The sequence below is a fragment of the Sciurus vulgaris genome, assembly GCF_902686455.1.
Source record: "Sciurus vulgaris genome assembly, chromosome: 11".
NCBI lineage: Eukaryota > Metazoa > Chordata > Mammalia > Rodentia > Sciuridae > Sciurus > Sciurus vulgaris.
In genome coordinates this window covers 123,278,170-123,854,885 of record NC_136472.1, presented here as the reverse complement: position 1 = coordinate 123,854,885, position 576,716 = coordinate 123,278,170, and the positions used below count along the sequence as shown (strand labels likewise).

The 576,716-nt window shown below is 36.7% G+C and overlaps 1 protein-coding gene across 1 annotated transcript; it reads right to left on the bottom strand.

Annotated features, from left to right (window-relative positions):
* Nucleotides 1–384,324: 384,324 nt before the first annotated feature.
* On the bottom strand, nt 384,325–385,851 carry LOC306639919 (sperm motility kinase 2B-like; the record flags this gene model as incomplete). Its single annotated transcript, XM_079103599.1, has 1 exon — nt 384,325–385,851. The coding sequence occupies one exon, from the start codon at nt 385,849–385,851 to the stop codon at nt 384,325–384,327; it is 1,527 nt and encodes a 508-aa protein (XP_078959725.1).
* Between the last annotated feature and the right edge of the window lie 190,865 nt (nt 385,852–576,716).

Sequence of the window (576,716 nt, the reverse complement as noted above, 5' to 3'; positions counted from 1 at the left end):
TAATATCTTTCATGTTTATAAATGTTTTCTTTTTGGTGCTCTTATTATTTGTTTCTTTTTATGTTTTCTATTTCTGCTTCTCTAGTTTTGAGTTTTTATATGATTCAGCTTTCTCTCCTCTTTTAGTGTACATAAGCTATACAATTTTATAATTAGAGGAGTTGCCCTAGAGTTTCCAGTATACATTTATAACTAACATATTTTCACTTTCAACTCACACAATACTACTTCACGTGTAGTGTGGGTACTGTGACGAAGTGTTTCCAGTTCCTTCTGCTCATTCCTTGCTCATTCATTCTGCTTGTCCATGTAGTATCATCACCCACATTCTTCCTACTATAAATTTGAAGTTATCTATTGCATATCTTAAGACAAGGAATAACAGATTTTTTCTATTTAGTGCTCATTTATTCTTTTTTGCTCTTTCTTCGTGCAGATCCTAGTTTCTGACCTGTATCAGTTTTGTTTGCTTTGAAGAACTTCTTTAAAACCTGGCAAGTTAAGTCTTTGGGTTAACAAAATCAGAATTTGATTATGTGAGAAGATCTTTATTTCACTTTCACTTTTGAAAGATATTTATATTGTTACCAAATAGGTAAATTTCTTCTTTCAATACTTTAAAATATTTTGTACTACTTTCTCTTTTTAATTTTATTTTTACAGACTGCATTTTGATTAATTGTACACAAATGGGGTGTAACTTTTCATTTCTGTGGTTGTGCATGATGTAGATTCATACCATTTGTGAAAAATACATGTACCTAGGGTAACGATGTCTGTCTTATTCCACTATCTTTCCTTCTTCCTGCCCCTCCCCCTTCATTTCCTTCTACACAATCCAAGTTCCTCTATTATGTATCATCATACACTTATCAGAGAAAACATTCGACCTTTGTTTTTTTGAGATTGGCTTATTTCACTTAGCATATTATCCAACTCCATCCCTTCACCTGCAAATGTCATAACTTTGTTCTTCTTTATGGCTGAATAATATTCCATTGTGTAAATTACCAGTTTCTTTATCCATTCATCTATTGAAGGGCATCAAGGTTGGTACCACAATCTAGCTATTGTGAATTGAGCTGCTATAAACATTGATGTGGCTGTGACTCTATTATGCTGATTTTAAGTCTTTGGGGTATAAACTGAGGAGTGGAATAACTTCTCCCAAATGGTGGTTCCATTCCATGTTTTCTGAGGAATCTCCATACTGCTTTCCAGAGTGGCTGCACTAATTTGCAACTCCACCAGCAATGTATGAGTGTGCCTTTTTTCTGCTTTCTTTAATACTTGCATGTTTCCTCACAAGAAATTTAGTGTATTTTTTTTATCCCAGTTCCTCTGTTCATAAGATTGCTCCTCTCCCCAGATTCTTCCAAGAATTTACCTTTATCTTTGCTTTTCTGAAATTTGAATATGATATATCTGGTTATACATATATTTTAACCTGCATGATATTCACTGAAATTTAAATGCCGTGATTTGGTGATTTCATTAATTTTGGAAAATTTTCAGCCATTATAACTTCAGATATTTTTGTCTCATTATCCCTTTCTCTTTCTGCTATTTACATTAGACAACAGTTACATCTTTGTAGCTGTTTGCTCTGTTGATATCTCCTTCCATTTTTAGAATTACTTTTACTCATTATATTTTAATTTGTGAAGTTTCTGTGTTCATGCTGGTGAGCTCATCAAAGCCATTATTTCTTTTATTGCAGTGTTTTTTGTTTTCTAGTATTTTCTCTTGATTTTTCTTTGAGTGTCCTCTCCATATTCACATTATTCATTTGTTCTTGCTTGTTGTCGACTTTTTCAATAGGGTTTTTTGCATGTTAGCGCATTAATCATAGTTATTTTAAATTCCTTCTCTAATAATTCCAAAATCTATGCCATATATAGTTGTTTGCTAATTTACTAAAATTTTTTTTCTTTTTGGGCTGTTTTGTAATTTTTATTGAAGGTCGAACATGATCTATTGGGTAATAGCAGCTGAGGCAATTAGGTCTCTATCGTGAGGTTTTGTTTTTGTAGCTAACAATTGGTCTGTGTTTACTGCCTTACTATGGATTTAGAAGTCAGAGGCTACAGTTTCTCCTAATGTTCTTCTTTTCATGTTTTTAATTATCTTTGGATTTTCCTAGTGACCTCTTAAATACATTTTGAGACTTGAAATTCTTTCATTTATTATCCCTATTATTATAAACAAATAATATCAAGGTGGTGATCAATGTGTAGGAACGGAAGTTTGTATATTCCTATGATTAGTTCTAAATCTTTTTGTTGAGCCTCTTCCACTGGGTTGTGACTGTCACCTGTGTTTCTCTGTCCCCAGCTCAGTTAAAGAAGAAGACTAGACAGGAATGGAGCTGGATATTTCCATTGTTCTACAAGGAAGACTGAAGCAGGGTAGAATTAGTTATTTTTTTTTCCTCTAAGTTGATTATCACCCTAAAAGCCTGGTAGTGCTTTGGAAATAAAAAATATGAAAGTGTGGGGGTCACATTATGAATGTCCCTTCTGGGGCTTTTCCTTCTTAAGCTTGTTCACACTGAGTCTCCAGAAGTTTTCACTTACATTTTAAGTTCTTCCCCCATGGGAAAGTGGCTTTAGAGTGGGTTTTTGTTTCTGAACCACTACTCTAGAAAGCTGTGCTTATCTGTATTGACCTGTCAGTCCAATTTGGAGGGCAGAAATTTGCTCAAAATGCACCTAGAATGGCCTTGGTCAATTCTGATTCTTTATTAAAGGTATAGGTTGGATGAGTTTTAAGTTAAGATTCTAAACATTTTAACTCTATCTTCATTAAATAGAGAGGAGGGAACAATCCATCCCTGAAAACCAGTAAATGAACAGGAGGAGGGAGGAGGAAAGGGAAGTACTGGGATCGAATTGGAACAAATTATATTCCATGCTTGTATCATTATGTCAAAATGAACCCAATATGATGTAGACGTATAAGGTGCTAATAAAAAATTTTTAAAAAAAATTTAGGCTCCTGGGATTATTGCTAATTTTGTACTTGTGGCTTGTATAAAATAAAAAAAGACCTTATCAATGTTTTCCTGGCCACTCTCTGGCAGCCAGTGTTCTGCTAATACAGAGAAGTCATGGAGATATGGTTGAATCTGACTGAATTTCTCACTCTAATACATGTGTAAGCATCGGAGAAAACATGAGTGCATAATGGGGATTGAGGGTAGGGGATTACACTTGAGCCTATCAGACTTCTGGACGTCCTACTATTAAGGTTATGTGCCTGAACATTCTGTACTTTATCCAGAAACTCCTAGAGGTATATTACACTTCAATGTCAAAATGAATTATATTTTTGAAAGTCACTTGAAGCCAAATGACATAGCTATGTTTTGAAGAGATGATTAGGCATATTCTACACCAAATTGGATATAGGTAGAAAGTAGATCTTGCCTTTAGTTGAGGTAAATCTCCTGTTCAGTATAATGCTGCTTTAGTTATGGGACCTAATTTCACAGGTCAAGAGCTATCATTTACGTGAAGTTTTAGAACACCAGATGCTATGAGTAAGTGTGCAAAAGTTAAAACATCTGCAGATTTTTCTATACGGAATGAAAAGCAAATGACATTTAGAAAAACCATGAAACTCATAAAGTTTATGGATGGGTTTTTAAAAGGGAGAAGCAAGAAAAATGCCGACACTAGAGAAGTCAATATAAGTACTTCAAAGACATCAGCAATTTCTTTCTGAACCTTCCTTTCCTCTCTAAGAACATTTTTTCCTATTTTAAAAGTGATTATAGAAAATTCTGAGAACATGAGAAGGAATAAAGAAGACAATTTATATCTCATTTAGTCCACAAATCCAATGTTATATCTATTCGCATATTTCACTATATATTATAACATTCTTTCAACCTTTCCCCCCTAATAACATATATCAGACAGAACTATCAAGGCAAGACCCCTCTGTAGGTTTAAATATTTAGCCAGTATGTGAATGACATTTTAGTTCTAGTGATAGAGAGCATTAGTAAAGAAATTTTGTGAATACAGAAGCTCTAATTGAGGAGTTATAGTGAGGTTCTAAGTTTGGGTTTGATAGCCTCTGAGATCATCTTCACTTTAGTGAATGTACTTGAAATTTGAGAATAAGGAGGGCTCTTAGGTAAAACAAAGAATTCCCCCATCTGAAATTTTGGAAAGTGTGTTCCATGAACAAGAAGTGCTAGAAGATGTTCATTTGTGTTCACATAGTGTAATAATCTTGTAAGTTTAGTAGTAACTGAGTTGAACAAAACCAAATTTCTCATCATTTATTGTTAATATGTAATAATATTCTCTGAGAGAAGATGTAGAATACTTCCTGTGTACCCATGAAAAACATATTTCTCAAATAAAGATGGCAAAATGTAACCAGGGGATCCAGCATTCCAAAGTACAGTCACATGTCACTTAACAAGGGAGATGGATTTTGAGAAATACATCATTAGGTGAGTTCATTAAGTGAACATCATAGCATGTACTTATAGAAACTAAGAAGGCTATGACATTACTATATGATAAATCTTATGTGACCACCATTCTAAATGTGGTCCATCACTGATCAAAATGCACACAACTATAAAATTCTTGGGAAATTCTGCCCTGAAGCTATTTGGAATGGTACTTGCTCATGTTTCTAGAGAGGTAGGAGGGAGAGCCTAAACATCTTACAAATGCAAATCTTGAGACATTAGGTGTGGCAGAGACACAAAGAGGACTGTGCAGGCATGGAACAGGGCGCCTTCTGGGCTTTCCATTAGGCATTTAAATTATTAAAAGGACCAGCTGACAGAAAAAGGATACTGGAATCTTGTGCCCTAGAGGGAGTTAGAGAAAAAATATGGTGAACCAGGCATGCATCAAAGAGAACCAGAGGACTAAGAAGAAGTTTGCACTGACCCACTCTAGCTGTTTTTGCCCATTGTGAGGAATTAGAGAACTCATTTGATCAGGACTTCTGGGAAACTAGTTACTTCCAAGTTATCTCCTTGAATTAGAAGCTGAATTTTGTGGTGAAAATATTTAAAACGGAAGCTTCTTCCTTAGTTTTAAGTGGAAGCATGTCCTAGGAAATCTACTTTCTAAACTAGGCTGTGATGATCCAATTCTCTGTACTACAAAACACTCTTGTTTTTAACTATTATGGATATTAGCATAACAATGTAATAATGTTCAGGTGGGGACTAGGAAAAATTGGGCAAGTTTATAGAGAAGTTGAATGAAGTCAATATGGTAGCAGTAATAAAGCACTGTGTCCTCAAGAGGGTTGAGACCACTCTTTTATAAATGTGTATCTGTAGAGATCTCTAAAGGGATGCAAATGGGTTCTCCTGTTCCTATTCAAAGAAGGAGAAACTTTAGGTCTTCCAGTAATCATTATGATGGAGACTTTAACAGGAGGAGAGAGATGTTGACTTCAAAGTAGGACACTTGGATTTTAATTATTACTCCATGGATTTTCTTTTGCCTTGCACCCAGGATGACTTGGATTCAAGCCATAAATTGCTCTAAATATCTACAAGATCACAAATCACTACATTATCTACCTTGACTCTTTAGCATCATCTTGGGACATGTGTTGTTCTTGCAAAGATTCATTTCCTCATCTGAAAATTTGGATTAGTGACACTTAATACTCAGAGTCCAAATTAGGTACATTTTAATTTAATTGTTCGTTTACCACACTCTTATTAGTGCTTATAATTATTCAAACAGTGGAGTTCATGGTGACATGTTCATACGTGCACATAACATGATTTACAACAATTCATTTCCTAGTACTTCCCTTTCCCTCTCATTTCCCTCTCCTGTCCCCCTCCTCTACTTTTCTCATCTTCCTTTTACTTATTTATATGTCCTCTTTTCATTGCAAATTATAATTATACATAAAAGTGGAATTCATTCTGTTATATTCATACCTGTATAGAATGTAATTTGGTCAGTTTTATTTCCTAGTTCTTCCTTTTTCCCTTCCTCCCTCCCCCTCAACCCCCTCAATATGCTATTTCTCCTATAGTGATGTCTCTTTTATTTTTTGTGAAATGCCCATTGCATTTAATTTTTTTTCTCTATAGTATCTGCATTTGGGAGAAAGCATTTGATCCTGTACCAAGTGTGGCTTATTTCACTTAGCATGATGTTCTCCAGTTCCATCCACTTACCAACAAGTGACATAATTTCATTGTTCCTTATTGCTGAAGAGAATTCCATTGTGCATATATACCACATTTCCTCTGTTCATTCATCTGTTTACAGACACCTAGGCTGGTTCCACAACTTGGTTATTGTGAATTGTGCTGTTATAAATATTGAAATGCATGCATCACTTAGTATGCTGATTTCAGCTCTTTGGGATAAATATTGAGGAGAAAGTAGTGGGCTTATATGGTGGTTCCATTCCTCGCTTTTTGAGAAATCTCCATAATGCTTTCCAAAGTAGTTGTACTGATTTGCAATCCCTCCAACAAAATATAAGTGTTCCGTTTTTTCCCCCACATCCTTGCCAGCATTCATTATTGCATATATTCTTGATGGTTTTCATTCTAATTATGGTGAAATGAAATCTCAGTGTAATTTTGATTTTCATTTCCCTGAATACTAATGATATTGAACATTTTTTTCATATATTTGTGGTCATTTTTATTTTTATTTATTTAGAGACAGGATTTTGATAAGTTTCCCTGCCTGTGTCTAGAACTCACAATTCTTCTACTTCAGCTTCCTAAGGAGATGGGATTATAGGTGTGGACCCACCAGGCCCGACTGATAAATGAGGTAAAATTTAAATGTACATAGAGGGTCTAGTAAGGTTTTCAAGAATATAATAAGTACATAAGTTTTGAAAACCATTCTTTAAGCAAGCTGGTGGCAGACCAGCCATATTTTACCTCCTTTGGTATTTAAATTACAGATCATTAATGTTGACATTTTCTTTAAATGGCAGCAAAAGTTCTTGATTCTCAATCATTCATGTTACAGGGATGTTATTTAATCTGAGATGAGTGTATAAAATATTTATCATTACCATCTTTGCTCATGTGTCTTTTAAAATAATTCCGTCCCATCCTAGTACAAAGCAGATTTGGAGTTAAGAGCCCTTGGTTGAAGTCTCCAATCTTTGTGACTTTAGGCAAAATCCCTTACCATTTTATGGGTCTCAGTTTCCTTATGTATAAATTGCCCACAGTACTGGTCCAATCTATTTCACAGTAATATCATTAGGGGCAATTGAGATAGAGTGTTTGGAATTACCATGCAAGCTCTGTAAAGCAGAATACATCTCTCAACTGATAATCAGCAATGGAGGAAGAGGGTTCATGGGTCTTTGCTTCTAGGGCTCCATTAGGATGCAGGGACATGGGTGAGTAAGAAGTCATGATTCTCATTCTAGCTGCATCTGCCTGTGTCATCTTAGATGTGACTGTTCCTCTTTGTTCTCTACATCATTAAAAGATAATCGTTCTCTATCTGATGAAAAAAAATTGGAAAGTGGAATCAAAGGTGATTTAAATAGATTCTAAGATTTCTCACTGCTCTGCATTTTAGGGCTTGGTTGTATAGTGCTGTTACAGTCCTTTTCTGCTGCCATTCTAAGGGAGGGAGTCAACATTCAGTAAACCTAATTGGATTAGGTCGTTCATAGTGAGATACCTGCCAAAAACACATAGTGTATTCTGATAAACCTGCTTTGTGTCCGTAAAATTACATCTTTTCTTCTTTCTTAAGAGGAAACAAAAACACAGCTTGGCCTCTTTTTGCAAAAAACTTTTTGTCCCACATTTTTTGCTGCATGGATACCAGGTGCCAAGAAGCAAGTGATCCCACAGGAATTTCACTTTGGCACTGCTGAGGACAAAGGGGTCATTTAAAAATGTCACAATCCTGGGCAGGCTCAGCACCTAGTTTGAAGAGTGGAGCCTGATTAATTGGGCTGTCCCTCCCAACAGTTCTGAGCTTTGGCCTTTTCATTTGCCAAAAGAAAAAAGAAAGCAACATTCTTACTCTTAATTTTCACAACCTCAAGCCAACAGAACGTGACAGAGACTGGGTATTTCTCAACCATGAATTTCTTCTTCCTGTAATACTTAACCTCACTGGTTCTTTTCAGTTGTCAAATTGAGGTAACATGTCAAACTAAAATTTGAGTGGAATAAATCATTCTTTGTATTTTATTTTTTTAATTAATTGATTTTTTTCAGTGCTGTAGGTGGAACCAAGTACTAACATGTCTAACATAATAGCAAATGTGCCTACCACTAAACTAAATCCTCAGATCTTATTATTTCCTAATTAATCATTGATGCTACTTTTTATGATAATGGTAATAAGAGCTGGCATCTATCAAGTGCTGATTGCATGCAAGGCTTTGGGTCAAGTTTTTTATATACAATGTCCCTCCCAAAAATCTATGAGATCAATATTGTTATTATCCTCTAGATTGATAAAGAAACTGAAGATTAAATGGGGAGATTAAATTACTTGTCTGAGGATGCAGAGGTCTTTTTTTTTTTTTTTTGGCCAGGGGTTGGTATCAGGGATTGAACTCAGGGGCACTCAACCACTGAACCACATCCCCAGCCCTATTTTGTAGTTTATTTAGGGACAGGGTCTCACTGAGTTGCTTAGTACCTCGTTTTTGGTGAGGTTAACTTTGAACTCGAGATCCTCCTGCCTCAGCCTCCTAAAGTACCGAGATTATAGGTGTGCACTACTGTGCCTGGTACAGAGGTCTTGAATGGGTTCTCAAACTAAAACATTTTGGATCCCAAATCTTCAGCTTTGGGACATTCCCTGCTACTCGTTCCTACACTTAGGTCTAAATTTAAAATCTCAATCCAAAATATTTTCAAGTCAAAAGACTTTGAAGGTCTAATCAGAAACTATCAATTACTTACTGTAAATCTTGAATCAGGCTTCTTTCTAGTTATGAAAAAGAGAACAGGTAAAATTCATTCCTAACCTGAGAGCAGGGAATAAGTGGTCTATTACAGGTTGAACTATATGCAATTGCTGATTATTGACCATTATTGACAAAAGGAATGGCAATCTAATGTGGCTGTACAGTATCAAAGTGCTCTATGTTAAGCACTAACCACAATATTTCAGACAGGAGACAGGTAAGAAATGTATGTGTGTGAAGCATTAAATTTAAGGTAATGAGAGAGCCGGGGGGTGGGGGTGGTACAGTGTGGTGGCAGAGCTTGTGTTTAGCACATGCAGGCTCTTGGGTTTGATCCTCTGCACCACAAAAGAACAACAACAACAAAAAATAATAAAGGCTACAAGAGAGGTCTCGATGTGTGAAGAAATGGAGGGACAAGCTTTCACAAAAGACATTGATATATCATCAAAATAAAAACAAAAACCACTTTGTTGGCCCCCCAAATGCATATTACATGTTTTCAACACTAGTTTATAAAACAGTCAGGTTATCCCAGCGGCTTGAGAGGCTGAGACAAAGAGGATCAAGAATACAAAGTCAAAATTAACAGAATGAATCAAACACCATTACCCTATGTAAATGTATGATTACACAAATGGTATGCCTCTACTTCATGTACAAACAGAGAAACAAGATGTATCCCATTTGTTAACAATGAAAATAAATTAAAAAAAAAAAAAAAAAAGAATACAAAGCCAGACTCAGCAACTTAGCAAAGCCCTAGGCAACTCAGTGAGACCCTATCTCTAAATAAAATACAAAAAAAATGGCTGTGATGTGACTCAGTGGTTAAGCACCCCTGAATTTGAGCCCTGGTCTCAAAAAAAGTAATTAATTAATTAAAAAGTGCACTGGATGGAATGGTACACAAGTAATCCAGCAATTCAGCAGGTAGAGGCAAGTTCAAGGTCACTCTTAGCAACTTAGTGAGACCCTCAGCAAATTAGCAAGTCCCTGTCTAAAAATAAGAAGGAAGGAAGGAAGGAAGGAAGGTAGGAAGGAAGGAAGGAAGGAAGGAAGAAAGAAAGAAAGAATAAAAAGGATCAGGGATGTAGCTCAATGGTAAAGCATCCCTGGGTTAAATCTATAAAAACAAAACAAAACAAACAAACAAAAAAAAAAACACAGTAGTAATTAGAAAAGAAAGAATTAATTGAAGACTGGAGTTTTCAGAAAGCGGGACAGAAATATAGATGGTTTACATAAGACATTTAAGAACTGTAGAATTAAAACAGAATTATAGTTAAATGACTACAGATGATCTATTTTTTAAAGTATCTGGTTCTGTAATATTTTATCACAACATAAAAAGTATTAATAATCCTAAAGTTTACATAATACTATTTGGGAACAATATAACACAATTCAAACTCAGGTCTCATTAGAATGGATTCTAAAACATGTGATAATAAATGAACAAATATTTATCAAACACCCCTATGTCCCAGTGCTGTGGCAGGCATCATAAGAGAGAGGAGGAAAAAGAACCCAAAGTTTCTTGCTTTTACAACATCAAGAAGTTGTTTAATTACCCCCAAGATTGCTTTATATCCTAGCTGGTATCAATACCAAGGAAAAGAGCCCAAATCAATTCTGATGGAGAAGTAGCTACTTCAGGCTTTCCCATTGCTACACATTCCTGTTCTGTCAAATGGTGTCAGCCTTTCTGCATGCCAGGGTCTGCTTACCTAACAGGGATAGAGAGGGCCAGATGGCCACGTCCTCCCACCTCCTCCCAGGGGAGGTTGATTCCAGTTTCACAACCATTCCTGGGAGGGGGAGGTGCAGCTCAACCCAAATTAGACCAAGGCTGGGAGTGACAGGTAAATGAGTGCAGGGCCGCTTGGCTCTGTCTGCCCTTTCAGAAAGTAATCAAGTCAAATTATCTACAAGAAGAAACTAGGATCATGGCTGGGGCGGGGGTGTGTGGGGGTGTGGGTGCAAATGAAAAACAGATTCAGAGGGAGGCTGACTTGAGAAAGTCCAGGAGCTTTATTAAAAGAGAGAGAAAGAGAGAGAGAGAGAGAGATGTAGAAATACATTTTCTCTTCATCCCCAAACTCCTCTTGCTTTTAGAAATTTGGCTTCATCCCTTGCTTATTTCTCCCCCTCACTGTGCATTTTTGTTTGCATCTTTCTCTGGATCTTCTTAACCCAAGTTGAGGACTTTAGCCTCAGGTAGAGAAGAATGAACATATGTGGATTTGGGAAAGAATAAGGTAGAACAGAATAGAACTCTGGCATGAATGTGCCTGAGCCATGGGTGAGTGACTGTCATGCAAGAATGATGGGAGGTGTCCAAAACTGGCTTTGGGCTAAATCTGCACACTTCAGCCTTTGATCCAAAATGTGGTTCATTCATAGGCCTTATAAGATGAATTTGAATTCTTTGGATCACTGACTTTCCACCAGAAATTTTACTCCTTAGGGAAAATTTCTGCAATATTTTGAGACATTTTTGGTTGGCACAGCATTGAGAGGTAAGATTTGCTGTTGGTCAAGCAAATCTCAGGGTACTCCTGAACCTCATCTTACAATGCACAGAATAGCTTCCTACAACATAGAACTGATTCAAAATACCTACTGTGCCCAGCTGGAAAGTCCTACTGGATTAAGGATGAATAATAAATTGGAAATAAGGAAGTACAACTTTCCAGTTGCTCCTAACCATGTTCTTAGCTGAGAATGTAGCATCCCCTGTGTCCTCATTTGAATTTAGAGGCTGAAGCTGCATTACAGCTGACTTCTAGAATCTTGATCTTTCACATTTGGAAAGAGCAGTAGCAGTGCAATCTTGTGGTAGCCCTCCTACTAGACTATGTCCTTATTCTTCCATCTGTCCCTGAGAATCATAGTGTTACCTTTCTTATCAGAACCATCTCCAGAAAACCATCAGCAGGATCTTAGACACCTATCACATTGCCTCTCCATACTTTAATTTATGTCCAGGTGAAATAAGGGGGATCTCAAAGGGGAAAGGAACATACAGTATGATACTCTTTATGGTATATGTGCATAGAAAGGGAGAAATCCAATCATTTTGCCTAAGACTCCATACCACCTGACAAATAGGTCTCTCATTTTTAAGGCATTGCTGGATAGCTTGGTAATAGACAACAAATGTTCATTTGGAGCAGTACTGGAGGTAGTTCCATAGTGGGAAAGTGGGAGCTAGTTTGGTAACAGTGTCTGCCCCTCTAGCATGGTTCCATTTATCTCCTGACATTCTTGATCCCTTTCATATGCCCCCAACCTTTGGGTGGTGATTGGCTCCTTTAAATAAATAGTGTTCACTATGTTTAATACAATTCTCAGGATCAATTTCTGCTTTGGTATTCTTGTGAGGGCTGCCTCCCATTTCTATTTCTAACAGAACAAAGAGGTTCCATCAGGATGATTGTTTCTAAGTTCCAAATGACAGATAGAGGGAATTGTTCAACTCTGGCCTCAGGGTTTGTTTTGAGGGGAAACAAACAAACAAACAAACAGAGATGGCATGAGCCCAGGTTCTAAAAGGAAAAATTCCACAGGTATTTTTGGCAACATCAATAGATTCCCATAATTGAATGGTCACAGAAGAAGAAGCAAACAACAGTTCTAGAAAAGGGAGTCCTAATTCTTAGAGCTCCCCTGTCCTTACACCAGGCTGGATGGGGCACAGTGCCTCATGTCAGACTTTATTAGGGGACAATAGGTGCAAAGAAACATAGCTTCAATTGATAAAAAGATAATATTTAGGTACTAATTTTCTATCATCTCCCTTCTGTGCCCTTCCTCAGGTCCTTTTTCTCTCTTTCTCTCATTTCCTTTCTCTCTTCCCCTTTACTACAAAAGCCCCTGTTCAAAGGGATTTTACTTTGCCTTGGTAAAAATACCACTTCACATTTCTAAAAGGTTTAAATGCCTGTAAAGAGACTCAGAGGGTGACTTGAACACCGACATCCTCAAATAGAATGGTTTCTGAATGCAGTTAATGTGACACAATCAGAAGCATGCGGATTATATTTCATTTAAAATTCACACCATTTTAAATTAAAGGAGGAAGCGCTAGATCAAAGAAATGCTAAATTTTGTTCATTTTCAAGAAACCTTAGGCAAATTGTGCATCTCACTTGGTTTCAGCTTTTAATCTGTAGAGTTAGAAGTCTATAGGAGATAATCCTCTATGCCTCTTCAGATTCTGACATTCTATAGATTTTTTTCAGCCAGAATTCTGTCCAGATATGCTCTTCATAAGTCAGTGAGGTAGAGATCTGAGACTAGCATTGTCCTGTGAATGGATAACTTGCTCTGGTTCTCACTCACCACAAAAATGGGGGGAAAATGAAAAAACAAATCAAATCCTCAAACATACAAGCCATCTGGAACTGAAGCACTTGTTTTGTTTTCCTCTTTTAATCAAGGGTCTGGGCTGAGGGAGCAGCAATGATGCGGTGGTGATTCAAAACAGCCTCTGCAAATTCTGATGGAGCATCAGGAAATTGCATTGTTTTAAAAGACTGGATTATGCTTAGTTGAATGCAAAGCACAAGGAGTTGAGGAATTTACACCACATACCACCCTGCAGCCTTTTGTTCAGTTAACCTCTGCTTGCTCAAGGAATGGTGGCCTGAGTGATTGCAAACAGATGTGGGAAGGAAAACAGTGTGGTCTGAGTGGAGGGCAGCGAATATGCTAAATCACACTTTTGGGGGCCATTCCTATAACCTCAGTAATGATGAAGTTCCACCTTGCAATGATCATTCTAGCCTCGGGGAGCAGATGGAGTCCATTTGGCCTCTACTGACACATAAGACCTCAAAACAGTAGCTAGAATAAAGGAAACGTTGGTTGTGACTCTTAATGAGCTATACTACCAAGGTTTGCTTCATTCATTAAATTATTACTTACTGAGAACATGCATGTTCCAAGTGATATGGTCCCTGCCTTCAGGAAATTTATAAAGAAGGAATGAAAAAAACAATCCTCAAGGGCAGAAGCTGACCTGTCTTATATAATCCTCCCACCAAACTGCTGTTCTCTACAGTTAAATAAACAGAGATATGAAATAATTGGTTCAATTCCATTCAGCTTGTCAATGGATTTCATAATCTTTTGAATTCTTACTTTAGAATTTTTGCAGGGTGTCACGCCCTCACTTACAATAAGAACTCTTCTGGGACTTAGTTTCCTCATCTCTCCAGCAAAGAGGCTGGAAAAAATTAATTAGGTGTCTTCCAAATAGAATACTCTATTTAGTACTAGTGTATTCCAGAGGCTTTTCTACCAACCTTGAACTACTTGAAATAATTTTTTTCTCTTGATTATTGGGCCATTTTCTTTCCTGGCTCTCTGTCTTATTTCTTTAAATGCCCTTCTTCAACCTTTTTCATTAGTTCATTCTTTTTTTTCTGGCCTTTTGAAATGTTGGGGCTGCCTCATTCTTGAGCTGCCACTACCCCAACTCCCACTTTGCTGTTAGTGAGCTAATCTATTCTGATATTTCTTACTCTTTGATGTGCTGATGGACCCAGAAGTAGAGACCTTACCTCTGGCTCAGGACTGAGGCTTGTTCCTACCCCAAGAATATGTCCATGCATTGTTTCATAAGCACTCTTTTTTTTTTTTTTTTTTTAAAGGAGATGATGTGTTGGCACTCAGCATCTATTACAACCATCTTCTGGTACACTTTTCAATACTTCGGGGGCTGGAGTCCATGTGTAGCATTTTCCTAGGCATAAATTTTGTTCTACGTTTTGGAAGAATTTGCACCATATTTGAAAGGTAAGGGAGAGGTAGGAACAGCTTTCTATTGTTTTGAATGTTGCAACTGGTAAGCAAGGTTATGAAGTTGTTCTGTTTCTGTTTTTGTTTTATTCAGTGCTATGACATTGGAGCTTCATGGTTGTTAAAAACATTTCAGGGAGTGATGGCATCCTAAAACTTCATTGCAGATAGACCTAGGTGTTCTTTTCAAATTTTCAATTTCATTGAAATATGCCTACAGAATAGCAAACACTACCATGCATCTACAAGTTGGTAAATTTCAAAATCAGATCACAGAACCACATCCTGTAATGGTGTCCACATTAAAAACAGTCAAAGATTTGAAGAAAAAGCATAAAAAAAATGGGAGAAAACTCTTTGTTAGCTACTCTTCTGACAGAGGATTATCTAGACTATAAAAAGAACTCAGAGAGCTTTACACCAAAAATCAAAAATCCCAATTAATAAATGGGCAAGTGAACTAAACATACACTTCTCAAAAGAAGAAATACAAATGGCCAACAAATATATGAAAAAACATTCAATATCATTTGCAATTAGTGAAATGCAAAACAAAACTACACTGAGATTTCATCTCACACTCGTAAGAATAACTGTCATCAACAATTCAAATAATGGTGAGTGCTGGAGAGGATGTGGAGGAAAAGAACACTTTTATAGTGTTGGTGGGATTGGAAATTTAGTACAACCACTATGGAAATTACTATGGAACTTCCTCAAAAGACTAGGCAGGCATCCACCATATGACCCAGCTACCTCACTCCTCAATATTTATCCTAAAGAATTAAAGTCCTCATACTATGGCAATACAGGCATACCCATGTTTACAGCCACACAATTCACAATAGCCAAACTATGGAACCAACATAGATGTCCAACAGTTGATTAATGGATAAAGAAAATGTGGTATATATACATGCTAGAGTTTTATTCAGACGTAGAGAAAAATGAAATGATGGCATTTGCCAGGAAAATGAATGGAACAAGAGACCATGATATTAAGTGAAATAAATCAGACTCAGAAGGTCAAGGGATATGTATTTGCTCTCATATGCAGAAGCTGGAGAAGAAAAAGGAAAAGAAAGGTGGGAGCAGGTCTCAAGAAAATTAAAGGGAGATCAGTGAAAACAAGAATCCAAGAGGTGGAAGATCAGGGGAGTGGAGAAGTACTGGGGAGTGATGTTGGTAAAATTATATATACAAATATGTAACAGCAAATTTCATCATTATATGCAACTATAATGTATCAATAAAAATGTGAGAAAAAAATCTGAATGTACAGAACAGTATCCAGAACTCCCCGTCCTATCTTCTACTTCTCACAAAAGATCACCACTGCCCTGTCCTCAAATAGCATAAATGAGTTGTTTATTGTACAACTTTATATAGGTGGAAGCTTGTAGTATATATTCTTTTTGTCTGATTGCTATAGCTAGGGGTGGAATTTCTGGACCACAAAGATGTATATGTTTAGTATAAATAGATACATTCCAATAGGTTTCCCAAATGTGATTTCCCAATTACACCCTAGTGGTAATGTATATGAGTTAAAATTTTTCTTAAACATTTGTCACTATTCATCTTTTTACATTTTAACTATTCTGATGGATTTGTAGTGAAATCTCATTATGATTTTAATTTCCATTTCCTGGTTACTTAGTTGAATAGTTTTTCATGTATATTTGGATTGTCCCACTAAATACATGCCTCTTCAAATCTATCATTTTCTTACTGATTCGTAAGAGTTCATATATTCTTTTTATTACTGTTTTATTATTTATTTTTTAATTGACACATAAAATCTATACATATTGATGGGGCACATGTGATGCTTAGATGTGTGTATAAACTGTGTAGTACTACAGTCATGGTAAACATAGCTATCTCCCAAACACCATTCCTTTATGATCCAAACATTCAATGTCTTTTTTTTAATACATAAAACAAAATTTGTACATAATTATGTAATACCACGTGGCCTTTTGATGCATGCATGTATGCATTGCACACATCCTAATCAAAGTAAACACGTCTGTCTCTTCGGTTTCAATGTGGTGAAAACATTTGAAATCTTTCAGTGTTTAGAAATACACAGCACATTGTCCTTATATTTTGATCATCCTGCCATGCAATATCACCCCAGAACCTATTCCCCCTATGTCCCCAGACTCAGGTAATCATTCTACTCTCATCTTTTTTATGACATTGACTTTCTTGGATTCTGCAGATGAGTAAGATCTGGTAGTATTTGTCTTTCTGTGCTTGGTTTTATTCACTTAAAGACCTCCAGTTCTATTCATGTTGTCAAAATGGACAGGATTCTTGACTTAAGTCCTTTATTGGATGAATACCTATTATGGTACTCTGCTTTCTCATTTTTCCAACTCTTAATAGTGGTGTTTAATGAACAGAAGTTAATTTATTATAGTATAATTTATCACTTCTTTAAAATTACAGTTGGCATGTTTGTGCCCTATTTAAGCAATATATGCTCTGTGCATGGTGTGAAGATATTCTTTTAAGTTTATTTTAAAAAAATATATTGTTATGCTTCTTATGTTTAGATCTTCTATTTATCTGGATTGATATTTTGGACATGATAATTGACTGAAATGTGTTATATGTGTTCATATAGCTGTCCAGTTATCCACTCATTATATATTGGAAAAATCATTATTTACCACTGTATTGAAGTGTGATCATACTTGTGATAAATTAGGTATTAAATATATGTGAATTTCTATACTTCTAGCCTGTTCCATTTGTCAACATATGCACTAATTTTGCACTGCTATTATGTTTTCATAGTGGGCCTTGATATCCTGTAGTAAGTCTCCTCACTTTATTTTCTGTTATTCATCATCCTTTGCATCTCTAAAGTTTTGCAGATAAACAACTTGTCAGTTTTCATACACATAATACACACACACACACACAAAATGAACACACCTTTGTGAATCTTAACTTGGATGGCTCTGAATAGATAATTAAAAGAATTGGTATTCATTCAGTACTGAGCTTTCTGACCCATAAGCATAATACAGTTTTCCATTTATAACCCAGCAATACAATATACATATTGTTCTATGTAGTTGATTTTTGAATGACTCAAAAGGAGAAGAACAATCTGAAAAGGGAATTAAGAAAATAATTGCACTTACAATAGCATCAAAAAGAATAAAATACATAATGATAAACAACGAACTTAATGAAGGTAGATGATATGTACACTGAAAAGTACAAAACATTGCTTAAAGACATTAACAAGATATAAATAAGTGGAAAGACATAATGCTCATGAATTGTGGGACATTGAGTACTTTGAAATGGTCAAGCAGATCCAAGAATGCTGTCTATAAATAGGGTAAATTTCCAACAATGAATTTGATAAGATTGTTTTGATAATGACATCAAAAACAAAGATAACAACAACAAAATGATAAATTAGACTTCATCAAAGTTAAAAACATTTGTGCATTCAAGTGCATTGCCAAAATATGTGAAAGGAAGTCACTGAGTGAGAGAAAATATATTCAAGTCAAGTATCTGATATGGGGTTAACATCTGGACTACATAAAGGACAACTGATACTCAGAATCAACAAAAACAAATAATCCAATTAGAAAATGGGTGGAGGACTTGGGCAAAAATTTTTCTAGATGATATAAATAAATGGCTAAAAGTATATGAAAAAATATTAGACATCTCTAATAATTGCATTAGGAAAATGCTGATAAAACCCACAATGAGATACAACCTCATATTCATTAGGATGATTGGGTTAAGAAAAAAAAAAGCAGAAAAATTACATGTGTTGGCAAGGAAGTGAAGTTGGAACCCTTTTGTATTGAGCTGGTAAAAATGCAAAATGGTACAGCCACTGTGGAATACAGTATAGCAGTTCTTCAAAACAAACAAACAAACAAAATTAACCTTATGAACCAGTAATGTTACACTTAGGTATACATCTTAAAGAGTTGAAAGTAGGGGTTCCAGCAGTTGAAAGTAGGGATTACAGCAGGTCTTTGTACATGGAATACTCACAGTAGTATTATTAATAATATTCAAAAGATGGAAACAATCTAAATGTCCATCAATGGATGAATCAATGAATGAATTCTCAAATTCATAAATATAAGTACATATGTGTATATATGTATGTCCATATTCTCATTTTTAAAAAGGAGAACAAATCTGACACACATTAAAATACGAATGAAACTTGAACATATGCTAAGTGAATTAAGCCAAACACAAAAGGATAAATATCATGACGCTGCTTATGTGAGGCAGCTATGATAATCAAATTGATAGAGAAATACAATAGTGGTTACCTGAGTGTAGCAGGTAAAGGGGTGATTAGTTAATGTTTAAGGGATATCGAGTTTCAGTTGGAATGATGAAAATTTTCTGGAGATGGATAGCAGCAACTCAATATGGTTAAGATGATCAACTTTATGTAGCATCTACCTTACCACTATTTTTTTAAAGAGGAGAAAAGAAGAAGAAATATGAAATTGTTCTCTGTCTTTTATAATTGCTTACATAATTACCTTTACTGGTATCTTTTGTTTTTTAATGTGAATTTGAATTTACTGCCTGGTTTCTGCCTGAGAAAAACATTCTTTCCAAATTTCTTTCTGCAAGTATGAACTTTCCCAGGTTTAATTTTTCAGAGAATAACTTTTTATTTCACCTTCATTTCTGACAGTCCACTGCTTTCTGACTTCAATTGCTTCCAATAAGAGGTCAGATGTTAATCTAACCACGTTTTCCCTACTTTGTTGCTTTTTCTTTGTTGCTTCAAAGTCTTCATCTTTGTTTCTGTTTTACTCTATTTTTACTGTAATTTGTGAAAAAATTGCTTCACAGTTATCTTACTTGTAATTGTAGAAATCGAATGTGTAAATCAATCTTCTTTCAAAATCTAATTTGGGATGTTGTGTCATTTTTTTTCAATATTTTCCCTGAATTTTGTTTGTTTATTTTCATGCTTTTTCTTTCATTATTTTTCAGATTGCATAATACTAATTGACATCTTAAACTTTTCTTTCTCCTGCCAGCTTAAGACTTTATGAGTTTTTCTAATGGAGTTTTCATTTTGGTTGCTGTACTTTTCAATACTACTGATGTCTGTATTTTAAAGATATATTTGTTGCTATTCCCTATTTGTTGGGGCATTACCAACATACTTTTCTTTGCTTTTTTTTAATCACAGTTATTTTCTTTTTAGTTTGAAGATATTTGTAATATTCTTTGCTAACCAAGTCCACCCACTCAGTCACATCTAAAGCAGTTTCTATATCTTGATTTTCTCTGTGTATGGGTCATGATTTCCTCTTTCATTTCCTGCATCCTATTTTTGGTTGAAACTGGCTATATTAGATGTCATATCCTACTGACTCTGAATACTGAATCACCCTCCCCTTCATGCATGGCTGTTGTTGTCCTATTGTCATTTGCTTGGTATTGTTAATTATTTAGTGTCTTCACTGAGATGGTTTGGCTGAAATTTTTTCACCCATAGTGTGCAGTCTCTGCTATCCTGGATCAGCTGGTTTTTCTTAGTTTTATTTTCTGAGTTGTGTTTTGTCTTCTTATCTAAAGATATCCCTGAGATGACACAAGTCATTTATTTATCAAAGATTCTGCTTAAGTTTCCTTAGGAAGTATGGCCTTTATCTCTTCTTGGATATATGTTTATCATTGAAGTTACTATTGTGGTTCAGAGAGCTTACATTTTCTTGCTCTACATTTTCACAGGGTATAATGACTTTGAAGTTTCCCCTCTGATTTATTTCAGCACACACTGAAAGCACACACGCTGTCTTATAGATCTTCAGAGATTAATGTGATTTTGTTTTTAAGTTTTGCTTCCTGTCAGTCAGTATTTGGTCAGAGGTTGTATTAAACCTTGAACTAATGCAGATTCCACCCTGTCAGTGAGTCTGTGTGCAGATTCCTGGGGGAATGCTTTCAAATGTGCTGTGCTCTGGATGTAGCCTAGAACATGCACTCCATCTCCATGACCCTAGTGTTGATTCTGATTCCAGGACAGATAATCCTGACTGTCTAGATTACATTTATGGCTGCTATGCTGTAATAATGTGTCAAGGATCTGCTAGCCTCCTCTTCATTTTTGACAATGCACTTAGGCATGGAATTCTTCACCTTATATTACAAATAAAGTCTATCCCTTCAGACACAGCTGCAGGGTTTTTTATTCTTTTGGCCTGTCTTTGCTTCCTGGGGAGAGCCCCTTTGCACTACAGTAGCTATGCTTAAGGAATTGATTTTACTGGAGTGAATTTCCCTCTTTGTGTGGGCATTGAGAGTAGGTGGCAGCCTCTGATATTTTCAACCTTTTCTTCTTAGCATGGAACTTTCATCCTACATGTAAGCCACAGTAGAAGCAATCAGGGCCTCAGTATTCTCAGACTGCATTTCTAGAGCAGAGCTTACACTGTGAATGGGAGCTGAGTGGGGGAAAGGATGTGTCCTCTCAGTCATAACTGCCTGGAGCAGGATTTCTGTAACTTGAGCCTAGAGGAATATCCCTCCTAGGGGAAATCTGTAGCCCCAGAAGATAATCCAAGTAGAAAGGGATCACTTATCATTTTGCCCTCACCTGCCCAGTGTAGATTGTCCATGGTAAAGCTTTCTACTATACAGAAATTGGAAGGGAGAAGGGAAGGAACATAGATCCAACACCCCAGACTGTCACTGTTTATACCAATACATAGATTTTCTTTCTTTTTTCTATTTTTTGTGGGGATACCTTTGATTGATCTCAGGGGTACTTGACCACTGAGTCACAACCAAGGTCCTATTTTGTATTTTATTTAGAGCAGGGTCTCACTGACTTCCGTAGTGCTTGACATTTGCTGAGGATGGCTTTGAACTCGTGATTCTCCTGCCCCAGCATCCCGAGTTGCTGGGATTACAGGCATGCACCACCATACCATAGATTTTCTTTAATGCATGTATCACCATTTGGTGTATGTCCTTTGGAAAATTTCCAGATATTTTAAATGATATTTTTAAAAATAATATTTACCAGTTAAATTGTTTTGCTCTGAAGTTTTGTTTGGCTCTTTATTCAACCATTACTGACATCATGCCCATACCCCCTTCATTCATTTTTAGTTTTATTTACCCTCCTGATTTATATGCTATTGTAAGATATTTTAACTATATTTTTAAAAACTCACAAGACATTATATTTATAATTCATTTGTCTTATGTAGTATGTATCCCTACATCTATCATTTTCTTTGCTATTATTCCTTTTTATATCTCAGTCTGTCCATCTGGGATCATTTTCTCTCCTGCCTAAGGAACCACTTCTAGAATTTTATTTAGAATCTCTTGACGGATGTCAAACTCTCTCAGATCTTATTCACTGTGTTTTTTTTGAAAGATATTTCTACCAGATATAGATTATAGGATGGCAGTTATTTTCTAGTGTCATATTTAAAGTATTCTTTCCATTTGCTGGCTTTCATTGTTTGTAGTAAGGACTTCACTTTCAACTGTCTTCTCTTTGGCTACTTCTACATTTCTTATTATCTCTGGGGTTTGTAGATTTACTGTATCTAGTTTCCTTTCTTTCTTTGTTTTTTTTTTTGGTTTTCCTTTATTTTGGAAAATTCTCAGCTGATAGCTCTTACACAACTGCCTCTAACCTGTGTGTGCATGTGTGTGTACGTGTGCGTGTGTGTGTGTGTGTTTTCTCTTCTTGTTCTTGGTCTTTGATTATAATCTCTTATAATCCAGGTCTCTTTCAATATGTTACCTTTAGTCCTGTTTCTGTGTTCATCTTTGTAGGATTTGGATAATTCATCTCTCTTTTGTAGTTTACTTCATTAGTTGTATTTAAATCTTTAACTTATTTACTGTGTTTTCCATTGCCATAATGGTATTTTTATTTCTAAAATTTAAGTAGATTCATTTCAATTTTTCTTAGTTATTTATGTATTTATTTTTACCTGACTACAGTTTCAAATTTTGATTTTTATTTCTTTGAACATACTACACATAGCTGATCTCTCTCCCTTTCTCCCTCTCTCTCTCTCTCCCTCTGTTCCTTTCCTATGTGTACTTTCAAAAATTTCCATTTGCATTTGTCATTGATGTTTTGCCATTTCACTAAAATATGAAGAATGGATCTATCTCCTTTTAAAAGTTGGTGGAATATGTAATTATTGTATTTTTATATCAATATCTGAAACAATCCCCAGCTATCATCTCTTCAAATGACTTCCTTTCATTCTCAGTGTGTCTCATTCTGGGACATAAATATATAAAACCTTCATATGTTATCCTTCTTGGTATTTGCCTTCCTCTTATATTTTCTATCTCATTGCTTTTTTGTCTTCATTGTTGTCATTAATTGAGATCTAAGTTGGAGTTTACTAACTCTTTTTAACTGTTTGTTTTCTTTTAACTTCTATTTCGTTTTAAAAACAATACAAGAAATAATTATTATATGAAAAGTATAGTAATATAAATTAATGTGCACAAAAAATATAAATTCAAAACTTATTGGTTTTTTTTCAAATCTAAGGGTTTTTTTACATATTTTAATTTCATATTTAATTATTAAAATAATTTTACTTTTTGTATTCTCTATCTGATCCTTCAATATCTTAAGTTCTTGAACATCTAAACTGATGTCATTTTTTTTTCTTTTGACTATTTATTTTGCTTCTTTTCCTTGTATACAAGTTAATTGGTGCATATTATCTGAAATTTTGGTGTTCCAGAGTTAAAATGTTAAGGGTTTGCGACAGATACAGTCACCATTTGTTTTACTCAGGAGCTGAGGGATTTTATTTATCCAGGACTACTTCACTTTATTTTGTAGATAAGGTAGGAGGCTCATGATCCTCCTCCCTATTATTGGCAAAAGAAAAGGACAATTTTATCCATTTTTTGCATGAGTATTGGCATTTGTCTAAAAGTCAGTTTCTGGTTTTACATTCGCTTACTGGTTTCAGTTTTTGCTGTTGGTGGTGATTCTGTTTTGCTTAATTCCCCTTGAGTATTTTCCCTTCATGTTTGTAAGTACAAAAATTTATTTTAAAGGTTTATGTGTTATAATTTATCTAAGATCTAATGTTATTGTGAAGATTCCTAAGAATGTCCACTCTGTGCATATTAATAGAAAAGTCATTATTGCCCTACACATGTTCAAAAGGGAAGACTTTCTTATTCTTATAATTTTATAATTTATTTAAATATTATTAGATAAATTATATTTTTTATAATTTCTATCCATAATTCAAAACTTACCTATGTTCAAACAACTGGAAAAATACATTCTTAAGCATTAACTCAGCAATTTCTTTTCTTTGTAACTTATACAAGTACCCTGAGTTCTAGATTGAATAAAAAGATCTATTTATTTTAGAAACTAACATGCTCACTGTGTGCAGAGTCTACCATTTGTATAATATCTGTTACTTAATTAGTTAATGAATAGCTGTTACTTATATTGTAATTAGTGAGAATACTGTACACTGTATATGCCAGTAAGTCAGAACAGGGTCGAAATTCTTTTGGGCATTAAGTATTCAACTTTTCTTATTTGTCAGATAAGATAATAAGATCAATATTGCATGATTAATATCTTGATCGAATGATAAAATGCATTTCAAGATAGGGAATCTCTATTAAAATAAGAGGTGATTGATTAGTGGTGGCCTTTCTAAATTTGGAAAGAGCAAAGTTTTCAGTGAATACTAGTATTAAGGAATGAAAAACAAAGTCAATGTAGTAAGCCAGTTTTGGAAATGGTATTTATTTATTTATTATTTTTTTAATTTATTTTTTTTGTAAAAAAATGAGATACATGTTGTTTCTGTTTGTACATGAAGTAAAGGCATACCATTTGTGTAATCATTTGTCTACACAGGGTAATGGTGTTTGATTCATTCTGTTATTTTTTTCCTTCCCCCCCACCCCTCCCACCTCTCTTTTCCCTCTATACAGTCCCTCCTTCTTCCATTCTTTCCCCCCTCCCATCCCCCATTATGTGTCATCATCCACTTATCAGTGAGATCATTCATCCTTTGGTTTTTTTGAGATTGGCTTATCTCACTTAGCATGATGTTCTCCAATTTCATCCATTTGCCTGCAAATGCCATAATTTTATTATTCTTTATAGCTGAGTAATATTCCATTGTGCATATATATATATATATATATATCAATCACAGTTTCGTTATCCATTTGTCAATTGACATCTAGGTTAGTTCCACAGTCTGGCTATTGTGAATTGAGCAGCTATGAACATTGATGTGGCTGTATCTCTGTAGTATGCTGATTTTAAGTCCTTTGGGTATAGGCCAAGGAGTGGGATAGCTGGGTCAAATGGTGGTTCCATTCCAAGCTTTCTGAGGAATCTCCACACTGCTTTCCAGAGTGGCTGCACTAATTTGCAACCCCACCAACAATGTATGAGTGTACCTTTTTCCCCACATCCTCGCCAACACCTGTAGTTGCTTGTATTCTTGATAATTACCATTCTACCTGGGGTGAGATGGAATCTTAGGGTGGTTTTGATTTGCATTTCTCTTATTACTAGAGATGTTGAACATTTTTGGAAATGGTATTTAGAACATTAAGTTAATAACTCTCAAGGAGCGATCACCTGCTATAGAGTCAGGCAACACTTACGAGAGAACCAACTGCCACATGAAGGGACCAGGATATGAATGGCATAGAGAGACTGATTTTTACCAAATCCATCATTTTTCCACAAATACTCTAGGAAAACTCACTCTTCAAGGTCTAAGAATCCTTGGAAAGGATATTGGTACAGGACCTTCTTCAAGTGTGAAGTAGAATGACATGATCACAGTTAGGTTCATGTCAGAACAAGTTTATGACCTGGCTGGTTTTGCACATCCTCATTTATGCCCTTCCAGTAATCTGAAACCTAACCCTAAGGAGAAGTCACCGAAAATTCTCATTTCCATACCAAAAAGGTAAATGCTCATGTTCCACAAGGGGAGATAATACAGAAAAGAAAAAAAGCTGAAGGACATAGAAGTACCCTGGAGTGAATACAGATGTAGATATGTGTGTGTGTATCAAAGTCACATTGCTTGACCAAGCTCTAATCAGGTCTTAAACCTTCCTCCAGATCTAGCTGTGCTCTTTCTTACAAAATCCAATTTTAGCTGAAGAACCCCATAAGGTCAATTTATCGAGCCTTCCCTCCTTCATACCTAATCAACTTTTATGTCTGATCAGTTTCCTCAACTTCCACCGTCCCCAGGTGATGTCTGATCACCTTGACTGTCTTTATAAGAATCTCATTAGGTCAGTTTAGTCAGTCTTCTTTACCCTTGACATTTCTTCTTCGTAATCTTTCCATCCACAGACACTCCTCGTGTTCCTTGCTATAAACTCCCATTTTCCTATACTGTATTTGTACTTGAATCCAGTCTCTCTCCCTCACTGCAAAATCCCATTGCCATTGTTCTCATACCTACTGTGATAATCCTGAATACAGTCTGCCTTACCACTTAACAAGTATCATTGGATAATTTTATCTTTAGCTGTGTGTGAGGAAAGGAATTAGAGATGCCTCAATGTATAATCAAACTACAAAAAAAAAAAAAGTGTGTTAATGATACTTGCAAAAGCATTATTTCCAAATCCATGACTGATACCAATGACTTAGACCAAAACCTTGCATTCTCTAAAGCTAATCCATCAACAAGTGCTGTCAGTTCTCTCTTCATTGTACATTCTGGATCCTTCACTTTTCCAGCACATATAGGCTGTATCCCTAGTTTATCTTCTGCTCTCTCTCACCAGGATGCGCCTTTCTCACCTGTTCCTGTCTCTTCTACCTAACTCTACTCTTGACTCCTCACAGACCTTTCCCCACAAAGCTGATATAATTGTCTGTTAAAAATGAATACCATATCAAGTTTTCTTCCAGTATAAAAATTTCCAATGATTTTTCTTTAGACTTTATACCAGAATTCCTGACAGTGACCTAGAAGAAACCATGTAACTTGTCCTTTACCCACAACTTCTACCACCCTCCTTTCCTCATCATGGCCCAGTCACACTAGCTTGCTTTCTTTCTCTTGAATATGCAGAATTGATCCTTGTTTAATAGCCTTTACATTTGCTGTTCCCTTTGCATGGTATATTAGACGTCAATTGTTACATGGGGAGATGCTTCCCATCTTTCAGAATCTCTTCATATGCCTTTGCTAAACTTATTGACATATAGCATTGCCTCCATTGCTACTTGTTTCTTGCATTATACACAACATGCATCACTATCTCAAGTTACATATTTTTATTTGTATTTTTAATAGATTATAGTCTTGTGTAGAAGATAAGCTTCAACAGTATTATGTAATATGCAAACATTTTTCTCAAAGGGATATTATAAACTCCAGGAAACCCCAAAGGGATTATTCAGGTCTTTAAAAGCCCTTCTTCTCTGGAAAAATCATTTTCATTCCCCTTAGTGCTTTTCAGACAGCAGTTAGCCATGCTCTTGACTTCTCTGTTGACTTTATCCTTAAACAACAAAAAAACAAAAAAATGAAGTGAAATCATCTGGGTCTTAAACTCTTCCCAGGACAAATATTTTCCAACCTGGTGCAATATTTATTTATTTTGTGTATTCGTATGTGCAGTAAAACATCTCTCTTCTTCCTCACTTCTTGGAAAAGACTGAAACAAAGTTGCTTTGAAAAAGTTGACTATTCTCATTAGTCATTTTCAGGTTAGGGTTTGAAGGTAAATATATTAAGAATAAAGGTCAAAACATGTTCCCTGAAGCTTCCAGAAACCACCCTTCCATTCTAACCACTGATAAACAAATAGCTTATACAAAAGAGCATAGAAGTGAAATTATGGCCTGAAAAATATGCCTTGAGATCTTAAAAAATGTGAATCACTTTTCCAGTTCCTAAACCAAATGCTTGGTTCTTTGAGGTTTTTTTTGTTTTGTTTTGTTTTTTAATAATTGAGAAAAGTTCAAACTAAATTGAAAACCTGACTCCCTTTGAAGGCAATCATTATATTAAAAAGCATAATTATCATAAAGAAAACTCTACACATTCAGACGATACAATGTTGGTAAATAAATACCTATTTCATGAAGCAAAAATCTTCACCACATTTGCTATTCAAACCACGCTCTACTGAAGTCATAGTTTTCAAATAGAGTATATGAACATTTTGTTCTGTTCAGGTTGCAAAGAGTTGGCTCTGACTTAAATGCAAAGGAATAGGGAAGAAGGTAGCATGGGAAGACTCTAGAAACCAAAGATACTCCATTCTCACAATGCTTTTGGAGATGGCCTTACATTCAGTTTTACCTTGGGGTTTAAGGAAAGTCCCTCTTATTACTGATCCACATTTACTTCATTTTAAATAAGAATTTTAAATGAATTCTTTGGTAGAATTACTTTTTAAAAGTAATCTTTTTGTAATATTCTATCTCTGAAGGGAATATTCAAAAGGAACAAAACAAGTTTCTTTTCCTCCCCAAACTTTGAAAATAGAGTTTACTGTTTTTTTTTTTTTTTTTTTTTTTTGTCTTATAGTAGAATTCAACAACTAAAATACATTTCTGAAAGCCAAAAAATTATCTTGGAAATACTGAACTCAATTTAAAGGTAGGTCATATAGTCCACAAATATCCCTAGACATTATTATGTTCTTCGTACACAAACTACTAAATAATGTTTTTATGAATAAATAAATAAATACTGTGATGCATGTGGTTATCATGAAATAAAGAATGTAATTATTTTAAAAAGACAGGAATAAATCATTATTTCTACTTCTACCATGAATTTATGTCAAAGTTTTGGTCAGCATGTATTTTCTATAAAACGTAAATACACCCTTTAAAAACTGCATATATTCACATAATTTTTATTGATGTAGCAATTTTTCTAGGATGCATGACATGACATATGAGCGGATACAAAGATGGAAGTTTTAGTTTTTGCCTTCAAGAAGCTCATATGTACAGAAAGAAAGAAAGGAAAAGGAAATGTAGAATTACACTAGAGTGTAATGGGTACTAAGAGAGGCAGGAGAAGATTTTGGTCACAGCTCATTAGTATCTAATCCGATCTAAGAAATATGATCAGCTTCCAAGATAAAGTGAGGTCTGAGTAAAATGTGAAGGACAAATGGGAGCAGCCAGGCAAACCATGTATGAGAAAGGGAATATGTGCCTAGCAAAGGCACCAAAACAAAATTAGAGAAACTACAGCAGAGGGGGATGTGACTATAGCTCACAACATGCCTTACTTTCAAGTTGAGTCCTCTATTTTCCAAATAATTATTTGGCTTACAGAAATGTAATTTAGTTATTGAATATGTGCAATGGTGGGGGTCGGGGAGAACATTGATTTATTTCAAAGTTTTGGAAGGAAAAATATTTTATACATCTTGAGGATTTCCTCCAGAAGTAGAAATATTTTAAAAGCATCACTTTAGAAAAGTTACCGAGAGTTCTCTTAAAATATTTATTTAAAATGAAATAAATGGGGATCAACATCAGGATTTTACTCAGAAACCTCAAAGTTACACTAAATGTGATGTCAACTCCTTAAACATAGTAGAGAATGTGATATCTTTGGCTTTTGAGTTCCTTTGGAAAAGCTAAGAAGTTTCATGGACCCATCTATCCAGGTTGCATACATAGTACTTATAAAACACTTAAACATATATGATCATTAGAGATAAAGAATAGCTACTGGAAGTGGAAAATCTACTTATCTGGTCCCACTGTTTCTACTTGAGGTATCTGTTTACCCTGCATATCCACTTGTGACTTTCATCTTCAAATTATTAAAAATCATCTAAGCATAAATCATATGAGAATGGTATATTCTAACAAAAAGACTCAATTCTACTTCAACTCCAAATGCCATATAAGTATAATAAACAATTTGTAAAGGTTGGTAAAAGAAAAATAAATCACTGTTCTTTTGAAAACAACACAATTCAAATGATTGGGATCTGTCGATGGCACAAGAATGATATCTCATATGGAATAATACCTCAATAAATAGGAAACACTTAAGCTCATTTTCTCATTCATGTTAGAAAAACAAAACCAATTCTCATTCATGTTAGAAAAACAAAACCAATGTGTCTGGTAAAGCAGTAACTATTAAAGGTAGTCATAAAACAGAATGATCTTAAAAAAAAAAAAAACCAGAAAAATCAAATGTCAAGACACGAAGAAAGATAATTTTCATGTCTTGACTGATAGGTGTTTAATTTCATTTTGACACATATGGATTTTCAGTTTTCCCAGTACCATTTGTTAAAGAGGCTTTCTTTTTTCCAATGTGTATTTATAATGAATTTGTCTAATGAGATAACTGTATTTATGTGGGTTTGTCTCTGTATCTTATATTTTGTACCTTTGGTCTTCATATCTGTTTTGGTGGCAATACCATGCTATTTTTTGTTACTGTAGATCTGTAGTACAATTTATGGTCTAGCATTGTGATGCTTCCTGCATTACCTTTTTCAATAAAGATTGCTTTGTCTATTCTGAGCCTCTTATTTTTCCAAATGAATTTCATGACTGCTTTTTCTAGTTGTGTGAAGATCATTATTGGAATTTTAATAGAAATTGCATGGAATCTGTATTAGCAATTTTGGTAATATGACCATTTTGACAATACTAATTCTGCCTACCTAAGAACATGGGAGCTCTTTCAAACATCTAAGGTCTTCTTCAATTTCTTTCTTTAGTGTTCTGTAGTTTTAATTGTAGAGGTCTTTCACCTCTTTTGTTAGATTGAGTCCCCAATATTTTTTTTTAGGCTGTTGTGAGTGAGATAGTTTTCCTAATTTCTTTTTCAATCAATTCATCACTGATATATAGGAACTCAATTGATTTATGGGTGTTAACAATATCATGCTACTTTGCTGAATTCTTTTATGAGTTGTAGGAGGTTTTTGGTGAAGTTTTTTGGGTGTTCTAAATATAGATTCATGTCATCAGCAAATAGGGATAGTTTGAGTACTTCTTTTCCTTTTTGTATCCCTGTAATTTCTTTCTTCTGATTTCTCTGGCTAGAGTTTCCAGGACAATGCTGAACAAAAGTGGTGAAAGAGAGCATCCCTGTCTTGTTCCAGTTTTTATAGGGAATGGTTTCAATTTTTCTCCATTTAGAATGATGTTGGCCTTGGGTTTAGCATGGATACCTTTTACAAAACTATTATCCATATTTTTTCTAGTGTTTTGAACATGAAGAGATACTGTATTTTGTCAAATGCTTTTTCTGCATCAATTGAGATAATCATGTGGTTCTTGTCTTTAAGTCTATGGATGTGATGATTTACATCTATTGATTTCTGTATTTTGAACCAACTTTGCTTCCCTGCAATGAACCACACTTGATCATGGTGCACTATCTTTTTAATATGTTTTTTGTATGCAATTTGTCAATATTTTATTAAGAATTTTTGCAACTATATTCATCAGGGATATTGGTTTGAAGTTTTCTTCTCTTGATGTGTCTGATTTTTCTATTAGAGTGATACTAGCTTTATACAATGAGTTTGAGAGAGTTCCCTTCTTTTTTATTTTATGGAATAATTTGAGAAGGATTGGTGTTAGTTCTCTGGAGGACTGTTAGAAATCAGCTGAGAATAGGTCTGGTCCTGAGCTTTACTTTTTAGAAATCAGCTGAGAATAGGTCTGGTCCTGAGCTTTACTTTGTTGGTATGCTCTAGATGGTGTCTTCAATTTCATTGCTTGCAACTGATCTGTTTAAATTTTCTGTCTTCCTGATTGAATTTGGTCATATGTCTCTAGGAATTTTTCAATGTCTATAAGATTTTCTATTTTATTGGATTATAAAATTTCAAAATAAGTTGTGATTATTATATGTATTTCAGTATTGTCCATTACCATATTTCCTTTTTCATCATGAATTTTAATAATTTGAGTTTTCTCTCTCTCTTTTCATTATGTTCATTATGTTTATTTTTTCAAAGAAACAGCTTTTTGTTTCATTGATTTTTTAAAAATTTTTTGTTTTAATTTCATTAATTTCAGTTATTTCCTGTCTTCTACTGTTTTTGGTGTTGATTTGCTTTTTTTTCTAGGGCTTTGGGATGTAATGTTAGGTTATTTATTTGGTGATTTTCTATTCTTTAATTAAAGGGTTCAGTGCAGTAAACTTTCCTCTGGGAGAGTTTCCTTCATAGTGTTTCAGAGATTTTGATATGTTGTATCACTATTCCCTTTTCTCTCTAAGTATTTTTTAAATTTTATCTCATTTCTTCTGCTAGTCTTTGGTAATTCAATAGCATATTATTTAGTCTCCAGATGTTAAAATAACTTCTATTTTTTAATTTCATCATTGGTCTCTAATTTCATTCCATTATGATATAATAGGATGCAACATATTATCTGTATTTTTTTATTTACTAAGAGTTGCTTTATGACAGAAGATATGGTCTATATTAGAGAAGGATCCATGTGCTGCTGAGAAGAAAGTGTATTCAATCATTGATGGAAGAAATACCCTATATATGTCATTAAGTCTAAATTATTAATTGTATTTTTCAGTTCTAAAGTTTCTTTATTTAGTTTTTGTTTGAAGGATCTATTCAGTGGTGAAAGAGATGTGTTAAATTCACCTAGTATTGTTCTGGTCTATTCGATTCTTGAAGTTGAGAAGGGTTCGTTTGATGTACATAACTGCTCCATTGTTTGGGGCATAAATATTTATGATTGTTATGTCATTGTTATACATCATTGATGTATAATTCCCTTAAGCATTAGTAAATTACCTCTTTGTCCCGTCTCATTAACTTTGGCTTGACATCCACTTTATCTGATATGAGGATAGAAACCCCTGCTTGTTTACATGATCCAAGTGAGTGATATGCTTTTCCCCATCCTTTTACCTTCTGTCTATGAATGTCTTTGCCTCTGAGATGAGTCTCTTAGAGACAGCATATTGTTGGCTCCTGGTTTCTGATCTAATCTGCCAGTCTATGCCTTTTGATTGATGAGTTTAAGCCATTTACATTTTATGTTATTATTGAAAAATGGTTTTTATTTATTCCCTGTTATTTTGATTTATTTCTGGTGTTTAATTTGAATTAGTTTATCCTTTGATTGACTATCCTCGTAGTGCAGTTCCTCCCTTTTCTGATCTTCACTTTTATTTTTCATTTCTTCTTCATGAAATATTTTATTGAGTATGTTTTATAGTGCAGGCTGTATAGTTGTGAATTCTTTTAACTTTTGTTTTTTATGGAAGGTTTTTATTTCATCTTCAATTCTGAAGCATAAATTTGCCATATATAGTATTCTTGGCTGGCATCCATTTTCTTTCAGAGCCTGATATATATTCTTCCAAGACTTCCTAGCTTTGATGTTCTGGTTTGAAAAGTCAGTTGAGATATGGATTGGTTTCCCTCTAAGCATGATTTTCTTTTTCTCTGTCAGCTTTTAAAATTCTATCCTTATTCTGTATGTTGGACATTTCATAATAATCGGCCGTGGTGTGGATCTGTTGTAATTTAGTTTGTTTGGGATCCTGTAATTCTCCTGCATCTGACTTTCCATTACATTCTTTAGGTTTGGGAAACTCTCTGATATTATTTTTATTGAAAAAATTATCCATTCCTTTGGTTTGTATCTCCACACCTTCGTCTATCCCCCAAAATCTTAAATTTGGTCTTTTCAGGGTATCCTATATTTCTTGAAATTTCTATTCATGGTCTCAACATCTTTTCTCTAAGGCCAACATTAGTTTCAATACTATATATTTCATCTTCATGGCCTCAATCTCTCGTCCAAGTGATTCTTTCCATTGAGTAAAATCACAATTTCAGAAGAGAGCAATGCAGTAGGTAAAGGATAAGAAATGATTTTTAAAAGATTTTAAAAACCTTTGCTAATAGAAATAAAGACTCAAGTTTTCAAAATTAAATAGATAACTAAAACCTAGAGCCAAAGAAGTGGAAAAGTGTTGGTGATTTTATTCAGTATTTTTAATAGTAGCAACATCTTTTAAGAATCCAAGTAGTAAATTTTTGTTCATAAAGTTAAGCAATTCAGCTATTTTGGTAAACAATGAGATGAATTAAAATAATAAACTCCCAGAATAAGGAGATGGTGCTATATAACAATACTCTCAGTAAACAATGCTGTCTACAAATAATAAATAATTACTGTAAATAGGATTACAAACAAAAGTTAAGTGTCAAAAAATATTTTTGAATTAACAATTCATTACACAAAAGTAATAAAAAATATAAAATGAGAAATTATTGTAACCAAAGCTGAAAAAGGTGTGCAGGGGAAATTTTGCATACTGATTTTTAATCCCACTATAAGAGTCACTGTAAGCAAATTAATTAAATAGTTCTCTTTTATCCACATTGAAAGCCAAATAAGTTTCAAAGATATTTTTTAAAAATCTTAACATTGATTTTTTTTTTTAACATTTTTTAAAATTGTAAACAAATGGGGTACATGTTGTTTCTCTGTACATGGAGTCAAGGCATACCATTTGTGTAATCATAAATTTACATAGGGTGATGTTGTTTGATTCATTCCGTTATTTTTTCCCTTCCCCTCACCCCTCCCACCCCTCTTTTCCCTCTATACAGTCCCTCCTTCCTCCATTCTTGCCCAGCTCCCACACCCCATTATGTGTCATCATCCACTTATCAGTGAGATCATTCATCCTTTAGTTTTTTGAGATTGGCTTATGTCACTTAGCATGATATTCTCTAATTTCATCCATTTGCCTGGAAATCCCATAATTTTATTATTCATTATGGCTGAGTAATATAACATTGATTATTGATGGGAGTTTTAAAACAACATACTAAATACCTTTCAGAATGTGAAAAGAAAGTAGAAATCAAAGAAACACTGTTTAAATGATAAATAGCCTGAAGTTTCTTTCTTCTTTTTTCTATGAAAGAGACATGAATGAAATATAAAATTCAAGGCACTACCCAAGTAACAGAAACACAGGCATAATGTAACAACATCTCAATTAAAAACCGTGTGATATTTTAAGGTTTAAAAAATACATTTGTGTGTATTTCAATTATAAATGGCCCAAAATAAATGAAAACAAAATCTAAGCTCATCCAAAAAAAAAACAGTAAGGTAGGTACTATTAGTAGCACTGATATGGAGTGCAAAGAAAAGAGCATACATTGTGTATTAGAGTTCTCCAGAGAAACAGAATGGAGAGAAGACACAGATAGATACATACATACATACATACGTACGTATAAAGAGTTATTATAAGTGGTATGGAGAGTCAAGATTATGGATGCTGAAAAGTTCCATATTCTACCCTCTGCAAAGTGGAGGTTATGATAAGCTGATGGTTAATTTCACTTAAAATCTAAGACCTGAGATCCAGGGAAGAGAATGGTGTATTTCTTATCTGAATCCACAGGCCTGAGAACCATGAGCACAAAATTTAAAGTATAGAAGAAAATTAATGTCATAACTTAGACAGAGACACCCACCACCACCACAAATACACAGACACAAACACTGTGACGCATGCTTGTTGTCATATTTCAGTCCTCAGCAAGTTGAATGATACCTATCACACTGATGAGGGCAAGTCTGCTGATTCAAGTGCTAATCTCTCCCAGAAACTCCTTCACAGAGATGTTCAGAAATAATAAAGTTGACCATGGAGAAAAGATGTTGAGACCATGAATAAGAATTTTATTTACCAGCTACCTGAGTATTCCTTAATTGATCATAAAATTAACCATTATAGGTCCATCCCTTGCCAACCTGGTACACTTGTGCATCTCCTTAATCCATGTCCTCCTCCTCTTCCAACAACAAGGTCATAATTTCATCTAACATGATACAAGTATTTCATACAACTTAAAATACAATAATCTCTTCCCCAGAGATGAGGCTAAGTACTTGAGTACTTAACTCTTCTCCTGATATCCAATAAGTTAAATGATGTGATGTAAAATTAGCAACACTTCAATACTGGTATAAAGTAAATTCATTTTAGGATACATGATAAGAGAAAAAGAAAAAATAGAAAAAACATTTAATATTTGTATGTGTACATACAAACATTTATAATAACATAAGAAGAATCATAGTCATGATAATCAGTCTATTTCAGTAACTGGTCTTGTGCTTGCATCTAGCATTTATACTACCTTCTTTTACCTCCTATTCTTATAATATTTGCTTTCAACAAACACCTTAGGTTGTCCTGGTTTTTTACCTGTTGGGATAATGCTTTATTTTTTCCCTGAAGTTTCTGGGTCATTAGTTGTACTGCCTAGATTGAATTGTAGTTTTCCATTGTTCTTAGTAACTAGTTACTATAATAAGAGGTGCTCTAAAAGATCTCCTGTATACAAAAATGCTCTTCTTTACCCTCTCTATATAGTAACTTTAACATGGTAGTCAGATCAATTACTTCATCCAACACCATAACTTCCTATTTGACAGTTCATTTAGTAGCATGAATAGTACAGAGTGATCACGTGAGTGTCTGAAATGCCAGTTTAATGATATCAATATTTTTTTTTTCTCTTAATGGAAGCATTCTTCCTTCCAGAACTAACACCTCTAGGATAGCAGGGCATAAAGTCATGGGAACAGGAAGCAAAAATTTTGTTAGTGACCATTACAGGTAGTAATGAACATTTCACTCCCACTTCCAATCCTTGATTCCCAGATCCATGAACTTCAGTATCAGAGAAATCACACTCTATATTGGATACTGAGTCAGAGAACATACAGTCTTCTAGAAAACTTTGCTCCACTTGTGCTAGCTCTTACCACCAAGATGGCACTGTAATAGCGTCTTTAAAAGGTCAATGCACTGTTCTATCAAGTCATATGTTTCTGGATGGTGAGGTTCATAGCAAGATCAGAAATTCCAGGAGCATCAGCTAATTGCCACAACTTCCTCTGGTGTAAAATGAATTCCAAGATGAGTAGCAGTGCCATGTGGAATACCATGAAAATGGATAAAGCATTTCATAGGTCCACTGATAGCAGTTTGGGCTATATTATGTACAGGAAAGGTAAATCCATATTCAGAATGAATGTCTATTTCAGAAGGGACAAAATATTACCTCTTTCATGATAAGAGGTCCAATCTAATCAGTTTGCCACCAGATAGCTGAATGATCACAGGAAACATTTCTATAGTTGAGTTTTGGTCTCTGATGCTAGAAAATTGGGCCCTCAGTGGTGGCTATAGCATGGTTAGCCTGGTGAGTAAAACCCATGTTTTTAATTCCATGAATAATTTACATACTTGTCACCATGTCCGCTTTGTTCATGAATCCATTGAGCATTGACAGGGATGCCAAATCAAAGAGTCCAACTGGTGTTCATTCATGCAGTGGGTCATTCTATCTGTTTATTAAAATCTTCCTCCACTGAGTTTAGCATTTGGTGAGCTTTAAAATGAAGCACAAATATCAAGTTTTTACTCAGAGTATCCTATCAACATTCCTATTTCTATCAACAGTCCTATTTCTAAAAAAATTTTTCACCAATTTTCCAGTTGTGGTCTTTTCAAGTCTTACACCATCCAGTCACAACACTGGCTACAGAAGATGAATTGGTATGTAATTGCAAGTCTAGCCACTTCCTCCAAACAAAGTGTACAAATAGGTTCACTGTTTAAGTTCTGCCCATTGGAGCGATGTTCCTTTACCACTGTCCTTTAAGGATGTCCCAGAGAGGGGCTGCAAGGCTGTACTTGTACATTTCAGGTTGTGCCTGCCTATCTTTCAGAATTTTTCCTAACCCAGACTGAATCCTCTCTTTGTCAACTGATTGTAAGGAACGCCCCATGAGTCCATAGGGGCAAACTGAGAGAGAAGGCAGTATAGGGAAGGGACCATGGACATGTGTGCCACTTCTTTGTGAAATTGATTTGTGCCTTCAGGGCCTGTTCAGGTCTGATCATATATGTACCGGTTTAATTTAATCCTGAAGTGCTGCTACGTATGACCAATTTTGTGGTTCAGTGTTTAAGTTAATACCAAGTTCATGATGGGCAACTTAGGTCACATAGTTAACTTGGTGATCCATGATTAAGCACTAAGTCTCTATTAAGGCTTAGTAGCAGACCAAAACTGTTTCTCAAAAGAAAAGTGGTTATCTGTGGCTAATAGTAGGATCATGCTGCAAAATCCTAAGGGCCTATGTGATTCTCTTGTAGGGTCCTAACAAAGGTTCCAAACCACATCCTTATCTGCGTCTAACCCTTAAATCATCTTTAGACCTACTTGATCATATGACCCAAGTGGCAGAGCAGCTTTCACAGCAGATAGGATTTGTTGCAGAAACTTCTCTTATTCCTGGCTTCACTTAAAAATGGAATCTTTTGGGAATCACTTAGTAAATGGGTCAGGAAAACATGCCAAAATAAGGATAGTGTAGCTTTTAAATCCAGAGATATGCTATGATTTGCACATCTTTTTTCCTTAGAAGATGGGCCAGATATAACAAATTATTTTTGCTTTCAAAAGGAATAGCTCAGAATGTCCTCCAATATCATAGGACTACTAGAACTTTTACTGAGGTTGAGGGCATCTTAATGTTAGTGAATTTTGCCCCACCCTTTGACAAATAAATATCTGAATAATAAGTCTAAAATATCTGCTATTTCTCTCTAGGACCGACCATTATAATATTATCGATATTATGGACCAGTGTAGTATCTTGTTGAAGGGGAAGTCAATTAAGATCCATACAAACTAAGGATGATATAGAGTTGGTAAGTCATCATATTCATGAGGTAGGGCAGTGAATGTGTATTACTTGGCCTTACCAGCTGAAAGCATATTGCTTCTTCTGTGTCTTATGGACAAAGATGGAAAAAATAAAAAGGCATTTTCTAGTTGAATAGAAGTATAGTAATTATCAGGGTGTTTTAGTCAGCTTTTCCAAAACTGTGATGAAAAGACCTGACAAGAACAAGGTCTCAATTAACAGATAGCCAACTCCATTGCTCTGTGCCGAAGGTAAATCATACCATCAGGGTAAAACGGTGTGATGAAGGGAAGCAGCTCACCACATGACAATCAGGAAGCAGAGAGAGCCTAAACTTGGAACACCAGAGACAAAATTTATATCCTAAAGGCACACCCACAATGACCCACCTCCTCCAGCAATGCCTACAGTTACCACTCAGTTAATTCCTGTCAGTGGATTAATACTATTTAAGTTGAGGCTCTCCCCCCCAGTCATTTCACTTCCAAATGTTCTCGCATTGTCTCACACATGAATTTTGGGGGACAACTTATCTGTCTATACTATAACACAGTGGATGTGTTACTTTGTTTAAAAAAATAAAACCACATCTCATAAGCAGTTATCATGGGAGTCACCATCTGATTAAACTTACGATAATCCACTGTCACTCTCCAAGACCCATCTCTCTTCTCTGCAAGTCAAATAAATTTTGAAGTACCTCCATGAATGCAGTATTGCTTGCTATTTACTACTCTTCTGGAGAGACTTTTCTGATTATCATATCCTTTACCCCACGGGTGAGGAAACAAATGTGGACATTCAGTCAGTTGCTAAGTATGTCTGCTCCGATACGCATTTCTGGAACTGGGACAATGGCCACAGGATGAGTTTGGAAATATAATAAACTCATAATGAGATGGACCTGAACTAAAAGTCCAGATATTACCATAGATAAGCCTATTTTACTCTGACAAAAGGATCACAGTAATGTTTTAAGTCTCCTGGAATTAGGGTCAGTGTCCCTGAAAGTTCTAATTATTTCCTTTATTTTTCACAATGTACAGTTACTTTGAAGGAAAAGAATGAATTTTTATGTCCTACCCCCTAATTCATATGTTAAAACCTAGTCTTCCATATGATTATATTTGGAGGCAGCACCTTTGGGAGGGGAATAGGTCATGAGTGTGGCTCCCTCACATTGGAGTTGTCCTTGTAAATGTGACCATAGAAACCTCCCTCCAACCCTTTGACCATGTGAAGTTAATGGAAGAAAGCAGTCATCTATGAATGAGAAATAAAACCCTCAGCATGTGTAAAATCCACCAACACTTTTTTTTTTTTCTTGGACTCCTCAGACTCCAGAACTAGAAGACATAACTTTTTTTGTTGTTTATAGGACATCCAGAAAATGGTATTCTGCAGTGGCAGCCTGGATGGATGAAGGTACTTGGTAAAAGGATGTGAGTCCCTTTGAAGAAGGATGGTGAACATGATTAGTAGCATAAATTTTGGGTAGGTTTACTGAGACCCATCTCCGGGGGGACTTGATTTCTACTCCATTCAAGGGGGTCTGGGTGTATAAATTAACTCAAGTTTGGAAATTGATTGAGAAGATGAGTTTTTTTATGATTCAAATTTGACTTTTGTTCACTTGACTTAGAACATTTCTGTTTATACAAAAGAAGCAAGACTTCATTGGGATTCCTCTTTCACTTCTAGAAACACCATGATTAACTAGTCATTGACCTTGGTATCTTCTAGTTAGATATTCTGATTGCTGCTTTGACCCTGCCACCCTGGATCCAATTACTAATTCATTGAGGTTTTCCAGTTCAATGACTATGATTTTCATGTGAGTCTGGTCTACAAAGGAAAACAATGATGGAGTTACCCTCACAAATTTATTTCTCAGACCAGTAGTGAAAGATACATCTTCTGGACACTCCCAGGATGAGTTAGTAGATCTTAAAAGATAAGTCCCTTCTATTGATGTTAAATAACAACTATGTTGTAAAGGAAATTTTAAAATAGTTCATTCTGAGTCAAATATGAATGACTATTGCCTGGGAACATGAATTCAAGTTACCCCGAATAACATGTTTCACCATGAGCTTTCAGAGTTGCAGAACAAAAGTCAAAACTAATATATTTATCAATTACATTACATTTTATGCCTCACCTTTGTACCTGCTGCATATTGAGTCTAGCTATAGGTATAGAAGCTGAAAGGGTGCTAGGGTGGGTCCTAAGGAAAATTGGTACTGATTTTCATGGCAGTCACCTAAGGGAAGGACTTTAACATTTCCTTAAAAAATTCAGGGTGTATTCTCTCAGTTGGAGATGGAAAGGCTGACCCCACTGTGGGTACAGAGGCCTATTTCAAAAGGCATAAAGAAACTAATCCTACAGTGGGTGAAAATGCTATTGCTACTGTGGTGAAGAAGGTTTACTTTTGCTGTAATTTCACAGGTCTATTCCTCCGGAGGTAGGGAAAGTTCTTCCTCCAGAAATGAAGACTTATCAAAATGGGAGCCTAGTATCTACAACTTTATCAGGATCTTGCCACATGTCATCATTTAAATTGATAAGGTCCCATTCAAGTCTCTCTCTTTTACAATAGATAACCTGCAAAATTGGATGTTCAATTTGCTTTGTAATTTATCCAATGGGATTGTGCATCTCAATTCCAGCAATTTTAGTCATCTATCTAGTAGACATATGTATCTTGGGGCACATATGAAAGTTCTTGCATCATTTTTATGGTGCTTGAGCAAGAAATTTCAATCCTTGAGCCTATTCTTTGTATTCATTACCATTAAGGGTAAACTATTGACAATTGTATTTGTTAGTTTTCCAAAAATATTTGGATATATAAAAAAAGACATCTAGGTCCTTGCTTCATATTAGTGGTGGATTAGAAATAGTCAGGGCACATATTTTGTGGTTCTCTATTATCAGTTTATGTCATGAATCATAAGTGTCACCCTTACTACTGGAAATAAAGTTGTTAGCATCTTTTAATCTAAACAGAATAGAGAACAAATTGTAGAGACCCCAAAACCAACTTAAAAATTCATCCTTAAAATTTTATTTCTTTAGAAACGTTTTTAGGAGTCACTTTAATTAAATATTATAAGATGATTTAAAGCTATGTTAAGATATAGTGGTCATAAACCTATATGTTCTAAATGACAGCTAAATATACAAAATGCAACCATAGACATTAAAAATTGACTAATCATAATTATAACAGAGGATGCACATTAATCTCATTTCTTGTCACATCAATTAAAGTAACATCATGATTTGGTTTAGGATATATGCTTAGATATATGTGCCTTTGGATTGTGAGCATTTCATTTTTGAGGGCCTTTATTTAATATTCTTACTTCTACTTTGTATGGTCTATAGAGGCATTCAAAACTGTGGGTGGAAAACCCTCAAAAACACTGCAGTCATATTTGTAGTTTTATACTATGATGTGTTAACGTTAATTACAAAAGAAAAATTCTGAGATATCCTAAATTTAATTACAAAGGAGTGGAGGATGATAGGGAAGACAGATGGGAAGATGTTAATCAGTAACAAAGACAGGTCCAAAAGCGCAAAAGACCATTTTAAATTCTATAACTAATATGTTGACTCAAATCCTGTCAGGTCCAACCAACAAGGCCACCTAGTCTTGTTTACGTAGAAACTTTCTGGACTGTTTAACCTCAACCTACCCAGACAGAAGCAACAATTACCTCTTGTCAACTGCTGTCATATCCCAAAGCTTTCTCTGCTTTGCATAATCCTTCCCCTCTTATCTACAGCTGATTTAAGTTCAACATAAACTATTTATGCTTTTCTTTCCCAAAGTTATATAAATACTCTTAGCTCCAGGTTCAGCAGATGTTTTCCAACTGTTACATAGCCACGCTGTTGGTAGTTACCAGAAATTATCCTAGGACTTGTCCTTTCTTCTTCTGGCTAGCATCTGTAATGGTTCAATAAAACCTTTATTTCAGAGATCTCTCTAGTTTCAAGAGTTTTGATTTAATATTAGAGTCGCTCTCAGAGTTCTTATGATTTGTTAGTAGCACTGATAATTTCATTTACCACGACCCTAAAATATAGTATTTTCATTTACTTATTTTTTTCTTATTTTCTAAAATTCATCTGTTATTTTAATAAAGGCTGAATTACTATTGGCCTAATATATTAGCCTACTATAGAGTTTTCATAAATTTAATATGCTTGAAAGGCAAAGAAGAATATATGTACATTTATAACAAGAATAAACATTGATAGAACATTTACAAAATGCTGATCTCAATGAAAAAATCAATAGAGATTCTCCTCAATTTACTAGACGGAGGTTATATTGAAATAGAGTCATTATAACTTGAAAATATTGTAAGTCATTTAATACAACTGAGAATGGTAAACTAAAATGGGCCAATGGGGAGAGATCAGTAGTAAATGGAGACCTCTAAAACCATGACAATTTTGGCCAAACTTGCTTCTTTGGTTAAAGATAAATAGAATATTCAATATATTCTTATAATAAAACTATTATTAATTAAAATATCACCCATCTGATAAAATTACACAATGTGCTCATGAGTGATTAATGGCTAGTAGTTTGACTGAACAGGAACACTCTGACTCCCAAGTATATGTTGGGCACCGTAAGACTTGCTTGGTTGTCATGTGACTTGATCATGAAGGAATTTTTAAAATGTCTTCCAAATCAGCAAAGTGTAACAATGGCTCGCCTGCTTAGGATTCCACCTTCTCCCATAAATCATATGTAAATATGTATACCTGTGTATACTAGAATATCTAGAGAGTTGAAACCTGGGCATGACCCTTGTCTTATCTGACTCATTCTGAGTATAAATTCATTTGTTGTCCTTAAATAAACATTTACCTGTGCATTGTTTACTAATGTGTCCTGTGTTTTTCTTTGATAAATATCAAGAACCTGAGTGATCCCAAACTGAGGTACCCTGGCTTCCATCGACCCCCTCTGGTGAGATAACTAGACTCCTGAACATTGTAACTGAGTCTAACCTACATACCACAAATATCACCAGAACATTTACATCAACCTGCATTTGGATAATATCACCAAACACAAAGCCTATTTGATAATACAGTATTAAAAACCTTATGTAATTTATTGAAAATAGTGCAAAAAATGAGAAAACAGAATGGTTATATGGGTACAAGATGGACATTTTGTAGACACAATGAGATGTGAAAACACAGCATCAAACACAATATCCAATTAACACAATACAGTGCAATACAGTGCAATACAGTGCACTGTAGAGTGCACTATGGAATATCTGCTGTTTACCTTCATAATCTCATGACTTCCTGAGATTGGGTGTGACTGCTTAATAACACAAAAAATTTGTGATACCACATATCATGAACTTAGAAAAGATCAAAATTCAAAGCATTGTTTTTAATGTGTGCCCATTATTTTGCAACATTATAATGATAAAAAAATCATAAGTCTGGGACCATCTGTATATTTCCTGAAGTATGTAACACTGTCTTCTCTGGCCATAATAGATAAAAACTAGAAAGGAACATTAACAACTACAACTAAAACCAAAATTAATCTTAGAAAATACTCTCCTATGGGAGTCTTGCTAAGAAAGTCTGGTCCTAAACTAACATGATGGAGATTCAGGCCTATTTTTTCTTCTATTTGGTGAAGGGCCTCAGGTCTAATTCCTAGATCCTTGATCCATTTTGAGTTGAGTTTTGTACAGGGAGAGAGATAGGGGTTTAATTTCATTTTACTGCATATGGATTTCCAGTTTTGCCAGCACCATTTATTGAAGTGTCTATCTTTTATCCATTGTATGTTTCTGGCACCTTTGTCTAGTATGAGATAACTGTACCTATGCAGGTATGTCTCTGTGTCTTCTATCCTGTACCATTGGTCTACCTGTCTATTTTGGTGCCAATACCACTGCCCTATAGTAGAGTTTAAGGTCTGGTATTTATTGTGATACTTTCTGTATCACTCTTCCTGCCCAGGACTGCTTTGGCTATTCTGGGTCTTTTGTTCTTCTAGCTGTATTTCATGATTGCTTTCTCTACTTCTATGAGGAATGTCATTGAGATTTTAATTAGAATTGTGTTAAATCAGTATAATGCCTTTGGAATTATGACCATTTTGATAATATCAATTCTACCTATCCAAGAACACAGGAGTTCGTTCCATCTTTTAAGGTTGTCTTCAATTTCTTTCTTTAATGTTCCATAGTTTTCATTGTACAGATCTTTCACCTCTTTGGTTAGATTGATTCCCAAGTATTTTATTTATTTTTTTTGAAGTTATTGTGAACAGAGTCATTTTCCTCATTTTCCTTTCAAATGATTCATCACTTATGAATAAAAATATTTTAGATTTATGTTTGTTGATTTTATATCCTGCTATTTTGCTGTATTCATTCACTAGGTCTAGAAATTTTCTGGTGGAGCTTTTCAGATCCTGTAAATATAGAATCATGTAATTGGCAAATAGTGACAGCTTAAATTCTTCTTTTCCTATTTGTATCCCTTTAATTTCTTTGGTCTGTCTAATTGCTCTGGCTAGTATTTCAAGGACAATGTTGAATATAAGTGGTGAAAGAGAGCATCCCTGTCTTGTTCCAGTTTTTGAAAGGAATGCTTTCAGTTTTTCTCCATTAAGAATGATGTTGGGAGGGGGTTTCAAGATGGCAGACTAGAGAGTGGCTGCATTTCATGTTGCTCCAGGACTCAGGATTCAAAAGAGGAGATATTGAGAGACTTGGGACCAACTCAAAGCAGCCGGGTGAGTCTCTCCCATAGGGGAGGCGTCCTGGATGGGGCAGTAGTCCTGGAACGCAGGGAACTTTGTGAAGTAGAGCTGCCGACAAGACACCCCTCCCCCCGCTGGAGCAGTGAACTTGGACAACTGGGAGCATCATAGAGGAGGCCTCTCAGCACAGCGCTGGGACTCGGAGCAACCACTGGGGCTCCGGGTGGCGGCCCAGAGGAGGGGCTGTGAGGAGAGCTGTTTGGACTCAGAGCAACCACTCCTGAACATCAGGGCCTGCCCGGAGGAGGAGGAGGAGGAGGAGGAGGAGGAGGAGGAGGAGCGTGGCTGCTTGGATTCGGAGTGACTATACCAGAGCTACGGGCGGTTGCCAGAGGAGGAGCTGCGTGGCGAGCTGTTTGGACTCAAAGCAACCGTTCCTGAACATCGGGGGGCTGCCTGGAGGAGGAGGAGGAGGAGGAGTGCGGCGGGTCACTTGGACTCGCAGTGACTGCATTGGAGCTCCAGGCGGCTGCTCAGAGGAGGAGACGAGTGGTGAGTTATTTGGACTCAAGGCAACCACTTGTGAATACCGGGGGGCTGCCTGGAGGAGGAGCGCGGTGGGTCACTTGGTCTTGAGTGGCCGCACCAGAGTTCTGGGTGGGTGCCCGGAGGAGGCGTGCAGTGGGTCACGTGGACTCAGAGCGACTCAGAGCGACTCAGAGTGACTGCTCCTGAACACCCGGGGGGCTACCTGGAGGATGAGGAGGAATGGGGCGCGTCACTTGGACTCGGAGTGACTGCCCAGGGCTATGGGCGAATGGCGGGAGGAGGAGGCGCACAGTGAGTTGCTTGGACTCCTGGTGACCGCACCGGAACACCAGGCGGCTGTCTGGAGGAAGAGGCGTGTGGCGGGTCTCTGGGACTCGGAGCGATTGTACGGGGCTCCAGGTGGCTGCTCAGAGGAGAAGGCCGCATAGCCAGGCGATTAGGTGCAGAGCAGGGTCCCAGGATCTAAGAGGCTTCTTGGTGGAAGAGCCGCACAGAGACACACTTAGGGGTGGAGCGAAGGTTCCAGGACTGCAGGCAGATTCTCTGAGGAGAGGCAGCCTAAGGAGACTCGTCTGCAAAGGGTGAGGCTCCCAGGCCCAGGAGGTAGATTTGGGCCCCGGGGAACGTTAAAGAGGAAGGCAGCCCAGCCCAGGTGGTAGCTGTAGATTGAGAGGAACCTGTAGGAGGGGAACTGACCAGCGAGACCATCCCACCGGGTGAGGCTTCCCTGCCGGGTGAGGTTTTCCCACAAGGACGGTAAAATCAGAGACACAGGCCCAAACAGGCCTTGCCTCAGCCCACAGCCTAGTTCCCCTTTGGATGACCATTGGTCAACAAGTGGAGGCACCTCTGCCCACTAGTAGGAATTATACCCCACCTGAAGGCCACCACCCCTAGAGAGGCAGCTTCCTTGTGGAGCACCGCGCTATCAACTTCCTCCAAGACTTCAGCCTACTGAAGGCTAAGGGGGGATATATTAGAAATCTTCAGGGACATTATAAATCAATAGAGGAAATCTGCAATATCTCAGCGGTCCACTGATACCTGAACAATATGAGAAAACAAGGAAAGAAAATGCTGCAAACAAATCTAGATGTTACATCAATAAAACCCAATGACAGCATGGCAGAAGAAATGACAGAAAAGGAGTTCAGAATGTACATAATTAAAATGATCAGGGAAGCAAACGATGAGATGAAAGAGCAAATGCAGGCACTGAATGATGAGAAGAAAGAGCAAATGCAGGCATTGAATGATCGCACCAATCGACAGTTAAAAGAGCAAATATAGGAAGCAAAAGATCATTTCAATAAAGAGTTAGAGATATTGTAAAAAAAACAGAAATCCTTGAAATGAAGGATAAATAAACCAAATTAAGAACTCCATAGAAAGCATATCCAACAGGATAGAACACCTGGAAGACAGAACCTCAAACACTGAAGACCAAATATTTAACCTTGAAAACAAAGTTGACCAAACAGAGAAGATGGTAAGAAATCATAAACAGAACCTCCAAGAACTATGGGATACCATGAAAAGGCCAAATTTAAGAATTATTGGGATTGAGGAAGGCTTAGAGAAACAAACCAAAGGAGTGAACAATCTATTCAATGAAATAATATCAGAAAATTTCCCAAATCTGAAGAATGAAATGGAAAATCAAGTTCAAGAGGCTTATAGGACTCCAAATACACAAAATGACAAGAGACCCACACCAAGGCACATTATAATGAAAATGCCTAACATACAAAATAAAGACAGAATTTTGAAGACTGTGAGAGAAAAGAACCAAATTACATTCAGGGGGAAACCAATACGGATATCAGCAGATTTTTCAATCCAGACCCTAAAAGCTAGAAGGGCCTGGAACAACATTTTTCAAGCTCTGAAAGAAAACGGATGCCAACCAAGAATCTTATACCCAGCAAAACTTACCTTCAAATTTGACAATGAAATAAAATCCTTCCATGATAAACAAAAGCTAAAAGAATTTACAAAAAGAAAGCCAGCATTACAGAACATTCTCAGCAAAATATTCCATGAGGAAGAGATGAAAAACAAAGAAGCAAATCAGCAAAGGGAGGAATTATCCTAAAGGAATTGTTAAATAAAGGAGGAACCAAGTCGTGTCAAATAAATAAATAAATAAATAAAATTTAAAAAATGACCCAAATGACTGGGAAACCAAATCATATCTCAATAATAACCCTGAATGTTGCTTCAATTTTTTTTTTTTTTTTTTTTTTTTTTTTTTGTGGTGCTGGGGATCGAACTCAGGGAACCCTGAATGTTAATGGCCTGAATTCATCAATCAAAAGACACAGACTGGCAGATTGGATTAAAAAGAAAGATCCAACAATATGTTGCCTGCAAGAGACTCATCTCATAGAAAGAGATACCCATAGACTAAAGGTGAAAGGATGGGGAAAAACATACCATGCACATTGACTCAGCAAAAAAGTTGGAGTATCCATCCTCATTTCAGATAATGTGGACTTCAAGCCAAAGTTAGTCAGAAGGGATAAAGAAGGTCATCTAATACTGCTTAAGGGAAGCATAAATCAGCAAGATATAACAATCATAAACATCTATGCCCCAAACAGTGGCTCATCCATGTATGTCAAACAAATCCTTCTCAATTTCAGAAACCAAATAGATCATAACACAAAAATATTAGGTGATTTTAACACACCTCTCTCACCACTGGACAGATCTTCCAAACAAAAATTGAACAAAGAAACCATAGATCTCAATAACATAATCAATAATTTAGACTTAACAGACATTTATAGAATATACCATCCAACCAAGAGCGAATACACTTACTTCTCAGCAGCACATGGATCCTTCTCTAAAATAGACCATATATTATGCCACAAAGCTAATGTTAGCAAATTCAAGAAGATAGAGACACGACCTTGTATTCTTTCAGATCATAATGGATTGAAGTTAGAAATAAATGAAAGAGTAAAAAACAGAAACTATTCCAACACCTGGAGATTAAACAATATGCTATTATATGATGAATGGATAACAGAAGATATTAGGAAAGAAATTAAAAAATTCTTAGAGGTGAATGAGAACAAAGAAACATCATATCAAAATCTCTGGGACACTATGAAAGCAGTACTTAGAGGGAAATTTATTTCATGGAGCGCATTTAATAAAAGAAGTAAAACTCAACAAATAAACGACCTAGCACTACAGCTCAAAGCCCTAGAAACAGAAGAACAAACCAGCACCAAAAGTAGTAGAAGACAGGAAATAGATAAACTCAGAGCTGAAATCAATGAAATTGAAACAAAAGAAACAATACAAAAAATTGACAAAATAAATAGTTGGTTCTTTGAAAAAATAAACAAAATTGATAAACCTTTAGACACACTAACAAAGAGAAGACGAGAGAAAACCCAAATCACTAAAATTTGGAATGAACAAGAAATATCACAACAGACACGATTGAAATACAAACATAATTAGAAGCTATTTTGAAAATCTATACTCCAACAAAATAGAGAATTTTGAAGACATCAACAGGTTTCTAGAGACATATGAATTGCCTAAACTGAACGAGGAGGACATAAACAATTTAAGTAGATCAATTTCAAGTAATGAAATAGAAGAGGTCATCAAAAGTCTACCAACAAAGAAAAGTCCGGGACCAGATGGGTTCTCAGCTGCGTTCTACAAAACCTTTAAAGAAGAGCTCATTCCAATACTTCTCAAATTATTCCATAAAATAGAAGAGGAGGGAACCCTCCCAAACTCATTCTATGAAGCCAATATCACCCTGATACCTAAACCAGACAGAGACACATGGAGGAAAGAAAATTTCAGACCAATATCCTTAATGAACATCGATGCAAAAATTCTCAACAAAATTTTAGCAAATCGCATACAAAAACATATTAAAAAGATAGTGCACCATGATCAAGTGGGTTTCATCCCAGGGATGCAAGGTTGGTTCAACATCAGGAAATCAATAAATGTAATTCACCATATCAATAGACTTAAAGTCAAGAATCACATGATTATTTCAATAGTTGCAAAAAAAGCATTTGATAAAACACAGCACCCTTTCATGTTCAAAACACTAGAAAAAATAGGGATAGTGGGAACATTCCTTAACATTGTAAAGGCCATTTATGCTAAGCCCATGGCTAATATCATTCTAAATGGTGAAAAACTGAAAGCATTCCCCCTAAAAACTGGAACAAGGCAGGGATGCCCTCTTTCACCACTTCTATTCAACATCGTTCTTGAGACTCTGGCCAGAGCAATTAGACAAACCAAAGAAATTAAAGGGATACGAATTGGGAAAGAAGAACTCAAACTATCCCTGTTCGCTGATGACATGATTATATATTTAGAGGAACCTGGAAATTCCACCAGAAAACTTTTAGAACTCATAGGTGAATTCAGTAAAGTAGCGGGATATAAGATCAATGTACATAAATCTAATGCATTTTTATACATAAGTGATGAATCTTTGGAAAGAATAATCAGGAAAACTACCCCATTCACAATAGCCTCGAAAAAAATAAAATACTTGGGAATCAATCTCACAAAAGAGGTGAAAGACCTCTACAATGAGAACTATACAACACTAAAGAAAGAAATTAAAGAAAACCTTAGAAGATGGAAAGATTTCCCATGGTCTTGGATAGGAAGAATTAATATTGTCAAAATGGCCATACTACCAAAAGTGCTATACAGATTCAATGCAATTCCAATTAAAATCCCAATGATGTACCTTACAGAAATAGAGCAAGCAATTATGAAATTCATCTGGAAGAATAAGAAACCCAGAATAGCTAAAGCAATCCTTAGCAGGAAGAGTGAAACAGGGGGTATTGCAATACCAGATCTTCAACTCTACTACAAAGCGATAGTAACAAAAACGGCATGGTATTGGTACCAAAATAGAAAGGTAGATCAATGGTACAGAATAGAGGACATGGACACAAACCCAAATAAATACAATTTTCTCATACTAGACAAAGGGGTCAAAAATATGCAATGGAGAAAAGATAGCCTCTTCAACAAATGGTGCTGGGAGACTTGGAAATCCATATGCAACAGAATGAAACTAAACCCATATCTCTCACCAGGCAGGAAACTAAACTCAAAATGGATTAAGGACCTCGAAATCAGACCAGAGACCCTGCAAATTATAGAAGAAAAGTTAGGTCCAGATCTTCAACATGTTGGCTTAGGACCAGACTTCCTCAACAGGACTCCCATAGCACAAGAAATAAAAGCAAGAATCAATAACTTGGATAGATTCAAACTAAAAAGCTTTCTCTCAGCAAAGGAAACTATCAGCAATGCGAAGAAAGAGCCTACAGAGTGGGAGAAAATCTTTGCCAATCATACTTCAGATATAGCACTAATCTCCAGAATCTATAAAGAACTCAAAAAACTCTACACCAAGAATGCAAATAATCCAGTCGACAAATGGGCTAAGGAAAGGAATAGACACTTCACTGAAGAAGATCTACAAGCAATCAACAATCATATGGAAAAATGTTGAACATCTCTAGTAATAAGAGAAATGCAAATCAAAACCACCCTAAGATTCCATCTCACCCCAATTAGAATGGCGATTATCAAGAATACGAGCAACAACAGGTGTTGGTGAGGATGTGGGGAGAAAGGTACACTCATACATTGCTGGTGGGGCTGCAAATTAGTGCAGCCACTCTGGAAAGCAGCGTGGAGATTCCTTAGAAAACTTGGAATGGAACCACCATTTGACCCAGCTATCCCACTCCTTGGCCTATACCCAAAGGACTTAAAATCAGCATACTACAGAGATACAGCCACATCAATGTTCATAGCTGCTCAATTCTCAATAGCCAGATTGTGGAACCAACTTAGATGTCCTTCAATTGATGAATGGATAAAGAAACTGTGGTATATATATATATATATATATATATATATATATATATATACACACAATGGAATATTACTCAGCCATAAAGAATGATAAAATTATGGCATTTGCAGGCAAATGGATGAAATTGGAGGATATCATGCCAAGTGAGATAAGCCAATCTCAAAAAACCAAAGGTCTAAGGATATCGCTAATAAGTGGATGAGGGCACATAATGGGGGGAGGGAGGTGTTAGAGTTACGGTTAGGGAGGGCGGCAAGAATGGAGAAAGGAAGGACTGTATAGGGGAAAAAGAGGGGTGGAAGGGGTGGGGGGAAGGGAAAAAATAACAGAATGAATCAAACAACATTGTTCTATGTAAATTTATGATTACACAAATGGTATGCCTTTACGCCATGTACAAACAGAGAAACAGCATGTATCCCATTTGTTTTCAATAAAAAAAAAAAGAATGATGTTGGCCGAGGACCAGACTTCCTTAACGAGACCCCCAAAGCACAAGAAATAAAAGCAAGAATCAATAAATGGAATAGATTTAAACTAAAAAATTATATCTCAGCAAAGGAAACAATGAATAATGTGAAAAGGGAGACTACAGAGTGAGATAAAATCTTTTCCACACACACTTCAGACAGAGCACTGATCTCCAAAATTTATAAAGAACTTAAAAAACTTTACACCAAAAATTCAAAGAACCCAACCAAAAAATGGGTTAAGGAACTGGGCAGATACTTTACAGAAGAAGACATACAGGTGATCAACAAATATATGAAAAAGTGCTCACCTGTATAATTAGAGCAATGCAAATTAAAACCACCCTATGATTTCACCTAACTCCAATTAGAATGACTATTATCAAGAACACAAGCACTAATAAGTGTCACTGTGGATGTGGGGAAAAAGTAACACTCAACATTGCTGGTGGAGTGTCAAATTTGTGTAGCCACTCTGGAAAGCAGTATAGAGGTTAAAAAAAAAAAATTGGAATGGAACCACCATTTGACCCAGCTGTCCCACTCCTTGGTTTATACCCAAAGGAATTAAAGTCAGCATACTACAGTGACACAGTCACATCAATATTCATAGCTGCTCAATTCACAATAGGTAGATTGTGGAACCAACCAAGATGCCCTTCAACTGATGAAAGGATGAAGAAACTGTGGTATATATATACAATGGAATATTATGCAGCCATGAAGAAGAATAAAATTATGACATTTGCTGGTAAATGGATGGAGTTGGAGAATATCATGCTAAGTGAAATAAGCAAAGCCCAAAAAACCAAAGGCTGAATGTTTTCTGTGATAAGTGGATGATAATACATAACGAGGGGGGTGGGGGGCAGGAAGGGAAGAATGAAGGAATTTTGGAAGGTGTAGAGGAAAATGGGGTGGGAGAGAGAAGGGGAAGGAAATATAGTAGAATGAGACAGACAGTATTACCATATATTTATATGTATGATTGCATGAACAGTGTAAATCTACATTGTGTACAACCATAAGAATGAAAAATTGTATTCCATTTGTGTACAATGAATCAAAATGCAGCCTATAAAAATAAAAATTTAAATAAAATAAAATTTAAAACATAATAAAAAAGAAAATATTCTTCCAGTAACTTTCAGATCATAAGAAACCTAAAATACAATAAAAATGAACGGGTGCATGTCAAAACATATAGAATACAAGTATAGAAATATGAAGATTAAATTTTGTATTTCTTAATATTGTTATTCTTACTGAAAATAAATTAGAATAATCTAATCATGTAGATAAAGGCATAGAAAAGAATCTTAAATGGTCCAGGAGAGAAACAGTAGAAGAAAAATACGTGTATGTATAGAAAAAAGTAACAAAGAATAGCAAATGGTAAATATTTGGAAAAATATAGAAGGCATTTATTTCTATTTTTATATACTTTTAAACTTTTAAAAAAGGACTTTTAGTGGTTTAAATGCAACAAAACTCCAATATATTTATAAAGTTTTTTAAATATGTAAAAGCAAAATACATGACAATGAGTTTTGATTCGTGAGAGATAACTACAATTATACTGTGCAAGATTTTTATTTTGTTTTTGAAGTGATAAATATATAAAGATAGATTTATATATGTGAAGATGCAGGGAAGAAAAGATAATGGAGTAGAGAAATTGTGTTTCCAAGCTGCTCTGTGGCACAGTATGCATGCAGCAGGAGCATAGCTTCTCAGTGAAGTGTTGATGGAGGAAAAGTCACTGAAATTCAACATTGAAAAGAAAAAGAATAAAAAAGACACAGAAATTTGAGTACTTTGAAGATAGGAGAAGGAAGAGTACCAGCACCACCAGTTTACCCCAGAGGGGCCAAGTGTCATAAGCAGGAAGAGAGAGGAGCACAGTGAACAAAATTGGCATGGGGGAACCTGTAGAACAGAGAGACATTCTGATCTTAATCTGCTTGGTGAGCTGGTATTTGAAAAGTGCCCTGAATCTCTGGACTGGTAAGCACAGAACTGAGGAAGGAACCATCTTGAATCGACTGTGTTGTGGTTTTCTGCTGTTGGAATCTGGGAGATCATAGCAAACACTGTCAGGCTATCCCAACAAGCTTCTGTTCTTGGGCCTACAATGCCCTTGTTGGAATGCAACTCAAGTGGGTCACAAAGATGGTTGTGCCTAGGTGAATTCAAAATGGGGTATGGAGGGGAGAGTAGCTCACTTTTCCTTTGGCAGCTCACAGAACCAACTGCAGGTTCATAAGCTGATCAGTGGTCAGTTGGTTGGGATTGCACCTGGATCTGACCCAGGGAAGACCACCTCCATGGGTAATGGAATGTTGGAGACCAGTGAAGAGTTAGTTACCCCAGTCTATGAATGGAGTTCCTGGGAGATCATGATATTCAGACACCCAGTAGAGATTAAAAAATGCCTGGTCCTAGGGTGTTGTGGTATAATCTCTCTGGAGCAGATACTACCTGAAAAAGTTCCGATGTCCTGATCAGAGATAAGTAGTAGACACCGGTTGTTGAAACTTCCCATTTAGAGCTTTGCATCAGTGCCACCCTGGGAGGGCATTGATCTAGCCACGTCAGAAAAACCTCCCATTATCAGTACTTCCATTCTGTCCTACCTCATACTAGTGAGAGGGGAAGGAGAGAGCTCTTTCACTCAGCTTCCACTCCAGCTGGCAGATTCTTTGGTGAGAAACACAAAGAATACTGGTTTAACAATTTTCTATCCTTGTTCGGTTAGTACATGGTCCAAGAAGAAACAGAAAGGACCTCACCAACAGTTCTGGTCACCTTGGAGGAGAAAATCCCTTTATTTTTTATTAAGAACTTTTTCACATTTTTTGTGTTCATGTATATGTATATATGTGTGTGTAATATATATGTATATGTGTGTATACTTTTTATTTCACAATTTGTGATTTTGCCTTTATTCTTTGAGGGGTTAAGGTACTTTTTTTTAATTTTTGCTTTTATTTTATTTCTTGTTACTCTTCCTTTCCTTTCTCCCCACTCTAATAGTCAAATTCTCTTGTTCTCTCCTTCTCTCTCTAGTTTCATTTAGTTATTTTTTTTTTTACTTTTCTTTCCTTATCACCATACTTGCTACCTCTATTCTGCTTTCCCTCTGTCTACTTTCTAAATACTATAGACTGTGTCTTCTTATTCTATCTTGCTTTCCTCTAACTATTTAGTTTATATAATTCTTGCCCCCACAATTCATATTTTAGGTCTTAGGTTCTGTGGATGGCATAGTTGACACCTACTATTTACTTTAATGCTACATCTCATTCATGGCGACATGTTTTTGCTGCTGTTGTTAATTTCTTACTCCTCCATTCTTCTTTGTGTGGCAATTAGCATCATAGAGGTCATAGCAGACACTGGCAATTTATTTTAATGCTGTCTATTGTTTGATATTGTTGTTTCTATTTTTATTGTTCCCAATTTTTGAGAAGGACTAGGATTAACTGGGATATTATATGTCCACAGGGTAAAGACACTGTCTCTGAACTACACTCACAACTCAGTCAAGTGGCAGCACACCTTGATTCAAACACAAACTAACTCCACTCAATCTTCAAGAATGCTTTAATACATAGAGTAGACCCCAAACCAATGACTAGACCCCATGTAAAAATGGCTAGAGGGAACTTCAGGTACCACACTTAGACATCTACTTCTATAGGATAAACAGAGAGAGATTCCAAGAAGATCATTCAGAGGAAAAAGAACATTGCTTCAGCAGTGCTTCAAGAGTTAATTAAATCATCAGTTCTGCAGCAGTAAGCTGAGTGGGGTTGGCAGCTGAAATTAATACTTGAATTACACTGAGTCTAGGTATAGAAACTAATATATATTAATACCTCAGACCTTATTGCCAAAGAGATAACTACACACCAAATGACACTGTCATAAAGGAGAAAGAGAACTTATCTCAACAGAAGAACAAATCCAAGACCTCTGAAAATGTGAGGAAACAGCAAACAAGTCTCCCCTAAAATTTATAACTATCCCACAAAGAAACCAACAGATATGGAAAGGGATAATTTTAGGGAAAGACTACAAAATTACTATTAAAATTGTGAATGAGCTAAAGGAAGATTAGGGAATGAATACAATAGCAAATAGAGAAGATAGATCATTTCAATAAAGAGACAGAGACTCTGGAAAGAAAACAAACAGAACTCCTGGAAATGAAAGCTACAATAAGTCAAATAAAAATATACTTGTGAGTACATTAGATGATGTAGAAAACAAAATTCATACTCCAAGGTTATGTGAACTTGAATACTCAGTAGGCAGTAAACAAAAATAATTAAAAGAGTACAATCAGAATATATAAAAACTGTGGAACAACATTAAGAGACCAGACCAAACTGAGGAGTCTTTGAGGTAGAAGAGGGAATGGAGATACAGCTAATGTCTTTAAGAATCTTTTCAGGGAAATAATGACATAAAATTTCTCAAATCTTGGGAATGAGATCGACATACTCATATAGGAATCATAAGGAACTGCAAGTAGGCAAGATCAAAAAAGAAACACTCCAAGATATATCATAATCAAAATGCCTAGCACAGAGAGTAAAGATAGAATATCAAAACAAGAAATGTCAGATCACATTTAGAGGTAAACCAATAAGGTTCACTTATGACTTCTCAACTCAAACAATAAAAGACAGGAGGGTTTGAAACAAGGTAATTCAAGCTCTGAAAGAAGACAATTGCCAAACAAAATTGTTACAGGTAGGAAAGTTATCATTCAGTATTGAAGAAGAAATAAAAACTTTCCATGATGCGGATAAACAAAATAGTCCATGACCATTAAGCCATCCCTACAGAAAATACTTAAATAAATATATGCAGAATTAAAAAACAAATCCCAGAGTTATCCAGTGGATGAAGATCACTAGAAGTACAGTTAAGTAAATAAAATAAAGATCAAATTAAATATAATAAATAAACCAAAATGACATAAAATAATAAATACCTCTTCTTATTTACTCTGAATGAAAATGGTCCCAACTCTCTAATTAATAGAGACTAGCAGAGCAAATTAATAAGACCAAACTATATGCTGTTTGCAAAAGACTCGTAGGGTGAGAAAAGATAATCTATGCAAATGGAGTGTGAAACAAAGAGGGTAGCTATTCTCAAATCATAAAAAAATTGATTTCAAGCGAAACTTAATCAGAGTAAAGGAAGGTCACTACCAAATGGTAAAGGAAAGAATCCAATGTAAAGATACAATGATAGTAAATATTTATGTCTCCAATGTTGGTGCAGCTAATTACATAAAATAAATACTACTTGGCATTAAGCCACAGAAGGACTTCAATATAATAATACTGGATGATTTTAACACATTCTTATCAATAGGTCATCTGGACATAAGATCAATAAAGACATTTCTGACCTAAATAATGCTATGAATCAAATGAATATAACAAGTATTGACTGAATATATCATCCAACAAAAACTGAATCCACTTTCTTCTGAGCAGCTCATGGAATCTTTTTCAAAACAGAACATATTTGAAGTCATAAAGTTAAGTCTTCATAATTACAAAAAAAAAATGCAATGCATTGCGTCAAATAAAATAATGAAATGTAATTAAAAATCGAGAGCAAGAAAACTTATAGAAAGGAAGCACTGTGGAATGAATGTGATCTTACTTTCCTGTGTATATATGTGAATATACCACAGTGAATATGACCTTTATGTGCAGGGTACTAGGTTAAAAAAACACGTTATAATTAAATAGTAGAAAGATCCGTAGAGTAGAGGGAAGGGAAAAATAGGAGGGAGAAGGGAAGGGAAAAAAGGTGCACTGGGGACTGAATTAGATCAAATTATATTCCATACTTTTATTATTATATTATGTCAAGATGAATCCTAACATTATGTAAAACTGAAAAGTATAATAAAAGCAAAAAAGTGAAACAAATAAAAAGGAAAGAAAATTTATAGACAGCACATAAACACATGGAGATTGAACAACACTTTTTAAAATAAGAAATGGATCATCAAAGAAATAAGAGGAGAAATTTAAAAAATTTCAAAATCAAACAAGAGCATAGATACAACATACCCAAGTCCTTGGGATACTTGGAAGGCAATTCATTTTCTTTTTTAATTTAGTTTTTCATTCTTAGTAAGTACACATCAATTTCATTTGGGAACAGGAAAAATGTGAAGATTTCGGAAGGTAGTTCTAAGAGGAAAGTTTAGAGTACTAATTGCCTACATGAAGAAGAAGAAGAAGAGGAGGAGGAGGAGGAGGAGGAGGAGGAGGAAGAAGAAGAATCCCAAATAAACAATGTAATGTTACATATTCAGGCCCTAGAAAATCAGGAACAAACTAACTCCCAAATCAGTAGAAGACAGAAAATAATTAAGATCATTAGCTAAATTAATAAAATCAAGAATAAAAAAAAATACAAAGGACCAAAGCAAGCAATGGTTGTTTCTTTGAAAAGACAAACAAGATTGATAAACCCTTAGCCAAACTAACCAAAAGAAAGAGAAAACATCAAGATCAATAAAATTAGAGGTGAAAAAGGATACATCACCAAAGAAATTTCTGAAATCCAGAGGAGCAATAGGGATCATTAAAAAATTTTATATTCCAACAACTTTAAAAAATGTAGACGATATTGAATTTCTAGACACATGTGACCTACCCAAATTGAAAGAAGAGTTAAAGAAAATCGAAACAGACTAGTATAAAGCAACAAGTGAAGCAGTATCAGAAAGACTTCCAACAAAGAAAAGCCTGGAACCAGAAGGATTCTCAGCTCAATTCTACCAGGTCTTTAAAGAAAACTTAATGTCAAGCCTCTTCAAGTCATTCCATAAATTAGAGAGAGAGGGAACACTCCTAAATTCATTGTATGAAGTCAGTATCACTCTGATAAAACCTATGAAGACCTAAAGGAAATCAACTACAGACAAATATCCCCGATGGGCATAAACACAAAAATCTTTAATAAAATATCTGTAACTCTCCATCAAAAACCCAATCAAAGCCAGGCAAGTGGCACATGCCTATAATTCCAGCAGCTTGGGAGGCTGAGTCAGGAGAATTGTGAGTTGAAAGTCAGCCTCAGCAATGGCAAGGATCTAAGCAACTCACTGAGACCCTGTCTCTATATAAAATACAAAATGAAGCTGGGGATGTGGCTCCATGGTTGAGGGCCCTGAATTCAATCCCCAGTATCCGCGGGGAAAAAAAAAAAAATAAAATAAAATAAAAATATTGTACACCGTGATCAATTTGGATTCATCCCAGATATGCAAGTTTGGTTCATGATACATAAATTGATAAATGTAATTCACTACCTAGATAGATTTAAGGACAAAAAACCATCTCAATAGATGCAGAAAATGCCTTCAATATAGCAGCCATTCATTTTGAAAACACTGAAGAAACTATATAAAGAAGGAACTTATCTCAACATTATTAAGGCTATATATAACAAACCAAGTCTACATCATGCTGAACAGAGAAAAACTGAAATAATTCTTTTAAAATCAGTAACAAAAGAAGGATGTCCACTTTCATCAGTCCTATTTGATATAGTTATTGAACTCTAGTCAGAACTATCAGGCAAGGGAAGGTAATTAAAGGGATACAAATTGGAAATGAAGAAATTAAATTACCTCTCTTTGCTTATGGCATGACCTTACAGTTATAAAATGCAAAATCCTCCACCAGACTACCATATTTGATAAACAAATTCATCAAAATGCAGGATACATACAAAAGATCAACATACAAAAATCAATAGGTTTCTTTTACTCCAAAAATAAATCTGCTCAAGCTGAAATAAATAAAATTATTCCATTCACAATAGTCTAAAATTAAGAAATAAAATAGTTGGGAATGAATCTAACTAAGGAGGTGAACACTGAAGAAAACAACTGAAGACTGTAGAAGATGGAAAGACCTCCCATGTTCACAGATAGGCAGAATTAATATTGTCAAAATGGTCATGTTACAAAAAGCAATCTACAGATTCAATGCAGTCCTCATCAAAATATCAGTGACAGGCTTCACAGAACTAGAAAAAAATCCTAAAATTCATATGAAATAAAAACAGCATTGGAGGTATCACAATATGCTATCTCAAATTACTCTATAGAGCCATGGTAATAAAAACAGCATAGTATTCGGATGACAACAGATATGAGGACCATTGGAATACAAAATAAGACCTAGAGACAAATCTACATAGCTAAAGTTGTCTGATCCTTGACAAAGTTGCCAAAAATATACATTGGAGGAAAGATAGACTTTTTAACAAATGGTGCTGAGTAAAGAGGATGTCCATGTGTGGAAGAATGAAAATAGGTGCCTATCTCTCATTCTGCACAAAGTTAACTTGAAGGGGATCAAATTCCCTATTAATTAGACCAGAAACACTGCAACTGGTAAAAACACAGGAGCAACATTCCAAGGTACTGGGGCAGGCACTGACTTCCTTAATTAGACTTAAAGCTCAAGAAATAAAATCAAGAAACAATAAGTGGAATACATCAAAGAGTTTCTGCATAACAAAGAAAACAATTAAGAACATGAAGAGAGACCCTACAGAAAGAGAGAAAATCTTCACCAGTTGCTACTCCAACGGGGCATCAATATCCAGAATATATAAGGAACTCAAAAAATTTCACACCAAGAAAATCTCATAAAACAATAAATGATTAGACAACAGATTTAAATAGAAATTCCTCAAGTGAAGATACACGATGAACAAATATATGAAAATATGTTCAACGTCCTTAGCAATTAGGGAAATGCAAATCCAAACTACACTGAGATTTCATCTCACTCCAGTTGGAAGGGAAATCATCAAGAATACAAAGACCATTAATTACAAGGATGTGGGGGGAAGTGTACACGTACACCTTGTTAATCAGATTGCAAATTAGTACACTTTGAGAAACAGTATCAAGATTCTTCAAAAGACTAGGAATGGAACCATCATATGACCCAAGTGTCCCAATACTTTGAATTTATCTGAAAGATCTAAACTCAGAATATGTGTTATGGTTCAGAGGTTAAATGATGTAATCTAATCGGTGAATTAATCTACTGATGCAGATTAACTGGGTATTAGCTGTAGGGACGTAGGTCGTGACTGTAGGAAGTAGGTCACTGAGGGCAAATCTCTAGGGTTTATACTTTAGCTCCAGTAACAGAATCTCTCTCTCAATCTCTCCCAGCCCACTCTGATTTCTGGCTGTCATAAACTGTGTAACTTCCCTCTGCTAACAACCTTCAGCCATGATGTGCAGCCTCATCTCAGGCCCAGAGCTATAGAGTCAGTCAAAAGTGGACTGAATCTCTGAAATCATGAGCAAACAAACTTTTCCCCAGTTTAGTTGCTCTTGTTGAGTATATTTGTCATAGTGACACAAAGCCAAGTAAAAACCATTCTATAGTGATATATGCATACAAATGTTTATAGCAGTGGAATTCACAGTAGCCCAGTTATGGAACCAGCCTACGTGTACATCAACTGATGAATGAATAAAGAAAAGATATGTCACACATACACAACGGAGGTTTACTCAGCCACAAATAAGAATGAAATTATGTCAGTTGTGGGTAAATGGATGAATTAGAGAACATTATGCTAAATGAAATGTTAGACTCAGAAAGTCAAGCTTCAAATGTTTTCTCTCATATGCAGAAGTTAGAGAGAGAGAAAAAAAAAGAAAAGAAAAAACTTATTTTTGAAAAGTGTGGGATCTCACAAAAACATAAGAAAGACCAATAGGTTAGAGGAAGGGTAGTGAGAGGAAGGGAGGAGGGGAGGATATGGGGAGGAACTGGGGAATGAAATACACCAAATTATGCTATGTCAGCGTGTAATTGTGCTACAACGAATCATACATATACTGGTACCTTGTTCTTGGACTACTTGGTTTCCAGAAATTTGAGAAAATTATTTTCTGTTTTTATAAATATCCAGTCTTGAGTATTCTTTTATAGCAAACAAGATGAACTAAGATGCTACTGAAAGGTAAATTTTTAAGAAGTAATCTTATTTATATGAGCATAAAAATCAAACACTTAAAAATGTACCAATTGATAAAAATAAAGTATTGGTATTGAGAGAAAATAAAAGAACACATACATAAGTGGACACATATGGAATGTCCATGGGTTAGATGACCCAATTTTGTTAAGATGCACACTCTGAGTGCTATGTTGATTGATTCCAATAAAAACATTTAATTTTAAATACTAACATTTTGAAAAGGAACTCTAAAATTCATGTGGACTCTTTCAGTATACGTAAGAACAACAACAAAAAAATCTTGAAAACAGATAACACAATTCTGGGAAACAATCCATTTTAAGAGCTAAATCATTATGAAGTTTCCTGGAAACAAAAGCTAAAAGTAGAACTACCAGATGATATTGAATGAATTAAAAGTCAGCTTGCTATAGAAATACCTGCATACCCATGTTTATTGAAGCACGATTCATAATAGCCAAGTTATGGAATCAGACTTGGTGCCTGTCAATGGATAAACGGATATAGAAAATGTGGTGTACATACCCAATGTACTATTACTCAGTCATAGAGAAGAATGAAGTCATGTCTTTTGCAGGAAAATGGATGAAACTGAAGATTATCCTGATAAGTGAAATAAATTAAACTCAGAAAGACAAGTATCATGTGGAACCTAAAGAAAAAGAGATAGTGTGATAACATAATACTGGAGAGAAAATTATTAGGGAAGAGGAAAGGAAGCAGAGAGATAGTGGAAGGAAGAGTAAAGCATATATGGGGTGATAGAATTGAATAGAATATGTTGCATACATGCAAAAATATGCCACAATGAAATCCATTATTCTATATAATTAATATGCAATAATAAAAAGAATATGCAAATAATGAAAATGGCCCGTGGGCCTCTGAGCCATAATTTGCCACCCTTGTATTGTATTCTTGCTTAAGTTAAGTAATTAATCAATTATTAGGATAGGTGTATTGAAATATTTCTGCTATTGGGTTTATCTATTCTACTCATTCTGGAATTTTTATTTCATGTATTTTGGGGCCCTTTTATTATAAATAAACAATTTAGGTACTTGTAAATTCTCTTTTAAAAGTTTTGGTAATGGTGTTTTGATTATTTTTATCTTAGAATATTAAATTATTGGGCTTAAAATCTGAAACTAGTATTAAATATCAATTAATAAATAATAAAGTAATGCATTCCAAGTAAAATATACCTGAGATGTATTTTTTCAGCTCATTTATATGACCCTTCCCATACCCTTTATGTTAGAATAATTTCTTAAAGGCTGTCATTGGATTTGTTTAAACAAATGTAAGTCTTTGTCATTTAACTAGAAAATTTAATTGAATTATATTTCCTATAATTAATTGTGTATGTTATTTGTGTTAGTGTGTGTGATATTTCTAGAATTTTTTGCATCCTCTAGATCCTGTTTTATGTTTATTATTCTTTTCTATCTTCATATGCATTTATTAATTTTTAAACTTTCACTTGAAATTATTTTATTCTGAATTTTTTGTATGTCATAAGTTTTTGTTTTTTTTCATTTTGTCGTGTCATATCTTTTACTTCAGTGCCAGTTCCTTCTCTGGTTTGGGAATAATTAGTCCTATTCCATAAAGATCCTCTCTGACAAGGGGGGCTGTCACATCTAACTATGAGCTCTCTAAGTAGTATTCTTTGGGTGCTTTGTTCACTAGGGCACGTTCAATGACCAGTGAATCCATATCTATATCTTTACGTTCAGCATTGCTCTCTGCTTTTCTAAGCATGCACAGAAATAGAATCAATATCCCATTTGGGTCACTGACCCTATGTCCAGTCTTACTGTTTGGCCTGGCCACCCATACCAACCCCACTACGGTAATGGTAGAATGGTACATATACATTGATTCTGTACAACTGCATTGCTTCTTTCAGATACTTGATGCTTTACAGAGGTGCTGACTCTTAACTCGAGGTCTTAGTGTGAATACAGGATCCCAACTTCTTGATTTGCATATTTTATGGGGGTTTCTGGGTCACATGAATATTGAACCATTTTCAATGATCACCTCAGGCTGCTACAGGAAGAGGAAGCACAACTTATTGAATTTTTATATTCCATCTTGCCCCTGTACTGGTTTCATAAGCTACATATTAGTTTCATTCTTTAGTTTCAAACATATATGTATTTTACCAGAAGTCTCAAGTCAATGTCTGAATAATAAATTAATATCATACAGTGAATTCAATTATATAACTCCATCTTAGTATTTAATCCTTTCCAAAATTCTAGTGCTAAGATGTTTTATCTCTCAAATAGATGTTTTGCTATTATTGCTTGCTAAGTCAATTTATTCGTTTTCTCAAATCTCAAAAATTTATAATTATTTTCTTTTACATGAAGCTCTCTTTCAGGCATTTTGAATATGAGAATCTTTTGAGTAAACCCTGTCACCTTTTTTGCCTTAATAAATATATCTTTGCTCTGTTTCATCAATGATAATTTAGGTGGATTTCTCCCCAAACATTAAATATAATATTTCACTGTCTTCCCTTCCACACTTACTATTGAAAAATCAGCTCTCAGTTTGTCACTTCTTCATAGTTGTGCTATTCTTTTATGCTGGGAGTCTTTCATATCATCATATCATATTGTGTTTCACAGTTTTATCAGATTCTTCTTCATAATCGATATTATTATTGTTAATACTATTATCATTATTGATTCATCATATTTACAATTCCTTGGGTGTTTCAAAACTCAGGGTTTTTTCATTTCATCTTCTCTATATATGTTCAATCCCTGTCCTATCAAATATGGCTTTTCTTCAATTCTTACTTTCTTTTTTTTTTTTTTTTTTTTGGTGATGGGGATCAAACCCAGGGCCTTGTGCTTACAAGGCAAGCACTCTACCAACTGAGCTATCTCCCCAGCCCCAATTCTTTCTTGATCTTTCATCAGCTTTTGTTATTGCTTCTTATTTCTTCTTCTAACTCCTCATCCTTCTTATTTAACATCTCTTGTTCTCTATATAATTATTGCGATATTTTTCTCTAGATATGTATTTTTCTGTTCACTAACTTTCTCTGAAGTATTGTCGAACTGGTTATTTAAATTAGCTATTGATTCTACAAATTCCAGTGGAAAAGTTTTCCTGTAAATATCTTCAAGGTTATTTTCAAATCTTTCCATCATTCCTTATTCATTTTTCACTTGTCCAATTATTCAAACTATTTAATAATTGCATTTTGTATATGAATATTCCAATACATGAGACTCGTGGGAGTAAATTATGCTGCTAATTATGTTTGCTGCCACTTTTCTTGGTTTGTTACGTTCTGCTTTGAGATTTGAGATTGGGAGGTCTTCCTTTGACCTTTTGTCCTACGTGAGTTATGATTCAAGTTTAGTCTCAGCTCCAGCAAGAGCTCAGCCTGATTGGTGCCCTTTATTAATCACTTGTAAAACAGGTATTTGAAAAGTTAAGCTTTCTTATTTGTTTCTTCCAGAGACAGTAGAGTTTGCTTCTTTGTTTTCTTAAGCAACACACAAGTTCCGCTCTTTAAGTAGTTTCTAAATTTATGCAAATTGTGCTAAAAATCTAAACATTTGTGAACAATAATGTATCTTACCTTCAATGCTTTTATTCTGTGTCAGCATTTTATTCCTTCTCAATGTATTAATGCTATTATTTTATCTCCCAAATTAGATGTTACTGTTATCATTACTTAAGAAGCCAGTTTATTTTTCTTTTATCTCAAAACTTTAACAGCATTTCCTTCTACCTAAAACATCTGCAGAAATTATTTCAGAATCCTTAGTCTTGTAGTAATGAACGTGCATTTCTCCTTTGAGCTAGTTTTTGAAACTGTAACCTCATTTTGCCTTCCATGTGCTGCATTTGCCTTCTTCCTGCACTTCAGAGGCAGCTGCATGTAAACATCAGTATCTTTATTCTTTGGCTACTGAGAAGGAATGGCACTAGCTCTCATTAGATTGCTCTAGGTTTAGAAGCAGAGGACCCTAAATTGCCACGTGTGTTTTCCTAAGGTAGAGCTTCCTCACTGTCACATCTAACCATATCTGTGTTATTTGGTCCCCACTTCCTTAAGCTGCCATGGTCTCTTGCTTGGATTATAGCAATAGTCTCTTCGCTATCTCTTAATTTCCCTCAGGCCTTCTTCAAAAAATGTTCTTATTACTAAAATAACAAAACACACTTTAAGAAATTCTATTTATATATTTTTTAATTTTTAATTTCATTTCTTTTAATTAGTTGTACACAACAGTAGAATGCATTTATACATTTTGATAAATCATACAAAAATGGAATATAATCCCTCATTTTTCTGATTCTACATATTGCAGGATCACATTGGTCATGCAGTCATACATGTACATAAGGTAATAATGTCTGTTTTACTCTACTATCCTTCCTTTCCCCATACCCCTCCCCCTCCCTTCACTTCCCCATACCTAATATAAAGTAACTCTATTCTTCCCTATCTTCCCCTTCCTTTTGTGAATTAGCTTCTGCATATAAGAGAAAACATTTGGCCTTTGGTTTTTAGGGTTTGATTTATTTCACTTAGCATGATATTCTCTAACTTCATCTATTTACCAGCAAATGCCAGAATTTCATTCTTCTTTAAAACTGAGTAATATTCCATCATACACACACACACACATGCACACACACACACACACACACACACACACAATATTTTCTTTATCCATTCATCTGTCGAAGGGCATCTAGGTTGGTTCAATGGTTTAGCTATTGTGAATTGAGCTGCTATAAACATTGATGTGGCTGTGTCACTGTAGTATGCTGATTTTAAGTCCTTTGGGCATAAACTGAGGAGTGGGATAACTGGGTCAATTAGTGGTTCCATTCCTCAGTTTCCTGAGGAATCTCCATACTGCTTTCCATAATGGTTACACCACTTTGCACTCCCACAAGCAGTGTATGAATGTATCTTTTCCCCCACACCCTTGCCAACATTTATTGTTTCTTGTATTCTTGAGAATTGCTATTCTGATTGAAGTGAGATGAAATCTCAGAGTAATTTTAATTAGCATTTCTCTAATTGCTGGCGATGTTGAACATTTTTTTATACATTTGTTGATCGATTGTATAAGAAATAATTATTAATTATTAAATAATTATTAAAACAAAAGAAAACCTGAAGGATTTATAAGATACTTATTCAGTCACATAGTATTCTCAGTCTAGAAAAAGGGACAGGGCTAGAAAGAAATAATAGAAGGTAGATGAGGTAGAGGAGAAGGGTCTGGGTTACCAGATGGAGAAACATGACAAGATAAGAGGGGAATAGAGGGCTCTTTGAAAAGAACACTATTCGTTCCCATCAACATTTCTTTTGGCCACATGAAATGAACTTGGTAATGGGGTAGAAGTTGGAGGCTAAGAGAGAGGGGAAAGAATTGCTTCAGTTGACCTTAAAAGGCTTAGGTATAATAAATTACATGCAACATGACAATGTATCCCATTAGACCTTCTTGGGCACAGGCTAATGGGGTTTGGACAGGGTCCAGTGGAATTCACAAACCTCCCAGGCTGTACTGTTTGCTTGAGTGCAAGCTGTTTGAGAGACAGTGGGAGGAGGTTTGAAATGGTTGAGTTGTTGTCTGGGGGCCAATCTGGCTTCTACACAGGAAACTGTGGAAGGAAAAAGGTGAGACAAAGCATGAGGAAGAAATACACATATACTTCCTGAAAGAAGAAATAGGATAGAGGGCCTGACTGAATCTTTATTCCTTCTATGTCAAACTCCAGTTCAAGTCGTACATGGTTATCACAACCTAAGACTGAACAGGTGTAAAATATTCACTCTTATCTACCTATGATTCTGTGCTCTCTAAACTCATAGAATGTCCAGAAGGGGTGCACAAGAACAAGAAAAGACATAATGGAAAAGAAGAATAAATAGAAGACTCATTCATTCCTTTGTATCTTCAAATTGTTTACTTATAACCATGAGTGATGCTACAATGACTTTTACTGCATCTCAATCAAACACAGTATGTATTTATCAAACTAAAATTATTCCTTAGTAATCAAGAGAATCATAGACATATTCCCTGGGGAGGAAGAAGGAAGGGAGGTATGTGTTTGGGGGAACATGTTTCATCCAACATTAATATATACACATTTTCTTTTTCTTAGGCTTTTAGTGGATATAAACTGTGGTTACTTGACTGAGAGGCACAGACTCTGTAACTACACCGCTGGGGTTCCAAACACTCTGCACTTGTGAACTGTGCAATCCAGGGAAGGTTTCTTAACCTCTCTCTGTGCTTCTGTTTCCTCTAATGTAAACTGTGACAATTTTATCCATAAATGTAAATGCTGGGAACAGTTCCTAACACATCATGAAATGTTTGCTATCATGATCATGATCCCATTAAGTCAAGTAAAATCTGGTCCAAGGCATGATCCATCAAAGTCCTTAAAATATTTCATTCAAATCATTTTGGCAGCTCCTTCTTCCTCTCTGGTGGCACAAAGACCCCGAGATGATGAAGTTCACTTAGGGATGAACAGGGAGACCATGGCTATCAATTCACACTGCCCTCTGTCATCTGCCACACGATGCTATAATCAAGCAGGAGAGAGCTTGTCAATATCATGGGATACACAGAGATGGTGGTCATCAGGCAAATTCTCTGTGTGAAGCCTTGCTGCAGTGCTCACGGACTTGATGCTTAGTGCCCAGCCCACAAGCTCCAGAGAACCAGTTGCACTCTAAGATCCAGATTTCTCCAAGCATAATGTATATGGGAAGTACAGGTCTTAGTCACCTTACATCCCACAGCCTGTCCCTTCTCAATGCTTCTCAGTGCTCTCAATGCTCACCTTTAACAAGTCCTTCCCCATTCTCACAGCTGGAATCTCCATTTCTTTCCTCTCTGAAAGCATCCATTCTCACCCGGTTGATAGGTCTAGGATTAAACCAATAGGGTTCTGTGAACTCCACCATGGGTTTATGGGAAACATAAACCCAAAGTTAATCTTTTGAGATACTTTTTTCTATTATATCATGAGTTTATAGCAGAAAGAAAGGGATATGACTTCACTCTTAATATCCCTGAAAGGGGGAAACTAAATATGTTATTTCTGAGGACATAATAAAGAGGGAACAGAAGCATTTTAATGTATCATTGCCAAAAATGTCTCAGTGTTTGAGGGTGAATGTGATACAAAGATGCTAAAAGCATAACCTCTTTCCTAGCAGAATGTAGAGCCTGCCGGGGAAGTCATAGCTTCAAACAGAGTAGGCATTCCTCAGTACAATGGTGTGAAAACTTAGAGTGATTCAGGGAGGCCCACCATCAGCAATGTTACTTTGTAAATCATTCATCTACTCAGTCCCTTATTCTGTTTTACTCCCAGACTCTCACCTTTCATCAGGTCTGCTGCACCTTTAATCAGGTCTGTGGACAGCAAACGAGCCTCATATTTGAGTTGTTTCTACCCTTTTGTATTAGACTCCAGTCTCTATTAGTAATAACCGAGGCCACAGAGAATAAAGCCCTGGAAAGGGATAAACTAGTGTCTGCCTTTAAATAGGAGAATCACTTAGCTGTCATCAAGGGACTTACTTGAAAATGTAGGTGAGGATGCTGGAAGCAAAAATACATCCTGAGAAAATTGTTATTTTCATCTGAACACAATTTCCATTGGTAAGAGAGATGCCTGACTTGCTTCCAGTTCATAGTGAATATTTTGATGGAAAAGCATTATGGTTTGGATCTGGGATATTCCCCAAAGCTGGTGAGATCAGGTAGCAATGTTCAGAGATGAAATGATTGGATTATGAGAACTGTGACCTAATTGGTCGATTAATCCATGGAATGGGTCTATAATGTGAAAGGACTACTGTACTGAATAATAACTGTAGGCAGGTGGGGTATGACTGGAGGAGGCGGATCACTGGGGCAGGCCCTGAAAGGGTTTACTCTCTCTGCAGTCCTTCCTGCATCTTTACTTCCTGGCCGCCATAAGGTGAGTAGCGTTCTTCTGCTGCATCCTTCAGCCATGATGCTTTTCTCGACTTTGATCCAGAGAGATGAAACAAGCTGACCATAAACTGAACCTATGAAACCATGTACTCCAAAATAATTTTTTCCTCTTCTAAGTTGTTTTTGTCAAGTATTTTGATCACAGTTTTGGCAACAACAACAACAACAAACTGATTAGCATGGAAATTGGCAACAAGAAGTGGGGTCATTGCTGTGACTAACTTGATCATGTGGTTTAGAAGCCTTTGGAATTGATTCGTGGAAGGAGTTTGGAAAAATTTGGAGAAGAAGGCTGGAGAAGCCTTAGAAGATTGTAAGAAGTGCTTAATGGGCAATTCTGGTGGGAGCTCAGAAGACCAGAAGCCTGACTCCAGGAATGCAGACAGAAAAGACTATACTCATGAGGTTTCAGAGGGAATAAGGACTCAATTGAGAACTGGACTAGAGATTACACATATTACATTCTGGCAAAGAATCTATCTATATTTTGCCCATATTCTGAGCCTTTCAGTGAGACTGAATTTAAATGTGATAGAGTAATTAATATGCTGAAGGAAATATCAAAGGAGCACAGCATTTAGATAGTAGCATGGATATTGCTGGGAGCTTTTAGTTAGGTTTGCTGTAAGAACTGGGAGTAGAAAGCAGAGGAGGAGGATTTTTTTAAAACTTGCAACTTATCAAGAAAAATGCATCTAAAATTGGGGCTAAGAAAGATGTGGTTGTTGAAGACATTATACCAATACTAAAGAGAAGTTAAGTACTTTGCACAGAGACAGTTAACAAAGATTTCTTGAGGGTATCTCAAGAATCAGCAAGACGACACCTATTACAGACTCAAGAGTGTAGAAGTGAAAACTCCATTAAGAGTACATCAGGGCACCCTGCATGCACAATGGTGCCAAAAAAAGTTGTTTCACTAGGATTTGTTTCACTGTGCTTGACAGTCCAGGCACTCAGAGATTACTGCAGCCATGATACAGGAGAAGTCAGCTACTTCTTGAGAGGTGGTGGATCTTAGAATCATTCAAATAGTGCTGACTCTGCAGGAATGCAGGATGCCATAGTTGAGAGTCCATGAAAGTGTCCACTGAAATTTCAAAGGTGCCATGCAAAATATGCCAGGGTCAGAATCACCATGGGCAGGCCTTGAGAGTGATATATGAAACCACAGGAGGACAAAGGCTTAGTTGAGAAAGGAGATGCCGATATTGTGAAACATCTGCCAAAGAAAGTTGCTGACTGTGGACAGACCCAGCCTCAGAGACAGGCCATGTGCATTGCTACAGGCAAAGACTGTCCAAGACCAGAGATCACATCTGGCTACCATATGACCCAGGTGTCGGATATGAAGTTATAGAACCTAATGTTTGCCTGGTTGGATTTAGAACTTGCTTTGGTTCCATTCCTTCTTTTTATGCCCTTATTCCTTTAGGATGGGAATGTTCACTCTGTGTCATTATACATTGAATTATGTAATTTGCTTTTGATTTTTTTTGTGGGGTGTACCAGGGATTGATCCCAGGGGCACTTAACCACTGAGCCACATCCCCAGCCTTTTTTATTTTGAGACAAGGTCTTACTAAACTTAGGGCCTCGCTATAAGTTGCTGAGGCTGGCTTTGAACTTGTAATCCTCATGCTCAATCTCCCAAGTTGCTGGGATTACAGGCATGCACCACCATATCTAGCTGGCTTACTTTTGATTTTTTTTTTTTTTTTTTTTTGATGGAGTCTCAAAGAAAACTTGAACTTTTGGGTAATGCTGGAACTACCAAGACTGTGAGACGGGAGATGAACTAAACGCATTTTGCATTGTGAGGTGGACATAAACTTTAGGGAGCCAGGGATGAAATGCTATGATTTGTATTTGAGATGTTCCCTGAAAGCTCTTCAGAAGTGAAATGATCAGATTATGAGAGCTGTAACCTAGTCTGTGGGTTAATCTCATTGATATATTAATAAATTGAAAGGACTAGTGTTTTGGGTGGTGACTGGAGGAAGGTGGGGTTTAACTGGAGGAGGTATGTCACTGGGGACAAACCTTGGTGGGGTTTACCTTCTCTGCAGCCCCTTCCCTGTTGCCTGGCCTGCACGAGCAGAGTAGCATTCCTCTGTTGTACTCTTCAGCCATAGTGTTCTCTCTCACCTTGGGTGAGGTAGAGAGATGAAACCACCTGACGGTAGACTGAACCTCTGAAACCATGAGCCCCCAAACAAACTTTCCTTCTCTAAGTTGTTTTCATTAGGTATTTTAGTCACAATAATGAAAAAGTTGACCAACATAGAAATTCTGCTTTGTATTAGAGGTGGAAACATGCGTGGCTTCTTGAATTTCTCTTCCCCAGACACCTGCCTAGGATTCAATGAGACAGAATTCTTGAAAGAGAGCCACAACCAAAGACCATTTCAGGGCCTTGTTGCTATGGTAAAGTGGTCTTTCTGCTCCAGATGTGCAAGTGGAAGAAAATACAAAGAAGTTTAAGGAGATTTAGTCTAAAAAGAACTGGATTGTTTCCAAATGTCTCAATGTTTGCATAAGAGACTCCCAAATCAGATCTAAAACATAATCACTGCCTAAGTTGCAAGCCTTCCTTTTAGCTATTAAATTCTGCTAATTATACTCCAAAGTGTGAGGGGTGTTTGCTTTGCTTCTTGTATCTAAGCACCAGTTTTTCCTAAAATGCATCACCAACTTATAACCATTTTCAAACTACTCAAGTGCACCCATGGAGTCTCTCTCTAGAGGCAGTATTGCAAAGTGGTTATGAGCATAACTTTTAGGTTGGAAAAAGCTGAATTTGAATCAAAATTTGTTACTGTTCTTGAGTAAATGACTTAATTCCCATTGCCTCACAAGTGAAGCTCATATGTGAGTTCTAAGACCTATAAGCTATAATGCAAAAAAAAAAAAAAAGGAAAAAAGAAAAAAAGGGCCTAGTATAGATTATTTACATGGTGAAGGATGAATAAGATGATAATCATTAACTCTTTAATATTGATTAATTCTACTAAGTATATGGTCTAGTAAGTATATGATAATTATTTAATACAGTAATTATATGGTCCATTCTGAATTGCTGGACTTATCCATCTGCCAGGAAATAAAGTCATGAAGTCTTTAATTATATGTACCATAATCAGTCACATGACTAGAATTTGGATCACAAACCACTTTGAAAATATAATGAAATCCATAGATACCCTCCCCCAAGAGAAAAAAAGCCTATATTTAAAAAATAGCACCAAAGTACACCAAGGTTAATAGCAGCATTATTTGCAAGTACTGAAAGAGGGAAACAACTCAAATGTTCAATGGATAAACAAAATATTGCATATACATACAAATGGAATGAAAATTCACCACTTAAAAAGGAAGGAAATCTGACATTCTATAACATAAATGAAGCTCAAAGACAATATGCTAAGTGAAATAAGACACCAAAAGACAAATATTGTATGATTCCATTTACATGAATTACCTAGAGTAGTCATATTGTAGACACAGAGGTAGAATGATGGGGAGACTTGGCAATCATTGTTCAACGTGTATGATTCCAGTTTGTGTTCTGGAGATGGGTGAATCATTGTTAACGCCTGTACTGTAAACTTAAAAATGATTAAAACAGTGAATACTATATTTCGTATATTTCTTCACAGTTAAAATATAATATCGGGGTACTTTGGATTAGTAGTTCTAAATGATGGCTTATATATTTGTAAGTAGTTTTATTAAAATACTATTTACATACTATAAAATCCACCTACTTTAAAAGAACAATTAGTCCAGTATTCAAAAATTTATGTAATTGTACAATCATCACTGTAGTCTAGGTTTGCAATATTTTTATCATCCAAAAATTACCTTTTGTTCATTTTCAGTGAACTAATACTTTCAACTCAGGCTCAGAAGAATGCTTAAGTGATTTCTGTCTCTCTAGTTTTGCCTTTTCTAAACATTTCCCGTGATATGTAGTTTGTCTCTAGTTTCTTTCATTCAGGATGTTACTTTTGAGATTCTTCTATGTTGCTACATATATCAGGATTTTATTTTCTTTCTGTTTACCAGTACTAATTCATTATAGGATAAACCATAAAGTGTTTATTCACCAGTTGATTGATATTTGGGTTATTTCCTATTTGGGGATATTACAAATAATATTTCTGATAACATTCATGAACAGGTCTTTGTAGAGATTTAATTTCTTTTACATGGAATGTAACTGCTTGGTTATATGAAAAGTGTATATTTAATGATTCAAGATGCTGCCACCTGATTTCTCAATTATCTGTATCATTTTATGTCCCTATCAGCAGGTAGGCAAGATCTTGCTTTTGAGTTTAATCCATTTCGTTTTGAAACCCCATAGGCATCTGATGAACAGCTGTTATGTTCAGCAGATGGAACAGACTGAAGCCAGTTGATTAAGGGATTTAGCTGTTATCTCAATTTCTGTGGGATAAGTGTAACTATTGATGGAGTGATTCATATTGTTTACTGTCCTTTTTTCAAAATATAATTGAGAAATTTTGTAATCAATTCTTCCAGTCTTATTATCCTGCCATTTGTTCTGGCCTGTTTTCATTTGCCAATAGCAAAATATTATAGATTGGGTGAGTTATAAAGAGAAGAGTTTTACTTTGTCTCACACCTCTGCTCCTAGTTCAAGGAGATGCATCTGGTGATAGTGTTCTTTCTGGCAAATTCTTTAGACAGCACACAGCATCTCTTGGTGAGAGATAGAGAACACTGAGAGACCTAGCCAAACTGGCTTTTAGAGCAGATCTACTCTGGAGTTAAACATTAATGCATTAATCCATCAGTGGAAGAAACAGATTAATCCTTTCATAAGGGAAGAGCTCTCATGATCTAATCACCTTCTAAAGGGTCTGTTCGGTCCCACTTCTTAATAAGGCAGACTTATTTTGTTTCTCTGATTCTTCTTTTCTCTTATTCTGTGAGTATTCATAACACCAGTTTTTTTCTTCTCTTTTTCTCCTGAGAGAATATTGAAAGGATACAGGCGGGATGAATTTAGTATGTATGAGAGGAGAAATGTTTCAGTGATGCACACTAAAATATTAAAATGATAATGCTAAATAGAGGATAATTTTGATCTTAATTTCACAGAAGGAATAAAGATTTACAGCATATGAAGGGTTATGTAATATTGTGGGCTAAAGCTGAGTATGACCATTATTCTCTCCTAGTCCATCCTTGGAGAAAGCCACCAGTGTGTTATAGAAAGCATCTTTCTCCAAAGAGAAGTCATAAAAATTCAGAATTTTTTTTTTAAGAAATCAGGTTGTCAAACCTTTCTCTATACAAATAAAATCCAAGATCTAGGCAAGTGAAATAATAATATCACCATGACTTATACTTGCAGAAATATGACTAGCATCCTGAAAATTTCTGAAAATTTTACTTTCTACTAAATCATATTGGGTCCACTTATCCTAGCCTCCTTAAACCGGAAGAAATGGCCATGTGAAAGGAAACAAGAAACTGCTATTTTCTTAAATGCCATAGGGACCTTCATATATCAACCTGACACTTGTATTACATCAGCTTGCTAACTCTTTCTTTGTAAGCATTAAAGCCTTACTTTCATTTGGGGGAAAACTTCCATTCCTCATTGAAACCCAATGCTGATATTGCACCCTGATAGAATTGTGTAGCCTGCTGCAAGAACATACTGCAGAGTTAAACCAGTATTAACTTCTGACCTGTCCTCCATCTACACTCACTTGAGGATAGCCTGACCCCTTGCTCTTCCTCTTTCCCCCAGTCTCCAGTGCCTGACTCCAGACATGAACAAGTTTAAGAATAGGACAACAGCAGTAAATACCTCAGCTTCTCTTAGGCCCAGCCCATTCAAGTTCTTCTGGGATCTGTACCTGACTGTTTCTTGGTTAATGGCTTCTTTGAGAAGCCAACTGTGACTTATAGACAGGAAGAGAAAAAGAACTCAAAGCTTAATTTGAATTTTTTTCCAAATCAGGTATTACATGGAGAAAATTAAAATGTTATGTTACACGACCTGAAAACACTAATGTATTTGCCCAAACACTGAAGCAGAATATTTGACAATATGAATGCCAAGGAATGTTTAGATTTTTGGAAACTCTTCAGAATATTGTAGATGTATCTTTCTCCCACATTATTGTCAATTTTGGGCACATTCATTCTAGTTCAGATCTGAGTCCTTAACGTTCTATAGACCTATGTCAATAACAGTTAATTAAAAAGAAGAGATTATATATGATGACCTTTTATGAAGTGCTTAGAAGGTGCCAGATACTCTTATATCCCTTATATGGGGCATCGTGTATTTACAATAGTCCAAGATAGAGGCAATATTGTTACCTCCATTTCACAGATGAGGAACCTGAAGATGGGCAGTGAGTTATAGAGTACGGTGTGAACCCAGGACACAGAGTTCCAGAACTTGTGCATCTACTAACAAGGGTGCATCATTGATGTAAATGATAAATCTTAGATGATATTGGTGGTACTTGATTTTCTACAACCAAGCATAATTCTTATTTTCTTCTTTTCCTCTTTTTCCTTTATGTGTTGGTTAATTTTTCACCACTATAACAAATACTTGAAATTATCAACTTGGAAAGATGTTAGGTTTATTTTGGGTCACCTTTGGATGTTACAGTCAATGATCAGTTAGCCCTACTGCTTTGGGGTTTGCAGTACATCATTGTGGGGAGTGCATGACAGCTGGACTGGCTACTTCATGGCCAGGTAGTAGAGAGAGAGAGGAAAAGACTGGGATCCCACAGTCCCCTTTGAAGGAATGCTACCTATGACAGAAAGCCTCCCAGTAGGCCCACCATTAGAGTTTCCACTATATCCTAAAAGCATCATAGGCTGAGGACCAAGCCTTCATCACATGGGCCTTTTGGAGAAAATACAGATTCAAGCTATAGCACTTCTTGCCAAACAATCTCTGACATATTTACCCTTATATTTTCTTTTTTCCTTCCTGCTTGGATCCTATTACTGCCAGTAATATCAAGAAGCACAGTTTAACCCTAGGTTTGGAGGCAACTCATCCCTGAGTGCAATTTTTGCTCTTTTTAAATAATCATATTGTTAGACACTTCTTTATCCTATCCTTTATTTATCCTTTATCCTCATGTCTTCTCTCCCCTCCCTTCCTTCCTTTCTTTCTCCTATCAAATTAGGTCATATGCCAAACCATGAATTAAATCAGTGGTTCTCTTATGGGATAAATTTGGAATTCCTTAACCTTTCAGGACAATTTAGAAATATCTGAAGCTATTGCTGGTTGTCACTAGTGGGGGTGTCAGGGAGAGTGTTCTGCTGGCATTTAGTGGATGGAGACCAAGGAGGCCACTAAACTTCCTACAATGAACAACACAGCTCACCGAAAACTAAACAAATTACTGGTCTAAAATGATGGTACCATAATTGCTAAACCATTAACTTAATGTCGAATAATCAGAGATTCCACAAGCTATTCATTATCTAGTGGAGGGAGCAGCTAAATGAAAAATGGTAATGATATCCACAGTTAAATCTTGATTAATATGTATAAGCTATGGTGGAGGGACATTTGTATGGAAGTATAAAGAAGATTACCAAAGAAGGCTTTGAAGGGGATGGGCATGGAAAACAGTACTAGAAGTTTAATACAACTTTCCTGTGTAGGCAGAAGAAAGCTCTTGTCAATGAAAAAAATACTTTGGAGGAGAAGCACGTCCTGCTTTGGGAAATATTCACTAATTTTCATTACTGAAGAAAAGATTACAAAGATTTTAGGTTCTGTCATTGAACTTTGTCCTTTATTTTATAGACAATGTACTGGCATCAGATCTGCTATTTTGCGCTGTCATTATTCTGCCTCCCCCACACCACTTTACAACCCAGATTGTCAGTCAGTCATTGGTCCATTGTGATTAGCCCGCGAAATTCCACTACTTAAGAACAGCTCCCCCCACCACTTTCTCTTTCTCTCCTCCACACTCTTGCTCTCTCTCTCTCACTCCCCCTTTCATTTTCTCGCTCTCTCACCCTGCAGGCAGACACTCTGCCTATCCGCTTAATAAAATCTCTTGTGATTTCCTGCATCCAGAGTGGTTTCTGGGTGTTTTCACAATGGAGAATCATTTGAGGAATTAGTAAAACGGCAGAATAAGATATAATCTGTCCACCATGTAATCTGTTCATGGTTCATGGAAGAAGAGACAGAAGGTATCACTAGAAAGGAAGCTATGGCTAGAGTCCAGGAAAACAATAGTGAGTATGTGAACCATGGCAGGGAACTTTGGAATGGAGAAAGGGTGTGGAAATGAGAGAGATTTGATAGACAGAGCCAATGACATCTAGTGACTAGATTTGTATGTAGTGAAAGAAAATAATTGAGAAATTTTCTAGGTTTGGGCTGATGTAATTGTGCAGAAACCATGACATATGATACAACAAAAGAAGCTGGGCCTGCTGAGGTAGTGGGTACCTTTCTGTAAGTGCCCACCAGAGTATCTATGTCCATGTCACAAAATCTGTTACATTCTGTCTCTTCTTCCATTGACCAGATTACAAAGTTAGATCTCCACTGTGGGCAGATTACATCTGATTCTGCCATTTCACTATCCTAATCCCTGTAATGCTCCTTCACTATCTACAAAATAAAGGGCAAAGTCTAAATGCAGGAAGTAAAGTCTTTGTAATCTGTTCTCTAGCAATTAAAATTATCCTAAAGAGGATAATTGAGTTTTTACTAAAATGGCATGTTGAATTTTTAGGCACTTGTGACCTTTAGAAGTTGAAACATTTGAAAAGCTGTCTGGAGATCAAGGGAGAGGTCTAACTTACTTTAAGCAACTGGAGAATAAGGAAAGATGGAAGAGGGATTTGCAGGGAAAGTCATCAATTCACTACACAATGTTCAGGGAAGGAGGCACAGCAAGACCACACCTATTTATTATATATAGCAATAGGTGTCCCTTATGCTGAACAAGTCCCAGTAACAGGACCTTTCAGAAAGCTAAAAATACTTCAGACAAACTAGGGAATAGAATTAAGGCTTTTATTATGGATAAAGAATCAAGTGGCAGGAGATAGAACTGTAATTCAGGCTGAGACTAACAAGTTGGTTTGATGTAGGACTCTGGACTCAGCATGAACTTGAATAGGTGGACTATGAGCCAAAATGTAAGTGCCAGTTAAGCCAAAATATTACTATATACACACATAGTGGGTCACTTGAATTACCAGTTGGTAGGTTAAAGGGTATTCCTTGCTCTGCTAATAACTGGTTTAGATACTGTGTAAAGCTATGTGCCCAAGAAGACAGTTTTCAGGCAAGCAGCCAAATGGGTCTAACAAGAAGTTAGCACACGTCATTCAACAAAACCAAATGGAAGCTGACCTTAGGCCTGTACCAGAAGTTCCCTTTTCAGAAAGTAACCAAATGAAATAACATTTTCTTATTCAAACCTTGGAATACAGTAATACTGGTATGGTCATGTCTTTTTATCTAACTTACAAAACTACCAAACTCCTAAATGTAACTGAAGATTCAAGATGAAATTGAACTTATCATTGACAACTCTGGAAGCTCTCAATCACTTTCTTTCTTTCTTTCTTTCTTTCTTTCTTTCTTTCTTTCTTTCTTTCTTTCTTTCTTTCTTTCTTTCTTTCTTTCTTTCTTCTCTTCCTCCTCTTCTTCTTCTCCTCCCCTCCCCCTCCCTCCTCGTCTTCTCTTCCCCCTTCCCCTCCCCCACCTCCTCCTCCTTCTCCTCTTCTTCTTCCTCTTCCTCCTCCTCCTCCTCCTCCTCCTCCTCCTTCTTCCTTCTTCTTCTTCACTACAAATGCAATTTCCATTGCCTGATTATAAAATAATCCTTAATTCCAATTATTATTTACATGACATGTATTTATCTTGATACTGTGTCTTAAATATAATTAGAAATCAATAAGTTTTAGTTCAAAAAGAAAAATAATGATAACCCCTTGTTTTAGTCAGCTTTTTCACTGTCAAGACTGAAAGATTTGACCAGAACAATTTTAGAGGAGGAAAAATGAAGGCTTATGGTTGCAGAGGTTTCTGTTCAGAGACAACAGGCTCCATTCCTCAGGATTCAAAGTGAGGCAGAACATCATGGTGGAAAAGTGTGGTAGAGGGAAGTAACTCACATGATGATCAGGAAGCAGAGAGAGAGAGATCACTTGCCAAATACAAATATTCACTCCAAAGTCATCCCCCCCCTTGCTGTGCCCACCTCCTCCAGCCACACCACACTTACTTTCATTATCGCTCAATTAATCCCACCAGGTTACTAATTCACTGATTGGGTTAAGGCTGTCATAACCCAATCATTTCTCCTCTAAACCTTCTTGCATTTTCTCACACATGAGCTTTTGGGGGATACCTCATATTCAAACCATAACACCCCTTAATCCATGTTTTGATTTATAAATCTTTGTCATTGGGCTTCTCTTTTAATCACTGATCTATTGCTTTTTCATTTAACTTTCTAAATTTCAAATTGTTATTAACATGTACACATATGAACAAACACACGTTTTTGTTTATTTAACAGTAAAGCACATTCCTTCTCTATGAGGTTGGTGAGTCCTAGTTTTAATAAGCTCTCTCACAACCATCATCTTAATCTTGTTTGATTAGTTACATTTTGGGGGTAGAAAAAATATTTAAGCTGTGATTCTCGAATTAAATTTGGCAGAATATAACATGTTTCAGTACAAAACTGGAAAAAAATTCTGATCAGATTTCCAAAATAATGTAAGGGTTTAAAACAATAATACAGAAGTGGTCCCAGCTTCAGCCTAAGCTACTCTCACCACTGGGACTCAGATGTGTTTCAGTTTCACTGTTAAGCCAGTGGGACCCGCAGCCCTCTGGCATCTAGTTGAATGAGTTCAAATGTATGTGGGAAAAGAACCTATATGAAGGAGGATGAGTAAGAAAAGTCCAGAGGACTTTCTAAGATCTTTTAAGTTCCCTGAAGCAGCATTATTAGTTCATATTTGAGCCCTGTTCAAAAGGAGTGTGGCTATAAAATAATGAAGGTGTTTACACAATGCTGTGGTCTTCTGGGTGGTTCTAGAGTATAACCGGGTCTTCAGTGATGCTATGGTGGCAACGTGTACAAGAGGAGCTGTCTATCCACATTTTCACCAAATTCAGCAAAGCATTGGTGGATTGAGATCTCCACTCTAACAATGACAGACAGCCTGTAGATTTTGTGATATGGACATCGATACTCCATGGTGGGCACTTCTACATGGGCAAGAGTGTGACTTTCCAAACTGTTTTTTCAGGTAGCAGACACTGAAGATGGTATCAGAGCAGAACCTTGCTAAGGCCACGTGGCAAGGGATTGCTTTCCAGGATCAAGTTATTCCAAGGCACAACTCAACTTGATTTTGAAGAGTTTCAGAGGTCTTGTGGAACAAAGTGGCAGTTAGCATTTATGCAACTTTTACTATTGTTTCCGTACAGCCTGTAATCACAAGTTTGCAAAGCCCATGGAAACACACAGCATTATTTGAGATAGAGGCATAAATTTTAAGTTATCAATCAGAGGAATAAGGAATGGAACTTTCTGCCTCATCTACAAGTCTTTCTGTTCACTTGTTTTCTTTTTCTAACTCACTGTTTTTCTTTACCTGGATGTTTTAAAATTGGTATTTGCAAATATTTATCCATTTATTACATAATTTTTCAGAATACATGAAATATGATGGGTGCGCTGTAGCATTAGGTAAATATGAACTTGAATCCCCTTCTTACTACTTACTAACTAGATAACCATCACCAAGTTTTTAAATCTGAACAACATAAAATAATTATTTCAATGTTTAAACATGGAAAGTGCTCATTAATGTTAACTTTAATAATCATGATGAATATTATCACTGGTTATGTGTACATCTGCACAACTAAAGAGGACAAAGAATCTCACAGTCATTATCATAGAGTTCTACTTTTTTTTTTTTTTGGCAGAGGTAAGAAAGTTAAATCTTTTTTTTTTTTTTCCAGAGTAGTCATGTTGTCAGGGACAGATGGGTTCTCTGTATTCTATTCCTGCCCTCCTGTCAGTCCCCACTTCCATGTGAAGAAATGCTAGTTTCCTTTGATAGCCTCTTTTGTTGAGGGAAATATAACATATTGTTCTGTTTATTTCCCATAGTTTTATTTCTTTTCATTAGTGCTTTTCCTTGATTCAATGGGGGGCAAATGGCTGATGGAGATGAGAAAAGAAAAGCCTGGAAAGAGTGACTGGTCTGTATTTTCTACAGTGAAAATCACCATCCCTTTCTTGTGGAGGACATTTCCCTCTCATTACAATTTCTGGAGTTCAGTTGTTCCCACCTGGAACACAGTAGGGACCAGGCATCCTTTTGGACTTAGAGAATGGAAAGCTTGAATTACTAATTTTGACGATGGAAGAACTGGTCAAAGAAGTAATCAAAAGGGAATAGGAGAGAAGTAGAGACCTTCACACCCAGTAGGATGGCTATAAGAGCAGAGACAAACAACAAAATGTTGGTGAAGATAGGAAAACATTAGAAACCTCTTCATATACTGCTGTTGAGGATGTAAAATGGTATGGCCCCTTTGCAAAAGGATTAGAAATTTCCTTAAAAGGTTAAGTATGCAGTGACCATATGACTCAATGATTACACTGCTAGATACATAACCAAGATAATGAAAATTCATGTGCACACAAGAATGTATATATAAATACATCCATGTTCACAGCAGCATTATTCATAATGGACAAAATCTTGTAATAGCTCAAATGTCCATTAACATATGATTGGATAAATAAAATGTGGTTTATACACATAATGGAATGCTATTCAACAATAGAAAAAAATGACATACTGATACATGCTACAATACAAATGTACATTGAAAACAGTGTGCTAGGTGAAAGGTGCCTGTCACTAAGGACTATAGAATGTATGAGTCCATTTAAATGAAATGTCCTGAATAGACAAATCAATAGATACAAAAGTACATCAATGGTTGTATAGGGCTGGGGTAGCAGTGGGTTTGGGTAAAATGGGGAGTAACTGCCAATGGATATGGGAGTTCATTTTGGTGCAATGAAATGCTCTAAAATTCATCGTAGTGATGGTTGCACAACTCTGAATATACTAACAGCGATTGAATTATATGCTTTAAATGGGTGAATAGTGCCGGATGTGAGTCATATGTCAACACAGTTGAGATGTAATAAATATATAGGAAATAACCTCTAGCTTGTACCTCATTGCAACACACAATGAACTTTAAAAAATAACCAGGAGATGCAAAAACGTCACCCCTGGAAGAATGGGGACATTTATGTTATAATGCAAACATGGAAGATTTCTTCAAGAGTGAAAAAAGAAATTAAAATAAAAAGAAACTGAAATTTTGAGCTACGCATTAAAGAAATGTTTTTTCTTTGGCTTGTTCAAGGTAGTGCTTCATCAAATAGGCTGTGGTCATAGTCTTTGCTAAAATATTTTCATTTCTTCCACAACACTGTATTAGGAGAAGACAGTGCCTGTGAAATTGTCAAGTCCAAGAAAAGCAACCCTGGAATGAACTGAAGGAAAAACACTGGGTCTTTTTCTCATATTAGTCAAAGGCCTTTAAATTCCAGAGAGGTGAGAGTCACTCAGGAAAGTGAAGGATAACACTTGTATTAGGGTTCTCTGAAGGAACAGAATCAACAGGAAGTATGATTCCTGTTGGATTTATTAGATTGGCTTACGTGACCAGAAGCTGGATAGTCCAAAATGGCCATCTGCAGCTGGAGAACTAGAAGAACCAGCAGATGCACAGACCAAGATTCAAAAGCCCCAGAACAAGAAAGATCAACAGTGCTACCCGAGTCCAAGACTAAGGCTTCTGGAAACTACCTGGAGAATCCCTGGCAAAGTCCGCTTTGGAAGAGTGAAGAAGTGAGAGTCCAATATCCTCAGACAACTGAAGCACAATCAAGAACCTATTCAAGAAGAGCTGAATTTGCATCTACTGCTGCTTCCTTGTTCTTCCAGCTTTTATTCCATCCGGCAGTGCTGCTCACACTTAGGGAGGAGCTCCACTTCAGTTCCTATCCCACATTCCAATCATTCCTAGACACAGCCTCATTAACACACCCAGAAGCTTCTAAATCCAATCAAGCTGACAATTCAAATTAACCATTACAAATCCACCCCTTGTCAACTAGATATTCAAACAAGGTGTTTTACATCATATTTCATCTCCAAATCAACCTATTAACACTTCACAATTCTACCTAACATAACTACTCTTCATACAACTGAAAACATACTAGTTCTCTCCCCAGAATAGAAGAAAACGCAGAAACATTACTGATGTTAAGTCAATCAATACTACATTACATGAGGAATAACAGGAGAGTAACAAACATTTCTTCTTAATGCATGTATAAGTATGCATAAACATATTCTTAATGGAATAGGGAAGAAGTATCCATGTCAATTACAGTCCTCGTTTCTGTAACTGGTCATGTGGCTGTAGTTGGTAGTTGTGACTACCTTCTTCTACTACCCATTCTGTATTCCCTCTACCTTCAGCAAGCACCTCAGCAGGTCTAGGCTCTTTATCTGGAGGTGTGACCCACACCTTCATTCCTGAAGGGTCTGAGACATTTGTCATCTTGCCTGGTTTGGGTAACTGAAGTTTCCCATTGACCTTAATAACAGGACAGGGTAATACCAAGAGATGCCCCAAGGGATCTCCTGCACTACAGGAGCATGTTTCCTTACCTCCATTGTGGAGTCATAGTCCAATGTTCCCTTGGTAATCTGGGTCAATCGCCCCTGCCAGCACCATAACTCCTTTCATTGCCTGTTGACTCAGAGGCATGAGAAGCCCAAAGTGGCCAGGGGGAAGTCCTTACTTCCATCTTAATAAAACCATTGTTGTATCTCCCAGCTGAAGCATTTCTCCTTCTGGAACTAAAACTTCTAGGCCTCCAGAGCTTAAGGTTGCAGACAGAAAGCAAAAACTTTCCTAGTGGGTTACTAGGGGTAATGGTGAGTGGTACCATTCCTATTTCCACCCCTTGATTCATAGAACCATGAATAGGAAGGACAGTACCATATAGTGCATGCTGATTCAGAGTATAGACAGCCTTCTGAAGAACCTTTCCCCAGTCCTGCAAAGTTTTGCCACCTAGCTGGCACTATAACTACATCTTCAAGAGTTCATTCCATTGTTCTGTCAAACCAACTGCTTCAGGATGGTGGGGAACATGATAAAACCATTGAATCCCATGGTCATGAGCCCATTGCCTCACTTCTTTGGCTGTGAAGTGAGTTCCTTGGTCCTAAGCAATGCTGTGTAGAATACCATGATAATGGATAAGGCATTCTGTAAGTCCATGGATGGTCTTTTGGGCTGAAGCACTATGTTCATGGAAGGCAAATCCATACCCAGGATAAGTGTCTTTTCCACTAAGGACAAACCACTGCCCTTTCCATGGTGGAAATGGTTCAATATAATCAACCTACCACCAGGTTGCTGGTTGATCTCCCTGGGGAATGATGTCATATCAGGGCCTTAGTGTTGGTCTCTGCAGCTGGCAAATTGGGCACTCAGCAGTAGCTATAGCCAAATCAGCCTTGCTGAGTGGAAGCCCATCTCTGTTTAATGGGCCAATATCAATAAATTCAGCCTGACCTAAGTTTATGTTCCTTCCACTATTTTATCCCATACCCTTAAAATCCATTTCCACACATGTTCCCCAGACCTTTGCTTGTATGAATTATAAAACTCAAGAAGTTCCTTCAGAGTGTAGCAGACCTCCTTGTCGGTCACATTCTGTACCTCACCTCTAGGGACTTGCTTAGATTTGGATCTAGTTATGGGCCTGGAGGCAAACATGGGTGGTGAGTGTGGGTCCTGAGTACTACCAACATCTTCATGCTGAGTAACTGAATCACAGAAGGTGTTTACTATTTCCATAAGCAAAGCAGGATTAGTTCCTTCTAGGAAGGGTGAAGAAGCCAATGCCACAAAGGATGGGCGTAGGAATGCCTTAATCATGGCTAAGAGTGGGGAGTCAACAACTTGTGGCAAAAATCAACTAATCAGAATATGGGAGTTCAATGTTCCCAGCCCCTTCAGGCTCCTCCCATACATTGCCATCCCAACTTGCAGGATCTCATTCTTTTCCAATCAGTGCTTCTTACATTAACTGCAAACACTTTCTGAGGCTGAGAGTTAAACTTCTGTCTTAATTCAGCTAATTGTAGGATGAGGGTTTGTGTTTTGTTTTCAGCAACCTCAGTCCTATGACTACAAGAGAGAAGAGTCTTCTTCAGAACACACTTAGCAGCTTTCAGATCAGTTATGTGTCTGCAGCTGAGAAACTGAATTTCTGAGCTCATCACTCTCCTTTGTTACTTTGTCCAGAAAAGCCAGAAGTAACCAACCAACATCATAATATTTCTTAGTTTTCCAGAACTGTTCAAAGGTATCATGGTATAGAGTCACTAAATACCTTGCTTTTTATAAGCAGAGAGGAGCATCAAATGCATTTACTTTACAAATCTCTTTAACAGTTCATCATGGATTATCAGTGCTTTCCACAGTACCAGTAGGAGATACTTTAGTAACTTTAGGTCTAACCAGTATAGACAGCCTACTCCAAAACCCACAAAACAAATTAAGGTAATTCATCTTTATACATCTGGTTCTCCAGAGCCACTCCTGGTACCAATTTCTGTATTACTCAGGGTTCTCGGGAGAAACAAAATCAATGAGAAGTATGATAACAAAAGGAGATTTATTAGATTGGCCTACACATCCAGAAGCTGGAAAGTCCAAAGTGGCAGTCTGCAGTTGAGGAACTAGAAGAACCAGTAGCTGCACAGTCCAAGACACAAAAGTCCCAGCAAAAGAAAGATCAACAGTGCTACCCTAATTCTGGAAACTACCTGGAAAATCATTGGCAAAGTCTGCTTTGGAAGAGTGAAGAAGTGAGAATCCAATATACTCAGATGATTGAAGCAGTGATCAAAAACCCACTCAAGAGCCGAGCTTGCATCTGCTGCAGCTTCCTTGTTCTTCCAGCTTTTATTCCATCCTATTGGGCAGTGATGCCCACACATAGGGAGGGGCTCCACTTCAGTTCCTATCCCACATTCCAATCATTCCTAGAGACACCCTCATTGGCACACCCAGAAGCCTCTTAATCATTGGCATCTCTTAATCCAATCAAGTTGACAATTCAAATTAATCATTACAACACTTGTACAAATGTCCCATATACAACTGAAGTAAGACTTTTCCTCTTAAAGAATATAACCTTCTGTTTTAGTTAACTCACCTTCCTGATTTCCCTGAGGTGGGATTTGGCATTGTCATCACTTTCTAGAATGTGGAGGGAAGTAAACCAGTTACCCACTGAAGCTCCTGCAGAGTCAAGAGCAGAAGACCTTCCAGAAGCAAATTCTGGCTCCATCCATGTCGATGACCAGAGTGCAGCTCTAGCCTGGATCCACTCAGGAGAATGAAGCAGGAGAAACAGGACATGTTGGCAGTCTGATGATCACTTTCCAATCAGATGCTTCTGATTACTTGTACAAAAGTAGTACAGGAACTGAAGAAGTAAAATGAGAAGAGAGAAGTAGAGAAACTGAGCACTGACATCATATTCTTCTCATATTTCTGTCTTGAAATACAGCCTGGTAGAAACATATACTATCCTACTCTGTATGCACAAATCCCATGTACTATATATTATATTAATTTTACAAACATAGAAACTCACAGGAAGACAGGTAAAAGATTCCCCAGGATCAGGCATATATGAGTTTGTCGGGATGAACCCAACTACTAGGCATTACAATTAAGCTCTAATAATTTTGTTATTAAATTAACTCTTTTCTATCCTGTAGGTTCTGTTTCTAATAATTCCATGGACTATCAAAAAATGCTTTTTGATTTCTCCAAATATTTCTAATATTTTCCTGAGATTCATTATTCCAATGTGTAATAATAATGCCCTCTCCTGAATTTTTAAGCTTTAATCATATTTATTTAAGAGCTTATTTATTTTTGCCTTTCTAATGAGAATATACATACCTGAGGCAGAAGCTGTGGTCTCAAAATGCCTCTCTCTGTCAAAATACCATGTGCATATGCTGATTCAAACTAGTGTTCAACAAACATTTGTTGAATTGAAGGATTCTTTCAGGTATTTCTCTATTTTATTTCCTATTGTCTCTCTCATTTTGATGTCTTCATGTGTCCAGCACTACACTTAGCACAATTCATGTTATCTCATTTAGATGTAACTATCGTCTGCCTTTTCCTCCTCAGGAAACAGAAACAAAGACATTGGGATATGTTCCCAGGTCACAGAGTGTGCTCCTTGATCAGCCTGATCTCAGATCATTACAGTATTTTGCCTCAAGACCACCCATCAAAGTGGTAAAGGGACCTGAAGTTGAACCCAAGAGCTCTGGCTCCTTGGCTGCCTGCCTCATCATTAGCCTCGCACCAAGGGAAATCAACTAGTCAATAAGCTGTGCATTCTCTTCCAGCCATTTCCCCCCACCTGGGGTAACGTGGCATTCCCTAGAGTCACTTCCTACGCTGGCACACAAACTCCAAGTTAAAGAACTTGAGCATCAAACTCCAACATTTGCGTGGTAAATACTCATCTAATCACTCTTCTAAATCATCAGATCAAGTCTTGGGAATGCTAATTCTCTTTCTCTCCATTCCTCTCTGCATCCCTTGAGGCTTTTATTTGAGCCTTTCCCTTCTAGCTAAAATCAAATATGTAAGGATGGCATTATATTTCTTCACAGCTAATAGCCAGACTATGAAATCATCCAGCAAGCAACTCCCCAGCCATGTGAATCAGTCGTAACAAATTTCCTTCATTTTTATAACTCTGGAGATGGAAGGAGGGCCAGGAGGTGGATGAAGGAGAGGGTCATTGCCAGGTATTGTTAACTTTTTCCCTGGGTAATTGAAGTGAGAGCAGCCCAGGTCAGATGAGAAGCAAGATCTACTTGGAAAAGCTGGGACATAGCAGGGCCTGGTCGACCCATATTGGATTGATTATGACGCAGGAAGTGAAATCTGACATGGCTGACACTTAACACCCTCACCACATCCTGCCTTCTAGACGATGAGAATAAAGATATTGTATTTTCAGTGGCATTGACATTTTTATACCTCTTAACGAAAGGGGGAACAACTTTTGGGAACTGGCTGAAAGGATAAGGAAGTGGGGAACACTCTCACCTTTGAGAAGATAGGGGATTTGAGTAGGAAGTTGTATAAGGAAGGAAACATCGAATCCTGTATTTTGGGCAAATAAACTAATTTGCCTCAGCCTGGGCAAAGGATAGTTCCGGTGAGGGAAAAAAATGATTCAAAACTGAAAAAAAACCCAATATCGATTTCTTTATTACCTGAAATAATTGAGATATTTTAGTGTTTCATTCCCAATGTCTTCAGTAATTTCCACAATCATAAGGTATTTTAAAAATTGCATTGACTGTTTAAGGCTACTTGAGGATACATGGACTTGAAGCATACTCGTGATCGTCTATATTAATAGCACATCTTGATCAATAGATAAGTTTATAATCCAGCCTGAAGATTTGAACTGATCCCTAGAAATTTCCCCTTGGTGGCCCCAGTCCAACCTCAATATTCTTGTAAACAAATGAAAACAAGCAGGAGACTATTCGTAGCCATATCCAGAGAAGAGATAGCCCTATTTCCCTCAATAGTATGTTTTTCTGCATAAATAGCAAGAAATTATTCTTTTTGTCATTCTGAAGCTAAATCTCTCTTACCATAATTTATGTCCATTTTTTCATATTGGACAAAAGTGGAGAATAATCAGCCTACTTTTCTCGTGATAAAATGTATAGTTGACTTCTGTTGATGATATCCTTTCAACTAACTCCAGAGGGGTAGATGGACAGGCTGTTCTACACAAAATGGAACCAAATTTACCCAGTGATGGAGCTGGGTAAATCAGTGGAGTGGCAAAACAGGGAAATCATCAACCATAACAACAAACAGTATCTATAATAATATCTAGCCCATCACGATATCATTTGATAATTTTTAGAGTATTTTACATATCTTGTCCCATTTTTAATTTTATTCTAAATTTTCTAAAGTACATTCAGCCTATTTGCAGTTCTTTCTACACAATCATTTAAGCTTCTTAAAATTTCTTTTAGTGTCCTCGAAATCTTTTACTTCTATCATTAAAAAAATAAATAAACCATGGATTTAATTCTTCTCTGAAGTATTCCTAATTATTTTGGTTGTTTTCAGTGCTCTTTTACATATCTAGGTGATTTCCAAGAACGTGATTCTCTTCTTTTGTCCTTCCACCCAAGGAAATCAGGTAAGTGTCTTGAAGAGATAGCCACACTCTCTGATCCCTTCATTATTATTCACAATCACTAAGAAATGGAAATGACCTAAATGCCTATCCTAGATGAGTGGATAAATAAATACAATAATTATGGCTGGGGTGTGACTCAGTGGTAGAGCACTTGCTTAGCAGGCCTGAAACCTGGGGTTCAGTCACCAGTATACCAGTAATATAAACAACAAAACAATAACAAAAAAACACAATAAGAAAAAAAGAAATAGGACAATTCATTTTTTCTTCTTTCCACTTAAAATGAGTAGATCCCATAACTGTCTTTGTAGTTACTGTATTCCTTCTTCACATTTTTTACCATCACTGTCTACACAGCTCACTCACACAAAAAAGACAAAAGAAAAACAAATGAACAAAGAAAAAGCAAAATTAAAAAAAAAACAGCAAAAAACTGTAGTTAACTGGATCAAAGTCTTTCATTATGGTGTATTCAGAGATTCAGAATACATATGATGGGATCTGCTATATTTTTCTTAGGGGAATATGATATTTTTCTTTCCTTTTGGCCTTGGTTACTCCTACAATTCACACACACACACACATACCTGTGCTGTATATGCATGAACCTGTGGGAACTATCTTCCAAGTTCATCTTACTATTCTGTAGAAACATAGCATTAGTTCATTTATTGGTGGAAAATATTTGCATTAAGAAAACTAACATCTAGCAATCAGTTGATCCATCTTACCTTGATTTCTCTTGAGTCAATTCTTCTGTTGTTGAAAGTGTGGAGTCAAACAACAATCTAGGTCAAAAAGAACTTCCACTAATGGTAGATTTCAGGCAAGACACCTAGTCCTTCCTGGGCCCTGGTCAGCTCATCTGAGGAAGCAGTACAGTACTTTCTGTACCATCTTTCTCACGGTGATATAAAGAATCATGGGACTGTAGATGTAAATATTTCATAAACTTTGAGGTATTACATGTTAAGTTAAATAAGGCTGTCTCCATACTTCAAGTTCCTGCATGACAAACTGCAACGTAACATAGCACATAAACCTAAATAGGTGCATAATAAACAGCTGAGTTTCAGCCAATCACAAGCAGGCTACTCATTACACCTTGACCAAATAAGGCAGATACTGTAGGTGCTGTATAAGCTGTAACCAATCATAAGATTTCCCTCTTGTTTCAGTGTCCGCAGGGTAAAAGCTTGCTGCTCCTGCTGCTTGGAAGATCACTCCAAACTTCTGGTTCTCAATGTGACCTGATTTATGAATCATTCTTTGCTCAGATAAACTCGGCAAAATAAAAGTTGTCTGAAGTTTTTCTTTCAACAAGAGATATTAATAATGATTTTTTTTTCAACTCCAAATTTTTACCACGGCAGTATAATGGTAAGATACACAGAATCTGTAGGTAAAATACCTGAGTTGGTATCCAGGTTTTTCTTCTTAATAGTTTTGTTTTCTTGCACAAGCTATGTCTCAGTTTCCTCATAACAGTAATGTGATGGGCTGACAGATCTGACTCCATGAGAATGTTCTAGGCCAGACTCTAAGGGAAATGACTAAACAGACTCCATTTTGCTCTGAGACTCCATGTTATGCAGGAAATAAGCTTCTCCCATGGGAGCACTCCACCTCTGTGCCCACCATCAGTTACTTAGTGTGACATGTTTAACAATACAGAATGATAATTCCTAGGTAAAGAAAAATTGCTCTCTTTTGATCCCTATTGCACCTAAACAATGTACCATGTGAACAGTGATTGTGTGGATGTTAGTAACCATTCTTCAGTTTGTACTTAGGTAAGGGTCATTTTGACCCACGTCCCCCTCTGTTGATGATCTCATGATGTTAATGTGTAATTTCGAATCATAGCAACAGACACTTATGATTGATGTGATTTTTGGTATAAGAACCCCTACAACCCCGTGGTTGGTGCTGTTCTCCCAATAGCCATTTTCTCAGGCATTGTGTGAGACAGTCAGCCGGCCGGCTTAATAAAGACTCTCAAATTTGGACTTCTCAGTGGTGATTGGTCTGTTCTTAAGTTGCGCCCCATAACAAATAACACTTACCTTCTGGGGTTACTGTGATTCTATTACAGTTATATATGCAAAATACTTAGAAAAGTAATAGATACCTTATAAAGTCACCTGATATTTTAGTGTTCTTAATTTTTATTATTTTTATTTTCACAATTACCTTTATAACTTTTCTGTCCAAAGCATGAACTAAGGATTTTTGTTGATCTGTTTTCAGTATTTACATCTTCAGAACAGTTGGAATTTCTTTCGACTCTCACTTTTGTGGTACACGTTTTATTTTGTTGATTCATGCTTTATCTCCTGGAATATTTTTCCTTATTTGTGTTCCTAGCTTCTTTGTTCCATTATTGCAAATGTGGTACTATCTTTGGAAGACCTGACCATGGTCAGCTTGCACCACACTTATCTCTTTGGTGTCCTCTTCTTCAGAATCTGACAGATACATTCTAATAGGAACTTGTCAGTGATAACATAAAAATGACTCTCTGCAGTTCTACTTATCCGTTCAGTTCACCTGTCATTCAGACATACATACATATATATGTATTTGCTTAATTTTTGGTCAAAGAAATCTACTGGTTTTGCATTTTTATTTCAGCAGGATCTGTCTGTACCATAGTTTTGCACTGTCGTAGACAGAAAATAATTGTTCAATGAACCAGATCTTCATGAATAAGTAAGTGTTGACTTCTTATTGTTGGTTGTTGAGATAGTATTTATTTTCTCTGAATTTCAGGGAAAAAAAACAAATCACCTTCTCTCTTTGCTCTCTGTTCCCTGTTCTCTGTTTATGTTTTTAATCATTCCTGTCATGTTTTTTTTTTTTTTTTTGCCAGGTTTCATGGCAGTTTTCTACCCCAGCTTGTGTGTGTGTGTGTATGTGTGTGTGTGTGTGTGTGTGTGTTACTCGGAATGAAAGAGAAACTGCTTAATCTGAACAGCTCCAACTCCAGGAATTCTACCTGTGACTAACTTTAAAAGAGTCACAATTTTTTTCTGTGTTTTTATTCTTCCTTCTTTGACTAATAATTACATTCTGTTGAGTCATTCCTTACCTTGATGTCCCCCTTTTACTTAAAGGAATTCAGAAAAGACGCCTTGTGTCACTTCTTTTCCATGCTGTCTTGCCAAGGCTGTGTGCCTCACAAGCCCATCACCTCTCAAGTCCATCCCTACCTCCCTCTCCCTCCTTGCTCGCTCTTGGAGGCCTGGTGTTGGAGCTTTGATTCTTGCTTAAGCTCCTCATCACTCATCACTTTGATCCTGCCTTTGAAACTTTCTCCCTTTTGGTCTTTGATTTTTGCTATTTCTGCTCAGATTCCTTCACCTTTCCCCCTGTCTTTAAGAAATCGAATAAATGATTCCACAGCTGGAAATGTCCATTTACTTTTCTAATGGCTTTATACTTGAAATCCTTCTCTCTCTCTCTCTCTCTCTCTCTCTCTCTCTCTCTCTGTTTCATTTTTCTGTAAGCTTTTTGGAAGTGTAACAGGGCAGTCCTTATTTTTTTTTTTAAATCATAGTTTTAATCTGTTCTTGTTTTAAAAGGAACATGTTCACCCTCCATGTGTACCTTTGTCAAATTTGATCCAAAGAAATTTAACTTAGCCTTTCCCAAAGCATGACTAAAATAGGTACTATTATTCATTTAACACTATTCAGATTCCACCACCCTGGCTATAAATCAGCATAGATTATTTCTCCACTTCCTTGGTCAGGGAATGTCAATGTGAGGTCACTTTCACTTGTCACTTGTTTTCACAAGGTGTGTTAGAATTCTACTGTCAACACAATTCTTCCTGTACTGTGAAGGACTTACAACATACAGAGCAATAATATTATCAAAATTATTTTGGTACAAATAATGTTTAATGAGAATTTGTTATGTGTTGTATACTGTGGTAGGTATTGTCTAACATTAAATGTTTTTATAGCCATTAAAGACCGTATAAAGCAGAGAAAGAAAAAGAAGAACCATTTTATGCTTTTTGAATATCAATTTTTATAGAGAGAAACTGAGGATTGACAAGAATAATGACCTATCAACAGAATTCAATTGTCTCCCAGGTTCCATTGTATCACACAAAACATTGTTTACATTAACCATTTTTGTCATTAAGAAAACCATGAAATATTTCAAGCACACTGAGAATTAGAAAAAAATAAGATAATCAGCATAATTGATCAATTTTTTTGTTTATGTTTATATTAATGCATTAGTTTTACATAATTGTGTGGTGCATTTTGATATATTCAGGAACCCATATAACAATTTGCTCTGTTTCAACCTCCAGTACTATCATCTTCTAGCTCCTCCTGCTTCCCCTAACCCCCACATGTACTCCATTGGTCTTTCTTCTATTAATCTATTTTTAATTAGTGCATTATAAGTATACATAAAAGTGGAATTCATTGGGGTGTATTCATACAAGCACGTAGCATAATTTGGGCATTCCTCATTTTCTCCCCTTTCCTATTTCTTCTCCCCACCTCAATCCTCTTCTTCTATTCCACTATTCTCTTTTTTATTTTCATAAGTTCCCATTTAAAAAAAAAAAATCTTATTTCTCTCTAGCTTCCTATATGAGAGAAAACACTTGACCCTGGGTTTTCTGAGTCTGGCTTATTTCACTCAACACAATGTTCTCCAATTCCATCCATTTACTAATAGTTGAACATTCTACCATATTTATTTCAGAGTTGTTATTATTGCTGTTAATAGTAGTAGTATTTTGCACAAGTAAAATATTATTATAGGTGCAGTTGAAGACCACTATGGATTCCAATTCAATTGTGTTATGCTGAATTAGGTGAATTATTATTCTCAATTAATAAATAGTATTGTTATGGAGAGAGTGTTTCATTAATTGATTGATTTTTGTTTGTGTTTGTGTTTTGTATTATTACTGAGAATGTGTTCATTTAAATAGCACATTATTTAATTTCTTCCTGCTATATTGATTGACAATTGGGATCAGGGGTTCTACCAGATAAAGTACATACAGAACCAGACAGAAAAACTGCTTCTGAAGTTCCTGAAGGAGCAGAGTCATTTGCATTTCACAATTACTGTTCAAGTCATTCTTTATTTAACTTGGATGTTTGAATATTTTTGAATAATAGAAAAACCCTGGTCATTTGTTTGTGTTTGGTCTGAGGAGCTCTTGCTTATTTATGGAACCTACTTTCATGAATCAAATGTCTTTGTAAAATTGGCTTTTGTTTTTCTGACTCATGAGGAAACTATCAAGTAGAATTAATGGAGAAGCTGTTATTTCATTTGCAGCTATGGAATTGGGTTTGGGGGTAAATAGAGCACATCATGTATTATTAGATACCTATAGTAAGTGATAATTGGGACTATACCTAAATGTAGTAGCAATTAAATATCAGATGGATATGTTTCTAAAAGTCACAGACCTGAATTATTCTTGTATTTAAGAAGACTGTTGCAAGGTTCTACCCAGTTGGGTAGATTGCATAACTTATGAGGAATACTGAGAATTTCAATTAAAAAAAAAAAAGTAAAGTTCACAGAACCAGCAATAATGCAAAAACAGAGCCAAAATTAGTATCTTTTAAAATGATAAAGCTAATAATTAAGTGCTTACTTGGATCAGGCACAACAGAAACTACTTTAAATATATATCCTTGTTTAATAATCATAATTATCTGAGTATTTTAGTCTTATTTTTTAAATAAGAAAATGGAACTTAGAGAGTTTAAACAATGTATATAAAGTTACTCAGTTATTAATTAAATGATAAAATCAGTCTAAATCTGAAAATGTTCTTTTAACCACAATACTAGAGGTTAAACTTTCTCCCTACAGAGCCTGTCAAATCCTAGTATTTAATGTGTTGCATTCATCATGCACAATAGGAAAATACCAAATGAGAAATGAAAACTTTGGGAAGTCCTCTATGTGTTTCTACAGGAAATACTGCGTATTAGTCAACATGTCCATATATATTGGGTTATGTTGAATTTTTAATGGCTTTACCTTCTGTCTGTCTTATTATTGCATCACTGTTGAATCTGGTAAGCACTCTGCTGGTCAGTTTTTTGTGGCTGTGACCAAATTACTTGAGGAAAAATTTTATCCTGGCTCACTGCTTCAGAAGTCTCATTCTATGGTTGGTCAACTCATTGCTCTGGATCCAAGATGAGGCAGACTATCATGGCAGAAATACGTGGCAGGAAAAAGCTGTTCAGCAAATCACAGTCAGAAAGCAGAAACAGGGTGGAGGCAGGGAAAAGATAAGCCTTAGAAGGCATGCCCCCACCACCTACTTTCTGCCTACAGCTGGTCAAACCTCACCCACTTACAGTTACCACTCAGTAGTTTGTTCAAATTATTAATCCATCAAGTGGATTGATCCACTGATGAGGCTACAGTTTTACAAGTTCACCATTTTCTAAATTCCCCACCCCTGAACTTTGCTGCATATAAGATCATGCTTTAAACACATGAGCTCTCCAGCATCAAGCAGGGCGGGGATGCAGGAGGAGTGGGGTGAGAGGAAATTAGCATCAAGTGCTAATGAATGGAAATGTGGAAAAAAAACATATTCCCCCTCTAGTTTAACAGTTCCTAAGATTCATGGAACTACAATAGTTTAATTTTTTAAAAATGCACAACATCTTTCCAAAGGAGTTCTATTGAAATTTTTTTCCAAATAAAAGATAATAGTGATTACAAAATTAATACTGTTTCCAGAACGTCATTAAACTCTTATACTGAATATGACATGTGGAGTTTGATTCCCTGTTGGCAGAGTGTCTGTTACATAGCAAGTCATCAATAATTATAATTTAATTTTATTCTTATCTCTAGGAAAAGAAATCATAACACACGGTTACGACAATGCGAGAATGAGATATATGGAATTAAAGGTACACAATGACAATCTTCAGTAGGCTTTTACTTTAACCATTATGACACAAAAAGTACACAGGAAAAATGTGAGCTAGCCTTTGATTATATGGCATTTTTTCTAAGATGAAAAGACTAGTTTAATGTTTGCAACATGCAATTTCGAATAGAAATTTTATCAACCAGACTCTTATTTATTTCTTCTCTAAGAAATAACCATGCATTGAATAAAAGAAGAGTATCTGCTTCCATAGAAACGTATATCACTTGAAAATATAGCCTCAGGCTCAGAGGCTGCTAACAGTAATTTTTATAGTACTTACCTAGAATTTTTACACAAATTATTTTAGCTATGAATAGCTGCAGGAGAAGAGGTTAAATAAGTCACCCAAGGATGTGGAACAAACAGTCCACATTTCCCATCTCCTAATCAGGGTGTTTCCAGAACTCACCTCTGTGGGTGTGAAGCACATTCCTATCACTGATTACCATAATACACTGAGAGAGATCCACTTCCAACCATAAATCGTTGTGTTTGGATAACAGCAAACAATGGATTTCTACCAAATTAATACATCTGTACATTTGTATCTTATAATTGAGGAGGTGCACATGTGGCTAGTCCTGGTACCATGAAGCTCAGCCCCACTACTCTGTGGAACATAATTGACAGATGATCTGAACCTCCCCTTGTGCTGTCACTACTGCCATCACCCAATAACTGAGTCACCTGGGTGCTGGGGCAGGCCCATTTCTGTGGGAGGTGGGACTCTCCACAGGGCCTGATGGGTCTCCTGACCCTTTCCTGCTCTTGCCATCAATAAAAGTGGCCCCTGTCTAATCCTAAATGAGAATCTGCCTCTTGATTAACCTGAACAGATGAAACTTGTGTCACTGCTCATCCCCCTCACATTTTCCTCTTGATTTAATCTGTAGGTTCATTGCACACAAGATTAAATGAAGCTTCCCCTTTGTGTGCAGGATCTCTAAAATGTAAATGCGGATCCACACAGCCAGATCTGAGGGTAAAATGGTCAGGAATAAAATATAAATGTAGGTTTTCCCAAGCTTGTTTACTTATTTTGGAGGCTATTCATGTAAATCAAAAAGTCAGAGAAATCTGTGGTCAATTCAATATTAAAAACTGCATAGTGATTCTCTCCCATGGGTTTACACTTTAAAGTCTTGGAGATCTATCCTTGAACAAAACATAAACAAAAATTGTTTAATTTTAAAATATCTACATACAACATGCTTATTATTGGTTTCAGGAAAGGCATATTCTTTCTTCAGCTGTATCTGCAAAAATTCTGTATTCCTCTCTATCACTTTCATTCTTAGGAGTTTAACCCATCCTCAAATACAATATGTCCCACCCGTAAGTACTTCTAAATTTGTGTGACTAAAGAAATTAAGGTTGGAAAGAGTCTTAGCAGAGAGGACAACTCGTGGTGGGAGTTGTGGGTTGGGTGTGGTTTGTCCTCTGACAATTCATCTACTGGAGGCTCGGTCCCAGGCATGGTGACGGCGGCATGGTAGAACGTTTAAGAGTTAGAGCTAAGTGGGAAGTCCATAGGTCTTTGCGGGCACTGCCCTCAGAAGGAATTAGGCAGTTCTCATGGGACCCTGAATTAGTTCTCAAGAGAAGGTTGTTATGAAAGAAGAAGCCTGGCCTATTGGTAGCCTGTCTTCTTGTGATGTGATTTCTTGCTACTGTATACACTTCCACTATTTTGATGCCATCCACCATGAGTTCCTTACCAGAGCTGAGCTGATGCTGTTCAGTCCTTACAAGAACTGCCTGCCTTTCAGTCCACTCCAGCCTAATGACTGCTAATGAGCTGGACTGTGGGCATGACTACACCCATTAATCACACATGTGACAGGCATTCTTATCTCTTCCACCTCTTCTGGGCCAGATTAGGAAGGGCATCCTTGAACCTCTTGAACCTCTAGAACTGTGAGCTAAATAAACCTCTTTTCTTTATAGTATTATTCAGTCTCAGAAATTTTATCATAGCAACAGAAAACAGATTAATATGGTGGACTATTTTTAAAATATTCAGAACGAACGTATAATATAAAGACTACAAAGTATTATCCTACATCTAGAAATTGATGTAGTGTTTAGTAAGTGTTAGTATTTCTACATCTGAGATGTTAATAATATTACATATTGTGATTTACTGAAATTTTGTATTACAGATCCTCAACTGGATATTGTATCTAGCCATCAAATAACTCAATGACAAAAAAAAATGAATTTTATCCAAAATACCATCTCTCTCATCTAAATTTAAATCACCAAATGATAATGATATCAAGACATGCTTTTATTTTAAATAGAACTCCATCACACCCTATTTTACAGACAGGAAAAGAGATACACAGAGAGTTTACATAAGTGGGCAAATGTCACTTAGTCACATTGGTGGAATAACAAATAGGGATTTTAACCCAAGAGATTTAAACTCCAGAAATCTAGGTAATAAATTAAACAAAAAGGTTCTAAACATTAAGGTTGTAAGTTAGAAAACAAGAAAGCTTTGATTTCAAAATTATGACAGAAAAACTTTCGGCATCAAATTCTATACCCAAACTATCAGACATGGTGACAGCATATTTTAGATACATCAATACTGTAAAACTAACTCAATATCACTCTTTTTCAGGGTGTTGTTAGAATATATCATTTTGAGCAAAATATTTTTAAAAAAATGGATCGAGAGGAAGATACTACAACCAGCAAAGAGATTATCCAGCATCAAAAAAAATACTCAGGTTTACAACTGGGTAGAACAAAAAATAATTAAGATTTGAGCAGAATTACACAGGGATGAATGTTTCTGTGAATTCTCCAGGAAAGTAAAGAAAGATGTACTTGACTATACAGAAAATAATATTGATAGTTCTGTAGCAGAGAGATTGGGGTTCTTGGAGAAAATATCAATTAGACTTTTCATAGACAATAAGACAAAAAATTGAAGGGACAATTAATTTAGAAAACAACAACAATAGAGGGTTTACAAGAAAGGTGGAGATATAACAATGAATAATATTTAGATCGTCACAAGAATATAAATCTATTGTCTTAAGAATATTTGGATAATCATAAAAATGTAATAAATTATGATATGTTACAAGTCTGATAGTAGTGGTATAGAAAAGAATCCTTTTTTCCAAAGGCAGGTTGTCCATACATAATCTACAAGATTTTTAAAATGCTTAAGTCTGGCAGAAGCAACATACTCTTTAGAAATATGGAAGCAGAGATTACATGAAATAACTAGAAAACTTAAGAGTAGTTGACTTAGGGATAAAAAGATCTGAGGAATGAGTGGGCAGGGTTCTTCTCCATCTTAAGACTTTAAGAATGAATTGATTATAAATTACATACAGTTGGTTCTGATATAATACAAAAATTATTTAATAGAAAAAATTTAAAAAAATGTTTTTGCTCAGCTATTTTCTTATTTACCAAGGAAGACTTTGTAGCAGACACAGAGCTGGGAAGAGGAAAGAGCTGCTGTCTCCCTAGTGTGCCAAAGTGTCCTTCAATGTCTTTGCCTGTGTTGTTAGGGCTGGGAGGACAGATTCCAGAGGCAGGAATGTGACACATGGATTTGAAGCATTGGTTGTCAGTCCGCAGATCATGAGCCGTGAAGAAAAGGTCGCCAGAGGTTGTGGCTTCTTTTTTTTTTTTTTCCCTATGCCCATCAGTGCAAAAGCACACTTACATTCATTTAGCCTCACCTCTGCTGTGGACTAGTGGAGAACTGCCTGCCTTTCAGTCCACTCCAGCCTGGCTCCCCTCACCGGAAGAGCAGGCTGCTAATGAGCTGGACCTTGGGCATGACTGCGCCCATTAATCACACATGTGACAGGCATCCTATCTCTTCCATCTCTTCTGGGCCTGATTAGTGAGGGCAAACTTAGTGTTCTCTGTTCCTCCACGCACACATACATATGCCACAGATTTTTGTGCCACATCCTTTGCTTTCCTTCTTGATCAGATTACAGAAGTGAGAGCGAAGGCTTACATGTTGGATGGGTGGGCAAACCCCAGACTTAAGACTTCATCCATCTTGGACATTGGCTTGAGTCAGGTACATCAAACCAGCTTTGTAGCAGGGCTATGTGTTAAAGTTTGAATCTTTACTCAGCCTATAATAAAGTAATACTCTTTCTTATTTGTTTTTTGATGCTTTTATATAGATCTCTTAGGAACTGAATTGATGGGGAAAGAGAACTAGTTAATTACAGGGCAGCATTCAGGCATTCCTGGGTCTCCGATTATAATAATCATTAAAAAAATATTTAAACCTGCTTATCTTCACTTCTAATAGGACCATGAAAAACAATTGTACTTACCTCTCACAAGATTACTTTTTTATGTACGAATATATGATCCCCAAGCACATTGTTTCTGGTCATGCTCTCTCACATACCTTTGCACAACAGATCCTTGACTATCTTTATTCTTTAGAGACATGTTCTTAAAGACCTCTCCAAACTGTTCAAAATGTCCCCATATTTTCATATTTTACATAATCATATTTGTTATTATTATTTTATTCCTACTGGTAAATAAGAAATAAAATCATTCCATATTTATATCTATATCAAGACCTCATGTGGCAATCCATAAATCTACATGATTATGATTTATCAACCCCAAATAATAATAATTTAAAAATTTAAACAAGTTTTTAAAAGTAAAATAGAAATATGTGAACCAAAGCCTAAAAATAAATAAAAAGGTAAAATTAGAGGTAAGTAAAGAATGAATAAATTTGGGGTAAAGACCTATTATTCCAGTTATAACCATTAATTAAATAGGTATATCTTTTTTCTTTTGATCAATTTCCTCTTCATGATGAGAATCATATTCTCTCTACTCAGATGAGAGTAGCTTTGATTTTACATAAGTGAAACACCAACTAACTCAGTGTATAAGACACTAGCACGGGACTTATTTCATATAGACAGTCACCATGGATTTACGGGGTTGGGAATGAAAGTATTTATCTTAATTTGCCTAGTTCTCAGAAATCAAATTCTGTTAAACATCAATTTCCTCAGTAATTCCTTCATGAGAAACAGGGCATCTGAGGTGGTTCCAACTCAGAGCGACACTCATGGGAAATAGTCCACTTGGGGTGGCCTTGCTGGGAATGTACACAACGATGGAGCCTCGGATTTCTCAGCCATAGAGTTTATCTAAGTTGAGTGATTTTTTCTCTTGGAAGCTCCTGTTACTTACCTAACTTCATTTTTAAATCTAAACTTTAGCAGCAAGGAAGTGTTCAGCTGTGTTGAAATATTAGTCTCCCAGTGAAAACTCCTAAAACAATGTTATATCAACACTCCTACTTAAACGACCAGTTGTTTCAAAGTTCCCTGAGACTCAACGCATTGCACAGTTAAACTTCTCTTTTGCACACTGTCTGTTGATTTGCATTTCTGTCCATTTGAAAGGGAAAGACTGATTTAGGAATGGACATGAAGGAGCCCGGGTTGATGCTGCCATTCACCTATCAGTTCTCTCAATTGGATGAGAGCCAGCTGTCTTCATACTTGTGGTTTTAATACCATTGTGTCTTTCTTTCCTTATGCTGTTACTATTTCAGAAAAAAAAGAAGTCATGTATTAAAGCTAAAATTCATGTGGAAGTTCTAATTAGAAAGATTGACATAAAAATCTCAACTGTCATCCAAAACATGTTCATCATCTGAAACATAGATGATCACCATGAGTCAGAATATATTCTTTAACATCCCTAAATCTTGTTAGTTTTGCTTATTGACTCCTCATAATCAGTGTCACCATTTTTTTGCATTACTTTCATTGTAATAATGAGTTTAAGTAAGCTACACACATTAATAATGCAAGGACAATGTATCTATCAGTTGCTATTCCAGCCACTGGAGAAAATATATACAGCAGGGCATGGTGGTGCCCACCTGCAATTTCAGCAGCTCAGGAGGTTGAGGCAAGAGGATAGTGAGTTCAAAGTCAGCCTCAACAACTTAGTAAAACCCTGTCTCTAAGTAAAATATTAAAAAAAAAAAGGCTGGGGAGGTTGCTTGGTGGTTAGGTGCCCCTGTGTTCAATCTGAGAGAGAGAGAGAGAGAGAGAGAGAGAGAGAGAGAGAGAGAGAGAGAGAGAGAGAGAGAGAGAGAGGAAAAGAAAGAAAGAAAGAAAGAAAGAAAGAAAGAAAGAAAGAAAGAAAGAAAGAAAGAAAGAAAGAAAGAAAGAAAGAAAGAAAGGAAGGAAGGAAGGAAGGAAGGAAGGAAGGAAGAAAGGGAGGGAGGGAAAAAAGAAATATAGAAAGATGAATGACCATACCTGCATCAGCAGGTCTACCTGGGAAAATTGGTATATAATTGCTAATATAGGACATATTCTAGCATAGAAATATGTAAATTTCTATGGGACTATGAACAGAGAAGCAATGAATGCAATTTCTAATGCACATGCAAGAGAGAGCTCAATAAGGCATTATATTAAAATAGCCCTCACAAAATCCTCTTGCGTATTCCCTCTTGTCCTTACAGAGACAATCCTTGTCTGACCCTTTTTAAGCCCTTCACCACCTCTCTGTTACAACCCACACGCGAAGTTCTCCAAATTACAGTCTGCACTTTGAAGCTGTTTTCCTACGCCCTGCGTCCTAGCTCCCCTCCAGATGGCCCCCTTGCAACACACTGAGGGAGGGCGTTGCCTGTGTGGTTAGCAGAGTGTAGGTTAGGCCAGGAAGCCTTGTGTGAAAGAGTGGTTGTTGGTGGTTTGGCTCAAAGAGCACAAGTCTTGCCAAGGACGTCTTTGCTGCTAGCTTTAGAAGTGATGGATGGTGGCCACAAGGCTGTTTTTGACTCAGAACTTAGAAAAAGTTTATGAAAAATGACATTATTGCACACGGAGAGTATCTTGGCGAGCTGGTGCAAGCTCACACATAGAGCATACACCCTTCCATGGTCGGGAATATTTTATACCTTCTCTAATGAAGAGAAAGATCGTGAAGCTTATGTGCACTTGCAGTGGGCTTTTAAAGAGGGCTCATGAGCAGAATAGTCTGAGATATTAGAAGAGTCTCCAAACACGACACACCTTCTTCTGTAAGCCATAGATTTGGCCACATGGTTTGTTTACTCAATTTGTTTTTACAAAGTCCTTGTTCACCCCGGGGTCCAACATTAGGAAAGACAAGAGGTTATTTCTAAAGCCCCAGAATACATTTGAAACTTCTTTTGCTTATTTCTTCACCCTTTTCTCTCTATAAAACAGGAACAATATCTTACCACATTTTCACAGAATTTGTGTGTAATGAAATTAAAGTAAGGCAAGAGAGGCACAGAGACAAGATACAGAACCAAATCTCCACTCCATGCTCCTCTGCTCACATAACCAAGAAGGAGACATGTATCTGACCTTGCATTCAGAATTAGAAAAAAGCATGAAATTTAGGAGTAGACATCAACTGATCTTTGGGACCAAATTTTGTCCAATTCATTTGTGGAATGCCATTTGAGCAGCAGGCATTTGACTAGAAACTTGTGACTCAAAAGATGTGTAAGATATGCTTCCCAAATCCAAGGAGTTGACTGAACACAGACAAGTCAACAATCACTTGCAATGATGTATAGGAGATATTGAAAGATCAGAGATGCCCAATTTTGCTGGAAATACAGGCACTACTAGAGGTACACTGGGCTCTGCTGTGAAAGGAAGATGAGTAGATGGCAGGGGGCATGTTTGAGGTGAGTATTAAACATGAGTCCATAAATCTCCCTAGTCTACCCGTAGGAAAAAAAAAATGAAGCCCAGAAAGATGTAGTGACTGACCTTGGGAGTCCACAGATCATCAGACAAGAGCGAAGAGGAAGGAGGGTACATTGCTGAGCACCTGATGGAGTGCTGGAAGACATGGCAGCAGGTGAGGGAAGAGTTAATGTTTTCCAAGGAGAGTACATTCATGAAGACGCCACAAGGGGGCTGAAGGGTGTGTGAGGTCAGGCTTAGTGGTGCACACCTGTAATCTGAGTTGCTCCCAGGCTGAAGCAGGAGGATTGAGAGTTCAAAGCCAGCCTCACCAATTTAGCAAGGCCCTAAGCACTTCAGTGAGATCCTGTCTCTAAATAAAATATTTAAAAGGGCTGGGGATGTGGCTGGGTGGTTAAGCGTGCCTGGGTTCAATCTCCAGTACCAAAAGGAAAAAAAAAAAAAAGGTGTATGAGGATTCCTCCAGATGATCTTGGCAGAAGATTACACATGTAATGTACTTCTTACTATTATATTTGTAACACATTTTTTGAATTCTTATTCATATTTCTCCCTGGCTCCAGTCCCGTTCAGTGAAATAAACATCTTAGAGATTCACAGAGTGACCCATGGCATTATTCAATGCGGTTGAATTAATCTGTCGATTAATCATTATATGATCCATGCTTTGCTAAGGCTGGCAGTACACAAGAGACCCCCTAAATTGTAGCCTAGGGTGGGAGTTAAGACATCTACATGAATAAATAAAATCAAAAGCATGATGAAATGGGTTATTTCAAATATTTTCAAGGTGTCTGTCAGCTTCCTTCTTCCCTGTCTGGATTTTCTCCTGATGACTCTTTGTCAGGCTCTACTGGCTTCTCTTCTTTCAGATTTTTCCTAGATGTTCTTTCAGAGTTTTCCACTTGACTCTTCCTCTTCCTACAAGTCCCCACAGCCTCACTGGCAAGGCTGGTAGACTCTTCTGGAGCTCTCATTTTCATGCTGCTGCTGCTCAGCTGTAGGAGAGTCATCTGCATCCTAGAGGCCGCTCACACTCATCAGACCTGAATGCTAGAATTCAGAGGACCTAGGTGAGGATCTGTGACCCATGGTGGGAACTCAGGGGTGGAGGTGCTCTGGCACTCAAGAGCCTGAGAAATCTCTTTACTATTTTTTACTTCTGTCTCCCCTGTCTTTCAAAGTGATATCTTCTCTCCTTCACACATGTGACTATGCTTGGTTCAGATTATTCTTGATCACTGTCTCAGTGGGTATCACATTGTAACTACTACTACTACTTCTTCTTCTTCTTCTTCATCATCATCTCCTCCTCCTCCTCCTCCTCCTCCTTCTCCTCCTTCTTCTTCTTCCTCTTCCTCTTCCTCTTATTATTATTTGATACTACAGATTGAACCTGGGGGTGTAGTATGTCTGAGCTACACCCTCAGCCCTTTTAAATTTCTATTTTGGGACAGGGCCTCATTAAGCTGCCCAGGCTGGCCTTGAATTTGTGATCCTGCCACCTGTGACTACGGGCGTGTAGCACTATGTTGGGCTCACATTGTATTCTCAACAGCTGTGAGTATCTGGCCCACTCACCATGTTTCCCAAAGACCTTGAGGGCTGTGATTATGTTCATCTTTGCATTTCTCAGGATTCATCATAATCTATGTCACACATAGATTATGTGTGATTATGCCTCATGTTTGTGGCAATCTCAGTACAAAGAACATCACCTCTGAATTGCTGCAGTAGTGTCAGGCCATCTCTGCCTTCGACCAGGTCCCACCATTGAACTCTCCAGTTTCCCTTGTGTCCATGCCCAGTACATTCTCCACAGAGTAGCAGGAAGAATTATTTTGAAGCCAGACAGAGATCATGTAATGTCTCTTCTCTAATTCTCCCCATTTTGCAGAGTAAAATGTCCTGTGGGACCTGACCCTGCATTGCCTCCTCCCACCCTGTCTTTACTCACAGGACTCCAGGCACGGTGTCCCCTTGCTGCTCCTCCACCAGAGGGTTTGCCTGGAATCCTTGACTCAGATGATGTCCTGGCTTGCTCCTCCACTAATGTCAGGTCTTGGCTGAAGTATTAGCTTATCAGAAAGTCTGTGCATCTAAGCCCTCCAGACAATGGCAAAATCTACCTCCGATTGAAGCAACCTGCACCTCTTTTCCTCAACATCTGTTACTTATTTTGCTTTAATTTTGCACTGTATGTCTGTTTGACTGTTTCTTAAAATTAGAGACTTGTGATTTGTTCTCTACTGTATCCCAAACTTAAAACAGTGCCTGACACTAAGTACTAAGAATGTTTTTTGAATGTGTACATAAATAATCATGAGACCATTTATGGTGATTTTCTCATTTGTTTTCTCCAGTTCAAACCAGTTTTTGAGGCTTTTTCTTGCTTCTTCTGTAACTCTATTGAGTTCACTGTGAAATGGGCCACACATCCTGAAGCTTTAATGGAGGGAGTTAATTTTTGCTTAAATATTGAAATCACATGTAGTACACCTCCATCTTAGGAAGGAGAAAATAATTCTATGAATTTTTTCTATGGGAACTAGAGGTGTCAGTGAGAATTCATGACATCTAAAATATATACATGTGTGTATATATGTGTATGTGGTCATACATGATCATGTAAATGTGTGTGCAGATATAAAAATACATGTATAAATACATACAGTTCTGAATAGGTGTGTGTACATGTGTCTGTACAAACCTTTCCTAGCTCTGTCCATTTAAAGGAACAAGAAGTAAAGGCATCCTAGGAGCAATGAGTGTGCTTGGTGTCCAAACCCTGGTATCTAATACTAAAAGGAAGCAAGGATCCTCAGAGGAATAGCTAATAGTGCAGGTACAAGATGAGCCAAGACCTTCTTATGTCAGCCCAAAGGGATCAATGAGAGCACTGATCAAGCTTGGCATACTTGGAACACCCGTTATTAAGTACAGTAACAGACTCTAAACTCTTGAAAACGTAGGAATTTATAAGTCCATAAGATAATAAATAAATAAATGGAGAAGAAGGACTCTAGAGTAGAGCCCAATGCCGGAATCTGGTGAGCACATGTGGAGGCAAGGCTGGAGATAGAAAACCATCCTTGGAAACCATCACAGTAAAAGATTCTGTAAGACAAGAATAGCTAATGGATGCTAGATCTTGGGGGAGATTTTGATGATGAGCAGGGCAGTCTTGTGGTTTCAAGTGACTTCCTCCAGATTGCTTATTGTTACAAGAGGAACAAAATAGTGATTCCATGGTGTAAAATTTAAGCTCTTTGAATAGGTAATCAAAATTGACACGACCAAGGAAGGAGAGTTGGTACCATATGTCCCTAGGTGGGATGCCCTTAGGACTCAGTGTCACCTGTGTGGTATTCTGGGTGAAAATGCATAATCTAAATGTGTTTAAGAGGAAATGTCAAATAAACCCTGAAAGAGAGATATTGTATATTTTAGGGGAATAAGTGGTATTTCTCAAATATGTCAATGTCATTGAAATAACAAAAAATGGCTGTAGAGTTGCTCAAGATTAAATAGCATATAATAACCAACCTGAGAGTGTGTCCCGTACTGGAGGAAAATAAGTGGTATTCAGAACATCACTAAGCCACAGATAGAACTGCAAAAATGTGTATGTCAGACTTACGTGTCACATCAATGCTGGATTTGCTGAAGTTGGCTGCTGTACGTGATTACATGAAGGATATTCCTATCGGTAGAAAATGGACACTTAAGTACTTAGGGGCAAGTGTCATGAAATATTCAATTTACTCAAACATTTCAATCAGAAAAGCTATGTGAAAGCATATGAATGGATATATAGACTAAATCATAAAAATAAATAAGGTCAAGTGCAAGCAAGAGAGGAATCTGGGAAAGAGTATATGGGTGCTTTAGTACTATTTTTATTTTTAAATTTTCTGTAAGTTTGAAACAATGTTCAACTACAAACTTCAATTTATTTTAAATGCACAGCTACATTTTAGGGTACATTCTCTTCCAGCCTTCATGCAGGCCCTAGGAGAGTCCACACGGTCCCTGCCCACATCTGCTGTAAGCTCTCTGGTTAGGATCTGTGGCTGCTGTCCTGTCCTGCTCAGGCATCCCAAGTACTATTGGGGCAGGTAAATGTGCAGGGGATCTTTACTGAAAGTTTAGAGATAAGAAGGGTAGTATTACCTTCATAATTTAGAGCTGGGTATAGCTCAATGACAGAATGTATGCTTACCATGCATGAGGCTCTGGGTCGACCCTGTAGCACTGGGGTAGAAAGCTCAAAATTAGTTATGATGCTGCTGTTCTTCACTTTTCCTGGTCTTCTGAGGTAATGGGAGTAGTTCTCTCCTGAGCTTGGTCCTTAGGTCCTGGTCTCCCATCATGGGGCACCAGAACCCATCTCACCCCTCCTCTGCCCTCCCCACACACCTGCTTATATCCCACAATTCAGCCTCCCCCCCCGCCCCGTCTCAGCCTTGTTTCTCAGTTGATTCCTCTCCTTAAAGCAGAAACTCATCAAAATGATATCTTAACAAAAGTACTATCTACACCAGAGATGCAGCCATCCACTCCTTAAGCAAACAGAAATGACTACCATGCAACTTTTGGTCTAAAATAGTATTTTTCTTTTTCCCTTCTACTTCTGTTACAGCTCCTGATGTTTAGAGAAAATTGAGGTGCCATAACCAACATATGGAATTCTTAATTTACATTCCCCAAACTATCCAAAGTTCTTTACAGTCATAATTTTATTCAGTACTCACAGCACCCCCAAGACATGAGTGTTAGTCTGATTCCCATTTTCCAGGTGATGAAATTGCTTTGTGTCTATCAGTAGTTAAGATTTTCTGCCAGGCTCCTAAACCTCTCTGATTAACCTCCACTACGTGTTTCTACTGAGATGGCTGACTTCCAACTCCAGAGAAGGTAGACAAAAGAGCTTGTAAAATGTCTGCAAAACAAAACAAAGGTAGTGTATTCGCTGCATGCATTTTAAAAAAATTAGTTCTTTGTATTTTAATTAACATCTCTGGGAAATCTGAAGTAACATGGGAAGAGCTCTTCTGCCATCTTGTGACCATGGTGTGCTATGACCCTCATTAAGACATCTGCAATTTAGTTCAGCCAGTGTACAATCAATACCTGAAAATGCCTCGGGAGGGTAGAGTATCCATTTCATTTTTATGTCAGATTCTGGGGCAGAAGCCTTTCAAGCTCAAGACACACTTGCTTTTGGAAACCACACTTTAGGCTGCCAAATGGCTGTCAGTAATCATGCTCTCATATACTTTTTCTTTTCTTTTTTAATGATCAGCAGCACTACAGGGCAGTTTATAATATTCTTTTACATGTCCTAAATATTTAACTTGCATAACATATCTGTAGTGTAACTATAAGTGTCTCCACTAACACATAAAATACCAAGGTCAAAGAATGTCACTTTAAGTCTCCCGTGATAGTCAATAGGGCTAAAACTCCTTTCATTTTCTATTAATTTGAATCCAGGTACCTTTTCTTTCTTCCTCCTTCCTTCTCCTACTTTCTTTTCTTCCCTCTGCTTCTTGCTTTCTCCCTTCCTTTCTGTCTTTCCCTCCACTCTTCTTCCTCCTTCTCTCCTTTTTTCCCCCCTATTTCTCTTTCTCTACAAGTATTTATTGTGTTCTGGGGACACTCTCAACGTACTGGTACCACACAGGTCCTCGGCCCTCTTCAGACACATTGTGACACAGGCAGATTCCTGCTCTATGGTTCTAGGAAAGAGGGATTTTCTTTCCTCTCCTGTCCTCCTCCTGGAATATTGACGTGAGGCTCTAGCTGTAAAATGAGGGGAAAACATAGAATGGGGTTCCATCTACCCCAGGAGTGCTTATCATAGAAGAAAATTGATTTTTCCACTTGGTTTAGTAACTGTTGTCAGTATTGTTGAAACTTGCATCCAAAGCATTCCCAACTGACACAGTGGGAAGGAGGCAATGGCATGAAGCGAGGACCAGGTCTCTCCCTGGCAAAGCCCACAGTCTACCCCTTGCTGCCCTGCAGAGGGATCCAGCTATTAAGAGCTGTCCCACATTAGGACATTCTTCTCCCAACCTTCCTCTTACATATCTCTGCTTTATTTTATATAGTTTTCTATCAAAATGTCCACTAGAATTAAAAGAAAAAACAAATTCAAGAGACAGGAATTGAGAGGGGACCAGAAAGCAGAGTCCAAGTGGGTTCATTTGGTAAATCATGTTCTGAAAGCACTAGGCCACAGACACTCTGCCCAGGCTAGAAAATAGCAATCTTGGTCCTGCACCCTTTCTTCCTGACTGCTCCTTGTATTGATTCTTTCTTCTTCATGAACTCCCTGACTCAGAATGGACACAAACAGCTCCATGAGGTGAACCTATTACATGTTTTCATCCTGGCTTCTCTGGAAGATTCCACACTGGAAAAAGAAAAACAACAACAACAACAACAACAAAAAGAAAAATACTGGAAAGAAGGCTCCAAGCCAATCTCCCCTCTGGTCAGGCCCAGCTCTCTTCTTGTTAGGCCTTTATCCACTAACTCAGTGACCTTGATCTGCTGTTCCCCTCCCTAGACAAGCCCCTGACCTCTCTGTCAATATCTTTTGAAGATCCCCTGAGCACCTCAGGAGCTCCTTAGGAGACTCACCTGCCACCCTCTGTTCAGAGCCCTGTTTGCAGTTTCCAGTTCCCATCTCGTGCCTTGTCCTTTTGACACCTTTTTCTACTTCTCTTTCCAGCATGTATGGAAAATCCTGCTGATGGGGCTGCTCAGTTTGTTCCATCTCCTTTCCTCTTCTTCCAGTTTCATGCCATGTGACTTTGAGTACCTCTTTGTACCTGTGTGGACTTCTGTAACCTCAGACCAAGACCCAGGGCAGAAGATCATATATTTACTATGAGGGCGAATGCCTTTTTACAGGCTAAATTCATCTGCATTAAAGTGGTGTGTCAGCGCTTGTAAGTTAACTTCTTGTAATTCTTTCAAACACTAGGAAGTTGCCTGTACAAAACTAGGAAGTTGCCAAGTGCAGACACCTGCAGCCACCTCGAGAGAACTCTCCCTTTCCCTCTTTCAACATGGCAGGGTCATAGATCCATTGGGCTGCAGAGCTACATTTGACCCAGAGGTAAAAGCTAAAAAAGTAATGGGTCAGTGGTTCCAGATGGCAAAGGTTTTGGTTCAGCAGCTGCCAGATGGGCAAAGCTTAGCAGTAATTCCTATGGTGGCTCTTGAGTACAGGGTTAAGTCTCTCCTGGAAAACCAAGGTCAAGGAACTTGCAACTGATAGTAAGAAACAAATGCAAATGAAATTTGTAAAGCAACAGATGGCAAGGACTTCTGCCCATCTACTGGTAGGTTCTATGCTTTTCCAAGTGCCGATTTTTACAAGTATTGATTAGCTTAATTGTTTTCTTCTTTCCTGCTTTTATCCCCGTAGCTGGGTCTCTGTTAGCCACATTCTTCTTTTCCAGAGTTTGCTGGGGAAGATCCAGTAAAGACAAGGGGATGAAATGTTTGCTGTGTTCCTCTGCCTTCTGTGGTGGAGGAGTCTGTCTTCTCTGTGTGGAATGAGAGGTGGGGATGTTGGCTACTACTTCTATTTGTTCCAAGGATGTGGATTAAACCTGTCTGGCTTATGGAAGTGACTTTTGCTGCACAGGGAGCAAACCAGGGAGGCCTTCTTTCAAATAGCTGCCTCTTGATGAAATGTGGGCTGATTTGCCCAATCGTACTGGTGAGTGTCTGATTTGGGAAGTGGTCATAACATTGAACTGGGCCTTTGAACCGTGCTCCATAGAACATTCTTGGCCCATGGAGTCCATCCTGGAGTAGCAGGGTTTGGGAAGCTGATGAGGGGAGACAGGCCTCTGAGCAACCTCTCACTACTTTCCCCTTTGACCACAGAAATATGATTTTATTTATTTTATATTATCTAGTGGAGCAAAATTGGTCAAAGTCCAGAGTCTTAAGAGAGATGACTGGGACTAATCTTCAGTATTGTTCAGTATCTATGTGCTTCAGGCTATAAAATGGGGTAACATTAACTATTACTGAATTTCTTATGGCAATTACTATGTACTTGGCATCATTCTGTGTGCTTTATATTTATTCGATATTAATAATAAATTACTTATGTTTATTGAGGCACACATTGTTTCAGAGCAGAAATACTACTTACAAGAGCATTCAATTAGCCAGGCATGGTGGCATATGCCTAAAATTCCAGCTACTCTGGAGGCTGAGGCAGGAGAATAGAAATTGTAAGGCCAGCCTCCACAAATTATTGAGACCCTATGTCAAAATCAAAACTAAAAAGGACTGGGGATGTAGCTTTGTGGAGTGCCCCTGGGTCCCATCCCTGGTACCACACACATATACATAGTATTAAATTAAAGGAAATACCTCAACTCAGAATGGCCCTTGAAAATTTTTCAAGGTTTTCATAAAGAAAAATACATTTTACAGGGTTTGTGAATCTAGGCCTGGATGAGTTCCCTCGACTCTGCACTTCTCATCAAACCTCAATTTATGTTTCATTTTCTTCCTCAAATGTGTTGCTGAAAAAAAATTTAACTCTTTTTCCTGGGCATCTGAATATTGATGGCACCTTTGTAACTGTGGTCATAAATCCTTAAAATCCATTCTTCATTTTTAATGATAAAGATAAAATCTCTACTTTTTCCGACATGCCATGATTTTTTTTTTTTTTTAGTAGCTAACACTTTTGAGCTTTACTAAGTGCTGTGGATTCCATTCTGAGTCCTTCACATATAACATGTGCTATAGTAGTCACTATTATTATCTTTGTCTTACATGTGGGGAAACTGAGGTTTAATGTAGCAGTGGACTTGAACTCAAGGAGCCAGGCTCTAACATCCCTCTCTTATTGCTCTACCAAGCTGGTTGTTCAAAGTGGGATTGTTTCCACTGACTATAAGCGATGCTATAAAAATTTTACTAGAGCTGTAGAGTTAAATTCACATAAATCTAAATGCGAATGGGAGGCTACTCCTTGAAAATATGTTATCTTATTTCATATTTGCCATCAACATTAAGGTTCAGTTCTATTAGTAAGACCCATTTTACTGATGAGGAAACAGGGTTAGAAAGGGTAAAGTATTGTTCAAGTTTCTCTACTACACTGCAAATGGTAGACTTGACCCAGGGTAACTGATGCCAATGCTCATAATATTATTCTGTACCCTATGCTGCTTTCCTTTGCAAGATGATGGCTAGGGATGGATGAAATGATCACTGTAGGAAGCCTAGCACAGATCCTAAAGCATCATGAGGTTGTAATAAATGTCAGTTAATATCACAACTGAGTTTTCAGGAAGTGTGCTCTGAGATTGGGCAGAGATTGGAAAGCAGGAAATTTATTGCGGAGTGCTCTTGGAGCAATACAGAGGAAAGGAGAGGAAGGATGTTGGGCTGGATAGGAAGACCAGCTGAGCTGCAAGGAACCCCACCTAAGCTATCAGCCAGTCCCATGGGGAGCACGTGGGTGGGGTGGCCCTTTGGAACTGTCATGAGTTGGAACAATGATGTCGCACCTTTGTATCCTTGCATGGATCAATCATTGGATGAGAGCTGCCCGTGGAAGGAGGTATGACCTGGAGTTTCACAGTTTTCTTCAGCTGAGGTGTCACAAAAAGACTGACAGCTGAGACTGCGTTGCTGGCAGCAGGGGGGAAAAATCCTTCATTCATAAAGATGGAACCTGAATGTCCCAGTGCCATGTCCACTGCTTTCAGTAATGCTTATAATATTGATGATGATGATGATTGTTTTCACCTTAAGAATTCATTAAAAATGTTCATGTTTAAACATGTTTTTGAAAATTTATTATTTAAGCCAATTTAGTCCTTATTAGAGAGGGGGAAATTGAGTCCTGGGAACTGGAGGACTCCCAGAACCATAAAGTTAAGCATCAAAGGGTAAGATCATGGCCCAGGTCTCTAACATCCCAGTTCTCTGTTAGTCTTTGGTCCCCAGTTCTTTCCTCCCTTAATTAATGGGTGGACCCAACATGCTTCATAGCCTTGAGCATTTGTCACTAAGAGAAGCAACCCCACCCCTGTAGCTCACTGAAATATCAGTATCTTTCAAAATTCAACCTTCACCTAGCTAGACATTTAGGTGCTGGAGATGCCTTTAGAAGAAATAGGATCTACCTTGTGACTCTGGGATTTATAGAAATAGGATTCATGAGATTTATAACTATGAGGGCCTTTGGGGAGAATGTTCCTGGTCGTAAATTAGTTATGGAATATAATAGATATTTCCCTAAAATGAAGCATGGAAGTTGGGCTGTGGTGGATGCTATCAGTGCCACAGGGTGAGTCTCCCTTACCTGAAATGCTTGGGACCAGAGTGTTTTAGATTTTTTGAGATTTCGATATATTTTAATTTACATAATGAAAAATTGGGGGATGAGACTCAAGTCTAAATATGAAATTCATTCACACTTCATATACACCTTATACATATAATCTGAAGGTAATTTTATACGATTTTTTTTTTAATGCACCTGAGTTTTGGTTGTGACCAGTCATGAGGTCAGGTGTAAAATTTTCTCCTTGTGATGTTATGTCAGCACTCAAAAAGGTTCATATTTTGGAGCATTTTAGATTTTTGATTGGGGGTGCTCCTGTATTTCTCTTTTGAAAGATGTCAGGCAGTGTTTGTGTATTTATATATGTTGCTATGTTTTGTATCTGGAATATCCTCCAATGACTTGTGTTCAGAGGTGAGGCTTTTGGGAAGTGCTTGGATCATCAGGTATTTCCTTGTTAGTGGATTGATCGTTTGAGGCCTGCATAGACTACAGGGAGGATTTATCTTTTGTTCAACCCTCTTTTCTTTCTCTACTCCCCAACTGCTAGAGCTGAGAAGCTCTTCTCTGCCATAGCTTTCCATCATGATATTCTGTCACACTGCAGGCCCAAAGAATTGGTGTTGGCCAATCATTGACTGAGATTTCAAAAATTTTGAACCAAAATAAAATTTTCCTTCTCTAAGTTGTGCTTGTTAGGTATTTGGGTCACAGCAACAAAAAGCTGAGTAGCACACACACACACACACACACACACACACACACACACACAGAGTACGTATATGGGATATTGGGAAATTATCAGCACAAAAATAAAAGCTAAGGAAAAGGTAGTGAGAGTGGCAATTTGTCTAAATCCTAACTTCAGGATAGTTGCTGCAATTGGGCACAAAATTACCTCTGACCTCACTGGTAGCTAAACAGGACTCAGAGCTTTTCAACCCTCTTACAACTTCTTTAAGGAAGAGAACAAGGGCTCAGAGAAAGCTGAGTCCTGAGTTTAAGAGAGTCCCGCCTGAGATAGATTCATCTTGCTCTACTCTTACAGATGGCAGACAAGGGAGCCCTCAATTTCATTTGATACTTGAAGAATGTGGTATATATTTGTGTCTATAGGTGTACATGAGTGTGTGTGTGTGTGTGTGTGTGTGTGTGTGTGTGTGTGTTTGAATCTTCTTATTTATTCCTGCACAAATTTGTGGTGGTTTAAAATCTCCCAGCTGAACAGATGATCTGTGCAGTGCTTATCTACCAGTGCCCTGAGAATATTCAACAAGCATTAACCCTGTGGGAGAAAATTCTTTGCTGATACCCACTTCTAGGCAGATGCCAAGTGCAATTGTCCAGTTGTCATTCTTGCCCCTGGGGCTCGAGCAGGATATATTAATGAGGGCCAGGTTGCCGCAGGCACTCTGTCGCTCTGTGAGGCTACTTCTCAATCGTTTAATCACTCCACCTCCCACCCACAGTCCACAACAGAGATTTAAAGCTCTTAGGAAAAGTTTAGATAGTTTCAGATCACGAAGATTTTATGAAATGCATCTTGCTTGAAACACAAGATTAGAACAACACATCTTGACCACCCTTAAACAAGTTTAATTTGCTAGGGATCCTTATAGCTCTTGTTTAGAGACACCAGGAGCCGTAAGGGTCTGACTATATGGTAATCATCAGTGTACATAAGTGCTATGTTCTCTGAACTTCTCTGCACCAGGATTATTGGCTGACACCATTAGAATTGGTGTATTTCTTCCTCCCTCCATTTACTAATGCAAGAAAATGAATGCAGCCATAATAGATCATCTTTGAAGACAGAAGTCTATGTTCCTGATCAATATACCAGCATGACTACTTGATAAAAAGTGTTAGTATGGTATTAGAAGTGAACATTTTAAAAAAAATTGGAAAAGCTTACATCAAGCTGTGTTAAGGTCTTAGTATTTGTGACCCAATAATAAATAATGCTTAGTGAGCTATTATAAGGTGCCCAGAGCTGGGAAAGCACTCTGCATGCATGATCTCATTTAATCCTTTCAACAGCCCTGTGGGGCCGGTACTATCCTTACTTAGCCTCTGTTGGTAAATGAGGAAATTGGGGTTTAAAGTAATTCGCTCAAGATGACTTAGCCAGCTGTGGGGATGTTGACCGGTGGTGTGTGGGGCGGGGCAGAGTGCAACTTCTCAGCCATCATGTTCCACATTCTTTCACCACATATCAGAGTATGGCAGAGAGAAGAATGATTTCTGCTTCTCCAAGGTTCTCTGTGGCCCACTGCTGAGTCTTCACACCTACAGATAATTGCAATTAGAATTTGAGCTAAAAATTGTAGCATGGCTCCACACGGTTTCCCAGTCTATTCCGGGAAGGCTGGGGAACTGCTCACACTTCCCACCTCATACCTTCAGTGCGCACTAGGTGATCATACCCACGGCATCGGGTATCTCAGGGCCTCTGAGAAAAGCCAAACCCTGGTAATCTAGCCACTCCAGGATCTGGCTCTCAGGGACATGTTTCATCTTGCCTCAGCAGCTGTCATGTACCATGCAGTACACTGAGGACCAGAGTTATGAAGGACCAACCAGCTTGCTCTGAGTCTCAGATGAGGTCATTTCTGTGTTTCCTTTTCCTCATCTGGAGAACCTTAATTTATCCTGGAAAGAGTATCCTAAGTGTTACCTCTGAGGTAATCCACACTGATCCCCCAACACAGAATAAATCTCCCCTTTATGAGGCAGAATGTTTTCAACAGCTCTTTATTCTAAACCTGCATTCGTCAGGGTTTTCCGGAGAATCAAACCAATAGGGTGTGCACATCTATATAGATCTATATCTCTTATAAATATATTCCTTATCATCCTCTGTCACCTACTGGTCTATCAATCATATCCCTATCATTTATTTATCTCTCTTTTATCTATCTTTTTATCATCTCTAAATCTATCTAATGTCTACCTACCTATTTATCATTTATGTATCATCTGGCTATCATATATCTATCTTTATCAGCAATCTTTTTAACCTTCATTTATCTGTATACATGGTTAACATCTTCTTCTCTATATCCATCTGTCTATTGAGAAATTTATTTAAGAGTACACACTCATGTAATTAGGGCTGGCAAGACAGAACTCTGCAGGCCAGGCCAGCAGGTTGGAGACCCAGGGAAGAGTCAATGTTGCAGCTCAAACCTAAAGGTCACCTCAAGGCAGAATTCCTTCTTCTCCAGGGACCTTAGTTTTTCTCTGAAAGCCTTCAACTGATTGGATGAGCCCCACCCCCCCGTAACAGAATATGATCTGCTTAACTAAAGTTCTTCTGACTAAATTGTCAGTCCCATCTTGACAGTAACATCGAGACTGGAGTTTGATCAAAAGCCGTATACTCCTGCCTAGCCTAGTGGACACATAAAATTAACAATTACAGGCTTTTATACTATTCTGTAACTACTTATTTGTCTTCCAGTTTCTCAAGAATGTGATCTACTTGTGAGCAGCAGCAAATTGTGACCATATGCAAATGCACATTAGTTCTTTGGGCATACAAAACTGCATCCACTACATCAACTATCAAAAAAATACGTTCTTGGAGTGACTTGGTGGGTAAGGCAGGGGGCAGTGAAGGAAACAAGTGATCAAACTACAACCTGATTATAGAGAACTGATTTTGTAGAAAATGAGTGACCTCCCTGGCTTCCCATATGACAGCAGGTTTCCTCTGATCAGCTGACCACCTCAAAGCAGGTGGGATGCAGCTCACTATTCCAGGCACAAGCACCAAGCTCTGAGGGAGGCAGAAGCCCCCATACTTGTGTTCAGAAGCCCAGTGAGATGGTGGGAAATGCACCCCTCAGGTGGGTGATAGGACTGATTGCCCAGGGAGCGCATCTAATCCTTCATGGAGCTTCCCATTAACCTCTTTCCTGTTTGCTTTCTTGTTTCCCTGCGGTCTTTGGAGGGACGCGGGGCAAGGAGGCAGACCTTGGCTTTCCACTAGGTGGCAGTGGAATCCCACCTCTGCCTGGCTCAGCGCTTTCTGTTCTCTGACCACCTGATCTGGTGAGAAAACTTGTGATCCACAAGCAGAACACTGCTGGGAATTTCAGGTTAACTGATTAAGTCACTTTAATTTTCTTGGGAAAATAGTTACAGTCACACATCAGATAAGAGACTCCTGAGGCACTGAGACCTGCTGTGTGCGTGAGGCTGTTCCGTTTTTGCCAGCCCCTAGACTTAGAGAAACTTCTGTCTCCCAACTTCTCCGCTCCCTCCCCCTGCAGCCAGAACTGCAGCCAGCTCGCCCCTGAACTTGTCCAACTCAAAACCTGTTTGCTTCCACTTCTCCAAACCAGGTCATAGTTCATACTCTGTAACAGCTGTTGGTGTCTGTCAGTGGCCTCTTGGCCTCTCTCTGCTTCTAGTCTGCTGCTCTACCTGGAGAAAGCTGTCAGTCAATTGTGGACCACGGGTAGTAGTCATCTGCACAGAATTTGCAGCCTCAAACTTCTTAGTGGGCAAACTGTGCAGATGACTACTATATGGAATCCACTTCTGACTGACACACTGCCCTGTTTATTCCTGGGGAGCAGTCACAAGAAATCTAAGTGGGAAAAATGAAATTCTTAAGTCAGCCAAACACAGAGATTTGGTATTTAAAAAAAAAAAAAAAAAAAAAAAAAAAACTTCCATGATTATCCTCCTTCATATTCTTTCTTTCCTCTATGAATATATTTATATCGCTTTTACGGCTAACAATTTTTGAAGGGCAAACTTTCCAGGGACAAGAACAATTTGTGGTTTTAGTTAATTCTGTGTGCATGCTATGAAATAGAGCACTGGGCAGAGCAAATACTCATAAATGTTAGTTGATGCGACATTTCTCTCTGGAAATTTTATGTAAGAGCCCTTCTCTTCATGACTTCAAAGTCCTTCACCTACAGGATCTCATTTTCCAGTTAGAGAGATAACAAAGGATCATGGATTATCATCCTCCATTTACAGGTAGGATAATAAGTCAGGGAAAAATGATCTGCCCAGCAATGTAGAGAAAGTCCGTGATGTGGTTGACCGATTCTCTGTTCTTGCCAGCAACTCTCTCTGCTTCTTTCAGTGAGGTGCTATCCTGTTATCCCCAAACCCTGAACCCAAACAAAGTAGAATCAGGATTCCTACAGGTGGTCCTGAGGCCTGGACCTTCCATTACCTATTCTCTGGGTGCCCACCACTGTCTCTTCTTCTTGTCTCTTTTTACTACTCCCTAGTCACCAACAGGACAGCTCATCAATGCAGACTTCTGGTAGATCAATAGTCAACAATATCTCATTACTGCAGAAATCAGATTGTTCCAGCAGTCTAGTTCTGATTTCCCTCAAGTCAGAACATTTAAGGGATGAGGCACTGTTTGTATCCAAACTCATTGTGTCATTGATCTGAAATTCTCTGAAATTCCAAGTCACTGTCGTTTTTGGGGGCTGGGAGTTGTAAAACTCATCTATAGAGTAATAGTGGCAAAAGCTCCAAGATTCTGCAATTTTAATGACTTCCATCAGCTGATGTTGTATTGTCCTTCAAGATCCATTCAGGTCACCTTTGTGAGAACTAACACTCCACTTCAAAGTTGGTGCAAGTGAAATTCTCCTTCAAACATAAAATTTAATAATTTCTTATAATGCCTTATATTGGAGCTATTTATTAAAAAAAAAACTTCCTCACTGCTTCGATTATTGTAATCACAGTGTCCTAAGGAACATGCATCATACCATATTTACTTTGTAGTATCTTAAGCTAACACACTGCTTGTCTATATGACCATGTCGTAGGACAATGGCTCATATCCATAGAAAACTTTAATAAATGGTTATAGGATGAAATTTAATTCTCTGCACTAGATGCATAACCTTTAGCCATCTCTAATTCGTTCTGGACTTGGCCAGATTAATCTTCTTAAAAGAGCTCTGCCTTCATGTCATTTCCCAGCTTAAAAAAAAAAAAAATTCTTAGTATTCATCTACTGCCTGTTTAGGTTTAAACAGGGAAGCCTAATATACAAAAGTCAACTTAACTCATTCTTGTCTTACTTTTCCAGTTCTGTCTATTGCTATCTCCAACATTCATCCTTTACTGCTGATTCTTTGCACTGCTCCTTGTTCAACCCTTTCTTAGTTTTGCCTACATCTCTTTTTTCAAAAGTCATGGTTCCACCTAAAGTTTCCTCTCTACTGCTTTCCTTTCCTTTCTTTTTTAGGAAAGATGAAGAATGATAAAATATCCCTGGATTTTGTAGAGGAGAGATCATTAGTAACACTGGAAAATGGAATGTGGATTTTCTGTAGAGTTGGGGATGGAGGCAAAGAAAGGAGAGGTGGGAACAGATGTGTGACTCATTTACTTAGTCGTTTGGTAGCAGACACAAGTGTGGCCAGTCATACCACTCTGGATGAGCTCAGTGGTTGCAGAGGACACTTTGTTTTGGCTGGTCATTGGTGGAGATGGTAGTACAGGAATCTCTGGAGAGAATACTACTAAAGCTGGGAGAAGGACAGCCTCAGCATACTGGCTTTCCCTCCAAAAGCTTAAATCTGGGCTTCTATCATAACCTAAACCTGCTCCCCTCTAGTTTTCTGTTCATCTTTATTGTGTTGTTGTCATTTCTGGACCCCTTTCATGCTTAGACAGGTCCTTCATGGATTCCCTCCATCATCAATCATTTCTATGACACCTCAGTCCTCTTTCCTTCTACAAAACATTACTTCTATTTGTTCAAATACCAACCCTGATGAATCCAAGCATCTACTATCTTTGTGATATCTTTACAATAGTATAAACCAAGATGTGATGAAAAATGTTCAAACTAAGGCAAATTAGTTCTTCTTTAGATTTATTGTCACCAAGCTCAAACGGTCCCATAGAAGTGCCAAGGGTCACACTGCATTTCAGAGTTGGCTCATCCTCCCAACCTCAAAGGATTCTTCAAACATTCCACTTATTCATAATTATATTCTCATTTCCCCCCCCACACACCCTATATGGTCTTGTGTTTATTCTCTTTCTCAAGAGAGAATCTCACTCATATTTTTAAAGAGAACGTAGAAGGCATCAGATGGGAATTCCCCCTATATTCCATGAGCAAATCAGTGTCTGTGGCCTTCCTCTGTTTCTTCTGTCCTTCCACGATAGAGGAGCCATCCCTCACACCTACGATAGTTGATATGGCCTGGGCTAGGGAACCCAGTCATGTCTGTTCTCTGAAAAGACAATCTCTTATCCACCTTCTCTTGTTGACCCTATTTCTTAGTTTGCTCTTCTCCATCTGCATGTTAGCCTTGTTTATGCTCAAACATTTCACAAAATTTCCAAGGTTATCAATATCCCCTATGGCAATACCAGAGTAGACATTTTTCAGTTTTCATATTACTTGACCTCTTGGCAAAATTCAACATTGTTGGCCACCCTGTCTCCCTTGAAGCTCCTTGTCCTCCATAATATTACACTCTCCTGACCATCTATCTGGGTATCCCTTCCCTGTCTTCTTTGTAGAAAGTCAGTTCCCACCTTTTCATACCTGAAATTGATAGCAATGATAATAATGAAAGCAGAAATAATTAATGAGAAGCAGTTGAAGAAACAACTAACATTTGGTAAGTGCCTATTATGTGCCAGACACTGTTCTTAAAACTATATATGTGTTATTTCACTTAATACTCCCAAAGCCCTAAGGGATAAGTATTATTAGCTCCATTTTTATCTATGAGGGAATAGTGGTTCTAAGAGGTTAAGTAAATTGCTTCAGGCTGCACAGCTACTATATGAAGGAACAAGAACTTAAACAAAGGCAGTCTGGTTTCAGAACACCAAACCTTTATCACAGAATTTTAGTTTCCTATTTTTGGAGTTCCCAGTGTTGGACTTACAGCATACTCTGGTATATAACCACAATTCCACTTACCCATGTGTACCCATGACTCACCACTTTATATACCTGGCCTTGACTTCTTCTAACTCCAGACTTGACCAGCTAATTGCCCATTTGATCTTTCTACTTGGAAGAATTAAAAGTTCCCAAGGTAAGTCTGATGCAAAGCTGGTGCTCTCCTAGACTGTTCTTATTTCAGTATTTCCTTTGTCAGGCTATGGGGTCTTCTCTCACTCAGGGGCCAATATCCAAACTTAGGTCAATATGTGCTACCCACAGCCCTCTTATCTCCATATGTCATATCAGATACAAATCTGATTGGGTTATATCCTGGCTTAAACTAATTTAATAGTTTTATGTTGACTAATTAATAAATAATAATAAGAGAGGTAGGAAAAGAAACAACTAATATTTAAAGAAGCTTATCTCACACTACTCTCCTACCCACCCTGCTTTAAAAGTCAGACCTTATTTCAATAGGTACAATGTGCCATGTTCTCCTGACCCAGGACCTATCCTTTGCTGTCTGGAATTCTTTGCATCTCTTCTAGGTTAATGCTACTCAATTTTTAGTTCTTAGTTCAAATACTACTTTAAATAAGCCTTTCCCATTTCCCCAAACTAAGTTGGATCACTGTGTTACATGCTCTTATCATATATTTCTCATAAGGATAAAATGTATTTCTTTATTGCAACATTAATTTTATTTTAGTTAATTATTTGATGGATATCTATTTCTAAATTAGACTGTAAGCTCTGCAAAAGCAATGGTTTTATGATCACAAGAATAAGGACAATTATTAGAACCAGTGTTATAAAAACTCAGATGAGGAAAAATAGGCGATGTACCTAATAAAATATTTTTTCATTTCTATTTCCTATATAGTTCATTTATAAGAAAATCAACTAGTGGGAAGATAACAAGTATTTTGACAATGAAAAGATGATTTCATGTTTCTAGTTTCAAATGACAGGAAGTAATAGAAGGTAATTGTGTATGTGTGTGTGTAGGCAGATAAAAGAAAAAAGAATTTGCAGGGCTGGGGTTGTGGCTCAGTGGGAGAGTGCTTGCCTAGCACTACATAAAAAAATAAAGATGTCATGTGCATCTACAACTAAAAATACATTTAAAAAAGAAAAGGGATTTGCAATCAATAATTTCAAGGTGGATTTATAAAGCTAGACTCTTTGAGTCTGTCCACGTGAAGAGCTAATAAACTGGCAGGCAATTGAACTTGCCTCTGCCATCACATCTTGTCTGCTATCACAACCGTCTCAACAACTTCTGAGACCATATGGACAAGGCTGAGACAATCCCAAGGTTTGCTGGGCTGTATGATTCACAGAAAAATTTTGGTACTTGTAGGCTAGGAAAAGCCCCTTGGGATTAATCATAAATGATTACAAAGCAGACACATCAGAAGAACCAACACCTGAAGATGTTCTGGCAATGAAGACATGAAGACAAAGAGCAAGGTGATAGGTTAGATGGGCCAGAGGAAGAGCACGGCCTCGTGGACACTGATCATATTTAATGGTGATTCTCTGTGGAATTCAAATGAAAGGCATGGATGGTGCCTCATCTTGCTTCTCCTTTCTAACACCTAAACCCTAGTAACCTCTGTCATTCTCTGGTCTGCTAGTGTCCACCTGTATTTCTCCTTCATTTTCTCTTATTTGGTTTTTGTTGTTCAGGGACCAGTATTGCCAGTTTCATGATGGCAAGTATTCAAACACGTGGAAGCCGTTGGAAGGATGGAATGTTGCCATAAACAGGAAAAATTACAGAGCATGAAGTCCAGGGACCTGCATCTGTATTGTTCATGGGGCCCTGAGTTGCCAGAAAAGATTATCCCTAGGGAAGGGCAGTGCATTCTGTCAGCCTTTCACAGAATTCCTAAAAGAGAATTTTACACAGATCTTTACCTCTTCTACTTTGGAAGCAGCTCAGCTGGTCAAATACCAGACTATTAATTATTATGTTGACTCCCTACCCAAAAGGATATTGCCTACCTCAGGACAGTCCCTGAACAAAAATTAGAGTCATTCTTTTGAACCAAGTCCAAAACTTGGTCCATAAAAACTAAATTAGATTTTCCTACTTTCAGATAGCTCTTTGCTATTGGACCTCTGCTGTGCCTTTTATATCTTCCCAATACCTTATTTTGCTTATCTCACTGAGTTTTTTACTACCTGCAACCGGACCCATCTTTTTTCCAAGACACATCCCACTCCTAAAGTAGACAGGTGAGTTCTACCCCCCGTCTTTTTCTCTTTGCTTTATCCCATTCAACTGCAGCTATGAGGCTGAAATTCACAGATGGTAAATTTCAAGACCAGACCAGACCTCTCAGATAAGTTTCTTCACCTATGGTAATGCTAGTTCCAGAGCCTGGAATGAGTTGCTGGGAACCTGCTGGTCTGATTCTTAAAATAAGCACAGAAAGAGTTGTAGGTGAAAGGTACATGGTAGGTACTCAGAAAACATTTGTTAAAAGGATGCATGAATAAATGTAGGGGTTAAAACTGATAAATTTCCATGGAAAGTTTTATTCAATCCTCAATTTTTTTTCTCCCACTGAAACAAATTTATATTTATTCTGCAACAAGACTGCACAAAACCTTGTCAAAGCCTGTTGGAATTTAATATTTAGAGTAGATAGCAATACTTCTTCTATTCAGATAACCTCCCTCAAGGTAGAGCAAATATGTATGATGCCTGTAGGTTAGTAGGTATCTTGTGGACTGGAGACTATTGCTTCTTGATAGCTTTCTCCCCATTGCAGTTTGAAGGTGCAAGTCATGAATACATCCTTCTTAGGACCTTTGGGATGATTGTTTTAGTGATTTAGGAAAAAACTGTAGATTCACTAATTCTCTGTCTTCCTTCTCTTTTCCTCTCTAGGTTTTACTATTTCTTAAATTACAATGGTTTACTTGCTTCAAGGAAGATTTATCCTGAGAAGGTGAAGATGCCTAAAGTCACACTATTGGCCTTTTCTGTGGAAATGAGGTTTCAATAACAACTGGTGCTGGAGGTCAGTTCCCACCCTTGAGGAGTGTGTTAGTCAGCTAGTGCTGTTACAAAATACCTGAGAAAAACAATTTGAAAAGAGAAAAAAGACTCATGTTTTCAGAGGTTTCAATCCATAGTCAGCTGGTTTCTTTCTTTTTGGCCATGTGGTGAGGCAGAAACATCATGACAGCAAGAGTATGTGGCAGAGGAGGCTGTCAGCTCATAGCAGCCAGAAAGTAAAGAGAGAGAGAGAGAGAGGAAGAGGCCAGATGCAAGATAAAGCCTTCCAGGGCATGTGCCCAGTGACCCATTTCCTCCAATGAGGTCCCACCTCCTACAATTTCCACCACCTCAAAATAGTCTTATTATGAACCTATCCATGATGTGGTCAGAGCCTTCATGGTCCAATCACATCCCCAAAGTCCCACCTCCTAACATTGCTGCACAGGGATGAACCCTTCAACACATGAACCTTTGGGGGACATTCCATATCTGAGTTACAACATAGTGAGCTCCTGGGTGTAGCTCTTGCCTATCTCAACATGCTAGTCCAGCATCCTTATTAAATCCTCATCTCTAACTGTGTTTTTTCTTCATCTGCTCCATCCAGTGAAAAGTACTTCTAAAGCCAAATTTATGTAATTTCTAAGTGAAAGTCACAGAGAAAAACTGATTCTTGATAAGAGCAAAACTACATTTCAAGATCTTTGTATCATACTTTCATGTGGGAGAATGTTTCCTAGAAACATGTCCTTTCTAAGGACAAAATCCATTCCAGGAGGCTCATTGTAATTCAAAAATGTATCCTGGAAGCATCTTATATGCCCAAGAAAAAGAGCTCAGCCTTGATGCAGTCAGTGCCTTGTAGGGCTTAGGGGACAGGATCTGAAACAATATAAATGGGCACGAATCACAGTCAGGTCATTTAATACTCAGGTGGCTATGAAGTGCTTTTGGAGTTCTTAATCCATCACTTTCTTCATCTGTACAAAGGGAATCCTATCACTACCTTATGGGATGAGTGACAACTGATGCAATTACAATAAAGTGTCCATTTCAGTGAATACCCCAAAGTGGTTAGTTTTGTTTGTTGTTGTTAGTTTGTAACTCTTACACTTATTAACTATCCTACATCTATTCAGTTCGAGCTGGCAATTTTGCATCGGTGAATGAATATGAATAATCAAACCATATGTTAGAAGTTCTCTTTGCAATGTGCATATTTGTTTAATAAGGACAGTAATATGGACAAAGCTCCAGTCTGATAATCAGATGAGCTAGATTTTAATTTCTATAGCAGTTCTGATTCTTAATTTGATTTCAAATTTCTCAATTTCCAAAAATAGAAATTATTCTCCATTTCAGTTAATCTCACAGAATAGGATAGGTTCCATTGAGATGAATGAATTCTGAGATTGTAATAGACATTTTTAGTAGCTCAAACTACTTTTTTTGTTTAGCCTCAGTTATTTTTAGAAGTATTATTTTAGACTCATCATATTTGGGGCATTATTTTGTCTCCAAAATATGCTGTACTTCGTTTCCTCTGAAGTGCTCTGTTTAAAAAAATTCACCAAATAAAATTCATGTTACTATCATCAATCATCATTTTACTTATGAATTGGCATTTATTTTGCCACAAACACTCTAGGTTTTCCAACATAACCAAATGCCATTAGTTTTTCAAATTAATACTTGTTTTATTACAGTGTGTAGAAGAAGTGTTGGCTCAGCAGGAGGGTTTCTCAATCCCAACAATGAAAAAGCAGGTTGAGACCAGAATCTTTCAATCTCTTTTTTTTTTAATAAGTGTCAGTAGATAATATGAAGGATGAAAAACAACTGGGAAAGGTACTCATGACCTTTCCCTTGCTTTATAAAAATACAATTTATCTCTGTTACCCATGTTTTCTTCTTTGTTCTTCCCTGGATTTCATTATTTCATGTAACTCACCATATGCAACTATTTGTCCATTGATTTTATTGTAGAGAGTTCTGACGTTTTATTCTCTGGGATAAAAATCAAATAGCAAATTACATTTTGTATTCCAACAAGGGTTCATCTTTTCCATTTTTTTTTTCTTTCTTTAATTTTTCTTTCTGCACTTCTGAGTCTGGTGCTATTAATTATTAAGGAAATTTAGAAACATGCCATTCTGGGGTTCTAGTGCAATGGGGGAACCTATAATGAGAAGACAGCAGAGTATATTAATAGAATCCAGAAGGTCAGACCAAGGTTTTTTTTCTTAACGTTTAGGTACTCTTGTGTCATGCTCCATCCAGCTTCCACTGTGGAGACTCACTATGCATAATGACTGGGATTCTGGAGGAAAGAGAGTTGGTATATTATGATAAACCAACGCACCTTGCAGCTATTCATTTCCTGTGCTTAGAACTTAATTTATTTCTCAGTCATCTGATGAGCATAATGCAGAGAGAGTCTCTGGTTTTTATCTACTCTGGACAGGATAGCATATTGCTCTAGTAAGCATAATGGGTGGAAATTAGGCTCAGAATTCTGGCTGAAGAGTTCTTCCCATGTGAGGATAATAGATACAGATAAATCACCCTTTCTGTGCAATGCTTTTATAGTGAACCAAGGAAGAATGGCGTGGGGAGGAGATGGTAGCCACAGTTCAGTAGTCTCCATGAATGGCTTCGGTAAATAGGAATAGTTTGGTGTAAGAGCTGATGTTGCTTTTATTGATTGTAGATCTAAAGGGTCTTTGCTTTTCAATACAGGAGGGGGACTATGTGAGTGAAGTTTATTGTCACTTCTCGACTCACTTAGTCCCTTTTTTTAACTTACCTTTCTATCTGCACCACAAACAGGCAGTATAGTTTGCCTACCTAAAATGCTTGACACTAGCAAGAAATTTTCTACCTTTGTAAAATTAAAAGTAAGAGTTCTAACAGAATAGATCTCAAAACATCCAGGAAATTGGAGCTTTTTCCCATGAGGAAAGCTAATGTAAGAAAGCTTAGAAGATGGTACTATGAAAAGAAGAAATTAAATCAGTAAAACTAATGAAAAATAATAATCCCTGCCAAGCTTCTGAAATATAGTTCAAATATCTCCTTTTATATATAAACATGGTGTATGTAAATGTTATATAAATAAAACTCTATGTTATTATGTACTTTTCAAAGTGCATCCGGAGTCGCTATCTCACTTGAACCTTACAGTAAGGAATATGGGCAAATAAAATTCTCATTATTCGTCTGTTATAAAGATTGAAACTCAAAAAAGTAAAATGATTTGTTCAATGTCAGGATAAATTAGTAACAACACCTCACAGAATATCTGACAAGTAGAAATCACTGGGTAAATACTTGAGTTAATGGATACATGACAAGGGGGTCGATCCCTAGTTCACTTTTTTCTCTAATACAACTCTTCAGAAACCCCTGTTGCCTTCTGGTATATTATAGGTCAGAGCATTAATTTGATTCACCCTACATAAAGAAAGTTACTCTGTCTGTTGTTCACTCTGGGTGCAGTTTTAACTCTGTACCCTCCTTTCCTCACTCCTTATGAGAGAAGCAGTTTTTATAAAGTTTTAAGAATGAGAATATGGGTAATCACAGTTAAATCTTCTTCTTCTTGTAATTCAATATTGAGAAAAGAAGACAAGGATTTAATTCTCAGTACCAGGTGGTCTGTTCAGTTGAGTTGCTTCTAATTTATGTAGAAGCACTAGCTCACCTTTCTTTATAGGAGTTCCTAAAAAGTGATGGGAATAGACTGAAAATTAAATCATAGTTTTAAATTGAAATGAATCTTTCAGTGAATCCCTTGTACAGACTCTCTGAGGAGGTATGCACAGGAAGTGAAAAGTCATGAGGAGAAATAAAATCCAGGACCCTTGAAGACATTGAAGCCTCTGGCACACATGACTGTACCAGATGCTAAACACAGTCCAACTCCTAGCATCTTAGCATAAATGCTTACACTGAAAGTCAATTCATATCAATTCCCACTAGCCTATACAACATGTCCAGCTTAAAATAACCACAAAAATTGCAAGGTATCTCAGAAGGAAGTGAAAGCACAGTGTGAGAGACAAAGAAAGCAACAGTAACAGACTCAGACATGACAAAGAGGTATTAGATAAAGAACTCAGAAGTACTATGATCAATGTACTAAGAACAGGAATGAAAAACAGGTAACATTCAAGGAGAGGTAGGTAATGGAAGCAGAGAGATAGAAACAGAAGAAAGAATCAAAAGGAAATAGTAAAAAAATTAGAAATGCTGTAACACAAAAGAGAACTCTTGTTTGATGGGCTCATCATAAATTGTAGAGACCTGAGGATAATAAGGGAGACTGAAGATTCGGCCAACTGAATTTCAGTACTGAAGTGCAAGGATAAAAAAATAATGAAAACCATAAAGCAATATTCAAGAAATGTGAGCACATTTTGAAAGGTGTTAACATATACATAATTACAATGCTAGAAAGAGAAAAAAGAGAGGACAATGGAAGAGAAGAAACTTTTAAAGTAAAACTATCTTAAACTTTTCCAAACTTTATTTCAGTCATTAAATCTGAGACCAAGGAAGCTCAAGAGAATAAACAGCAAAAAACAAAAACAAAAACAAAAAACAAAACAAAAAACAAAAAATCCCAGAATGAACAAACAAAAACACCCCTAAAAGTTAGGAATGTTATATTTAAACAATAGCAAATTAAAGGCAAGAATTTTTTTGAAGAAAGCCTGATAGGAAAAAGGGCTGGGGAGACTCCTCACCTATGGAGGAGTAGGGGTAAACATTGACAGCAAACCACACCAATAGTATCATAAAATCTTTCCAAGGTTGAGAGAAAAAGTGATGCCACCCTAGAATTCTGAATCTAGATGAGATGATTTTTTTTTAAAAGTGATTAAAAAACAAAGACTTTCAAAGACATACAAAACCAAGGAAATTCATTGACAGCAGCATTACCTTGCAATAACTATTTCAAAAACTGAAGAAGAAATTCTTTAGGGAGAATGACAATAAACTAAGAATAAAAACTCAGATCTCAATGGAAAGATTATAAGAGAAAGAATAAAGGTTAAAGCAATTCTCCCATGATTCTTATTATTTATTTAGCTGAAGATAATTGCTTGTCCACAGTAATAATAGTGACAATGTATTGGGCGACTATACTATATGGAATAGTGAAATGAGTAATAGCAATGTCACAAGGAGCATAAAGGAAAAATTAGGAAGAGTTGGCTCCCTGCAATTCATGTGAAGTGGTATAGCACTCTGAAGACTGACCTATTTTATTTAAACGTATATGCCAGAAACAATCAACCATTAAAAATTCTAAAAAAGTGTGTTTGAGAGGAGATACAATAGGATCTTATAAAATGCTGAATTGGGAGCAGAGCAACAGAACAACATTAAGGGAAATAAAGAAAGATCAAAAGACATGAATGGAAGACCATTGCAAATATGATAGATATTAAATCAGCAATACTGACAATTACTTTATATGAGAATGATCAAAGTATACAAAGAAAAAACAGATACTGTTAAAATGAATCTCAAGAAAATTCTGAATTCCATATTGTTTAAAAGAAACAGCATAAATATAATGCACATGATAAAAGTAAAGATGATGAAAGATATATCATGGAAGTCATAATTAAAAGAAATCTAGAATAGTTATGTTAATTTCAGACAAAGAAGATAGAAAGCCAGTAAAATTACCAGGATTTGAGATGAATTACATAATGACAAAGAGCTAATTCTCCAAGAAGAGTAACCCTAATCTTTGAAGTGGTTACACCTAAAAATACAGCACTGAACTACATGAGACAAAAGCAAATCAAAATAAAACAAAAAACCCTGATAAAATGATAGGAGAAATAGATTTTTCTTATTTAGAGAATTTGACATTCTTATTATTAGATCAAGCCAGCAGATAATCAGGAAGAAAAAACATCAACAATCAACTTGATCTAATTGACATTTATAGCATTTTCTATACAAAGAATGATAACTACACTTTCTTCTCAAGCACACATTGGAACATTAACCTAGAGAGACCATATAGAATTAGAATCAGTATAAAATACATCTTCACAAATTTAAAAGAATAGAAATCATACAAAGTAATTTATTAAATTGAAATGAAATTAAACTAGAAATTCACAACAAAAAAATAGCTAGAAAAACTACAAATATGTGGAAAGTAAACAATATACTTCTAAATTATACCTGGGTCAAAAAAAATCTCAAAAGAAATTTTAAAACCTTTTAATTAAATGAAAATGAATATTCAATATATCAAAATCTGTGAAATACAGACAAAGCAATGGTTAAATAAAAATATAAGGTCTTAAACACATGCATTAGAAAAAAAGAAATCCAAATCTTATGAAACTAGAGAAATAAAAGCAGGAAAAATGTTATATTAGCGTAAACTGAACAGATGCTTCACAGAAGAAGAAATACAATCGATCAAAAAATATATGAAAAAATGTTCATTATCTCTAGCAATTAGGGAAATGCAAATAAAAACTTCTCTAAGATTTCATCACACTCCAGTCAGAATGGCAACTACCAAAAATGCAAGCAATAATAAGTAAGTGAGTTATAACAGGTCAGTTCACAATAGCTAAACTGTGGAACCAACCTAGATGCCCTTCAACAGATGAATGAATAAAGAAATGTGGTACATAGACACAATGAATATTACTCAGCCTTAAAGAAGAATGAAATTATGACATTTATAGGTAAATGGATGGAACTAGAGAATTATAATAACAAGTAAAATAAGTCAATCCCCAAAACCAAAGACCGAATGTTTTCTGATAAGCGGGTACTGATCCATAGTTGGGTGGTGGGTAGGGAAGAATGAAAAACCTTTGGATTGTGCAGAGGGAACTGAGTGGGGTGGTAGGGCTGTGGGGATGGGTAGGACAATAGAATGAGACAGCCATTATTATCCTATATACATGTATGATTACAGTACTTGTGAGACTTGGTACCATGTACAGCCAGAGGTAATGAGAAGTTGTGCTCCATTTGTACACAATGTATCAAAATGCATTCTACTGTCATGTATAACTAAGTAGAACAAATTTTAAAGACTTTTAAAAAAGAAGAAACAAATTTCATAACTCAAAGTAGGGCGATTCCTTGAAAGACACAATTTACTACAACTCACATAAGAGAAAATAATCTGAATAGGTTCAAGGGAATGGTGAATTTGCAAAGCAATGAAGAAACTGAATTAATAACCAATAACTTTCCAAAATAAAGTCCCCTAAAAAGGAAAACACTGGCAATTATTCCAACTATTTAAATAAAAAAAAAAAAATGACACCAATTTTCAACAGTTTGGGCTAGCAAATAGAGGCAAAGGGAAAACTTGTTAACTTATTCTATGAAGCTAGCATTACTATAATATTAAAATGGATAAAAGTATTACAAAAAGAAAACCACACACTAATTCCACTCGTGAATATAGATGCAAAAGAAATTCAATGAAATGTTAGTAAAGAAAACACAACCATGTATAAAAAGAATTACACACTGTGATAAGTTGAATTTATCACAAGTATACAAAGTTGACTCAGTATTTCAAAACCTATGTATTCCATCACATCAACTGACTAAAGAACAACGACATTGCCACATCAGTTGGAAACTCTCACTCTATAACCAGAAGGAGGACAAGAATGTCTACTCTCACCACTTACATGCATCACCACACTGGAAGTTCTAGTTACTACAATAAGACTATAAAAGAAAATAGAAGACATACAAATCAGAAAGGGAAAAAAGTGAAACTGTCCTTATTCACAAATGATATAATTTCCTATCTAGAAAATACCACAGTACTGAAAAAAAAAAAAAAAAAAAAAAAAAAAAAAAAGACAAACACACAAAAATCTGTTAAGAAATGTCCATCGTGTTATAGTTGGATCTGGAATGTTCTCCAAAAGTGTTAAAGATACTACAGCAATGTTCAAAGATGAACTATTTGGATTATGAGGGCTGTCACTTGATCACTGGATTAATTACTTTGATGGGTTAGTAATTTGAATTGACTATTGGGAGGTGGTAAGTGTAAGCAGGTGGGCATAGTTGGAGGGATGAAGTCACTGGGTGCATGGCCTGGGGCACTATGTTGCCCCTTCCCCTCCCCTCACTTTCTCTCTCTCTCTTCTTCGTGGCTACAGGAGCTGAGCAGTTGTCCAATGCCGAGCCTTTGTGTCATGATATTCTGGTTTGGAACCAGCCAACAATAGGAATCAAGCCTTGGATACTATGAGTCAGAATAAATATTCCTTCCTATAAGTTGTTCTTGTTAAACATTTGGTCACAGTGTTGAAAAATTGGCTAACACATATTTGGTAAGGTTGAAGAACACAAGGTTAACATATAAAGGTCAATTACCACTGTAATTCCAGCTACTCAGGAATTAAGGCAGGAGTATTACAAGTTCAAGGCCAGCTTGGGTAATTAATTGAGGCCTTGTCTCAAAATAAAAATAAAAAAAAAAAATAAAATAAAAAATAAAATAAAATAAATAAAATAAAAAATAAAAGAGCTGGGGATGTAGCTCATTTTAAGAGCATTCATGGGTTTAATCCCCATTACTTCCTCCCCTAAATTGGTTAGTTTCCAAAATAAATGCAATTAACAACTATATTTTAAAATAAAACAATACCATTTACAAGAGAAACAAAACCATGAAATAGAGGGTATAAGGCTATTAAAATAAAATTTATATGCAGGAAAATTTAAAACTCAGGTGAAATCGATGAAGGTCTCAATAAGTGTGTAGATATTCCATGTTTATGGATTGGTAAATTCTATATTGTTATGTTAGTTTTTTAAAACTTTGTTTAAAAAATGGGATTCACAAAATCCCAATAAAAATATTGGAACTATTTACTTTTTTAGCTCTCAACAGATTGGTTCCACAATTTATGTAGAAAATCACTAGAGCAAGAATCCCATCTTTCACAAAATCACCTCACGTTTTCACAAAAGTAAAGTCAAACTGGATCTTAGACTACACGTAAAATGAACACTATAAAATTTCTAGAAGGAAAAACAAAATTTAGCTAACTTCAGGTTTTTTAATGAGTTTTTGGATACAACATCAAAACCATGATCCATGAAAAAATGATAACTGATAAATTGATAAGGTGAATTTTACCACAATTAAAAACTTCAACCAGATAATCCAGCTGTACCGCTTCTAAGCACGTAGCTAAAAGAATCAGTGTTGGCATACGATAGCTATACCCCCATGCCCGCTATGCCCCCATGCCCGCGTTTCTCATGGCACTACTCACAGTAGCCAAGTTGTGGAATCAGCTTACTGTCTATCAATGGATAAAGGTACAAAGAAAGTGTGGTCCATACAGCAATGGGGTGTTATTCAGTCATAAAAATGAAATCAGGTCATTTGAGGGAAAGTAGATGGAACTAGAGACCATCATGTTAAGTCAACTGTCAGACTCAGAGTTTTCTCTCATGTAGAATCTAGGAAAAAGAAGGAAAGGATGTGAAAGGAGAAAGAGGCTATGAGAAAGGGGGTGGGAGAAGAGAGGGTAGTAGAGAAGATCAATATGATAAGGATGCATGAAAAACCTTGATTTTATACAAATAACACGTACTAATATTATAACAAAAATTAGTTTAAAAACCTACTCTGCAAAAAATGCTATTAACACAATAAGAAAATCACAAACTGGAGGGTGATATTTGTAAAACAAAACAATTGATATAAAACTTGGATTCAGAGTATTCAGAAATAACTGAAAGAGTAATTAATAGAAAAACAAATCACCCAATTAAAAATTTGGAGAAGTTCTGCTAGACACCTCACCAAAGATAATATACTGATTGCAAATAATTATACGAGAAGATATTCAACATTATTCATCATTAAAGAATTGTAAATTAATACTGAAATACCAGTACATCTATTAAAATGGTTAAAGTCCAAGAAAAAATGCCAATACCAATTGACACTAAGAATATAGAGAAATAGCAACTCTCATTCATTGGTGATGAGAATGTAAATGGTGTAGCTACTTTCAAGTCTGGTACAGCAGTTCGTTACAAAGATAAACATAGTCTTTCCACTGGATCCAGTAACCACCCCCTAGGTATTTACACAATTGATTTGAAAACTTATATGCACACAAAACCCTGAACATTAATGTTTATAGAGGTTCTATTCATAATCTTCAAAAATCAAAGCAAGCAAAATGCCTTTCAATAGGTGAGTGAATAAACAAACTGTGGTATATCTACACAATGGGATACTATTATTCAGTGATAAAAAGAAATGAACTAACAAGCTGAGGAAAGACGTGGATGAATCTCAAATGAATTTTTATGCGCAAGAAGCCAGGCTGAAAAAAAGCTACCTATTGTGTGATTCTAATTATGTGACGTTCTAGAAAAGACAGAACTAAAGGAACAGTAAAAAAAAAAAAAAAAAAAAAAAGTAATAAAAACAATCAGTGGATACTAGGAGAGTGGAGGTACAGAGCTGAATAGATGAAGCACAGGGCATTATCTTCAGAAGCTATTTTCTAAGGTATTGAAATGGTAGACATAGAACTGTATGCATTTGTTGATGACCATAAAACTTTACAGCACAAATTTTCCTCCTTAATGTACAGGCAATTTTGAAAAATTCATTTACAGGGTCAGAGGATCTCAGGATGGAATGCCAAATTTGAAAAAACAATTTAATTGTGTTACAAAGAAGCCAGAACAGCTCACTGAAGAAGGTGAGAGGAAAAGGTGCTGGCCTATGTGACCACAAATAAACAGTGCCTATAAAACCAAAGGCAACAGAGACTACATTTAATACTATCCTAGTTAATAAAGATGTGCCCGCAGGAGCTCAGGTTGGCAGTTCTGATATCTCTGTGTATGTATATTTGAATTGCACTAATAAACGTAGGGTAGACGGTGGGAATCAGAGTACTTACTGTTGGAGTGTGAGGTTAAGTGTAACCAAAGACAGGGGCAAGAGTCAGCTATGTGATAATGGATCATACTTAAAGACATCACTATTAACCCGTGTCTACTTCATATAGCTATAGACGGTGCCGTAGTGTGAGTCTGCAATGTCCCCCTGGGCCCATCTGCTGAAGGCTTGGATCTCAGGGTGCCACTGTTGGGAGGCAGTGGAAGCTTTGGGAGGTAGGACTCAGTGGAGGAAGTTGGATCATTGGGGGCATGTCCACCTCTCTCTTTGCTTCCTGTTCACCATGAGGGGAACCTCCCCTCTGCTACTCACTCCCCACCATGATGTTACATCTTACCACAGGCCCCAAAACAACAGAGCCAACTAGTCATGGACTGAAACTTCTGAAACTGAGAGAATAAGTTTTTCTTCCTTATAAGTTGTTTTTCTCAGGTATTTTTCATGGCGACTGAAATCTGACTAGCACCTGGTTACAGATATGTCTAAATATATAAGAGTTGTAGTCACACAGATATTCACTTTCTGTGTCAGTGGAAGGGTCTAGAAGCAACTCCCCCAGGAACAACATTCCAAGATCAAAGAAGAAAAAACAAAACCAGGTTCAGATTCCCATAGCCTGCCTGTGGTTATGGCCTAATCATTTAATAAATAAAGGAAACCTCCATTATGTCATGGATTGGAGCTGGGCTTATCCGCTGGTATTGTGCAGCTTCAGTTTTCTTCACAGTTGTGATGATATTCTAAGATTGTAATGGGGGTTATGCTAGAGCTTGCTGAGAAATGAGAATGGGATTATTACCCTCTTTAGATGTCAAATACCAGGCCCAGGAATCTTTTATGCCATGAACAGGGCACAAATAAATAGACTCATGTATAAATAATATTATAACAGATAATAAAATGAGCAGTAAAACTATGTACTCAAAGCTTTATATGTATCATCTCATTATCTTATTGAAAACACAGAACAATAAGTTTAGGTAAACAGTACTACTGTTTCCATTTCACTGCTAGGGAATCTGAGAATAAGAGATTTAATAACTTACCCAAGGTTACACAGCAAGTAAATGAAGGAGCTGGAATTCTAACCTACGTACTTGAACTTCTGAGCACACATTCTTTACTCATGTGGAAATTGCTTTGCAAAGGTAAGGCACTATTAAGCCATCCTTGCTCATTGTAAGAAGGACACTATATCACTGACAGCACCATCTGCTGTGGAGCACCCACATTTAGAAAGAATGGAGGCTTTTTTAATGATCCACCTATTCTCTGAAGCGTGAGATTTGATTGCCCATCATTTAGAACATAAGTGCTTTAATGGCACAAAATAATTTGGATCATGTGGTATTTTTTTTTCTCCACCATTTAGAATATAAAGAGCACGTCTGTGAAGGCAGTGTTGCTAGAAGGCCAGAAGAAATGTTATTGCTGGATAATGGGAAGGAATCCACTGACTCTTACATGTCTCTCTAAATGAATGCAATGTGAATAATACAAGCATCAGTTTAGTGAGCACCTAGTATGTGCTAGGCACTGTTCTAAGCTCTTAATACATGTGCTCTCACTTAATCCTCATGACAGCTCTCTCAGGCAAGTGTTATTTACAGGTCTTATAGAGCAAGATATTGGTAGACATAGGGAGTGATTTAGCAGACTTAGATCATAAGGCTAGAAAATGGCAGTCAGGATGTCTGCTTGCATAACTTGTGCTATTAAAGTCAAGACTAAACCATCTTCCTATGGGAAGTTCACATCAAATGACAATTAGAATGTGACAGATTTCAGGAACATAGATTTGGGTATCAGGGAGACACTAGAGTTCTGTGATTGCTTGTAGATAACTGAGTTTTTCCCTTCACTCTTACAACGATCTTTGCAATAGGTATTCTGCTCATGCAGTTAAGAAAAGCTAATTATATATTCAGATGGAGTGTACTCTTCGCATATGTCATAGAAATGAAGCATGTGTTGCAGAATGTCTGTCTCATTCAGTTAGTTTTAAGATTGTGGTAGTGAGTCCACAGCTCAGAATTTGATCCCTCAATGGGCCGTTTAGTTGTGCATATCCCTGTGTGTGTTTTGTGTTTTCCACTGACACAGAAATCATCCTTCCCCCTGTCACCACCCAGCAAATGGCCTATTGTCGTCCGGATGAGCAGATCAATGTTGTGATAAAACAGAACAGAATTCCTGTAGTAAGGACGATGAGTTGATGATGATCTGTTTATTTACAAAGCTGCTTAAAATTCTAGCAAGACACTGCATCTCTTTACACAGTAAAGCAGCAGATTCTTCAAGGCAAAACAATGACTCAAAAAATGTGTCCACTTGGTCTCCAGGCCACATGAGGAGAGCTACTTATGGCACCTCACAGTAATAAGGGACTCTCAGATCTCTCTGGGTCCTTATGCCATTGGGAAAGGCTATCTTACAGGGTAATGAGACTCTTAGCACTGGGTGACTTGACAATTTTATCTGTCTGATACCTGTACAAACTAGCTCTTGAATTGGTCCGAAATCTTGTACTTACTCAAGGATAACTTTTTACTTTAGTTTGCCAATGTTATAAAATAAAGTTATTCCTACATGTCTTTGTGGGATCAGGAAAGGCCTGGACAGGATTCACACAGAACTACCCCTGACAGATGTGGATTTCCCTGGTGTAGGACAGATAAAATTTGGGGAAAATTCTTCGGTGATCCAAACCAGTAAACTTTTTCTAGCCATGACATTTTATTTTGATTTTGTCTCTGAAAAATATTTTGAAAATATTATTTACACACATGAATAGCCAGATGTGAAGATTAGAAAGTAAAAACTATAAAGTAAAATTATAAAGTGAAAAGTATTCATATTTGTCAAAAGATATAATCACTGTAACTACCAGTGCTAGTTTCTCATCCCTGTGACCAAAATACCTGATAAGAACAATTTAGAGGAGGGAAAGTTTATTTTTGCTCATGGTCTCAGAGGTCTCAGACCATGGTTAACAAGCTCCATTGCTCAGGGTCAAGCTGAGGCAGAACCTTGTGGTGGGAGAGCACAGGAGGGGTAAAGCTTCTCAGCTCATGGCAGCCAGGAAACAGCAAGAGAGGAAGAGTAAGGTAGTAGGGACAAGATATATTCCCTAAGGGCAATAGTCCTGTGACCTATTTCCACCAGCCATGCCCACCTGTCTACAGTTACCACCCAGTAGTCCATTTTAGTTATTATTCCATCTACTGGATTAATTCAGTAATGAGGTCACAGCTCATCTAATAATCTAATCATTTCATCTCTGAACATTCCTTAACACATGAGCTTTTGGGGAGACACCCTAAAGCTCAACTGTAGTATTACTTATATGTCTTCTTATGCAAGGTATAACACAAGTTCACTTTTGCAAGCTGCCTGAGACATGGACAGAGAGTGACATTATCTAAATATATTAAGCATTTCTTTATTTGTCTGTTTGTTCTTTAGAGATATACATGGGAGTAGAGAAGCGTTTTTTAAAGTTTGTGGTTGGAATAATACCCAGGAAAAAATCTATCTATAATATTAGAAAAATATTAGGAAGTTATATGTATTAAGACAGAGGAACCCACAGCAAATTGGATAGGGCAGCCCCAAATAAAGATTATGGGCAAAATTAGCCTTCCATCTCAATTAAGGGTTCCACAGTTGAGGCTGACCTTGTATGTTCACAGCTATTATTTCAAATGCTTGTCTAATTCAGTTGAAAAGAGGAAAAAGACTAAGTCCCCCCTGAGTAAAGGACTGTTCAGGCTGATCCCACTTTGAAGTTCTACAGGCACACAGCAACTTGGCCCCTTGGTGCAGGACCCTCAGATTGCTGCTCTGACTTGTTATATCCCCCATGGGAGGAGCTACCCACCCAGCCTAGTTTCAAGAGGAAATATATAATGCCTTTTTTCAGTGCCTCCTCATCTGCCATTTTTGATGTGTCTCCAGGTAAACAAAGGTAAGACTGCACAATTGTTCTTGTTAAACAGCCTGATTCTCAGCATAGTGAGGACCAGGAAGGGAAAGAAATGGAACGGGAGGATGAGGGGGTCTGTGAGTGTGGGCAGTGTTTTGTTTCTTGGTTTGTATGTTCAGCTTGTAAAAAAATCCTTTGGCCTGTGAATATGTGGAAGGAACATTCTCTGAATATATGTTTCATTAAAATTAAAGAAATAAAAAAGCCTGGATATATTTTGTCAGTCATGGTAGATGGGCAGTAGTCTTACGGTAAAAATATCTAATACAAAACTCTTGTATTAGGACTTTTGAATTTCAAACCCAACACACTCAGGTATTTCAAATGCCTGAAGCAGTATGCTTCGGTTCACATCCTTAGCAGTCAGAGTCTTGTAAACAATGTAGGCTGGCTTTGCTCTTCCCTTAAGATTGCTTTATTTCAGAGAAGGGTGGGAAAGTCTACTAAACAGAACTAAAGCCATGTCAGCTGTCTTATAACTGTGGATAATCAGCCCTCCTTGGCCTTCCCTGTAGACCCAAATGACTTATGACTGCAGAGTACAGCTACCTTTTTTAACATTCACCATAACTTCAAGAGTCACAGAATAACTTTTCCTTTTTCTTAACAATGCCTCATTTTCCTATAAAATGGGAAGGATAATATGTTCAGGTATAGGAGAAAAGTGTGCCAACTTGTTTATTTTTCCTATAGGAATGTTAGTACTGGCTTTCAGGTTAGATCATTATAATAGAAAGGCTGCATGATCTGATCTAAAAAATAATAAAATAACTTTGGTCTCTGTCAACCAAACTATACATTTTAAGTGAACACACACACACACACACACACACACACACACACACACACAAATGCTGCCATTTGTGCACATTTTCCTAAAGCTTTTTGAAAACTGCTGAAAGTTTAATCACTAAGTCAGTTGCAGAAAGCAGAAGTTAACTAACAAATCTTATTCCCTACACCACACTTACGCAATCAATGATCCTTTTACAGTGAAGCACAGTCAAATGGAGTCTGACTGCCTGGTATTCTGTAGGAGGATAAGGCGGGTAGGATGAGGGGGATAAGAGATATAAAGGCTGAAGGAAGGGGGGATATCGACTCAGACAAAAGCCATCTTCTCCAAGGTTACCCATTGGGTATTTACCAGAGCAAGAATATGGTCTAAATTTTAGAGTGTATTGTAGTGAAGGTAATAAAATGGAGAAGGGCTCAAAATGTTTTCCTCTAGATCAGTGTTCACTTGTACTCAGCTGCCCAGCTCTGAACCCCACAGAGGAGCAATGGGAGCATGCTCACCAGCAGTACTCAGGTTTCTGATCTCCCATGATGCACTATGTCTTCGAGTTGAACAGTGGAGATTGATTGCAATCTGGTGGTTCATCCTACCACCCAGCTTCATCCACATGAGACCTGGAAGAGGAGAGAGAGCAGGTCTTTGCTAAAGGGCAATAACATGGCCAAAGACCAAAACTATGATCTCCGTTAAATGATCAGGGCTCAACCTCTGGTTCTATTACTAAAAAGTGCTGAAAAGATAGGTGGTCCACCTGAGCCTTATTCCTTCATCTATTTCCTCATCTATGCTCCTTTCCAATTAGATGTAATAATGCAAGGTTGTGCTTAGCATAACATCTTATAGACAGCAAGAGCCCAGTGCATGGCAGCTATTATTCTCAGAAAGCACAGACTCAGAAACTTCCTGGGGTTATAGCCAACAGCCCCTCCAGATGGTGACCCAGTTACGTGGACACTACACACTCCAAGTGTGAATTTGACTGCCAGGTCCATTTAGCCTCTCAAAAGCAAGCACTAAAGACTCTACCTACTCTTTCACCTCCTCAGCATCTCTCACCTGAACAAGCTGTGTCCACCAGCTGTCCTCTCTGTACGTGCATGGATCTTCCTTTCCTTCTCTGATGACATTCCCTTTCTGATTCTCTTTCCTGTAGCAGAATTTAATTTACCTGGGCTAATAATGCAATTAGGATGTTGCTTGTGAGGTGCAAAGAAGTAAACTTACATATATAGCTAATTAATGTTAAAGTCACCAGGAATTTTTTTTTCAAGAGAGAGGAAGCAGTTAATTAATATTTCCAATCCAAGAACAAATGATAGTGTGCAGCTTGCATACTAGGGTTAGCCCTTCATAAGTTCAGTGAATTGTGATCACCAAAGAAAACACACTTGCATACCTTAGAACATGACCTTATTTGGAGATAGGACCTTTATAAAATGTAAGCATGTTCAAATGAGATCATAGAATGGATTCTATTCTGACATGGCTGGTATCCTTATAAAAAGTGGAGTTTTGGACCCAGCTGAGGACAAGCTTAGAAGGAGAATGCAGGGGAAGGCAGAGGTCAGGGTGAGGCATCTTAAGCTAAGGAACTGGAGACTTTATCAGTAAACCAACAGGGGAGGCATAGAAGAGATTCTCCCTCAGGACCTGGAAAGGAACCAATGCTGCTGATGGCAGACTCAGACCTCTAATTTACAGAACTGGAAGATAATAAATTTCTACAGTCTAAGTTTGTGTACCTCTCTAGGAGACTAATGCAGAGACACCCACTGCCTTCCTCATTTCTTACCATGGCTATTTGTCTAGGAGACAATTAATGTATTTTGGCTGAGCTTTTAAATCTGACCCTTACTGAATCATAATGCAATGCATATCTCTGGTAAAGTGAAGATATTGATTAAAAACAACATATAAGGATGATTTTTCTTTTCTTTGGAAATTAATGTTTAGATCCTACATTTGCAGACTAAGCAGAAATCACCTTTTCTCTTAGAGTAAGACCATCACGTCTTACACTCAACTCCTGGTGCTTTTTCTCAGGTGGACTGAGTATAAACCATCATAACAACTGATGTTTGGAAAGGTCCCCAGTTAAAACTGCAGTACTGTGGATGTACCTTATGTCCAAGCTCCCGGTCTCCAATATCTTCCTCCTCTACTTCAAGTAATGATTACTGGAGCAAGCACTTCTGTATTCAATATTTTTTGCTAAGAGTAGATACTTAGGAATTGTTTTATGTAAAATATAATTTCTAGCCTGTCAAGACTTAAAATTAGTTGATGGATTTGGTAAAACACAATACAAAATATGTGCAGCTAGAGAGTAGATTATATGATTTGATCTCTAATGCTAAATGTTTTTAAAATTGAGACTCATGAAGCTACTATAGATAAGGATAGTGTTTAGAAAAAAATAAAGAAATTTTAATCATATGCAAAATACATTCATTTTTCTTAAAAGATGTCAGTTGTATAGTGCATGCAGTTCTTCTATATAGTCTTGTGTCAATAATTTGGTGTTTTAGTCCTTTATTTCCCATGACCTGTGGATCTCTGTACTAAGGAATAATCAATATAATATACAGGCTAGACATCACTAATCCTCAAATCCAAAATCCCAAATGCTCCAAACTTCAAAACTTGCAAGTAATTCCCAATAGTTACCAATAGTCCATGTAAATATTCCAAAATCTAGAAAACTTCAATGTCTGAAACACTTCTAGTCATAAGTGTTTCAGATAAGAGATATTCAACTCATACTGGAGATGGGCCTTTAAAACAGATTTACTGAGCATTCAGTAAAGACAACAACAGTAGTTCTATTCTGGACCTTAAGCGGCCACCTAGGAAGCTATTCTTTCAGGAAGCAGACCTAGGCCAATGGAAGCATGACCAATCAGGAGAGAGTGGCACACCAGTGGGCTTTAAGCTACATTGCGTGACTTTGTCTCATAATTGCTAGGTGTTGAACACATTTCTTGATATGCTACATCTAATTAAGATATGTTTAATCCCAGCAACTCAGGAGGCTGAGGCAGGAGGAAGGCAAGTTTGTAGCCAGTCTCAGCAATTTAATGAGATCCTGCTTCAAAAATGGTGGGGTGGTGGATGTAGTTCAGTGGTAAAGCGTCCCCTGGTTCAAGCTCTAGTAAACCCCCGCCCCCAAAATAAAAGTAAGAAGAAAAGGAAAATCAATTATTTTCTCAGAGGATAACATCTTAAAAACTCAGCTATGGTTTTACCAAGGATCATGGGAGGCATTGCCTGTTAACATTTAGTTTGTGTATCCCTATATGCCTTAGGGCATATCTGAGATCCTGAGGAGTTAGGTAGGGAGAGGAGGGAGACAGATAAGGAGAGAATTCCTTCCACTCAGATTTCCAGAGAACACTACTAACAGATAATTGGGTTTGGAACAGACAATCACACCCTATATTCTTTAATGTTCCACATTCAAAATTCCTCCTCTACACTTAATTACACAATAATTTCTATGAAGAAAATTATCTTTCCAATTGAAAACTATTCTGGGAAGAAAGTTAGGGTTTTATCTTTTGCATTTTTATGCATACCTTAAGTTATCATAATTGGTTAAACACCTCCTTGAATGTGAATTTTTATTGAGAAGACCCTGGTAAAGGGAAGCATGATCTTAGAACTTGGGTCTCTCCACCACTCAGGTAATCCAAGGAAAGCTTCGCATAGCCAGAGACCAAAAAGAAGGCTGAGGAGGAGAGAAGGTTGGCTACAGATGGTAGTGGCAGGATCAATTTGTCATACTATGTGATTTTTCTAAGGGATCTCAGGGTGTTAAAGTTCAGTTGTCACAGTTAAAACATTAACTGTGTTACTGTTTTCCTCCCCTTTCCTCACACTGGATCATCTCTCTCCAGCATGCCCCTCTTCTCTAGGATGCATTTCTTCTCAATTATTCAAAGACAATTAATTATCCCTGTTTTAAAGATTTGTACGAAGCCTTTGGTATAGGATCTGCAGGCTGCCAATTGAGTGATCTACTCCAGGTCACTATTCTTACTAACAAGGTGGTCTCTCACAGTAGAGGTCAACAATGCCAGATAGCTGGTTTTTTTCAGTCTCTGTTTTAGCAAAAATATCATCAACTCTGGCCAACGGGTCCTCAGAGAAGTGAACAGACTTTGAAAAAGACTTTCTTTCCTAGGAAAGAAATGGTGAAAGATAGAAACCTTGACCTGTTTGTGGATGTGGTTACCTTAGGACACTGCCCTGGGCTACAGCACTTGTCTTGCATCTACAAAGCAACAAGTCAGAGTGTAGAAAGCTGTGAAGGTGAGGATGAAAAGTGAAAGCTGAAATAAGGGGAACGGGGCCAAATCTTGATGGATCCGCCATGCCCTTTTTAATTAAGCCATGGAGGAGCACATTTTCAGGACAGAAAATGACAACTGGTTACAAGAGCAGTCCAAGTTTTGTAGGGTTCAGTTAGACTTGAATCATAGCAGAATGTGTCAGTTGGGCAGTCAGGGGGAGCAGATGTCAAAGTTCAAAGCCCATCGAACTTTTTCTGGGAAATGGTGAAAGTCCAGAATCCATTGTTTTCCTTCTCTCCCTGGGGTCCATTGTCCTCCTTTTCTTCCTGGGGATCATTGTTTCCCTTTTTTTCTGGAGGTTGTTGTTTTCCTGATCCTTCTAAAAGGAGGCTGAATCTGTAGGGCTTCTAAGCACCAACTTCAGCATAATTTAACCCCCTAACATTATATGGGATGACTACCAAAATCCTGATGTTCAATATTCTGTTACTTGGTGCTGAAAATATTCTCTCCGGCATTCAATGTGCTAATATTAATTATAAATTAAAAGTATGCAATTTTGAATTGATATAAACCCATATACAGTTATGTAAAAAACAGCATGCATCTTCAAGTTACCTCTAATATGCACAACATGAAAAACAGCATTTATTGATTTAATTTATTAGAGACTACGTGGAAAAAATAAAGATTGGAATAAACATAATTGCGTGCTCCAACAGTTCATGCCTTCATTTTGTTATTTTAATTCTTCGAACGTATAAGGCCTCCTCCTAGGTGATAAAGATATAAATGGAAAATAAACAGAGAAGGTCAGTGCCCTTGTTAAGCTTTCATTATACTCTAGATTGGGTTGGGGAGAGGAGTTGCAGTCTTTACTGTAGAGTCGGGAGTTGAAGTTGACCCAGGATGTATATAATCTTTATGTTTTACACCTCTTCTATAGGGAAATATTCAAACACAGAATGTTGGTGAATGTTTGGTCTCTAAACTCAACAGTTTGAACAGAACCTGCATATCTAGATCTCTGGTTCTCCACTGTGAATGTTTCACGTTTTCCCCAAGACCCTGAAGGCACCAATGCCAACTCCCTTTCCTCAGTCTTTGCAAATGCCTACCTTCCTACTTCTCAACAATACAGAAACCAACAGTCAGGTCACTGATCCCTGAGAGCAGCCACACCCACACCTGTGTTTCCTCCCCTTTCCTCACACTGGATCATCTCTCTCCAGCATGCCCTTCTTCTCTAGGATGCATTTCTTCTCAATTATTCAAAGACAATTAATTATCCCTGTTTTAAAGTCATCTTTTAAACATGTTGTAGGATCTTTCGTCTTCCAAACAAAAAATTTGTACTCTGTTTTCCTCTTACAATGTAGGTATCTCCTCTTCCTGAATTTCCATTTTAGCTTCTCTTTTTCCGTAATTTTGAAACAATGTTGTAAAAGACACTGATTCCATTTTATACCTTTGAAAAAGTGAAAAATTTCAGCCTTTAATATACTTGAGGTCAACTAGGCCCAGTAGTTCCCACCCATAATCAGCAACTCGGGAGGTTGAGGCAGGAGGAATCTAAATTTGAAGTCAGCCTGGGTAATTTAGTGAAAATGGTGCTGGGAAAACTGGAAATCCATATGGAACAGAATGAAACTAAACCCCTATCTCTCACCCTGCACAAAACTCAACTCAAAATGGATCAAGGACCTCGGAATCAGACCAGAGACCCTGCATCTTATAGAAGAAAAAGTAGGTCCTAACCTTCAACTTGTTGGCTTAGGAGCAGACTTCCTTAACAGGACTCCCATAGCACAAGAAATAAAAGCTAGAATCAACCACTGGGATAGATTCAAACTAAAAAGCTTTCTCTCAGCAAAGGAAACTATCAGCAATGCGAAGAAAGAGCCTACAGAGTGGGAGAATATCTTTGCCACTCGTACTTCAGATAGAGCACTAATTTACAGAATCTATAAAGAACTCAAAAAACTCTACACCAAGAATTCAAATAACCCAATCAACATATGGGCTAAGGAAATGAACAGACACTTCACAGAAGAAGATGTACAAGCAATCAACAGATGTATGAAAAAATGCTCAACATCTCTAGTAATAAGAGAAACGCAAATCAAAACTACCCTAAGATTTCATCTCACCCCAATTAGAATGGCGATTATCAAGAACACAAGCAACAACAGGTGTTGATGAGGATGTGGGGGAAAAGGTACACTCATACATTGCTGGTGGGGTTACAAATTAGTGCAGCCACTCTGGAAAGCAGTATGGAGATTCCTCAGAAAGCTTGGAATGGAACCACCATTTGACCCAGCTATCCCACTCCTTGGCCTATACCCAAAGGACTTAAAATCAGTATACTACAGAGATACAGCCACATCAATGTTCATAGCTGCTCAGTTCACTATAGCCAGATTGTGGAACCAACCTAGATGCCCTTCAGTTGATGAATGGATAAAGAAACTGTGGCATATATATACAATGGAATATTACTCCGCCGTGAAGAATGATAAAATTATGGCATTTGCAGGCAAATGGATGAAATTGGAGGATATCATGCTAAGTGAGATAAGCCAATCTCAAAAAACTAAAGGACGAATGATCTTGCTGATAAGCGGATGAGGACATAAGGAGGGGTATGAAGGGTTAGCATTAGGGTTAGGGTTAGGTTTAGGGTTAGGGATGAGGAAGGTGGTAAGAATGGAGGAAGGAAGGACTGTATAGAGGGAAAAGAGGGGTGGGGGGGAAGGGAAAAAATAACAGAATGAATCAAACAATATTGCCCTATGTAAATTTATGATTTTTAATTAAAATAAATAAATTTAAAGAAAGGAATTTAGGGAGACATTGTCTCAAAATAAAAAATACAAAGCGTTGGGATATAGCTCAGTGATAAAGCACTCCCGAGTTCAATTTCTAGTACAAATTGAAAACAAAACAAAACAAAATGATACCTGAGGTCTATGAAACAGTTGACCAACTGACCTCTTTCCTTGAAATTCTCTAATTTCTTGACTATTCTGACATTATATTTCCCTGGTTTTTCTTCTGTACTCTGGAGATTCCTTCCCTGGATTCCTCTCCCATGGGCATGGCTACATGTACACATTCTTCCTGGCTGACAGCATTCAGAAGCCTGGCTTCTGCTATTAACTTCATATATTATCTTCTGACCAATGACTCCAGATTCCAACTGCATCACACCTGTATTTCCCATCACCATCCAGTTGTCAGGCATGCAATTCAAGCTCAACATTTCCAAGCTCCAAATTCTCATCTTGCCCCTTTTCCCAGGCCTATTGTTTGTCCCATATTCCCTATATTAGAAAATAACTTAATTGTTGAAACTTCATTGCTACCCATGAAGTTTCCTGAGATAACACGGGGAGTCCTCTCCTTCATCTCTTTTACCAATCAGTTCCTTCCAGCTATATCACCTGTAGGCTCTCAAATCTGTAGTGTCTGTTGCTTCCAATCTCCTTTGCCCTTTATAATTTCTTTTCTACACTCATTGCAATAGCATAACTTTCCCCAACAACATCTTAACTTGTATCCCTGTCTAATATGACTTCAGTCTATTCTTTCTATGCAGATGGTGAACATTCTTCTTAGGAGGACCACCACCAACAAAACCCCAAATTTCCTATCCCCTTCTTTTAGGCATTTCAGTGACTTCTTAGCTTTTAGGTAAAGTTTAACCTTTTTATTATCTCCTTGAAGACTTATTATGGTTGACTTCTGCTGTATTCTCTGATTCACTTTTTGCCTCTCCTTTCAGTTTTGACTCTAACTACACCAAACATACCCAAGTATGTGGACTTAGACTAGTCCATATCTGGGGACTTCCATCTATTGCTCAAAGTCTGGAACTATCTTTACCTATCAGATAGTAGGAAGCATTGAACAGTCAAGTCATAAGAATCAGAAATCTTCCTAATAATTTCAAGTAACTGCAAGGCCACCGAGTTCCCTCCAAGCATTTATTTGCCCTTAATTTCTTGTTTTCATTTTTAAGCCTGGCTTCTAGGACTCATACCTAGGTTTATCAAATTTAGTGACCAAACAATGATTGTTTATAAGATTTCCTTAGAGACACGTCTATAAGTCTTCTTTCTTTTTTCAAGTGGATCTGTGTGAAATCACACAACTTTCAGTTGAAGTTAGATATTTGCTTTCAATTTTGCTTGCACCTGTTCTGAAGGTAAGCTACAGGTGACTCTTTTCTCCTCTCCCATGCATACAGAGTCTCAGACTGACTCGTACATCTCCCGGAATGTGTCAAAGCTACTACAAGGTCCCCATGTTTGTGTAGGTCTCCAGGATTTCTGTTTGAAATTCCCAGGCAGGGAATGAAACCCTTAGGGAGTTGAAATGTTGCCTGGCACATTGTGAGGCCCTGAGGATAAATTCCCGCATCCTCCCTACACACACCTGAGCTGTGCTCTGAGTAGGATCAAGTAACTGCTGCGCTGATTTCCCAGGGAGCTTCGAGTTTGACAACATATGGACTGTGCTCTGGGGATTGTGCTTTTAAATCAGTTCCAGAAGGAATCAGATCCCTGCTTCGGCTTTTGGTTACTATCTTGCAGAGCTGAGAAGGGAGGAGAAACAGGTGTAATTCTCCAAGTTCAAGCTTCATAGTCTCATCAAGCTTTAGATTTTTTTCTCTTGGATAAAGTACTTTCAGTTCTTTCTGTAACCTTTGGTTTTGGTAGACTTCTGAAATTATTTATTTTAGTTGTTTTGTTTGTATTTTTATTGCTTTAGAAGAAGAGTAATTTTTCCAAGGTTCTTCTCCTTCCAGAAATTGACATCTGCATGTTTCTTTTACCTCTTCATATAGGGATTACAATGTCCCACCCCCCACCTGAAATGCTCTCTTAATCTTCAGACTGGTCAATATATTAACTTATATAACAAAAGGGAATTTTCAAATCTGATTCAATTAATGATTTGGGGATGATGGAATTATGCTCTGAGTGGGCCTTAAGTGCCAAATAATTACAAAGGCCCTTAGAAGTGGGAGTCAGGGGTGTAAAAGTAAGGGAAGGAGATAGGATGCCAGAAGCAAGCATAAGAATTAGAAAGAGATTTGAAGATATTATGCTGCTGATTTTAAAGATGAAGGAAGAATCCATGAACCAAAAATTTTAGGTAAAACAGTAAGAAAAAAGTAAGAAAAGGGATTCTCCCTGTTGTGGGAGGGACCTTGAATATCCCCCAAAGGTCCATATGCTGAAGCCTTGGTCCTCAGCTTGCTGCACCACCTATTGAAAGGTGGTGGAAACTTTAGGAGGAGAGTCCTAGTGAAAGAAAGTTAGGCCCTTAACCTGAGCCCCTCCTGTTTCTCTGTTTGCTTCTTCGCTGCCATGAGGTTAGTGGCTTCCTGCATGATATGCTGCTTTGTCATAGACCAAAAAGCAATATGGTCAATTGACCATTGAATGAAATCTTCACTCCTTAAAAGTTGATTACCTTAGGCATTTTGCCACAGTAACAGAAAGCTGATTTACATAAGCACCTGTCTCAAGAATGAATGCAGCACTTATGACACCTCAACTTTAGTACAGTGAAATATAACTTAGGTTTTAATTTTTCAGAGCTGTTAGATAATAAATTTGTTTTAAGTCATTCAGTTTGTAGCAATTTGTTATAATAGCAATATGACACTAATACATTTATCTTTATCTAATTTATTATTGAATTTATCTAATATTTTATATATAATGACTTAAAATAACACAAATTTACAATCCTTCTATCTGTGTATCTTATTATAAATATTATTTGTGCAGGGGGTTTTAAGTGTCTGTTCAATGACCATGTGAGCTTCTTGCATTCAAAGACCCTTTTACTGTGAATACTTAATAGTATGCCTGACATCTATTAGAAACTCAGTGAATGTTCCTGAATGTTTTCACTTGCAGAAAAAATTTTCCTTTTCCCCTGTCAGATTAAAGAGTTAGGATAAGGCTGGGACTGTGATATCCTCTTATTCAGTAGGGAAGCACAATTGAAATAAATAATTAGATAACTGTGGGTGGATGTTAAGCCCACCTTGAAAAAAATTTTGAAAAAAGAAAGACAATGAAAGACAAAGAAAATAATAGTTTTCGTGACTGATGAATATATACATAATGTTGGCTGATGCAGTGGTTCCCCATTGTTAATATCATGGTTGTCATTTGCTTAGAAATCAAGGTGTATCTGTGGAAACTTTAGAATTAAATTGTTGTACTAGATGTCTAAAATGTGAAATATTCTGTGAGGTTTGGAAATATTTCAATGAGGTATGCTCCCATCAACTTGCATGCCCACATACAAAACATATTCATAAAGAAAGTGTCATAAAAACAACACTTTCAGCTGCTATGCAAAATTTCGTATTTAATGTACTTTTACTAACAAGTTATGTTATATATAAAAGGATACAATCTTTTTAAGAAAATAATATCTGAAAGCCTTTACATCCAAGAAAATTTATAAATATTGAAAACTGCAAAGATATTTTATAAGATGTTATTCAGACAAGTGTTGCATTTAAGTTATAATTTACCTCTCAGAACATCAATTTTCTCATCTGTAAGTTGAATTTAACAGCACTGATAAATTTTAAAGGACTGGTAATTTGATTAAATGTTACAATGTACATTGAATACTTCTCAGATATTTGCTTTTACTCTTGTTTTCCTACATCTGTCCCGTTACCCACTGGGTAAGTGCATATGTATCTCTAACTATCTTTCTCAGAGTCAATGTGGCCGAGAGCCAGGATTTTGCAGCCAGATACAACTAGGTTTGAATCCCAGATATGACACACTCTATCTATATAAAACCTTGTTCATGCTGAGCTTCGTTTTACTCAGATGTTAAAATGAGAGTAATGCCATTTACTGCATAGGGTTATTGAGCAGATGATGTGGATTGAAAACACAGTGAAGTGGTATCTTGCTTCTAAAATAAGTAGCTAAGAACCACACCACTTGAAAGTACTCAGGAACTTCTGAGGAATCCAGGACATCAGGATAACATTCCAGAGAGAATCCACAGAGGTGGCTCTGACATTTGCACTCTGCTTCTTCCCCGGAAGAAATTGCCAATTCTAAAGCAATACAAAGGGAATGGCTGTAGCATTGGATACAGGGGAACTGGTAAGAGGTAGAGAAGTCAGCAGAGATTTTGACAGTCTCCTGAGGTTGACAAAACAATGAAAAATTGGGGCTGTCAAGGTAGACAGGATGTGAGAGCACAGACTCCAAGGGAGAAGGTAGGTATAGATACTCCTCACCTAAGGATGGGGTTAGGTCTACAGAAATTCATCCCAAATTGGAAATATCATTAAGTAAAACTGCATTTAGCACATTAACCTATGGGACATCTTAGCTAAGCAACACAGCACACTGTAGAGTATCAGTGGTCTATCTTCTTGATGGAGGCTACCTGGGAGTGCAGCTTGGACTTCTACCCAGCTTGGGCTGCCACCCAGTTTTGCAAGAGAGAATCCCTAGCCCTGGAAAAGATCAAAATTCTAAATTCCAAATACGGATTTTTCTGAATGTGTGTCACATTCACACCATTGTAAAGTCAAAAACTGTAAGTTGAACTATCTTAAGTCAGGATGCACATGGAGAGAGGGATGGGGTGATTATACAGAGAGAGAAAGAGGGGTGGGGGGGAGAGAGAGAGAGAGAGAGAGAGAGCAATTTTAGAGAACTGACTTACATGATTGTGGAGGTGCAAGCATAAAATATGCAAGGTAGATTGGCAGCCTGAAGGATGTCTTGTGGCAAAATTCCTTCTTGCTCAGGGAATTAGTCTGTGTCCATTAAGGAATTCAAATGACTGATGAAGTTCACCTGCATTACAGAGGGCAGTATTCTCCATTCAAAGTCCACAGATTTAAATGTTAAACTCTTCCAAAGAATGCCTTCACAGAAACATCCAGAATAATATTTGACCAAATATCTGGGCACCAAGACACAGCCAAATAGACACAAAAAATTAATCATCACAGACATAATGAAAATAAATGCAGATATCAATGAAATAGAAACAAATATACAATAAATAGAAAATACCAGAAAGTCCAGAATTGGTGAGTCTATGAAAACATTAATGAAATTTGTGAAGTCTTCATGATATTAGTCAAAGAAAGAAAACAAAATATAATACAAATTTCCAAAATCAGGAATGAAAAGGCAATGTTACTTTAGACTTTATATACATTAAAAATTATCATAATAATGTTGTTAAAAAGGGAATAAATTTGAAAATTTTGTTGAATTAAGAAAATTTCTTGAAAAGTATTATTTACAAAAATGAATAGAGGAAGTAAAAACCAAAATATTCTTTATCTTTCACAGAAATTGAATTTACTTTCCTCTTAGAAACTTCCATTCCCAAATTAGTTCTTCTAAACAAATATGTAAGAAATAAGCACAACTTTGTTAAATCTTCTGGGAAATAGAAAAAGTAATTCTCATAATTCAAGATTTATTTAATATTTTTAAAAAATCAATCAATAATTCCCTCCATTAAGAGAATAATGATTATCTTAATAGATTCAGAAAAGGCAATAAAATAAATCAATTCCTGGAAAAATAATGTTCTGAAATGAAATACTTTAAGAACTTTCAGTTTTAGCACCAACAAGTAGAGCCTGAAAGTGATGTAGAGCCGTCCTCACAAGAAAAACCTTGAGCAAACTGAAAATCACTTTTCTTAGATACAAAAGAATTGAGGTCCCAGGGCCAAGTGCTGCCCCAAAATACACAGAACCAAATACAGGAAACACTGCCAATATCAGCTTACCTGAAGTAGAAGACCCTGGAGCAAGGAAATCATGAAAATGCTTATGTGGTAAACTAGTTTGAGAGTTAAAAACTCCCAGGGGCACACTTTTTGTTGGAACCCAACTGTAGGACCCCCAGTAAGCACTTGAGATGAAGACCAAAGGAAAATTCCCGAGAGTTTCAGGCAGGTGAGAGAAAAAAAAATGCAACCATTTGGAAATATGCTCAGAATACTCCTTATAACAGAAGAGTGTTTTTCTCTTTTAGAATCTTATTTGAGTAGGGGAAGGACAATTAAACAACTCCAGTCTCCTCTATAATTTAGGTCTCACATTATGGAACAAAAAATTCCAACAAATGCTCCTAAGAGTCACTGGTTAGAGACACAGACCCACTAAAAATTTGAGATTTAGTCATAATTATATAGAATGTTTTCCCTTTCTAACTCCTAATCAATATAAAACAAATCTCCAGTATAATACAACAATTGAAAGGTATGCATTCTATTTAAGAAGGAATTCTTAGGGAAACTCAAAGAAAAATATTAGAAAAGAACATGAATGGAGAAAACTCAAACTTCTTCTGTTGCAGTGCTAGGGATTGAAGCCAGGGCCTTGTGCGTACAACACAAGCACTCTACCAACTGCGCTATGTCCCCACTCTTCAAACTTCTTATACTTAAATTTACAAGAAATAATAAACAGTCTAATTCTTAGCAAAAGTAAAAGAAATCTAGGCAACACATAAGAAATTATGGACAATATAAGAAAGAACATGGAAATTCTAAGTGAATATCAAAAGAAATAGATGCCTGGAATTATAAACACTGTAACACAAATGAACAATATCTTGAACAAGCACATCAGCAGACTGGACATGGAGAAGAAAGAATCATTGATCTTGAAGACATGGAGAAACTTTCTAAATTGGAAAGAAAAGAGAAAAAAGTAATAAAAAATGAGGCAATATCCAAGAGCTGTGAAATAATTAAAAAGATGTAACATATGCATAATGCAATTACCAAAAGTAGAAGAAAGAGAAAATGGAGCAGAAGAAATACTTGATGATATAATACCTAAGAGTTTACAAAATGAATGGCAGGTATCTACTCATAGATGCAGTAATCTTAGAGAGAACCAAGTGGAATAGATAATAAAAAAAATCTACACTCAAGCATATCACATTAAAAACCTCAGGACAGTGAAGAAAAACCAAAATCTTGAAAGGATATTTGGAGAGTAGAGGGGAAATAACTTGCCGCTATAGGGAAAAACATAAAATTTGCATTGAACTTCTTGTCAGAAGCAATGTTAGATGTGAAATAAAGAGTTGAAAGAACAAAAAAATAAAAAACAATAAAAACAAAATGAACCAAAAACATCATCTAAAAACCAGTAATATGAAAATTTCCTTTAAAAGTTAATGAGAGAGGGAGGAAATGCTGGGGAGTGATATTGATCAAATTGTATTGTTATATTGTGTGCATGTACAAATATGTAACAAGAGCTGCCATTATGTGCAACTACAATGCACCAACAAAAATATGAAAAAAAGAAGTGAATGAGAAATAAGGCTTTCCTGGAAAGAAAAAGGAAAGAACAAACAAGAAGAATTTGTTATCAGTAGACCTGACTTATATGAAAAATAAAAAGAAGTTATTTAGGAGGAAGGAAAACAATGTGTAGGTCAGAAAATTGGGTCTGTATTAAGAAAAGAAGGACATTACAGTAAGAAAAATGACTATCAGTTAATATCTTTTTTTTGTTCTTATTGAACTAATAAATATTTGATGGAATTAATAATGCCAACAATGTACTGGGTGATTATAATTTGGATACATGAAATTAGTGATAGTGGTGGTGTATGGGATACGCTGAAAGAACAGGAACACTGTGTTATAAAGTACCTACACTATATTAGAAATGGCATAGTTTTATTAGAAAATGGGTTTAGATTAGGTATGAATGAAGTTTGCATATTCTAGGATAACATTAATTTTTTAAAGAAGTGTGATTACATGCTAAGAGAGGGAAGAAAATGGAATCATCTAAAATGCTCAAATAAAAACAGAATCAGCAAACAAGGAAATCTTAAAAGGAAACATAAAAATGTTTAACACATAGAAAATTTAAGTTACCTAATTTTATAACTTAGATGAAAAAGGTAAGTTTTTAGACATAAATTATTATAAGTTAAACAAGGAGAAAGAGACAAACTGAGTCCTGTGCCTATTAAATATTTTGAGTCAATAATTAATAACTCCTCAGAAAGGAAATAATAGGCCAAATTGTTTTACCATTGAAATCCAGTGAACAATAAAGGAAGAAATAACCAATCTCTACTCTCTCTCTTAGAACGATAAAAACAGAGGAAATGCTTTCTAAGTCATTCTGAAGTCAGCAGTATTCTAATATCCAAATGAGATAAGGACATTACAGGAAAGGACACTACAGGATCAATATCTTTTGTGAACATAGATGCAAAAATACTCAATGAAAAATTAGCAAGTCAAATGCATAAAGTACAAAGAGAATTATTCATCATGACTAAGAAGGATTTATTCCACTCACATAAAGCTAGCTCTAATTTTAAAAAATTTAAGTAATGTAAGCCATACAGATAATCAATTAAAGAAAAGGATATATGGGACTGGGGCTGGTATTGGGGCTGTAGCTCAAAGGCAGAGGGCTTGCCTAGCATGTGTGAGGCACTGGGTTAGATCCTTAGCACTACATAAAAAAGAAACAAATGAAATGAAAGCATGCTGTCCATCTACAACTCCAAAAATTTTTAAAAATAAAAAGATATAATCAGAAAAATCATTTGACAAAATTGAATATCAGTTCTTAAAAAAGTTCTAATGAAATATAAATAGAGAGGATTTCCTCAATTTGAAAAAAAGACACATAGGAAAATTTACAGCTAGTATCATAATGAATGAAGACAAAAAGGAAGTTTTCTTCCTAAGATCAGGAATACCCCCAAGGCAAGAATACCCCCTCACTATCCTTCTATTCAACAATATATTGGACACCCTAACCAATGCAACAAGACAAGAAAATAAAATAAATGCTATATAAATTGGGAAGAATAAATGTCAACTGTCTTTGTTTACAGACAATATGATTGTTTATTTAGAAATTATCAAAAAAATTGATGGAAAAAAAACCAAAACAAATATACAAAAACACTCCTGGAATTAATAAGCAATTGTTTCAAGGTTTCAGGAAAAAAAAATTAACATAAAAGAAAAATCAATTTCTTTTACATATGCCAGCAATGAAAAAGTAGAATTTTAAATAGAAATACACAACATTTACATTATTCTCCAAATTAAATACTTGGGTATAAGTCTAATAAAATGTATACAAAATCTATATGAGGAATCTATCAAACTCTGATGAAAAATTTTTTTTTTATTGTAAACAAATGGGATACATGTTGTTTCTCTGTTTGTACATGGCATAAAGGCATACCATTTGTGTTCTGATGAAGAAATTTAAGGGCTAAGTAAACAGAGAAGCAATCCTTGTTCATGAATAGGAAGTCCTAGTATAGCTAGGTTTCAATTCTTCCCCGCTTGATCTTCAGATTCAATGGAACAGTAATCAAAATCCCAGCAAGTTTACTGAGAAGATCAAAAACCTAATTTAAGATTATGTGGCAAGGCAAAGACCAGAATAGCCAACATAATACTAAAGAAGAAGAGCAACATTGGAGAACTGATATGACTCTAATTCAAGCTATAGTAAACAAGAATGGTATTGGTGAAAGAATAGAAAAATAGATTATTAGAACAGAATGGAGAAAATGCACACAAACAACTAAACTCAACTGGTATGGCAAGTGAACAAGTGCAAGTCCGTTGATGAAAGAGGCTTTACAACATATGGTGCTGGGACAATTGGGTGTCCATATGCAAAAGAAAAATTAAATATAGACACAAAACTTATTATGTTATTTGCTATGATTAAGTCAAAATGGATTATAGACTAATATGTAAAGTGCAAATCTATAAAACTTATAGAGACAACATAAGATAAAATCTGGGTGATTTGGGGTTGATAAGGAGTGTTTAGAAAGAAAATAAGCATAATGCATGGAAAAATAATATTATAAACATCATTAAAATTAAACACTGTTCTATGAAAAACACTTTAAAAATAAAAAGATAAGTCATAGGCTGGGAGAATATATTTGCAAACAAATATCTAATAAAAACTCATGTCCAAAATATACAAAATTCCCTTAACATTTCAACAATATGAAAAAAAGGAATTCAATTAAAAACATTCATCTCACCAAAATTTTTAGTTTTATGTTTTATCGTTAAGTCCAAGATCCATTGTGATTTAATTTTTGTTTAACAGATGGGTATTAGAGGAAAATTAACTTTTTCAATAATCAAAGTTTTATCTTTTTCTGATTTCTTGGCAAAACAGAAAGACAATAGAGGATCAATGAAAAAAGAGTCCTTCAAAAAGTTTAATAAAATTGAGAAAACCAGTAAGTCTGGCAAAGTAAAGAAGAGATAAGGTACACACTTCCAATCCGACTAGTGAAAGGGGATATACCACAAAACCTGCTGCATGGACAGGTGAATAAGAGAATATAGTGACTAACTACCTACATGGCTCTGATAACTCAGATGATGGAGTGACTCCCTGAGAAACAAATTGCTTAAATCATTTGTTGATAGTCTTTCAACAAATGGAGCCAATTTCTCCAGTTCCATTTGAGGAAGTACTATCTTTTCTCCATTGAATGACTTATTCTTTATAAAAAAAAATCAATCGTGGATAGTTTGGTCAATTTCTGGGTTGTATGTTATGTTCTGTTGATCTGTGTTCCTCTCTCTCTACCAATATATCACACTCTTTATTACTGTAACTATCTTGAAATCAGACAATTTCTTGCAGTTTATTCTTCATTTTCAAAATTGCTTTAGCTATCACAGCTCATTTGTCTTATACATATTTCAGAATAATTTTTTGAGTACCTATAAAATCCCATGATGGGTTTTGATAGGATTAATTTTAAACCTATTCATCAACTTTGAGAGAATTGACATGTTTACTATATTCATTATTCCAATTGATGGTCATGTTATATCTCTCATTAATTTAGCTCTTCTTATGTTTCTTTTCATTAGTATTGTATAACTTTCAGAATGCAAGTCCTGTGCATGTTCATTGGAATTATACCGAAGAATTTCAATCTTTTTTAAAAAAATTGATTGTACTGTGCAGGATGGCTCAAGCCTGTAGTGCCATCAACTCAGGAGGCTGAGGTAGGAGGACAAAAGTTTGAGGCTTCAGCAATTTATCAAGACCCTAAGCAAGTTATGAAGACTATTTCTCAAAATAAAAATAAATAAGAATGACTGAGGATGTGGTTCAGTAGTAATGTGCTCCTGGGTTCAACACCCAGTACAAAAAAAGAAAAAAAGATTGTAAGTGGCATTGTATTTTTAACTTTCATATTCACATGTTCATTTCTGGCATATAGAAATACAGCAGATGAGATTATATCCTATGTTCTTCATCACTTGGTTTCCACTGATCCCTGAAAAAGGGATTCCTTTTTCTGCTGGATGGAGATACTATTTCCCCTTGTGGTCTCCACTCTTCCACACTGCAGTGAAGACAGCCCTAATTCTGACTCTTCACTAGGATTCCACTGAGACCACGCCCCTGGGAGACAGAGTGTTCTCATTTCTGTTGGATGCGGCCAGAAATCCAAATTCCCTGTGTTCTCCACTAACACTGTGAGGGTGGGGTTCCCTCCTTACCAGCCAGTGGGATGAAGGTACCAGCTCCCACTTACCTCTGCTATCATGGGTGAGACTATAGCTTTGGGTTTTTGGTTTTTTTTTTAATGATGCTTATAATGGAAGTATGTGACTAGTCTAAGTTTTTCCTCTTACCAGGCGTCCCCTCCTCTGGTCCTTTGACTGGAAAGAGTTAGCTTTTGGTTTGTTGGCATTTCTGGTTTGCCAGCTTCTTTAGCTCTGTGTCTGGGACAAATAGAGTCAAAAGAAAACTTCAAGGCACCACTTTGTCGTTTCTCAGGTTCCAAGATCCCTAGAAAGTCTCCCTTCTCTTTATGTTTTGGAGTCTTATGTTTATTTTATATGTGGTTCCCAGAGGTTCTACTGCACTTAACAGGGGGAATAGTGAGGAAGTGCACCTCCTCATTCCTGGAACTGAGGTGTCCATAAGATATTTTGAAATAAACACCTCCATGCCTGTAGATCCGTACTAGTATGGAATAAACTTATTTATTTTCATATTGACCGCCCCTCTATTTGCTTTATTGGCATCTTTCCCCAGATAGCACTGCATTTCTCCCTATCTCTCTCACAGTAGCTTTAATTCCTCTCAATTTCTAAGAACCAATGGGAGATAGAGGAAGATCAATATGATCATTTATTCTTTTTCTTTTTTTTTCACCTAGAAAATAAATCAACATTACTACTTCTCAACATTTGGATCCTATGCCATCTAAAAAAAACATTTAAATAAAATCTAATGTAAAATATTTTAATCACCATCAAGGACTTCACAAACCATCTATTGGAGTCATGACTTTAGCATTGCTCCAGGTTTAAAATCTTATTACAAAGTCACTAGAAAGAGAGCTAGGAGTCAATTAGACAATATACAAAATTTTAATTCTACTATCTTATAAAAATAAGAATGTATTTTTTACACTTTGTTTAGTGTATCCAGCATTAAGAATCATGCAATATATATTGATTATTTATTTTTTGACAGCTCTCTTTGCAATGTCAAAAATGCCACAATAAAACAATAAAATGTTTTTAAAAGTCTAAAAGAGCAATATTGGAAACACTGTTTTAGACTTGAATGAATAACCATGTATAATGAATGTTGTGATTCTTTTATGGGGAGAATGTTAATTAATAGATTATGTAACTAGAAGAATACAGTTAGGTAAAAAATACTTAATATCTTATAACCTTATGAACTATTTAATATCATAGAGAAAAAAACTTTAGATATTTTGGTTATTTATGTCAAATATTCACCCAAAATATCAAAACATTCCAGTTATTTCAATTATTTTTGGAATAAAAACAAAAACTTCCTGAAAAATGTTCTACACGTGTAAGCACAAAAATAACAAGATATCAACTTTATAAAAGGTTCACAAAAGGAAAATAAACAACATTTAAAGTGAAAACAAAATTTTAGGATATTAAAATATCATAAAGTAACACATTGTATCTTAAACACATGAATCTAGCAGAGGAGAGATTGTCAGGCCTTTAAAGCAGTGTTGCACTGGACTTTCTTGTACAATTTTTTACCTTACTAGACATTTGTAGGGTTAATTAAAAAGATCAGTGTGAGCCACATCTTTCTTATTCAATGACACATTTATAAAAGTTCAATTATTTGAACTAAGATAGAAGATGAAGTTTTATGCCAAGGTCTGTTCCAAGCCAAGCTGATCTGGCAGGACAAGTTAATGAACTGATATCTAACAGGGTGTTAAAAATTGGAATATAATATATTCAAATATGTTAGTTTTATTATAGTTTTAAAAATACTTTCAATGGATGGGTAAAATAAAAATTGAATCAAATTCTTGAGAAAACAATAATGAATCTCAGTGTGAACTAAATAAATGGTTAGCTTCCTAAAGAAAAGGACCATTCTACATTTCAAATACCTCTGATAATCAGCAGTGTTTTTTTTGTACAACATAGGCACATGATAAATGGTAATTATTTATCAATGAAGGTTTAAGTGGTAGAGGAATCTAGAAATTACATGCAATTGATGAGGAAAGATGCTGAACATATCTTCCTCACCTCTCTTTCCGTTTGGGTGTTAGAAATAAGCAAAACCCAACCCTTCTAGGTATTTGAATTCATTGCCATAAAAGGGATTCCACCTGTCTTTGGAGAGGAAAGAGACTGGAACATTGGAATGCCACTCTTGCCCTTTTCCTCTATAAAAATATCTGATATATTAAAATGAGTCTGAACAGTTCAACTTAGGTGTGATGGAAGGAATGAGATAAAATATTACTTGTAACTTCCTTATCAATATCTCCTCTCAGTTAAGACAAGAATCTGGACTGCCCCTTGACTAGTTAACTCATTAGAGAGAGAATGTTATTCCAGATACAGGGCCTTATGACGCTGATCTGGGAGCCTCACTGGTTTTGGGCCTTGAGTAAAGTCTACATGTTATCATAAAGCTATAAAACTGGAGTCCTAGATAGTTGTTTATTTTTCCCAGAAAAACTTGAATTGACTAGGGCTTTTTACTCTGAGGAACAAATGGAAACTAAGGTAGGACCAGTGGAGTGGTAACTTTGAGGCCTTGAGTGGTCAGTTGGGCCCCAGGCTTTCACATCTGTAGGACTGTTCTGTGTCAGTCAGTACAAGGGGTACCCTCTCCTTCTGTGTTCTCCTCTCACCTTCCCTCCCTGGAGGAATGTACTAGTGAATGATGAGGAGCAGACGTTTAATGATATCCACTGCATTTTTTAAGATTCTGTGATATATTTGGAGAAGAGATCCATATAAAAGACTGAGGTCACTGCTAGTAAGTGAATAGAGACTCAAAAATATTTAAACTTAATTGTGAATAGACATACAATCTTATTTTATACTCAATGATTTTTAGGCCTAAATTTATTTGTATATTGGTGACAGATACATAAGTAACTAAAAGCATTTAAATTCAGCTCTTTTAATAAAAGTGATCTTCCCATTCATTTAGAATATTCAAAGTTAGACTTGTAATCTTAAGTGAGGCATAAGACTATGCACATCCTTTAAACACATACAGATATGTACCCACAGAAACTCAGCAATACTGTCCTCCTCGCATTGGCAATAAGATAAGTATTGGCTTTATTTCCCTGTCAGATTATATATATATATATATATATATATATATATATATATATATATATATATATATATAAAATATATACACATTATATATATTTTTTATTTTACATTTTTTAAAGTGTATCAACAATAGGAAAAACAGTAAATATTCTTCACAAATTGCAAAAAGTAAAAGTCCATATTTAATCTGCAGCTTCCAAAAGTTTCTTCTTGGAAAGCTCAATAAAGGAGCAATTCATCTGTGCACTCTGTTTGGTCTTCTAAAGCCTGATAATGCTGTAGTCTTAATTAAAGGGGAAAAAAACGTAATGCAGCTTTCAGTTTTCATTTTGTTAGATCAAGGGGAAAAAGGCACTCAGTACCTCTGTCAACATCACTCAGAGTGGTTCAATGACAAGTTGATTTTATTCAGTTAAATATCAGTCTGGCTTGAAAAGTACCCTATAAGAGTCCATGCTCTTCCTTCAAAGTTATAACTGTTGATGCATGATCTAAGATTATAAGCAACCAAATTCTCAACTTGGAACTGCTCACTTACAGAGTTGGCCGTCAGACTCAATAGTAGGCTGAAGCCATCCCACCTCAATGGACTTGAGATCTGAGACACTCTTATGTAGCCCATTCCCCATTATTGTCTTTTTCAAAGTTCAAGTCTAGGCCAATATTTGCAAAATTGAGTTGTCATAAATGTCTATAAGGGTTGATATGTCTTGGTAAGATTGAATTGTGGATCTATCAATAAAGGACTACAGCCTTTTGACCATATCCTCATTATGAGAGCTCCCATGATTTTCTCAGACTAAGAAATACCATTGACACATAGATCTAAGGGGCTCCAGGACTATAAGGGGTCTCAAGTGATCAGCCCTTACAGTTCTTAAGCATTTAAAATTCTAAAAAGAGCCTCTAGGCCATAATTTCAAAAGGGTCTGTCTCACTTATAAGAGTTCAAATTGAAGATCAATCTGTTCTAGCAAAGATTTATATTGTTTGAAAAAGAGCAGATCTATAAATGCAATAAAAACTAAATGTGCAATGAGTACTTTCAATATAATCACATGTGCACACCATGCTCAATACTTTTTTTTTTTTTTTTTTTTTTCATTTATGTCTGCATGGAAAGGAAAACAGACAACCCAATCATGTCACCTTTTGCTCCAATCTGGTAGAGATTCTTGGGTGGTGGTTGGGTTTAGGAATTATTCAATGGAGAAGAACAGAAGCATGAGATTTGGGAGAAGCACAGAGTGAACAGAGAAGAGCACCAGAGATTAAAAGAGAAATCCATCTGGACAAATTAGAGTAAGTATATCATCAATGATGTAGTCACCTAGTTTTGAGGTTTTGTATGGGTTTTATTTTTGTTTTTGTTTGCAGAATATAAAACTGACTCTTTCCTTGGGAATCCATGACTCAATCCTTATCTGAATTAAACTTTGAATGTCAGTGCAAAGAAAAGAGGAGAAGTTAAGTAGTACTAATTATAAGTCTAAGAAGCACTTGGCATTTAGATTATATAATTAAAATTTCATAATAACCAGGTGAGGTAAAACTTGTTGCCTCATTTTATCAATGAAAAGGTAAGAGTTAAGAAAAACAACAACAACAACATAGCATGACAATAGTTAAGTGCGATCTGACCAGTGAGTCCTTAAAATGTGTTCCATTGGCAGTTTCTGCTTGTCTCATTGTCATTAGAGGACAACCCACTGTCATTTCCTGCAAAATCCACTCTTGCACCCAACTCCATCTCAAGGAACTATCATCACCAGGAGGCAGCCTCATTTTCCTCTTTCTCTTTGAGGGCATGAAATTAGTGGGAAATTTTGCTTGATTTTACATTTAAAAAAACATCTCTCTTTCCAGGAACAAGCAGTGATTTAAAGGCCTGTTTAATTCTAATTAATTTAATGACAAAATAAATTAATGTCCATGAGAAAAAAGTTGTTAATTATGCCCTAATAATAGGGATGTCTTTCCCAACCCCAGATGCTATCAGCAAGCAGCCCTGCTCTGTTCTTTTCAATCCCATTAGCTCACATTACTGCTTACCCAAGACCTCTTTTATTTGGATTGGATAGGCCAGACTTGAGGAGTTAGGACTTGGGGAATCCAATTTTTATTTTCTCTATCTCAGGAATTTCCTGGATAAAATAATCTGAACTCTTTCTGGAGTAAGATATATTCATTCATTTCTGAAGGTATTTAATTTCTCAAGAGTTTATGCCATTTGCTTCAGCCTGTGCTGGGTACCAAGAATTTGAAGATGATTTAAACTCTGCCCTCCTTCATTCAGTTTCAAGTTTAGGATGACGGATCAAACCAACACTCAAAAGTGGAGAACGTACAGGCAGAAGTTCAGGTCCTCTAGGAGCCCAGGGAACAGCAACTTCCACAAAGCAGGTGGAGAGTGAGGACTGGAAGAGGTACAGTAGAAAACTTTTACCCTGATCCAGAAGCACTAACTGGGTAAGAGTCAGGGGCAATGGGTGAGAGGCAATAATTTTAGGCAAAGGAGAAAGTATGAAGAAGAACAAGTAGCAGCATGATGTGTTCTGGAGACAAAGGCTGTTTTGTGAATAAATGTGACTCAAAGAACAGTAAGAAGGCTGTTTGGGTTCACAGTCATTGACTGCTGGAACCTACAGTGCTAATTCCCTTCCCAGCCATGTGCTCGTCTTTAGGCACATGTCCACTCTCCAAGTGTCCAGGGGAGGAAGGCCCAGTTCTACACTGAGGTAAAGAGAAAATACTATCAGTCCAAGCCAGTCACAGTTCCTGTTTCCCTTGGTACTGAGTGATGTCTTGGTAATGAGCAGGAGACAGCTCTGGCCTCTGAGATGTGAGTGGAGCATCCTGTTTTGCCCAGGGTACTCCTCTTTTCCTGCGATATTCATTAATATTGCTACCTTTCATGTTCAGAAAACGTCTCCATTTGGAAGACCAATTATTTATTCATCCTAACTATTGTTCTTCTGGAAAATTCTTTCCTGTTTTTTTTTTTTTTTTTTTTTTTTCTTTTTTGACATTTAGGGATAGTCTTTCTTTTTCTCTAGACACTCAGGTACAAGCATGTTGCCTAGAGTTGCTACAACCATCTTGTGGTCACCTGCTGAGGAGGGTAGAGGGCAGAGATGAGAACAATCTGAACTGATGAAATGCTATGGAGCTTCTGAGTAAATCAACTCTAACATTACCCTGTGTTTGGTTTTCCTGTTACATGAGGTAATAAAATTCCATTCCTTATTGTATACATTGATTAAATTGAATTTTACTATTTCTGAAGGTAAAAATACATTCACTGTTTGTAGGGATTTGAAATTTATTGATAGTATGAATTACATACTATATATATGTATGTATTTTTCTTTATGTATATATATATATATATATATATATATATAAAGAAAAAAGAAATCATTTCATTCCAGCACTCATTTTTTCCCCAAAAGAATAGACTGAAAAACCAAAGGAGTGAGGAAAATTATCTAAGATCACATATCTTGTTAGCTGAGGGTCTGACACTAGCACTTGACCTTCTTATAGCATCTAAAGGTTATTTTCTGCTGTACTGTGTGGTATAGCAGAAGATCTGGCCCATATGTATCATAAAGGAGACCTCTGCATTCAGGAGTCAGTGTCTAGATGAGCTAGGATGATTTAAGGATCTGTAGTGTGTCAGACTATGACCTAGGGAAATTTGCAACATTATTTCAGGGAATATTTTATTTTTAAAACAATTATTTGAAACTGACACTCTTATTATCTTTACACTGATGAAAATACTGAGAATCATAGTTGTTTAGGTGATTTGCTCAAGGTCACAAAGCCAGTGGTAGGATGGACAATGGTCACTGATTCTCAAAGAAGGGATGGCTGGAGAGAATAGTGAGGAGTCAGAGAAAGGGGGGGGCCTCTGAGAGTCTGGAATAACTCCCAACTGCGGTCTGAGTTCTCAGTCTCAGGTCTCTTCTAACACACATAGTTTTGCAATGTATGTAACACTTTTTGTGGTTTGGGCTTGTTATCAATGGGAAAAAAATTATTTTGAGGAGGAAGGCACTTATATCTCCTAGTGATGCCAGAAAACTCTTCATAGTTTTGTCAACCTAGTTAAAGCTCATGGTAAAATTTTTCACGAAGCCTCACTGGTATATATTTTTGTCATCATTCATAGGAAAGTGTCTGAAAATGAGGTCAATTTAATGAGAAAATAAAACCATGATGTGGAAGGGGCAGATTCGCAGTGGCATTACTTTCATTCTTGAGCATCTGCATTCAATAGTTTCTGAATTCCACTTATTCTTTTACTTTTCAGTGGCATGAAAAATAAGTTTTTTTTTTCCTTACTAAAGTCAATTTGCACAGGTTTCATTCACTTGTATTGCAAATGACCTAACATATTTACCATTATGATGACTCAGCTATTACTTTCATTTATTTTGTTTCTAGTGATCAATTCTTCTTACCTCATTATAAGCTTCACATTCAAATGGTAAAGCAGTTATGATCAGAGGGGTTAGCGATTTGGCTTCCAAGGTCGATGTGAATTCTTAGATAAAGTCTTCTTTCAGGTCCCTCAAATAGAACCTATAGCATGAATCAAATATTGATCTCTATCCAAATAGCTGTGGCCATTGAGCAAGGTTATATGATATTAATATTGAAAGTTCATACATTTAAAAAGTATGTATTCTTGCTTTGTTTTAGAGGTGACCTATGGACAATACAGATACTCTGAATCAGAAATCCAACATTGGATTACTTTTGTTCTCCATTTTATTCGTGGCATGGCAATTAAAGAGTGGACTTAACTGACCTTGTTTTGTACAACAGGAGAGCTTCCAAAGAGTTGCATGTAAATTGAATTCTATTTTAAATATGCTGGAGAGTTTTCTATTGACTCATGTCCTACTGTGAATCCTTTAAAAAGTGAATAATTAGTTTCTAAATTTAGCCTTTATGTAAACCCAGATTTTTAAACATTGGGCTTGCCTAGAGTAAGATACTTTGCAGAAGAGAACACAGTCCTCTTTCATTTGTGTTCCTCATAACTTTTAAAGTTGCTGAATGTCCTTTTCCAAATGTATTGTCAGCTCACTCCATTTCTTATTTAATAAACAATCTGGTTATTTTTGCCCATACCATTAAAATGACCTCATTTTTAAAAGCAAGAAAAAGGTTTACACTAGCCCCTCATGGTAAGTGTCCATTGATTAAGAACAGAGTTACTTTAGATTAGTTGGAGGGGAGCGAAGAGATATGGCCATAGGAAGGACAGTGAAACCAGAATTAAAGACAGGCAATTGGGGTAGATAGATGATCGGGTCAAATTGAGAAAATGGAGGCCAGTTTGGAACCAAGAACTTGGAGACCTCCCCTGGGAGATTGGCAGGTCATCGTCTCCAGAGTCCTTTGATTGCAAAGATTAGCTGCCTATACTACCTTTCCCAAAAAGCTGCAGACAGGGAGGGAGTTGTCCATTAATGCCCCCTGGGTTGCTACCTGCTTGGATCACTCCATTTGGCCCTTTCCCCTTCCCACTGGCATCTCCTGGGCCTAGTCACTTAGGCAGGAAAGAGAAAGATAAGGGGGAAAATAGCAAGGAGAACAAAAGAAGCTTTAGTCTATAAAAAGGACAGGGTGGTTTTCTTCTTAGGATACCAGAATACCAGCTATGGCCCTCTTCTCCCTCCTGGGAGAAGTCTGTGTTACTATGTTTAAATAAAACCTGTGTCATATGATTGCTTCAACATGCTTCTCTAATGTTCAAACTTCAACATTTGAGGAAGCAGAACTGGTCACTGATAACCAGCAGTATCAATAGTAGAGTGAGACGGACATTATTACCTCATGTAAACATACGACTGCATGACTGATGTGATCCTACAATATGTACAATCAGAAAGATGAGAAATTATGTTCCACTTATGTATGACTTATCAAAATGCATAAAAGCGTTCTACTGTCATGTATACTAGTTAGAACAACTAAAAAATTTTTAAAAGAAGAACATATATGATAGAATCCTCAACCCTGGCCCCTTACCATACATACACACACTCATCATACTTGCTAGAACAGTTACAAATGGCTTGTACCACCACTGCATTTTAATGCATCTTATAAAACAGAAGTGCTTTAATGTGGGAAACAATGTTACTGTTGTCTAAAGGTATTGGTGTTGATTGTCCTATGTCTTAGAAATACTCTTTACCTCCCAAGCATTTTCAAACCCCAGGTTGAGAGCTCCAAAGTTAGATCAAAGTTACTCCTATTAGAAAAAAAAAAAAAAAAAAAAAAAACTATTATATTACACCTATTTTAAAACAAATTGGGCAAATAATACCCAGTGGGAATTCTGCCTAGAAGTAGTCCCTTTGCAACCTGGTCTTGGCCTCACCTTTTGTCATTAGTTTCACATTTGCTCATCGATGGTTTAGACATATTGGTTTCTTTGCCATCATTCAGAAATTGATTTTCTTTTCCTCAGGTGGCCCTACTTCCCCCTCCCAGGCAGTTAATAGCTCATTTCTCTGATAAATGATAGACAGTACATACTTCATGGCACTACATATGTGCACTGCAATTAGTTTTGTCTGTGATGCTCACGCACGAGTGCAGTGGGTATTGGACTGGGATTCCTTCACTGTGGGATATACAAAGATTATCTCAAGTTTTTATTATAACTATTAACTCATATTAACTGCTCTGATTAATGGGCTTCTCTGTGACATTTCCATACATATGCAAAAATTTTCTAAAGAGTGCATGGAATGAATAGTGTTTAGGGAATTGTTACATATTCTCAACTTTCCTGTGTACTTTTTACTAAAATTGATTTTCCTCTAAACCCATTTATGATTATGCTGGTTTATTTATTTATTTATTCATTGTTAAAATCACAGTCCTTTCATCATGACTTTTTTCACTCAGATTTAACAAAAGAAAGACAGCTTTCTCCCCCTCTTAACATTACCCATCACACTGCGTAAGCAAGGTATAATTTGAAATATTAGTATTGGCTAAATCAACCTTTATTCAAAACCTCATATGCACTCATCTTCTTTATTATGAGATAAATTGGCCCTTTCCAAAAACAGAACATCATATTCTTGATAATTTGTCAAATTTTATGATATATTAATTCTACCTGATTAATTGCAATGTAACTTGATCCATGATAAAGTTTTAAAAATTAGACATGCATGTATCAACATTTTTAAAGAAAGAATTTTTGATACAATGACAAGTAAAAGATTAAAAAGAATAAAGCAATTAAATTAGGAAAAAATTCTTAGAAAAAGGTAATTGAAAATATGATTTCAGAAATGAAAAGAATGTAAATTTTAACTATTACAGAAGTATTTTGAAAGATGACTAATTTTTATAAATGACTAATCACTATTGTATTAAATTTCATCAGATATAGAAGTTTAATTTAAAAAAATAGCAATGCTTGAAGTAAAGAAATTACATTCTTTGCAAATATTTACAACTTATGATGAAAAATATTATATAGCAATTTTAAAATGTGGTTGGTCTAAAGTTTCTCTTAAAATTCTCCTCAAGATAAATCCTCGGGCTGGAGATATAGCTCAGTTGGTAGAATACTTACCTTGTAAGCACGAGGCCCTGGGTTCAATCCCCAAGCACCACAAAAAAAAAAAAAAAAAGAAAGAAAGAAAAAAAAAAGATAAATCCTCTACACTGAGAAAGAATCCTAGAATATTGATCCTCAACTTTAATATTTATGAATTATTTGGGGGATCTTGTTTAAAGGCAGATTCTAATTCCATATACCTGGAGGAGGCTGAGGGTCTGTGATTCTAATGAGCACCTGGAAGAGGTCATAATAATTGTTATCCTTTGACTATCTTTGAAGTAGTGTGTTTCTAGAGCAATATATTTTCAGAGTACTAGTCACTCTACATTATTGGGTAGCAAAATCTACTTAGTGGATCCAGATAGGTATTTTTTTTTTAATAGGGAAAGAGAATAGAGACAGAAAAGAGAACAAAAAAGAAAACCATAAAGAGAACATAAAATAAAAAAGAGTGCTTTGAACATAGTAAGGGTATTATTTCACTGACTTCTGTTCTTATTTTATGAGTGTTTGTATATAGGTCTCAGTGTAAAATGTTTTTTTTACAGTGGGTTATGGGCAAAAAGTTTAAAAGTCCCTGTTACAGAGGAGTTTGCCTTACGAATTTTTTCCCAAGTGTCTACCATAGTACTTAGTAGGTGATAAATTGGTTGAGCAAACAAACATATAAACAGACAAATGATAGTATTCATACAGCTAAAACCACTTGTGACTGTAGAATTGGTAATCCTAGATTTTTTTAATTATTTATTTTATCAAATCAAAGTACCGGAGAAGGAGCAAGCTCACTATTGTGTCCCACGTTGATGAGGGTATTGATAGCAAATGAGGAACATCATAAAGACAGAAGAGACACATTTCTTGTCCCTATAGAGTGTTCAGTTATCAGTAGGACATAAAGCTACAAAGTAAACACACATGCAATGCTGATCAAAATAAATCATACACTCTTGATTCTTCCATGAACTTTAGCAACTGCCCTGGTTTTGACCATTGAATGAGATAATCATCTAAACCGTGGATGTTTGCAGGAGGCAAATCCATGCAGATAAAAGATAATTTTTAAACAAAATTTTAGGCAAAATTTATTCCCTTTATGTTTTGTTTTCTGCTAAAGTAATCTGCTTGTCCTATTTATGGGATTATGTCTTGTTAGACATTGTGTACTGAACAGACAAAAACAACTCGTCTAAGAAGGGGCTGGGGGTCACTCTGCCTGCAGGTGGGAAGCAGAATTATGTGACATCCAGAGCTGTCTTCTCCAAATCTGTTTCCATTTAATTCATTTTTTTTTTTCAGAATTTTAAAATTACACTCTGCAAAAGTGTCTCAAGGTGTGAACACAATAGAGACACAATGAATTCGAATATTTTTAAAGAGTTTGAGGCAGCATTAAATACAGAGAAATAAAAGCAACTAAAGAACATAGGATTTCAGTATTATCTATGCTCACCCTGAGTGTCCCAGCATCACAAAAGCAAGATTGTTCCATTTTACATTGGGAATTTTAGGAGATACATCCTAAAACATGAATGACCAGGTTTCTTAGGAACCTGATGCCAAAATGAAATTTGTGACAGAAAATTAAGAGAGAAACAAGGATGTTGGAATAGCATTGTTAAATAAAGATCATCAAGAAGTAAAGACAAAAGACGTAGTATTTACCCTTGACTCACTGAATGATTTTATGCATGTCATGAAACCTCTCTGAGCTGCTTCACTGTTTCCAACTGCAAGGATAGTGATGATGTTAACTCAATACTCTTCTCATGGGAATGTGCAAATCAAAATCTGGAAAATACTTTAGACATGAAATGTATGGTTCTATAAAAATGCATCCACGGATGTTGTGGTGGGCAGAGCAACATTCTCCCAAAGATATCCATATACTAATCCTGGTACCTGAGCATATGTGAGCTTACATACCAAAAGTGACTTTGTAGATATGTTTTAAGTAAAGAATCTTGAAATGGGAAGATTAGTTCTCTTGCTGGGTTTGATGTAGTTTTATAAGTAAATGGAGCAGGCGGGACACTCATTGATTCAGTGTGAGGAGGACTCTACCCTCCACTGTTGGCTTTGGAGATTGAGAAGTAGGTCATGAATCAAGGAACTGGGCAGCTTCTAGAAACTGGAGAAGACATGGGGTGGATTCTTCCCTACAGCCTCCAGAAGGAACATAGCCCTGATGACATCTTGATTTTAATTCAATGAGACTTCAGATCTCCAGAATAATAATAAAGGAAGATAATAAATTTGTATTAATCCATTAAGTTTGTTTTAATTTACTACCACAGTCTTAGAAAAATTAGGTAGTTGACACAGAAATAGACAGACTCGTTTGGAATGTAAATACAAATATATAGTATCTTCTAGCTGATGGATTGTTTAAGTGCTAAAGAGAGCAAAGTCTGGCTTTGTTTTCTTTGCGGGCAATTTTTACCAATGGGAAAAATTATCAAATATCATATGTATGAAAAACTCTTAAGTCATAGCTCTATCCCTAATCCTGGCCAGCTGTGTCAAAATGCATGCTAAGGCTTATCTGTAATAAAGGAAAAAGGATTGAATATTTTAACTTAGTGTTAAGTACTTAACATTATATTTGTAAATAAGTGTAATTTACATTTTAAGAGTTTATAAATGTAAATACAAAAATAGAACTTAAAGATTTTGAAAGTACTTTCATATAATTAATATCATTTGATTAATTCACATACTTTGATAGGAATAATTATATGCATTTTACAGAGTTATATGCATTTAAATTGAGGCTTAGAGAAGTGAAGGAACCTGATAGAAGTCACAAAGCTAGTTAATGGAAAATCCAGAATTCTATAGCCCTGGTATTTGATCTATAAATTCACCTTTCAGCTCTATGCTTCTCTCAGTTATGGATTACATTTGAAATAAACCAATATGTGGGTAGATATGCCAATATACAAATGGGTCTGTTAGTTCATTTAGGAAGATAAATTTATTTATTAGAATTATTTCATCTGATTTTAAATGAAATATAATTGTTCCTAGTTGTGCAAACCATCTTTTTCTTGCAAACCAGAAAGAAAATGTTCTAAAATCATAAAGGCATTTGTCTGCAATGAGTGCTATTGTTGTGCTAACTATGCTTTTAACAGAAGCGGATTCTAGGTTTATATTTTCAAATGTCATTCTGCAGCGTATTTCACTCTGTTTTGAAAAAAGTGTGTGTGTGTGGACACCTGTGTGTTTGTTTACGCCAGCAAAAATGCATGTGTGTTTATAGAATATGGATGAGACGGACCAGATAAGTGACATGTCTGAGAACTGGCTGATTTTATATCTGGTAAATAATGTATTTCCTGGGAAATCGGATCAGTTACTTTTTAGTGATTCAGTAGTATATTATGGCACTACTCCTATTATAAAAAGGTTGCCTTCAGTTGTGGTTTGAATGTGCTGGAAACTCAATTTCCAGTGCAACTGTGTCCAGAGGTAGGGTCTAATGGGAGGTGTCTATGTCTTGAGGGCTCCACCTCATGAATGCATTAATGTTGATTGTAAAGGGTTTGATGCTGTGCATTTGACCTTTTGTTTTCTTTTGCCCTCTCGTTGCTCTTCCACCATGGAATGATACAGCAAGAAAGCACTCAGTAGATGTCCTGGCCTTGTTCTTGGACTTCCCAGCTGGAAGGACTATGAGGGCAATGATCCAGTCTCAAGTATTTTGTTATAGCAGCACAAAGTAGACTAAGACACCTCTACTGTGCTTTTGTTTTTGTTTCTATTTTGAAATGACTCATTACTATTAAATATTTGCAAAATGAATTTGAAAAATTCCTGTGTATATTTCACTCAGATTCTCTACATGTTAACATTTTACCCCTTTGTCTCATGATTTATTCTGTCATTATACCCATGTATATATACATATTGATATAGACACATTTATATGCATATACCAATGTATATACATATGCATACATGCACCTATATACACATATGTATTATATGTGTGCATACATATCTATATAAATATACTTACATATACAAATATATATGTTTTTGAAATATTGCTAAGAAAGTTACAGATACAGCAACTCTCGATTTCTGGATACTTCAGTTTCATCTTTCCAAACCAGAAATCTTTCCTTACAAATCTGTTATAATTATCAAAGTCATGAAGTTCTTTTTTTTTTTTTTCTTTTTAAAAATTTGTTCTACTTATACATACAGTAGAATGCATTTTGACACAAATGTAGAATAACTTCTCACAAATGTAGCATAACTTCTCATTCCTCTGGCTCTACGTGTTGCTGAGTCACACCAGTTTTGTGATCATACATGTATACAGGGTAATAATGTCTGTTTCCTTCTACTGTCCTTCCCGTCCCCATGGCCAAACCCTCCCTCACTTACCTGTGCACAATCCAAAGTTCCTTCATTCTTACCTACCCACCTTCAACTATGGCTCAGCATCTGCTTATCAGAGAGAACCTTTTGGTTTTGAGGGATTGGCTTATTTCACTTATCATGTTATTTTCTAGTTCCTTCCATTTACCTGTAAATGAAAGTCATGAAATTCTTACTGATAAAATATTATTATCTAATCCAAAGATTTTATTCAAATTTCATCAATTATCCCCTAATACAATGTACTTTTTCTAATACAAGGTCTGAGCCTGGATCACACATTACACTCAAACCCCACAAAGACAAGTTTTTCAGACTTCTATTTTCTTTCATGATCATGGGACTTTTGAAGAGTGATGGTGAGATGATTTTTAGAATGACCCTCAATTTGAGTTGCCTGAGATGCTTTCCCATGATTAGCTGCAACAATACCACAGAAGCCATGTCCCTCTCAAAGCCTGCTATCTGAGGTTGTACATGTTCACATGCCCCATGGCTGGATGTTAACCATGGTCACTTGGTTCAACCTTGATATCAACAATATTTTTTACTATAATTTTGACTTTTAATTTTGTAGTTAGTAAGAATCCTGCAGATTATTATTTTGGAACTATACAACTATATTTCTTATCATACTTTTGTCTATAATTTATTATATGTTGATTCTTCTCTGAAACTATTTCTATGGGGATGTTTTATTTTATTTTTGTCTTACATTTTAAAAATCTCATGCCAGTTTAATTAATTATATGACCTTAGAAGTTATTTGATATTTTTTTTCTTGAAGATATGATAGATTTTTTTTCTTAGTCTTTGAAATCTACTTTTCCTAACTAGGAAATGTCTCAGAGTAGAGTTTTTCAATTTTCTCCAGGTACTCCACTTATGTTTTTGATATGTAGATTTAAGGCTTTTATTTCTGCAGTATTTTCTCAGATATGAATTTTAAATATCTATTTTCCATTTTTTACTTAACTCCTTCAGGGCTCCAAATATACTAATGTTATTCCTTCCTGACTGTCTTCCATTTCTACCACTTATCTCTGTTCCTTTGTACTTGTTTCTATGTATCTTTTCAATTTTCTTGGTTGTCTTCCCATTTCTCTTCAAAGCCTTTTATTAAATTTTCACCTTGAAATTTATTCTTCTTATCTAAGACAATTTTCTTTTCTTTTACTATTTTCCTTAATTCAATAAATTCATTTTAATTTCTTCTTAGAGTTTGTTTGTTTGTTTGTTTTTGGTTGGTTTTTTGGGGGGTCCATTTCTGCCTTTAAATTTCTGTCTTTAATTTTTAATTCTTAATTCTTATTTTTTTTGGTGATGCTGGGGATTGAACCCAGGGTCTTGTGCATGCTAGGCAAGCACTCTACCAACTGAGCTATATCCCCAGCCCCCTAATTTTTGAATTTCTAATTAAAATATCTTTTTATTTCTCCAAATGCTTGTTTGAATCTGTTCAACTTAGTTTGCAGTGTCATGTTGTACTTTTCTTTCTTCTTGGTTTATGGCAGTTTTCATGGTGGTGGGGTGTGGAAAAGAAAAAAGATGATTCAAGAGCTTAGAAGACTAGATGCTCATTTTTAAAATTTTATTTCTTTTAATTTTTAGTTGATGGCTAGTTTCTGCTAACAGTGTAGCAAATTCTATTCTGTTTACTGAGTTTTTATTTTTCTTGGCAGTGGATAAGAGTTTGTGGGTCCTTCAATGTATTCTTTGATTTGCAAGAACCTAAGATTTCTTCCACCAAATTTCTAAGAGGTCTTTTCCTTCCCTTTTGCTTTTTTCTTCTTTAGAAACTCTGTCCTATAAAATCTGCTACCTAAACTTACACATACCTAAAATCCTCAGTTAGGAATTAAGTGCTTTTAGCTATTGGAACCTTCATTTAGTATTTCTATACTCTGTGTGATCATTCTCCTTTAGAGAAACTTTAGACCTTGTACTAGTTCCCATCTTATCCTTCCACACATAGTGGGTTTTTTTGTTTGTTTGTTTGTTTTTTTGCCTTTCCTCTGTCTTCCTGATAGCAAGACAGAAATTCACTCTCCTCTCCTCTCCCTGCTCCTTTTCTGCTGAGATGCAGTATGAATCCTCCTTTATGGAGACACCATTATCAACAGAAACTGGGACACCACAAGAGAGAAGCAATTGTGTTCACTGGTTTATTTCCAATGAGTTTTCTCCTCATGTTTTCCCCAAAAGGTGGGAAAAACTTGTCTTGTTTGTCTTCTGACTTCCCTAGGATTTATGACTCTCTGTTAAAATACTATTTAAGACAAAAGTCCCAAACCACTGCTTTGAAAGACTTACTTTCTTATGTGAGTTATTTTTCTCCCATAAAAAACTAGTCTGTTTTTCTCTTGTTAATCTGTTTTTTTGTTATGGAAATCTGACCTCCCCCCCAGTACAACCTTATGAAGGCTGAGAAAAATTACATTTTCCAGCATGTCTTAAAGTTTATATAATTTTGCTTTTCTTGTAGTATTGTATAGGGGGATTATATAGCCAGGTGCACACTGAGGTAGCTACCATTGTTTTTGGTTACTCGAAAGTTTTCTCCCTCTTGTCTTTATCAACCAACATATATCTTTCACTTTTTTCTTTTTGCTTTACATTTCTTTGAATTATTAGTACCTATTATACATATTAACATCTATATCTTCATTTATATAAATCTTTAAATTATTTTTAAATTTAGGTTCACATATGAGATCTACATAGCCTTATCACCGAATGGTATTTTTCTGAGACTTGGGGGGCATTTAGTTACTTCTGTTCCTTCCCATTTTCTGACATTAGTCATTAAGGGAACTCTTTGCATCAGAGGATTGCTGACATTTTTTCTCCTTATTCTCCTTTGAATATCCAGAAAAATCACAGAGGAGACATATTACAGTATCACAAATATCAAGAGGACATTTCTTTGCCCCTGTATGGTCCTGGTTTCTATGCTATTAATAGCCTTGCTTTGCCACCTTGGCCCACAAGAGCAAGTGTCAGTTTTTCTTTCTCTTGTTGGTCTGAAACCAGACCTTTTAACCCATCAGGAAATGGAAGTCAGACCAAACACACCCTCTTGGGCTTTGAAAAGAGAAGGAACATTACAGTCAAATTTATTTTCTCAATCTCAGTGATGATGACTTGATATGGACAAAACAAAAAAACAAAAAAACTAGAAGTAAAGAAAATAGAGTATAGCTGTCAGAGAAGCTACTAGTGAAACTCATAAAATGAAATATCTGTGCAGAGTTTAATATCTTCCTGATGTAAGTGTACTTTTCTAGATTTCATTCATTGGATAAGAAAACTCATATTATACAATGTTTGTGCCAAAAGAAATCTTCAAGACCATGTGCATTCCAATTCCAATTTCATGTAAGGAAGTGTGATGACAAACATAAAAATATCCAGTACAATTTACTGAGCACTGATTTAATAGGTACTATGCTAAGGGTTTTTGCATACATTATGTTTATTAGTCTTTACAATAGCCTATTGAAATACATTGTGGTAGATAATATTTTTTCCTTATTTAGTGTCCATTTTATGTTACTTCCTTCTTAATAGAATTGCCCATGTATTTTGAATGACTCTGTAGTAGGTACTATTAGCATCCAAAAATATCTATGTAATATCCTCTAATAGTAATGACCTCTAGTTTCTGTCTCTATTATAGTTAGATTGGCAATCTGGATGGTCCTGGCTAGTGAAATATAAGCATGAAATATACTCTTTCTGGGATCCAGGAAGTGTACAACTGTGTCCAGTGTGCCTTCTCCATATCCATTATCTTTTTTCCCCTCTCTGTTGATTGAACAATGTCAGGGTGACATGGAATTATAAGAGTAATTACAAGAATAGTTCCATAATATTAAAGCATCCTCAGACCTATATTACTGTTTAGAAGACAGTTGCTAAACCTAAATTGAGCTGAGTAAGAAATGAAATCATTATATGGAGCCTCTAAGACTTGAGGGTTTATTAGTTATATGGCATTACATATTCATTATCTAATCATGGAAAAATCTATACTAAGGGTGGTATACTGTCACAACAATAACAAAACCCTAAACCATATGGCATTGGGTTATGAGTCAGAAAGCAGTGGATAAGAAAACTGAACTAAGCCTGGAAACTTGATGATTCTATTAAGTGTAATAAGCCAGATGCAGAGAGATAAATACCACATGTTCTCACTCAGGTGTGAAGACTCAACAGTATATCTCAGAAGAGTGGAGTGCACACTAGTGGTCACCAGAGACTGGGAAGGGCAGTGGGAAGGAAGGCAGCAAGAAATCAGACAGGAGGGAAGAGAGCAAGTTCCTATCTCCAGCAGCACAAAAAAGAGGCTGTACAGGAAAGCAGAAAGAGGTGGGTGATAAAAATCAATGCTCAAGACTCAATATCACAAAGTCAGACCTGGGGAGACTTGAAGATTGGTTACCAGAGTAGAAAATAAGCTCAGAGTCCCGTAACCTGAACCCAAACCTGGGAATGAGAAGGGGGAGGGGAGAAAGAAGGAGAGAGGGAGAGGAGTGGAAAACCTCTTAAGCTCACCCACTTAAAACATTTGCAAAGACAGACAAAATTTAAGGAACAATGGTGACAGCAGGGTCCTTGAAAAAGAGGTCACAGTTTAAAATTTACAACAACAACAACAACAACAACAAAAAAAAAAAAAAAAAAAAAAAAAAAAACTGAGCCCAAGGTTTGCAGCTATCTTGTGGACCCTCAGCCAACCAGTCACCTACTTAAATCAACACAGCATCTTCCCACTTCCATACAGCTGCAAATTAAGCCATAGTGAAGTCCCCTGCAGTGGGACCACTTAAGAATTAGGCCAAAGAACTTCTAGAAGGACCATTACTAGCTGAAAACCGCCTCTCCCTTTCCCTCACCACAAACAAAGGGAACCTGCTGGTGGGGACCCTTGCCAGGAAGTTCACCTAACCCTGCTGGGCCCCTGCAACTCAGGCGAGGATGGAAAGCTTTGCACAGCATCTGTTCAATTCAGACAGAGAGGACAATGAAGCAGCTTTGGCCCTGAACAGGGGAAAGGGGATTCACCAGGCCACAACCATTGACACTGGGGGGAGGCACTGTGGGAAGCCCAGGGATGGTCTCCAGGATCATGTGGCCGTACCTGAAAGAAGCTGCCTGAATATCCAGTGAAATAAAGCCCGGGTTCCTGGATGGTGGCAGCCATGGACAGAAGGTTGCTAGGATCAGTTCCAGAATGCACCAGGAAATTTAAGCTGAAAGCAACTGCAAAGATAGCCAGAGGTAGGTCAGTTAAGGCAGAAAATTATCAGAACCAAGACAATAGGAAGTAGTTGCTCCCAGCTTTAATTGTTGATCGCAACTGGCTAGTGAAAGGGCATGATTTGAATACTAGTGGGACTTCGCATCAGACAGTAAGCAGAGGGAATCAACACCCACTATTCACAACCTGGGCCAGTGGAAACTAGAGCCCAGGTGAACTACCTGTGTAGCAATCCTTAACTAGAAAAGTGAAGTAGGGTGCATCACAATACCAGACCTCAATTATACTATAGAGCAATAGTGACAAAAACAGCATGGTAATTTCACTTAAACAGACATGAAAACCAATGGAAAAGAACAGAAGACACAGAGACAAAACCACATAAACACAGTTATCTCATCCTTAACAAAAGTGCCAAAAACATAGGTTGGAGAAAAGACAGCCTTCATAAGAAATGGTGCCAGGAAAAACTGGAAATCCATATGCAGTAGAATGAAATTTAACCCCTAGCCCTTATCCTGCACTAAAGTCAACTCAAAGTGGATCAAAGACCTAGGAATAGAGTAGAAACCCTGGAACTGCTAGAAGAAAATGTAGTCCCAATAATCCAACATGTCAGATCAGGAACTGACTTTCTTAACAAGACTCCTAAAATGTAAGAAGTAGAATCAAAAAAAAAAAAAAAAAAAAAAAAAAGATGGCATCAAATTAAAAAAATCTTCTTCACAGCAAAGGAAACAATTAAAAGCACAAAGAGAGAGCATACAGAGTGGAAGATCTTTGCCATTCGCTTCTCAGATAGGGCATTAATATCCAAGATACACAAAGAACTCAAAAACTTAACCAAAAAAAACCCCAAATAACCCAAACTATAACCAATCAACAAATGGGCAAAAAAATTAAACAGACACTTCTTGAAAGAAGAAATATGAATAGTCAATAGCTATATGAAAAAGTGGTCAAAATGTCTTGCAAGTAAGGAAATGCAAATGAAAACTACATTGAGATTTCATCTCACGCCAGTCATAACGGCAATCATCAAGAAAACAGATAACAATAACTGTTGGCTAGGATGTGGGGAGAAAAGTGCACTCATGCATTGTTGGGACTGCAAATTCGTGCAACCACTCTGGAAAGCAGTATGGAGATTCTACAAAAAAATAGGAATGGAACCACTCCTCAGTATACATCCAAAAGATTTGAAACCAGCATGCTACAGTGCCACAGCCACATCAATGTTTATAGCAGCTCAATTCACAATACTCAAACTATGGAGTTCATCTTAGTGCCCTTCAACAGATGAATGGATGAAGTAAATGTGGTATATATGCACAATGGAATATTTCTGAGCCATAAAGAGGAATGAGTGGTCAGGTGTAGCAGAACATGCCTGCAATCCCAGAGACACTTGAGGGTGAGGCAGGAGGATCACATGTTCAAAACCAGCCTCAGCAACTTAACAGGGCCCTAAACAACTTAGTGACACCTGTCTCAAAATAAAATAAATAAATAAAAATGGCTGAGGATGTGGCTCAGTGGTTAAATGACTCTGGTTCCATCCCTAGTACAACAACAACAACAACAAAATTACTTTGTGACATTTGCCAGTAAATGAATGGAACTGGAGACTATCATTCTGAGTGAAATATGCCAGTCCAAAAAAGTCAAAGATTGAATGCTTTCTTTCATATGTGAAAGTTAATCCAAAATAAGGGGAGCTAAAAACAAACAAACAACAAACAAAAAACAAAGAAAAGATCAGTGAAGGATACGAAGGGGAATAAAGGCAAGGGAGGAGGAATGGGAAAGAGATAGGAAAAGAGAGTGGAATAAATCTCACCTAACTTTCCTATGTACTGTATGAATATGCCCAGTGAAGCTCACCATCAGGTAGACACTAATTTAAAAAAAGATAGATTAGCAAATAGCAGAAATATCAGTAAGAGTAGCGGGAAAGGGGAGGGAAAGAGGAAGTATTGGGGACTGAATTAGGACAAATTATATTCCATGTTTTATAATTGTGTCAAAATGAATCTTAAGGTTATATATTACTAAAAACAACCAATACAAACAGAAAAGAAATTAGACAAGTTTCACTCATAGGGTACTCCAGAAATCAGTATAAATATTGAATTTCAATAACAAAAGAAATAGAGAAGGAACTTCTGCTATAACTAGAAAGATAGACCAAAAGTTGCTAACTCTAGAAGACATTGGAAAGCAGACTGTTAATCTTGTCTGCTAACTACCACTGTTACATTTAGCAAGGTACCACAGAAAAAGATAATATTAAGAAATAGATGATTTGCAGGCAGAAATAAAAGGAATAAACAAAGTCGAGACATTCAGACCCTTTCATCATTGAAATTGTCCTATTTCTAGTCTCAGAACATTAAGAATTGGTTTAAAAAAAGACCCTGAAGAAATCAAGGCCCGATAAAACTTTTCAGTTTGATTAAAGCAACTCAGGGCACAACTTCTCTGTGGGAAAACAAGAAAAAATTACTCAGGTCAAACATCAGATTAATCGTGTGGTCTTCTCATCTCCTGTTCCATATAGCCTCAGGGAAGTCGCTTGTAAACTGCAAAGGGAACTTAAGGAAACTAAATCAGTCAGGTTCTAGAATTATATCTGAAAAATAACTTTGCCATGGAACTGAACAGAAGCAAATGACTCAAAGGTCTAATAATTGTTTAAGAAAATTGTATGAGGAAAACAAATAAACAAACCAAGCGGTATAGATAACGTAGGCTTTAATTTTGACTCTTAAGAGAGCCCTGGCGATCACCAAAAGGTTCACAATCAAGAGACTGGGCATGGGGCTGAGAATATAGCACAGTGGGTAGAGTGCTTGCCTTGCAAGCATAAGGCCAGAGAGCAATGTAGAAAACTTCCTCCACTACCTGGGTATGGAAATTCCATGTTTCTAGAACCTCAAATTTTCAGAATATAAATAAATGCCCACTGTCCTTTGTATTTCTCATTCTTTGCTATTCTAAACAGGTGTAGATGCTTATTCATCTAGATGCATTGTAGAGTGAGTGTGCATTTGGAGAAAAGAGATCACTCTTTTAGTTTATAGATTGACAGTCTAGGATGAGACTCATAAAACTCTAACAAAGAAGCCCATGTACCATACAGATTTAGTGCTGGATTTAAGAAATCAATGACATTTTGGGTTATGTCTATTGAGTAGTGGGCAAGTGTGTTTTATGTAAGGGTAGAAGAAAGAAAAAATGAATTCAAAAACCATAGTGCTCACCAACACCAATGTCTTCATCTTCATTTCTCATACTCCCCTGTTTTGAATTTGCCATTTCACCTTTTTGACAAATGGAATATGAATGGAAATGATGATAGTTTATGTGTCTGGTGTCTTCTCCAACTTTGTTCTTTCTCCCCACTTGCTGAGCAGATGAATGAGGGGACCGCTGGGAGCTGCAAGACGGAGGAGACACAAGACTGAAGTCTTGTGACTTGAAGACCTGAGACTTCAAGTCACAGCTTACAGAACAGTTGTTTAACCAACATGAAACTAGAATTAGCTTCCATTATGTGAAAACCTCTACCTATACCCAAAGGACTTAAAATCAGCATACTACAGTGCTGTAGCCACATCAATGTTCATAGCTGCTCAATTCACAATAGCCAGATTGTGGAACCAACCTAGATGCCCTTCAATTGATGAATGGATAAAGAAACTGTGCCATATATATATAAAAAAAAATACACACACACACACACACACACACACACACACACACACAATGGAATATTCGTCAGCCATAAAGAAGAATAAAATTATGGCATTTGCAGGCAAATGAATGAAGTTGGAGAATACCATGCTAAGTGAGATAAGCCAATCCCAAAAAACCAAAGGACGAATGATCTCGCTGATAAATGGATGATGATACATAATGGGAGGGTGGGAGGGGGGCAAGAATGGAGGAAGGAAAGACCATACAGAGGAAAAAGAGGGGTGGGAGGGGTGGGGGGAAGGAAAAATAACAGAATGAATCAAACATCATTACCCTATGTAAATGTATGATTACACAAATGGTACGCCTCTCTTTTGTGTACAACCAGAGAAACAAGTCGTACCCCATTTGTTTACAATTAAAAAAAAAAACCTCTAAGGTTTCACCACACACTATCACTACAGCAAAGCTCTGACTATCTTGACCATTACAAATTGTAAATTCAGTTCCAGGTCAACGCCTGGGTCCCTGTTGACCTAAGACTGTCATCACATTGTATTCCCATGGCCTTAGTTATTTCTTCGAGAATGACAGGCCAACTTGGGTGGAAAATTTGACAGAGGTTCTGTTTCTCTTCTGGTTGACAAATTGTGGATTCATGAACCCTGAATCTGCAGTAGCTGTGTTGTCACCATGAAGGAACCCACATTTGGAATAAAGTGATCATGGGAAAGAAATGAAATGGGTTCTTAATGACATCACCAAGTCACTGAATCAAACAAACCATGGCAACTATCCTAAATGTTCTTCAAGATGTATATAAGCTGACGCCTGCTTAAGTCAGTTAGATACAACTTTCTATGACTTGCAACTGAATAATAATTTAAAAAGTATTATAAATCACGTTTATTTTAATGATGAAGAAATTAATGAATGGAGTTGATCTAAATTGTTCAGCATCATATAACCATTAAATGAATAAATTAGGAGTCAAATCCCAAACAGTCCAACTCTTTTTGAAATATGCTATTCAGTGTTAGATGCAAAACCAGTCAAAATAAAAAATAAATAAATAAACAACTCAGAACAGAAACAGCATTCCTGCATCCTGAGATATTATTCCTTCTGGAAGGCTTGCATCTATTTTCAGCCAGCCAAATTAGAAAATTGATTCCTCTTTTCAAGTCCTGATCATCATAGAGGGGCCTCTATTATCCTTGAAGGAGTGCAGCCATAATAACAGGCCCAGTGATGATTCGATTGAGTTCACCACCCTTGCTCAAGAGAACTATAGAAATGGGAACATGCTGTGAAATCTGCAAATGCAATATCTAAAAACAGCCATCAGCTGTGTCTGATGAACATCTGGGCAATGTTTCTGCCGGGTGGGAGGAGGTACATGGCTACATCAGTCACTGCATTTCATAAAAATTAATAACCCAAAACTTCAGGTCAGCATGTTTAACAAAAACAAATCTTTTATTTCCAGAATGTGAAGCGGATGTGCATGCATTTGAAAGAATATGTGTATCTGTAGGTGTTTGATAAGAGAACGGTAAAGATATGTGTTTTTCCATGGGTGAGTGATTTAAAGATTACAGGTTCTTGCTGATCATTGGGAATCACAGGAAGAGGTATGTGTGGAGTTAGTTAGCTTGAAGGTGACAAAAAGTTATAATAATTAAGCAGATGCCTTGTTCAAGCACTACATTTTAGAGGCCCAAGATTCCCAAGATGCATATACCAAAAGTATTCTCAGGTTAACAAATAATTTTGCTGTTGATTGACATATTTTTAAAAAAATTTCTCTAAGTATAAATAGAAATCCATTGTACAGAATCAAAGAATCATCTCTCTCTTTCTACAATTACAATTCTAGTAATATCCCCTCTAACTCTCGTTATTCATTATCTTTTAAAAACACTTAATAATGCCATAGAAAGAAAAGAACAAGTGGAAGCAATTTACAGATGCTGCACCTTTCTGAAATGACATAGAATTCCAGATTCATCAGATGTCAGGGCTGGAGAGATCTCCAAGTTAAGATAGCACAATGAAGTACTTGAAGTCACTTATTGTTTCTACTTCAGATGGGACACAACTGAGTCAGCCTCCTGCCCATAAAAAAAAGCATTGCATATATGGCAAAAGCCACTGCAGATCTTGCTGTTCCACAGCGAATCTTGCTACTCAAATCATCTGGGTGTATGAGCACACACAAGCCATTAACATTCTTACCTTTTGTTCCTTAGACAGGAGAAGATTTTTTTTAGCATTAACTATGTTAGCTTCCACGTCTAATGGATTAATGGATTCTAGTCACTCTATCATAACATGCCTCCAAGGACTGCTCAAGGAATCAGGATTGTCATTCTCAGCTCTCAGACTGGAGGGGGCGAATGCTGTGTCCCATTGACCTACAGTAATGGAGAACTGAATTGAATGTGTCTTATTCTGTCCCTAAGAATTCTCGTGAGAATCAGAGTCTATCCACTGCCTGAATAGGTCTACGTGAAGTCAAGATTGATGGGAAAGAAGACAAAGGGTAGAGAGGAAGAGGAGAAAGATGGAATCTATGGACACAAGACCATGAATGACTCTGCTTTGCCAAGTTCCCACCAGTACAAGGAGAAGAAGGCGATTCAATGGAGCAAGGCCAGGCTTTTCCTTCCCATGAATGACGGCATAATGTACAGATGTTTGCCTGGATGTCTCTTAGCGTAGTCAGTGTCAGAGAGCCTGGGCACTAATCTGAAAGGGAACTTCCTTCTGTATCCTGTCCTCAGAACAGGTTAAAGCTGGCAAATTCCTGCCTTAAGCCAAATCCAATCTGACACCTGTTTTTGTACTCACAATGGGTGTTACTTTTTTTAAGTTTGGAGAAAGAATGCAATCAGAAGAATAATATTTCATGACAGGAGAGGATTCTATATAATCCACATTTCAATGTTCATTTCTTAGAATCTAGCCATGCCCAATTCCTGTCCCTGCAGTAACATCTATGCTGGTGACAGATGACCTATGACCCACAAAGCCTAAAATATTTATTCTCTGCTACTTTGCAGAAAAAGTCTGTGGACCCACTGACACCAGCCGTAATCTCCTAGGAAGAAGTGAAATAGTGAGGTGATCATACATATATGAAGGTGTGAGCACATGAAAGTCAAGCTTTGTCTAGAGCACATTCTAAGAGGGCTTTTCTCTTGAAAGACGATGCCCATCTTTTGGTACTGAAAGATACTAAGTTGGGAGATTATTCTGATTTGCTCATTTGGTTATTTATTTCTCTAGCATGCTTTATGAGGAAACCACTGCATTCAAATTATGCTATCCCAGATTGGGGGGTGGGGTTGAAGGCAGCATATTTGTGCTTTGTTAATGGTTTGACCACCTTGATTTTCTCAAGCATAGGGCTTTCAAAGCAGTCATTTCCCCTTCAAATTATATAAAGTACCTCTCTGAGAAAGGCCTATGAGTTCTTCCTCTTTCAGTTTTAAAATAAAGGGTAAATATTCACCACATAGTTTATTTCTTGTAAATGTGAAACAACAACAATATTAACAATTCCCTTAGCAGTTTTCCACAAAATGGGTCCTTGATTTTTGCCCTAGCTCAATTTAAAGATTTTAATTGGCCTCTAAAGAGCCCTCTTTTGGACAGGAAGAACTTTTATATGTACCAAACCACTTATCATTTGAGGTAGGTACTGTTAATACTTCAAGTTTACAGATGAGCAAACCAAGGTTTGAGGGCTTTGATAGTACAGTGTCTCAAAAAGTTCCCAGTTCTAATGCCCATACCTCTTTCTCCTGGAAACTAAAAGATTACTTATTTTGTATTTGAGTTTCACTTTTCATTCTAGTTAAGAAAAGAAGAAATAAAGGGACAAAGTCAGAAAAACCTTGTATACTTGAGAACTGTTAACTGTTGCTGAGGACTACAAAAATTATAACTTCTCTGAGCCACTGACTCCAATCTGGACAAACCACTAATTCCCTTTTAGGTTTTGAATACTATACATTTTTATTTTTAAATTCTGCTTTGCAAAACCAAAGGAAGACAGATGATGTGCTATAATAAAAAGTGAACTCAATTTGGCTGCAGAACACCTGGTCAGATCTAGTTCTGCTCTCTCACTAATGAGCTGAGTGTCTCTCCATCCTTGGGCAAGTCAGTTAAAATATTTGAATCTCTGAACCCTGTTATTTTGGGAGGAGGGCCTTAAATTAGTTACATTCTAAATTACTTCCAGGGCTAATGCTCCAAAATTGTAGAAATTTCTTTTTGGTGCTAACTTTTATAAAAGGTGTATTTTTTTACCCAAGGATTATATTTAGTTCAAGAAATTTCTTTCTAAACCGATATTAAATATAAAGTGTGCATTCTTTGCATAAATACTACTTTGTGATAAGAGAAGAACATGTTTGCTAGACATGATGGACTTCATTCTGTAATGAAATGGGGGGAAATGGAATAGGCCTCTGTTGCCCCTTGTTCTACTTTCTCATGGAATGGTCTTACTCTCCCCTGACCCACAGAGCTAGAGTCCAGGTGACTGCTTTGGGTTTAAGAACATTCTACCTTGTGGCTTCTTTTCTTGTGGTATCTTCTTATCTATTGCTTATCTTTTAGTCAATTGGATGCACACTTGCCTCTTGTCTTCCTAATTAGATTAGGCTCCTGTGTAGGAGGCATCCCATGTCTTGTCCCCTGAATCCTCAGAATACCTTGAATCCTCAGAGTACCCTGGATCCTCAGATCATAATGCTTAGTGTGTACACAGCTCCTGCTCTGGAGCCAGAGTTCCAACTAATCAACTGCCACTTATTAATATGTATTTAACAAATTGAGTGAACAGGCATAAATCAATGCTGGCATAAAAAATCTAGAAATAAAACTACTTAAAATGCTTCCTCAACATCCAAATATTGTTAATGTTTATGTAATAAACATGCTATGATTTCTCTTAAAATGTAGCTTATTGTTGAGACATTTGATAATAACAATAAATGATAAATGTTGACAAATTAATATCCTTCCCTTCTTGGGATAATACATCTTTGCAAAAATTACTATTCCTTATTTTTCCTCAAATGATATGACTGAAGCATCAATTTTAAAGAAAGGGTCCACTGCATTGTTTTCTAAATTTGTTACTTTATTTTTAGCTCTCATTAAAATCTGTGTATTGATTCATTTGTGCTATTTTAACTCTAGGATTTAGGGCAACACCTTGACATAAAGACACCTGGAGGCTGTTTTTGTAAGCAAAGAAAAATTTGGTTTGGAAATTGCTGACTTTTAAATTATTAACACAAAAGCACACCAGGAAAAGAAGGGTTTCCTTAGCAAAATGCTAGGATCACAGCCTTTTCTCTTGAAATTGTCACCATTCCATGTGAAAGATTGTCTGATGTTGCTGAGGTTGAAAAACACCACTCATTTCTTTTTTTATTTTTTTTTTCCTGAAGAAAAGCCTTTGTTTCTCAGTTTGATATTTTTCATGAATAATTGGAGACTGGGGAAATTGAAAAGGATTTTTGTCTCTGGCTGAACTGAAGTGATAAACATTCTTGGAAATCAAACCCTGCAAAGCAGTAAGCACTTTTTTTTTTTTTTCCCCCAACTGTTTAAACATAACCTGGATATTGGGAGGCAAAAAAAAAAAAAAAAAAAAAAAAAAGAAGAGAGAGAGAGAGAAAGAACAAGAGAAGCAAAAACCCACAATAGCAATGGGGTTTCTGCTCCATACTGTATAAAGCTACCAGGAAAGTGTTTATGCAGGTGACTGTGGTCTATTTACAAGGCAATAGTTATTATCCCAGAGAGTGTTTCCTGCTTGGTCTGAGGATAATCTCTATGGCTCACCTAAATAGATATTCAGTCTTATCAAAGCTTATAAATATGGGCAATGTATCTTGTCATTCACAACAGTGTGCTTTTTGCTATAGGAACCAATTTATGCTACTTTTCCACTCTCCTCAGGTCAACTTAATAACTGATAATAAATAATACATACATACATACATCTATACATCCATAACAACAGCTGGTAGTTAAATACACCAATTTGTCAGGTATACAAAGTGTTACATGGCTAATGGCTTGAGTTAATCTTCACAATACCCCTCCAAAATAATTGTCATCTGGTAACTTTAGTTTTAGTATGCAAATGAGGGACTTGAATTTGACCATTTTCCTCCAGGACAGATGTTAATCTTTAGTGGAGCCAGAATTCAGCTTTTCTCCAAAGAAGTTGGCACTTCTCATTCTCGGGATGCTTTAAAATCTAGATGAGGCAATTGGACATACTTAGAAGTAAGAACATGTCCAACATTGAGTGACCTAGGCAATGTTCAGGGAAGGGGTTGTTCGTTTAGAGTAGGAGCAAGGCTGGTGGCTCAGTGGAAGAACTTGTAGAAATGAAAGGAGGACTGGTAAATTCCCTTGTGGATTTGCAAAGAATGTAGTATTTAGAAGTGGGAGAGGATTGAGAGAGGAGTGCAGTTAAAGAGGCTTGTATTCTTTCCTCTCAGTGATAGGATACAAAGACCATCTCATTTGTACCTGCCATTCCAACCCCACATCAGAAAAGAACCTCAAGGTAAACTCTCTCTTAACAAAATCTTCATTCTAGTCCTGCCCACATGCCTTGACCTGAAGAAGTCAGCTGAAGTGAGAAGCAGGTGAAATTAAATGATTTGTTATTACAGCTCTTCTTCCTTTTGGGGCCAAAGAAGGAGGGAGTTGGGTGGGAAAGTACATTGGAAGGTATGAAAGGGAAGCATGTTGTGTTAGAATATACCATGGGCAGGGCAGACCTGGGGCTCCCTTGGGGGGAAAAAAAAACCTTCATAATCTGAAGCACTTTTGGTTCCAAATATTTAAAGTATGATATTCAGTGTGTGAGAGGGAGTCGGGCACAGGCTATCCTGGTTACCCGAGGTACACTTCTGGTGTTAATTCAGTCATAAGACAAAGGCCTGTGAGAAGGAGGAATAAAAATGTCTGGGTGGCCTAGATATACAACCTGACAAGGGACAGTCTCAACAGCCTGAGATTACCACAGAAGGAAGTAAAAAGCAACACCAGAGCAGTGTCCATACTGGTAGCCTAGAGAATGGTCACCAGGTTTCACACATGTATGATCTGGGGTTAGGCTGAGGTTGGTTCTGGTGTGGGGAAGCTTTAACATCTCATAAAAAGATCATGGACTCCTGGAAGTCAGGCTTCATACCTTTGGTAGTTTTATTTATTTATTTTTTTAGTTAGTTTTGGATTTTTTTGTTTTTGGTTTTGTTTTTGGTTTGGTACCAAGGATTGAACCCAAGGCTGCTTAACCATTAAGCCATGTCCCCAGCCCTTTTTATTTTTGTTTTGAGACAGGGTCTGGCTAAGTTACCTAGGGTCTTGCAAAGTTTGCTGAGACTGACTTTGAATTTGTGATCCTCCTGCTTCAGCCTCCAGAGCTGCTGGGATTATAAAAAACATGCACCACAGTTTCTAGCATTACTTGATTTTTAATATCCTGAGAACTAATATAAAGACTTGTTCAGAGTCAATGATTTTTAATTTGTTGGTTAACAAAAAAGAATTGAAGAGAAAATATAGGCAGGCACAAAAATGGTAACTAAAAATAATGTGTCCTTTATGGAAGAGAAATAAAAAAGCCTTCTTCTAAGGAAGAAGTTCTCTAAGTTTTCTACCTGCAAGATGACTCTGAATAGTTGAAATGCAAATGGAGTGATATTGATGGAGAAATCTATGTATTTAGTGAGAAACTTTCCATCTATATGCATGACTTCAGGGACAAAATAGCCCATAGCATTGACAGCACTGATCCATCAGGCAAATGGGTACAGCTGACAGGACATCTGGATCGCTCATCACTATAGATGTCAAAGTCCTGGAAATCTGTGCACCATTGGTGAGAGCAGAGAACCTAGTTGTGAGCATACACAAAGCCAAATTTGCAGTTGCCTGTTGTCATTCGTAGGGAAGGGGGAAAAGAACCAGAGAAAAATAACCCCCGAATACGAAGCAAAGAAATACATCCAAAGTCTAACTAAATCAGAGAAAGTTCCAAAAAGAAACAAAGTTTGTCTCAAAGAGACTAATATGCCAACCATAAAGTCTTTTTTGTGACAGTGTATTAGGGCAAAATCCTTCTGAATATGAGTGCCTGAACCCCAGCTGAGTCTGTCCTTTCCTGTCTGTCAAAGTGGTCTCCCAGACCAGCAGCATGAGCAACACCTGTGAACTTGTAGGAAATGCAAACTTTTGGCTTCACCCTGGAAGCTACTGAATCAGAAACTCTGGGGGTGGGGCTCAAAAATCTGATCATGATGCACTCTAAAGTTTGATACACAGTAATCCAATCTGTGATCCAAGGAGATTGGTTTCTCTTGAACTCCTCTCAGTCTGAATCATTTGAGGTCCTTCAATGCAAGAGGAACACACAGAGTAGATCAAGTGTCAGGGCTACTTCATCATTCTTGAATAAAAGCTTTTGTGACACTTTGAGGAAAATATTGGGGATGATCCCTGACTGTAAAGAATTATTCAGTTCAAACTACTGTGAAAATATATCATTTCTAAAAAGTTAGAAATACAATTCACATGGATATAATATTAGTACATGTCAAAGATTCTATCCAGTCCATTAATTGATGAGGAAACTAGTAAGATGGTAAAGCTGAGGAACAGGATATTTCTAGACCTTTAAAAACAAGAGAGAGGCTGGGGGTGTAGCTCAGTGGTATAGCATGTGCCTTGAGTCCACAGGCTCTTAATACAGTCCCAAGTACAAAGAAGGGAGGGAAATGAAGAATGTTAGGGTAAAAATAAGTTTAGAAATAAAACTGTTTAATGCCCTATGGGCAATAAAACCATTTTTGGGGGGATTATCTTTTTGAATGGAACCTAAATCATTTGTATCTGTACAAGACACAAATCTACATGTTATCACTTTACTTCTCAGAATCTGAGAATTTAATTAATAGTAAAGTCAAAAAATGCTATAATCTCCTTGAAAATACTTGGTGGTCCTGTTAAGTAATGCTTTAAAATGATATTGAAAGAGCAGACTCATGTTTATGGCTTTTTTTTTATAAGTTTAGAAGTTTTTTTTTTCTTAACACTGCTGATTTAGTCTTCAGGTCCTTATTCTTGGTAGGGTTGGGAAGGGCTATTGGCCTATTATTAGTCTGCAATCTGTGTGCAGGTTATAATGCCAATTCCCATTCAGTGTTGAGCATGTGTGGCAGCTGCTGTTTTCCCATGTTTCCATGATCCAAAGGCGGGGCGAATCTCTCTGTTTTGTTTATTACCCTCCTGCACTACCATTGTGTGTAATCATTTTGTTCTCCCAGAGGCAATCTGCAATCTCCAAGTGCTCATTCAAATTCAGAAAGGAGCGGTTCAAGAACAACTTCCATATTTTTTAAAAGCTCCTAAACAGGACCTTGATAGTTGCTGGGAATTTATTTCAGGTACTGATCATGTCTCAGGTAAGCCAGAGGGATCTCTCTCTCGATATCTCTCTTTCTCTCTATTTTTTCATTCCTTTTATCATATATATGTGTTTGTATATATAGATAGATAGATATTTATCTATCTATATATACACACATGTATACACATATATCGTATATCTATATGATAAAAGGAGTGAATTGTAAACATCAGAACTAAAGAGACATAGAAAATGATAATGTGATCAGAATCCTGATGGAGGAGCAACTGATGGCCGCGGTCAAAGAAAAATAGTACCTCAGAGAGAGAAGTGGGACACCTACTAAAGACATACCTGCATCTAATTTCTCCTAGCAGAAAGTTGAGAAATATTCATTCTTATATATCATCTTCAATCTGCAATCTACCATGGTCATTCTATTGCTGGGTTCTTAGAAACTACTAACTCCAAAAAAGATATAAGGACATAATACAAGAGATCCATGAACTTAGATGGGAAAATGTTGAATCATTCTTTTCACTAAACGGAACTGGAATGTAACGTTTCTTTCTAACCCTAATGAGGGCAACCAACTCCGAAAACATTAGCATTATGACTTTGTCATGACTATTTTCACAACTCTACATTGTCACTGTTTGATTTTGTTATTTAATGAATTTTTAAAGAAGCACATGTAAACTACAGGACTCACTTAAACTTGATAACCATATTCTAATATAAAAAGCTTTCTTTATACTCATGTATTTTGTTGTGTGCATTTAGAAAACATTTATTTTGAGGAGAGATTCTTAGGCTATATCAGATTTCTAAAGTGCTTTATGGCACAAACAGGCTTAATAACCCTTGTGTATTGTAACTTTAAACAAAAGGTAGGTTTTTTTTTAGTTTGCCAGCCCACTTGTACCTTGCAGATTTTGTGGTAGTATTTTCTTTTGCTTCTACTAAACTAAGAAAATAATCTGCCTCTGGTTATTTCATACTCTATTCTTCTATACTTTCTCCTCTTGAACTGACGTATATGTGTGTGTGTGTGTGTGTGTGTGTGTGTGTGTAGGTACATGAGCACATATACTCACATCTTTCTTTTTTTGCAAAGAATTCTTGGTGTTGAAGATATAAAGCAGCTTTTTCAGTGAGAACACAAGTGAAGAGCTGTTCCAAATATTTGAGGACTTCAGGACATTCAAACAAGAACTCAAGCAACTAATATCTATTAATGCAGAATCACAACAACTTGCTCTTTCTGACCTCACTACATCTTTTCCAGAAACAGCAGCTTTTATTCTTCTTAAAGCCTCAGGTGGCAGATCAGGGGCAAAACAGTTCTTCCCAATTATGTGCTTCTCCAGTCATTGTCTAAAAGGGGGGTAGAGATAATGAAAGGGATGCGATTTCAGCTCATGATCAAACTGGATTTTCCCCCTTTACGCTTTTGATTACACTCAGCATCAGGCAGTCTATATAAATTCCCTATTGGGGTAGGGGGAGGACAAGTGTTTATCTTCCCCTTCTTTTCAAATTTGACTGAAAGATGAAAAGCCAGGCAACAAAGGCTTTTTGCTTAAGCAACCACTTTAAGACTTGGAGTCAGAAGCTAAGAAAGAACATGTTCAGAGGTAACAGAGATTGACTCAAATGCCTGCACTGGTATTAATAATTGTGTGATCAAGGACACGTTATTTAATCACTCAAGTTCTCAGGCAGTTTGAATGTACTTACAGTGTCTACCTTTAAGGGTTACCCTGATTTAATTGCACGCTCCAACAGACTCTAGTGATCGGTTTGCTCACTTTATAGTTTTCAAAGTGAGAAAGAACATTACATAGAAAGCTGTGTCTAGGCCCCTAAGTAAGGGTAGGTATCATTGGAGGGGATGGGGTGTGGAGAAGATAGACTGGATCTTATCTCTCTATCCTCCCCCACCATGAAAATGAATCCCTAAATTGTCACAGAAAGGGGTACCGCAGGCAGCACTGATGAGGTCATTTTTAGAAAGTTCTGTAAAATGCAGGGCACCGGTGGCAAAAGTTTTCTTAGTGGTGAATAAATGAAAGAGTAGAGAGATGACCCACATCCCTACTTTTGTAGGGAAAAGAACATGATTCCAGAGTAATCATGATGGAGAACGAAAGGGGAATTCAGAAGCAAGTTTTAAGTGGATTTGGGAGGTACCATCAGGGCATAGCTTCCAAAGAACCTACATCTCAGGAGGTGAGGGAGCCAAGGTCAGTGGGAGAAAGAATTGCCACTTTCCACTGACTTCATGGACATTGGACATCAGTGAAAGTGAAGAAATTCAATAAGCCTATTTTTTTTCTCACCATTACATATGGGACATCTGGGTATTCCCAGAAATGATTGCTATAAAGAGAGAAAGGAGAACTTGATGTACTTGACTGTATAGGCAGGGGCAATGAGCCAGTACGATTCAAGTTATTTCTGTTAACGCATCCTCTTTCAGGCGGAGGGGACTCGGGGAAGTTTGGATTGTATAAAGATAAATTAGAAGTAGTGGACTGTGAGACATCTTTGTAAACTATATAGCCTTATAAAAATGTAGGTTTGGGGGCTGTTTCTCTTTTCCAACAAATCCCTCAACCTCTTTGGACAGTAAACAAATGTCTGTTGGTTGAATAAAGGAATAAACACAAAAGGGCTAATTTTAGGGTTGACCAAACTAATTTACACATGATATCCATTTCAGCTAACCAAAATAATTTTGCAGACCAACAAAACATTTATTCATGTGTAAACCTAGATAAAAAACAAGTGAAAGAGAGCAGGAAATAGTGAGAAACCAGAGAAGACTTTTTCTATCAGCCAACTAATTTTCTCCTTCTGCCTAAAAATAATACCCACTTGTCCTGTCTTTCACTGCTTTTCTTGTTTTGCTTTCAGTCATTTAAGATTAATATTGAAAAACTTTCATTGAATTCATACCAACATATTTTCCAGCACTCTTCATATTTAGAATCCAAAATGATAAAATTAAATGTAGTTTTATGACACATTAGATGTCTTTTTATTTTCCAAAATAGAAAACATTATTGGAGATTCATTTTCAAAAAAATGATGTGCATATATTCAATAATTATTTTATAGTTTACTACTTAAGTATAAAACATACCTAACAACAAAGCATTGAGTAGATTTTAGACACTTCTCTAGGTCCATCTGATTATGTGCAACTCTGTTTCTTCTTGGCAATGCTAAGAGTTTGAGATTGAGGTTGATCTACTCATCTATAATCTCACTACCCATATGTAATAAAATAAAACCTCAAATTATATCCCATCACAGATATTTGTTAAGTAAGCAAACATATTTTGTGAAGGATGCAAAAAATAGTTCATACAGTTCATGCAGCTCATTGAGTTTCTGAAGCCCTAAAATTTTTGAATGATCCAACTGGTATAAAAGATTTATTCAAGTTACCCACAATCACTTTCCAAAGGAGAATTCTATTATGCTAAAAGTCATTATGAGCCAAATTGCTCACCTCAATAGATGGACTTAGGATCCTTTTTGTCATTCAGCTTTGTTGTTATGACAAGATACGTAAGACAAACAACTTTAAAGGAGGAATTGTCTCTCCTGGCTCATGGTTTCCATCTATGGCCACTTGGATTCACAGTTTGTGGGCCTGTAGAAAGGCAGAACATCATGGTGGGGAGTTCAGAGTAGAACAGAGCTGCTCATATCTGAGGAAAGGACCAGGGTAAAAATAAACCCTAATGGGCACTTTACCTTGCAAAATTTTCACTACTTCCCAAGAGCCCATTAAGGTTTTGTTATGATTTGGATATAAGTGGTTCCCCAAGAGCACCTGTGTTAATGTAGGGGAATAGTCAGAGGGAAAATGATTAGATTATGGGAGTTGTGATCTAATCAGTTCATACTATTTTTAAAGGACTAACTGGGTGGTAACTCTAAGCAGAGGTGGAATGAGTGGAGGAGATAGGTCATGGGGGGTATGCCCTGGAACGGTTCAACTTCCTGCAGTCCCTTCCCTTTCCTTTCTCTCTGTTACCTGGCTACCATGTCCTGAGATTCTTTTCTCCCTACACGCCCTTCTGCAATGATGTTCTTCCTCACACTGGGCCCAGAGCTATGGAGCTGGCTGTCTGTGGACTGAACTTCTGAAACAGTGAGCCAAAATAAATGTTTCCTCTTCTAAGTGGTTCTTATCAGGTATTCTGGTCACAGAGACAAAAATCTAAAACACCTATAATCCATCAGTGGATAATCCATTCTTGAGGATTAATGATACAATCATCTCCAAAGACCTCATCTCTGAACACTGCCATATTGGGAACCAACCCCTCAACACATAGGTTTTTCAGGGAAATTTAAAATCCAAACCATAGCACCTTTTAAGAAATAATCCCTAGGAACCCACTAATGGTACAGGAAATAGGCTAGTCTATAGTCTAACACTTCTTTTACTCCCTTTATGCAAAGATGTAGTGTATCTTTAAAATATTGTAGCCAATACAGATACCTTATATTACCATTAAATATGGAAACACATACACACCTTCAAGGGTATACACATGTATGTTTGCTCACAACAATTATAACTTTGTCAAGTTCATGAATCAAACATTTTTTATAATGATTCAGGCAATAATTACTTTAAGGTTTTCAGGATATGCAGTCCCTGAGCAAAGTATATATGGCAATATCTGTGTCGTCACAACTCAGCAGTACCATTATAGTGTAAAATAGCCTAGACAATCTGTAAGAGAACAAATATGATTGTGTTCTGGTACCTTACATATGAACAATTAAATTTGAATTTGTGTTCTGGTACCTTACATATGAACAATTAAATTTGAATTTGTGTTCTGGTACCTTACATATGAACAATTAAATTTGAATTTGTGTTCTGGTACCTTACATATGAACAATTAAATTTGAATTTTCTTATGTCATTAAATATTATTTTCTTTTGAATTTTTCAAACATATAAAAATGAAGGGTGTGAACTGATTAAGTAATATTTTGGACCATTTCCACTGCTCTCAATAGTGTTAAAATTTAACTGTGGGTTATGTACTTGAAGTTTATCCAGTTGTTAAGGATGTTTTTATATGGAAAGATATCATTTATGGGACTGTCTGATTCCTCAGTTATTTTTTACCTTGTAGCCATGTCTTCTCTGCAGTCGCTCATTCAATATTATTTCACAGACTCTGAAGCTGTGGTTTAAATCAGGTGCTTTCTCATAGTCCTATTTGGATCTGATTTTTTAGAGGTTTTCCTAGTGAGGTCTAGAAGGGACTGAATTAAACATGTTGGTGAGTGGAAAATGGGACTTTCTACTCCTGAATTTTCCTGATGCCCAGAGTGCCACTTCCTTCCATGTGACACCTTTCTATGCATATAGGCACATGCTACACCTGTACAATTTAAATGAGAAAGAAATTTTTGGCAAGAATTTTGATTGCTTTCAAGAAGACAATTTCTTGTAGTCATTGGGTATTCATAAAGTTCAAAATCATACATATGTATATATAATGAATTAACATTTAATAAAGAAAAAATGCAGAAATGATTCTCAACTTGTAGTCTTGGGCTATCCCCAAACAGGTAGTGGGTAGTATGTGGCATACAGACTGTAATCTAGGGAACTGTCATCTGAGTTGTGCTACTTTAAATTCAGCTTCTGATACTATACTATATGTCTGGTGACCAGAAATGATGGAAAGCGAAAAGGCAATAATTAGAAAACATGTGTTTGCAAGTGTTAACCGATTTAGTCATTATGAAAACCCTTGTTTTATTCTATATTATTTTCATTGCTTTATAAAATTAGAGAGTTCAACGGAATTGTAAATACAGACTAAAGAGTTAAGTATAACCCTAAATGATTTCAAAGTTCATATGCTCTTTTCTTCAAAGTCATTCTTGTGGGTCCCCTGAGCAAAGATTGATGATCTCTTTAAAGTAGAGGTGGTCTGAGAGCCTTTTTAAAAAATTTTTTATTGGTTCCTTTAGTTATACATTACAAAAGAATATAATATGACATAATATAAAAGCATGGAATATACTTTGTTCTAATTCAGTCCCCAGTATTTCCCCTCTCCCTCCTTTCTTCTCACCCCGTTTTCCTTTCTCTCTACTTTACTGATCATTCTGCTATTTACGTAACAGTTTTTGTCAGTTACTCTGCTGCCCAGTGACACCGATCCTGTTGTTTTATGTTTGACCAACTCCTTTGAGCATGTATTCCTTTGGAATACAAAGTAGATGAAGCTTCTTGACATCCTGCAAAGAGCCTGACTGGTTTTGTCGTTGTTGTTTTCACTGTTGTTTTAGGCCTAGTAAGTTTGGGGAAGCTCTGAGAAACTATTAAGGGCTGTAAGCCCTAGGTAGATAAAATCAAATTTTAAAATGTAGTGCTGAGATTTAAGACTGCATTTCAGAATAAAAAGATAGCACCAAATGTATCATTGATATGACCAGCTTACACAGTAAAAGCAAAGATACAACTATAAAAGTCTATATGTATTTGAAATGGTAAAAATATATTCCAAGTTTTAAAAATAGACATACGTATTTTATGCATGAGGACCTGATGAAATATATATAAAACATATACAAAGTAAAATTGTGCTTTTTCTTACATTTAACCTGAATGATTCATTAAATAAATATTAATTAAATAATTGACATACTTTTTTATACTTCTTGAAGATTTTGAAACAATAATTCCACATGTTCCTTTGAAGGATAATCCTATAATACTTATTAAATATTCTCAAAATCTTGACTCAGAAATACCACCTGTAGTTACTTTTCCTTGCATATGTAGAATCACATGATTTTATATAAAAGTAAGTCATTAGAAACAATCCCCATGAATATACATGTAGTCAATTAATAATACAAATTTCTATATTCATATCATAGAGAAGTGTGTATAAACACAAGATTGATCTGTGTAAATCACTGCTGAAAGATTTCCAAGATATGTTGTTTAATTTTAAAAATATTTACATGTCAGTACAAGTCACTTATATGAAACATACTGCTTTTTATCAATATCACCCTGTGTTTCTGTTCATAAGTATGTTTTGTCTCAGTGTTAAATGATATGTAATTACTAGAAGGAGTAACAAGAGGGAAAAACAAAACAGAAAAAAATAAAAACTTTAAATAAAGCTATCTAGGGAAGTGTGAAATGACTTATTTATTTCATTTTAGCAAACACTCATTGGGTAGCAAGTCTGCACAGTCAAAATTCTTCCAGCAGACTTGTTGCATTTCTACAGTAACAAGTGTCCAATGGATGCTGTTTTGCTATAGATGATGATACCTCTAGTACTGCTTCTTCCTCATTTTTAAAGGGCAGAGTTGATCTTTCCCCACATTTGCTAAAATTTACAGTTTACACAAACACAACCTCATAGTCTGCAATGCAAGTGGTCCTGTACTAGTAGCCCTAGATCACATTTACTGAATACTTTTTACATACCATAACTGATTCTAAGAGCTGTGCATACAAAGTTCATTCCACCCCCTAATCAATTGTCTGGTACAAAGTACTATTTTACAAATAAGGAACTTGAGTTACAAAATATTTGGATAACTTCCCCAAGGTCACATAGCTAGTAGGCACAAAGCTTGATTTTGATCCAAGGAGTCTGGATCCACCATGCTCAGCTACATATACTTTACATCACTAGAATCAAAAAGTTGATCACCACCAAGAACCCAAAGCCTCTGCTTGGTCATGATCTTTTCCAGTATTCTTTTTTCCTTGGTTTCACCATGTGAGAGGTCTGAACTACTTAGGTTAGCACATAAGTTTCCTTGCAATCTTACGTCCTCACCTGTCTATTTTTGCAAGCTCATGTCTCACCACTCCTCCTGGCCACAGTGTCCAGTCACAGTGATCTGTATAGAGTTTTCTACAGAGTCCATGTTCACTGATGTCTCCTTGAATTCATTTGACTTCCTTTGCACGCAAAGTCCTTCCACTCCATGCCTGACTGATGCTCACTCACTTTAAAAATCTAGATCAGACTTTATATCCCCCACACTCTCTCCTCTCTTTGTGACACACACACACACACACACACACACACACATACACACACACACACACACCAGCCTAGATTGCTAGTTCTTGTGTTTTTCTATCAAGGCATTTGGCCTGCAGTGCAGCAACAGCTGTCTGCTAGCACCTCTCATTTCCTCAAGATTAGGTGCTCACTGTCAGCAGTGACGTTATGTCTCCCGCTCCTCTTGCAGGGGTTTGTTATTAGTAGAGATTTGATAAAAGTATTACAAATTAATCAACAAATAAAAGCTTCTAAGGAAGAATTGAATCTGCTTGACAATGCTCTGCAGCAGGACTAATTTTCCAAGAATGCTCTGTGATGAAACAGCCATGATTGATATTCCATCTAAATTGATGTAAATGATGGAAACAAGAGATATGAAGGGTTTTAATTAATTAAAAATCACTTTCTAAAATTTTGATTGAGCACTCTACAACTCAATAATTTTAACTTCCTACTATTTTCTACTGTTTCTGTTAAATATTTTTGGAAATACTTTAGACAATGATAGCAACTCTTGTTGTCCTCCTAGTCTACTTTCTTGGTTAATATTCAGTTATTTCAGAATTCATTAGATATCTTTATTTTGAACTATTACTTAAGTGTCAGTATTGATTATTAAATGATTGTCATATTTAAATGAATATGCATGCTTTGTGTTTGTAGACATATTCTTCCAAGTTACTTGGATTCTTTTTTCTCAGTTTTTCATCCATCCAGTTAAAATTTGTTTGACTCTCTAATTGCTTCTAGGAGCATTTCCAGTACAAAATGACTTAATCTTCCTGTAAACATATTTACTTATTCAAATTCTTCATTTTATTGATTTACTGATAACTTATATTTTATTCTCACTAGACCCCTACAATGGGAATCTGACCAAGGGAAACCGGGGCACAGAGAGTTAGCTGGTATGTGCGGGGTCAAACAGTAAGAGGCAGAGCCAAGACTCAAACAACACAGACACCAGAAACCATGCTTATTAGAGACTGAGAGTAACTTGCAAATAGTCCTACTTTAAAGGGTTAAAATACGTGCAACGAGAGGAGTTGTCCAGTAAGAAACTTAAGAACTGTGTTTTCACTCACAGCATTCTCTCTCACACGCTGGGTGATCTTGACAGTGCACTGCATTTCTCTTGACATCTTTCAGGTGTTTTTGAGCCCCTTATTTTGCTACTCCATGGCTAATACTATTTCTTCTGGATGTAAATACTTGGGAATTAATGAGCAGGGAGTATGCTCTGTTTTTATGACTTGAGCCAACCAGCTGTTAAAGAACACCTACAGTCATGTCTGCTAATCCCATTTATCTCACAAGTCCCAACTGACATCTGTCATTCTCCCTTACCTTTTGCTGTAACTTCCTGGGTGTCTCATCATCCTCGCTGCTGCCAGTGTTAAGACTCACACCAAGGAGGCTCCTGCCACACGTCCCAGAGTCGCCCATTCCCCCCCCCCACCATCATCCTCACATCTAGGATCTAGTAGAGGTTTTAGATGCCTCAAAGTTGAAGCTGCTTGACAAATGGAAATGTGCTTCTGTGCTTCATTCAACTAAATAGGTAGGGAAGCTACATCCTGCCTCCTCAATTCTCACACACAGTTGAATTAATTAGCTCTTATGTATCTTACCTGTAGTTGTTTGTTATAAGTTCGTGGAAGGTGAACCAGTGAACAAATCTGACTAACGGTATTTTACTAAGAATCTCTAGCTCCCTTATGTTACCTGGAGCACTGTCATCTGACCAATCTTATGTATTGCCAGTGATTCCTTGTGGATGGATTTTTCTCGGTCAGTTCAGGATCTAATATCAGGATCCTGTTTGGAAACACACCTTGAATTTCAGTAAGATCCTTGCTCACCTAGAAATTGCATATGGAAAACACCCAATAGTGGATAACAGTACTCTCTGCCTTGATGGCAAGTAGCAGGGTTTGTGTGTGTGTATGTGTGTGAAGTGTGTGTGTTTAGAAGGGTGGAAAGGAAGAACAACATAGTCTAGGTTGTGATCACAAAGGTGAGCACACACCAGAAAGCATGAAACTTCACTAAAATTAAAAGAATTTCTTTATTTTGACATTCCTAAATTCACTGAAATTGAAACCAAGAAAGCATCCTCCCTTGAAGAAGACAATAACAAATGAAGACAACTTCAGACTTGAACCATCTGGTTCATGTATGGGGATCCTGACCACTTAGCAGAAATACCTTGCAGACATGAAGGTGACTACAGATAACCAATCACTGAAGACAATTTAGTAGTATAAGACTTATCAGGAAGTGAGCATTTGGCCCCCATGCAGGAAGCTTGCAGGTGAGATGTGCACCGGCAGTCATGTAGCTTGCTACACACCTGGATGGAGCAGATGAGAGCTGCTCTGTGCTCTGGACAACAGGCCAGGTGTGTTTCCCCCAGGCCCAGGAGGAATCTGGCTGCAGCAGGAACTCCCAGCATCTCCTTTCACTTCAGAGTAAAAGCTGCAATGCAATTTATTCAGGATGGGCCCAGATTCTTAATTGGACAGGTGTGTGAGAAAACTCTGGCTGTGAGCACAGCGTGTTCTACCATCGAACTTTTCTGTCGACATCCCTTTCAGCACTTCCTGTCAGGCTAACCTTAACTCTGTGGGGTCAGACACCGGCAGGTGGCGGGGCTAGCAAAGAATGAGAGGAACATGAAGTTGTGAAAAATCAAACACGAACCCATAGGAGTGATGTTTTCCCCCTTTTCTCAAGTTCCCAAAGGCCAAACGGAAAAAAAAAAAAAGGAGGCTCTCATCTCTACTTTCTCTAGTATCTGCCATACTGATTCACCATCTGTTGACTTTGATGAGTTAACTCTTTCCCACATTCCATATCTGCCAGCCAGCACCTTGAATGAGGATTGGGATGTATTAGGAGAGGAGGGGAAGTGGAGGGAGGGAGAGCAAAAGATTTTGTTTAATTATTGGAGAGAGAATCATTTGGGATTGAGATGAGATTAAAATTTCAGGAATGAAGAGTCAGAGAAGAAAGGTAAGGAAGAGGAGGGAAAGGAAGGGGAAGGAAATTAAATTTTGTTCATTTAACATTAGGTACAAGGGTCTATAATAGGTTTTGTAAATCAACATTCTTCTCTCTTCACTCTCATTTCAGGGAGGGAAAAATATTCTTCAGGCATAATATCCTACAGCATTTGTTCTCATATAATCTAGTTTACTAAGGGACTGGTCACCTGGTTTTCATTTTGCCTACAGTGGTGATAACCATTGCATGACTTTTAGCATTTCCCATTGTTTTCAAATATCTAATTTTCCCTAATGAGAGAAATAGATTAGGGATTCTACACTCACCCTCCCCTGAGGATAACATAAGAACTAATGCCTATAAGAAATATCAATGGAGCAAGGTCTAGCTATCTACAGAATGTTATTACTGATGCTGTTTTGAGATGTGCTCATGGTTATTCAGGCTGGGAACTAAGCCAAATTGAAACTACATCACCTTTTCTCCAAACAATTAAGTAGTTGCCATTTATCACTCCCTAGAAATAATGTCTCCAACACCGTATGTTAGGTGTGAAGATTAGTCAGATGTTTCCCAGGTAATTACTACAATCAAATACTCTTGAGCTTAATACACCCCCAAGAACCACATGAACTCCCGCCCACCAGTCAGGGCAACTGGGTGGCCTAGAAACCAGATGCTACTCCACACATCTGCCATGCTGACTCGCCCCATGTCCCTCATGTGTGGCACCTGCTCCAGGGATAATGAGGTACTCCAGGTTTACAAAAAAGGCTTCAACCCTCCAGCTTCCTGCTGGGTCTTCCAGCTGCTGAAAGGTATGTCTTTTCTCCCCTTGAGGATCATTAGCTACTGCAGAAGTTAGACTCAACTTGCTGACCCTATGCAAAGCTCAGGTTCCCCAGGTGAACTATGACTTTGGACTTGACCTATGAGAAGGCGATCAGGCCTCATCTGGTCTCTATACACACCATAGCGTTCAAGAGCTCATAATGTATCATGGGAGAAAGGTCTTCCCTCAAATGGACCTGTTTTATAAGTTTAATTTTATTTTACAAGCAGAATTAAAAGAGTTTTAAAATCTCTGCACCTCTATATTTTCCTTTGAGTTAGTCAAAAGTAATATGTACACACACACACACACACGCACACACACACACACACATATATATATATGCTGTACAAATAATTCCCAAGAAAGACATTAAAAATTGCATTAGTTCTTAAATTTACATTGAAGTGAGAAAGTAGCAGAGAGAGTCTAAAGGAGGAGAAGCAGAAAAAAAAAAAAAAGGACTTGGAGAAATAAGGAATCAATCTTTTTACATATAACTTTGCAAGGTAATGATGGAAAATAACAGTTGCACAATAATGGAGATCTAATAAAGGTTATCATAATAGCTAACATTTGAGTTCTGATTCTGCTCACCACCTTATGTGTGCTATTTCATGTAATCCTCAAATGGTCCCATTCAATAGCTCATTATCTCCATTTGAGAACAGGTGCTAAAGGCTGGAGAGTTAGAATTACAGAAAACATATTTTCTCACCATGCTCAGAACTTTTTTTTAACTTCCTGTTTTATCATTTTCTAATAATATGTTCTCTAGAATTGTAGCTTTTAAAACAGGGCCCTGGGCTAGAACATGAGCTAAAGATAGCAGGGAAAAATAACAAAACAGAACAAAAACAAATCATTGCACGGAAGACAGAGTGGTGAAGCAAGTCTGTCTGTATTCAAATGCTGAAAGGGATAGAATTGTTGCTATCTGGTCTCCTGCCTTTAGGAAGATTCTTGTCTCAGTCATCTCAGAAGTTGACAAGTGCTTCCCTAAAAAACAAAAACAGAAACAAAAACAAAAGCAAAAATCTGGACTGTGGTAACATGACCAATACAGCTCCTTATTCAATGTTTACCCATCAGGATGATTCATCTGTTCTTCCACCATGATTTTATTTGTTTGGTTTTTGGATGTCAGCCACTAAAAGTCAGGATCCTCATGGTTCCGAACTAATATTGGCAACATGTCATATGAAATGATTTTTTGTGCATGTGTTTTCCACCTGATTCCAAATTCTGAGGAAAACATGATCATCTTTTTACTTATTGAAAGGATATTTATAGAAAAGCCTGTACACATTTAAATTGTCAATATAAAAATCAATGGCTTTTTGTCCTGACATTTTTTTCTTTCTCCCACTTCTTACATTCCTCAGCAAAGCTTTCCTAACCATCACGGTTAATTTGACCACCTTATCAATCTGCTACGAACATTTTTTATTTCTATTTCATTATTATTATTAACCAATTTTATGTCATTGTTTAATATATGTTTTTTTCCAATAGACTGTGAGCCCCAACATAGGAATTGAAGCAGTCTTGTTTAGTCCTTTACCTCAAAGATCTGACATTTGGCAAGGCACAAGATAGACACTTAATAAATGTCTCTGCACTGAATGAATATCCATATTTTATTTCATTTAATGGCTTTCTTTTAAATAGTCATATTTAATATTTACAACTTCTTCCTCGATATATAATCAATCACAAGACTAAGGTCTAAAATCTATACTCTCTCTCTCATTTCACTATTTCAGTCCTTAGTTATGTAATAAGTGTTGCACTTGGAGCATTCAGACATCCTTTATTTAATCCCCCTGACTTGGATTCGTCTTGATCCTGAACAAGTTAAAACATATGACACTCATCTGCTTAAACTCCTTAATGCTACCCATACTGAGTTCCCTCAAGACCATGTTTGGTTTTGAGCACAGAAAGAAAATCAAGGAATACCTGAAGGTGAATGAGAAAAAGTCCAACAAATTAATAAATACCATGTCTTTATAAATTGTGTCTGCCTAAAATTTTGTGCAGCTTCCTTTTCTTTGCCTGTTTATTATTTCCTCATGCAGTTTTTGAGGATTTTAGATATCTTATTTCTGTTTCATTCATTTTGTTATTGTTTTTTTGTCCATGAATTATCTTATTTATTGCATCTTGTAGATTATCAATGCTTTTTATACTAAACTTTTAATTTTATACTAGCTTAGATTCAGAGAAAAATTGAGAAGATTGTACCAAGAGTTCCCATTAGTCTTATACCAGATTCACCCAATGTTAGCATTTTATGTCAGTATGGTACACTTGTCCAAATTAATAAACAAAATGGTGATACATTACTATTGACTAAAGTCCATTTTTTGTGCAGACTTCCTATGTTTATACCTAATGTCAATTTTTTTGTTTTTGGTCCCAGGACTCCATCCAGGATAACACATTACAGTTAGCCAACACCTCCCCTTTGGTTCCTCTTGGTTATGACAATTTTAGAGTTTTTCTTTATTTTTGATGACTCTGATAGTTTGGAGACACACTGGTCATGTATTTTGTAGAATGCACCTTGGTTAACATTTATCTGATATTTCTCCCATGATTAGACTGGGGTTGTTGTTTTGGGTGAAGAAACTCCCAGAGGCAGCATGACACTCTCATGACATCACAAGTACATGAACTATCATTGAGACTTTCAACCTTGATCACCTGGCTGAGGAAGTGTTGATCAAGTCAATCCACAGTGAAGTTACTCTCCTGTCCCCTTTCATATTGTACTCTTAGGAAGGATGTCACTATGCACAGAACATGACTGAGGAGAGAGAAGTTATACTCCATCTCCATGACGGAGGAATATCTATATAAATTATTTGGAATTCTTGTACATGGGAGAATTGTTGCTTTCCCTCATTTTTATTTCATACTTTGATTTATAATCCAGTTCCACTTTAATTATTTTTCTGCTCAAATTGTCTCCTTTTTGGTCTTTGAGAGTACCATAGTTAGTTCCTGTATCCCTTTGGAGTAACTCCATTATTGTGATTTTTATAAATTTAGTTTGATGGTTTTAGCCTCTTTTAATTCACATTATTTTATTGTAATATTTGAAAGGGTGTAATAATATTAAGGTTATAATCGTAATAAGTTTTATTGTCTATAGTTACCCTACTGGGCAATTGATCCCAAAATCTATTTCTCCTATCTATTTGAAATTTTGTACTCTTTGATTAACTCCTCATTCTTCTCTTTTCCACCCCATCCCCAGCTTCTAAAACCATCTTTCTACTCTCTACTTCTATGAGTTCAACTCTCTTAGATTGCTCATATATGTGAGATCAGGTGGTACTTTTCTTTCTGTGCCTCACTTATTTCACTTAGTTTAATGTCCTTCCAGATTCATCCATACTACATCATTTTCTGGTAAAGTTGCTCCAGGTCCATCTTTTAAAATTCCTACTTCAGTCCTCAAATCACTCATTTCTCTGAGGAGGTCTATTGTATTTCTTGTAGAATAACATTAGAATTAAAAGTTTGGTACAAAATATGCTTGTTTCTAGATTTTCTCAGATGAAACATCATTGTGTTTAGACCCCCTTAACTTCAGATTTGTTTACCCATGCTTCTGAGAGAAAAAAACAAATAAAATAAAATAAAACTTCCACAGTTAGAGTTCTGTTCTTACATATCTTACATATAGTTTCTTTGGCTTTCATATTGAAAGAAACTTCTCAATTTCAAAGTTACTTAGTTCAGGACCAATTCCCCTCACCCATTTCAATGAAGTTGTAATACACTGAAAACACCTCTCACATTCAGCAGTTCTTCCTGAGATTTCCTAAACTCTTAAATTGTATCTTAACATTTGCATATATTTAGTTTCACTGTTTGTGCTATAAGTTCTATGAGTTATTGTTTTTGTTTTTGTTTATGTTTTGTTTTGTTTTTGGTACCAGGGATTGAACCCAGGAATGCTTAATCACTGAGTCATATCCCTAGCCCTGTCTATTTTTTATTTTGAGACAGGGTCTTGCTCTTGTTCCTTACAGCCTTGCTAAATTGCTCAGATTGGCTTTGAACTTGTGATCCTCCTGCCTCAAGTTCCCAAGTCAATGGGATTATAGTCATGTGCCACCAAGCTGGGCAAGTTCTATGAGTCTTGATAAGTGCATATTGTTGTGTATCTGCCATTACAATAGAATGCAAAATATTTTCATCAGCCTAAAATAAAAATGGCATGATTTTTCAAACTGATTGTTCTTTCAACATGTAAGTAATTTAGAAATTGCCACTACACAAAAACAAGTCAAAAGTCCACAGCCTGAAAAATCAACAACTCTTATTGGATCCATAAGAAAGATGAGGACATAAGGCAAACCACTGTCCCCAGGATTGGAGAGAAAGACTAGTGAAGACAGGGAATCATGGTTTATCATATCAGAGACTGTGGGAACCAGCACCTTGGTAGGAAAACCTATATTGTAAACAAAGAATTGCTTGAGGCTTAGTTTGGATACGTCTGAGAGTTGAAAGCTACAGGGGGATCCAACTTTAAGGCACCACACTTCGGTGTGTTTAATTCTATAAGTTCTACCAGGTGCCCACAGGAGATAACAGAAAAATTTCCCTCATGTTTCTTGCAGAAAAAGGGAAAAAGGAACAATTTTGAAATCTGCCAGAGCATTCAAGGCCCACCTTCAGGAGAAAATATTTAGCCAGAGCCTAACTTACCTGGGGAAGAGAAATATAAAAGAAGGGAAAGGAATTATATAAAATGTTCAATTAGAACTACAAAAGTCAGAAAAAGTGGATGATAAAATAAGAACAGAGGCAACAAATAAAAAAACAGTAATGAATATGATAGGTATTAATCTATCAATAATGACATTGTTTGTCAATGGTCTAAATTTACCTATTGAAAGATAGAAATCATCAGGATAGATTAAAAAAATAAAAATGACTCAACTACATTTTACCAACAGTCTACAAAAATTCCATTCAAATAGAAAGACACATACAAATTAAAAGGAGGAAGACAAATGTACCATGCTAACACTAATCAAATCAAAACAAAAAACAAAACAGAAGTAATTATGCTTGTTTCAGATAGAAAAGACTTTATAGGAAGAAAAGTTATGGATAAAAGATGGCATTATATAATTATAAAGTGGTTAATTCTCTGAGATGAAAAAAATCTTAATGCGTATGTGTCTGACAACATGACAAAATACATAAGATAAAATCTCAGACAACTACAAGAATAAATATGAATCAACCATTATATTTGGAGACCTAACATTCCTCTGTCAGAAATGGACAGATAAAGCAGGCATAAAATTGGTAAGGTCATAATTTAACTCAATAACACTATCAAACAACTAGAAATAATTGACATCTATTGTCTATTTAATCCAACAACAGTGAAATATGCATTCTTCTGAAGTTTATATGGAATATACTCACCAAGATAGATAATACCCTGAAGCATAAAATGTAATTCAGCAAATTTAATAGAACATAAATTATGCAATGTCTGTTTTCAGACCACAGTGAAATTATGCTAGAAATCAATAACAGAAAGATTACTGGGAAGTTCCCAAAAACATCAATTAAATAATATTCTCAGGTTAAAAAATAAATCTCAACAGAAATTTTAAAAATAGTTTGAAGTAAATGATAATGAAAATCCTCAGAGTTTGTGGAACTCAATGAAAATAGTGCTTAAAGGGCAATTCTTAACATTGAATACATATTGTCAATAAAGAAGAAATATCTAAACTAGTTTCTACTTTAGGAAACTGGAAAAAGAAGAGCAAATAAATCCTCAGGGAGCATAAGAAAAGAAAGAAAAAAATACAACAGTTAACAAGGAATTTGAGAACAGTAAATCAATAGAGAAAAAAGATGGTTCTTTGAACTGATTAAAAAAAAAAACAGAAAAAGCACTAGCAAGGCTAACTTGGAAAAAAGAGCACAGTTACTAATATCAGAAATAAAAAGAGGAAACAACAGTACAGATCCTATGGACTTTAAAAAGGTAACATGGAACTAGGCATGGTGGTACATGCCTGTAATCCCAGTAATTTAGGCAGCAGATGCAGGAAAATCTCAAATTTGAGGCTATTCTTAGCAACTTAGTGAGATCCTGTCTCAAAATTTAAAACAAGAAGAAACAAGTGAAATGTTAGAAACAACTCTAGGCCTAAAATCTTGATAATGTAGATGAAATGGATTATTTTCTTGATATACACAATATTCCAAAACTCACACAAAAAGACATAGATGATCTGAACAAGTGTACATCTACTAAGAGAATTCAATCAATTAATTAACTTTCCCCCAGAAAGGGCCAGGCATAGATGGATTCCCCAAGGGATTCTACTAAATATTCAAGGAAGTAATTATATGAATTTTATTTACATATTGATTTATTTTTAGATTACATGGTAATTCTGTTTATTTTTTTCCTTTTTTCCATAGCAGTTTACCATTTTATATTTCTACTAGTCATGTCAAGGATTCCAATTTCTTTTTTTAAATTATTTTTTAATTTTTAATTTTTTACAGACTACATTTTGATTCATTGTACACAAAAGGGTACCTCACTTTGTTTCTGTGGTTGTAAATGATGTAGATTCATACCATTTGTGTAATCATAATGTACATAGGGTAATGATGTCTGTCTCATTCCACCATTTATCATATCCCCCCTCATTTTCTTCTATATAATCCAAAGTTCCTCCATTCTTCTCTCACTCCCCCCCGATTATGTATAATTCTCCACTTATCAGGGAAAACAATTGTCCTTTGGTTTTTTGGGATTGGCTCATTTCACTCAGCATGATATTCTCCAATTCCATCCATTTATTTGCAAATGCCATAATATTATTATTCTTTATGGCTGAATAATATTCCATTGTGTATATATGCCACAGTTTCTTTATCCATTCATCTATAATCTCTTTCAGAATATAGAAGCATAAGAAATATTCCCTCATTCTGAGACCAGCATTAGTTTAACATCAAAACCAGAAAAGGCATTGCAAGAATATTACATATCAGTATGTCTCATGAACATAGGTGTAGAGTGTCAACAAAATATAAGCAAATTCAATTCAACGATATATTAAAAGAATGATACACCATAGCCTATTGGAATTTACCCCAGGTATAACAGGGTGGTTGAACATTTGAAACTCAATTAATGTAATCCATCATATGAATAAGGTAAAGAAGAAAAATAACATGACCATATTAATATATGACAAAATATAACATCCATTCACAATAAAAACTGTTAGTAAAGTAGAAACAAAGTGAATTTCCTTACTTGATAAAGAATATTTACAAAAACATACAGGTAACTTTGTATTTAATGGTTAGAAACTGAAGCTTTCCCACTAAGATCAGGAACAGGGTAAGAAAGTCCCTCTTAGGATTCCTTTTCAGCATGGTACTGTAGATCTTGGCAAATGCAATAAGACATAAAAATGAAATAATACACGAACAAATTTAGAAGGAGGAAATAGCACAGATAATTTATGTAGACATGATAATTTATGTAGAACCTTTAAGAGAACTGATAAAAATAAATAAATCTTGCCTGAAACTAATAAAGATTTATATGAATGCTGCAGGATACAAAGTTAATATATAAAAGTCGATCAATTTCCTACATCCCAGCAATAAACAATGGAAATTGAAGATAAAAGTCCAATGCTATTTGTATTACTACCTTCAAAATGAAATATTTAGGAGCAAGTATTTAGAAACACATTGAAGGTCTATATGAGAGAGACCTCCAAACTGATGAAAGAAATCAGAGAACTAATACATACAGAGATATTCCATGTTCATGGATAAGAGACTCAACTTTGTTACATGCCAATTCACCCCAACTCGAACTGAAGATGAATCCCAATCCCAATGAAAATCATGGCAAGAACTTTAATAGATATCAACAAAATGATTCTGGAGTTTATATGGAGAAAAAGAGAATTAGAGTAGCCAACATATTACTGTAGAAGTACAATCCAGTTTTTGTTCTTCTTGGCATCCACACTATGAAGTTAAATTTTTATGGCTACCAAAACCCTGTACTTGCCTACTATAGCAACTTTATTCAAAATTGCCAAAAGCTGGAAGAAATCAAAAGTCCTTTACTAGGTGAATGGATAAATAATCTGTGTCAAATCCAGGAATGAAACGGAATTTAGTGCTATAGACATTGAGGAGATTTAAATGCATACCGGCAAGTGAGAAAGACCAGTATGAAAGGACTGCAGACTGTGATTTCAACTACTTAACGTCATGGAGAAATAAGAGTCATAGTTGATAAAAACATTAGTTGCCAAAGGTTCGGTGTTGGTAGAGGTAAATGAGTAGGTAGGCCACAGAAGGTTTTTAAGGCAGTAAAATTACTCTGCTTGTGTGAGCCCTTAATGGTAGCTATCTGTCATTATACATTTTCAAAACTGGTGGAATATAGAACCTCTAGTTTGAAATCTTATATAAACTCTGTATTTGTCATGATTAAAATATGGCACTTTAGTTTGCGACAATTTGATACTTTTGTTTTTGCTTTCTGTATTTTTTTGTTATGTTTTCCTTTATTTTTTAAACTACTTGATTTTTATATTTTTATTAGTGTATTACAGTTCTGACATATTTACACATGCATATGATATAATTTGCTCCATTTCAATCTCCACTTTCCCCTTTACCTCACCATCTCCCCTGTTAACTCCTTTCATCTACTCTGTTGATCTTCCTTTTCTTTATTTTATGTTTTTAATTGCTACATTGCAGATATACATAAAAGTGGTATTCATTGTGATATATTCAAACATGCACATAGCATGGTTTGGTCAATTCCATTCCTTAGTTCCTACCCTTGACCATCCCTTCACCATCCCCTACTTCTAGGTTCCCTTCCTCTATTGTAATGTTCTCCATTCTACTTTCATGGGCTTCCCCCACCTTTTATTTTAAAATTCCTTATTCCTAGCCTCTGTATTTGAGAGAAAACATTCAACCTTTATATCAAAACTACACCTAAAATTTCATCTTCCTCCAGTTAGCATGGCAATCATCAAAAACAGAAATGATGATAAATGCTAGTGAAGATACGGGGGGAAAGATACACTCACACATTGTTTTGGGGACTGCAAATTGGTACAACCACTTTGGAAAGCAGTACAGATATTCCTCAAAAGATAGGAGTGGAGCCATCATATGAAACAGCTGTCCCACTCCTCAGTATTTATCCAAGAGTACTCAAATGGGCTTACTATAGTGAACATACATGTCAATGATTAAGGCAGTGCAACTCACAATAGCCAAGTAACAGCCCAGGAGTCCATTAACAGAATAATGGGTAAAGACACTCCTCTATAGATACATAGGAGTTTTACTCAGCAATAAAGAACAATGAAAATATGTAGATCTATATCTCAACAGAAGTTTCAAAAAGTTACATCTAATCCATAAATAGATGAGTAGTGTATTGTAAGTAAATAATTGATGCAAATATCTAACACAGCACTAGGACATTGTAAGTATTAATGAGATGTGAGATTTGGTTTATTATTATTATTATCATTTTCATTTCTGAAGTAAAATCAACTACAATCCTAAAACTACAAAAATCTTTGAATATTTTGAAAATGTATTGACCCACTCTTCTGGCCTTGATTCATATTCATGACTTTTTCTTGCCTTGTCTGTTTCTTTATTTAATAAGTATTTATTGAAGACTAAATGCTAGTATCAGAATGAGGTTTCTGTGACCAAGATGTGAGACCCTAGACACTTTTCTTCACCATTTTCTTTTGTAAGTGCCCTCATTAGTAGACATATCTTCTGTCATCTTCACGGTGTTGTTTAAAGCACAACTGAATACACTAAAACTACTAGAAACATTCATATTTAAGGAGTTGCCATAATTTTTTACTAAGTGCTATAAAATATACTAAATGAAGACTTTATAGTCATTTTCCTCAGAACATTTGCAACCTACTTGGGGGAAATGAGACATACTACCTGGAAAATTTAAATTACATTATGAGAGGAGTCTGATGGTTAGTAGGAAATGAGGGGAAGTTTCTTAGCACTATCTTCAAAATGCCTGATTACACATATAACTCATGTTTTCTCCCGGGTCTCCCTATTTTATATGTTCTAAGAACAAGATCCTTGGCCTTGAGCATTGGAAAGGTAGAATAGGCTTTGGGGCCACATGGAGTTAGGTGGGAATCAACTTTTGACAATGAATGTAAGTGAATCTTTGTATCAATCTGAAAGTCAGTTCTCTTAGCAGCACATTAAGACATATGTTCAAAGAATACATGTAAGCAAAGCCTATGCCTGGCACGTGAGACAGAAACCTACCACTCCTAGCTCATAGAAAGAGTTTTGCTATATGCCAAGAATTTTTCTAAGAATTTCATGTGTTTATTTGATAGATGGAAAACCTAAGGAAGAAAGGTCCTAACTTGCCAGAGAGCACACAGACGAAAAAGAGTGAAGACAGGATACAAAGAAGAATAAAGTGCCAAAATGGTCATAAAACTATTAATTTCAACTCTAAAAATTGGGAACTCTGAATAAATAGGAAATATATTTATAGGGAGTGTAAATAAAGAGAGTTTGTATTCACTAAGTAATTTGAAGAACATTATGCCTTCCTTGAGACAATAAGTGAATATAAAACTTCAGTGATAATCCAAAGCAGAATAATAGGTACTGGATTATTTTTTAAATCGATATATGATTGGTGTGTTTATTACTCTAGTATTCCTGATACTAAAAACATTAATAATTATATTTAGTTCTTAATCTTTCAATTTAAACTGTGAATTTTGAAGGAAATTTCTTTCCTAAAATTCTTCGTTTCTTGTAAGAAATCAAAATTTCAACTTCCCTTCCAAAATGCTTCACAAGAAAGAATGTTCCACAATTATATTTCATGACAGCCATGAAAAATTATATTGATCTATATAAATAAAGAATGTAAAAATGTGAACAAATTTGTTTTTTCTACTCAAACTACAAAACACCACAGATTACACATCTTGTTTAATAAAATATTTCCTTGGGGCTGGGGTTGTAGCTCAGTGGTAGAGCACTTGCCTAGCACATATGAGGCACTAGGTTCAGTCCTCAGCACCACATACATATCAATATATAGATAAAAAAATAAAGGTATTGTGTCCATTTACAACTAAAAAAAGACATTTCCTTCTACTCATGAGTCTGCAAAATCTAATAAATCATATATAAAGTTTATTAATATGATTTCTAAATTACTTCTAACCATTTTTAGTAGTTGAAGGATTTTGAGATTTACCCAAATTTACAATCTTACCTATGAAGTTGTTTTAGAAAGACACATACCTTAAGTCTTCCTTCCTCCCTCTTCAAATTCTATTGTGTACAAAAATCATATCATTAAATATGCTAATTGAGTATGTCTATTCAGTGTTGCCAATGTGCAATATAGTGAATGGAGAATTAATCTAGCAGCTATAGTATTATTGTGTACCATATTGCCAATATGTTAAAATGAGACTATTAAAACTTTTAATTATAAATAATATTAGTAACTTTTAATTAAAACTTCAGGTTTATCTTAAAAATTCTTTTCACAGAGTAGTCCCATTTTGAAAAGATGTGCTTTAGACTCCCCTGAACAGGAAGTGGTAGAAAGAGAAAATGTGGACATTTAACAGAAACTGGTCATCATTTGTATGGAATTGAGTGAAAGAAAAGGAGAGTGAAGACCAAAGGATGATCTCATCCCAGCACAATGGTAATATCATTAATAGGATTAGGAAAGGTTGAGCAGAAGAAATAAAGTAAGAATGAAGTTGTTGAAGAAGGCCAGTTTAGTGTCGGATGTAGTTGATTTGACGATAAAAATGTCCAAAGGCTTAAAGAATATGTGGCACTGAAGCTTAGAGGAAAGCCTACTCACTTTCTAGGATCATTTATTGTTTGGTGGATTGTCAAAATTAGAGACGGTCTCTAAGAGAAAGCATGAGGATAGAAAAGATGAGGGCTCAAAATAAAATCCTTGTGATTAGTCAAGACAGAGCAGCAAGATCTGGAGAACAGGAACCAGGATGACGGCAGCTATGGACATCTTTGCTTACATGCACCCATGTGTAAGAAGATATAATAAGAACCACAGTGCTTCTAGGCTTGGGAGATTCTTAGTGATGGAAACATATTTTTGGCATAGACAAGACTGCTCTGATTTTTATTCTTTCCATTAGATTCTCACCTTCTTCTGAAACTTGGATTCAAGAGAATATGAGAATTAACTAGTAGGCAGTTAGTGATGGATATCAGATCTTATTTCTAGAGATCATTTTAAGAAGCACTGTCAAACTAGAATCCTCATTCACTTCAGGGAAAGTTCGAAATATTTGCTGTCTCCCTAAAAGAGGATTTATACATTAATGATCCACAGATGTCAACTTTAGTCAAGTGATTGTCTTTAGTCAATGAAATTCGAGAAGAAATGACGTGCCCCATTTCAAGCAGAAGTTTAAGAACCATCTTTATGACTTTACTATGTCCTCTTCAGATGCATGCAGGCAGTGTCCTAGAGAGGGGTTATCCTTTTGCCTGGGTCCTAAATATGATTACATGGGAGAAAGTCCTCAAATACTTGTGTTATTCAGCTTCCCATCACTGTGACAAAATACCTTAGATAATCAACTTAATGGAGAAAAGCATTATTTATTTGAGTTCATGGTTTCAGAGGGTTGGGTCCATGGTTAGTTGGCCCTGGGGCTTTGGGCCTGTGGTGAGGCAGTGCATCATGATCAGAGTGCATAGTACAGGAAGCTGCTCATCTCATGGCAGCTAGGAAGCAAAGAGAGAAAATTGAGAGAGAGAGAGAGAGAGAGAGAGAGAGTGGGGCCAGGTCACAATATGCCTTTCAAGGGCATGCCCCCAATGGCTTAAAGACTTCTCATCCCATCTCTTGAAGGTACCACCACCTCCTGGTAGCACCACAGGATAGGGAACAAATCTTCAACACATGGACCTTTGGGAGCTATTCCAGATTCAAACTATACAGATCCAAAAAGGTGGCATAAGTGAAAAACAAACCTTAGTGTTGAAAAACATTGAGCCAGTTGGGTTGTTTGTTACTGTAGAATTGCTTAATCTAAACTGACTGGTATAGCTCTCCATGCAGTTCTGCTTTGTTGCCCTAAAGAAGGGCAAAAGGCACATTTCCTGGGGCTAGTGAGGAATAATCTATCTAGACCCTTTCGGCTGTAATGGGAGGGTGGCTTTTGCATTTTGGATTCACCAATTTTTCCTTCTGAGGAGCATTGCAAGATGGTTAGTATCTTTGATCCCTGAGCATTATAGCATTAAATATCAAATGTCACCGAGCTTCACCAAATTATAATACCTTTTCAATTCACTTAAAGTAAACAAATAAAACAAAGAAGATAAAAAAAGAGAGTAAAACAAATCCTCAGATGGGTGGTCTTGGTTGAGAACTGCTAGATCAACTGATGCCAATGAACTGCAAATGGAGAACGAATGACTGGTAAGTGTCCCACTTACACATAGCCCCAGAGAGAAGGAAAAGAATCCTGTATTTCTCTGCAGCTCTTCCAGCCCTAAACAATTACTCTTGAAGGAGTTATACTTCAACAAATACAAAATATTGAATGATCTAAGATCATTTTGAATGCTGATGTATTCTAAAAAGAGGACCACAATCTCCTCATCTTCAACCCAAAGGCTATTTATACACAGGAAGTAGAATTTCCTAGGTCTTAGGATGGAAAATGTGAGGAATAATACACACTTGTACCTCTTTATTTAATATATAAGTATACTTTCCTCTGGGAGCTTTATCTTCAAGTAATTTTTTTCTCCCTGTTGCCCAGTCCAAATAAACAAATAAATAAGCAAACAGTGGTTGTTAGAAAGGTCTGCGTTGTGGAAGGTATCTTGTAAACCTGCACCAATAGGAACATCTTACATGGCTCCTTCTATCCATTCCAGATATGAATGGTGACCTTGGGCAGCTAACAAAGTTCCCTAAGCCTTTGCTCTGAGATCACAGAGAGAGTAGACAGGCAGCTATGCATAACGGGTGTCTACAGTGTTGCTTTCTCTCTGTGGGGCTCATACCAGAATCTGTGTGTTGTTGTAAGTCAAGCTGCTCCCTTCTCTGCTAATTGGATCATGGATGGTAAAAAGTGCCAGGTTTATCCTTAGGCGATATAAAGCACTGAGACTCAAAGAAGGAAAGGAATAATCTGTAGTAAGAGAAAGCTGGCAGGAAGACCGGCACAGACGACACTTTTCTCAAATGCTGAGCAGTGGGAGGTGTTACACCTAAGGGAGTTAGGTCCAGGATATCAGCACTCCTTATTATGGTTGTTCAAGGTCCTTTATCAGAGGATTAGAATGGACAAGCAAATTCACAGATCATTTGTTTGAAGCAAGATCAAAGAGCCGGGGGTTAACAGAACGGTAGCCTACTTTCCTACATGAAACATTCACTTACCCCAGAAATGCTGTGCCAAAACACTTCAGGATGTCTGAACATGACTCAAAACTCATTATGTTAGTCACGCCAGGATACTAGTTCCATAAGTCCACTTGGGTGCATTTCCAATTGTTTCACACAGTATATTATTTGTCCAATTTAGGTTGTGATTTCCTGAGAAAGAGAATTTTCACTCTGCATCAGCAGCAGCATACGTGATAACTTCACTGATGCCAGTCTTGTCTGTCCAATCGGTTTGTTAAATCCACTTAGGGCAAAGTCTCTATCCTCGTTTCCCCCTCGTACCTCCCAGTGCTTTGCACAGTGGTTGATCAGCTGTTGAGTCAAAGAACAGAGTGTATACTGAGTCATATTCTGAGCACTTATTCCACTTTCTCCATAATCAGTGGTACCAAAAAAGTAGGCTTTCCACTGAAGGAGCAAATGCAAATGCATGAAGAAGCACTGATTTGTGGTTGTAATGTTCCCTTCTTTCTTGTACTACGCCTAAGCCTTTATTAAAAGTATGCACATAAGAAAAGCTGATACAAGCTAACTTTCTGAAAGCATAAATCATGTTAGAAAACTTAGATGGTTCCTAAGGCATAATTTGAGAGTGACTGGTTCTATGTTAACTACAGAGAATCTAGACCTTTAGCTCCTGACACAGAGACTGTGAAATTCATGTCCTCGAAAGGAGGAGAAATAAGGCAGCCAGTTAGGGTTCACCCTTTACTGGCGCCCCGACCAGTAAATATATAAAAGACCAATGTCTTTTATATTTTTCCTGTGCTAACCACAATCTGATTAACTGCACTTCAGCATGGTCTCTTTAAAAGTGATGGCTTGGAATGATGGGATTGATGGTACAGTGGGTTAAGAGTGCTTGAAAATTCTCTGCAAATATTCCGTGACTTAGCAGAGAACTCTTCTGATTGGATTCATGGGAACAATTGAAGCTCAGGGTCTCCTGACTCCTGGGGACCCTTCCGGGTGTTGAGTGTACCACTAGGAAAAGCAGAAACATTTTCCAGATTCGACAGGATTTATCAGGCTTTCTCAGTTATTGCACTTTCTTTTGATTTCACATTTCCTTGACGGTGAGCCAAGGATATTTATAGATAAATTCAATATTCTTTGCTGCTCAGGCTCTGGGTCATTCTTGATAGTTACTCCAGAGACTCATTGTGCAAAGATAATGTGTGAGGAGAGTAATAACGTGGGTTTTGAGGTTACAAAAAACCCAGCTTCGTATTTTTATGTTTTCTTAAAATGTAAAATGGGGAATGGTTGTGAAAATTAAATGAGCTAATACAGAGACATCATATGACATTCAAGAAGTGGTAACTTCATTACTAAGCAAGATGAATCTTATCTCTATAAAATAAGATTCTGTATTCAAAATCCTCTCTTGGTGTTCACTGGCACCCTCCCGGGAAGGGTCCCAGGGCTTCTGTGTGGGGTGGGGGCAGCACTGTGAGATCCTCTCTTCCTCCAGGATTTGTGGCTTTGTTCTTTTCTTAAGCTCCCAGTTTGGCTTAATACTTTATCTTATGTGGTCTGTTATTCCTGAATCTTTTTTTAATTTTATTTTATTTATTTATTTATTTTTATTGGCTGAACTCCTTAGGCTTAATCTGTTGGCCTCAAAAATATTGGGCAAGAGCATTACCTGTCTACCTCCTCATTACTATAGGAATCGGTCATGTACTCTTATTTGGAATTAACATGATGAGTACTTCTCCACTCAGCTGGATTCATATGATCACAGATAACTATGCTAAAAATCAACAACAGAAGAAATACCAAGAAGAGGCCATCCCAGCATTAAGAGATATTCCTATTAGTAAAGTAAACCAAATGTTCTTTCTTCACACCAAAAACTGAGTTCCATGTAAACATGCTAACATCAAGCATGATAAGTTATTGACAGAATAATTTTGACCGCAATTATACTATTTTCTCTTTTTATTGCTCAATATAGAAATGTAAAAAAAAGAAAGTTGTTCTTAAGTCAATTGTGATTAATATTGTAAATATTTTTAAATATTCATTAATAGAATAAATAAAATACTGCATTAAAAATGCTCTCTTCTATTAAGAGATATTAAAGATTAAGATAATAGATATATTAATCTCCCTGAATTGATCAATACCCAACTTATACATGAATCAAAGCACCACATTGTACCTCATAAATACACATTAATATTGTCAATTGAAAAATTTTTTTAAAATTTATTTTTATTGTAAACAAATTGGGTACATCTTATTTCTCTGTACATGAAGTAGAGGTATACTATTTGTGTAATCATACATTTACATAGGGTAAATGGTGTTTGAATCATTCTGTTATTTTTTTTCCTTCTCTCCTTCTCCTCCCACCCCTCTTTTCCCTCTATACAGTCACTCCTTCCTCCATTCTTGCCTCCTTCCCACCCACCATTACGTGTCATCATCTGCTTATCAGTGAGATCATTCGTCCTTTGGTTTTTTGAGATTGGCTTATCTCACTTAGCATGATATTCTCCAATTTCATCCATTTGCCTGCAAATGCCATAATTTTATTCTTCTTTATGGCTGAGTAATATTCCATTGATATATATACCACGGTTTCTTTATCCATTCATCAATTGAAGGGCATCTAGGTTGGTTCCACAGTCTGGCTGCTGTGAATTGAGCAGCTATGAACATTGATGTGGCTGTATCTCTGTAGTATGCTGATTTTAAGTCCTTTGGGTATAGGCCAAGGAGTGGGATAGCTGAGTCAAATGATGGATCCATTCCAAGTTTTCTAAGGAATCTCCACACTGCTTTCCAGAGTTGCTGCACTAATCTTCATCCCCACCAGCAGTGTATGAGTGTACCTTTCTCCCCACATCCTCGCCAACACCTATTGTTGCTTGTATTCTTGATAATCGCCATTCTAATTGGGGTGAGATGGAATCTTAGGGTAGTTTTGATTTGTATTTCTCTTATTACTAACGATGTTGAACATTTTTTCATATATCTGTTGATTGCTTATAGATCTTCTTCTGTGAAGTGTCTATTCATTTCCTTAGCCCATTTGTTGATTGGATTATTTGTATTCTTGGTGTAGAGTTCTTTATATATTCTGGAAATTAGTGCTCTATCTGAAGTATGAGTGGCAAAGATTTTCTCCCACTCTGTAGGCTTTCTCTTCACATTGCCTATAGTTTCCTTTGCTGAGAGAAAGCTTTTTAGTTGAATCTATCCTTGCTTTTATTTCTTGTGCTATGGGAGTCCTGTTAAGGAAGTCTGATACTAAGCCAACATGTTGAAGATTTAAAAAATGTCTAAAAGTAAAATAAAATGCTAATTCAAGGTAAATAAAGAAGAATTTCAAACAATAATAAAAGAATGATAATAAATTTTTAGAAAAATTTAAATAAATATAATAGTCTTTAAGAGATGGATGAGGATGTAACTTCTCAACTGTTACATATCTGTGAAGACTATATCTAATTTAAGTGTCCTTTCTAGCATTCCCAATCCAATTTTCTTTATTTTTCAGTTGGAGATTCTAATACCTGATCATTGCAAGATAAATTGGTTGTGAGATCAGATTAAATTTCATAAATATGAAGTTTTTGAACAGTGAAAAATCATGTGTGGAGAGAAGTTATTTCTCAAATAATATTTCCTTTACTGATATCACTAGGGAATGAGTATTTTACATAAAATAATTTCCATAAAAAGGAAATCTCCCGTTTTTTGTGAGTTTTTGATAGAAATGGTCCTAAAATGTTTTAGCAACTTCCCTTTGTTTAGATGGTTTACAGTGACATTTTTTATGACTCATGAGCAATATCATCACCATGAATCTTTCTAACCTCTGTAGGAGGGTAACACTATCAGAAATGATTGACGTGTTGAACACTGTTTCCTGTTATGCTTAATGATTTCAGACTGCTGAATTGTAATCTTTTTGCCTATTCTTGCAAATTTTCTCTCAATTTCTTAATTTTTTTTTATAAGGGAGCAAAGAAAATGACAATATTTTTATTTTTAATTTGATTTGTGATTTCTAATCATCTATGGTGTATCAAGATAACAAAAGGGTTCTATCTAATACAGTTGTAGATATCATAAGACATTCCTAGGATCTATAACTTTCTAATTTTTTCATGGTTTAGTTCTTAATAATATTATGTTTATCAAAGATGCACTATTTTTAGTATTACACAAATATACTTTATCTAATTTAATCCTCACAACACAGAGAGGGAGGCACCATTAATATCCCTATATGACTGTTTTTTAAAGATTTGTAAATCTTGTCCATGGTTGAATAAAATGTTTAAGAATTCAAACCCAGTCTATCTGACTCTATAGCCCATGCTCATCACCATGTAGTTTTTTGAGAAAGTCAACTATCATAAAGAAGTACAGGAAAGCAGCAAAGCCAGTGATCACATACAGAATATGCCAAGTGTTGCAAATTAGAGAATAAGGTAAGAAGGCGAGAAGAGGCAAGAAGACACTGCACACCAAAAGTGCACCAAAATGCATATTTATAGAATGAAGTCTGCAGAAAATAAAGGAACAGTCCCAGGAAGAAGGAGAAAGTAGAAAAACGTTGTCCTCTGAGGACAAAAGTGGGCATTTCTGAGGCAACTGAACAAACAGCAGCTATCTTCTCTGTTCTATTCCAAGTATGGCAAAAGAGTGAAACAGGAAAAAAAAAAAAAAATCTCAAAATACAAACTTTATTGCTAATGATTTTGTTGCCCAAATGGTTTCTTTACCCTCCAGGCACATATAGAAAATGATAATATTTCCATGGAAACTGGGATAAATAGATGAGGCTTCTAGTGGCCAGTGATGAATCGAGCATATGGAGTTTTGGCAATCACAAAATCACTTTCAGCCCTCCTGTGTCCTGAGACAGAACAGAACACCAACAGGGAAAATCCACTGTAAAAGTGTAAGTAGGCAAACGTGACTTATTCAGAACCAAAAGGATTTCCTAATGAAACCCTGGAAATGATCTGTAAAACTGACCCATTCCCAGAGAGCATGAGGCTAGCAAAGGCATTTCGAGCTCCAACACAGAGCATGACTGTCAAAAGGGGTGAATTTATGCTCCTTTAGGCATCTGGTCTCTAAAAAGAAAAGGGGAGGAACTGAACCTAGTATGCTGAAATGATTTCCCCCAATTCACCAACAGCCTCAGGACAAACTACACATGTAATTAGAAAGACTCTCCATATTGGTTAGAATTTTCCAGGTTGAAAGGAAACTAGGGATTTGTTTCCTAGTCAGTTCACATATGGAATAATTGGTATTGAACTGGAAGAGATTCCATGAGAAAGTTCTGATTGTGTGTGTGTGTGTGTGTGTGTGTGTGTGTACTTATGAATACAGGTGTGCATTTTTGTGTGAGGGGGGAGAGAGAAAAAAGGTGAAAGGAGCAATCAGGGCTACATAATCCATTTTTTGCTTTGGTAATGTTTTAATTTTGTTAGTTAAGTGCAGTAAACTCTTATATTGACATTATAACATGAATACATAAAAATCATCACTTGGAGAGAATAAAGGTTCTCATTAACAACATGTATCCCATTTGTTTACAATAAAAAAAAAAAAAAAAAAAGAACTCTTGTTCTTAGGTTTTATCAACTTCCCTTTGTTTAGATGGTTTATATAGTGACTTCTTTATGACTCATGAGCAAGATTACCAACATGAATCTTTCTAGCCAGGCTAGTGATATACCTCAGTGATAATGTGTGTGCTCAGCATGCAGGATGGCTTGGGTTCAATCCCCAGCAATGCAGAAAAAGGAAGTTAATTTTGATAATTATAATTTAAACAAAGTTCACTTTAAAGTGAAAATCTTTACCACAGTTTATTTCTGTGCAATGACTATGTAGGCAAAACATCTGTGCATTCCATCCCATTCTTCCTCAGGAATAAGGAAAGACAAAACGGATTCCTGTTAGGGCTTAACCTGAATGTCTCTCACCGGAAAGTCAGGAAGTTGATGGAAACAACTGGCAGTTGATGTTCTAAAGGCGAACCATATAGACAGGAAAAGATGAGTCACTCTTTGAGTCAGGGACCATTCATCCCTTGTGTGAAAATATGCACAGGTTTCAAACTTATATGTTCATATTCAGGATTTTATTTTGCCAATTGGTATAAACAAGAAATGAATCTAATCTTTTCCACCAGACCTGCGAAGGCGCAAACTTTCACTTCAAGATACACTGACATTTCTAAGACAAGCAAGTATTTTACTATCTTTTGAATTCATAAGGTCCTTTCTATTACTGATAAACACAATTTGTCATTCCCATAATTATCAATCAATGACTCTCCCACTTCATTCAATCACAGGCCCAGCAAGTGGAACTTGTCAATTTAAAATTTAAGGAATCCTTAAATCCTCTTGCACATGATGTAGGTAGCATCTTGTTATTTTTCAAATTGAGTATCCAATTCCATAGGATGTGTCCAGATTTTCTCTAAAAAGTGATTTCCATAGATAAGAACTCATAGTAAATTCAGAAAAACCTAAAATCATGCTGGACTTATGACTGGACCTTGAAAAGTTACTGTCAGAAATATAGTGTCAGGGTCTTAAGCTCCCTTGCTCTTCTCGACCAGGGGCAAGGCAAGGGGACACTCCCCAACAACGTCAGACCAGGATAGGTAGGGCCAACTGACCACCTGCACACAGCCCTCGGGTCGGAGGATAATCAGCCGTGTCAGGGAGACCAGTCACAGCAGGAACTCATTTATTGAGGAAATCACACAGCTTTAATGTAGGGTGGCGGCTAGGCGGGAACCAATCAGCTTAAAGGTCAGCAAGGCATGGGGGGTTCCACTCAGGTGAGAGTCCCATAGGACTACATGGCAAGCAGGAGCTGATCATGTTCGTGGAACTGTTGTTAACCAATCCCTGACGGATTGGTCCGATTTATTGCCATTAACTTTTGAAACTGCCTTTGAGGCCTTGATCATGCTCACTCGCCATGGAGTGAGGAGTCAGCCTGAGTTAGTTAACGTGTCATTAGTCCCAACAATATAGTAGTGCAAGAACTGTGTCAAATGATTAGGTAAGTACCTCTGTTTTGCTTTGGAAAATTTACCCTTTGATGTTGCTTCTCAAGGATGGGCAGGTGAGTATCAAAGGAGAAACAAATACAAAATCAGATGACATAAACCTCAAGATATCCTTTACTACATCTTCATTTAGAAAATGGCCAGGAATGGCTTTTGCTGATGATGTTAGCATGAGGTGGGTACCTACATATAATGCACTACAGGAACCCAAATAAAAATCTAGTTCACTGTGATGCTTTCCCAGGGAAAATCTTTTGGGAAGTTCAGAAACTCAGGTCATTATCTGATCATTGTGGAGCCGATTCCACCATAGATCAAGGAACATTCTTCCAGTTCTTTTCCAGTCAAGTAGATACAAAGGGATTTAAAAATCAGGAGTTGCTAATTAACAGGAACAGAGTTTTAGTAGTGCAAGATGAATGACTTCTGGAGATATGATGTACAACGTTCTTCCAATAGTTTAAAAACATGGGATTGTACACTTAAAAATCCATTAAAACAGTAGATCCCATGTTAGGGGTTTTACCAAAATAAGATAAAAGTGAAAAGATGGAGGGATGCTTACATTTGTCTTTCAAGCTTAAATATATGTTATTTTTACTCCCTATTATGCCTCAAAACTTATTGCTCTTTTTTAATCACAATACCAAGAAACTTCTGAGGAAAGTGGGAACAATGGAAACAATGGAGATAGAAATGTATTGAGCAAAAGATTACTGAGAAATAAAATGCTCACTGGGACAAATGAGTGTCTTGGTAATAGAAGGGCGACTCACCAGCTGCTTCTGTTCTTCCTCTTACAGTCAATATCTTTTGGAGAAAGTCATCTTAAACTTCTGTTCACTAATAGCTAAAGTTTCCACGAGAGACTCATCACCTCCGTAGGAAAAAAATCTGCTTTAGGGCCAGTTGGTCTTTATTTGTGTCTGTTGAAAATTAGTTGAGCAATATCTAACAAATCATTTGTAAAAAATACTGGCCAAACATTTTCCCTGATAAGTAGAGAATGATATATAATGGGGGTGGGGGTGGGGGAAAGAAGAATGGCAGAACTTTGGATTTTGTAGAATGAAATGAGAGGGAGAGGGTAATGAAAGATGGTGGAATGAGACAGACATCATTGCCCTATTTACATGTACGATTACACAAATGGTATGAGTCTACATCATGTACAACCATGGAGATGAAATGATGTACGCCATTTGTGTACCGTGAATCAAGGTGCAGTCTGTAAAAAATAAATAAATAAATAAATAAATAAATAATTAAAAAAAGAAAATGCTGGAACGTATAAATATTTATTTTAAAAATAAATGAATATTGGCTATGTTGAGACTATGTTGATATTGTTATTTTTTCCTGGAATAAAAGGTTGAAGTTTGCGTTTTTGTTTGTGCCCTGGAAATTTTGTATATTCCAATACATTTTTCTTACATGGAACCCCTTCTCCACTTTTACAGTTGCATTTCTATTTAGTTATGCTGATAATAAGCAATTGTAAAATTGCTTCCTTTGGAAGTTTGGGGGGGGTCACCAATATCTGGGTAATCAAATCATTCCTGTGAATGCAGCATCTATGTGTGTATTTATTATGGCTTGTATCTGGAATGTTCCCAAAGTCTAATACATTGAAGTCTTAGTCCCCAGTACAGAAGTTTTCAGAAGTGGGACTCTTGGGACGTGGATTGTATCATGAGGGATCTGACCTCATCAGTGGATTAATGGGAGGTGGTGGAAACTATAGGCAGATGGGGCATGTCCTTAGGGACTATGTTTTATTCCTGGCACCTTTCTTGCACTCAATTGCATTCTCTCTCTCTCTCTCTTTCTCTCTCTCTTTCTGCTTCCTGTCTGCCATGAGCTGAGCAACTTTCTTCTACCATACCCTTATGCCATGATATTCTGCCTCACCTCAGGCCCAAAGTAATAAAGTCAACTGACCACAGACTGAAACTTCTGAAACAATGAACCAAAATAAATCTTTTCTCCTTTAAGTTGTTTTCCTTAGATATTTGTCATAGCAGCACAAAGCTGATTAACAATATATTTCTAATGAATTTTATGGAGAAAAAAAGATTATGACTCATTATTGGAGTAGAGGTTCCCTTGGGCTTTAAGGTATTGAATGAATATCATACAGGCACCCTTGGAGGCCAGTATGGAGTGAAAAGTCTCTAAGAATCGGGTAAATAGAGAAATCCCCAGGTGACAGCATTTACGGGGCATGTTCCATAAACCATTGGTTCCACCTAATGGTCATATAAATTACTCAGTAATAGAAAGGTCTTCTCCATATGTCAGTTTTGCTAAGTTAAACAAAGTTAACTGAACTTTTAAAAATTTTATAATTATCAAAATCTTTAGCACACTGAAATGTATTATGAATCTCCAAATAAACTATAATATGTGGCATTTCTCAAACTTACTTGGATGTAAGCCCCTCTTTTTTAAAAAAAATCATTTATTAAAACCAGTGTTCTGCAGAATGTGACTTAAGAAATGGTATAAAAAATATAGGGAAATAGAAAATCTAAGAGATTAACAATAATAACAACTAATATTTGCACAGTGCATCATAGTTTATAAAGTGTTTTTTTACTTATTAGCTCTTTTGATCCTCAGGCCAAACAATTTTATGGGGAAAAAATAGTTCAAAGACCTTAAGTGACTTACTGAAATATGCATGGTAATAAAAAGAGTTTCTATCCAGCTGTAAGTCTTCCGACTTACGCTAAAATACCCTCTTCCCTATACAATGCTTCAGTAAATACATCACATCTTTTGCTTCAATTTGTGCCAAGAGATAGTACTAAGTCATATTTCTCAGTAGTGGTATCACTAGGTCCTTAGTACCAGAGCAAGTTCCATCAGTTTTATGTTCCCAGTCCCTATCTTTTTCTTCCTCCAGGAATCTTCCCCTTTTATTGCTCCAGCTTTACCAAATGTCCCAGCAGAAAAAAAAATTACATACTTGGAGGATTTCATGAAAGAGTTTTGATGAAGAGATTTTTATAAAAATGGCAGATAAAATGTAAAAAACCAAAAGAGGATGGTTAGGTTAGTAGTAGTTAGTGCTCTTACCACAATGTCTGAAAGGCAAAGACATGGACACTCTCCTTTCTCTTTCTGATCTCTTGATAGTCCCTGAAATCTGCCCAAATCAGTAGGGAGCCACAGTATATACAATATGTCAAGTTCGCATCCTGGGTCACAGCACATTAGGGTGCTGAACTGGAATGAAACCTGGATCAAAGTAACTCAAGGGACATATCTAGCATGCCAAGCAATCAAGGTTGCCAATATTTGTCAACAAATAAAATGGGTGGGCCTCAAAGATTCAACTGCCTTCAACTAAGCAGTGGAGAAAGTCTTAAGGAAAAAAACAGGAAACGATGTTGTCCAGCATTACTGTGGTGTCTTGATATTAGTGAAATGATATTATTTCCTATGGAGGACATTTCAGAACTGGCCTTCCAATTTAGCCAAAGATGAAAATAGTAGTGAAAAGTGATATACCCACCTGTTTTCCATAACCTATTTATTGGTTGTCCTTCTTTCTACTGGGAAGGTGACATTTATGTTCACCTGAGCTCCAGACCCCTCTGGTTGGCAAGTTCTATGTACATCATAGGTGGGTGAGAAGTGCAATCTTGAGTCAATTTGCTGCCAGTTTCTACAGATTTGGCACTGAAGGTCAAGGATCACCTAATTAATTAAGAATTTTTTTTTAAGGCTTCTATATCCTGGTCTTGACAACCTTGTTCCTGTCACTGTTCTATGGCCAAGTGAAGAAGAAAGAGCTAGTGTCAGAATGGGGTAGAATGAGAAAGAAAGAATAACTTAATGATCAAATTCTTCCTCTTCTATATTTGGGCCTATTTTGAGACTTTCAGATGTTCATAGTTTGTGACTTCAGAATTAATTCCAGAAAAATCCCCACATTACCCTCAAAAGGTTATTAGTAGAATATAGTTATCTATAAAAACAGTATAATTGATAAGAGCATGGTCCTTTGAGATTATTTGCTGTTCCCAAATTCTGTTGACATGCTCTCTACAACTCTTTAAGAGATTCATTAGCATTCCCTGGAGATTTCCAGACTGACAACAAGAACAAATAACTGTGGGGAACAGTTATTTACTTCAAATAAGACAACCCACAGATGGCTTCAAGAGACTTGTTGACCTCAAGGAATGTTCCTGACCAGAGCTTGATGCTGAATAAATCCTTCTCTAGAAGAATGCTTATAGAGTGGCTGTGGGTCCATATTACTAAGTATTTTTAATATAGTTCCCAGCCTAGGACAATCTCTATTGCAAAGATAGGCTGAGCCTCTCCAACACTTCTCCCAGGAAAGGATTCCAATGTGTTTTCCACAACGAATGCCCCAAAGAATTCTAAGCCTTTGTAATAAAGTTTCTTTTCTTTTGCTATATTTTGAAAAATGAAATGTCTTAAGTCCCATATCCCAGCCTTTGTTCTCAGAGGAAGATGGGTGTCTAATGTCTGACTTCCTCCAGATTCTGCAGGCACAGGTGAAACCCTCCTCAGACCATTGCCAGGGACATTCAGGTACTGATTTCATAACCTTTGTTTCCTAGTTTCCCCTGGCAACCACCAGTTCTTCCAAGTTCCAGAGGATAACAAATTAGAAGTAGCAAAGTAGGGGACTATTAGAAGCAGGCACACTGAAAAGTGACAGGTGTCAGAGAGAGAGAGACAGGAGGAAGTATGCTAACTGGAAATGCCTGGCAGCCTACGTCCAGTAAGTGTTGGCCACTTACTCCTTAGTACCACAATCACCCCTGAGGGCATCACTTTATTTGAGCCATACCAATGGCCCTGAGTCATCAAGAAAAGATTAACTTATGTCAGGAATATTCTGTTTAGTAAGGAAAATAAGTTTGCAATACATTTTAGAAAAATTTCCATCAAAATGATTCAATATATATTTTTTGATATATTTGAATTATTAAGATTCAGCTTACCTAGAAGATTCACATAGTGGGAACATTTAGTAGCTTAAAATGCTGAATATAGAAGTTTTTGATTTATGGAAGATTATTTCTTCATAGGGGGCAAATGGTGGTTCTGGGGGTCCTTGATTGCTTATTGACATGACATGATACTTCTTGTTCCCAGATGGAGTTTGCCAGCATCCTTCTAAGTTACTTGAGTGAAGATAAATAGGAATAGTTAATATATAGAAGGAGGAGTAGATGAAAAAATAAGTATTTTTTTTAAAGTTTGAATTTTAGAATATAAAATGAAAAAAAAAAGAAAAGTGAAAGTGCAGGAAAAAAGAAGAGACAGTGAAGAAAGGAGAAACTGAGGAAGCAATTAGTTATTAGGTTTATTTATTTATTTATTTTTTCAGGAAGATCCTGGAAAGAGGATTAAAAAAAACAAACAAACAACAAACCTAATAACTAATTGCTTCTTCAGTTTCTCCTTTCTTAACTGTCTCCTCTCTTTTTCCTGCATATTCACTTTTCTTTTTTTTTCATTTTTATTTGTTCTAAGTAGTTATACATGACAGTAGAATGCATTTTGACACATCATACATAAATTGGGTATAACTGCACATTCCTCTGGTTACACATGATGTAGAATTACACTGGTTGTGTGATCATATATGCACATATGGTAATAATATCTGATTTGTTCCACTGTCCTTCCCACCTTCATACCCCTCCCTGCCTCCTTATTGTGAATTAGTGTCTGCATATCAGACACTAATTCTCTGGTTCTTTGGAACTGACTTATTTCACTTAGCATGATAGTCTCTATCTCCATCCGTTTACCAGCAAATGCCACAATTCCATTCTGCTTTAAGGCTGAATAATATTACATTGTGTATATGTACCACATTTTCTTTATCCATTTATCTGTTGAAGGGCACCTAGGTTGGTTCCATAGTTTAGCTATTGTGAATCCAACTACTATGAACATTGATGTGTCTGCATCACTGTCGTATGCTATTTTTAAGTCCTTTGGGTATAAACTGAGGAGTGGGATAGCTGGGTCAAATGGTGGTTCCATTCCAAGTTTTCTGAGGAATCTCCACACTGCTTTCCATAGTGCTTGTACCAATTTGCAGACCCACAAGCATTGTATGAGTGTAGCTTTTCCCCACATCCTTGACAACATTTATTTGTTGGTTGTATTCTTGATAATTGCCATTCTGACTGGACTGAGATAAAATCTCAGTATAGATTTTTTATATCTCTAATTGCTAGAGATGTTGAACATTTTATCATATATTTGTTGATCAATTGTATTTCTTCTGTGAAATGTCTGTTCAGATTCTTAGCCCATTTATTGATGGGTTATTTGTGGGGTTTGGTATTAAATTTTTGAGTTTTTTTATATATCCTGGAGATTAACACTCTATCCAAGGTGTGGTAAAGATTTTCTCCGATATTCACTTTTCTTTACAAAATCACTACCAGTTCCAGAAGTAGCTGAATTGCCAAAGCAGAATTTCTCCCCACTCTCCCATCTGTGGGTTAACAGGCAATGGTTCTCTCCAACCTGCCCCTCTTTGGCTTTCCCCAACTCATCTCCTGTTTCTCACCTTCTAAATGTGTTTGGTCGAAAATTGGAGGTAACAGGGTTGAAGCTGAGGTGATTCTTTCACAATATGGGATATATAGGCACCAAACTCTGATGTGGCTCCATGAAATGAGAGTGGAGTGGGCAGGGGTGCTGTTGGGATAAGTCCAAGTGGCAGATCTGTGCCCTATAGGAGAGCAGAAACTTCACCCATATGACCACCTTTTGGTCCTACTTTTAGTTGTCCACTAAGTACCTCGGTCTTCTTAGAAAATTGAAGAAATAAAGTTTAACACTGAAAATTAGCAAGATAGTCACAATAACATTCTTAAGGAGAAGATGCTCCCTTTCATCATATCATGTAGAAAAAATTACTCCAAGATGGTTCAAAGAGTTCAGTGAAAAATAAAAAACAAGATATAGGGGAGAAGCACATAGATGCTTCAAAGGTGGGGTAACATTTTATTAAACTTTGTGGTGGGTGAGTATATAAATGTGTACCTTCTTGTCTCTCTGTAAAAAGTGTGTATGTGTGCTTGAATGTGTATGACACCTATACACATACACACACAGATATATACACATATGTGTTTAATATGATATAATTCACACTAAAATATAAAATTTGTACAGATAGAAATGCTATAATTTACATATTCAAAACCTGGATTATTTTGATTTCTATACTGGACACTTCTTGGGAGAAGTGCTAATCCCACATTGTTTTATGTATTTGTGTGTGTATGTATATATATATATATATATATATATTTCAGCAATAGATATATAGACATAGATTTTTTCTAATATTAAATATAAGTACTGTAGCGTTTCAACAGTTTTATAGTTTCTATAAGTGAAACTGAAGGCCGGGAGCATATTTTCTGAATTCACTGATTCTTCATTCATTCATTCAAAATGAAAGAACTTGGTAGACTTGTATCAAGTGACCTGACAGAGAATGAATAATACATAAGCACTCTACTTGTAAAGTCTGGCCTCCTGTGCTAGACTCTGTTAACACTCCATGCCTAGATCCACTTTTCCACTCTTGCCCACTTTGTTTCCTGAGACACTAACATTTATAAATTTCCTGTGTTAGTTGACGTTTTTGTCACTGTGATCAAAATACCTGAAAAGAAAAACAAGTAGAGAAGATTTATACTGGCTCATGGTTTCATAATTAAGCCCATGCTCACTGACTCCATTGCTTTGGACCTGAGGCGAGACAAAACATCATGGTGGAAGGGCATGACAAAGGGCAAAGGAAAGCTTATCAGCTCATGGCAGAAAGGAAGGAGAAAGAGAGAGAGAACAGGGAAGAGAAATACCCCTCCAGAGGATACCGCCAGTGACTTACTTCCTCCAGCTAGGCACCATCTCCTACAGCTTGCACTGCCTCCCAGTCGTCCATATTGCTATCAATGGATTAATCCACTGATGAGGTCATAGCCTGTTGGGACTAATGACATGTTAACTAACTCAGGCTGACTCCTTACTCCCTGGCGAGTGAGCAAGATCAAGGCCTCAAAGGCGGTTTCAATAGTTAATGATGATGAATCGGACCACCGTCAGGGATTGGTTAACAACAGTTCTGCGAACGTGATCAGCTCGTGCTTGCCATATAGTCTTATGGGACTCTTGCCTGCGTGAACACCCCATGCCTTGTGACCTTTAAGCTGATTGGTTCCCGCCTAGCCCCCACCCTACCTAAAAGCTGTGTGACTTCCTCAATAAACGAGTTCCTGCTGTGACGGGTCTCCCTGACACGTCTGATTATCCTCCGCCCGGCAGGCTGGGAGCGGGCGGTCAGTCGGCCTTACCTATCCCGGTCTGACCTTGTTGAGGAGTGTCCCCTTCCCTTGCCGCTGGTCGAGAAGAGCAAGGGGGCTTAAGACCCCAACAACAGCCCTCATGATACAATAAGTTCCCAAAAGACACTTTTGGACATTGCTGTATTGAATACCAAAGTCTTCAATACATGAGACTCGGGTGGGGGATCATATCCAAACCATAACACCACCTGACACAAGAGTACTCATCACTTCTCTGTCTCCCTTCTAATCGTTCCAAGGCTTTGGAGCTACTGTTTTCCTAGAGCCTCCAACACTTGTAAGGTGGCTTTTCAGAGCTCTAGCTTTCAGTTTTGAAATCACTGTTCCCTCTCTTTGCTTTTCAGGATAAGGAGGGTAGCAGCTTTCCACCCTTCCTAATACTGGATGCTTTGCCAGCTCTTCTCAAGTCCCTTGTCTCTCCCCCTCTTTCTGGCTAAACTTTGTGAGGATATGTTTCTTACAACTACTTACAAATCTATAACAAGTGCTAGAAATAAAACTAACAAGATGGTATCAGACACATCCTAAGTACCTCCCCTGAGACTCTTGGCCTTACCTATCTCTTGCATGCTCAGCACTTATGACAAAAACATCCCAGCATAGTGATTCAATGTGAGTCCACATGGTTCTATTTTCTGAAGCCTCAGGCAAATAAATGGCTTGGGTCTAATGGTTTCTCTTGTCATGTCCAGAACTCAGATGAAATTCCCTAAGCCAGAAAGAATGTGGGTGTCAAACTTTGTGAACTGATGTCAAGAGGGTCCCCATGTGGCATAAGCCCCAAGGACAGAGGATTATTTCTCCTCTGAGGTAAACTTTGATCAGTGGGGGAGATGAGGGAAGACAGAGCAGGAGTCCCCTTTTCTTTTCCTCTTGGAGTCTAGCCAATTCTGAGATTCCTGTGGCTGGCAGGAACAAGTGATCTGCTCTGCTATCTCCTCACTGGTGTGATCAGTGAGCAGTGGCTGGCACGGGAACACATTTTGAATCTATTCCTTCTCCCTCCCTGTTTCATTTTTCTTTTCTCTCATTCTCACTGCCCTGGATGGCACTTCCCCCCAAATCTCACAATACTTTTGTTTGAACCTGGTTTTCAAAAATTCAGGTAAGACATGGTGTTTTGTTAAATAATAACAGGGACCTTCCTTAAATACCAAGGTTCAGATACACTTCTTTGAGGAAGTCACTCAGAACTGAAGAATAAGAAGAAAGACTTATGAACCATGTCTTGATCAAAGAGAACAATAAGTATTGTCAATAATGACCATGTTTGAGGAACTGCAGGGAGTCCTATGTGAATAAAGCATAGTGAGAAATAGGAAGAAGGCATGCCACCGAGTTGGGGTGACAGAGGTATTAAAACTCTATGTAGTAAAGATAAAGACTTCAGACATTGTCTAAGTAAAATAGGCGAAATAAGAAGTCATTGGACAAATTTAAGGACGAAATTTCATAAACTCATTTGTACTTTAGACCCTACTCTGGCTGTTGTATGAAAATGGCATTTATTGGAACAATAACTGAATTGTAGAAGTTGGGTAAGATCCTAAAGTGATGATGAGACTGAGGAGAGAAGTGGAGTTACAGAGAATGCCTTCTATAGAGAAAACGATGAGATACCCAAGTTTGAATTGAATATGGGTGTTGAGAGAAATGGAAGTGCAGATTCTGACATCTAGGCCTTGGAGTTATAAATCCAGGGATGACAGTACAGCATTTATTGAAGGAAGGGCATTTAGTGAAAGTCCAGCTGGTGGCATAACTGGAAATAAAGGATTCCATGTGTTGCTTTTGAAGGACCTGTGATACAGCAAAGTAGAGATATCTAGTAGAAATTAGGAGCACAGAACAGAGATGCAAAGCGAAAAGAGTGGTAGGCATCATCATAAAGCTGGTATTTAAAGTCAGGCAAAAGGAATATATTGTGTGGAAAAGTGATAGGAAATAGTTGAATTGGTTATAGGATGAGGACAATCTGAGGAGCAGACTTTGAGGAGCAAGAGTGGGGAATCAAAAATTCACCTGGCTGTGCTAAGCTTGGGGTGTGCATTGGATACCCAGGTGGTGGTGTAGATCAGATAATCGTGTGTGTCATCAGTGAACCACTCAGTGGAGGACACAGAGTTGATTTGAAAATGTTGGAATCACCAGTATATGCTTGGTACCAAAGGTTAGAGGTCTGGATGTGATCAGCTGGGGAGAAACTTCTCTGAATCAATTCTCTATATTTACTACTTCTATTTCTTACACTATTATTCAGATTTTAAAAGTCAGAAAAGAAATAATGGCCCATGACAGACCTTGTCTAATAGAAGATGGTGAGAGAGGACTAAGAAGGAGCTTTGGAAAGGTGGCAGGGTGTGCACTATCCATGTGATTAAGAAGAGAGTGTTTCAAACAGGGAACTGCCAGTGGAGTTGGATGCTGTTGCCTTGTAGAAGCAGATTAAGGTCAAGAATCATCTATTCCTTTGACCACCTGGAGGTCATCAATGACTAAAGCAGCAGATTTAGTGAACTGGCAATACTGAAAGCCTGATTACAATGAGAAAAGAGCAAAGGCCAACATCAAAATGTCATTTCACATGCAAAAGTTTAGCAAAAAATAAGCAGGCCAAGACCATCAGGTTTTGCTGAGGATGCTCACATACTTCAGGGGATTTGTATATCAGAAAAACTTTCTTTTGGAAAGCAATTCAGCAATTTGAGAATGGGGGCAGTAAAGGATCTTTATTTTCTTAACCTGGCTACTTTACTTCTTAGTATTTGTGCTGGAGAAACTGGTCTACCTGCACAGGTGACATATGCAAAGGTATTCATTGAAGTCCTGGGATAGTGGAGATTCAAGGGAAAGAGGCTAAGTGTCCATCCATGGAGAATTAATTGAGTTTATTCATTTAAACAGTGCTACAATATACATAGCAAGTACAATACAAGGAATGGATAATTTTCAAAATAAAAATTTTAGTGAAAAGAGAGTTGCCAAATAATTGTGAAGGATGACACCATTTATGTAAATGTAAAAACATGGTTGAGTATTTTAAAATTCATAGATACATATGTATACAGAAAAATGAAATTTAAAAAGTGCTGTTGGGAAAATCATACATCAGTTTCAAGAAAATGGTTACTTCTAGAGAAAGGATGGAAAGAAATAGCAGCAAAAGCCTTTAGCTATTTCTTTTATATTTTAATTCTTCAGACAAAATGACATCTGAGGATATATAGCACCATGTTGCTATCTTTCTTTAAATAGTGGTAGTGGTTACTGAAATGTGTGCTATATTACTTTCTGCAGTTTTCTATATGTTTGAAATATTACATAATTTTCAAAATCAATAATAGTGGAGGAAATAGAGAAAGTGTACCTAGAACACTGATTTAGAGAATTATCCTCCTAGCTAACCTCACCCAGACCTCTCACCTTAAGCATCATGGTGACTGCGACAGTTTTATTTCCAACCCTACGTTCTCACCTGAGTAGTAGACCCGTGTATACACATGAGTACACATGTATACCTGTATACACATGAGTACTTATTTTACATCTCTACCTGGTTATCCAGCAGACATCCCAAACTTAAATTTAGTCAAACCAGTTTTAAACTCCCCACTCTTATTACCAATGAAATCTGCTCCCTGCACATTTCCTTATCTCTGTAATTGATCCACTATTCACCTAGCCTCTCTGATGCCAAACCAAGTCTCATTCGTAATCCCTCTCCGTCCATCATATTCCTCATTCATACTGTCAGCAAGTCATTTAGGTTTTAGTCTAAAATCTTTATCCCAGATCTGACCGCTTCCCACCAGATCAGTCATCACCATCATTGCCCAAGCCACTGTCTTCTCTTTCGTTCTCTGGTGTAATAGACTCATAATGGGTTTTTATTTTCTGATTTTTCTTTCTAAAGTGCAACAGCCCTATTATCTTTTAAAAGGTGAATCACACCAGCCACTATATTGTTCAAACTCATGCCATGAAGCAAAATAGAGATTCTTCTCTATCCCTTCCATAAAACTCTAACCTAAAATGTAGGTTGGCTGGATGGATAAGTGAATGGGCAAAGAATCACTGATGGAAGTGAACTGATGCAAGGCAACAGGCACAAGTGGAGAAACTATCCTTTCATAGGAGGTGAGAAATGCTGTAACAACAGAAAGCAGATGACAGAGGCTTCTTTGATGAATGGAAAAGAAGAATTCCCTCTCTAATGCTCTCTATCCCTTCAGTGAATTATGAGGCAACATCAGCAACTGATAGTGTGTTTAGTAGGATGAGTGTGAAGAAAAAAGTGAAAACATGTGTTGGAGAATAAAAATTTAAAATTTCAACTGAAGTAGGATTTACAGCACATGTTTGATGCCCATTATAGTTTTATAATTTTAAATTTAATGTTAATCTAGTCAGCAGTCATATCATTTTCTCTTGCCATATTTAACTGCAGGCACAGAAAAGATGATAAAGAGTTGCTGGCTATGTGCAGGGATTTTGCCACTGGAATATGAGAGAAGGAGAGGGGATGGTGTTTGTATAATGATTTTATCTAATGATGTATCATGAAATCTAAGCTGGGCAAAGACAGAAGTGAAGATAGGGGAGAGGGAGGGGATAGTAAAGACTTGGTGTTGTTAGTGGAGTGAAGATATAGAGGTGACTTGGATTACAGCAGGTGAGCCTTGCAGAAATATGCTTCATGTAGAGATTACCAAGGGGAGCACCAGCAACCCAGGGGTACTATGCCTGAAGAGAATGTAGGAAAAGGCCATTGAATACCAAGGGACCAGATTTTTTAATTATAGTAAAGGAGAGTTACAAGTGTTGGGTATTGAGGAGAAAGAAACGAAAGTCTTCAGGAATGGGGGATGATGATAGGGAAAGTAACCAGGAGGATAGGATGCCGTTAAGATAAAGGATTTGTGCATTTGTTTCAGGAAGAAATGCAAAAGGGGAAACATCTAGAAATGTCATTAAAGGCCAAGATCATACTTACATTATTTCCTGTTAGGAAGGAACCAAATCTAGCAGAAAATTTTATTTTGGAGAGTTATCAGGAGAAACAACACATTCAGATATTCATGACATCATGCACTCAGCAGGCTACCAATCACTCCATGTACATCTTGAATATATACACTCTTTACATTTCAGTTAAATGTTTTTAAATGAAAAACTGTGTTCTGTTTAATTTGCCCAGGTTTGAAACAGTAAGTTCAGCTATAATTAGTCATAATTTTAGCAATGTTACCATAGTTTAGAATAACTATTAATTCTAGAATAAACTATTAATTGCTAATTTTTTTCTCTCTAGTTTTACTTCATATTTTGAGCATATTTTGAGTATTTAAAATGAGAGTTTTATGTTTTACCAGTAGTAACAATGCATTTTTTTGTTGGTTTTTGATACTTCAAAAAATAAGAGTTGATAAAGCAGCTAGATATGCAAGCAGTGTTGGGTTTAGTGAATTAAAGACTCCTCAGCTATTTAAAAGGAGGGAAGGAAGGAAGATGTGGGGAGAAATTCAGAATGCCTGAGTCTTTGGTATCCTCTGCTGGGTGACTTTCAACAGGCCATTTAACATGTCTTATTTTGAATTTTTAACCTATAACATAAACTGGACTATAGAATCTTAAGAATCCACCTAGGTCTAGGATCCTATTTCTCTATATTCATTGTATTTACCACATTGCCTTTTTTTATTTTATCAGTTTCCAATTATTTTGGAATTATATCTGCTATTTGCTAAAAATGAACTTTAAATAACTTAGATCCATGCAGTTTCCTTCTATTTCCCAAAAGACAAAACTGGTGGAAATGCAATTATCCATACAGATAACATTTGGTTAGTCACCCTAATGGAGCTTAGCATCATTGACGATAATTCAAACATCGGATAATAAAAAAGCCACTTTTATTGGGATTTGAACCATACTGTGACTTTATTTTGCAAGTGTACTTTCTTAATTACATTATAAACTAAACATTATAAACTAAACACAGTTTGAATTCTGTAGGTAATTACCAGTAGGGAGTCATGAGAAGGAAGAGTCCTGCCCTGTTAATGGAAGAAAAGAGGCCAGGGTATGATTTCCAAGTAATCAACAAATAATGATCAACAATAATAAAATATAGTAACCAGAAATGAATTCATTGAATAGTAGAGACTTAACTAAATACACATGGCTCTGTTTGGCCATCCCCAACCGATGTAATGACCTAAAGTGTAAATATCCTAGCACGTTGCGTGGCACATCAATAAGTATTGATTTCCTTCTTGTTTTTCTTGCTGATTAATAAAAGTTCCTTTTTAAATCTGTCTATATGAAGGTCATTTCTTATCTTTTCTACTAATTTCAGTCCTTGGAGAATGAAGAGATCATGCATACAAAAGAGAAAAACGTTGAAGGCTTGTTCTTTGGCAGAGCTGAATGTGACAATAAGAATCGTTTCCCTTGCTGTGAAAGTATTGTTAGGAATGTGTGCACTCCAAACTAGAATCCAGCCTATTTATTTTGTAGATATGGGTTAAATTGCCCCTTTGGTTCCTGAGATAGGGCTATATGGCACCATGATAATGATTATTATAAGCGACCAGTCTTAAAATGGACAGTTTGAACATAATACAATATATTTTAACAAATGGGGTTTTAACACTCTCCAGGTATTTTCCCCGCTGTGTGAGATCTGCTGTGTTAAATTTCTTTGTTCAGTTCAGACAGATCATTTATCAAATTCTTCTCATTATTAAAAATGTATTCAATGCCATTTAATGAGTACATATGGATTCAGAAATGATCACAAATCAAAATTTCAAAAGTCATTTTTTTATCTGTGCTCTCCAAGGCTATGAATATGTAGCAGGTCCTTAATGTGGACGATTCTTAATGCTCAAACAGGAACCAATCCTTATAATATTCATGAAGTTTTTATAGCCCTCACTCCCTTTCCTGGTTAAAAAAAAAAAAAAAATGACAAAACCCAGTGAGATGGTGTTAGTATTAGAGGGGAAAAAAATGGGACTTCTGACCTCAAAATTGAAGTCCAATTCAAATACTCTTTCATTTGGTGGCTGCATATTTAATGTTTGCTAATTCATTCTTTTATTCAGGAGCTAAAACTTATAGAGGGCTTTGCAAATAAATGGTTACACAAGTAGTATTAGTATTAATAATTATTATTTTAATAAGTTAATAAGTTCGATTATAAATTTAGAATATTTGAAATCTTACTTCCAAGTATTGCTTCTGCTTTTTTTTTTTTTTTTTCTCTATACCAGAGATAGAAACAAAGGGCACTTAACCAATAAGCCACATTCCCAGCCCTTTTTAATTTTTATTTTGAGACTGGGTCTCACTGAGTTGCTTAGGGCCTCTCTAAGTTGATGAGGCTGATTTTGAACTTGTGATCCTCCTGCCTCATCCTTGAGAGTTGCTGGGATTACAGATTTGTGCCACTGCACCTGGCAAAGCATTGCTTCCTATCTTTGAAAGAGTACATCACTGAGTGGGGAAACTTCCTTTTCAATTCCATGCAGAGAGAGAGGCCTCCCAGCTGTTGCCTAAACTGAAAACATTCATGTTAGTGATGCTTACTGTTTAACAAGACAGAATATTTCACAAGATTAAGAACTATGGCAATCTGTGGAAGTCTTCCTTATTTGGGCTGGGTTCTAATCTAAGAATGTCTTCAAAATGCAGTTCATACAAGGATAAAAATTATACAAGCAAATGGTACAGCAGCCATCTAAAACTAAGCATAAACATTGAAACCAAAAATGCTCACCCAAGCCTTGTCTGCAGAAACCTCCTTGCTCAATTCCTTTTGCTCTTTCACCTTCTGCTGACCCAATGCAGATAAATTTGGAGACTTTGGAAGCCACAGATGAATCCCTGAACCTGGTAAAGCCTACATCCTCCAAGCACTGTTTGAATGACAGCTGCTTGTTTTGAATGAATGTGAGCAAGATACAAACTTCTACTGTAGGGCATGGATGTGAATGTGTGTGAGTGTGTATGTTTCACACACACACACACACACAATATATATATATATACATATACATACTCATGATATATATAACATGATGTATACAAATCACTATATTCCTCAGCTGAGCTGAGATCTAAGCTAAGATCAATCTTCCAGAATTGCAGTGCAAGATCAGAAGGACCACAGTATGACCACCAGATGCTGAGTACTGAGTATCTATCTAGTGGTTTTCCATCTTTGCTGACCAAAAGCAAAATTGGTGCCACACATCAGGATGACACTGCAGCTCACAGATGGAGATCAAGTGGCTCTAACAGCACAGAAAGGAGCATCATGGGGCCAGGGCAGTAATTTCCCAGGTCCAGACAGCTGTCTCTCAAGTTACTTCTTTGTAATCTTTTGCAGGTGGCCACGGAAGACAGATTCAACTGAGGCTCTCTGCTGAGCTACTTCCAGCTCCTGCTTGGCTATAGCAGCACTATAGGCTACCTCCAGCCCTATGGACTTTGTCACTAAAGACCCTGTGAATACCAGGTGCAAGCTGGGCTTGTTCAGGCCAGGCTCACCTTTGTGACTCTTCTGTGTTTAACAGCAGGACAGCTAACTTCATAATCTTCCACTGGATTTCTCTTCCCAGCCTCCTTCTCCAAGAAGATTATAGTAATATCTTTCTTCTTCCCTCTATTTACTACAGGTCTGTGTCTAAATGTGATTAGATTTACTCCATGCCAGTGCTGCTTGTGTCTGGAGTCACAAACTAAAAGGTAGATTCTAAAGATGCTCAACAATTTTGCCTTCTCATTTTGCCTTTTTATTTCTCTCCGAAGCCCAAGCAGCGTAAGTTAGAACCAATTTATTTCTTTCTCAGACAGACGTCGCAGCTATTACATTGGGGGTTAAATGGTTTTCACTCTCCTAAAATGGTTAAGATGCCTGTGTTATTGGTTTACTTCAGCTTCTTGTGATCCACATCCTGTTGCAACAAAGGTCACTGAGATTTTGGAAGCAGAGTAATGGAGTCTTGGGGACTCTGGTTTTATTTAAGCAGCGTCAGCACATCATCAGTGATGAAAAACATGCAAGTTCTGCCTGCTAGCTCTCTGGATTCTCTGAGTCCAGACTAGGATTAGAGGAGAGCAGGGGAGGCTTTTCTTTACCACCCCAAGTACAGCTTCTATTCTTAGGTTTGCATCCAAAAGAGCAGAACCATTCAGGGCCCTTCAGAATTATGTAGTGACATCAAGCCTGGTAATGTTAAGCTGACAGGGAATGATGCTCTTCCTCTTCTCTTCAACATGTTTGGGGAGAAGCTTACCTGTAGGCCCATCCTGAAATGCAGGGCATTCTCCATCGTGTCTAAATCTACACCCTCTTTTTAAAGTTGTATTTATCTGGACCTCCTTATTTTTCTCTTTGCTACTGAGCAGCAGTATCCCTCAACAACCAGGTCCTATTCCAATCTGTTCTCTGCTTCCCTAGAAAAAGCGTGCTGCAATCTGACCACAAAAGAGCAGCACCATACACTTTACATCCTAAAACCTCCATCCTCATAATTTTATGTTTTGTTTTTTTTTTCTTGCACTACAAATATTGAAGTAAAACTAGGGAGAACCAGAGATTTGAGGTGTAGTTTATGCTGCTCTTTTGAGACAAATGGAGTATGTCTTCACCTCCAGTGATGCCATGATATTGAAACTTTTTGCTCAGAATTAGGAAGCAGAAAAGGAAGTAGATGCCCAGCAACAAGAACAACTGGGAAGGAGTGGCAAGAATCCCAGGAACAGCTCTGGTCAATTGCTGGTCGCTGTCACTGAACCCCTCTGCTCAGCTCATCAGGATGATTATAATAGCCAAGTGTATGACATTAAGCTTGCTTATTTCTCATCTGGATCACCTTTCAGGTCTTCATTTCCTTCCTCTTTCCCTAGTTTTAGACTCTAAAACACCTTTCTAATGCCACTTCCTTGCTTAATAAGCTTTAATGGTGCCTCATTGCCTATAAGATAAAATTGCATGCACAATTAACTATAATACAGTAAGCTAATAATAGCTAGCATTTATTGAGTTCCTTTTTAAGTGCATTGTGCTGAGTGTATTAAATGCATGATACTCACATCTCACAACTACTCTGCAGGGTTGATATTTTTATTCCCATTGTACAGATGGGGACTCTTCATCTCTTATGAGGTGAAGGGCTCACTCAGGGCTAAAGAACTATCAAGATGTGAAGCCAATATTTAAAGGCAGGGTCTTTTGATTTCAAAGTCATTATCCTCATGATAGAATAGGTTTTTGCGCTCATTCATCAATGCATTCATTTACTTAATTGGCATGGATGGCCCTTTAATCAACAAAGTATTATGGGAAGACAAAAAAAGGGGAGCAATCACATCAGTTAGAGACAAAGTAGGGTTAGTATTTGAAGAATAAATGGAGTTGTGTCAAGTATGGGAATATGGGTGTGTTCAATGTGTGGGATTGGCTTTTGGAAAATGGCTTTTCTAGCACAGTGAACAACATGAGAAAATGAATACTCAGTTCAAAATGAAACATTCTGTCACAGCAAATATAAGCAAGAAACTAAACCCCATGAGAAATATTCCTTTTTTGATTCAGTCCAACTCCATTGACTTTCAAAAAAGAAAAGTTATATGATTCACTTTAATTTTCTTTGCAAAAAGGAATGCTGGTTTGGGGAAGGTGGTGATGCATATTTTATCTTTAAAAAATCTATAGCCTTCTAAAAAAGGTATTTCTTCCTAAGATAGTGAGCCTAGACTCTAGGGAGGGGTATACATCTGGGGAACTATCAAAGCTGTCACCTGAATCTTCCTTTTACTGGGCTCTTCTAGTAGGTGAAGCATACTAAACACTTGGTTGAGTACTATTTGAGGGAGAAAGGATCCTGATGGAAATTACGTGGGCAGGAATCTTTTTTGGTATCTGCGAGCCCCTGACATCACCTGAGTGGTGATCTTACACTCACCAAGGACCACTTCTCAGATCCTCTTACCGCCAGTGCCCCTGAGACGTGACCTGCCTTTGAAGGTGAACATTTCACAGGAGGACTGGCAAGTGGAGAAATGATTTCCACTTAGTGTGCTCATTTGCAGAGGCAGTGACTGACATCTCATTCTAAAACAAACGTGTGTGAGTGAAAAACAACCAGACAACTCAGACAAAACCCACCTCCCAGCCTCCCACCTGAACCTAAAACAAACAGTGGACTCAGGCACAAAACACATACACATTCTCCTGTCAAATTCTGCTCTTCCTCACTAAATTTCTTCTGGTGACTACAGTCTTTACTCTCTTCCTTTCTTGTTTGCTGCCATTTCTGAGACTCATGAGAAATAGAGTTTTTTTTTTTTTTTTTTTTTTTTGCCTGGAACTCAGATTTGTCCAAATATGAAGTTACCATGGTTTTCTCCTCTTGGTCTCCTTATGTCTCTGTTTCCAACACACATGTTAAGTCATCTCATGTGAGCTGGGGAGAATTTATCTTAGTGTGCTGAGCTACTGGATAACACCCCATGTCCCATTTCAGGTTCTGTTCCAGAGTTATTCTTTAATATAGGATTGGTGTTCTCTATCTTCCTTTTTTAATGTATTATTTTTAAAAACTCCTATGACAAACAATGATCCTTAGGTGATTCTACTAACATGGTTTATTCTATTTCAGAGAAACCACAAAGGAAATGCACCCAGTTTTTTTTTTTTTTCTCTCTCTCTCTCAGCATGCAATGGAACACCTGTTGAATTTATTTTAATTATCTGATCCCATAAGTTCAAAGAGCATAGACTAAATTTTTAAACTGTAACTTCACCAATCTGGAAAGCAGACCTCAGCTTTGGCAACCAGGGTCCTTGAAAACTGTACTACTAAATTAAAACAAGGGGTAAGTTATAGTCATCTCACTGGCTCTCATTTCCTTAGGATACATATATTTAATAGATATGTTTATACCTCCTTTGAAGGTTTCTGTTGCACAGACTCTTAGTGCAACTGTTATAGGTGCAACCACAAGAATTTTCTCTGATGAGAGTGGTCACAAAAAGCCAAATACCTAATTTCTATTTCTTATGCCTTTATTATCTAGGTGACCTTATGCAAGTCCTTCACCTTTACCACCTTTTCTGTATTTTCAGCTGGAGAAAAAGAGTTGAGACTTTGTGGAGAGTGGTGACAGAGGATGGGAGACTGAGATTGGGGGTCTCTGATGACCTCATGGCTGTGGCATGCATGGTACCTGGGCATGCTTAGCTGCTGTGGTAATGCCCTGCAAGAGAAGGCTCTATGCAAGAGCCCTATCAGCTCTGACTTTGATCTCAGGAAGATAGCTCCTGAGAATAGAAGAATTCTGAAGCTAGACAACCACAATGTTTCACCACTTCTCCTGAGCCTGCCCACTTAACAGTAACTTTAGATAATGGGCTTTCTTGAGAGCTACACAAAACTCTTAACATTGCACTTTGCAACTGTGGATTGTAACTGTAGTAAAGCTACATAGATGTTCTAGTTTCTGTAACTTTCCTGAATACAAAGAATAATGCTTGCATTGCCTTTATCCTGATAATGAGACATATATCAATAAAGATTGATGGTTTAACTCTTTAGATCTGCATCTCCATCAGAGAGCAGCACTCCACTTGATCCCAGCTGTTTATCTTCAAAATCTGGGTGTGTGAGTCTTTATTTTCTAATCTCCTATTGCCCCTTGCCAGAACATAAGTTTGGTTGCACTGGTCACGGCAAATCTTGATGCTCTTTTGGGCCCTCTGAGTGCTAATCTGAATGTGGTGAGGTAATTTTTACTTTCAATGGCAAGTTGAATATGGGTCTTTTCTCTTTCTTAGGAAAAGTAAACTAAAGAATTTGACAACAGCATAGAATGAATATTATAAAATCCAAAGATTGAATTGACATAGGCCAGAGATTAGGCATATCATAGAGGAAATCTATGATTTAGAAGTAGAAGCAAGATATCACTTAACCACACATGTGGAGATACCAGCATAGTCATACACCTCCACACTCAGTGCTTGTTTCGTCCTCAGTCTCTGTTTACATAGATACTAAGACTTGAAATTATAATACTGTTGTGTTTCATTTTGGCCTAGGATCTTGATAAATTTTTTTTATACTCAGAGCCAAACAGGGGGGCATCACTCTTTCCTTGCCTCTTCTATGTAACTCCCTGTTCCACTTCAGGTTTCCTTAGCGCTCACGCTTCATCCTACTCCCATTCCGTATATTTCTAGTGAGACACTGTGGTCTGGCTGTGCTCTCCACCTGCCCCCTCTGTAGCCTTACCAGCAGCCTCACGTGTTCTGACCCAGATACATTACTGAAGGGACTTTGCTGGAGGAAGGCATCTGACCTCAGGTATCTCTCAGTACTAAATTTAACTTTACACTTGCTGTCTCAGGCAAGCCATTTCCTCTCTCTATTTGTGCCTGCATTTTGCTTCATATGAAATGGAGATAATAACACTTACCTTCTGCAGCCCACCAGGGTGTTATGAGGATTAATTAAAGTTCTTTGAAGATGACAAGTCTGAGCAGTTGTTATTAGCTAAGCAAACTGTCTGTTTTAATACCAAGAGTCTCCTGGAAGGTCGGACCCGCTCCCTCTAGCACAACATTTCCTTCCATTTTCTCATATTACTTTCTGCCAGCCCCAGAGTGCAGAGGACCAGAGGGTGTTCTTTGGAAAAAGTGGTTTTTCTATGGGATTAAACTGTGTAAGTAATTGAAAAGCACCAACGTCCCCGAAGAGTGTGCAGCACCTTCTCATTATATCTCTCCTTCCCAGACACCTCCATGGAGCTGTGACTCAGAACTTACCACAGTTTTCTGAGGTGAACACTGCAGAGGTCTGTGTTAATCAATTCTTGGCTGGTTCATACCATTCTTTTCACATCAAAATAGTTTACAAAGCCATATTTAAAAAAATAAGATTAACTCATCAATTCACACATCAGTGATGGGAAAACTGGGATATCAGTATACGAACTCATCTTCCTAAGGAAATGAGAAGGGGAGGACCATGGCAAACTTGCATTCTTAAGCTCATAGAGTTGGGGGTGGAAAGATTCAAATTCTTTAAAAAGTAGCATGTAAAAGTTTAGAATTATCCACCCCTGACATTTGTAACCTGAGTTTGGTGACTTAACAGTTCTGGAAGTAATGGAAACCCAGAGGACGGCTGTCAAGCTCCTGGCTGTGTTCCACCTTCTCCAGTTTATGTCCTCTCATTATCAGGTAAAATATCACTGTTCTGGGACATCTGTTCTTTTCATTCTTCCATAAAAACTCATCTCTTTTGTGTCAGACTCCTTAAGATGTGATGCTCACAATGTCTATCAAGTATTCTAGGTATAATTTGACCAGCAAGGAGCAAAATGAAATGTTTTACCTCTCCTGTTCCACACAGGATTCAAGCTTATGCAGAGGATGCATCATACTGATGACCTATATTCTATTTAACATCAACTAACACTTCCATATCACCTTCACCTCCTGACAATGAGGAATTTTTTTGATATGTCTTTGGTGAAACTGATTTTTGACCTGTATGCAAGACTTCACATTTGTGGATATTTGTTTAGCATTCTAGTCTTTGTTTGTTTTTCTCAGCTTGATTAAATTGTCATCAACCCTGACTTTTCCATGCAGTTGGGGAGTTCCATTTTTCTACCAGTAGCAGCAATGGCGAGCCCATTATTTCCTTTACTGCCTTTACAGATTGTCTAGTCTGCAAAAGAAGATGTCTCAGGAAACATAAAAGCAAGGCAAAAACAAGAAGAATGAATGCTAATGAGTGAATAAAGTAAAGAGGACAGTGATAGCGGAAAGACAATTTAAAATCTCCTGATGTCTCACCAGAACTTTCTAAAGGTATCAACATTGCAAAATAGGAAGAATTTCATTTTTCCCACATCATACAGTAGGAACATGACTAGTATGAAATGAAAAGTGAAAAATTGCAAACATTCTAACTTGCCATAACTTCCCTGTGTCACTGCATCTTCCTGTTGCCCATCCAGAGTATTGAAGGGCCTCACTAATTTAGGGTAAAAAGTTTTTTTTTAATGGACATATATGGGAAATGTACCTTCTTTTTCCAAACCTGGGAGTTCTTATTGATGCAGAAGTCATTCTATTATGCTCTGGAGATGTGGATTTAGTATCATCTACCATCACTATCAGTCCATTAGTTGCCTGACTATTGAGCTTTCTTTGGCTATTAAAAGTTCACCCCTCTACCCTCTTTTGGAAATGAAGCTATAGGGATTGCCTTTCATTTCTATTTTTATTAAAAAATTTTAATGCATTGCCATTTTACCCTCTTGCCTACAATGATTGCACAAAGAACCAAAGAGCAGCCAGGAAGGATTCTAAGTGATCCTTAGAGAAATAAGACAAGTCATAATTGAATAATCTGCAACCAACAGTTATTATCTGGGTTACAGTCTTACTGAGCATACCTTCATGCTGGAGTGTGGCGGTATAAATAGACACGTGCTCTGGGAAAAGAAAGAATGAACCTGTGAGACAGAAGACAAAATAGAAAGGGAGAGGAGTATCTTGTAAAAAGCCGAAGCTTTAAAAAATTAAAGCTGTAATAGCACAAAGATTGCCTTTTGAATTGTACAAGTGAGATTCTCTCCTCTGAAATCCAGTTTAGGTTAATGGCCTGAGGAGAATCTTGGCTTTAGCCTCCTGCAAATGTATAAATTAGGTTTGAGCAACGCTTGCTAGAGGCTCTCCACACGTTGCAGAAAAAAGGCACTGTGCCATTTGTTTTCCTTTAAATCAACAATAAGAATTTAGCAACATAACTTAAAATCTATTAGCAATAATAATTGTTAGCAGTAAAAATAATGTGGACTGTATTAAAATAAGCACAACCATCAAGATCGGAATACCAATCATCCACTCCTTTCCTTTTTACTTCATTATGGACTCAGAGTAAAGAGTGCCAGTGACGCAGGCCTTCTGCAGAATAATACAACAATCAGAAGAGAGATTAATTAACTGAGAAGATTTTGCTGCTGCCCCCAGTCCTACTCCCTCCTCCCTCTTCATCTCTCTGGTATACATATACTGACTTTGCTGCTAAATATCTCACAGTTGTTAATCCCCGCTGTCATTAACCTCTAGATAACATTTTCATTTGCTACTTAGAGACCCAAAGAGAATTCTTTTGGCAGTTAGAGCCTGATTAGAAATCTGTAGTTGGGTGTAGGGCACTAGGGTGTAGATGAGCCTATCTCAGGTGCATCTCTTGATCTTACAGCTTGTTTAGAAACCTGGGACTCTGCTTGGGAAGCAGAGTCATCATAAAAGTTTATGAACACAAGGTTCTCATGTTTATTCCTGAAGATTTTTCTATCTTAGGGTATTTCAACCATTAGAGGGAATATTAGCTAGAGATGGGAGGGAGTAAAAAGGAAAAGTCAGTGGGATGGAGCACAGAATGGTATGTTATAAAGATAACTGCACACCTATGGAGGCGTGACTCTCTTGCTTATGGAAATGGTTTTATTACTTACCCAGAACCATGTTTCTATTCCTGGGTTTCTGTGCACTTACTAGTTTAGTTAGTGTGAGAACAAGAAAAAAGAAGACACAGAAGGAATGATGGAGTCCCCTTAAATCTCTCATATTCAGACGAAATTGTTTGGCACAGTTCTTGTCCATTGAATTGGCAGAAGACGTCTCCACTAAGTTGCCTCTTCAGGGATGACAGCCAGTAGAGAACATACTAGCATAATAGAAAGGCCTTTATGGTAAAAAGAAAACAGAACAAAACATACAGACGCAATAAAAAACCAAAAGGAATTAAAAATATAAGTTCAGACAAAACTTTCCCAGAAGTTTACAGACACCATGAATTATTTTCTAATTGATCTGTCTTACCACATAAAAACATGGACTGGTTTTAAACAGCTTCTTTAACAGAATTAGACTGATTATAGAGGAGTGACTTGAGTCAATCTGACATTGATGAAAACTGAAATGGATGAAAATGATGCTGTTGATGGAGAGATGTAAAGTAGCCACAAGGCCTCCAGGTAATAATGGAAGAAGGCCTTGGACAAGAGAAGACAAGTCCATGAGATTGGAGGACTTGGCAGACAGTGATGGAAAATTTGAACCACTGTTGGTGGATCTCCTTTGTTCCCATAAGCTATTGAATCTTTAGAAAATTCTAACCATTAACAACACATTCCATGGGTATGACTATGAAAAAATAATTTTACAGAAGATAATATTCAGTATCTTAAAGACAACAAAAAGACAGACTTAAAGGCATTGTCTTAGTTATTATACACCCTACACCACTCATCTCAAACAGTCCCCAAGTTAGCTTATGCTTTGATACATGGCACTGTCAAGTACATGCTTCGACCCAGGACCTCAAAGTCATAAATTCAGAATCTCTTTCCTCCCTTCCTTCTACTGAGTGATTTCCGTCAATATCAAAATGCATCTCAGACACTGTTGGCTGTTATCTTCATGATCCACTTTGTAGCAAGATGCCTTGCTTTTCAATTTAACTTGGCTATAATTAAGGTTTATCTATCCCCAATTTACAGAATTAGAAACTGAGAGACAGAGGTGATAAGTGTAAGTTCTACACTTACATAAATAAAACAGAGGGAAATAATTGACTACAGTAGCTGTAATAACAACATAATTCCCAAATTTTAACTTATGCTTTCTTTTCCTTCAACTACCAGTTTAAAGAAATCAAATCAAACTCTCCTAAAATAGCATAAATCTGGCAATGAAATCAGTTGAACTTGACTTTCTTCCTTTAATGGTAGTGGTGATTTTGCTCTGTAGGGGATCTGGTTGTTATTAACTTGTGTTTTCAAAAATTAAGTGTGCGTGACATCAAGGAAGGTGAATCGGGATACCCACACTAATAATCTCTTATACTGCAGCACTCCCCATGTCAATCATGGCACTGTGTTAGAGGGGATGATAAATGTCCCCAAAGCCTTTTATGAAGAAAAGCTTTTTTAGAATGGCAACCTGGCATAATAGCATCCAGACTTTGAAAAATCAAAACTAAATTGATGCACAGGAGGATTTAACTGAAGTCTAAAGTCCCAGGACTGAATGGATAGATATGTTAGCATTCTTTTAAAACCTCAAGCCAATTTTCAGTGAGCCTGTAGAAGGTGTTTCTTTTCTCTGCACTTTGTTTTCTCTAGGAAACAAAAAGAATTAAAATCAGCACCCTGGACCAACAAATTAATATCATTAATGGATTTAGTGGGCTTCCCTCATTCTAGTGAATTTTCCCAAAATATCTAGTTATTCAAGGACTTCCTGTTGGTTGTCATTTTTTTCAAGAATTTTTAAATTATTCTTGTACTGAGGAGTGAACCCAGAGGTGTTTTACCACTGAGCCCAGGGTCTTGCTAATTTTCTTAGGGACTTGTTAAGTTGCTGAGGCTGGTTTTGACCTTGCAATCTTCCTGTAATAGACTCCCAAACACTAGCATTACGGGTGTGTGCCACCTTACCTAGCTTTTCATGGATTTTAATAGTCAGTAGTTCTTTCATCAGTAATATCTTAGGGGATGGCCCCAACAACCCCTTAAATATATTTTGGTGATATCATTTCAACTGCATGAAATGCTCCTTTTTTTTTTTTTTTTTTTTTTTTTAAGTCTTTGCCCAAGTACTGATTTTTTTTTTTTTTTTTTTTTTTTGGTATATAACAAATTCCTGTTGTTTATTGATTACCTTTCCTGACATTATTCCTTTTCTCAATAAATACCACTCTCTCACATCTATCCTCTGTTCCATTTGTACATTGTTTTGTGATTTTATCCAATTATTTAGTCAATCATTACATGAGCACATATTGAGTACTCACTAGGTACCGGGTACCAACAAACCTAGTCACTGAGATATGACAGCACAGAAGATAGGTAAGGTCTTGGACCTCAGGGAGATCTCATTTCAAAAGAAGGAAGAGAAACAGTGAACACTTTAATTGTTTTTTGTTTCTTATCTGAATTTGTTTACAAGGTTACTTTACATATATAGTGCATGATACCTATGGGTTGGGTTGAGTTCAATTATGTTTTCCATGTTAGGTTATCTGAATCATCTGAGTTCTTACTTATGAGGCTCCACCCAGGCAATGGATCTGGTCAACCTTCTGTCCATCTCACCTGTACTCTGAAGTCATTTCTACCTAGATGGTTACCTGGTCTCTTGTTTTGCCATGGTTATGAATTATGAACCTTTTCAGGAGTGTTGTATCTTTTGCCATTTGGCGCAGAGATGTTCTCTGGACACGCCATGGGTTAGTGTCCTTGCTACTCCCATTGCCTACTCCAGTCTACTGCTTTCCATTTGTCACGAGCTATTGCAGGTCATGCTGCCAGTGACTTCTGCAATGCTGAGCTCTTCATGAGCTACTGCTTGTATTTGTATCAAAATCTCCATTACACTCACAAGGACACAATTGCAATGGTCTGATATAGGGAGTGACTCTGGTACACTCTGCTCCCAGTATGGCAGTTTGTTGACCAATACTCAGATCGTTCTGGGTTGCCCTGGGGCTCAGTATTGCTGCCATGTGAGGTCATCATTGTTCATTTCATTTTTTCATATTTGGAAACAATTTCCTTCCTCTTTGCTTTTTCTTCATGAAAGACACATCAGTAGCTTGGGCCCCGAGACTGACTCTTTCCATATACACACTGTTCATTCCCTAATGCACACATGAAATGCAAGGATAGCTGAGTCTTGATGGAATTTAGCAAAAGTCACAATATTGTGATTTAAAACATTTCACCTTTTTATTCTTCTATGTTTCAAGTCTATTTATCTTCCCAGGCTCATTTACCCAGAATGGATTTTCTCACAGAAGACCTGAAATTGCAATAGGGACCCAGAGTTTTACCAAGCATATGCACGAATCCCAAATGTATGCATGGTTTAAGAATGTTCTAGCTAGGAACATCCTAGTTCCTATGTAAATCAATGGTTGCATAAGGATAATGGACAGGAATGGCATAAACCTTGTCATTTAATTCTACATTAGATGCCCGCGTGGGAACTCCACTACATATTTAAGAGGAGAATAAATTAGGTCTTATAAAAATTTGTAAATCTTCCCTGAAAATGATTCACAACATAGATTTTATAGTCATTCTTAGTTTACAAGTCTTTTAATCCATCTTATATTTTTTCTTACCAGAAGATATTTGAAAAATGTATCAGTTGCCTTGTTTGAAACAATGAGGCCCTAAAGTCTAGATTATTTAAGTGAAAGGGGCAGAAAATTCAGAAATATATGTCTCAAAATCCAGTGGGTATGCCACTTTAACATAGTGCCCATTTAACCTGTAAAATACATACCGGGACTGTAACTCCTGCCTCTGCCTAAATTAAAGGGACTCAGAGAAGATGAGATATTTGAGTTTGTGAGTCTTCTATGTCCCCACATTAGCAAAGCAGTCCTTACTTCTGGGAAAGGAAACCTTAACAAATGATATTCTTCCCTCCTCTCTCACTATATGCAGTTCAGTAAAAAGCTGAGATAAACCGCTTACTTTGTGCAACTCGAAACCATTCTCGTTCAGGAGATTCTTTACCAACCTCTTAAGAGTGTTCTCTTTTCAGACTGTGCCTACCTGAAAGAGAGGAAGATGATACCTATATCTCAGTATAAACCCTCTATCAATTCTGATAAAAAAAAAAAGTAGTCCATAAAAATGATTAAAAATGAAGTCCCCATCTCGATTTCTCTGCATCATGACTAGGCTCCGTGGACACCAAGGACTAATGAAAGAAAAGTGGGAACCACAGAGACCAGGGAAGGAAGTCTAAAAGCATACTAGTTTTAGGAGATTGTCCCAAGAACATTCACACGGGAATTTTGCCTTCTGACACTATGGTATGTCATAGGGACATCTGTTAGACTTTGTTGATCTTATTTGTTGTCATCGGGTAAGAATGCAAACAATCAAGAAAGGGTGACTTCCTCAGGCTACACCCCAGTTTGTAGATAAAACCTGTTTCCTCCAGAGAGGTAAAATTGGTCGGCAACATATTAAATAATATTACATAGCCTTAGGCTGCCTGACTACACATACACAAACAGAAATAGCAGATCGATAGAGCCCCAGAGTGTGACCCTTTTTACTTGATTAAATATCAGTTTGAGAGTGGGTAAAAGGAGGTGGAATGAGAGACCATGGATGTCTGTCACGTGGGTTTATCGGATATCAGTTTCATCAACAAGAAAAGCTGGATGGCCATGGCTGATAGATGGGCAGTTGCAAATCCAGTCCTTTCTGTATCTTTTCATGTGTAGAAACCTGAAAAGCATGTCCTCTTTCATTCTTCCACTATCCATATCAGTGTTTCTCTGGAGATTTTACACATCTCAATAGTGAAAATTATGACTATGTCGCAGAAAGAGAAATGAGTATTTTCAAAGCTTTGAAGTCCCAGATCAAATCCACAGGGCTGGACAACCTCAGGTCATTTGATCCTTATAGCCCTATAGGGAATAAAATGGAATTTTGTTTCTTTAAAGATGGTAGTGTATTTTTCTCATTAGAATGTGTTTTCTTTTCATTTTATTGACAGTTCTGAGTTTGTTTGGTCCCTATGGGGAGAACTCCAGGTTTAGATGCCCCTTATTATCCAGCTTTATGGATCTTTGAAGTTCCTCTTCAATGCTTGCTTGTTTGGGGAATCAAATTAACTACCTAATGCATTATACTAATGTAGATCCATAACTATTTGTCATAGACCGCTGTAGTTTGGATCTCGAATGTCTCCTGACATCTAGCTGCCCAGGGTTGCACTGTGGGGAAGTGGTAGAAGCTCTGAAAAGAGGTGCCGCGTGAGGTTTTTAGGTCGTTGGGGGTATGCCCTTAACGGGAATTGTGGAACCCAGGTCACCTATTCTTCCTCTTCCATTACTGTCCATGAGCAGTTTCACCTATCATGTCATCTCACCATGATGTGCCACCCCACCTCAGGCCCAAAGCAATGGGGCCAACCAATCATGTACTGGAGTTGTCAAAACTGTGAGCTAAAATAAGACTTTTCAAGCAGGTTATCACTAGAATTTTGTTATAATGATGGAAAACTGACTAACACATAGGCCTGGAGGGATGGTCTTATAGCACAAAGGTCAGTCTTGAGGCCTCTATCTACTGTCAGGTTCCAAAGCCAGTGAAGACAGTAGGGGCTGAGTACACACCTATGTCTGTCAGAGTTAAGATCTGACAAGATAACTAATTCTGAGCCCATTTAATTGTATTTGACTGAGAAATCAGAAACCAAATGAAGCAAAACAAAACAGAAACCAAAACAAAATGCTATATAGATTTCTGAATATGTGGCCAAATTTCAAGTTTCCTTTTTCCTGTTACATTGAGTTGAATTTGCTCTCTTCCTTTCTTTCTCCATGAGTTCTTTTCAAATATGTAATCTTCTATCTATCGAAGTTGGTTTTTTAAAAAAAAATTTATTTGTCTTAATTGGTTACACATGACAGGGGAATGCACTTTGATACAACATATATAATGGAGCATAATTTCTGATTTTTCTGGCTAGACATGAAGTAGAAGCCCACCAGTCATATAACTGTATAGGTACATAGGATAATATTGCAGGGTGGGGCTAGGGAAAATAGAGTTACTTTAGATTAGGTAGAGGTGAGTAGAATGAATCAAAGTTGTTTTTATTAAGGTTTAAGAAATATGTTTCTTGCTTCGATCTTCATTTTCATGAGTTTGGTCATATTGGGGAAGCTTCTCCTTTTCTTTCCAAAAAAGATAAAGAAGATTACCTTTATCTTCTGCCAAGTTGTTAATGTGCAATTCACAGGTTACAGGGAGTCCCCAAGAACCTTTCTATGGGCCCTTGGGGACAAAGTTATTTTAATATTAAAACTAAAATACTATTTCCCTTTCTCACTGTGCTAACATTTGTATTTAATCATTCAGAGGTTGTGATGGGTGACGCTATAATTCAAGGGAGTAAAAATAAGATGTACTAATAGTTATTATAATCACTGTTATATACTTGTAAGAAAAGGGGGGAAAACAAATTCCCCATAAGACTCAACTTCATGAAATAGAAAAATATCAATGTTATTAAATATGACTCTTGAGTGCCCATTTTTTAATTTTCTGATGACAAAAATGAGATGAATACATCAAACACTTGGTGCTTCTCCTGGTTACATGCTTTGGCCAAGGGGATGTGAGCTGGCATGACATGAGTTATGACTTAAGCAGAAGCTTAAAGAAGCATCATGATAAATGGAAAATAGTAAGGACTAATCTAAAAACATTGCTAGAATCGATAAAGTAGTTCAGCAAAATTGTAGATTACTACATCAATATGTAGAGATCAATCGTATTTCTCTACATTAGCCATGAAATGAGCACTCTGAAAATGAGATGAAGATGATTACATTTAAAATGCCATAATTAATTATGTGTAAGTTTAACAAAAGTATGATTTATATCCCCTAAACTAAAAAACATTATTGAGGAAAATGTAAAAAGGTCTAAATAAATGGAAATATATCTTCGGGCCATTGATCAGAAGAATTAAATATTGTTAAGATGTCAATATTACCCAAATTGACCTATAGATTCAAGATCTTCCTTATCAAAATTATAATTGACTTTTCACAAAAGCTGAATAACTCATTCTAAAATTTCTCTATAAATACAAGGGACCTAGACTAACCAAAATAATTTTGAAAGGAAAGAAAAAAATAAAGTAGAGGACTCATGCTCATTATTTCAAAACACACCTAAAGCTACTATAAAGAAAACACTGTGGTACTAAGATAAGTAAGGAGATATTGAGTATGAGAATAGAATTAAAAGTCAAGAAATAAAGCCTCACATGGTGGTCAATTGAATTTCACCAATGGTGCCATGACAATTCATTGAGGGAAAGAACTGTCATTTTAACAAGTGGTGCTAGAACAACTGGATTTCCACATGCAAAAGAATTAAACTAGGAACCTCTGCCTCACATCATATGCAAAAAGTAACTCAAAATAGAACAACCTAAAAGAGTTTAAACCATAAACAAATAAAAGAAGACATAGTGATTACTTTTTTGCCTTGTGTGGGACAATGGTTTCTTGTATATGACTCCAAATGTATAGTGACAGAAAGGTGAATTATACTCAAAATTAAAGACTATTGGACTAAAAATAATACTACCAAAAAATGAATAGACAACTTAGACTGTGAAAATATTTGAAAGTTATATATCTAGTAAGGTATGCCATCCAGAACATATAAAGAATTCATAGAACTCTACAACAGGAAGAGAAATGACTCAAATAAAAAATATAAAAAATATTTGAATAGGTATTTCTCCAAAGAAGACATGAAAATGGCCAATCAACACATGAAAAGATGCCTCACATAATTAGGCATGAAGAAAATGTCAACCAAAACCATGAGCTGTCATTTCCTACCCAATAGTATGGACATAATCAAAGACTGGCCCTGGCAACTGTCAACAATGTACAGAAGTTGCAATGTTCTTATATCAAAATGTAAAATATTATTACTTTAGAAAACTGTTTTGAGGTTTCTCAAAATGTTAAACATATGGTTACATGGTAACATGCTCTTCAAATACTTGCACATTTACATTTGGGTAATGTTAGAAGTCAGGAAACAAGAGGCTCTCCTTCAACTGTTTATAGACAAAACTCCCCATGAAATGACCAATTTATTTTATTGTTACACAGTAATTCCATTCTTAGGTATATATCCAAGATACATGAAAACAAATATCAACACAAAACTTGATATTCAATTTTTCTCAATGGCATCAGTCATAACAGTGAAAAAGTGGAAATAATCCTAATGTCCATTAAGTGGTTTAGTAGATAAATAAAATGTGAATCCACACAATGCAATATTTCTGACTACAAAAATTGAATAAAGTACTGAGATATGCCACAACATGGGGGAACCTTCAAAACATCTTAAATAGAAGATGACATATGACTGAATTCATATGATTTTGGCAGAATCAACAAATCTATGGTACCCAAAAGTAGCATAGTGTTTAAAGGAGTGTTATGATTTAGATGTGAGGTGTCACCCCAGATCTTGTATATGAGACAAAGCAAGAGAGTTTAGAGGTGAAACGATTGGATTACGAGAGCCATAACCTATTCAGTGCATTAATTTCTAGATAGAGATTAACTGGGTGGCCACTGTAGATGGGTAGATTTTGACTGGAGGAGGTGGGTCATTGGGGCTGTGCATTTGGAATATGTTTTGTCCCTAAAGAGTGGATATCTTGCCTTACCTCAGGTCCCAAGGAATGGAATCCACCTCTGAAACCGTGAGCCTCAAATAAAATTTTCCTTCTCTAAAATTGTTCTTGTTGGGTCTTTTGTTCACAGCAGTGATAAAGCTGATTACAACAAGAGGGTTGGGCTAGAAAGAAGGAAGAGTGACAGGTAATGGATATGAGTTTTATTTTGGAAGGATAAAAAATGTTCTAAAATCAGATTATTTTCTGTGACCTTGTGAATATACTAAAAAACATGGTAGTGTACAATTTAAATGGGTGAATTATATGGTATATGGATTGCATATCGATAAATTTTTAAAAAAGAATTAGTATGATATTCCACCAGAAGGCTTACAGCCCCTAGTTGTTCTATTGTATCTTGGTTACCAATAATTTCCTTCAGTGTTTATCTTCTTGAGTATTTTCATTCTTACCCATACTATTTAACACTTGCTCACAGCTCACTCAACAGTTATTGAAATTTATGACATGTTAAATGTGCTATACATTGGATTAAAACAGATGGGATAAAATAAATGTTTTAAATAATGCCAATCCCCATTTTCACTGAATTTGTAATTTATTGGGTAAAAGGGATTTGTGACAATTCATAGTTACATTTCTTTTGGACTTCATTCATTGCTTCCTTTTATATTTTCAAGTGGCATGTCACTGACTACTTAATTTACCCCATATGTACAATGTCTACCTTGCTACTGAGCAATTTGTAGAAACTAAAAAAATATAAACAAAAATGTTGGCCCATTAGTTGGAATGTGTTCTAAATATATCCCAAGTGATATGGTTTCTAAAGAAAATTAGAAAATTCTTCAATACTTGCACATTAATAATGTTTTGGCAATGTTGGAAGTCAGGAAACAGGAAGATCCTCTTCCAAGTCTTTCTATGCAAATTTCCTCATGGAATGTGCAATACCTCTGCAGTGACTTATGTGGATCATGCACCAACCACCATCACAGGGACCGGATCATCCCACTCACAGTAAATGTTCTCCAGGGTGCCATTTTCTCAAAGATAGTTGCACCCCATACTAAACGGTAATCAAAAAGTGACCCTGTAAATCTCAGGCTTCCCGCATCATTGTGCATATCCTGATTCCCTGAGAGGGACTCCTGGGATTTGTCTCTCTTCATCAGGCTGTAAAACTGTAAAGATTTTGAGCTAATTGAGTTGCATCCTTTGTTGGCGCTGGGCTCTCCAGTAGGTTTTCTGATCATTGAGCCTGCCGCCTCAGGGGCAGAGCTAAGGACAGCAGCATCTGATCTAATATGCCAAAGAGAGACTGGGATTAAAGTGCCTGCAACATTTGCATTCACAAAATATAAGACACAATTAACTTGCAATTTTGCAAGTCTTTTTAAACTTATTATTCTATTTAAATGAGGTAAGCAGTGAGAACGTTTGAACTGTTGGAATGGGACTAAATAGAGAGGAGGGGGTGGTTATGGAGATGTAATCATACCCATGGGTGAAGTCAGAGCCATAACCAATGCCTCTGAGGCCCCAGGGAGGTGGTTGCCTCATTATTACCACACCCCCTGGAGTTGCTTTACAGTCTGCATAAAACTTTGCTCAAAGGAAAAGAAAAAAAGAAAGAAAGAAAAAGGAAGGGAGGGTGTCACTTTTAGTTTGAAAGGAAGATTAAAAAGATGTAACTGACAGCTGAAATGGTCTGGAATCAACCTGATCATCTTATTAAATATGACTTGTAAGTTTCCTTCTTAAGTAGAAATACAGTGAGAGGGATATTCCCTTTCAACTAACTCGGGTTACCGTCAGGGAACTTATTGTGCAATCCATCCACAGGTGGATGCCTATTATGATACTGAACTAGTTTATCCCCCACCCCGTGCAGAAAGCAAATAAATATAAAGCAAACGGTTATCTAACAGGAAAGACATGCTCTAAGCAAATAAAACCCAAATTCCTAGTGTTTCCTACAACTTCAATGTACATGATTACCCTTATTATTCTTATGTGTGTCATGGTTTGGATCTAGAGTGTCCCCCTAAAGCACATGTGTTGGAAGCATGGTTCCCAGTGCGGCCAGGTTCAGACGTGGGGCTTTTAGGCAATGACTGGACCATGAGGGCTCTGACTGCACAGTTGAGGGTACTACTGGGATGTGGGATCCAGTTGGAGGAAGTAGGCCACTGGGGGCCCGCCCTGCAAGGATTTGCATTGGCCCCTTTCTCCCTCCCTCTCTCACTACTTCCTGGCTGCCATAGCTGTGCAGCCTTCCTTCACCGCACCTTCCACCATGGTGTTCACCTCAGGCCCAGAGCAATGCAGTTGCATGTTGTGACTAAGACCTCTGAAACTGTGAGCCATAATGAAACTTTCCTCTCCCAAGTGTTCTCAGGTGTTTTGGTCACAAAAACACAAGCAACCATAAAATTTAGACTGGAAACACCAAATAATTTCCTCAAAGTGATTTATTTAGCAAAGGATGGGGTCTAAAGTAGAAAGGTGATATCTGTCTGTTATGTTTGTTGTTGTTTTCTGCAAATATACTTTGACTTATTACTCACTAGCCAAGGAAAAAGAAATTTAGGCCAGAATAATGATTCCTCCAAAATTTAATGGTTCACTGCTATCGTCTTGTTATGGGGCGCAACTTAAGAACAGACCGATCACCACTGAGAAATCCAAATTTGAGAATCTTTATTAAGCCGGCCGACTGACTGACTCACACAATGCCCCCAAAAATGGCTATTGGGAGAACAGCCCGACCATAGTGTTGTAGGGGTTCTTATACCAAAAATCACATCAATCATAAGTGTCTGTTGCTATGATTCAAAATTACAAACTAACATCATGAGATCATCGAGAAGTGGGTCAAAAGACCCTTACCTAGGTACAAACTGAAGAATGGTTACTAACATCCACACAATCACTGTTCACATGGTACATTGTTTAGGAGTAATAGGAATCAAAAGAGAGCAATTTTTCTTTACATAGGAATTGTCATTTTGTATTGTTAAACATGTCACACTAAGTAACTGATGATGGGTACAGAGGCAGGGTGTTCCCATGGGAGAAGCTTATTTTCTACATACCATGGAGTCTCAGAGCAAAATGGAGTCTGTTTAGTCATTTCCCTTGGAGTCTGGCCTGTAACATTCTCATGGAGCCAGATCTGTCAGCCCATCACAGTCTCAGGTTCCCAGAGCAAATCAACCACTTGGAAGGATACTCCAAGCAAATGAATGCACCCTGGCTGGTTTCTACATCTTATAGGGCTTTGCTCACCTATCATCCTATCTGAATTTTAGATGAACTCTAGACTTGACTGCATGAGATAGAAGGAAACTTTAGTGTCTAATGTGCAGAGCCTAGAACATTTAGAAATTGCATAAGCAGCCTGCATAAATCTCCCGTTCCCAGGCTGTGCCTTATTCCAAAGAAGAAGTGAGGAAAACCATGCTTCTCCCAGGACCAGTCTTCCATGCTTCATCTACAGCTTGGGAAGCAATAAAGAAGACAGTTTCATAGGTATATTCTGAAAGGATAGCAGGGATACAATGTAGGAAAGTCATTGTAGTTCCAGGGAAAGCCCAGTCCTCTCATTGGCACCAAAACTTGCCTCTTCACCTCTTTCTACAAACATAATTCCTTCTTCCAAACCTGAGATTTTTAATCCAAGTAAATTTACTGTTTGCTTGAAAATAAAATCTCATCTGATCATGGCAGGAAGCATGGTAAAAAGGGTTGGGTAATAAACCCTTTTATTCTTATTCTTCTTAATGGATTCCAGCCACAGAATTAAAAAAAAAAAAAAAAGACATCACCAGTCTGAACAGGTGCACCAGTATCCACCAATCATTCCTGTATTTGAGCTGTCAACCCTGGTGCAGGGAGGATAGGTGAGCTAGTAGACTAGAACATTAGGAAAACAGGTGGGCATACCGAAGACTGCCTCATTTTTAGGCAAATGAGAGGTTATGTCCAAGGGTTGTTGAGGGAAAGAGCAACTGAAGAAGGTCAAGGCCAAAAAGGCAAAATCTAAGGGACAAACACAAAAACAAAAAGGCGATCATCTTCTTTGTTTAGTGTTGAAAATTATTGTTGCTATCTCTGCTGTCATATATAAGCAGAGAGTGAATGTTGGAGTACATTTTGTTTTAAGCTTTCAAACCATTTTTGTTTGAGATAGGGTTTCACTAAGTTGCCCAGACTAGCCTCTAACTCAAGATCCTCCGGTGTGAGCCTCTGAGTCACTGGGATTATAGGCATGCACAAACTGGCTAAAATTCACAAATCTCACTGAATTGAGAGTTAGGATGTTAGAGGCTTTGTTTGCCATTTATCCCATCTGCTTTTTCTGTTCATATGCAACTTTGCACATAAAGAGGTTATGACCTTTCCATCTCTTTCTCTCCAGGGAGATTCTCCAAAGAGGACACATCATTTCATGTGGGTAACTATAATATCTAAGTGTTACATTTGGCAAAATCATACACATGATTTACTGTTTTAGAAGAAGAAAATCTCTGTTTTTTTCTGTTACATACACAAGCAGGTGGTCCACCACTCGGTCAGTTTCACATATATACAACCATGTATCTATTCAAGGACCAGGATTTTCTCTGGAGGGATGTAGGATGCATTCTGCCAAGCCTTGTCTTAACAGAGAAAGGGATGACTTTAAAACATTGGCTAGACATTGTTTTACTTGATTCTTTTTTCATCTTGCGTATAAATTATCCTGGCATTTTCCTTGCCCATATGATTTAGTGTAAGGCTTCAGTGTAGGTATTGTGCTGATAATTCCCTTTTAATCCTTTCAGTGATTTTGTTTGGCTCTGAGATACAATAAAAGGTTGATATTGGTTGTTGCTCTATGATTCAATAAAAGCAAGCTTAAATTAAAAATTAAGGTAGCAAAGCTCAAGGTGAAGATTCTATGACAGCAAAGTAAAGAGGAGAGAAATGAATCTTATAATTATCTTTGGGTATACATTTCTCAGGATTCTTTTCCCAATTTGGCATTAAAGCATATTGGCCATTTCTCTTTATTTGCCGGGCCTCCCATATCCAGGGTGTGTTTTACTTTAAAGATTTGTTTGCAAATGAACCCTTGGAAAGCAATTCTCTGGGCTGAGTACAAAGAATCCCATGAGTAAGAAAACCACTGGCTCATTGAAAGCCCCAGGTGAACCAGGTTGAAATAATGAAGAGCACAGCAGGATGTGGGCCAGAAGGGGCCAGAAGCAACTAATGAAGCAAGCAAGATGGGGAGAGATGGGCCTCCTGGGTCAGTGGGGAAGAGAATATGCTCTTAGGTCATAGAAAAGGAGGGAATGATGTTAAGGGAGGAAAACCCACATGGGGACCTTCTTTGGAGGAAAATTGCAGATACAAGGACAAAATTACTGTAGTGCATGACTCAGAAAATCAGGAGAAGAGAAGAGACTTGTTAAGTCCAGTCATAAAAACATTAACATCAGAAATAGAACTTGAACTGAGACCTGTAGATACAGGGTAATTTCCCCCGTGCCGTGTGCCTTGCCAGAGAGGAGATGGAAAGAGTCCATCTCATCATCTGAAATTATTTTATGGAGAATCTGTCTTTCTTTAAATAAGCCAAACTCGTTTTCCTAATTGCTTAACTCGCTCCCTTGTGGTGCATGCTCTTAATAGTAATGCCTTACAGCTGTACAGTGTTTTACTACCTACAGGGCACTTTCCCATGCATTATATCAATTATTACATGGAATTAAATACTATCCAGCTCTCTGAGGAGCTATTTTGAACAACATTGCTTCAGCTCATGAGCCGAAGATCCAAGTTCAAATCCAAAAATCAAGATTGATTTTGCAAGAGAACATTAAGAAACATAGGACTGAAATACAAAGGGCTTAAATTCCTGAGAGTGTTTTTGATTCTGGCAAATGTGGGCACAAGCATGGAATTATTTTTGCCTTTCACAAGATACCTCTAATTCCCTTTTACACTAATTGAGGCATGCAAAATGGTAAGGGGAATGCTGTAATTTGGATCAGAATGTCCCTCAAAGACCCATGTGTTAAATGCTTGGCCCCCAGTTTGGCACCATTGGGAAATGATGGAAACTTTAAGAGGTGGGGCTTAGTGGGAGGTCTTAGGTCATTGGGGGTGTGGCCTGGAAGGGGATTGTGGCTCTCCAGTCTCTTTCTCTTTCTCTCTCGCTCTCTGGGTTTGTTTCATCATGCATTTCCATGTCAAGGTCCCATCATGGTGTGCTGCTGCAGACCAGAAGCAATGTGGTTGATGGATTGTGGTCTGGAACCCTTGAAACTGTGAGTCAAAATACACCTTTCCTCTTTTTAAGTTGGTTTATTCCAGGTATCTGTTACAGTGATACAGACCCAGAGGCCTTAGTTGGCTGATAACTCTTACTTGGAAAGGATTAAATACTTAAACTACAATTAACATTTTGATAGTTGGGAGGGCAGATAACTAATTCAAAAAGTTTGGCAACATAGGGGCATATATTTAGAGTTCTTATGATATTATCTTAGGCTCAGAGCCTAAGAATTATACCACTAGGATTTAATTCCTAAATCCATCACTTAGTAACTCTGTGTACTTAGGGGAAAAGACTTTTCCTGTGTTTGTTTTTTTCTTTGAAATCAGGGAGTAATAGTAGATTGTTGAGAGGATCAACATAAAAAATGTAAAACAATTAGTTCAGTGCCTGGTACAAAGTGTTCTCTTTTCTTTTCTTTTCATACTGGAGATTGAAACCAGAGGCATTTTGCCACTGAGTTACATTGCCAATCCTTTATATATTTTTATTTTGAGACAGGATCTTGCTAAGTTGCTGAGGCTGGCCTCAAACTTGTGATCCTCTTGCTTCATCTTCCAGAGTCACTGGTATTACAGGCATGCACCAAAACCCCTGGCTAAGTGTTCTTAACCATTGAGTGATTACTAATAAGTTGTGAAGTTGACCAAACACTTTGTCTTTTCTATGTGTCAGACTGATTTGATGGTCAACAGTCATGGTTTTTAAGTTGAGGTGGGCATCAGAATCACCTGTAGGGCTTGATCAAGCACATATGGCTGCATCCCACTGCCAGAGTCTCTGATTCATTGGATCCAATGCAGAGCTTGAGATTTTGAATTTCTAACAAATTTCCAGGTGAGGCCCATGATGCTAATGCAGGGATTCCCACCCCCCCCATATTTAAAAAAGAATCTCTGAGGAATGAGTCCCTGACTTTAGTTTTCTTGAAAGTACACCTCAGTTTCTGCTCTGCAGCAAAGTTGAGAATCACTAACAAAGGTCGCCTTGGTTAATGAAAGAGAAATACTTTGGTTAGCCCAAATAATGGCTTGATTCCTGGCTTCCAAGGATGTTAGAAAGGTAGTGTTTAGCATTAAAATGATCTATATTTATTAGGTAAAGAAATGGGTTGAAAAGACAACTTTGGGATAGAAAGAGGCAGCTATACAATATTCAGACACTTATATAGCTGCAGAAGTTAGACCAGGAGTATAGATATTCACTTATTAATTCACCTGGGAGTTGTAGGTGGATAAAATATAATTGTTTGCATTTCTATGAGAGCTTAGGGCAACTTTCCTTTTGGAAATTACACTTTGTGTTCCCATCTCTGCATTTCTTATAAAATTTGATTAAACAATAAAAGCTAATTTTCATCTACAACTTTACCTTGTTTCCTATCCATACATACAACTAATTTTTGTTCAGCTATAGTCTCCCTATTATACATAATCTTTTGAATAGATTCTCTTTTTCTCCCGGAAATATCTTAATGGTATGAGAAAAATGCTTACAATAGAATACTATGCATGGGAAAACCCTCCAATATGTCAAAGATTTAAATAAAGCTCTGTTCCAGTTTTAAGTGAGCATATTTTTAGTTTTGTAATTAGAAAATATAGGTATTTAGCAGCTACAAATGAGTCAAGGTTAATGTTTTTTACTCTTTTTTTAAACTAAAATCAGCAGAAACATGAGATAATAAGATATACCTCATGAAACTTCCAGAGGAGTTTACTTCTAAGTGTGATTTCATATTCAGTTGAGGTGTTAGAAGACCCATCCTACAGGCTTGATGGCAAATAGTGATGAAATAGTTCCTTATCTGCGATTTCTGTGTTGGAAAAGGGGAAAGTTAATGGAACTCAGGAATGTAGGTCATTTGCAAGATATTGTTCACTGCCCTTGAACACTAGCTTCCCTTGTGAAGAAAGTAATTCCATGCTTTCAGATAGAAAACAATTTCTATTTTATTTGCAAATGTCATTTCCAGACTTAACAGTCATTTGCATATGGTTGGGTCTTTTCTATTGAGCAATAGTGGGACTACTTAGCCCTTTGAGGTCTACTCTTGCTTAAGTGTATAGCTTCCTAGCCACACTAGCTCAGCAATTCTCAATGTATGGTTCCCTCACAACAAGGATCACCCAGGGTCTTGACCAGATATAATTTCTCATACCCCAACCCAGACCTAATAAATCAAACACTTTGAGAACCTGAGCCAGAAATCTGATTTTAATAAGCAGTCCAGGTGATTCTAATCTCTGCTAAAATTTGAGACCCTCTGTTGCATTCAATAAGGTTTCTGGTGTTTGTTCTGAAGTAATCCACCCAAAACTCAATGAGAGGTTCACTAAATGATTATGTCATCTAATTATCTGATTGGTTTGCTTTGATGTAGCACAGTCTCCACTCTGGCAGCCCTCTTCAGCAGGGTGTAACTCTTGCTCCTGTGATATAATAGAAGCTGTAGCTTATTTAGGCCCATTATTGGCATATTCAGGTAATCCTGGAGCACCCACTTATAAGAGCTCAAGTGGCTGCCCTGGGCCAGCACCCAGTTCAGTTGCCAAGTATCAGCAATAATGACAGCAGTGACACAAAAGCATGAAGACAGGGTTATATTTCTCTGAAGCTGTCCTTGCGATCTGCTACATAGTCCAAGATCCTCTTCTATACTGATATTTGAAACAGTTCTGACCCTAATGATTCTCCAAGTAAAGTCCAGGAATTGTTTTCTTCAGACATTTCTATTGCCCAGAAGCTGCAGAGAACCCCGGAATATACTTTTTAATCAGTTTACCAGATAAATAGTATGTTCTACCTTGAACTAGCCTAGAAGCTCCATAAAGGTGGTACTATTAATACGTTAGTTATCATTTTCCCTGGACATAAAACACATCCTGGGATATATCATAGTGCTCACTATGTATTTTGCCAAATGAATGAATAAATGTAGAATTCATAAAGACATGAAGGGACCAATAAATGAATAAAAGCAAAGAGATGAAGGAATTCCAAGGACAACTGATCTTTGGGCATTTGGCTAATATAGAAGCTTCTAAACTGTTAGAAATTTTGTATCAGTTGAAGTCTGATCTTAATTAAACCTACTTCTCCTTCAGGGATGGGAGAATTCATGAGTGGATAGTCAAGTGCAGGGTATCAATTATCTATATCAAACTTTTAAACCAAGGCTAGTTCCCCTTGTTTACCACTTGCAACAGATTGCCAGTTGCACCAATCCCAAATAATTAGCTTCAAGAGAAACAGGGGAGGCATGAATTCAGGCTGTTCAAACAAATGTTATCCCAACTAAAATATAATTAGAATAGGAAATCCTCTGGAAAGATAAGTGAATTCCAAAGTGAGATTTAAATGACAATTTGGAGTTTATGGGATGTTTGGGATTTTCCTTTTCACTGCATTTAAGAATGACCATGCAGTGCTTGGTCTGGGGTGATTATGGCTGAGATGTCTGAGAGGCATCCCCAAAAGAGGTGGGTTCCTTGAAAAAATGCAGAGTCTCTCTTGCTGCAAACTTTCCATGTAGTTCTCTAAATGATCCATGAGGGAAAATCTGTTTATTGTGTGGATTTGCAAAACAGCATTTTTTTCCCTCATTAATGAAAATACTTTCTCCTGGATCTTGCCACTGGCCTGTTAAAAGTTACTAAGTGACCCTTTCTTGTGGCTAGTGAGAATAAATAAAGCCTACAGGTGAGGGGTTGCGATTTCTCATTTGGTAGCTTGTGTGGGATTAGAGCTCTGTCCACCTGTGGAGATGAATGGAACTCCAGGAACAAAAAACATCAGGTTTAGCAATGAATGGGCTTGAGTTTCCAGCGTCTAGTTCCACAAGCCTCCAGGCACCTTTGTAGAGTAACAAATGATGGAATTAGACACAGTACCACAATGCAAAAGAATGAACACAAAAATAAGGTTTTACCATTTTTCCTACAGTCACAAAAGAACACCACCTGTGCATTCCACACACAGAATTTTTACCACAGTAATTCAATGGGAAGTTTAAAGGTAGTTCTGAAAGTGTTCTTATGCAAAAATCTCCTACCTTACTCTTTCACAGTCCCTGTTCCTTCTCCCAAGAGGCAACTTTGCATAGTATTTAGTGCTTATTTTGATTGTTGTTCTCTATATTTTAGTAAATATGCTTATATTTGCTGTTTCATATTTTATTAATTTTAGAATTGACCATTTACTCCCTTTTATGTAGTTACCACTAATACCAACTATGTAGTCTCTACTAACCTTCAAATAAGCTAGCACTGAAATAGTGACTTCTACAAGGAGCTCAATAACTTTTAATTATTACTTTTAGTTATTTTTAACCTATAACATCCATCTCTTATTTCATTTTAATCACCCCGTTTTCTTTCTTCCTTTCCTTTTTCTTTCTTTCCTTCTATTTTTGTTTTTGTGATGGATTCAGTATCTTCTGTTCTGAGAAAACATTGATTATACTGTATTAAGGGAGTTTCCTTTTGTGTCTCTCTGTGTATTTTCCTTTGTTGGGTTCTTTTACTGATGTTTGCGTCTTCTTTCATACCAGAGGCTATCTTTAAAGGTCTAAATTCTGGTAGTCAATGCTTGCTCACATCAAAGTCTGCTCATATTGAAGAGCAGATTGGAAGGGCTCACTAGAGTGTCTGTGGTTCTGTGCAGCCTTCTGCATTATGGGCAGCAGAGAAAGAGAATGAGGTGATGAGTTGTCCTTCCATTAGGAGACCTGTCATATCAGAATATGGAGGAAGATCTTTGCCATGGGTTATTCTGTTTCCAGAGAATCTCCTACACCCTTATACAAGAGATATGGATTAGGTGGGAAGATGCATGCCTGACAAAATTCTGGAAGTGAAGGGAAGAAAGGACCCTGAAGTTCTGTCAATTAATTTTCCAATTTGGGTCTCATACATCACTCCTTCTATCTTCTGTCTTGTTGCATGTAATAGGCTCTATTTACCCAGATAATAGTGATTGCCACATTAGGAGGTGTTGTGGCTTCGAGGTACCTGGGTACTCAGCACATGGGAAAGTGTCTGAGGGATTTTCCAGTATAGCAACTTCATTTTTTGTTTATTTATTTATTTATGTATCAGGGATTGAATTCAGGGGTGCTTAACTACTGAGCCACATTTCCAGTCTATTTTATTTTTATTTTGAGATGGGAACTCACTAAATTGATGAGGCTGGTTTTGTACTTCTTAGCCTCCTTTCTTTAGCCTCCAGAACTAAATCCATTGTAAGCCTCCAGAACTGTAATCCACTGGGATAACAGGCCTGTGCTTCCCTGCTGGGCTCCAGGACAGTGACTTTAAAGTGGAACTCCATCCTCATCCCAGCCTATCATCCACCACTTTTGTGACCCTTGGTGTTTCCAAAGAATAAGCGGAGTTCAGAGTTGGATAGGAACAAATAGTTGCTTCTCAGTCTTCCCCATGTTCAGGTCCCAAGTTGTAACTCCCTTTATGCTAATCATATGTTCTGTCTTCAAAAAAACCAGTTGCCACTTGCTCTCCCATAGTGGTTGCCCTTTTGAAATTCTTTGGGTCATTGCTTAGAGGGGTTTGGAGAGGAGAGGAAGATAGAAGAATTTTATTTGTTCTATTTAAGTGGAAAGTCATGATAGGATCTTAGTTAGGTCTTAATATTATTCATTCATACATTTAGAAATATTATTGAGTAATATTGACTAAACATAGTGAATTGAAGAACATAGGGAACCTCACCATGATAGTACAGTGTTTCCTTCTTGAATACATTATAAAATAATAGTTAACTTAGAACTAACAGAAAATTAAAACCTATGCTGATGGTGGGGATAAGAATGATCCAGAGATAGTCTTACTGTTATGCTTGAACCCAGAAACCTTGAAAACCTTGTGACTTATACTTTGTAAAGTATACATACATTGAGAGCATTGATCCTTTCCTAATACATTCTTTCCTGTGATAAAACAAACCCTAGGAAGGAGGTGTCCATCAAATCAAACCTAGGAAAGCAGTCTCTGGCAAGAGGCCAAAGCATCAATCCTTCCCTAAACAAATTCTTTCCAGATAGCAACCACTGACCCTAGTGCTTCCATCCAGTCCAGTAAGATAAATCCCAGAGATAGACCACTGATCCCCAACTGTCTTCCATTTTACCCAGTAAAACAGACCCCAAATTTCTGAGTGTCCAAGATGACACACTCATTAATTAAGGCACCACTCAGTATAACCTATATAAGCCCAGTCCCCTCCTCTGTTCAGTGGCTCATTTTCCACCAGGAGAATGGGTCCATTGAAAGTGCAATCCTGTTCCTGAATAAAAAGTTGAGATGATCTGTGAAGTTTGGTCCAGCCCAGTCCTTTTGTGCTAACAAACAGTAGCAGCTTTTTTGGTCATAGCAACAATAGTAGTTATTCTGGACTGAGGTTGCTAGATTTAGCACATAAATAAAAATGCAAATGCCCTGTTCAAATTCAATTTCAGATTAATAATATTTTAATTTGTTTCATACTTGTACTAAAAACCTCATTGCTGATCTTAAAGTCAAATTTAACTGGGTGATCAGCACATTTTTGTGGCAAACCTATTACACATCTCCTCCCCAAACCAACACCTTCCTCATCTGCATGGAGTATTAGAACCTTCCTTTCAGAAGAGATGGTTCAGAAACGTTATGGACACAGGACCTTCACACCCACCTGAGCACTCGCTGTCCCAGGAGGCTGGCTGGAAGTCTCCAGGTGGGAGGGCAGGCCTGCTCGCCAGCACACCCAGTCTCCTTCCCCTGGGGGCTCTAACAGGGAAGGAAGCAGGCCCACAATACTCTGGTAGGAGTCTATCATGGGTGTTTTGATCCCATATAATCAAGAAACTCATAAACCTACACCCACCAAGAAGCTTCTCAAGGCAAACAGAACTTCCAAGAGCTTTTTGGTAACTTGTTCTTTAGATATTAATCATCTGATAAGAAACACCAGATATTTAAAAGAAAATCTGTCATATAAAGGACAAAGATCAAAACAAAAACATTAAAAGGGGAAACTGGAAGAAAGAAAAGCAATGAAAGGATCAGACAAAAACTCAAGAGATGTGTAGTCTTCAGAGAGGTAAGATTCAATTTATTGATCCTTGAAATAAGAAGGAAATGAGGCAGAAAAAAGAAGACTCAGAGAACAAAAACTCTTGAAATTAGAAGTATGAGAACAGATATTTAAAAAAAAAGAAACTCAATTCATGCTTGGAGATGAAATCCAAGAAAGTAGAATAAAAAAATAAAGCTTTGAAAATATGAGAAATAAGAAAAATCTCAGTTCTCTTAAATGCAATGATAGATATAAGAAAGAACAAATCTGAAAAAAGAAGTGTAAGATCAATTAACAAAGAAGAGAAAATTAGTAAAGTTCCCAGAACTAAAGAACAGAGTTTCTTGATTAAATGGACTCAACATGTACCCAGGTTAAGGTCTGAAACAACAAAAGAACAATTTTAAAGCATATTGATATTAGTTTCAAAAATGTTGAAAAGATTCTGAAAGTTTCTGGATAGGAAAAAGAAGTGTCAAAAAAGATCAGAAATTATATATTTCTTAACATTGATATTAGAAGATAGAAGAGAATACAATGATGTTTTCACAATTCCAAGGAAATAATAATTTTCAACCTGGAGTTTCCTATAGCTGAACTATGAAAAAAAGTATGAAGTGAAAATTTCACTTTTAGATGTTTGAGTACTAAAACATTTATCCAGAACCATTTCTTTTTTTCTTTTTTTCTTTTTTTTTTTTTGTGGTGCTAGGAATTGAACCCAGGCCTTGTGCTTGCCTTGCAACTGAGCTATATTCCCAGCCCACCCAGAATCATTTCTAAGGAGCCTACTGGAAAAAAAAAAAAAAAAAAAGAAGCCTCAGCAAAATGAGTTGGCAAATCCAGAACAAGCAAGATGTGCTATCAAAGAAACTATCCAATAAAGAGGAGAAGGGAGTTCCCACATGAAGAAAATTTAGAGAACACAGATGTAAACGGAGCCTAGAGAATACTAGTCCCAGCTGAAAGAGACAGGCCTCCCAGATTCATGTTTCCAAGAAGCAAAAGTAGATACTTTGTGGCAGGGGTGGAGGGGGTGTCGGATGTTTACACTGCTGAGTGAATGTTCAGGTGTAAATATTGGGTCCCTGGAAAACAGGGAAAAGAGAGGAAGAGAGAATTGATTCAATTTTCAACACAAGGGAAATGATTGAGGCAGGCCCAGGAAAGGAAATGTAAACTTAAATTTCCTAAAAGAAAGTTAAATTGTACACTAGATGGGTCAGCAGTAAATTATACTTAAAGAACTATATTTTTAAACTAAAACCGTAACAGAAGTGTATTGAGAAGATGTGAGAAGACAAAGGTTGTAAGAATATATGGTTAAGAGTATTTGTGTCATTGTGTTTAGAGTTAACACAAAAATCACCCTTTTACAAACATAAGGTCAGTAGAACCTACAACTTTAAAAACCAGATTAGAAGTGATTAAATGTTGTTCTGAAATACTGAGACTAATAGTAAAAACAAATATCTAAGTATTAAAAAATAATTTGCATCTGGGAGTTGGAGTTGTGGAGTGGAGACATGCGGAATCACTTTTTAAATTACATACTTTGGTAACTATTTTTCAAAGATCTGAGTGAAAACTATATAAAATAATATATGCATGTATTTGATTATATATATTTTAGTTTTTCAAATAAATATTTTATCTTTTGAACAAAGATCTATTTGGAGTTTAACAAGCCTCCAGTCTGAAAGAGGAACACAAAAGAAAAGGTTTTCAGAAATTACTTCATTTGAGAGAGAGAGAGAGATCTACATGGACCTGGCAGTGATAATACTAATGTATGAGTCTATGTTAGGGATCACTTTCTCTAAAATTTTCCATTGAGTGGTGACAAATGCCTACAGATCCTCAGACCCCACTGTAAATGGTAGTTGAGAAACCGCCAAGGCAGTCTTTCAATGACCTCCTCTTCCATTCAGGTTTCTGGGTTCAAATTGACTTTGAAACATTGCTAATAAAATCATTTGCTCTAGAATGATAATGAATATGAAAGGCCATGATTGACAACTACAAAAATTAGATCAAATCGGGCTTATAGGCAATATATGAGAATTTCAGAACTGAGAATCCACTGATGCTTGGAAGAGCTGAGATAAAACGATTTGAAGGAAATGCCATGTTACACAGCAGGTAATAAAGTTTATTGGAACTCATTACGTTAAGAAGTAAAGTAGAATTATAGTTCCTAAAGAGGTTTAAATAAATTCATAGATGACTGATCTGTAATGGGTTATTAATGAAAATTGGATTGTGTTTTCAAGCTAACCTTGCAAGTTGATGTTAAGGAAAACAGTAATAACAACACAAGTAGCAACAATAAAAGTAATAATACCGTTTATTGAGAGCAATTCACTATTCCAGGTACTTTATATTATCTTCTTTAATTCCAGAATAGCACATAAGCTAATTATGTTTCCCCACAGTTTACACCTGAGAAAAACAAGTCTGTGATAAATTAATAATAGGCATCAGATTTTAACCAGTCCAAAGACGTAAATTCCAGAGTAACTCAAGCCTCCTATATTTGCTGGCCCAGCGACTCGTGCTGGGTCCAGCTCTGGTCTGCATTGCCTTGCTCTCAATGCATTTAATGTGAAAGTTGTTAAAGTGGAGATAAAGACATCAAATGGACCACATGCAGTCTGAGGAGTAGGTGTAGGATGGTTATAAATCCTAGTTTGCCTGGGACAAACCCAGAGTAACTGTTACTATAGCCCACTTTCATTTTTTTTTTGTTTACTGTGATTTTTATTGGTACATTATAATTGTATGTAATGGTAGGATTCATTCTACCAAATTTGTACATCATTTGATCAATTTCATTCCCCATAACCTTCCTTCTCCCTCTTCTCCTTCCTCCTTCCCCTCATCCTCTTGCTCTGCTCTACTGATCTCCCTTCTATTATCAGTATTGTTATTTTAATCAGTGTGTTATATTTATATAACACTACACACACATACATACACACACATATGGATCCATTCTGGTGCAGTCAGACGTGGACCCAACATCATCCAGTTGATTTGATTTTCAGGTATTTCCCTGTGTCCTCCCCTCCTCTAACCCTTTCAATCCTCATATTCCCTTTCTCTACTTTGTCTTCCTTCTATTTTCATGAAATTCCCCCTCTTTTTTGAGATTCCCCTTTCCTCCCTCTCTTTCTCTAGCTACAGTCCACTTTAAGTGTCCAGATTGGAAGACAAAATTTACAGGAAAAAGGAAGAATTGGAATATTTAGGGACTAAGTGAGCAGATATCCTGAAGATATTATTATGTAATATGTAAAATATATCCTCAACAAAGGAAAATTTCTCAAAATATGAGGCCCTGGGACCTTGAGTACATCACATCCTTCAGTCCTCTGCAAACCCCAAATTCCTTGCCTTCCTCCATTGCACATGTGCATCTTCCTTCTTCAGGAAGAACCCTAATTCCAACAACATTAAAACCAACTATGTATGAATGTCCCATAGGTAAGACACCTATAAAAACTTAGATCGAGCAGCAAAGTTACCATAAGTAACTTCAAGTATATACAATTTATTTATGGCTCAAGTTTTTATAGGTTTTCTACATATGGGATGCCGGGACATAATGGGTTAATAAAGTTATTCATTTGTTCAATTCACAAATAATATACTTTGAGTAAATTTCATAATGGCTGCATCCATACTACTAAAAACAAAACTCTACCCTATTAGAAAGAGTCCAAGAAGAGTCTGCACTCTTGTTTCCAACCTACACTAAGGACATACAGTTAAGTTCCATGATATAAGTTACTTGGTTTAGTTCTTTCCTTCTTTCAAGGTAGTAATGTTACTTATATGAAAAATGGTGGATTTTGTTTGCCTGCAGTTTTAGGGTTTTCTGCTTTATTTTCCATCTTAATTGGTTTGAACATGTCATTACATTAATATGCTTTCAAAAGTTAAAACTATGTAAAAAATTATCTTTGGAAAAATCCCACTACTCCCTTCTTCCTCCACCATCTCCTAGTCTCTCCTATTCTTTTCCCTACACACCCTCCCTTGCTGCTTGTGGGCAACAAATTTCACTAATTTTTCAATGATCTTTATTTTTATTTTTGAGAAAAGATGCATTTTGTTATTTTTCATTGAAGAGTATAAAATAGTATTTTATACATTGCTTCCTCTTTCTTCTTTTATAGCTAGGTAATTTGCACTGTGTATACCAGGCCAAATTTTATTCAGTTTTCTGACCTAGCACATAGGTACTTTCCAACTATTCTGTAGTTAAAAATAACACTGCAATGGACAACCTTGGAATAATTGTTGGATGTGTATTTTATGGTAAATTTTTAGAAGTGGGGTTGTTGGTTCCAAAGTTATATATGTGTTTAGGTTTGTTAGATTCAGAGGAACCCTCTACTTCCCTCCTGTAGGCATTATACTAATTTTCATTCCTAATGCCTCACAAACTCACCATTATATTGCCAAGTTTTTGAATGTTGACACTCAGATAAATGAGAAATGATATCTCTGTGTAGTTTTAACTTACAATTTTAAAATTATGAGTCAAGTTGAATGCTTTTCATATTCTAAGGCATGCATGAATATATTTTTGATAAAATCTGTATTTTGTTCATAATTCTATAGCTTTTTTATTTTAAAAGACCTTTACATATTAGAGATATTAGCCCTATGTCTAAAATACATGTTATTAATATATTCTTATTTGTCTTTGCTTATTGTATTTTTAATATGCATAATTTATTTTTGCCTTTTTGTCAAATTATCAACTTTTGCATTTATTTTTTTATCATTTTTATAAAGCTTTTCCATACAAGAATGATATAAAGATTATTCATTTGTTTTCTTCTAATACTTTATTTCATTTTTTCACTTATAACATCTAATCCATCTGAACCTTTTTCATATATATGGTGTGAAAATTTGATCTCTTTATCTAAATGTTTCCATAAATGTTTCAATATCCTCTATTCCACAGTCTATTCTGTGATTTGATATATTATTGTTGTATATCAGAGTTTTACATGTAGTGTGTCTATTTCTGGCTTCCCATTTTATTTGATTGTTAAGATCATTTTTCATAGGCCAATAACACTGTTTTAATTATAGTCACTTTAATAGATATTTTATCATCTATTAGGGCTAGTTTCTCCACATCTCTTCTTTTCCTGTATTTATCTAGTTATTCTTGCATTTTCTTTTTCACATAGACTGTTATCAATTTGATTAGTGCCTCAAAAGCTGTCTTTTAAAATTGAGGTCATTTTAGGTTTATAAATTGACTTAGAAAGAAATGACATTTTGATGATTTTGAATCATACTAATCAAGAAAAAGATATCTTTCCATTTATTCCACTCTACCTTTGTGTCCTTTGGGTGCATCAAATAGTTTTCTGCATGTAAATTTTGAACATTCCTAGTATTTTATCATTTATGTTATTGTAAATGAAATTTTCTATTATGTTCCCTGACAGGTGACTATTTATATATGTAAACACTACCAATTTTTGAATGTTAATTTTACATCCTGCTGCCTGGTTGGGTTTTCACTGTTGTAGTATGTTTTGTCATTGTTACTCTAGGGATTCTTTGTGTCAAGTACAAATAGATCTAGTTCTCTCCCTTTTACAATTCAATTTTAATGCCTCTGTAGCTTTTCTTATTTCTTAATGTTGTTTAAACACTGCAGAAAAAATGTTAAGCAGTAATGCACACAGTAGGGATTCTTTGCATTCTTCTTAAGTGTACATGCTTCTGTTCTCAGATATTTTTTCTTTTCTTTTTTATTTTTTAGGAAAAGGGGCTGAATTTTTGTCAAAGGATTTTTTAGCATCTCTAGAGATAGCCTTATGATTTGTTCCTTTGAACTATTAATATGGTAAATTATTGTAATGGATTTCTTAGTACTGAACCATCTTCAATATTATAACCCCCACTTGGGAATAATATATAGATTTAATAAGAACATTTATTGAACTATTTATTAATATTTTATTTAGTGTTTTCATCAATATTTATTAATATTTGTTCATAATTTTCTTATACCATCTTTACTGGTTTAGAAAAATTATAACTATTAAAAAAATTTGGATTTTTTGTTTTCTACACACCAAAACATTTTAGTTAGCATTAGGACTATCTGGTACATAGAGATTTAATGTAACTACCCTGTTGAATTTTGCTAGAGCAGTTTCTTAATATTTTCACTATTTATTCTGTGGAATTAATGGTCCAAGTTTTTAAAACTATTCTCTAAGAAATTATCTATTGAATCTAAATGTCATTTGCATGTGTGAAGAGTCCCCTGATTTTTATATTATATCAAAGAATATTTATCCTTTATGCTGTATGTTTGTTATATTTTCCTTCAGTTTGATTAGCTAGTTTTTCTCTTTTTAATATTCTATCAATTTTTTTCATAAAATAAAAATTATATCTTTTATTTACTTTTTCCTTTGTTCTTACTAACTTCTGACTTATTTTCTACCATGTACTCTTTTTGGTTTACCTTTTTATTCTTTCGTTTTTCTCAGAATATCCTAGAGTTGGAATCATAGAATAAGTAGCCTTTTAATATTGACTGTTTCACTTAGTAATATGCATTTAAATTTCCTCTATGTCCTTTTTATGATTACATATCTCAGATTTTTAGCACTATATAATATTCAATTATATAACTGTGCCTCAGTTCATTTGTTCACTCACCTACTTACTGAAGGATCTATTGGTTATGTTCAAGTTTTGGGAATGATCAATATAAGCTGTTGTGTTGACATAAATTATCAGTTAAGATGGGCATCATGGTGCACACATATAATTCAAGCAGCTTGGGAGACTGAGGCAGGAGGATCTTGAATTCAAAGTCAGTCTCAGCAACTAAGTAAGGCTCTAAGCAACTTAGCTAGACCTGGTCTCAAAAATAAATCTATCTATCTGTATATTTATGAAGGGCTGGGGATGTAGCTCAGTGGTTAAGTACTGTTGAGTTCAATCCCTGGTACAAAAAAAAAAAAAAAAAAATCAGTTAATTTGTATAAATATCAGGGAACACAGTTTCCAGATAAAGAATATGTTTAGTTTTGAAAGAAGCTGCCAAACTGTCTTCCAAAGTGATCGTATAACAGCATTCTTACCAGTAATGAGTGTACATGTAGCTCCATATACTTCTAATTGTTTGAGGTTGTCAGTTTTCGAATTCTTACATTCTGAAAAGTGTGTATTTATATCTCATTGTTTTAATTTACCATTCCTGAATGACATATGATATTGAGCATTTTATTATATTGTTACTTGCCATCTGCTTACCTTCTTTGGCAAAATGTCTAAGATATTTTGAATATTCAATTTAATTTAATTTTTGTTGGAATTTAGAAGTTTTTTTATATTTTAGAAACAAGTCCTTTATCAGATAAGATTTTTGCAAATATGTTTTCTCAGTCTGTGGCTTTTCTTCTTCTTCTCTTGATATGGCCTTTGCATAGCAGTTGTTTTAACCTTAGTGAAGCCCAGCTTATCAATTCAAGCTTCTGTTGTTGTATCTAAAATGTCATCACCATAACCAAAATCAATTAGATTTTTTTTTTATATTATATTCTAGGATCCTTATGGTGTTGAGTTTTATGTTCAGGACTATGATCATATTTGCATTTGTTTCTGAAGTTGTAATTTAATTTGTCTGCTTTCATCTTTTTTTTTTAATGTGAATATCTAGTTGTCCCAGAACAATTTGTTGAAGAGCCTGTCTTTCCCTCCATTGAATTGCTGTATTTCCTTTGTGAAATATCAATTGTCTATATTTATGTAGTTCTTTGAGCTATCTATTCTGTTCTGTTGATCATTTTACCCAATCTTTGGTAAGTACCACACTCTGAACTAATGCACCTTGAAAGTATTTCTTAAACTTGGATTATGTCAGTTCTCACATTTAGTTTTACTTCAAAACTAACTTGGAATTTCTAGGTCTTTCACTTTTCTATATGAATTTAGGAATCAGTTTGTCATTATCCACATATGACTTGTTGCAATTTTATTAGGATTACATCAAATAAAGTTGGAAAAAGAGATATCTGGGCCATATTGAGTCTTCCTTATCCATGAACATCAACTATCTTTATTTCTTTGATTTTCTTCATCAGAGTTTTGTTTTTATTGTTATGTATCTTATATGTTATGTTATGAAATTTATATCTAAGGATTTCATTTTTGCGGTATTAATGTAATGGTTATATATTTTTAATTTGTAGTTCCACTTGTTTATTGCTAGTATACAGAAAAGTGATGGAATTAAAAAAGAAATGTTGAGTCTTATATCCTACAAACTTGCTTTGTTTATTGTTTCAGGGGTTTTTTAAATAAATTATTTGAATGTTCTGTCATATCGTTTGTGAAGAAAGTCAATTTTATTTCTTCATTCACAGACTTTGGGACTTTTATATCCTTTTCTTAATTCGCCATATTGTGTATGGCTTTCAGTATAATATTGGAAATAATGGTGAGAGGTGGCATCCTCTCCTTTTCCCTGATATTATCAGGAACACTTCTGGATTTTTATAATTAAGTGAAATGTGTTACCTATGTGTTCTTTTTCATGTTGGAAAAGTTCTCTTCTTCTAATAGGAGTTTTGATCATGGATAGGTATAGGGTTTTGTCAAATGCTTTTCTCTTAAACTATTGATTTTTATTCTTTAATCTGTTGTTGTGGTTTACATTAGTTAGTTTTTATATGTTGAGGCCACTTTGAATACCTGAATTCTACTTGAGTGTGGTATGTAGCGTTCTTTTATAGAGTGTTATACTGGATTTACTAGTATTTTGGTATTCATGTATGCTTTTGTGTTCCTGGGAAATATTGTTCTGTAGTTTTCTTCTAATGCCTTTGTCTCAGTTTCACATTATGGTTGTGCTGGCACAGAATGAAGTAGGAAGAATTCCCTTTCTCTGTGTTCTCTATCTGACTGTAGATAAGTGATGTAATTTTTTCCTCAAATAAACATTTGGCAGAATTTATGAGTGAACTCATCTTCACCTGACAATTTATATCTTGGAAAGGTTTTAATTAATTATTCAATTTATTTAATATATATTAGCCTATTCACTTTATTTCTTCTCACAGTTTACACATATTGCATCTTCAGAGGGTATCTATTTCATTTAGATTATCAAATGTTTGGGTATAGAGTTGTTCATAACATTCCTTTATGTTTTTAATGTCACAGGATCTGCAGCATCATTGTATTCTATTTCATTTTTGACATTAGAAATTTGTGTTTTCTCTACTTTGTTCTTAGTCTGCTACAAGTTTATCACTTCTGTTTACCTTCTTGAAGAGAAGTTTTGGGTTTAACAGATTCTATTAATTTGCTGTTTTCAATTTTGATTTCTGTTCTAATTTTTATTTCTTCTGTTCATTTTGGGATTAATTTGTTCATCTTTTACAATCTCCTCAGGCATAAATTTAAAAGATTTAATTCAAATCTTCTTTTGTAACTTGTACTCAATGCTATACATTTTCCTCAAAGCACTGCTTTTACCGTGTTTCACAAATTTTGATAACTTTTTCATTCACATTTAGTTCAAAATGCTTTTAAATGTTTCTTGAAATTTCTTCATTGTCATTTTAGAAATGTGTTGTTTAATCTATGCACATTTTGAAATTTTATAACTAACATTCTGCTGTTGATTTAATTCTATTGTGGACTGAAAGCAATTATTTCTTTTATTTTAAACTTGTTAAGATGTGTTTATGGCCCACATGTGTTTATGTGTTTATGTGTTTATGGTGATCTATATTGATGTACATTTCATGTGAGCATGAAGAATGTGTAATCATCTGTCTTTGGATAAAATGGTCTATGGATGTCAATTATATACAGCTGATTGATGGTGCTTTTGCATTCAACCCTATCTTTACTGATTTCTTGACTGCTGGATTTGTTTGTTTCTGATATAGGAGTTTCAAGTAGTGGGTTTGTCTAATTCTTCTTGTAGTTTTATCAGTTATTGACTCACACTTTGAGATGTTCTGCTGTTAGGCACATACACATTAAGGATTATTATGTCTTCTTGCATATTGATTCCTTTATTATCATGTAATGCCTCTTTTTATCCCTAATAATATTTCTTCCTCTGAAGACTATTCCATGTGAAATTAATATAACTACTCACGTTTTCTCTTGGTTAGCATTAGCCTGATATATCTTCCCTCATCTCTATACTTTTAATTTATGTGTGTCTTTATATTTACTGTGAGTTTCTTGTAGGAACATGCATTTTCTTTTTGTCTTTGGTCTCCTCTGGCAATCTCTGTTTTTTAATTGGTGTATTTAGACGTTGACATTTAAGCTGGCTATTGCTATAGTTGAATGAATATTTGCCAAATTGATGCTTTCTATTTTTTGCCTTTTTTACTTCTATTTTTGCCTTTCATTCTTTTACTAACTTTTGTAGTTTTAATTGACTATTTATATAATTTGATTTTCCTTCCTCCCTTAAGCTTCCTTTTTCACTTTTTAAGTGTTTGTTCTGTGATGGGCTGACAGATCTGACTCCATGAGAATGTTATAGGCCAGATTCTAAGGGAAATGACTAAACAGACTCCATTTTGCTCTGAGACTCTCTATTATGTAGGAAATAAGCTTCTCCCATGGGAACACCCCAACTCTGTGCCTATCATCAGTTACTTTGTGTGACATGTTTAATAATATACAATGGCAACTCCTATGTAGTAAAGAATTGCTCTCTTTTGATCCCTGTTACTCCTAAACAATGTACCATGTAAACAGTAATTGTGTGGACGTTAGCAACCATTCTTTAGTTTGTACCTAGGTAAGGGTCATTTTGACCCACTTCCCCCTCTGTTGATGATCTCATGATGTTAGTTTGTAATTTCGAATCATAGCAACAGACACTTATGATTGATACGATTTTTGGTATAAGAACCCCTACAACCCTGTGGTCGGGGCTGTTCTCCCAATAGCCATTTTTTGGGGCACTGTGTGAGACAGTCAACTGGCCAGCTTAATAAAGACTCTCAAATTTGGATTTCTCAGTGGTGATTGGTCTGTTCTTAAGTTGCGCCCCATAACAGTTCTAGAGTTTGCAATATACCTTTACAATTTAAGTCTACTTTTAAACACTATCACATCATAGATACTACAAATGTTTTATAATAAAACAATTGTAATTCTCCTACTAACCCTTGTATCATTGCCATCATTCATATCACTTATCCATGAGCATATTTAAGCATACATAAACATATGTTTCTGTAAACACAAATAATCATACATAATCAGATATTTTGTTCTTTTATTATTTTGAACACATCGTTATCTATTCTGTGTGCATTCTGGATCTGTGGTTTGGTATCTGGTAATTTGGAGAGATTATTAGTCATTATTGTTTTGAATACATAATCTTTTCCTTTTTCCCCTTCTGTTATTCCCATAATGCATATGTTATGTCTTTTGTAGTTGTTTAACAGTTCTTGGATATTCTGTTCTGTTTTATTTTCAGACTTTTTCCCTATCTTTCTTTGATTTTGAGTTTTGGAGTTTTCTATTAAGAAACTTCAAGTTCAGAATTTCTTTCTTCTGTGCTGGTGTTTAATCCATCAATGAGCCTATCAAAGGTATTTTTCATTTCTGTTACAATGTTTTCTATCTGTAGTATTTTAAAAATTCTTTCTTGGTCATAGCATTTTTAAATACCTGTCTTTATAATTCCAACATTCTTGCCATATCTGAATCTGGATTTGGTATTTTTTCCACTCCTTCAAACCATCTTTGAGTATGCCTTGTGATTTTGTTGTGCTTGTAGAAATATGGGTGTGCTCTATTGAGTAAAAGGAGCCCTGGTAAATAGACCTTTGGCAGTGTGGTAAGAGGTAGGGGAAAGGGCAGTGTTTAACAATGGTATGTTTGGATCTCAATCTTTTCATGAGTTTGTGCCCCTGGACCACAAGTTTCACAGGTGTTTCTGTTTACCTTTCCTGAAGTGAGACAGAATGACTGGAGGGAAACAGATTTGGATAGTCCACAGCCTTTAATTTAGTCAGACTCCAATGAAACTACAGCAGGTTAGATTTTGGCTACATAGTTTCTCTTGAGGTTAAGTCTTGATAAAAAGAACAGAATGCTCTGGTGTATTTCAAAATGATTCTTTTCTCCCTTCCCCTTCTAGAAGAATATTTCTCCAACATTCACTGAGGCCATGCTCATGCAGGTAAACTCACAAAAGTATAGGGTTCTCCTTGATGACTAAGTTCCCCTTGAAATTTCAGCTCTCTAACCTCATCCACACTCTAATTCTTACAGTTCATCAAATATAGTTCAGGTTTTCCCACCTTGCTGGAGTATTTTTCCCAATTACTGGAGTAGTTTGTGCTTCTCTGTATCTGACTGTTCATCTCTCCAATTTAAGAGCAGCAGTTTGCCCTGTGATGTATGTAAATAACATTACTGGTTTTCCCCATTTGTTCAGTTATTTGCTGATTGTTAAAATTAAATGACAACTTCTAAGCTCCTTATATGCCAGAACAGAAACCAGAAATTAAGTGATTTTATCCATATTTACTCAATTGTTTTACACTAACTTTGCATAGAGTTAATTTGATTCTTTTATTTGTTGTCCCCCCCCATCTCAAGGTATTTTATGGATAGACTTCTCTAACAATATATTCCAGTGCATTAATTTAATAAATGATGCATAATGTGTGTGGGAGAGAGAAAGAATGGCCTTGCTTGTTTCTTTCTATTTTCTTATTGTTTCTTTCATGATCCTTAATTTCTCCCTTTTATTCCAACCTTTAACATTAGAAGAAACCACTTCTGGATCGGAACAAATAAACAGCTTCCCTATAGCCAGTTCTGTGAACAACCATATCCCAGATTTCAGTTTTATTTTCTTTTTCCTCTCCTCCTCCTCCTTCTTTTTTTTTTTTTTTTGTTTGCATTTAGTAGTGGATTTCTTCCTTTATGAGGTGATTCATTTATTTGCCTGCTCTGCTCTTACCTTTTCCAGTCGTCTTTAAACTTCTCTACCTCTTCATACCACAAGCTTTTAGGGTTGCAGTAGCAACTCTTTTGTAAATTAGTACTAGTTTCTGCAGTGAATAGATAGCTTAAATACTTTGTTTCTGAAAACATGCAGAATACGTAGGTTCAAGTGGCTTCGTTTCTACCCCTTGTTGATCTTACAGTTTTGGAGGGAGGATGCGTGGAAATGCTGATTCAGGAGGACACCACTCTGCTCAACAGCAATAACTGAAGAAATTAAAGAAGGACGTAGACTTTGAGGAACAGTTACAATTTTTCTAGAAATGAAAGAGCATACACCTTGTATATAGGAAAAATTGTAAGCAAAACTATGAAATAGAGTAAATTTGAGGGAATATATTAGAAATAATTTGATAGTCCTATAGAATATACTACCCAAAACTTATTGCATGATAAAACTGGGATGTGCTTTTGAGTGTAGAACTTAGAGGACCTGGAGTACTATGTTGGAAAGAATGCAATTTATTTTTTATGCAGAGAAGAGTCTAAAATGGGTTGGGGACTGGTTGTGTGTTGATTTCTTACTATATATAGTTTGTTTTTGCTAGAAAACTAAAATTTACTGGTAACACACTGTATGCCAGTTATAATTCACTACATTTTATTTGAGTCTTACAAAAACTTATAAGGTAAATAGCCATAATTTATTATAAGTAATTGGTGTTCAAAATAATAGGTTTATAATCTAAACCTAGATTTGTATGATTGTCAATTCCATGTGTTTTCGAAAATAGAGGGAGACTGCAACAAAGAGGCTGATCCAGACATTTGGGAACAGAGTAGTAACTAAATTATTGTGTGTGGGAATGTGCAATTGTGAAAATAAATGGGATATAGTTCAACATTAAGATCACTGGGAATTGGTATCAATGTAATGTAGCACTTATGAATGAGATCTTTAATCAGACTGCCTGGGTGCAAATACTGGCTGTGTGTTATCTTGGAAAAGCTACTTATCTCATTGCTTCAATGTTCTCATTTGTCAAATATGATTATGAACTTCAAGTGGATCGTTGTGCATCTGAAATGAGTTAATACTTAACACTTAAGTGGTATCTATATTATACTGACAATAAATGAATACAATAACTATCAAAACAAGTACAAAAGATCCCCCAAATTCCCTTTCTATTTTAGGTGACTAAGGAAACAGTGATATTCTGAAAACCATAGTAGAATCTACAGCAGGAAACAGATTTGTAATGGAAAATAAATCCATTCATTTGTGGAAGTGAGAAGCATGATGATGACTTTGCCCAGCATTTCTACAGTCTGCTCAGTTTCTCTCTCTCTAGAATTTTTCTGTATGGGGACTTTTCAATAAACAGTGTAGCTTCTTCTCATATTCACTGATATGCTGATACTGACATTGAACTGGTTTCCAGAACTTGAATATCAGTCCCCACCAATCAGTTCACCATTTGGCACCTTCTGAATTTTACATGTTTTCTCCTACAGTCTACACTCAACTGCCCTCCTTTTTTATTCACCTTTATCCTTGCTGTAGCTCAGCACCTGGGAATTCAGTTTGTACCTGAGGTGAATGAACCACAGATGTCAGCTTACAAATTTCAAGAGTCACACAATATGCCCAGAATAAGTGTGCATGTTTTTGCATGGTACCTAGGTTATTTAAGTTTTAAAGGTTGTAATTAAAAACTTTAATGGGCTGTGTACATAGCTCAGTAGTGGAGCATGTGTTCCACTGTGGGTTCAGTCCCCAGCACTGAATAAATAGATTAATAATGGAACTGTAAAAGCAATAAATGTGTTGAATAAAATATTTTATATTCCCAATTTCTTCTTGAAACTCAGAGTATCGATTTACTATTTTACTAAACATACCAAGGTAAAAATACACAATTGGTATTTTTTATTAGACCTAACAATTGATTAGAAGAATATATAATTGAATAGGAAACACTGCCTGCTCTCGAAGGGCTTTTGGAATCACACTGGTTTGCTAAGAAAGCTACTGCTCACAGCAATGTAAAGAATGCTGTATATAAGGTGCTGTGATGATATCAGAAAAGGGCCTACTAGTCCCAGGCAGAGGGAAGACTTCCGTGACATTTCAGATGGAGGGTCTAGCATTTTCAAAGGAATAACATTTTAAGGGGCCAGGGCTAGTCTATATAGTAGAAGGGGTAGAAGATCAATCTGAAGAGGACCAGACTGTGACTGGCTTGAACGTCAGGAAGGGGAGTTTAACATTGAACTGATGGGAAAGGAAGTCACACCGGGTGGTGAGTCAGGGTTAAGAGTAGTAATCAGGTTAGCACTTTAGAAGGATTCCTTTTAAAGATTATTAATGCTTATTAATTTCATATTGCAGTGATGTTTCCATACAGGCATGTAGTATGCACTGATCAATTCTGATCACTCTTTTCTACTTTCCTGTTTTCCCACACCTTTCCCAACCTCTAATAATCACTTTCTTCCTTCAGGTTGACTTTTTAAAATTTCTACACATTAGAGAGAACATGCTATACCTTATACCTGTCTTTTGGTGTCTGATCTATCTCACTTAACATAATGTTAATAATGTTCTTCCAGTTTCATCCACTTTGCTTCAAATTACAGGATTTCAATTTTCTTTGTGGCTGAATAATACACCATTGTGCACATGTATTACATTTTCTTTACCCATTCATTTGTTGATGGATACCTAGGTTGATTCCATATTTTAGCTATTGTGAATAATGCCGTAAGAAACATAGGTATGCTGGTATCTCTTTGGTGTGCTGATTTCATTTCCTTTGGATAGAAACCAAGAGTGGAATAGCTGGATCATATGGTAAAGCTATTTTTAATTTTTTGAGAAACCTCCCTACTCTTCTCTGTAGTGGCTATACTAATTTGCATTCCTACCAACAGTAAAGCGTTTCTTTTTATCCACATCCTTGTCAGTATTTTTTTTTATAGTATCCATTCTAACTGGGGTGAGATGGTATCTCATTGTGGTTTTGATTTGTATTTCCCTAATGGCTAATGATATTGAACAGTTTTTCATATATTTGGCACAGATAATGATTTTCTGAGTAGGATTCAAAAGCATAGGGGGGAAAAAGCAAAAACCAACAAATGAATTACATCCAACTGCAAAGGTCCTACACACAAAAGGAAACAACCTATAGAGTAGGAGAAAATATTTGCCAACTATTCAGGTAACAGAGGGTTAACTTCCAGAATATATAAGGAACTCAAAAAATCTAAAGTAAGTAATCCAGTTTTAAAAAAGTGGATAAATTATCTGAGTGGACACTTCTCAAAAAAAGAAATATAATTGGCCAACAAGCAGAAGGATTCCTTTTTAACAGTCCTGTGAACTGAATATCAGACAGTGTCTGTGACCTCTCAGCATCTAGTGCCCACAGCACTTGAGCACCCAATCAATAAGACTGAAACAATCACGAGTTCTTACCTCTACATTAATAGATCAAAAGGCAGGTTGTGGACTGATTGCCCAAATCACTTTGTCAACTTAAGGCAGCAGCCAGTCGAAGCCCTGATCTATATTCCAGTAGGAGAGAGAGTCAAAAAGCCTCTTAATTCAGAGTCCTGTAATCTTCAAGTAAGTGCAAAATTTCAAAAGCTTCCGGAAATGAGTTGATTTCAAAAATTGAAGTGGATTCCGTGTAGAAGTTAGGAAGCAGTTATGAGGTTTTTGCTGGATATAATTTTACTGCTCTTTATTGTCTCTTATTAATGTTAACAAAGGAAAGATGAGCTTTTGTTAATGTTGCAGGGTATTGGAAAACAGGAGGTACAGGGTCGGGGTTTAGTTAGCAACTCACAGAACAGAATTGTATTTGGATAATATTCAAGAGTATGTCTTAACAGCTTCTAGTCTCTTTTATTGAAAAGGACAGAATTGTGTAGAATGGGTCTTGGAGTATAGGTTGATTCATGTCCAGTTCTATCAGTCATCAATTGTGGGATTTTAAGGAAGTTACTATACTTTTCTAAGCCTGCACTTGGGGCGAAATTGGTCCAAGATATAAGAGGGAATGATGTCTTACACTTACAGGTGCTTTAACTCTTTATCAGCAGCTTTCCCCTCTACTTTCATTTGAGTCAGGGACACATAACCCCAGAGGGAAAGAATTTTCTCTTTATGCCATTCTTTCCTCAGCAGAGCTCTTGGCTCCACCTTACAAAGAACTTGACAGACTCTATCAGCATTCCAACCTGCTGAAGTCACCAGCCAGGAATTTCTTGGGATAGAAAATAAATACATCAATATCCTCAGTTTCCTATGGGCTTATCCATGGCTTCTGCCATAATGAGAAATACAGGACAAATATTCTCCCCATAGGAATGCAACTTTAGCAACAGACTAAAGACTAAAAAGAAAAAACCTTCCTCTGTAACCTGCATGTTGGAACAGATTAGGTATCAATTAGACCACAAGGGTCAAGGAATATATAACATGTCCATTTGAGGATCAAAAGTGCAGCCTTCCATGCTACACAATTCTTATATGCCTCGATAGAAATCTCAGAACTTTCCTACTATAACCCCAATGGAACAAATGGGGTAAATATGGGCCACAGATTGATGAAGACGGTATGTTTTACCAAAGAGAACCAAATGCACAGCTCTGTTTTATAGCCTGAAGGAAGAAGAGACTTATATCAAAATGGTCCAGAGAACTTTCTCTGTTCTAGGACTGCATTCTCCTGAGACACCAGGCAACAAGGTAGACTGGAGGGTTGGAAGGCTACCCCTGCCTATCCTAGAAAAGTAAAACACAGATTATCCAATTGAGTAAACACCTAACTGCCTCAGCAAAGGAGGACTCCTTTCATCTCTTTATCTCTTTATTTGAAGATAAGATTTTCTTTTTTAAGTCTTGGAATTCATGGGCTTTCAGTACAATTTGGAAACACTTAATGCTTTCATGTCACCCCTCATGGATTAAACCTAAATCCCACTGGAAAATTCTGATCATACTTCAAGAGAGCCCTTGGACTTTTTTAGGATGGACTTAACTCTCATCTCTGCAAAAGGACAGTGTTCCCATGGCGATGAGGATGACACATCAAGACTGACTCCAGCAGTGAGGATAGTCCTGTTGCTCACCACAGGAATAGATGGATTGAGAGATGACAGCATTTGCTGTTCAAATACAGATAACTCAAAGATTAGCCAAGCTAACGAGCCAGGAATTCTCACTAAATATAAGCCTGATAGATTGTTTAAGATTATTATCTTCTTCACTGCCAAAGGTACTCTAAAATAGCAGGAATTCTCCTGTCCTATTAGGCTCCTCCAAGGATCTGTAGACCATATGGGCAGGTGGCAACTTGAATACATTACTGAGATGCTAATATTAGGCTTTTGTGAGCATGAAAAGCTTTCACTCTCTATTAAGGCAAATTACATAAAGCAAAAGCTGGAAAGAGAACTATATTGTGCCTTTTGCAGAAGGCTAGAAAACTTAAAATATGTTTTGCAACACACTATGGCTTTCCAATCACCCAAGTTTATTCTCCTAAGTAGAAAAGTATATTTTTTGAAGAATTCTATTTTGTCAGATCACTCTTATACACCCATTTGAATAATGGAAGCACCAATCCATGTGTAATAGGCCTTCCCTTCCCATGTTTATCACCAGTTATACTAATGTAAGTCTGTGTACACTGTAGCTTAAAATTAGAGAATTCTTATGCCCTCATATAAACCCTTCAATGTCTTAGCTTTCAAGATTATAGCAAATATATTTATATGTCCATCCATTCATCTGGCCACCTACTGCTTACTGAATTTTTGTTAAGTACTGTCTGTACTTTATGTATACTATGGTACACATATGAAATAAAAAGCAGACTATGATATATCTCTTGCCCTAGGAAAATGCAAAGCTTAAGGGAAGAGATGGTATTTCAGATGGGCCTGGAACTAGGTTGGTACTAACCTTGGTAGTTTTTGTAGTATCTCTGACTCACAAGAGCAGTGGAAACAATTAGAAATACAAATATCTATCAGGAAGAGCAGCAAGAAGCTTGAACCTGCCACTTATGTACACATTCCTGGTTGTCCTGATAATTGTGCAAAGTAGTTAAGCATCAGGTTCATTCTGTGCATATTTCTGAACACTGTCAAGAGTTGGCCCAAGATGGGCATTGTTTTATTCTTAACCTTATTTGGGTTATAAACTTGAAGAATCTTATGACATTTCCAAACCTACTCCCTCCCCCACCAAAAAACAAAATGCATAAACACATTCCATTTCAAGTTTGAAAAGAGTTTCATAGAGTGCCATGGATATTTTATAGAGGATCTATGGAATCCACACTAAGACCTTTTAGAATAAACAAAAACTAAAGCTACATTTCTTTAATACTCCCAGACTAGACTACTCTCTTAAATGATCATGGATAAAAACATGTCTAGGAGCTACTCTCTGCTGTTTTATAGGTTCAGATACATCACTTGTTAACTCTACCATCTTAAGATAATTTCCCTACGTCTCAATTTACTCACCTTTACAATGGAGATACTAATCTCATCTTTCAGAATTTGTATACACAATTAGAGATAACATATTAAGTCTCTAGCATACTCTTTGGCCCATTATTTCTTTACCTTTTATTATCATTAGTATTAGTATTGTATAATGAAAGCAATACAATTATATTTCAGAAGATCAGGGATCAAATTAAAATGTCCACACACAATATCCATTTGAATTCTTCAGACATATGTTAAACTTGTTTATTTAGAATCCTCTGTGCCCTCAAGATGATTAATAAGAATGTTGCAATTAGAGTCTAGGCTCTCTGAGCAGAATGTATAGCTCCTATATATTCACTATCATGTTCAATAAATGTTTAATAAAATTATAATACAGCTTGGGCTTTCCACAGTTCTTTATTTTATAGTCTCTAAGTACTTTATAGATATTAGTTCATTAATTCTCCCAATTCCATGGAGATAAGGAAGGTAACAAATGTTAAAATTATCTTCTTTGCCCTTTTCTTTAAACACATCCATCCCCTCCAACCTTGCTATGCCACTGCCTATCAAATATACCAGAATTTATCCCCTTTCTTGTAACAGGAAATTCATCACCTCTATCCAACAACTTCACTCCACTTCACTGGGCTTTCTCAGGCCTTCTTTGTTCTTCCCCATTTTAATTTGCAATTGCTGTTTCTCTTTAATAGATCTAATGTCTAAAATGAGCTAATTCCTTAATAGACCCAAACTAAAGATCATTCAAATAACAAATAATGATTATAATAGCGTCTATCTATTGTGAATCAGACACTGGAATATGTTATCTCCTTTGTTCCTCTCAAAAACCCAAAGTGTTATTTATCATTATCTACATTTTATGATGAGATAAATGGGTCTATAAGAAATTAAATAAACTTGTATAGATTGCACAGCTGAAGAGGCATCTCTGGCATCTAAATACAGGTATGTCTATCTCTAAAACTGAAGATTTATTAAAAGCTATGCAAATTTTCCAATTTTCTATTTCTCAGTATGCTCTAGAGACCAGTATCTCAGAACGCCTGAGACAACATGTTAACGTGTGCTCAGGAAAATCAGAAGACATGCTTTGGTACTGGGACTTGTGCTAAAGTGTGCTTTCACTGAAGCTCTATTGATTCAAATCTTGCTCTTCCTCCTTTCCTTCCATCATATCACCCTTCAAAGGATTTGTCAGGTCAGAAACCAAGAGGTTTTTGGACTGATATGCTGTTTTAGTCAGCTTTTTTTGCTGCTATAACTAAAAGGACCGGATCTGAACAATTGTAGAGGAGGAAAAGTTTATTTGAGGACTCACAGTTTGAGGTCTCCATCCATAGAGAGCTGGCTCCATTCCTCAGGGCTTAAGGTAAGGCTGAACATCATGGTGGAGGAGTGTGACAGAGGGAAGCAGCTCACTTGATGATCAGAGAGAGAGACTCCACACTCCAGATACAAAATATATACCCGCTGACCATGACCCTAAATGAACCTCTTCTTCCAGGAAAACCCCACCTGCCTACAATCACCACTCAGTTAATGCCATCAGGGATTAACTCACCAATTAGGTTAAGATTATAACCCAATCATCTCTCCTCCAAACCTTGCATTATTTCACCAGTGAGCTTTTTGGGGACACCACATGTAAACCATAACATATACCATCCTTGAAGAACTCTAGTGATCACCCAGGAGGATTTTTTGAAAACCAGAGTAGAAATTCCACAGAGCTTCACTCTATACTATGGCTCAGATCATCTCTTAAAGGCTTCAAGTCTGGAGGGTGGAAAAATTTCAGTGCTGTCTACAAAACTGGCCAATTCCTGAAACCCAAATCCCCTGACCCCTCATATATAGAATATTCTTTCTTAGCCTTTATGAGGGCCATCTCATATCAAACTTTCCACACGTAATTACTCTTCTCTTTTCTGGAATCTCTGAGCATTCTTAGACTCTATCACTATTGCAACCCCAGCCTTCTTTATAACTTCTACAATGCCAAACTTCCCATTCCAACTGTGGACCATAGATAATCACTCGCAATAAAAATATCAGTTGGATTAATTATGAGAAAAATTATGACATATCAAGGACTTGCTTTGAGGGTCACTCTAATGACAAAACATACCCACACAATGTAGCTCGTAATGATGTTGCCTTTTTGATCTACACACTATAAATAAGAAACTAAGTTCTGGAGATATGAATGACTTCCCTAAACACACATAACCATTAAATGCCACAAAAGAGGATTCAAGTCCACATCTGACAAAGTCTAGAGTCCTCATCTTTAACAATGTCATTAACTTGTAGTGGGGAGTCATGTGTACCCCAGAACTCTCTTCCTATTTGCTTTAGTTTGTTATCTGGGAGTGGATAGAGGAGACCCCAACCCTTTTGTAAGTGAGTATTGTGTTTAAATTCTCAGAATGTGTTCTTCAACACAGAAAGAAAAGAGTGTGCTTCCTTTGTGGTAGGACTCATGGGGTAATCATCAGGAAGTGACAGGTGATAGGGACTTTCCTGAGCTAGGAATCAGAAGGCATTGCCAGAGTACGTTTTGAAATGTAGTCAATGTTGGCAATTCACCATTTTCCAGGAAACAGAGGAACTGTGGCTCCTGTTTATTACCTTCATTTGCTCATTTTCAGATGGTTTGATTTATACCAGGAAGATGGAATGCATTTCTCAGGTTAAGCACCTACTTTAACTATGTATCCTCAAGTTATGCTTAAGCTCCAAAAAAGAATTTGGAGCTGAATAAATGGAAAACTCTTTTTCACAGATCTCAGGCTATCTAGGTGCTTGGGAAATATTTACTAATGCTATAAATAAAGTTTTCCAAATAGTAATACTGATACTACTTTTATTTCATTTACCTAGGAAAATAAGTAAGCAGGCAAACCATAAAAAAAGTACAAAAGGAAAGCCAAGTTATGGCTTTATAAAAGTTTTTAAATAATACACTAGCCATATTTAGAGGATTCTAATTCCTGCTCCATAGGAATATTCTAAATAATCATTTTATTAAGTGTAAATTACATTTTTTCTTGGAACTGTATAAACTCAGCTGTAACCATTGATGCCACTAGCAAGCTTCCTGCTGTGCAGCTGTTATGAGCACTGCATGAAGGAGAAGTGAAGTATCACACAGAACTTCTAGTTGTGCCACAATGTATGCTATGGTGCATTTTAATCCTCACAACAACCTAAAAGGGAAGATATGATTATTGCCAATAGACAAATGAAGACATTGACACATGGAGAATTAATACTTTCACAGAAAATTGATAGTATTTTGGTTTGCCCATACATTAGTCTTAACTCCAAAACCCAGACTTGATTCTCTAGCTCATTTTCTTCAAACTCCATACTCTGTCAGTCTGAATTATGTAATGTGAAAAGATCCATCTCCAATAAGGGCCTCTGCAAATTGTGGTTCTCAGGAAGCCAGAATAAAAGTCACAGAGTTTAGATTGTAAGACATCATAGAACTCTTGGTTGACTGGGCATGGGTTGAATCTCAGTAGGACGACTGAACAAATCCTATTGTGGAGTCAAACTGTCTCTAGGAACTCCTGAAGCCAGGTCCAGGAACTTCCAACCTCTTAGGAAATACAGATTTGTGCCCCTATGCTTCAAATAGGGGTCATGCTGAAGACCCTGAAGACCAGGAATAATGTTCAATTCTTCATCTAGTTTTGGAGTAAGGAGCTCTTTTTGTCTTCTGCTCCCAACACTGAACTATAGTTTGTTCAACAGGCTTTTGTGGACATACAGCCTTTCAATATCCTCTACCAGAATCTGTTTTTCAGAATCCATGGAGCTTATACCAGAGACTTTCGTCTAGAAGTATCTTCTTTAGCTTAAGGATATGATATGATTATTTCTTCCTGTCCCTTTATTCCTAATGATATGCTCAAAAAGAGTGTAGTTAGTAGAAATAGCTGTTGCCCTTGCCCCATGTTCAGAACCCTCTTCCCCATCCATAATCATCAACCCTTTGATTTTCTGATCATTGTTTTTCTTCCAAACCCCGAATCCTGCCTTGTATCCTAAACCCTAAAACATTTATGTGGGCATAGAGAAGGTGATGGAAGATGTGCCTGATTCATCCCATCGAATCAATTAGGAACCTTAACTAAAAATGAAACACATAATTTTCTCCCAGCACTTTTATACTCAAAAGACATTTCACGTCCTTTGCCTCATATAATGCACACAAGATCCTTGATTGTTAGGGTGGAGAGAAATTAGCAACCCTTCTTACATAAAGAAAACAAAAATCCAAATGGATACCATGACCCAACTAGACTTCACATGATTCATCAATAGTATTCAAGTTCTCTTGAACCCCAGACCCCAGGACATTTTATACAGATTGAGGATGCTTTTTCCCCTTAACATTAACCCTAAAATATCGTCCTTCTCCTAGAGAGTATTGAGAAATAGATTTGTGCCTGGTGCTTTATATCCCACTTCTGTTAAAATCGTAATATGGTACATACCACCTACAGAACAGAAATAGTAACCTCCCACTTCCCTGCACATTCAGGAAATCCATTCTTTTCAGAGACTGTAAATGGCTGCTGATGCTGTTGGTGGTGTTAACTCAGGCTACACCCCAGTTGAGCAGGGGCAGCAATGTGTCTGCACTTTCATGTGGCTAAGGCACTGACACAATCACAGCATCTTAACTGACTGACAGTTTTGGTTCATGGTTTCCTAACAAGAAGAGAAATGGCATTAAACCTAGCAATTGTCATTTTTACAGGCTTAAGGAAAACCACTCAGGTGAATAAAACCTCAAAGTCCCAAGTCCAAAGCCTCATTAGAAGATGTTTGAATATCATAGTTTTATTACCAAGGTTAGACACATTTAATCCACTAGGAAGAAATTCTATAAAAAGCAAGCAGAACATGGTTTGTCTCTCAGCCAGCTGCAATGCAGACTGCCCATTGCCACACCAGCCAGTGAAGGCCCAGGGTTGACACAGGAGATTGGGTGAGCCATTCAGACAGTCTTGGGACCTAGAGAAATACTTAAAAAGCCAGTTTTATTCTATTATCCTCAAATGCCACCCAAATCCCTTAATTTTATCAATGAGATAACCTGGAATTTAAGCTAATTGAGAATCCACAAGGTCATATGTTCAAGAAAGCTTGCATCTTGCTATGTTTGAATGAATCCTTGGATGAGAATTGAGTTACATGCAACTAGAGATCTTTCCTTTAAGTCCTGGTTGCAGCATCTCCAGTGCCTTATGTGCAGCACAGTGTGCCTCAAGTTATAGGAGATTTTGAGGAGCTGAGAGGATTTAGGAAAGAAACTTGAAAGTGAATAATGAGTAGAAATTAAATATAAATATATAAAATAAACATTTTAAAATACAGAATGGAAGAAGGAAAATTGTGATTATCTATATGGAGAAAAGAAGCTGATTTTATTCTGGAATATGAAGGTGTTTCCAGGAACAACCTTCTACTGAGGGTTTGGAAGTTGTTCTTAACACCAGAATGTGAGAAGTTGAAAGGAAGTGTTTTGGCTCACTTTGTGCCACTATAACAGAATGCCTAAGATTGGATAATTTACAGGAACAGACGCTTATTGGCTCACAGTTCTGGAATCTGCGAGCTCTAATATGAAGAAACCAACAGGTGGCAGGGTCTCTTTCACTATGTCATTACATGGCAAAAGGTGAGAGAGGCAAGAGGGAGCTTTTGCCCTTCAGAATGATGCCAATCCCCCTTATGAGGGTGAAGCCCACATAACCTAATTACATCTTAAAAGTCCACCTCTGAGTACTGTCATAATGTTAATTAAATTTCAAGATGAATGTCTAAGGCACAAACATTCAAGTAGCAAAGTGTCAAACCCAATACAAGTACTTGTGCTGCAAGTTTGGTGTCCTGCCTGGAAACAACCATGACATTTCCATAATGCTCTTTCCATAATGCAATGATGTAGAAGCTCAGGAACAAGTGCTATGGTTTGTTTTCCTCACTAACTATCAGAGTTCAGTGTGACTCAAAGCACTATTGCATTTTCAGGTATAGAAGGACAAGAGGTTGAAAATGAGGTCTGAACATCTGTTTCTTTGAAGCTCAAGCATAAATATCTCCTCATCTACGTCTTCCCCTACCTCCTGAGAAGGACTTAATTTTTCCCTCTTTATTACTCCCATTTGATAATTAATTTCCCTCCCAATTAATCTCACCTTTTTCTGTGATGTTTATCACAGTTGTCTTTATAAAGCACTAGATAATTCTCTAATAACCACCACATTTCCTCATGACAATTGCCATATCCTATTCCTTGTGGAATAATTCATAGTGCCCAGCAGGGTGCCTGGCACTAGCATCAGCTGAATAAACATAGACTGAATGGAAATGAACATAACTATCTAGGTCTCCAAGGGAAATTTAAAGCAACAGATGATATAACAGCCTTCCTTGGGGACTTGACTTTCACATTTGGTAGACAAACCTAACTTGCAACAAAATATAAAAGCCAAGCGGGATACAACTGAAGTTTCAGACTAGGAACACTAAGTGAGATTTGAGACACATTGCAAAAATTAAGTGGCTACTACCTGCATGGGGTTAAAAAACTATTTCACCTACAAAGTCTGATTTTAAAATTAAAATTTTAAATTACAGATGAATATTATTTCCACTGGGGAAACTCAAAGACTATGTGATTTGTACAGGATTACATGGCACTGTTTAATGATTAACTTGGGCTCATAGAGTCTAGATTATACTGAGAGCATTTCAGTGACTTTTCATTAGACAGATTTGCTTCATAAATGGAAGGTGTAGGTTGTAGGGAAGATGGGAATGGCAACTATATGCTAGGTGCTCACCAGAAAATACAAAGATGACTTTTCTCTACCACCTCTTGTTATTGATGCTATCAACAGTTCACTCATCTCAAGCCCTTTGCCCACCTACCCACTAAGTATGTGGATATTCCTACCTTTTTGTTGTTAAGGTAAGTGCCATTGCTTTAATAACACTGTGGTGAGTTGCTCATATGGTCCATCAGCATCTTTATTGGGCCTGATGTTTTAACCCATCTCTCTGCATACTGGGTACTAGTTCTGGGTGTGATCTGACCCAGCTACCCCTCTTGAGAAAATCAAGTTTCCTCTTCAGATTTCCTGGACCTGCTGAGGTTTTCAAACTACAGTTCAAGTTAAATGTTTTCCCATTTAAATCTCAATGGAAGTGGAAAATTCCTCTAGAGAAGAGTCATTATGTATAGACATGAGATTCCATGGCTCCTCTGAGCCCAGATGTTGGGTTGATCCTGAGCTAGAAACTTTAATGCAATGTGAACTTTAACGTGGCAATTAACGCAGGGACCTTTTCCCTGAGGCAATTAACTTCTGCTCTTCTGTCTAACCATGATTTCAGCGCTGGCAGCAGGCAGGAAATGAATGTCACCGGTACAATCACAGTCAGTCAACTCAGACTTGTACCCACAGGGGCCTTTCAATTCACCACTTCGTTGCATCTTTCATGCTTGAGGACTCAAGATTTCCTTCAGGTGCTATGACTACATTAGAAGAGAAAATGCTCACCAGCAGCCCCAAAGCCAAGCCAGACTTCTCAACATCTGGAGAATGCTTCCACAGTGCATTTCTGTGCTAGCATTTTCTCAGTGCCCTTAATAAATAAAAGAAACTTGATGTCTTCCTATACTTATGTCTCTAAATGGTAGCTACTTTGGCATGAATATTTATTTTATGGCCCACCAGAGACTTTTTGCAGTGCTGGAATGTCCTATATCCACAATAGGCAACAGATAAATGGTTAAAAAAAAATGGGAAATTTTTTAGGAAAAACATTCAAGAAATATCTCAATTTCAGTTTGGAAATGTACTAAACTCAGAAAGAAAAAGAAAAGAAAGAAGACTGAGAAATAAAATAAAGGTTGGAATGTATAAGTCTGGCAGAGAAGGAGGTAAGTTACTATTGGGACACAACTTTCAAATTTAAACTAAGATGATAATGACAACCAACCATTATTCACCGAGAAAGACACAGGAAGAAATGTGACAGACTCTAGTATGAATATCTCAGATATAACATTCCTTTCTATAACTTTTATGATGTCTTCGAAGAAATGAGCAAAGCATAACTCAAAAGAAAATTTCTCCTGGAGAGCATGAAGAAAGCACCTTAAAGCAATTCTGCCTGCAAATAGAATCTATCTATAGGATCCTCATAACCCATAGGTCCCTAGTTTGAGCATCATTCTGGTAAATGCTTATAAAGCCAAACCAGAATCTATAATTTTAAGACCCATTTATGCAGGAAGCATCAAGTCTAGATAAGCTTCACAATTATCTGTAGGTTAGACAGCGTTAATGGAGAATAGCATTTAGATTTTTTTTTTAAGAAAATCAGTTGTTCAGCCTGCTTTTCTACTCTCTTATTGCCTTTCTTGTTCCCTCACCTTGCAAGTCTCACAGTTGCCTCTGTATATCTTTGGGAAGACCAAAACCTTGAACAGCACGGCAAACCTGGTCTTTCTGGCCTTGACTACATTCATTTCTGAATGCCTAGACATCCCCATTTCACTATTTTCATTTTTGAAGAAGCCTTTTTAAAAATTAAGGCATGTGTTTGCACATGTGTACAGACACACAGACACACGTGTAAATGCACACAATTAGGATGAGTTTAGAAAAGAAAATAATAACAATTTTGATTTATCTAATGAAATAATGTTATGCTGATATTGTTTGCTTCTCTGGTTTCTCTTCTCTCTAACTTCTATTTGAATAGATTTTTTTGATTAGGTTTTAAAAAATCTTGATAGGTATAACACTACTAAAAAAATCCTATTTCCAAGATTACTTTCATTAATACTTTACAGAATATTGACAAAGATTCTGACTTTTATTCCTAGAGTATGTGTCAACTATATTCATCAAAGGAGAACTCCAGTTTCTTCTTTGTTTGCCTTAAATGTGACTCGGTGGGTAGGCCCCAGCGACTGGTTCCCCTGGGACTGCTTTTGGCCACCCCTTGGTTTCAAACTCCATCTTCCTGAACTCCTTGAATGTGGGAGGAAGAGCTCCCTGCTACAGGAGCAGGAGAAGAAAGGGGCTAATGTAAGCACCCAGAAACCACTCTGGATGCGGGAACTCACACAAGAGATTTTATTAAGCAGACAGGCAGAGTGCCCGTGGGGCGGGGTGGGGAGGCGGGGTGAGGGGTGGAAAGAGAGATAGAGATAGATATAGATGGTGGGGGAGTTATTCTTAAGTAGTAGAATTTTGCAGGCTAATAACAACAGACCAATGACTGACTAGGAAGTTTGCAGGTTAACAATCTGGATCAGTGACTGCTGAGAATGTTCACAGGCTGATGAGCAGACCAATGGCTGGCTACGATGTTCAAGACTGATGGTTCTGGGTTGTAAAATGGTGTGGGGGTGGGGGTAGAATACTGGCAGCAAAATGGCAGATCTGATGCCAATAGTTAGCACAGTGCCTGCTCAGGGGAATGTCAGAGATTCATAGAATGTTGGAAATGCTAAAGGGACTTACAGATCATATAGTCCCAACTCTTCTCTTTGAATTAGGAGATTAATAAGAGAGGGCGTATATGTAGTCCCAGCTCACACAGTTTTTAGTAATAGAGTTGCAACTAGTAAGCTGGTTCTCTTAATTTCCAATCCGACTGCTTTTTCATGCATACACCTATTCACAAACACACATACTTCTTCCCCAGAAACCAACTTCCAAAACTGAATCACAACTTCACAAATTCACACATATCAAGTTCAGTGATTGGGTCTGTATTGTCCATTACCATGTTCCCTATGCAAAAAGGAAAGATGTATTTATATTTATTGAGAAAATGAAGAAATAAGCAGCTTTATCTTCAATTTTCTTTTCATACCTCAGCATAGTGAAACAAATTAATATGCAGTTTGGCTATGTTCTGATCTAATAACATCACATTTCTGTTCACATCTGAATTTCTCCCAGATTCCTTTTCTGAACTTACGTGATGGATAGGTTTTCAGAAACAGTGATGGCTTATACTTTTTCTGGTTCCAAAGTAACTATAGACCTTAAGATAGACAATACCATTGAAGGTGTAGCTAGTGTGGCAGGAAGAAAAGGTTTTTCAGGTGAATAGTGGTGGATTGTGCATGACTTGGTCTTCAGGGAGACAGGGAATCAGCATGATGCTTACTTCACAATGAACACTGAATCAAGTTATTAATCTTTTAGTATTAAATACACGTTTCTACTTCTTTGGTAGTTAAATCACCAATATATGCTTATATATATATGCATGGACACACACCCACACACACACCCACATATGTATATGTGTATTTGGTATATATCTGCATACACACATGAATATGTATATGTAAATATGTGCATGCATACACATAATTATGAATATGAATATATGAAATTTATAATACATATAGAGATCAAGTATGACTTGATCTTTGTTTTTATAAAGGATATGTGGGTCTAATTCTTGTTTTGTTTTTGGTTCATATTTTTTTTCTTTCAAAATTCTTCATCTTGATAACACCACTACCATCCCCAGTGTCTCTGTGGTGGTATGAATCAATGCGTAAATAGTGAAATGGAAGAAAAATGCTACAATCCTAATTTCACCAACTTGAAAAATGATGAACAGTGTAACTTAAGCTTTTGATCCAAAAATACCCCATGTTTCTCGTCACTCTACCAAGCTCATGTCCATTATAGATATTGTTTCCTTGTGGAGAGTTGAAGACAAAACAAAAGGAAATACTGAATGGATCCTTCTTATCCAGGACCATTGATGTAAGTTTAGAGATGTAATATATTTCAAACCATGGATAAATAATTCAAGAAAGCAGCATGTTGAAGTTTATTTCTGAATTACAAGAAAATTATCAGTTTAGGAAAATAGACAGCTGATTATTTTCACATTTTTAATTAACACAATCAAACTGACAAAATAAAGACCAAATAGGAAAAAACACACATACACATACACAAAAAGAACTTAGTTTCAGTCATTAGGTTCACATACTACTAAAGAGTTTTACATCCTGATTTAGATGTGATTCTGTTCTTTACCTGAAAAGATTATAAGCACCAGAGGCCATACACTTAATGAATATTATATTTGAGGTCTTAATATCTTTAAATATTAAAACATAAGGGAAATGTCAAACACTCTCAATACTTTAATGAGTGGAATTAAGAAGCATTTCTCACATTTAATAATAAACAGTTGAAATGTGTTGAAGGTTCACTAATTGCCAGGAACTATGCCATTTACTTTTGACAATGACTATTTTATATAGGAACCATTATCTTACTTTCCAATAAAAATTTAAGGTCTAGAGAAAATTTGGGAAGTCAGGTAACATAACCAGGATAAAAGTCGAACAAGAACTCATGATAGATTTCTGAGAAAACAAAAGCACAAGAAGATCCATCTAGTTTAGAACCCATAGTAACCAATATTCCAGTTTGTTTTCCTCTCACAGGTTGAATCTGGTGTCCTTTGGTCCAACTTACTAATTTTACTGGTGAAGAAATTGAGTGACATGAATATGAATAGCGCTAGTTATTAGAGCTAGAATTCACATTTTGGAGTCCTTCTGTATTATTGGCCTTTCAGCTATAGAAAGATTGTGCTTTTCCACAAAGCAGAGATAGATTCAAATTTGATGTAGAATTACAGTTGTGAATATAAATTTTGAATCAAGTTGCCACTATCTCCAAATCTTTCAACTCCAGTTGATGAGCTCTGCTCCCTAGAAGCTACTCTCAGAACTAAGCCATCTTGCCTTCCATCCCTGTTGTCTTCTTGTTATGTAGCAAGTCATCCATGAATCATGAGCAAGGCAAAGACAATGAAGGGTGATTAAGAACCACAGGGAGTCTTATCTGATAGATAAGCACCTGGAAGATTGGGGCTTAATATGTTAACCCCCACAATTATAAGAAAACTATTGTTCAAGATCATGTTGCACCTTATCAGGTAGCCTGACCTCCCTTATCACCAAAACTATCACAACCCTCAATCACCCTGGTAACCAAAACATGAGACCCTCACAAAGCTAGTTTGATTGGGGCTATTCAAAGTGTAGTAAATGCATTAAGAAAAGAATTGCAAGAGGTAGAGACAGGAGGTCTAAATTTCCTTAAAATCTCCAATTCTGTGACCACCACACCATCCTCTCTTGGAGGCAATTCATGCAGTTCCTATACTGTCAGTCAAAAATCAAAAGGTAGCCTAGACTTGGGTGGGACTCTTTGGGACTCCCAATAAAACTAGAGGGCAGAAGAGATGTGGCATCCTGCTCCTCTCTGAAAGGATCTACTCTCTTCCTTGAGAGTGTCCTCTTTCCCCCTTTTGTATCCTTTCTAATAAACTCATGTTTGTTAGTCTGAGTGACACGTTTGAAATCTTTCTGGCATGACTGCAAGAATCAGGGTGAGGAGGGGGATACTTTGCAGTTGCCTCAGGTTCGTGGTGGACCTCTGCCCTCTAACACTGGGTCATTATCAGAATCCTGCATCACGAGGACATTCGTTTCCCGCTGAACCTGTTTGAGACTGACCTCAGTCATCCACATTCCGATACTTCCAAATCCTTCCAATGCACCTTAAGAAATGTTAGTTTTTCATAGTGGCAAACTCTCCAGTATCCTCCATCTCTCCTTAAATGTACTCTTTATATCTTCTGCTAAATGAAGGTTTTTACCTAAGAATGCTACTTTCTTTCAAAGGATACAAACCACTGAACCAGATGATTACAGTGTTTCTCTCACTCCTCATTTCCATCCCCTAACAATTCTTTCACAGATTTCCTTCAAATATTTCATCTCCTTTAGAATTCATGCCTGTGGTTTATCCCACGCCGCATCCCATCTTGTGTCCGTCTCCCACCAATTGCCTATCACTCCCTTCATTCCTTGAAATTCTTATGTATGTCCTGGCTTACTACCTTTGTTCCCACCTCCATTCTTGCCATCATTGTTGATGACTTCTACATACATGTGGATCACCACTTCTTCCCGTCCTTCCAAAGTTTTATTCTTCCTCTTCCCCCTCAGTCATGCAACCACCATGGTCATTGCAGGGATTCAACTTCATGTTACTGCAGCCATCTCAAGTTCCAACCACCATGATTGCCCTTGAGTAACCTTGGCTGGTTTTCTGTAAATTTTCCCAAAATAAGAAAAAATAAAATATCAGGATGGTATGTGGAGTTTCATACCTGCCATCAGCTTCAGCAAAGTGCTTGCAATCTTTGACTTTAACTCAAGAAAAACCAAGAACATTCCAGGTTGAATCACGGCACTTTTGTCCTGACAAATACATTCACCCCTTCTATCCAAACCATGGGTCTAGTTGTCTTGCTGCTGCCCAGAGTCATGCTTCTGCAAGTACCCAAACAATTATACTCTGTGCTTTGTGGGATCTGTTTGTCTCTTTCCTCAGTCTCATGGCAACTTCAGGCTGGTTCTCCTACTCTGGGACTAAGTGGTTCTGGAACAGTCATATTTTTTATTTTGCCAGTTTATTAGTCAGGGACTAGAAACCAAACAATATGGAATTTTTATCTATCTATCTATCTATCTATCTATCTATCTATCTATCTATCTATCTATCTATCTATTGTGTTAGTCCACACTAGTTTATAATTTTCTTGAGACCAGGAATCTTTTCTGCTTAGGTCTTCAGTTCACCTCCAGGATCTAAAACAGTGCCTGGCATAAAATAAGTGCTCAAGATTTATCTGTTGAATATATAGACAAGGGGTAACATGCTGGATCTTATACTTAGTAAAACTAATAAATAGAATTGTCATTTTTTTAATGCTTCTAATCAATGAGAAACAGAGCAAGCCTGAAATATTGAATATATACCAATAACTTGATAAGTTGTTTTGATTGAATATAAAGAAAAAGTAGAAACTTTTCTCAACCCTCAAAAACCTCACGGTGTATTGGAAACCCACCCCTTAGCTATAGAAATTGAGAAGAAAATGTCATTTTGAGATAAATGTTAAATCATACCTTATGAGTAGCAGATGCAATGTGTGTTCATTTGCTATTTTATTAATTCACTTATCCATTAACATATTCATTTAGTCAATGAATTCTTACTGGGCATACTTTACTAATCTCTCTTGGGCACTGAAGTTTCAAAAGTGATTAAGGCATTATTTCATCTTTTGATGAGACCACGCTTAATTGAGAGAAACAGATGTGGAAGTGTCTTCGAAAGAGAAACTTAACCTCTTTTTGCTTAGAATGTTTTCTGTTGTAAATTGTAGTTATAAAGATATGAATTTTTTAAGCTTCTTGGCAGTGTTATAATACAGGAAATTTTTTTCTCAGGAAAATGGGAGACTTTCCTTTGAAGTGTGAATAAACAACAAGGGAGATGAGGACCCAGGTTTTCTGGGAGCAGAGCACCTGACTTGAACTGACACCTGACTCGAGCTGACACCTGACTCCAAGTTGCTGAAGTACCTCCTTTCATAAAGATGTCAGAGGTTTACTTTTCATTTATAAAAATCCAATTAACTAATGCAGATAATCACCCCAACTACCACAGAAATTTAGGGTGAACTATATAGGACAAATGGCACCATGCAGTCCCCTTACAAGAGGACTAATTGTTGTTTAACTTGAGGATCCTATGTCATAGGTCATATCTATTTGTCTATATGAAAGGGTGAGTTTTCTTTCTGTTTTTCCAATATTTAAGTGGCTTGCCCACGATACATATTGTATTCTGGTTTAATGCTTATTCAATAATAAAACTATTTACTTTCTCTCCAAAAAAAAGGGAAAACTATGGGCAAATCATCTGTGTAAACATGACCTGCTCACTCTCAGTGAAGCCCCTCCCCATGTACTCAGAATCCAACAGCAGACACCATAATTGTATAGACCTGTGAAGTGTATTCTCTGTACTTAGTCCTTTTAGTGGTGAATGTGCCATGTCAGAAACATCAAACACGTTGTTTTACATTAATATCGGCTCATATACACAAAAAATGGAGAAAGTATAAGAAAATTCACATATTTTAAGAGTGTGAATTTTTATATTTTCCAGGTGTTGTCTGAGACTTCTATGATGAGACTTCCAACTATTCAGAATTAAAAATCAAAAACAAAAATATGCACTGTGTGTCTTTCATAGCTTTCTATAAACTTACCTGAGGATTCCGCTTCCAATAGGAAAAATGGTACAGAATGACTAAAATCAGAAATAAAAGCGAAGAGGAAGACAGTGTGTTATGAGTTAGGGGTAAATTTCATGCAAGTAAAAAATGTCCCTAATCAATATGTCTGAAACAACAGTTGTCCAGATGTGCAGTAAGTTCATGATTCACGCTCAAAACCCAGGTTCTTTGCCTCTCTCAGCTCTGCCTTCCCCTGGTGACTTTTTCCTCTGGCTATTGTCATTCTGTCTGTCCCAAGCCCAGGTATAATGTTTGAACCCAACAGCATCCAATAGAAAAGGCAAGAAGAGGGAGACACCTCTGTTTTCTTGTGACAGTATTTTATGGGGAAAACAACCTCTCAAATTTCTCAATAAATATTCTCTGACATCCTTTGATCAGAATTGTGTCATTCATTCTCCAGCTCATAATCAAGGTAAGAGGTAAAGACAAATCGGGTACCCTCTTGCACATGGTCAGAGTCTACTTCTCCCAGGGATCATGGTTACAAGAACTCTGAAAAGAATATATATATATATTTAAAAGTGAAGTTTATATATATACTTTATATTTATATACTTAAGAGTAAGATAAGCATAAATACCAGGAATTTAGGACTTACTAGTTATTTGCAGATTTGGTGAAAAATGAACATTCAGTCTCCCCTTCCCATGGCAGAGGGGCAAAACCCTAAGAACAATCACCTTGCACAGGAATCAACTTGGATGAAATTTGCTTTAGGTGAGAGACTGTTCCCCAGTGAGTTGTCCAATAGCACTGCTACCCCAGGGTAAAGATCGCTACCACTCTGTTTTGCCTTCAAAAGCTACAGAGTGCATAACAAAATCTGAGGGGTTAGAGGAAAGAGTTATTTGGGGAAACATTAGTATTCAACTAAAGGGGGAAGGTTTTGAGAAGAGATTGAACCCAGGAAGCTGGTAGGATGTTTAGAGCTCCTCTCACTGTCAAAGAAGGATGAGAAGTAAAAAGACCAAGAGTTATAGGGAGGTGCCACAGCTGATTGCATTTGTGCATGGAGGCAGAGCAGTCAGAGAGCCCTGGAAATTCATTGCAGATTGAATAGTTCTGGATCTGTATTTCCTTCCTGTTGTGACCTGATATACTAGAGGTTAAAAAAATATCATGCTATTGAGCCAAATGGAGTGAAAGAAGCAGGAATGATTGCCAGCTCATAAGGAGAGAGAAAATTCCTTATTCAAAGAGAATTATTAATGCACCTTCCCTATCCTGCCAAATCTTAAAAATACTCAATGCTATTTAGTATCAGGTGCACCAGCATACAGTAATTCCCCCAATGCAGGTTGAGCCCAGTGTATCTGTGTGAAAGAGATTAGTGACATTCTACAGAGAGGGGAAATTTTCAAAAGCTTTATTTTTAATCTGGTGGGCATGGAATGCTCTAAAATGTCTCCCATGAGTGCTTAATGATGTGCCTTTACATAGTTTTTATGTTGAAAAGTACTTGAGAGAGAAAAATGAAAGCCCTTCTCATTCAATATTTTAGGGCCCATCATTAAAAGAGGGATCAGCATTTTTCCAGGGGAGGTGCCTACAGAGAGAATTTTGTCCTGGGAGGTCTGTGCCCAAGCTGAGATGACAGAAGGACAGTCCAAATTGTTCTCAAACTTTTTGTTAAAGACTTGATACCTGACTGAAAAGAACTGACAAATAAAGTATTGTGCTTAACCTGTCATTAAGAGGCATAAGAGAAACTTAAGATAATTGAATGCTTGAGGAAAATATAATGATATTTTAGCTGCACAAGTGGAGCCCTGGATGACTTGAGTTTTCTTTGACTTGTTTATTTTTCCTAAGAGTCTATAATAAGATTGAATTAGTTTAATAGGAAAACTATATGTATTCATAGATATATATATATATATATACATAGCACATATGTACATATATATAAGCTCATTTACACATATATATTTACACATTCACATACACATAATAAACTATACACATAGATGGATTTTAGTGAAATAAACCAAAGTTTGTTTTGTTTTGTTTTTTTTGCAAAATGTTGAGAGAGTCAAGACACATGAAACATCACAGAATCTAAAACTGGCATGTGTTTTCTCCACTAGCATCAATCAAAGTGCCTTGCATACTATACTTTCAACATGGTTTACAGAAGGGAGGAAAGAAGGGGTCTGAAGAACCAGGGATTACTCTCATAATCTTTAACAGTGTATTGGAAAACGCTTGGAACCAAAATACACAGGGTTTAGAAAACCTCATAACCCTCATGAAGTTGTTGATTTTTGTTTTTTAATATATAATATTCCTAAGGCTATACCACTGTGGTGACATGATTGTGTTATGAACACGGCAGGTAAGCTTAAAAAGTTAGTACCTGGGCAGCTGGCAGGGCATGCGTGCAATAACTGACATTTGAACATAAATAGAAAGCAAAATAAACAGAAGATTCCACTATTCTATCATCAGAATACAAATTTACCTAGAGTCTAATCTTATACAATGCATACAGAAACTTATATCAGGCTGCTTACCCAGAACTGCCTCCTTGGAGGATAGAGGTGCAGTAAGAACAACACAGCAACACAACAGTTTAACACAGAATAGGAGTCACATGGGACGTCAGTATTCCCAGGGAGAATCTCTAGGCTTGCTGTTCTTATCTGGACACTTTTATCTCTTTAATGTTTACTTCTATTCCATCCTCAGATAAGGTTCCTACTAAGGGAAGTAAGAGGAATTTATATTCAGAGTACTGAAGTGGGGTCTTTCCTTCTCTGGGCTGTTCACTGAAGGCTAAGAAAGATCCCTGGAAGCCAGAGAGGAAGTTGGAGTGACTAAGACAGGGGTGCGGAAAAGTAAATAAAAAAGGGCTGAGAGTCTTGAACAGGGCCTGGCTTTATTAAAATAAAAGACGGAGGTGTTGGCATTCTATCTCAACTTCAGGAAAACTATTTAGTAGTAGGAAAGGTCTTTTCCCTTGACAAATATTTTCAGAAAGACTTTTGGAGCAGTTTACTGTGTGCATGTTCCTGGGAGGGAGGGAGGAGATGGAGGTGGGATGGGGCAGAAGCAAGATGCTCTTAAAACAAATGAATACCCACCATCTAGTGTTTCAAAATGCTAAGCAGTGACATTAGAGAGAAGTGGGATGTTTATCATTGTCCCCCAGAGGAATAATCCCAGATTCAACTCCTCCATCTGGCTTCACACTGGAAAAGCCACCTGCCTGTCACCTCTTCTGCCTCCTCAGCCTTGCAAATAGGATGGGAAGATGTTCTGAAGGATGATAGGGTTTTCCTTAAAGTGTAGGGAGAATTTGATTGTCACATTTGCTATCCCGGGGGAAAAGAAGAAATCGCTTCCAGCTGCTCCAGCAACTCAGCTCAAGGCACTGTGATCCACCTGACACCAACTGTTAGAGAAGGTACAAGGAATAAGTCCACTTTGCAGAGTGGCAGATTTGATGGCCCTGACATATGTGTAAGCACCCACACTATTCTCATTTGGAAAGCTTCTTCCGAGATCTTTTAGGATTATGCTCAGCATATTAGGCTCACGTGACCACCCCAACCCAGTTTTTCTGGGAGCAAGAAAATGAAAATTTACATGTTTATTTTACATGTTAACAATGCTTCATCTATAACTGTCACCTAATAGGTCTTGAATCTCCATGCTCCACTAATGCAGATCAAATAATTTCAGATTACAGGAGACTGGTTCTGCTGAAGAAGTACCCCCTTGCTTCCTTGCATCCTCCTGTCCCAACCTCCTCTTCTGTGCTTCACAGATCCCATTTCTACAAGTCTTTGGTAATAGATCTTAATCCACTAAAAAAGTCTGAGAAAATGCTTGGAAAAACTGTTGAAAACTGAAAATACACACCAAGGATGTCTTTTGTTATTTCCTAATGAAGCTGACCCCTGAACTTGTTGAGAATCAATTCAATGTGAATACAGGGAGTAGATAGCCCAGGCAAAGCTAAAGAGAAGGAAAATAATGGGAAAGCAATATCATATCTGTAACATATACACAGTTGTTCTTATCTGGAATGATCATCTGGTATGATAATTATCATAACCTGAAGATCTTTGAAAACACATTCATACCCCATCTTTACCCCTAGGCAACTTCATTTAATTGGTCTGAGGTGGAATTACAGACAGAAGAGCAGCCAGACTGAGAACTTCTGCTTAGTGACATTAGATTCAGTAATGATGGAACCTCAGTGCAAAGCAGAGAATGCTGATTGCATATATTTTATGATGTATAAACTCCTGCAGCAGGGTCGAGCTGTTAAAATGTATTTCTTACAACACCATTCTCAATTATCCATGCAAATGGAAAGGTCCAGTGAACCAGATAATAAGAGAGTTGATAAAACAACAATAAAATAAAACTTCGATTTTCTTGGTCAAATTCAGAATTCAGAAAATTAATGAATACTTAATGTAAACCAGAGAATGTGTTAGGAGCTGTGGGAGATGCAGATGAGTCAGGCAAAGCTTTTTTAAGGAAGGTCAAGTTCGTTCAGTATGCATGCACTGATGGTTGAGCTCTGTTCTAGACATAAGATTAAAATGCTGTGAGGACAGCAGACACATTTTCTTGTTTTCATGAAGTTTCCATTCTATGAGAATAAAAGTAAGATGAATGTTATGCTGGGCTGTACTTGTGATCATCCATTCTTGGAATAGTGGGGCTAAGAGACACTAAGATGTCATGTCTACATAACTCCTTCATTTGTCAAGTTTAGAAATGGTGACATGAAAAGGTTCCATAGCTAAGTATGCTAACAGTGGAATCATGGTTGGAGCCCAAAGTAGTTCAGGCTAGACTTATATTCTTTTCTCTGTCCATGCTCTTTACTTCCTTTTCCTCTATCTTCCAAATGATTATTTTTTACACTGTGTAGGCAGGTGTAATTAGTTGTGCTCCTTAATTTCAGCTCCAAGAAATTGAATTTGGTTACCCTGTAAACAGCCTCTCCTTTCTCCATAAGAATCACACATCATTTCAATATTCTGTAAATAATGGGAGACAGTAGCATTTCTCCACCTTGGATATCAATTGAAGTCACCCAAGAGAGCTGTAAAAGAGTAAACTCACGTATGTATATACATGCCTGGGTCATGTCCTGAAAGAGTCTGACTTAATTGTGGTTTGTGCACTAAGATTTTAAATAGTATCTGAAGTGATCCTAATGTACAGCCAACAGAGAATCACAGTGGCTAAAAATGTCTTGGTTTGATTATGAATAAGTTGGATTACCTTGAACAAATTGCTTAATATCTCTATGTCTCAGTTTCCTTAGTTTTAAAATGGGGATTAAAAATAGCACTACTCTCACAGAGATAATGAGGAATGAGATGATGTATATAAAAGTACTGAGAACTGTGCTTGACATAATTTTAAAAAAGAATATTTCTTTTTAATGAAATTTGTTTTGTAATTATGTTGTCTGTTGTTAATAGTAATGCCTTCTTTTATGTCCCAAATCTTGAACATCTATCTATAAGTAACCCTCCTGGAACCTCTCCTAGTGGCACTCCCCACATCATACAGAAATGTACATAAAATAACCCCATAGTGCATAAAATAATCCCATACCATAGACAAACATAGTTCTGTATTCCAGGCTCTATTTACATGTTTTTCAAATTTATAATTTTTGTCAAATGTTACTAGGTGTCCCAACAGCAGGGATGGCCCTGGTAACAGAAACACCCTGATTGGCTTGTCTTTTCAAATTTATAAAACAAACATTTTAGATATAGTGACACGATGGCAATCATTTCCCCATTTAACAAGAACAAACCCATCTGGAAGCCAGCCAGAATTGGTCTATTGAAGCAGAAAATGTGATAATACATCTGTTTCTCCTCCCTAAAATTCACCCTCCCCTTGTACATCCAGAGGCACAGCCCCGACCCCAGATACTGAATCATTTGTGACTTATTTGAACTATCTACACATCTACAGTTTGCTGGGTGTCCTAATCCTTGATCTGGTTTTTCTACAGTTTTTACTTCCTTCTAATCATGGCCTTCTACAATCTTTCTTTGGGTTTTTTACCATTTAACTATATTTAAAAACTAATTGAATAATTTTTGTAAGTCTTGGGAAAGAAAAAAGCTGTTGGTTGGTACAGGGTATGTGAGAAGCCAGGACCCATTTCTAGCACTGAAAGATCCCTAACAGTCTTGCATGCCTCATTGCTTGTTTTTCTAGGACCAGAACTTTCATGCCCTTAGTTAACTTTCCTTTCCACTCATGTTCCCTTCATCTTCCATTCCGGTATCTGTAACCTGATGAGATCATGAGAATCATAAAGAGCGTTAACATGGCCCATGGAAAACTGGCACGTGAAGGGCCCTTCTTCCAGTCCCCATTGTGCTGTCTTCACTTGCTATATGAAGCTAGGTGAGTCATTTTATCTTTCTGGACCTTACTTGTAAAATAGGTAGATCAGAATAGATAACTTTTAAGTTTACTCCTAACACCTAGGAGTCCCTTAGGAGGCAATGTATCAATTAACCAATATTTTGGCAGTCCTAATATTTCAAGACGTTTTCCTTAGAGGTAAGGGAAATGCAGTGAAAATATCTAAGGTGGTCCCTATCCCCAAAATATTTCTGATCTAGGAGGAGAGATTGATCTGTACTTGAACAATAAGTTGACTGAGCCCGATTCTACTTTAGTGATTGAATTCCACTACTGACTCTCCCTCCGTCTCCCTATAAACAAAAACTCTAAAGAAAATACCAAACAACCAAAAATAAGAAATAAGAATAAAAAATAAGTCTAAAAAACAAAGCAAGAAAGAAATACAACCCCCAAAACCCAAATTCCTGAAGACTCTTAATTATAAAGGAAAAGTGGATTCTCAAGTGAAGTCAAAATAGTAAGAGCAACAGGGTGGGTCTCGGGCTGTTTTGTTTTTCACATAGTTTTGCCCCAAGGGTCAGCTCAACTCATGAAGGGACCCTGGCAGTGTGAATGAATAACACTTCAGTAACGATTCTATTTTTATGGCTAGAGGAAATTGGGAAAAGTTCTAGAGGCTGAAGAGTATAAGAGAGTTCTAGAGCAGAGAGAGCTGAAGAAAGTGATCCCCCAGTGCTTTGTATGAATCCACACAAGTGCAATATGAGAGAGAATGGAACGGAATTGTCAGTACAGAAAAAGACCACACAAATGCCCTTTTCCCCCGAAAAGTACAAAAGAATTTCAGTGGAAAAAGTTTTCTTTTTAACACATGGTATGAGGATAATTTCTATGTGCCAAAAAAAAAAAAAAAAAAAAAAAAAAAAGAATGTCTTAGGCTATTTTCTGCTGCTGTAACAAAATACCACAGATTGGTTAATTTGTAAAGAAGAGATTTATTTCTCACAGTTCTGGAGGCTGGGAAGTCCAATATCAAGGTTCTGGCATCAGGTGATGGCAGAAGGCAACACTTAACATGAGAATACACACATGAGAGAGGGTGAGATCAAGAGGACGAATGCCCCAGAGAGCTCACATTTTTAAGGAAGCCATTCCCATGATAACAAACCCACTCCTGATACAATGGCATCAATGTGTTCATGAGGATGGAGCTTCATGACCTGATCACCTCTTCAAGGATGCACTTCCTAACATGACAGTGGCAACTGAGTTTCAACATGAATTTTGAAGAGGACATTCAAACCTCTGCAACAAACAGAAACTTTTCACCTAGTTTCCCCATGTTATTTAAAAAAAAAATTAACTCAAAAAGAATCATGGATCTGAATTTACTTAAAACTAAAACTTTACAGAGGAAACAAAGGGGAATGTCTGTGTGGTCTAGGGTTAGGCAAAAAGTTCTTAGATGTGACACCAAATCACCACCCATAAAATCAGAAAAATGATGGGGGGTGAAGAGGTGAGAGAAGAATGGAGGAACTTTAGATTGTGTAGAGGGAAATGAGAGGGAGGGGGTATGAAAGATGGTGGAACGAGACGGACATTGTTACCCTATGCACATGGACGATTGCACGAGTGGTATGAATCTGCATCGTGCACAACCAAATGAAAAGATGTACCCCATTTGTGTACAGTGAATCAAAATGCAGTCTGTAAAAATAAAAACAAATAAATAAATAAAAGAATAAAACTCCTTCACCAACCAAAAACAAAAAAAGAAAAATGAGCCGGGCTCACTGGCATTCACCTATAATCCCAGACACTAAGGAGGCTGAGGCAGGAGGATGGCAAGTTCAAGGCCAGTCTTGGCAACTGAGTAAAGTCCTGTCTCAAAATAAAAAAAAATTAAAAAGAATGGGGATGTAGGTCAGTGGTTAAGCACACCTGAACTCAATCCCCAGTACTGAAAAACACAAAAATGGAGAAATAATGAATTGGACTTCACAGACTTAAAGACTTTTAATCTGCGAAAGACACTGTTAAGAAGATAGAAAGGCAGATGAAAATGTCAAAAAATATTAACAAATCACTTATCAGGTAAAATAATTCTATCCAGAATTTAAAAAGAATGCTATAAATTTCAATAATTGTGTGAACAATCCATTTAGAAAATGGTCAAAAATCTTGAATAAACATTCAACCAAGGGGATATAGGATGATCAATATCAATAACTATTAGGGAAGCTAAATGGACCCATGATGAGACACCACCTATTAGAATCACTAAATGAAAAATGCTGAAGTACTGAGTTTGATGCAGATGCAGTCCAACTGGATCTCTTGTTGCTGGCATGAATGAAAAACGGTACAGCTACTCCAGAGAACAGTTTCACAATTTCTTGGCTCGGCAACCACACTCCTGGGTATTTAACTTAGAAAAACAAAAATTATGTTCACATAAAAACCTGTATGTGAGTGTTCATAACAGCTTTAGTTGTAATAGCCGAAAATTGGAAAGAGCTTGGAAGTTCTTCACTGGTGAATAGATAAACAACGGCACATTTATACAAGGGATTGCTGTTCAGTACTCAAGAGGAAGAAGCCATTGACACATGCACAACCTGGCTAGATCTCAGGGGAGCTAGACTGAAGTGGGGCAGGGGGGTGGGAAGCCAACTATCCAGGGTTGCATAACATATGATTCAATTGCTACAGCTCTAACGATAGAATCATAGCCTTGCAAAGGACCCATGGTGGCAGGGAATTATGCGTGAGGGTAAATTGGACAGTAGTCTCCCTTATCCATAGTTATTCCTTCCAATTTTATTCACCTGTAGTCAACTGGTCTGAGAATACTAAATGGAAAATTTCAGAAACTGATGATCTGTAAGTTTTAGTTATAAGGTCTTCTTGTTGCATGATGAACTCTGATGCTGTCCTATCCTGTTCTGACTGGGATATAAATCACCCATTTGTCCAGCATAACCAGGCTGGGCATATGCCATTGCCCTTCATGTACTTGGTAACCATCTTGGTTATCAGAAGGAAGGTCAGTGTGGCAATAGGTGTGCAAGTAACCCTGATTTTACTTAATAAAAGCACAAGAGTAGTGATGCTGGCAATTGGAATATGCCAAAGAGAAGCTGTAGAGAGCTTCCTTTAAGTGAAAAGGTGAAAATTCTTAAATTAATAGAGAAAGAAAATTGTACGCTGAGGTTTAAGATCTAGAATAAGAATGAATCTTCTATTCCTGAAATTGTGAAAAAGGAAAATGAAATTCATGCTAGTTTTTCTGTCACACCTCACACTGCAAAAGTTACAGCTACAGTATGTGATAAGAGCTTAGTTAAGATGGAAAAGACATTAAATTATAGGTCTCGTGCTATCTGGGGTTTCAGACATCCACTGAGGTTATGGAAACACATTTCCCATGGATAGAGATCTATTGTAATTTCAAAGATGGAAGATATTTGCATCCTGATTTTTATGGTGGCTACATGAATCTGCACCTGTGATAAGATTTTACAGAAACACACACACACAATTAAATGTAAAATATGATTAAATCTGAATAAAATTCTTAACAGTGTCTACATCATTTTTCTGATTTTGATAATTGCATTGTGGTTATGTATGTTAAGAAGGAAAGTGGGTGAAGGGCATACAAAAACTCTCACTATTATTTTTATAGTTTCTGTGTGATTCTCAGACTCTTTCAAAATAAAATGCTAAATAAATATATTAGCAAATTGAATTCAGCAAGATATGAAGAGAACAATAAGCCACAATCAGAGTTTATCACAAGAATGCAAAGCTGGTTCAACATTACAAAGCCAACCAGTGCCATTCAAAATACTAATGCCCAAAATGAAAAATAATTAACAATCATGTTAATAGAGGCTAAAAGATTGAAAGAAATTAGACCTCCATAACCAGAACTTTCACCAAATAAGTAATAAAAGAGAATTTTCTCAACCTGATACAGGGTATGTATAGCTAATACTGCATTTAAAGGTGGAAAACTGAATGTTTTCTCCTATAATCAATAGCAAATAAGTATGTTTTCCCTCATCTCCCTTGTTCAAAATTGTTCTGGAACTTCACACCAGTGAAATACAGAAAAAGCAACTATGAATTTTACACAGATTTCAAAAGGATAAACAAAATTGTCCCTATACATAGATAATATAATTGTCTATACACAAAAGCCCCCAAAATTAACAAAAATAAAAAAATGAATAATAAATCTTATGTAACTAATAAGTTTAGCAAAGTTGTAGGATTCAAAGTCAATATCTAAAAGTCAATCATATATCAACATATTGGTGATAAATAATAAAAAAGTACATCATTTGCAATCACCTCAATAAAAAAATTACTTAAGCATAAATCTTACAACAGGGGTATAAGACACGAATACTGAAAACTATAAACAACAGGTAAAAGAAATTTTTAGAACATTTAAATAAGTGAAAGCAATATGTTTTGCTCATGAATAAAAAGATTAAAAGTATTAAAATGTCAGTTCTACTATAAAGAATGTGTAATTAAATGCAGTCCCACTCAAAATCTCAGTGGGATTTATTTTTTGGTTGCTATATTTTATTTTATTAATTTATTTTTGTGTGGTAGACAAGTGTTCTATCACTGTTATATCTCTTATACATTTTTGTAGATAAAGACATTTCAGTATTTATACAGATATGTCTAAGCCAATATTAAAATTAATGATAAAGAGGACTCATCCAATCCAACTTTAAAACTTACTATATAGTCTCAATAGCTAAAACACTGTAGTTTTGGGAATGAATAGATAGAAAGATTGGGATAGGACAGTGTCCAATTATAGATACACATAAATATGGTGATTGGCTTTTTGGCAATTCAACAGTTTTCACTTTACTTTTACAATATACTCTTTCATTTGACTTTTAAAAAGTAATTTACTGAGGTGCAACTTACATATCATCAGATTGATTACTGCAAAGTCAATAATTCAATGGCATTTACTATTTCAAAGTATCAGGTGTTGACCAATATTACTTTGGAAACACCTTCATTGCTCCAAAGTAAAGCCCTTTACCCACTAAGTGTTGTCTCTCAGTTCTCATTCTTTCCCATACCTGTAACAAAAATCTCCCTTGTACCTCTATAGATCCACATGACATACAAATGGAATCATGCAATTTTTGACACATTAAGTATGGCTTCTTTAGGTTGGCACAGACTTTTTGAGATTTATTCATGTTGTAGCATCTATCAGTACTTCATTTTTTTTTTTAACATTACATTGGGTATAATTGTTACCTAGGATACCTAAGATATCAAGATATCAATTGAACAATTATTACAAACAATAAGTCAATGAGATGGCTTAGTTTAAAATAAATCCTGTATAGAAATAGTTTGCATATATAAATAATAACCATTTAGAAGATAAAATAAAATGAAAGATTCACTTAACCTTGCAACAGTAGCAAAAAGAACAAGAAGTGATAAAATTAAGTAAGGATAAACTTCTGGCTATATATTTGGATCACTAGCTGAAGGGTTTAATAAACAAAACTAATCAAAAAATAATGCTCAGACTTGGAAGTTCAAATTTTAATGCTATGGAGTGAAATTATGTGATTTTTTTAAAAATAGTAGCTTTATATATACATACATGCATCTGTATACATATATACATGCATGTCTATATGTACATGTGTATACATAAAACCATAATATATACACACATGTATATACATACACATCTATGTAGACATGTATATATGTATACATAAAATCACAATATATACATATATTCATATGAATTATAAAATATGACATTTCAACTACATTTAAGAACATAATAAAGTCAGCCTTTATTACAGCCACAAAATTGTGCACATGTACTACTATGCTTCCAAAACTTCTTTGTTACCCAGAAGAGAAGCTCTATAACCGCTTAAACAATAATTCTCATTCTCCTTTCTCCTAGACCATGGCAACTTCTAACCTATTCTGTATAAATTTTTCTTTTTCAGATAATTCATAGAAATGGAATCATACCATGTTCTTATAAGTCTGACTTATTAAATTTAGCACAGTACTTTCAAGGTTCATCCACCTTAGAGCCTGCACCAGAACTTCATTCTTCTATATGGGTGAATAATATTCCCTATTTTGTTTATGCACACATCTGTTGATAGATACTTGGCTTGTTTGTACCTTTTGGCTTTGGTTAAGAATACGGTAGTGTGCTGCATCCTATAAGTGTTGGTATTTTTTGTTCTCATCTTCATTCATCTCTCAGTATTTTCTAATTTTCCTTATGGTATCTTCTTTTATTCATTTGTTGTTTAATAGAGTGTTGTTTAATTTCTGTGTATTTGTGAATTTTTCAGTTAATTAATATTTAGAAATAAAGTATGCACATATAAATAATAAACAAGTTGGAAGATACAATGAAAGAGATTAATTTCTTTTGAAGAAATCTTTCTTTTACTGATTTGTAGCTTCATTCCATTGAAAAGGGAGAGGACACTTTGAATGATTTTATCATTTTAAATGTATAGGGAATTGTTTTATAGCTGAACATATTTCTCCCTTTACTTCTGTCAGTATTCATTTCATATATTTGGGGATCTGTTGTTTGGTGCATATATATTTATAATTGCTATATCTTCTTGGTGAATCGAGCCATTTATCAATATGTAATAGTCTCATATTTCTCTTTTAATGGTTTTTAACTTCAAGTGTATTTTGTCTTAGAATAACAACCACAGATCTATTGTGGTTACTATTTGCCTGAGATATCTTTTTTTAATCTTCACTTTCAATTAATTCATGTCTTTGGAGGTAAAGAGCACTGCTATGGTTGGATATAGTCTGAATTTGTACCCCAAATGTTAATCTACTGGCAGCTTGATCTCCAGTGTTGAGAGGTGTTGGAATCTTTCAGATGTGGAGTCTTGCAGAAGATGATTAGCATTTGGGATTCTACCTTCAGAGATGCTACTTCTATGATCCCAATTACTTCTTAGGAGGATGAGTTGCTCTAAGATAGCAAGTCTGGCCCCTCCTGCTTCTGGGGCTTACTGGGTTACCCAGTGATCTCTCCCTCTCTCAGGCAGTTCTCCCCATGGTGCCTTCTGACACAGAATACAGGAAAGCAGTCCTCACCAGAGCAGAGCAGTTTTTTGCATCATGCTCTTGAACCTCTAAAACTCTGAGCTAAAAGTGTCCCTTTTCTTTACATATTACTCACTGTAGGTATTTTATTATAGGAATTTTATTATAGGAATTTTATTATAGGTATTTTATTATTTATAGAAAAGCATCTATCTCCACCAGTGTTTGAGCTTATAAAAAATACATTAAAATTATCTTCATAATTTTTTTACATTTTCAAAATATACTCTGATAAATCAATACTACTCTTGTGATAATAATTAACACAAACAAGAAAACCACTGTAGAAGTATAGAAGAGGAAAGGTTGAGTCTAACACATAAACAAATTAAAGTGAAAAATGGAAATACTTTCTCAAGCACAATTACTGCTTTTTGCCATTTGTATGGGGATAGATGACTAGCATTATAGAAATTCAGATGATTAGAGGATAATCTCAGGCTGATGTAAACAGGAAATCTTTATGGAGGAATTGATATTACATCTGGGTCTGACAATGGGGAAAGTGGAAGAAATTCTAAGTTTGGGGAAATGATATGAACAAAGTTACAGATTTGGGGAATTAGAATTGCCAACTCCTGTGATTTGTTTGTTAAGATTACATTTCTTATTTTCTTGAAAATGTTTATCTTGTCTTAGTTGTAGTACAGTGGGATGTCTCTGGAGTATTGTCTACACTAAATCCCTGAATCACTGTCTCCTTTACTATTTTATAATAGCTAGCTCAGACAGCTATTGCCTTATCAAAACAGATTTTTCTTCTGTTTACCTTAGGCTTCATATAAAATTAAAATATGCATCTACGGGTTGAGAATGTGTGCTTAATATATAGTTGGTTAGCTTTGGAAGGCTAAGGCTGTCCAGTCTGGAGAGGAGTCAGAGAATCAGGGACACTTGCATTAACATGTCCTAAACCAGACTCCTCTTTCTTAGCCCCTCGACAGCTTTATTTTTATCTACAAACCATATAAGGCACATCCAAGCACATAAAGAGACGAGACAACTGACAGCTGATGTCACAACTGATGTTGGCAAACAGAGATCCTGGTACTGGGCAGACATTTTCAACTAAATTTCATAATGTTTGGGTTAATGGATTTTTCCCTTTGCCACCATTATTTATTCTCTATCCCGAAAACTTGTGCCTGCAGTTCATTTCGCATGAATTGCTGTACCATGAGACATTTTCTTTCTTCCCATCTATCTGACACTTGCCTTTTTCCTCAGGGAAAAGCATCCTTCTTTAACCAACTTATTAACATAAAACTTTAATAAAATAATTTATTTTTATCCTGGCCTTTGGATTTCATCATGCCAAGCCTGCTTATAGGCATGAAAGAAATGCAGAGGTGGCTGAGAGAAGCCTCAGGAGGCTCAGATTATTTTTGATTCGACCTCCTTTTCCTTCAACTCTGCTTCCCTGCCCCTTCACTGCTGTCCCTGAGTTTTCCCACTGTCCTGTCAGTTGTCTTGTGTATGTAATAATAGCCATAGAACATGACATCAAAACATTGCTTTTTCTGTCTTTGGAGAAAAACTCATACAGGGAGAGAGTAATATTTGATAACAGTCATGAAGAATAAGTAAAAACACTCAGAACTTTATTTTATTGATCACCTACTATACGCCAGAGACTGCAGCAGTTTATTAATCCTCAGCGCAATTTGCAGGTTATTGTTCCTACTTCATAGGTGAGGAACTGAGGCACAGAGAGGATCAGCAGATTGCCTACAGCCTTTAGGAAGTTGCTAAGCTGGGTTTCACATTCAGTCAGCTGGATCTGGGAATTCAAATGCTACACAGGAGGTGGATAAAAGGATGTGGGGAACATTATGTATATCAAGAAAGTTAAAATAGAATGCAAAAACACCAGCATATGAGGCCTTTGTGTTGAACAAAATTGAGGATTTCAGTGCAACTCAAACAGAGAGGCTAGAGGTGAGATAAAGAGTTTTGTGGATAATAACTAAGAGAACAATGAGGATTTGGAAACAGGCAGATAACATTAACCTCTGAAAGTTATCATATGAAATAAATATATAATGGATCATAGCTGAGATGTTAATTCACTTTAAATAGACAGAGTCTCTCCGAGGTTAAGACTTCATTGTGACCTGATTAAAGATACCAAGTTATACTTTTAAAAAATTCAGTCCAAGTATTATTTTTTCAGCAATATAATCACACAGAGAGAAGAATCAAAGAATGAACAGCTGCAGTTTGTAACCACCACAATCCAGTGGAAAGGTTATATTTGACCCCAAAGCATTTATTAGAATATCAGAAAATAATGAAACTGTCAGTATGATCATCAAACTAAGAAATGCAGTGGGTTGTATTTCTCATAGTTAATACTACTTTTCCCCTGTGAAACTTTATGTGTTAAGTAATATAGAAGAAAGTAGGACTGTTTAGATAAGAAGGTTTTAGAAGACCTAGATCCCAGGATCTCAGTTTCCCTTTATATCAATAATAATAATAGTAAAATTAATTTCAGAACAAATTGCGTATCCTTGTGGCAATTATGAGTTCACTGAGAAAACTTCCTTTTTGATATTTTAGTTTTTGGTACTGGGGATCAAACCCAGGGCCTCACATGTGCCAGGCAAGTGCTCTTTCACTGAGTTACATCTCTATCCCAAGAAGCCACTTATTATGAATTTTCTTGTTATATCCATTTGATTACAGGCTGGTGATAAGGGGAGTAGAAAACATAGACATTCTGTTCTTTGTTCCTGGGATGCATTTGTGAAAAAACAAAACAAACAACAACAAAAGAAACCCAGCCCATCTAGTAGATACACCTCTCATGTAAATTAGTATATTGGAATTCCAGTTTGTTCACTGTCTCCTTTTGAATTTAGTTAAGTTGGCTCAGTCTTATACTGGTGTTCTCATAATTGCACTTCTAATCCTTAAAAACCAGAGTTTTCCCTATACCAACTCAAAGGTTTCTTCTTCTAAACAACACTTTATGTGCCATGCTAAGAAGCTTAAACCCAATCTGTCAGCAATGAAAAGCCAATATTGACTTTTTAAATAAGGGATCTGCATATGTCTATTTTAGTAAATATTTAGAACTATCAAATATGGATAGGACAAGGGTAGGAAACATTTCATCTTCTTTCTATCCCACTTAATTTCAAGTGACCCTAATCATTTCATAACTAAACCTTGTGCTAACCATGCACCCATATTTTTGAAGACTGAGGATAGAGTAATGAACAAAATGGACAAGTGTCTGTCCTCATGCAAGTGTCTGTCCTCATGGTCTGTCATAATGGTCCCTACATTCCTTAGGGTAAAAGGGAGAGGGAGGGAGGGAGGATGCAAACTATTTTACAGAGTTGGGGGGGTGCCTACAACAAATATGTCCTATCACCTGTTTTCAGGGGAAAAAAATGTTTATTAGAGCAGAGCCATATCCATTTATTTAAATATTGCCTATGGCTGCATTCATGCAATCATGGCAGAGTCGAATAAAGACAGTATGGTCTGTAAGTCTCACATATTTATTATTGGGCCCTTTACTGAAATCATTTGCTGACTTGCTGGTACCTGGTGTTCCAGTTTGCAGCAAATTTGATGGACTAAAATAAAACAGGGAAAGGGAACAGAGTATGGGGGAAATTCTAACCAAGTACATGTATTAGCCAGCTTTTCACGCTGTGTCAAATACCTAAGAAAAACAACTTAAAGGAGGAATATTTTATTTTGATTTATGGTTTCAGAGATTTTTCAGTCCATGACCAACTTTGGCTTGAGGTGAAGTAGAAACATCATGGCAAAACAGCATGGCAAAGGACAGATTCTCACCACATGGCAGCTGGGAAGCAAAGAGAGAAGGCATGGGCAAGATAGGTTTTTAGGGAATGCCAATCGTGACTTAACATCCCCAACTAGATCCTACCTCCTAAGATTTTCATCACCTTACAATATGTCATCAGCCATAAACCCAACAATGGATTTCTTCACTGATGATATTAGATCTTATGAGCCAACCACTCTCCAAGTGCCCCACCTCTGGACATTACTGCATTGAGCACCAAGTCTTCAATCAATACCTGAGTCCTCAGGCACATTCCAGATCCAAACTATAACAGTATAATGTAATATAATATGATGAAATATGATGTAAAGTAATATTAACTGAATGAATGAACAGTGTGTTCAGAGATTGTGTCACTAAAGTGTTTTCTGAGCAAATACAATTGTCTTCCAAACCAATTCAGTTAACATATTTTATGATTAATCTTTCCTAGATGATCTTTCCAAGTCAATGATGAATTCTCTTTATTAGTTCCTTATTACTCTGCACTTGTACAATTGCAAATGCACTGTGAATAAGCTGTTTAATATATATCTCTGTCCCTAGTGACTCATCCCAAATCATTTCTCTACATAAACCTTGTTGTACTCTTTCACTCCCTGCTCAAAACATCTGCAAATTTCTGTTAATGATAGAATGAAAGTAGAACTCCTTAACCAGGATTCAGTATCCTTCGCAAACTCCTTCATACTAACGTTTCCCAAATTATTTCTCTGTTTTAAACCATAGTCGAAATGTACTCTCCATTGTTTCTCTGCTATTTGTAGAATTTCCAGGTTGACTTTGATGTTTGGAATGTTCTTCCACCCCAACCTTGCAGGACAAAATAGAAAGAAACCATTGAGCAGAGAGCTGAAGGAGGAGAGGGAGTGGGATATTTGTAGATACCTGGGGAAAGAGCAATGTAGTCAGCGGGCAAAACCAAATACAAAAGCCCTGTAGCAGGAGCGTTGCTTGGTGTTTTTGAGGAGCAGGCTGGAGCACCCTGGTGAAGGGAGATTGGAAGGCTATGTAAGAAAGGTAAGGGAGAAAGCAGGGGAAATATGGCAAGAACGTAGACTTTGAGTCTGAGACGAGAACCACTAAGGGTATTGAGGGATTTTGAATGAACTGAGATGTGATTGGATGCCAGTTTCATCTGTGATGTGATAAAGTATAAAGGGACAGGGAAAGACAAAGGGGACAACTAAGAGAACATTAATAGAGTGCAGGAGAGATATGAGCATCTTGGTTGTAGGTGATAAATGTGTGCAATGGTTTAGATGGGTGTCCTCCAGTGGTCCACATGTAAAACTGCCCCAGTTGGTGGGATTGGGAGATGCTGTGGACCTTTGATGGGTAGGACCCAGTGGGATTTCCTTACATCACTGAAAAGGAAAGGGGTTGTGAATCCAGCCTCATTATCTCTTGACTGCCTGATGTGAGGACCTGCTCCAACATACATTCCCACCATTAGTGGAGTCATTTGCCACTTACACCACATCATGGCTGATGTGGGTGCCATGCTTTCAAACCCCCAAAACTGAGCTAAAGAAACATTTTTTCATTATAAGTTAGTCATCTCAGGAATTTTGTTGTAGGAACTTGAAGCTGGCTGATATTCTGCAGTAGAAAAAATGTTGGAACTGGAGTTGTTTTGAAGTGATAGTATATAGGACTGTCTGGTGGATTGGTTTTAGACACCCAGAAAGGGTGAAATCAAGGAGTCCAAAGTTTTGACCTAAGTAACCAGAACATTTACTGAGGTCAGTAAAAGGGTATCTGCTTTTAGATGGGTGTGGGAGGTAGATCAGAAATTTTGTTCTAAACATATCAAGTTTCAAATGACATTTATACCTTAAAATAAAAATATGTTAGTAGAAATTTGAATGTATGAGTGTTGAGATCACAGCAGAGGTAAAGGTCAGAATTATAAATACACTCATGGCTGTACATTCAAGTTTCCATCATGGAGGTGTACAATTACAGTGTGTAGGAGAACAAACTACTTATAATTATCTGTGATTAGGCTGTAACTCAATTTTACATAAAAACAAAAAGAGTATTTTGTGCACAGTTTTAGTATATATTGAATTTCCCTGGAATGCAAACTATTATGTAAATCAAGGAATTATTACCCTTAAGTTTTGTTCAAAAGTTTCAAAAAGAATTATTCACTATTTTAGGTTATATTGCTAACAGCAATGCTGCTAGAAATAATGAAATCACCTACAACATGCATGTATTCTTTTATATTTGTAGTTATTGCCTGTAGACCATTTCAAAGTACAGAAGCAAGCATCTCATTTTAAAGCCATTTATATCTGACCATTTACATATTATAATACTTATTATTTTAGTGTATTTTTCACTTTTTATTGCAGCGGGTACATTATTGTGAGCTATTTCTTCACACTCCTGTTTTATGTTGTTTTCAAGGATTTTAGATGATTCTCCCACCCTATACTCTTTTTGGAAAATCCTTTTCCTTCATCTCTGCTGACACTAAGATAAAGCCAGCATATATGCATGTGAATGGAGGCATTTCAGGATTCTAAAGGGGCCTCACAAAATAACTAGGATGAAAAGGAGACACCACCTTTTATAAGTGTTGAAATCTCTGCCTGCTCTGACTCCCAGAGCAACATACTCTAAATCCTCCCAAAGCTTCACAGGAAGCCTCCAGCCCTTCTCCTGGGAAACCCCCAAGGGGCAGGGAGAGATGATAAGTGAGACGCACAATTAATGAACCACACAATGGGCATTATCCAAACCACAGGGCTGGCTGGGCTTGTGGGTTTTTGCATTTGCTCCATCGATTTCAGCTTTATGTAATTTTCAAAATGGCAAAATTAGCATTTCTACTACCTCTCTTCAAAAACATAAATAAAATGAACAGTTCACATCTACCCTGTTCTCTGAGTTGAATGCAGTTCATTTTTTAGTTTTTTCCACCAACACCTCAGCCCCCTCTCATGCCAACCCTACATTGGAAAGAGCACTTAATGATATTTTTACTTTGCTTTTTCACCAATTATACTTCACCAGCAGATGCCACAGGCCTTCTTGTTTATTTAAACAGGCACTGCTTATTTGATAATGGGTACTTCAGGCTTCACCTCTTTTTTTTCAGTGTCATATTTGGTATTTTATTTCTCCTGGTTATGCACTGAAAGCCCAGTGTACTTTCCCAGATAAATAAATTTATAGCTGCAGATTTGAAGTGTATTCAGAATGTACTTTCTTAAGCAAGGCTTAGAAAGCTCTCAAATCCTTTTTAGTCATTTCAGGTAACATTCCCCTTTTAGAGAACCTGGGGCTCAAGAAGGAAGGTTAATCTAGGGCCAGGAAGATTTGAAAAGAGGAGAAACAAATATACAGACTATTCACACCAAGGCAATAGAAAGATTGAAGGCTTAGCCAGCAGGTGGCCACGTGCAGAGAAGAGCATATTCAAAGTGAATTGTCATAGCTGGTCCAGTCTGCTCAGGTCCTGGAGCTCAGCAGAGACCTCTATGTGTAATTGGCAAAAGTTTAAAAAAATATTTATTCTTGAGCCTGAAACATAAACATAGAAATGTGGCTGTCCAAATGAACCAGCACAAGAATGCTTTTAGAAATAGTAACAAAGTATAAACATTCATGTACCTGCAAGCTCTGTGTGTGCATGTGTGTATAGAAACATGCCTGTGTGCAGGGATATCGTAGGAATCTGGCTTCCCATCAAATCATAGCTGATTGCCTGTTATACAGTATTGTTCCTCAAATTCTTGCTTCTGTGTAGAGAATAATATGTTATTAAATCTTGTTTCAGGATCTTTTTGCATGTGGTTTCTTCTATTTGGAATGAAGTGTAGCATTCTTTTATGTATGAATGCATTGATATAGTGGGGTTCATTTTGACATATTCATACATGCATGGACTATAATTTGCTGCAATCCCAGTAATACTACTTTCTTGTCCCCTCCTGCCTTGCCCTGGACCCCTTCTTCTACTCTATTGGTCTTCTATTTATTTATTATTTCTTAACAGGTGCTTTATAAACATACATAAAAGTGGAATTCATTGCAGTACATTCATATATATATACATAACATAATTTGGTCGATTTTACTCATTCTTTAAATGTCTAATCCCTACATTTTTCAGATTTTAACTAATAAGTGAATTTGTCAGAAAAACCTTTCTAATTATCCAAATACAAATTTTAATGCCCCTTATGTGCTAGTTTATGCTAGTTTTTATTTTCTTCCAGCTCTCTTCTACCACTTTCTGATGCAGTATCTATTTGATTATTTGTTAAATGTCAGTTTCTCCCACAAAATAGTATATTTTGTTAGGGGAAGAGACCCTTTCTATTTCTTTCATTCCAACTTCCCTGTCACCTAGAAACATCTAACAAATAGTATTTATAAATGGATAAATGATGAAAATTTAGAGGAATTTGGAATAGGGAAATGGTAATAGATATAAAAATCATACATAAAGATAATTCATTAACTTCCATATTCCCCTTTTAAATATTTCCTGCCTGAGTACATTTCAGTCCAAATGAAGGTTGAGTACCCATAATCCAAAACTTGAAAATCTAAAATTCCCCAAAATCCAAGTTTCTGAGCATCAGTATCATGCCACAAGTGGAAAACTCGGTTTCTGACTAACCATGATGACTTAAGGTCAAAACACAGGTACACTAAAAATATTGCATGAAATCACCTGCAGGTTATGTCTAGAAGTTATGATGAAAACAAATGAATTTTGTGTTTAAACTTGGGTCTCATCCCCAAGATATCTCATTGTGAATAGAAATATTTTTAAAACTCTGAAATCCAAAATGCTTCTGGTTTCAAACATTTTTGGAGAAGTATACTCAACTTATACCAAAAGGGAAGATAGTATGATGTAATCATTCATTTTTATTTGTTTTTCTTCCTCTGTGGGAATTAGTTACCATGTTTCTTAACCTAGAAGCACAACTGCATTTCTTATTACAAATTTCTAAACAATGATCTACACTTGGGTAGACTTATCAAAGAATTACTGCTTAAGTAGAATTATCCAAGAAATTTTATAGATTTTTAGCAAGCAACTCTCATTCTAGTTAACAAAGCATTAAACATTTAAGTAATCAATGAACTTGACTCATTAAATATCTTAATATTTATACATTGAAGGAACACATTTGTCAACAAAGGTTAATTGATCATGGAGAGAAGAATTCTTTTCTGTGGAGTGGCTTTTTGATTCTTAAGTGAAGGAGGCAGTTTGTAAGAAAGAAGCTATCATCTCCAGAGACTCATTAGTAGATGTGGGCCTTAATGAATGTGGGTCCGATTTCCATTTCCATTACTTCTTTCCTTGGGACTGTGGATCGCCTATTCAATTCTTTAATTCATTCAACTGTAAAATTAGGAGAACGTTGGATTAATCCAAACATGTGCCTTTTCCGGTTCCTAACATGAACTGCTCAGACTGGTAAAGAAAATTAGCATAGACTAAGGTCACCATCGTTATAACACTACAACATCAGTTGGTATTCTGGCTGTCTCTCTACTGCCATAGTTATCACCGTCTCTCATCCCAGCAACAGGTTTTTCTATGCATTTACCACACTCTTGAATCATACAGTATTAACCAGTGTTATTGGTTGCAAACAGTAGAAACCCTACCTCATAAAGTAGATAAAACTTTGTTTAGAAATAGTTCCTGAAATTCTTGGGAGGGCTGAAGTGCAGATTCTATGCTAAGGTTTCAGGTATTATTCCCAGAGCCATATCATGGACCAAGTTCACTGTGTTAATCAACTTTGCCTTACTTTAATGAAATACCCAAGGTGGCTAACTGATAAAGAGGAAAGATTTATTTAGTTCACAGTTTTGAAGTCTCTTATGGTCCAGATGTAAGGTGTCCTCCAAAAGCTCATGTGTGAGACAATGCAAGAAAGTTTAGAAAAGAAATAATTGAGTTATGAGAGTTTTAACCTAATCAGTGCATTAACTCCCTGATGAGGATTAACTAAATGGTAATTGTAGGCAAACGGGGTATACGTGGAGTAGGTGGGTCCTCAGGGGCATGATTTAGGAGTATATATTTTGTCTTTGTCAAACTGAGCACTCTCTCCTCTCTCTCCCTCTTTCTCTCTCTGCCTCTCTCTGCTTCCTGGTGTGGTGATGTCCTGAGCCACTTTCCTCTGCCACACTCTTCTGCCTTGATATATGCTACAAGTTAGACCCAGAGCAATAGAGTTGGCCATCTGTGTCCTGAGACCTCTGAGAATATGAGGCCCCAAACAGACTTCCTTCTCTAAAATTTTACTCTCAAGTCTTTTGGTTATTGCAGCAAAACAGCTAACTAAAACAGAGGTTCCGGGGCATGATGCCTGCCTCAACTCAGCTCTGATGAGGACTATCTTTTGTAGTTGTATTACATCATGGTGGAAAGGTGTGTAGGTATGGAAGTGTGTACATGGCCAAACAAAAAGAGAGAAATGGGAATCCCACTGTCCTCTCCCAGGGCATATCCTCAGCGACTCAAGGACCTCACTAGACCACTTCTCAAAAGTTCCACCACCTCCCAATGCTATGACCTTGCAGGTCAGTTTCAATCACACAATGGACCTTTGAAGGACACAACCCATATCTGGAAACTACAGTACCCACCAAAAGGAGTTGCCATTTTCTATGATCAGGCGCTTTCATATCAGAAATATACAACCTTAGATGAACTGAGAACAGAGCTGCTTTGTTGTGTGTGTGGAAACAGAACTTCTGTGTCTGCCTCTTCCCCTATAATTGTTCCATTTTAGACTTTAAAACACCATCTAGTCTCTAACATCCAGGGAAGTTGGGAGACAGTTTTTTCCCTTGGGAGGTTTTGGCATTGGTAAAACAGATTTACACTTCAAGAGACTCAAAGTGTTGAAAGGCCATTCAAAACTTGGGAGGATGCCACAAATCGAATAGGTTCCAAATACTTGCTATGCTCAATTGTCTTATTGTCAATATACCATCATCTCTGCTTGCTTCGTGGTTATTCTCTGGATTGCAGAGAGGAAACTATTTCCCAGAATCTCCTTCCTGCATAGTTTTGTCAACTTGGAGTCTGCCAATGAGAAGAATTCAGATGGAACTTTTCAGGTGAAGAGGAAGGAGAAGTTGTCATTTGCCAGACTGTCTTACAGCTTGCTGTGCAGAATAGATAGAGATTTTGAAGGAGTTTCAGAACCACTCACTCATGCACACTAAGATACTTGGTCTGTTCTTTCTAGATGCTTTGAGATTTCAGCAGTTTCTATGCTAGTCTTTGAGAATGCCCTCTTTTGTAACTGAAGACTGAGATTTTTCATGTTGGCTACTTGATTTTAATCCCCTCAGCATCTCCAATATTTGTATAAACCACTAATTCCTTGACATAAAGTCCTGCATTTGAATAAGGTTACTTCTGTTTTCCCAAACCTAACTCATGTATTCATACTCCCCCATCTTCTGCCACCATAGTATCAACATGTACAATGAAGAATCTCTTTCCTACTTTTCAAAGAGTCTATATAGAAAAATTTCTGATCTCATATTGGTTACATATCTCCATTTATATACAATTTTATCACATTTCTTTCTTATCCCAAAGGATGGAGTATTCCTCTTCCTGTTGTAGGTTAATTTATCTGTTAGTCTGTGATACTTTGATCTCTTTTTCTCTCTTCTGTATCTTTATTGTTTGTCCTTAGGCCTGGAATGTTCTGTCTTCTGTAGTTGTCCTTTCATTTTTATCACATCAACATATAAACATATCTCTCATATCAAATGCAAACAGAAAATATACCATATTCATTAGGATATCTAAACTATGCTTTGGAAATTGCTCAAAAACATTAGCATCTTAACAGAAATAAGAGCTGCTACCTGGTTACCCCATGTTTGCTGTCATTAGTCTCAGAGTTCATTCTAGTCCTTCAGAGGCTGAGGATGACAGAGGCTACCCCATTTTCACATAGGACTTCAGAGTTCAATGCTGCAGACAAAGGGAATGTGGAGAATTGGGCACCAATTCTTTCTACCTGGAAAGAACTTGTGTCACTTTCCTTTTTAATTTCCTGGCCAAAAATGTCACAAGGACGCATCTAAATTCAGGAATCAGAATAAGTGAGTTCTTGAAACACAGTGAGCGTCAGTAGCTTCTATGCATACCCTCTTGACCTGAAGCGAGTCTCTCACACTCCAAGACAAACTGACCCATGTTTCCATTCCATTTCCTGCCTAATTTTATTAATGTTTAGATTTTTGGTTGCTTTTTTTTTTTTTTTTTTTCCTGGAAAGAGAATTGTAGCTGGCAATCATTTCCTTTGAGGATTGTTTAAGTGTTGCTTATGTATTGTTTCTGCTATGTTCTAGAATCCGATTATACCATTGTGAAATCTGATACTGTTCTCATTTTTGAGCTGTTGCAATATGGATTTTTTTCTTCTCCAACCTACTTGACATTATTGTTTTTATTCCTCCTGTTCCGAGATTTTGTAATATAAATTTCTCTTTCATAGTTTTTCCTTTCTCTTGATGTGGGTTTTCTTATTTATTGTGTTGGGTGCTTAATGGCCCCTTTCAAGTTGGATTTAAATCTTTTCCAACAATTTTCTTCTGTTTTCTCAGTTATCTGGTTTTTTGAAATTCCTATTAGACTTAGGCTCATGCTTTAATTCTTTCTTCTTTTATATATTCAACTCTGTCATTTTATTCAGCTTCCTGAAAAATTTTATCTTTTAATACTTCTGTGAAGATTTAATATCTTTCATGTTATTCTCCATTTGTAGGATTATTCTATTAATGCTTTGTTCTATAGTATTTGTTCTGACACTGTAGACCTACTATCTTCTTTTACATTTCTGAGCTTATTCTTGGCACATTGATGGTTCTGGTGAAGTGATCTTTTGCCTTTACATTCTTTCCTCTTATTTGTTTTCTCCCCACTATTCATTTTATTTGCTCTTTGACCCTTATATTAGAAGCTTTCTTTAAAATATCATTTTAATTTTGGTTGTCAGCTTACTTAGGAATGAAACATTAAAATATCATTAGGAAGTTCTGTGTGCACAAATTAAGTCTCGGCAGAAGGTAGATTTCATTATGCAATGTTTGAGCAGAAGCCTTATGCTTTTGCTAAGGAACCCTCTGACTGCAGGGAAGAATACATCTCTTTTCTTCTGGCCCTTTTACCAGTGTTGCTGAGATAACTGTCTCTTAGACCACTGGAAATCAGTTTTACTTATGTATTGCTGCATGACAAATTAGCCCAGAACTTACTGGTTTCAAATGATATAATAATGTTTATTACCTCACAGTCTTTGTGGTGAGGAATCTGGGATTAGTTGGGACTTCTTGCTCTAAATATCTCATAAGTGGAGTGAACAAACATCTCAATATTCCAAGGACTGTCTCAGTTTTATCGTGGAAAGTCCTGTGTCCTGCAAAATCTCTCAGTCCTGAGCAAACTGTGACATGTGGTCACCCTGCAAGCCTGCAGTCATCTAAAGCTAGATTGGGAAGGTTCTCTTTCTGGCCCACCTGTGTGGTTGTTGGTAGAATTCAGTTTTTCACAGGCTGCTAGACAGAGGTCTGTCTGCTCCCTGAGTCTCTTTCTTTGTCACCTCTCCACAGAGTTTGCTTTATCAGATTGAGGAAACAGGAAGTCAAAACAAAGGACCAGGAGGAGTGTTAGAAAAATAGAAACCACAGTCTCCAACTTGTTTATAGGTTGACATCCCATATTCTGTTCATTAGAATCAAATCACCAGGTCCAGCCCAGTACAGAGTACCATGTCAGAGCTGCCTGCTACACACAGTAGAATAAGAGAGAGAAGAAGGGCTGGAAGGAGGTTCAAGGCATGCCATTACTTCATTCACATGACTACAGTTCTGCTCCTTTCTCATAACTGTGTACAGTGTTCCCCCCCACAAAATTCAACTCCTCCAGAGAATAAAGTACCAGCATTCCACAGAGTCAGGAAGGTTGGCATGGTTTACCAGGCAGGGTGGGGACGAGACCTAGGAGAAACGTGCATCTCACACGGATTCCCGATCATTCCTCCCATTCATGGTTCAACTAGTAACCCTGACTTCTGACATCTCACCACCCTGCAACTCTGGAGCTCACAAACTGGCTTACTTACTGCCATCGCCTGACCGCACTCTGCTATGGTCACTGAGCTTTAGCCTTTCCCCTGTAAGCTAAGTCATTTTCCTTTTAGCCAGCAGTTTTCTCTGCCCGTAATTAATCTCATCCTTTACAAACCTCTTCTGTTTTATTAACTTTGCCCTTTTGACTTATGTTTTTTACATGGTTTTAATTTCAAAATAGTGGTGTTTTAAGAGGAGGTATAGTTCAGCCTACCAGTTAAATCAGAAGCCCTATTATTTTCTTAAAAGCTACAATTCCAACCCCTTTCCAACGATTATAGGAATATTTATGCATCTCCAGTGCCTGGTCTAGTCACTAATACATAATAGGTGCTTAAAAATAAATAATTGAATGAAACCAAAGTAATGTGACACTCTTGGGCACATGCCAAGAGGAACTGAGAAGAAATCTCAACCTAGGAAACAAACAAGCAATCAAACCAAAAATGCCATCTATCTATTGTCCTCAAGTATTAAAAAGAGAAGAAGGAGGAGAAGGGGGAGGATGAGGAGGTGAAATAAAATAAAGAAAAATAGCTTGTACATCCCAGGTATCAAGAATACTGACTATCACATAGTAGACGCTGAATAAATACTTGTTTCATGCAAGAGTACAGTATTGACTTTAATTACATTGTAAAGTCAGAAGACGTGGATGTGAAGTGATAGTAGTTGGACTACCTCAAAGAAGGCAGAAACTCAGCTGAAATCCATTTCTTTAGCTCTAAATCATGGATTATGAAATTTACCCAATAATTTCGCTTTGAGGACCTTCTGGGATGATGTATATAGATGCACTTGGACAAATTATCATCATGCCTATTATTTTCTTATGATTATATATATATACACATATACAAATATATATACATATGTGTGTATATATATATATATATACATACATACATACATTTTCTTTCCTACTGTGTTAATTAGCTTTACATCACTGTTACAAAATACCTGAGAATAGTAACTTAAAGAAAGAAAAATTAATTTTTACTCAAGGGCTTCAGTCCAGGATTGGTTGACTCCATTACTTTTAGACCTGTGCTGAGGCAAAAATGTCATGGTAGAAGGTCATGATGGTAGCAAGATTCTCATCTCATGGTAGCCAGGAAACAGAGAGAGACAGGGAAGAGGTCCAGGAATAAACCATACCCTTCCAAGTCAGTCCCCAGTGACCTACTTCTTCCAACTAGACCATTCAGCTTGAAACTCATGAGGTCAGTATCCTCATGATCCAATCACTTTCCAAAAGACCCATCTCTGAACACTGCTACACTGGGGAACGAGCCTTCAACATATGAATCTTTGGGAGAGAGTTCAGATCCAATTCACAACACCTAGTGAACAAAAATCACATTTGGAAAAAATATCAGTACTGTTTCGTACTTTGTTACTAAATACACCCTCTGAATGCCTCAGATTATATCTTATGTTAAGCATGCACAGCTACCTTTCTTTTTCTCTAAGAATTGGAGTGTGTGTATGTGTGTATGGGGTGAGGGAACTGTCACCTGGAAAGATTTTGGTGGAAAGTGATAGAGGGAGAGTCGCTGGTACTGGCCAAGGGCTATGGAGAAATTTATCCTTTTCCAGTAGTTAGGTCTGCTTTTTCTTGTCATGAGGGCCAAAAGTATATTCTTAGCCATCCAGAATCTTGATGTTCACTCTGTCCAAGATCCTAATGGCATTTATTTCACTGGCCTACTGCTTCCTACTGACCATTTGCTGACCTTAGCAGTATAAGTCAAAGTAGGAGCTAATAAAAACTGGCAGATACCTATATTCTTAATTGAATCTCTAGGTATTTATTGACTTTTCCTTTCTCCTCTCTCCTCCTTCCTTCTTTCTATCAGTCTTATTTTAGAAACAGGTTTTTCATTAGTGAATAGAAAATATTTAGGTGTCTGGCATCTCTAGAATGTTGGTGACTGCATTGTGCATTAGCTTGAAGTTTCAGCCACAGCTTAATAGGTCTGAAGAGGAATGGATGCACTCTGGCTAATCCAGGAATCTGATTGCTACCTAAATAACTAATTTATCTTCATAGCAGATGGATGTCAAGAATATTCAAAAGCAGAAACTCCCAAGGTCATGCCAATTAGTTGTGGAGGAAAGCCTGACTAGAAGGTAATTTAAGATATAAACAGTCTTCATTTTCCAAACTCAGTTGCATATTGAACACCTTACCTAGGGTTCATTGAAGGTTTGGAAAGGCACCCAACCTCTTCCAGGGTGTGTGAGAACCTGGGGATGAATTCTTCACAAAATGGCATAGGTGTCCAGTGGAGGCATCATCAGCACAGAGGGAAATTAAGCTCTTGACACTTCCTCCTTAACTCTTTTCTTTCCTTGCCTCAATGGAGTCACCTTGTTGCCAGCAAACAGAGATGCTGATTCTTCACAAAGTTCAAAAGAGAAACTATATGCTAGGATGAGAGACAGTCAACAGTTGTTATATACCTAGCTCCAAGACTGGGGTGATGCTAACCTCTTGAACAATTCCTTTTAAATATAGTATCAATATTCAGAATTTATAGGCAGCATCCCACATAGGGGAAATCTCAACTTTGAAATGATGGATATGCTAACTAGCCTGATTTGATCATTCCACGATGGAAGCAGGTAATAAACATCATATTGCACCCCCAAAATATGCTAAATTAGAATGTCAACTAAAACTAAAGTTAAATTTAAAAATGCATTGATATTTCTCTACAAGACAAATCAACTTTAACTCATATGACCTAGCTCCTGAAAATTACTGATCTTATTTTGACAGATAGTTGCCAACCATCAATGGTGAATAGTGATCTGTGGAAGGCATTAGTAGTTCATGCAATTGCTTCTGTTTAAAGCCTTCCATTACTTTACTGGTATAAACAGACCAGTAACATTATCTGGTGGTGCTGCCAAGTGGTTATGATTGCTGTCAAGATTGGGTTTGTTTCCAGTTTCTCAAGAGCCAAGACTTTGCCAGGTGGATAAGCATTTTTCTGGATCAGGTGTAGTGCTCTAAATGTCCTAGATTTCCCAAGTATCATCTCAGATCAAGAGGGCAAATTGACCTACAGAAAAGAGCACAGAAAGCAGAACAGTCAGAGTAACTTTTGCAACTCAATCTGAAAAGTTTGGCAGAAACACATCAGTAAGAACCTTTGTTATTTGTACCTTTTATAGATGGCCCCCACAGTGTCTGCAGCCCAACTTGTGCTCAGGTTTTTTCTATTTTGCTGGGAGCTCTGTTAGACTAATTTGATATTTTAAAACTCTGTCACCACTGTTCTTATTTAATAAGTAACTAATCAGTTCTGCAGTCTGTTGTGCCCTGCTGTTGCTAGCAAAGCTAAAATAGGACATTTTGATTAATTTTTTTTTGTTTTGAGCAATATGTTCTGATAACTTCTAATATATTGACTCTAGAATATTTGAATGCACATTCTGAGTCTGATGTTGTGCCTTGTGGCAGGTGTTCAATTATGGAGACAATACATTTCCAGGATGAAAATGTCATCAGTGTATTACATGCATGTAAAGACTTTGCCAAACACAGAGTGTGGATATCCAGAGCAAAAGACATTGGAAACATTCTCCTGAATAAATGTCTCAACAATAAAATATGCTGTGGGGTTTCAGGAGATTTTCCTGAAGGGAAACAACTTCAAAATGATGGATATGCTAATTAGCCTGATTTGATCATTCTACAATGCAGGCAGGTATGGAAACATCACAAGGCACCCCATAAATATACTTGATTACTCTTTGTCAATTAAAAGTAAAGTGAAAATTTAAAAATGCATTAATATTTTTCTTATATTCAAAATCATTTATCTTTACCAAATTCTGTCATTTTTAAAGTCAAACCCTTTTTCTATTTCAAACATTACAAAAAAACATATAGATGCCATTCTGTTAAACTCCCATTTGTTAAATAATCAAAATAATTCTAAAATATGTAAATGTGATCAGAGTGTGGGTTATAATCATATTGGAACTAATCATCAATTATAATTTTTAAAGTTTTGGCTATAAGTCCTTAAGCATTTAACTACATTAAAAGATGGTTCAATTTACAGAAATAGAATATGCATTCAAATTCTCAAAACAGCTGCATGGCATAATATAAGGATACATTTTTATGAGTTAGGTGACATATAATATTAATAATAAAAATAATGACCAATGTTTATTTAACACTTAAGTACAGGAGCCTGTCCTACAATGTTTTGCAATAGCTCACTGGTTTACTCAAACTATTTGGCTGCTACGTTGCCCTCTGGAGTGGTACTTGATGATACTTAAATGAAGTAAAAACACTTGTGATAATACATTAGAAACAGGAGAACAAATGCTCTCTTAGGTTGCCTTGCCGAAAGAAAGACCATTGTTAGAAATGATTTTACTCCCTCAGCTTCAGTAAAGAAGTTTGTGGCATTGAGATATGGAAGAGACAGGTCCCAGGTTATGGAAAAACTTGGGCCATGTGAGACTTCAGAAGGACACTCTGGAACAAAACACCACCAATCTTCAAGAACTGTGTTCTTTGCTGAGCATGGTGGTGCACACCTGCGTTCTCAGTGACTCTGGAGGCTGAGACAGGTGGATTGCAAGTTTGAGGCCAGTTTCAGCAACTTAGCAAGGCCCTAAGCAATTTAGCAAGACCCTGTCTCAAAAATAAACATAGAAGGGGCTGGAGAGGTGGCTCAGTGGTAAAGTTCCCAGGTTAAATCCCTGGTACCCCCACATAAAAAAGAAATGTGTTCTTGAGTTATTAATTAATGAATCCTGAGCCCCTATAGCTTCTAGACTGTCAAATACACACTCAAGAGATCAAACAAGTTTAAGAAATTCTGGGTGAAATAAATGAATTTATATCACTCCCCAAAGCTATAAAGGTACCATAGTAAGTTTTCAAAATGTTGATACTTAGGTTCCTCTTTCTATATCTCTGTCTACCTCCTGTCTGCACAAGACTTCTGGACAACTAATTTTCTTTTAAATTTATTCTGAGAAATATCATTGTAGACCATTTGTGTACTATTCAGAATTAAACATACAATAAAATTTATCAAACACCTGTTGATTTGGTTATTTAGGAGGATCTCCATCTTGTTAAAAATAATAGTAATCCAATAGCTCAAAATGAATGACAGTGTAAAATGGATTCTTCTTCATGAAATAAAAGGACTCTGAAAAGCAGTGAAGAGGACATAGGCCTTACCTTCATGTCACCCACAGAAGTAATATCTAGCTGATCATCTCCTTGGTTGTGGTGAAATTCACATGTTCTCTAAGAGATTCATCAGTTCTTAAGCACTATGAAAGTAGCACTTATCTTAGGAAGGCAATCTGGTATTTGTGATACTTGACATTATAAGACCAAGGCTAAAGGGCCAGAGCCCAAAGATCATGCTGTTGGCTTTGGGAAGATGATATTACACATACCCAGGACTGTTATGGGAATCAGATGAGATGATAGATATGTGAACATACTTGGTAAATCCTAAAGCAGCACAATAAGATTTTCTCAAATAGAAACATGGATGTGTACTCAGGGGTCCATTCCTATTTTTGTTTTATCTTGAGATTTATTTCAATGACAACCTTATAAAATGTATTTTTTTAAGAATTTTAAGACTTCATGTCTCCTTTACAAAAACTATTATACAGCAATCATTTTTCTATCAAAAAGTCATTTCCTAAGTGTTAGATCTTGTTTCCTAAGTCCTTGTCTCTTAAACTGAGATCTATGACTGTCTGCTTAAGTTCTGTGGGAAATGCACTTACTAGAGATGGCTCTGGAAACTCAGTTCTAAGAACAATTGCCCTCTAACTAATAAAGATATTACATTTATCAAAAGAACTTTTTAAGATCAGCTGACATGATTCTTGTTAACCAAGGAAAATGACCAACTTTTTTTCACATCTCTTAAATGACTTCACAAATGCATCATTTAAAATTTACTCCGAGAAGTCATGTCTGGGAGTTTATGTGATCATTCAATGTGGTGTACCAGTAAAGCGTTCACTAATCAGAAGGAAGATGTATGCCAGGCGTGGAACTCAATAAGCCGTGATGTAATTTAATTTAAAAATGGTAGTCAGGATGTTAAGTATACAAGTGATGACTTTATGTTATCACCAATGAGAGAGTTAACATTTTTTTCTCACGGATTTTAAATCAAATTCACCACACTGTGGACATGTCATTTTACAGTGAGTGCCTGGGATTCCTCTGGCCTCAAATCCCTGGCAAGCAGCTGTAGTTTGCCTTCCCCCAAATGGGACTTCATCTCCATGAAGTAAGTACCCAGGCAGAATTCCAATTACAGTGGCCACCAAGGCACTCCAAGTCCGTGGCACTGCGACATCAACAAAGCAAAGCTCTCTCCAGCTTGCCTGTGTTTGCTCTTACCTGTCCATCCAGGTATCTGTCCACCAGGTGTGTTCCCTACAACACAGAGTTATTCTCAGTACAACATGGCTCATTCACATAGGGTCCACATCAGCGTCTTAACACGTGTGTGCATGCCCTTGAGAGCACCCTATGACGCATACAAACTTTTAGAAGCCTCAAGGATTCTAGAAGTGAAGGAGGAAACTTATACTACTAATATTTTAAAGTAAAGCTATCAAACAACACTCTTGTTCTGTAGTTTTGGGAAATTTAAGGACGTGCATCTTATATTCTCCCCTGTCTTTCTCCTTCCCTTTCTCCCTCCCTCCTCACTAATTGTATAGGGCAGAATACCCCAAAACTTTATAAGAACAAGTTATGAAATATTAATAGTGCTAAAGATTTCTAGTTAATTAGAACTCTATTCTTTTGAAAGTAAAATATGTGGCGCTCCAAGGAACAACATGTACTCAGATCAGGTAAACCATTTGAATAAATATAAATGTCAGCTAGATTTTGGATCCTTCTCTTTTTTTGTGCGTGTTATGATTGCTAACATTTTCTGTCACAGTTTTAATAAAACTAATGGGTTTGTTTTTTGTGTAACTTCAATAGGGGAAGAACAAATGATATTGCAATTAATTTTAGGCTACTAATTGTGAAAAAATAACTTTGAATAAGTATAATATAACCATAATAATTACAATTATTATAGTAATAATTATGGCTAAGCATTTATTGAGTGCTTATTGTGGTCTTCATCCAAATGCTTTCAATGTATTTATCTAATAAATTCAATATACAGAGAAGGAAGTTATGACCCTGTTGGACCCCAAAGGGGTCAGAACTGGGGTTCAAATTTTGGGAATCAGGGTTCCCTTGGTTCTAAGAGAACAACTCTGTCCACAACAGTGTAGATTGGATCATAGTATCAGTCTACTGAAATACTCTAGCTCTTTAAATAGTTTAGCATTTTACTCTAGTATTTTAAAAGATGATGGGTCAGAGAACAAGCTTTGCAAAAAGAAATTGAGAAAGAGGATATGGACTCGCGTTTTAGTATTACCAGTAATAAATAGATGACTTAGGGAGTCATTTGATTCTCTGGGCTTCATTTTTTGTATTTGAAGAGGAAAATTATTGAATAAAATCGGTGACAAACACATGGTGAATACGCTAATCCCCTAGTCTATATTCTCGATGTAAATCATTGCACACTCTTCTACTGAGTTTGAACAAGGTTTTATATCCACTTTCCACATTATAGCTTTTGATTGATTTTCACTGATATGTGAGAGCAAACCTAGTTTTCATCTCTAGACAATATGAAATATAAGCTCTCTTATAGTTCTAATATTAGTGCTTCTTCCTGTTCAATAACATAATTATGCAGCTGGGGAAGGATCTGAGTGTATACTGTAAGGTGAGGATGAGCAGAGAGATCTACATATAGGTTGAGAGGAAAAGGAACTGAATACTGAGAAATAAGAAGACACCATCTGAGTTTGCAAAATATTTCCAAGGCTGATTCATGTCCATGTCTTGAGCTGTGGGAAGTCTTCCCCAGTGAGAGAATTTACTTCCCTATCTAGGTCCTGCTTGATTTCTCAGCATGAAGCCAGAACAGTGAATTTATTACCAACACAGTGAATTATTTCATTTATTTAATCACAGGCTTGGATCTTGCTGTTGCATCTTCCCTCTAATTGTTCCATTTCCTATAAAGGTGAATGTGCCTTTATTCACAATCTCAAATTTGTTTTCATACCGCATGCTACCACAGGGCAGGAATATTGTTCTGCATTACATTTAGGCAACCACATGCACTTGGATTCCTAAAAAGTATTTTTAATGATAATAGAAAGATTAAAGAAAGAAAATGAGTAGAAAGAAAGAGATGATCAATCTTTAAAAAGAAACTATTTCTCTAACAGAATTTAATCTGTTGGAAAAGGCCTTAGCTATGATGTTGAGCTTAATAGATTTAAAATTAAAATGAATTGCGTGTGTTCTTACCTCTTCATCAAAACTCTTGCTTCTCTGGAGAGAAGTCCCAGAGTCTCTTTCAAAGTCCCAGGAATTAAAATGTATACAGATTGAAAAGGAAGAAATAAAATTGCATTTATTTGCAGATCACAATCGTTTATGTAGAAAATTCCAAATAATCAACAAAATTTTTTTCCTTAAACTAATGAGCAATGATATGTTTATAGAATAAAAGATTAATATTCACAAGTCAATTATTTTTCCAAATAACAGCAGTGAACAATTGAAATTTGAAATTAAACACAAAATTATTTAAATTAGCATCTCAAAATGAATTCTTGGGTATAAATGTAATGAAATATGTACAAAATTTATTTGAGGAAAACTACAAATTTCTAAATGAAAAATTCAAAGAACTAAATAAATAGAAGGTATTCTATGTTCATGGGTAAGAAGATTCATATTGTCAAGATTTTAATTCCTCCCAACTAGATCCATAGATTCAAATGACATCCTAATCAAAATCTTAGCAAGTTATTTGATTGATATCAACATAACGAATCTAAAGTTCATTTGGTGAGCAATCAAAATACATTAATCAATACAATAGTAAAAAGAAGAACAAATCAAAGAACTAACGCTACCTATTTTTAAGGCTTGCAAAAAGATACAGTAATCAAGAGGATGTGCTTTTGGTAAAAGAACAATCAATCAATGACATAGATCTAGGAATAGATCCACACAAAATATAATCAACTGATTTTTGACAAAGGAGCAAAATAGATACCAAATAGTCTTCAATACCTGGTTCTAAAACAACTGGATATCCACATATGAAAAACCACACCTAGATACAGACTCTATACCTTTTATAAAAACCAACTCAAGATGAATCAGAGATTTTAATGTAAAATGCAAAACTATAACAAAGGGGAACATCTAGGTGACCTTAGGTTTGACAGTGCTGTTTTTACCAAAAGTTGAACCCATTAAAGATATGGCTGATAAGATGCACTCGCTAAAATTAAAAATTAATTCCTGCTAAGTTGGGCATGGTGGCACGTCTGTAATCCCAGTGGCTCCGGAGGCTGAGGCAGGAGGATCTCAAGTTCAAAGCCTGACTCAACAACAGCAAGGTGCTAAGCAACTCAGTGAGAGTCTGTCTGGAAATAAAACACAAAATATGACTGGGAATGTGGTTCAGTGGTTGAGTAACCCTGAATTCAATCCCTGGTACCAAAAAACAAACAAACCAAAAAAAAAATAATAATAATACCTGCTAGAGATACTGGAAAAACATAGAAAAAACGGGGAGAAACAAATCAGACTGAGAGGAAATATGTGCAAAAGACACCTGAGAAAGTATTCATCCAAAACATAAAAAGCGCTATTTTTGTGTTCATTTTGCCTTTCTTTTAAGGGACATTTTTATTATAGGTAGAAAGAACTCTAAGAAAAACCAGCAATTTGACATCACATATCCTGATTAGAAAATGTACAAAATATTTGAGTAGACATCTCACCAAAGAAGCTATATAGATGAAAAATAATAACATGAAAATATGTTCAACATGTCACTAGGAAATTATAAATTAAAACAACAAGAAGATACCACTATATGCTCATTAAAATGGTCCAAATCCAAAACACTGTCAGCCTCAAATGCTAACAGGAAGTAGAGCAACAGGAACTCTCATGCTTTTCTGGTGCGAGTGCAAAATTTTATGGTCACTTCGGAAGGAAGGTTGATGATTTATTACAAAACTAGCTATACTTTTATCCTGAGATTCAACTATAGAATTCCTTGGTATTGGTATTTGTAGCCTTGGTATTTACCCAAAGGAATTAAAAGTCTCATACCCATACAAAATCTTGGGCACACGCACACACACACACACACACACACACACACACACATGTTCAAAGCAGTTTTATTTACAGTAATCAAACCTTGAAAGCAATGGAGATGTCTTTCCATAGGTGAATAGATAAATAAACTCTGGCACATCCATACAATGCCAGAGATTAACAATCAAGCCATGAAAAGACAGCAAGGAAACTAAATGTATATTACTAAGTGAAAGAAGCTAATCTCAAAAGGCTACATATTTTAAGATTCCAAAGGGGAACATCTAGGTGACCTTAGGGATGAAGAGGTAGAACATGGAAGACTTTAAGGGCAGTGAAAGTATTTTACACAAGACTATAACAACAGATATTTGTCATTATACATTTGTTCAAAACAACAGGTTGTACAACACCAAGAATGAATTCTAATGTAAATTATGGATTTGGGGTGAAAATGGTATACAGTATATGTTCACTGATTTTAACAAATAACTCTGGTGTGGAAAACTGATAATGGGGAAGGCTAATAATGTAAAGTATATAAGAATGCTTTGTATTTTCTGCTCAGTTTTGCTGTGAACCCAAAATTTCTCTAAAACAAGTCTGTTAGAACAACAAACTAATAGGACCTCAAAGAAAACTAGACAAATCTACAGTTATTGCCAGAGATTTCAACATTTCTTCCTGACTAATTTATATGACTAGCAGAACAAGTAAACAGAAAATAAAGACATGATCATTTGAATATGAACCAATTTGATCTAAATAACACTCCATTCATGAACAGTAGAATACACATTTATTCAAATATACACAACATTTTCCAAGTTGAATCATATTCTAAGATAAAAAGTAATTAAATACATTTAAGATATTTCAAGTCATATGAAATAGTCTCTGGACATAATGGAATAAAACTAGTAATTGAAACAAAGAAATTTGGAAAATATAAAAATACATGGACACTAAGTACTACACTTGTAAAAAATGGTTCAAATATTATATCAAAAGGGAAATTAGAAATTGTAAACTGCACTGAATGAAAATACATATTGAATATATTTCTATATATGAGCAATAAACAATGAAAAATTGAAAATAAATAATGTCATTTATAATATCATTGGGTATAAAATTCTTCACAATAAATCTAAGACATGCAAACTTATACACTAAAATTTAAAAAAAAAAAAACATTTCTGAGGGAAATTACTGAAGATCCAAATGGATGAAGACATACACAATTGTTCCTGGGTCAATTTTTAGGATGTCACTTGTGCCAAAACCTCTCTCTGCAATACCTTATAAACCAAAATCTCTCCAGGTTTTCATGGAAATGGTAAAGTTTATTTTAAAATAATTATGGGAATTGTACCTAGAATATTCAAAACAACTTTGAAAAAAAAATCAGAGGAATTATACTATCTGACTTCAAGTTATTGTCTTATTGGCATATCAATAGCACAGAATTGAAAAATCCAGAGATACAGTAACAATGAATGTATGATCCATTAATTCTTGACAAGATGCAAACTTAGGTACAGCCAGTAGTCAATAGAGAAATATAAATTAAGACCAAAATGAGATATCCTTATACATCTGTTAGAGTATCTAAAATCTACACTGACTGTACCAAGTACTGGGGAGGATATTGTGTTGCTTGAATTCATTCTCATAGATTGCTGATGGCAAAGTAAAATAGTGCAACCATTTGGGACAACAGTTTCTTAAATTTTTTAAAAGTTTATCATGTGCCTAACATGTGATCTATACTAACTATTCTACTTGGAAGTATCTAATCAAGAGAAATGAGATCAGATGTCCATACAGAGAATTATTAATGAACATTCTTATTAGTTTATGTGTAGCAGACAAAATCTAGACACAACTCAAAAGTCCAATGAGATGTCAATAGACAAACTATAATATAACCACAGTACATCATTATTTTGAAATAAAACAAATAGTAAGAATATACAATGTATGCTGGTATTAAATAATAAAATAGAACTTGTAACAATAGCTGATCAGTTGTTATTCAGAGATGAGGAATTGAGGAGGAGATGAGAAGGAGGAAAAAATTATAGAAGGGCTCAAGGAAAGGTTTAGAGGTGGTGGTTATTTATTATGTAGTTAATGGTGATGGTTTCATGAGTATATGTATTTCTCACAACGTAGCAAATTGTACATTTTAATTTGAGCAGATTCCCCCACCAACTTTACTCTTGGAAGTTTTTATATACTCTGTATGCTTCAATAAAACTGCTTGAAAAAGAGGAAAAGAAAGGGAAGGAAAGAGAAGGGGAACAGAAAAGAAATAAATGTGGCAAATATATAGATTTACTAGGATTATAGGCTTGAAATACTTTGTGTAATTGCAGGTGACTAAATATCTTGGAATGAGCATGACAAAGTTTCAGATTTATGAATCTGTTAGAAAAAAGCAGAAATGAGCACATTTTGGAGTCATTGTTAATAGTTCTTTTGATAATCTTTAATAATGATTTTAAAGGTTTCTATAATATTTTGGGGCAGATTAGAGGGAGGGTGAGAAGATGTGGAACTTCACTTGTAATCCTCCCTTTTTCTTCTTTCTATTATCAAGCCACTATAATGACTTACAGATCCAATTTGCCACTTTTATTATGCATCAGATGTGAGAAAGCACCCGGGGGATACAGTTTTTCCTTGAACTTCAATATCATCCATACATTAAATTAATTTAACACTATAAATAAAGAAAATATAGCAGGGTGATTTGGGAACACATGAATAAATTTATTTGGAATGAACCAAAATCAAATCAATGATACTTTACTGCACAGACTTCCCCTGTTCTATGTGCAAATGCTCAAATAAAATTATATTCAGAATCTTTAATTGGATTAATAAAACAAGAAGTTAAAACATTAAATTGGATGCATTTTGAAGTCCCCATACACTGGTGTCAGATGACTGCTGATGAAGATCAACCAGAAGCAAATTCTATTAGGAGCAATTCCTTGTGTACCAGGGGGCTGGCTACTCTAGTCCCTGTTATTCCTAGTGCTGTATGAGGTGAATCAGTCAATTGAAAAAAAATCCCTGGATCTGCCAAGCGTCATCACTTCTATGTTTTTCCTGTCCCTCAGAACCTCAACAAAAATCATTATTTGTACAGTGGTTAATTAGAAGGGGAAATTTTTTTTTTTTTTCCAGGTGGTTTGAAAATGTGGCTACTCCCAAAGGCGAAGTATTCTCACAATTTATTAGGACACAGGAAGGAACTGAGCATCTTCATTTTTCTCCTAAATGTGTCATATCAATAAAGAAGCAGGAATACAAGCCTCAGAATAGAGGCCTCCCTTCCGCAAGTATCAGACCTGAAAGAACCATGAACTTGGAACCTCTTCCTGGCCCCTTTCCAAGCACTGACCTTTCAGATTTCTCTCATCCTGAACTGCAGCCTCTATCCAGCTCACTCCTAGAGAGGAAATTAGCAATCTTCTTTCACTTATTTATTTATTTATTTTGAAGTGCCTGGAGGGAACTGAGAACACATGCAAATGGTTAAACTCCTACTGAGACTAAAATACGATTTCCATAGTTTATTAAGCAGAATAAGATCACACAGGTCTTAATTCGTTTGAAGAGAGATTTTCATTTGCTCCACCTCTGTCCGTCCTTGCCACCCCCTCCCCCCACACACACTTTCTCTGTGCAGTGCATAGATGTTCCTATTTGTTCATTCTTATAGGAATGGAATACTCCAAATATGACTTATAGCCAAGTCACAGACAAACTCTGTAGAGATAATAAAATAATTATGATTCCTTGTAAATGGGATTTCCCATGTCCTTTTTTATTCTCTGTGGAATACAATGTCTGTGCAAATGTATTTGAGGAAGATAAACATGTAAACGTAAATAAAGTGTTAAACCAACTCTAGTACTCACATAGAAAACTTGTTTAAAAATGGTATTTCAGTATAATATTTATGAATTGACTCCAACTGAGATAAACTGCCAGCCAAACAAAACTGAGCCGGTAGATTCTGCCTCCCAGTCCATGGAACCATCAGCTGGAAGTCACGGCCACCATCAATCTGCCTTCCCCTCTCCTTTAGAGATCAGCTTCATCTTCTTATGTGATATGTCAGTAAGTTTCTCATATTCACATTTCAATTTTGCTTTCTGAAATATCAACCCATGTTATTCGTTTATTTTATCTTGTTTTCTCTTGAAATAGATGATAAATGTCCATCGATTTTTACATACAGGTTGAATATCTCTCAAGTAAAGTGCTTGAGACCAAAAGTGATTAATATTTCATATTTTCTCATATTTGGGAATATTTGCATATATAATGAGGTATCTTGGGGTTGGAACCCAATCTAAACATGTAATTCATTTATATTTCATTTATATTTTACACCCATAGCTGGAAGGTAGTTTTATACGCTATTTTTAATGAACCTTTGATTTGCAGGTGGCATGAAGTCAGCTGTACAATTTTCAATGGTGGCATCATGTAGCTGCTTAAAAAGCTCCAGATTTAGGCTGGGGAGATAGCTTAGTTGGTAGAGTGCTTGCCTGCAAGCACAAGGCCCTGGGTTCAATCCCCAGCACTGGAAAAAAAAAAAAAAAAAGCTCCAGATTTTGGAGCATTGTAGATGTTTGGTGTAGGGATGCTCAACCTGAACCATGCTGTACTAGATACTGATGCTTATGTTTAAGGTGACCTTCAAATTTTTCAATCGAAATAATCAAAGCAGCACTCTGTCACTCCCAAAGGCTCAGAACTCCCATGATAATGACTTATATCACATCTTCTCCCGGTTTGGAAAGTGTCTACGAATGTCATCTCAAAGGTGGTCACCACATGACATTGCCCATGGGAAAGTTGTGATTCAGGCTTGGAGAATTTGGTTTTCCTTTTCTTTCAGCTCCTGTTGGAAATGAAGGGCATTCATTACCATCTGCTCAAGAAACTCAGAGGTTACAAAATGTTGGAAATTTAGATTCCTGTACAAGAAACTTGTGGAGTGGGAAGACAAGGAATCATTCAATTTCCTAGGCCTTTTCCCATCTGGTTCATAATTTACCACAGCATCAGGTGATAGCTTTCTTATTGGTCCATAGAGAAATAAACGTTTCTCTGTCCCTGGGCCATTGACTCTTGTGCTCTGAAGCTCATCTCTGAAGCTACATCAGATGACATGGAGCACCAGGTGTTTTCCAACTCTGGGAACTTGGAAGTCAAAGGCAGTATTCCCAAGGGAAACGTGTTTAAAAATATTGCAACCCAGGGATACTGTTCTTCAAAGCAAAACCTGGAGCACTGTCAGTCAAATGAGACAGAAAAGACTTCATGTTATATGCTTTTGTAGTAATGGAAACCCAGTTCCAACCCTCTATGGTGTACCTTGGAGGTCAAACCTCTTTCTCACCCAGAGAAGCCTGAAATTTGAACATAAAAAATAAGACAATACCCTCGGGATAGCATCTCATCGCCCAAAAATGCTGTGCTCTAGAATCAGACATGGCTAAATTCAGACTCTGTTTGTGCTACATTCTATCTCTGATCTTGGGCTGCTATATCAATCTCTCTGAGTCTTTCTCTCTCTCTTTTTTTTTTCTCTGTCACCTTAACAATAGAGCACTATCTTAGTAATTATGAGGATAAAATGAGTCCCTTAGTAGGTGCTCAATGAATGCTAATTCTCTAGCAAGTCATTTTTCACTTCCTTTTTAAAATTATTGCTTCTGCTTTAATTGTAACATAGAGGCTTTCTGGGCCTAAAATTAGGCGACTGTATTATAACTCTTTTGTCATCAGTCCCCTTCCCAGAATGCTGTGCTTTCCTAGGGTATGTAACTATAGCAGAGGTCTGACATTAGGACACTCTCCCAAGGAGAGATTAAACACCACATTCATTATGGCAGTTGGAAAGCTGCATTATTGCTCTTCCAAGAGGGAGAGATTTATGGCTGTACTTAATGAATGCTAATAGTTTTCTTATCAGTGGGTAGCAATACAAACATTTTTGTGTATGGTAAGGTTAAAGTAAACCTTCAGAGTAGCCTTACAAAACTTGAAAGCTAATGATTAGTTCTTGACAAGCCTGGCTAATAACAGGAGCTCCTGGAAGACTGCATAGGTCTGGCTTAGCCAGAATATATTATTCTTCAGTGTTTTACGATTTCACATCTGTCCTCTCAGAACTGGGCTGTCACAAAAATGCAGGCAGCTTTTGTGCTTTTCTTAAACCTCTAGGCAGTTGTACTCTTTTACCAATGTAATCTGGTTGTTGAGTAAAGGGAAGCCAAAAAGCTTTCCTAGTCAGTTAGGAAAAAAAAAAAATATATGCAAGTAACCTAAATTTGCTTTGCAAATACAGTCAGATTCGACAAACATTTAATGGGTGCCTACTATTTATGGAAAATGCTGTTAGACTCTTTCATATCTATATGCCATTTAATCTTTAGTCTTCCTGCAAGGTTTGGATTCTGAGAAAACTGGAACTTGGGGTGTATGTGTTGTTCAAGGTCACATTTGCGCACCTACATCTGACTTCAAGCCCAATGTATTCGGCCTCAGATGTTAGGCAGTTAGCCTGCTCTTCGAAGCCGTCTTTGAGTCCTCTCAAATGAGAGGTCAAGTGAGACTAGGGAGCTCAAATTTAACCATTTCCAATGTAGGATATTTTCTAAGATGAAAGAGCTCATGACAAAAAGCTAAAAGTGAATATTCTTATATTGATAAATAATAAAGTCATATCAACATAAATTATAATGTTCTCTAACATGTTGCTAGAATAATAGTAGCTCAACAAAAATAATTACATTTAATAGTTAGTTTCAGCCTAGCTCAGTCTTTCTGACATCTCCTAGGGTGGATTTGATTCAACCATAAGTTAGATATTTTATGTCAAAAGTCCATTACGCCCCAAATCACCCTGAGCTTAATTTACAGCAAATTTTATGGGTTTTTTTCTCCTTTCAAGAAAGAAATTAATAGGGAAAACAATAGGTCAATATGTATTTGTGTAAAGGAATATTGCTTTAAACCAAGAGGTGTTTTCATTTCCAGTAAAGTTCTAACTTTGGAAAACTTGTTCAGCATTTCTGTACTCGATGGCATGGGAATGATGATATCTATTTTCTGAGACTCTGTTCTTGAAGAACATTGGTCAAATTTTAGCTTATAGGCTGTAAACCTCTGCCAACAACACACAATTAATGCAATTTTTCTTTCTTGTGAAGAGACAAATGAAATTAACAAATCGTGACTGATTTGTATTACTCTAAAGTGAGTCACATCAAGAACTCTGTATAGCTTTCCAAAAAGATAAATTCCACTCCTTGCAACAAATGGCACATGGCCTCCTGCCTAGTACTTGATGTTGTAATTTAGTGATCAAGAGTTTACTATTGGCTTCCCTGCCCTGGAAGTAAGAGTCAGGAAGGTGCCTCCAGGCTGCCAAAGATTTCTATAACCTGTCAAGTAATAACCAGGGTCAGAAGATCCCACAGGGAACAGTCACTGGATTGAACAAAGCTTTGTCTTTCATCCCCTCAAAAAGAGGGGTGGTCTGGAACTGTTTTGATGCATGTAAAGCATAAATCTAACAAGCAGAAGGGCTGCAATCAATGTGGGTGAAATTTACATATTATTTAATTCTATTTTGTGTAGAAAAGAAGGGATTCAAGAAAAGCTCTGTGACTTTTCTTGGCTAGCGGAGTCCCAAAATGTCTACCTTATTATTCATTTGTTGTTGTTGCTGTTGTTGTTTCACAGAAAATCTTCAGACAGAATTAATTTAACAGTTTATTTACACAAAACATCATTCATTAGTGGGGCTGTACTCAAAACTGGAAGAGGTTTCAGAGACCTCCCTTCCAGCAGTCTTGGCAATGAGCTTTCATAGGCTGAAAGGGAAGGGAAGAACCTGATTGGCTACAGACGGCCATTGCTTATATGGCTGTGGTCTGATGGGAAGTCCCTAGTCACATAGCCATTTGGCTGGTTGATTGAGGCTCATTTTGTTTTTAAATCACTTACATGAAATGCCTCCCAAAGTTTCCATTTGCTTAGGGAAGAGCTAGGTACAGAGACATTCTCAGGCTAACAACCTCCTTCGTATTTGCCTTGACATTTTAAAAGAGCAAAAATACAAGAGTCATCCTGAATTCTGGCATAATCCAAAAACAGAAGGCACATGAAAGCCCCTGTATCAGTGAAGAGTCATAATTAGGCATCAAGGGAAAGGTAGTTGCTTTTCTACTTCTTGCTTGTTTTTACAGTGGGAGGGAGTGAACAGGCCTGAGCATAGTCAGGTACCATCTGACCAGCCATGATAGTGGAGGGATTTCTCAGCACAAGTGTTTAGCACTAGGGAGTTAAACTCCCTATAACCTAGTCCAGAAAATGAACTATGAGCTGTGGCATGATCTGAATGGATCACCTGAGGAACTGGAATAGTTTCTGGGATCAAGACCTATGAAAACTGTGTTTATCCTTTCCATCTCCAGGGGCCTCTGCTGTGCACTCAGTGACCTTCAGATCAAAAGACCATCCAAAGCCACCTCAGCTATCTCAGAGGTCAGGACATTCTTTCTTAACTCACTCATTCCTTTCTCTCTCTTCTTTCTGACACATTGCAATATGAAGCATGAAGCATTTCAAGACCACATGCAAAGATCATCAATGCCTATTTCTATAGCAGCATATATATCCACAGACCAAACTTGCCTTGGGGAATTGAAGGAGCTGTCAACAGCCATCTCCAACTGACTTTGCCACTTTCAGTGGATCCCTCACCTTTGTGCTGTTGTTAGAGGTGGTTTGGCTAAATTCATAGGACAGTGAGGCTTCTGAGTATATAATCTGCCCTGCAAACCAGTAGATTTGAGTGAAATGAAGCTCCTGCTGGGATATGACAGTCAAATGTCAACTCAATCCATTAGGAAAAGTTTGTGTTTGGAAATCCTCCCACTCCATTTTAAAGATGTGAAGTTGTCATATCTTGAACTCAACTCCACTCAGCCTTTTCTCTCTTAATGAGTCAACCGCTACATTATTCTTGGAGGTGGAGTCATTTTGGAAGTGGAGGGAAATTATCCTTGTATGTGTCAAACTTTGTCAAATAACTCAAAGTCTCTGGGAATGAGGATGGCGGAGACATAAATTTAAGACAAATATAGAAACTTGACAATAAAGCCTCTTGAGTTGTGAAATCTTTCACCTTCATAATCTGCCAAAAGTATGGAAGCTCAAAATATTGAGGGCATGCTGATGAAAATACACTTCACTGCTTGTAAGAGAAACTTGGGTTTCTCCACCCCCTCTCACTGCTGTCCTTACCTCCCTTTCTCTTACCCAGTTTAACTTCAAGGAAACAAAACAGGGTCCATAGAATGTGCTGGGGTTAGATTGTCCAATTTGCTAAAACCTTTGTGGTGGAAGCTGAACTGTGTCCAGGATAGAATCCACACTCACACATCTCCACTTCAATGTCAAGGTGCTTCCTGTCCATCCGGCAGCATTCACAGAGCCCCTTTGAAGAGGGCAACACCTCCAGCTTGCTAAAAGCAGATAAACGCCTGTTGTTTTACCAGGCTGGGTGGGGGAGCAAGCGCAAACCTCTTTGCACTGCACAAAGGCAGCCTGGTAATAACAAATTGCCTTGTCAGCCACAAGAGATACTTACTTATTAATGGAAATAATAACAGATTATATCAGCTTTGCACACTATAATCAAAAGGAAGATCAAAGAGAACTAATATTACAAACAGTTAACAGTGAAAACATGCTAATGAGATAAGACCCACTTTCATCTCCCCCTTCTCAAATGTACCAGTGGAATAATTATTGATAATAAATAATGTCATTTAAACTTGGACAATATCTTTAATACCAAAAGTCCACAACACAAATGAAGCTTTTTCTTATTAGATAAAATTATTTGGGGGTGTTAAAAAAATCCTTAATTGCATTCTGCTGGTGCTATAGGAATACATGATTGTAAACTATCTAACTGATCCTGGCTACTTCAGGCTAAGCTCCCTTTGCTCTTCATTGCAACTTCATACCTGCATCGGGTGTTGTACAATTTAGAGGGGAAATTAACATTTAAGCAAAGAGCCATTTCAGTTTGTTGGTAATAGAGGCAGGTTACAGAACTTCATGAACCCCTCCCAAACTTGCCATTTAGGAGACTATTGCTATTACAGTAGAGTCCTTTTCATATTTACCCAATCCTCCTCACCATTAAGTTAGCCCTTTGCTTCTTTGAGGCACTTTACAAATATTAGTGTGTGCCAAGTCCATTCTCAGGAGGAAAGCAGATATTTCTATCACATTTCTTCCCATAGAGAAAATGATCTGAAAGATCATTCAACATGGGTCATTTTATTCTTACAAAGCTGGGATTTGAAGTTTTACATTCAAAGTATTGCATTGCCATCATTAACAACAAGCACACATTTGGATTTTAGTTTATATATCTTACCAAGGATATTTCATCATCCTGACTCTCTTTGTACACAGATCACACTCACACACACACACACACACACACACACACACTAAAGGGAAAATATCCACCATAAAAGGAAAGTAACAAAGGACTCATTTCTCATTCAGGCATAAAATTTCAAATTGGGTGCCATAGGCTTGCTTTACATTCCTGGGATTTAAGAAACTGAAGCCTATTTTGTGAATGTCAAAAGACACTAATTTTAATCACTGGATACATCATTTGATTATTTCAGAAACTCAGAAATATCAACAAACAAATACATTTAATACCAAATATCTTTTTTTAATACCAAATATCTTTTTTTTTTTTTTTTTTTTTGGAGAAAATGATTCTTGACCTTTTTTGTCAGAGTATTAAGATATGCTTAAAATTTCCCTCCGTGATTTGTGCAACTTCCAATGTATATATGAAGGTAAATTACCCATCAAGATAGTAATCATGTTTCCAAAGTAGCTCATTTTAAAAATTGAGGTAGAGGACATCTATAGGAGAAAACCAGAAATATTTCTGGAAAATAGAAAGCAAAGGAATTTTCAGTAAGGGACAAAATCAGAGTGAAGAGAAGGGCTCCACAGAAAACAAAAACAGATGGCTTCAAAGAAGGTGAAAGTTATTCTTCCAGGCCAAGTTCCAGTCAGGTTCCAGGATCTGCACTAGCCGGTGTGGGCAGTGTGACTGGGCTCTGGGTCAGGAAAAGACAAATGATAAAAGTGACACTAAATGAAACATTTAGACAATGTTTTCTACCTTCTCTCCTCCTTCCCTGTCAATCTCTGTCCCAGCAGTAGCACAAGCTACTTAGGACAAAGCACTTGTCCCATAGAAAGAAAGGTAGACATACCAAAAGGATATGGTAACTTATTTGAAAGTCAAAAACAGAGTAATCCAAGCTCTTAGGTGAATAATTACAGTAATAGATTATTATCTGCTAAGTAAAACAGGAATCTATGAGTCCACACTAATATAAACAAACAAGTACATAAGTAGGAGGAAGGAAATGTCTCCCACACAGTAAAGTGCCAACTTATACTAATTATAAATAAAAATTAATATTAGAGCAAAAAAAAAACTTGGCAGACATCATTTTTAATATGTGAGCAAACTTAATTTTGCCAGTAATGAGTCAGATTGTCATTGTGTATCTTCTAATGTGGTGCACTAGTTGGGACACAGCCTCATGGTTGTGGTATCCCTGACAACGTTGCCTACCCTGAACCTAACCATGAAGAAATATCACACAAACCTAAGCTAAGTGACTTCCTACAGGGTCACTGACCAGGGCTATTCAAAAGCATAGGGTCAGAGAACACAAGCAAAAGACTCGAGGTGTTTGCAGATTGAAAAAACAAAACAAACAAAAAAACACCTGACAACTAAAACAAATAAATACCACACAGAATTTTGAATAGAATCATCAATGTTTTGAGGGTATTTTAGGGACAAACAGCAAACCTTAAACAGACCTTTGAAATGAGAGGCAATATTAATCTCAACATTTATTTTGAAGATTACACTGTGACTTTTCATAGTGTGCCCTTATTTTCAGGATATCTACACTGCACATAAAGGTCAGACCTTTCTGGTGGTGAAGACCTAGGTCTGCAACTCACTTCTGAGTGATCAGAAAAAAACAGCATATGTATAAATAAGTAGAGGAATATGACAAATGTCACAGAATGTTAACACTGTTGAAATTTGAATGTTAGATGCTGATTTTTTTCCCCTCTAAAATACATATGATGAATTATTAACTCCCAATACATGAGACTACAGAATGTAACTATATCAGTCCCACTTTTTCTGCAGGGGAATCCACTTCCAGACTGCCAGAGGATGCCTAAAACTACATATGGCATTGAATGTTACATACACTGTGATTTTTTTTGCTATACATGCATATCTACGATAAAGTTAAAATTATAAAAGAACATAAGACATTAATAACCATACTAATAATAAAATAGAACAATTATAACTAAATTATAATGAAAGTTATGTGAATATGAGGTCTCTCTTTTAAAATATCTTAATGTATTTAAATATTTTTACTTTATGGAAACTTCTTACAACTTCTCTTTGGCATATCTAAATTGCCAGAATCACTAATCTTGTGCTTTGGGCCATTAGTAAGTAAAATAAAGGTTACTCGAACACATTCAGTGCCATACCTTGGCAGTTGATCTCATAACAGAGCTACAAAGTCATTAACAGGACAGTAGTGTATACAGAATGTGGATCACACCAGACAGAGCTAATTCATGTCCCGAGCAGAACAGAACAGCATGGCCCTAGATTTCATCACCCTGCTCAGCAATTTAAAACTTATGGCTTTTGAGATGTTAGAAGTTGCCATTTAATATTTTTGGACAGCATATAAATGAAACCATGGAAAGTGAAACTGAACAAGGAGAGACTATTTCTCCTTATCTGCATATTCAGGGACAAAACCATTAAACAGCTAATTAAAGGGTTAAATGAGGTCATAAGGGTGGTCCTTAACCCAGTGTCCTTTTAAAAAGAGCATATTTGGATATATGAAGACATTCCAGGGAACTGGGCACACAGAGGAAAGATCCTGCAAGAACATGGTGAGTACGTGATCCCATTGGACGCCAAAGACAGAGACCTTAGGATAAACCAAACTTCTTGCAACACCTCAGTGTTGGACCTCCAGCATCTATAACTGTGAGAAAGCAAATGTGTATCACTGAGGTTGCCCAGTGATATTTTGCTATAAACCCTAGCAAATCAATAACCATTAATGTATATAGACTATATACACATTTTTTTACATATATTAAAACTATCAAAGTATGATTTAAATACAGATCCTAAACAGTTTGATGAGTGTTGTGGTTTAGATATTAGGTGTGCCCCCCCCCCACCCCCAGAGCTCATGTGTGAGACAATGAAAGAAGGTTTAGAGGTAAAATGATTGGTTTATGAGAGCTTTAATCTGATCAGTGAATTAATGCCTTGATAGAGTTCTTCTGGGTGTGGGTGGTAACCATGGGATAGTAGGGTGTAGCTGGGGAAGGTGGGCCATTGGGGGCGTGCCGTTGGGGTATTTATTCTGTCTTTGTTGAGAGGCTCATTCTGTGTTTCCTGGTGTGATGTCTTGAGCAGCTTCCATCTGCCATCTTTTGACACGATGTTCATCCTCACCTCCTACACTGAGGAATACAGCCAGCTGTCTATAGACTGAAACCTCTGAAACCATGAGCCCCCAAATAAACTTTTCCTCCTCTTTGTTGTTCTTGTTAGGTCTTTTAGTCACAGCAACAAAAAAGCTGACTAAAACAATGAGCTTTGATATACATTGATTTTTTTTTTTTTTTTTTTAACAAAAGACACTATTTCATAAGATTTCCTGCAATTTCCTTTTATTCCATTTAGGAATATTCTTGGACCTCTTTCCCTGTCTAATTCATTCTTTTTATTATTGTTGTTAATATTAGCTTTGATTGACAGCTCAGAATCATATATACTTACAGAATACAATGCAGTATTTTGATATATGTACACAATGTTGAATGATTAAATCAAGCTAAGTCACATATCCATTGCTTCACTTACCTATCATTTTTATATGGTGAGACATTTCAAATTTACTCAGTTGTTTTAAAATATATAATACATTATTATTGCCTATAGTTACCTGCTTTTCAATAGATTTCAAAACAAATCACTCCTATTTGAAACTCTATGCCCTGTGATTAGGAACTTGCCATTCCTCCCCTTTCAGCCCCTACCCACCTCTTACAACTATCATTCTACTTTCTTCTTTGAGTTCATTGTTTTTTAGATTCCATGTATAAAGTGAAACGATGTGATATGAGTTTTTCAGTACCTGACTTACTTTATTTAGCATAATGTCCTCCAGATTCATTTGTTATCCCAAAAGACAGTATTCCCCACTTTGTAAGGTTGAATAGTATTCTTTTGTGGTATAGAAAAATATATAACATATATTTTTATATATATATATAATATATATATACACCATATTTTCTTTACTCACTCATCCATTGATGGATGCTTAGTTGATTCTCTATCTTGGTTAATGTGAATAATGCTGAAACGAACATGGGAACTCAGATAACTCTTCACACACTGATAAAAGTACCTTCAAATATATACTCCCAAGTGGGTTGATGGATCACATGGTACAGATCAAATCACACATCTGATCAGGGGTTACAGAAAAATGTAAAAGGAACTCAAACAACAACAAGAAAAAAAGCAATCCTAATAAAAAATGGGCAAAGAATCTGACATATTTCTCAGAAGAAGATATACAAATGACCACAGACTACATGAAATCATACTTACAGAATCATTAGGGAAATACAAATTAAAGTGTGGTAAAATATCATCTTATATCTGAGAGACTGTCTTTTGTAAGAAAAGATGAAAAATAAGTGCTGAAGAGAATGGAGAAAAAAAGGGAAATCTTATACATTTTTGGTGCGAATGGAAATGTAGAGCCATTATGGAAAGTGGTATGAAGGTTCCTTAAAAAACTAAAAATTCAACTACCATACAGACATGCTTTCACCATTCTTGCAAATTTTGTGAAAGTTTGTGAAATTAATTTTTAAATATTGAAACAAACATTAAAATGAAAGAAAACATGTTTATATATTTTTTTAAAATCCATGACTGAATAAACCCATTATGCAATGTTAAATAATGATTATTTGTGAGGAGTAAGTTAATAAAAATGAGAGAAAAAGAAAGAATTTACTTTGAGCTTATGTTCTTTTGTAATTTTCAGACTATTTTTTTTTTACAAAGAGAATGCAAAAAGCGCTCTATAGAGGTTAACAACTCAGATTAAGACCTAGCATATAAATTTTCTCATACTAGACAAAGGGGCCAAAAATATGCAATGGAGAAAAGATAGCCTCTTCAACAAATGGTGCTGGGAGAATTGGAAATCCATATGCAACAGAATGAAACTAAACCCATATCTCTCACCATGCACGGAACTAAACTCAAAATGGATTAAGGACCTCGGAATCAGACCAGAGACCCTGCAGATTATAGAAGAAAAAGTAGATCCAGATCTTCAAAATGTCGGCTTAGGATCAGACTTCCTCAACAGGACTCCCATAGCACAAGAAATAAAAGCAAGAATCAATAACTGGGATAGATTCAAACTAAAAAGCTTTCTCTCAGCAAAGGAAACTATCAGCAATGCGAAGAAAGAGCCTACAGAGTGGGAGAAAATCTTTGCCACTCATACTTCAGATAGAGCACTAATCTCCAGAATCTATAAAGAACTCAAAAAACTTTATACCAAGAATACAAATAATCAAATTGATAAATGGGCTAAGGAAATGAATAGACACTTCACAGAAGAAGATCTATAAGCAATCAACAAACATGGAAAAATGTTCAACATCTCTAGTAATAAGAGAAATGCAAATCAAAACCACCCTAAGATTCCATCTCACCCCAATTACAATGGCAATTATCAAGAATACAAGCAACAACAGGTGTTGGTGAGGATGTGGGGAGAAAGGTACACTCATACATTGCTGGTGGGGCTGCAAATTAGTGCAGCCACTCTGGAAAGCAGTGTGGAGATTCCTTAGAAAACTTGGAATGGACCCTCCATTTGACCCAGCTATCCCACTCCTTGGCCTATACCCAAAGGACTTAAAATCTGCATACTACAGAGATACAGCCACATCAATGTTCATAGCTGCTCAATTCACAATAGCCAGACTGTGGAACCAACCTAGATGCCCTTCAATTGATGAGTGGATAAAGAAACTGTGGTATATATATACAATGGAATATTACTCAGCCATAAAGAATGATAAAATTATGGCATTTGCAGGCAAATGGATGAAATTGGAGAATATCATGCTAAGTGAGATAAGCCAATCTCAAAAAACCAAAGGACGAATGATATTGCTAATAAGTGGATGATGACACATAATGGGGGTTTAGTGTTAGGGTTAGAGTTAGGGTTAGGGAGGGGGGGTAAGAATGGAGGAAGGAAGGACTGTATAGAGGGGTGGGAGGGGTGGGGAGTAGGGAAAAAATAACAATGAATCAAACAATATTACCCTATGTAAATTCATGATTACACAAATGGTATGCCTTTACGCCATGTACAAACAGAGAAACAACATGTATCCCATTTGTTTACAATAAAAAAAAAAAGGCCTAGCGTATATTGGTATTTTAGGTGAAGTTGGGGCACAACCAGGCTATCCTTTCTTGTCCACACACTACAACTTTTCATGAAGCACAGAGCAGCACCTGTGTTATGCAACATACATGTGTGTGTATTTCTGTGATATTTTTAAAAACATATCCATAAAATAGGAATAGGCTACTATAAAAAAAAACTGTTGAGAAAAGTGTAAATTGCAACTGATTGCAATAAAAGAAACAACAAGAAGGCAGAATAGGAAGATAATATAAAGAAAAATATCCAGAATATAGACCCAAATGTGACCTCAAAGAAAAAAGAGATCAGCTATAAAATAAAATTTAAGAGACACAGGGTGCCACTGTAGAATCTTCAATTTAATAAGAGTTGGGGGAAATGAAAGGGAGGGAGGAAGGTAGAAAGGGGATGGAGGATGATGAAGAGTAAATGAAATGAAGGAAAGACATTAATCACTGTAAAAGTAGAAAAGAATTTCCTACATTAGAGAAAGACACTTCAATCATTTTAACCACTTAAATTTTTGTGCTTAAGTATTTTAAAATTCACTGTATGCACTCTGAAAATATAACACTATATATTTCAATATACTGTTTTAAAATAAGAACATTTTTAGCATAGCCCCAAAATTATTTCCCCTAAACTTAATAAATTTTCCATGTAATCTTATTTCACATCCATATAAAATTCTCTCAACTGTTTCAACATATTACTCACACACACACATACACAGAGTCAATTTTCATTATTCATGGTAGTTATGCTCTATAAAGTCACTGTAAACACTGAATTTTCAGATAGCACATTTTTGCTATTACTCACAGAGGAAATACAACATTAGCTTCCCCTTAGCCTGTGATCACCTTTTCTTCAAGTGAAAAACTGTTTGCATTATATGAGTTAGTTTGCCGGTGTCCTTGCAGAACAAACCAGTCTTGTCAGCATTGCTTTCTCATACACTTATTTCCCCATATCACACTTAGCAGGTTTTCTTGTTGTTCAGTTCTGCAGCCTTCTGATGTGCAGAACTGTGTCCCCTGCACATGTAACATTTTCACACCCCCCTTCTGTAATGTTTGTGCCAGTCAGCACTCTCCCAAGGATTTCACACTCCTTACATTTTCATTGGTCATCTCTCAGAACTCCACAAATTTAGCCAAATTGCTATCTTTTCCTGGTTTCATCATGCACTGGGGGTATTAATTTAGCACTTTCCAGAGCAACCTCAAGTACAGATCAGCAAGTTTCCTCTTCCCCTTTCTGGGTATACTGTATTCTTAGATCATTAACACGGCACTCAAAACCAACAGCATTATAAGTTAGGCCTAAATGAAACTTTTCTCAAGCTTATCTAACACACATATTTCCTCTGTAAGGCAAATCACATTTTTCTTGTACTCAGGAATAGTAAACAGCACCTCAGCACTGCACTTGAAGGCATAAAACGTGAAAAATGCAGCACTAAATTGACCACAAACAGGGTACTTGTTTTAGAGCGTAAGAGTTTAAATAAGAAGGCAGAGTACTGTTTTGTTCAGTGTCCACTAAGATGGAGTACAGAGGGCAGTTCAAAGATTCTGTAGCTCTTTCACTTGTCTGTGAATGACTGAGAAAGTACTCCAAGTATTTATTGATTTGGGGGTTACAAATAACTATTAGCAAGTAGATAAATCTGCAAGTAGATAAATATGGAGTCTGCTACAGATGAGGATTGGCCAGGTGAATGTGTGCCTTTGGGTCAACTTACAATATGGCATGGTGTTGAGTACTTGAAAAATGTAAGATTTAAATAATATTGAAAAATGATACTTGAAAAATGTAAGATTTAAATGATATTGGGCAGTGTTTAGTCTGTACAGCTCAAATTATATTTCTGCAATTAAGTGATGACTGAGAGAGATCAGTTGGAGAAAAGGTTAAGGGATCAACAGTTCTCATTTAGCTTAATTGGGAATCAAGACAATTTGTCTAAGTTAGTAGACCAAGATATGTAGGTTAAATTATATTACCATAGTGTCTTCCATTTTCAGCAACAACTGTTTAATTTGACCAATCTGAACCAATTCAACATGTTGAATAAAATATACTTTAAAAAATGTTCCTGTACCCAACAATATGTTGGCGAGAAAATGAGGAATCTTTAGAAACCAAAGACTAAGTAAAAGTAAGAATCTAATAGAGGTAATCAGATCTCTAAAGTTGGCTGGGGTCTTAAGATAATTTGTTAATTTCTGCTGAGTTAATGCACAGTAGAATGACAGGGATAACCATCATGTGGTTTTCATTTCGAAAAATTAGAAGAAAGGATTTTAAAAGTCTTTGGCAAAAAGAAATGATAAATGTTTGAAGAGATAAGCACATTTAATTTGTTAAAATTATTATACTATGTATACATGTATGGAAACATTACCTGGTGCCTCACTGATATGTCTAAATTCTATGCTTTTATATATCATTTAAAATAAATTTTTTTTTGTTTTGTTTTTTTGTTTTTTTTTGGTGATTATATTTCTTTTTTTTTTTTTTTTACTATAAACAAATGGGATACATGTTGTTTCTCTGTTTGTACATGGCGTAAAGGCATACCATTTGTGTAATCATAAATTTACATAGTGTAATGTTGTTTGATTCATTCTGTTATTTTTTCCCTTCCCCCCACCCCTCCCACCCCTCTTTACCCTCTATACAGTAGTTCCTTCCTCCATACTTGTCCCCCTCCCTAACCCTAACTCTAACCCTAACACTAACCCTTCCCTCCCCCCCATTATGTGTCATCCTCCACTTATTAGTGATATCATTCGTCCTTTGGCTTTTTGAGATTGGCTTATCTCACTTAGCATGATATTCTCCAATTTCATCCATTTGCCTGCAAATGCCATAATTTTATCATTCTTTATGGCTGAGTAATATTCCATTGTATATATATACCACAGTTTCTTTATCCACTCATCAATTGAAGGGCATCTAGGTTGGTTCCACAGTCTGGCTATTGTGAATTGAGCAGCTATGAACATTGATGTGGCTGTATCTCTGTAGTATGCAGATTTTAAGTCCTTTGGGTATAGGCCAAGGAGTGGGATAGCTGGGTCAAATGGAGGGTCCATTCCAAGTTTTCTAAGGAATCTCCACACTGCTTTCCAGAGTGGCTGCACTAATTTGCAGCCCCACCAGCGGTGTATGAGTGTACCTTTCTCCCCACATCCTCGCCAACACCTGTTGTTGCTCGTATTCTTGATAATCGCCATTCTAATTGGGGTGAGATGGAATCTTAGGGTGGTTTTGATTTGCATTTCTCTTATTACTAGAGATGTTGAACATTTTTCCATATGTTTGTTGATTGCTTGTAGATCTTCTTCTGTGAAGTGTCTATTCATTTCCTTAGCCCATTTGTTGACTGGATTATTTGAATTCTTGGAGTAGAGTTTTTTGAGTTCTTTATAGATTCTGGAGATTAGTGCTCTATCTGAAGTATGATTGGCAAAGATATTCTCCCACTCTGTAGGCTCTTTCTTCACATTGCTGATAGTTTCCTTTGCTGAGAGAAAGCTTTTTAGTTTGAATCTATCCCAGTGGTTGATTCTAGCTTTTATTTCTTGTGCTATGGGAGTCCTGTTAAGGAAGTCTGGTCCTAGATCAACAAGGTGAAGATGTGGACCTACTTTTTCTTCTATAATCTGCAGGGTCTCTGGTCTGATTCCGAGGTCCTTAATCCATTTTGAGTTTAGTTTCGTGCATGGTGAGAGATACGGGTTTAGTTTCATTCTGTTGCATATGGATTTCCAATTCTCCCAGCACCATTTGTTGACGAGGCTATCTTTTCTCCATTGCATATTTTTGGCCCCTTTGTCTAGTATGAGAAAATTGTATTTATTTGTGTTTGTGTCCGTGTCCTCTATTCTGTACCATTGATCTACCTTTCTATTTTGGTACCAATACCATGCCGTTTTTGTTACTATTGCTTTGTAGTAGAGTTGAAGATCTGGTATTGCAATACCCCCTGTTTCACTCTTCCTGCTAAGGATTGCTTTAGCTCTTCTGGGTTTCTTATTCTTCCAGATGAATTTCATAATTGCTTGCTCTATTTCTGTAAGGTACACAATTGGGATTTTAATTGGAATTGCATTGAATTTGTATAGCACTTTAGGTAGTATGGCCATTTTGACAATATTAATTCTTCCTATCCAAGAACATGGAAGATCTTTCCATCTTCTAAGGTGTTCTTTAATTTCTTTCTTTAGTATTGTATAGTTCTCATTGTAGAGGTCTTTCACCTCTTTTGTGAGATTGATTCCCAAGTATTTTATTTTTTTCGAGGCTATTGTGAATGGGGTAGTTTTCCTAATTTCTCTTTCTGAAGATTCATCACTTATGTATAAAAATGCATTGGATTTATGGGCATTGATCTTGTAACCTGCTACTTTACTGAAATCACTTATGAGTTCTAAGAGTTTTCTGGTGGAATTTCCAGGTTCCTCTAAATATATAATCATGTCATCAGCGAACAGGGATAGTTTGAGTTCTTCTTTTCCAATTCGTATCCCTTTAATTTCTTTGGTTTGTCTAATTGCTCTGGCCAGAGTCTCAAGAACGATGTTGAATAGAAGTGGTGAAAGAGGGCATCCCTGCCTTGTTCCCGTTTTTAGGGGGAATGCTTTCAGTTTTTCACCATTTAGAATGATATTAGCCATGGGCTTAGCATAAATGGCCTTTACAATGTTAAGGAATGTTCCCACTATCCCTATTTTTTCTAGTGTTTTGAGCATGAACGGATGCTGTATTTTATCAAATGCTTTTTCTGTATCTATTGAAATAATCATGTGATTCTTGACTTTAAGTCTATTAATATGGTGAATTACGTTTATTGATTTCCTGATGTTGAACCAACCTTGCATCCCTGGGATGAAACCCACTTGATCATGGTGCACTATCTTTTTAATATGTTTTTGTATGCGATTTGCTAAAATTTTGTTGAGAATTTTTGCGTCGATGTTCATTAAGGATATTGGTCTGAAATTTTCTTTCCTTGATGAGTCTCTGTCTGGTTTAGGTATCAGTGTGATATTGGCTTCATAGAATGAGTTTGGGAGGGTTCCCTCCTCTTCTATTTTATGGAATACTTTGAGAAGTATTGGAATGAGCTCTTCTTTAAAGGTTTTGTAGAACTCGGCTGAGAACCCATCTGGTCCCGGACTTTTCTTTGTTGGTAGGCTTTTGATGACTTCTTCTATTTCACTACTTGAAATTGGTCTATTTAAATTGTTTATGTCCTCCTCGTTCAGTTTAGGCAATTCATATGTCTCTAGAAACCTGTTGATGTCTTTGAAATTTTCTATTTTGTTGGAGTATAGATTTTCAAAATAGCTTCTAATTATGTTTTGTATTTCAATCCTGTCTGTTGTGATATTTCCATGTTCATTCCGAATTTTAGTGATTTGGGTTTTCTCTCGTCTTCTCTTTGTTAGTGTGGCTAAAGGTTTATCAATTTTGTTTATTTTTTCGAAGAACCAACTATTTATTTTGTCAATTTTTTGTATTGTTTCTTTTGTTTCAATTTCATTGATTTCAGCTCTGAGTTTAACTATTTCCTGTCTTCTACTACTTTTGGTACTGTTCTGTTCTTCTTTTTCTAGGGCTTTGAGCTGTAGTGTTAGGTTGTTTATTTGTTGAGTTTTACTTCTTTTATTAAATGCGCTCCATGAAATAAATTTCCCTCTAAGTACTGCTTTCATAGTGTCCCAGAGATTTTGATATGATGTTTCTTTGTTCTCATTTACCTCTAAGAATTTTTTAGTTTCCTTCCTAATATCTTCTGTTATCCATTCATCATATAATAGCATATTGTTTAATCTCCAGATGTTGGAATAGTTTCTGTGTTTTACTCTTTCATTTATTTCTAACTTCAATCCATTATGATCTGATAGAATACATGCTAGTGTCTCTATCTTCTTGTATTTGCTAACATTAGCTTTGTGGCATAATATATGGTCTATTTTAGAGAAGGATCCATGTGCTGCTGAGAAGAAAGTGTATTCACTCTTGGTTGGATGGTATATTCTATAAATGTCCGTTAAGTTTAAATTATTCATTGTGTTATTGAGATCTATGGTTTCTTTGTTCAATTTTTGTCTGGAAGATCTGTCCAGTGGTGAGAGAGGCGTGTTAAAATCACCTAGTATTATTGTGTTGTGGTCTATTTGGTTTCTGAAATTGAGAAGGATTTGCTTGACATACATAGATGAGCCACTGTTTGGGGCATAGATGTTTATGATTGTTATATCTTGCTGATTTATGCTTCCCTTAAGCAGTATGAAATGTCCTTCTTTATCCCTTCTGACTAACTTTGGCTTGAAGTCCACATTATCGGAAATGAGGATGGATACTCCAGCTTTTTTGCTGAGTCCATGTGCATGGTATGTTTTTCCCCATCCTTTCACCTTTAGTCTATGGGTATCTTTTTCTATGAGGTGAGTCTCTTACAGGCAACATATTGTTGGATCTTTCTTTTTAATCCAGTCTGCCAGTCTATGTCTTTTGATTGATGAATTCAGGCCATTAACATTCAGGGTTATTATAGAGAAAGATTTGGTTTCCCGGTCATTTGGTTCATTTTTAAAATTTTGTTTATTTATTTGTTTGACACAACTTGTTTCCTCCTTTATTTGACAATTCCTTTAGGATAATTCCTCCCTTTGCTGATTTGCTTCTTTGTTTTTCATCTCTTCCTCATGGAATATTTTGTTGAGAATGTTCTGTAATGCTGGCTTTCTTTTTGTAAATTCTTTTAGCTTTTGTTTATCATGGAAGGATTTTATTTCATCGTCAAATTTGAAGGTAAGTTTTGCTGGGTATAAGATTCTTGGTTGGCATCCATTTTCTTTCAGGGCTTGAAAAATGTTGTTCCAGGTCCTTCTAGCTTTTAGGGTCTGGATTGAAAAATCTGCTGATATGCGTATTGGTTTCCCCCTGAATTAAAATAAATTTTTAAAGGTAAAGATAAATTAGTTAATTTAAAATAAGGCAAGCAATTTTGGTAAATTTTGACTATTATCTTAAAGGCAAAGAAGAAATGGTATTGAGTCCAGGGCTAAGGAAAATGAGCTATTAAAAAACATATACCATCACTGACATGCACAAAGTAATGTTCATGGTCACTTTATTCATAAGAGTCCAAAGCTTGGAAAAAATCCAAGATCTATCAATAAATCCAATAATTCAAAGGTTTATTGCCATGAGTACTACACAGCAATAACAAATGAACATAATGGAAAGTGAGAGATAAGAAAGATTTAAAGTCCGCATAATTCCATTTATACAAAATTCCAGAAAGGGATCTATGATGGTAGGAGTCAGAATAGTGATATCTCTAGGGGTTAGTTTTGACTAAGAAGGAGAATGAGTGAAAAAAGATTAGAATACAAAATATGTAAATATATTCTTAAATGAAAGAAAGAGAAAGAAGGAAAAAGCAAATGCAACACAGACTGGCAAAAGTCAAGAGCAAATAAATATATCACAATATAATCAAGATCATTAAAATTCAAGAAAAAAAATTGGAAACTGATACTAAAATACAGATGAACCTTAAAGACAGTATACTAAGTGAAATATGTTAATTTTACAACCTACTGACAGGTTGAGATCAGCAGTTTGAAAAAGCATTGCTTTGGGAGTTGAATTCTTAGATCCCAAAGTGGCCACATTGTCTGTACCATGTAATGACAAAATGTTCTCACAGGTGTAGAGAACAATTTGCATTCCCATCAAAAGTGTATGAGTACTTTGTTTGATACATGCAATTTTTCACAGTTATGTATTGCAACTTTATGCTAGAAATGAAGGTGTCTCCTCTCAGATTTTAGGTTTTGAATTTCTTTTTCTATTTTTTTGTTACTGGGGACTGAACCTAGGGTGCTTAAACTCTGAGCTACTTCCTCAGCCTTTTTATTTTTTATTTGAATAAGTTCTTGCTAAGTGGCTGGGGCTGGCTTTAAAGGTTTGATCCTTCTGCCTCAGCCTCCCAAGTCTCTGAGATGATAAGAAAGCACCACTAGGCCCAGCAGAGAATAATTTTTAAAAATTTTAATGGTGGTAACATACACATGCATCTTATCATTTTAGCAATCTCTAAGTCCACAGCTAAGTGGCATTAAGTATGTTTGCATTATTGTACAACGCTCACCACTGCCTCCAGGCCTTTTCATCTTTCAGAACGGACATTCTGTGTGTACTAAACACTAACTCCCTACTCTCTCCTCCCAGCAACCCTGGCAACCAACACTCTTCTTTTTGTCTCTATAAATTTAACTACCCTGCCCACCCATATTAGTAGAATCATAGCAAATTGTCTTTTTATGACCAAAAAAAAAAAAGAAAGAAATAATAACAAACATATAAAACAGAACAATAGTTATTTCTGAAGGAATCAGAAAGAAGTAGGATTGGACCGAGGAGATTAATGCTGTACATTGCACATACTTTGTACATTTTCTTTTCTTTTATTAATCATTCAGTTAAAAAGAGATTTGAAGGAAAATATTAACATGGTCACAGAGGAAAGAGTAAAGTAAAACCACTAAAATTGGAAAGAGAAGGCAAAGGAAGCATGGGAGGGAGACAAATTTACACAAGCTGAAATTTTAATATTGTATCAGTGAATGTATGCTCTCTAACCACAGCAAATTAGAAAATGGAGGAATAAGGACATCTGTTTCTAGATGTAGAAAAAAGTTCTAGAACCAAAAGCAGAAAGAGCTAAAAAGGTTATTTCTGATTTACTGGACTAGGGATGGGGAAGGTTGAACAGGAGAATTTACTGCAATTTATAGTCTTCTATTATTTTTAAACCATCTTCATGTATATTATGTACATATAGTATTAATTATGTATATTGATATACTATTAATAATTACCTCTATGTATACTTTTTCTATACAGTATACATTATATTATTAAAAGTTTAAATATAAAACAAGTATCCCAATAAGTGCTTAGGTTTAAAATGGCTTACATTAGACATTGAATGCTCATCTTAAATCTTTAAACTTGCAGTAACTGAATCTCTAATAAAAACTCTTTGCAGATGGAGGTCTTAATAACTATATCTACTCTTAGTGTGCTGGACTGCTCAATTTATCCTCCCAACAGGAATCCCTATCCCCCCGCCAAGAGGTCTTCTTTTCAACATTTCATCTCCGCATGACCAGGACATTATAGGTCTTTAAGGCACAAATAAAATGCTGCTTTAGCCACATAGATTTTCCTGCTAGGCCCCCCTGGATGTAAACTCTCTCTCTTTTGTACACCTGACACCTCCTTGCTACCACTGTTTGGATATGTTTTACTTTCTAACTAAAATTTTTAAAATAAAAAAAATGTTATCCTAATGTATAATCAGAATAATGAGAGATTACACTCCATTTATGTATGATCTATCAAAATGTATAAATGCATTCTGCTGTCATGTACAACTAATTAGAACAAACAAAATAAAAATTTTTAAAAAATGTAAACATCTACTCAAATGTGTACCTGAAGTCTATGTTTAAACATTGCTTGAATAACCCCCAATTTTCTTGTACTATGTATTGTCCATTAGGGAAACTCAGGAGTTTTGCAAAATTAATAAATCATTTGGGCATGTTGCCTACTACTCAGGATATTTTTCCAAACCTTATTTTGAAAGTCATAGCTATACGGAAAAACAGCATGAAAATACAAATAATTATATTCACATGTCACAGAAAAATGAGTACTATTCATGTGTGCATATGTCTCTGTATGAATATAAGCACATATATACATATATAAACAAACACAAATGCACATGCATAAATGTGTGTGTGTGTGTGTGTGTGTTAACTACAATCATAGTGTTTCCATGAGTAAAGAATATGAAGGCCAGGCATGGTGGCACACATCTGTAATCCCAGTGGCTCAGGAGACTAATGCAGGAAGATTGGAAGGTCAAAGTCAGCCTCAGCAACTTATTGAAGTTCTAAGCAATTTATAGAGACCCTGTCTCAAAATTTAAAAAAAAATAAAAAGGCCTAGGGATGTGGCTCAGTGGTTAAGCACCTCTGAGTTTAATCTCTGGTACCAAAAAAAGAAAAAAAAATGTGGAAACACTCTTTTTCTATGGAAAGTTCAGGAAGATTGAATAAATGAAGATTAATGTCACTTGCACAAGACTTAAAAATCTTTTTGCATTATATTTGAAAAAAAATATGGAAGATATTGTCCCTATTTTAGAGTAATGTCTGGGAGGTTCACAGAATAGAATGCCTACAGGCTGTATAAAAGAGTACACTATGGTCAGTAAAAGAAAATTCAGTGCTGACCACTTTCAAAAGAAAGAAAAATTATTTCTTCTCTTCAAAAACAAGATACACAGAGAATTGTCAAATATCAGTTTTCCAAGAAACAAAAAGCATATCATACAACATAGTTTGATGATTCACATCCATGTTCAAATACATTCTCTTAAAAACAAATAAAGAAAAAACTTTTTATCCCACATTCTGCTTGCAGCCTGGCCTAGTGAAAGAACATTTCCCAAAGCACTATCTCTAACCACTGCTGTGTCTCTACTCCTCTTACCTCTTCAGTGCTTTCTAGATAGATTTTTCTACTCACTCCTTTGGAAGGAACAGCTTTTTCTTGCTAACTGGACCTCAGTATAACTCATTGCAGTGGTCAGGGCTGGGGGTCCTCACATATCTATCAATCAGTTCCTATATTAGCTTTGCAACTGCTGTGACCAAAGACCCAACAAGACTAACTTAAAGGAGGACAAGTTTATTTCAGCTCATGGTTTCAGAGGGACAGTTCCTGGTCAACTGACTCAGTTGCTTTGGGCCCAAGATGAGATAGAACATCATGACAGAGGAAAGCAGCTCAGGACATGGTAACTAGGAAATACAGAGCCCAGTTGCAAGGAGTCAGTGTTAAGATAATCCCCAAAGTGACTACCTTCTCCCGCTACATCCTACCTGCATACAGTTACTACCCATTAACCCATTCAAATTATTAATCCATCAAATGGATCTCTCCTTCTTGGCTGCCATGAACTGACAGCTTTCCTCAACCATGCCCCTCTACCATTACATTCTGCCTCACCTTAGGGTCTCAGCAATGGAATCAGCCCATCATGGACTGAGAGACCTCTAAAACCATGAACCAAAATAAATCTTTCCTCCTCTAAGTTGTTCTTGTCAGGTATTTTGGTCACAGTGTGAAAAGTGAACACAGAAGGGTCCTAGAAGCCAAGCAAAGAACCTTCCCAAGTGGAGTAGTGAACTGTGTCAAAGGGTGATGTCTGAGGTGTCCCCTGATTGCTCATGTGTAAGACAATACAAGAGTGTTCATAGGTGAAATGATTAGACTATGAGAGTTGACCTAATTACTAACCCATTTGGTGGATAGATCCACTGATGAAGTCAGAGTCCTTCTGATCCAATCTTTGACTAAATGCCTCATCTCTGAAACTTGCTGAACTGGGGACTATGTTTTCAATACATGAACTTTTGAGGGGGCATTTCATATCCCAACCAGGACACCTACTGTTTCTTAAATGTTCTCCTACATCATCATCTCCTTATTCTTACCTCTCCAGCCTCAAATCTAGAGGTCCTTAGAATTCATCTGTTAACTCTTCTTCAGTCCCAAGAAATTTCAGGTGTTCTCATCATGTCTCATCAGTTCCGAGGAAGGGTTGGTGGGGGGGGTTATACTCTGCTGATGCTATAATTTAAGATTCCTGTTTTCAGACCTCATACATCTGCCAACGTGCCACTAGAGAAAGGAGTCGTGTGGGGGAATATATACTGGTCAGCTGGCTCCATTTCTGTGTGTGTGTGTGTGTGTGGGGGGGGATCTCAAGGGTTGCTGCTCCCCTGGACTGGTAGCTGCAGACACAGCCAGTGGCCCTCTGCTCACAGCTGCCCAAAATAGGTTTTAGCCATTATTTCTCTTCTTCATCCCCTTTTGGTCTAAGGGAAATGATAGAGCACAATGTCACTAGCATTGGTGTAATACATTGTCCTACTTTGTAAACACCCTACTGTAAATATTTTATTATACAATCCTGACCTCACTCAGTTTAAGTGTGACAATTATTTCCTATGGAGGAACTGACTGATACATCTAAACTGATGCTCTAGGTAATCATCATTCAATGGTGCACCAAAATTTTACAGAGAACTGTGAAGTATGTTTTCCTTTTATTTCTTTTCTATTTTTTTTTAGAAAAATCAAAAAAGTCAAAGATGCTATTGTAAATAATGCTTCCATGGTTGTTTTTGTAAATTATTCCCATACATATGCAAAGTTAACTCTAAACTGTACATGGTGGATTACAAAGCATATACAGTATTATTTTTCATTATTATTTTAAGATTGCATCAAACCATTTTACAAATAACTGTGTCTATTTACAATCCCACCAGCTGTGCAATAGATTTCAATATTGCTCTGCAAGGTCATGAATATCGAAACTGAGAGACTAATTTTCGATGACTATCTGGATTCAAATTATCTCATTATGGTTTTAATTTTCATTTCCTTCTTTTACTGAAGTAGTTGAGCATTTTGTATACTAACTGAGCTGTTTGTATTTCACATTCTAGTAGCTTTTTGTGGTTTTAGATTATTTTCTATTGGGTTGTCTGCCTTTTAAATACTTTACCCTGAGAAATGACTTAAATATTCTGTGCATGAACCATTTGTCACTAGCCTGTGGGAAAGAGGTTTTCCTAGATTTTAGCTTGCCTTTTCACTCTTTTTATGGTATCTTTTGATAGATAGATGTTCTTACCTTTAATGAAGTTAAATGTATCGGTGTTGTTTTATGGTTGTTTGGAGGACATTTACAATACTCTGCCTATATGAGATCATTAAAATAGCCCCTTAGAATTTTCTTCTAAATTTTTACAGCTTTGCATTTCACATCACAGGTCTCAATTCATCTGCATTTAAAAAAAATTAAATTCTCCACTTATGTAGGTACGCCCATCAGATTTTCAGCTCTGCTGTGTCCTTTCTATTCTCTTTAGGTTTCCCTCTGAACATGAGTCTCTGTTCTATTCTATCGCCAACTTTTCTTCGATTCTTAACGACTCACAGTGATTGTGGTACACGAGGGAACCAATACGTTTCTTTTTCAGAATTAAATCTTGCCACTCCATTCTTTGAATAAATTAAAGAATCACCTTGTTCAGTTTCATAAAAAATATCTGTGGGAATTGTATTAAGTTTATGGGTTAATTTGGGATAAATTGCTATTTTTACTATAGATTCTACTTGCTAACATCTTTTTCTACTATCTTTTTCCACTTAAGATTTTTTAAATACCTTTCACATATATAATTTTCTATTAAAGACATAATTTTCTAATAATTTTCACATTAACTTTAGATACATTTACTCCTCGGTTGTCTGCACTTTTATTAGATGCAGCCGTAGGCTCCTTAAATTTTTATTGCCTTTCACAAAATTTTCTGCTCAGATAAATGTATATGGACTATTATTTTGCATCTGAAATTAAATAGGTCAAAAATTGCTCAATTATTTAATTATCTTAAGTTATTTATTTATTTACTGGTTCGTTTTGGTTCACTTGTTTGGTTTTAGTTGTTGCTGTTATTTGGTTGTTGACTCTAATTTACTTTGAGGCTAATCACAACACTGTGAATATTGTCAGGTTATTTTTTTTTTCCTTACCTTTCTAATTCTTAATGCTTAAAATACATTATTTTTTAATTTTTGCTTATTAGAACCCTTTCTATGATGTTAAATGGAAGTGATAATATTGGACATTCTTACCTCCTTCCTGCATTTCAAGAGGAAAAAAATGCTTTCAATGTTTCACCATTGCTTGTGATTTGTTTTTGTTAATTAAAAAAAGAACCTTTGGTCAAATAAAAAAAACTCCTCATAAGCCTTAGTTGTTCTTTTTTTAAATCATGAATGCAGGTTTATTTTTATCGAATGTTCCACGTCTTTGAAGTCATCATGTGGTTTCCTATCATCTATTAATGTGCTGAATTGTGTAACTCTCTGAACTTGAGGTGGTACTGCATTCCTCAGACAAATCCAATTTACCTTGTTTATACATTACTGGATTTAGTTTGCTAATATTTTGTTGAAGATTTTGGTATCTCTGTTATTGAATGAGATTTGACTGTAAGTTTTTCAATTTTTTTCTCCTTGCAAGATGTTCTTTCCATTTTTAAAATGTAACTCAGAAAATGAACAGTCCCTTTTCTTTGCTCATAAAAGAACTTTAAAATGACATTATCTGTTTCGTGCCTTGGAAGTTATTTATTTCCTACTGATTAATTTATTTGCACATGTTTTATTTAACATTAACTTGTATTGATAATTTTACACCAAGAATTTTAACTTTTTGCCCTTATTTTCTATTTTTTGCAGATATTTCTATATATTTTTCTTTAATTTCTGCTTTATCTGTCCTTATATACCTTCTAATATTTCTGTAATTGGTCATTTGTGACTATTTTTAAAAAATATTTATTAGTCCTACTGGATTTGTTCACTTCATTATATTTAGCAAAGTTCCAATTTTTGGCATGTGAGCCCTGTCCATTTTCCCCTATTTTCAGTGTTCTTAATTTCTGTTTTTAGTTTAATCTGTATCTTTTTGTTTTATTGTTTTGTTATTTATCTTCTTCAATTGATTACTTTGTCTAGCATTTTTCACTTTCCTCTTTTCCATTATAAATATTTAAACGTAAACATTTTAAATTATCAATCTTAGCAGAAAGGCCTAAATTTTGTAGGTACTATTTTATGATTATTTTGCCCCATGTTCCCAATATCCCAATGCTTTCTACTTTAAATCATAACTTATTTTTATGGCATGTTTTAAAATTTTCAATTTAAAAATTATTTTCTTAAAAATTAAACAAAAAAAAATTATTTTCTTGTTAACAGACCTCTACCTTACTAGTGAAGGTAGTTAAGAAATATGTTCTTCATAGTAGTCATTTTTCTATTTATTTTAATTTTTAATATTTATTGATTGATTGATTGGTACTGAGGATTGAACCCAGGGGTAATTTACCACTAATCTACATCCCCAGCACCTCCTCTTTTATTTATTTATCTATTTGAGATATGGTCTTGCTAAGTTGCTGAGGCTGGCCTCAAACCTGTGATCCGCCTTCCTACGTCTCCTCAGTCACTGTGGTTACTGGCATGTGTCAGTCACCATTACCAGTATAATCCTTTAATTTAAAAAATGTTCAATTTAAAAAATGTTCCATGCATACTTGATCTGAAAGTATATTCTCCAGTTATTGGGTGCAATCTTATAAATAGCAATCTCTTTTTTCCTCTCTACATATTCTATATCCTCCTGGATTTTTGTTTGCTTGGTTTATTGATTTCTAAGAGAGGTATGTTACAAACTTTGAGATGATTGTTAATTCATTGCTTCCTTCTGGCAATTCTGTGAGCTATTGCTTTGAAACTATAACACCATGCTATTGTTACATATAAGCTCAGAATTTTCCTGATGGATTTAAACTTCAATCAGTACAAAATAACTGTATCTGAAGTAATGCTTTTTTAGGACACATTCTCTCTTTTGTGTGTGTGTGTGTGTGTGTGTGTGTGTTAATATAGCAGGAATTTCCTTCATTTTGTTATATTTTTCTGTGTTTTCTTTTTTACTATATTATTATATGCAACACATATGGGAACTCACATTTTCCATATGTCACTCTTAGACTTATGTAGTTGGATTTTTAAAAATCTAGTCTGAAATGAATTATCTTTTAATTGAAATTATATCTGAACACATTGTGATTACTAATGTAATTACTAGATTTAAAATAATTTATATCCTGTGTTTTGTTCTTTACATTTATGCTTATTTTTCTGTATTCCCCACCCCCCTCAATTTTTGCCATGGTCATTATGGAAGGATTTTGTTGTTTTTCTGATCCTTTTTGTTTGTAAATTTAACACTTTTTTTTTTTTTTACTTTTTAGTAGTTACCCTAGTAATTTTAACAAACATATTTGCCTTGATGAATATAGAGTTTTTCTCTAGAACCTAAGTTATTTTACCTGTATGATTATTTTTAATTTTCATTCTTTTGGACATCTGCGTACATGTTAATACCTTGTCTTTCTTTTTGCATCAATACCTTTTTTGTAAACTTATTTGTGCTCTCTAAAGCAAATTACTTACACCTTCCTTGAATAGAGTCTGTTATTGATAAACACTTTCTGTTTTTATCTGAAAATATGTTTACTTCGTTCTCATCAGCAAAGAGCAATTTCTGATGGTCAGAACTTATTCTCAACTCCTGAAAATGTCTCACTCCTTCCTGGTTCCACGGTTGCTATTGAGAGTCAACCATTAATATATTTTTCATCACTTGGGAAGAAATATTTTTTTTGGAAATGCATTCCAACATACATTCTTCTGTTGTACATGTTCACATTAAAAGTACTGGATTTCCATATCCTTTTACCTTGTATATTAATCAGGGTTCTCTAGAGGAACAGAATCAATAGGAAGTATGATTATAAAAAGGGGACTTATTAGACTGGTTTACATGACCAGAAGCTGAATAGTCTACAATGGTCGTCTGCAGGTTGGAGAGCTGAAAGAACCAGTAGTTGCGCAGTCCAAGAGGCAGAAGCCCCAGAACAAGAAGGATCAACAGTGCCAACCTAGTCCAAGACAAAGTCTTCTGGAAACCACCTGGATAATCACTGGCAGAGTCCTCTTTGTAAGAGGGAAGAAGCAAGAGTCTGATATCCTCAGATGATTGAAGTAGCAATCAAGAACCAGTTCAAGAAGAGTTGAGCTTGTATCTGCTTCCTTGTTCTTCCAGCTTCTATTCCATCCTATTGGGAAGTGCTGCCCATGCTTAGGGAGGGTCTCTACTTCAGTTCACTAGCCCACATTCCAACAATCCAACCATTCTGAGACAAGTCCTTATTGACACACCCAGAATCCTCTTAATCATCTGCATCTCTTAATCCAATCAATTTGACAATTCAAATTAACCATTACACCATGGGATCCATTAGTCTTTCCACATCTGAAGATCTATATCTTTCATTAATTATAAAACATTTTATGTCATTTTCCCTTTAAATACTGTTTCTCTACAATTCTTTCAATTGTTTCCCAAGACACTGGCACCCTATCCTTCATGTCTCTTCCTTTTCTCATACCTTTCATTTGTGAAGTTTTGTGCTGTATTTTACATTATTTTTAACTCCATTTTCTAGCGTTAATTCCCTAATGCACTATTTAGCCTGGTCAGTAAACCTTCAATAATTATCTCTTTCCTCTCTAGTTATTATTTTTGGGTCTTTATCAACTGTGCTGGCTTATTTTAATTGTACATTGTTTCCCTATGTATTTTAATAGCCATTTTATTTATTATAATGTGCAATATTTTATAGCCATTCTTAGTACATCTGTGGTGTTTTTAACATCTGATTTTATGATCTGCTATTTCAGATGGTTCTTTCTCACAGTGACTTGTTTCCTTGTATGTTTTATGATTCTTGACTGTTAGCCTCTTTCTTGGTACAACATCCATCTGAAACATTAAAGACCATATTTAAAGTTTCTCTAGAGAAAATTTATATGTATTTCTTTTGTGAACAGGGACATTCCCAATTCAGAACCATTGATTAAAATTTTGTCTCATGTTCTGATGGCTATAGAAGCTTCCACTGGGTATCTCATCCTATCAGAATATCAACTATTGATTCTCATGAGTTCATTTAAAAAAAATTTATTTGCAAATTTTGAAGATAAGTTCTTTATCTGAAGTGCATGAGGAAAAGATTATCTCCCACTCTGTAGGCTCTCTTTTCACATTATTGATTGTATCCTTTGCTAAGAAAATTTTTTTTAGTTTGAGTCCATCCCATTTATTGATTCTTGCTTTGATTTCTAGTGCTTTGGGAGTCTTGTTAAGGAAGTCTGATCCTAAACCAATATGATGAAGATTCGGGCCTACTTTGTCTTCCATTTGGTACAGGGTCTCTGGTCTAATTCCTAAGTCCTTGACCCATTTTGAGTTGATATTTGTGCAGAGAGAGAGGTAGAGGTTTAATTTCATTTTCCTGAATATGGATTTCCAATTTTCCTAGCACCATTTGTTGAACAGGCTATCTTTTCTCCATTGTATGTTTTTGGCTCCTTTGTCTATTATGAGAAAATTGTATTTATTTGGGTTTGTCTCTGTGTCCTCTATTCTGTACAATTGAGCTACCTGTCTATTTTGGTGCCAATACCATACCATTTTTGTTACTATTGCTCTGTAGAATAGTTTAAGGTCTGGTATTGTGATACCTCCTGCTTCACTTTTTCTACTCAAGATTGTTTTAGCTATTCGAGCTTTTTTATTCTTCCAGATGAAGTTCATGATTGCTTTCTCTATTTCTATGAGGAATGTCATTGGGATTTTAATTGGAGTTGCATTGAATCTGTATAGTGCCTTTGGTAGAATGGCCATTTCCACAAAATTAATTCTGCTTACCCAAGAACATGGAAGATTTTTCCATCTTCTAAGGTTTTCTTCAATTTCTTTCTTTAGTGTTCTGTAGTTTTCATTTTAGAGGTCTTTCACCTCTTTTGTTAGATTGATTCCCAAGTATTTTACTTTTTTGAGGCTATTGTAAATAAAGTGGTTTTCCTAATTTCTCTAGAACTTACAAAACTTTACACCAAAAATACAAAGAAGCCAATCAATAAATGGGTGGACACTATAGAAGACACACTGGCAATTAATAAATATGAAAAAGTGTTCAACATCTCTAGTAATTAGAGAAATGCAAATTAAAACAACTCTGAGATAAAGAAACTGTGGTATATATACACAATGGAATATTATTCAGCTATAAAGAATATAAAGAAGAATAATACTATGAAATTTGCAAATAAATGGATGGAATTGGAGCATATCGGCCTATCCCAAAAAACACAAAGACCAAATGTTTTCCCTGATAAGTGGAGGATGATATATAATAGGGGTGAGGGGGTGGGGAGTAAGAGAAAATGGAGGAACTTTAGATTATGTAGAAGGAAATGAGAGGTAGGGGGGATATGAAAAATGGTGGAATGAGACAGACATCATTACCCTACATACATGTATGATTACACAAATGGTGTGAATCTACATCACGTACAACCATAGAAATTAAATGATGTACCCCATTTGTGTACAATGAATCAAAATGAAGTCCATATAAAATAAATAATTCAAAAAATTTTATTTGTTCTTTTTAGTTTTTATTTGTTCTTTTTTTGACAGTAGAAGGTATTTTGACATATTACACATATATGGAGTATAACTTGTCATTCTTTTTTTTTTTTCACAATTTAAGGGAAACAAATTTATTAAGAAACATCTCTGCGATGGCAGAGAAGAGCAGGACAGGGGGAAGCGTCCTCGGGAAAAGTCTCTGAGGTCTCTGGCAGGAGGGGGTGGAGGAGAGTCCTGGAGCACTGCGATGCGCTCCCGGGTGGAATCCAGTCCGAGAAGCGAGTCCGCTTGGTGATGGAGGGATGCTCAGAGCTCGGGGTCTTCTGGCTGTCCATCGGGCTGTGTCACGTGGGCACGATCTCTGGAACCACGCTATTGGGGAGCCTAGGGGGTCTGTGGCCTCGGTCCGCCGGCGCCACGCTTGTTCTCCGAGCGGGCGGGTGGACGCAAGGAAGGCAACAGCAGAGTCGCCGAAGGCAGGTGGCGAGTCTCCTGGTGACACGCCTCCAGCCCCTGCCTCTGTCGTGGGCTGGCCCCGTAGAGGTGCCCTGGGAGACCGAGCTGTCTCCTCCTGCTACCAGCCTACCAGGGCTGGGCCCAGAGTCCTGCTGGGAGGCTGGCCTGTGGGCGGGTGTCTTCTCGTGGAGGAAGCGCAAAGGAATGGCTGGTACGCTGGCGCACGCAGTGTCCTTCTGACCTGAGGGTTTGGCCTCCTCGGGCTGCTGCAGCTCACAGGGCAAGAGAAGGGCAGGCTCACTGGTGCACCTGTTGGGGTGGACACTGGGAGGATCCACCGAGGGCCCTGGGCGAGGCCCAGCCACCCGACGACGCACAGGCTTTGTCTGGAGCGGGCAGCCCGCCCCCTGGCTTCTTTGGTGCTTTAGGAGAAGGTAAGTGGCCATGGCCTCATCGAATTGGCGGTTGGCCAGGGACACCCAGGTGTTGTACGGGTCGAAACCCATGTCAAACATCATGGTCATGATGGCGGGGTCGGGCCGCTTGGGGAGTGGCTGGCTGGGACGACTGGGTGACGGGTCCTCGCCCTGGCTCAGCCATGGGTGCCCCATGACCTGCTCTAGGGTGGGCCTCCTTTTGGGGTCCACCGTCAGGAGTTTCCGAATGAGGCTGCGAGCTCCCGGGGACACATGCGGGGGGATGTCGTAACTTGCCTGCAAGACCAGATCCAGCAGCCCCTTACTGGTGCTCGCCATGAACGGCCTTCTCCCCGTGAGCATGAAATAAAGAGTGACGCCCAGGCTCCAGACATCTGCAGGGGGGCCCTCGAATCCCTTGCGCTGGATGATTTCAGGGGCGAGGTACAGGAGAGTGCCCCTGAACCCGGTCAGCTGCTGCCCAGGCGTGATGCTGAGGCTCAGGCCAAAGTCGATGAGCTTTAAGTGGCCCCTGGCATCCACCACGAAGTTCTCTGGCTTGAGGTCGAGGTGCGCCACGCCCTTCTGGTGGCAGTAATGAACGACCTGCACCATCTCCCTGAACGCCCTGCGGACTTTCACCTCCGGTAGGCCACCTTCCCGCGGGATGCGAAGCCGGAGCTGCCCCCCCTCCGCGTACTCCATGACCAGGTACATATTGCGGGTGGTCTCGATGACCTGGAAGAGCTGGATCATGTTTTGGTGTTCCAGGGACATCAACCATTCCCGTTCCTGTAGCACAAGCTCCTGCCCCTCTGTCTTTGGCACGATTTTAACCGCCACCTTGACCCCGGTCAGGAAGTGGCGGGCCAGTACCACCTGGCTGAAGCTCCCCTCCCCAATGGGCCTCAGGACACAATAATGGTCGGTGAGGGCGGACTCGAAGCAGGAGCCAGGCCCCTGCGCCTCTACACTACTCTCACTACACTCTCTGAGCATCCTAAGCCAGACCGCCAACTGAGGATGCTATCTAAAAAAAAATAACAAACCCAAACAAAACACCAAAACCAACAAACAAAAGGCAAAACACAAAACAAACAAACAAACAAAATACCCAAATCAAAAAACCAACAGCAAACCACCACAAACACCAACCACCGACCACCAACCACCAAACGCACTAACTACCTGGGAGTCCGACAGGTCACCACCAAGAGCTTCCTGTACTTAATGGACAAAGCCCACCCTCAGCCACTCTCTTATATAGCAGGGGTTTGAGGTGACATCACAGTGGCTCCTTGTGAGGTCAGAGCAAGAAGTGGCATAGTCCCCACGTTCATCTCACTCTGGGGCCTCTTGCACCCTTTGGACTTGCATGATAATAAGAAGGAAGGACCCAGGAAGCTTTCTGTGTCCGTTTGTCCTGGAGAATGATATTTACATGTTTAGAGATGAAAACCGGTTGGAGGTTTCAATGGTCTTTCCATTTGCTGCCTGAAAATCTGTAATAACTTTCAGATTTTAAAGACCTCATCATGTCTACACTCAATGTATTCAATTCCTCTGTCTTCCACCTCATGGCGATCAGGGCCTACTTGCGTTGGAATGCTATCACAGAATGCTCTTCTCCCTAAGATGCTCTGGAGCTAGGCATTAACATCTGTGGGGTTGAGAGGGACGGAGCGTTCATCATCATTTCCCCACAAGGTTCTCATCAGATTTCTCCCTAGAAACCCTGGAGCATGCAGAAGGCGGTACATTGATATGTTCAAAGGGATGAGGGATTCAGTACAGAAGCAGACAATCCCAGAACCAGCAAAAGTGTCCTCCTCATTAGGAGAGGAAAGGGAGGTGTTGCCACACACCAGGGTCCCTTCCTGCTGCTCTTAACAAAACCCCTTGGACTGGGTGGTTGATTAAAGATAGATATCCCCTTCCCACATTCTGGAAACTGGCAGGTCCAAGATGGAAGTGCCTTGTGGCTGTCCTGATGCGAGGGGCGAAGTGTTGGCCACATTCTCTCATGCATGCCCTGCTTTTCCTTTGTTTCATTTTGTGTTCTTTGGACATACTGGCCATTGACCCCAGGGCCTCAGGCACGTCAGGGAAGTGCTCTACAGCTGAAGTACTTCCCTAGGCTCCCAAATTTCCCTTTTGTGTTTTAGGCTTGTTTGTGAAGACAGTGTCTAGCAAAGTTGCTCAGGTCACTGCAGATCTTTTCATTACAAATAACAACAGCAGCGACAATGGCAACAACAACAACAACGAAGATCTTTCTTCTCTCCGTTTTTTTCTTTGAGCAAACTCTGTTGATCGGTCTTCAGGTTCACTTACACTGGGCTTCCTGGGCATCCTGAGGTACTGAATGTGATTGTTGTTTAATTTACTTGTAAGGATTTTTTAAATGAAAACCTTCAGTTTACACATAGTTGCTGCAGATGTAGAAGAATTTGAATTCTCATCATAGGTATAGAAAACAAGGCCTAGAATTTCTGTCCCTGATTCCTACGTCAGCTCTATCCCATTGACCTTGAAGCTGGTTGTCTATCCCGGTCAGAATTGTAAGATCGGACCCTGATATTCATGAATATTTCCATGAATTTTTGAGTGATGGGACTACAATATTTATAAACCACTGTTTTTCCAATATGTTCTTCTGCTTGCTAAAGAAGTTTTTTTCTTTTTTTTTTATTGTAAACAAATGGGATGCATGTTGTTTCTCTGTTTGTACATGGGTTAAAGGCATACCATTTGTATAATCATAAATTTACATATGGTAATGTCGTTTGATTCATTCTATTATTTTTTTCCCTTCCCCCCACCCCTCCCACCCTCTTTTCCCTCTAAACAGCCCTTTCTTTCTCCATTCTTGCCCCCCTCCCTAACCCTAACCCTAACCCTAACCCTAACACTAAGTCCTCCCACCCTCCGCCTTATGTGTCATCATCCGCTTATCAGCGATATCATTCGTCCTTTAGTTTCTTGAGATTGGCTTATCTCACTTAGCATGATGGTCTCCAATTTCATCCATTTGCCTGCAAATGCCATAATTTTATCATTCTTTATGGCTGAGTAATATTCCATTGTATATATATACCACAGTTTCTTTATCCACTCATCAACTGAAGGACATCTAGGTTGGTTCCACAATCTGGCTATTGTGAATTCAGCAACTATGAACATTGATGTGGCTGTATCTCTGTAGTATGTTGATTTTAAGTCCTTTGGGTATAGGCCAAGGAGTGGGATAGCTGGGTCAAATGGTCGTTCCATTCCAAGTTTTCTAAGGAATCTCCACACTGCTTTCCAGAGTGGCTGCACTAATTTGCAGCCCCACCAGCAATGTATGAGTGTTCCTTTCTCCCCACATCCTTGCCAACATCTGTTGCTTGTATTTTTGATAATCGCCATTGTAATTGGGGTGAGATGGAATCTTAGGGTGGTTTTGATTTGCATTTCTCTTATTACTAGAGATGTTGAACATTTTTTCATATGTTTGTTGATTGCTTGTACATCTTCTTCTGTGAAGTGTCTGTTCATTTCCTTAGCCCATTTGTTGATTGGATTATTTGTATTCTTGGTGTAGAGTTTTTTGAGTTCTTTATAGATTCTGGAGATTAGTGCTCTATCTGAAGTATGATTGGCAAAGATTTTCTCCCACTCTGTAGGCTCTTTCTTCCCATTGCTGATAGTTTCCTTTGCTGAGAGAAAGCTTTTTAGTTTGAATCTATCTCAGTTATTGATTCTTGCTTTTATTTCTTGTGCTATGGGAGTCCTGTTGAACAAGTCTGATCCTAAGCCAACAAGTTGAAGGTTTGGACCTAATTTTTCTTCTATAAGATGCAGGGTCTCTGGTCTGATTCCAAGGTCCTTAATCCATTTTGAGTTGAGTTTAGTGCAGGGTGAGAGATATGGGTTTTAGTTTCATTCTGTTGCATATGGATTTCCAATTCTCCCAGCACCATTTGTTGAAGAGGCTATCTTTTCTCCATTGCATATTTTTGGTACCTTTGTCTAGTATCAGAAAGTTGTATTTATTTGGGTTTGTGTCCATGTCCTCTATTCTGTACCATTGATATACCTGTCTATTTTGGTACCAATACCATGCTGACTTTGTTACTATTGCTTTGTAATAAAGTTGAAGTTCAGGTATTTCGATACCCCCTGCTTCATTTTTCCTGTGAAAGATTGTTTTAGCTATTCTGTGTTTCTTATTCTTCCAGATGAATTTCATGATTGCTTGCTCTATTTCTGTAAGGTACATCATTGGGATTTTAATTAGAATTGCATTGAATCTGTATAGCACTTTTGGTAGTATAGCCATTTTGACAATATTAATTCTGCCTATCCAAGAACATGGGAGATCTTTCCATCTTCTAAGGTTTTCTTTAATTTCTTTCTTTAGTGTTCTGTAGTTCCCATTGTAGAGGTCTTTCACCTCTTTTGTGAGATTGATTCCCAAGTATTTTATTTTTTTTGATGCTATCGTGAATGGGGTAGTTTTCATAATTTCTCTTTCTGAGGATTCATCACTTATGTATAAAAATGCATTGGATTTATGAGCATTGATCTTGTAACCTGCTACTTTATTGAATTCACTTATGAGTTCTACGAGTTTTCTGGTGGAATTTCCTGGTTCCTCTAAGTATATAATCATATCATGAGCAAATAGGGATAGTTTGAGTTCTTCTTTTCCTATTCGTATTCCTTTAATTTCTTTGGTCTGTCTAATTGCTCTGGCTAGCGTTTCAATTACGATGTTGAATAGAAGTGGTGAAAGAGGGCATCCCTGCCTTGTTCCAGTTTTTAGGGGGAATGCTTTCAGTTTTTCACCATTTAGAATGATATTAGCCATGGGCGTAGCATAGATAGCCTATACAATGTTAAGGAATGTTTCCACTATCCCTATTTTTTCTAGTGTTTTGAGCATGAAGGGGTGCTGTATTTTATCAAATGCTTATCCTGCATCTATTGAAATAATCTTGTGATTCTTGACTTTAAGTCTATTGATATGGTGAATTACATTTATTGATTTCCAAATGTTGAACCAACTTTGCATCCCTGGGATGAAACCCACTTGATCGTGGTGCACTATCTTTTTAATATATTTTTGTATGCGATTTGCTAAAATTTTGTTGAGAATTATTGCATCAATGTTCACTAATGATATTGGTGTGAAATTTTCATTCCTCAATGTGTCTCTGTCTGGTTTGGGTATCAGGGTAATATTGGCTTCATAGAATGAGTTTGGGAGGGTTCCCTCCTCTTCTATTTTATGGAATACTTTGAGAAGTATTGGAATGAGCTCTTCTTTAAAGGTTTTGTAGAACTCAGCTGAGAATCCATCTGGTCCTGGACTTTTCTTTGTTGGTAGGCTTTTGATGACTTCTTCTATTTCAGTACTTGAAATTGGTCTATTTAAATTGTTTATGTCCTCCTCATTCAGTTTAGGCAATTCATATGTCTCTAGAAACCTGTTGATGTCTTCTATTTTGTTGGAGTATAGATTTTCAAAATAGCTTCTAATTATGTTTTGTATTTCAATCGTGTCTGGTGTTATATTTTCTTGTTCATTCCGAATTTTAGCGATTTGGGTTTTCTCTCGTCTTCTCTTTGTTAGAGTGGCTAAGGGTTTATCAATTTTGTTTATTTTTTCAAAGAACCAAATATTTATTTTGTCAATTTTTTGTATTGTTTCTTTTGTTTCAATTTCGTTGATTTCAGCTCTGAGTTTAACTATTTCCTGTCTTCTACTACTTTTGGTGTTGGTCTATTCTTCTTTTTCTAGGGCTTTGAGCTGTAGCGTTAGGTCGTTTATTTGTTGATTTTTAGTTCTTTTATTGAATGCGCTCCATGAAATAAATTTTCCTCTAAGTACTGCTTTCATAGTGTCCCAAAGATTTTGATATCATGTTTCGTTGTTCTCATTTACCTCTAAGAATTTTTTAATGTCCTTCCTAATATCTTCTGTTATCCATTCATCATATAATAGCATATTGTTTAATCTCCAAGTGTTGGAGTAGCTTCTGTTTTTTACTCTTTCATTTATTTCTAATTTCAATCCATTATGATCTGATAGAATACATGGTAGTGTCCCTATCTTCTTGTATTTGCTTACATTACCTTTGTGGCCTAATATATGGTCTATTTTAGAGAAGGATCCATGTGCTGCTGAGAAGAAAGTGTATTCGCTCTTGGTTGGATGTTATATTCTATAAATGTCCGTTAAGTCTAAATTATTGATTGTGTTATTGAGGTCTATGGTTTCTTTGTTCAATTTTTGTTTGGAAGATCTGTCCAGTGGTGAGAGAGGCGTGTTAAAATCACCTAGTATTATTGTGTTATGGTCTATTTGGTTTCTGGAATTGAGAAGGATTTGTTTGACATACATGGATGAGCCACTGTTTGGGGCATAGATGTTTATGATTGTTATATCTTGCTGATTTATGCTTCCCTTAAGCAATATGTAATGTCCTTCTTTCTCCCTTCTAACTAACTTTGACTTGAAATATGTTGTTCCAGGCCCTTCTAGCTTTTAGTGTCTGGATTGAAAAATCTGCTGATATCAATATTGGTTTCCCCCTGAATGTAATTTGATTCTTTTCTCTTGCAGCCTTTAAAATTCTGTCTTTATTTTGTATGTTAGGTATTTTCATTATAATGTGCCTTGGTGTGGGTCTGTTGTAATTTTGTATTTTTGGAGTCCTATAAGCCTCTTATACTTGATCTTCCATTTCATTCTTCAGATTTGGGAAATTTTCTGATAGTATTTCATTGAATAGATTGTTCATTCCTTTGGTCTGTTTCTCTAAGCCTTCCTCAATCCCAATAATTCTTAAATTTGTCCTTTTCATGATATCCCATAGTTCTTGGAGATTCTGTTCATGATTTCTTACCAACTTCTCTGTTTGGTCCACTTTGTTTTCAAGGTTAAATATTTTGTCTTCCATATCTGAGGTTCTGTCTTCCAGGTGTTCTATCCTATTGGTTATGCTTTCTATGGAGTTCTTAATTTGGTTTATTGTTTCCTTCCTTTCAAGGATTTCTGTTTGTTTGTTTGTTTTTTCAATATCTCTGACTCTTTATTGAAATGATCTTTTGCTTCCTGTATTTGCTCTTTTAACTGTCGATTGGTGTGATCATTCAGTGCCTGCATTTGCTCTTGCATCTCGTCATTTGCTTCCCTGATCATTTTAATTATGTATATTCTGAACTCCCTTTCTGTCATTTCTTCTGCCATGCTGTCGTTGGGTTTTATTGATGTAACATCTAGATTTGTTTGCAGCATTTTCTTTTTTTGTTTTGTCATATTGTTCAGGTATCAGTGGACCACTGAAATATTGCAGATTTCCTCTATTGACTTATAATGTCCCTGAAGATTTCTAGTATATCCCCTCTTAGCCTTCAGAAGCCTGAAGTCTTGGAGGAAGTTGATAATGCAGTGCTCCACAAGGAAGTTGCCTCTCTAGAGGGGTGGTGGCCTTCCGGTGGGGTATATTCCCTGCTAGTGGGCAGAGGTACCTTCACTTGCTGATGAATGATCATCCAAAGGGGAAGTAGGATGTGGGCTGATGCAAGGCCAGTTTGGGCCTGTGTCTCTGGTTTTACAGTCCTTGTGGGAGAACCTCACCCGGCAGGGAAGACTCACCTGGTGGGGAGGTCTCGCTGGTCAGTTCCTCTCCTAGAGGTTCCGTTCAATTCACAACTACCGCCTGGGCTGGGCAGCCTTCTTCTGCAATGTTCCCAGGGACCCGGACCTACCTCCTGGGCCTGGAAGCCTCGCCCTTCGCAGACGAATCTCCTTAGGCTGCCTCTCCTCAGAAAGCTGCCTGCCGCCCTGGAGCCTTCGCTCTACCCCTCAGTTTGTCTGTGCAGCTCTTCCACCAAGAAGCCGCCTAGGTCCTGGGACCCTGCTCTGCACCTAATCGCCTGGCTATGTGGCCCCTCCTCTGAGCAGCCACCTGGAGCCCCTTTTAGTCTCTCCAAGTCCCAGTGACTCGCCACACGCCTCTTCCTCCTGCAGACGCCTGGTGTTCCATGCGGTCGGTCTATGTCCAAGTGACCCACCAAGCACCTCCTTCTCCTCCAGGCAGTCACCCAGAGATCTGGTGTGTTCGTCACGAGTCCCAGGAACTCACTGTGCACCTCCTTGTCCTGACTGCCACCCGTAGCCCTGGTGCAGTCACTCTGAGCCCAAGCACCCCGCCACGCTCCTCCTCCTCCTCCAGGCAACCCCCCTGTGTTCAGGAGTGGATGCTATGAGTCCAAACCACTCACCACACTGCTCCTCCAGATAGCCGCCCGGAGCCCTGGCGCAGCTGCTCCAAGTCCAAGCAACGTGCTGAGCCCGTGCTTCTCCTTCTCCTCTGGGCAGCCCCTGGTGTTCAGGGGTGGTCGCTTTCAGTCCAAACAGCTCACCACGCCCCCCCTCCTTTGGGTAGCCTCCCAGAGCCTGGGTGGGTTGCTCCGAGTCCAAGCGCCGTGCTGAGTGGCCTCCTCTCTGATGCTCCCAGTTGTCCGCGTTCACTGCTCCAGCGGGGGGAGGGGTGTCTTCGTCGGGCAAATCTACTTCACAAAGTTCCCTGCGTTCGGGGACTACTGCCCCATTCCAGACACCTCCCCAATGGGAGAGACTCACCCAGCCCGGTGCAGAGCAGGGTGCAGAGCACTTATTGACTGGGTTATTTTTTTTTTTTTTTTGGTTTTTTCTTTTAATTTATTTTAATTAAAAAACATAAATTTACATAAGGCAATAGTATTTGATTCATTCTGTTATTTTTTCCCTTCCCCCCACCCCTCCCACCCTCCTTTCCCTCTATAGAGTCCTTCCTTCCTCCATTCTTACCACCCTCCTTATCCCTAACCCTAAATCTAACCCTAACCCTAAGGCTAACCCCTCCTACCCCCCCTTACATGTCCTCATCCGCTTATCAGCCAGATCATTCGTCCTTTAGTTTTTTGAGATTGGCTTATCTCACTTAGCATGATATCCTCCAATTTCATCCATTTGCCTGCAAATGCCATTATTTTATTATTCTTCATGGCAGAGTAATATTACATTTTATATTTTATATATATATATATATATATATATATATATATATATATATATCACAGTTTCTTTATCCATTCATCAACTGAAGGACATCTAGGTTGGTTCCACAATCTGGCTATTGTGAATTGAGCAGCTATGAACATTGATGTGGCTGTATCTCTGTAGTATGCTGATTTTAAGTCCTTTGGGTATAGACCAAAGAGTGGGATAGCTGGGTCAAATGGTGGTTCCATTCCAAGCTTTCTGAGGAATCTCCATACTGCTTTCCAGAGTGGCTGCACTAATTTGCAACCCCACCAGCAATGTATGAGTGTACCATTTTCCCCACCTCCTCGCCAACACCTATTGTTGCTTGTGCTCTTGATAATCACCATTCTAATTGGGGTGAGATGAAACCTTAGGGTAGTTTTGATTTGCATTTCTCTTATTACTAGAGATGTTGAACATTTTTTCATATATCTGTTGATTGCTTGTACATCTTCTTCTGTGAAGTGTCTATTCATTTCCTTAGCCCATTTGTTGATTGGATTATTTGTATTCTTGGTGTAGAGTTTTTTGAGTTCTTTATAGATTCTGGAAATTAGCGCTCTATCTGAAGTATGAGTGGCAAAGATATTCTCCCACTCTGTAGGCTCTCTCTTCACATTACTGATAGTTTCCTTTGCTGAGAGAAAGCTTTTTAGTTTGAATCTATCCCAGGTGTTGATTCTTGCTTTTATTTCTTGTGCTATGGGAGTCCTGTTGAACAAGTCTGATCCTAAGCCAACAAGTTGAAGGTTTGGACCTACTTTTTCTTCTATAAGATGCAGGGTCTCTGGTCTGATTCCGAGGTCCTTGATCCATTATGAGTTGAGTTTTGTGCAGGGTGAGAGATAGGGGTTTAGTTTCATTCTGTTGCATATGGATTTCCAGTTTTCCCAGCACCATTTGTTGAAGAGGCTATCTTTTCTCCATTGCATATTTTTGGCATCTTTGTCTAGTATGAGAAAATTGTATTTATCTGGGTTTGTGTCCATGTCCTCTATTCTGTACCATTGATCTACCTGTCTATCTTCGTACCATTACCATGCCGTTTTTGTTACTATTGCTTTGTAATAGAGTTGAAGATCTGGTTTTGTGATACCCCCTGCTTTGCTCTTTCTACTGAGAATTGCTTTAGCTATTCTGGGTTTCTTATTCTTCCAGATGAATTTCATAATTGCTTGCTCTATTTCTGTAAGGTACATCATTGGGATTTTAATTGGAATTGCATTGAATCTGTATAGCACTTTTGGTAGTATGGCCATTTTGACAATATTAATTCTGCCTATCCAAGAACATGGGAGATCTTTCCATCTTCTAAGGTTTTCTTTAATTTCTTTCTTTAGTGTTCTGTAGTTCTCAATGTAGAGGATTTTCACCTCTTTTGTGAGATTGATTCCCAAGTATTTCATTTTTTTTGATGCTATTGCGAATGGGGTAGTTTTCCTAATTTCTCTTTCTGAAGATTCATCACTTATGTATAAAAGTGCATTGGAATTATGAGCATTGATCTTGTAACCTGCTACTTTACTGAATTCACTTATGAGTTCTAAGAGTTTTCTGGTGGAATTTCCAGATTCCTCTAAATATATAATCATGTCATCAGCGAACAGGGATAGTTTGAGTTCCTCTTTTCCAATTCGTATCCCTTTAATTTCTTTGGTTTGTCTAATTGCTCTGGCTAAAGTCTCAAGAACGATATTGAATGGAAGTGGTGAAAGAAGGCATCCCTGCCTTGTTCCAGTTTTTAGGGGGAATGCTTTCAGTTTTTCACCATTTAGAATGATATTGGCCATGGGCTTAGTGTAGATGGCCTTTACAATGTTAAGGAATGTTCCCACTACCCCAATTTTCTCTAGTGTTTTGAGCATAAGGGATGGTATATTTTATTGAATGCTTTTTCTACATCTATTGAAATAATCATGTGATTCTTGACTTTAAGTCTATTGATATGGTGAAGACATTTATTGATTTCTGGATGTTGAACCAACCTTGCATCCCTGGGATAAAACCCACTTGATTGTGGTGCACCATCTTTTTAATATATTTTTGTATGTGATTTGCTAAAATTTTGTTGAGAATTTTTGCATCAATATTCATTAAGAATATTGGTCTGAAATTTTCTTTCCTTGATGTGTCTCTGTCTGGTTTATGTATCAGGGTGATATTGGCTTCATAGAATGAGTTTGGGAGGGTTCCCTCCTCTTCTATTTTATGGAATGCTTTGAGAATTATTGGAATGAGCTCTTCTTTAAAGGTTTTGTAGAACTCAGCTGAGAATCCATCTGGTTCTGGACTTTTCTTTGTTGTTAGGCTTTTAATGACCTCTTCTATTTCATTGCTTGAAATTGATTTATTTAAGTTGTGTATGTCCTCCTCATTCAGTGTAGCTAATTCATATGTCTCTAGAAACTTGTTGATGTCTTTGAGGTTTTCTGTTTTGTTGGAGTATAGATTTTCAAAATAGCTTCTAATTATTTTTTGTATTTCACTCGTGTGTGTTGTGATATTTTCTTGTTCATTCTGAATTTTAGTAATTTGAGTTTTCTCCCTCTTTCTCTTTGTTAGTGTGGCTAAGGATTTATCAATTTTGTTTATTTTTTCAAAGAACCAACTATTTATTCTGTTAATTTTTCCTATTGTTTCTTTTTTTTCAATTTCATTGATTTCGGCTCTGGTTTTTTAATGTTCAATTTTATGAGTTCTTTCTACATCCTTGAGATTAATGCTCTATCCAAGGTGCAGGTGGCAAAGATTTTCTCCCATTCTATAAATCCTCTCTTCACCTTCATGAGGGTTTCCTTTGCTATGAATAAGCTTTTTAGTTTGATACCATCTCACTTATTGATTCTTGATTTTTACTTCTTGAACTTTAGGAGTCTTATTGAGAAATTTGGTTCCTAAGCCAACACAATAGAGATTTGGGTCTGTTTTTCTTCTTTTAGGCGCAGCATCTCTAGTCTAATGCCAAGATCCTTGATCCATTCGAGGTCCTTGATGCACTGTGATTTGAGTTTTGTGCAGGGTGAGAGTTAGGGGTTAATTTCATTTTGCTACTAAGGATTTCCAGTTTTCCCAGCACCATTTGTTGAAGAGGCTATTTTTTCTCCAATGTATGTTTATGGCGCCTTTGTCCAGTATGAGATAACTGTGTGTGGGTGTGTCTCTGTGTCTTCTACTCTGTGTCACTGGTCTATATTTTATGGGTCCTTAAATCAAAATGTGCCACTTTAGTAACATACCAAAACTCAGCTTATATATCATAGTGATCTTTCTGCATTAAAAACAATTACCTTTTCAAAGGACATCTGTAAGTTTTTCTGATACATAGTAAAACAAATATAATTGTGAGTCTAGTGGTCATTATTTTTTATTTTTTGGTTCTGAAATTTGAACCTAGGGACAGTCACTATTGACTCACTACTGAGCTATATTTATCCCCAGGTCTTTTTATTCTATTTTTTTTTCTTTAAATTTTTTGTTTTGACAAAGGGTCTTAGTAAACTTCCCAGTCTGATCTTGAGCTCATGATCCTCCTGCCTCAGCCTCTGGGAAGCTGGGATTACAGGTGTGTGGTCCGGCTGTGCCTAGGTTGGTCATTCTCCTTCAGGATTTAATAGTGTTTTCCATTTGGCTTGAATTTTTTAAGCTATCAAATAGGGAAGTTACTCTTACTCTTTTTTTTTTTTTTAATCTCACATTGTAAGTGCTAGTGACAGGTTAGGAGACCTGGTCTGTGCAGCCTGGGTAATGGGAGGGGCCCCTTTCTGATGCTGAAGAAACTGAGAATTTAGTGGAATGCATGCAACTGAGATAAGAGGCTGAACCAAATGAGGAAACAACCCAATTCCAGAAGGGAAATTCTGGTGCTTAAAATCAGAAAAACAACAAAATAAACAAAGAAAAAAAAAAAGATATCAGAAGGCTAAGGAGATAGAGGGTGCTTCAAGTTGAAAAATAAGTTGACCCAGCAAGTCAAATTCTTTATGAGGCTGTTTTCCATTTGTTGGATTTGCCAGGGTATGTGGAAGGGTCAACCAGATTCAGAGGGTCAGAAGGCTGGCTAGACCCATAGAACCTCCAAGGTTTCAGACAAGCCATGACTTTGCTTTTGTTCTTAAGGTTTTATGAGTTAGAGGTAAAGAATGTTTTTATCAAGAAGAGACTAAGTTGAACAGTTGTGCAATACAAACTAAATGAACAAAAGGTCAGGGGTTCTCCTTTTTCCCCTTGACCTCTCTATTTTGGAGAATACCTCAAAGGTGAATAAAACGCTCCATTCAGGTACATTTTCGTATAACTGGACTTCTGCTCGGGTATTTTATGACATTCTTTTAAAAATTCTATTTGTGTAAGTTTTATAATGCACAGTTTGTTAGTAGTAAATATATTCATTTATTTTTCTCATTCATTGACTCGACAATATCAAATACTTTCTATGTGCCGCTTTCGACCCTGGGGTTGGAGATGTGAACAAAAAGAATAAAAAGCTGCATTCTCATAGAAACAGACAATAAACAATGAAGATCTAAATATACACCAGCTAGTGATAAATTACATAAAGTAAAAATTAAACAAAACCCCAAACAATTGATCCATCAAACAGAACAGGACTGGAGTCTGACTCAAAGAGTGGCTACTTTAGGATGGAAGGTGGCAGGGGCTTCTATGAAGAAGGGGTATTTGGACCAGGATCTGGATGACATGAGGGAGGGAATCAGGCAAACATCCAGGTAGGTGATGGTATACAGACCAGGAAACAGTACCTGCCTTGACACATCTGAGAAGTAGTGGGATCTCTCGGGTGATGTGGATAGAACAGGGGTCAGAGTGGGTAAGGTAGCAGGAGATAAGAGAATAGTTCAGAGAGTAGACAAGCCAGATCACCCAAAGCTTTGCAGGCTCACTAAGGAATCTGATTGTATTCTGAGTGGGATGTGATGCCATCCTAGGGCTTTAGCCTCATGATTTGATTTACATTTCTGAAATATTACTCTGGCTTCTGTATTGAAAATAGACTAGAAGGGAGAAGACAAAGAATACCAGCAACCTGGGACACTGCTACAGAATGTATGCAAGAGACTTTGGTGGCTGTGCTGAAGAATAATAAATAAATAAACAGAACACATCTTAGAGCTGTGGGTATATTTTTTAGTAGAGTTGCACAATCACAATTACTTGGATTCCATTCTGAAAAGAAATTCTCAGAATTGCAAGGTGATTACAGTACAGACTATAGATATTTCCTGATATTTTATAAAATGTCAGCTTTTGGAGAGATGTCAATGCCTTGCTGATAGAAAGACATATCTTTTTTTAAGAAAAAAATGTGCAGCAAACATATAAAGATATGCAAAAGAAATGCAAACATTGGTAGGCAAGTGCAATATATTTTCTTCTCAGTGGTTGAGAGTTATCTTCTTTAAAATAAAATTTATTGGGACATTATCTGTGTTCACCAAAAGACTTGCAGGCAGTCATGCTTAAGTAAGGGAGATCTTTGGGTTCCATGTATAAAATGGAACAAATAGATGTGAATTTTATTGTTTTTTTTGTTGCTATTGTTGTTTAGTCAATGGAAAATGTATTAAAAATGTTCTTTGTCTTGTAAGAATCCATTGGGTAAATTGAGGAGTATGACCAGTTTAAGTCCTGAGCTTTGACTCCAGTCCTATCTAGGTTTGTTGCACATGTCTTCACTTTAAGTGTTATTTAGTTTTGAGCAAGTTATTTAACTTCATTTAAAGCCTCATTTTGTATATCTAACATAAAACTGTGTTGTTTTATGTAAACTTTTGGGGATGTATCTGTTCATATATGAAAATCTGCAAACTATTGTGTGGCACACAAAAACTATTCTCCCTAAGAATAGTTATTTCATTATCATTATCATCATCTGATTATCATTGTTAATATTGCTCAATTAGACTTGCAATTGCCAGACCTGCAATTCAAAACATGTGAAGTGGCTTCACTTTGGTCTTAAGTACAACTAAGAATAGAAAGGTATTCTAAATTTATTTCTACTTTTCTGCAAAAGTGTTTCAAACTAACCTAGGATAGTGCTGAAAATCCTGCATTCTCTGAGGAAAATCACAAGACTTGAAGCTCTACTTTCTGAAGTTCTGAGATAAGGGTGCCGTAAATATCATTTTGAATGCATGAATCCAGGAAGTTATCTCATCATGTATGATAGGATAGTTGCTTATAAAGGAAGGTAAAGAGTCTAAGGCCTCTAACATTCTTTAAAACAGATTTTTTGCCAGTTCTTTCATTGTTTACAAAACATTTGCCCCTCTGCTGTCATATTGTGAGCAGAAACATATCCCTTAAGTTCATGTGCTGAAGTCCTAACTTGTGTGACTATATTTGGAAATATGTCCTATAAGGAGATGATTAAGTTTAAATAGTGTCATAACAGTCAGACCCCAGTAAAATTGGACTGATACCCTTATAAGAAGAAGAAGAGACTTGAGGAGTGTGCATGCACAGAAAACTGGCCGTGGAAGGGCAAGATGAGAAGCAGCCATCCAGAACACAAGAAGACAGGCCTCATCAGAAATCAGTCTTGCTGGCATCTGGGTGTTGGGATTCCAGTCTTAAGATCTGTGAGATGATGGAGTCATATTGTTTAAATCACTCAATCTGGGTTATTTTGTCATGGCAACCCTAAATGACTAAGATGGATTTTGGTATTGGGTAAGGGTGGTTCTAGAGGAATAGAATCTTAAGTGTTCTGGGTTGGTTCTGTGGTTTCTGAAATTGACTCTCAAATCTGACTATATTTAAGGGCAATAATGATTCATAGTAAGAAGAGCACTGATAGCCTAGGACATGATACCACAATACAGGGAAAGTATCACAAAGGGATACTGCTAATAAAGTACTTATAAGGAACAAGAATCTGAGTAATAATGAACATGTTACTGTCAGACTTGTAAACTAACAATTATAGCAAAATTGGCAAGTCGCTACTGATATTGCTAAAGTAAGCAAGAAAGGAAGTGCTCAAGGATTCATACTTCCAGCTCAAACTGCAAAAATGACATGAAAACCTTTATATTTTCCCTGTATGAGAACCTTAATTCTTACAGTCAAAGACCTGCAATTGCCGACAACCAAACACAAACTCTCATCCTGTGAGCATCTGATTTAGGCAAACTGAATTTGCATCCTCCCTGAGCATCTATAAAAGTGAGAGTGTTAATGGGAAGATACTGAAGTCCTGAAATTTAGAATGGGGACATCAGAGGGAGATCCAAGATGGCGGACTAGAGGGAGGCTGCATTCCTTGTCACTCCGTAACTCTGGTTTCAAGCAGAGGATATCTGTTTCTTGGTGAGGCAGTTTTTGCTGCTTATCGATCCCCTGCTGTTTATCCCTTTGGCTGCTGTGATCACCTGTAGTCTGCCAGCATATCGATGCCTTTTCTGAGTGCAGATGCTCACTGTCAGGTGCCTATCATCCGCCATTTGCCTGCCTCTTGCCTATCTGTTGCCTGCCTTACACCTATCCATCACCCACTGCATGAGGTTCACCTCCCGATCATCAGACAACAGTCAGCAAACTGATCGCTGATAGCCAGTGGAGTACCAGCTGCCTGCTGTTCCCTGGAAGTTCAATGTGACAGTACCTGCAGGATGGATTACACATGGCTGCTGCCATTTTGAGACAACAGCCAGGCCCAGTAGGACCCCTGGCCAGACTGACTGAGCCCTGTCTCCAGGATCCCTCAGCCCAACTGATCACTCCCTGCCTCTGGGGCCCTCACATCGACTGACTGCTACCTGCCGCCAGGACCCCCAGACAAACTGTGTCCTATCACCAGGACCCCAGACCAACTGATTGCACCCGGCCTCCAGGATCCCGGAACCACACCAAACATGCCTGACCAACCACACCCCACCTCCAGGACCTCCAACTGATCACGTCCACACCCTGAGCTGCAGCTCCCCATTTGCCAAAACATTTGGAAGCCAGAGTGGCCATCTTGGATAATCCTGGAAGCTATAGCTCTGATCTTTAGGTGGGGCAAATCCTATCCTGAGATACTTGCTGGAGCCTTGAAGCTCATTGTCAGGTACCTCTCATGCATCAGGCCACAGAAGACTGGGAGATTTGATTACTATATGACTGTTATACTGTAGATTTTCTTTTTTCTCCTTATTGAAAAATTTTAAGTTTTTATTTCCTTACTTTTCTTGCTTTCTTTTCCTTTTGTTTATCTGTTCCCTCAGAGTCTCTTTCTCCCTTTTTGCATGCTAACATCCAATTTCTTTTGATTACACTCTCGCCCTTTCTATTATCTAGATCTTCTTTCTTTTCTTATCCCATTAACAGCTACATTCTACATCCCTCTGCATCCTCTTTGTCCTCCTTTAGAAACTGCAGACCTTATTGCAAATCTGTTTGTTTTACTGAAGATAATATTTGAGCTCATTCTGTTTATTATGACAATATTGTTATTGTCCTCATAGGGGCTATTTGGTCTAGGATTGCATACTGTCTGAATTGGGCACTGCTAATATTGATCTCCCCTTAAAGAAAAAGTTTTGGAAACCTATAGGGCCACTATAAGCCTATAGGGGGAAATCTGCAATACCCCAGATCTGCACTGCTAGAGGGGAAGATATATGAACAACATGAAATAACAAGGGAAGAAAATGATCCAAACAAATCTAGATTCTATATTAACAGAATCCAATGACAGTATGGTAGAAGAAATGTCAGAGAAGGACTTCAGATTATACATGATTAAGATGATTTGCGAAGCAAAGGATAAGATAAGAGAGCAAATGCAGGCAATGAATGATAATACCAATAAGCTGAAAGAGCAACTGCAGGAAGCAAAAGATCATTTCAACAAAGAGATAAAGATCCAAAAAAAAAAAAAATCCTTGAAATGAAGGAAACAATAAACCAAATAAAAACTCAATGGAAAGCATCACCAAAAGACTAGACCACTTGGAAGACAGAACCTCAGACAATGAAGACAAAATATTTAATCTTGAAAATAAAGTCGCCCAAACAGAGAAGATGGAAAGAAATCATGAACAGAATCTCCAAGAACTGTGGGACATCATGAAGAGACCAAATTTAAGAATTATTGGGATTGAGGAAGGCACAGAGATACAAACCAAAGGAATGAACAACCTATTCAATGAAATAATATCAGAAAATTTCCCAAATCTGAAGAATGAAATGGAAAATCAAATACAAGAGGCTTATAGAACACCAAGTGCACAAAATTACAACAGATCCACACCAAGGCACATTATAATGAAAATGCCTAATATTCAAAATAAAGATAGGATTTTGAAGGCTATGAGAGAAATGCATCAGATAACATATAGGGGGAAACCAATACGGATAGCAGCCAACTTCTCAACCCAGATTCTAAAAGCTAGAAGGGCCTGAAACAACATATTTCAAGCTCTGAAAGAACATGGTTGTCAACCAAGAATCCTATACCCAGCAAAACTAACCTTCAGATTTGAAGATGAAATAAAATCCTTCCATGATAAACAAAAGTTAAAAAATTCACAAATAGAAAGCCTGTACTACAGAATGTTCTCAAGAAAATATTCCATGAGGAGGAAATGAAAAACAACAATGAAGGTCAGCAAAGGGAAGAACTACCTTAGAGAAAAACCACTCAAAGGAGAAACCAAGCCAAGTTAAAAACCAAAAATAAGCCCAAATGACTGGAAATACAAATCATATCTCAATAATAACCCTGAATGTTAATGGCCTGAACTCATCAATCAAAAGACATAGACTGGCAGAATGGATTAAAAAGAAAGACCCAACAATATGCTGCCTGCAAAAGACTCATCTCATAGAAAAAGACATCCACAGACTAAAGGTGAAAGGATGGGAAAAAAACCTACCACGCACATGGACTCAGTAAAAAAGCGGAGTTTTCCATCATTATATCAGATAGAGTGGACTTCAAGCCAAAGTTAGTCAGAAGGGATAAAGAAGGACATTTCATACTGCTTAAGGGAACCATGAATCAGGAAGACATAATGGTAGAATGCCCCAAACAATGGTACATCCCTGTACATCAAACAAATCCTTCTCAATTTCAGCAATCAAATAGACCACAACACAATAATTCTGGGTGGCTTTAACACACTGCTGTCACCACTAGATAGATCTTCAAAAAAAAAAAAAAAAAAAAAACAAAACAAAGAAACAATAGAACTCAATAACACAATCAATAACATAAACTTAATAGACATATATAGAATATTCCATCCATTAATGAGTGGATACACTTTCTTCTCAGCTGCACATGGAACCTTCTCAAAAATAGACCATATGTCACTCCACAAAGCAGCCCTTAGGAAATGCAAAAAAATAGAAATACTGCCTTGTGTTCTATCAGATCATAATGGACTGAGAGTAGAAATAAATGACAAAATAAAAAACAGAAATTACTCCATCAAATGGAGAATAAATAATATGCTATTGAATGAAATATGGATAACAGAAAACATCGGGGAGGAGACAAAAAAAAATTCTTAGAGGTCAATGAGAATGACAATACAACATATCAAAATCTCTGGGACACTAAGAAAGCAGTACTAAGAGGAAAATTCATTCCATGGAGCGCATTCCAGAAAAGAATGAAAAGTCAACACTAAATGACCTAACATTACAGCTCAAAGTCCTAAGAAAGAAGAACAGAATAACAGCAAAAGTAGTAGAAGACAGGAAATAATTAAAATCAGGGCTGAAATCAATAAAAATGAAAAAAAGAAACAATTTAAAAAATTGACAAAACAAAAATTTGGTTCTTTGAAAAAGTAAACAAAATAGACAAACCCTTAGCCACACTAACAAAGAGAAAGAAAGAGAAAACACAAATTACTAAACTTCGTGATGAAAAAGGAAATATCACAACAGAAACCACTGAGATACATAACATAATGAGAAGCTACTTTGAAAAATCTGTATTCCAACAAAATAGAAACTACTGAAGACATTGACAAATTTCTAGAGACATATGCTCCTCCCAAACTGAACCAGGAGGACATACATAATTTAAACAGATCAATATCAAGCAATGCAATAAAAGAAGCCATTAAAAACCTACCATCCAAGAAAAGCCCAGGACAAGACAGATTCTCAGCTGAGTTCTTCAAGACCTTCAAAGAAGAACTCATTCCAATACTTCTCAAAGAATTCCAGGAAATAGAAAAGGAGGGTACCCTACCAAACTCATACTATGAAGCTAATATCACCCTCATACCCAAACCAGGAAAAGACACATCAAGGAAAGAAAATTTTACACCAATATCCTTGATGAATATAGATGCAAAGATCCTTAACAAAATATTGGCAAACTGTACTCAAAAACATATTAAGAAAATCATGCACCACGATCAAGTGGGGTTCATCCCTGGAATGCAAGGATGGTTTAACATCCGTAAATCAATAAACGTAATCCATCATGTCAATAGACTTAAGAATAAGAATCATATGGTTATTTCAATTGACACAGAAAAAAGTATTTGACAAAATACAACATCCCTTCATGCTCAAAACACTAGAAAAAATAGGGATAGTACGAATATACCTGAACACTGTAAAGGCTCTTTATGCTAAGCCCATGGCCAACATCATTCTTAATAGAGAAAAACTGAAACCATTCCCTTTAAAAACGGGAACAAGACAGGGATGTCCTCTTTCACCACTTCTATTCAACATTGTCCTCAAAACTCTAGCCAGAGCAATTAGACAGACTAAAGAAATTAAAGGGATATGAACAGGAAAAGAGGAACTCAAACTATCCCTATTTGCTGATGACATGATTCTATATTTAGAGGATCCAAAAAACTCCTCCAGAAAACTTCTGGACCTCATCAATGAATTCAGCAAAATAGCAGGCTATAAAATCAACACACATAAATCTAAAGCATTTTTATATGCAAGCGATGAAACATCTGAAAGGGAAATGAGGAAAACAACTCCATTTGCAATAGCCTTAAAAAATTAAAATACTTGGGAATCAATCTAACCAAAGAGGTAAAAGATCTCTACAATGAAAACTACAAAACATTGAAGAAAGAAATTGAGGAAGACCTTAGAAAATGGAAAGACCTCCCATGTTCTAGGATAGGCAGAATTAATATTGTCAAAATGGCCATACAACCAAAAGTGCTATATAGATTCAATGAAATTCCAATTAAAATCCCAATGATTTACCTTACAGAAACAGAGCAAGCAATCATGAAATTAATATGAAAGAATAAGAAACCCAGAATAGGCGATCCAAGATGGTGGACTAGAGGGTGACTGCATCTCCAGTCGCTCCAGAACCCAGGGTTCAAGAAGGGGAGGCATTGAGAGACTCAGACTAAAATAGAGCCATGGGGTGAGTCTCCCCCACTGGGTGAAGCTTGGCCTGGGTGGCAGGCCCAGATAGGGGCAGCTTATCAGAGCAGGGCAGGGCAGGTAGAGGCTTCCCCAGGTAGCCCTGCTCACTCCTGCAGTGGGCTCCTCCCACACAGCCAGCTTCTCAGAGCAGGCCACCCAGTGAGAGCCTTTCTGCACAGAAAGCTCCAAGTCCCGCCAGTGGTGAGCTCCGGCCTGCAGGCAGCTTCAGGAACCAGGACAGGGCAGCCAGGGACTTCCCCAAGAAGTCCAGCTCCCTCATGCAGGAGGCGCCTTTCAAGGCTAGCTTCTCAGAGCAGACCAGTGAGAGCCTTTCCGCACAGAGCCAGCTCCAAGCCCTGGAACCAGTAGCAGGCTAGGGGCAGCTTTCTTCAGAAGAACTGCATGAACAAGTTACTCCAAGACTTCAGGCTACTGAAGACTGGGAGGTGATACACTGGAAATCTACAGGGACACTATAAGCCAATAGAGCAAATCTGCAATATCTCAGAGTCCCACTGACATCTGACCAATATGAGAAAACAAGGGAAGAAAATGTCCCAAACAAACTTAGATACTATATCAATAAAACCCAATGACAGCACAGCAGAAGAAATGTCAGAAAGGGAGTTAAGAATGTACATAATTAAAACAATCAGGGAAGCATACAAGGAGATGAAAGAGCAAATGCAGGCATTGAAGGAGGAGATGAAAGAGCAAATGCAGGCATTAAATGTTTGCACCAATCAACAGTTAAAAGAGCAAATACGAGAAGCAAGAGATCATTTCAATAAAGAGTTAGACATGCTGAAAAAAAAAAAAAAAACAAAAAGAAATCCTTGAAATGAAGGAAACAATAAACCAAGTTAAAAACTCCATAGAAAGCATAACCAATAGGATAGAATACCTGGAAGACAGAACCTCAGACATTGAAGACAAAATATTTAATCTTGAAAACAAAGTTGAACAAACAGAGAAGATGGTAAGAAATCATGAACAAAATCTACAAAAATTATGGGATATCATGAAAAGGCCAAATTTAAGAGTTATTGGGATTGAGGAAGGCTTAGAGAAACAAACCAAAGGAATGAACAATCTATTCAATGAAATAATATCAGAAAACTTCCCAAATCTGAAGAATGAAATGGAAAACCAATTACAAGAGGCTTATAGGACTCCAAATATACAAAATTACAACAGACCCACACCAAGGCACATTATTATGAAAATACCTAACAGACAAAATAAAGAAAAAATTAAAAGGCGGCGAGAGAAAAGAATCAAATTACATTCAGGGGGAAACCAATAAGAATATCAGCAGATTTTTCAATCCAGACCCTAAAAGCTAGAAGGGCCTGGAACAACATTTACCAAGCCCTGAAAGAAAATGGATACCAACCAAGAATCTTATACCCAGCAAAACTTACCTTCAAATTTGACGATGAAATAAAATCCTTCCATGATAAACAAAAGCTAAAGGAATTTACAAAAAGAAAGCCAGCATTACAGAACATTCTCAGCAAAATATTCCATGAGGAAGAGATGAAAAACAATGATGCAAATCAGCAATGGGAGGAACTACCCTAAAGGAATAGCCAAATAAAGGAGAAACCAAATCATGTCAAAAAACAAACATGAGTCAAATGACTGGGAATACAAATCATATCACAATAATAACCCTGAATGTTAACGGCCTGAACTCATCAATCAAAAGACATAGACTGGCAGATTGTAAAAAGAAAAATCCAACAATATGCTGCCTGCAAGAGACTCATCTCATAGAAAGAGATACCCATAGACTAAAGGTGAAAGGATGGGAAAAAACATACCATGCACATGGACACAGCAAAAAAGCTGGAGTATCCACCCTCATTTCACATAATGTGGACTTCAAGCCAAAACTTGTCAGAAGGGAGAAAGAAGGACATTATGCTTAAGGGAAGCATAAATCAGGAAGACATAACAATCATAAATATCTATGACCCGAACATTGGCTCATCCATGTACGTCAAACAAATCCTTCTCAATTCAATCAAATAGACCACAACACAATAATACTAGGAGATTTTGACACACCTTTCTCACCACTGGATAGATCATCCAAACAAAAATTGAATAAAGAAACCATAGATCTCAAACACAATCAACAATTTAGATTTAACCGACTTATATAGAACATACCATCCAACAAAGAACGAATACACTTTCTTCTCAGAGCACATGGATCCTTCTCTAAAAGATACCATGTTGTATGCCACAAAGCTACTGTCAGCAAATACAAGAAGATAGAGATACTACCTTATACTCTATCAGATCATAGTGGACTGAAATTAGAAATAAGTGACAGAATAAAAAACAGAAACTTCTCCAATACCTGGAGATTAAATAATACACTATTATACAAAGAATGGATAACAGAAGATATCAGGAGGGAAATAAAAAAATTCTTAGAAGTAAACGAGAACAAAGACACATCATATCAAAACCTCTGGGACACTATGAAAGCAGTACTTAGAGGAAGATTTATTTCATGGGGCGAATTCAACATAAGAAGTAGAAATCAACAAATAAACCACCTAACATTACAGCTCAAAGCCCTAGAAAAAGAAGAGCAGAACAACACCAAAAGGAGTAAAAGACAGGAAATAGTTAAAATCAGAGCCGAAATCAACAAAGATGAAACGAAAGAAACAATTGGAAAAATTAACAATATAAATACTTGGTTCTCTGAAAAAATAAACAAGATTGATAAACCCTTAGCCACACTAACAAAGAAAAAGAGGGAGAAAACACAAATTACTAAAATTCGGAATGAACAAGAAAATATCACAACAGACACGAGGGAAATACAAAACATAATTAGAAGCTATTTTGAAAATCTATACTCCAACAAAACAGAAAACCTTGAAGACATCAAGAAGTTTCTAGAGACTTATGAATTAGCTACACTGAATGAGGAGGACATACACAACTTAAATAAATCAATTTCAAGCAATGAAATAGAAGAGGTCATCAAAAGCCTAGCAACAAAGAAAAGTCCGGGACCAGATCGGTTCTCAGTCGAGTTCTACAAAACCTTTAAAGAAGAGCTCATTCCAATACTCCTCTAAGTATTCCATGAAGTAGAAGAGGAGGGAACCCTCCCAAACTCATTCTATGAAGCCAAAATCACCCTGATACCTAAACCATACAGAGACACATCGAGGAAAGAAAATTTCAGACCAATATCCTTAATGAACATCGACGCAAAAATCCTCAACAAAATTTTAGCAAATCACATACAAAAATATATTAATAGATAGTGCACCATGATCAAGTGGGTTTTATCCCAGAGATGCAAGGCTGGTGTAACATCCAGAAATCAATAAATGTGATTCACCATATCAACTTAAAAGTTACGAATCACATGATTATTTCAATAGATGCAGAAAAAGCATTCAATAAAATACAGCACCCCTTCATGCTCAAAACAGTAGAAAAAATTGGGGTAGTGGGAACATTCCTTAACATTGTAAAGGCCATCTACGCTAAGCCCATGGTCAATATCCTTCTAAATGGTGAAAAACTGAAATCATTCCCCCTAAAAACTGGAACAAGGCAGGGATGCCTTCTTTCACCACTTCTATTCAACATTGTCCTTGAAACTCTAGCCAGAGCAATTAGACAAACCAAAGAAATTAAAGGGATACGAATTAGAAAAGAAGAACTCAAAATATCCCTGTTCGCTGATGACATGATTATATATTTAGAGGAACCTGGAAATTCCACCAGAAAACTTTTAGAACTCATAAGTGAATTCAATAAAGTAGCAGGTTACAAGATCAATGCTCATAAGTCCAATGAATTTTTATACATAAGTGATGAATCTTCAGAAAGAGAAATTAGGAAAACTACCACATTCGCAATAGCATCGAAAAAAATGAAATACTTGGGAATCAATCTCACAAAAGAGGTGAAAGTCCTCTACATTGAGAACTACAGAACACTAAAGAAAGAAAGAAAACCTTAGAAGATGGAAAGATCTCCCATGTTCTTGGATAGGCAGAATTAATATTGTCAAAATGGCTATACTACCAAAAGTGCTATACAGATTCAATGCAATTCCAATTAAAATCCCAATGATGTACCTTACAGAAATAGAGCAAGCAATTATGAAATTCATCTGGAAGAATAAAAAACCCAGAATAGCTAAAGCAATCCTCAGTAGAAAGAGCGAAGCAGGGGGTATTGCAAAACCAGATCTTCAACTCTATTACAAAGCAATAGTAACAAAAACGGCATGGTAATGGTACCAAGATAGACAGGTAGATCAATGGTACAGAATAGAGGACATGGATACAAACCCAGATAAATACAATTTTCTCATACTAGACAAAGGTGCCAAAAATATGCAATGGAGAAAAGATAGCCTCTTCAACAAATGGTTCTGGGAAAACTGGAAAACCATATGCAACAGAATGAAATTAAACCCCTATCTCTCACCCTGCACTAAACTCAACTCATATTGGATCAAGGACCTCGGAATCAGACCAGAGACCCTGCATCTTATAGTAGAAAAAGTAGGTCCAAATCTTCAACTTGTTGGCTTAGGATCAGACTTGTTCAACAGGACTCCAACAGCACAAGAAATAAAAGCAAGAATCAATACCTGGGATAGATTCAAACTAAAAAGCTTTCTCTCAGCAAAGGAAACTATCAGTAATGTGAAGAGAGAGCCTACAGAGTGGGAGAATATCTTTGCCACTCATACTTCAGATAGAGCGCTAATTTCCAGAATATACAAAGAACTCAAAAAACTCTACACCAAGAATACAAATAATCTAATCAACAAATGGGCTAAGGAAATGAACAGACACTTCACAGAAGAAGATGTACAAGCAATCAACAGATATATGAAAAAATGTTCAACATCTCTAGTAATAAGAGAAATGCAAATCAAACCTACCCTAAGATTTCATCTTACCCCAATTACAATGGCGATTATCAAGAACACAAGCAACAATAGGTGTTGGCGAGGAGGTGGGGAAAATGGTACACTCATACATTGCTGGTGGGGTTGCAAATTAGTGCAACCACTCTGGAAAGCAGTATGGAGATTCCTCAGAAAGCTTGGAATGGAACCACCATTTGACCCAGCTATCCCACTCCTTGGCCTATACCCAAGGACTTAAAATCAGCATACTACAGAGATACAGCCACAACAATGTTCATAGCTGCTCAATTCACTATAGCCAGATTGTGGAACCAACCCAGATGTCCTTCAGTTGTTGAATGGATACAGAAACTGTGGTATATATATACAATGGAATTTACTCAACTATAAAGAATAGTAAAATTATGGCATTTGCAGGCAAATGGATGAAATTGGAGAATATCATGCTAAGTGAGCCCAACGGATGAATGATCTCTCTGATAAGCGGATGATGACACATAATGGGAGGTGGGAGGGGGGCAAGAATGGAGGAAGGAGGGACTGTAAAGAGGGGTGGGAGGGGTGGGGGAAAGGAAAAAAATAACAGAATGAATCAAACCCCATTTCCCTATGTAAATGTATGATTACACTCTTGGTATGCCTGTACTCCATGTACAAATAGAGAAACAACATGTATCCCATTTGTTTACAATAAAAATAAATTTTAAAAAAGGAAATAAAAAAAAAGAATGGGGAGGTCAGAAGACTTGATAAAGCTGGGGATATTGAGCCCCTAAATTCTACTGATTCTACTTTGCCAGGAGTTGCATTCTTTCCATCCACCCTGCTCCCAGTAGAATCAGCTTCTTTACCCCATAGGAAGGGCTTAACTCTGCATTGCCAAAGAAAATTATTTGAATGACTTCTCCCCAAGGCAGTTGCCTGGCAAGAAAATGCTACAATGCTGATGATCCACTCTTCTTTGTTTCTAGGTAGACATAAGTACCAATTTTACCCTTAAAGTGGTAGAACTGTGTGTGACCCCATGGAGAGGCACGTTATACTCCAAAAGAATGACTCGAGTTTTCTAATGTATACACAGAGAAATTCAAGAAATAGTTTGGAGAAGAGATATTAAGGGTATCGGATCATAGTAATACAGAGTTGGATTAAGACACATTTATTGATATCACCCACTAAATGGAAAAATCTGCATTCCATATTGCAACCTGCAGAGTTAGAAAGGCCTGTCTGCTTGGTTGGCTGAATCATGGACTGAAAGGTGGTGAAGAGTAAGTGTGCTAGAAAGAGCAGACTTGCCTTGGTTTACTGTAGAGAAAGGGACTCAGAGGCTCAGGAAGACTGGAATGTTAGACTGAATTTGTCACTAAAACCCTAGCCACCTTCCTTGAGAAGGTCCGGAAGACATAACTTTTGCAACTGTGGGAATTAAATTTGTGAGTGTAGCCCCAGCATCTCAGAGTCTTTGTCATTGTTTTGCTCAATGGGCAGCCATTAAGTTGGAAAACCAAATTGCAGTGGAAATTGTTAGACATAACGAGATGCTGCAAGAAATCAAACACGCGCTCAAGCCTGGGTTTGCCTTGCGGTTTTCTACCAGAACCAGATTAGCAAAAGTGCCCCTGGGTGAGCAGTCTGCAGGTTTATATCTCTAAGCTAATGCGGTGCTGCCCTTCATTCTGATTGGAGGAATTCCATGTTACAATCTACACAATTGGCTAATTTTATAATTGAGGCAGGCAAAAGGGAAGGGCTACAGTTGGATCCAATTAAGTCTGAATAGTGTATTCTGATCTCCAGACCTTCTATTTCTCACAGAGTACTGCATCCCAGAGTGTCAGGGGCCATCTGGTGGCTTACAAGCACCCAAGGCAAGGTAAGTGTGGCGACAGTAATGGATAGCAGAATCCAAGAAGCAATCAGAACAGTCTGTCTCCTGCAGAATTATTGAGCAATAATTGGGTGCTACATGCAGTAAATTAAGTATCTCAATTAATGATACAAACAACTCTAAGAGAGAGAAATAACAATCTCCTACATCACAGAGGGGATGTTGAGAACGAAGATGTAAAATAACCTTGACAAAAGCATACAACTTTCTGTGGACAAGTCAGAATCTTAAACCCAGATAATAAGACTTTGGAGACCAATTCAATATGGACACCAAATTCTTGGTGACTATACATCATTGCTTCTTCTGCAAGTTCAGTTACAAGGACAAAGAGGGCATATTTTTAGATACCTATGGTCTAAGAGGTGGGTTAGTCTTCTATCTTCTTCCTTGCTGCGTTTTCTGAACTGGTCCTAAAATTGAATTAAACCCAACTCATATCAGTTGTACCTCTATCCATATACAATGAAGCACCACCTGCCATCCAACCCTACCCCTTCTTTTAGGGGTGCAGAAGAGCTTTGATATACTTCACACAAATGCAGAAAGTCATTTTGGCTCCTTAGCCACTAGAGAATGGCCTTCCCATTTTAAAATTTCATTAGGAAATATACCCTGAGGCTAAGATGTGATGAACTCAGGTGATGCATAAATCCAGGGAGGCAGGAAAGTATTGGAAAGAGGATGGACTTCACTTGCTCCCAAAATGTGAGAAACAGGGTTTAGTAAGAATGTCTATCTGCAAAATCAGCATAAAGAGGCTCCTGTGAAGGCCAAAAGCTCCCATTGCTTCCGGAGGTTGTAATTCACAAGTTCAACAACAACAGCCGGAAGGCTGAAGCCAAAAACAAGAGGAGCAAAAGCAAAGTTCTCTAAGAAAAATTAATTCAAGTTCAGGGATGTGGTTGGTGGGGGGTGGGGGGCAGGAGAGGGATAACACATTTTCTCCTTTTTCATTGTAGCCTGTAATTCTTTAGTGCATCAGGAGAAGGTAAACAGCAAGCATATTTGTATTTCACAACACCCTTACTGATTGGTACTGAATACAATTATACAGCCTAAATTAAGACTAATTTTGTTATCTCTAGTGTAAACCAACTCAAAATCAATGGTCCGCTGCGGATTCTCCCATGGGGGAAATGGAAGGCAAGGGAGGCTGGCATCCCAAAGTAGGTCATGTGCGTCTGCGCCAAGCCTGCTCCTCTACCGTCAAACCCATAGGCCCAAATAATAAATAACCCTAGGAACAGCTCTGTGAATGGCTCCTGATTACAGCAGAAGGCATTGTTGAGAAAGGAAATGAGGTCTGAATAGGGAAGAGATTAGAGTTCCTCTTCCAGATGTACGATAGGGATTTGCATATTCTGCTTTTACTTTTTCACTTCAGCAAATAGAACAATTCTATTGATGAGCTCACCTGTCCTCTTCCATCCTCTCCCACAGGTGGTTTTCAAATGTTATACCTTAGAACCACCTGGAGGCATTGTTTAAATGCAGATTCCTTGGTCAAAGGCTCAAAGATTTGACTAGATCAGTTGTGGGTAAAGCCCAGGAATCAATCTTTATCAAGAATCTCTTTTACTTGGATGTGGTTCATTTTGGAGCATGCTTTCAGAAACACCACCAAGGGTAATGCATTCGTGAATGTAAATACTGTACACATGTACGATTCATATTATTAATATTTGTATTCATGAATATTGACTGTTCAGTATTCAACATAAATAACGTCCCCAGGTTGGGAACAGGATTGATTCTGTCAATCACAGAGATAAACCTATAATAGCAAAGGTACTTTGCTTCTTTGTTTAAGTATTTAGATTTTTTTGAAATGATATTTGCAAATGAACATTAGTCATGCCCTCTAGATTACCTATTAACCAAATTCTGAGTATTAATTTTTGACACTCCAATTTAATGTATCTAGAGACAATACTTTTTTCTCATAGTTTATTAGCATAAAAGGTAAAAGTTCTTGCATTTACTATTCACTCTTCTGTGAGTGTTTTTTAAGCCAATAATCATCCATTGCAGAAATGCTTTTAATTAAAAATAACTTTTCATTCTGAAGCAGAATTGTATGAAGTAAACACAGAACACATTGAGCATAGAAACTGAAAAAGGAAAGTTGTGGTAACTCAAGTAGGCACCACGCATGATCTGTGTTAGTTTGTGAATCACTGCATGAAAATAACAGCTAGATAAGTGGTGAATACAGAACAGGTTGAAAAGCACAGCAACCCTACATTCTTCCTCAAGAACATCTGGCAAGTTCTGTTATTTTGTTTGAAAATTTAGAAAATACATTTTTTCAAAACATACTTAAACCATATATAATTTCTTTTGAAAATCTAATTCAATGATCCTTAATATATTACACGAATGGTATGAATCTACATTGTGTACAACCATAGAAATGAAATGATGTACCCCATTTGTGTACAATGAATCAAAACGCAGTCTGTGAAAAATTAAAAGCTAAATAAAAATAATAATAATAAAAAAAGAAAAACAATGGTCCTTAGTGTAATGATAGCAACTTTACCTATTTCCTTCTCTTTTTCTTCTTTATATGCCCACTGACCCCAGCATGGAAAGTGCTTAATAAATACAAAAAGATATACTAAGAACAATAGGTCAATGTACTTTGCAAAATACTGAGTAGGATCAAGAATTAGGGGTGTAATGTAAAAAGCTGCTCTCTGGCCTTTTGCATCACAACCTAGCTTGTCAGTCTGAAAGCTGCTCTCCCCGCCCTTTCTGCTGCAGTCATTTTCTCTGCCTCCCAACTACTTGTCAGTCTGTGAACATCCTAGCTAGCTATTGGTTCATCAGTCAGCTTGCAAGCATCCTCCTCCATTATTGGCCCCCTGTTTGCCCAGTGGAATTCAACTGCTTACCCCACCATCTTTTCTCTTGCTTTCTCTCTCCTCCTTGCTTTTCCACTCTCTCTAGTGCGGGCCCTTTCTCTTTTCCTCTCATTTTCTCTCTTACCTTGCAGGGAGACACTTTGTTTGTTTAATAAACTCCCTTATGTGATTTCCCATGTCCAGAGTGGTTTTCGTGGGATTTCTTACAAGGGGCACCAGCTACTAAAACAGCAGAAATGAGAAAACTAGTAAGAATGAAAAGGGCACCCAACTTAAAAATCTATAGAAAAGCTGGGTGCACTGGGGCCCACCCATAATCCCAGTGGCACTGGAGGCTGAGCAGGAGGATCCCAAGTTTGAGGCCAGAATGAAAAACTTTGGGGGACCCTGCTCTCAACATAAAAAATAAAACAGCTGGGGATATAGCTCAGTGGCACAGCATCCCTGGGTTCAATCTCAAGTAATACAAAAGAAAGAAACAAACCCCCAAATATATAAAAGGTGTTTTGACTCTCCCAGGTCCCCATTTATACTCAGTAAGGACAGAAAACTCCTTTATCAATCATATAGGTATTTACCACAGAACAATTAAGCCAGAGAGGCTTTAGTTCTAAGAACAGCAAACACAGAAGATTGCAGGTGAGATTCTGGAAACAAAAAAGTCATTAAACTAACATTACATTTTGCACAGAGAAAACTCCAGTCTCTTTCCTTTATCAGCTCCAGAATACTAACCATAAGACAAGTACATCTTTTCTCTCTAAGCAAGAGATGCAAGAGGACATTTTTCTAGGGGAAAATTTTTTAAATTTCTAAGAAATGAACTACAAATAGTGACACTTGGCAGTTCTCACCTTAAACAAGTTAGATATACAATTCAAAATAATATTTTCCATATGGTCAATACAATTTTCCCTACTACTAAAGAAAATAAATAAAATGTTGGATACCAAGCCACTCTACAAGAATGATGCCAGGTTCACAAGACACGTCCCTGTGTTTACTGTTTCCAGTGTACATTTTAGTGTCTCACTCTTGAAGATTTACCTATCTAGCTAGATATTGTCAATCTATCATCTATTTCTCTCTCTCTCCATCCCCAACTAGACAATCACTAAGGGCCACAGGAAGTAGGTAAAAACTACTAACAAGAACACAAGAACGAAATAAACAAATAGGAAACAAGTGAGAAAAATAAATTCAAAGGTAAAAGAATAATATAGAGCAGAAAAAAATTACAAAAATACTTCTCAGACATTTAAAATAAGTTTTTTTTTTTTGTTTTTTGTTTTTGTTTTTTTTTAAAGACAAACAATAACTGGTAACATACCTGTAATCCCAACAGCTTGGGAGACTAAGGCAGAAGGATCACAAGTTCAAAGCCATCCTTAGCAATTTGGTGACACTTTGAGCAACTTAGTAAGACACTGTCTCAAAATAAAATACTAAAAATAAAATTAAAAAAAAATGAGGCTAGGCTGTGACTCAGTGGTTAAGCACTGCTTGATTTAATCCGTGGTATCAAAACAATGCCAAAAAACCAAAAAAAGAAAAAAAAAGAAAAAAAAGGATAAACTGATAGAAAAGGAGGAAAAAAATAGTAATATATCAGTAAATAGCATAAAATAGTAATATATCTGTAAATAGCATAAAAACCAAAAGGGCTATTGTGGAAAAGTCTAAAAAATCATAATGAAGAAATATTTCAGGAAATTCTGACTATACCTCTGAGTCCGAGTTTAAAAACAGGAAGCTACAGATTTCAATAATATCCATAAACCCCCAAGTACAAAGAATACCATATGTGATAGTAGAACTATTAAAAACCAAAAGAAAGGGAGAGTCTTAAAGCAGCTGTTTTGAGACAGGGACTGGCTAAGTTGCTTAGGGCCTCATTAAGTTGCTAAAGCTAGATTTGAACATGGGATCCTCCTGCCTCAGCCTCCCAAGCTGCTGGGATTACAGGAGTGCCCAGCAGTATATTACTTTTAAAGAAGAAACCAGGAGACTGACATTTGCCTTTTCAACAGAAAAAAATGGCAATTAGAGGCAATGTAATGATATCTACAAAAATGCAGGTAATTCTGATTCTGGAATTTGACACCAAGTGAAAATAAACTTTGGAAAGACAGGCAAAAATAAAACTTTTTGATTGATTGAAAGGGAGAGGGAAAGAGATTTCATTACCAGCATACTTACAGGAAAATAAACGCTAAAAAGAGGGTTTGGGGCAGAGAAAGGAAAAGTAACCTAAGATAGATAACAGTTATGAAGGGAAAATAGTAAATATTTTGATCATATTAAGTGGCTATTAATTGTTTAAAACCATAATAAAAATAGGATATGTAAGAATTAAAGCAGGAGAATATAGTATCAAAGTCAAACAGGAAACAAAGCTTTTCATTAGGAATAATTAAAAAACATCAGGTAGATTTTTATACTTAATGAGTACATGTTGTCACCTTTGGATGATAAACATAAGAAAAACAAAATTAAATAAAATGTGGTAAATGAAATAATAAAATTAACCTGATAATTCAAAAAGAGGCAATGCAGGAGGAAAGAAGACCAGAAACAAATAGATAATTACTGCATTTGCAGATACAAAATCAAACATTAGAAATGACATTAAATACTTTAACATATTAACACGTAATCTTATTCTGGATAATATAGCAAAACCCAGTTGGATTTTTTTTTCTACAAATAACACTATTTATTTATTTATTTTGGTATGGTGATTGAACTCAGGGTGTTCTACCACTGAGCTACATCCCCACCCCTTTTTATTTTTTTATTTTGAGACAGAGTCTTGCTGGCCTGGAACTTCTGCCTCAGCCTGGGTGACTGGGATTACAGAATGCCCAGCTAAAGAGTACCCTCTGAAGGCCAGAACGCAACCAGATTGCAAATAAAAGATCGAAAATGTGTAAAGCAAAAGTGAATGCACAGAAAGGAGAAATAGGCAAATTAAAATCATAGTTGGAGCTTTTAACACATCTCTCTCACTGCCTTGTAAATACCAGATTTAATCAGTGTGCCTAAATAAGATAAGCACAATGTGATTAGCAAAATCACCCTAATTTACATACCACAGAACACTGCACCCAACAACTGAATAATTCACAATTTCCAAGTGCATTCAGAATGTATTTCAAAATAGATCATATATTGAGTCTTTATAACATATGTCTAAAAATTTTTCAAAGGATTGGTATACTACAGAGTATATTATCTTGTCATAGTTCAATTAAATTAGAAATCACTAGTAAGAAGTTAATCAGAAAATCCTCAAATATTAGGAAATTAAACCATACATGTCTGTATCATAATAAAAATTAGACTTTTAAAAATTGAACAGTAATAAAAGTAAAATACATCAAAAATTTTGCAGTGCAACTAACATTGCTTACAGGGAAATTTACAATCTTAAATGCATATATTAGAAAATTTAAAAAATATGAAAATCTCTAAAGTAACTATCAGGTAATGAAAATGGAAATAAAGTACAAATTAAACCCAAATAAATTAGAAAGAAAGAAATAATAAAAATAAGACCAAAAAATCAATTAAATGAAAAACAATAAAAATGTCAGGAAAGTTAAAAGTTAATTATTTGAAAAGACTAAAAAAAAAAAAAAAAAGTCTTACTGATGCTGATCAAAAAAAGGAGATAAAACACATATCAGCAGTATCAAGATAAATATTGATTCTAAAGACATTAAATAGTAAATACAAATATAACCCGAATCTAATTTTATCAATTTGAAAATTTAAAATAGGTGAATATATTCCCTACAAAGAACAACTTGCTAAAACTGACATAAGAAAAAGAAATTCTGAATATTCTTACATGTATTGAAGATGTTAAATTTTAATTAAATGGTTTTCTACAAATAACAAAACAAAAACTCCAGGCCCAGATTACTCCACTAGTAAATGTTCACAAACTTTAACAGAAATACACATCTTTCAGGAATTTTCCCTAAAAAAGATAAAGAATACTTTACCTTATGATTTTAAAAGTCACTTTAAAGAACTTCCTAAGACTTTAAAGAACATCAAAATTGATTTAAAAGTATTTTAAGTGAAAAAATAAAGAAAATTTATAAATATGGTGAAAAGTTCTAAAAAATTAATAAATTAAATTCAGAAATAAAACATTACATGCCAGCAAAGTTTAGTTCAGAGTTGCAAAATTGCCTCAACTTTAAAAAACCAATGTGATTCCCCACATTAATAAAATACAGAAGAAAATCATGAAGTCATGGTGATGAATGCAAAGTACTTGATAGAATTCAGTATCTGTTCATGATTTAAAAGTACAACTTTCTTTGCATTCTTAGCAAATTAAGAAGAGCTGTTTCTTAGTTTCATATAGAGTATTACCAAAACAAACAAACAAAAAACAAATAATGTGCTTAAGAGTGATTTTTAAAAACCTTACCCCTCGGAATTGGAAGGAGACAAATTTTCCTGCCACCTCCAGTTCTGTTCTGTATTGTAACATGGCTGTAGTCAGTATGATGAGGCCGGGGGTGGGGATAAGTGGATGGGATAGTGGGAGAAAGGAACAAGTTACCACTGTTTGCAGATAACATGGTTAGGCATGGGATGTTCAAACATAGTCTGTAGATAGTCTTTGAAATTAAAATGGGCATTAAGCAAAGTAACATGGTACAAGGTCAAACTACAAAATATCAATTGTATCTTTTTTCATATCAGCAAAATTCAATTAGAACATGAAATAGAAGCTATGCTATTTATATAAAAGCAAGAAAGAAACATCAAACACTCAGTACAGAATGTGATGAAAGGTGTTGAAGACCTCTACACATAAAATGCAAAACATCTCAGAGAGAAATTAAAGATCTGAGTGAATGCAGGAATTCAGTGCTTATCGATGGGGAGAAACCATGTAAAGATGTCAGTTCTCCCCAAATCAATCTATATATTCAAAGACATTCCAATTAAAATCCCAGCAGGTTTTTGTGCTGTTTCTTTAAAGCAAATGGCAAGCTCTTCCCTAAATTGATGTGGGTAATATCTGAAATTTATATATAATATTTTTTTCAGGACTGGATATTGAACCAAGAGCTTCTCATGGATGATGGAAGCACTCTACCACTGAGATACACCCCCAGCTCTTTTGGAATTTTTATTTGAGAATTAGAAAAAAGGTACTTAACTTCATTAGTTATGAGGTAAACACAAACAAAACCCATGATTATACACTCTCACACACACATATAACATACAGGCACATACACGCACACATACATACACACAAAGATGACTAATATTAAAAATAAGCAAACAACGACATTGCCATTTGTTGGGGAGGCTGGACCAACTGATATTCTGACCAGTTGTAGATGTGTAAATTGGTTCAATCATGTTGTATCTCTGACAATATTTACTAAATCTAAACATGTACTTATCCTATTATTTAGCAATTCCACATGTAAGTTTATTCCAAATAGAAATACATACACATGTTGACCAAAAGGGTATGCAACAAGGTACATAACAACTGTCTTTGTTTTTATTTTTTATTGGTACATTTTTATTATACAAAAGTGAGATGCATTATGATGTATGCAGACATGTATGTAACCGAATTTGATCAGTATCAATCCCCAGTGCCTTCCCTTTTTTCCCTTCTCCTGCTCCCTCCCCCATCCACTTTCTCTGCTCTACTGATCTCCCTTCTACTAATATTTTTACTATGTTAAATATTACATTATAATTACATATAATTTTATATATATATATCCATACACATGTGTATTTGTATGTGTGTATATGTATATAATATATAAGGATTCATTCTGATATATTTGTTCATGAACATAACATAATCATAGCAGCATTCTTCATGGTAGTCCCAAACTAGAAACTATTCAAGTGCCTGTAAATAAAAGAATATATTAATCTGTGACACTTAGATAAAATGGAATATCATATAAAATTATAAATAACATACTACTAGATAAAATTATTTAGATGAAACTCATAACATTGAATGAGAGACTCCAAATATTAAAGTATAAATAGCATGATTCTATTTACATAAAAGTCAAGAGTAAGACAATTCTATGATGATACAGATTAGAATAATAGTTACTTTCCACATGACAGTAAATGGAGAGAGACTCTTCCTTTTTTTGAGATGATGTCTTGGTGTGTTTCCCAGGCTGGCCTCAAATAGGCCTCACAGAATCCTTCTGCCTCAGACTCTGAGTATCTGTGACTACAGGTATCCACCACTACCCCTAGTTATGAGTAACTGTGTGTGAAATTTCATGGGTGTTTGCAGTACTTTATACATTGTTCTATGTAATGATTACACAGATGAGTTCACTTATGAAATCCCTATTGTATTGTAGCAATTAATACTTGTCTGTTTAATCTTATGTACATGATGTATCAATTACAGACATTGACCAAGTTTTAAAAATTTAAAAAGCAGCAAAAAGGAAAAAATACCACTACATACTTATTATGATTAAAATTTTTAAAATATAAATAAAACCTGACAAGTCTCTGTTAAGTATGTGTGTAGGGCAAGAAAAATTCTGATTCATTGCTATGCACATGTTTATATTTATGCACAACGGTACTGTCCCCAGAATGGGTTTGACAGTATTCTACAAAGTTGTACATAGTCTGACCTTAATCCCTAAAACTCATGTGTTAGCAATGGTTTATATCCACACTAAGACCCAAACAAAAATGTTTATGGCATCTTTCTTTACGGTCTCCCTAAACAGAAAGCAACCTTCATGTCCTTCAACAGGTGAACAGAGAAGCTGTGGTATGCCCATGCTATAGAATGTGATTCAGCTGTTGCAAGGAATGGATTATTAAACAGGCAACAACAATGGTAAATCTTGAATACATACTTCTAAATGGAAGAGGCCAGCCTGAGAATGTAATCATACATATTATTCCATTTATATGGAGAAATTAAAAATTAGAAATCCAGAAAGGGAAACAAAGCATCTGGAGTAAAGGAATATTTGACTAAGTGAAACAAAAGAGGGATGTTTGAAAGAACTAGAAAAAAATAAAAATAAGAAAACTGGGAAAAATGCAGAAGTTTCTAAATCAAACTAGCAGGAGTCTTGCCACATCCTTCCCCAAAAGAAAATTACTGGAAGAAATTATTAAATAACTTATCCATGCAAAAATTCCTAGAACTAAAAATCATGAGTGAGTTGAAGAGACCAGCATATGAAAAGAAAAATAAAACGAGAAAGAATACCTTTTCAGAAAACACTCAAAATACACAAAGTAATGGAAAAACTAATGATATCATGTTTCCTTCACTGGTGAGCATGGGGTGGGGATGGTAGCAGAAGAATATCTTTACAGTACAAAGGAAAAAAATCCTATCTCAAATTCTGTATGTAGCCAAACTAAGAATCTACTTTGATGACAAAATAAAAGCGTTTTCTGGTACCTAAGATTCAAAATATCTCTCTCCAGAGCTCTGTTTCAAGAAGCCACAGGGAAGTGGGTCCCCAGGAGAAAGAAGTTGTTTTAGTCCATTTTGCATTACTATAATGAAATACCTGAGGCAGGTTCTTTTATAAAATGGTTTATTTTGGCTCATAGTTCTGAAGATTCAAAGTTAAGGGATTGCATCTGGTTTTGACCATCTGATCCTCAGAGTCCTGAGGTGGTTCAGGGCAACACATAGCAAGAGACAGAGAGCACATTTCTGTGTCTTCTAGTCTCTCTGCCTATTTTTGCAAAGTCACCCGGACTCCATGGTTCCATACACTGATGACCTTATCTAATCCTAATCACCTCTGACAGGTTCCACCTCTAAACACCGTTCTTGGACTGTTTCCATCCTCTTCATATCTCATAATGCGGACTGAACTCCAGCGCATGAACCCTTGGAGGACATGATCAAACCACATCCAAACCATAAAAGGATGACAACAGGAAATCAACACAAGGGGAGAGTGAAGGGAGATTTCAGCATAACTGTGGGGGAAAGCCTGGGAGCTGGCAACCAGATTGCAGCCCTTCAGGGACCCAATGCAGACTGAAACAGGAGATAGAGGGTCTCACAGCAGTGAATGACTAGACGTGTTTGGTCGTGTAAGAAATTCTATCAACTAACGTTTTACAGAGTTGTTAGTGGGGATGGAAAGGTATGCCTAAGGATTCAGAGGAACTAAGGAGACAGAAAGCAATTTCTCTGGGCAGTGGAGACCATGTGCTAGTAGTGTTCATTTAGGTTCTACCGTAAATAACGTCTGCATTCTCATAAAATCAAATACAATGAATATGGAATTAACCAAAGTTGAAATGCTATTATATTTGCAGGATGGGAGTGTGATTTAATAGAACTACAGCAATAGGTAGTTTATAGACACTGCCTAAACTCAATGAAAACAGAGACTGCAGTACAAATATAAGAGTTATCAATATTAAGTTAAAAAGAAAAAAAATAGCTTACAGAGTTAAAATTCATTTCCCTTAAGACACAAGAAATAATCAAGGAATATAAGGCCAGAAGATTGCTGCTTTTTGTTGGTGTTAATTGTTATAAGCCTTTTGAACCTGTTGATTTTTTTTTAAACCATGTCCATGAATTTACAAACAAAATTAATTAACATTAGACAACAGAAAACAAAACTAATGACACATTTAGGGGCTTATCTATGAAAGGCGTAGAAGACTCAAGTATGTCATAGCATATCAGTTGAAAAATAAGTAGAATTGTTTCTTGTATCTTCATAGCAATTCAAATGTTTCCTCAGGCTTCAGATGGACAAGGTTTCATTATGATCACTCCAGCTAATGAACTAGCAAGCTTCCTCAGGCGGTATGGAATACATATGTTAATTTGTAAATAGTGAAATTGTCAGGTGATACGTAAGTATTGATAAACTTTTCTTTTTCTGAGCATTCATTTACCTAATCTTTTAAAAAATTAATCTGAGAATTTCTGCAGAGTAATGTTAAGCCTTTAACATGACGCTACGTGAAACTGTGATTATAGGCACTTCTATGCTTGATAGGGACAAACTTGTGATAGAATAGACTTATTTCCCTAAAATGTGTACTTAATTATGGAAATTCTATTTTGTTCTCAAGAATTAGATAATTGGACTCATTAAGTGGTGTATTAGCGAAGAAAAAAATTTCTAATTGTGTTTATAACAAAACATATGAGTTAACAAACAAAATGTGATAATAGTCTATTAAAATGATTTAAGAATTTCTAGAATCAAGTGTGCTATCCCAGGTATAGTTAGAAGGTATTTGTACATATCCACATCTGGATTTGTACTGAGTTAAAGACAATCTTTGGAATTCAAGCCAAGACCAATGGGCCTAGTAAAATGCAAATGTTAAAATAAATTAACACCAAAAATGTTCAATGATTGATGTAAAATTTTAAATGTATTATTTTCCCAATTCAACTCTGAGCTTTTGAAGCACATGCAGATGGACTTTCATGCATTATTTTTATTGTTTGTTTGTTCTAACCACATAAAAGACACCTCACATATGCAAAATCTATCCCTTAACACTTGAAGGATGATCTTTTTATGTTCTCCATTAGCAGACCTGCCTGCTGGGAAAAAGGCTCAGACCATAGCCAAGGTAGAACAAGAAGATTCTGCTAGGTTGTTACATCTTGCTTCAAGGTCATGTTCTCTTCAAAGATGTGGTGCCCTGGAGTTGGAAACATGGGGTTCAATGTGTTTCCAGGCTTAATAAAGCAGTACTTCTATCTTTATCTTACACAACTTTTATAATTTGGACAGATAAAAAGAATTTTTTTGCAGGGAGTGGTTAGTGGGGATTGAATCCAGGGGTGTTTTATCACTAAGCCACATCCCCAGCCCTTTTTATTTTTTATTTTGAGAAAGAGTCTTACTAAGTTGCTTAGGGTCTGACTAATTTGCTGAGGCTGACCTGGAACTTGCAATCCTCTTGCCTCAGTCTTCCTAGTCACTGAGGTCACAGGTCTGAGCCACCACACTCATCCAAAAAAAGGAATTTTAATGACACTAAACTTTCTTTGTATTTAGCAGTATCTGTTGACATATTACAGAAGCACCAGCTGAAACACTCCTTATTCTGAATTTCATCTTTAAATATATTTGTACTACATTTGTTTACATCCACATGTTAAGAAAGAGTATAAGACTTATTATCAGAAGACTTGAGTCTGAATCCCAATTCTACCATTCCTCAACTGTATAACCTGGGACGAGTCACTTCAATCTTTAGGCATTTCCTCATATGCTAAACAAAAGATTCTGGTTTTCCCATATGGCACAAGAATGGAAAGTTTCCAAAGGCAGAACATGTTTCAGAGCATTTATAAACTACAAAGCTCATTTTCAGCTTTAGTTTGTCTTCCCTTCTTCACTGGAGGAATTCGTGTTCTCTAGCTTGTCCCACCAGTCTCATTATTACTGGAGGACATGTCAATGCAGTTCCATCTATGGGATTCCCAATGATGTTTTCTATTTCCCATTTGTCTTTTCAGATGATTTTTCAAGTCATGTGTTTTTTTTTTTTTTTCTTTTCTTCTGATGCACTTATTTTCATCTACTTCTTGTCTCCTATTCACTGCTAAAAATACTCATTGCTCCACCTGGATCTTTGACATATTTGAAGCTCCCTTTCTATATTTCCCCAGCAGTACAATGAACAGACACTTTGGAAACCTAACTTGTAAAGTAACAGCTTGTGTTCAGTTCAAGTTTTGCAGTACGGTTCTTAAAAAGAGTTCTACATCTTTCCTAGAGACACTAAAACGTCTAAGCTGCTTGTTCTTGTGCCTGGGTCCAGGGCTCACTCGTGGAGACTGCCCACATCTGCCCTTTGCTATTGAGGCCCTCCTCTTCTACTGGGGATTTTTCTCGTTTCCAGGTTCTCTAACATTCCATGGACAGGATAGTTATGTGTCTTAAAGTTTAGTGCTCAGGGCTCTTCTCATTTTCTGCTCTATGAACATTTTCCTTCCTTCCTTATCCTGTCTGGCTATCCAGAGTAGTAACACTATGTATAATGTTTCCAACTTTCATGGACAACTGTACTCTACCTCTGTATTTTTTTTTTTTTTTATTAATTTAAGCTTCAACACTGAACCTCTTTAATGGCATCTCATTTATTAGTACACACAAAGATACTGAATGAAGTTTATGTGAAATGGCTAAGAAATTATAAAATTATGCAAGTAAATAGACTAAGAAACCTAAAAGTTTCTAGCCCCTAGATCATGGGGTCATTAGTGAGGACAGTGAGAATTCACTCATACATAACCGCCTCTTAAGGAGGTTCAGCAACCAACTCGTAAGCTGTTCCAATGTTTAACAACTTGCATTCCTTAGACATTTCTTTTTCTTCTCCTTTTTTTTTTTTAGGAACAAAAAAGGCAACCTGCAGAGTATTTGAATAATTCATTTGCTTTCTCATTTACATACATTCCCATTTGGTTGAATTTTGCTGGTTTCTACTTTTCAGCATTTTCAGCTTTTGTTGTTCTTGAACTAATGCTGAAATGAATGTGGTTAGGGATATGCTAAGAAGAAAGACAGGGAATACTTACTCCTGAGTTGGGTTTCCAATACAGGAAGTTCAGTTAGAGATATCTCTCCCCTTGTGGATATAAGGCATTCAGTGACCTGACTGATTAACTTGTTACCAAGTTGGCCAACAGTGACACACAACTATCCACAAGTGACTTCTTTCCTTACCCTGAATGGCTATTCAGAGGAGTTAACACTATGTATAATGTTTCCAAGCAATAGTAAGAATATCAAGAATCAAGCTACAGGTAACACTAAGATGAAAATAACCCATGGAAAACAGTAGAAATTGGCCTTCAGTCCAAGTTCATTTTTAACTTCTCATTGGATTAGGAATTAGGAATTGCAAGATGATTGGCATGAGGCGGGTAGGTGGGGATACTCTGTATGTCTGCCATGACAGTAATAGAAAGCTAGATCACAGGGTATCCATCTTGGGGAAAATAATAAACATTTATAATCCTAAACATGCAAGACATTCGACCTCAAAATATCTCCCAAGCAAATTCCTTCAGCTACCGTGTTTTACTTCTACTGGTGAAGATTCCCTGAAGGAAAGAAACACACACAACCTCTGTCCTGTAACAATAGACACTTTGAAAGCTAGTGCAGATTCTCTGTCCAGGGAAAACTGCTGTGTCAAGGCTTGTGTATATAAAATTCACTGTTCCATGAGTCACTTCCCCAAGTAGAGTCATTGTTGACTGAAATCACATGATGAGGTTGCAGTGGACAATGACCTCATATACAACAATGATTTTATAAGATTATGATGGAGCAAAAAATTTGCTGTCATTATCTCTAACATGTGGAGATATGCAATTAAAACTACACTGAGATTTCATCTCACTCCAGTCAAAATGCCAATTATCAAGAATAAAAGTAACAATAAATATTGGGAAGGATATGAGGAAAACAGTACACTCATACATTGCTGGTGGTACTGCAAATTGGTGTAAGGACTATAGAAAGCAGTATGGAGATTCCTCAGGAAACTTGGAATGAACTACCATTTGACCCAATTATCCAACTCCTTGGCATATACCCAAAGGACTCAAAATTAGCATAATATAGTGACAAGGCCACGTCAATGTTTATAGAGGATAAATTCACAATAGCTAAGCTATGGAACCAGTGTAGGTACCCCGCAACAAATGAATGCATAAAGAAAATGTGCTATATATACACAATGGAATATTACTCAGCCATAAAGAAGAATGAAATTATGGCATTTGCTGGTAAATGAATGGAACTAGAGACTATCATGCTTAGTGAAATAAGCCAGTCCCCCGCAAAGCAACACCTGAATGTTCTCTCTGGTATCAGGATGCTAGCACACAATGGGCAGGGTTGTGGGAAGAATAGAAGTTCATTGGATTAAGCAAAGGAGAATGAAGAGAAAGGAAGGGGAATGAAAATAGGAAAGACAGTAGAAAGAATAGTGCATAAATTTTCTATGTTTATATTTTACTGCATGACCAGTGTAACTCCATATCATGTGGCAACACAAGAATGGGAAGTTATACTCCAATTATGTTTAATATGACAAAATACACTCTACTGCCATATATATCTAACACGTACAAATTTTAAAAAGTTTCTGTCATCTCGTGACTTTGTGGCTATTGTAATGTCTTATGGCATCACCTTGCTCTTGTGTTTTCAGTAATGCTGCTTTAAACAAACCTATTATGCTGCCAGTCGTATAAAATTATAGCACATACGGTTATGCACTGTACATGACACTTGATCATGATGATAGATGACTGTTACTGGTTTATGCATTTATTATACTGCACATATTTTAGAGAGTATTCTCTTTTTTTTTTTTTTTTTTTATTTTGGTGGTGCTGGGGATCGAACCCAGGGCCTTGTGCTTGCAAGGTAATCACTCTACTGACTGAGCTACTGAGCTATCTCCCCAGCCCGGCTAGAGAGTATTCTTAATTTTTTAACTTTTACTGTTAAACGGTATGCAGCCTCTTACATTGTGTGTCTTTCTGCATCTCTCGATTTCATCCTTTTCTCCTGTGAGTGATTTAACCTCATGTTGTTATGATCACCGTGTCCCTGGGAGCACTAGGCTCTTCTGTATATAATGGGTAGGCTATACTCTCTCTGTTTGTGTAAGTGTGCTTTCTAATGGTCCCACATGAATTTTTCTGATCTTCCTCCTCTGTCTACACCTTCTGACATGATTCAGGCAGAATCCATCTAGACTGGGAAGTTCTGAGCACTCATCTCCATGTACCGTAGATGGATAATAGCTATTTGCTTTCTCATTCAAGGAAATACTCAAACGTCTCGATTCTTTTGAGAAGAAGAATAATAAGAAGGCGGACAATGCTGAGGTCCCTCTCATCTCCTGTGATGATGTGTCAGCTGTCAAAGCATTTACCCAGTTTTCACAGAAGGAGCAAAGAACTTATTCTTCAGATAAAAATCAATTTATACCCAAAATGATCTACAAATTCAATACAACCCCTATTAATTAATTCCACTGGTGGGTTTCAAGATGGCAGAATAGAGCAAGTTGCTTTCCTAGCTGCTCCATGGCATGAAACCAAGAAAGTAGACAGGCAGCTTCTCAGCAAGGTGGGTGAACAAAAAAAAAAGAAAAGGGAGGAAACTTTGCTGGAATTTAATATTGGATAATCAAAGCAGACTGGGGACTCGAGCAGTTGGATATAATAAAAGAAGGAAGAAATCTCCAGTGCCATACCCACTGCTGCAGCCAGAGGCATAAGCCAGAGTGGTCCCTTGGTGAACACAGTGGAAGGATAAGGGAATTAAAGGAACCTGTACTGTTAGGACTGAGGCAGGTCTGGATGCAGAGAGCATAGAGAAAAAGACAGTGCCTGCCTAAACTGAAAGTCACTTTACACAGTAGCCTCACATGGGAAAGAAACTGCATCTCTCCCAGTTGCCTTGCGGAGGACAGAGGAAGGAGCCACTCTGCAGCTGCCGCATGGGGACCCGCAGCTTAGAGAACTGGGTCCAGGAAAACTTGAGTCTGGCCCCAAAAGTAAGCCTGGCAAACCCACACTCCACGACAGAGTGTGCCTACGTGACCAGGAAAAAATCAAACATGGAGAGAGGTTTACACACGAAATAAATTGTGGCAGAAACCCACCTGGCTCTTCCACAACCCTCTAATTCTGCTGCTGGTGGGACCAGCTGGGAGAGACAGGACTAGCCAGGAATTTGGAAGGGCATGGGTGGGAGAGACCAGGTTTGGAGACTGAACCTGAGACCAGGAAACGTGGGGTCCGCAGGCAACGTCGTGGACTAACAATGGACTCCTCCCCCACGTGAGTGGAACCCAGGGGAGGTCCGGGGTTGCAGTCTTCCAGCATGGACTGACAATTGCGGGGCCCTGAAGGTGTGCTGATTTAAAATCTCCAAACCAATTGGCATCCAGCAAAGAGCCTACAGCCAAACTAAACCTGACCACCCCTCTCCTTGAGGAGTTCCACCCACAGGATTACCTGTCTCACCCTAGCAACCCCACCCTGAGGGTGAGCAGGTATCATTCCTGACATCTCCACCTGACTGCTGGAAGGAAGCTGAAAATCTTTTGAACTCCAACTGAATCAATTCTTTAACATTTGATGGAGATTTTTTTTTCCTTTTTTCTCTTTTCTGCTTAATTTATGACCTTGATGGTTCATGAATATTTATACATATTCATATTGGATTTTTTTCTTCTCTCATTTCTAGCATTTTTGAAACCAGCTATTTTTCATGGATCAGCTGTTTGAGGACTATGAAATTAGATTGATATATTTCAATTTTATTTTGTATTCTTTTATTTTTTAATTTTTAATATTTTTACTTTATATATGTTTTTCTCTCACTTATCTATTCCCCTTAAACAACCTTCTCTCTTTTCTTCTCCTAACAACCAATCTCTACTGTTCTTTCTTTCTTCTTTTATTTTTTTTCCTTCTATCCTCTCTCCTCCACCCTTATAACCATCACATCCTACAATAATTCTGTTCTCTCCTAGTCCACCATTTGAAATTGTACATTTTGCAAACTTACTGTTTTTATTGTGCGTAATAACAGATCATATCATTTCTATTTATTGTGACAACATTGTAGACATTGTAATAGGAACTATGTGGTTTAATGCTATGTATTATTTACATTCGTTGTTGTTATTTGTCTCCCACCAAATGGTGAGGTACTGGAAACTTTCAAAGACACTATAAGTCTACAGGGTAGAAATGCTACTGCCTCACATCCTTCTGTTAGATGGGTAGATACACAAACAACATGAGAAGACAAGGGAGCAAATTGCCCCAAACAAACCAAGATACTTCAATAACAGAATCCATCACAGCCAGAGTGGAAGAAATGTCAGAGGAGGAATGTAGAATGTACATAGTTAAATATTCCCATGACGTAAAATGATGTAAAGAGTGATATGAGTGAAAATACAGGAAGTGAAAGATCATTTCAATAAAGACATAGATATTTAGGAGAAAAGAAAGCAGAAATCCTTGAAATGAAGGAATCAAAAAAAAAAAACAAATTAAAAATTCAATGGAAAGCATCACCAATAAACTAGACCACTTGGAAGACAGAATTTCAGGCAATGAAGATAAAATGTATAATTCTGAAAATAAAGTTGACCATGGAGAAAAGATGTTAAGAGACCACGAACAGAACTTCCAACAAATATGGGATAACCTGAAAAGACCAAATTTAAGATTTATTGGGATAGATGAATGTATGGCGATATAAACCAAAGGAAAGAACCATCTTTTCAATGAAGTAATATCAGAATATTTCCCAAAACTGAAGAATGAAATGGAAAAAATCACACACAGGAGGCTTACAAGACCCGAATGTACAAGATTACAACAGACCCACACCAAGGCACATTATTATGAAAATGTCTAACATACAGAATAAGGAAAAAATTTTAAAGACTGACAGAGAAAAATAAAATGTTGGGTTTAGAGGGAAACCAATCCAGATGTCAGCTGACTTTTCAAACCACACCCTCAAAGCTAGGAGGTCTTAGAATATTATACATATATCAAACTCTGAAAGAAAAGACATGCCAATCAAGAATACTATACCCAGCAAAATTAATCTTCAAAAATGACAATGAAATAAAATCCTTCCATGATAAACACAAGTTAAAAGAATTTGCAAGTAGAGAGCCTGTACTATAGAACATTCTCAGCAAAATATTCCATAAAGATGAAATGAAAATTTTAAAAAGTGAAAACCAACAAAGGGAAGAATTACACTAAAGGAATAGTCAATCGAAGGAGAAACTAATTCAGATTAAAAACCAGAAATATACCAAATGATTGGGATTAAAAATCATCTCTCAATAATAACATTGAACATAAATGGCCTAAACTCATCAATCAAAAAGACATAGACTGGCAGATTGGATTTAAAAACAAGACCCAACAATATGCTGTCTCCAAGAGACTCACTTCCTAGGCAAAGACAGTCACACACTGAAGATGAAAGGATGGGAAAAAAAAACATATCACTCACATGGGTCATGAAAATAAGCAAGGGTTTCTATTCTCATATCAGATAAAATGTCCTTCAAGCCAAAGTTAATCAGAAAGCACAAAGAAAGACATTTCATATTGCTTAAGGGAACTATACATCAACAAGACTTGATGATCATAAATATTTATGTCTCATAAATATTTACAGAGCTATAGTTACACAATTTCATGGTATTGTCATCAAAAGCAGACATGAAAACCAACAGTATGGAATAGAAGACACAGAGACATGCCCACGTAAATACAGTTATCTCATATCAGACAAAGACACCAAAAACATACTTTGGATAAAAGCCTCTTCAACAAATGGTGCTGGGAAAACTGGAAATTCATATGTAATGAAATGAAATTAGACCCCTGTCTCTCACTCTGCACACACTCAACTCAAATTAGATCAAGGACCTAGGCATTAAACCAGAGACCCTTCACCTACTAGAAGAAAAAGTAGGCCCAATTCTCCATCATGTTAGCTTAGGAGCCAAAGTCTTCAACAAGACTCCTAAAGCACAAGAAATAAAATCAAGAATCAATAAATGGGAAGATATCAAACTAAAAAACTTCTTCACAGCAAAGGAAACAATCATGAATGTTGTTACAATTTGGATGTGAGGTTTCCCCAAAAGCTCACGTGTGAGAAATGCAAGAAGGTTCAGAGGAGAAATGATTGGGTTGTAAGAGTCTTAATCCAATAAGTAATTCAATGCCCTGATAGGGATTAACTGAGTGGTAACTGAAGTGGTAGAGTGTGACTGGAGGAGGTGGGAATTGGGGTGTGGCTTTGGGTATATATTTGTATCTGGCAAGTGGAGTCTCTCTCTGCTTCCTGATTGCAATGTGAGCTGCCTCCCTCAGCCACACACTTCCACCATGATGTCTTGCCTTGCCTTGAGCCCTGAGAAATGGAGCCTGTTGTCTATGGATTGGGACCTGTGAAACCGTGAGCCCTCAAAGAAACTCTTCCTCTTCTACAGTTGTTCTGGTCAAATCTTTTAGTCACAGCAGTGAAAAAGCTAAAACAAATGTGAAGAGAGATGCTGTAGAATGGGAGACAATCTTTGCCACCTGCATCTCAGATAGAGCATTAGTTTCCATGATATATATAAAAAACTCAAAAAAATTAACACCAAATAAATAAATAACCCAATCAATAAATGGGCTAAAGAACTGAACAGGCACTTCACAGAAGAATTATGAAAAAAAAAATGTTCAACATCCCTAGCAATTAGAGAAATGCAAATTAGAACTACACTGAGATTTCATCTCACTCCAGTCAAAATGCCAATTATCAAGAATATAAGTAACAATAAATATTGGCAAGAATGTGAGGGAAAAGGTACACTCATACATTGCTGGTGGGACTGCAAATTGGTGCAAGCACTATGGAAAAAATATGGAGATTCCTCAGAAAATTTGGAACAAATCACCATTTGACCCAGCTATTCCACTCCTTGGCGTATGTCCAAAGAACTCAAAATCACATACTATAGTGACTTGGCCACATCAATGTTTATAGCAGATAAATTTGCAATAGCTAAGCTATGGAACCAACTAGGTGCTCTGCAACAGATGAATGCATAAAGAAAATGTGCTATATATACACAATGGAATATTACTCAGTCATAAAGAAGAATGAAATTATGGCATTTGCTGGAAAATGGATGGAACTGGAGACTATCATGCTAAGTGAAATAAGCCAATCCCTGGAAAATCAAAGGCTGGGTAGTCTCTTTGATATGGGGGTGTTGACTCACAATAAGTGGGGGGTTGGGGAGAGAAAAGGGGAGGTTCATTGGATTGTACAGTACAGTGTAGGGATAAGGAGGGGGGATGAGAATGGGAAAGATAGTAGAGTAAATCAGGCATAACTTCCCTATGTTCATTTATGAATACAAGACCAGTGTCACTCCACATCATGTACAACCACAAAAAATGGGAATGTATACTCCATGTCTATATGATATATCAAAATATATTCTACTACCAGATACAACCAAGAAGAACAAGCAAAAAAAATTCCAATGTCTTCCTTTTCTTGTAGAGAATAGGGAGAAAATTCCTAAAATTCATTTGGAACCACAAAAGACCTTGCATATAACCAAGAGACTTTTGAACAAGAACAAAATTTAACATATCACTCTTTCTAATTTCACAATGAATTTAAAAACTGCAGTGATCAAAATAATATGATACTAGTACAAAAATAGACATATGGACTCATGGGATAAAATAGAAAGCCCAGAAAAGAAAATCAGAGATGTACTGTCAACTAATGTTCAAGGGTGCCCAGAATACACAATGGGGAAAGGACAGGCTCATCAGTAAATGATGATGGAAAAATTGAATATTCACATATAAAAGAATAAAATCAAACTCTTTTCTCATGCCATGCACAAAAATCAACCAAAAATGAATTAAAGATTTAAATGTAAAACCTGAAACAATAGAAGAAAGCAGAGAGAAAAGAGCTCCCTAATGTTAAATCTCTAATAATTTCTTGGGTATGACACCAAATGCACAAACAATAAAAGCAAAAACAGACACATGGAATCACAGCAAACTGAAAAGCTTCTGCACAGCAAAGGAAACAACCAACAGAATGGAATGACAACCCACAAAAGGAGAGAAAATATTTGCAAACCATACATCATGGAAGGGGCCAATGCCCAAAACCCCGACAACACAATAGGAAAAGATTAAAATGGGCAATGGACATAAATCGACATTTCACCGAAAAGTCATAGAAATAGCCAGCAAGTATGTGAAAAGGTGGACAGCATCTCTAATCATCAGGGAAGTAAAACTAAGTCAGATGTGCAATCAGATATAACTTCACACTTGCAGGGTTGGCTGTTATCACAAGACAAAGTTTAAGTGTGGACAGGATATGGAGGATAGGGAAGCATTATATGCTGTTGGTGGGAAGCAAATTGGTATATTCATTATGGGAAACAGTACAGAGCTCCTTCAAACATTAAAAATATCATTACTATTTGATCTGGCAATATCATTTTTCACATCCAAGGTAGAGGAAATCAGTATCTCAAAGAGAATCCTGCACTCTGCATTCATAGCAGCATTATTCACAATAGCCGAGATACGGAAACAACCTTAATGTCCACTGACAAATGAATAGATAGAGAAAATATGATGTATACATACGACGAAATAACATTCATCCCTAAGAGAAGGAAATCTGCCATTTGTGATAACACGTCAGGACCTGGAGGACATTATGCTAAGTCAAATAATCCAGACATAGATACTGCATAACTGCCCTTTAATGAGTATCTAAAATTGCCACACTCATAGAAGCAGAGATTGCAAAAGTGTTTAACAAAGGTTTGATAGAGGAAGGAGCAATAGGAGGTGTTGGCCAAAGGGTGCCACATTTTAGTCATAGAAAACAAATTCTGGAGTAATCAGCACTGTATAACATTGAGCCTTGAATTAATAATAGTGTATTTTGCACTCAAAAAAATTGCTAGGTTATGGTAATTGCTCTTAGCACAAAAGGAAAAAGTCTAGATTTTAAAATAAAACTTAAAATAATAAAAGAGCCAGAGGAAACCTTTTGTGATGATGGATAAGTTGGCAGCCTTGTTTGTGGTGTAGTCTTGCAAGGGCACTTGTACCTATTTCCAATCTCATCAAGTTATATATGTAAGATATATGACTTTTTCTGTCAATCATATCTCAATAAAGGAGTTAAAAAACAAGAAGAGTCAACTTAGTATTATCAATCCTTAATTATCTGGTGATGGCTTTTACACATTTTATATTATCTATTACAAAAGTTTACTACTGACCTGTTTTTCTTATTGATACCCAACCAACACTTTGTTCCTGGAAACAAATTTATTTTAATATTAAGCTAAGTAACACCTTAAAAGAAAGGGGAAAATCTAAAGCCAAATATAAATGACTTTGGGATCCCTCTGCCTCCCTATTCCCCTCTGTTAGAGCAGATAATCAAATATTGGCATCAATTTAAGGGAAAGTTGGAAATGATTTGAAAATGTGTTTGTATTGCTGGAATTTGCTGACCAGTTCAGTTCCACAGAAAATTAGAGATATTCAGGGTATAATCTCTGGGTGAAAATGTTTGATACTTACTAAAGTAACAAAGAGGCTTCCTAACTACCCCTGTGAAAGAATCCAGAGTGGCAAAGAGGAAATATTAGAATAGAAAACATATTTGATAATCTGGCATAATTAAAATGTTCATTCCTTTTGATCATACTTCATATTATTGCTGCCTAAATGGCCAATTTAGGAATTGGACCAATAACCAGTGATGCAGTTATATTCACCACATCATTTATTTTTCAATGTGTGTGTGTGTGAGTGTTGTTTTGATATAAATGTACAAAGTGATTTGATCCAAAGGGAATATTTCTCACTGTGGTTTGGGAAGCTAATACTGTCCTGTAGTCATGTTTCAAATATCAAAATACTCACACTTTAATCTTGACATCAAATGTAAGTAGTATATAACATTAAATATTTTTAAAAATGCCTATCCTAGGTGTAGGAGTGTGGTTCAATGAATCACACTTGCCTGGCAAGTTACATCTCCAGCATGGTAAAAATAAAATGAATAAATAAGTAAATTAACAAATAAACAAACAAATAAACAAAAAAAATCTGTCCTAAAATAATTCATTATCGCTCTGAATCAGTCACACTGCTCAATACTTTTCAATCTTTCCTTTAAAAAAGCAAATAAATTTTTATTTCAACATAAAGGCCTTGTAGTCTCTCTCTCTCTCTCTCTCTCTCTCTCTCTCTCTCTCTCTCTCTCTTTCTTTCCTTCCTTCTTCCTTTCTTTCATTCTTCTTTTTTCTTTTTTAGTTACAGGGGCTTGAACACAGGGGCACTTAACCACTGAGCCACATCCCAAGCCTTTATTTTATTTATTTATTTATTTATTTATTTATTTTTGCTTCTTTTTATTATTACTTTATTTTTATTTATTTTTTTTATTTTTTTTTATTGTAAACAAATGGGATACATGTTGTTTCTCTGTTTGTACATGGCGTAAAGGCATACCATTTGTGTAATCATAAAATTACATAGAGCAATGTTGTTTGATTCATTCTGTTATTTTTTCCCTTCCCCCCACCCCTCCCACCCCTCTTTACCCTCTATACAGTACTTCCTTCCTCCATACTTGCCCCCCTCCCTAACCCTAACTCTAACCCTTCCCTCCCCCCCATTATGTGTCATCCTCCACTTATCAGCGATATCATTCGTCCTTTGGCTTTTTGAGATCGGCCTATCTCACTTAGCATGATATTCTCCAATTTCATCCATTTGCCTGCAAATGTCATAATTTTATCATTCTTTATGGCTGAGTAATATTCCATTGTATATATATACCACAGTTTCTTTATCCACTCATCAATTGAAGGGCATCTAGGTTGGTTCCACAGTCTGGCTATTGTGAATTGAGCTGCTATGAACATTGATGTGGCTGTATTTCTGTAGTATGCAGATTTTAAGTCCTTTGGGTATAGGCCAAGGAGTGGGATAGCTGGGTCAAATGGTGGTTATTTAGAGACAGTGTCTCCCCGAGTTGCTTAGTGTCTCACTAAGTTGCTAAGGTTGCTTTGAACTTGAGATCCTCCTGCTTCAGCTTCCCTAGCTGCTGGAATTTAAGGTGTGTGCTGCTGTGCCCAGTCCTTGTTAAAATTTTTTAATAGGAGATGTTTAGGGGACAAATAATTCTTCAATAAGTTCACATATCACAGGAACCTTACACATGAACTTTATTGATAAGCGTATCAGGACATGGAACAAGAAAAAGAAATTTGGTTTGATTTTAAGTTGTTGTACTTTGTTGCTGATATATTTTCTTTGTGTGAAAAAAAGCTAAAAAATTATATTTGATTGTTGAAGGGGCGATTTGTAGCAGATATATATACCTATCTATCCAAAAGAGATTCTTGCTTTCCAGTTATTGCTGGGAAGTGGCTCCCCATCTGGGGAATACATTTTTCTATCTCTTATGCATAATTGAGGAAATGTAACTAGTTGTTGATGGAACAAGAACATAAGTGAACTAAGTCAATTACTGGATGTAATGACCAGGAAGTTGCGAATTTTCTATTCTTTTCTTCATTAGCCAGCTAGAAGTAGATTCAATAAAAGGCCTGAGACCTTAAGAGAAGCTGAATCTAAAATCCAAAGAAGCCTGGAACCATGAATAACAACGAGGAGGAAAACTGCTTATTTGTTAAAAATACCTGGTTTGGATTCAGGTAAATTCCCATGAATTTTAGCCATCTTAAACTGCTTGGATTTGCTGATTATGGAGCTTAAGATTTCCTTAATGAATACATCACTTAACTTACAAAGGTCATTCTTAGGATCTCCTATAATGTCTTCTAAGTTAAACTCTTAAAAATATGCTATAATTCCCAATCAACACATATTTAGTAAGTGGTGAACATGTAGAAGATTATTGATATATTATTTTTTCTTTAGGAAAATAAAAACAATCATATCTAAAACTCTAATTTTATATATTCTAGAGAGTAAATTTGATACTAGAATATACTATCAAAAGAAAGTATATAGAAATGCATATAGACACACACACACACACACATATATGCATATATATATAGTGTGAAGGGAAAGTAAATTTGACATTAGAATATAATTTTTTTCTGTTGCTCAATTTTAACCTTCAATTCTATGTCCCTCTTCATACCCATCTACCATTAGAAGGGTATTCTCACACCTTCTTATTTCAGAAAATAATTTTGCCATTTTATGAAACTGGGTGGGATTGACATCTGCTTGTTGATACTTACCATTTCTAAATCTGCACAAATCCTGCTAAATCCTTTCAATGTCACTGGGAGGGCTGATCTTCCATGTGCTTTTCCATTATTAGCAAATTAAGATGCCCTTTGGGACACGATTTCCTCACATAAGTCATTTAAATACTGTATGGAGAACAGGTTTAACCTCAATACTAATCTCTTTGTGCCAGTTTTGAAAATTACCAGTGTGTGCTCTCAATCTCTTGCAATTCTCTGTAGTCCTGGCTTCCATGTTTCTTGATCAGAGTCATGTTCAAATCCAATTAGATAAAGTCTTACAACCTCATGAGGTTATAATCTTTCACTCTCAAATAAAAACTCAAGTGAACTTTGGAAAAAAAAAAAAAAAACTTTTTTTTTTTTTTTTACTCTATACCCAGTTTGGTTAATTACTGAGAGTGCCTATAAGTAGCTAGAGACTGTACAAATAATTTCGAACGTTTCTCAGACATCAACCTGAAGTGAACTGAATGGTAATAATTTCTCTTGATCCTAAAAATGCTGAAGTTAAAGACTATGCCACCTCATATTTTAATCACAATTATATGGTACCTAAGAGCCTGTAATTTCCAAAACTATGTTCAAAACATGCTGCTTGCAGAATTTTGAAGTAACTACCAATTCTATTTTCTCACATTCCCAACCGGTGGAAAAAAAACAGCTACCCCCAGAGTAAGTCTCTCAGTCTGAGAACTGAATAAAAGACACATAGCCAAGTAAATCTCTTCCACTTTCCTCGCTCATAGCCAGCACCTTGCTGTCTCCTTCAACATTGCCCTAGGTGATATGTGCCTCAGAGTATATTTTAGAGGTTCTGGTCCAGTAGAATTGCAAAATGGGTTTTGCCGGAAGCACTTTTTTCTCATTCATTTGAAAGAAAATTGCAACCACACATTTCTGACTCATTTATGTCCTATGCACCAATGTTTTGGCTTCTGGGAGCTTTCTGATGACCACCTAGACAAAGTTACCTTTTTAATGAGTCTTTAAATAACATTTCCCTTAAAAAACATAAAACCACAAGGGGCTGACCATCTCATTTCTATGCAAAACAAATATCATTCAAATGTGTGGTAAAAATTTTAATCACATTAAATGTCTTTTTTTCCACATAAAATCTATTCCCTAATTCATAAAGCATTTGCTGTAATGTTTTTCCATCCATATTCACCTCCCTCTTAGAATTTCAGACAAAAATTAAATTCACCCTTAGAGTTCATGCCAGGTACTTCAGTAGTTTCAGCATCAAGCACAAAATACCAAGGTTCCTTCTAGTCTTCAGTTCATATTTGAGTCAGGTTGCCCAGCACATTTAAACATTTTAGTTCAACTCATTGGATTTCATTTGACTCCCCTTCCCTCGCTTTTCACTCCAGCCCAGGTTCTATTTCTGTCCTGTGGTAAGATGACTGCTCTGTAAGTATCACTGTGCCTGCTCCCTCCCTGTGTCATTGGTAATGCAGAGAGGGAAGATAGAAAGAAGATGAAATGCATCGACATTAGAATGGTCCAGTTTTCCACAGCATTGATAGATGGTAGAATTTCTACTCAGTAAAATGTTCTCTTCCTCAGTGATCATAGGGGACTTTTTTTTTTTTTTAATTTTGTTTCTTTAAATTCCTATCAGTGATAAAAAATTGTGCTTGTCAATTTTGCATTGCTGGGACTAAAATACCTGACCCAAACAACTTAAAGGAAGAAAGATTCATTTCAGTTCAAGTTTTCAGAGGATTCTGTCCATGGTCCCCCTGGCTTCAAGGTAGAAACATCATGGAAAGAAGAGAGTGGAGAAAAGCTGCTCAGGTCATGACAGCCAGGAAACTCACAGAGAAGGAAGGGCTGGGGAGAAGATAAACCCTTCAGATCATACCCCCAGTTACCTACTTTTTCCAACTAAGTCCCAACTCCCAGTAGTCCATTCATCAATTAATCACTGATTAATCCACCAGTGAGGTCGGAGCCCTCAAGACCAACCTTTGCCTGAAAGCCCCACCTCTGTACTTTATTGCACTGGGGACCATGCTTTCAATACTCAAGCTCTGGGAGGAGGGGGACATTCCTGATCCAAAACATTACAGTATTCAATCCAATGGAAGTAAACTTTTTTCTCATGAGGAAATATTTTTTCTCTTTCTCATGAAATGAGACAACCAGGATTCAGAAGACCCCAGGTTTGATCCCCAATATTAAAAAAAAAAAAAAAAAAGTCATTGATTACTCTTGACAATAGTAGTGATGTCCACTCTACATACTTTGTAAGTTCTGAGCCCTGATTCACAGTTTCTCACAATATTTATAGGTTATTTGACATCATCTTAAACCTATCATATCACTGGGGTTTTTTCCTCTTTAAAAAAAAAATCCTTATCTATGCCAACTGAAGGCCTTGTACAGGGTCTCTAACATAAAGCATGCGCACTGAAGCAGATTAGAAGAAAGGGCTCTTTTCACAGGCATTGTTACATTTCAAGAGGGAGTAGTCAGACTCCTAGGGCAGATATTTACAATACCAAAGGTAGGGACCATGGTTAATTAGGATTCCTGGAGAAAGACTGAGAGAGGGGAGCAGAACTTACTCCTTCCCCAGGCGTTGGTTTCTTACCATAATGTTTTTGTAGTTTCATTTCACAACCAGATCTGGTTTTGCCATCACAAAACAACTTTGTGAAATAGGCCCTATTACTATACTTGGAGAGGCTCAGCGAGGTTTCGTAAATGGGGAAGCTATGATTTGAACCCAGGAATTCTGATTTTAAAGCACTTGAACCCCTTCTTGTAATATGTTGCATCACAACCTCCTTGTCAGTCTGAAAGCTGCTCTCCCTGCCCTTTCTGCTGCAGCCTTTTCCCCGCCTCCCAACTACTTGTCAGTCTGTGAACATCCTAGCTAGCTATTGGTTCATCAGTCAGCTTGCAAGTATCCTTCTCCATGATTGGTCCCCTGTTAGCCCAGCGGAATTCAGCTGCTTAAGGATAGCTTCCCTGCCATCTTTTCTCTTGCTTTCTCTCTCCTTCTCACTTTCTTTCTTCCTCCTCCTCGCTTTTCACACTCGCTCTAGCGCATGCCTTTTCTCTTTTCCTCTCATTTTCTCTCTTACCCTGCAGGGAGACACTTTGTTTGCTTAATAAACCCTCTTATATCAATTCCCGTGTCTGGCATGGTTTTCCTGGGTTTCTTACACTTCCCCAGTCTCATTTGTGTTGGAGCATCAGTAAATGAGACATTAGGCCTGTTGCACTCATTCGTTCACTCATCCAGTATTCATTATGCACCTACTTTGTGCAAGTAGTTGTGAAAAATGGGAATGAAGTGGCAAGTAATACAGACAGGAATTTGGAGGTCAAGGAATTTATTTTCCAAAGCATCATTGAAGGTCTTCCCCCACTTTAATATTATGTATGTATTGATTCTGTATATATCCCATTTGCTCTTCCATGAATACTTCAATCCTGCTTTCCTTAAGAAGACTTATTCTGGCTGATTTCTCTCTTACTAACCTCTCTATTTTAAACAATTTCATCTGTTTTTCATGACATTGCCATTGAACAGTTGTATTTAAAGCAGCTTACCAAAATAAAATTTCAAAGTTATCAGAGAATGAACATTTCAGGGAAAACAGAAATGTTTTACACTCAGCAGGTTTTCAATAAATAGTGCTTTGGATTCATTTGATAGAAGATTCTTGAATATTTATCCTTATTCTTTTATTTTCCTGTGTCATGTGCATTTTATTTTTATTTCAGCTTCTGTGTGGCTAACTATACCATTGATTATACTCGTACACTCTTGACTCATTGATTCATTTAACAATTCCTTATAAAGTTTCTCTAAAGGGCTAGATATTACTGAGGGTGATATAATGATAAATTTAAAAATCCATAGATGTTAAAGAAAACACAACTTAGTGGGAGACAAACAGTGAAATAAATAAATAGTGGTGTAGTAAGGTATGGACTATGAAAGATACCAGTAAAGTTTAACACCAGAACCTAATACTAATTGGAAAGGGAGGCCTGATTTCTCTCAAAAGCTGTGCTGGGTAAGTGGTGTTCTAAATAACAAATGGAAATTGTTATAGTGGAGAAATAGGCCAAGAGAATTTTAGGTAGTGAGAATGGAATGTGAAAGAGACTGGTATGGCATGGAAAGGGTTTGGCAATGATACAACATTTGTGGGTAGCTATAGGTGGGGTGAAATCACATGCAGGGGCACAGTCAATGAACTGGAAGAAAAATGGAATGCAGTTAGCAGTGGGAAGCTAACGGAGGTTATTAACAGAAAAGGCCATTGCAAAAGGCACCAGAATTCTCTCATTTGGAAAAGTATGTAACTGCTGGATGTCCCTACTCATTTAAATGCGTTCCTGCCACGAATCCATCTGTATCATCCTCAATCCTAAATGCCCTGACAACAAGGTCCACAGAGTGCTGGAGGATCAGGCTTCAGAGCTGGGCACTGTGGGAATCATTCTGGACTAGAGCTGAGAGAGAACTCGAGAAAATCCCCATGCCTTCTAGACAAAGTATTTAGCCAAAAGAGTCATAAAAGAAATTTACACAGAACATTCTAGAGATTTTCTTATCTAAGTCAGATAAGGAGAGTGGGACCTATAAAGATTCATTTTTAATGAATCCAAATTCGAATTTATAGATATATGTAACAAATAGCAAAATACTTGATATGACAGATTTTTTTTCTAATAATCATTTTCTATGATTTCTGGGAAAATATTTGATGTACAACTTTGTTTACTTTTAGGAACCAGATTCATTATCTCTTTCCTTATCTATGTTAGATTCAGGAAAAAGTGGGTTTTCTTTACTCTCAATCCATCTCCCTTGAAGAGACATATTTGAAGATACTTATTGTGCAGGCTTATCAGTGGATGGAATTTGAGGATATAAATACCTAATAGGGGGAAAATGCTTCCTTTGGGTTTATTAACTTTATCCACTACATGGCAATGAATGTGAACTTTCTTTGAATCAAAGTGCCAGATTAGATGCCTGTATTTGACTCTGGGAGGTTTGAGATAGTCAGAGTTAGTTTTTCTCTAATCATAAGAATAAAGAACCTCCATTAGATATAGCCCAGTTTACTAATGTTATTGAATTTTAGTTTATTGGGAGACAAAGTTCCTGCAAACCAAACATTTGTTCTTCCACTTGCTGTTATATCATTATTTTGCCATTGATCCCCTTGTGTTTTGCTTATGTGTTATATAGTCAAGACTGTTTTCTTTATAAGTTAAAAAAAATCTTAGGCCAAATAAATAATTTATTTTATTACATATCTATAAAGTCAGTGATGATTAGCCATGGATGAATACAGGAATTCAAATGATATCAGGATATTTATTTCTCTTTCTTTTTCTTTTAGCTCTGCTTCATTCTGTGTGTTAGACACATTCTTAGTCCGGTTCTTTCCATATAATTTCGCCTGACAATCTACATGAATAGACTTTCTGCATTCAAAAGTCTATAGGTCAAATCTCCCTAAATAAAGACAGATTGGATTTGCTTTGGATCTCTCACTACCCCTACATACCACGGAACCCATGAAGTGTTATATTTTCACTTCATCCAGGTAGAATAGTCTACTTTGGGCTGCATTCCTGTGGTTAGGGATGACAGAAGTGAGGATTAGGGCTGTGATGGACAGTACTGCAGGAGCAGTAGTTATTTCCCCAAGGAATGGAGTCTGGCAGACTATAATATCGTCTGCATAAAACTTATTTGCAAATAGCTCTGATTCTAACTCTTCATCATAGCATAAACAACTATCACCACATGATCCCTTTCCATTTTCAAGCAGAAATTGAAGGCATATCCAGGTATTCCATTAACTCTGTTCTCGTATGCAGAATGCTGAGTTCGGTGCATTGCTCTTATTGAGCCTAGATACAGTTCTTCAGCATCTAGCTATAGATGGATGAATAAATGAAAACATTACTTACTCCAGATATTAACAATAGATAATAATGGAGTGAAATAAAATCATTCTAATTAAACTATTAGGAATGTGGCAAAAGTTTGTAGAATTTGCTGAATCTTGCTACATAGGAAAAGCAAGAATTCTCTTTCTTGAAAGTGGAGTTAATTCCTTTAGGGTGCATCAGTGACCATCAAAGATTAAAGCAGAAAAAAAAATAATTGTTTGAAAGTGGTTGAAACTCTAGGAGAACTTATCATTTAATACAAGAAATCCTGAGGTGGGACATCCCAGTACCTCTGAGATTCAATTGTCATTGGCTGGGTTTTGCCACCTTAGTGTGAGGCCTCTGTCCTAAGGGTTGCAGCAAGATGGTGCCTGTAATTACAGGAGTCACATGCAGGTGAATGTGGACTTGGTGCAGGTTCAGAAGTTCACACGTATATATTTTCATGTGTCTTTCTTAATACAAAGGAAACATCTTACAAACCCACCAAAAAGAACTTGACCTCTCCTCAAAAATATGTTCTCAGTAGTTGATCAAGTCAGTATTATTAATTGCTGTGATAGATTCAGATCATTAGGGTCGGGAGGGTGTTCATGATCCTTTGAATCATACTCCATGGAGGAAGCAGAACTACTTGAGAAAATCACTCTTCTGTAAGGAATATGAATGAGGAGTAAAATGGATATTGTACACATGATCTAGATTGTCATCTGGTTAGTTAATCTGGCTACCTTGAATTCTACCATTTAAGTGGCTCTTTGGAGTTTATTGTCCTTTGTAACAATACCTGGGGAGGAGATGGTAATTTGGAGGTTTTAAGGCTACAACCACACATCCTCGTCTACTCTACTGGAGAGGAAATTTAGCAATATGCCTTTTTAAATGTTGTAGTAAATTGCTGGTGCTCTTCTTCTTTTTTCTTGGTTATTCACTGTGTTGGTAATAAACACCAGAAACATGGTGTTTTTTATCTCTGGTTTTAAACTTTATGGTTTTCTGTCTTCTCACCTTTACTCATATCACGGATAGTGCCAATAATCTTATGGCCTTTGGAAGTAATTGTCATTCTCCAGAAAGAAAAAGACCCATTCTGCCACATAATTTTCCTTTTCAGGAAGATGAACTGAGTCCACTGATGATCTTTTCCTTTCATACTTTGCCAGGGGCCATATGAGACTTTAGCATCTTAATATTTTTTTAACAAAATACCCCAGTAATCTAGCCTGAGTCCCATTTAGTATGAGTTAGATAAAATAAAGAGCAAAGTTTGCCAGTTGTTTCACTCCTACATGACAAAGATTGCCTGTTTTCCATCTAAGAATAGGGAACTAATGACCTTCCCCTCTCTTTTACTTGGTCTAGCTCTTGGGTGAGGCTCACTTGCAAATACTTTATTTGAAAGCACCAATTTCTGCACAGTAAAAACCATTTCAAATGTATTTCTTAGAAGCATCATTACAACTGGCTTTCCGAAAAATGCAACTTATTATCCCACTTGACCAGAAAGCCTAAGGATTACTCAGGTGCAGTACATTTGGATCCAAGGATGCAAAGGCTATTCCCAGAAGATTGACGCTTTCTCTCTACTCTGTTCCTCTTTGCTTGGTAGAATCTTTCTCAGTCAGCTTCTTTCCATGGAACAGTAAAGATGGTTTCAGGCATCCCCTAGTTCACATTTGTACAGCATGCAATTCGAAAGGAAGAGAAATCCTCTGTTTTCCATATCCATGTATCTAATGCATCCAAATCTTTACCTTGAGGCAATTACTGGGGTCGCATTCTTGTTATTTCTGCCTGCATAACCTACCTTGATCAAGAGAGGAATATATATGTTTAGACCATCCTGGATCATGTGGAACCCACTCTCATGACAAGGGTGGTAGACACATCTGTCTGCACAAAGGATGGAAGCAGACTCACAAGGTAGAGGCAATCGGATGACAATAGCAAAATGTTCATCCAGTAGAAAAGAAGGGTGATTTGGCCATGATCAGATGCAGGCACTGAATGATCCCCTATCCATGATGATTTAAATTCCACACTTTCATCTGCTTTCAAACTCTCAAAGCCAGCTTCTGGTGTATGGGAAGATGCATTTGTCCAGTAAGTGAAAAGACTCATATTGGATGTACCTTAAAAAGTTCTTCAGATGAATACTGTAAGTGTGATATATTAAGAGAAAACCTCTGCAACTTGAAGTTAATTTATGCAAAGGGGAGGTAGGGTTAGAATCAGCAATACAAAGCCACTTCTCAAGCTGTCTTTTTCACAGTTTATACTAAGAGATTCTCCCTCAACCCCTGCCCCCAAAGAAAAATTCCACCACAGAATGAACCTCAATACTATTTTCTTTCCCAACAATATTGCTTTCCATCTTTCTGATTTTTCCAGTGAAGAGATCATGTGAAAGCATTAATGATTGCACAATGCATGGGGTTAGTAAGGTAAGTGGAGCTCATAATTACCTCATTTACATTCTTTTATTCACTGAAACAGAATTCTTAATGACTTTTATGTGAAATGCAGGGTAATCAGCACAAATGAAGCTCTCTGGTGCAGGGTGGAGGAGTGAGCCAAGTCGCTGGCTCCCAGCAGAAAATCTGATGAATGGTCAGACAGAAGAGCCCAGATCAGAAGCCTGGGATTTTAGGTTTTAAGAGACTGATCAAAATGTTTTAAGAGACTAGTGTAACTAGGTTGAGATCTAAAGAGCAAAGCTTAAAAACAGAAAGAACCAGTATGTTTTAGCTACCTCCCTGACTTTCTGTTGAAGAAATAACCAGCTATCTTTGCTCAAAGTATTGTGGGACAAATAAAACCAGGCAGTGAATGAAAAGACCTACATTCTAGTCCTGATCTGTGCATAAACTAGTTGTGGAATGTTTAATAAATCATGTCTCCCTGGACTATAAACTATCCTCTTGTGAAACAAAAGGTGCACATTTCCTAATTTCCTGGGAAACAAGTTCCCTTAAAACAGAAGGTGGCTTCTTCCATCCCTAGAGTTCAGTATCTCTCTGGAATGGGTTCAAACCATAGTGTTTTGAACCAAATTCTCAGGTGATCTTCAAACGACTAGCATGGAAAAAAATTTTTCAAATATCCACACGAGCAAGAAGTTCTCTGGGTGAACCATTCTTGGCCTTCGGAAGCATAAAAGTTCTCAAAATATGGAAAGGTTAAATAGAGTAGCAAATTAACAAGAGCACTTGTGACAGCATTGTGTACCTAAAGGACAAAGTGAAATATTGTGGAATGTGTGGCGATCGTACCAAAATTAATGACAAGCGTGAGCCAGACAGTGTGGATGACAAATTGTTTCCTAACATCAAGGAAACTTAAACTGGAGGAACTGTTCAACATATGAATCTGTTATCTGGGTGGGCTAAGAGGAGTAGTCGCCTGTTAAACACTTCAACGTAATTTCTATACCCATCTTAATTTGCTTAGAACAAGCAGCCTTGTATTCCAGGTTTTATAATTTCCTGCTTGGATATCAATCTATCCAACTTTCTGTGTATACTTATAAAATATATAAATGATTTATGTGATTTATAGATTCTTTGCCTCTCTAATACGTTGTGATTGTATTGGAACATGAATGCAGTGTTAACAGATATTCCAATTATTCTAGATATATTCTAGAATTTCATGAACATGATCCTGATTTTTAAATGCAATGAAGTAACTTAAGATCATTTTAGGAGCAAGCTTTGTAAGTCAAAAGAATTATTTCTATGCATCACTACATACTTACAGAATAACAGTATTCATGAAGAAAACCTATCCATGTCATTTTAGTAACAATTCCTGACTTTTTTTTTTTGTCTGCTGATAGGTATGGTGACTTGTGTCTGTCTTCACACCTTCATGATATGTTCTCTTTTCTTCTTTCTCTTCTCTTGTCTGAGCTGTTATAAACATGTGTTTTCATTGTGGCCAATGGTTCACTCATATGCACTAACAGAGTATGTTAACCAAGGTGCTTAACATCTCAGACTTTGTCTTACTAGATGTCAGTGCTCTGATATAGATAGCAAGATTGGGACCACATGAATCACATGTTGAATTAGTGTATGAGCCTCCCAAGGACACTGTTGCAGAATTTCTTAATTATCTGAGTCTGTGTAACTTTTTTCCCTCTGATCATTAGAACTCTGTTGTTTTAATACACACCACCATATCTGCAGGGATACAAAATAAGTTATCAGAATACACACTCTAGCCCGGTACTTCTTAACTTCCTGCATCTCTCATAACTATAGTCCAATATCTTTGGTGCCTTGAAGCAGACAGAATTAAGAGGAAAATTGGGCTTCTAAGAGGTCAGGCAATGACCAAGGAGCCTGCCCCAGGCCTGCCTGCAGTATTGGCAGTCCATCAAGTGCAGATTTAGTTCAGCCTTGTTATATGTTGAGTTTATGATCTGAGGAGCTTTTCCTGGTTCCTGCAACTTGGTTCCAGGAAGAAACTCTCCTTCCCTATTTGATGGTTGCAAAACATTTTTGACGGCAAACACACACTCTCTCTCTGTAGAAGGTGCTGGGTGCTGTTCAACAAACTGAACAAACATAAGGAGAACCTGTCTTTGTATTAGCAGCTCAGCAACAGCTTCTGAGGTCATAATTGGGTGCAAAAACACCACCTCTTTACCATTTTGGGACTTGTCAGTACACAGATTATGGATGAAGATTTTGGGGACAGAGACTGTAGCTACTCTGCAGCTCAAATATCTCAACTGTCACAAAGCACATATTGTCTCTGGTTTGCCACATCAAGTAAGTCTCAATATGCAGACATTTTTGGAGTTGATAGGTTACTGTCCCACATTCATTCGGATAAAATGTACTTTTAGGGAATCTATACTCTTTACCAGGTAGTGCTTCTTCTGTGAATTGCCCTTTGGACATCTCAGTTTCCCTGCACTCAGTACAGCAGTACACACTCCACCAGTGAATACTATGGCAATTCAATGCTGCTGCTCGTTACTTTCAGACACCCTTCCTTTGTCCCTGAAATCCCTTCATCTCTGCTTGGTACTCATCTCCTTATATAAGCTTTCTGGAGACTCTAGATCACCCAAACTTCATGTTGGGACTCTATGACCAACTCAGGGAGAATATTCTCTGCCATTTATGGTGCACTCTTTTAAAATATTCTAAATCACTGTGTGTGTGTGTGTGTGTGTGTGTCTGTGTTTTCAACCTCTTGGACTAAAGAATTCAGTGAAACATCTTTCAAATTCTAAAATCATCTTTCTTCCTACTCAGGGAAATGAGTGGCATGACCACTTCTTGGTTCTAAGAATCTCTGCTTTCCAAACTCTCAGTTTGGGATTTCTGCGTCAAGTCCCTGGTACTTAGTTCTGTATCCTGAAAATGTGTATCCCAAACACCCTTCCCCCAAAACTTCTAGAAATTAGGTGCTCAATCAAAACTAGAGAATAAATCATGAAAGGAAAGAGATTAGACTGAAAAATGACCTAGTTAGTGTGATGAGTAAGAAAGATCCTAAATTGACAGCTGTGCAAAAACGAAGTCTAGATTATAGAGATCAGACGGAAAAAAGAGGGATACCTGCCATTTTCAAAGTATATGATTATCATAAACCTGAAAATCTCAACATAGTCAACTGAAGAATTAGAAATATTAAGGAAGGACAAAAGGTAGTTAATAAGTAAAGTTTTATTACACGAAAGATAAATAACTTTCAATGTTGTTCAAACATAAATTTCTTAAGAAATAAATGCAAAGTGAGATGCTATGGATAATATCTGTCAAAAAAGAAAAAAGTACTTATGAAAATATCTAATAAATTTGCAGAATCTATATAATGAAAACTGTAACACTTTACTGGAATAAAACAAAACTTACATAAATAAGAATATATATCCTTTTATAGCATAAGATTAATCAATATTCAGATTTCAATTTATCCCAGGTTAATACATAGTTTTAATGGAATCCATTAAAAAACTAATTGGTTATATATTTGTGAAACTAGTCAAAATTCACAAATACACAGATTCAAATTCAAATAGAAAAAGAAACGTGAAGATAGTCAAGGAAATTCTTAAAAACAAGAATAAATAGAAAGGACTTGCATTACCAGATAATAAAGCTATTATAAAACTATAGTAAACAGTCTGTTGCTGACACACAACGAGACAGACCAAAAAGCAGAAGAGATCCAAAAGGATACAAAAATCTAGAGGACTTAAAAACTACAAAGCCAAGATCTCAAAGCAATAGAGAAAAGAGAGAATATTGTTTATAATAAAAGAAAAATTATAATTCTCATGTACCCCATCACTAGTTTCCTCTGTACTAATATTTTACATTAGTATGGTACGTTTGTCACAATTAATGAACCAATATCAATGCTTCATTATTAAATACCATATTTTATTGTAATTTCCTTGGTTTTAACCTAATGTTTCTTTTTCCATTCCAGGACACCACTTTATAATTGCTATCAGGTCTCTTTAGACCTCTCTTGGCTGCAACATTTGCTCATATTTTCATTGTTTGTAAGTAGATGGCAGTTTTGAGGAGTACTGGTCTGGTATTTGTCAGACTGTCCCTCCATTTGGATTTGTATGATGATTCTCTTGTGTTTCATAATCTGAGTTTATGAATTCTGTGCAGGAAGACCACAGAAGTAAAGTACGATCCTCTCCAAGCCAAGGTGCATTCTGTCAATGTGATTTGTCCTATTTATGTTAACTTTGACCATCTGGTTAATATAGTGTATATCAGGTTCTCTACTGTGAAATTACTTTTTCCCCTTTTGCACTTTGAAGGAAGTCACTTTGCAAAGCCCACACTTGCAGTGTGGGGACTTATACTCCACCATCTTTTCTTCATTTTTTATTCAGTAAATTTATTAATCTTAGCATGTACTTATGAATAATTATTTTGTGCTTGAGTTATAATTCAATAGTTACTCACTTTTTGCTTGTTACTTGCCCATTGAGAGCTTTCATTTTGATTCATGCATCCCTTCCATATACCTCTATATGTTTCGGTTGGTTGGTTGATTGGTTTTAGCATATCCTTACTGGAACTACAAGATGCTTCAGGTAATAATGCTTCAGGTAAGTATATCATATGTTAGTATAGCATATTTTCTGCTGACTCCTAGAATCAGCACTTCAAAAGCATTGTTCCGAGGCTGGGGATATAGCTCAGTTGGTAGAGTGCTTGCCTTACATGCACAAGTCCCTGGGTTCAATTCCCAGAACCAAAAAAAAAAAAAAAAAAGCACCGTTCCTCTTTTTGGAGAATGGTACTAGAAAATAAGGTAACAGATTTGCTTATTACAGGGGGCACCGTTGTTCCAGACTAGTGCAGAATGAAGTATATTTTCATACACACTTCTCCATATATACACATCTGTAGATAGTTCCATATATATTCATCTGTATCTATGTGAAGTTAAATAGTAGTTCACATTGATGTTTCTAACCATAATGCATTATCGCACAAACCATTCCACACTCCTCCCCTTGCTTGTCTGTATCTATAACTTCCAACTCCAACAGTAAGAAAACTGGATCCCACCACCTGTCATTCATTCCTGTAATTGTTCAATACCAATGTACTCTTCAAACTTGTTAACCAGTACCCCTGAGGTAGTAAAACTTCATCTATTAGAAAGCATTGCTATCTATAGTCCTCTTGGTCTGTAGTCTTACAGACTCTATTCATTTTCAAAGTTACTTAGGTCAGCCCCTTTACCCTTCTCATATTTTTTCATACATTTGTAAGACAGTTTGCCTTACATTATTGATTCCTCTAATCTAAATTATTTTTAATATGCATATTTGAGATTTACTCATTGTAGCATAAAGTTAAATAGGTTTGAACAAACATACAGCATCATCTATCCACCATTAGAGCATCATACAAATCATTTTCATCTCCCACAAAAGTTTCCTGTGCTGTACTTGTGTGCTCAACCTTTCCCCTACTACCACTAATCTGTTCCCTATCTCAATATATTTTTCCTATTCCTTATTATCATAACTGGAATTACATAGTACATAGACATTTTATTCTGGCTTATTTCGTTTAGCACAGTTCATATCATTTTATTACTAAATTTTATTTCATTGGAAAATATAGCATTCTTTGCTTATCTATTCACCTATCAAGGATATCTTGGTTATTTCTAGTTTGGGAAAAGTGTAGTTAAAGTTTCCATAAATAATTATACACAGGATTTTATGTGACTGTGTTTTCAAATCCATTGGGTAAATACTCAAGACAATAATTGTTGATTTATGTAGAAAAAAACTATGTTTAGCTTTGTAAAACACTTGTAGTGTTCTATAGTGCTATACCATTATGTATTTCCATCAGTAATGAATGAGAGTTACTGTTGCTCCACATCTTTGCCAATAATTGGCAGTGCCAATGTTTTGCACAGTAGTTTCTCATTGTGACCTTAATTTGCAGTTCTCTACTGGCAAATGATGTTGAGCACCTTTTCATATACCTATTTGCCACCTGTATATTTTCTTTGATGTGGTTTTTTTTTGTTCGGATCTTTCATCCATGTTTTAGTTGGGTTGTTTGGCTTCTTGTTATTGAGTATTAGTGTTTTTTATCTTCCAAACATTTCATCCAATCTATGGCATGTATTTTAATTTTCTAAAAGGTGTCTTGTTGTAGAGAAAAATATTTTAATTTTAATGAGTATCAAATTATCTATTTTTTCATGGATCATAATTTTGGTGTTGTATCTAAAACCTGCCACCAAACCCAAAGTGATGTAGAATTTCTACTAGAAAATGTTTCTTCTATGACTTATAGTTTTTCATCTTATATTTATGTACATAATCCATTTTGAATTTCTTTTCTGTCTTAAATATGGGCAGAATGCAGCCATAAAACCACCTGAACTTGGTGTATTCTTGTTTGAAAGGTTATTATTTAGTGATCCAATTTTTTTTATAAATGTAGAACTTTTCAAGTTATTTATTTCTCCTGTGTCACTTGTCTTTTTCATATTTCAATGATTCATTTCATCTAAATTCTCAAATTTGTAGTCATGAAGTGGTTGATGGTATTTCTTTATTATCATGTTAATGCCTATGAAATATGTAGTTACTATTCTTCTTTCTATTCTAGTATCAGGAATTTGTGTGTTCTCTCTCTCTTTCATTTGGTTAGAAGTTTATAAATTATAGTATCATTTCCAGTGTTTAACTTTTTCCTTCATTGATTTTTCCTATTATTTTCTTACTTGCAATTTTGTTAATTTCTTCTCTAATTTTTACCATTTTTTTTCTGCTTGATTTAGGCTTAAATTTTTCTTCCTTTTGTCTCCTATGACAGAAATTTTGACTATTGATTTTAGATTTTTCTTCTGTCCTAATATATGCACTTAATGCCACAAACATCTTTCTGTCCATTGTTATCAACTGCATCCAACAAATTTGATAAGTTGTATTTTATTTTCAGTTAGATCAAAATATTTTTATTTTCTCATAATACTTATTTGATCATGTGTTAATTAGAATTGTGCTGTTTAATATACAAATAGTTGTGGATTTTCCTGCTATCTTACACTTGCTGAGTTCTAGTTTATTTCCATTATAGTTTAATCACTTTGCATGTTTTCTAGGTATTAAATGCTTTTAAGATAAGGGGTTATCACTGAGAATATGGTTTATTTTGATGACTGTTCCATGTGACCTTGAGAATAATATGAATTCTGCTTTGTTGGACTGAATATTCTATAAATATTAATTAGATCAAGTTGATTGATAGTACCATTTAGATGACCTATATTCTTATTTATATTCTGCATTCTTTATCAATCACTACTAATTGTGAATATTGAAGTCTCCAACTCAAATAGTCTATTTCTTTTCAAATCTATTGAAAGTTTGCCTCATTTATTTTGATGCTATTTCACTAGGATTTATGTCATTTAGGATTATCATGTTTTCTTGGACTTCTTTGGCATTATGTAATTCCTCAATATCTCTTATGGTCTTCCTAGTTCTAAAGTCTAGATTTTCTAATAGACATAGATTTTCTTTTGATTAATGTTAGCATAATACAATTAACCTATCTATGTTTTTACTTTTTTTTTTTTTTTTTTTTTTTTTTTGCAGTGCTGGGAATCAAACCCAGGGCCCTGTGCTTGTAAGACAAGCACTTTACCAACTGAGCTATCTCCCCAGCCCTATGTTTTCACATTAAAAGTGAATTTCTTATATATGACATAATTATTTTCTATCTGTATTTGTGTATTTGGACCATTTGCACTTAAAGTGACTACTGATATTGTTTGATGAACAGCAATCATTTTTGTATGTTTCCTACCTGTTTCACCTTTCTTTGATTACCTTCTCCCTTTTCTGCTTTCTTTAATTTTATTTGAGATTTCAATATGACTACATTTATTTCCTTTTTCAGAATATTCATTAAATTCTTTTCAACAAAACTAGGAATTGCCTTATAATTTATAATATATCTTTTTAGTTGATTCAACTTTACCTTCAGACAACACCATGCCAAACATACATGATACAGGGTGAGTATCCCCAATTTGTTTGTGATATTACCTTATTTATTTTACCTATCCGTTTAATTACATAAGACATTATTCCCAGTATTACTTTAAGTAATCAATTTTATTTTAGGTCAATTGACAATGAGAAAAAATAAAATGTCTGTTTTACCTTAGCAATTGACTTTCTGGCTCTCTTTGTTTCTTTATTCATATCCATGTTTCTGTTCTATATAATTTTCCTTCTTCATGAAGAGGTTTTCTTATTATCTTTTATTTATTTTTTATTTTTAAAATATTTTTAGTCATAGACAGACACAATGCCTTTATTTTATTTATTTACTTTTATGTGGTGCTGAGGATCAAACCCAGCGCCTCCTGTGTGCTAGGCAATCGCTCTACCAGTGAGCCACAATCCCAGCCCTCTTATTATCTTTAATAGTGAACTTATGCTGATTTTAAATTTCCCTCAATTTTTGTTTGGGAAAATATTTTTCTATTATTATTATTATTACTATTATTGGTCCTGGGGATCAAACCAGGGCCTTATGAATGCTAGGCAAGCATTTACCACTGAGCTACATCCCCAGGCCTATTACCAACTTTTAAAGGATAATTTCATTGGATACAGAGTTCTAGGTAGGGTTTTTTTTGTTTGTTTGTTTGTTCGTTTAACATTTTAAATACCTTACTATACTCTAGTCTTGCTTGTTTATCAAAGGCCCACAGTATTTTTTATCCTTTGTCCTAAGTAAATTTTTTAAATTTTGCTTTCTTTCTTTCTTTCCATTTTTTTTCCCTTGACTTCCTGCAGTTTAATTATGTATACTTATGGCCATTTGTGTGTGTCTATGTGTTTATCCTGCTTCATGCTTTGAACTTCCTTGACCTGTGATTTTGGTGTCTGTCATTAATTTTGGAAAATTTTCTGCTATTATCACCTCAAAATATATTATTTTCTGTTGCATTATCTCTTCTTAATTTTAATTGTCCTTAAAATGTGCCACTCCTATATTTTCCCACTATTGCTAGTTATTCTGTTTCTTTGTATTTTTTTATTTATTCAGATTTTAATTTTATTTGACTCTTTGATTTTCAGTTTAATGTTTTTATTTCTTGTATTGAAGGTCATTGATTATTTTTGAAAATACATCAAAACTACCGATGAGACCATTAAAGACATTCTTCATCTTTATTATACTGTTGTATTACTAAATTTTCCTACTAATGTTTTCTTAAATTTTTCTTCTCTCTGCTTACAATATCACTTGTTCTTACATACTATTTTTCCTTTAGCATCTTTACCATATTAATCATAGTATGTTTGATGGTTAGAAATCTGTATCACTTCTGAGCCTGGTTCTTATGACCTCTCTGTCCTCTCAGAATGTGTTTTTTTCCTTGACTTCTGCCATGCTTTGAACTTTTTTGCTGAAATTTCAACACGCTGCTTTGGGAATTGGAACAGAGGTAATAGGCCTTTAGCGTGAAGATTTATGTATATATGGCTAAGAGTTGAACTGTTTAATGTTTGCTGAACCTATAAGTGCCAGAGGTTTAAAATTACCCTGATGTCCTTGTTTTTTCCTTTCCCTTTTATCTTTGGACTTCCTACATAGTCCTTCTCTGAATGTCTATTTCTCAGTATTTTCAACTATAATCCATAGTTATAATACTGCAGGCTTGTTATGTTATGTTATGTTATGTTATGTTATGTGTGTTATGGTTTACATATAAGATGTCCCCCAAAAGCTCATGTGTAAGACAATGCAAGAAAGTTTAGAGGAGAAATGATTGGGTTATGAGAACTTTAACCTAAGCAGTGCATTATTCCCTAATAGGGATTAATTGGGTGATAACTATAAGCAGGTAGGGTGTGGTTGGGAGGGGTTGAATCACAGGCTATACCTTTGGGGTATATATTTTGTCCTGGTTGAGCAGAATTCTCTTTCTCTGTTTCCTGCATATTATGATCTGAGCTGCTTTCCTGTACCACACACTTCTGCCATGATAAGAGCCCTCATCTCAGGTCCTGAGTCAGCCATCTATGGATTGAGATCTTTGAAATTGTGAGACCCCAAAGAAATTTTTCCTCTTCTAATTGTTCTTGTCAGGTCTTTAGGTCACAGTGGAGTAAAACTTACTAAAACAGCATGCTTAGTAAGATTTAGTCCACAAGGAAGTCTCTACGACATTCTGATAAAATGTCGGCTTCTGTGGAGATGTGACTTTCACAAATGGTTCTTCAGTGGCACACCTTGTCCACCTCCCCACTCTTTGACCTCTTCTCTTCCTTGAGTGCTGTGTTCCCAATCTATTTATGTAAAGCTTCTGTGCATTTTACTCTTTTTTTTCCCATTTATGTGAGACAGGAAGGGTGGAGGGAGCTGTTGTGTGAACAATTACCTCACACCCAGCTGGGATGAAACTATGGCAAATTTCTTTCCCCTTGGGTGTAGGGCTTTGTTATAAAGGAGTCTCAGGGTGTGTTTCAAAATTATTACTCTTCCATACCTCTTGTTAGAGGTTGGGACTATTTCTCAGACATTTATATGTGAATCCAATAGGATTTCTGAAAGTAAAGCCCACAGAAGGAGCCCCTATCTCCTACCCAGACTACAGTCCCACACACATGCCAGTCCATATGCAACCTCCAGCAATTTGTCATACTTAGTATGAAAATATCCTTGCTGATTAAGGGCTCCAGTGGCTTCTTCTACAAGCAAGCACATCTTTCTGCTCTTTCTTGATGCTCTTGCCTTTCCATATTCTGTAATGGTGGTTTGCCCTGCTACTTCAGTTATCGGATGGTTCCAAGAAGAGTAATTGTTTTTCAATAAGTTCAGTTATTTTCCCTATAAGGATGAGAATGATGTCTTCCAAGGTCTTTACATGTTGAAATTGAGACCACAAGTTTTATTGGACTTAAACTTTTGCTCTTTTTCCAAGATCAAGAAATATGTTATTTCCTTCACTCTTTGGTTCGAATGGATTTGCTTTCCAATTTGATTACTAGCTGAACAGAAAGGAGTGCCATTCTTCTGATCCAGCTTTGCTAACAATGGCTAAATAGGGTTGCAGCCCTCTGCTGGAAAAATCACTAAAATAAAAGGCCATTCTGCCTCCTTTCACACATGCTGAGCAAAATACAGAAAATAATGTCTACTTTCATTGTCAAAGTATTGTAGTTATGATTTACTGCATCTTAAAATTTCAAATGAATAAATCAAATAATTGGCCTTTTCTCTCTAAAATTGGAAAGGTTAATAATGATGATAATAAAAAACACAGACGCATAATTACCTGTCATTCATTGCCATTGTTTATAGCACCCATCTACTACCTGTGCTTACAGTTGGCTCTATAGAGTTAATTTCAATTGTGTAAAACAAAAAATTAAAATGAATTTAAGGAATTTTCAGAAAGAAATCATTGTTGCTTATCAATATCTATGTGTTTTCTGTGTATTTGTAATGTCAAAAGAAAACATAGTCAGAAAAAATGAGAAAAGGGGACCCAGTAGTCTGAAGAGTGCTAATGAAGAGCATTGACCCCCCCTTATTTTTGTTTCTCTTTTTTTTCTCACTTCTTTTCCTCAAACATTGGTATTAAAATTGTGTATAACCTTAATAACATAATAACATTGGTGTTTAGAATTCTGCAAGGAATTTGTTGTTCTTGTAAGAGTAATGCAGATTAAGAGCACTTGGGAGTCAAAAACTTGGCAGGTGGAATCCAAAAGAAGACAAAGCCAAAGCAGCAGATATCCTAATTCTGTGTATAGGTTAACATTACTTCTGAGCTGCACCTGAGCAGCTCCCCAAAATCCATATGTTGAAACCTAATCCCAATGTATTAGTATTGGCAAATGGGTCTTTGGGAGGTGATTAGGTCATGAGGAGAGAGTCTTCATGAATGAGATTAATACCCTTACAAGATACTCTTGAGAATTTCCTGACCCCTTCAGTTATGTGAAAAGAAAGCTTTTTATGAACCAGAAAGCGGGCCCTCACCAAACACTGAATCTTCTGCTGCTTTGATATAGGACTTCCCATCCTCCATAACTGGGAGAAATAAATTTCTGTTGGTTGTAAGCTACCCAATCTATGTGTTTTGTTGCTAATACTGTAGTTCAAGAAGCCTGGACTAAGACCACCACATTTGTGGAACAGAGCCAAAAGAGTATAGCAAAGTCTCTGAGAAGTAAACTATATAAAACCAACTAATCTTTAAACAGCACGTGCATGGGAGACACTCAAAGCAACATAGTGCAGGTTTTGCAAACTAAAAATGACATTTTGAACTATCACCCACAGAAAGGGAAACAGAATTTGCAGTCAGATCCTAATGAAGTTTATTATCTAATTAACAAACAAAATAGAACAATTCCCTAGGTGCTTCTAACAAGACCCAGGATCTCATAAAATAATTTTTCAAAAATTCAAGATACAATCAAAATTATTTGATATACCAAAACTAAGAAAATGATGAATGATAAAGAGAAAAATCAACAGATAAAAACTTGGAATGACCCAGATACTGGAATTAACAAAGACTTTAAACATGTGTTATAACTTTGTTCCATGAAATAAAGGTAAACACTCTTGAAATAAACATAGAAAATAAGGCATACATAGAAATAAAATATATAAGAGAACCAAATACAAATTTTATAATTAAAAATATAATGCCTGAAATTTGAAAATTCACTGGATAGCCTTCTTAGTAAGCGAGTATGACTAAGGATAGTCAATGAATGTCCAGGTCATTTAATATAAATTACTCAACCTGGAAAATAGGTAAAATGTTTTAAAATATTATCTGCTTTTGGATGAAAACCAGTATACTTCAAAATAATCATTAAAAATAGTCTCTGCTTGGCTCTGAACAAGGACTAGACTATCAAGACACTTCCCGTACAATAGTAACATGATAATGGAAGAAATTGCAAATATACATTGCATTCAGCTACAGAAATGGGCAACACTAAGGATTGTCCATGGGGTGCACACATTCTCTCGAGAAAGATACTAGGTAAACCTTATATGGTGACCAAAGATTATAAACATTTTGCAGTTTTGCATAAAGATTTAATCTATTTCTTAAAATAGATGTTTCTATTTCTTATGTGATTTCTAAAAAATAATATAGTTGAACTTTGACATTATTTCAACAATATTTCACCTGTTTTACAGCCATTAGTCATTGCTTCACTGAGGAATTCCTAAACTGGGAAAAGTTACAGACTCATATTTCTGATGCATTCTTTGGTGACTTGGTCTGATAATGAGGGCAACCTCAGAGTCTCTTGTTTGAATTCATCTCTTGGGGTTTCTCTCTGTCCTTGCCTGGGGGAGTTTATTCTACAAAGATGGTCAATTAAGCCATGGAGTCAAGGTGGACCACACAAAAGCACATTTTAGTCTGTTGGATCTGAGATTGTATATCATGAGTGTTGCCCTGATTAAGAGCACAGGCAATATTCACTTTGTATAATAGCGTGGGACTATAAAAGTGACTACAAGCTGAAACCAGGCAAGGTATCTAAATAATAAATGGAAAAACATTACAATTGTGTTTTTTAACATTTAAATATTCCTGTCAAAACATTTAAGACTGTCTTGCAATTAGTTAAAAATGTATAAGAAAAAATAGTAATGCTAATATTTGCTAAGCATACAGCAATTGAAAACATTAGAAATTTGAAAATAAAATTTTTTGTTTCTTTGTAAACAAATTAACATTTGCTAAGTGTACAGTAATTTAAAACATTAGAAATTTGAGAATAGAAGTTTTTGTTTCTTTGTAAACAAGTTATCAAGAGAAGTCAAATAATGCTTGACGTCAGGATGTACAGTATGATACAGAGAGTACATTTCTTTTTCTGTATCTTGGCCACTTGTTATAAAATGTCTGTGACATTTTATACTTTCACATAGAAGTACAAATGTTCCAGAGTGTTCCACTATTGTGAAGTACTTTGTAGATATTAGTTCCTCTGGGGCATTTTCATCCGTTCATTATAACCATGCTCCTATTCATCTAAATAAGTTTATTGCAAGCTCTGGCATCATACAAGAATATTTCAGTGTGGCAATGTCAGCATTTGCATGGTCAGTTAGTATTTCTAACCTCTACTTACTTTTTATTTAACTTTCACTTCCAGTGTTGGCACACTGTACTGTGATGTACTTTGATTTTGTTGACAAATTTCCTCTTTCAAGTATAGTTAACCCTCAGTATCCATGAGAGATTGATTCTAGCTGCCCATCTCAAAATCTATGGGTGCTCAAGGCCCTTACATAAAATGACAGAGTATTTGCATAAAACTTATACACATCTTCCTGTATACTTCTCCTCCTATATACTTCCTTCACCTTTAAATTATGATGCCTAATACAATGTACATGATATGTAAATAATTGTTACATTGTTTAGGAATCATGACAAGAAAAAGTCTGCCTGGTTAGCACAGATGTAATATTTTTTTTTCAAATATTTTGATCCACAATTGAATCTATAGATGCAGAGTTCATGGATATGGAGGGCTAATTTTTTCATTTTTGTAAATAATGCATAGTGTAATTTTTAGTAAACAGAAATTCTGCAACTATGTGTATCGCTGTCGGTGAGTGCATTAAATAACAGGTGCCCAATTACCAATTACAGACTTTGAAAGAAGGAACATTATTGGTTGTTGATCATGATGAACATGGCACTTAAATAGTGATAAGTGAACTCAAGAGTCAGCTACCAGCTAAGTTTGTGCTTCCTTTAATTACTTACAGTTAATATCCCATGGTTACTGAGAGTTCAACTGTGTCAGGGCACTCATTTAACCAAACTGTTGTGATTAAAACTTGTTCATACCATAAAGGTTTACCGGATATATAGGATATATCTTCATATATATACTGACATTTTAGATCTTCTATACTGAAAACCTTCAATTTCAAACTTTTGACATTTTCTTCTTCCATTTGGTAAAACATGTTGGTCTTGTTGATTTTCTGTGAGTTCTATATATCCAAATATTCACCTTTGTTAATACTATTCAAAATAGTGATTTTGTACTTATAATTTTTAAGATGGTTTATACTATGTTCATTGAAGTTGTATTTTTCATTTTAATGTGGTAAAATATCTCTTCTTCTTTTTTTGTAGATTATTTGATGTCTTTTCCAGAAATGGCTTCTTACTCTGCTACTAAAACTATGTACTTATATTTTCTTAAAATATTTTAAAGAATTTTGCTTTTCACATTTAGGTCTTTAATAAATATGGAAATATTATTATGCTTGAAGGAGGCAGAAATATAGCTCTCCTTTTTAAAAAAAATGGTTAGTTAACTGTATCAACAAAATATTGAATAATTATTTTCTTTCTCCTTAATCTGCATACTTGCATTTTTCTTACATAAATCTCCCTATATGCATGGACTTAGTCTAAGATTTATTTTCTATACTATTGACCTAGGTGAATATTTATGAACGCAGATCACCACATTTTACCTATTACTTTAATCATAATTTTGATTTGGTGAATTCCATGTCGTTTTGTTAAAATTATCAGAGTACTTCTGAATTCCTATTATACTTGTGAATTTTAGGAAAAAGGTCAGCAATGTAACAAAAATTTTGTCAAAATTCTATTTGTGTTCATGCTTATGAAAATAGTTTATAACTATGTTTATTATGTACTTAAATAGCTTTTAAGAAAATTTTGTAATTTTTGAATAGCATTTGTTTGATGATTTCCTAAATACCTTATAGCTTTAGTGCTATTAAAGATGACTATTTTCCTAAGATTATAATTTCTAATTGGTTATTTTCAATGTACAGAGATGTTACCCACCTATAATATTTACATAGCAATCTTACTGAATTATCTTAATAATTTAAACATTTTATAAGTTTTATTGAATGCTTTATGGAAATTAAGATATTATTTTTTTGATGTAAGTTACTTTTCTTGTCTTATTGCATTGTATGTGATAGCCAGCATAAAGTTGAATAGGGATGAAAATGCCAGATATTCCTGAAGTTTTTCTGTAATATTGGAAGAAATGCTCTTTATTTGTTGTTTTTTTATTTGAAAATTGAATATAATGTTTGTGATAAATATGGGTAAATTCATTTTTTAAGAGTAAGGACATTTTCATCTTTTCCTAATTTTTAGAAATGATAATTATGAATAGATCATGAATTTTAACAAATTATTTTTCTATACTAAAATTATTTTTCTATATGAAAACATATATTATTTTTCTCCTTTAGTCTTCAAAGTGTTTTATTAAAAGAATATTCCAGAAGCATATAAATGAAATGTGAAAATATATGTAATACAATATATGAAAACCTACATTTTCCTGATTTTGAGTACTTATATTCAAGTTCCACCATCCAACATGATTAAGTTTTTCTATATAAGGAAACCTCCATGGGGATCCTAGTTCCAAGGCAATTGTGTTTCAGAACAGACAGCCCAGAGTGAAGTGAATTCTGGTTGTCTCTGCAATGAACTACTTCATCTAGCTCAAAGAAAAAACATACATTTTTTTTTTCTTTTTGCCTTGTTCTGTTTGTTCCTCCTCCTCCTCCTCCTCCTCCTCCTCCTTGTCTTCCTCCTCCTCCTCCTTCTACCTCCTTTCTCTGCTTTCAAACACAAGGTTGCCTTCTCTTGAGTCATGGGAGCAAACAGAACAATTTAGAATAACTTGCATTTACTTTATGTGCCTACATTGAACTTTGAAGTTTCGGAATACAACTGATCTGAGCCATGGGGTTGAAGTCCCAGGAATCCATATTCATTTATAAGCAACACATACTTTCTGTTCATACTTTCTGTTCATACTTTCTGATCTGTTGGATTCCACTTATAAATGGCGATGTTCATTCCTCTTGCACCCTCCTCTGACATCACCTTCCTTATCAGCCTTGAGGTGAGTCTGAGTGCTCTGCTGAAGACTAGAGAGACTCAGCTGGTGGTGCCTGGACAGACACAGTAACTGTCTGGTGCAAGCTTCCCCAGCTCTGCAAGTCTGCCTCGCTCACAGGGAGAGAACACAGGGATTGATTCTATCCCACGGTAGGGAGTCTGCAGGCTCTTGCCAGATACAAGTATGACCTTAGAACAAAAATAAATCCAAAAAGAGGACAGTATGATGAGCAGCATAGAAGCATAGCTTTCCTGGCAGCCTTCATCAAAATCCAGCTGACTTTCATTTAGTTTTCTTTGTGCCTACAAACAGGACATGCAGGATTCACAGCCTGCCAACCAGCTACACTTCCCTTTTGAAAGAACCTTAGTGGAGAGGCACAGTTGCTGATACCTTTCAAACCAGTGCATGGAGGGAAAAGAAGAGCGAGTGCTTAGTCCACCTCAGCCCCATATATGTCTGTCAGATTACCACCTTCCACATCTCCTGTCACCATCGCACAGCAAGCATGCCTTCAAGATTTCTTGTCTCTGTTCTCATGCAAGAGATCTTATTTCACTGTGGCCACAGAAAAACTCCATAGCTCACTGCTCCATACCCTCCCTATCATACTGGGAGGGGAGTAAATGGTCTTCTTTAGTCAATTATTTGCTTATTTATTTATTTTTATATTTTGCCAATTTTAATTAAGCTCAATGCCAATGAGGCTTTTAAATACTCCTTTGTCATTGTTTTATCCAGAGAACCTGAAACAGAATTTGGCATATGATATTAAATGATTAATAACCACGTGCTCAATGGAGAATGAATAAAATGGTATTTTCTTCCATAAGCACCAGCATTGTGCAATAATCAGACACCTGCTAGAGGGAATTGTGTAAAGATGACTAATTCATGAAATTCCATTGTCTCCCCTCTGTGGCTGTGCTAAGGGCTCTTCTGAGGAGTGTGGTAATTCAAGCTAGAGGGTTTTGGTGGCTGGCTCCCACTTCAATGCATAATACTGAAGTGAAGTTAAAATATCACTGCTAGGTGTAAAAGACAGGACTTTTGGCTTCTATGTAACTCCTTTCTTTTTTCTTCTTCTTCTTTTTTTTTATACCACTTACATGTGGTCCTAATTCCAGAAATATCTTCAAACCAGAATTAGAGAAGGTGAGTTATGTGCTTGAGTGATGTGAGTTCCTGGGGAAAAGAAAACCTGGTAGACCTGATCTTTTAGCAAAGAGAAACCTGATGGAACTAACTTTTCAGTGAGGCATTTGGTCTCCCACAACTTCCTCAGTTTAGGACTGTGAAATAAAAAGTAGCACAAACTTTAAGAAAATTAAGACAATGTTCTCTAAGGAAATTGATCGATCAACCCTCTAGTTAATCAGATTCAAAATTTTGTAGTGAAGAAAAAGAAAAAGGAACTTGTACCATTTTGTATCTCTGTTGGGATCTTTTAGAATGTGAGATATATAAAGTGGCAAGTACAAAATATAAACATACCCCTCATGCAAAATCTCAGAAAATGATTGAGTTTTTATTTTGTACATATGTGTCTGTCTTTGTATACCTATGTAATGAATGTGTGTGGTTTTGTCTGTATGTGTAGCATGTGTGTATGAAAAAAAACACTTATTCATAAATTCTACAGTTAACTGCCTGTTATACGCCTAACATGTTTTGGGTATGGAGAAAGAGTAGTGAGTGTGTGTGAATACAGTATTTCTTGGTTAAATTGGTACTATTGTTATCATAATGATTTGTAATTAGGGATGGTCTCTGCTGGGCTTGGTGACACATACCTATAATCCCAGGAATTTGTGATTGCAAGTTCAAAGTCAGCCTTGGCAACTTAGTGAGGTTCTAAGCAACTGAACAAGACCCTGTTTCAAAAAAACAAAACAAAACAAAACAAAACAAAAACAAAAACAATAAAAAGGAAAGGACTAGGGATGTGCTTTTCTTCCATGGTTAAGCAACTCTGGGTTCAGTCCCCGGTATTAAAAAAAAAAAAGAAAAAAAAAAGATGGTCCCCAACTTGGCATGGTTCAACTTCACGATGGTGCGAAAGTAACATGTATTCAGCAGAAACTATACTTCAATTCTGAATTTTGATCTTTTCCTGAGCTAACAATCTGTAGTAAAATAATTTTGTAGGTCGCTTGGTAGCAGCAGCTACAAACCACAGTACCCGGTCAGCCATGGGATCACAAGGGGAAACAACCCATATTCTGTTGTGGACTGTGTTACTAAGATAAGGTGCTCAGCAGGATAGATATATCAACTGCATTATCCACTTAATGATATTTTCAACTTACAGTGAGTTTTCTAGGATGTGACTCCACCATGAATTGAGAACCATCTGTACTTTTTTTCCCATCTAAATATCTTAAAGCAGACCAGACATATACACTCCCTAATTCAGATCAAAATGTTCTTACAAAAAAGGATAGAAAGAAACACAAAGAAAAGTACTATCATGTAATTTAAAATTCTGAGTTTCTTCAAATTTAGTTTCTCATGGTAAAGCATGCTTCTTCTTCTTCTTCTTTTTTTCACAACCTCCTTATGAATTACCATTATGGATCCTGTATAAGAAAATGCTATGTTGCTGAGAAAAACAGGACCTATGCCATATGAGTTGAAAGATACTAGGAAAAGATACACTTATAAAAGAATTCCACTTCATAAGCTTTCATGCAATGCTGAAATGTCTATTGCCAATATTTAATATTTAAATAAAAATTAACCCATACAGAGTAGGATTTTAAGCTGCTATAATTAGTACTACTTTAATGTGAATGTCTTATTGAAATCTTTCCAAATTAAGCTTTCAGTGTACAGAGCATAATAGACAAATGAGAAGGAGGTGTTGCCCAGGGCAGTGCATTGCTTTGGGTTCTTTTGTTGTAAAGGGTGCTGTCCAGGCGGAGTAGCAGGGAGGGTGAGGGAAAAGAGAAGGAACTGAGGGAGGAGAGTCTGGGGTTTACTCTGATACAAAATAATGATTACTAGCTATATAGGGATCATATTTTTTTGTATTTGCATTCATGAGCCTGAGAACAGCATGGAAAAAATTATACTAAATATGCATTTGTAATTATCACATTATACTAACAGAATCAGAAGACACTGTATGTTCAGCAGTGAATGAAGAAAATTCATTGTCCTTTAAGTCCCTGTAGTAAAGGGACTACAGATTACTAGGTAAGAATTTATATGTGAGTGTGCCTTAAGATTATTGGTTATGTATGAAGGACAAGCATAAAAGTCTTCATTGTGTATCAAATAAATGAGACCCTAGAGTGGAGAGCTAATTAGAGACTAAATTTTATTCTATTTATCTATTGATTTACAAGAGTAAATGCAACCTCCGAGGAAATCAGTGTGTCTGCTTACTATAAGATATTGATGCGGGAAGCGGGCATTTAAGAATGAGCTTAAGGGTTCCGTGGACATGGGTGAGAGCCCGACTCTTCCATACCTCAGCCTGTGATCTCAGCTCATTTCCTAACCTTTATAAACCTCAGCTAATGCATTTGCTTTACATGTTCTGAAAATGGAGGAAATAACACTTACCTTAGAGGGTTACTATGATGTCATGTGTGCAGAGAGAGTAGCACAATATTGATACCATTTAGGTGCTCCGTAAATGGTGGTTTTATCATTACCTTTGTAATTCAAATAGATAATGACATCAGTCTCTGACAATCTGATGTGTCCTTTTTCCCAGAAACAGTGTTTGGATAGAAACAATGATGTTTAATGAGTTCATAAGCAGTAGATTTCCACTTCTAAGTTTTGGCATGCCTCTGATTCATGCACTTGGTTTAATGTTTGGTGCTGAAGGTTAAAGGATAACAAAAGCAAGAAAAAATTAGTCTTTGCTTTGCTAGGAAGCACCACATAATGCCAGCATTCTGGTATACTGCCCAGATCTCAGTGTCATCTCCCTAGTCCCAGAAATTACAGCTTATCATTGCACCAATTGAATTGGAGCTATGGAGACACTAGAAGGCTAAATAAAAGAATGAGGGATCTATAAACTGACCTTTGTGTAATTGTATTTTATTAATATCCATGGGACAGATGTGGAAACGTTTCCAGAAACCACAGTATTCTATCAGGGCATTTTTACTCCCATGAAATCCATGTTGTCTGTGAGGTATCAATTGACCGGAGAGAATGATATTTGAGCAACAGGAAATTTATTGTCAAGAGAAATGTTTCATGCAGACCTCAACTGAAGCAGAGATTTTGATATGACCTTGCTCATCAATAAATAGTCACTGTACTCTTGTGAGTCAAAAGCTATTCTCATAATAATGCTGGATAGCAAACTATCTCATGACTCAATGTGTTAAAACATTAAGCATTTATTTAGTTCACATATCTGTAGACCAGCAAGTGAGCCTGGACTACCTGGGTGGTTCCAGTCTCAAGTGAGTTCAACCTCATGACTAGCAGTAGTCTGTTGGTGAACTGAAGTGATAGGGTAACCTAGCCAGGTGCCCCTCTTTCTTCAGGAAGACAGTGGTGGTGTCAGAGGTTAAGAACTGATCCAAAGGTACAAACCTATTTTAAGCTCTGCTTATGTCATCTTTGGTAAGTACATTGACTGTGACAAATTTCATGCCTAGCTCAAAGTAAGTGTGGGAGGGCACTAAAAGTTTCAAGGAAGGGCCATGGATACAAGGAAGTGAATAATCTGAGTTATTAATGCAATCGATTAGTCAGGGTCTCATTTTGCAGCATTGCTCTCTAATCTCGACTCTGCAATATCCAGTCTTTCTAAGGCTCACTGCTTTTCATGCTATTGATGACCTGTTTCTTTTCAAAATATCACATTTTTCTGGTAAAAATAATACATATTCATTGTAGGAAATTTCCCCCAAATTAAAATATCTCATCTCGAGGTAATCACTGTTAACTTTCTAACATGTTAGATTATTTCGCGTGCTTTTATGTGAAATGTACATGTGCTTTCTGTAAAATGTGGAAAATATGGAACACTACTATTAAGAAAGTTATAATTATCTGTAATTCCAACTCCAAGAAGTAAACACAGTTAGCATTTTAACACATTTCCATCTGGTATTTTCCACTCTGTGTATGTGCACATATTTGCATATGTATTTGCATATATCATACTGCATGTATGGTTTTAAAGCCTGTTTTCTTTAAAATGTTACATCAATAGCATTTTACCATTTAAAATTTTAAATTATTTATTTTAGTGAATATGTTTATAAGGGTAGTCTATAAATTAACTATTCCTCAACTATTATATAACAGGTTGTAGTCAATCATTAGTTGCTCTATTCATTTGAACTTTTACTTAGTTCAAGTCCTGTTCTTGGTAGTGGGGATGTAATGAGTATGGCAATAAGGTTCCTCTTTTAGTGTGTCTTCTAGTATGAGGTTTTAATCAATATTTTACATATATCTTTGTTCAAGTTTTAAGATAATTTCCTACCAACAGTATAAATTGTTTAAAAGATATGAATGTTTTTATTATTTTTTAAACATACAACTCAACAGCATTCTTCAAAGGCTATATCAATTTATTTATGTGCATATTTCTTTATCTCCCTGGACCTTTGCGAACATTATATAAATAAATTCATGCTTTGAATTTATATTTTGATTAATAGTTGAACACATTTTCATGATTTCTATTCCTCCTTTACTTTCTATTAATAACAATTTTAATGCTTTTTCTAGTTGATTGACACAAACTTTTCATATATTAAGGGTATTAAGCTATTTCTGCTGTTACATGTTACAAATGTCTCTCTTTTTTGCTGTTTATAGTTTTGATAAGGGTTTTAATTTTTGTCTAGTTAGATATGTCCACTGTTTTCTTTTGAAATATTTTCCATTTGTATCAAGTTTGAAAAAGTTTCCCTTATCAAGGACCAATTATTCATTTATATTTCCTTCCAATGTACTTGGTTTTTATAGGAGTCTTTAATTCATCTAGATTTTATTTTGATGTTTAGTTTTATATGAGAATCTAAATTGATTTGTTTTTCCTCATAAACCTAGCCTCTTTTCTCAGCACCATTTATTGAATAATTGACCCCTTCCTTATTGCTTTGCAAGGCATTCTCTGTCACATACTAACCTTAAACATACTGTATGAACTGGGGCATGTTTGTTGCTGGATTTTAGTACGTTGGGCATTCAGTGGAAACATGGAATTGCTACCATATGAATACAGAGTCATACAGAAGGGAAAAAAATCATGATTGTTTGAGATCAAAAAGATCTGGACTCAAATCCTGGTCCTACATCCTGATGACTGTGTGCGCTTGAGCAGACCATTTAGATTTTTTTTAACTTCAGTTTCCTCATTTTTAATATAATGGTAATAATACCCTTTTCATATGCTGCTATAGGAAGCAAGAGAGCTAATACATTCAAGAACTTTGTGATCTCTAAAATGCTTTACTAGTGTTAATCTTTACTATTACAGTAGATAAGCCCTGGACTCCAACCTCATTATGAAATTACATGGTACATGACTGGTTTGAGTTCATAAGCTCACTAAAGAAAGCTGATGGAAGACAGCAAAAGCCCAGGTGAACCTCTGCTCTAAGATGTTTTAAAGAGCCATCTTCAAAAGACTGTTTCCTAGTTTTGTTCTGTCTGTATGTGGAAATCAATGTAAACACCAAAGCAGGATGAGTATTAATTAATGAGGTCATGTGTAATTGCTATTAGATGCGGAAGAGAGAAAGTAAAGCAATTAGTGTGAACTCTATAGAAAGCAGCTTAAGTAGTAGCACAGAAAGACTGTTTAAAAAAAAAAAAAAAAAGAAAGAAAGAAAAAGAAAACCTAGCCTGGAGAAAATATTTCACTGTAAAGAAAGAAAGGAGTTGGTAAAATGACTTTCCCTTCATAACTAAACTCAGGATTAGCGAGATACACAATGACACACAACAAAATAGTTCTTAATCAAAACATTTACTCAAAAGCTTAAGCTAGAGTTAGAGTCTACAAAGTTGAGAAGAAATGAGAGTTTATTGACATTTCTGTGCAGATCTAAATTAAGAAAGAAAGAAGTATCATGAATGTTCTCTGAAGTCCAACCTGAAGAAAATCCTCCAGGATTCCCAGTGTGAATCCCCAATGTCTTAGGATTCCTTAAGATGTAGTCCATGGATAAAACCAAAAGGAGTCGTAACATCCACGTGATCAAAGTTGAATTTGTTTAATGATCAATAAAAAAACTCACATTCAGCAACCACAGCATGCTCATAGAAGAGATTCAATCTCTAAGTTTTTTGAACTGAAATAAATTAGGTCATCTTTTCTAGATTTTTATATATGACTGCTCACTAAGAATTCTCCCTCTCTGATATTGCTTCTAGACCTGATAGGGATATAGAAGTAATTTGACATACATTTTTGCTAAGGATCTAAAATTTAGGAAAGTGTATGATACAGATATATATATATGTATATATATATATATATACACATATATTTGTATATATATACACACACATATGTATATATATATACATAAGTATAATATAAGATAAAAAGTTATACATTGTATAAACAAATAAACATGATTTAGACCATGGTACTCCATAAATTCAGTGGAAGGAAAAATATTTTAAATATTTATGGATGGGGAAAAAAATAGAATGAGAGAGAGAAAGTTGTGGGGAGGGAGAGAGGAGCACTGGTGATAGAAAATACAGCATGAGGGCTGGGGAGATAGCTCAGTTGGTAGAGTGCTTGCCTTGCAAGCACAAGGCCCTGGGTTCAATCCCCAGCACCGCAAAAAAAAAAAAAAAAAAAAAGAAAGAAAATAGAGCATGAGCAATGTTCCAACTGGCACAAAAGACAAAAGTGAAGGGAAAGTAAAGAGGAAACGAAAAAGATAAAATGCAATGTCGGTTTTCATCCTTCTCATGAATATCAAGTAATGGAGTACAGCTGGGAATCCAAGCTACTGTAGAAGAAATTACAAAAGTCTGGAAATCACTGCCATCCATTGGCTTCTGAGCCATCTCCCCGTAGATTGTACACTTTGAGTGTGGCTACTGTAGTGTCTTATTGTCTTTGTGTTTAGCACAGTGCTTGAAACTGTGTTGAAGTTCAATAAATGTTGTGTTGAATCTAATCATCAGCCCAGAAGAAGTCATGAGTGAGACCCAACGTGTACTGTGTACACCTCTAGCCAAGGAGGAGTGTGGAGAATAATAGAAAAGTAGACCTGGGTTACAGATTTGTCATTTTCTAGCTGAGTGACCTTTGGCGAATCAAATGATTTCTTTAACTTTCCTAGTCTCATCTATGAAATAAAGAATAGCCTCCCTTCCTGAGCAGGTACTCTGTGAATAGTGCTAAGGACTCACATGACCTCTATTACATAACGCAGGTCTCGTGTTTCCAGATGAGGTGTATTGCCACTGGAGGGCCTTCAATGTACAAGGGCACATCAGAAGAGGGATCAGAACCCTATTGCCCTGCAGCAAGGTTTTCCTCTCTGGCCACATCAGTACTCAAGTTCCAGCCACAGAGGCTGCTGGTGATGTAGATAGTTACTCCAATAAGCCCTATTCTTGAGCCCATTCATTAAACAATAAGTTTCCCTTTAAAAGCATCTGTAGCCATGTGTCTTTCAAGTGCTTTCTCAGCCAAGTATGACTGGTAGAAAAATAGGTAATGATATTTCTTGTCCCCTGCCTTAATTTGTAGGGGAGGGAGCTGAATTTATGTTTTAGCCTGAGTGTCAAGTGATTTGTGGTTGTACCATCACATGATATCTTAAAATTGAGTATTCATCCCAGTAAAAACTAATATTTATGAAATAATTTCCAACATTGATTTCTTTTTACTGTCACATCTACCATTTTTGCCAATTAAAGTCATAGATACCATCTTGCCTGCTTGAGCTCCTTCCAATGGAGAATTCAGGAATTCCAATGTAAAGAGTTGGTGTAAGTAAGAAACACAATTTAAAGTCCAGCTCTTCACTGTTTAATAGCAGAAGGCTGGATTTGTTCATTGTTCTGCATTTTCATCCTGACTCTGTGATTTGCCTTGTGACCTTAGGAAAGTCAAGTAGCCACAGTGGCCCTCAATTCCCTCCTCTGAAGAAAAGAATAATAAAAATAATCTGTTCATATATCATATTAGCAATAACTAGTGTGTTACCAGTAACTAGTGTGTAAAAGTGTTTCACACTCTGTAAAACACCAGACACATGGAAAATTTCACAGATGACAACAGTATCAAATTTCTCCCAACAGTCTTTGATTTTACTCATTCCTTCAAATGTGTCATCAACTTATGATTGGACATTTTCTTTCACATCTAACTGGCATTCATTTTCTTGTCTTGGCCTACATCTTTAGGCTTCATTTTAGTATCTGCAAATTAAAATGCTATTCATATTGGAAATTGAAAAATAGCTATTCTGGCTTTTGACTGGAACTACTGTAAGGATAGACAACTCTCCTGCCAAGTTAAAAGTACACTCTTTGTCCTTTGTTTTTCCATAGTCTGGCCTTTCACATACACTCTGTTAACTGCATTATATTCCTAAGTCTTTGTCCACTCAGATGAAAAGACATTGGTCTTTCTGCCCAGTTTGGGTCATGTTTGTGTATAACCAACCTCAATTTTCTACAAGTACCTCTGTTTGCTCTCAGCTTACCGTCTAGATAAGTATTCCCTGAGCCCAAACCATCTTTCCTTAAGAAATATCATCGCACCATGCCTAATATTATTAATATCAGTAAATATAGTTAACATGGATTAAATATACTCTACAAGACTGGGGTTTATAAATTATTACATTAGCTAATAATTTTAAGCTCATATTCATTGGGAACTTACTATGTATCAGGCACTATAATTGATCTTGTTTCATTTATTATTAACAACAACTAAGAAAATTAGGTATTATTAGTTGTATTTGATAGATGGGAAATTCAAAACAAAGCGAAGCAATATGACTTATTTAATATCACCAGAAACTACATGGAAATGCTGGAGTTGGTTCCTCCACCTGATTCCACAGCCTAAGCCCTTTCCGTCACATAGCAATGTGCAAGGCACAGGCTGTCTGGGTTTGAGGAGACACTCAAGTTCTCATGCACAATATACTGGCTAGGCCAGTCATTCTTCAATTTGTAATTGCTTTTGCGGGGCATTAACCGAGCTATATTGGGCCAAAGGAGATAGAAATGAAAATTTGCAATCTCTGATCATCCTATGCTGAGAGAAGATGCTTAGGAGCTCAGGACAAAGCAATCTTGAACAGGAAATGCAGTCAAGGCTCATTGGGCCGATCCATATATGTATCGCCAGTTCAGCAGCAGCTTACATGGGCCTGTGGCTTCTGGAAGGAGGTGTTCCTTGCATAGCCCAGCACGTCAGAGTCAAGTGTTGGGAAGTGCTCAGGAAGTAACCAGCTGTGGCATCAAGGACTCACCTTAATCAAAGCCTGTTTAAGATGATTAGAATCCTAATAGGGGCCAGCTGCTTCTCTGAAGAGTAAGGCCAGGCTCTGCCTGGGAGATATGCAAGACTGATAACTGCTGCCTGCCAGAAGAGCCCTGCTTTCATTCCCACAAAGAGCTCAGGTTTAGTCTGGGGTACCTGAGGCCTCATCTACTTTCTGAAGAAAGGGAAGGTAGATAACTCAGTAGCTGATTCCACTTTTTAGTACTCCATCTTTTTAGTTCTCCAATGACTGTTCAAATCCTCAGGTCATTCGTGATCATCATGCTATTTTGTTAAAAGAAAAGATGATTAGGAAGATTATAGCAGAACAATAGGCTAGACATTCAATCTGTAATAAATAATGGTTAGAAAACAAGTGACCTTAGTCAGGAAGGCAAGGGCAAACCCCTGAGCATCCATGATGTCTGGCTAGCTCATCTTCACTGTAAACCTGTGGGCAGCTGTGGGTACAACCTTCCTGCCACCTAGGCAACTTCATTCCACTAATTCCTAGGGATAAATGAAAGAGCCCTCAAATTGTAAGTTTTGGGAGTAGAAACTGCTTATCATGCAGGCAAAGGTCAATCAAGGCAATGACACACATGGAAGTGGTCCTTCTGTGATGTTTATCCCTCTCATCTTATGAAAAAGACTCCCGTCAAATTAATATGGCAAACTTGTTACAGTAAATGAAAGTGCCTAGCTTTTCCTCCCACATGGTACACTGTTTATTTCTTCTAATTAGAATTAGATTTTAATTGGAGTCTTTGCTTTCCAAACTTTTACTGATATATAATGTGCTTTTATAGTTGATGAACAGAGGGAAAAATGTAATTTCTCATCAAATTAATGAAATGTAGGTGTGACATTAGACTAACGTGTGATCAATGACTCAAAGTGAATAAACGCAAATGTCTTGTTCAGAAAGAATATACATATACACATGCACATACACACACACATGCACATATACACACAGACATACACAATCAAAATTAAATGTCCTAATTTTGGTAGAAATCATATGTTCCATATTTGACTTATTTCAAAATGAAATTTATTAGACAAACAAATCATCATTTGGAATCATAGCTTTGTTCTTTTCTGTAGGTTCTGCATGTTTTGAGAATTTGAGAAAATAAGAGGTAGAACTTGGTAATATGCAGCAACTGAAGAACCCATCAAAACATTTAAGAAATACTATTAGACTTAAACAAAGGTGGCATATAGATTACAATTGAAAATATATAAAATAGTCATGGACGGAATAATTTCAACAACAGCTTTCAGATGGTAGAAGTATGAGACTCTCATGGCTTCCATGTTGATCCTGGTTGTTCATAGTCCTCTCTGTGCAGGTAGTGAGTTGATTCCACAGTCCCCTCTGATAGCCACATTTCTTTCTTCCATACTTCTTCCTCAGATCAAGTGTTTCTACAAGATAGTTCGGCCCAGGGCCTTAGGGGTGGGCAACGTGTTATTGACAAGGCCAAATTTTTAAAGGTTAAGATTTGGAAGACAATTAAAAAAAAAAAGAACAACCTGTGTTCACCCTTTGAGTCTGTACCACACTGTCTGAGACACACTGGTCAGATTTTCATCTCTGCCTCGTGTCCTCAGTTAAAAATTAGGAGTACATTTTTTGTTCTTGTTTTTCTTCTACTCCATAGCTGTAGATTAGAGCCGTGTTTAAGATGGTCAGCCCAGGTGAACTCTTGATGGATTTTAGTTCCTTTACCTTTCTCTCTCATTGCCTTTTAGCTAGGTCACCATCCTAAAATTATCCTAAAATGCAGGGCCAACCATCAAAAATCATGGAAATGTTGTGTTAGAACTGGAGGGAGCTTCAGATGGTATCTTTAGAGCCCATCCCCCATGTTTTAAGAAAAACAAAGAGAAATATCAAGGGCACATGAAAAGGTTGTGGCATATCCCATGAGCCTGGAATCATGAGACAATCACTCTCGGGCTTTTCTGAGAATTTAGGTTAGTGGTGATTTTTACCTACATGACAATACCCTTCTGTAAACAAATCAGATGGACCAGGGATACACATGGCAACAACAAAACTCTTTCTGTTTCTTTCACTCCAACCCACCAGTTGAGAGGACAACATTTGATTTTAAATTACTACAGTTGAAATTACCAAAGCAGAATCAGTTAAATTGTCATTGCTTTCCCTTGGTCCTACCAACTGCAAGGTAAACCTAGATCTCCCTCTTCCCACAAGTCCCATCCCAAGCATGAAAGAAGAAGATTAAAAGGGTGGAAAGTCTGTCTCTTTGCACACCTTGAACTCTAGGGGGACTGCCTATGTACACATGCATGTGTGTGCAGAATGCACATGTATTTTATCTGTTATTGTGCCAAGCAGTAGTGCCACTTTCACAAGGATGACAGTGTCTCTGAAATAGGGTAACACGGAGAGTCATAGACACCCCTTTTTGCGACATCATAATGAGGATAAATGTCTGATTAAGGAAGCAAGAAGGAAGGTCCTGCTACAAGAACCTTCAGTTGTACAGGGCAAAAACCTGCACTTTCCCCTCCAATCCTCTAAGACACGTGTCATATCCCTTCTGTCCCATACCAAGGGGGCGTTCCTTTGGAAATACACAAATCCACATAGCTAACCACCTTTACCACATGTTCTTGAGGAAAAAAATAAAAATAAATCAGATTACTCCAGAACATGCTATTCTTTACATCTTTCTTCTCCACACTTGAAGGGTCTCCAATTTTCTAAACTGCTTTCAGTAATTTGTGTGGCTTTCATCCTAGCCTCTCCAGAGAGTCCTTGTCAGACAGCAGCACTTGGCAACTCTGTTGTCTTCTTCCCTGGTTTTTATTTCCTACCTCCACTTCTTCCTAAATGGTGTCATTGGAGAGTGACAGAAGCCAGAAATGATTTGTTGGGATTCCTTAGGCAGTAAATGTCTCTTAAGACTACTGCAGAGTTATATCAGAGTTATAGCTTTCTAAAATTGATTTTTTTATTGTCTGAAATATAATCTTAAGAGAAAAAATAAGAATGCAAAGTAATATGTAAATTACAATTGATAAAATGTGATACATGTAGATAGACTGTGGGAAATTACAGACACAAATAAGAACAGTTGTTTGGGTTAAATAACAATTAAGATTAATGATTGCTTTTTTATATGTTCTGTGTCATCACATTTAACTTCTCATTTTAAAAAAATCCTGAAATATTTTCTAGGATTAACTAGCTTTGACCAGTAAATATGATTAGTAGTATGATCTTATTGCCAAATGGCTATCTATATCCTGAATTATAAACAGAATATGAATTTTTCTCCTAATTAAACAAAATTCTATTCAAAGTCAATTGAAGGTAGAAAAAGAGAGAATGGGGGAATTAACTATTAAATTATGTAAGTCCATCTAAATCTGTCAAACTTTGTGAGTCATTCAAAAGTAGGAGTTACTCCAAGGCTTAGTTCAAACTTTGGAAACTATACTATCATTGGCTTCCTTGGATTGAGGTTTGAAAGAGCAATTACAAGTTATAGGGATCCCAAACTTGAAAAAGATAGGAATCAGATTACTGGATATTTACCACAAACTAATTGTAGTATTGGTGCATTTAGATTTAGAAAATAAAATAACAACCAGAACTAAATTTCTCTTACTCTTCAAATATATTTCTTTTCATGATCTGCTGCTTTTTTTAATATTAACAGGTTGGAAACTTAGACACTCGTTTATCTTGCTTGAAAATAGATCTTCCTTGCTTATTATGTTTGATCATCCTAGATTTGAGCATATTTTTTATTTCTAATCATCCCATAACCCCCAAGGATAGTCCATGCTGAAAGAATATCTTTAAACTAGCTAATCCATGGCAGATGCTAGGGAGCAATGTAAAGTTGCTCTATTACCCCAGTTTCCCTGATGTTAAACTGAACATTTATTCCCCTAAGCATTTCAAGTTAAACTGGACACAATTAGTATTGCCTCCCAACCAACCAATACTGCCAAGTTGACATCATTTGTAAGAAACAAATATCGCCTGTTGTGTGGGCAATATTTGCATTGTTAATAATTCCCAAGCTAAGTCCACTCTAAACTTCTACTATCTTCCCCTTAATGATGCAGTATCAGGACAGAGAGATGATCCTTATCCTGAGCTGGAGGCAATAGATATACCAGGAGCTCTGCTGTGCTTATTGTCTCTAACTTTTCATCTCACTTGTTCCCTTTGGTCAAAATTTGTCCTGTTAGACTGAAACAGGACTTTGGACATTTGCATGCAGTAATGGAAGAGATATGGAACTCAAATCTTAATAAGTTATTCATTTTGTTCAGCAAATATTTATTAAACATTGCTCACACTGTTGACATATATGTGACCTCAAGTAATTTAAAGTCCAAAGAAGAAGATAAGGAAATGTTTTAAACCTTTTAATCAGCATGGTCCAATAAAACTTTCTGCAGTGATGTAAAGGTTTGTATATTCACTGTCGTTATGTGACTTCTAGACACCTACAGCGATAGTGCATTTGAAATGTTCCTAGTGTGACTGAGAAATGAAAATTTTATGTATCTTAAATTATTACTTATTTAAATCTGCACATATGGCTTCATGCCCATGGTATGCAATGAAATCTGTGAGAGAGAAATGTGTCCAGTGCAGTGTTATCGTACTGGGACTGGGACAGTAAGGGGTGATGAGTTATTTAGGAATAAGTAGGAGTTCGCCAGGTAGAAAAGGAAAGCAGGAGAAAGTACTCTAGGGGATGAAGGCCCTGGAGTGTAGGAGAGCAGTGGGCACTCTAGCAACATCAACAGTTCACCACATTTATAGTTGGAGGGCTGTGTGGGTTTACTGCAGGTCCAAGCAAGGGAAAGAGGCAAACGATGAGGGGCTCATGGTATCATCGGCAGGTGCATCATCCTCCAACTTGCTGTTACAAAGTTCACAGGACTCTTATGCAGAGTGTATTGAATAAGGAAGAATCAGGGAGAGTCGCTAAGAGTCACTAAGTGGCTGAGGAACTATTCCTGGTGGATGCATCAAAGGCCTCAACTAAGGTGATCATAGTCCTGGTGGTTACAGGAACAGCAATATTCTTCTGGCATCTTTCCAAAACCAGTGCTACCCAAATGGCATTCAGGAGAAATTTGGTATTTCATTTTAAAGAGGAGATGGGTGACCATCCCAAATAGGGTCTTCCATTGTGCGTGAGTGGAAAGAACCAGAGGTGGGGAGAAACGTAAAAACATCCTCTGCATCAATATACGGTGATGTTTATTTGGATCTGTTATTAATTTTTAGCCCAATATATATTAGCACCCTGATTCACTATTGAAAATATGTATTTTGAGGAAAGGAAGAAAAAGATTTTAATTTATGGAATTCCCTTACAGCAACCAATGTTTGATAAATAAGCCAACTCCAAGCATCTTTTAGAATTTTAGTTTGATCACCACTTGCTGACAGAAACTTTCTCTATCAGACACCATGAAGTTCCTCTGCCAAATTCTCCTCTTACAGCCTGCGCTTCTTAGTGCTTCCCACAACTGAAGACAAGTCGTGACTTGTGTAGCTCCCTGTGTAATATTTGCCTGCTCTGCAATTAGATAAGCTCCATGAGGCCAGGGTTGGTCACGCTTGTGCACCATTGTGACCAGAACCTGGTCCCGTGACTGGTAGATGTTCAGTAAGGAAGCCTTGGCTGGTGAATACAAGGTGTAAAAATAGAAACAGCTTAATAGAGAATCATTCTCTTTTTGTTTCAATCTCCTCTCTCGGAAGGAGAAGCGATCAATGCAGATTCCTATCATTCTGCTCTTTTTAATACTGCATGCAGTTTTATTCTGTGGTCACAATGGTTGAAACTTAACTTCATAGTTTCCCCCAAAGATACTCAAATTTTAAATTTTGAAGAGCCTACATTCTCCCTTCCATATGTAGAGAGAAGAGTAGAATTAAATTATAAAAGAAGTTGGGAGGAAGGCCATATATAACTATATAACCCACATTTGACCCTATGATCATCATTCCTGTGTCACAGATACTGTTGTTTTCTTCTTCCTCCCCCTCCCATTCCCCCTCCCCAATCTTCCTCCACCTCCTCCTCCTCCTCCTTCTTCTTCTTCTTTAAAAGATCAGAGCCAGGAATGGGAATGGCATGGCTTCTTGCTTTTGGTGTTGTGCTACGTTTAAGTGGACTGCATGGAATGCATTGATACACTTACTATTTCCAGTGAAGTGTACAGATCAATCAAAACTTCAATAAAGAAAGGGCTGGGGTAGAGTGCTTGCCTAGCATATGGGAGTTACTGAGTTCAATCCTAAACAGCACATAAAGATAAATAAATAAAGGTGTTGTGTCCATCTACAACTAAAAAAACTATATCAAAAAAAAAAAAAAAAAAAAACTTCACTAAGAGAAAACCCTGCTCTACCTTCACCATTTGCCTTTCAGGTTATAAAGGATTTAAATCTAGGAAAAGAATATATTTTGTGGGGATTTTTCTTCTCTTTTCTTTGAAGGAATAATAACTATTGATGCTTTGTGCAAGTACTCCAGAAAGATCTCTCTACTCTGTTGTAAGGAAGTCTCTCCTGCTGATAAGACAAAGCCAAGGCCAGGAAGTCTAACAGTGCTGAACCAATCACTTTTCTCCACCTGGTTAAAAAAGATGCAGTAACCTCTACAAAAGCACAAATCCATGTCCTGAATAAATTCCTACACCATTCTAACCCTCTGCACTTAGAAAAGCTAGTTCACAATGTGAACCGGCCAACTCCCAAGACTCCTCACTGCAACCCCCACAGTAAAGGCAGCAGGCTTATGTTCATTTATGTGGATCATCCCTCTCCAACCCAATAACACTGAGATATAAATTTCTTGAGATTAATTTTGTCTATTACAAACTTGGAATGAAAAGATATGAGGTCAAGTGCAGGCGCCATATTCCTTCTCAATGTCTGATGTACAAGGATTCAAATTTTAAATTTTCTTAGAGTTGGTACTGAGAGAGATCTTGAGGTCATGGTGATAATAAGCCAAACAGAAGGCAATAATGCAGCACTGTCTGCTTAGTTTAACCTCTATGGACTTTGGGAACATGAAACTGGAGACAGAGAAAGGCCCTAACTCAGCTCAGCAAGTCAAACTGTAACAGGCAGATGGTTGAGAGTCAGCCAGTGACAAGTGAAGCAATTAACAGCATGTGAATATAAAATGCATCTATGTTGTTGAAAATCAGTATAATACAGAAATTTGTGAACATTTCTAGGCTAGGTATTATTCTAAACTTTGCCTAGGAATTGCTAATAATGCATGACTGATACTGATTTTTCTCTTCAGAAGAGTATCAGCCCCATGAGACAGTCTTTCATTAGCTTAGTTCACTGCCCTCTCAGTGGTGCCTAGTAATGAGCCTGGAACATAGTAGGAAGGCAAAAACATATATTGCATGAATGAACAAATAAATGAATGAGAGGTCATGGCCTACAATTTATTTGTACCATAATTTATCACACTTGTGTTTTCAAAATCAATTTTTCAAGAGATTTAAAATAATCCACCCAAGTTCCCAATACATTTTTTTTTCTTCTTTTGGCTTCCTAAGTCTTTCTATTTTGTTTCAAGATTACAGTGAAAAGCTTGAAACTCAATAGGATTAATGCTCTTAATCATATATTTCATTCGCATGCCTTATCTGGCACCTCTGGTTTCTTTGAAGAGAAGTCTAATATTTTCCAAGCCCTGCAGAGTCGATCCATGCTAATCAACTCAGTCAATATTCATAACCAAACATTTTGCTTGGGTACACATGCATGTGCACATACAGAGCAAAAACTACATTAGTAATCACAGCCCTGATTAATTCCTGCTTGCAAAGCCACCATAGAGGAAAGGTTAGTACACAAATTCAGACATGCCTATTGACTCGTTCCCAGTAGACAGCACATGCCACCCTCTTCCCCAGTGAATGAGTCATGCTTTATATGATTACAGAGAGTGCAGAGAGCATTGGAGGGCAATGGGTATCCAGGTCTCTTAGATCACAGTGTTTCTTCAAAATCTTACTTTATCAAAATATTTTTAAAGCACTTACTAAGCATAAAGGTTATGTTATAAGGATTAAGATAGGTAGAGATGGTGGAATAGAGAGGTCACTTCCCTAGTGGCTCTGTGGTGTGAAAGCAGACAGGCAGCTTTTCAGCAAAGTGGGTGAATGATTAAGCATTGGGGGGGGAACCTCACTGGAATTTAATACTGAACACTCAAAACAGATTGGGGACTCAGGAAATTCAATATAATAAAATAAGGAAAAAATCCCTAGCCCCAAAGCCATGGCAGCAGCTAAAGGCACAAACCAGAATGCCCCCCCTCCCCCCATGAACAGAGTAAAGCAATAAGGAAATCAAAGGAAACCCTACTCTTGGGAGGACTGAGGCATGTCAGGGTACCGAGAGTTTAGAGACCATGCTGCCCCCAATAAACAGTAAGGTGTGCTGCAAAATAAGCTTGTACAGGAAAGAAGCCACCATCTCTCCCCATGGCATACAGAAGACAATGAAAGAATCATTTTGCAGCAGTGGCAGGGCCATCGGCAGCTGGGGGAGCCAATATCTGGCAGACTTGAGTCTGGCTCAGAAAACAATCCAGACAAACCCACACTGTGTGACACAGAGTGTGCCTAAGTGGGCCTGGGGGAAAATCAAGTGTGGAGAGAGGTTTACACAGGGTGATATTGGTCAAGGAAATCCACCTGGCTTTTCCCTACCCTTCCAATCTGGCTGCTTTAAGGGCCAGTTGGAAAAGAAGCACCTAAATGGAAATTCAAAGGGCTGGAGCAGAAGAGATTGAGTTTGGAGACAGAATCAGAGACCAGGAATCACAGGGTCTTAGGCAATGTAATGGGCTAAGAACTGACATCTATACCACATGAGTAAAACAAAAGGAGATTCCTGGGGTGGGGTCTTCCAGCATGGACTGACAATTGCTGGCTTGGAAAATATTAGGCTTCTCTTCAAAGAAACCAGAGGTGCCAGATAAGGCATGTGTGTTGGGAGGTGTGTTGACTTAAAATCTCCAGACCAGTTGGCATTCAGAAAGAGACTGGAACATACCCTGCCTTCAGGAGAATCACCTCTAGGATTAACTCTCCCACCCTAGCAACCCCAACCTGAGGGTGTACTCCAAACAACCCCACCTAACTTCTGAGAAGGGAAACAGAAAACCTTTTGAACTCCAACAAAAGAAAATTGTTCAATTTTCCACCAAGATCTTTTTCTTCTTTTCTTTCTTTTCTCACATTTCTACCATTTTTGAAACCAATTATTTTTCGTGCATCAGTTTATTGCAGACCAGGATGTCTGAGTAGTATATTTCAGTTTTGTCTTGTATTCTTCTATTTTAACTTTTTTTATTTCTGTTTTTAATTTTAAAAATGTTTAGTTTATATGTATTTTATTTCACCCTGATCTATTTCCTTTGATTCTCTTTCTCACTTTTTTCCTGCTAAAAGCCAAACTCTATTTTTTCCTCATTCACTGTTCCTATAATTTTTTATTTCTATCTTCTCTCCACCTTCCTCATAAACATCACATCTTATAGCACTTCTGTTCTCCCTTTGCCTACCATTTGAAATTGTAAACCCTTTTGCAAAGTGTCTGTTTTTATTTTAGGCAATAACTGAATACATTATTTCTGTTTAATCCGGCAAAACTTTAAATGTCTTATTAGAAGCTATTTGGTTTAAGGCTGTATATTGTTTGCATTGGTTGCTGTAATTATTTCTCTCCCCCTTAAATGCAAGATACAGGAAACCTTAAGAGACACTATAAGTCTACAGGGTATAAGCTGTATTGCCTCAGATTCATACTACTAGAGTGGTAGACAAAAAAGAACATTAAAAAACAAGGGAAAAATGGCCCCAAATAAACTAAGATGCTCCAATAATAGAATCCATCACCATACCAGTGTCAGAGAAGGAGCTTAGAATGCACATAGTTAAACTGATCCAGGAGGTAAAGTATGATGTAGGGATGTAAGGCATGAAATTAGAGAAAATTCAGAAAGTAAAAGATCATATCAATAAAGAGAGATTCTGAAAAGAAATCAAGCAGAAATCCTAGAATTGAAGGAATCAATAAACCAAATGAAAAATTCAATAGAAAGCATCACCAATAAACTAGACAATTTGGAAGACAGAGTTTTTAGGTAATGAAGACAAAATATGTAATCTTGATAATAATGTAGACCACGGAGAGAAGATGTTAAGAGACCACAACCGAACTTCCAAGAAATATGTGATAACATGAAAGATCAAATTTAATATTTATCAGGATGATGACGATGTGGAAATACAAATGAAAGAAATGCACAATTTTTTCAATGAGACATTATCAAAAATTTCCTAAACCTAAAGAAGAGAATGGAAAATCAAATACAGGGAGCCTACAAAACCCCACATGTACAAAATTGCAACAGACCCACATTAAGCCAATTTTTTATGAAAATGCCTAACATACAGCATAAGGAAAGAATTTTAAAGGCTCCCAGAGAAAAATGTCAGATTACATTTAGAGGGCAAACAATATGGATCTGAGCTGATTTCTCAACCCATAATTTCAGAGCTAGGAGATCTTTGATTAATATATATCAAGCTCTGAAAGAAAATGGAAGCCAAACAAGAATATTATACTCAAATTATGCTTCAGATTAGAAGATGAAATAAAAACCTTCCATGAGAAACAAAAGTTAAAAGAATTCACAACTAGAAAACCTGCACTACAGAACATTCTCAGCAAAATATTTCATGAAGATGAAATGAAAAAAAAAAAAAGAAATAAAGATAAAAATAGCAAAGGGAGGAATTGCACTAAAGGAATAGTCAACTAAAGGGGTAACCAATTCAAATTAAAAACCAGAAATAAACCAAAATGACTGGGAATACAAATCATATCTCAATAATAACATTGAATGCAAATGGCCTAAACTCATCAATCAAAAGACATAGACTGGAAGATTGGATTAAAAAACAAGACAGAACAATATGCTGTCTCCAAGAGACTCTTCACTTCATAGGCAAAGACATCTCCACATTGAAGGTGAAAAAAACCATATCACTCACATGAATCATGTAAACAAGTAAGGATTTCTACTCTCATATCAGATAAAGTGGGCTTCAAGCCAAAGTTAATCAGAAAGGACAAAGAAGGGCATTTAATAATGCTTGAGGGAATTATTCATCAATAAGGTATAATAATTTTAAAAATTTATGTTCCACACAATGGAGCACCTATGTATATCCAACAACACTTCTCAATTTGAAGTATCAAATAGACCATAACACAATAATACTGGATGACTTTAACACACATTTATCACCACTGGCTAGATTCTCAAAAAATACATATACAAAGAAACTATAAAACTAAATAACAATCAATAATTTAGACTTAACATACATGTATAGAGTGTTCCATCCATCAATGATTAAATACACTTTCATCTCAGCAGCACATGGATCCTTCTCTAAAATAGACCATATCTTATGCCACAAAGCAATGCTAAGCAAATACAAAAATAATAATATTATGATATTCAATTCCATAAGATCATACTGGAATGAAAGTAGAAATCAAAGGTGAAATAAAACATAAGAGACACTCTAACACCTGGAGAGTAAATAATACACTATTGAATGACCAATGGATAGCAAACAAATTGGGGATGAAATAAAAAATTACTTAGAAATAAATAAGAATAGTGACACAACATACCAAAACCTCTGGAACCCTATAAAGGCAGTTCTAAGAGGAACGTTCATTGCATTGAGCTCATTCATTAAAAGAACAGAAATTCAACAAATAAATGAGTGAACATTACATTTCAAAGCCCTAAAAAAAAAAGAAGTTGACACCAAAAGCAGTAAAAGACAGGAAATAATTAAAATCAGAGCTGAAATCAATGAAACTGAAACAAAAGAAACAACTGAAAATGTAGACCAAACAAAAACTTGGTTCTTCAAAGAAAATAAATGAAAAGTGATAAACCCTTAGCCACATGAATGAAGAAAAAGAAAGAGAAAACTCAAATTACTAAAATTTGGGATGAAAAAGGAAATATCACAATGAACACTACTTAAGTGCAGATGATAATGAGAAACTACTTTGAAAATTTATATTTCAATATAATAGAAAATCTCAAAGACATCAAGAAATTTCTAGAGACATATTATCAATTCAAACTGAATCAGGAGGACATACACAATTTAAACTGATCAACTTCAAGCAATGAAATAGAAGGAACCATCAAAAGCCTACCAACCAAGAAAAGTCCACAATCAGACGGATTCTCAGCCTGGTTCTACAAGAACTTCAAAGAAGAATTAACACCGATACTCCTCAAATTATTCTATGAAAGAGAAAATGAGGAATCCCTTCCAAACTTATTCTATAAGGTTAGTATCACCCAAAACCAAAGACACACCCAGGAAAAACATTTTAGACAAATATACGTGATGAACATAGACTCAGTGGAAATCAATAAACTTAATTCATGACAGCAATAGACTTGAAGACAAGAATCATATTGTGATTGTCTCAGTAGATGCATAAAAAGCATTTGACAAAATACAGCACCCCTTGATGTTCAGAACTCTAGTAGGAATATACCTCAACATTACAAAAGCTATATATGCTAAACACAAGGCCAATATCATTCTAACTGGAGAAAACTTGAAAGCATTCCCTCTAAAAACTAGAACAAGACAAGGATACCCCTTTTCACCAGTTTTATTCAACATCATTCTTGAAACTCTAGCCAGAGCAGTTATACAGAAGGAAGAAACTAAAGGATATGAATAGGAAAAGCAGAACTCAAAGTATCCCTATTTGCCCATGACATGATTCTCTATTTATAACACCCCCAAAAATTTCTAGAACTCATAACTCATAAATGAATTCAGCAAAGTGGCAGGAAATAATATTAACATCCATAAATCAAATGTGTTCCTATACATTAGTGGTGAATCTACTGAAAGAGAAATTAAGAAAACTACTCCATGCACACTAAGCTCAAGAAAATATTTAGAAATCAATCTAACAAAAGAGGTGAAAGACCTCTATAATGAAAACCACAGAATTCTAAATAAGGACATTAAGGAAGACCTTAGATAGATGAAAAGACCTCCTGTGCTTTTGGATAGGCAGAATTAATACTGTCAAATTGTCAAAGTGCTATACATATGTAATGCAATTCCTATTAAAACCCCAATGACATTCTTCAAAGAAATAGAAAAAGCAATCATGAAATTAATTTGGAAAAACAAGAGGCCTAGTATAGCCAAAGCAATCCTTAGCAAGAAACCTGAAGCACGGGGCATCACAATACCAGACCTTAAATTATACTACAGAGGTATAGAAATAAAAATGGCATGGTACTGGCACCAAACAGACATGAGGACCAATTGCACAGGATAGAAAACACAGAGACAAACCCACATAAATACAGTGACCTCATACTAGGCAAAGGTGCCATAAACACATTGGAGAAAAGATAGCCTGTTCAACAAATGATCCTGGGAAAACTAGAAATCCATGTGTAGCAAAATTGAAATTAACCCCTGTCTCTTAATCTGCACAAAATTCGGTCCCAGAGCCAGCACGCGGCGAGCTCCAGCCCGCCCGCAGTTTGCTTCAGAGACCAGGACAGGGCAGCCAGGGACTTACCCAAGGAGCCCTGCTCCCTCTGGAGGGAAGTGCCTTTCTAGGCTAGCTTCTCAGAGCAGACTGCCCAGTGAGACCTTTCTACACAGACCCAGCCACAAGTCCCCAAGCCAGTGGAGACCTCCGACCCACATGCAGCCTCTGGGACCAGGGCAGGGCAGCCAGAGACGTCTCCAGGTGGCTCTGCCCCCTCCGGCCGCAGGCTTTTTCCCCGGGGTGATCCAAGATGGCGGACTACAGGGTGACTGCATTTCTAGTCGCTCCAGAACCCAGGATTCAAGAAGGGGAGGCATTGAGAGACTCAGACTAAACTAGAGCCATGGGGTGAGTCTCCCCCACCTGGTGAAGCTCGGCCCGGGGTGTAGGCCCGGATATGAGCGGCTTATTGGAGTAGAACAGGGCAGCTAGAGTCTTCCCCAGGCAGCCCTGCGCACTCCGGTGGTGGACTCCTCCCACATGGCCAGCTTCTCAGAGCAGGCTCCCCAGTGAGAGCCTTTCCACACAGAGCCAGCTCCAAGCTGTGGAACCAGTAGCAGACTAGGGGCAGCTTTCTTCGAAAGCACTGCATTATCAAGTTACTCCAAGACTTCAGGCTACTGAAGGCTGGGAGGTGATACACTGGAAATCTACAGGGACACTATAAGCCAATAGAGGAAATCTGCAATATCACAGAGTCCCACTGACATCTGCCCAATATGAGAAAACAAGGGAAGAAAATGTCCCAAACAAACCTAGATACTATATCAATAAAACCCAATGACAGCACAGCAGAAGAAATGTCAGAAAGGGAGTTCAGAATGTACATAATTAAAACAATCAGGGAAGCAAACGAGGAGATGAAAGAGCAAATGCAGGCATTGAAGGAGGAGATGAAAGAGCAAATGCAGGCATTAAATGATCGCACCAATCAACAGTTAAAAGAGCAAATACGAGAAGCAAGAGATCATTTCAATAAAGAGTTAGACATGCTGAAAAAAAAAAAAAAAAAAAGAAATCCTTGAAATGAAGGAAACAATAAACCAAGTTAAAAACTCCATAGAAAGCATAACCAATAGGATAGAACACCTGGAAGACAAATATTGATATTGAAGATAAAATATTTAATCTTTAAAACAAAGATGACCAGACAGAAAACATGGTAAGAAATCATGAACAGAATCTACAAGAATTATGGGATATCATGAAAAGGCCACATTTAAGAATTATTGGGATTGAGGAAGGCTTAGAGAAACAAACCAAAGGAATGAACGATCTATTCAATGAAATAATATCAGAAAATTTCCCAAATCTGAAGAATGAAATGGAAAACAAAGTACAAGAAGTTTATAGGACTCCAAATATACAACAGACCCACACCAAGGCACATTATTATGAAAATACCTAACATACAAAATAAAGACAGAATTTTAAAGGCTGCGAGAGAAAAGAATAAAATTACATTCAGGGGAAAACCAATAAGAATATCAGCAGATTTTTTAATCCAGACCCCAAAAGCTAGAAGGGCCTGGAACAACATTGACCAAGCCATGAAAGAAAACTGATGCCAACCAAGAATCTTATACCCAGCAAAACTTACTTTCAGATTTGAAGACGAAATAAGATCCTTCCATGATAAACAAAATCTAAAGGAATTTACAAAAAGAAAGCCAGCATTACAGAACATTCTCAGCAAAATATTCCATGAGGAAGAGATGAAAAACAACAATGCAAATCAGCAACGGGAGGAACTAGCCTAAAGGAATAGCCAAATAAAGGAGAAACCAAATCATGTCAAAAAACAAACATGAGTCAAATGACTGGGAATACAAATCATATCACAATAATAACCCTGAATGTTAATGGCCTGAACTCATCAATCAAAAGACATAGACTGGCAGATTGGATTAAAAAGAAAAATCCAACAATATGCTGCCTGCAAGAGACTCATCTCATAGAAAGAGATACCCATAGACTAAAGGTGAAAGGATGGGAAAAAACATACCATGCACATGGACACAGCAAAAAAGCTGGAGTATCCACCCTCATTTCACATAATGTGGACTTCAAGCCAAAATTTGTCAGAAGGGAGAAAGAAGGACATTATGCTTAAGGGAAGCATAAATCAGGAAGACATAACAATCATAAATATCTATGCCCCGAACATTAGCTCATCCATGTACATCAAACAAATCTTTCTCAATTTCAGAAATCAAATAGACCACAACACAATAATACTAGGCAATTTTAACACACCTCTCTCACCGCTGGATAGATCATCCAAACAAAAATTGAATAAAGAAACCATAGATCTCAATAACATAATCAACAATTTAGACTTAACCGACTATATAGAATATACCATCCAACAAAGAACGAATACACTTTCTTCTCAGCAGCACATGGATCCTTCTCTAAAAGATACCATGTTGTATGCCACAAAGCTACTGTTAGCAAATACAAGAAGATAGAGATACTACCTTGTACTCTATCAGATCATAATGGACTGAAATTAGAAATAAATGACAGAATAAAAAACAGAATCTTCTCCAATACCTGGAGATTAAATAATACACTATTATATGATGAATGGATAATAGAAGACATCAGGAAGGAAATAAAAATATTCTTAGAAGTAAACGAGAACAAAGACACATCATATCAAAATCTCTGGGACACTATGAGAGCAGTACTTAGAGGAAGATTTATTTCATGGGGCGCATTCAACAAAAGAAGTAGAAATCAACAAATAAACGACTGAAAACTACAGTTCAAAGCCCTAAAAATAGAAGAGCAGACCAACACCAAAAGTAGTAGAAGACAGGAAATAGTTAAAATCAGAGCTGAAATCAAGGAAATTGAAACAAAAGAAACAATTGGAAAAATTAACAAAATAAATAGTTGGTTCTTTGAAAATATAAACAAAATTGATAAACCCTTAGCCACACTAACAAAAAGAAAGAGGGAGAAAACTCAAATTACTAAAATTCGGAATGAACAAGAAAATATCACAACAGACAGGATTGAAATACAAAACATAATTAGAAGATATTTTGAAAATCTATACTCCAACAAAACAGAAAACCTCGAAGACATCAACAACTTTCTAGAAACACATGAATTACCTTAACTGAACAAGGAGGACATACACAACTTAAATAAATCAATTTCAAGCAATGAAATAGAAGAGGTCATTAAAAGTCTACCAACAAAGAAAAGTCCGGGGCCAGATGGGTTCTCAGCCAAGTTCTACAAAACCTTTAAAGAAGAGCTCATTCCAATACTCCTCAAAGTATTCCATGAAATAGAAGAGGAGGGAACCCTCCCAAACTCATTCTATTAAGCAAATATCACCCTGATACCTAAACCATACAGAGACATATCGAGGAAAGAAAATTTCAGACCAATATCCTTAATGAACATCAACACAAAAATTCTCAACAAAATTTTAGCAAATCGCATCCAAAAATACATTAAAAAGATAGTGCACCACGATCAAGTGGGTTTTATCCCAGGGATGCAAGGTTGGTGCAACATCTGGAAATCAATAAATGTCATTCACCATATCAACAGACTTAAAGTTAAGACTCACATGATTATTTCAATACATGCAGAAAAAGCATTCGATATAATACAGCATCCCTTCATGCTCAAAAGACTAGAAAAAATTGGGGTAGTGGAAACATTCCTTAACATTGTGAAGGCCATCTACGCTAAGCCCATGGCCAATATCATTCTAAATGGTGAAAAACTGAGAGCATTCCCCCTAAAATCTGGAACAAGGCAGGGATACCCTCTTTCACCACTTCTATTCAACATAGTTCTGGAGACTCTAGCCAGAGCAATTAGACAAACCAAAGAAATTAAAGGGATATGAATTGGAAAAGAAGAACTCAAACTATCCCTGTTTGCTGATGATATGATTATGCATTTAGAGGAACCTGGAAATTCCACCAGAAAACTCTTAGAACTCATAAGTGAATTCAGTAAAGTAGCAGGTTACAAGATCAATGCTCATAAGTCCAATGCATTTTTAAACATAAGTGATGAATCTTCAGAAAGAGAAATTAGGAAAATTACCCCATTCACAATAGCATCAAAAAAAATAAAATACTTGGGAATCAATCTCACAAAAGAGGTGAAAGTCCTCTACAATGAGAACTACAGAACACTAAAGAAAGAAATTAAAGAAAACCTTAGAAGATGGAAAGATCTCCCATGTTCTTGGATAGGCAGAATTAATATTGTCAAAATGGCCATAGTACCAAAAGTGCTATACAGATTCAATGCAATTCCAATTAAAATCCCAATGATGTACCTTACAGAAATAGAACAAGCAATTATGAAATTCATCTGGAAGAACAAGAAACCCAGACTAGCTAAAGCAATCCTCAGCAGAAAGAGTGAAGCAGTGGTTATCACAATACCAGATCTTCAACTCTATTACAAAGCAATAGTAATAAAGACGGCATGGTATTGGTACCAAAATAGACAGGTAGATCAATGGTACAGAATAGAGGACATGGACACAAACCCAAATAAATACAATTTTCTCATAGTAGACAAAGGTGCCAAAAATATTCAATGGAGAAAAGATAGCCTCTTCAACAAATGGTGCTGGGAGAATTGGAAATCCATATGCAACAGAATGAAACTAAACCCCTATCTCTCACCATGCACGGAACTAAACTCAAAATGGATTAAGGACCTCGGAATCAGACCAGAGACCCTGCAGATTATAGAAGAAAAAGTAGGTCCAGATCTTCAACATGTCGGCTTAGGATCAGACCTTAACAGGACTCCCATAGCACAAGAAATAAAAGCAAGAATCAATAACTGAGATAGATTCAAACTAAAAAGTTTTCTCTCAGCAAAGGAAACTATCAGCAATGCGAAGAAAGAGCCTACAGAGTGGAAGAAAATCTTTGCCAATCATACTTCAGATAGATCACTAATCTCCAGAATCTATAACGAACTCAAAAAACTTTATACCAAGAATACAAATAATCAAATTGACAAATGGGCTAAGGAAATGAATAGATACTTCACAGAAGAAGATGTAGAAGCAATCAGCAAACATATGGAAAAATGTTCAACATCTCTAGTAATAAGAGAAATGCAAATCAAAACCACCCTAAGATTCCATCTCACCCCAATTAGAATGGCGATTAACAAGAACACAAGCAACAACAGGTGTTGGCGAAGATGTGGGGAAAAAGGTACACTCATACATTGCTGATGGGGTTGAAAATTAGTGCAGCCACTCGGAAAGCAGTATGGAGATTCCTCAGAAAGTTTGGAATGGAACCACCATTTGACCCAGCTATCCCACTCCTTGGCCTATACCCAAAGGACTTAAAATCGGCATACTACAGAGATGCAGTCACATCAATGTTCATAGCTGTTAAATTCACCATAGCCAGATTGTGGAACCATCCTATATGTCCTTCAGTTGATGAATGGATAAAGAAATTGTGGCATATATATACAATGGAATATTACTCTGCCATGAAGAATGATAAAATTATGGCATTTGTAGGCAAATGGATGAAATTGGAGAATATCATGTTAAGTGAGATAAGCCAATCTCAAAAACCTAAAGGTCGAATGATCTCGCTGATAAGCGGATAAGGACATATAATGGGGTGTAGGACGGGTTAGCGTTAGGGTTAGGGTTAGGTTAAGGGTTAGGGATAAGGAGGGTGGTAAGAATGGAGGAAGGAAGGACTGTATAGAGGGAAAAGAGGGGTGGGAGGGGTTGGGGGAAGGGAAAAAATAACAGAATGAATCAAATAACATTGCCCTATGTAAATTTATGATTTTTAATTTAAAAAAAATCTGCACAAAACTCACCTCAAAGTGGGTCAAGGACCTAGGAATTAGAACAGAGACCCTGTGCCTAAGGAGAAGAGTAGGTGCAAACCTACATCATGTTGTCTTAGGAAATGTCTTCGTTACCTTGATTCCTAAAGTGCAAGAAGTAAATCAAGAAGCAACAAATGGAATGAAATCAAACTATAAAGCTTCTTCACAAAAAAAGAAACAATCAATAACATGAAGAGAGAGCCTATAGAATGGGAGAAAATCTGCCATCTGCACCTCAAATGGAGCATTGGTCTCCAGAATATATAAAGAACTCAAAAAACAAATTTAACACTAATAAATAAATATATATATAACCCAATCAAAAAATGGGTTAAGAAACTGAACATTTCACAGATGATTTACAATTGATCAACGGATATATGAAAAAATGTTTGACATATTCAACAATTAGAAAAAAGCAAATTAAAATTGCACTGAGATTTCATCTTACTCAAGTGAATTGCAACTATCAAGAATATGAGTGACAATAAATGTTGAAAAGATTGTGGGTGAAAAGGTACACTCATACATTTCTGGTGGGACTGCAAATTGGTGCAACCACTATGGAAAGCAGTATGGAGATTCCTCAGAAAACTTAGAATGGAATCACCATTTGACCTGGTTATCCCACTCCTTGGCATATATCCAAAAGACTTAAATTTGGCACACTACAGTAACACAGCCACATCAGTATTTATAGCACCTCAATTCAGCTAAACTATGCAACCAACTTAGGTGCCCTTCAACAGATGAATGAATAAAGAAAATGTGCTACACACACGCAATGGAATATTACTCAGCCATAAAAAAGAATGAAATTAAGGCATTTGTCAGTAAATGAATGGAACTGGAGACTATCATGCTAAGTGCAATAAGCCAATCTCAAAAAACCAAAGATCAAATGTTTTCTCTGGTGTGTGGATGCTAATTCACAACAAGATGGGGGGATAGGGAAAAATACAGTTAAATTATATTAGGTAGAGGGGAGTGAAGGGAAGGGAGGGGCAATGGAAATAGGAAAGATAGTAGAATGAATCGAACATTACTATCCTATGTGCATATATGATTACACCACCAATGGAATTCTACATGCTGTGTAACCAGAAGAATGGGAAGTTTTTCTCCATATATGTATAATATGTTAAAATGCATTCTATTATTATACATGACTAATTAGAACAAATAAAAAAAAAGACACTAAGAAGAATGAAGACCAATAAGGAGTAACTTAGTTAAGGTAATTCATTTTGTTTTCTAGCATAAAAGTTCCAATATGTAACCACAGTAATACTTTTACATTAATTAGAAAGGGTACTGAGTGAGAGAAGATGCCATCTATCATGGTTTCACGGGAATTTCTTACTATTCTCGAGATGAATAGCAGTCCTTTACAGGGTGAGGCCACTCAGAAGATGGCAGTAGATACTTTCTTTCTGGTCACTTCCATTTTGTCCCCAGAATGAGGTGCAAAGAAGTCCAATACCAGCTTATATAGGATCTTTCAAGAATTTCTCTTAAAGGATAATGTGAGAAAAGATGTTAAAAAAAAAAAGACAAAGAAATCAGTCCTTAATGAAATTCTGCAGTGAACATCAATAACGTGAACTGTCCCTTCCGTCACTCTCTCATTTCAAGAAGGTATTAACTTCACGCCTACAGAGGTCATCTAAATGGGAGATGATTAAGTTGTTGAAATCATTTTACTTTTTTTAAATGGATATTCGACTCTGGAAATTTATTGTGAAACAGACATACATTGGCAAATTAAAACACACAGAATTTAGTAAATGTGAAAAGGTCTGTACAATATTCAGAGTTATAAATAAGTCTATTAAACTTAAAAGGTTTTGAATCTGAAATTCTTCATGTTTTGACATTAGTATATTCCAGCTTGTAACTCATCATAACATTAAGGGAAGTTGTTTTGCATTTGAGATACAGAAAGACAAATACAAACTGATACAAAATATCACAATGTGTCAGAAGCACGAATAATATAATCACTAAAGGCCTCAATACAACAGCATATGCTTTGTTTTGTCAATAAGATAAATGCATGTAGCTGAGGTTTGTTAAATATGTTTGTGTATAATTATATCAATGAGGTTAATTAAAACCCAACTCCATTTGTCCAAGAAAATGTTAAATATGAGCCCCCAAAACTTTGACTTTACTATGTCAGCAGTTAAAAGAAAACGCATTTTCATACATAATCACTCTCTTTTTTCTTAGGTCTGTATTAATCATTTTCTGATTCAAATACAAAATTACCTCAAGCTGTTTGGTAGGGGAAAGGTAATTGCTATTATTCTGATTGTTATTGATAACAAATAAGACCAATCACGACCTCTTCTGGGCCTTAGGATCCCTGGTTCCTAGGAACAGCTCTGCCACCAGCTGGAGTTGTTACCTTGGGGAAGTAAAGCAACTTCCATAAATTAACTCATTTGCAAAACAAAGGAGTCAGCCCAGCCAATCTCTGAGGTCCTTGCCAGACTGAATGTTCTAAATATCCGTGATTTATGATTGTCACTAGTTACTCTAATTTAAAAGGTAATGCCAACTTTTGATCTGTTTTCTTCTCTGCTATTATAATTGTTATTGATTTTTCAGCAATACTCTGTATATGGAAGTATGTGTAAAATGGAAACACAAGTGCTATGAGAAAACAGAACGGACAGAAGTTTGTGTAATAATGAACAGTGCATTCCATTCTCGGTCACAGTGTTTCGATGCGTTTCCCTGGGTCTCAGGGAATTGAGGCTAGGGCTGCACCCATGGACTGGGGTACTCTAATCCCTCAAGAGGGAGTCAATCTTCCTTCACACTCTAGACTTCTAAATTCCAGGTTGCTTTCCTCCAGACATGGAAGAAGCTCAGCTTGAGTAAGGAGAGTCCCGGGAAAAGGAAAGGCTGCATTTTTTAACTGGTCTGAAATGTAACTGCACTGCCCTCCCTTGCTCTGCTGAGCGGCCCTGTCTTCCCTTTCTCTGGCACCAACAGCAGTGTGAGTCTTGCTTGAACCGGCTGGCCTTGAAGTGGGGAGAATTTGGCTTGGGAGATTTTGGCTCACATTCCTTTGCAGTTCTTCTCAGCTTGATTGTCAAAGCTCTGGATAGCAACACCACCCACTCCTTTCTCTTTCTCTCTTTTTTGGCCTCCTGTTTCTACCAACTCCTCTTTCAATTCCTCTTGCTGAGATATATAGAGGGAAAATCTGACTCCAGCAATTCTGAGCACAGATGCAAACACAGGACCCAGGAGTGCTTGGCTTTCTCCAGGTGTCCCCAGCTGTGCAGCCTCTGCAATTGTCAGAGGCCCCTTTATAACAAGGAATGGCACACCCACTCCAACTCCACTCATAATAGGATCACAAAGTGATTTAGTCTCTAATTGTTCTAAATGTTTATGCAAAAGGTCCAGGAGGAGATATAGCTGACTGTTTAACTGATAATTATAGAGTGATTAGGTTTGACATTTCCAGAGAATCAGGAGAAAAACTTACTGAATTCTGGAAGGGTCAAAAAACTAGACACTTTTATGAATTTCAATACCACAACGCTCCTTGGGTTAGTGGGAAAATGCACATTAGAAAATATTCCCAAATTAAAAAACAAAAAGATTTTATGCTAATGGACTATTAAACATTTAATGCTCTGTTAACGAATGGTTATTTCTCCATTAAGCACCATCATGACCTATGCATAGTTTATGAACATTCCTGTTGTCCTTGAGAGAAATCACATACTGTAATGGCTAAAAATAGCCACACAAAGAGCAGAGTGTAATTTGCATCAGGGGCTGACATCATCGAGCTCAGAAGCTTATATCCAGGGATCAGACTCAGGAAAAGACTCCCATAACCTGTCACCAAAGTGGAACATTCTGGAAGTGACTAAGTCCCTTCCTTAGTGGGTTCTTTTTAGAACATTCTTTTTAGAATGGTGTGACTTCCTCTTTAATACTGAAGTACATCAAATGGCTTTCTTCCAGTCTTTTGAAATCAGCCTTTTCTCCTGTGTTTACACTCTGCTAGTTCCAAGAACCTCCCTCATACTTTTACTCAATAAAACCACACAGATCAGTCCCAGTTGGAAGTCATTTGAAAAATTATCTACCTTAGCACTCTCCTTTAATAATACAGAAATGGAATTCAAGGAGCCCGACATGCGGCCACAGACTATTATAACAGAGACTGGGTAATTCTGAGTCCTAGTCAGTCTTTCTTGTCACTGCTCCTCTACCTACTTAAGTTGCATAATATTTTCAAGAGTTGCTTCCACCACAAAGCCATGGTGATTGCTAAAGCTAACTACATTTTTCCCCTGCATTTCATAAGAGCTCATAATACATCCCAACTATAGACCCCTTGCCACTTAATTATACTGAAGGTAAACAGGCCCTCATTTCAAATGGTGAAAGAAACCCAGATAACTCAGGAAAATGAGTTCAGAAAACAAATGAGGGTGGAAGAGGTAGGTTGACCACTGGGGACACAGAGGATACGAGCAGTAGCTATACCCAATTTTGACTTATCAAAAAAGAAAAAAAAAAAAAAAAGAAAGAAAAATGAAAAAACAGAATGTAGCTTCACTTTGGTTGACTTTTCTCATCCACAGCATTTACTTCTCCTAAATGCACAAATCGACCTATTTCTGTCCCCTAGTTAACACAACTGTCTCTCTGTATCTTCTGGAGATTGGACCCAAGAACTCCTACAGACACCCAAATCCCTGAATGTTTAAGTTGATCTATAAAATGCCATTTTATGTCCTAATGCACATATTCTTATATATTTTAAATCATATGTAGATTACTTATAATATCTAATACAATGCAAATGCTCAGGAAACATCTTACAATATCTAATCAATGCAAATGTTAAGGAAATAGCTATTTTACTGTATTGTTTAGGAAATAATGATGAGAAAAATCTGTACATGTTCAGTTGGTTGAATCTGCAGATGTAGAAACTCTGGATTTGGAGAGCTAAATACTCTTCAGTTTTATTCTAATAGCTACAAGATTAAATCCAGACTCTTGCATTCCAACCCCATCCCTGTGATGTGGTCCTTATTAGATCTTCTATCTATCAGTATTTTCCAACAGTCTCTGCTTTTCACTTTATCTCCCAGTAACATCAACATTTTTGTACCCTTATCCTATACTATGTCACATTAGGCCTCCTTGTCATTTTTCATCAGTATCCTTGTTCACTAGATTTTAAGTGATAACCTGTGGCTATATCTTAATTAATAATATATGGCAAACATATGACAACATCTAATGCTATATTATGACAGAGAATGGAAATGACTATTTTTTGTTAGAGTCCCAGTCTGCACAATTAATCAAGGCACAATTTGTCAAATTGCGCCATATTGGACCACATTGTGTAATCTGTAATTAAGGTTCCTTTGACCAGTTGAAAAGTCATCATTCACCTTGGAAATCAAGAGGTTGTGAAGGCATTTGGTGGGCTGCCTTTCCTCTGCAGCAATTAGGTCTCAAACCTTTTCTCTGCATAACTACTCTTCTCCTGTGCTACTTTCTGTACCATTTCTGACACTGGAATTGGTCCAACATGATGTAAGCAGAGCAAGATTTTTAAACGTCTTGATATCTTGGACTCTTTTTGCAGAAGATTCCAAATACTTATGCCCTTCCTTGATTCCGTCTTCTAAAAGAAATATGTATTTATTTGTCATAAATTCTGTGTCAGACACTATGCCAAGTACTTTAATATATCATCTGTACCATCACATTTTTCTTCACAATTCTGTACTATTTATTACATTCCAAAGTGTACATTAAGTACAGTCTGTTCTTTCCATCCTATTTTTCATAATGCAAATTAGTTCACTTACAGAAGGGAACAAAATCAGAAAAATCAGAAAAATGCAGAAACCTCATTGGTTAATAAGTGATTTTTCCTAGCCCATTAAATTTTGTGCCATCAAGTAAAAACACCTAAACAAGAAGTACATTGACTGACTTGAATTCAGGAGGCTGTAAAAAATATCATATTGCATATCTATCCCCTGTTTTTTCTTTTCACTCTTTCTTATCACATTCTCCATTTTGTAAGTGTGAATATCCCAATCTTTGTGTGTTTTGACCTTGTCTCCATAATCAAGGGTTTCCACCCTTCTATTTCCCTTCTTCAGACAATATAAACCCTGAAAGTTGATATTTACTTATTTATTAGGACTTCCACCATTTTTCATTGCTAGCATTTTTTAAAAATAGTTTGTTGGTGCTCTTGTTATCAAATTGTGTAGATTTTGAATAGTCTGAGCTCAAACCAAACCTTGTTTACTTTCGTTATTTTTAGAACGTGCTTTTTTCAGAATATAAGGAATGGCAGGGTGTTACAGCAAAAGTGTTTCAGGCACAAAATAGGTATTATTTTCAAAACTATATGAACATACAGGGTCACAGGCTGAGTTTAGGAAATCTTAAGATAGTCACTCAACTAGAGTGGCACAACTGCAATGTGAAGCAGAGGTTTAATTCCAAGCCACGTGCTCTTTTCATCATAGTATGCTGCTTCCCAACCCTCCCTCTCCCTTTTCTTCACCTCCTCATCCCCAAAGCTGGAAATCACGCATGGGTAAGAGCATGCAATTCCTGCGCATGCGCGGGCATCTGCACGCCTCTCTCGGAATACATAAGTATGCGCATGCATGTGTTTATTCCAGTGGTCTCAAATCCCACCTGCAGGCAATCAGAAAGTGTCAGCACTTAGGTGAACGCACAGATCTCACTGCACACCAAGCCTCCTGGGCGAAGGAACACCTGGCTGGAATCACAATGTTTTGCTTGGCTCCCAGAGCAGCAGTGTGAGCAGTTACAGCAATTACCATGCCGGGTTCGGAGGATTCGTGCTTCGCCAGGTTGAATGGACTAATGGAATACAGAATTCGGGCGGGAGTAAAATATCTCCATCATAAACTGAAACGTTTTGCTGTTTGAACTCTTGCCAGATTTTATAACAATTTCCATCTTAAGCTGGCTCAATACATATTTAATGAATTCTTCTATAAAACCTTTAACAGCCCTCAATTCATTTCAAGTGGCAAATGACTCAGCAGTTTGAAATGATGAGCTGGATGCTGCCTCTATATTCATTACCTAAGGAAAAAAAAAAAAAAAACTTAAAATATGATCTTCCTAAATAAGAGGCAAGCTCTAAGTTTTCGATAACAAAGAGTTGTGGTCTATGTTAGGATCACATGTTGTGTAATTTTTGTGTCATCATGTCAGATCAAGTTCTAAAGAATTCTTATTATGTATGATTACTCACTTACTTATTCAAGAAGTGCTACTGATATTTACTCCTGGGAATGTCTTCAGATTTGATGGAAAACTCAAAGGTAAGCCAGATGACAGAATTGGCCTCTAATGCTTCCATCCCTACACAGAATCATAGGTATGACACAGATGTGTCTGACCCAAGAAATGACTGAATTATTCCTGGTACCATACGTATCATGCTGTATCAGACTTTGACGGTGTTATTGGCAGGAATCAGGATTGGGTTCTATGTTCCAGGGACTCAAAGAAAGAACACCCTGAGAGGTAAGCAAACTAGCAGAAATTTTTATCAAGAAGGAAGGTGAATGATTCAGAACTTCTGGCACAGTGCACTTGGGGGCGTTAGTGGTGGGGAAGGGCAAGAGTGCCTTTTCTGTTTTACAGCATTTCTTTTCATAAAGGCAGATAAGAAGGAGAAGTCGATAAGCTCCTCTTGATTGGTCCTTGATCTTTCATTTGTCCCTAGTGTATGCACTGGCTGGATTCCACAGTTGCGCTCTGCTTAACATCCTTTGAGCAATGGGAACTGTTTTATAACATGTTGGGGCCTGGTAAGATGGCTGTTCTCAAGCTTGTCCTCCTGTTGACCTTTACTATCCTTTCCCTACTCTCGGCTGACTATCCTTTTCTATCTCAACAGCTTCAGATGCAAACTTACATGCTGACTTTTGGTCCTTCACACTTGAGAACCTTTATCTATTGCAAGTATCTTGCACCAGCTATCTTGAATGGTAATAAGGTAGTGGCTCCTCCTACCCCACCTTCACACATAGTGTGCCAAAACACAACACATACACATTCCCAAAGTCTTTTGTGACCTTTATAACCTTTTCTTCTACTATTTGCCTCTTTTCTCAACTGGCTCCTGCCCGCTGGTGTAGCAAACTTCTAGCTCAGGGCTCTTACATTGCGTTCCTTCTATTTGGAATGCTTTCCCCTTCCACAGTTTCATGATTCTGTTTCATCAATATTTTGGCTTAAAAGTTACCTCATCAAGTGACTCCTGTATCTAAAATAATCCTTTCAACATTCCCTCTCTCCCTTCCTTGATCTATTTTTCTGCAAAGACTTTACCACATTCTGTCTCCTTATATATTTTGCTTGTTATTTGATATGTCTGGCCTTCCTTATCCTATTAATATGTAAAACCCAGAGACAGGATTTGCATGTGTTTTATTGCTGCATTTCCAGTGCACAGAATAATGTCTAACATGAGGCAAGATTTCCCTAGCCCTTTGCTATATGGCTGAATGAGTGAATGCATTGTATTGTCCTACATCACTTTTTTTTCCTAGCTATATAAAACCAGTACCATACACCATAGTTCCCACCAAAGATACAGAGAAGAGGGAACTCTTAGTGCAGAAGTAATCAACTGTCATAAAACAAAGTGACCCCTGACACCCACACTATGTTGCACTTTAGAAATCATCTTTGAAGCACATCCTTTCCAACCTGCCTGAGAATAAATGAAATGTTTTATTTCTTCTGTGAAATATGGACATTATCACAGAATATTTTATAAATGTAGCTTCAGTTTGCATTTGTTTGCATGTTATATGCAAAAATTTCCCCAATTCAGCTGTTTTATGTAAAATAAGTGAAATCATGTAGGGTAATTGTTGGCAAATGTGCAATGTGATCAAGATCCTACCTCCGGAGTTGAAGCATCTTACTAAGGGACAGAGGAATTGGTTCTACATCTGTTCCTCCAACCTTATGGTACCATTGTTAGTTTTGTGAAGTAATTCAGAGATTATATCCCTGTGGCCACACAGGGCACCATAAACCTGTGCAAACCTTGGTGACTTCTGTTTAATGACACAACATCCTCCATGTCATATGTATTTCTAAGCTTTATACATTGAGAAAGACACCTTTGTCCAAAGACAGGTTACAAAAAATGACAATGAGAAACTGCATCTAGTAAGTCATATCCTTCTCTCAGCTCTATATTGTGTGAAAGAGTAGAGACCCCCTTATAAATAGAAAAAGGTAGAGACCCTCTGATATAAAAACAAATACATCTAGTTAAGATTTACCAAACCAAAACGGGTGCGAATAAAATCACCGAGTTGTGCTGACTGTGGTAAATACAAGGACAGTATCTGAGATAAAATAATGTGGCCATGAGTTAAGGACATTGCGACCATTTGTGTGAAGCAACCTATCCCTTCAGAGACCCCAGAAACTACCAGTGTCAGATATGGGTAGCTGGCTCCCCACGCCTAGCTTGCCCTGCTAACCCGCCAGGTGCAGCCTGAAATAGATAAGCTGGAGCTGGCTGCTTGCATTCCTTGGGGGAAAAAAAAGGGAAAAGGCCCCTATTGTAAGCCCACCAGGATTTTTTTTTTTTTTTTATGATTTCCACTTTAAAATCGAGCTTGCTTAAGTCACCTATTACTACTGCCCCACTTGGAGTAGTGGTCCTGACATATCAGTCTGTTTTCTTTTTCTTTTTTTCTCTTTTCCCAAAATAAGCTTTTTTGCCACTTTATTTTCTGGTGGTCTCACTATGCATTGATAACCAGACCACCCCAACAGTTGTTACCTTTAATTGGCAGGGAAAAGACCCTAAGCAATGACAACAAGAAGTACTCAGTACTCTTCAAAGAAATCTGCTCTGAGGTCATCTTCTTAACAAGCCTTCTTCACAGAGAAATTTTCTGAAACTATTTTTTTTTCAGTAATCTGTACTCACACACATCTGCTAGTTCATGGCTCACCCAACAGAGGGGACATAGTATCCAGCAAATTATATTCCCCATGTTATTGTCTTATAAATCAGTGAACAATGGGAAATCAGGTACTTGTGTATTACTGATTGGTTCCTGTAGGGTTCCTGCTACATGGAAAGGCAATTATATTGTATTTGTATATTCTTTCTATCCCCATTGTAATCACGAGAGTTTCCGCTGTCCTCACACACCTGTTGGATTGACATCTTCATTCAACAAAAGTAAGGTTTATTTTCTAATGAACTGTCAGCTCATTTGCTGGAATCAGAACTTCCAAATCACCCTTTGATGTGCCCCCTTTAAAAGTCTCACAACATTTGCAAAGTATTTCAGCTTCAAGGATCACAGAAATGCCTGGACACATGCCAGAGATGAAGCAGATGCTTCTGAGCACAGTCAGTTTGGGGAAGGAATGAGCGCACAACATGCCAACGAGGACCAACTGCAGTGGGTGTTTATTTGAGACCTTTTTCAGAATCACACCCACAGATCTCTTCTGCCTAATCAAAATGACAGAAGTCATGGGCTGTTGCCTTGTTTGTGGTTAAAATCAAACAAAGTAAGAGAAAGTCGAACAGGGCATGGTTTCCATCTAGGATTCTGCTTCATGGAAGCTGGCCTCCCAGCACTGTCAAGCTGCTTAGCCAGATGAGACTTACTTGCACTTACTCTCCCTTTTCTCTCAGGAGGGTACTTGTTAATGTGTCTTCCAATTCACCTAGGAGGATTGACCTCTGAAAGTGCACTAGTTCATTCTCTAGCCAAGAGCTTCTCCTTCAAAACGTGGTCTGTCTCTTCACTCTTGCTGCCCCACCTGGCTACAGAACTCCTCCCCTGTAGACTGAGAAACCTCCATCTCTCAGAGCCCAGCTCAAATCTTTTCCTCCATGAAAACTTCCCCGCTTCCCTCCTCTTCCTATGCTAGTACTTTAATTCATACAGACCTTCAAGACAGAGGCAGATTCTTTTATTTTCTTTTTCTATCTTATTTCTTCAATGTTAACCATTGTAAAAAGAGAGATAGGCTTTATAATCTTTGATTTCCTAAAGCTCACAGGAGTGACTTACTGTGTACACACAGTCAAGAAACTTCAATGAATGAATGAATGGATATAGCTCAGGGCCTCCGAGGACTCAGGGATAATCATTGGTTTTTAGTGTTTAACCTTTTATCTCCCCAAAATCCAAAGAGTGATTGAAGACCACACTGGATTAGAATGAGTACAACTAATAAAGTTTAAGACTGTGGCAACAAGGGAGTGACAGGTAGGGACAGACACTCTGTTAAAAGAAGCAGAGCTTCTGTTTTTTTCAAGCCTGAAAGCCATATTCCTTCGCCCCAAGGGGTGACTAAGACTAAACTTGTAGAGCTCTGTGGGACTTCAATCCCTAGCTAATCTCACATCTCCTTATGCCACCTGTAAATGAGTAAAAGAATCAACAGATGGCTGAGGTCTATATTTGTAGACTAGAATTATAGTGCAAAAAGAAAAAAAAAAAAAGTCTTGTAAGCAGCTCCTGAACTTAAGAGAAAATTTCTTTGCCTCTTTATAGATAAGACCTTGAGAGAAGACCAAGGTCAGTGGCAGCCAAGATTAAAGAGCCGGTGGGCTCATTTCCTCAAGGAGTGAAGTGAGCGCTGCTCCATCTGTGGCTTCCTGATGTGGTTTAGTGGTGTTTGTAGAGCTGTGATCCATCCATGGCCACTGGTGCAATGAAGGCAGCCATACTCATGATTAAATGAACAATAGTAATGGAGGAATTCACCATGTATTGACCACATAGAGTTGTTTGGAGAAGTCCGCTTAATGTGCAGGCCATACTGGTCATGTGGAGCCTTGTGCCATGCTATCATTATTTTATCATTCAGGAATGATTATGTTTTATATTTGATTTCAGACTGTTCCTCATGACCTCCTACCAAATAACTGCTTTTTTAAAACTCTAAAATACTGTTCTTAATATTTTGCTTAGTCCAATACAAACATTCATTTAATGCAAGATGCAAGTCAGTCACTCCTACACAAACAAACAAAAAATCCATTTTAGCTTATAAGGAGTACATACTTTTCTCCTTTGATGGCAGGTCTTATTTTACTGATTAAGAACAACTGATTTCAAGGACATAAGACTGAAAAATACCACAGACAATACCATTGAGGTATTGTGTTTTACTTTCAAACATTAAAGCAGTCCAGTGTGATAAGTATTGAGAATTTGTTCTGGTTTTTTTCTTAAAAACTTCCTCCTGGTCTTTGGGTACTGAATTACATATGAAACAGTCATTAAGAGAATTTGATTTTTAGCTTATTGAAACCACAGCTTCATAAAGAAAAGATAGTTCTCCTATAAATTCTTAATTTCCCACCAAATAAGTGTAGTTGAAATCAGTTGACTTTCTACCCCTTGCATTTACTTCTTATAGGGAATTGGAGCCACTGAGATATCCGCCATGTTGAATTGGGCCATGTTTCATTCAAGGGGCTTTGGGGAAGCCAAAACACATGTGTCTGTATGAACACTATCAAAAGTTGTTATGGTGCACATGTTTCTCTTAGACTGCATGGCACTTAAAGAGCTGATGTGTGACAGGGAGCAATGTAAAAGGAAAGTTCATTACAACTTGTTAAAAATGATTACAATTCTAAATCAATTTCCATTAGGTAAAGTGCAGATATTGCACATGTCTTGGAGAATTTTATTATAAATTCATGCTAACCCTGTGAGTAATGGTGGTTAATCCATGTCTCCTTCCCTAATAAAAAGGAACAGGAGTCTGCAACCAGTACTTTCTTATTAAATGAAATATTTAAAAGATGTCATCTTGTTTCTCATGGTCATGTCCTGATTATGTCAAGCCAAATTAGTTAAGAATATACATCGGAGTAAACAAAAGTGACAGATAAATGAAATGCATGGGGACACTTCCATGAAAACCATCTATGGACTCTATACTAGGTGGTAGTTTCACATGCCACCATCTGGGTGTCCAAAAAGAGAAGGTGCCAATCTTCTGGTGGTACTGCTAATGTCAATATCCCTCTTTGCTCTCTCCATCACTGATATGTGTTTGATTTTTTTTAACCCAAGGTTTGTGAATTTATGAAGATAAATAGAAGAATAAGTGTTGTCTGAAATCTTCTTTCATTTGTCTTCGCTTGCATTAATCAATCTATTCTAGTCTAACCCTTTCTATAAACAAAAATGCTTTATGGAATTTTTGGAATACCTGCTAATGAATATTCTCAGATGTGTGGATTGTCTTCCCCCTGATTATAATTGTAGACAATGTTCAAATATTGAGATGTCCAATACGTGGATTTTTAGGAGCTTACTTTATTGTAAATATATATGGGTTCATCATTAGAAGTGAACTTTGAGTAGTATAGAGAAATTCCCTCACCTAAAGAACTTATAATCTAATTAAAGACAAAGGCATCTGTATATACCATTATGGAGAGCATGATGAATTCCAAGGTACTGTGAGAACATACAGGAAGTACATAAACTGCACGAGTATCTAGGGAAGGTGTCCTGGAAAATTTGAGCGTTGAAACTTGAAAAATAATTACAAGTTATCTAAGTAAAGGGATGAGACATGGCATGTTCCAGTCAATGGGAAAAACATGAGTAGAAGCAAAAAGGTAAGGAGCCCTGTGATACACATACACACACACACACACACACACACACACACACACAACACAGTGAAACATGACTGTTGCTTCTAGAAGAAAAAAAAATTGATTCTGATGGCTCTAAGGGGAGACAGGGGCAAGGTGAGGAAGTCCTTATAGGCAAGGTCAAGATTTGGTGTTTTCCCTGAAGCAGGGAGAGTGACACTGTGCATCTGCATGTCAGAAAGATGCCACCATCCGCAGTGTGGAATTAGGGGGAGGCAGCCTGGAGGTAAGAAGATGGGCCGTAAGGGTGAAGGTAATCGTAATGCAAGAATAACTACAATTTACTGAGAGTTTATGATGTATTGGACACTAAGCACTGTGCTAACTTTTTAATTCTCACTACATCACCAAGATGTAAAATATGATTATCAATTCTATTTTGTGAATGAGGAGGTTAGAACCCAGCTAGGTACTTTTCCCAAGGATGCACACAAGTATACATAGATAGTAAAGGACATATCCAAAGTTTCAACCCCGATGGTCTTAGCCCAGAGTGATCCCACCCCATGTGCTTGTCTTCTTCTGCATGTGGCCTTTTTCCTTTCTACTTTTTCACCATGTTATGAGTCAGTCAAGGGATCCTGACCAGGATGGTAGTGCCATGCTCTTTGGACTTTTCAGGCATTAGAATCATGAACCAAATAAGCCTCCTAACTTATGAAGTGTCCAGCCTCAGGTATTTTGCTATAGCAACACAAAATGGACAAATAGTTTGCCGTGGTTTGGACCTGGAATGTTCCCTAAAGGACTATATGTTAAAACTTAAGTCCCCGGCTTGGCACTTTTGGGAGATGGTGGAACTGTAAAGAGGTGGGGTATAGTGGTCATTAGATTCATGCCCTTGAAGGGGATAGTGTAAGTCTGTTCCTCTCATTTGCTTCCCAGCCATGATGAAAGATTTCATGATGGCTTTGCTTCTGCACATGCTCTGTGGGGCCAACCAGCTTTTAACTGAATCTTCCAAAACTGTGAGTCAAAATAACCCTTCTCTCTTTATAAATTGATCATCTCAGGTACTTTTTGTAGTGAGGGAAAGCTGAAAAACACACACTATAATACTTGGACCTGGGTTGAATCAATGGGAACAGAAGAAAGAGCCGGTGGATTAAGGAAGAAGCAAGTTCTTGGTCAGAGCCTAGTTTCTGGTGGTCAGGCCTGAACTGAGCATCTATAAAAGGATCACATAATGATTAGCATAAATACACCCTAACCAGAGAGGTGGAGATAAGGTTCCAAGGTCAAAATAAGAGGTCACCACACACATAAATAGAGAAGGCCAGATGTGGAGGGAGTAGGAAGTGGGAATGACAAATATAAAACCAAAGCAAAACAAAGCAGAACAAAACAGGTAGTCAAAAGATAAAGCAGATATTTAGGGACTAAGAATTCTTAGGAACTAAATTAATAGAGTCAAGTAAGCAAGAGAACAGATGTGAAGTAACAAATCAAGATGGAATTTGCTGTTGGAGACAGGTTTTCGCCTCAGGTCCAGAGCCTTTTTTAAATAGTTCTTGTTGATTTCAAAACCAGAGTCATTGTGACTTCTGAGCTTTGCCCTGTTGGAGTGGGGAGGAGGGAGCAGGTAATTGGAAACATGTGGTCAAAGTGATGACTGTCAGAAGATGGGGAGTAGAAGCTAACAGGCATTTCATCCTGAGAAAAATGTGAATGTGTATCATAAATACCTATTAGATTATTGAGTTCCTATACATCACAGAAACTCAGTGAAGAATCGTTGTATGAGTAACTGAATAAGGGAAATATCATTTATTAAGTTATTGATGACTAAAATAAGGGGTTGGGGACATGTACATCTAAATGACTTGTGGTAGTATTAAAAGATAATGGACATGCCTTTGAATGATTAAGGCTGTTATTTAAGATAAACTCCGGATTCCCAATCCCTTCATCAATATTGTCAAAGGGAAAAATTGCTATAGTTTAGTTTAACAAGCTGAATAGAATTTTTAAATTTTAGAATTGGGCAACACATCATTCTGTAAAATGGAATGAATTCTTCAAGGAGCTGCACAGAAAGGTGCTTTTAAACACAGAGAAGGGCTGAAGAAAGCAGAAACAAAAAAACGAAGTGCAGGTAGGCTATTTTAAATGCAGGTTGGTCATTTTAAAGTTATTTTCCTTATAAGGTAGGGGCAGGGAGATTGAATAATACTGATTGGTTAACATCAGGGATTTTAAATAATGAAATTTTTTTTACAGTGACAATACGACAAATATTATATATATTACCTACATGTAAGATTGTGCATATAATAGACTAATATGTCATATTTTGAAACATATTACAATATATTTAAATCAGGTTAACCGTATCTAGCTCCTTAAACATTTATCATATTTTTACAGTTATTTATCATATTTTTACAGTTAAAGTAATTTCTTTCAGCTTTTTGAATTCTACAGCACATCATTGTTGTCTGTAATCTCCCCACTCCACAGTGGCCTGCCAGAACTTCTTGCTGCTGTCCAGCTTATAACTTCGTTCTCATTGATCAGCCTTACCCCATCCTCACTGGCCCGACTCTCCAGCCTCTGATAACTACCGTTCTACTCCTTTTTTTTTTTTTTTAATTATTTATTTTTTAAATTTTTTACAGACTGCAGTTTGATTCATTGTACACAAATGGGGTACATCATTTCATTTCTATGGTTGTGCACAATTAGATTCACACCATTCATGTAATCATACATGTACATAGGGCAATGATGTCTGTCTCATTCCACCATTTTTCATACCCGCTGTCTATGAGATCAACTTCTATAGATTCTGCCTATAGGGGAGATCATGGGGTACTTGTATTTCTGTGCCTGACACATTTCACTGAACATAATTATCTCCAGTTCCCTTCATGCTATTGCAAATGACAGGATTTCCTTCTTCCTCATAGTTGAATAGTATTTTGTGTACATGGAACATGTTTCCTTTATCCATTCATCAGCTATGGACACTGAGATTTTGAGGTTGTTTTCATTTCTTGGCTAGAGTAAATAGTCCTCCAGTGAACATGGGAGTGCAGATGTCCCTTTAACACACTATGGTAATTTCCTTTGACTATATACCCAGTAGTTGTATTGCTGAAACATATGGTGGTTCTATTTTTCATGTTTTGAGGAAACTCCACACTGTTTTCCATAACAACTGTACTAATTTACATTCCTCCAACAGTTTGCAATTTTCCCTTTTTTCCACCTCCTCGCCAGCACTTCTTATTTTTAGTCTTTTTGGTATTATTCATTCTTACTGGGGTGAAGTAAAAGCTCACTGTGATTTCGATTTGCATTAGTGCTAGTAAACATATTTTTCTATATTGGTCCTTTGTAGGTCATCTTTTAAGAAATGTCTATTAGAGTCTATTGACCATGTTTTAAGTTACTTCAGATTACCTCCTTTTTTGTTGTCTTTTGCTTTTTGATAAGAATGAAGGCAGATGGCAGTTCATTATAGTATTAATTGAATCTGGCCTGTTTCCAAAATTTGACTGTTGTCTCTTTTATCCCAATTTCTTAGAAGTTTCAGATAAACAGTTTGGAGATATGGAATTTTAGCATGAGTGACTTCATTTTGAATTTTAGCCTCGTTGTTGGGGCCTAGTGTTCAATCCAAAACAATAATTTCTTGATGTGTTCAACAATTTTGTAATTTTATACTAATATTTTTTCTATATTGTACAGTTATTAAAAATAAAGAAAACAAATATTAAAGAAGTTAATACATAATTTTGGAAGCCACTTCTATCACTGACCAGCCTCAGTTCTTTATTTGGACAACAAAGAAAGATAGTAATACTTAAATCACAAGTCATTAGCAAACACAGAAGTTAGAGTACAGAAACAGACCGTTATATTTGCATCCAATTGATTATCTTTAAAAAGTTGCAAGGTAAGCTGAGCGTGGTGGTGCACACCTCTAATCCCAGTGCTTGGAGGCAGGAGGATCTTAAGTTTGAGGCCAGCCTCAGCAATTAGAGAGGTCCTAAGTAACTTAGTGAGACCCTATCTCAAAATGAAAAGGGCTAGGAATGAGGCTCAGTGGCTAAGCAATCCCTGGTACCAAAAAGAAATAAAAATAAAAAATCCCAAGGAAATTAATTCATTAGTGTTAGTATTTTCACCAAATGGTGCCAGAACAATTGTATAATCACATGAAAATGATAAATTTGTACTTCCATAATACACAAAGAACACAAAGAATAATTAAACGTGATCATAGACTTAAGAATGAAAACAATTCTTATGAGAGAACTTTGGAGAAAATCCTCAAGACTATGGTAGAGAAATGTTGTTTTGTCCGCTTTTTCACTGCTGTGACTAAAGGATCTGACCAGAACAATTTTAAAGAAGGAAAAGTTTATGTTGAAGGCTCACAGTTTCAGAGGTCTTAGTCCGGCTCCAATCCTTGGGGCTCGAGGTGAGACAGGACATCATGGCAGAAGAGTGTGGTACAGGGAAGCAGATCACATCATCAGGAAGGAAAGAGAGAGAGACTCCACTTTCTAGATACAAAATATACTCCCCAAAGCCATGCCCTGATTCCACTCTCCTCGAGCCACACCCTACCACTTCAGTTACGCTCACTTAATCCCTATCAGGGGATTAGTTCACTGATTGGGTTAAGACTCTTAAAACACAATCATTTCTCCTCTGAACCTTCTTGCATTGTCTCATGTATGAGCCTTTGAGGGACACCTCATATCTAAACCATAACAACTATGATAGAGAAATGTCTAATCAGGATGCCAAAAAAAAGAATAAATAAATTCAGCCTCAACAAACTTTGGAACTTTTCCCTTTCAGAAGACATCATTAGGAAAAGAAAAAGACCTTGACTGGGGATGTGGCTCAGTGGTAGCACAAGTCGGAGGCCCCAGGTTCAATCCCCAGTAATGCCACAAATAAATGAATAAATAGATTCTAAAAATCAAAAAGGCCAAAAACATATTGGAAGAAAAATATTTGGGAAGCACAAGTCTGATGAAGAATTTTCACTTAAAATTTACAAATATGTGTAACTTAGTTATTGAAGAAAAAAATAAAGCCCAATTTTAAAAAATGGGTAAAGGGTATGAATAGATATGTGCCCCAAGGTGGACATAAAAAGGCAAGAAGTACATGAAAAGATGCTCAAAATATTATACATTAGGGAAATGCAAATTAGCCAGGTGCTGTGGCACATGCTTATAATCCCAGCAACTCAGGGGGATGAGGCAGGTGGATCGCAAGTTCGAGGCCAGCCTCAGCAACTTAACAAGACCCTGTCTCAAAATAAATAAATTAATTAATTAAAAGAAAGCTCTGGGGATGTGGATCCATGGTGAAGCATGCAGGGTTCAATTCCTGGGAAAGAAAGACAGAGAGAGAGAGAGAGAGAGAGAGAGAGAGAGAGAGAGAGAGAGAGAAATTAAATCACAACAAAATATCCTTTTGTATCCACTAGATTGGCTATCAAAAATAAGACAGACAAATGCTGGCAGAGACCAGGAGAGACAGGAACCCTCCTATATTGGTGTTGGGAATTCAGCAGAGTACAGCTTTAGAAAACAGTTTGAGAGTTTCTCTAAAATTTAAACATAAAATATAGCATGATCAGCAATTCCACTCCTACATATATATCCAAAAGAAATGAAAACATTTTACAGAAGAATCTGCATGTAGCTGTCCATAGATGTTCATAACAGTAGTATGATCACCCCAAACTGGAAGTAACCTATATGTTTCATCACCTGGTAGATAGGTAAACATGTGGTATCCATACATGTAATATCAATTTTATTTAGCAATAAAAAGGAACTACTGACACATGCTATATCATAGATACACCTTAATCCCTGAACTAAGTGAAAGAAAACACAAGACACTGTATTTTATATGGTTCTGTAATATGATATGGATCCCAAAGGCCAATGTATAGAGGTACAAAGTAGATTAATGGTTGCCTGGGGCAAGGGGCTGGAGGCAGGGGGGCTGCCTCAGATTAGCTATAAATGGGCAAAAGACTGAAGAGATAAAGTGTTTTAGAACTGATTTACAGTGATAGTTCCACCACCAGGAAAGGTTATTAAAAACTCATTGCTTTTTATATTTGAAATGGGTAAATTTTATTGTATGTGAAATACACTTAGGTAAAGGTGTTTTATAAACTGATGGTAAGAATTAAGAAGAATTATGTTAATTGCCCAACAAATGTTTATTTCTTTACTTCCTCTGTCATGTTATATTTCATAGGGAGTGCAAGAACAAGAGGAACGTGTCTCCTTTTCTTTTCTGACCTCTTCTTATGGAAAACAAATTTTTCTGTTTAAAAAAAACAAAACCAAAAAAAAACTGAAGAAAATCTCAGTGATCAACTTTTACTCTTAGAAACTCCTGTTTTGTTACATATTCAAGACAGAGGGTTCTGAATAAACAAATCTGAATAATGCCCTGGTTGCTTGAGCAGCCAGCCTTCCCACCTTCCCGGTTGGGCCCAGGACTTCACAGTTGCATTACACAGAGCCCAGCTGGTGGGGTCCAGCATCTCAGGCTCTGCTGAGTTCCTGGTTAAGGACGCTGGCCTCAGCATGTTAGCAATCCTTATTTTCTGGCTCTAATAGATACATTTTGCCTTCAGCAAAAAGTCTTCAAATAGTTAATAAGAATAATGAGCAGTAGCAGAGAATTAATGGCCTCTTTATTATGAGAGATGGAGTCTGGTGTTCAGTGTTCTTGAATAGGAAAATGGTTTTATAGGCAAAATTAACTGGAGAGACCTTATTTAGCCAATTTTAACTTAATGGGTTTTGGCTTCTAAGTGTCAGTGAATGCAGAAAGAAAAATTCCAGGTAAGGCTTGAACCACTCTGTGATCCTTTCTCAGTTACCAGAGGGAGAATTCGGCTTGCCTCTGCAGCAGGTGCAAGCAAGACTACTTGAAAATCCCTGCAAATGGAAAATATAAGTATTTCAAGATTCTTTATCTTGGTTTACCTCTTGCTCTACACGTTATTTCCATTTCATCTTTTCAGGGATGCTGAACCCATCAGGACTTCTATGTTACCTCTAGCAATTTTTCATTTGGGGAAGTGATCCTTATCTACCTCATGGTTACCATGACTTGTTTATCCAGCATAATATTGTCTGAGATTGTTGAGTCAGAGTCCAGGTGACCTCTTCCCAGGTGAATCCAATTAGGGACTCCCTTGCCAAGGATAGATTTGAGGGATTCATTGCATAGTTTGAATGTGTCCATCAAAGTTAGCACTTTGAAAACTTAATCCCCAATGCAATGGTATTGGAAAGCAGATCCTAATTAGAAGTGATTAGTCCTAAGAGCTCCGCCCACATGAATGGATTAATGTCATTATTTCAGGAACAGTCTTGTTACAAAAGACCATTCTTCCTCTTTGTCTCTTGTTTTTCTTGTACTTTTCCTTCTACTTTTCCAGAAGGGGATGATGCACAGAGGCCTTCACCAGACGGGTTCTTTAATCATGAACTTCCCAGATCCTGACTGTCACTCTAAAAAATAAATTTATTTTCTTTATGAATTTCCCAGTCTGTGGTATTCTGTTATAGTCTCACAAAATGGACTAAGACAATCATTAATAGGAATGTAACAGTCCAATGAGCAAGTATATTGGATTACATAATAGATAAGCATCCTTTTGCTTGTCATATATTTATTTAATTCATTTAAAAACAAAGTAAAAACTAAAAATGAACAAAATCGCAATGATAAGAGTACATCAAGGGATGCTTCATGGTGGCAAGCAATTTTAGAGTGGAGAAAGAAGGGTCACCAAAAGAAATGGGTGTGATAAACCACACATCCCTCTCCCTAATATTGTTGTCTTTTGGGTGGTACTCATGTCCGTTCTCCAGGACAACTCTCTTGTCAAAGAATGAAGGCAGCATTCCACAAATGCATTGACTTCAAAATCTTTTCTTTTTTTTTAAGTATGTGCTCTTGTACTATAAATTTACTTCTTCAAAAACTCAGGCGTTGCACTGAATTCAGCAGGGAAAAGAAGATTCCATCTCAACCTTCACTCCTAAACTGTCACGTGTAAACAGGAGACCCGTAGGGAGCTTGAAGGAAGAATGTGCTCTGTGCCTTCAGAATGGTTTGCAGGGGTAAAGAGCATCAGGTGAAGAAGGGGTGATCACAACTCTTAATATAGGTGCTGAAGTTGATTGGTTCTTAATGTCCTCCAAGGTCCTACGTGTTCTAAAGGCTTAGTCTTCAGCTTTGCACTATTGGAAGGTGATAGAAACATTAAGAAGTGAGTACAGTGGGATGTGTTATGTCATTGGGGATGTGTCCTGGAAGGGGACTATGGGACAATGATCTCTTTACTTTCTGGTTCCCAGCTGCCATGAGGTGAACTGCTTATTCCAACACATACTTGTGCCATGGTGTGCTGTCTCACCACAGGCCCAAAAGCAATGGGGCCAACAGATCATGGCCTGAATCCTCCAGAACTCAGCCGAAATCAAACTTTCCTCTTTTTCAGTTGACTATTTCAAGTATTTTGTTGTAGCAACAGAAAGCTGACTAATACTTTTGCAAAACAGAGGAGGGTGCTAATTGAAAAATGCTTTCAAAAAATGATCAAAGACCTAAGAAAAAGGAATCTTCAGAACTATTCCAAAGGAAGAAAACAACACAAGAAATACCAAGTGACAGGATGACCCAGAGGGCTTCAGGGACCAGTCAGAGTCCAGATTAAGTGGCAAGTAGTACACTTCACAGGGGAAGTGGGTATAGGACCAACAGGTCAGAACACTGTAGAGAGTCTGCAATAGTAGACAAAGTAGTTTATTATGGTGTGGAGTATGGAGTTTCAAAAAGAGGGCTGTGTAACAGTGTAATTACTCTGGTGGTTGAATATGTAATGCACATGGGTGGGGAGCATTGGGAAGCAGGGATTCAGCTGGGACATTACTACTAGTCCCACAAGGCACACACTGATGATTGAATAGGAGCCTGGAATGGAATATAGTTTAGGAGCTACTGTGGTACTCCAGGCAAAAGATGATAGCTTGAATTTGAATTTTGTTGGTTATACTGGAAAAGAGAGAACATGAATGAATAGTTTTGAAAGCAGGATTGCTAGACACTAATGGCTAGATGCTCATGCTATTAACGGAAACTGATCCATGGCACAGAAAATGTGTCTTTCATCACTTCTCCATGTCAATCTGTTTCCCTCATCTCCTCTCTTAAATGTGTCTCAAGCTCTGATTATTCTTTTTTGAGGAAAAGTTGATAAAAGTTTCCAACCTCTAATCCTGTTCTCCCTGACAAAGACAAGAGGATGTGAAACAGGAAGGTCTACTGGAACAGACATTAGGCAAACTGCCTATAATCCACAGGGCAACCATCCTTTGCATTTTCAGTGCTTGGCACAGGGCCTGAGACTCAGTAAATTTTGAATAAACATTTGCTGAATGAACAAATGAAGAAGTTTCTTTATACTTCAGTGCAAATTAAGATGAATTAATTCTAGCAGCTCTATCTTCTTTAAAGGGTTCATTTCAGGTTGAAATACTCTCCCTTCTTTTTCTCCCTCTCTTCCTTGGAACGCCACCACCAGCTAACATTTGCAAGACACTTCCGATGCTTGAATCAATGTGATTAGCAGATGAATTCATCCCAGTGAATTGTGGTTGAGGACTGTTTCCACAGCTGCCATTGGGCAGTCAAAACCAGGGTAACTCACCTGGATACAGTCTCTCAGTGAAAATTTCAAGAGTGAAAGAAATACATTGTCCTGAGCTATCTGTAACAAAGCTTGCCTTCCCCAAAGAGGTCCCCTGACAAAACTGAGAAATTAACCATATTTACTTTACTCTTAAGATACCTCCCACTGCATTCCCTGAACTACTTATCTTTTGAGGATGAGAATAATGGAAGGAGGTGGAGAGGAATCCTGGAATACAAACAGCATGCTGGCATCAGGCCCCAGGTTTCATAGAGCCAGGAGGAAGGTGCCACAGAGGTGACTGGCTTTGAAGGAAACTCACAGAGATAATCAATTTGATTGCACAGGCGGACACTGAGGTATTTGTCAAAACGTCAGGGTTATGGATAGCGCCAATATATTTGCTTCTTGATGCATTAGTCTTTTTAAAAGCCTATATCTAACATGACATTGGACGTGGTCTATTTCTTCTCATCTCAGATTTCTATTAGGAAATAGTATCTGCTAGCTTTTGGGGGGAAGGGGTTAACAACTTTTATACATAAAGGTTTCCCACAAAAGTGAGACAAGACAATTAAGTGTGTATGTTTATTTTAGAAAGACTCGAGGTAGACATAATAAGTGAAAAACAAGCCCATTATTTCTCTGTACTAAGCTTAAAACCCACCTGAAAAGGGAATCATAGGTGTAAGATTGGCATAGGACAGAGCCTTGGACTCTAACAAACTCTGAGAGATGTCCCTCTCCTATTGGAATTGAGCAAGAAAGCTGCTATTTTCTTTCTTTCTTTACCTGCAGAAAGGTTCTGAAGTCCAGATTAGTCCACTGGCTCCTCTCAGGATCTAACCCAATGTCCGGTTTGCACTGTGAAACTCCATCTGTCCCCCAGAGGAGTCTGACCCTGAGTTGTCATGGTTGATTTGTTTTAGGCTGAAAAACTTGCATGGTTGTCATTCTAACTCAGAGACTACCTAACGTACTATGAGACACTAAAGATGATCAAGTCCCACTGAAGTGACACAGCATGTGTGGCTATCATTGTGGTTCTGAAATGGTATGTTTGCTTGTCATCCATCCATAGGAAGGTAGCAATGGTCTGTTGCTCCTCAAGTGAATTTTGGGAAAACTAGAGAAAACGTTTCAGAAATATTTTAGGAGAATTCTTAACACAGAAACTAATGAGGTATAAAAAAAGGAAATATGGATATACTGAGCTGTTAATTACTGTGGTTTCTATAGATTTCAAGGAAGATTTCTTGTTTCCTTAGGGCAGTGATGCTAAAAAGGCATCCTCTCTACTGCCTTCGGCCCATCCATGAGGCCATGGAGGAAGAGTCTGCTCCCAACCCTGTCACTCCCTCCTCTGTGCACATGTAGCTAGATCTGTCTATTATGCCTTGGAATGTTTGCCTTGAGGAAGGATTTCGGGTTTTCCCAGATAATGACATGAGAATATTTCAGAGACGTCATTTTAGTTCTTCCAAAGCTCTGGACTTGGAAGTGGTTGGTGTCCTCTTCCATTATCAGCTGTGCAATCTTGGTCAAGTATTTAAAATTCAGTCACACATTCTTCACTTGTAGATGACCATCACAGTTATAAGTATAAAAGTCAATATTTAATAAGTGCTGGCTACTGTTGTAAATACTTGCTGTGCATCAACCCATTTTATCTACTCTATAACTTGAAGGAAGGTATCTTAACTGTACAGAGGAGAAAATTAAAGACAACTCAGGGTTAAATGATCAACCCAAGGTAGGATGACTTGAAACACATGAATATTCTCCTTTCTTCTCTTTTCCTGAAATTTCCATATTCTCACACATACTTCCCTACAAGCCTAAAACCACCAGGCATATAAAGAACAGAGCACAATACACTACTTTTAGAATTCTGCACTTTTATTGAAATCACAAAATAAACAATCACAGTTGGAGATTGGTCATGTTACATCTATGCAGTAACTGTTGTTGTTTTGTTTCTGGCTCTTGGCATCTAACCCATTGTCCTATTTGCATTGTAAAATATTGTGTTTCTTGTAGAGCACATAGCTCTGATAAAAGCATTGGCCAGAGGTCAGGAAGCTGGGGACTGGCCCAGTTCTAGAACTGATTTCAACAGAAAGATCCCTGGGTGTGTCTTGAATGCAGGGTCATCATTTACCCTTGGTTTTCCCATCTATAAAATAGGATTTGTAATGATTGTTTTCATCAAACTTATTGTGAGGATGAAAGGATTCAATGACTACGAGGTACCTAGAAGCACTTTTTCTCAGTTGAGAGCTAATAATCTCACATTCCTGAAAGAGCTGAGTTCTCAATTTGCACACCTGGATCCATCTCTGCTAGGGAAAGGAAACCAGCTATAAGATTTATTCACCATTGGCAGCTTTGTTCAGAACACCATTGGTTATAGTGACCAAGGCTATTGCCATTTCTGGCCATGCTTCAAGGGGCCATTTATAAATCTCATCCCAGTTTACAATCTCTATTTGACCAGTGGATAAACTGCATTGGAGAGCCAGTGGCTATTATTGGATTTAGTCCAAAAGGCTGGAGATGAAAACAAATCTGTGTTCAGAGTACTTGTAAAAGCATGAGGTACACCATCTTCACTCCCATAAATAGAGAAACAAGAGACTTCCTGGAATTTCTACAAACCAAACTCTTTTAGAGTAGGTTTGTTAAAAAGCAGAGAACAGGGTTATGAGTGGCATCCATATCAAGTTCAGTTTAAACCTTGGGAGTGGAGAGAGAAAGAAAGAAGATTAATCACCTATCTATCTAAATATATAATCCATAGCATATGCTGGAGCTCAGAGACAAACTTCCTTACCAATCTTAGCATAAGCATATTCAGTCATCTGAAAGAGGCCAGAAGATATGGTTTCAGACTTAACTTTTCATTATGGAAAATAAAAAGAAAGTAACAATTAGTCTTTCAGAAGAGAAAGTACAGAGATTCATTCTCTTACAAAAGTTACAAATGATAGTGACTATTTCTCTACCATTCCTCCTTCCTGCTCTTCTTTCCTTTGCTATTCAGTGAGCAAAATTCTAATGCATGAAAAACCCTTCAAATTGCAAGTATTTCAGAATGCAGTTTTGTTCAGATTAGATAAAGCAGTTCCGTGGTATTACCATGTTGTTTTTGATAATGTGAAAGTACAAGTGCATCAATCCACTAAAATCCATAGCCCAGGTCTCACTAGCTGACAGGGCTTACCTACAGTTTGGGGCCAATGAACACAGCAAGGCTCCAAGTAGAATCCTCTACAGCATTCTTCTCCACGAGGCTCCATAACTAGGAACTATTCATAACAAGACTTGTCTTGCCCCTGCTATAATCTTAAGGTAGCTATGCAAATTAGCAAGGGAGTAAAAGAAACCACAGTAATGGGCAATAGAATTTTTTTTTAAAGCAATATCTATCACTTAGCCATTGTTCTGGCTGTTATTATAAACGCCATAAAAGAAACATCAACCACATGCCCAGAGTTCATGGATTGAATTCTGAACAGTTTGCTTCTCTTGCTCTGCACTCTGCTGTCACTTTTATTATGTTTTTCTCTGTATTTTACCGGAATGTCCAGGCTGCCATCCTTCCTGTCCATCCAACACTAAACTTTCTCCACGCTGCCTGGGCTTCAGGCAATCACTACTGGGCCTCGCCTTACTCCCTTATCTGTTCTCCTTGGTTCTTGCTGGCTATTAATGACATTTCTAGACTAGTCCTTCTGATAGTCAGGTCCTCTGGACATTCTTGTGCAAACAAAGCCCTCCTGAGCCAACTCAGACCTACCTAACCCATCTAATCAGGATGGATAACATGGATCTGCACAGAGTATTTCGGCAAGTAACAAAATTCTTGTGAACATAGTATATCCAAAGTATTCGCTCCCCTAGTATGAAGTTACTGAAAGTCAAGGAGTTATATCTTCAGCATTTTTTAAAAGTTGTCCAAGTTTATAAGTGAATGTCATATCCACATTTGCTCTGTTGATGTTTGTATTTTTAATACATAGAACATATGATTCCTTCCCTCAGATTACCACCTAGATTTAGAGACAAGGCACACACAAAAAGTTTAAACAACAAAACCACAACAAAGACCACAAGACAGGAGATGTCACAGGGAATGTGGTTAACTGCTGAGTGACAGGCTCTAAGCAGGCTGTGAGTTCATGAGGGAGGAGGTAACCGTGTACTAAAGGTTCCACAGCATGGACAGCAGGGAAGGCAGCTGGAGCTGTCATTGAAAGGGATTGCACTGAGAGTAGGGAGGTAATACATTGTGAAGAGAATGAAAACCCTGGCAGTGTGGGAAGGTTTTGTAGTACCCAGGAAGGCATCATTCTAGATACTGGCTTAATTTTAAAAATTTAAGTAAAAATTTAAGTCATTTTATTTTTTTGTTACTGTGTCCAAAATACCAAACAGAAACAACTTAAAGGAGGAAAGTTTTAGTTTGGCTCATGATTTCAGAGGTTTCAGTCCGAGGTCAGCTTGCTCCATTGCTTTGAGCATGAGGTGAGGCAGAGCATTATGGTGAAGAGTGTGGCAGAGAAGGATGCTCAGCTCATGGCAGGCAGGAAGTTGGGGGGCGGGGGCTGTGAAGAGAGAGGGAGAGAGAGGAAGGGGCCAGGGACAAGATAAATCCTTCCAGGTCATGCCTCCAGTGACCTACTTCCTCCAGTTTGGCCCTGCCTCCAAAGGTTTCCACCACCTCTCCATATTCCATTTAGCTGTGATGCAGTATTCCAGTGATGAGATTAGAGCCCTCATATCATTATAATCACTTCCCAAAAGCCCCATCTCTGATCATTGCTGCACTGGGGACCAAGCATTCAACACAAATCTTTGGGGGAAACTTTATATCCAAACCATAACAGATCTTAAGCCTGAAGTTAAATGGAATTATTTATGCCTTTATTTTTTTCAGAAACAGCAAAATCACAACAACAATCACAAAACCCAAGTAAATCAATTTTTTATGACCACAGGAACTTATATTCCCTTTCAAACACTTATACCAGGCACAAGAAGTAATTTGTTTTGTAAATGGCCTTTGGAGTGACTTAGTACTTGGTTTTGTTTTACTAACTAGCACTTCACAGATGAAAAGCAGTAAAGTATTATCCTTGGAAATATAGAAATTGCTCAAGCACCACTAGACTGTGACCAGATTGCTGCTTCATCTTTTCAACACTTCCATCTTTTTCATGGGTCTGTAGTCCTGACCCTACAGACTTGATGCTTTTGAAGTCTGTCTCTGCTTTTGACCCAACCTGTCTTGTTATTAGCTCAGTTATTTGATCTCTTACAGGTCAAATATCCTGATATTGAGATCTCCAAAAGATCTGCTTACCTAATGTGAGCTTGGAGCAGCCCTTTCAAAAATACTCCTTGGTGCCTGGTATTCTAGGGCTCATCGTCCTCTTGACTTCTTTGATAAGACCTTGTTAAAATGGAACTGGAGTCTTCCTTCTACTCGTGCAGGGTTCTAGCTGGAGGAGATGCAGTCAGAAGCTGGGCAGCATTTAGTCCTACTCTCCTGATTTTAAAAGCAGAATTCTGTGTAGCTAATAGACCTGGGAGACACTGTGCCTTCGAGTTCATAATTAAAAGCAGTTGGTTTAAACAATATAGGTAGTAAAAAATGTAATGCAAATAAGACCATGCACAGCTGTGATAAATGTGTCTTACTCAGGGTAGTGCCAGCAACATGATCTGAACTCACAAATTCTTCTACTGGGTAGCATCATAAATCCAGTGGGATGTGTTAGCAGTAAAGGGCAGGGGGAAACCTGCAAAGGAGGAGTTTGTTGCTAAATCATGGCAGAGGTAAATAAATATCTTCAGAATCTAGATGATCATCCTTTCAGAAGGTGGCCCATGGGGACAGATTTATTCACCTGCATTGAAAGCCACCAGAACCAGAAGAAACTTGATCTGCAACTGTTTTTCTTAAAGGTGGGGCAAAGGTAGTATAATACTATTTTTCAGTATTTCTCAGAGAATACTGTTTTGTTTTCCTTTATTTTATTTTATTCTTGCATATAAAGTTCAAACCTTCTAATTACACCCCAAAGTATTGTAATTATTATAGATTTGTGTAAAGACCAAATCATAAATCATTATGGAAAGGCCTGTGTCAGATTATGTGTCCCAATTTTTGGTGTAGGAAATTTATGGTCACCATAAGCTAGCAAGTTCAGACTGTGACAAGGTCGGTCTGGGTGAAAATGAAGAGCTCCTGCCATGACTTTATGGTTTTCTAGCAGGAAACAAGGGATAAAAGTAAAAGGCTGAGGAAGTTTTATATTTACTCACTTCACCTCTTCTTGTTCTTGCCATTGTATCCATGACAAAATACATGATTCTAATAGTGCTATTTTATTTTGATATTCCACATCACAATTTATAAACTGTTTCTGTGAATACTAGTATGATACACCTACCAGGGGGATGGCAATCATGACGCCCATTTCACAGGTGAGGAAATTACGGACAGAGAATGAGAGGATTGTGCCAGGTTGCAGGGTGAGTAAATAATGAATCTGAGCCCTCTGCCAGATCATATGTCTTCCTGGGAGAAGCTCTGTGCCATCCACTCTCCCACGTTATTATAGAAGCCTCAGAGTCTTCCTGGCCCAGTGACTACTGGATAAATAATGGGAGAACAGAAAAAAGATGTAGCTGCTGTGCAAATTTTTAAAGACCCAAGGACCAAATTACTTCGAACAATAGGAATAGTTGCAAGATTCATTTTTTTGAAATAAAGAAACCTCAACACTAGCCGGAGAGAAATCACACTTACCTAGATTAAGACACTGTGTACTTTTTCTTTGAGGTACTTCTCACAGGAAAATCTAGATTTAATTGTGTGATTGCTTAATTAAGTCCATCTCCACCAATAGGCTGAAAGTTCCATCAGAGCAGGACTTTTATTTGGGCTTTTGCACACCATTTTATCCTCTCATCTAGCACAGTGTCTGGCACTCAATAAGTATTAATTGAATGGTTGAATGAACGGACTAATGAGAGGACCAAGATTCTAAAGAAGGATGGAGAAATAACGGCTTTCAATTTAAAATAAGGAATCTCATGTTAAATAATGAGAAGACTTAGACGGGCAGTCTGTTCAACACAACCCACATTTTTTTTTTTTATTCTGTATGTTTCAGAATAGAATTACATCAGTGTGGTCTTTATTTTCAGTTGCTGGGACCTCATTATGGGAGATCAAAAAAAACCAACTCTGTTGAGGATGAAAGTAAAGGAAAGAGTGGGAGAAACAGTAGCCTGATGAGGCAAAAAATAAAATTCCTGGTATGAAAGGATAGTCACAATTATGGAGAAGGTAATTTTCCAAGATGTGCAGTTGGGATCAGCCATGATTACCATCACTTCTAGGAGATAAGCCTAATTCCAATCCTAACAAGGCATGCACATACATGGTATTCTTTGCATTGCAGTTTTTCGCTTTCTGACTGTGTCCACTTAAAGATGGATAGCCATGTTTCTTGGAAGGTTCCAGAGTCAGGGAGACAGGCAAAGCTGAGCAGTGGATCTTCACCCTCAACCTTGACCTCATTAGTACTAAACTAACCTGAGCCACGTGGGTCTGATTCCAAACTCAGCTTCTGCATTTTATCTTCTTTCTTTCTTTTGTCTTTATTGAAGTTGTATAAAGGTCATTGTGAGGTCAAGTTAACATACGCAGCATCTCAAAATGGTAAATGGCCCATAATGAGGGTAACGATTGCCACGCATTCAGCACCTCTGATTTCCTGTAAAGGAATATTAGTTGCTAACAGCTAGAACGAACATTCCTGTACAACTTCAGATTTGTTGCTATTGAATATCAAGTTTCTAATTCACTGCTCTTAAATTAGGGGGAATTTTTGCTTCAATAAGGAAAAAAAGACAATTTATACATAAGTTCACAATTATCAATATAACCTTTTACTTTTAACTTTCAACAATAGGTTGAGGTTGAGGAGCTGATTCTCCAAATGCAACTGGCAATGCAATAAGTGTCTTATTGATAGGTGTTTCTACTTTACACATTCTCCAGTCTTTGTGTATGTTAAAGTTAATAAGGGGAAAGAATGCGCTATTAGTTAAACATTAAACTGGGTCTTTTAAAACCAGGTATTCTTCAACTTCAATGGCCTGCTTTTTCTCCTTTGGCTCATTGTCCTTCTATCTCTGTGCTATTCCCTCACCATGTGACCTATTGGCTCAGGATTCCGTTTTAAGGACTCAAAATGCATAATTCAGACTGGATGCATCGTAGGTGCTCCAGAGATATTTGTTAAGTGATTTAATTAACAGTGAAGGCAAACCCTCAAATCTGGTCAGAATTATACTCCTCTCTGGGGAGATCTGCTGACATGAAAAATTATTCCAGGAATTAAGGCATCAGGTGCAACATTACATTCAGATCTTAACAGAACTCAAATAAAGGCATTATCACTACCTTGTTCCCAATAAGTGCCCCTTCCATATCTGGAATGCCAAATCTTGCTCATTCAAGTTTTCTTCAAAGACAGATTCTAATTTACTAATGTTTATAAAACATTTTGAAATGTTCCTGAAAGTCATCAAGGAACGAAATACTAGTAGTAGTTCTAGCCCAGGCGGAAGTCAAGTCCATCAAACATCTCCAGGAAGAATTCTCTAGCTAATTAAACGTTACCTGTTTTCATACACCTACCAGAAATTTTTCACAGCCATTGTCATTTCTGGGATTTGGTTTTATCTTTCTATCCAAAAGTTCCCAGAAAACATCCCTTTTTCATTAGATCCTTTGTGTTCTAATCACCTCTAGGAAATACTGTAGGAGGGGAAGTTAACGAGGATTTGGAGGGGCCATTTTAAATTTCAACCCTCTAAAAAAGTTCTTTTCCTTTGGGTAATAAACCCAGTAAAGCAGAGACTAGAACCCTGGTCTGTTCACTGAACAATTGGAGGAAATCTCCTGCTCCTTGTTGCTACTTCTAGTCATAGAAGATAAGCATCAAGGGACAATGTTAAGGCATCTGTGCAAATTGAGCTCAGTCTGATAATCAACTCAAGAAAAAAGAAGCCTGATTTTGCATGTTCAAGGCCCTAGCTTATCTCTCGCCCTGTGGGTACTAGAACAAATTTCCTGATATTACCTGTTGGTCACCCTTTGCCTCATTAAAAGTCTGTAGATCAATGAGCATATGGAATCATAAGATGGTTCTGTCCTAGGAAAGGCAAATTGCAGTCCAACTTCAAAGCAATGCACCTGACCTCATGCAAAAGCATTCCAGTTTATTACATTGCATGATTGTGTGTTTCAATTTATTACACTGATGACTTACCTTGTACTACTCTGTGTTCAATTATGTATTTCCTGTTCTCATTACAGACCTTCAAACGACCGCAAAAATATATTCATTTAATGCTTTTTCTGTTCTTTTAAAAATTTTATCACTCAGAAAGAAGGAAGAAAATGGTTTGAGCATCAGCCCTGGGTATAAACTCAGTTTGATTCTATGTACTTAAATTACTCAGATAATTGGAGCAAAGAAACTCTTTCACCTGAAATAGTTGAATAGTAGCTAGAAAAATATACTTGGGGTCTTAACCACCTAGATAGTCTGCATGCATTAACAAGCCCAATACGTAACACAGTGTAGGAAAAGAGCATAATCTAAAACATTTGTGATGCAAAAGAGACCAAACATACCAAGGTTGTGTTTTGGAGGGAGATGGGGACAATGGTTTGAGAATCTTATGTTCTAATTGAGAATCACCCACTTCCTTGGTTGATAATTTCCCAATATCTTATTTGTGGAAAAAGGAGAGCTATAGTTACTCCCCATTTTAGAGGACATAACTTTTTCCTTTTTTTTTTTTCTTTTTAATTTTAAAAGCCCAAATTAAGCCACATTGTTAAAGAAGATATTTATAATGAACCATATGAATCAGTGTTTCCTCTCGCTCTGTGGATAAAGAAGGACAGTGAAAATGATTTAAGCTTTGTCTTATACTAAAAGTGACCCTGCCAGTGGGTTATGACTTGGACCAAAGGCTCTGGCTCGTTGCATCACCGTGATTCTCTTTTCTGAAGTTTGAAATTTATTTATTGAGGACAGTAATGAGTTAAGACTTAAATACTAAAGCTTCTAAGAGAAGTAATTCTGGCATGTGTGTTCATTCTAAAGAGGAAATGAATGGAGAAGACAGTGAATTGGGGACTTCTCACACTCAGGGGTTCATAGCCATTACTGCAGCTGGATAATGCTTACTCCTGAAGACGGTTAGCTGTCTTTTCTCAAGCTATCCATTAGCAGTTCTGATCTGTCCCCTCTTCAGTGTATCACCACCTGCCTTTTTGAATGCCATTTTATTCTTCCCCCAAATTGCTTTATCCTTATTTATCCAAAGACCATGCGTTGAGCATTTTAAGTTGGAAAAAAATGTAGAATTATCACAATAAGAACATGAGATTATTAAACTCATTACTAGAATCCAGAGTAACAGGTTGAATATGAAAAATATTGAACCAGTAACCAGTAGTTTAGGAGACACAATGGCAGGCAACTTATTTATTCCCCTAATTCTTTTAACCAATTTAATTCACTTTGGTATCTTGCTGTATCCTGAAATCCATTTGTCATTGTTTACTTCATTCCTAGCTTATTTATCTAATAAGCATTTATGGATGTCTAAAACTTTGCTAGGTACTATGCTAAGCGCTGGGTATCTAGAGACTTAAAGGGAACACTTTCGGACCAGGTCTTCTGCTAATGTAGGACTCCTTGAGATTGCAATACTTCTGGCTTGTCCCTCTCTCCCTAGGACATCATGAGGAGCAAGACATGGAGTTTCTGGATTCCTTTTTCTAAGGTCATTGAGACAAACACACAACATCCCTATTATCCAGAACCTTCCCCTAAAGCTCTTTTTCATCTGTCACCAAACTCAACTTTATGTTCACCCTGACTTCAAGTAACTATTTTTGATTTAAATCATTCTCATCCTGATACCCTTTCTTCAACATCACAGAGCTATGCTTCAACCTCACCCAGCTGTGCCTCTTCTTTACCACCTTCTTGAGGTGAAACCCTTTCAGTGGTGTGCAAATAAGGAAAGGCAAAGACACGATCGGGAGCCGCCTTTGCTGAGAAATTCTTCTCATTATAAAAGCATCTGATAACCTATTTTGAAATATAAAACAGTCCTTTCAGACTGCAGTTGAAAAAAAACAGAATTTTGAGATTTGTCTTGAACGCCTCCCTTCAAGGGCTGCTTAATGAATTCCTGAGTTTAAAGGGAGTCAGAGAAGAAAAGTCTCCTCTTGGCTTTTTCTTTAAGAAATTAAAACACACTCTGATTTATGGAGGCCATTCCTAGGCATTTGTGTCTAAGATCCCATTTGCTAGGCACATCTTGCAGTGATTTGTTCCTCAAGCTATCTTCAGGGATGGACATTGTGCCAGGCATTCTCCCACCAAGAACAGATGGTACAGTCAAATTAGGATAATTCAAGGACAGTTTATTTACAAAAAGACTCAATATAAAGGTGCAGGTGGGGTGTTAGGGAACCCCAAGAGATGATACAGGAACCTTAGGCCAGCAGCGGCCACTAGTGTTACCTCTAGGTCTGAAGGGATCTGGGGAGGAAAGGTTATCAGAACCTAGAGGGGGTAGAGTCCTTCGAGTAGTTTGTTTGGAAAGGTGGAGTGACTTTATTTGGAGGGAAACAGCTAGTCCAAAGCAGCCTTGAGGAAAGGGAGCCTGAGGAACAAGTACTTCCTCCGTCTCCAGTTGGTGTTTACCTTTGTCTGAATTCACCTTAAAGCTACTGGGCTCAGGAGCTCACCAAAGATTGTTGATTAGTTTCCTGGGGGAGAGATCAAGGCAAAGACAGGTAGAGAGTGTTTCCAGAGGGGCCAGTGGAAAGCATCTGCCACAAGAGGAGACTTGCTATCCCACTGTCACCTCCCCAGGGGACTATGGTAGTAGCTTCCACCTCATCTCCCTGATTTAGGGTAAATATGCATCTTGGTTTGCCCAAAACAATGTCAGTTATGTTTCGTGTGCATAATTATGAATAGTGTGTATTTTTACTCTCAGTAGTATCCTTATTTAGGTAGTAAATTTCATGTGTATCCTATCCTATTTCAACTTCTCTTGCCATAGGGACTCTGTGCCCTGAACTACCAGGGTGTCCCTTTAAAATAGAGAATAATGGGATCCTGTAAGCCAGAGATGTTCAAAGCTCTGTCAGAGTTTCTCATATCACTCACAATTGCAAAAATCCTCACTGTAGTCTCAAAGGCTGGAGTACTCTGCCTCCCTTCACTTCTCTGATGTTATCTCTGTGTTAGTTTTCTTTCACTGCAACAAAATGCCTGAGATAGTCAACTTTTAAGGCGGAAAGGTTTACTTTGGCTCACAGTTTCTGAAGTGTCAGCCCATGGTTGGTCGGCCCATTGCTTTTGGGCCTATGGTGAGGCAGTACATCATAGCAGGAACACTTGGTTGAGGAAACTTCTAACCTAATGGTAGTTGGGAAGTGAGAGAGAGAGAGAGAGAGAGAGAGAGAGACAGAGAGAGAGAGAGAGAGAGAGAGAGAGAGAGAAGAGGATCTGGGATCCCAATATCACCTTTACATGCATACCCCAAAGACCTAACTTTCTTATAGGAAAAGATCTTCCTCCTAAAGATTCTATCACCTCTCAATAAGCTGGGAACCAAGCTTCAACACATGGACATTTTGGTGACATTCAAAATTCAAACCATGGTTATCTCCTTCCACCTTCCCCTGGTTTCATCTGCCCCAGTCAGAGAGGGTCTCCTTGGCTTCCTTCAATAAGGCATTCACACCATCCCCTGGGACCTTTGCATGTATTGTTCTGTCAGGAAATTTCTTCCTTGGTTGCTCTCTAACTTGTTTCTTGTGTTTCCTTTATTTTGTAATTAAAAAATCACCTATTAAGAAGTCATTGACCACCAATTCTATGTTTCTGCCCACAGTGAAATTATTCCCCTTACCTGGCCTTATTTTTGTCTTGACACTTCATATCATGTGTATATTTATTTGTCTATTTTCTGCTTATCTCTATTAAAAGAGAAGTTCCCTATGAACAGATTTATTTCTGTTTTGGAAATAATCATAATCCTAGAGTTTAATAGAGTGCCTGGCATATGTTAGATGCTCAATAAACATTTCTTGGGAAAATAAAAACTACAGGTATAGAAGATAAGAGTTGGATTTCAATCCATGAATAACAGGATGATTTTTAAGTATCCTTGAACTAACTGAAGAACTGAGGAATATGTACTGTATAAATTCTAAGGTACAATGCAAAGTAAGAGTGATTATTAATATTCTTGTCACTGTCATCAGCTTACAGGATGAATAGACAGACTAAACTATTTCTTGAGGTTCTTTTATCCATTTGAGTCTTTGGTTAAAAGCATTATATATTTTGAACTTATTTTTCTTAAATTTATTAAGAATATTTCTGATAAGGAATCCATTTACTGCATAAATAAGCACTTCATTCTTTTAAATATTTATGAGTCATCCTGAGAACATAGGGTTTTGTGTTTGGTTTCTTCAGAACCAAAGAGGATGAGTGAATTACAACAGATCACACACCTAGCCAGTGATGAGTATAGTATTAATACATAAAGAAAAAATGCCATATTTCAAAAGAGAAAAGGGCTAAAGTTTGAGATGAGAGAAAGGTTTGCTTTAAGAAAATTGCCATGACAATTGGTCCCATTGGAAATGACTTGTGGATGTATATTCTCTCATCAACCTTATTATCTGGGAAGAGATTCATTTCTTTTTATCCAGCCAACCAAAAGGTGGCAGACTACACAACACAACATTTCATCTGCCCTAATATTGAGGAAAAAAAATACAACATTCACTTTATATTATTCACATTCTCTTTAATAATTCATGAAATTTTACATATTCAGGGATAATTGTGAAACCAAAGCCATAGTTTAGCTTATTACAGAAAAAGAATCTACCTTATTATAATATTATGTTATGGTTTAGATATAAGGTGTCCCCCAAAATTTCATGTGTGAGGTAATACAAGAATATTCAGAAGTGAAATGATTAGATTATGAGAGCTGTAACCTAATAAGTGGATTAATCCACTGATATGGATTTACTGGGTGGTAACTGTAAGGCAAACCGGGTATGACTGAAGGAAGTAGGTCACTGGGTGTGTGCCTCCATGGTTTATATTTTGTCTCCGGTGAGCAGAGCTCTCTGTGCTTCCTCATTACCATGTTCAGAGATGCTTTTCTCCACCACACTCTTCCATCTTGATATTCTGCCTCATCTTGAGCCCAAAGCTATGAAGTTGACTGACCATGGACCGAACCTCTGAAATGGTGACCCAAAATCAACTTTACCTTCTCTTAACTCTTTTCTTTAGGTCTTTGGTCACAAAGACGGAAGTTGATGCAAAGTTGATGAAATCATTATCGCGCAGGGTTTTTAGTTGTTCCATATTCTAGTCACAGCTGAGTTTTAAGGAAAGTCAGAATAAGGAATGTATGAAGGGAAATGAGAAAGCATATGTGTGTGGTGATAATTCCAGGTTCCATCTAAGCCTCACAAGCATGATTTTACCATTTTTATGGATGAAGATATTGAAGCCTAGAACAATTTCAAAACTTGTCCACAGTGACTCAATAATTCTGATATTTGATAGGGCCAGGAGGGTTTTAACCCAGATCTGTCTATCTCTAAAAGCCATGACCTTTTACTTAGACCATTCAGCCTTTTCGTTTCCAGACTTACGGAACTGAAAGGACATTTTATTACTAGGGTTTAAGCCAAGTCCATGCCCAGGCTCTACCAGCTCAGGGATCTAAAGCAATTTCAAAGAATCAAAGTTAACTCAATCGAATTTAGAACCAATTTGTTTCCATTCTCTTGAGGAAGAAAGGTGTCAGCTATTACCATTTCTGCCATCAGACTTTATCACTTTCAAACAGCCCCAACTTACCCTATTCTCACTGAATTCTTGAATTCTTCGATTTTTTTTCATTAGGATCTCAAGGTTTTTGAGGCTCAAGATTTTCTTGTAAAACACACAGATAAGACTATTCTCTCTCTCTCTTTCTAAATATGTATATATGTATGTATGTATATATGCACGTTATTTATGTATATATATGCACACACATGTGTGTATATATGTGTTTATATACATCTATATATAATTATGTTAGACTTTCTTTTCTAGAGTGATATTATGGGATAGGACATCAACTAATGAACACCTCTCCCCGTTAAATAGGAGAAATTCAACAATTATTCATTCTGAAAAAGACTCTTGAGCATCAAGCATTTATTTGTCCACAGATGAGCTTTGCAAGCCTCACTTTTCCTTTCCTAGCACAAAAAAGTACAATTTTTCCTTTAACAAAAAGTCAATATCCTCGTAAGTTTCAGGAATATACTAAGTTTGATAAGCATCTGTTAGTACCACCTGCTATGTGCTCACTGGAATGCAGCAAGAAGATTAGGATATAATCTGTGACCTTTAGGGAATTTTAATGTCATACAGGAGTCAGGAAATACACTCACATTTGATAAATTTCTATTTTAAAAAAATCTGCTTGAATTTTTCACATAGCTCATAGCACAATAAACTCTTTTGTAGATATTTAAAAAAAAAAAAAAACCAAAAAAAAACCTATGGGCTAAAAATTAGCAACACCTGTTAGAAACTCAGCTCAATAGCAAAAGAGAGGTCAAGTCTGGCTTCCCTGGGACCGCAGTGTCTCTCAGATATCTCCTCTCCTCCATTCTTACCACCATGGCTTCACTATGTGCTTTGCTTTTCTGTCACCAAGGCGCTTTCTAGTCAAAACTCAGATGTTTGCAGAATTGCAAGATATTGCCCCAACCAGAGCTTCTCAGTCAGAAGCTGCATTTCAGCTATATCCCCAGGCAATTTTTACATACATCAAAGTTTGAGGCGTACTGACCTAGACTGACCTAGACTGTTGTGGTTACCACTCTAAGATCTGTATGTGTCAGAGCTTGTTCAGCCTTCACATGGTCAACCGAATGGCCTTTTGACACTTTAGGTCTTGCTTAGTCATTCCTCCACTTAAAACCTTAGAACAGCTCTCTGTGCTTACAGCATTAAGTCCAAACTTCACAGCGTGCTGTGTACAGCTCTTTATGATCACCACATCATTCAAAGCTCACCCATCTCTTCTGGTGATCCACCACTTGGACCTCCAGTGTCCCCATTCCAACCTCCAAGTGCTTGTCAAGTCTTCAGACAGTCTTACGTATTCGTACCGCCTTGTGTTTAAAATCAGATCATTCCATTTAATCAGACAAGCCTTTCTTCAGACAAGCATTCCAGGTTTCCATGAGTCTTCCATCATTTTAGCCCAACACCAGACTCTCAGTGGAAATTTACAAGGTTTCTTCACTCAGAACCAATGGTTTCCTTTTCTGTGGTCCCAAGGCCCTTTGTTCATACATCAGTGGAAGTCTTTGTCCCCGGTGGTTTAAACATGACTGATGGTTTTAGCTGAGGCAACTGAATAGACGGCAGGTGTCATTATGAATTAGTTTATTAGTTGCATTCTAGTATGACAGCTGGGTCGGCTGGAGCAAAACGAGTCTGAATTTTAAAGCAATTATCCTAGATAGTTTGGTCTTGCATCCCTCCCACCAGTGCATGATGTGCTGTAAAGAACATGGGACTGAGGAGTTATTATAATAAGACTTCCTAGCTAGCTCTGTCACGTCCTAGTTGCATGATCTTGAACAATTAACCCCTATAAGCAAGCACCATCATCTTTAAAATATGAATAATGATTACAGCCATTTCCCAAAACGTTTTTGTGAGAACATATTTGTGAGAATTAAAAGTGATAATTGATGTGCAAGATAACTAGAAAGTATTGTATACAAAATACTCATTATTTTTCATTAATTTATTTCCTGAATATAATTTGAACATTTTCCCCTAAAAACTGTGCTACATATCTAAATTATCAAGATTATTAAGAAATGGTATCATTCTAAATAACAAAGAGTATCAGGGGAGGAAGATGCAAAGGAAAAAAATTGCAGACAATGTGTTTAAGTTGTTAGTCTAGCAGGACAAAAACTAATTAAGCACAAGAAATTTTGAAATATTACCTCACAGAGGGGGTAGTATTTCAATTACACCCCTTCTTCCAGATACCCTGATTGAGGATAAAATTATGAAAGTCTTTCACTAGAAACATGCATTTTTTTTTTGTTCTTGCTTTGTCTAGATAGATATAACTACAAAATTCATTAAATTGAGAATTTTTTTTTTTTTTTTTTTTTTTTTTTTTGGTACTAGGGATTGAACCCAGGGGTGCTTAACTACTCACCCACATCCCAAGCTAAACCGTAGAATCTTAACATCTTATACATCCTTAGATGACAGTGCCAGCACTCCCATCTCCCCGTCCCCCCTCCATTCCAGGTGGGTACACACTGTTGTCTAATTTTGTTGTATTCAGCCCAGATTCCTATTTTGAGCTAAAGTCTTCTGTGTCTGTAAGGCTTTCAGTGTTTATCATTGACCATTTAAATGTCATCTTCATGCCAAGTTACTGGGAACCGTCACATTGTCCATGAGGCACCCCTTGCTGTCCCTGCCCCTGGGGATCTCTGCAGTTCTTGACTATATCACCTAGCAAGTCATATCCTCATATCCATGGTGCTGCTACTTCACTCCTTCATGTTCATGCCATTATTATTTTGCACTGAAAACTCCAGGAAGAACCAAATTTGCTGCTATTGTTACCTGGGTTCTCCGTTTCTTATTCTGAGTCCTCAAAGGAGATTTTGCCACCTGCCTCATGTCAGCTCTCTGGGCTAACTTTCTCATCAGTAAAACTAAATGTGTTCAAATGTCCAAATATAAGATTAGAATAGATGATTTCAAGTTGCCCCATAGCTGAAACAATCTTATGGTCTTTCTACGAAAGAGCCCTACGTCATCTTTATAAAGCTTCTAATGCAATACTGAATGCATTTTGCATCAAAATTCATGTGTGCCCCATACCTACCTCTGCCCTACTACTCGGAGAGAATAATGTCATCTATTTTGCAGACCCTGTCACTGTTCTACCATATAACATCCTATTATTCTTCTGAAATGGAAGATTAAGTTTCCCAGCGTGTCTGACTGAAGACCCAATATCATCAAATACATAACTATTTGCCTGCAATTCCCCTGAGGAAGGTTATTAACAACAACTTAGTCCCTGATAAATGACTATGTTTCTGAGGTAGTGGTTTATATCAAGGTTCCTAAACACACATCATTTAAATTTGCCCAGACAGCCATGTGTCAAATAAATAGCAACTGATTATTAAAACACACTTCCATTCTTAGGCAAGAGGCTGTTGAGTATGTAACTCTGGATGTTCTGCATCACTGATATGTTTCTCACATACAATTATATTTAATAATCTAGACCCTGTTCTCATTAACTTATGAAAGAACATTTACAATTTTGCTGAGAATGAAGAGTGGTTCATTGATTCGTCACCTGAAATCCAGAAACATACCTAATAACACAAGGTTGTATGTTTTTAAAGCAACATGAAATAAGTTGTGAAATGTTTGAGTTGGAAATAAGCTAAGACCCTGAAGGACAAGTCCCCATTCCATGATCAAGCACCTTCTCATAGCATTCTTACAAAATGAGTCATGTAGTTCTTTGCACATGAGTGTTTCCAAGGAAGGGACGGTAACTACTTCATGAGGAAGTCCCCTAAGTGTGGACAGTCTTCAAGTCTTTAAAAGTGTTTCCCAAGGACACTATTAGTCTCATTTCTAATTCTTCCTCCAAACAAGCAACCACTTCTAAATGGAAAGAAAATAAAGTAAGGAAAGAAGAGTTAGTCTACTTGAAGAGTATCTACTGTTTCTTCCAATTTTCATATATTATATGTGATTTCAAGAATTCGTGAGTCATTATAACAGTGGGGTTAATAGCATGATCTTTGAAATCATGTATACCTGGATTTAAATTCCAGCTTTTCACTGTTTCTACCAGGCAAGGTAGCTACTTCTACAAGCCTTAGTTTTGTCACCTGGAAATGGATTATATTTGTCTAAATGAATTATGGTAAAGATTATTTGAATTATGTCCATCAACTATACAATTCTCAATACAAAAAAAATGCTTCAAACATGGCTGTTTGTATTTGTGTTAACTTTTCATTGGTAGCAGCAATGGTAACAGCAACTCGGAACACCTTAGAGGAGGGAATGTTTCTTTTGCCTTGTGGTTCTGGAGTTCAGTTTATGGTTGGTGGAGTCCATTGCTCTGTGCCCAAGGTAAACAGGAAATCATGACCAAAGAGTGTGGTGGAAGAATGCTGTTCTATTCATGTCTCTCCAGGAAGCAGAGAGAGAAGGTAAGGGGCCACAGAGAAGATCAACCCTTCCAGATCATGCCCCCAGTAACCCATCTCCTCTAGTCATATACCACCTACCCACAGTTACCAACCAGTAAATCCATTCAAATTGGGATGGACCAATTAGGATACTGCTCTCATGTCTAATTATCTCACCTCTGAATATTCCTGAATTAACACCAGAGCTTTGGGAGCACACCTCATATCCAAACCATAACAGTAATCCTAGCACTAACAGTGAACAATAAGGTCACTAGGATTCTGTTTTATGAAGGGAGCAATACTATATGGAGTCCTTTCCTCTCTTGAGTTTAACATGACCAGTTATCACAACTTACTCCTGCATGTGGGAAGTCTCCTTCCACCTTCAATAGTCTGGCCCTTGTAAAACATTACCCATTCACTGGACCAAACATGACCAACAAGCACAGGTTGAATCAAAGTCATGACCTTGCCTCTGCCAGTCACAACAGTAACATCAATGCCATAAAATATCCAACCACCTGTGGTGTTTGCTATACCATCCATCATTTAGTAAAGGTCCTGACAGTGGTTGATGCACAGCAGATAACTCAATAAAATTTTGAATACATGTGTGAATGAGAAAGAATGAAAGAATCAATTAGTCAATTAAAAAAACAGCGAGTTGTCAAGTTAAGGAAGACAAATGAGCAGTAGAAAGGAAGTAGCCTGGGTGGGGAAGAATAAGCTGTCAGGATTTTGCTTTTCCAGGAAAGAGCTCTGTCACCTCTTCTGGATACCTTGCCTCTGCTCAGGAATTCTAAGGGTTTGTTTACATCTTGTGCTGATTTGAGAATGGTCTGTTCTCCTCCTTCCAATATTAGCTTCCTTTCCACACTAAACCAGATTCTTACACATCCTCACTATTTCCCCTAATTGATGACTGCTCTTTTGTCCCTGAAGTGGGCAAAGAATTTCAACATTGGTGTTTTCATAGGGTCTTGTTGACATCAACTAGACCCTAACTAAAGGATGGCCTTAGAGTTTAGAACTGAATAAGACCTCAACATCACTATTGCTTTAACCCTGATTCTAAGCTAGGAACAGAGGTTTTCAGCTTTGTCAGAATCGGATATGATATTGGAGGTCTAAGGAAAACGTGCAAATGATTTTGTTAACCAGGCCGTTGACAGAACTGGTGGAGTCAATCTGTCTTACTTGGTCATAATATTTTCTCTCTACCATTAAACTTATTTTCTCTACTGCTTACCCTAGTTATCTCTTGGTGTTTGCCCTGCAAATCTTTTGTGAAAGCTGTGTGCTAGGGAACTCCACCCTGAGGCTGGCTGATGGGAAGAGTTGCCTGATGAATCAGCCTCTGTGACAGACCTGATCCATTCCATGATTGTAAATGGATCATGATAATCTCAACATAATGATGCAGTAATTACCTAAGAGGGGATGAATTTGGGGTGATTTGTGTAGGCCAAATGATTTGTTAATATATAGTTTTTCAGCATTTAAACTAAAGTGATCACATAAATGTTGCACTTGACAGGTACAGGTCTTCCCTCCCTCCTATCTTTCCTTCCTCTATCCTACTCTGCTCTGTAGTGCTTATATTCTAGTAGTTACCAATAGCCACCAAGTCTACTATTTCAGAATGCACACACATGCACACACACACACACACAATTTTACTTGCCATATATTGAAAATTCTTGAGAATGGCTGATTTGTCAAGTGTATACCACATATTACACATCAATCCCTGGGCCAATAACATAAATCTAAAAAAGACCCTTGAGCCAGACAGTAGTCAGAGCTGAGGGATGTATGGAAGTTTTCATTTAAACCTTCCAGGTAAAGAAGAAGAAGATACACTTCTTAAAAACAGAGGGCATTTTGGGGGTACGAAGTAGCTACATGTTTGTTAGTATGTCTACCCAGCTATCTTCTTAAAAATACTTTACAATAATTTCCATATTGGAAAATAACTTCTCCATATTTGAAAAAGACCTCATGATTTCTACTACTTTATCTTGTATCCAGGAATTAAGTGCTATAGTTTGTGGTTCTGTCCTTGCTTGTAGTAGAGTGTAGACCAAAGAGAAGAGGCTTAACCTTCATGGCTCTGTCTTCTTTGTTGTCGATTCCTTAACAGTAATTGGTATATAAATATGATGTACCATGATGTCACATTCTGTTCACTCTGGGTAAACTATTTTGGCATGTGATGCTAACCTGAAATGTACAAAAGTGAAGAAATAGCTAAAGGGTGTTGAACAATAGAAGAAAAAGCTAAAAGTGGAATTCAGAGACCAAGAAAAGAAGATGAATTTGTTGAGAAACATGGAAAATCCTGCAGGTATAAATGCCTGAGGGCCTGGCTACATGCAATAGGCAGAGAACAGAGAAGACCTGTCACAATGTCCCTGTATCAGGGCTAAGGATCTTAGCCAAGGGCCTATCATGAGTAGAGTTAGAGAAGATAACATTTAGAGAAAGGAAACTACATGCTGGGAGAAAGTCCAACTCCAATGAATCCAAAAAGTGAAGAAATGCAAAGTTTTCATGATTATAAAGCAAGGTACCAGATCAAAAAAAATAGTATTCAAAGTCAGGCAACTTCATGTTAAACTCAAGATCTAGCACTTACTGGTTGTACTACCAAAATAAATTGGATGACTCTACCTCTGTAATAGTTTCCAGAATTTAAACTAAGGATAACAGTAAACCCACCTTCTCTCCTTCACAGAATCATCATGCCTTTCCTGTAAGAGTGAGTTCTTCTGACCCAAACTGGCCACATCTTGATGTTACATCTACCCTGTGCTCATAACTAAGCTTCCAAAAAATAAAAAAATAAAAAGGCAATGTTGAAGAAACGCATAAAAATGCAGAAAACAACAATCTTGAAGAAGAAACTCCAGATCCTCCACAGGCATGATGATAAGTTACTTTAAAGGTGCATCCAGCATATGGAAGATGAGATCAAAACCTTGGGCCAATGGTCATTCCAGAAACCTCTGCTCTTCACCTACTGTTTTGGCCGGGGTGTTACACTGCTCTTCCTGGGCTCTACCTGTCTCCTTCCATACACCCTTCTAGAGATGACTGCGTGTCATGGTGAGGTGCACATATTCTGTATACAGCTCATAAAATACTTTGGGATTCTGCTAGAGGAGAGGTATTAAAAATGATATTGTTACTCCACATAAATTTAAAAAAATCTTCTTGACAAGGTAACAGTATTTGATCTATTTTCAATTTCTTGGCAGCCTCAACACCCTTAGGGTTTTTAGTTTTCCTGTTATACACTGTAGTAGACAGGTTAGCTCACACACTAGGAGAAGCATTGGAGGCCTGCCTCCTGTGGAGAAGGAGGAGTAATATCACTATTGCAGGGAGAAAGACTGCAGTTTGAGCCAAGCTCATTACCTCCTTGTACAAAGTATCAATTCTCTGTGTTAAAAATAGTCCTGTCTGATGTGTTTTAATGGAATAAAGCTTCACCAGAGCAATGATGGAAAACAAATTGTATGGGACTCTTATACAATTGAGTGGTTGCAATCTGCATCTACACTTTCTTGCAGAGTCTGTGGTTGAATTGGATTTGATAAATAACAAAGGAATAATGCCAAATGGGCTCCTCACAGCTGTTACTGATTGACAGCTGTCAAATGTAGTGACAAATTAGGCTGTGTCTCAAGAGAAATATGATTCACACACCTCATTGCAGGTGAATGGATGGTGCATATAGTCTAGATGGGTCTTTAGGTGTTTATTCTCTGAAATGCCAATGGGGAGTACACACTTGTGAACATGACCAAGTCAATCTCTTCACCTACAGTATCCAATTACCTCTTCTATACCAACTAAATTCCTGTCTAGCTAACAGCTGGCCTTTCATGTTCAACCAACTCGAGCAGCTGTTTATATAGAGAGGCTTCACATCAATGGACTTATTTATTGCAAGTCTGTCTCTTTACTTGTGCTATTTATTTCTCAGCTCATTCTATCTGCCTATCGACTTCTTGTTGTTCTCAGGCTATAACAATGAACTAGAATTTAGAAAACAAAATAAAATTAGATGTCTCTTGCCCAGAAGGATTGTTGGGTTTCCTGGGTTCTCACTCAGTATGAGTAATAGTCTCTTTCCCTCTAGACCAGGTATGTGACCAAGTGTTCAAAAAGATTTACCATAGATCAAAGCTCAATGCAAGCAGGAAGATAGTAATGAGAAAGTAGAGGAGAATTTTTAGAGAAAAAAAATGCATATGTCCACTATTTGTGATTTGGATATTTTTCAGTTGTATAACTAATCAGAGATTATTTAAAATTTAAATGATAAATGTGTAAATCATCTTTGTTTTAAAATTCTCTGAATTTTTTTTTTTTTTTAGTTCTGTAGGTTGCTGGGTTTTAAAAGCAGATTTCCTAACAATCTCTCTGGAAAAGATTTCCTCTTGGGGTGGTTGTCAAGCGATCTCAGGGGATCACAGCTATCCACTAAGATCCCAGATCTGTCAATCTTCAGCAGTACTTAGGAAGGAAGAAAATCTATAAAGCACTGTGGTGAATTTCTGCTTTGGCATTCTCTAAGTTAGAGTATTTCTGTGCAGACATGTTATATCTTGGAAAAGATCTATACAATTGTTTAAAATAGGGTAAGAATTTGATTTCTTGGAATTCTCATGAATATATGCCCTCTAGGAACACTTGGAGAGCATCTGCTTTTGCAATGAGGTAATGGTTAAAAATAAGTCTAATCAGAGTCCGTTTCAGATTTTATAAAAGCTTAGTGGTTTTATTAATTGAAATCAGGGCCAGTCTTATTTCTGACCCTAACATATTTTCTGTGGCTTTCCTGGGAAGACTTCCAACCAGACTGCTCTTTTTAAACAAACTACTTTGCAGTAATATCATAAATCATTCTTCATTTTATTAATATCATTATCTCTAATCATAATACATATACATTTAGTGCTTTTTTTTTTATTCCTGAAAGTATCACCTCATACTTTATCTAAGTTTAATCTACTACCAATTCTGAGACAGAGAATCTGTCTAAATTTACAGAGAAAGGAACATTAAATGTAATGCGATACACAATGGCAACCAACTTGTTAATGGCAAAAATGAGACCTGAACCTGCACTTCTTGACTCTCGATTCATGTTTTTTTATATTATATTAGGAGGGATCATAAAATAGTGACATAGATGGGTGGGGAGTGAGTCTCTCAACAACAGAAAAGTATCTGCAGTTTTGTGCATAATGTATTTTATTTTCCCTATGGGGAGAGGATAAGCACCAATGAACTAGATAATGTCACTACTATTTTTCCAATCTTAAGGGAAAAATCTATTCCTAGAGACAGAAAGACTGGTTACCAGAAAGTAGCTGTCAATCTTTATTCAGGTCACCTGCAGCCACCTCTCCACAATGAGGACGCAAATGGAGACAATTTTTCAGAAAACTGAGATCCAAACTAGGAAAGTGTATATGTGCAAATGTTTACTTAATAACTGGAAGAATACGTATGAAGTAAAGTGCTTTTAAGAATAACGGATTACTTAGAATTGGAAACTTGGCAAGCTCTATGGAACTTCAAAAGGATAAAGAAAAAAAGAGGGGGAGGTGGGACATCAACCTTACCTCTGAGGCATTTCAATCTGAATCATATAACATATAACAAATACATTGACATAATGAAACAGTTAACCACTTTTGCACTTTTATTTCTTTAGTAGTAAAATAGGAATAATAAAAGGAGCGAGGTGACGATAATCTATTCCAAATAATAGTAAACTGGTCAATTACGTCTATGCAATTTCTCAGTCGATTAGGGCAACCTATAGGTGGTTCCCAGAGGACCTCTTGATATTTATACTACCCTCACCAAAGCAGGTGTGATCACACTCTCTTTTATGAGCCACCATTATGAAACATTCCTGACACAGCACCTGAGTTTCCAATTGATCAGACTGGCCTTCTTATCACTCTCCTTTATGCTATAACTTCCTAATTAGGAAGGAACCAAACCTTGCACATGGAAAGAAAGCAAAGAAACTTAGTTGAAGGAATAAATGAATGAATGCATCTCTATGTCTTCCATGTCTAATGTAAACCTTTGATGTGTTTCGGTGCCTGAATGAATTTGTCAGATCTTAAAGGCATAAATGAATATGAAGTGGGAAAAAGGCATGGGAACGGGAGTGGAGATCATCCACAAAAGAAAGAAAGGCAATCCACAGAAGGGGAAAATCATCAGTTTCTCTGTATTTGAGCATCTCTATTTCCTCACTTCGGTACTAGCCATTTCTTTTCTCAGAATTACAAATAGTATCCAAAATGCTATGCTGTGTAGATGACAATATTTTAGAGGAAGATAAGTTAAACTTCCATACCTATCACCTAAATTTGTGGTCTCAAATCATATTGTTAATAAAACCATTTCTCCCATGAGTTTGGTTGCTGCACATTTCACAGTAGAAGCAATTTCTAGACCATTCAGAAATAAACTCAAAATTGACTGGGAGGATAAAGATTGGACCCTAGAACACCTGATAGTATATCTACATGAGTTGAATTATTGTGGGAGTGGTACAGCCTCCTGCATTAGTCTGTCCATATAGTCACTGATCAAGTCATCATTAGGAATTATCAAACCCATCATCATTCAGTGACTCAAACCACAAGGCATCCTGTCAAAACTGACTCCTATAAGCAAATGTTCAAAATGACTCTTGAGATTCCAGAGTCCAAAATAGCCAAGTCACTATAATAAGAGAATAAAGATAATAGCCCTGCTATATATTTTGGTTTTGTTTTTATTCATTAAAAGAAGCGAATAATGAAGTTTTCCTGTGCAGGATCAACTCTAATTCTGTAGCCAATGGTCAGTTTTAGCAGTTATTTTTACTTGTCTAATAATACTTTATAGATCCAAGTAGAAAAATAGTTTGGTGATAAAGAGCTTTATCTGTCAGATAGAAAGGCAGAAAAGATTCATGATGAAGGGAAACAGAAGCTAAAACAGGATGCTGGCTTCATGTCAGAAGTGGAATTTTGCCAAGGAGTCAGGGAAAAGCAGGCTGCTTCAGAAAAAGCATTTGAAGTACCCTAAACCATTAGCCTTCCACCAGTCTTTTCTGAGTCACAATTGAAATTCTCAGGGTAAGGGTTGTCTGCAAAATTAGGATGAATTTGGTTAATCAAGAGAAGCCCCTCATGAACCCAACTAACTCCAGAACCCAAAGGTGCCTTCAAAGATTGTGCAAGGTATAATCTTGGGTTCTCCGTTCATGCCATGTGCCCTTCCAGGAATAGCCTATTGACACCCTTGCTTCTTTGCATGGAACAGCTCAAGCATGTATTCTCAATGCCCTCCCTCAGGCTCTCCCCTAGAGATAACCACTCTGGTCACTGTACTTAGCGTCATAATTTGTTCAAAAATGAGGACCTGCTAGGCATCTGGCACACAAAGACGTGTAAGGCACATGCTTCTTTTCCAGGATCTTGGAGCCAGAGTCTATTCTTCTACATAGGGTGGCAATTGCAGCACCAGATGCTCAGGTGATATAGAATGAGACTGAAGGCAAGGAGATGAGTTTAGAGGCTACTAATTGTTCAGACAAGAGAAGAAATGTACATCTATGAATTAAAGGAATGATAACAGAAACAAAGAGAGGAGATGATTTCAGAAATGTGTGTGTCCTGGCATTTATCATTTTCTGACTTTCATTATGATTATTTGAGTGTGCATCAGGTCTGTCTTCCTCTGAATCAGAGTCCTTGAGAGTTGTCGTTAGTCAAGCTTAATACAGTCTGTATAAAATAGTTAAAATTCAATATATTATGTGTTGAAACCTATCAAAGAGCCCTGCACTGTCCGTTAGACTATCTTAGACCTGGCTACTACTTCATGGTTTGATGTCAGTCAGTGATCCTAGGTAAGTACGCCTGTAAGAGTCCTAGGCTCTAAACTCATTTCTTAGAAATAAGTACTGGAATCAGGTATGAACACAAAGACAGTGATCTGACTTGTGTGGTATAATTATCTTTCATAATATAGGAAGATATGGGATAGCCTACTATAAGTAAGCTCCACACCTTGGTCTCATTTCCCCAGCTGAACTTTTGATGGAAGCCTGTGTTCTCCAGGGAATGATGTTCAGAGCTTCAGAATTGGGTCACTGCCCATCACTATCATTAGGCAAGAATGAGTGAAGCCTCACTGGGAATTCAGTTGAGAACTAGTCTCAAAATTGAAATAAGATTGTGTGCTGTCTCTCCTAGGGGAGCAGGCATCCTAGGTTGGACAGGTTGTATCTCTGAGGTTGCTGGAGGGACATGCAAACGTGCTAGTCTTGTGAAAATGTAGCATAATTAATCCCTGTAACAATTGGTGATAGGCAGCCACAGACTATTATCAGATGAGATGTATTTATATGAGTTATAAACATGATAAAGCTAATCAGGTCTGCAGGTATGCAGATTTCTATTGGGCCCAAATTCTGTGGTATCAGGAGTCCTATTCTGCTGGTCACCAAGCACGTGGAACAAGAGTAAAACTTCCCTAAAAATTAGTCAAAATTTCTCAGCTATAAGTGTAGCTCACTAATATATCACATTACATTTTTGGGCAAATTCTTTGGAATATGTATTTTTGTCCAAAGTCATCAAACTCTGAAGTTATGTGTTTATTCAAAGGCACTTAATACTGCTCAAATAATTCTTTACCTTCTGCATTAGTCCCTGCCTTAAAAAAAAAAAAAAAAAAAAAAAAAAAGGCAGAAGTCAGGTGAAAACACCAGGCTTATTACTATTAGTTATTTCTCCTAAGAATCCATGTCCTGGTTTCACTTCCCAGGCCAGAAATCTGTTGCTAAGTCAAGCAGGTAAGAGCCACCTGTATAACTCACATAAATGTACACATGGACTTTATGTAGAAAGATGGCATTCTGTCATTTAATGCATAAGAGCAAAGGTATAATTTCCATCACCATCTCTTAAACATAATATGACTATGGTTAAGCCTTGGGAACAGGTGCATCCCAAACCTCAGAGACCAGCACCATGTCTATACTATTTGTTATTCTGCCTTAAGTGCCTAGTGAAGCTCAGCCACAGTGAATGAAAAGTACATGATTATTGAATTATTATTTTTCCTATGTTGCTTTTTTTCTTCAACATTTGTGACTTCTTGGGACTAACAACATCTCCAGCTTCTTTTTATTTCTCCTGGCTCTACTACCTCCTATCCCCTTAGGTGAGAGGCACTTCTAAACCAGAAAATGCCTTAAATAGACATATGGGAAAGGAAAATACATTTACTTAAACATAGTGAAAATTTGTAAAACACAAAGTAATGTGAATTTTACAATTGCCTAGCTAGAAATCCATTGGAGGTATAAATGGGATTCTGCAATAAGATATTCATAAATAATCTATGAAATGAAATCTCAAAGACTGAAAGATTCTGATGATTTGCATATGCTTTATAAATATATCAAATATTATGATTCAAGAAATTAAAATGAGCTTTCAGTAATGTGTCTTATTCAGTGTTAGCTACTCATCCTAATTAGTTATCAGGTCTCTTCTGACCGCCTTCTTAAAAAAACTCTATATTGAGTAGGAGACTTGGGGATTTCTCCCTGCCTGAATGAATGTTTAGTCAGGCGCAAATATCTGATCTATATATACACTCCCTTGAAATGGAGTCAGTCTTGGCATACCATTAATTTTCAAATGGCCAAGACAGAAATCAGTGTCCATTTTACCAACCCTGGATGCTTAATAGGATCCAGGTGTGAAATCTCATTATTGCTTTGGGTGTCAGAGAGTAAAGGATAAATGCAAGAGTAAAAAAGTTAATAGACATAGCTATTTCAGGTAGTTATCACTGATGCAATTTCTTTAGTAATGAAGTTTAAGACAGTGTATCCCATAAGTTCAGTTTTGGTAATGTGAATAACAAAATAAATAAATAAATACAAATGAGTTGCTTGAAACATAGGTCACCTCTCTAAAGGAAACAACTCTGGCCTTCCTACTCTAACTGGTGGTAATTGATGCTAGTCAAAGTCATGGTTCAAATCCAAAAATAACTGCAGTCAAAACTTCCTGGTAAGACGCAGATGCCCCAGGCTCAAGAGTTCTCCAAGGACTCCTTATTTTCCTTCTTTAGCCCTGTTGGCAGGAAGAATTTAGCTGTTTATGGAAATCCAAAGCTCTTGAATTAGTAATAATAGTTAATATGTGTTGAATTCATGGTGTTCCAGGTACTGTGCTACAAGCTAGATGTATCATTTTATTTAGTTCTCAAAGCAGTTCTATGAGGTGAGTGACATTTTAGTCTCTTTTTCATAGATGAGGAAACTGAAGCTCAGAGGAGTAGTCATTCAAAGCCATTAAGACGAAGGAGCAGAGCTAAGATTCACAACTTTAAGTGCCTGATGACAAAGCCAGTGTTCTTGACCTTGTGGGAACTGCCTCAAGTCAAACCCTCTGTTTTAATGGAATCAGCCTTCAAGACTTGGAAAAGCAAAGCCTACATGAAGTTATATTATTATATTTATATTCTACCATGATCTTAATAAATTAGGTAATACATGTTTTTTTGTCACTGTTAGCCTCCATAGGGTCACCATGTTTTACAAAGGATACCTGCTTGTATTTTACTGAAACAGCTGTACCAAGTGTTTAACTTTGGTGTTAGGGAAATTACAATTCTTCAACCATCCTTAGAACTAGCTGATGTCCCCATCCTATGTGAAAAGTGTGCATGGTCTAAAAGAGAACTCCATCATTTTCAGGAGACTTAGTGAACACTATTAAACCACACAGAGATGGTGTCATTTCCACATAGGGAATATCACCCCTAAGGAAGGAAGGGCAGGAGGAATTCACAAAATTCTACAAGCCCAATATTCTTCAGAATATTTTGGACTTTTAGTTCCTCAGTCTCCTATTTCAATTGGACTTAGGAAAAAAGAAAGACTAATAGTTTCCATGTGTGATCAGCCTGATTCATTTTGGGGACTGCCTATAAGATGTAGTCTGAAGACAAGCCAAGTATCAGTGACAGTCCTATAGGAATCTCTCTCAAGATCTCATGGACCCTAAATTGGGGACTCCACCCAGGTACCCCATGGTAAAACAAAAACATAAAGTAATGTGAGCTGGATAATCATCCCACTTGCCAGGGCAGATGCTATGCTGAGCCACTTGAATCACTGATCAGGAGTAATTTCTTCTTCTGCCTACTAGAAATGCTTCCAATAAAGGTCTCACCTGTTGCCCTCTTTTATAATGACTTCTGCTTGGCTGAAAAAAAAATCTCCTCCATAGTCACACTTTCTTCTGGACAACCCAAACCCAATGACTGATCAATTAACCTCTAGCCATTCCTCCACTTTGTCCCCAGTGAAGTACAAACCTGAAGGGCCATCACAGATCCCAGAGCTATGGATGGGGTCACAGCTGAGAAAGTCAGTGGGACTGCATTGCAGCTCACCTTTCTTCTCTACCCAGTCCTGCCTCCTTGTCTGCCTTCCATAGTTGATCCCAAGAGTACTCCTGAAAAGTCTTGCATGCTGATTGATGTCTGCTTCCCAGAAAACCCAACCTGTCATACCTGTACAAACACTTTCCTTAAACTTACCTAAGATTAAGGAAAATGCATTAGTAGGGTGTGTGAACCTGTGGGAAGATAATATGAAAGTCAGGTCATGGGGACATGTAAAAACAGACAACACATTGATTATCTAAGAAACACTTGCACTCCTTTGGGATTGCCCAAATGCATTGCCATTCAGACAATGTTGAATTCATAGGTAGACCACCACTGAGATTCAAATTGAGATCTAAACTACTCCTGACATTATTTATTTATTTATTTATTTATTGGTATCAGGGATTGAACACAGGACCATTTAAGCTCAGAGCCACATCACCAGTCTTTTTTAAATATTTTATTTAGAGGCAGGGTCTCACTGAGTTGCTTAGGGCCTTACTAAATTGCTGAGGCTGACCCTGAACTCACAATTCTGTCTCAGCTTCCCAAGCTGCTGGGATTACAGGCCTGTGCCACTGAGCCAGGCTACTCCTGTCATTTTTTCAGCCATATGAGATGAGATACAGTCTCTAAGTCACTGCTGGTGGGAATGTAGAGAAGACATAGAGAGTAAAACTTGATCTTCCTGTTGCATGACTCTGAAGCCACAATCTGTGTCTAGGCTATAGCCTCCTTTCCTGCCCCCATTAGCCCGCCCTATGAGTCTGATTTCAGTTTTTGGTATCTAAAGTTAGTCTGGAGGCCTCTGAGGAATCCAGCCAATCATTCCAGCATCTTCTTTACTACTGGTTTATTCTTGATTTCTCTTCAGGCAGCAAATACTGAGAAGTTGAAATATCAGTGAATCAGAGCGGAGACATGTAAAAAGACAGAGATGTTAGCATCCTAAATGTAGGTAGACTTCTGTATTTCTGAACAAAAATTCATGACTGTCCTTTCTTTGGCTCCAATTTCCTTAGTTTGGTCACAGGAAACCATAATATCTACTTTTATTGCTGATCTGGAAAACCATACCAAGTTATACAAATGAAACGAGATTCCTTCATAAGATATTTTCCAGTCGTGGTATGCAGTGAAATCCAAGAACCTAGCATCCCATCAGAGGCCAAAGCAGTAACAAGGACAGAGATTCTGCATCTTAATTAAGGAATAAAAGACTATATAGCTTGGAAACCTTTGGGGAAGAAAGAGGGTGGAACTAATTAATATTCTACAAACTAGTGTCATGGGATTTCAAAAATCATGGACTTAATATACCTGTCTTCTAATCATCCATGTTAGGGAGGGTTACAGTTGACAAATAATTCAAGCTGTTTCTCAGAAATACATTAAATGAGTTGATTTCTCTGGCTTTTCTAATAGGTCTTTGATTAAATTTTCTAAGTGAGTAAGTCTAAATAAAGTCATCCCATTCCATCCTCTTCTCCTTTTGTACCCATATTCTAAACTTATTGCAATCTATTTACTTCCATTTCTTGGAGGAACTTTGGATTATGTAGAGGGAAATGAGAGGGAGGGGGCGGGGTGTGCACGATGGTGGAATGAGACAGACATCACTACTCTATGTACATGTACAATTACACAAATGGTGTGAATCTACATCGTGTACAACCATAGAAACGAAAAGATGTACCCCATTTGTGTACAATGAATCAAAATGCAGTCTGTGAAAAACAATAATAATAAAAAATGGGGGAAAATGCAGGCTGTAAAACTAAAATGAGAGAAAGAAAAAGAAACAATTACTAAGAACCTGGCTTGCCATTCATCCTACAAAGCAATTGTTACAAACTGACATACGCAAAAGAATCACACATTGTTTGGCACTACCCCTAGAGTTTGGATTCAATAGGTCTAAGATAAGGTCTGAAATTTGCATTTCTTTCAAGTTCCCAGGAGTTTCCCATACTGCTACTATGAACCCTACACTTAAAATCTTGCCTCCAAACAGAAAGATTCTATGTACCTTTACAGAATAGGTTAGGAGATGGCAGCGTGTGTTCAAGAACTGGTAAGCAATTCATTTTCAGAAAAACTCCATGATGAAAAAGAAATGATCTGAGTGACAAAGGGCTCTTTACTCTTCTACAGTAAAGAATTCCTTGAACGAGATAGTGTGTGAGTACCTAGCATAGTGTCTGGTGGATAATAGGTTCTCAATAAAGAGGGAAGAAAGGGTCACATGCTACTGATTCTTCTTAAGAGAGGTGGTACATTTTGTTTAGATTTTGGAACAAAAACGAAACTAGAGCAGTGTGATTTCCCTCTGAAGAGATGATGTGCTCATAGATGCAAATGTACAAAGGTACACAATAAGGAAAAGAAACTGGGTAAGCCAAATAACAAAAACTAGAGGGAAACATGCCCCTCCCCTCCTCTGGTCTCAGGATACAAATTGAGATGGAGAAACTAAGCTAACAGAATAAATGGTACAAAGTAATTTAGCTGCTTTGCAAAGTTCTTTAAGTTTTAATAACAGCAGAAAGATCCCTTTTTAAAATATGAATTTCATCTCGCCTATGTGCCTTTAAGGGAGCATAACTTATTTATACTTTTCTCCGTTCCTCTAATTTACCGACTCCTTCCATCTCCTGCGCTCTCCCTTTCAACTAGAACAATGGGGTTTTGAAGATGGATGTGTACTAACAGCAGCATCTTCAGCTCTCTCTATGACTCCTCATTATAAGGTTATTTTCTTGTGTTTTGAAATAGAAATGCTGCCTTTGATGCAAGCGTTTAAATTCTCTTTTCTCTTTTTCTAAAGAAAGTGTCCCCTACTTATTACCTAGCCTTGTCACCTTGGCACAATGTGGTAAATAGCATTCTAAATAAATATTTTCTAATACGCCTTCAAGTACAACTTTCCTTTTGAGTGCAAATAGGATAATTGGGCAGGGAAAAAGAAAGCAGCCCTGAATGCACAGTTTTAAGGGGAGACGAGGGTGATTTCCCGGGGCTGCTCTGATGTGAAGCTCTTCAGCAGCTTTCCAAGACAGTCTGGTGAATTCATGAACAATGTTTAGTGACGGGGCTGCCTGCATTTGAATCTCAGCAGGGGCCAAGATTGGAAGCACTCTTCCAACTAGAAAGATAGAGTTATTCTCTTTGTACAGCCCATCTCTCCTTGTTGTTGAGTGACTTTTTTCGCTGCTCATGACTTCCTCCCGGTGGCCTCTTTCACCCTGTGCTGTGCTCTTCCTAGACGTTCTTTTCCTGGCTCCCGTCCCTCTCCCTCCATCCCCTAATCTCAGTTCCTGCCCTTTCCTCTGTTCATCTGTCTTCTATTTGTTTCCTCCTGCCTCCCTCTCCCATGTCTCCACTGACATATGGATCTGCTCTACTTGCTACCAAGGAGCTGCTTTTGGCCTTCTGACAACACAAGGTGCTTCCATCCTGACAGGCAGAAAAAGGCAGGCAGGCAGGCAGGCAGGCGTATGTTCATGTGAGGGAGGTGTGGGGAACAGAGAAGCCTTTGCCAGTTTCAGGCACCAGTTACTTAATTAAAAGCCCAAAACTCTTAGCTCTGGTTGTCACTTTCCTCCTTTGAGAGGCACAGTCTTCCCTTTGGTGTCCTCGCTTTTGAGGAGCACCTGTCTGGGCTCCTATCGGTTCTGTGAAGTTGAATCTAGTCTTCCCAGCTGACAGGTAACAGGAAAAGGAAAAAAAATAATGAAAGAGGAGCTGGGAAGCTGGAAAGAGTAGAACAAGTATTTGCACCTTATTGAACCACAGGCCAGAAATCAAGATTTTGGACACATACGTAGTCCCGAGGCCTTGCTTGCTCTCTCCTCGGTTCCAGGCACTGTCCCAGACGCTGAGGAAGATATGAGCAAATAAGACCCAGCAGTGTTTTTATGGAAGCTCTGCTCTTCTTGACAAGATAGATTATATATAAACGCCCAGGGGTTTTACAGTCCCTTTCAAGAGCACTCAAATCTGAACCCTGCCTCCTCTCCCAGGCTCAATGAAAATCAGGCTCACCTGGCCTTCAGCCATATTTCTTCTTTCAGTCCCTTAAATGATTCCTCCCTCTTACCACAGACCTTGCTATATGCAATTATTTCCTATATTCAATTATTACATCCACTAATTTCTTTTCTGTCCTGCAAATCTAAATTCAAACTTTCTTCCCTTGGGTCAGAATGACCAAACGCATCCCTGTTTTCTTGAGTTCTTCCCAGTTTTAGCACATACCCTTGTTCTAGGTAAATCAGAATGGTCACTCACTCCAGTCAAATCCCTTGATGATATGCATTTTTAAAAATATAAAAATCTCTATTAAGATATAATTTACAAATGGTAAAGTACATCTTTTTAAAATATACAATTCAGTTTTTAGTAAATACATACTTGTACAACCCTCACCACTATATACAACCCTCACCACTATGTAAGACTATTTTAAGATTTTTTAAAGAATAGTTCAAGAATATTATAAGAATATACCCAAAGAAACCCCCTATCCATTAGCAATCACTCCTCTTGCCTTCTCTGCCCATCCCCTAATCAACTTTTGGTCTTGCCTATTTAGAACACTTCAGAAAAATAGAGTCATACACTGTGCAATTTTTTATGCTGAACTTTTTTTTTTTTTTATTTAGCACGATATTCTCAATGTTCATCTATGTTGCAGCATGTATCAGTCTAATAATGTATCATTGTATGGATAAACTACATTGTGATGGCTACTCTTGATTGTCATCTTGATTGGCACGAGAAATGTGTGGGTTAAGGGACTTCTGGCTCTGTTCCTGAGGGTGTTTCCAAAGGTGACTGGCATGTGGGACAGCGAACTGAGGTGAGGAGATCCACCTTGAATGTAGGCCACTCTGTCCAAGAAGCTGGACACACAGTGGAGCTAAAAGTAGAAGAAGGAGCCAGTCACAGCAGAGGCAAGCTAAATTCTTCTTGAGCAGGTATGTTGATTGCTATTGTCATTCTTTGAGGACATCAGACTGCAGCACCTTCACTCTTCCCGTGTGGACTCTGACCATGATTCTTCAAGTTCTCAGGCCTTCCTTCCTATATGCAGTCTACTTTTTAAAAATATTAAGTGTATTTGGCTTGTTTTCACTTTTTTTGGATACAACTAATGATGTGTTACATATATTTATGTACAAGTCCTCAAGTTACTTGTTTTCGTTTTTGTCAGGTATGTATTTAGAAGTGAGTGGAATTGTTGTGTTATACAACTCTATATTTGACCACCTGAGGAATAGCCAAAGTGCTTTCCAGAATGACTTCATTATTTTACAGTCCTTCCAGGAAAATACGGAGTCTTCAGTTTCTCCACATCACCTACAGCACTTGTTAATTGGTTTGGTTTGGTTTTGGGGTTTTAGTTTTGACAATCCTAGTGCGAATGAAGCAGCATCTCAATGTGAGTTGCTTTTTGCTAATTACTCTTGTCGCTTCATAGGCTTATTCACGACTTGTATATATTCTTGGAAGGGATATCTATTTAGATTCTTTTTCTATATATTTTTTTAATACATGTTGTTTCTGTTTGTGCATGGAGTAACAGCATTCCATTTGCACATTCATATATTTACATAGAGTAATGATGTTTGATTCATTCCATTATTTTTTTCCTTCCCCTCCACCCCTCCCACCTCTCTTTTCCCTCTATACAGTTCCTTCTTCTATATTTTTGCTTAAGTTGCTCATTTATTGTTGAGTTTTTAAAAAATTATCTGATCTAGATAGACTTTCTTATCAGATATATAATTTGCCAGAATTTTCTCCCATTCTGTGCATTCTTTTCACTTTCTTGATAATGTCCCGCGAAGCACAAAATCTTTTAATTTCGGTGAAGTTTTATTTTTTTCGTTGATCACTTTGCTTTTGGTGTAATATCTAAAAATGTTTAATTCATTTGTCACCAGGATTCAATTTCCTTTATTTTTCTAAAAAGCTTTATAGTTTTATCTTTTATATTCTTCTCTTCAATCCATTTAAGTTAACTTTTGTACATGGTATGAGATGACAGTCCAAATTTACCCTTTTGCATCTGAACATCTAGGTGTTCCAGGACCATTCATTGGCAAGGTGGTTTATTATAAATAGTATTACCCTGACTGGGGGAGCTGGGATTATAATATACACAACTGACTAATTTAAAAATCAGGTGGGAAAAGTAAAGGGCTATAATTAAAATGGCTACAATTGGATACAATTAAGGCTATATTCTGAAAATGTACCACCAGACTTTCTATTTCTCACATTTTATTTATGAGAAATATTGTCATCTTAACAATATTAGATTGTCCAATCCATGAATATAGGATATTCTCTATTTGTTACATATTCCTTCATTTGTTTCAATGTTGGTTTTAATTTTCAGATGATAAGTTATGCCTCCTCTTTGTTATATTTCTTACTATTTGATTCTTTTTTGATGGCATTAAAGTGAACTTTTTTCTTAATTTCCATCTCTAGATTATTCATTGTTAACATGAAGAAATAACATTTGAATTTTGTATCTTGGTCTTGTACCTGTAGCCTTGTCCAACCTGTTTATTATTTCTCATACTGTTCTGTGGATTCCTTAGGATTTTCTATCTGAAAGATTATGTTGCCTCTGAATAAAGTTTTACTTTCTTTTCAATATGAATATCATTTATTTCCATTTCTTACCAATTGTCCTAGATAGAATTTCCCATGTGATATTGAGTAGAGTGGTAAAGTGGACATACTTTTATTGATCCCGATCTTTAGTATTTTGTCATTAAGTATGAGGTTAGCTGTGGGTTTTGCACACTTTTTTGTTTGTTTGTTTTGGTACCAGGTATTGAACCCAGGAGTGCTTAACCAATGCACCATATCCCCAGCTGTTTCTTGTGTTTTATTTAGAGACAGGGTCTTGCCGAGTTGCTCAGTGCTTCGCTAAGTGCAGATTCTGGCTGTGAACTCTCCATTCTCCTGCCTCAGCCTCCAGAGTTGCTGGGATTACAGGTGTAAACCACCAAATCTGTCCCACAAAAGATTTTTTATTCTAATACCAGTTTATGAACATTTTATGTTGAAGAGGGGTTAGAGTGTATCAAATGGTTTTTATGCATCTATTGAGATCATATAACTTTATTATTTTTTTCTATTCTTACATTAGTACATTATAGTTACTGACTTTTTTTCCTATCTTAAACTAAGCTCATATTCCTGGAAAAATCCCACTCATTCACCATAATCCTTTAACTATGTTATTGGATTCAATTTGTTGGTAATTTTTAAGGTTTTTTTTTTTTATGTTCATAGTGTTAACAGATTTATTTTTTTGTGATGCTTTTTCTAGTTTTGGAGGCAGAGTAATACTAATTTTATAGAATGAGTTGGAGAGGGTCCTCTGATTTTTTTGGAAGGACTTGTGAGGCATTGGTGCTATTTCTACTTTAAATATTTATTTGAATTTATCAGTGAAGCCATATATGAATATACTTTTCTTTGTGGAAAGTTTCTGATTTCCAATTCAATTTCTTTATTGCTGTAGATCTATTAGATTTCTATTACCTAATGAGTCACTATCAGAGCATCTGAAAATTGGTTTTTTTTGGATGTAAATATCAAAATTATCTAATATGTTGGCAGATATTGTTGATAACATTTTACAATCTTTTTCTTCTGTAAGACCTATAGAAATTTCCCTTCCTATTCATTACTCATTATAGTAATTTTTAGTCTTCTGATTTTTGGTCAGTGTAGCTTAAGTTGTATTATTTTATTGATCTTTTTAAAGAAATGACTTTGAATTTCATCTTTTTCTTCTATTATTTTCTATTCTCCATTTTATTTATTTTTCTCCAGCTATTACTATTCCGTTTCTTTAGATAGCATGGATTTTATTTGCTCTTCCTCTTCTGGAGTCATGGGGTAAAAGGTTAGGTTGTTAATTTGAAATATTTTGTATTTTTAAAATATAGTCATTTACAGCTATAAATTTCCCTCTAAGAACTATGTTGGCTGCATTTCATAAGGTGATGGTATATGTAATTTAATTTTCATCATTCTAAAGTATCTTCTAATTTATTCTTGATTTTTTTCTTTGATCCATTGGCTATTTAGTAAAGAATTGTTTAGTTTCATATATTTGTTATATTTCCCAAATTTTATTTTGTTATAAATTTCTAATGTGAGTCATTACAGAGAATATACTTTATATAATTCAATCATGTCAAATTTAGTAAATTTTGTTTTATGCTCTAACATATATAGTCTATCCTAAAGAATCTTCTATATGTACTTGAGAAACTATTTTGCTGTTGTTCAGTGGAGTGTTCTAGATATCTGTTGTCTATTTTCCTTATAGTGTTTCTGAAGTCTAATTCCTTCTTGATCTTCATTCTTTTATTGAAAATGGGAAATTGAATTTTGAAGAGTGTTTAGTCTATTTATATTTAATATTTTTACTGTAAAGGTAGGATTTATATCTGGTATTTTTTGATTTGTCTTCCACATATCTTTGGTGAATAGTCCTCCATCACTGTCTTCTTTTTTTTTAATATTTGTTTTCTAGTACATGACTTTAATTACCTTATTATTTTTCACCATAGTATTATTTTTTGCTTAATTGTTACTTAGCAAATACAGTTAGCATCTTAACTTGAAACAGTCTTGTTAATAATATCAACTTAATTTAAATAACATATGATTTTTTTACTCCAGTATGGTTGTTCTCCACCCCTTCATTTATGCTATTATTTCTAAACACGTCTTCATTCATTATAAACCCCTTTTATTTGTTTTAAACTGTTGTGTTGTAAATCATATAGAAATGAAAAAAAAACTGTCAATGAACATGCATTAATCTTAAATTTTATAATTACCTATGTGATTACCTTTGCCAGTGCTTTTTATTTCTTCCTGTGAATTTGAATTATTTTCTAGCCTCTGTTCATTTCAGCATGAAGAACACTTTCTGCAGTTTTTGTAGGGAAGGTCTGTTAACAATGAACTCTCTCTGTTTCTCTTTAACTGGGAATATCTTAATTCTGTCTTCATTTTTGAAAGAAGTATTAATTTGGCTATAGAAGTATTGATTAAATTTTTATTCTTATCTTTTTTTTCTGATCCTTTTTACCTTTCTATATTTTGTATCTATCATTCTATTGCCTTCTTGTCACCAAGATATCACGTGAGGTCAACTGGTCAACTGTTAGTTTTATTGAGAATCTCTTATACATGATGTTATGGTTTTGATATGACACCTGCCCCCCCAAAGCTGCTGTTCTTCTGTATAAATATTCAGAGGTAAAAGAATTGACTTATGAGAATTATAATCCAATTAATCCATCCTATTTTGAACAGGCGGGGTGTGGCTTGAGTAGGTGAGCCATTGAGGTGTGCCCTGGAAGGGTTCAACTTTCCTGTGACAATCCCCACCCCCATCACACACACACACACACACACACACACACACACACACACACACACACTTCCTAACTTGGCCATGAGCCCCTTCCCAGGTGATGTCCTGCCTCACCTTGAGAGAGAGCAGCAAAGTCAACCATCTGTGAGCTGGGATTTCTGAAACCATGAGCCCCCAAATAAACTTTTTATCCTCTAAGTTGTTCTTGCCAGGTGTTTTGGTGACAATGATGAAAAAACTTATTAAAATACATGACAAAGCTACTTTGTTCTTTTTTTATGGAGTATCCCTATGTTTTTAATTTTGAATATAACATGTTCGAATACAATATGTTTGAATATAATATGTCTTGACGTAATACTTTTTATATTTACTTCGAATAATGTCGGAAATCTTATTTGAAGCAGAGATTCCTACTCATAGATCATGAGCTCTTAGAATGTCCACATTAGTTTTTTCATCACTTTGCAATGGCTTGGATATTATTTCTTCAAATATTTTTGCTGCTTTCTCTCTTTTCTCCTTATGTGATTCCCATTGTACATGTTTGTACGTTTGCTGGTATCCTGCACATCTCTGAATCAGTTTATAATTCTTTATTTTTCTTTGTTGTTTTTCAGACTGGATAGTTTTCATTGACATATTTTCCAATTTTACTTGTTCTTTCCTACGACTATTCAAATCTGATGTTCAGTTCTTCTAGTAAATTTTAAATTTGAGATATTGTAATTTTCAACTGTGGAATTTCTTGTTTTTTTTTTTTGGGGGGGGGGGGAGCGGCAGTATCAGGGATTAAACTCCGGGGCACTTAACCACTGAATCACATCCCCAGACCTATTTTGTATTTTATTTAGACATAGGGTCTCACTGAGTTGCTCGACATCTTGCTTTTGCTGAGGCTGGCTTTGAACTTGTGATCCTCCTGCCTCAGTCTCCCCACTCACTGGGATTACAGGCATGTGCCATGGAGCCTGGCTCAACTGTAGAATCTCTATTTGGTTCATTTTTATAAATTCTCTTTAATGGCATTCTGCATTTGGTGAGGTGTCATTTTTGTATTTTCCTTCAATCTTTAAACATGATGTTCTTTAGTCCTTTGAACATATTTACAATAGCTAGCTTATTATCTCTGTTCAGTAAGTCAAATTTCTGTGCTTTCTGATATACAGTTTCTGTTAACAAGTTTTTTTTTTTTTTTTTCGAACATAGGGGTCATATTTTCAGCTTCCTTTTATATTCCATAGTTTTCATTAAAAACTGGAAATTTTAAGTTATATAATGTGGCAACTCTGAGAATTAGAATTTCTTTCTTCCTTAAGGTTTGCTGTTGCTGCTATTTACTGCTTCTTGCTTAGTGACTCTCCTGTATTAATTTTATAAAATATGCATTTCTTGTCATGTGCATCCACTGAAGTCTTTTTGGTTTGCTCGAGGTCAGATAAAAAGCTCAAGCAAATGTTGTTCCTATGAATGACACTATTCATATAACTACCAGACCGGTAGAATGGTGGCAGCTCATGGGACATGGGACTTTTGGAGAGCTCTGGACTGCACTACCTCCTTCCCATTCTGTCTTGGCTTCTGGTTCTCACACTACCATAGTTATGAAGCTGTTGATTGTCAAGGCTGCTACAAGGCTGGGAAGAGGGGAATGCAAATAAATTAAGTTAAAACATTCCAAAGCTCATGTTCTTACTGAGGGACATATTTTGTTTTTCCTTTAAAAACATTCATATGGTCTTTGGTTAGTTTTCAAAGTTATGAAGAAGTTTAGTTTGATACTAATTGCCAGTATTTTTGTTACTTTACAAAGGAGAAGATTTACACCACTGTTTTTTTTAAATAACAAAAGTTGTAATAGAATTTATTTTCTGAGCAGTTTGAGCAAAGAGAATTCTATGTACCCCTGCCTTTCCTCCCTCTGAGCCTATTGATCAATCACTATAACACATCAACAAAACCCAAAGTCCATAGTTTATATCAGGATTCAATCAGTCCTGGTGTTGTACCTTTTATAGATTTTTATTAATGTATTATGATAGATATATACAATTATAATATACAGAATGGTTTAATACCTTAAAAATTTCCTGTGTTCCACCTATTCATTTTTTTCCCTTCACCAATCCCAGGAACAACTGATCTTTGAACTTCCTGTTTCTCTTTTCTATTTGCAGAATGCCAAATAATTCCACTCATACTGTATATAGTCTTTTCAGATGAGTTTTTTTCATATAGTAATATGCAGTTAATTCTCTCCCATGTCTTTTCATAGCCTGTGACCTCATCCCTTTCTAGCATCTTTATTGCTTCAAAATTTTGGAAGTTATGGATAGAACTGCTGTATACATCCACACATAAGTTTTTGTGTAGCTGTAACCTTTCAGCTAATTTGGGTAGATATCAGGGAGAAGAATTTCTGGGTCTTGTAGTAAGAGTGTGTTTAATTTCGTATGAGGTCTGTATAATTTTGCACTTTCACCTGCAACTCATGAGATTCCCTGTTGTCCATCATCTTCACCAGCATTTGGTGTTGTCAGTGTTTGGTGTTATGGTCATTCTAATACATCATTATTTCATTATTGTTTTAATTTTCTTTTTTTTTTTTTTTTTTTTTTTTTTTTGGTACTAGGGATTTAACCCAGGGGTGCTTTAATACAGATCTACTTCTCCAGCCATTTTTAATTGTTTTATTTAGAGACAGGGTACTTGCTAATTTGCTGATACTATCCCGAAATATTTCTTAGTGACTTAGTATGCTAAACATATATTCATATGCTTACTTTCTATATGAATACATCTTTGGTGAGGTATATATTTAGGCTTTTGTCCATTTTATTTTATAATTTTGATAAACATAAAAGTTGTACTTATGAGTGGGATATAGTGGAGGAAATATTAACACATGATTAGAGCATGCATTGACTATATTAGGGTAATTAGCCTTTCTGTCTAATTATTTATTCTTGTAATTTTCATATGGTTGGCACTTTCCAACTTTGCTCTCGTGGATCTGTATAAAGCTTATAAATGTTGTTGTAAACTATTGCTATCCTACTGTGCTGTGTAACACCAGAACTCATTCCTTCTCTCTAACTGTGCTTTAGAACCCATAATCCCAACAACCCTTTCCCTTCCTTCTCCATTTACAAACTCTGGACATCATGATTCTACATTCAGATTGACTTTTCAGTTTCCACAGTGAGACGGAATGGGTGATATTTGTTGGAGTATTTCTTCTGTTGCTTACTGTGATGTTCTCCAGTTTCATCCATTTCTCTTTTTTTCTTTTCTTTTGTACCAGGAATTGAACACAAGGGTGCTTAACCACTGATCAACATCCCCAGTCCTTTTTAGTTTTTATTTTGAGACAGAGTCTCACTGAATTACTTAGGGCCTCCTTTCTAAGTTGCTGAGGCTGACTTTGCACTTGTGATCTGTGTGCCTCAGCCTCTTGAGCCACTGGTATTACAGGCATGTTGCCACCGTGCCCAGCTCCATCTATTTTTCTACAGATGACAGAATTTCATTCTTCTTTATTACTGAATAATAGTCCCTGTGTATCAATGCTATATTTTCTTTATCCATTCATTTGTTGAGGGGCACCTAGCCTTTGTGACCAGTTTCATAATAAACAGGGACGAGTAGGCACTCTTTGGTGTGCTGTTTTCATTTTCTTTGTGTACACAGTCAGAAGTTGGATAGCTGGATCATATATAGAATAAAAACCTTGGACGAATTAGGTATAGAAGGATCATACCTCAATATTATAAAGGTTACATATGACAAATCCACAGCCAACATCATACTAAATGGGGACGTGCTGAAAATGTTTCCTCTAAGATATGAAACAGGACAAGGATGCCCTCTTTCACCACTTTTATTCAATATAATACTGAAAGTTTTAACCAGAGCAGTGAAGCAAGAAAAAAATGGTATATGAATAGAAATGGAAGAAGTCAAATAATTCCTGTTTGCAGATGATGTATTTCTATACACAGAAAAACCTAAAGACTCTACCAAAAGACTATTAGAATTGACAAATGATTTTAGCAAAGTTGTAGGATATGAAATCAACACGCAAAAATCAATAACATTTTTATACACCAATAATAAACTTGCTGAGAAAGAAATCATGAAAGTAATCCCATTTAAAATAGCTACAACAAAAATAAAATACTAGTAATAAATTTAACCAAGCAAGTAAAAGACGACAATGACAACTGTCAAACACCGATTAAATAAACTGAAGAAGACCCAATAAATTGGAAAGACCTCCCATGTTCATGAATTAGAAGAATTAATATTGTCAAAATATTCCTATTATCCAAAGTAATTTACAGATTCCATGAAATTCTATCAAATTATCAATGACATATTTCACAGAACTAGAAAAAACACTCCTAAAATTTATACAGAATCAAAAAAGACCCAAAATAATCAAAGTGAACCTGCATCAAAAGAACAAAGCTAAGGAATCACAATGCCTAAATGTTGCAATTTTATAATTGGGTTATTCATATTCTTAATGTTGAATTTAAAAGTATTTTGTGTATTTTGGATCAGAGTTCTTTATGAGAGATATCTTTTGCAAATATCTTTCCCAGTCTGTAGCTTGTTTTGTTTTCTTTTGGCAATGTCTTAAAGGAGCCCAAGTGTTCAGTTTTAATGAAATCTAACTTATCAGTTATTTCTCTTATGGATCATGTCTCTGATAGTATATATAAAAAGTCATTGCCGAACCCAAGGTCACCTAGATTTTTTTCTTGTTATTTCCAGGAGTTTTATAGTTTTGTATTTTACATTTAGGTCTATGATTCATTTTCAGTTTATTTTAGTCAGGTATTCTGCTGAGAAATAGAACTGATGGGAGATAGATATAGATACAGATATAGATAAAGATATGGATATAGTTATACAAGGAGATTTATTATGAGAATTGACCTCAGTTGATAATTGAGGCTGAAAAGTCCCACAATCTACTATCTGCAAGTTGGAAAATAAGGAAAGCCAGTCAGATAATTGAGTCACTGTTCAAGGACCTGAAAAAGGTGGTTGCAGGACTTTAAAATGATGAAATTCCCAGTCCCAAGTCTGAAGGTCAAGAAAGCAAGAGTGAGAAAGCCGGAAGTCGGGAAGATGATTGTATCTGTTCAAACAGAAGGAAAATTCACCCTTCTTCCACTTTTATTCTGGCTACTCAAGGAATGATATCTGCCCACATTAGTGAGGGTGGTCCTTACTCAGTACATCCTTTCAAATGCTAATCTCTTCTGGAATCACACAGACACACCGGGAAATAACACTTTACCAGCTCTTTGGACATCCCTCAGCCCAGTGAAGTAGACACATAAAATTAACCACCATGGTGGTGATTTTTATGAATGGTCTAAGATCTATGTTGAGATTTTCTTTTTCATTTTCTTTCTTTGTTTGCATGTGAGTGTCTACTTGTTTCAGCACCATTTGTTAACAAGATTATCTTTTTTTCTGTTGAATTACTTGTGCTTCTTTGTCAAAGCTCAGTTGACCACATTTATGTGGGCCTATTTCTGTGCTCTCCATTTTGTTCTATTGGTCTATTTGTCTGTTAACAAAGACATCTTGAAATCACCATTTTAAGCCTTTTTTATAACATGTGGATCACAGTCATAATTCTATATAAAATTTAATATTTATCTCTTACTTTAATAAAATCTAAGATTTGAGAGACTCATATATGTCTACTTTGGTTACGGTGATATCCCCAGATCTATGTACTATATGAGATACTTCACAGGAGCTCAAAAATATTTGCTGACTAAATGAATAAGTGAAATCTCTCATGAGAGCAGATGGGATGGGTGAGAGAAAGGCTGGGAACTACGACCTATTTCTATGTGGTAAAATAGATGTGGCAAGAAGGTCCAAAGTAATTCACTCGAGAATTGTAAAATGGCAGGAAAAGCCCTGCAGCCCTCTGCCTTCCAGACTTCTCTCAACTGCCAGGAGTAAAGACGCAGTGGGACTTGATTTTTATAACCCACAGATCACAGTTAGAATTCACAGATCTACAGAAGCTCTGCTATAGCATCTGAATGTGGCCAACTTGGTAATTCCTGTTTTTAATACTGCCTTCTTATTTTCAGGTGAGTAGGATGATCAAAGTACTCTGACATTGTAAAGATAGAGAAAGGTGTAAATAATAATAAACACATTGTAGCTCAGCAAAAATAAAAAAAATGAAAGTAAAAAAGTCACTGTTTTAAAGGACTAGGATTGTGAGTTGATTAGTGCTTTGGCATGGATTGAAATTGATGGCAAGAAATGCAAGTCATTTGGGGAAACCCGAGGCCTTGTCTGTCCCCCAAGTCAGCCTCTCTGAAAAGGAAGTTGACCCTGGCCATAGGAAAACATGATGTCTCAACATTTTTTCTTAATTAATTTATTTTTTATGGTACACAGTACAATTCCATAATAGTGGGATTCATTATGCCAAATTTGTTTCCTTGTCCTTTCCTCCTTCCTTCACCTTATTTACTTACTCTACTGATCACCTTTCTATTATTATTATTATTAGTGTATTATAAAAATGTATATAAGCAAGATTCATCATGGTATACATCGCATAATTTGGTTCATATTTTTTACTTGCAAGCCAAATCATTTCATCAGACGCATAGAAATTCTACTAATTTTGTAACTCATCATCAATGTTTAAAAAGAAATGTTTTTTTTTTTTCTAAGTACCTTTCCAGGGTCTCATTTCATATAATAACTATTGTATATTCAGCTTTTTAAGAAGTAAGGGACATGTTTGCATCTCTGAATGAATGGAAATCAACAAAGCTACATAAGTGAAATCGTTCACTCATTTTTAAAATACTTGGTAGGGCTATTTCTTGCAATAGCTGAGAAAAAAAAAAAAAAAAAAGCAAACCCAGTAGTATTTCAGATAGCATGAGAGCTACCTCATCCAGCATGGTTGCTCCAGAAGAGGAAAGAAGAAATCCTACAGGCTCAGTATTTTCCCTACAGATAATGTCTGCAAAATAACCAAAGATAGTAGTTATCATGTAAGTGGATTTTGATGTTGAAAATAAAACGTTGGGTCCTAAATATCATAAAGCTTTGTAAGATGCAACTGATTTTTTAAAAAAAATATAAATTAGCCCTGATGAAGACCCTCACGATGACAATGTCGGTCTCACCGTGGTTGCTTGGATTTGGAGGAAATATTTTATTTCTCACTTTTCAAACTGTTCAGTGTACTGCTTAGACATAATTTAATCATAGGAACTTAACTATGACTTATAAGGGTCATGTTATTTCACTTGATTTAATCATTTGTCCTTAATTATATTTAAGGCCAGAAGGAATTTATATTTGATGAACCTCACCCAAAGGATATAAAATAACAGCTGGAGGTTTTTAAAGACTGCAAGTTACCATATTAAATGGCATCATAATTCTTGTGTAAATGTGTCTTAAAATCATTTATATCATTTCTCAAAATGTTTATAATCTGTAAAAAAATATATTTGTTTTAAAAAACAGTCCATGTCAACATCTAATTTGGAGTGAGACAAAGCAGATAATTTGCTAAAGAGTAATCTTTAGTTGATCTTTTCAAAATAACTTTTATTTACAGAGCTGTGTTGGGAAGGAGGATAAGTGATATGGTTGCCAAGGGAAACCCTTTTCTGATTGGAAGAGAGGTCACACAGGTTTTTACAAAGAAAGAAAAGGATGGCTTTATTTCCTAAGATATTTTTTTCTACCCTTACAATGTAAGAAAAAAAGAAGCAGAAACAAAAAATTGCCTTCTCTGCTCCTTATTCACTCTGTGAATTCACAGAAAGTCTTTGGGTAATGAGCCTCCAAAGATGTCCAACCCCCACAACAACTTTTCTTAGCATTGTTTGAATTGTTATTTGAATGTGATAATGTTTATTTCTGTGTTTATGTTTTTTTTCCTGCCCAATTATAATGCATAGTAGTTGTATTTAAAGGCTACATTTTATAATTAGTATGGTACCCAAGTGCCTGCGCATAATAAAGTACTCAAAAAATAAATTTTAATTTTTTTGTAACTTCTTTCATTCTAATTTTTAATATGAAAGAATAATTTGAATGAAAATATGAGACAGAATGTCAATATAAGCTGAATGTGTATACTCATAATAGGCTCCACTGGAACACAAATTCTCAGAGAACAGGGTCTGTGTTAGTCTTGTATTCCCAAGGGCACCTGTATCCCCAACTCTCAGAACCATAAGTGGTATATATAAATTAACTGCTGCTTAATGAATAGACACCTCTATTCCTGATTATAACTGGTGGGAATGCAAATACAGCATCAAGGGAAAAATGAACTTCTTTAGGGTGTCCTTAAAATAAAAATTAATTAAATCAGCATAAATATGAAAGATATTTTAAAACATTGTAGAGATATTTTAAAGCATTGTGGAGGTGATTCAGAAACAAGGCAGAGTTATTAAAAATAGGAACAAAAACACGTAGGTAGAAATAGTTCATTTGTAATCATATAGTATCTGAATACCTGGTAGGAGGCTATTAAAGAATTAACTTTTTAAAAGAGATACCACTTGTTAAAGATTCCAATTGCTGAACTTACCTAAAATTTTGAATCATGTTATAGTGACCATTTTCTTTTTCTTTCAACTGACTGCTTTTAGGAACATTTCCTACCAAGCTGCTCCTTAGCCTTGAAGATAATGACTTGGCTAAAAGAACAACTTGCTGAAGTCTAGGTTTTCAATAGTCACACCCAGAAGGGTGAGATGTTAAAAGGACAAAACTACTGAAGAAAATTTACCCAAACGTGGAAAATCCAATTTCTTAGCCAAGTCCCGTCTCAGCAGATATAGCATCGATAATGAGGTTATCAACAAAACTCAGGGAATTGATGAGCTAAATATAGTAATCCCTTTTACTGAACACTTACTATATGCCAGGGATTGTGTAAAGTGTTTTTTATAAATCATTACTAATTAAATAAATGAAAAAAAATTAAGAGGTAGATATTACTGTCATCACTTATGAATTAGTAAATTGAGGCTCAGATATATGCAATGACTTATCTAGCAAAGTTTTGAAGTGAATCAATTGAGATTTTAAAAAGATCGGTCTCACATAAACACAGAAACCACATTTTATTCAGGCAGACCTTTGATTATCTGTGACCCAGATCATATTTTCACCCTGATAATATTTGGATAGTAAATGGAGTTTGGATATTAGTGGAGGAGTTTATAAAAGTTTGAAGAAGCAGTCTAGAGAAAGCCTAGAACATTGTAAGTGGAGCTTGATGGGCAATTATTGTGGGAGTTCAGAAGATCAGAATGCTCACGAGAATGCAGATAGTAAAGGCCAATCTCATGCGGTTTCAAATGAGAATGAGAATTCTAATGGGAATTAAACTAGAGTCTATTCATGTTACATCCTAACAGAGAACTTGTCTACATTTTGTCCAGGCCCTGAGACTTTGTATGAGGCTGAGTTTAATGGTCATGGACTAATTAATCTGGTAGAGGAAATTTCAAAGCGACACAATATTCAGATTGTGGCATTGGTATCGTTGGCTTCTTTGAATTAAAGTTTCAGTGAGAATCAAGAGCAAAAAGCTGAGTGAAATTTTTTGAAAAAGTTGCAGTTTGACCAGGAAAAAGAGCACATTTAAAGTTGTGACCAAGAAAGGTGCAGCTGGTGAAGAGAGTAATGCCAATGAAAAGAAACCAAAGACTTTGTACTGAAGCAATAGAAAAGATGCTTTGAGGGCATTTGAAGAATGAGAAAGACCATGTCTATTGTAGACCCAAGGATTCTTCTTTGAGAAGAGAGGCTTTCTTCCTCTGGGTCACCTAGGAAATTTTTTCTCTAAGATTCATTTCCCAAGTTCTACCATCTAGGCACTCAGAGTCTGCTTTGTCCATGATCCAAGGGGGCCCAGCTAATGCTCAAGCTGACAGAAGATGTTTTCATTGTCTACATGATGTTGGTTTTGCAGGAATGCAACATATAAGAGTTGTAAGGTCAGGGAGACTTCAACTAAAATTTCAAAAGAAAGCCTGGGAGGCCATGCAGGGTGTGGAAGGATTGCAGTCATTGACAGTCCCAAAAAGGGTGATCTGTGAATCTGTGAGAGTGAAACTAAAGCTGCAATAGAGAAACCCAGAAGTTAGAAGCTTGGGAATATGGAATGTCTGCCCAGGGAAGCCATAGTAAGCAGAGCCAGCCTGAGAGAAAACCCATGTGGTCTGAAGCAAAGTCATAGTGGCAGGGTCTCAGCAAGCCCTTTGAAGCTCACATCCCAAAACCCTGTGCCCCAGATACTTGACATGGAGCTACAGGATTTAATGTTTTCTCTGTTAGGTGTTGCTCTTCCTTCATTCTCATTCCTTTTGGGAAGGAGGATTAGTCTATGCAATTATAACTTAAAAGTATATAATTTTAATTTTGGTTTTTGCATGATTTTACAGATAGAAGTTTACCTTAAGTCTCAGAGAAAACTTTAGACTTGGACTTTTGAACAATGGTGGAACTAACTGTTGAGACATAGGGAACTCTTAGAAATGGGCTAAATGAATTTTGCATTGTGAGATGGGGATTAGCCTTTGGAGATTAGGGGTAGAGCATTATCATTTGAATCTTAAATCCAAAAGCTCATGTCTTACAGGATTGGTCGCAGCTGATAGTACTATTGGGGAATGGTGAAATCTTTAGGAGATGGGGCCTAGTAAAAGGAATATAGGTAACTGAGGGTAGGCCAGTTCAGACTCTGGCCCCTTCTCTCTCATTTACTTCTCACCATAAGGTGAGCAGCTTTTCTCCCCCTGCTATTATGTACTGCTTCACCACAGACTTGGGGCCAACAGGCCTAAGCAACCAAGACTAAAGCCCCTGAAACCATGAACCTAAATTAATATAATTTAGGTTCCTTAAAAGTTGATTTTCTCAGTAACAGCAAACTGACTGACAAATTTGGCCAGTCTCAGCCACTGTCCATTCAACCTCAAAGTTACTCAAAGTCACCCAGGTCATCATTTATCTCAAACTCTTACCACTAGGAAAAGGATTTATAGAAAATATTAGGTGAGGCTTAGTGCTTGGCCCCAGAGGGAAACTGGATAACTAGTGAAAAATTTAGGATTTGGGTTTCACAGCCAGACAGAAAGAGTTTTTAAATCTTAACTCATTTAATTCACAGAATTCTTAAACATATTCACATCTTTAAAAATCTGTTTTGTCATCTATAAAATTACATCCCTGTTGAAATCAGTCCCACTGTAGTTGCTTATTGAAACTAGACATGAAACATGGTGAAGCCACAGAAACTCAGGGCTCCAACTTTGGCTTTCTTATAGTCAAGAACAAACACTGAGAGACTGATGCTCTAACAAGGAGGTAGCACATGGATTTTGTTCCTACTAACTCTTGTCCATTTCTTTTGGAAGTCAATGTCTATAACTCAAAATATCCTGTCAATGCATCACTGATCAGTCCAATAATGCGATGCAATTTTTTCTATCGTGTATCTGATGAAGATAGTGTTTGTAAGAGAAATGTGGGATTGCCCTTTTTATATTAATTTGCCATCACAGAAGGTCATGGAAACTTAATATATAAGATTACAAGAGTAAATGGGATTTAAGAAGCCAATGCATCCCTATCCTGCCATCAATAAATCTGTTGCTGTGACATCTTGATAAAAAAGAAACCAATCATTTCTGAAATGATAATGACCAACTCACAATGACAATAATCAGACAGTGTATATGTAATCCCAAGCATTTAAATGAGTTTGTGTCAGGTTTGAGTTTGTGAACAGAATGTTTCAAGGGTTAGTAAAGCTCTTCTGGATAAATACACACATCTTTTTAAATATTGAGTAGATTTGATTTTGCAGAGTTTTCTTGAGTGGAGAGAAAGAACCACTGAAGGTTCTGTAGTGCTGGACAAACCATGCTATTGACAATAAGCTATGGTGTTTGTCTGAGGCAGTCAGCACAGGGCCAGGTGGAAAGAATCAGGACACAGAAATGTGACTGCCCACTGACAGAGCAGGCCTATTCTCCTGGGATTCCACTGGGAAAACATGGCACCAGGCATCCCAGCCAGTACTTCTAGTCTATTGCTAAAGCAAACCACAAGAGTACTTCTCAAGTAGAAACAGACTTTGAAAGTGAGTATACAGGAGTGGACAAGGACAGCACATGATGTAACTTCTTGTGCCTTCTTACCTTCCCTGCCTTACCTTTCTTCTTCTTATTATTTTTTTACAAAGTGCTTAACACTTATGAAAATATTTCTGGAAACAGTCTGGGTGAGGTGTACATTCCATGAAGACAGTACACTTAATTCTCGAGTGGTATATCCTTCATTTATTTGTTTCAATTGTTTATTGTCTGTCTTCCTTGCTGGAATGCAATCACCACAGGAAGTCTTTGTTTTGTTCACTGATGCACTGATGTTCATCAAAGAATCAGCATCAGTGTCATGGTGTTTTGGGGGCTAGGTACTGAGGATTGAACTCAGGGGCACTCAACCACTGAGCCACATCCCCAGCACTATTTTGTAGTTTATTTAGAAACAGGGCCTCACTGAGTTGCTTAGTGCCTTGCTTTTTGCTGAGGTTGGCTTTGAACTTCCAATCCTCCTGCCTCAGCTTCCTGAGGTGCTAGAATTACAGGTGTGCACCACTGTGTCCAGTTATTAGTCCTATCTATACAATACATGCTCAAGAAATATTTGAAGAATTTAAATTTTTTTTTTTCAATAGGGAAAGAAGGACAGATGTCAATTTCATTGGTCATATGAGTATGACAGTCTCTATTCAGGAACTTTTTTGTGATTAAGAAAAAGTTAAATGTAGTTGGTATTTTGGGGAGAGTGTGTACAAAGAGCTTTGAAAGTGCTGAATCCTTTCAGTGATTCCCTTCTGTTAAGCATCTCCAAGGATGATCACACAATTCTCCCTAATACAACATTAATTTGCATCCTTACTTCTTCAAGAGGCTGTTGTTGTGTTGGGCTATTGAGTGGTAAAGGAAACAGGAAGGAGTCCAAGTTGAAATGCCCTTCTCTCCTAAAGAGTTCTGAAGAGAAAAAGCCTCAGTCGCCTCTATAATGAAAGCCTGTTCTTTGGACCCAGCAGTCAGGTAACCGCTTTCACCAACAAGGCAAGGAGAGACTTTGATTTGCACCTTCACTAACTGCTTTGGCAGGAGAGTTTTTGTTTGAACTACACTTTAGAATGGGAAAAAAAAAGGATGGTAAAGAAAAATCACGATTTCCCCCTTTTAACCTATTTCTTACATTTTTTTTTCCTTTGGACAAATAAAAATTAAAAAGAGAAAAGAAGATCAATAAAATGCTGTAAGCACAAAGTTATTGATCCTCCTCCAACACTTCACTTGCCTTCAAAAGAAATTTATGATAGAGAGTTAAAAAAATAAAATAATAAAATAGAATGACAGGAAAATTTCCTAAATAGTTGAAGAAAATTAAGTTCTATCTATTTTTTCATAGAAAACCCTCAATATTCTGACTGGAGAAACTCAAAACGTGCATGTTTCCTTTTTTTTTTTTTCTGTCCTGACTTCATTTTAGCTTTCAAGTACTTAGAAGTACACAGGAATTTGGGCCCCTGGAATTGTAACTCTTTTTATTGTAACAAAAAGGATTAGTTCTGGCTCAGCACAATACATAAACCAATGATGCTGTATACATGGTAAAGTTTTAAGCCAAATTATTTTCTGCTGGAGATGACCTTCAGAAGCCAGTTTGCATATTTGTCCTTTTCGTGTGTGTGTCTGCCTCTCTTAGATAATTGAGATAGTTTGCAACAGAAGAATATAATGTCAGCAGAAGTCACACCAACTATGGAATAGCAATGTGGTGGTGGTTCTGAAAGAAATGAATTTAAACTTCCTTTGCACACGTGAGTCCCATTTGTCCTAAACATTTCACCCAGGTGCCATGACCAATGAGGGGTGTGCAAGCGCATTTCAGCCACTTCCTTTGGGGTACATAGATCTGATTTTCAGTCTTTGGTAGTCAGAAGCCCCTGATTGTGAGTAGTCTGAGCATATGCCAGACTCATTTCAAGAAAATTCCTCTGAAATTTGCAGTCTCTGCTACTTAACTTTTGGGGGGCAGTTTGCTTTATTGTTGTTTTGTGGAGTCTTTGCATGTTTGTCATAAAAATGACTGCTTTTCTCAGTGCCATTCTGTGTACTTTGATGTGGTTGATTTCTTTAAACTCAATGACCTTATTTTCTAAAATGCATTGCCTTAGGGACTGGCAAGACCAGGGGTAGACTACTGTTCTCACTTACATGTAGAAGCTAAAAAAGTTGGTGTTCTAGAATTAGAGATTATAACAGTGGTTACCAGAGGCTGGGAAAGGTTGGAGAGGAGTGGACAGAGGATGATTAATTGGTAAGAAGACACAACTGAATAGGAGGAATAACTTTTAAATTCTACCGCACAGTGGGATAACTATGGTTGACAACAATTAATTGTACTGTGAAAATAGCTAGTAGAGAGGATTTTGAAAGTGGCAACACAAAGAAATGATAAATGAGCTGATCAATATGCCAGTTACCCTAATCTTATCATTGCACATTGTATATGTGTATTGACAAACTATACTGTACACCGTGTATATAAACAATTATTATGTCAATTATTTTTTTATTAATACAAACAAAAGAAACTTGAGCTATTGGCTAAGAAACAAGAACTTCCCTGAGTGACCCGGAAGTTTCCCCTGAAGATTTCATGGAGCAGTGTGCTGCATCATGCCTCCTTATCTGTTTTTTCTATGCATTAAAAGTTCAGAGAGATCTTTGGGTTTTGTCCAAAGTCACACACTAAACTCAGACCTCTCAAGTCTCCATCCTTTTCTCTTTCGCTTACAACATGCCACCTTGGTCTTTCCCACACAGGGTCCCCAGGTGCAAGTGCACACACACATATACACTGCTGGGTCGCATCTTGCCTTCCACAGACCTGGGAATAGTGCCCTTTGGTTGTGACAGCAGAGCCTGTTGGCAGATGGCGAATCAGCCTCAGGCTCGAAGTCAGCCTTTGCTTAAAAAGAGCTCCCCTGGTACCCCTCCATCTTGCTCTCTGGGGGATGCCTGTCAGGCAGGTCCCATCTGCTCCCACTGTTTTCTAGGAACTGTGTATCTGGGTTTCACAAAGCCCTGCCATGTGCCTGGGAGCATTTTTCCTGACTACATTGCTTATGCTCATTTCCTTCCCTGGCTCTGTCTACAGCAAATATTTCAGTATCTCCTTCAATTAAACATTGAATAAGAAGAAAAGGACCTCATGTTCCCACCACCCAATCCACCAACCTATCTTCCAGCTGTACCCATTCCCTACCTCCCTTCAGTTACAATGACTGCATTCCCTCTACTGCCACCAAAAGTCAAATCCACACTTGAACATTGCACCCTATTTCCTTGAGGTTCCTCCTGGACTTTGCTTTGGTGGCCAGATCCTCTTTCAGGCATCAAGTTCACCCTCCCTGCAGCACTGGTGATCATTCCCAGTAGCACCCAATTTTATGTGGTGACACAGTTCAGTTGAAGGAGCACACGCACCCTCAACGTACCACCTGGGGACTTGCCTAATAGCTGAACTCCCAGAAGAGTGGCTCATGCTTACTACTTTGCTCCACACCCCGCTCCCCCACCAATGTCTCCACTGATTCTTCTTTATTCCCTGCCACTCTGTCAATACCACTCTAACTCTTTTCAGGGTCATCAGTTGCCTCTAGTTTATAAAGCCCAGTGGTGCACTCTCAGATCTCTGCCTTGGTCTCTCAGCAGTGCTGGGCACAGCCAATCTTCCTGCTTAGAATATTTTCTTCCTCCAGCTTCTGGGCCATCCGCATCTAGGTGTTGTCTTACCTCTGTCCTCTTTCTGATTCCTCCTGCTCTAAATGACCTCTAAAGATGTCAGTGTTTCTCAAGTTTATTCCTTAATCACCTTTCCTCCTCTAAACTCTCTCTCCCTGAGTGATCTCATGCCGAGTCATACCTTTATTCCCAGATGAGTGTATCCATCACCAGCTTCTCCCTAGAGCTCCAGCTAGGTAAGTACCCTCTCATCTGAAACTTAATTTTTCAAAAGCAATCCTTTTATAGATAACCCATTTCTAGATTTCCTCTATTTCAGAATATGTTTCTATCCTTCATCTATTTGCTCAGGCTATTATATACATATTGATTGTTTCTGTTTTGTTGCCAAGGATTGAGCCCAGGGTCACTTAACCACTGAACCACATCTTCAAGCCTTTTTATTTTTGTTTTCTTAATTTTGACAAAGGATCTTACTAAGTTGCTTAGGGCCTTGCTAAGTTGCTGAGGCTGGCTTTGAACTTGCAATCCTCCCACCTAGGCCTCCTGAGTCGCTGGGATTATAGGCATGTGCCACTGTGCCTGGCTGTATATTGAATTTCATACATATATGAAATATGTATTTATATATATCTATGTATATGGAATTTGTCTTTCCCCTATGCCCCATATCACAACCCTTAAGCATGTCCTATTGGCTGAAACTTCAAGAAACCCCCAATACAACTAGAACCCTTTCTCATCATCCACCAGTGCCCTATTTTGAGCTATTGTCATCTCCCATCTGAGTCACCATAAGGGTTTCCTAGCTGCTTCTACTTTTCTCTTGTTGTAGTTTGTTCTCCACACAGCAAACAGAGTGGTGTTTCTATACTCTAAAATAGCAAAAAATGCTTCATAGCTTTTCTCCACATTTAGACTATAAACCAAACTCCTAAAACTGTAGCTTATGAATCCCTACATTGGCTTCTTTGCATTTGCTAGTTCCTCTGCATGAAGCAAGCACTCCCTTCCAGAATATTCACACCACATGACTTGCACCCTCCCTACATTCAGACCTTTCCCCACTTTTCAGAGCAGACTTCCACAGGCCTCTATTTACATGGTCCTCATATATTCTTTTATCCTGCTCTGTTTTTCTTTAAATGTGTACAACCTAAAATTATAATATGTATTTGTCAATTCTTTGTTTTTAATGAAAAATGTTTATTTAGGGAAGAGATTCATCTTTTTCTTATCACTAAATCCTCAGAGTTCAGAATGATACTCAGGGTACCGTAAGTACTCAGCAGAAAATTGTTGGTGAAAAATCATACGAATAAATAAGTTTAAACAGGACACATTTTCTATGAGAGTTGTGAAAGATTATTCACTGTGAAGTTCATGGGTTGAGGATACGCTCAGTCAGGTTGATGTTGAGGAGCAGGTTAACGGTTTCCATATCCCATAGAATATGCTCACTTAATGAATGAGCTTCTGGATGAGCTAGAAAAGTAGGTTTAAAAACTCCATATGTTTAATAAATACCAGCTTTGTGTATTGATCTGTGTTCATTTCCCCCCAAATGCAATGTATGTGATATTAGTTTTGTTTGATATATTAGTGTTCAGTCCAGAGTTTTCAGTGTGGCAGACCAAGACTGTTGCCAAATGATTATAACTTTCTTGTTTGTAGCTAACT